This window comes from Lutra lutra, chromosome 4 (genome assembly GCF_902655055.1).
Source record: "Lutra lutra chromosome 4, mLutLut1.2, whole genome shotgun sequence".
Lineage (NCBI taxonomy): Eukaryota > Metazoa > Chordata > Mammalia > Carnivora > Mustelidae > Lutra > Lutra lutra.
Window position 1 is genome coordinate 167,215,644 of NC_062281.1, and position 521,347 is coordinate 167,736,990.

The window sequence follows — 521,347 nt, forward strand, 5'->3', positions numbered from 1 at the left end:
GAAGGTCACAATCTAGAATGGCATTCAAGGACCTCTGCAAACTCGCGACTCTGCATTGCAGTTTCCTTCCCCGTTACAGACATGCATGCAGATGTCCACACACACATGCCCACACACACATACACCCCTAAAGCCTAGCCTCATTGGACAACTCACAGCAACCTTGAAAATGCCATGCTGTCATAACACAGTATTGTATAAACCACTGTTGGCCAAGTGCTTATTTTATGCCTGGCACTGTGTGAAAGTTTACATATATTATATCATTTCTATTCTACCAGCAAGGAGACGGAGGCCCAGGAATGTGAAGTGACTTATCCAAGCTAATAAATGGCCTCTCCATCTCTGGACCTCTGTTTGTAGAATGTTCTCCCTGCCTCTACTCCATTTCTTCTCTCTAAAACCCTATTTTCCTTTAAAGGCCCACCTCCATTGCCACCTCCTTCAGGGAACCTTCCTTGATCGTCAGTTTCAGTGTAGATAATCACTCCCTGAGTGCTGGGGTTCCTGTCCCCTGTCCATGGCACCTAACTCCATAGGCATTGGGTTGGAATAATTGATCTGGAAGTCAGTTTTTTTCCTACAGGATTGTGACCAGTACCAGGGAAAATACAACGTCTTCCCCATCTTTGTAGTTGGGATCCAACCCGGGGGCTCTGAACACAAAGACAGCAGCTGTGAATCTCCTCATTTATACCCTTGACCTCCACAGATGATAGGTCTTTTTTAATACCCTGGTCTTTGGCCGTGCCACACACGTTTAGTCCTGGTTTGAGGTTTGAAGATGATGTCTTACACATAGTGTCCAGTTAATGGTGGTTTAGTTGTGGCATTTTCTGACTAACTGTAAAGACCAGCAAGAGGTCATGTGGATTCCCAGCTCTGGATGTGGGGAGGACAGGAAAAGAAATATGTCTTTTCTCCAGTGGTCAGATACTAGGCCCCCCTCTTCATTAAAGGGTTTACTGATCCCATCACACAGATGGGGAAGCCCAGAGATGTGACAATCGCTGTTCAAAGTTCGCAGTTTGTCTTGGTGTCTGAACCAAACCTCCAAGAGCTCAAAAGACCCTGTCTTTGCACAAGGAAAGGTCTTCCTTCCTTCCTGAGGGGCAGGACCATTGTTCCTTATAGGGAAGAGAGCTTTTGTAGGTAGAATCGGCCTCCTGCTGGGAGGATGGGGCTGGGTTTCCCCTGTTCTTACCTTCAAAAAGTCTCTAGATTCAAAGCACTTTTCACAAGTTTTACCGCCCCAACACACAGACACAAACAATACTTGCTCCTTAGGTCTGTCCCCAAGAGGGAGAGATTGACAGAATATTTAGTTCATTGTTCTGTCCCCAGCATTACCCAAAGCAGAGCGAGCCTGGCTCTTAGGAATGCCACACAGAGTTTGTTGAATGACAAACAGATGGATCAGGAAGGCAATGCGTTTATATTTCTGCTGTAGCACCAAATCCGCTGCCAAGACCTACACCTGTGTCTATCTCATTACTTTGAAGTTTTTTCGTCTTCTTCTTCCCAACCCTGACCCATTCTTGCTCTTGACAGATCAGACCATCTATCAATCACAGACCTGCTAAGAGTAGCATCCACCCCAGTGGGGGGAAAAAAAATTGCACCCCTTCCCACTTTGTTTTTGAACTGAAGTATGGTTGACACACAACGTTACATGATATTCAGGCGTACAACACAGCGATTGGACGAGTCCATACATTGTGCTGTACCCACCCCAAGCATAGCTCCCATCTGTCCCCATACAACACTAGTACAATACCACAGACTGTGTCCCCTATGCTGTACGCTTCACCCCTGTGACTCACTCATTCCATAGCTGGAAGCCCTTACCTTCCACTCCCTTCCACCCATTTTGCCCCCTACCCTCTGGCAAGCATCCGTATTTGTGGGTCTGTTCCTCCTTTTTGTTTGTTTGTTTTATTTTTTAGATTCCACATATAAGTGAAATCATGTGATATTTGTCTTTCTCTATCTGACTTACTTAGTGTAGTACCCTCTTGGTCTATGCATGTTGTCCCAAAGATCTCGTTCTTTTTTGTGGCTGAGTAATACTCCACTGTGTACATCTATGCTCCATCTTCTTTATCCATTCATCTATCAAGGGACACCTGGGTTGCTTCCATATCTTGGCCATGGTAAACAATGCTATGATAACCATAGGGGTGCATATGTCTTTTTGAATCAGTGTTTCCAGTAGTGGAATTACTGGATCATTTGATTTTCTTATTTTTTTAAATAATTTATTCATTTATTTGAGAGAGAGAGAGAGAGCACATGAGTGTAGGGTGCAGGGGGAGAGGAAGAAGCAGACACCTTGCTGAGCAGGGAGCCCTACATGACATGAGGATCTACCCCAGGGCCCCCAAGATCATGACCTGAGCTTAAGGCAGACACTTAACCAACTGAGTCACCCTGGTGCCCAGTTTTCCTAATTTTAATTTTTTGAGAAACCTCCCTGCTGTTTTCTATGATGGCTGCACCAATTTACATTCCCACCAATGGTGAATGGAAATTCCTTTTTCTCCACACCCTCAACAACACTTGTTATTTCTTGTCTTTTTGATTGTAGCCATTCTGACAGGTGTGAGGTGATATCTCACTTAGTTTTAATTTCTATTTCCCTGATGATGAGTGAGGTTGAGCATCGTTTCATGTGTCTGTTGGCCCTCTGTATGTCTTCTTTTTAAAAAATGTCTATGTAGGTCTTCTGTCCATTTTTAATCAGATCATTTGTTTTTTTTTTTTTTTAATGTTGAATTGTCTAAGTCTTTACATATTTTGGATATAAACCCTCATCGGCTTTGTCATTTGCAAATATCTTCTCCCATTCAGTAGGTTGACTGGCCTGGTCATTTGTCCAGCATCTTCCCAGGCTGCTTTGAATTCTGATCAAATCCTGTTTGAATTTTGCAGGTCTGGGGTCCAGGTGGCTTTTTTGGTGACTTTGCAAAACTCTCCCTTCTAAGATGAACTAAGAGATGCCTCTGCATTTAGTTGTGGGGGAATCTTAATTTTTCTTGATTTCCAGAACCTTGGGAATCATCTGTAATGCTTATCCTTTCACTCCCCATGTCCAATTAATCACAAATCATACTAATTTTTTTTTAAAAGTCAAGCCACTTCCTCCACCTTCATAGCCACTACCCCAGTGGCCATCACTTCCAGGTCTCCCTGTCCCCACCCTCTAATCCTTTTCCTTTCTGTGGCCAGAGAGGTGTTTTTAAAAATGTAATTTGAAAAAAAAAATGTAATTTGAGCCAAGGCGCTTCTCTGTTAAAACCCTTCAGTTCCACCCTTTGATCTCAGGAAAAAGTCCAAAGTGTTTCAAGTCTCCAAGAGCAGGCAGCCTTTTCCACCTCCCACTGGGCCACAGTCCTGCAGGCTCAGCTCCTGGCCCACTCCTCCTTAGGGCCTTAACACATGCTGTTCTCCCTGTCTTCCTGTGGGTAATTCGCTCTCTTCACAGTACAAGGGTAGCTTGAGAATAAGAGCAATTAACATTTACACAAACAACTCGTGTGTTATTAGTTTGTTCTCACAATAACCCTACTATGTGAGTTTCTTCATGAGTCTATTTTCAGATTGGAAATCTGAGAGTCAGATGTAAACTTCTTGCTCAAAGTCATATAGGTAGCAACCCCACACCCCCACTAGACAGTCCGCCGCGTGAGGACAGGGAGGGTGTGGGCTTTGCTCATGGGTGCCCGTTATTAATTGGTTTTATTTAACAAATATTGATTGAACATTAAGAGTGTGCCATGTTAGGCACTGTTCTAGGTCCTTGCTTTCATGAAGCTTGTATACAGTGAGGAAAAGGCGGATACCTAGCAGGTAAACACATATTTGAGCAACGTAATTTTAGGTAGTTAATAAGAGCCTTGAAAACAAGAGAACAGGATGGTGTGTTAACGATGAACAGTGTTGGCAGGCTACTTTAGACCGCAGGGTACTCTGGGAAGGCTTCTGTGAGGAGGACATCTATCTACAGAAAGAGTATTCCATAAAGGTGTTTCTTGAATTAATGCACCAACTATAATTAGACTATAAACTGCATGAGGCAGAGAGGAACTTCCTCTGCCTTGTCTACCATGGTATCCTCTAGTACTCATCTGGCACTGACATAGACTGAGCCCCAACTAATCATTTCTCTGAATGAATGAATCTGTAAATACGTGAATTTCTTCATTCCCTTACTCAAATCAGTGGTTTTCAATGGGAGTGTCTGTGTCCTTCCGGTAATTTCTGAATTCCTTTGTCATGATGATAAGGAGGGTGGTTCCTGGCATTTATGGAAGAAGGGATGCTGTAGATCTTGCAACACATTGAGACAGTCCCACGTAATGTAGACTTGTCCCACATACCACATGACTTTAAAATAATGTCTTAGAACCTCATGTAGGTAAAAAAAATTTTTAACTGATGTAGCCTATACTGACTCCTTTTTATGTAGAAACAAAGTATTTTTAACTTATTTTTTATTTTTAAAATTTTTACTGAAGTGTAGTTGACATATAATATTAGTTTCAGGTATACAAGATACCAGTTCAACAGTTAGGAAATGGTCACCACAGAAAGCATAGTTACTCTCTGTCGCTGCACAAAGTTATGACAATATTCTTTTTTTTTTTTTTAAGATTTTACTTATTTATTTGTCAGAGAGAGCGAGAGAAAGAGAGCACAAGCAGGGGGAGCTGCAAGCAGAGGGAGAAGCCCAATGTGGGGCTCGATCCCAGTACTCTGGGATCATGACCTGAGCAGAAGGCAGACGCTTAAGCAACTGAGCCACCCAGGCGCCCCGTTATTACAATACTCTTGACTGTATTTCCTATGTTGTACTTTTCATCCCTGTAATTTATTTCACAACTGGAGTATTGTACTTCTTAATCCCCTTCACCTCTGTCATCTATCCTCTTCTCCTCCCTTATCAGAAATATTTTTGCTCCCTTAAATGTCAACTGACTACCATGTAGTGGGGGATGGTTGTATTTTGTTCTTTGGAGGCTTTACCGACATTTAACCCCATCACCCATGGATACTCCCGCAGATGTGGCTGTCGGGGTCTGGGTAACTACCTCTGCGTCCTATTACTCTGAAAACTTCAGAACGTCTTCCATATTTGGGCCCAAACATTTACATGCTGAACCACTTATTATATCGTAACTATTTCATGTCATCTTTATTTTACAATAAGCAACACGTGGATTATAAACGTTGCGCCTGTGGGTGGGTTACAGGTGTTCTATTCCCGGAGGGCCCGGCGGGGTGCGGTCTACCCGGCTGGAAGGCGGCCCCTGGGTCCCCAGGAGACCCCAGAGGAGCGGTCCTCCGCACACCAGGGGTCGCTGTAGCGCCGCGAGGCCGCGCCGGGTCGCTCTCGCGTGGCCGCCCCGCCTCGGGCCCCCGGGCCGAGTGGGCGGGCACGACTGCGCCCAGGTCGCGAGGCGCCCTTCGACCAGCAGCGCCCGGGGCGGGCGGGTATAAATGGAGCGGTGGCTCCCCCGGCCGCCTCTCTCCGCCCCGGGTCGCCGCAGCCTCCGCCGCCTTCGGGCCTTAGCAGCCTGAAGGAAAAACAAGAAAAGATAAAAAAAAAACCCGAAAATGCTTTAAAACCTAAAAAAAAAAAAAAAGAGAGAAAGAGAAAGAGAAAAGCGCATCCTTCTCGGAGAGCCCGCGGGGAAGTCACTTCTGCACGCTTCCGGCCTGCCCGCGCCCGCCGCCGCACCTTGGCGTCCGTCGGTCCCGTGGTGAGCCGCCCGCCCGCGTCCACGCGCCTCCGCTCCGGCCGCCCCCGCGCCGCGTGGCAGCCCCGCGCCCGCCGCCCTCGCCCCCCGCTCGTCGGCCCCGGGCGCACCACGTGTCCGCGCTGCCCTTCGCCGGCCCGGCGTGGGAGGAGGCTGCGCGCCCGGCCCCCGGGGCTTGCCGAGTCGGCGCCGACCAAGATTTGGTTTCCCTCTTCCCCAGGCTGCTGTAATCTTAAACCGCCGGGAGCCCGAGGCCTATATTTATAGAGAAACGCGTGTCCCGGAGGCCGCCGTGGGCACCCTTCGGTTGCCTCTTGGAGAATTTTTATAATTCGGAGGGGAGTCCCCGTTTTAGTACGTTATTTTTTTACCCCCTCTTTCGGAATTTGGAGCTTCAGACCAGGACAGCTGCAAAATTACAAACTCCCAGGGAGGGCCATATTGTTTTTGAGAGCCTTTTGTCTGCGGTTTTGCAATCTCGAACGAGCTGTCCCCGAACTCCTCCTTCCGGTCCCCCGTTTCTCCGAGCCTGCTCCGGCGTCTGTTTAGCTTCGCTCTGCCACCTGTGAGCCGCGGCGCGGGCCACGGCTCCGAGAAGAGCCCCTTTTGTCCTGTGTGGTCCCTATAAGAAGTTCTCCTGGCGGGGCTCGGGGTGGTGGGGGCTGGGGAGATGAACGCTGCGGCCAGCAGCTACCCCATGGCCTCCCTCTACGTGGGTGACCTGCACTCGGACGTCACCGAAGCCATGCTGTATGAAAAGTTCAGTCCTGCGGGGCCTGTGCTGTCCATCCGGGTCTGCCGCGACATGATCACCCGCCGCTCCCTGGGTTATGCCTACGTCAACTTCCAGCAGCCGGCTGACGGTGAGTAGACGCTTATATCCCCAGTTTCGTGGCATCCTAGGGTGGGGACCCTCGGAGTCTGCCCGATGCAGGGGTTGAGAATGAAGCTCCTGGCGTCAGGTGACCGGAGTTTCAGTCTTGCTTCCACTGCTTGCTAACTGGGTGACCTTGGGCATAATCAGTGGTGGCGGTGGGTCTGGAACCCGAGGAGACTGTACAATGGGATTTGGAGAAAGTCCCTGTCACTCCATGTATGTGGTCCTGCTTTAAGTGGGACCCTTGTCTGGTCACTGAGCCTGGATTCATGCTCCTCACGGGCCTGCCAAAAAGGCAGAACAATTGAAACACAATTCTTGTAGAAATTGTAGATTCTAAAGCTGTTGCTCCCATCCCTATCTTTACCCTGGACTGAGTCTCTTTGCTTTTGTACGAATAAGGGGTTTTTCAGGGCAGGTGGGAGGTGGTGGGAACAATTCTGTTCGTTTTACTGGAGCAGGGGCTCACGATGGCGCCCTGTGCACGACATGTGCCAGGCCAGCTCCTGGGTCCGTGGCTTTGGTCCTGGGGTGGAGGACGACTCTATTCCCTGGACGAAGCCCTGGGCGGTGGAGAAGGGGTATCCAGGTAGTCTGGGGAAACACTGCGGGGAAATTGACTGGTCTGGTGGAGATGATGGCCTCGCCTGTGAACAGAGCTTCATCTTTGTCAAAACCCTTCTCCTTCATCCCATCTGAAGAAAATGGGGACTCCTGAGAGGGAAAAGGAACTGCAGAAGGTTGGAGGCTCCGCTGGGAGTGCCAGCGCCGGCCCTGCCAGCCCAGGCCCAGACCCGGGCCCTTGCTTGGAACAGTGGAGAGGTATGCTGCAGGCGTGGCCGGAGAGAGGCCAGAGGAAACCTAATCAGGGGCCGCACGTGACTTCAGATTAAAAGGGAACAACTGTAGAGACCATTACTGGGAGAAACAAGCCATTCTATGGCAAAGGATCTCTGCGTCCCTATTTTTGTCCACACTTTGTTCGCTGTCCGTGAAGCACAGAGAATGTCACTTGCCCAGGCTGCAGCTGAGACCAGAGAATCAGACTTGTTGAGAGATGAGAGGCGCTGCTGCCCTTAACTCCCTGTGTGTGCTGAGCTGTGTCTGACCAGAGGGCATAGAGGTGGCCAAGTGTGGCCTTTGGGGGCAAGTAGTGGGTACATTGGCTGTTGCCTGCCTCTTTGACACTTTCTGATCAAAAGTCCTGTCACTTGGTGATAGTAGCAGAAGCCACTGGTCAGTGCGTCTGCCAGCACATGCCTCTGCAGGTCCTCTCCCTGCTATAAATAAGTGCAGCCAGATTTGTTAGGCTAAGCCGACTTGTCTTCTCCAGCGCTATCTGGAAAGACACCGGGAGCTGTGTTGAAATGGCTCCTTCGCTGCTAATCATTGAGACCTTGGGGTCCCAGGTAATCCTCACAAATGACCGCTTCTGTGCCTGGACTTTTCCTGAGTTGGACCTGCCCCAGTCTCCGCTTTCCGTGACCTTCCCTCCCACACTCAACCAGACCTGAGAAGGTGGGAAAGGTGGTTGGAGAGGAATGAAAAGGAGATACTCCCTCCGCTGACTGGACATTTGGGCTTGTGGGGAGGCAGAGTTAGGGAATTTTGTGTTCTGTCTTAGGTGGTACCTTGAGACAGGAGAATCCCCCTCTGACACCCCCCTCAACCCCAGAGATTCTGGGGCGTTTCATTGCATTAAATCAGGAAAAGTGCTACCAGCTCTGGGATCCTGTTACTTCCAATAAGAGAAGGGTTCCTCCTGACAGGTGATGGTCCGTTTTAGTTCTGGTCCTTTAAGTGGTCTCTGGTACACACATGGATTTGTTGGGAAGCTAGGGAAGTGTCCCAAGGCGCTGGATGGAGAACTTGGTTGAGCCGCAGGGCATTTGAAGTTCTAGAATTCCAAAGCGCTCAGACTAAGACTTGAAAAGGCCTGGAAACCATAAAGTGTGGAGCCTGCTGCGTTGCCTGCTTAGAAAGATGCGGCTTCATCCTTATCGTCCAGATAATAAAAAGACTGTGTGACCATTAGTTAGTATCTATCATTTCGAGGTTTTTGAATCAATTTCTGTTTTCAGAAATTGAAAATACAAGAAACTGAGCTGAATTCAGGGATAGCACATTCTCCCCAGTCACTCCTAGATTTTGTTCTGTCATTTGTCTCGTAGACGGATCGTAGACAAAATGACAGCTAGTTGGTAATTTGATGTAATACCTTACTGAAAAATAATCAAAGTCTGGTATTAGTTTGTTAGTAGTTAGCTGCGTGGCTTAGCCAATCCCGGACATAAGTTTGCTTGTTTTATGAAGTAGGTAGTATCACCTGTCTCACCTGGGTCACCATGGGTGGTAGGCAGCTAAGTTTATAACTGATACCACTTAGTCAAATGTGCAGTATTATGACTTGATTTTGGGGCCGGAAGGCCAGTTAGATGATCTTGCCTGACCCCCTTACCCAGCAAGGGTACAACCCAGAGGGCTGGAGACTTTTGCCAGGAAGCGGAGCAACTGGCCTGAAGGCTGCCCTCAGGAGCAACACAGGCTAGAGTGATTGGATGCCCTTTTATTTTAATAGAGTTGCCTTTTGTCCGAGTGATTACCTGAAAAGTCCTAGAGTCATCTGTTCCTGGGATGGTGGCAGTCATCTACACGAGGTGACATTTTATTTCCTTGACTGAAATGTGTTTCTCTTTTCCAGCCGAGCGGGCCTTGGATACCATGAACTTTGATGTGATTAAGGGAAAGCCAATCCGTATCATGTGGTCTCAGAGGGATCCCTCTTTGAGAAAATCTGGTGTGGGAAATGTCTTCATCAAGAATCTGGACAAATCTATAGATAACAAGGCACTTTATGATACTTTTTCTGCTTTTGGAAACATTCTGTCTTGCAAGGTAAGCACTGATTAAATGACTTCAGAGTAATTACTGACTCATGAGAACAAGAGAAATACTAAAGGGAGAACAGCCTTGGAATTGGGTGACAGGATATGGTCATTTTCGAAATGCTGGAAATGGCTCTGCAGCCTGCAAGTTCCCTGTAGGTAATCTTGTACCACAACCCAGTGCGACCAGCAGGTGCTTTGTGTCTTTGTTTATTCTCTCTTCTGTCTAAAATATCCTTCCTGTTTCCTACCTTTGGAGGGCATCAAAGGGTTTCTCTTTTCGCGGGGTGTGGGGGGTAGAGCAGGGGCTCGGGTCTCCAGGCAGCTGTACTTCGTCATTTCAGAAGCGTAAAATCATCCTCTTCCTTCTCTGCACCTGTTTGTGTGGAGAATTTTGTACAACTGGTGTGGTGGTTGTTTATGTGTCTGACTCTGCACTAGACCGAAATTCTATTGGGGCATGGAAACTTGTCACTTTTTCTGCAGCACGGGGCTTTGGCACCCAGTCTCAAGGTCTTTTAGTGAAATAAAACTCGGAATAGAAGCAGCCTAATGGTGGCTGCCATTTGTACACGGAACATCACTAAGGTGCCTGGTGGGATGCTCATGTTAGGGGAACCTGACTGTGTGCTGTAGTCTTCTGTCTTTGGACCGCAGATGGGCCAGCGGCCTCTCATATCCCGGGAACTCTGAGCACAAGACCATGTGGTTCTCAGATCTTTGGGGGTGCCAGTGGTGCCACAGTGGTCTGCCTTGTCTCTGGCAGGTGGTGTGTGATGAGAACGGCTCTAAGGGTTATGCCTTTGTCCACTTCGAGACGCAAGAGGCTGCTGACAAGGCCATCGAGAAGATGAACGGCATGCTCCTCAATGACCGCAAAGTGTGAGTGTCCCAGTCCGGAGCAACAGCCATCGCATGAGCCAGCCGCGGCCCCACCTCGGTATTAACTGGCACACACAAGGCGGCTACTGGTTCTCTCGGCCCAAGTGTGGCCTGCTCCTACCTCTCCACTCCAGGGCTGGTGAGTCTCCCTGCCCGAGCCGTGGCGGCCCTTTTGACTCGCCAAGGTGGGCTTCCTGCCCAAGCCGTGGCCTGCCTGCCGCCTCTCCCTTAAAAGCATCATCTGTCCGTGGGTTTTGTGAGCACCGGCAACTGGGGCTTGCTGGAAGGCAGCTCTGAGCCCTTTCTGAGCAGGGGTCTTGGCCAGCGGCAGAGTGGAGAGGGCCCTGGACTGACCAGGAGCTGCGTACTAGCCATGTGACCTTGGCCTTCCTGTGACTCTGGTCTGTCCATGGGGTCACTTGCTAGGGGTTGATGCCAAATTGTTCCCAGATCTCCACTTGGCTAACTTATGACTCAGTGGCCTTCTCATACAAGGCTGGCTCCACAGTAATACTTAATTTGGTTATAATGAAAAATCTCATCTGATGGTAGAAGACACTGTTCATTAAAGACCTTGTCGCTTTGGTGTGGTTATGCAGAATAGGGAGGTGGGGAGGTCTTTGCTAAGCCATGCAGGGAGAGAAGGGACAATAAGTCTTGGCTATGGCAAACAAAAATCATCTCTGTTCTTTGTGGGGCGCCTTTTATGTTCAGACCAGGGGATGAATTTTCTTGATAACATATGTGGCCAGTGGTATCACTAGAAAGAGATCGAAAGATTTTCAGTGTATGGATACATTCCCCCGCATGTGCCAACAACACGGAAATGAGTCCAGTGCAAAAGCAAAGGCTACCTCACAGTTCACTTTAGCAATCTCGCCCCTAGCACTAACCCCTGTTAACAGTTTGGTTTATATCCTTCCAGACCTTTTCTATGCATTTACATAGATGCACAGAAATGAACGTTTTAAAAACATGGTCATCAGGTTTCTTCACGAAGGCAGTGTGATGTGGTAGGAGTAGCCCTGGTCTGAGCCAGGAGTCCTGGGGCTGGTCCTTGCAGGACAGTCCCGCCTCTCTCTTTCTGCTGGGAAGTCGGGGCGTCTCTGAGCTTGCTGTCTTGGTGGTTGGTTGGGGACTTGTGTGTTTTATTTAACCTCTCCTGTCAGCCTTTAACCTGTGTTCCTTTGGGCCCCTGGAAATGATGATTTGTTTCTCCGGGTGTTCACTGTTTTCCATGGTCTCTTTTTAGGTTTGTGGGCAGATTCAAGTCTCGAAAAGAGCGGGAAGCTGAGCTTGGAGCCAAAGCCAAGGAGTTCACCAATGTTTATATCAAAAACTTTGGGGAAGAGGTAGATGATGAGAGTCTGAAGGAGCTGTTTAGTCAGTTCGGTAAGTTGGGCTTCTTCGCCCCGCGTGCCCCCTTCCACAGTCCGCCAGATGTAGAGCTCCTGTACCTTAGTTGCTTAAGAAATGATGGTGCCCCGGCCCAGAAGTTAACTACCTTGCTTGACAGGGTCACAGAGTAGATAGGAGTAGACTCTTGGCTTCATCCTCCCTCGTCCCAGCCCCAGGGCCATCTCAGTAGCTTGGCCAGAAGTAGAAGGCTAGGCCTGGGCCTCTTTCTAGAGCTCATCTGGCTTCAGTGAGAGTTGGCTTCATTTGGGCTCCTAGAGAAGCCGCCTCTCCTTGAGCTGTAATAGAGATGGTGTTACTAATAGTTCTGTCCTTTGGTAATAGGTAAGACCCTAAGTGTCAAGGTGATGAGAGATCCCAGTGGGAAATCCAAAGGCTTTGGCTTTGTGAGTTACGAAAAACACGAGGATGCCAATAAGGTGAGAGTCCCATGAGGGTCTGGGAAACATTTGCAGAAGTAGCCCCCGATTATGGGCAGGACCTGGCTGGCACATAGTGGAGCGGGGCTGCCATTGCCCGAGTATCGTAGTGATGTAGTCACTGGCCTGAGGGGACTTCATGGGGTAACCCATCATTCACCTGTTCTCAGAGCACTTGGCACCTACCTGTCACCTCAGTGTTCACCTCTGTAGGTTGAAGGAATAGGATGGGTGTTTGCTCCCCTTCCTACTGAAGGGACTTGGGCCCTAGGAGTGGTGGAGTTACTGACCATAGCGGCTGCTTGTGGGGAAAGCGTGATGCTGGGCGCTCAGCATGCGCTACTCTCTTCCCACGAGAACGTGAGAGACTCCTTGACACCCAGATTAGCAGCCTCAGCTTGTGTCTGCTGTGCTTGTATTTATAAACTACCATTTTTTTCTGTATCATCTGGACCAATAACCCAGTTAAGTAGTAACCCCGTTTTACTCATGAGGAAGTTTGGATTTGCTTAGCTGCCTTCAGATGAAATGAGATTAGTTCTTAACTCCTATAGGAAAGATTTCCTTCTCCCAATATTTGGTGGGACTTTCAGGCCTCCAGAGCAAGGCCCCTGCCTCTGCATTTTGATTTAAGACCCGTTTCCTCTTCAGGCCGTGGAAGAGATGAATGGAAAAGAAATCAGTGGGAAAGTGATTTTTGTAGGCCGTGCACAGAAGAAAGTGGAACGGCAGGCCGAGTTAAAGCGGAAATTTGAGCAGCTAAAACAAGAGAGAATTAGTCGGTATCAGGTGAGAGGTGGTCTTAGCACAGCCTCCTATCCAGGGTTTTACTGTGGAACTGGCAAGAGCATCCTTAGGTTAAGCAGGCTTTCTTTTTGGGGACTGGGAATCTGCCTCTTCCTTTCCTTTCTCCCAAGATCCTCAGGTGTTTAAGGAAATACCTACCAGAACAGTGGTGATCCTAGAACAGGGCGGAAGATTGATTTATTCATTTAGGGACTCATTCCGGAAGCCTCAGTCTGTTCTTACTGGTATGGCTTCTTTGTACTTGAGTGCTCACCCTTTGTTTGAGTGGGGGCAGGAGCCCCGCTGATGCCAGCGGCCGGCCAGAGCGGCTGTGCAGAAAGCCAGGCCCACACTGGGGGTCCCGTCAGAGTCCTCAGCGGGAATCTCAACCCTGAGCCTGCATCAGGATCCCCCCGCAGGGCTGGTGAAAACATGGCTTTCAGAACCCCAGAATTTTTGATTCAGTGGATTGGGGTTTGGGCCTAAGAATTTGGATTTCTAGGAAGTACCCAAGAAGGGGGTCTAGGACCAGATTTTGAGAACCAGTGTCTTAGGGGAATCTGTGGGGGTACGGATGTGCATTAACAGTGATCCTTCTGCTTCAGGGGGTGAATCTCTACATTAAGAACTTGGATGATACCATTGATGATGAGAAGTTAAGGAAAGAGTTTTCTCCTTTTGGATCAATCACCAGTGCTAAGGTATTTTATACTGAGATTTGGGATTGAAAGTAGAAATTGCAATTTTTTAGAGGTTTATTGGCATTTGTTTCATTGAAGGAGTGGACTCTAACTTGTGTTCATTTCTGAGAATAGATATGCTAATCTAGCTAGTCCCTCCTGGCGTTCAGTTACGCATCTGAGTATATGCTCTGGAGAAGACGTTTCGTTACATGTACGTGGCACAGTCTCCCAGACACTGAGGTGTGGAGGTCACCTGAGCAGTCCCCCATCTTGACCACCAAGCACCTGAATCTTTCCCATTCTTTGCTGCTCTGTGCTGGCGTGGGGACAGATGGTGCGACAGTATGAGCAGAGGAAATCCAGACAGGTTGTTTTCCATTTGTCTTGGGGCCTGTCTCTACGACTCTGCCACACTTCATCCTTGAACAAGTGTATTTTGAGGACTTGGGAACTGGGGTTGGGACTTCTGGCCTGGCCGTACAAAGCTAAAGGTGGAGGACGGGAGTGGAAAGGTGGCTCTTTGACGGTTTGCAGTGTGCATCGTTTCCTTGGTTTTCTTTGATTATCCCGTCAGCTGATGCAGCAGGGCAAGTGCGTGTGAATTCCCTCCTAAAGATGAGGACGCGGAGTCCGGGGACAGGAGAACGTGGGTTATGTGAGGGTGGTGCGTGCACGGCCTTGGTCCACGGGGGGCGTCATGGGCAGTGATGGCGTGTGAGAGTTTGGAGTCATAACCTGATGCAGACACTGATGCTCCGCGGAGGTGCAGCACACGTCAGAGTCCTCTTGGGGATGAGAACAGAGGCCCAGTGGGCTGGGAAAGATGTGGTGACCCTGCCTTGGCCCTTAGCTTTAAGTCCCGCACAACCTGGGAGCATCATCAGAGGAACGTCAGCTGTCCGCAGGGAGTTGATCAGGGCCCACCCCATCAGGGTTCCTTGTTGCCATGCCCCTTCCCTCTTATCACCTCCTTGACTGGCCTTCATCAGTGTGAGGTATGGTGGTCTCTCCTTGCTTATCAGCACAGAGCTTGAGTTGGCATTTGTAGGAAGAGAATAAAAGAACTGTGTCTTGGCAAGTTTCACAGGCACCATTTTCAAGATCAGGGTGTCATGTTTTCAGACACTGTCCTGGCCCATCTCTTTGATGGGGTCCATTGAGTTGGTACACATCCTTATTTTCATGTCCTCCACCTCCGGAGGGCTGTCCAGGAGCAAGCTAAGACACAAAATGGTGCTGAGCACACATTGACTTGTTGCTGTCAGTGTTTCTGAGGAGGTAGGCCAGGGGTAAGCTATAAGTGACCTTTTCAGGTGAGGAGAAGAACCATCTGTGAATGACTGGCTGTATGTGGGGAAAGATGGCCTGAACAGGTAGACCTTGGCTTGGTGGCATTTGGCCGTAGGGGGTCTGGTGGGCATTGAGCTTCAGAGAGGGTAAGCGTTTCACATAGCTTAAGGGCAACCTAGCCTAGGTGGCTCAGTCAGTTAAAAATCTGATTCTTGATTTCAGCTCAGGTCATGATCGCAGGGTCCCGAGATTAAGCCCCACATCTGGGCTCGCTGAGTGTGAATCCTGCTTTAAACCTTCTATATCTCCAGGGTGCCTGGGTGGCTCAGTCATTTAAGCATCTGCCTTCAGCTTGTGATGATCCCAGGGTGCTGGGATCAAGCCCCAATTAGGCTTCCTGCTCAGGAGGGAGCCTGCTGCTCTTCTGCTCGTGTGCACTCTCCCTCCCTCCATCCTCCCCCTCTGCCCACCCTCCACCCCTGCTCCCGTGTACGCATGCATGTTTGCACGTGCACGCGTGCGCGCGCTCTCTCTCTCTCTCAAAAATACATATAAATAAATAAACAAGATTTTGGGGGTGGGGGGTGCCTGGGTGGCTCAGTTGGTTGGGCACGTCTTTGGCTCAGGTCATGATCCTGGGGTCCTGGCATCAGGCCCCTTGTCAGGCTCATTGGGGAACCTGCTTCTCCCTCTGCCACTCCCCCTATTTGTGCTCTATCTATCTCAAATAAATAAAAATCTTTAAAAGAAATCGCACAGCTTAGAAATTGCTGAACTGGGACTAGAATCCAGCTGTCTTTTCTGGCTGGTCTTCTTTCTGCTGTTAACTCCCATTAAATTAATGGTGGCAGTCATTGGTTTTGTAACTCCTGTGTGTATGTGGTATTTCAAAAGCATATCCTTACCTTGCTAAGAGATGATCAAAGTTTTGTTCACCAAAGTCTTGGGCAGATGAGTTCTACAAGTAAATAACTTAACACTGTCCAGATCTCTTGTGGGTACCCAAAGGTAGCTACTGCGCTTCTAGGTGTCAGGAAACATCTTTGGGTTCCTGCTTTGACCATTAGCCATATCACAGTGTTTAGAAAATTAGGGGATCTAACAAAGAAAATGCCTAGGTCCTGTCCTTAGGGGCTGTGACTTAATTGGTCCAGGGTACATCCCGTGACAAGGCTAGAACTCTTCTCCTAGACTTGGGAACTCTTGGAGTAGAAACCCAGGTTTTATGGCTCTTAATAGCTGTCCCCCAACATAGAACACCTTTTCCTTAAGTAGCTGGTCCCTTTGTAGGTAATGTTGGAGGATGGGAGAAGCAAAGGGTTTGGCTTTGTCTGCTTCTCATCTCCTGAAGAGGCGACCAAAGCCGTCACTGAGATGAATGGACGCATCGTGGGCTCCAAGCCACTATATGTTGCTCTGGCCCAGAGGAAGGAAGAGAGAAAGGCTCACCTGACCAACCAATACATGCAGCGGGTGGCTGGAATGCGAGCACTCCCGGCCAACGCCATCTTAAATCAGTTCCAGCCTGCAGCTGGAGGTTACTTTGTGCCGGCAGTTCCACAGGTGGGTCTGCTGGTGTTCATGGATCTTTGGAACCTGCCCCCAGTGGCTGTTCCGCAGCCTGTGGTGGTTGGGGAGAGGGGTTTTGGATATTGGAGTTCAGGTGGTCAGCGTGAAACGAAAATGAAAATGGATTCATTCTCTCTCTCACGCAGTAGTTAGATGAAAGAATCCCCATTAACTGGCCTTTGAATATGCCGAGAATTTCTTGAATAATTAGCCTTGGGCCTGGAAGTGAGAGGAGATGACACTTTTCTCTTATGTGGATTCAAGTTCTTCAAGTAAAAGGGCCTGGGTGCTCTTTCTTGCAGGCTCAGGGAAGACCTCCGTATTATACACCTAACCAGTTAGCACAGATGAGGCCTAATCCCCGCTGGCAGCAAGGTGGGAGACCTCAAGGTAGGTAGTGGGGAACGGTGATTTGATCACCCAGGATATGCCTCCCTGCCTTGCCCCCCTCTGAGGCGCAGCCTGGGTTCTGGTCTACATGCTTCATTAGCAATGCACAATTTTTGTCTTCACCAGGCTTCCAAGGAATGCCAAGTGCTATCCGCCAGTCTGGGCCTCGTCCCGCTCTTCGCCATCTGGCTCCAACTGGTAATGCTCCAGCCTCTCGTGGCCTCCCTACTACCGCTCAGAGAGTCGGTGAGCAAACTGGCCTTGAGAAGTGTGGCCTGGGGAGGAGGGAGTCAGGTGACTAGGCTCTGCCCAGGGTTGGTCAGTTTGTTGGGCCCATGTTCCAGTTCTGGTTCTGTAATCTTAGCTGTGCGCTCTGGTTGGTATGTAAGGAGCAGAGAAACAATGGGAGTTCTAGGAGTGTCGGTGACTTCAAGAATGCTGCTCATTGGTGACTCATGTGAGAGAGGTTAATTATAGAAGCTTATTAGCTGGATGACTGCAGAGGCAGCCTATTCTTTTGGGTGGGGTTGGGAGATTGAAGGAGACTGTTCTTTACAGACTGTCCCGTATTCCAAGAAGTGGAGAGAGTTGTGTGTTCTCTGTTGGCTGCTCCATGAAAGGAGCAGTCATGGTCCCGTGTGCGATGTGTTGTGTGAACAGGCTTTGGAATGGCTCCTTCCGTGGGACGTGGCCAGTTGGACACCTGCTGCCGACACTGATGTGCATTTGCTGGTCTGTTGTAGGGTCTGAGTGCCCGGACCGCTTGGCTATGGACTTTGGTGGGGCTGGCGCCGCCCAGCAAGGGCTGACTGACAGCTGCCAGTCTGGAGGTGGTATTGGATGCACACAGAAGGGGGAAAGATGGGATTTGACGGGTCTTCGCCCAGACTGACGGGCTTTAATCTTGCTTGTTCTTTTCCTAAGGTGTTCCCACAGCTGTGCAGACCTTAGCACCTCGTGCTGCCGTCGCTGCTGCTGCTGCTGCTCCACGGGCTGTCGCACCTTACAAATACGCCTCCAGCGTCCGCAGCCCTCACCCCGCCATCCAGCCTCTGCAGGTGAGGCCTGCCAAACCGCATGTTTGCGCTTGATTGACAAGGTGCCTGGCTTTGATGCCTCCCGCAGGTACTCAGTGCCCGCTCCGTGTCAGGGTTCTGTTTCCTGTGGTGACGCTGCCTGTCAGGGGCTCTCTGTCCTGGGAGAGAAGGGGCTGGGAAGTATTCCTCCCCACAGTAGTCTACTGAGAAATTACCCAGCAGAAAGAGCTGGTGTTTCCTCCCTCCTCTTTGCAACGTGTGTGTACTCGCTTAGCTCTCTGAGCGGCTCGGGTCTGCTGGCTGAGTTGATCCTTCGCTGTTCTGCAAAACTGGGATGTGAAGGCAGGAAAGAGCTTCATCTGACAGAAGAGAAGTCAGCTTTAGAGATCTTAAGTTGGGGTGGGGGGACTGGACCCAGAGCCCAGAAGTAACCGGCGTAGAGGAGCCACAGTCTGCCTTGTGGCCCCTGACTTGCTCATGCTTCCTGGTGTCTAAATGCAGATGCCTCAGAGCTTCGCTTCAGTAAAATAGTCTTTACTTTCAGAGCCTTACTTTCAGGCCCGTGACTGGCATTGACAATGCATGTTGACAGTCCTGGGGCATTTGATAAAATAAAAACATTTGGTATGATAAAGTGATGGGGGATGTAGTTATAAATGGAATCATTTGACGGTCTGAGCCTTGTAGGTTTATTTTATCTCCCTTCCTGTCCCTTTTAATAGCACGTGGTTTTTATTGTAGTTGGTTTTGTGTTCAGGCTTATAACTCTGTTGCTCCTGTAACTGCCTCATCCCCAAGGCCTACTGTTAGTTCCTTGGCAGCAAGGACCGCCACCTCCATCTCTGTCACATAGTAGGCTTTCAGACTGACTGGTCAGGCTCAGGACCATCAGGCTTGTTGCTGACCTGCTGCCTCTCCTGGTTCTCAGGCACCGCAGCCTGCGGTCCACGTGCAGGGCCAGGAGCCCCTGACTGCCTCCATGCTGGCCGCAGCGCCCCCGCAAGAGCAAAAGCAGATGCTGGGTGAGTGGTCCGTGTGTTTGCGGAAGAGGGGCCGGAGCCCGGCACTGACCCGAACGCCGGTGTCTGTTCACTGGGAGTCGGCCTAGGCTTTGATTAGATCTCTTTCCCCAGGAGAACGTTTGTTCCCACTCATCCAAACCATGCATTCAAACCTGGCTGGGAAAATCACGGGCATGCTGCTGGAGATCGACAACTCTGAGCTGCTGCACATGCTGGAGTCCCCCGAGTCGCTCCGCTCCAAGGTGAGCCGGTCCCCACACCCTGCGGCGGCGCACGGGTCTGCCGTCTCCTGACCCTCTCCTGGCGCCTTGCCTGTGACTTGCGAACTGCTGCGGGGCGGTGGGGGGGTGGATTTAGGAAGAGCAGGCCTCACCGGGAGACACTGCTGCCAGGCCTGCGTGCCAGGGAGGGGCCGAGGACCTCTCCGCAGGTGTCACTAACTGCCTAGAGATTCCTCACAGGTGGATGAAGCCGTGGCGGTTCTACAGGCTCATCATGCCAAGAAAGAAGCTGCCCAGAAGGTGGGCGCTGTTGCTGCTGCTACCTCTTAGACAAGGAGAAACCGTATGTTTGGCTGTTTTTGTTTTCTGCAATGGCTTTACTTACAAATATCTTCCTAAAAGATTCAGGGCAGCATAGAGAGCCCCTGTAACCTGGTAACCTGGGCAGGCTGTCACCTGGATTCTCTCTGTCATCTGGAAGAGTTAATTTGGAGAAGAGAGAACAGGTTGTAAACTGTAAGGAGCAAGTAACAGTTTTCTTTATGAGGAGCCCCTGGTTAGCTCTTTCTTAAGAATGACCTTTTTGGTTTAGAATAACGACAGATACACAAGGTGTTGTCATAATCAGATCCCGCAGCCTCATTTCTGTGAACGTATCTCCCTGGTTTGCCTTGAGGTTGGGGAGGGCAGCTGTGTATGCAGCTGCTTCGTGGCTCTGGGAGCACAAGGGGCTCGGGACCTGGTGTCGGTGTGTGGGAGAGACACACACTCCTGCCTCCAGTTACAGGGCATGTTCTTTCCACTCCGACCCTGGCGGCTGTGGCCCTGTCCGCAGGGGCAGGGGTAAGTGAGGCTTAGCTGGGAACTCTGACAAGGACTAGCGGGTTCCTCCCGATGCAGGAAGGAGGCAACCAGATAAACCAGAGTCAGAGACAAGGGAAAGGACACACGGTAAGGGCCTGGACTCTTCATTTGGTTCTAAGCGAGAGAACAGTAGCTTTGAGTACAGGGTGGCCTGGAAGGGTGTGGGGCTTTACAGTACCTAGCTAGCCTCAGAGCAGGGGTTCTCAGCCATGAGTGCCCCCTCAGAGGACATTTGCCAGTGGAGACCTATTTTGGTTGTCACAACTGGAGAGGTGTCACTGGCATCCCATGGGCAGAGGCTAGGGGTACTGCTCAGTCCCAGCAGGACAGTCCCAGCAAAACTGCCCCACCTGAGAGTCAAGAAGCACTGCTCTCGGCAGTACCTTTTTTTTTTTTTTTTTTTTTTTTAGATTTTATTTATTTATTTGACAGAGATTACAGGTAGGCAGAGAGGCAGTCAGAGGAGGAAGCAGGCTCCCCGCTGAGCAGAGAGCCCGATGTGGGGCTCGATCCCAGGACCCTGAGATCATGACCCGAGCCGAAGGCAGAGGCCTTAACCCACTGAGCCACCCAGGCGCCCCTCGGCAGTACCTTTTTATAAGTCAGAGATTTCAGTGCAACTCTGGTTTTTCTGGTCATGCATTTAATCTGTGTTGGTGCTTTGCTTTTCAGGATTCAAAAGCCAAATAACCCCTCCTGGAATTCAGCTCAAGGTTTGAAGATTTCTAGCGTGTCCTATGGACCTCAACACCAAGAACCACAAATTGGGAAATTTAATAGGTCATTTTGTATCAAAAGGTCAATTATGAAGCACCTAGAATTTTTCAATTAAAAGAATATATTCTCTGGGTTCTGCTGTGGCCCAGATAGTGTTAACTTTTTTTTTTTTTTTTTTTTGTATTGTGGGTTTTGATTTTTTCCCCCAAGAAATTGGTTTTATTTGATGTACCCAAGTCTTAAGTTTCTCAATAAAGAAAAAAATCTCCATAAAACTGCCTGTCGTGTTTTATTCTGACCAGTTTTAGTCTTTTAAACCCAGTTTTCACTTGGAAGTAATTTTTGGACATATTTAGAGTCTAATGAATTTCTGTATAGGGTATCCTTTCCTAATGGCTGTGAACAGCAGGGTACACAGAACTGTCCCATTGCATAATGGACCCCCACTTAACTTAAGTAGAAGTCTGATCATAGCAGACCTTGGGTCTGACAGGAGAACTGGATTCAGGGTGGGGTTGGCTTATGTCCAAAGGATGTATGGTGAGATAGGCAGAACCCAGGCCCTCCCTCCTTGGTTGTGTTAGCTGGCATTTGTGGGTCCCCCTCTTCTGTAGTCAGTTGATCATGCAACTAAGGTTTCCTCTGGCCACGGGACTAGGTCTGAGTGGCAACAGTAAACAAATGTTAGAGTCCAAAGCACTTGGTGGTGCCTTTAGTCCTCACCTGGTCAAGGCCAACCAGTCTGCTTGCCCTCCCTGTCCTCTAGGAACACTTCTTACCTTCCTTGAAATGTGGCAGACTGTCCTTACTTGGGACCTTACCCAGGGGGTCATTTTCCTTGGAATATTCTTCCCTCTCAGCAGGCTCCCCATTTTCTTTAAGGTCTGGTCTCAAGTAACTAAATGCCTGGTTTACTTAATACAGCAAAGGAAACAACTGGGACAACCTACTGAATGGGAGAAGATGTTGTAGACATCCAATAAAGGGTTAGGATCCAAAATACATAAAAAACTACAACTCCGGGCACCTGGCTAGCTCTGTTGGTAGAGCACGCAAATCTTAGTCTCAGAGTTGTGAGTTCGAGCCCCATGTTGGGCATAGAGCCTACTCAAAAAAAAAAAAAGGGGGGGGGGAGGAACACCAAATAATCCAATTAAAACATGACAGCAGACGTGAACAGATGTTTCCCCAAGGACAGATGGCCAAGAGACATGGAAAGATGCTCGCCACGGAAGTGCAAATCAAAACAATGAAATATACCACACACCTGTCAGAATGGCTGAAATCATAAGAAACATGTCAAGGACCTGGAGAAATAGGAACCCTTGTGCACTGGGAGTGGTAATGCCATCTGGTGCAGCCACTCTGGGAAACAGTATGGAGGTGACTTAAAAAAAAAAAAAAAACCCATCCATTAATAACACCATTGGGTATTTACCTAAAGAATATGAAAATACTGGGGCACCTGGGTGGCTCATTCAGTTAAGGATCTACCTTTGGCTCAAGTCCTGCTCCCAGAATCCCAGGATTGAGCCAGCTCCGTTGGACTCCCTGCTTGGCTGGGTGTCTCTCTCCCTCTGCTCCTCCCCATGATAGCTCCCTCTTACTCTGAAATGGGCAAATAAAATCTTAAAAAATACAAAAATGCTAACTCAAAGGGATACATGCATCCCTATGTTTATTGCAGCATTACTTAACAATAGCCAAACTATGGAAGCAGCCCAAGTGCCTGCTGATAGATGAATGCATAAAAAGAAGTGTGTGTGTGTGTGTGTGTGTGTGTGTGTGTGTGTGTGTGTGTATGTGTGTGTACACACATATGTACACTGGAAAATTATTCTGCCATAAAAGAATGAAATCTCGCCATTTGCAACAACATGGATGGATAGAGCTAGACAGTGTAATGCTAAGTGAAATAAGCCAGGGAAAGACAAATATCATATGATTTCACTCAGGTGGAACTTAAGAAACCAAACGAACAAAGAAAAAGACAAACCAAAAAGCAGACTCTTAACTTTTTTTTTTTTTAAAGATTTTATTTGTCAGAGAGAGAGGAGAGAGAGAGTGAGCACAGGCAGACAGAATGGCAGGCAGAGGCAGAGGGAGAAGCAGGCTCCCCGCCAAGCAAGGAGCCCGATGTGGGACTCGATCCCAGGAGGCTGGGATCATGACCTGAGCCGAAGGCAGCTGCTTAACCAACTGAGCCACCCAGGCGTCCCCAGACTCTTAACTCTTAAAACACCTCCCCCAAACCCCCAGACTCTTAAATACAGAGAACAAGGTTACCAGAAAGGAGGTTTGGCGGGGGGTGGGGGGGGCGGGTGTTGGGTAAAATAGGTGATGGGGATTAAGATTACATTTATCTTGAGCACATAGCAGTATATGGATTCGCTGAATCACTATATTGTACACCAGAAACAAATATAACATTGTTAATTACGTTAAACACACCAGCATTAAAATATGTAGAAATAAAGGCCGGGTCTGAAGTAGAGTCCAATATTTCCTGACTTCCGCGGTTAATGTGGCTATGTATTCGTGCTCTCCGTTGCCCTCTGAGTGCTCCCCCCTCCCCCAACCAAGATCCACCTGCCCCTCGACGGGAACACGGCGCCTTGGGCTGCCAGCGCGGGGGCGGGTCTGGGGCAGGGCCTAGCTACAGCTTCCGGCGGAAGATCCTGGGAGCAAGATGGCTGCCACCCAGCGCGAGTTGTTCGCTTTTGAGGCGGTGTGGGGACTCTACTGAGGCGAACCGAGCGGGTCTCCTGCGGCTCTGCTCCCCCAGCCTGTGAGCAGCGCCCGCGACCTTTGCTGAGCCCAGCGCTGCCCAGAATGCGTTCCCCTCTGACCCTGGCCTCAGGAGAGTTGGTGAGCTCTGTTATCGTGACCTCGGACCGCATTCCAAACTCTCATGCCTTCATTCCGTAAACTCCGCAGTCCTGGCTCCTTAGGAGAAGGAACTCATAGAGTAGGTGGGGAGTTATGGAAAACATCTTTACTGCAGGGGCTGGTGAGCACCACGATGCGAGCGGTTGATGGACAGTGTTGATGTCGAGCTGAGGGTTTCGGGGAATGAGCACTCCATCTGGATAGGGGAGGGCAAACTACCTCAAGGCACAGAGGCCAGAGCTGGGTTTGAAGGATCCGGAGTAAGGCTGTTGCCTGAACGGAAAGCAGCAAGACCCTGGAGGGGTGAAGTAGTCTTAACATTTGGGGGCAAATGATTTGCGTTGAGGGAACAAGGGAGAAAGAAAGACAGATAGGTGGGCAGGGCTCAAGTTAGGAGGGTCTTATATGCCGTGCTAAGGAATTTGGATTCTGTCCGGTGGGCATTAATGAGCTTGTGGAGAATATTAAACAGGATAGTGATGTGATCCGATTTGCACTTTCTTGGATTCATTCTAGTGACTGTATAGAAGAGAGAGTCAAACTGGAAGCGATGAAGGTATCAGAGTAACCAGAAGCGAGATGTAGATCTGAAAGGGGATGGGGAAGAGTGTTCCTCACACGGCATGTTGTATACCCAAAACACTAGGGACTCTCCCTCCCCTCCCCGCTGCTTTCTTGCTAACAGTGTTGCCGCAGCTTGTACCAGGAGTGTGGAGGGCATTGGTTCAGAAGGCATTTGGTCTTTGCAGGTGGGCTGGCAGAGGAGGTGGAGGACAGAGTTCTTCATGCTGCTTCTGTTCCTTTTGGAGACATCGCAGATACTTAGTTTCTTCTGGTGAAACAGGTGAGACCTTTCAATGTCTCATTTTCAGATTCCTAACATCAGAAAAAGAACTTCAGAAAAAATTTTAAGTCATGTACTGTCTGTGTATAGTTGGTATGTAACAAAATTCAGGAGGATGTCTCTCTAGCTCAACATGACTGTGATCTTGGTGATGGAAGAGGAACGTTCTGAGGACAACAGGGTCAGGGTGGTGGTGTGGCTCTGGGCTGAAATTCACAGAGATTGACAGTTTGTTGGATTTGAGGAAAGGCTTTCTCCACATTGGAACCATTTGGGGGCCTATGATTTCTGATCATTTAATATACACACTGTATGGTAGGATTCAGTAGGAAGATAGTTTTAGAAAAATCTTGAAAGGTCTGGGTGTTGTTTCATGCTACCTGCTAGGTAGCTATACCCCACCGCACCTGCTGATCAGAACTCCTTTGTTGTCAGCTGTGCTTTTAAATAGCAAAGGGCAGCAGGGACACTCAGCTGCAACAGTGAGGGCTCTGGCCTCTGCTCACCCTGGGGGGAGTTTCCCTTAAAATGGTATCACAGTTACTGTGCACATTTCTATGTGATCCTTGGTTGTTATTCTGTAAGATAGGAGTTTTAGACCCAGCTGTGCCACTAACTCTGGGTGTGATACTTAAACCGTCTGAGGCTTCGTTTCTTTCTTTCTTTCTTTCTTTTTTTTTTTTTTTAAAGATTTTATTTATTTGACAGAAATCACAAGTAGGCAGAGAGGCAGAGAGAGAGAGGGGAGGAAGCAGGCTCCCTGCAGAAGCAGGCCTCATGACCTGAGCCGAAGGCAGAGGCTTTAACCCACTGAGCCACCCAGGCACCCCTGAGGCTTCGTTTCTTAAATAAAAAAGTAAGAGTCGTTTTTTGAGTGCTGTACCATCCCTGAATTCTATAAATTAGTAACTCCTGTTGCTCTCGCTGTCTGCCGGCCAACATAACCTTTTCCTGAGGACAAGCACTAGGCTCCTTCACAAGCAGTCACCTAACTCAGTAGTGAGGTCGACACTCTGTACTCATTTGGTGCTCAGTTGGAGTGAATAATTTTTTTTTAAGATTTTATTTATTTATTTGACAGAGAGATAGAGCCAGAGAGGACAAGCAGGGAGAATGGCAGAGAGAAGAGGAGAAGCAGGCTCCCCACGAGCAGGGAGCCCGACGGGAGGCTCGATCACAGGATCCTGGGATCATGACCCAAGTTGAAGGCAGATGCTTAACCAACAGAGCCACACATGGAGTGAATAACTGATAAACAACTTGAACTACGTTCTGTAAGTCTTATAAACAAAAGTTGTTAAAATGCCTGGAAAGTACCTTAAGACTTAAATTCTGTAGTGGTAGAATTGGATGGTATGAAGTTTAAAAATTCACTTCCCTGTTTAGCCATGTTTACTTAAAATTATTTTAAAATTTCTGGAAGCATCTAAAGATTAGATTTATCTTTTTTTTTTTTTTTAAGATTTTATTTATTTGTCAGAGAGACAGGCACAGCGAGAGAGGGAACACAAGCAGGGGGAGTGAGCGAGGGAGAAGCAGGCTTCCATCGGTGCAAGCAGCCCGATGTGGGGCTTGATCCCAGGATGCCGGGACCATGACCTGAGCTGAAGGCTGACGCTTAATGACTGAGCCACCCAGGCACCCCAGATTTCTTTATCTTTTTAAATTTTATTATTTATGGGGCGCCTGGGTGGCTCAGTTTGTTAAGTGTTTGCCTTGGGCTCAGGTCATGATCTCAGTGTCCTGGGATTGAGCCCCTGCACGGGACTCCCTGCTCAGTGGGAGCCTGCTTCTCCCTTTCCCTCTGCCCCAGCCCCTTGCTCTCTTACTCTCTCTGTGTCAAATAAATAAAATCTTTAAAAAAAAAATAAAGACTATTTATTTGCCCGAGAGAGAGAGAGAGCACAAGCAGGGGGAGCGGCAGGCAGGGTGGCTGCACACAACAGAAATTTACTGTCCTAGCTCTTCTACCTCTGCAGGCTAGAAGTCCTCCATCAAGGTGCTGGCAGGTCCGTGCTCCCTCTGAAGGCTCTAGGGAAGAATCCTGCCCTCCCTAGCTTCCGGCAGCTCCTGGCAGTCTTTGGTGTTCTTTGGCTTATAACCGCATTAGCCCTGTCTTTGCCCCTGTCTGCACGGGGCCTCGTTCCCTGCATGCATCTGTGTCTCCTCTACTTAGAAGGGGACCAGTCATGGCACTTAAGGCCCATCTTAATCCAGTATGAACTCACCTAGACTAATTATGTCTGCAAAGACCCTATTTCTAACTAGGGCCACGTTCCAAGATTTGGGTGGACATGAAATTTCGGGGGACATTCAACCCAGATCCCTGGTTTGTTGGGGACTGTTGCTGAGGGACTGGACGTTCTGGATGAAGGAAGGTCCACCAGGCCGGGCTCATAGTTCCCCTCATGTAGGCAGAATATGGAAGACAGACCCTGCAGGGCCCCAAAGCCTTCTGGGGCCTGGTGTTGCTGCTCCTGGCTCCTGTGTATGTTCTGCTCCCCTAACCTGAACACACGTTCTTACATCACCAGCTCTAACGAGCAGTTAGTGCGCGCTGTTTGTTAAATGCGTCTAACCTTGGTGGTAGGTAGGTAGGAAAGGAAAATGTGTCTTTTTTTCCTGTGCTCGTGCTACTGAGGTTTTATTTCAGTGCAAGCCACAGGAAGAGTGGGACTATGAGCATGAACTCTTGGTCTCCTAGCGGGGTGCTCATAGCAGCCGACAGCCTGGCCTGGCTGAGAGTCTCTGCTTTCTGCTGAAGCCCTTCTGGGATACTTTCTGAGGATACAGGAGACCCTCGGGCACTTACCGTGTTTCCAGTTTCCACAGTTTCAAAGTGTCTACGAAGCAAAAGTTGTCATTATGGGAAGGGTGTCACTGGGAACTGGCTACTTACAAAATGAATTAATCATTCACAAATCCTTTCCATTGAACATTTGCATAAAAGCCAACCGTCGGTGTTGGCCAATCTCTCCCTGACATGTTTGCATCTGTGTTGGGGGTCAGCAAACTTCAACAGCCCGCATCAGGCCTGCAGCCTGTTTTTGTATGGCCTGTGAGCTAAGTCGTTTTTTATATGTCTAATGGGTTGTGGAGGGGAGTAAGAATATGCAGCAGGGACCGTGTATGACCTACAAAAAATATTTACCGTCTAGCTCTTGACGGAAAGTTTGCTGGCCTCCAGTCTAGGGCGATGTACCGCAAATAGAGGGTAAATGGCTTGCAGGGTAAACTGTGAAGCTGGTGCCAGAGGCAGGGTTCCGTGAAGCGTGTGAAAATGATCATGGAAAATGGCTGTGGTCGGCTCTGGTCAACAGAGCAGAGACTCTTTTGAGCCCTTGAAAAGTGGCTGTCTTGTAAAGTTAAACCAAAAAAACCCTGCAAGGATTGTGATAGGCCGAGTGCTTCAGGAGAAAATGATTTAAATTCCTACTGCTGCTGTAAAAAATTACCACCAGTTTAGTGGCTTTAAAAACAACATTGAACGGGGGCGCCTGGGTGGCTCAGTGGGTTGGGCCTCTGCCTTCAGCTCAGGTCATGATTCCGGGGTCCTGGGATCGAGTCCCACATTGGGCTCTCTGCTCGGTGGGGGGCCTGCTTCCTCCTCTCTCTGTCTCTCTGCCTACTTGTGATCTCTCTCTGTCAAATAAATAAATAAAATCTTAAAAAAACAAAACAAAACACCATGAATGGGGGCACCTGGGTGGCTGTTTAGCACAGAGCCTGCTTCTCCCTCGCCCTGCTTGTGTTCATCTTTCTGTCAGATATATAAGTAAAATCTTAAAAAGAAAAACCAAAACAGCACAAATGCATTATCTTACAGTTCTAGAGGTCAGAAGTCCAGAGTGGGTCTCACTGAGTGAGCAGAGCTCCATTCCTTGTGGAGGGTCTAGGGAGAGTCTCTTTTTTTGCATTTTCCAGCTTATAGAGATTGACCTCATTCCTTGGCTTTTGGTTCCTTCTGTCTTCAAGCCAGCAGTGGCCAGGTGAGTGTTTCTCACACTATATCGCTCTGAAACTAATTCCTCCTCCCTCTGCACATTTTGAGCCCCCTGTGATTACCCTTGGTGCATCTGAGTAATCCAGTATGATATCCTTATTTTAAGGTCAGCAGACTAGCGACCTTAATTCCATCTGCAACCTTACTTCCTTCTCGCCATGTAATTCTGCATACTCATAGGTTCTGGGGAATGGCTGTGGACATCTTGAGGGCACCATTATTTTGCCTACAACAACTCTTAAATGTTTGCACCCTCCCCTTTTTAATCTTTATGATCAATCTTTTATTTTCCTTATGATCAGTCTTCATGACTGAATATGAAATAAGGATATGTCATGCTATTGTTCAATTTTTTCTTAATTGCTAGAAGTGAAATTAGTACTTGATTCATCTGTGTTTCTAAGAGTAAGAGGATAGCTCTAATTATGACTATCTCATTAAATTAAGAATTTTCTTTTTTTTTTAGTTTTCATGAAAAAAAACAAAACAAACCTTTTTATTTTTAAAGATTTTATTTATTAATTTGACAGAGAGCACAAGTAGGCAGAGTGGCAGGTAGAAGGAGAAGAGAAGTAGGCTCTCTGGTGAGCAGGGAGCCCTACGTGGGGATGGATCCCAGGACCCTGGGATCATGACCTGAGCCGAAGGCAAACGTTTAATCAACTGAGTCACCCAGGTGCCCCACAAACCTTTTAAAAAAATCTACCTACTTTTCCCAGTATCAATTATTCTTGGATAATAAAATATTCCTATACATCATTCCATGTTCTCTATTACTCTTTCATCAGACATGGCCCCCACCAGCCAGCAATACTGTTTTGTCTCCCATTCAGTGCTGATCTTGATTTTTTTCATAAAGATTTTATTTATTTGAGAGAGAGAGAACTTGTTGGGCGCCAGGGAGAAAGAGAAGCAGACTCCCCGCTGAGCTGGGAGCCCCATGCGGGGCTTGATCCCAGGACCCCAAGATCATGACCTGAGCCAAAGGCACTCCTGATCTTGAGCCACCCAGGTACCTCTGATCTTGATTTTTTAAAGTGGACTCAATACACGGTAACTGCATTTACCCTTATAATTTCCAAGTTCTGAGCTCAGATCCAAAGATGCCAGCACAGAACTTCCTGTTGGTGTTGAAAAAAAAGAAGTGTGTGGTGGCTCAGGGATAGTTTAGCTTTGTGCTTAGCTTGCCATTGGGGGAGTGTGGGCTTTCAGCACGGAATTAATCATGAGCAAGTCTCAGACTTCTTAGAAGTAAATGGAATCTTTTTTTTTTCCCCAGATTTTATTTATTTATTTGACAGAGAGAGACACAGAGAGAAGGGGAACATAAACCGAGGGAGTGGAAGAGGGAGAAGCAGGCTTCCTGCCGAGCAGGGAGCCCGATGTGCGCCTTGATCCAGGACCCTGGGATCATGACCTGAGCTGAAGGCAGATGCTGAATGGCTGAGCCACCCAGGTGTCCTTTTTTTTTTTTTAAACAAGGTTTAAGGGGCACCTGGGAGGCTCAGCCATTCAGCATCTGCCTTCAGCTCAGGTCATGATCCCAGGGTCTTGGGATCAAGCCCCGAGTCAGGCTCCCTGCTTGACGGGAAGCCTGCTTGTCCCTCTCCCACTCCCCCTGCTTGTGTTCCCTCTCTCACAGTCTCTGTCAAATAAATAAATAAAACCTTTAAAAAAAAAAATAAAACAAGGTTTAAGCAGCTGAGTTGTATTGCAGTCTTCAAAATGAATTGAACTCTGTGGGTGGACAATTTGTGTCCAGTTAGCCAACCTGGTGAGGATTAAGGAAGGCTCATCGTGACCAGGGGAGTGGGGACAACTGCAGATTCCTCGTCATGTCCTCAGCTTTGGCCTCTGCTGCCTTTTTTTTTTTTTTTTTTTTTAAGATTTTTATTTATTTATTAGAGACACGGCTAGAGACATTTGCTGCCGCGGTGGCACGTGTCCACGGGTAGAGGGGTGGACAGCAGGGAAGGGAGTGCGGCAGCTCCCTGGAAACAGAGGCTGAGATTCTTCGCAAAGCTAGAGCCATTGTCCCCATGCAAGTCTTGCTCCAGGACGTAGACACAGACTGTGCCCTTCCAGCCTTGACAGCGGCTGGGACTTCCCTTTTGGCTCGGCTCAGTCCTGCTTTGGTTCTCTCGTCTGCCTCTTCATGAGAGCCCCACAGGGCATCCACTTTGCTGATAGAATAGCGAAGGACTGGGCACAGCTAGTGAGCTGTGGGCCAGCAGCTGGAATTTTTGAGCATTTGTTTGATTCTTTCCTTTCAGTGTGGGCAGTGATGACTGCCCAAAGAAGTTTTCTGGGAAGACTCTTGAAGAGAATAAAGAGGAAGAAGGGTCGGAGCCTGCCAGAGGGGAACCCAGGAGGTGAGATGGAAGGCATGCACCTCCCCAGAAGGGCTGGCACTTTCCACCCAGGGCGCTTCTGAGGTAGACAGCGCCGGGTGAGCTGAGAGGAGAAGCTGAGAGGAGGCTTTCTCCTCCATGCGGGGCTCTGGGTGAGAAGTTGCTATGCGTGCTTGGGTACCGGCTTGTGACTGCTAGATAGGAGTCTGAGCTGAGAAAGGACCGTGAGGACACCCCCTCACCAGCACCCGCCATCCTCCTGACCTTTCCTGCAGCCTCACTGAAGCCTTTGGCACCAGCTCGCTGTCTTCCTATTCCTGGCCTGATTCCAGAGAGGCCCTAGCCCCTCAGAAGGTACCAGGTGCCAGGCGCTTCCTGCCTCAACAATTTCTCCTGCGTCTCCATACCCCATCGCAACCCTTGCTTCTGGGAGTAAATAAGCGAGCTCCCCCTCGTCTGTCCACCCTTGGAGCAGTGGTGTTTGTGGGAGCTCCTCGCTTAGCCCTCGGCCCCTCTCTGCATGCTGTCCCTACAGTTTTGGCCACTGTGGCCTGTGCCTGGGCTTATCATAGCCACTCAGCCTGCTGCTGATTTCCTGATGTCCAGGGCTAGCCTTGGCCTCTCTCCTGAGTTTCATGTGTTTCTGCCTGCATGTCTCCCAGTCACCATAAATCAACAGAGCCTGTCCCCAGTGGATTTCCTCTCTCCCAGTCACCATAGATCAGCATAGTACGTGCTAACTGGATTTCCTCTCTCCTTCCGGCCTGACCATCCTGAGTCCCCGACCTGAGTGAATTCTGGTGTCTCCCGCAGCCTCCCTAACCAGGGACTTCTGTGCCGTCTCCGGCCCGTACCACCGTCCACACCTGCTGTGTTGCCATATACCCTGCTAATGTTCCCTCTGTGTCTGCTCGCATCTTCTCTCCTGTTCATTCCCGCTGCAGGGGCTTGGCTCAGCCTCTCTCATCGCTCCTAAGAATAGTGACAACTGCTCCCTGGCTTGGTGTCCCGGCCCTGGGTCTCTTTGCTCCTGTCCTGAGCAGCCAGAGGGAGCTTTCCGAGGCTCAGAGCAGGCCGTATGGCTCTCCCCAAGCCGCCTGAGGACTCCTTTTCTGCAGCGATGAGTCTGGGCTCCTTCAGGGGCCCAGAAGGACCCTCCATGTTTGGACCCCACTCACGTCTCCACATTGTGTCCCCATTTGGCATTCTAGGACAGAGTTTGTAGGTCCTAGAAATCTCTGTGTTTTCATATAAGTAGTTCCTTGGCCTGGAAGTTCCCTTTCCAGCTGACTTTATCTCGCTCACTCCTACTCACCTTTCATCGCTGAGCTCAGTCGCTACCATTGCTAGGAAACTTTTCTGACTCTGCCAGTGGAGTGAGATAAGGTCCTTTCTGGGCCTCCGTGGGCCCTGGACCCCTCAGACACCCCCAGTCCTGGCACTTACGGCATTATTTTGATAGTATTTATATTATAGATGTTGAAATGCTACTTACTCTGTACCAGGCACTGTCCTAAGTGCTTTACCAATACTGAATCCTGATGATAACCCTTGGAGGTAAGTACTACTACTGTCTCCAACTCAAGGTGACAAAACTGAGCCCAGGGAGAGCCAATAACTTGCCCAACATGTCGCAGCTCCGAAGTGGTGGTGGACCTGCGATGGGAATGGAGGCTGTGTGGGGCCAGGGCTCTGTGCCTCCCGTGCCCTTGAGGCCAGCGCTCCCCCACTGGGCCAGGTCCTCAGGGGCCTGATTTCACAGTTCCAGTACTTGGCCTACAAGCTCAACACATTTATATCGACCTCTTCATCACACCACAGATAGCTCAGAGACCAAGGTTTCCTCTAGCAAACGACGGTAGTGTTTGTACTGGCTGCTGTGTTTCTCAGTGAGTCATCCTGGTGCACTCGGAGCTCAAGACAAGGCCCGACCTCCTTGTTGTCTCCTGGGTGCTTGGGGTCCCAGCCCAGCTTGGCCCTTTCTGCTTCTGCTGCAGCCAGGCTAGGACCTGTATGGCGCGGCATGGAGGGAGGTCATGGGTCCCTGTGACTCGAGTAAGGCAGGTGGGCTTGAACTGGGGTTGGTTTTCATTTTTTTTTTTTTAAAGATTTTATTTATTTGACACAGAGAGACTATATGCAGGAGGAGCAGTAGAAAGAGCGGCAGAGGGAGAGGGAGAAGCAGGCTCCCCAATGATCAGGGAGCCCCACCTAGGGCTCGATCCCAGGACCCTGGGACCATGACCTGAGCCGGAGGCAGATGCTTAACCAGCTGAGTCACTCAGGCGCTCCTGAACTCGGGTTTGTGGGTGTGAAGAGTGGTGCACTGCAGGCCAGGGAGGTGGTGTTCTGTGACCCTGGACCAGGGTGCAGCAATGTGTGTGTGCGTGTGGGTCCCTATCACTGGGGGTCCAGCTGGCAGCTGCCTTCCACCTCCCCTTCTGCGGCCCCAGACCTTCCCTGAGAGCACCTGGCTGCAGCCCACTCTCCCACCTGGGTTCTTGGTGTGGATGCGGAAGACTCAGTCTCTTACTTGGGGAGGCAGGGTGCTCTCCAACCTAACCATTTCTTCTGCGTCCAGGGGGAGCCCATGGCAAAAAAGGCCCGCTCAAACCCTCAGGTGTACATGGACACCAAGACTGGGAACAAGCCAGTCGGCCACATCCAGATGCTGCATTCGGACGTTGTCCTGGTGATGGCAGGTGAGCGGGACTCAAGGCGGGATGCTGGAGGCCGAGCAGGCTGGGGAGGAAGCTGCCTGGAATCGGAGACTTTAGCACTTTTTATCTGAGCCCTTCCGAGGCATCCGGAACCCCAGCATTTCGTCACATGAGTCTGAGCACACAGTTTTGAAGTTCTATAAAGGCTTAGGGACCATTAGAAAGAATAGGCAGTTGAAACTCATAAATTGTATATATTTTTTTTTTTTTAGTTTTGTTTTGATATGTTTGCAGGCTTACAGATAAGTGGAATAAGAATTCTGTAAGAATTGGAGGAGTCAAGATGGCGGAGAAGTAGCAGGCTGAGACTACTTCAGGTAGCGGGAGATCAGCTAAATAGCTTATCTAAAGATTGCAAACACCTACAAATCCAACGGGAGATCGAAGAGAAGAAGAACAGCAACTCTAGAAACAGAAAATCAACCACTTTCTGAAAGGTAGGACTGGCGGAGAAGTGAATCCAAAGCGATGGGAAGATAGACCGCGGGGGGAGGGGCCGGCGAGCGGCGGAGCAACGGAGCACAAAATCGGGACTTTTAAAAGTCTGTTCCGCTGAGGGACATCGCTCCAGAGGCTTAACCGGGGTGAAGCCCACACGGGGTCAGCGCAGCCTCAGGTCCCGCAGGGCCACAGAAGGATCGGGGGTGTCTGAGTGTCGCAGAGCTCACAGGTATTAGAACGGGGAAGCCGGCTACAGAGACAGAGCCGAGGAGTGACTCTCAGCTCGGGGTTACCTTGAACCGGTCGCAGGCTCGGTCAGCTCGGAGCAAGGCCGGAGGCCAGGGTGGCGGGAGTCATTGGGCGCTGTTCTCTGAGGGCGCACTGAGGAGTGGGGCCCCGGGCTCTCGGCTCCTCCGGGCCGGAGACCGGGAGGCCGCCATCTTCATTCCCATCCTCGGAACTCTACGGAAAGCGCTCAGGGAACAAAAGCTCCCGAAAGCAAACCGAGCGGATTACCCGGGTAAGGGCAGTGCAACTCCGCCTGGGGCAAAGACGCTTGAGAATCACTACAACAGGCCCCTCCCCCAGAAGATCAACTGGAAATGCAGCCAGGACCAAGTTCACCTACCAAGGAGTACAGTTTCAATACCAAGGAGAGCGGCGGAATTCCAGAGGAGGAGAAAGCAAAGCACGGAACTCCTGGCTTTCTCCCCATGATTCTTTAGCCTTGCAGTTAATTTTTTTTTCTTTTTCAATTTTTTTTTCTTCTTCTGCTAAATTTTAACTTTTACCCTTTCTTTTTTAACGTTTTTTAACTAGTTCAATATATATATATATATATATATTTTTTTTTTCTTTTTATATATTTTCTTTATTGGTTTTCTTTTCTTAATTGTTTCTTTCTTTTTTTTTTTTTTCTTTCTGAACCTCTTTTTATCCCCTTTCTCCCCCCTCACGATTTGGGATCTCTTCTGATTTGGCTAAAGCATATTTTCCTGGGGTTGTTGCCACCCTTTTAGTATTTTACTTGCTCCTTCATATACTCTTATCTGGACAAAATGACAAGGCGGAAAAATTCACAACAAAAAAAAGAACAAGAGGCAGTACCAAAGGCTAGGGACCTAATCAATACAGACATTGGTAATATGTCAGATCCAGAGTTCAGAATGACGATTCTCAAGGTTCTAGCCAGGCTTGAAAAAGGCATGGAAGATATTAGAGAAACCCTCTCGGGAGATATAAAAGCCCTTTCTGGAGAAATAAAAGAACTAAAATCTAACCAAGTTGAAATCAAAAAAGCTATTAATGAGGTGCAATCAAAAATGGAGGCTCTCACTGCTAGGATAAATGAGGCAGAAGAAAGAATTAGCGATATAGAAGACCAAATGACAGAGAATAAAGAAGCTGAGCAAAAGAGGGACAAACAGCTACTGGACCACGAGGGGAGAATTTGAGAGATAAGTGACACCATAAGACGAAACAACATTAGAATAATTGGGATTCCAGAAGAAGAGGAAACAGAGAGGGGAGCAGAAGGTATGTTGGAGAGAATTTCCCCAATATGGCAAAGGGAACAAGCATCAAAATCCAGGAGGTTCAGAGAACCCCCCTCAAGATCAATAAGAATAGGTCCACAGCCCGTCACCTAATAGTAAAATTGACAAGTCTTAGTGATAAAGAGAAGATCCTGAAAGCAGCCCGGGAAAAGAAGTCTGTAACGTACAATGGTAAAAATATTAGATTGTCAGCAGACTTATCCACAGAGACCTGGCAGGCCAGAAAGAGCTGGCATGATATATTCAGAGTACTAAATGAGAAAAACATGCAGCCAAGAATACTATATCCAGCTAGGCTATCATTGAAAATCGAAGGAGAGATTAAAAGCTTCCAGGACAAACAAAAACTGAAAGAATTTGCAAACACCAAACCAGCTCTACAGGAAATATTGAAAGGGGTCCTCTAAGCAAAGAGAGACCCTAAAAGTAGTAGATCAGAAAGAAACAGAGACAATATACAATAACAGTCACCTTACAGGCAATACAATGGCACTAAATTCATATCTCTCAATACTTACCCTGAATGTTAATGGGCTAAATGCCCCAATCAAAAGACACAGGGTATCAGAATGGATAAAAAAACAAAACCCATCTATATGTTGCCTACAAGAAACTCATCTTAAACCCAAAGACACCTCCAGATTTAAAGTGAGGGGCTGGAAAAGAATTTACCATGCTAATGGACATCAGAAGAAAGCAGGAGTGGCAATCCTTATATCAGATCAATTAGATTTTAAACCAAAGACTATAATAAGAGATGAGGAAGGACTCTATATCATACTCAAAGGAACTGTCCAACAAGAAGATCTAACAATTTTAAATATCTATGCCCCTAACGTGGGAGCAGCCAACTATATAAACCAATTAATAACAAAATCAAAGAAACACATCAACAATAATACAATAATAGTGGGGGACTTTAACACTCCCCTCACTGAAATGGACAGATCATCCAAGCAAAAGATCAACAAGGAAATAAAGGCCTTAAATGACACACTGGACCAGATGGACAACACAGATATATTCAGAACATTTCATCCCAAAGCAACAGAATACACCTTCTCTAGTGCACATGGAACATTCTCCAGAATAGATCACATTCTTGGTCCTAAATCAGGTCTCAACCGTTATCAAAAGATTGGAATCATTCCCTACATATTTTCAGACCACAATGCTCTGAAGCTAGAACTCAATAACAAGAGGAAATTTGGAAAGAACCCAAATACATGGAGACTAAACAGCATCCTTCTAAAGAATGAATGGGTCAACCAGGAAATTAAAGAAGAATTGAAAAAATTCATGGAAACAAATGATAATGAAAACACAATGGTTCAAAATCTGTGGGACACAACAAAGGCAGTCCTGAGAGGAAAATATATAGCGGTACAAGACTTTCTCAAGAAACAAGAAAGGTCTCAGGTACACAACCTAACCCTACACCTAAAGGAGCTGGAGAAAGAACACGAAAGAAACCCTAAACCCAGCAGGAGAAGAGAAATCATAAAGATCAGAGCAGAAATCAATGAAATAGAAACCAAAAAAACAATAGAACAAATCAACGAAACGAGGAGCTGGTTCTTTGAAAGAATTAATAAGATCGATAAACCCCTGGCCAGACTTATCAAAAAGAAAAGAGAAAGGACCCAAATAAATAAAATCATGAATGAAAGAGGAGAGATCACAACTAACACCAAAGAAATACAATTATAAGAACATACTATGAGCAACTCTATGCCAACAAATTTGACAATCTGGAAGAAATGGATGCATTCCTAGAGACATATAAACTACCACAACTGAACCAGGAAGAAATAGAAAGCCTGAACAGACCCATAACCAGTAAGGAGATTGAAACAGTCATCAAAAATCTCCAAACAAACAAAAGCCCAGGGCCAGATGGCTTCCCAGGGGAATTCTACCAAACATTTAAAGAAGAACTAATTCCTATTCTCCTGAAACTATTCCAAAAAATAGAAATGGAAGGAAAACTTCCAAACTCATTTTATGAGGCCAGCATCACCTTGATCCCAAAACCAGACAAGGATCCCATCAAAAAAGAGAACTACAGACCAATATCCTTGATGAACACAGATGCAAAAATTCTCGCCAAAATACTAGCCAATAGGATTCAACAGTACATTAAAAGGATTATTCACCACGACCAAGTTGGATTTATTCCAGGGCTGCAAGGTTGGTTCAACATCTGCAAATCAATCAGTGTGATACAACACATTAATAAAAGAAAGAACAAGAATCATATGATACTCTCCATAGATGCTGAAAAAGCATTTGACAAAGTACAGCATCCCTTCCTGATCAAAACTCTTCAAAGTGTAGGGATAGAGGGCACATACCTCAGTATTATCAAAGCCATCTATGAAAAACCCACCGCAAATATCATTCTCAATGGAGAAAAACTGAAAGCTTTTCCTCTAAGGTCAGGAACACGACAGGGATGTCCGTTATCACCACTGCTATTCAACATAGTACTAGAAGTCCTAGCCTCAGCAATCAGACAACAAAAGGAAATTAAAGGCATCCAAATCGGCAAAGAAGAAGTCAAACTATCACTCTTCGCAGATGATATGATACTATATGTGGAAAACCCAAAAGACTCCACTCCAAAACTGCCAGAACTTGTACAGGAATTCAGTAAAGTGTCAGGATATAAAATCAATGCACAGAAATCAGTTGCATTTCTCTACACCAACAACAAGACAGAAGAAAGAGAAATTAAAGAGTCAATCCCACTTACAATTACACCCAAAACTATAAGATACCTAGGAATAAACCTAACCAAAGAGACTAAGAATCTATACACAGAAAACTATAAAGTGCTCATGAAAGAAATTGAGGAAGACACAAAGAAATGGAAAAATGTTCCATGCTCCTGGATTGGAAGAATAAATATTGTGAAAATGTCTATGCTACCTAAAGCAATCTACACATTTAATGCAATTCCTATCAAAGTACCATCCATTTTTTTCAAAGAAATTGAACAAATAATCCTAAAATTTATATGGAACCAGAAAAGACCTCGAATAGCCAAAGGAATATTGAAAAAGAAAGCCAAAGTTGGTGGTATCACAATTCCGGACTTCAAGCTCTATTACAAAGCTGTCATCATCAAGACAGCATGGTACTGGCACAAAAACAGACACATAGATCAATGGAACAGAATAGAGAGCCCAGAAATAGACCCTCAACTCTATGGTCAACTAATCTTCGACAAAGCAGGAAAGAATGTCCAATGGAAAAAAGACAGCCTCTTCAATAAATGGTGTTGGGAAAATTGGACAGCCACATGCAGAAAAATGAAATTGGATCATTTCCTTACACCACACACGAAAATAGACTCAAAATGGATGAAGGATCTCAATGTGAGAAAGGAATCCATCAAAATCCTTGAGGAGAACACAGGCAGCAACCTCTTCGACCTCAGCCGCAGCAACATCTTTCTAGGAACATCGCCAAAGGCAAGGGAAGCAAGGGCAAAAAATGAACTATTGGGATTTCATCAAGATCAAAAGCTTTTCACAGCAAAGGAAACACTTAACAAAACCAAAAGACAACTGACAGAATGGGAGAAGATATTTGCAAATGACATATCAGATAAAGGGCTAGTGTCCAAAATCTATAAAGAACTTAGCAAACTCAATACCCAAAGAACAAATAATCCAATCAAGAAATGGGCAGAGGACATGAACAGACATTTCTGCAAAGAAGACATCCAGATGGCCAACAGACACATGAAAAAGTGCTCCACATCACTCGGCATCAGGGAAATACAAATCAGAACCACAATGAGATACCACCTCACACCAGTCAGAATGGCTAAAATTAACAATTTAGGAAATAACAGATGCTGGCGAAGATGCGGAGAAAGGGGAACCCTCCTACACTGTTGGTGGGAATGCAAGCTGGTGCAACCACTCTGGAAAACAGCATGGAGGTTCCTCAAAATGTTGAAAATAGAACTACCCTATGACCCTGCAATTGCACTGCTGGGTATTTACCCTAAAGATACAAACGTAGTGATCTGAAGGGGCACGTGCACCCAAATGTTTATAGCAGCAATGTCTACAATAGCCAAACTATGGAAAGATGTCCATCAACAGACGAATGGATAAGGAAGATGTGGTATATATACACAATGGAATACTATGCATCAAAAGAAATCAAAAGAATGAAATCTTTTTCATTTTCCATCAAAAGAAATGAAATCTTGCCATTTGCGACGACGTGGATGGAACTAGAGGGTATCATGCTTAGCGAAATAAGTCAATCGGAGAAAGACAACTATCATATGATCTCCCTGATATGAGGGAGAGGAGATGCAACATGGGGGGTTAAGGGGGTAGGAGAAGAGTAAATGAAACAAGATGGGATTGGGAGGGAGACAAACCATAAGTGACTTTTAATCTCACAAAACAAACTGAGGGTTGATGGGGGGAGGGGGGTTGGGAGGGGGGGTGGGATTATGGACATTGGGGAGGGTATGTGCTATGGTGAGTGCTGTGAAGTGTGTAAACCTGGCAATTCACAGACCTGTACCCCTGGGGATAAAAATATATGTTTATAAAAAATAAAAAAAAAGAATTCTGTAAGAATAGTACAGGGAACTCATATAGCCTTTATCCACTCATTATTTTTGCCTCCTACTCTTTTCCATTTAATTTATACACACAGATAGATATACTTCCCCCCTACTCTGCCAGTTGAGAGGAAGTTGAAGATATCATGCCTCTTGACCCCTAAATAGTTGAGTATATATTTCCTAAGAACAAGAATGTTCCCTTACATGATCACAGCGTGACCATCAAATTCAGGAAATCGAGCATCCGTGCACTGTTTCATCTTCAGTCCGTGCTCAGATTTCGTCCCCTTCCCCAGTACCGTCCTTTCTAGTAACCGTAGCGGTTGTCCTTCCCTGGGAAGGACTCACGCTGCAAGGCAGGGTCCGGACTCTAGTCTCCTTCTGTTTGGAGCAGGGTCTCGGTGTCTTTCTTGATCTCGATGACTTTGAAGAGAACAGGCCTGTCTTTAAGACCGTTTCTCAGTGTTTGCCCGGTACTTCCCAGTGACGTTCTCTCCCCGGAACACCTCACTAGTGCATCACGTAAGGACGTGCGTGAAGATGTCACTCCTAGTATTTGTGACGTTAACTTTGGCCGCTTGCTTGAGCCGGCTGCCAACTTTCCCCACTTTGAAGCGTCTATCTGTAGGCTTTAAATTGAAAGCTGACATTTTTTTCTCCTGACAACTCCCCCCTCCCCCACCCCCCATCTCTTTGAGGTAGCTGCTATTCACAGGTGTTGTATGTTTCCTATTTTCTTACATATTCTTAATGATCATTTTTACCCATAATCATTTTGTTTAAATTTAGCTTTTTAAAAATGCTTATCAACGTCATCATTGCACACAGTTTAAAGAAAATCGTTGTGAAGTTTGTCATAACGCGATGTTCTTCTGCTCCCTCCCCAATATCGTAATTTTTCTGCCTCCCACAGGCAACATTGATTTCTGTCAGATGTTTATTTTGGCTTCTATTGCTCTATTTCTGAAAAACAAGCTCACGTTACCGCTACTTGATTTTTTTTTTCTTCAGTTTTTGGCTATAATTTAGGTCAGACTTTGTGGGAAACAGACTCCTGGAGGATTGCACGTGGAAAGCTTATCAGGGAGGGATCTCAGGGACCACTCTTGTAGGGGCACGAGGAGAGCAGATTGGGCAGAGAGGGAAATGGAGCCACACTGAAGTCACACTGAAGCCTCGGCTGGTCCCAGGGGGACACTGGCGCTTTGATAGCCCTTCTGACTTGTTCTGAATTGAGGCCTGGGGGCCAGGCCTCTGAAACCCCCCTCCCCGGGTCATGAATTCTGGCCTATTCCCAGGAGGGGTGAGCGGCTCCCTTCCGCCGAGGACATTTCCTGGGATGCAGCTTCTCCCAGGCCTGGTAGCGTCTCAGGCTCCCGGGAGGTGAGAGTTGAGGGGGCTGGTCTTGAAGGAGATCTGAGTGGCTCCCCGCGCATCACTGCAGTCCACTTGGGCCGCCACTCAGATCCTCCTTGGCCGCTGCGCCTGTCTCCTGTCTCCTCCCCGCACCCGACCGTGAGGTGTTGCAGGGACGCAGAGCTCAACCCTTTGTGGTTTCTGAACCTCTTAGCCCAGTGTCTGCTTCTCGGACCTGCTTCTTTACTCAGTGGAAATGAAAGGCCCAGCTCTTGGATCTTTCCAACACATAGTTTTTAGAAAATCGTGTTATGTCATGATTATAATATGATAATGAAAGGAAAGTGAGTTCTAATAAAATAGTATGTTAAATGCTTGGACACAACTAAACGTGAAATATTTATCTATTTATTTATTTATTTTTAAGGTTTTATTTATTCATTTGACAGAGACGGCGAGAAAGGGAACATAGGCAGGGGGGAGCGGGAGAGGAAGAGACAGGCTTCCCGCTGAGCAGGGAACCTGATGTGGGGCTCGATCCCAGGATGCTGAGATCATGACCTGAGCTGAAGGCAGACGCTTAATGACTGAGCCACCCAGGCGCCCCATGTGAAATATTTAAACATGCACTTCTGCCTAGAGCCACAGCGAGCAGGGCGGACAGATACAGGGGTAATCTGTTGGCAGGATCACAGTACTGTGATTTTCTGAAACTGAAAATCTCTTGGTAAAATTCTGAACAAAATAAAAAAATTAGGGGCGCCTGAGTGGCTTAGTGGGTTAAGCCTCTGCTTTTGGCTCAGGTCATGATCTCGGGGTCCTGAGATCGAGCCCTGCATTGGGCTCTCTGCTCAGTGGGGAGCCTGCTTCCCCCTCTCTCTGCCCGCTTCTCTGCCTACTTGTGACCTTTCTCTGTCAAATAAATAAATAAAATCTTTAAGAAAAAAAGAAAATAATTAAATGTTTCCTCAGTTTATGTGGTAGGTCTGTTTCTGGAAAAATTCAATGCAAAAAATAAAGTTTTTTCTTTTTTTAAGATTTATTTATTTATTGGGCGCCTGGATGGCTCAGTCAGTTAAGCATCTGCCTTCAGCTGGGGTCGTGGTCCCAAGGTCCTAGGATCGAGTCCTGCATCAGGCTCGCTGCTCAGTGGGGAGTCCACTTCTCCCTCTCCCTTGCCTCTCCCCTCTCTTCACCCTCTTGTGCTCTCCCACTTGCTCACTCTCTTGAATGGATAAATAAAATCTTTAAAAAATTTTTAAAATTTATTTTAGACAGAGTGGGGCGGGGGGGTCGTGGGGCACACAGAGAGGGAGAAGGAATCTTTTTTTTTTTTAAACATTTTATTTATTTATTTGATAGAGAGAGAGATCACAAGTAGGCAGAGGCAGGCAGAGAGAGGAGGAAGCAGGCTCCCTGCCGAGCAGAGAGCCTGATGCAGGGCTCGATCCCAGAACTCTGGGATCATGACCTGAGCCGAAGGCAGAGGCTTTAACCCACTGAGCCACCCAGGCGCCCCAGGAGAAGGAATCTTAAGCAGACTCCCCACTGGGTGTGAAACCCAATGCAGGGCTTGATCCCAGGACTCTGAGTTCATGACCTGAGCCAAAACCAGGAGTTGGCCACTTAACCAGCTGAGTCCCCCAGGAGCCCCTATAAGTCTTTGGATTTATATTTAAAATGGAGTTAGGTTCTTAAGATTTTTCTCTGCTACATGAATGTTTCTCAGGGCATTTGAAAGTCTGAGAGGATTAAGAATAATTCTTCCTTAGGGCGCCTGGGTAGCTCAGTCAGTTAAGTGTCCAACTCTTGATCTCAGCTCAGGTCTTGATCTCAGGGTCATGAGTTCAAGCCCCATGTTAGGCTCTATGCTGGGCAGGGAGCCTACTTAAAAAAAAAAAAAAAAGCAAAAGAAAAAGATTTATTCTTCCTTACGTGGGACATTGCAAGACAATTAGATTCCTTGCTCCCTTCCCCCTAATGCCAATATCACCCCAGGATTACTGACAACCAAAACATAACCTTGAAGTTTCCAAGTAGCCTCGAGGGGGCAGTCTTACCCTATTTAGAACCAGCCCCCTCGCCCGTCCCTTCCAGTCCCAGGGCTTCCTGCCCTCCCATCAGCCATGCTGGTCCCTATGGGGCGTCTCAGAGCTCACGGGCTCTCTTGCTGCTTCCCTGTCAGACGCTTCCTCCCCTCTTCCTTGTCTCTGTCCGTGCCACCGCTGCCCACCTAGCTGCCTGCTCAGCTTAGCATCATCCTCGACCCCCTCCTCCGCCACACACGTCAGACCCACGTGTCTTTTTTTTTTTTTTAAATATTTATTTGACAGAGAGATCACAAGTAGGCAGAGAGGCAGGCAGAGAGAGAGGTGGGGAAGCGGGCCTCCCGCCAAGCAGAGAGCCCGATGCGGGGCTCGATCCCAGGACCCTGAGATCATAACCCTGGCCGAAGGCAGAGGCTTAACCTGCTGAGCCACCCAGGCGCCCCCCACACGTGTCTTTTCGCTCTTTGGTCCACCTGTTCTTCACCCTCCCTCTGGGAGCACCAGGTCCTCACACTTCTCTCTGTTTCCAATTCTGCCTCTTCCCTTCCGGATCGGTGTGCAAGGCAGTCAGAGAGCATCCTTTCCGAACAGAAACCCGCTCCCGTCACTCCACGGCCGAGAGCCCTCCCGTGGCTGCTTCGCACATGTGGCATCCAGGGGGACCCACTGGCCTGGGGCCTGGCACCACCCCAAGCTCCCCAAATGTGCTGCTCTGCCCTCTGTCCCCATGGCAGTCTTCATGTCACAGCTCACTCCCCCTCAGGACCTTGGTCATGCCACCTCCTCTCCTGGAACATTCTTCCTTTGGCGTGGACACGGTTCACCCCTCACTTCCTTCAGGTGCCTTGCCCCCTGTGCGAGAGGCCTGTCCTGCCCTTGCTCTCTAGAATGGGTGTTCCTGTCATCCCTTCTTTCTCATCAGCTTTGGTTTTCCTCATATATTTAATATTAGCCTCATGAGACTCATAAGAGAGGACACTGTCTTAATCACTGCTGTATTCTAAACAGCGTAAATAAATACTTAAATATTTCAAGCGGAGGTTCATGAGCTGATTTGTTGCATGTCAGCCCTGATCACCACCAGCACTGAGAGTGGAAGGGGACACGGTCACCATCCAAAGGGAGCACGCCGTCTCGAGGCCCAGCCATGGAGAGCGGGCTTCTCGTTAACACCCACGAACTTACAGCTCCGTGGACTCCGCTCCCCTCAGCCCCTGCCAAACCTGGGCTTTTTAAACTCAGATGTTACCTCCTCCTAAAGCCTTCTATGGTATTGTAACCTGTGTGTTTGTGTGTGACACACATGCATGTAGGTGACTGTGTCTTTTGCTTCCATTTGCTGAGCAAGTGTCTGTGCCACTAGGCTTTGCTGTTCTGTAGCATGATTTTTTTTTTAAGATATTATTTATTTATTTGACAGAGAGAGATCACAAGTAGGCAGAGAGGCAGGCGGGTGGCGGGGGCCTGGGGGAGCCAGGCTCCCTGCTGAGCAGGGAGCCCGATGTGGGGCTCAATTCCAGGACCCCGGGATCATGACCTGAGCTAAAGGCAGAGGCTTTACCCACTGAGCCACCCAGGCGCCTGATTTTTTTTTTAAAGAGTGTTACTGGGATGCAGTTCACATACCATTCAGTTCACCCATTTAAAGTATACATCTCAGTGGTTTGTACTGTACTCATAGTTATGCAGTCATTACCACAAATAATTTGAGAACATTTTTCAACAAAAGGAAACCTCACACCCTTTAGCATTCCCTGGGTTGTCCCCCAGCCCAAGGCAAACACTAGTCTACTGTCTGTCTTCCTGGTTTTTTTCCTATTCCGGACATGTCATGTAAATAGAAGTACACAGTATATGGCCTTTTGTGGCTGGCTTCCACTTGGCGTAATGTTTTCAAAAAAGTCCATCTATGGAATAGCAGTATTGGTACGTAATTCTTTTTTATTGCCAATGAATATTCAGTGTATGGATATACCACAGTTTGTTTATCCATTCTTAAGTGGATGGACATTTGTGGTGTTTATACTCCCGGGTATCATAACGCTGCTGTGAACACGCATGTGTAAGTTTTTGTGTGGACGCATGTTTTCATTTCTCCCAGGCAGATACGCTGGACCACATGATAACCATTTTTTAATATTTTGAGGAACTGCCGGACCATTTTCCAAAGTGGCTGCACCATTTGGAATTCCCACCGCAGCCTGTGAGGGCTTCTGGTTTTCTGTACATGCCCGCTGCCCCGAATACTGTCTCTTTTATATTCTCTTTGTATTATCCTAATGGTATGAAGTGCAGTCTCACTCTGGTTTTGTTTTGCATTTCCTTGATGGCTAATGATATGGAGTATCTTTTCATGTGTTTATTGACCATTTGTATATCTTCTCTGGGAAAGTGTCCGTTCAGATCCTTCACCCATTTCTTTTTTAAAGATTTTATTTATTTATTTGACAGAGATCACAAGTAGGCAGAGAGATAGGCAGAGAGGAGGAAGCAGGCTCCCCACTGTGAAGAGAGCCCAATGCGGGACTCCATCCCAGGACCCCGGGACCATGACCTGAGCTGAAGGCAGAGGCTTTAACCAACCCTGAGCCACCCAGGCACCCCTCACCCATTTTTTATTATTGAATTGCGAGAATTCTTTGAATATTCTAGGTAGAGGTCTTTTATCAGATACATGATTTGCAAGTGTTCTCTGTCATTCCGTGGGATGTTGTCTTCTTTCTTTACAGTGTGCTTTGAAGCACAAATGTTTTAATTCTGCTGAAGTCCAATTTATCTATTTTTTTCTTCCATCAGTATATTTTTGACATCTTTTTTTTTTTTAAAGATTTTATTTATTTATTTGACAGAGAGGTCACAAGCAGGCAGAGAGTCAGGCAGAGAGAGAGGAGGAAGCAGGCTCCCTGCTGAGCAGAGAGCCCGATGCGGGGCTCAATCCCAGGACTCTGAGATCATGACCTGAGCCGAAGGCAGCGGCTTAACCCACTGAGCCACCCAGGCGCCCCTATTTTTGACATCTTAAGAAACTTAAGAAAGTTTTGCCTAACCTAAGATTATGAAGATTTACTCCTATATTTTCTTTTAAGAGTTTTATGGCTTAGCTCTTACATTTAGGGCTTTGATCCATTTTGAGTTAATTTTTGTGTTATAGTGTGAGAAAAGAGGTCTCATTTCCTTCTTTTGCATGTGGATGCCCAGTTGTTGCAGCATCATCTGTTGAAAAGGCTGTTCTTTTCCTGTTTAAATGTCTTGGCGTCCCTGTTGATGCCAATAAAACCATCCCTGGGTTTTATTTCTGGCCTTTCTATTCTGTCTCGTTGATCTCTAGATCTGTCCCATGCCAGTCCCATGCTGTCATGTATCCTCCAGCTCCATAGTACATTTTGAATTTGGCAAGTGTGAGTCCTCCACGATTTTGTTCTTTTTTTCAGATTGTTTTGCCTATTCTAGGTCTCTAGCATTTCCACATGAATTTTGGGAATAACTTGTCAATTTCTGCAAAAAAATCCAGCTGGGATTTTGATAGAGGTTGCACTGCATCTATAGATCAGTTTGGAAAGTGTTGCCATCTTAACAGTATTAAGTTTTCCAGTCCATACATGGGGGTCTTTCCATTTGTTTAGGTCTCCTTTCACCTCTTTCAGTAATATTTTATAGTTATCAGAGTATAAGCCTACACTTTTTCTTTTGTTTTCTTCTGTTTTTTTTTTTTTTTTTTTTTCCAGGAAACCTCTTTATTGGGCAAAGCCAGCCTACCCTTGGCCTACAAGGGACAAAGAATGTGGAGAAGGAGGCAGGGATCTCGCAAGGTCAGGGACCCAGACATTTTGCGGGGCCAGCAGAGGGCAGAAGCGCGGGTGTTGAATTTATTCCTAAGTTTTTATTTTTTTGCTATTATTGGAAATGGAGTTATTTCTTTTTTTAGAGATTTTATTTATTTATTTGACAGAGAGTGAGATAACACAAGCAGGGAGAGTGACAGGCAGAGAGGGAGAAGGAGGCTCCCCGCTGAGTAGGAATCCCGACATGGGGCTCGATCTTAGCACCCTGGAACCATGATCTGAGCCAAAGGCAGATGCTTAACTGACTGAGCCACCCAGGCACCCCTGGAACTGTTTTCTTGATTTCATTTTCAGATTGTTCATTGCTAGAGTGTAGAAATTGATTTTTGTATATTGATCTCGTATTCTGCAACCTTGCTGAATTTATTAGTCCTAATAGTTTTCTAGTGAATTCCTTAGGATTTTCTGTATACCAGATCATGTCCTCTGCAAATTTCACTTCATTTTGTTGCCATTTCCCCTGACTAGAACCTTTAGTACAATGTTGAATGGGAGTGGTGAGGGCAGACATCTTGGTCTTATCCCTGCCTTTAAGGGGGGAAATACCTGGTCTTCACCATGTGGGGGTTTTCTGTAGGTGCTCTTTATCGGACTGAGGAAGTTCCCTTCTATTCCTTGTTTGTTGAGTGTTTATCATGAGAAGGTGTTGGTTTTATAACGTGCCTTTTCCGTGTCTATGGAGAGGATTGTGTCTTTTGTACTTTATTCTGTTAAGGTGCTGTATTGTATTGCTTTTTGGATGTTAAACCAGTTTTGCGTTCCTGAGACGAATCCACAGTTACCTTTTGAGGGGCTAGACTGTGAGCTACACCGGGGTTACAAAGTAGAAATGAAAGCACAAACCAATCTAAAATGATTTGAGCAGCTCTGCTCACCATTTCCTTGACTGTCCATTGAGCAAAAAACTAAGGGATCCACATGGTGTTGTCCTAGATTCTGAGCTGCCTGCTCGAGGGGCTGTCAGCAGTGTGCACGCACACCCCTCTGAGGGCATCGCTTCCCATAACATAAGTCCTAGCTTTTGTGCCGCTGCCCGCCAGCCAGGTCCCAGGAGTTTGCAGAGGTTGCAGCTGTGACTGGACCATCTTCCTGGGACAGGCCAGGGACCCTCCCCCGCCGTCTCCCACCTTTGTCCGACCCCCGCAGGCAGCCGAGGTCAGAGCTGGTGCACGAGGGCCTCGGTCCTCCTGTCCCCTGCTCCCGGGCCAGCAAGGTAGCTGAGCTAGGCTCCACTGGCGCCCTTACACGTGGCCGTGAGTGTGATGGGCACCAGGCCACCCGTTTAGTCACTGACCCGATGGTCGGCACTGTCGCACTGAGAAGGCCCGGAGGCCTCCTGCCAGCCGTGTGCCTGGTGCTGGGGAGTCAGCCAGAGATGCTTCCCACCCCCGGACCCCAAACCAGTGGAAATCGAAGTCTGGCGCCACAGCTTGTAGCGTGGCACACCACGCTGCCTACACCAGTGTTTGGCAGCCGGGCCACCTCCCAGCATGTCCCATCGGTCACCAGAAACAATGTCCAGGGCTGCCGCCCGCTCCCCTGCTGCCGGCCAGGGGCTCTAGATAAGGCTCGACGCTCAGGTACCACTGGGCAGGGCTGGCTCTCATTTTGGGTTAAAAGTCAGGTTGAGCCTGGAAGGGAGGAGAGAAGCCCGCTGGCTTGTGACCCCAGGCCAGCTCCTGTGGGGGAGGGGATGCTGCTAGCCCCGTCTCTGGCATCCTAGGCCAACCTTGGCCTCTGCTTTTGGGTGGGCTGGGGCCCACCCCTGTGGCTGGGATCTCGACCTGCAGGATTCCCAGCAGGGACCTAACCCAGGCCTCCCTCTCACCGCCGCTCAGTCATGGCTGTCAGGACAGGCAGCGGTGAGGCCAGGATAATGGCAGCTGCTCGGGGCTGGTGTGACGCCTGCGAGAGGAGAGAGGTCTGCCAAGTCCTCAACAAGGCTGGCTCTCAGAGGGCATGTGGGGAAGGGGAGCAGGCTGGCCTGAAGCCCCAGGAAGGAGAACCCGTCACAACCCTGTGAACCTGGGAAGTGGGAGGGCTGGGTCCCTTACTTTGCTTCCCTGGTCGCCCTGGGAAGGCAGGACCAGCAGGGACAGCCTGTCTAGGAAGCTGGCGGACCGGGAACCACAGGGTGGCAGCCGCACTCTCTGTGTTGTGCGAGGGCTTCCCCACCACAGGGGTCCACCCATAACCTCCCCCCGCAGGTGGTGAGATGCAGGGTCCCGCGGTTCCTGGCTGGTGACCTGAGCACCCGGCTGGGCCGGGGCCAGGGCTCCCGAGAGCAGGGTCGTGGGTGCCCCACACCTGCCTCCAGGGGAAGAACTGTGACAGAACTGGGGTAGAGGTCAAGGTATAGGATGCTGCAAGTTATGTTTTCAAAGAAGATTTAATAACAAATTTTCTAAATATATCATAGATTGAGTAAATCAGATCAAGTAGTGCATAGAATATGATCCTAACTTTGCAAAATATCCATATATTCTATATAAAGACAGACATGTGTGTGTCAAGGAAAAAGACTGGAAGGGATTATTAACAATGCTTAGCTCTGTGTGCTGGGATTATGTGTATTTGTATTCTGCTTTTTATTTTCAAAAATTTCCCTGGTGCACACATAATATTTTCTTCAGCGAGGAAAAAAAAAAATTTTTTTAAAGAACCAAGTGCTTGCTCAAGCCTTCCCAGTAAGAAGAGAAATTCCAGAACACCCCCGCTTCAGCTTCCTGGAGGTCGCAGGTGGTTGCTGGATGTCAGGAGGGGGTGGGGACACAACAGCCGTGTCCTCAGCAGAGATGCCGAGCCGCATGGCTCACTGTGAGTCCCTGTTTGTCCCTGCAGGCTGGGACTTCCGCAGGCAGGGGACTGTGCGAGTCCCTACCTCCTCCTGAGATAGGACCACATTTAGATTTTTTAGGAAAAGTGCAGCTTTAAAGTGAACACAGCATCTCCTGGACATATTCTGGGAGGAGCAGGTGTTAACAGCAAGGCCAGTAGGGGAGGCCCAGATACACACATTCATTCAAACTAAGACCTCTGGCAGATGCTGGTCACTGGGCACCATGCAGACGCCGTGCCGAGTGCTTTCGTGGACGCACCAGATCCCACCTGATCTGCCCCTGATGGCCTTGTAAGGGCAGAACCGATACCCCATTCAGAGGGAAAAATCCTCTACCTCAGACATTACAGAATTTGGTCAGTTTAACAAGAGGCAGAGCCAGGATTCCATGCCAGGTCTCCTGGTTCCAAAACCCACCCTGCCTTATTCACAGCCCCCTTTCCTGTGCAGTTCTGGGCATTTCTTGAAGCATGTTACCCACGTCCCTTGAGAAAGACCCAAGAACAGGGCTTTGCCTGATGGGCTGGCATCCGGCCAGGGCCGTGCTTTGACGCTGGAGATGTACTGGGGCGGGGGGAGGCACACAGAGCAGCGTCCCCCCCAACACACACACTAAGGGCTCCAAACTTGGCTATTCCTCTGGCCTTTCTTCCTGGAAGCATTCCTTTGCTGTCAGTGGGCCTGAGCTGACCAGCCTTAGGCTTCTAATGTGCAGCCTTGAAGGAAGCCTGGGCTGCCGGGGCAACCATGTAAACAAGATGGCTGTCCCTTTACTGACTTTGCATCCATTGTTCTCTGATGCCTTTTTTGTTTGGTTTCCATTTGGTGGCTGCCTGGATGGCTGGAGGTTCTAGAAGTCTGTCAGAAAGGCCATGACCAGTCTACTTTTGGCTTGATTGTACAGAAAAGGACTCAGATCATGGTACTGATGTGCCTGCTTGGCATACCCAGTGGCCAAGGCAGTCTGCACCTTTAAAGCATTCATTTTATAAGCTTTCCAGAGCATGCCAGGTTATGTGCTAGGCACTGAAGAGACCAAATACTGACATTTGTCCAAAGTCTCCAAACCTCTACTCCCCTTGATGTTGGGAGGAGAGAGCCATTAACTAAGGTCCCCAGATGGCAGGTTTCACATCCTGTGGCAGCTAGACTCAAGCTATGTCTGGGCCATGGAAGAGAAGGGAAGGTCAGGGTTTCAGGCTGAGGAAGGAGTCCTGTGTCCCCATGTCACAGAAGAGAAACTGAAGCTTGAATCTGGAAGGGGCCTTGTCCGGATAGCAAACAGGTCAGTGGCTGAGTTGGAACCAGAATATGGGTGGGTCTCCTGACACTCCAGCCACTTTGTGCTCCAATCCCTGCCAGCCTGAGGTCAAAGCCCCCTGCTACTAGGGAACTGTCCACCTCACAGATAGTCTGGGTGCACCCTCGGTGTACAGAGGGAGGGTCTCCCTCTGCGCTCGCTCCAGACTCCCCTCCCCGTCCCTGTGGAGGGGCCACTGTCCTGCAGCAGGGCCCCAGCGTCCACACCTGCTGGCCCAGGCCCCTCCTTGGGGTGCGGAGCGACTCCTGAGGGACTCATCCTTGGGCACATGGGGGCCTACACCTCGGCTGGGCTGTGTCTGTGGGGTGGGGCGGGCCCACGAGCTGCTTTTGATGACACGGTATTTTAGGGTTTGGGCAGCTGGACTCTCTCTGCGCCAGCAGGTAAATTACAGGCTTAGCAAGTCAGAAATCAAATAAACAGCCCAGCTGCCTGTGGCAGCTGCTCCGAGGAGAACAGTGGTTTCCGGGAACCTCCCCACCCGGGGCCAGCCACATTACTGCCTGTCACTCCCCTGGGACAGGGGCCTTTTCTTTGGCTCACAGGTCTCGAGAAATAAGAAGGCGCTCCTGGGTGCAAGGGTGGTGCAGACTGGTGAACAGCCTGTTCTTAAGCCCTGGATTCTACCAGACAGTTCCCACCCTGGCCCCGGGCCCGTCCTGCGGTGGCCCAGGTACCATCTGTGGGTGAAATGGTTGCTCCTTAGTGTGGCAGAAGGGGGACCCGAGCTCAAGCTGCTGGGTGTCCGGAGTTCTGTGCCGAGGGTTCTGAGGCCAGTCGAGGTCACTGGAAAATCCACCCGGGCTGCTTACTGACGTTGGCCGTGGGTGAGGAGCTGAGGAGCAGGGGCCTGAGCGCCATGGTCTCCCAGCCTGTACCTCCCACTGCGGCCACTGTCGTCACTTCTTGAGAGCTAACTTTGTCTTAGTGCAGAGCCTCACATAGAAAAGGTGGAGGGAACTGGACGCCCCCAAGGTTATCCACGTCTGCGGGCGGTGGTCACCTCTTCCCCCCAGAAGGGGAAGACATGCCATAAATCATCCCTGTTGGCTTCTGTCTTAGTACAAGGCCCATCCGGCTTGTTCTGTTTCTAATGTGCTAACTGCTAGTGGGCCAAGTTCGGAGCCCAGTAATACACGGTCCTGAAGGCGAGTGCGTGCTCTGGAAATGCCCAGTGTGCTGCCTGGAAAGGGGAAGACACCCCCGCCCTGCTCAGAGCCCAGCCAGCCATCCTCACACTCCAGATGCCCCTCAGATGGGCCTGGGCCAGCCAGTCTGGGCTGGGGTGGCCCAGCATGCGTCCTAAGGCAGGACTTCCAACTGGAACCCAGTGTGGTCTGTGTGTCTGGGGCTGCTGAGTGCATCAGGCCTGTCAGAGCTGTGCCGGCCCATCTGCCATAAAGCCCAGGGGAAGGAGCAGAGGGGTCTGGGGAGACCCTGGCAGGCTGTGGCAGGAGTGTGGCGGGCCCTCCCTGCCACCCCACCTGAGCAGTGATAGTCCTGGAGGGTTTCCTGGCTCTGGAGAGGGGCCTGTCCTGGGTGGGGGCCCCCTGTGGCAGGCACTGGCCTCAGTGGCAGCCGCAGGCCCGGACCACCATGTTGCGGTGCTTGCGCAGGATGACATTGTTGCTGCTGTCGTAGTAGAGCACGGAGGTGGCGCTCAGCTTGGTGGGGGCGCAGCACGCCTTGGGGACTGCATCTGGCTTCATCAGGTGCACCTGGCCGGAGCGGGGGGCAGGCAGAGGCGTGAACATGGCGGCCCTGCCCCGGCACCCCCGCCCTCGCAGGCCCCAGAGTCTCTGGCCACTCACCCTCCACTGCTCCGTCCTCTGCCTGCAGTGCAGGCAGGTGCTCATGCGGGGACCCACCCCACTCCGTCCCCCTGCACCCCTGCCCTGGCCCGCTGCCCTTAGGGCCCACCCACTCCCTTCAGACAGGACACCCCAGCACATGGTGTGCCCAGGAGCCCTCCGGGGACCCCTCTGCTCCTCTCTCTGTGCTTTCATGATGTGTCTGCATTATCTCTTGTCCCCATTAGCTGTTTGCCGTCTGTCTCCCCTCCCAAATGTGGGCCAGTGAACATTCCCAGAACCAAACAAAGCCCAGAATCCTTGGTCCACCCCCGGAGTGTCCAGCGCTCTTACTCCTCAAAGCACTTCCCAGCCCTGACAATGACCTCCAAGGCAGCTCCTGTTCTGGGCAGATGGAGACCGAGCGTGTGGAGGCCGCGCGTGGTGCCAAGTCACGTGGCTCTCAGCGGCAGGACGGGGACCAGGTGTGGGAACCTGTGACCCTCCTAACAGCCTGACTGCCAGCAAAGAGCCTGCCTGAGGGAGTGGCCTCAGGCCTCCCAAAAACAGTTCTCCTGAGCAGTGGTGGGATGGGCTAGGGAGACGGGAAACATGCCAGCAGGCAAACAGGACCCATGGGAAAGCACAACAAAGCAGGCCCTCCACTCCAACAACAACTCTGTCCCCAGACAAGGCCTCCTATTCCTGGATTCACCTGCAGACCCCAGGGTTCACCCCCACCCCAACCTACTCTGAACAGCGGCCCTGCCCCAGCCCTTGTCAGGGGACCACAGGGGCCCCAGCCCGCTCCCTGCCTGCCCCGCCCTTGATCCCGCCCACCTGCACACTGCCGCCAGAGCAACGCTTCTAGAGTAAGTCAGCTCGGGAGACTTCATTGCTAACCCCCTGCACCAGCTTCTCAGTTTACGTAGGATTAAGTCCACCCACCTGGCACCTTAAGTGGGACCCCAAGGCCCTGTGAGTCGGCCCCTGACCACTTCCAGCGTCACCTTCCTGGCCACCCAACACCTTCCTGCAGCCCGAGCCCACCTAGCCATCCTGACTTGGGAGCTGCAGGCGCCCAGGAGCCAGGAGGAGCATGAAGCACGTGCATCAAGGACAGCCCGGGGACTCACAGGTCTCATCACCCCTGAGCTCCTCCCGGAAAGTGGCTTCTGGGGGCTGGGGGCAGCACATCCATCCCACTTGACGCAAGGAAGGCAGGGCAACTGCAGAGCCGAAGCCCCGGTCAGTGAAGCACAGCTTCTCTCCCCTGGGGGCCTCACCTTCAACCACCTCTCACTAGACAAATAGGCTTGGGGATACCAGGAACTGGGATTCTAGGTAAACATTCTAGAAAGAAATCTCAACCCTAGAATCAAGAACACTTAAAGCACTTAGGAATGGCAGAGTTGGTAGAAGATGGCAAAGTGGGAGGACCCGAGCTCACCCCATCCTGCACATACAGCTAGATGACACATCCCTGTAAGTAAGGCAGAAAATGACCAAAGGACCAGAACAAACTCCGCAACCAGAGGCAGAGAAGAGGCCACATGGAAGAGAGCAGGATGGGCAGAAGCGCAGCAGGAAGCTCCCCAGGCCTGCAGCTGTCTGAGAGAGTGGACAGAAACACTAATAAGGAGCTGCGTGGGGAAGGCAAATCCCTATAACATTGGGCTTTGGAAACCAGAGGAGTTGAATTTCATGAGTTCTTAAAACCATCAGGACTTGAATCCTGGAATTTGAAAAATCAGCAGCCTGGTTCTGGGAAGGCCGGAGGAAACGGAGTCCCCACCTACGGAGACAGTGGGACAGATGGCCCACAGAGATCCAACACAGAAGCAGCAGCTGGAAGAAACCTTGGACCATAGGGGAGGGAAAGCTGTTTACCCCTGAGTGTGACCCCAGGCACAGAGATGTTGGGGGACTCCTTTGGGAACAAAGGAGTGGACAAGCACCCTTTCCCTCCCGTCCCCCAGCATAAATACACAGCCTGTGGGAACCCCACAATACCCCCACCTACGTTGCCACCCCGCCCCTGCAGCCATGCCCGCCTCAGTTCCAGCACTGCGGGTCCCCTCCTGCAGAGAGAGGGTGGTTGCACAAACCTTGCTCCCACCAGCCCCCCGAGCTTTGGCTGGCCTCGCTTCCTACAGAGCACCAGCACAACCCCCCCCAGCAAACACTGTGTAGCCCACCCCCCATGAGTGTGGCCAACCCACCCTCTCCAGTAGTCTTGCTGGAGCCCATTCAAGCACGTAAGCACGGTGGTGTGCACACAGCCCCACAGGACCCTCAGAGACTCCTGCCCCAGGGAAAGATGACTACACGCACCAGTCAGGCTGTGCCCCAGCAGGTGACTGGGGACAGACAGGGGGTCTTATTATAGGCCCCACACACCAACAAAAGCTGCTCAGGGGACAACACAGGAAAACACCCTGCGGTTTGGTGCTGCTGCATTTCACAAATGCCTGGTGTGACTCCACTCAAGCCTGCCGTGGCCCCAGACTGGCCCTCCACCGCCACAGGGACCAAACACTACCCACAACAGGCAGAGAGAGCCATCACGGACAACCGGACTGAAAGAAAAAGTGGCTCAGCCACAACAGCAGGCTGTATGCAACACATATAAGAGATACCCTGTGAGGCATCAGCTTCCAGTGAATAGGGGACACTGTTATAGGACACTACGGGACCTCTTCTTCAGAAGGCCACTACTTGTAAGAGCAGGAGACATAGCTGACCTTCCTAACACAGAGAAACAGACACAGAAAGTTAGACAAAATAAGGAGATAAACATTCCGAATGAAAGAATAGGACAAAACCAAAGCAAGAGACCTAAGGAAAACAGGTAAATGATATACCTGATAGAGAATTTAAAATAGTGATCAAAATGATCCCGTACTTGCAAAGAGTAGAGAATATCAGTGAGACTCCTAACAAAGAGATAAAAGAGGACCAATCAGAGATGAGGGACACAACAAATGACTTTTAAAACACACACGCCAGATAGAATAAATAGTAGGCCAGAGGGCTCAGAGAATGACTCAGGGACCTGGAGCACAGCGTAATGGAAAGTAATCATGTTCACTAGATGAGGGGACAAATATGCAAAATGAGAGTGGACTTTGGGAACTCAGCAACACCATCAAGCATATAACATCTGCATTATAGGGATCCCAGAACGAGGAGAGAAAAGGAGGCAGAATATTTATTTGAGGAAATAACAGCTGAAGAAGTGGAAGGAAGAAACAGAAATCCAGATTCAGGAGGTACTGAGAATCCCCGAACAAAATCAACCCAAGGAGGGCTACACCAAGACCCATAGTAATTAAAATGGCAAAAAGCAGTGATAAGGAGAATTTTTTAAAGCAACAAGAGAGAGAGAGAAAGAGAGAGAAAAACAGTCACATACAAGGGAAACCCTATAAGGTTATCAGCTGAGTTTTCAGCAGAAACATTGCAAGCCAGAAAGGAGTGCCATGATCTCTTTGAAGTGTTGAAAGGAAAAATTCTGCAGCCAGGAATAATATTCTGTCCGGCAAAGCTACCATTCCAAATAGAAGGACAGATAAAGAGCTTCCCAGAAAACAAAAGTTAAAGTAATTCATGAGCACTAAGCCAGCCCTATAAGAAGTGTTAAGACTTTTTGAGTGGACAGAAAAGACTCTAAAATTAAGAAAAGCAGCACAAAAGCAGTAAAAATAAGTATGTTTATAAAAATCAGTCAAGGGACTCAGAAAATAAAAGGATGTAAAGCAGGACAACATATACCTAAATGACGAGGGTGGGGTTGTAAAGAATGGGCTCATCTTAAACAACCATCAATTTAATATAGACTGTTCTATGCAGAAAATGTTATGTACAAACCTAATGATAACCGCAAATCAAAACCCAGTAACAGATGTGCAAAAATTAAAGGAAAAGGTATCCAAATATGTCACTAAAAAAAGCCAACTAGTCATAAGAGAGCAAAGGAAGAAAGGAGCAGAGAAGAACTACAAAAACAACCAAAACAGAAGTAACAAAATGGTAATACATACATCCCCATCAGTAATTACTTTGAATGTAAATGGACTAAGTGCTCCAATCAAAAGACTGGGTGATGGAATTGATGCAAAACCAAACCAAACCCATCTGTATGCTGCCTACATAAGAGACTCATTTCAGATCTACAGACACCTGCTGTCTAAAGACACAGACTGAAAGTAAAGGGATGGAGAAGCAGTCATGCAAACAGACACGAAAACAAAGCCAGGACACCAATACTCATATGCGACAAAATAGACTTTAAAAGAAAGGCTGTGGGGCGCCTTGGTGGCTCAGTGGGCTAAGGCCTCTGCCTTTGGCTCGGGTCGTGATCCCAGGGTCCTGAATGGAGTCCCACATCAGGCTCTCTGCTCCGTGGGGAGCCTGCCTCCCTTCCTCTCTCTCTGCCTGCCTCTCTGCCTACTTGTGATCTCTGTCAAGTAAATAAATAAAATCTTTAAAAAATAAATAAATAAAGGATGACACTATATAATCATAAATGGAACAATCCAACAAGATATAACAATTGTTAAAAGCGGCGGGGGGCACCTGGGTGGCTTGGTCAGTTAAGCCTCTACCTTCAGCTCAGGTCATGATTCCAGGGATCTGGGATTGAGCCCCGCATTGGGCTCCCTGCTCAGTGGGGAATCTCCTTCCTCTGCCCCCTTCCCTACTCATGCTCCCTCTCTAATAAATAAAATAAAATCTTTAAAAAGGAAGATATAACAATTATAAATATTTATACACCCAACATGGAAGCACTCAAATACATAAAGCAGTAAATAACAAACATGAAGTAACTGATGATAATACAGTAATATCAGGGACTTTAACACCCCAGTCACATTAATGGATAGATCATCTGAACAAAGTGAACAAGAAAACGGTCTTTGAATGACACATTTGACCAGTTGGTTTTAACATCTATTCAGAACATTGCATTCATACACATTCTTTATAAGTACATAGGGAACATTTTCCAGAGTAGATAACATTAGGCCACAAAAGTAGTCTCAACAAATTACAAAAGATTGAAGTCATACCAGGTATCTTCTAACCATAACACTATGAAACTAGAAACCCATCCCAAGAGAGTCTGGAAGGAGCTCAAATATATGGCGGTTAAATAACATGCTATCAAATAATGAATGTGTCAACCAACAAATCGAAGAGGAAATTTAAGAAATACATGGAAACAAATGAAAAATGAAAGCACAATTGTCCCAGATCTTTGGGATGCAGCAAAATCTGTCTTAAGAGGGAAGTTTATAGCAATATAGTCCTACCTCAAAAAACAAACAAAAATCTCAAATAACCTAATCTTACACCTAAAGGAGTTATGGAAAGAACAAACAAAACCAGCAGAAGGAAAGAAATAATAAGGACTACAGCAGAAGTAAACAAAATAGAATTGAAAGAGACCAGGGCACCTGGCTGGCACAGTTGGTGGAGCATGTGACTCTAGATCTTGGGTCTGTGAGTTTGAACCCCATTTTGGGTGCAGAGATTACTTACTTAACAAAACAAAACAATAGATCAGGTCAAGGAAACCAGGAACTAGTTCTTTGAAAAGATCAATAAAATTAATAAACATTTAGCCAGACTCAAAAAAAAAAAAAAAAAAAGAAGAGGGAGCAGACTCAAAATCAGAAGTGAAAGAGGAGTAATAACACTACGGAAATGTAAAAGATCATAAAAGGATATTATGAAAATTATATGCTAACAAATTGGACAACCTATAAGAAATGAATAAATTCCTAGAAACATACAAACTATGAAAACTGAAGCAGGAAGAAATAGAAAAGTTGAACAGAGCAATTACCAGCAATGAAATTGAATCAGTAATCACAAAACACCCAAGAAACAAAAGTCCAAGACCAGATGGCTTCACTGGTGAATTCTACCAAAAATTTAGAAAGGGATTACACCTATTCTCAAACTGTCCCAAAAAGAAGAGTAGAAGGAAAACATCCAAATTCATTCTACAAGGCCGACATTACCCTGATCCCAAAACCAGAAAAAGATACCACGAGTAAAGAGAACTATAGGCCAATATTGCTGATGAACATAGATGCAAAATCCTCAACAAAATATTAGCACCCTAAGTCCAACAATACATTAAAAAAATCATTCACGATGATTGAGCGGAATCTACTCCCTGGATGTGACGGTTGTTCAATATTCACAAAGCAGTCAATCTGATACATCAATAAGAGAAAGGGATAAAACCATATAATCATTTCAATAGATTTTTCAGCTTGTGAAGGTACCCCGGCCACAGCACCCAAAGCCATATCGTCTGTGGAAAGCACAAAGGGAAAAAGCGCCTTCGGGGCAGTGAACAGGGGAGGTCGGAGCCCAGCAGCTCAGCGAGGCACACCTGCATCCCTCCCTGCACACACATGCAGCAGGCAGCTGAGCGCACATGCACATCACTCACCCCACATATACCTGTGTCCCAGGGTGAGCACACTCGTGCACACGGTGATGTGTGTGTTCAGAGCACATGGGCCCCAGGAGGGATGCACGTCTGTTACGCAGGTGCCGTGTGTCTGACCATGAGCAAGCATGTCTTGTAAATCTGGGTACCCACATACTGTCTGTGGAGTCCCCACACGTGTGTGCAGTGCACAGAGGTTGGTGTGCACGAGCAGTCAGGGTAAGTCAGGTATATGCAGGTTGAGGTACACAGGCGTCTACACGGCCAGCACGGCCATATAGGCACCTGTTTCCCTCTAGGCGCGGGCCTTCATTGCTCATGTGTGCAGGGAAGGTTCTGGGCAGAGAGAGCCCCCTGACCCCCTGGCAGAGGCTTCCATTCACCCGGCTGTGCCAACCCCCCTCCCCGGGAGCCGGACCAGACAGACGCAGTACTGACCAGGGACTGCAGGATGGCGTGGTTGGTGGCGTTCATGCACGAATCCAGTGGGAACGAGCACTCGCCCTCACAGTAATAGGCTGAGTAGCCTTGGGGGGCAATGACCCAGTCCTGGGGGTGTAAGGGGAGAAGGTGAGTCCCATCCAGATGCCCCCTCCTGAGCTCCTGAATCTAGCACCCGGCACAGGACAGCTTGGGGCTGCCCCAAACCCATCCCCCAGCCCCAGGCCAGTCAGCCAACCCCAGGGTCCCGAAGACAGCCTCCCCTAAGAGGCTGGACACTACCAGGAGACTCTCAGCAGGTGAGGCTGGGCACAGCTCTGTCCCCTTCATGTGCAGTCAGTCCAGACCTTGTCCTTCCCGCCTGCCCCCACCGCCCACGCCTCCTAGAGCTGCAGTCCCAGCAGGTGCGCAGGCGCACTGCCCACCACGGCCTCCGTTTCCCTGTTGCAGATCTGACCTGTTAGAGCTGAGGATTCAAACTATCCCTCTTTTCATGGTTTTTACCAAAAAGCACCTCTCACGATAAAAGTAAGACATTTTCCCTTCTAAAAAACACAGAAGAACCTAATGCATGAGAAAATGAAAATCACCCATAATTCTACCTCCTCCTGGAGCTACACTTAGGATCTTGGGGTGGGGACTGTCTTTAAGAAGAACGAGGAGAGTCAGAAATTACCAGCCAGCCGAGGTCCTGGAAGCTGACGTAGAGCTCATGCCGCCGACAAACCTGCCGACCGTGGGTGCCGTGAACATCGTCTGCAGGGACAGAAGCACAGGTCTTTTCTGGGGTTCCTGCTCATGCAGCTAACCCCGGGGGCTCCCAGGGCGGGGACACCCCACTGGGCATATTTGTTGAATAAATGAATGAAGTGGAACTAAGGCATGTGGTGTCATAAAGCCCATCCTGCAGCTCTGCTGGTGCCCTGACCCAGCTCGAGAAACTTCCATGGCTCCAGGTGGCTCCTGATAGCTACGGAGTAACCCTGCACTGAGCCCAGCCTCCTTTGACTTCCAACCTGTGGCCCCTGAGGCGCCAAAGCACAGGGCAGGGGACCCTGGGCCATCAGGCGGCTCCTCATCTGCAGAGACACCTCCTGACCTACCCCCACCACTCCTGCCACACCCATTCAACCGGGTTGAGTGGCTCCATGGAGGCCAAAGGGCTGACTCCCCGTGGAGGAAAGGAGGGCAGGAGGGCAAAGCAGGCCCACCCCGATCCTGAGGGACTCGGTCTGGTGGGGAGACCTTCACATAAACAACTGTGGGTCCTCAGGGTCCCCAGGGGAGACCTGAGAGCCACCAGTGCCTGGAGGAAGGGGCACCTGGTGCTGACAGAGACTTCTGGAAAAAGCCCTGGTGAGCCAGGGGAGGTCTGAGAAGGCGCTTCTGGGTGGCAGGGACAGGGAGGGCAGTAGCTGGACTTTAGGGCACATGAGGCAAAGGAGCGTGTCGGGAAAGTGCTAGAGGGTGAGCACAGGCTTGAACCTACAGGGGGCCTGGAGGGTTTTGTCCCTTGGAGCTGTTCTGGGGCCCAGCCCAAGGCCCGTCCTGGACCTCACCAAAAATCCCTGGGAGTCTGTTTGCATGTGGCAGCTCATTGGTTTTCTTCAGCAGCCTCCTCTTCAGGGGCCTGGCTGCCCGAGGGGCTCGGATGGGACTGGGGTTCGCCCTGAAAAAAGTGACCAGGAAAGGCTGCTTGGAGCGCGGTGCCCGTTGCCCCAGCAGACCAGCCAGGCCAGGATCCACGCTGTGCCCTGGGATGGAGATAGGAGAGAGGGCGGTCACTCACGGGCAGGGCCGGCACGGGGGACAGCGGGGACCCTTCCACTAGAGCCTGCACGGGCCCTGGCCCACGGAGGTGGAGGGCCTCAGTTTCCTCATCTGGAGACCCAAGGGAGATGGTCCAAGGAAGACAGGGGAGGGGGGCCTTGCCAACACAGGGTCGTCATTTGTGACAGTGATCAACATTGCCATCTGTGAAGCCCTTTACTGGTTTGAGCGACTCCCACTTGTGACCCTGTGTGTCTCCACAGTAACATGGACCACATGCTTCACGGAGAAACTTTGGAGCCACACCACCAGGGGAGCACAGAACCGTGGTTCCCACAGCCGTCTGAGAGCTCCAAGCCAGAGTTCTCCCGCCCACCCCATACTTTCGGAGGATTCGATGGATTGTGTCCCAGCAGATGGGAGCAGCTGCCAGGACATAGCGAGGGCTTGTTCTGCCTGCTGCTCCCAAGAGCAGGGCCTTAAGTGTCCCCTGATGCCCACAAATAGGACACTGGAGGCAGCAGGGCAGCGACATCAAGCCAAAGTCCCAGAGCTGGGGGTTCAGCCCACGTCTAATTCCAGACCCCAAGATCTTATTCACTTAAGGAGATAACCCCAGGTTTGAGGGTCAAAAAAGAGAGAAAAGACTGTGGGCAGCGAAATACGGGGGCCTCTGGCTAGGTAGAGGGATGCCCGTGAAAATGGGATTTGGCTCCAAAGCTGCTTAAAGATGAGATTGTCTTAAGAAACACAGACATGATCCTTGGAAATGGTGACTCTACCAATAAAACTAACTTCTTGTACCTCTTTGTATTTCCAAAGGACCTCCTGATTTTTTAAAGATTTATTTATTTATTTTGGTTGGGGAGGGGCAGAGGACAAGGGAGAAAGAATTTCAAGCTGACTCCCGGGCAGGGCTTGATCCCATGACCTTGAGATCATGACCTGACCAAAACCAAGAGTTAGCCAGGCTGCTCAACTGACTGAGCCACCAGGCTCCCTGCCTCCTGATTTTTTAATTGTCAAAGTAATACAATAGCAACTGTAAAGTAACCTTTGAGAAAAAAAAAAAAAATCCCTCTGAAATCTCTCCACACTACAACACAGCATTTTCATATTTCTGGAATATTTCCATGTCAATTGAAGTTTTACACAATGGTGACCATGAGTATCTATATTTTTTTCAACTTTTTCACAGAAACACGTTCACTGCTGTTTAAATGTCTCCACAATGAGCATTTCAAATGTATAAAATCCTTTGAGAAAATACACCATAATATTTAGATATTAGCTTCACTTTAAACATGTCAGTTATTTCCTGGCTTCCACTGTGAAGACGAGAGTGCCACAGACCCCTTCATTTTCTCTCCCTTTGGAATTTTCTTAAACAACAGGAGAGGATTATTAACTCAGTTTTATGCTTCATAACATGCAGAGCCAACTGTTCCCCTTCCGTGTCCCTGTCCCCTCGATGTGGCCACCCTGACACACACACACATTTGTATAGAAACACATGCGTTTATCATCATACAGTATACAGATGTCCACATGTACAAATACCTATGTTTGCTCCATTAGTGGGTCTATTATGAGTCGCTGGGATACACCACAGGTCAAGGGCACTGCCTTTCCCACCCACAGTCCTGCTCAGCTGGTAAAGGTCAGCCCTTCAATAGCTGTGCTGTAGGCCCATGTCCTTGGGCCAAGTTGACTGAACAATGAATCAATCCCAAGACTGAACTCTGACCTATGACATCACCTGCCACACACAAATGTCCTGGACCCATTAGAGGCTCACTTGGGAACAATCGTGCTGGACAGGAGGTCATCAGCAGCAGGAGCTGACCCTGGAAGGAGCCCAGAGAGAAGCCATTTGGAAGAGTTTGGGTCACAGCAAGTCAGCCACGAGGAAGCAGCAGAAACACAAGGACACGGAGCCACGAGACACATACTAGGCCTGTGAGCAGAGGGGCAATGCCAGAGGCCACGAGGAGCCCAGAGTGGATGGGAGCAGGAGGGTGACTGTCGTCAGCATGGCACTGGAGTGGAACTCCATGACCCTGCGTTGGGCAGCACTCCACCCCTGCGGGTGCCGCTGTCCTGTCCCTGTTCCCTGGAGAGAAATGCCTACCGAGGAGCCAGGGAGGGCAATCTCATCTGAGGCTGTGTTCACTATTCACTTTCCTTGTGTGCCCGTCTGATCAAGGATCTTCTTGGGGTTTCCTGGGGGCAGAGAATGGGTTGCAGGGAAGGCCTGAGCTATCTAGCTGGTGATGCCCTAGGCTGCCCGGCACTGGAAGGCTGCCTTCTAGAAAGGCAGAGGTGGGAGCCTCTGGGGCCCAGGGTCCCCGCCTCTATCCCTGACTTGTGAGGGTGCTGGCAGGCCCCTTTGCACTTGACAGGTGTGTGCAGCATGCGTGAGAGCGTGGGCCACATTGTGGCCTTTCCCCTTCGGCCTGATGGAACATGCTGCTTCTCTGGGCCAGGGGCACCCATGAGTCCTCCAGCCTCTCCCCACTTCTCAGTCTGCTCCATCAGCGCCCAGAGGTCTTGCCAGCTCGCCTGCCCCATCCTGTCCCGCGGCAGGTGCTCAAGGCCTCATTCACATCCCCCTAAACTGTGCCAGGCCCAGATCACTCCCGCCTCTCCCCGGGCCTCCTGCTCTGGGCGCCATCTGGCTCTTTCCCACAGACCCGGCCCCACTTCAGCCTGTGGTCAGGGAGGTGACCCTGTGCCAGGCTGAAGGACAACCGGGGTGCCTGTCTGAACCCTCGGAGAATCCCAGCTGTGGACCCAGTCTGCTTTTGTCCTCTGCTTACTTCATCACGGGAGAACGAGGAACTCAACCCTCCTCCTTCTTCCTACCATCTTCACACGTCTCACAGTCTGCTCCTGGGGAGCTCTGCCTGTCCACACTGCTGCTGGAAAACTGACGCCCAGGGCCGATCAGGTGCCCCCACAGAAGCCCCAAAAGGTGCCCCACTATCCATCCACTTGTTGCCCTTCCATGCCACACCCAACCCAGTCCCTGGCCACGAACCCCCCAGCCCCCAGGCTGCCCCTCGGGAGCGGTGTCCCCATCCCTCCATTCTAGGAACTGGCCCTTCCTTCGGGGCGAGGCTCCAAGGAGGCCTCCCTGAAAGGCCTTCCTTCACCAGCTAGAATCTCCAGTTCTCGCCCACCTGCTCTGATGGTTGTATGCCCACGAGAGCCACACTGAGAACGTGCATCGTGCTCTGTGTCAGGTTTTTTACCTCACACACACGTACACATCTGGACGTGCACATGGCTGCACAGGCATGTGTATGAACCCGTTATGTTCAGGAGGAAACACCCCACGGCCTCTCTTGTGTTACAAGGGAGTAGTGACAAAAAGCCGGTCTAGGGCTCCACAACAGGCAGAAAGGGTCTGAGTGTCCTGGGCGACACAGGAACCCCATGCCTGAGGATGAGAAAACCCAGAAGTCCGTCTTAGGTTTCTAGAACCCCTCCTACCACAAGCCGCAGCCTTCGACAGCACACGGGGGGACGGCTGATCGACAGGGGAACCTTGTCACTGCGTTGCCAGTGCTCTGGCCCAGCAAGACAGCCTTGCTGTCCTTCCAGACACATCTATTTAGCCACGAGGAGGAGGACATGAAGGGAGGAAGAGGGGAGGCTACAGGGACACAGAATTTAGCCAGAGGACGGAAGTCTCCAGAGGAAAAGTCAGAGGGGCCGCAGGAAGACAAGCTCACCCGGACAGCATCCCCCAGGTCACGGGGCATACGGTGCTGGCAAAGTGGGGCCTTGGGGGTATGGGGGTGGTCACGCCTTCCTCACCATCCCCCCACGTTTCCTGACTCATTCACAAGGGGAGGCCCTTCTGTGAAAGCTGTCCCGTGGGCTCATTCGAGCTGCACACAATGTCATGTAAACAGCACAGTGAGGACGGCGTTCAAAGCGCCCAACGATGGTACCAGACCATTCTGAGAAGCACAGAACAAAGAAGATAAAGGGCTCCATTCTTCTTTAGTTTTTAATTAAAGCCATATCCCTCTTGGCAGAATCGTCTGTCTAGCGGTGGGAAAGCTGGTCAGACAGCCAGCGCCATGGACAGAGGTGACCAGACCTCCTCTGGTTTCCACTAAAACCCACCCTCTGTGACCGGGACTTCCTTCCCGGCTCAGGCTGCCACCTGCTGTGTGGGTCTGAGGTTTGGGGACAGGGCAAAGGGCTGCCCGAGCTCTTTTTGACGTCGTCCACCATCAGGCCATCCCAGACCTCAATCCACGTGGGGCCTTTCTTCCCGTGCATGTCAAATACAGCCTTCTTGGGGCTGATTCGGTCCGCACAGCACCCTAGTCAGTGGCACGGTGCATTTCTCCAAGACGTGGGGCTCCTTGTCCTTGGTGTGGCGTTGCATGGTGACCACCGTTCTGGCCTTGGCGCTGGACACCAAATCCATGGCTCCCTCCGGGCCGCTCCCCTTCTTTCCGGGGGCGACCCGGTTAGCCTGTCACCAGACAGGAAACCTGCACGGCTCCCAGCACAGTGAGGTGGAGGTGTCCCCTCGAATTACTGCAGACGAGTCTTCGCAGGAGAAAAAACAGCCCCCGGGGGAAATGGTGACCGTCTGCTCACCCGCAGTGATGAGATCTGCATCTGCCTCCTCTTTTAATGGAAACGGACCCAAGCCCAGGATCCCATTTTCACGGTGAAGAAGAACAGTCACCTCCGGGCTGATGTAGTTGCTGGGCAGGAGCGGGATTCGTACGCCCCAGGTGGCGCACATGCCATCCTCGTGTTCAAGAGCTGCCCGTGTGATGATCCGGCCCGGGGTCACCCACACACTGGGCTTTTTCACCTTCCTCTGTCTGCGCCAGGAGATGCTCAATTCATTTCTCGTATTTTTCCCTCCAGATGACGGTTGCATCAGTGTTAGGAATCTGGACGTCTTCGGGGGCAGACGTGCCCACACCCGCAGCCTCATCCGCCCCCGCCACGGAGGTTTCTGCAGCTTTGCTCGTGGGCACGCTGGAACTCCTGGCGCTTCTTCTGAAGATAACGTTTCCTCCGTGGTGGGCCTTCCACCCTTCCACCAAAGCAAATGTGGCCGAGATGGCAGCTCCGGAGGAAGACGGAGATCCCTGAGAAAGTCCCTCACCTCTCTGCACTGGCTCTTGAGGGCCATGTGGCCTCCTGAGAGAACCTGATGGGGGCGCCTACCTCCTGCACCAGGGTCCTGTAGGCTGTGGGCCTGTAGAACAGGGCCCCGCCTCCCGCACCCCCTCCCCGTTGCAGATGCACTCCCTCAGGGAGCCCTGGGAAGGTAGCTCCAGCCTCAGCGGGACAGGTACTGGGGGCTCGCACAGCAAGTTCTCCCCTACATCGGAGCCAATGATATAGGGGACCTGCTTGGTCTCCAAGAGAACGCCCAGCCCAAAGTCGTCCACCCCCACGTTGCTACTTCCTTGACGTGTGTCTTGAGCAGCGCCTTTATCGGGTTCTCTGGAATCCTGCAGAGCCCAAAGCCACGACCCTGAGCTTGGTGCTGTCAGAGATGTCTTTCTCGAGCTGCAAGGGGTCCGTGCACAATCTGGAGAACTGCTGGAGGGCCGCCATCCTGTGCTCTGCCTCCGGCTTCAAACCTGGTGGGGACTGACTGACTGCCACAGATGCCGCATCAGAGAACAGGGAGGGCACACGGGGTGGTGACGCGGGGACAAGGTGACCCCCGACATCCTGGGAAGCATCGTTCCTCCCACCCCGTGGGACCTGAACCCAAGACCCTGCACCTGATGGGGAGGGAGCCATGCCTGCAGAGGCCCCGTGGTGGTGTCTGTGAGGGGAAGACCGACCCTGAGCCCTCAGGTTGGCCGGAAGGCCGCCTTCTCCACCCCAGAATCCCCATGGGAAGGAAAGATCTTCCGCATCACCCCTTCTGGGCAGCCCTCTCCATGTGGGAAGCCCCAGGGTTCTGGACCGTCCACTTCCTTCTCCATCCACACCCCTGCCCAGGAGACCTGCTCCAGTCCCAGGCCTCTCAAGCCACTTAGATGTGGGCGCTTCCCACCTGTGCCCCAGCTCTCACCTGTCCTAGCTGACACTCCATCTGGACGTCAACCAGGGCTCTCAATAACATCACTGCCGAAAAAGGCCTCCTGGTTTGCTCCCTCAAGCCTGCCCGTCCACTACTTTAACTCAGGCAGGAAAATATAAAGATTCTATAAAAAATGGCCACTGGCTCGATCCACGTTTTCCATCATTCCTCCTCTATCCTCTCTTCTCCATTTCTGCTGCTACCAACCAACAAGCACGTCTCCGCTCTCCCCTGCAGCTCGTGGCTCCTGTTGCTCTGACTTTGCTCTTGTCCCCCCCAGACTACGATCCCTGCAGACGTAGGGGGCAGGGCCTTTGTTGGATACACATACTAAGTTTTTATTTTACAACAGCTGACATTTACAGAAAAACCGCAAGGACAGTACAGACAGTTCCCAGATACTCAGGCCCGTTTCCCCAGGAAATGCCAACATTGACATTAGCACCGTGCACTTGTCACAACTAAACGACCAACACTAAGTCTGAGGATAAACTAAACATGATGTATTCGGACCTCACTGGTCTTCCCCAGTGTCCTTTCTCTCCTCCAGGGTCCCATCCCGGATCCCACACGGCATTCCATTGCTACAACTGCTTAGGCTCCCTGGGCTGTTACAATCTCTCAGACTTTGTTTGTGTTTGACGACCTGGACAGTTTTGAGAAGCACTCGTCAGGCATCTGTAGCAGGTCCTCCAATTTGGGTTTGTCTGATGTTTTTCCCACAGTCAGGTGGGGTTCTGGGGGATGACCACAAGATGAAGGGCCCTTCTCATCCTGTCATGTCAAGGGGACACAGCAGGTGCAGGACATTCGTATGAGCCTTGGTCACCTGCTGAGATAGTGCCCTCAGCTTTCTCCTCTGTGAACTCACTTTCCTCGCCCTGTCCCCACTGTACTTATGGGAAGCCTAATTCACTAAGCACCGGGGTAAGTGATGCCCTCCTCCAGGGGCTGTCTCAGAGGGCTCTTTTCTAAAAACCTGACTCAGATCCTGTCATCCTCCATTGCTATGAAATACAGGGAGCCACCCTCAACACTCTGACATGGGGCCCGGGTTCACCCACACTCAGGATGTGCCCTGCAGCTCTCAGTCTCCTCTCCCACCTCGCCCTGCCCTCCCAGCTCCAGCCATGGCAGCCCCTTGCTGTAGCTCAGATCCACCATCCTGTGCCCACTTTCTGCCTCTCCCTCCCCTGCGCCTCTGCCTGCGATGAAGGAGGTTCTCCCCCAGCTGCCTGGGGAATGAATGAACATGTGAACCCTCATTCTACAGAGGAGGACACTGAGACCCCGAAGGTAAGTACCCTGCCAAGGTCACCGGGTTAGAGTGCTGAAGAGCTGGGATTCAAACCCAGGCCTCTCTGCTCCGAGTCTGAGGGTGTAACTACCTCGCTTGGCCCTGCCCAGTATGGACACGCCCCACATACACGGCTGCTCTTGGGGAGGGACAACATGGACTCTCTCTTAGTGACTGAAATGTTGGTTCTGCAAAAGGAGAGGAGGGAGACCACCATGGTAGGGGGCTCCCGCTGTGGGAACCTTGGCTTCTGCACCCCAATGAGCCCCCAAAGTGGTTAGGGGATTATCACCTCAGCCGCTGGGCTGAGAGAGGCCAGGCCTCCAGGGCCAAAGGAGGTGGTCGCAGCTGGCTCTGTGCCAACAGCCTCGAAGAGCCCCCAGGAGAAGGTCTGCTGCCCAACCCTGAGCCTTACCGTCGTCCGTTTCCACGTAGAGGCGGAGCGCCAGGTCCTTGTTCCTGCTCAACAACCAGCGGTCACTGGCTGCTGTCACGTCCAGCACCAGCCAGCCCTCGTCCCCAGCTCGGAGCGTCTGAAGATCCAAAAACAAGAAGTCAGACTCCCTGTGGACATGAAAAAACAATTAACTGAGGGCCGGCACAGCTGCCTTTGTGTTTCCAGTGCCCACCTGGGGGGCCATGCATGGGGCACCTATCCCGCCTGGCTCGGGGTGGGCGCCCCGTGTGTCTTCTCTCACTGTATGTACAGCACAAAATGCTACTGGGCCCAGCAGGGGTGTGGAAACCGAGGCTCGGGAGCTCAGTGACCTGCCCATGGTCCCACAGCCGGGACAGCATGGCAGGGATGTGAAGCAGGACCTATGCTGGGCCTCTCCCCACAGTGACACGAGGCTTTGGCCAAATATCCTTCTGCCTCTGAGGGTGTACTCCCCAGGGAGCTCCCCTTCTGTCCTCTGGGAAGTGTCCCCTCCTCGGCCAGGCTTCAGCAGGAGGCGGTGTGAGGGTAGGCACCTGTTGGACTGCTCCCTGACCACCTGGAACATGCTGACGTGCAGGGTCCTGTTGAGCAGGTGGGCGCTGGCCAGCTTGTAAATTCGGAACTCGGCGGCGGTGACCGCCTCACCCTCTGGGATCTGGGTCAGGTCGAAGCGGAACTCCTTCCAGTGGGGCTCCTGGTAGCCCAGGGTGCGGTCACGCTCCACTGCGAGACAGAGTGGGGCAGTCGGTCACTTGTGCTCTGGACAGAGCTGGGGCTGGGGGAGATGGGGCCCCGGGCAGCCTGGGTGGGGACGGCTCCCTCCTCTGCAAGGGGACTTGCTCCCAAGCTCTGCCTCCTGGTGCTGAGAGGGCATGGAGGGCCATGCGCTGAGGTGTCTGGCACAGGGCCCAGCACACCATGGTGCCAGCAAGAGTTGCCTCCGTTTCTGGCCCCCAAACCCCAACCCAGCCTGCCCCACCCATCCCCTGCTGGCTCTGGGACCCAAGGATGAATCTGAGGGCAGGTCCCTCCTCTGGGAAGACTGACATCAGACCCAAGGCAGAAACAGGCCACAGAGTGGACAGGGACAGAGCTGAGTGCATTTTTGAGGCCGGGGATGTGCAGAATCTGCCGATGTGTGTGCACGGAAGTCTCGGGGAGAGGGAGTGTTTGCAGCTGACCCTGGAGCTGGGCCTCAAGGGCTGAGATTGGATGTGCCCCAATGTCAAGGGAGGACACTGCAGAGGAAGGGCCCAGCCTGAATAAAGGCCTAGGGCTGAGGAATAGATAGCACAGGCAGGGAAAACAACAGCCACAATCAGCAAAGGACAAAGGATGGCAGTTTCTGTTTGGTGACAAGGTGAGGGAAGAAGGAGGGTCAGAGGGAGACCTGGAAAGAAGAAGCAAAGTAGGAGTGACAGCACCAGGTGACACCTGGTCAGGTCCTGGGGAAGCTGGACGGTCCCATGATGGGTGGGACCTGAGCAGGCTTCCCAGGAGAGGTGCCACCTGAACTGGCCCTGAAGGATGGGACGGAGTCCTGTGGGGTGGAGAAGATGGCAGGGAAGCCCTTCTAGGCAGAGGGGACCTTGGAGGCACAGGTGTGCAGGGTGGGGGTGTCCACAGGCCAGAGCTGTGGGGGACTGGCCCTGAGTCTCGCTGTGGTCTGACTCTGGAGGGCTGGAATTCCGGCCTGGGAGCACTGGCTGTGCATCTGGCCAGTGGGGTTTAGGGTTCTGGGCAGCAGGGGGGCGATGTGGTTTGAAGTGGGGGTGGAAGACAGGCGCGGAGGGGAAAGGGATGCACAGGCTGGAGGGGCGCCAAGGCGGGGCTGGTCTGTCTAGGCCGGAGGCTGGGGTTGCGAGTCAATCCCACATCCCCCCGCTGCCCGGAAATGCCCAGGACAGTATATTTAGTACCATCCCACTTTAGTCTCCTGTCACTGTCAAACGCCACAAATCTGTGTTTCCGGAAAGCAGGGGCGGGAGCCACCCAGCACCTTCTCCCAAACCCAACACTGAGATTTTAATGACATGTCTGTGAGTCTTTTTAAAAACTCTCTCTCTGGCTTCTGGTGTCTGTGACCACAAGTCACCAAGCTGGTGGTGGAGGCGGATGTGGGGAACGCTTCCTGTCCTCGCAGTGGGGACCAGGTCCAGCAAGGGACAGGCCAACAGCTGGGCTGGGCGGGGCCGGTGGACATACACGGTGACGGGACAAGGTGGGCTCTTCCTCCCGAGACCACAGTGGCGAAGAAAGACAACGGCCAGGCTCCTCTAGGTTGGCGAACACGCGGCACATGCGCAGCCGGGAGCCAGGCTGCTTCGGGGGCGGTGACCCTGGGAAGGACCCATGTGCTCCCACACACGTGGAGAGCGAGGACTGCAGGTCTCGTCCCACATCCGGGGATGTGGGCCATGAGTATTGCCACACACGTCCTCTCCTCCCTACGGACACTCCCACATGCACAGCTTTGGGGACAATTTCTGTGGATTCAGGGGCCACACAGACCACCTCTGCTCCGTGGCCATATAAGAATCCTGGATGTGCAGGACGCCCCAGGTCGAGGCTGCTGGCTGTGACAGGGTATGGCCCAGAGCAGGAAGGAAGGGGGCTCCGTGCCGCCCTTCACCGGACTCCTTGCAGAGCCTCGAACCTGGATCCGTGAACACATATCTGCCCCTAAGACCGTGGGGCTGGCGTGCGGGTGGGGCCACAGGTGATCTCGGTCCGCAGGCCTGCGGCTGATTTCCTGTCGGGTCTTGGGGCCGAGGGGACAACCCACAAACCTGCCAGCTCCATTGGGGGACCACGCTCTGGGGCCTCCCTCCCTTACTGACTTGGGGGTCCATATGTGTAGGGTCAGGGGAGCCTTGTGCACCTGAACTGAACCCGGTTCCAAGCTTCCACCCTGTGTGTTTGTGAAGTCCATGAACCACCCAGTAGCTCAGCACAGGAAACTGCCCCCCTGGCTGTTCCACGCAAGCACCAGAAGCCAGGACGTTGTGAGGAAAGTGATGCTTTTCATCAGAAACTGTTAAAACTTCCTGGGATAGAGCATTATACTAGACATGACTATAACTGGCCAAAGGGGAGTGGCCCCTCTCTCTATGCTGGAACCTGTAGAAGTATAGCTTTCCAGCAGTTGCTTCTGTGTATTAGGAAAGTTTTCTTTTTTTTTCTTTTAGGAGGTGAAGGGGCAGAGGGAGTGGGAGTTGCATGCAGGCTCCATGCTGGATCTCACAACCCCGAGATCATGACCTGAGCTGAAGTCAAGAGTCTTAACTGACTTAGCCAACTGAGCCACCCAGGCGCCCCAGAAATAGTATTTCTCAAAAGCTGGTGTTGAGGAATAGCAGCTGTTAGGATCTGGATTTGCCCCTACAGTAGCTCCTGGGCCACCTGCCCCTGCTTTTGCCACTAACACAGCACTGAGAAGTATAGGTGCTCTGGCCTATAGCTCAGGCTTCTGATCCCAGACCTGAGCCTATCAGTGACCAGATATTTTCCCCGGCCTCAATCTTCTCATCTGTGAACTGGAGATACTAGGAGTCTTTCCACAGAGGGGCCTAAAAGGGCTTTGGGAGGGGCAGGCATTATCAGGTAGGTAGGACTGATGGCCATTCCATAGGAACAGGAGTCGAGGAGGAGTGCAGGCCTCCAATTTCCTCACTTCATCCCTCTATCAAAGTGATAACCTCCTGCCAGCACCAGTAGAACCTTCATGTGTGAATCTCAGGAGCCCAGGGGAAGGAGGAGACTTTCAATTTTCTTTTTCTAAATAAGAGTACGGAATGAAAGGTTATATAACATAAAAATATATTAGGGGCGCCTGGGTGGCTCAGTGGGCTAAAGCCTCTGCCTTTGGCTTGGGTCATGATCCCAGGGTCCTGGGATCGAGCCCCACATGGGGCTCTCTGCTCGGCAGGAAGCCTGCTTCCCTCTCTCTCTGCCTGCCTCTCTGCCTGCTTGTGATCTCCATCTGTCAGATAAATAAATAAAATCTTTAAAAATATATATTAATTCAACTGAAAGGCATTTGGATGGTTTCCTTTTTATTTGCCTGACCTTTGTCAAGGCATTTGATCCTCTGGGCCTCGTATCCACATTTGCAAAATGACCATTTGATACAGGGTCCATTGAAACTGCAAAAGGCTATGTTTGCTACTAGAGTAGGTACTTGGTTCTGGTCCAGCAAATACTTCTAACATATCACCCAGGAGCATTTCCTTCTTCCCCACCTTCATGCCGAGCCTCCACTTCCCCAAGGTCTGGAATCTCCCAAAGATGCCCAGGCTCAGAAAGGCAGCCCCTCAGAACCACCACTGAGGCTGTTCTGGCTCAGGCACAAAATAGAAACTGACCCTTTATGAAAGTGCTGAACAGTCCAGAACATCAGAGCTCTAAGGACAGAGGTCACCACACACAGTCTCCTTCCACTTTTATACACACACAGAGATGGAACCCAGGGATCCAGACTCCCATCTGGGCTGCTCCACTACATCAGGCTGGACCTTCACCATCTGATGTTGAAAGGACGGCATAAAAATCCAGCTGGAAGTGGCCTGTTGCTGCCTCCCACCCCCTGCCAATGTTGATGGTCTGCAGAGGGAATTTATGGGAAAGGCCAAGGTCTGCACAATGTGACTTCTTGGGTTTTCCCAGGAATTTTTTTTTTTTTTTTTTTTTTTTTTTTTTTGCTACTGTTTATAGGTTTGGGAAGTTCATTTCCCAGTTCCTGGCAGATCTGGCTAGGCTGAAGGAGGAGTGGGTGCTCCCCTCCTGGCCTATGTTCTGGATCCAGGCCATCAGAGCTATGTCCTGTCAGGAATCCTCTTCCTGGGGTGGCTCTGGGGGAACCACTGATGCCTGGGGCAAGATTTCTGGGTAGTCAATTATTTCCTCCATCTGCAACATCTGGGGTGAGGATTCCTAATTGGTGGGAGGGGGTTGGGGGAGGGCAGTCCCATAATTTCATCTTTGAGCATATGGGAAAAGACTCCTGGCTATACATGCTCAGGATGCTTTCTATAAACCCTCAATCTTCCTATTCATTTTTCCTGGTGACATCCAGGAGAATTAATTCATTTGCTCCTACACATTTGAAAGCAGTACTTACTGTATGCAGGTCACTATGGAGGCACTGGGGAAACCAGAGCTGGGGACACAGAGGGGCCCCCCTCTACCCCCAAGGAATCTGCAGTGCGTGGGGAAGTAGCAAACAAGGTGATTTTTTTTTTTTAAAGATTTTATTTATTTATTTATTTGACAGAGCGAAATCACAAGTAGACGGAGAGGCAGGCAGAGAGAGAGAGAGAGGGAAGCAGGCTTCTTGCTGAGCAGAGAGCCCGATGTGGGACTCGATCCCAGGACCCTGAGATCATGACCTGAGCCGAAGGCAGCGGCTTAACCCACTGAGCCACCCAGGCGCCCAAACAAGGTGATTTTATGTGAGTGGCTATAAAGGATGTCAAGGGAGGGATGGGACTGGGGATAATGCAGGAAGGGTGTGTGGGAGTCACTTTATGCTTTTAGCTTTATTTTGAGATAATTTCAAGTGATTTAGATTTAGAGAAAAGTCTTTGCTAGAATAGTACAGAGACTTCCCCATACTCTTTACCCAGCTTCCCCTAACGATAACACCATGTGTAATTAAACCACAGCCTAATTATCAAAACCACAAAAGTGATATTGGTACAAGTCTATTAACTACAGTCTTTTCTAGAATTTTGCCATGTTTTCCACTATTTATCTCTTCAATGTTCCCGACTTCCATCCAGGGCCTCACACTGCATTTAGCTGTTAGGTCTCCTGGGTCTCCTCTGGTCTGTAACAACTGCTAAGTCTTCCCTTTTCTTTCATGACATTAACACTTTCGTTTATTTAATTTTTAATTTTTTTAAGTAGTCTCCACGCCCAACATGGAGCTTGAACTCACAACTTTGAGATAAGACCTGAGGTGATATCAAGAGTCGGATGTTTAACCAGCCACCCAGGTGTCCCTGGACACGGACACTTTTCAAATGCCCCTCAGTGTCAGTTTATCTGATGTTTTTCCATTAGACTGAAGTTATGGATTTTGGAGAAAACCATGCACATCAACTTGGACAACATGGCAGCATTATCCCTAGTAATATTAATTGATTCTTTGATTAAGGTGCTGTCCAATGATTCAAAGAGGCTCTGTGACCTGGGAAGAATCTGATAAAACTCAACAGTTGTTGATGTTACGATAGTCCAGGACCCTGTGAGGTAGGCTGGAAACCACGGATGGTTTTTAGGAGCCCACAGAGGCTCTTGACAGCCACCTCCATCAAGACACTGGGCATGGCAGGGCACGAGCCCACCATCAGGGATAGACAGTGCCGCTACTGTTTTCACAGGTACCTTATTTCCTAAAAAGCTCCATGTGAGGAGGCAGAGTTTGCTTTCTTAACTCCATTACTGCGGCTCCAGGCAATTAAACAATCATAGGACTCCTGGCCTTCTCCTCCCTCCAGCGTCTGATAAAATGACCTCTGCTTTCCACGTTTGCTTATGGGTAAGGATGCTCTGTGCCAGAGATGTCCTTGACTGCATGGCTGCCAACTACGTTCTGTCTTTCTGCCTCTGAGGACCTGCACCCACCACTCACGGGCTAGATCTCCAGTTGCCACAACCTGAATCCAACAGCCCAACACCAACAATGGCTTTGGATATTTTTGTGACTTGGACAAAATTTAAGGGTATTTGGATGATCTAAATCTGTCTTGTTTCTGACCAAAAAGTAAGACTTTAAAACACACCCTCTTCCTTTAGCTCAGAGTGGCTGTTAAGAAAATAGAATCGCCTGACCTGTCTGTCCTCAAACCCTTTCCCAGCCCCACAGGGTCCCCAGGAGGAGCCCAAGCTCTGGTTCTGCCCCACCAACCCCCCGAGCTCATGGCTTCCTGGGCCTTCTGGCTACAGATACCTCTTCCCTCCCCTGAAGGCCCTCCCCAAAGAGCCCTCTCCTGAGTCACCCCCATTCTGCCCTGTCTAAAGGATGCTTTTCCTCTCAGTCCAGCTTTCAAGGCCCCTCGTCCTCTTCTGACCTCACACAGATCAGCCTGCTGGCCTCTCTCTTTCCCCTGTCCCAGGGGTCCCCATCTCTGGTTCGTGTGTCCCTCTGGATGGTGAGCAATTAAGGGCAGGACCGTACCATATGGGGTGGAAACGGGAGGCTCTCAGTGGACTGTCATTGAGCTCCCTTTGTTCCGGGGGCCCAGAGAGGGCATGTGTCTGCAGGTTCTTCTCGAGCTCCACAGGACAGTGGGGCAGCTCTTGGTCTGGGAATGACTTCTATAGCACAGCGAGTCTCCATCAGAAGCCGCTCACATTTTCACTTTGCTGCGGGACTAGCCCCCCTCCCACGGCCAGGCTGCTGAGGTAGAGGGCAGGCTCCCGAGGGTCCCAGAGGCAGAGACACTGGTCCCGCCCGGCTAGTCCTGCTAGTGAAAAGGCTGAGGCGCCCCCTTTAGACATAAAGCAAGACCCGGGTCTCTGTGCCTGGTGTGGGCCCAGGGAGGAGCTGCAGCACTGATCACCTGCCAGTTCTGCATCTGAAGGGCTTCTCCCTCCCACCCAGAAATCTCAGTACTGCCCAGAGGAGGCCAGGGAGGCTTCATTTCTAAGGTATTTTTAGTCAGTTTTCATTACCGACTTTTTTCAAGAGCTGCTTCCATAAATGGCTCTGCACTCATGATTGCCGGTCCAGACCCCAGACAGCTTTAGACCCCAAATTAAAAGGGGACACCCGCACACTCCACCACATCAAGTCAGTCAAGGCCTAAAATAGATCTAAGGAGACTGAGCAAGGATATGATTCCCCAGTGCAATTCCGGGGAAAGAACTGAACTGTGGGAGTTTTCCAGAAAGACGTGGTCATAGCGACACATCCCTTTTTCCCGTGGGGAATGGTATACCTCCCTGTCCTGGGCCCCAGTGCTGGGGCCCATTCTTTCAGACTTAAAAGACGATGTGAGATGCGTGGTACCAGATTCCCTGTAGGTGGCGAAATTAGGATGGGAGGGTCACCTGTCAATGAGGTTCTGCTGTCAAAGGGAGCACCCCAGTCCCCTGAGAATGTCTGCTGAAGCCACCTTCCTCCAGGCAGGGCCCTGGGAGGACTGGAGATCCCAGGGAAGTGTCTAGGGAGAATGTTGCACCCATGGTCAGCCTCCACAAGGACAGGGAGGGCAGGCCCTGCTCTGCCCCAGCTGACCAGGCCCAGGCTCCTGCCCCTGCTCTCAGTCCCTGCCTCCTGCTGTGTTCTTCCTCCCTTCATCTTGCCAGTCTGCCCCATGCACCTGCCACACAGGAGCTGGGGTGCACAGTGGGAGGGGGGATGTCATGGAGAGTCAGATCTGGCCCCTGTTCTCAGGTTGTTCATGGTTTCTTAGGGAGCAGGAGAAAGGGGCAAGGCATGGCTCTGAATGAGGCTGGCAGAAAGTGACTCAGATCCTAAGAAAAATACATAGGACGGGGGATGGAACTTCAAGGATAGAAGAAGCCTGTCTCTTTAGGAGTAGTTGGGGTGGAGACAGACTTATGGAAACTTCTGCCCATACCCCCCCTCTTTTTTAAAGATCTTATTTATTTGAGACAGAGAGAGAACACAAGTGAGAGGTAGTGGCAGAGGGAGAGGGAGAAACAGGCTTCCCACTGAACCAGGAGCCTGATGCGGAGCTCAATCCGAGGACCCTGAGATCATGACCTGAGCTTAAGGCAGACACTTAACTAACTGAGCCACCCTGGCGCCCTGGGCCTACCCTTTTTAAAGTAGAACTGGAGGTGAGGATACTGTATGCAGAGGGTTCAAAATGAGCAGAGGCACAAGCAGAGGGTAACATATTAGAGTTACTAACATTACTCAGTAAGTTCCTGCCATGTAACAAGCATCTAGCCAGCATTACTGCACATTTCGCCTAGTTCCACACAACCCTGGGAGTGAGGCCTTAAAGGTGAGGAAATGAGGTTCCAAGACTTTAAAAAGCACCTGTGTATCATCTCCCAGCTCCCAAGTGGCAGAGTCAGGATTAAAATGCAGGTTTACAAAAGCCCCAGCCACATGTGCATGTTCACAGCACCTGTATTCCTTACCCCAAACAAGAAATGACCCAACTATCCATTAATAAAACCGGATAAATGCATATACTTGAGGAATGCAGTACAATTCTTTTTTTTTTTTTAAGATTTTATTTATTTATTTGACAGAGAGAAATCACAAGTAAGCAGAGAGGCAGGCAGAGAGAGAGGAGGAAGCAGGCTCCCCGCTGAGCAGAAAGCCCGATGCGGGGCTCGAACCCAGGACCTGGGATCACGACCTGAGCTGAAGGCAGTGGCCTAACCCACTGAGCCACCCAGGCGCCCCTACAATTCAATTCTTAAAGAAGAACCATGTGGGTGCCTGGCTGGTTCAGTCAGAAGAGCATCTGACTCTTGATTTGATGTCAGGGTTATGAGTTCGAGCCCCACACTGGGTGTGGAGATTATTAAAAAAAAAAAGAAAGAAAGAAAAAGAACTGCAAATACAACAATAACAAGCACGAATGTCAAAAAAATTATGTTGAGTGAAACAGTAGACATAAAAGCACACACTGTATGATTCCAGGCATAGAAAGCTCAAAGATGGGGGACATGAATGCATTGTGATAGAAGTCAGAAAGTAGTTGCCCATGGGCTGGTGGGAAAAGGATCCCGCACCTGTGTCACCTGTTTCTGTGTGGTCTGAATGGTGTGTATTGAGCATGTCTCATGTCTTACTTTTGTAACCCCCAACAAATAAAGACACTTTAAATAGGATTCTCTTTACAACCTACATTCCAGACAGTCCAATTCCGCCACACGTAATGCACTTATGGGCCAGGACCCCACGGGGGTGGAGAGGCGGCTTCTATACAGGAGAAGAGCAGAGGAGACAGGGAGTGGACCTGCTGGGTGGCCTTGGGAAAATCACCTAACTTCTCTGAGTTTCACTCTCCTCTTTTCCAAAACATAGATGTGACTGTGATTGTGATGCAAACGAAGGTACAGACCTGGACATTCTGGGCATGAGGTCCTCCCCAGGCATCATCTCACATGCTCCCGGAACAGCTCCAGTGGGTGGGTACCCTGAGTGCCTCCATTTTACAGAGGAAGAAACTGAGGCTCCTGGAGGTGGACTAGAAGACCCATACCACACTCACAGCAGGTGGTGGCACTGAGATGCAGATTCTGAGTCCACGGTCAGAAGCCCCCATCCAGGTCCCGTCTGCCCTCCCCTGTCCCTCGGCTCCTGGTTTCCAGATTTGGGGGGGGGTTGTCACTGTCTACACCACTTGACAACCATCTCTGTGGCTTATGCATTTATTATTTGCATCCCACCCTCCGAAGGCTGGTTCCATGAGGGCTGGACTTGGTTAGGCTCACTGTCACATCCCAGTAACCAGAACTGTGCCTGGCACACAGCAGATATCACACGACTATTGAGTGAATTCATGAAAAATGAAAGAATTCCCTAGTAAAGAACCAAAGAAAGTGACCCTGGGGTCATGAAGACCAAGCATTGCCCCTTCAAGGTTATAGGGCTGAGGAGGATGTGGACCAGATTCCTCGTTTCCACTCAGCCCTGCTGCCCCCAGATCGAACACCTCAGGTCAACACCTACGTCCTCGGCTGCCCAAGGCACGGGAGAAGGGCTGGGACAACAGTGAAGACGGCTCCATGCATTTCTGGCTAGACCTCTGCCTGCAGGGCTATCTGTGCCTCAGTTTCTCGACCTGGAACTCGGCATCTTCTGCTCTGACCCAAGGTGGAGAAGGACCAGAAGGAACACACAGAGTCGGTCCTTCCCTCCTCATTCCTCCCTCACCAGCTGCAGGGCTGGCCCCAGGTGCCTAAGGTACAGCAGGTCAGACCCACACAGCCCAGGGGATGGGGTGGTGCGGTGAGGAGCTGTCTCCAGCACAGGGCCACGGGGTCAGGGCTGGGAGGCCCCTCGCTTCCTGACACCATCACTGTGGACTGGACGAGAAAGCAGAGGGAAGGGAGGCGACTCGGGACAGGAAGGAATCAGTGGTGGGTCCAGGCAGTGTAAGAATGTGAATGTTGCCTCCCAGCTCAGGGCGCTCCTCTCCCTGAGCACAGGAGACACTCGGGACAGACCCCATCTGCTCCACATGGGCATCAGTCCCCATCAGCATGTCCTGACCAGGGGGAGCCAAGAGTGTACAGTCTGAGATGGACAGGCCAGGCAGGGGCCCCAGCTCTGACCACAGCCCTGGCCTCCCTCCAGAGATGCTGTCAGCCATGACATGGGCGTCCTAAAGCATCTGCTTGGGTACTGATGCCCAGCCTGTGGGCCGGAGGCCTGTGACAGGCCCAAGGCCTCTGGTCCCACAGGCTGCCGTGGATGGTCAAGGGCCTACCAGGCACCGGGTCTGGCTTCTCAGGAGCAAATGAGGCCAGTAGGAGAGGTGGAGCTGGAGGTGCAGGTACAGGTGCCCAGGTGTGGGCGTGGATACCGCCATGACTCTGCCATCAGGCTCTGTGGCAGTTCAAGGGCCTGGGGCCTGCGCCTCCAAAGAAGCAAAGACTCCTGCTAGGTGTCTAACCCTCCCACCCCCACAGCCTAGGTAATTACCAGTTAAACCACTTACACTGCAAAAGTTCTACTAGTGCAATTAGTACATCAGAATAAAGAGGCCCTCTGACAGCTGGCTGGGCCCGCCCACAGACTGGGCTTCCACCAAACAAAGATTTGCTTGTTAATCCCACAGCATCAGAGGCCTTAGATCTTAATGAAACACACACAGACAGCGTGGGAAGAAGCTGGCATCAGGAATCCACAGGCCCTGGATGATGCCATGGATGAGCTGTGTGGCCCTGGGCTGGCCATTTAACCTCTCTGAGCCCATGCAAAGGGGGCTTGTAAAACAGCTTACATGTCACTAGATGGGTGCAACAAAGGCTCTTCAGGTGCTCGTTTTTATTCTAAAAATAGGTACAGGCACCTTTTGGTTGCCTTTTAAAATCTGTTTCTGGGTTGCACATAAGAAGTGTGGGACATTCCCAACACACCCAACCAAGGCTGGGCAGCAGCTGGCAGGGAGCTGGGGCAGTAGGGACCAGTCCAGGTGCACCTACTAGAGGGCTGATTTTCTGCTCCTCCCATCTATCAACCCATCCCACAATACCCCTGATGATGCACTGATCTCAGTGAGCCCCATTTTACAAGAAGGGATCTGTGGGTCCAAGAGGGCAAGGGGCTTGCCTGAGGTCACACAGTGGAGGTAGGAGAGAAATCAGGTTTGTCTGAGCTAAGGGTACTATTTGATTCGCAGTAAGAGCTCCCACCAAGGCTGTGCACGCCTTCACCCAGGGGATGCTGGGGAAGCAGGACACTGGCTGGGCAGAGACTCACTCTAATGGATGTTGCCCTTAAGGACATTCTCAGGGATGACTGTATCCACAACCCTTCTTGGTTCTGGCCCCAGGTCAGCCTGTCCTGAGGAAAGGGCTCTAGTTTCAGTTCCACACATGGTCTCTTTCGTCCTGAGTCCCCCACCCTGCCCTTAATCAAGAAGGTGGCATTCAGAACCCATTGACCCAGTCCTATGCCTGGCACCAGGCTCTCAGCAGAGGTTAACAGCCACTTCCTGCTGCTCACTCCCCACCTCAGCCCACCCACCAGCTCTGGGTGTGGTGGACAGAGGTCTCCTTGGCTGTCCATTCTGCCTGCCCTTATAGAGGAAGCAAACGGCTGAAAACCCCACAAAACCTGCTGCTGCTGCTCCATCCCCTGGGTTTCTCTGCCTAAACCCCTCTGGAAGCTCTCTCCATCTTGAAAGCCTGCCCTCCTGACAGTAGAAATATCATCTCCTTGAGGACCCGATGTAGGGCCTGTCCTGACTGGGCCACGGAGAGGCTGTGCTGTCCTGGGCATGACATTGCCTCTCTGAGCCTCACTGTCCTCATCTGGGAGATGGGGAGGAATATCATGTCTGTTCCAGGGGTTGTGGGGAGGGGTAAGTATGATGCTGTACGTGAAGGGATGCTTGTGGCCTTGGCAAGGGTTCTGTCTCCACTTCAGCCTGAGCTGCAGTCCTTCAATCCCACATCCAGTCTGGTGTCTGCTCCAGCCCAGAACCCTGGTCCTCACTGGCCACAGACAGGAGGCAAAGCAGATAGGGGACATTCACGACTGCAGATTAAAGAGCATTTAGTAATGGGGAGACATCTTTGAGTACTCTAACCACAAATGGGTCCACAACTTGGAGAAAAATTACTGTAGAAAGGAAAGGCTGGGCTTTGTGTGGAAGAACGAGGAGGGTCCAAGGGGCCTACTAGGTCCTTCCACCGGCCTGGACACACACTGCATGCCAGCCATGTCCTAGGTGCTAGTCAGGGTGACAAGACCACTGATTGCCCCACTGAGCTCAGAGTCTACTCCTTCCCGCCTGCTGCCTTGGCAGCCACACCCTCACCTGCAGGAGCTGGGGCTCTGGCCAGGGAACAGGCAGCTGTGCACTCAGGACATCTGGGTTCTCAGCTCCTGTCACTTTGATGATGTGACTGGGGCTTTCCACACTGAACTTTGTCCTTCTCTCCAGTACTGCCCTTATCACTGTGACAGCATCCCAGCCTGTTTACTCATCTGTCTCCCCAGGACCAGACTGTTTTCCTGGCACTGTCCCGTCCACCCGACAGGAGAGGATTCCTACCCTTGGGTGTGTTTGGGAGCGGGACGAACGCGTACATCTCTGGGACTCACATTCGCACCTCTGCCCGTTCCGGTCCGCTAACCCACGAAGCCCCCACCCGCCTTGGACTTGGCCCTGAGCTCCGCACTTCTCACCCCTCCTTGGGGGCGTGGCCACCACCAGGGGGCACCTGTACGCGGCAGGGGCGCGCACTGGCCAAGGCGGTGTACTCGCCCCTGCCGCCCGCAAGGTGTCCCCGGCCACGTCCGCACACGCGCGTCCACGCGGAGGCCGCACGGTCGTCTGGGCCCCAGACACCCAGCCGGCGGCCGCACTCACCCATGTTGACGAAGCTCATGACCAGGTCAGCGCGGCCCGGGGGCCACTCCGGGGGGCCGCCGTCCTCGTCGTCGTCGTCGGCCATGGCGTGGTACAGGTCCAGCATGAAGAGCGGCGCCGACGCGGGCACCCGGGCGGCGGCGGGCGGCGCGCGGGACCGGGGCCGCCCGGGCAGCCCCAGCACCGCCAGGATCTCGCGCTGCATGTCGCGGCGCTCGCGCGGGCCCAGGCGGCGAGCCGGGCAGCCGGCCGGGGGGCGCGGGCCGGGGCCACCACCGCTCAGCGCGCACAGCGCCAGACCCACGAGCCACAGCGGCCCGGGGCGCGCGGCCATGGCCGGCCGGACTGGCGCTCAGCGGGTGCGCGCTCAGCGGGTGCGCCTCCGCTCCGCAGCCGAGAGGGGGCCGGGGCCGCCCCGACGGCGAGCGGCAGGCGAGGCTCGGGGTCGGCGCCTCCGGTCGGGGTCGCCGCCTCCGGTCGGGGTCGCCGGCGGCCGCGGCGCTACCTCAGACCGCCTCCCGCGCCGCACCTGCTGGGCTCCCTGCGGCGTCGACCAGGCCTCCGCCCCCTAGCGGTAGGCGCTCCTCCGGGGCCGGGGGACTGGCGACCAATCTGTCTGTGGCCGCTGTGCCGTCAGTCGGCTGCTGCCGAGGCCGCTTCCGAGGCAGGGGCGACGGGCGAGCTCCCGTCGGCGCTGAGGGCGGGGCTGACCCACGGGCACCTCTTCAGTGGGACCTGCCGTCCGTGCCGCGCGCCCCGCCTCCGCCGCCTGTGGGGCCCGCGCGCCGCCGTCGGGCCCCGCCCCCTCCGGCCCCGCCCAATGGTGGCGCGGGGCGGGGCGGGGCCAAAGCCGCGCAGCCCACTCGGGGGGTGGGGCTGTGGATCTCGGTTGGTGTCCCGGGTGCTGGCGACCCCGAGATGTGAGCAGTCGTTGGTGCTGGACGGGGTCCGGTGAGGGGTCTCCTGTCCAGCCGTCGGGGCTTCGCGGCCGTGCTGGCCTCCTCTCCCAGCCGCTGGGGGCGCTGTCGGGCGAGCGCAGGGCCTTGGCCTGGGGTTCCCAGGGTAACGGCCGGTCCGGGGAAATCCGGGACCTGCGCTCCCGCGCGATGTGTCCTCCAGCGCTCTCGACCCGGCGGGGATTCGGAGTCTCCGTCCTGCCGGCGCAGTGACTCGGCAGCCTCGCCTGAAAGACCTCAGTGGGGTCTAGAAGTAGAGCGACCCCGCTCGTGCCAGTCGCGGCGGGAGAGTGGGACGCGTTCCTCTGCCAGCCGCCGCCTCCGCAGTTCCTCGCTGGCCACCCTGAGCCTTTCCGGCTGTTCCCTTGCGCGCGTTGTTGGCGGGTTCTCCTTCCCTGACTACTGCTCGGTCTCTTGCTCCCCAGCGCCTACCCACCTGGCTCCCGCGAGCTCCTGGCCCCTGTCCCAGGCGGGCTCCCCACGCTCCCCGATAATACCGCAACCACATCGTCACCTCTGGCTCTCGCTCTGCGCCCTGCGGCCCCCATGCTGCGCAAGGGAGATGCACACCCTTCTCCAGCTGAGCCAGGGAGCTCTGGGGCCCTTCCGGAGCGTTCAGGAAGCTCCCTTTGCGCATCTTAACTGTTAGGGCCCCCAAGGGCTTGCAAGAGAAGGCTCTACACGGAACCCCCTCCATTGACTTAGCCCCCTCCTGCACACTCTGCTCTTCCTGGATGCTCTCTCGCTGCATTTATTCATTTATGGCTAAGGCGCTGATCTGGGAGGAAGTGACACCTAGACTGAGCTCTGAAGGCTGGAAGGAATGGGCCTGGGATACAGGAAAAGTCAATGGGCAGAGGAAACTGCTGGTGTGCGACGCCAGGGAGCATAATGCAGGCACCACCCCACTCTTACCGTGTGCCATGTGTGCTCTGCATTATTGCTTTAATGCTCTCACATAGAGAGTAGACGCCATTTCAACCACGTCTTTTAACAGAGGAGGAAACGGACCCACACAATAGTTAAGGGACTTGCCTTGTCACACAACCGTGGAGCTGGGCTTGGGCAGGTGAGGTGTTCAGTGGAACCTGGATAGACTGAGGGGCATATGGCCTGGGTGAGGCTGAGGCTGAGAGGCTGGCAAAGGATGGACCCAAAGGGCCTTGCAGGGAGACTAGATGAGGGCCCTGGACAATAGATGGTTCTGGGGCCCCAGTGTGGATTCAATATTAAACTTCAAAATAAATAAAGTCCACCAAAATAAGAATTTCCCTTGATCTCTTCAGACTTAAAAAATATCAAAACTGGGATGCCTGACCAGCTCATTCCGTAGAGTGTGGGACTCTTGATCTCAAGTTGTGAGTTCAAGCCCCACATTGGGTATGGAGCCTACTGTACATAAATTACACAAACAATCATTTGTTGGTGCCTTAAGCCCATGCTTAGTCTGTCTTTTATGAATCTTCACACTGCTTATAAGCCTCTTAAGGATGTTGCAGCTTACAAGCAAAATAAGTCAATCAGAGAAAGACAATTATCATATGATCTCACTGATATGAGGAATTTGAGAAGACAGAGGATCCTAGGGGGAAGGAGGGAAAAATGAAACAAGACAAAACCGGAAAGGGAGACAAACCATGAGAAAGCCTCAATCTCAGGAAACAAACTGAGGGTTGCTGGAGGGATGGGGTGGCTGGGTGATAGACATGGAGGAGGATATGTGTTGTGGTGAGAGCTGTGAATTGTGTAAGAATTGTGTAAGACTAATGAATCACAGACCTGTACCCCTGAAAAAAATACATTATATGTTTAAATACATTATATGTTTAAAAAAATAAAAAAGGGATGTTGCAACTTAGCCACTGAACTTGCCTAAGACAGAGTCTGCTGCAGGGGTGACCATGGATCAGAGGGATGAAGGTTAGAGTCAGGGCCCCCAGCTGGAGGCAGGTACAGTAATGAGGGTGTGTGGACATGACCATGATCCTTTTTGGTGATGGGGGGAGGGAGGAGAAAGCAGTTGGGGAGGCTGCATCCCCAGGGCGTGGTGACTGCATGCAGAGGCAGGGGCAGAGTCAAGGGGGCATCCCCGTGTCAGGCTTGTTCACAGCCTCTGAATCTCCTGCCCTCTTCACTGTCCTTCTCTGGGCAGCCCTCTGTACTCCACTTGGAGTCCGAACCACATCATCTGGAGCCTATCCTGCGACACTGGGCTTCCAGCTAGACTGTAAGCCAGCTCAGTGTGTGTCTGATTCTTCAGAGCAGAAATCATTTAGCTCGACTTAGGGTGAGCAGAGATAGCTGCGTTCTTCCAACAATGGGCCTCCCATTCTTGTAAAACTAAACATCAGGTTTTAGCCATTCCAAAGGATGGCACCCCACAACTCAGTTCAACAGCAAACACAATGGGCCGCTCGGTCCTTGCCCTGAGCCAGAGATGAAGCCGACCAGTCCCTGCCCTCGAGTGACCCAGGCCCCCAACAGGGGTGATAGTCAGGTGCACATAGTCTTCACAGAAGGCAGAACCAAGGCTGTGCTCTGACCTGAGGGCTGGCAAAGCGCCTGGAAGGACAGAGAACAAGGAGATGGGACTTGGGGGCGGGAATGTGAATGGAATCCTCTAACTCAGGAACTGGAAGGGAAGTGAGGTGGGGAAGGTCTTGGAGAAAGTAGTGTCAAACAAGGGCTTGCCCTAGCCGCCTGGTGCACTCCGACCTGGGGCAGTTTCTGAACCTCTCAGGCTGTTGCTCATCTGTGAATGGGGTCAGGATAGCAGGGTTGTAGATAGAGCACTTAGCACAGTGACTGGCCTATGGCAAGCAGTCAGTAAATGTCAGCTCTTGTTACTGTTATCATTCAAAATCCCAGGGACTCCTGCATCTCTACCCAGCAGACACCAAATTTGTATCACATGTTTAGCACTGGTATCCCAGAACTGTAACTCCAAGCTTTTTTTCTGGCATCCCTATATTCTCTATATGGCCTTGCATGTAGGTGTTTGCTGAATGGAAATACACTTTATGAAGATTTCACCACTAGCTGAGATTTGTTGCAAAGACTACAGGAAAACCTGAATTACTTGGTTAAAAAAAAAAATTGATCATAGTCCAGAATCTTAAAGGGTGGAGGTCAAGCTGTTTTGAGTGTGCTTCTGCTGGAAGCCTAGAGGAGAAACAAATTTGGGCAAAAACACTATCCTACACAGTTCTGGCAGCTTGAAGTTATTTAATTCCAGGGGGACTAGAGTAAGCACTTACTTCAGAATCCATCAGGTTGGATTTCTCTTAATCTGGATATTTGGGTTCAAACAGCTGTGGCAGGGGTACCTGGGTGGCTAGTTGGTTAAGTGTCTGCCTTTGGCTCCAGTCATGATGCCAGGGACTGGGGACTGTGCTCTGTACCAGGCTCCTTGCTCAGCAGAAAGTTTACTTCTCCCTCTCCCTGCCACTCCCCCTACCTGTGCTGTCAAATAAAAATAAAATCTTAAAAAAAATTTCATCAAACAGGTGTGGCAAACATGTATCCATCTTATCCAGGTCCTGATCATATGAGAGTATGTATGGCTTAATGATCAGAAACACAGGTGGCCCGAGTTTGAAGCCCTTTTTCCTACTTCTACTTCTGTTACTTTCTAGCCTAATTCCTATTAGAATTACATAATATTTGGTTGTTCTAATTCTTATAAAGCCAACTAGGGGCTGAGGAAATAGAAATGCCAGGCTTCAATAGGGAATCAATGATTTGATTCAAGGTCTACTTTTGCCATTTATTAATTTTCTGATCTCAGGAAGATAACCCTCTCTCCCACTTTCCCATTCCACTGTTACCATCTGGAAAAGAAAAGAGCTAGATCTGTTGGCCAATTTTGCTTCCGCTTTTGAAATTCTATCATTTAGCCAGAAATCTCAGCCTACCAAGGGAAACTGGCCCCATCCTCTCAAACCTGGGATCTTTGTGATTTCTTTTTTTTAATATTATTTATTTATTTATTTAACGGAGATCACAAGTGGACAGAGAGGCAGGCAGAGAGAGAGGAGGGAAGCAGGCTTCCCGCTGAGCAGAGAGCCTGATGTGGGGCTCGATCCCAGGACCTTGGGATCATGACCTGAGTCGAAGGCAGAGGCTTAACCCACTGAGCCACCCAGGCGCCCGCTTTGTGATTTCTAATAGAGAAATTTTCTTACATATTGTTATTTGTGTGATCAGCTAAGTGGAGCAGATTCCCTACAGATCTACATTAGCAATAGCCTGGTTATTTCTTTGTTGTTTTGTTAAAATCAACAAGGATGAAATAAACAAGAAAAAAATATTAGTGAGCTCCATAATTTATCCACCAAGATATTTTGATTTGAATAATGCATTTAAGTACCTAAAACACAATCATACCCAGGGTAACAGGTTAATTTAAGGTAATAGTTGAGAAGAAAATCAGGAAATACAAATTTGTTACTGCAAGCAATTTTAATACAAAAGTGTGTCTTGTTTTTAAACAGTTCATTGGTAGAGCTTCAGTTTCTGCCTCAATTAAAACCAATTGAGATAATCACACAGCAACATGGTCGGAGCTGAAGAGGAACAGCAGCTAAAAAAAAGGAGCCCCAGACAGCCCCTCTTCATGGTCACTTGGTCAGTTGACTTTATTACTCACAAAAAAAAAAGACGGAAGCAAACGGGACTTGTTAACAAGTGTGCTGGTGAACTCCTTTAAAGGACGAGCAAGTGTTTGTTTTATGTCCACATTTTCAGAATAGCCTCGTGGAATTCATTCCTCAGTTTGTGGGAAGTTGATCGACCATTTAAATAAATAGCAAAAATGCAGATAAATCTGTAATTCACAGTGCCACCAAGGAGTCTCCCCTTCCCAAGGGCCTGGGTCCCGGTGAGCACAGGAGTTATTGGTGGCTGGGCTGGATAGGACATTACAAACCAGGACTCTTAAAAACCCCAATGTTTTCATGTTTTCTGAACAGTCGTATTTACCCCTGAATTCTAGCAGCTATTTGTCCTTTAAACACCCAGTACTGAGACAGGATTCAAAGTATTGCAATGAACTCCTTTTGCTGATCATGTGCAAACATTACCAGAGGAGGTTCCCTCTCTTTAGCTAAAATCACACAGCATTAAAAACATTGGAAAAAGCAGTTAGAAGTGCCCTCCCCTTAGTTCTTGCTAATTGAGGTGTCTGTGATTTACAAAAAAAGAGTTCCTTAAACATTGCAGGATTCTTATTATTATTTTTTTAATATAATTTATCTTGCTGGGACAGCAAGTTGAGTTTATAAAGAAGATGCATTTAGGAATAATCCTAAAAGATAAAGCAGGTTTACAACCCTGCACCGCGCAGAAACCCTATTTAGAGCCTTTTTTTTTTTTTTTTTAATACACATTCTCATCTTGACCTTCTCACTTGTTTTTCTCAAATATTTCATTTCTGGGCCCCATCCATTACAGGGTTACCAGGAGGCAAATTTTATCTACATAAATATTCACATGAAAATAGTAACTTACAAAAAGAAAAAAAAAATAAGGCAGCTTCATAACACAATTATTCTTTTACATTTTTAACAATATAACTTCTCCTGTTCAGAATAAATATACACCCAATGTACGGAGCAGGCTTCAAAGTGGATAGAGGCTTGGGGGTGCTTGTACAGTGTTATCGCTTGGGACCCGGAGTCCTGGGGGAGGCAGTGGTGGTCTTCTTAGACATGGTTGGGATTTTGGAAGGCTTGTTGAGCCCTCTCCTGGAGTTGCCCTGGCCCCCTGCGGCGCTGCTCTCCGAAGTGTCTGAACAAGCAGACTGTGTCTCTAAAAGGTCAAAGTCAGAGGCATCGCTTCCTCGCCGGCTACTGGCCCGACTCCCGGCCCGACTCCCGGCCCGACTCCCAGGGCGACTGGCTGACTTTTTAGGGTCTGGAATTCGAGAATAAAGCAGCAGACTTAATAGAGACAACATGGGGCGGGGGGTGGTGAGAAGAGCGACGAGAGGTTGGGGCTCTGACTCTAATACCACCTGATCTGCCATGTGACCCTGGGCAAATCAGGGCCTTTCTGGAACCCCTATCTCCCCACCTACACAGCAGTGGCTTGAAACCTTTTCTGGCTTTGTGATTCTCCTTGAGAAGCCTGCCTTCTCTCAGGAGCACAGAGACCTCGTGTGCCCCCCCCCAAGTGGCACTGAGCAGGACTACTCAGTCTCCTGGGCACAGAGGAAAGCCTGCTAGAGGGGGTGGGCATCAGGGCAGGGTGAAAAGCGTGCCAAAAATGAGGCCAGTTCCTAGGCTCCCATGAGGAACATCAACAGGTGAACAGATGTGATCTTTCTCTGATTTTCTCAGCTTGCCAGCAGCTATCATAGTGTTGGAAAAAATTACTAGCAAACTGCCAGTCCCAAAACTGAATGGCCTTCTGAGGAAGGCCCATTTCAGAAGGCCCCTCTTGCCTTCTACAGTCTCTCAAATATGGTCATTCCTGATTAGAAAACAGGGGGCCTGGCTTTAGCCATGGAAGCCTCTGCTCTCAAAAGGCATAGCTATAGCTAGCTACAGTGGTGGGAGGGAAAGGAAAGAGCAGCAACAAATCTGTGGGCCTCTCTGGACATCACACCAAATGCATCTCTCATCACTTGCTCCCTGGAGAGCAGTAGGGCATTGCTCGGAGACTGCTGTTCTCCAGTTCTCAGCCTGGCCACTCCCCATCCCCTTTCACCCCAAAACCTATGGATAGGGGTAGGTACCTACCTGCCCGATTTGTTTTGGCACCTGTGGAGGCTGGGGAAGAGCTATTGCTATTATCACCAGCAAGGGATGTTCGACTAGAGTGAAAAGTTGGTGTTGGTCGTTTCAACTTGCTGCCTGTTGATGGAATAACCTTAAAAAAATAAATAAATAAATAAATAAATAAATAAAAGGTCATATTTACTAGATAAAATTTTTGAAATTCAATTTTAAAGGGTCTACTTAAGCCTCCTCACATCTAATTGATTGGAAAGCAAATTAAAAGTCCAGGAAAACAAAGATTTATTTTGAAAGTGTCCTAGGGTATATATTTTAATAATTGTACTCCACAAAAGGTCTTGTGTTCCAATTTGGAATTTTACAGTATCTTCTAAACTTCTACTAGAAATTTACTGACAAATTTTATGTTACTGACTAATTTCTACTAGAAATGGCAAAAAAAAAAAAAAAAAAAAGTCCAAATATTCACAAGTGTCAAAGTGTTGGGGTTAAAAACTTGAAAGATGGGTTCACACTGTAAACATTTAGTATGGAGATGCAGTGATCACTCCAGCCCTCTCTCACTAGATGTGGGTCTGTATGAACTTCAGTCAAGCTGAGATGTATTTCCTCACGAAGAAATGCAGATAACCACATTCCTTCTTGTTCAATCCAGTGGGCCACCCCATATGTGTGTGGTTCACTCCCGTTTCCTTCTAGCAGCGTGGCTAGAATGGCCAGAGAGGTCTTGCCACACTACTAAAGTGCCACCCCACCTTGCTCTCCTCCCCTGCTTCAGGATCTGGTACACCCACCCTTGTTGGCCGCCTTGGCTGCATTCAAGTCTAAGCTTTATTTTGTTCATGGTCACATCCTCAGTACCTCAAACAGTGTCTGGCACAGAGGAGGGGTTCAATAAAAACTTGCTGAATGAATAAATCATGTGTAGAAGTACTTCCTAGTGGAAAAAGAGCTGGATAAATATATATTATTACTGCTACCGAGAGGAGCAACATTTCCCACTTGAGTGGTTTTTTTTTTTCTTTTTTTGCCTTTTTAAAAAAGATAGTAGTAGACTTAATTTGGAGAAGGAATATTTTAAGTCTATTTTAAATACCACTCATGCCACAACACATTGTTCTAATTCTTCTTTGAAATCAATTGTGTAAACTGTTTTCTAGGACCTTTAAGATGTTCATATAAATGGAAAGAGTAAAGCAACCTGTTTCATTGTGTTTCTTGTATTTCTTTAATTTAGAAAGAAAAAGCAGAAGCCGCAGAAAGTGATTAATGTTCACGCACAAACCCTCCTGGCCCACAGAGGAGTAAGAGCACCAGTTTCAGAAGCTACCACTGTGTGCGCGGCCGCCGGGAAGACTGCAGCCCTGGAGCCCCTGGGCTGGGAGTCCACGTCAGGACACGGCCTGTACAACACCCACAGGTAAGGAAAGGTGAAACCTCGAAATGAACAAAATGAAAGGTAAAACCTTAAGACAAAACAAAAAGCCTGGCCTATTTGAATCCTGTGAGTCTTTTGTACTTCATAATTAAAACATCTAAAATTTTAAAGAACGTTCGAGACTTTCATGAAACTGGAGCCATTAAGGAAGAAGATATTCAAGATAAGCATGTTGAGTCTTGGGGTTCTGGTGCCAAGAGGTCCCCAGATCATGTTCTCAACTGGACAGATTTCTGAACTGGAGGTTTAGCTTGGAGCAGATGAATCCCAAAGCAGCAGCCCATTCACAGGCACTGGCTTCTTAACATTTCCCGCTTCTCAGGCGGAAGCTTTGCATGAGTAAAGGGAATATATCTTTCGAGGCACAAGAATCCAGTATTTCCCAGCCGGAGCTAGAACGCAGATCTTCCTGTGATCAGACAAGCCACTGGCCGGTGATTTGTTTCTGAAACACCGCTCTTCCAAAAATGCTTTGGGCATTTTAATACTACACTCAAACATGCTTAACTGCCAGCCCGTGTATTCTGATCAAGGCTTTGGATACCCAAGTGATGAGGCCAAGAAATTCAGAAGTTAAAATCTGAGCTTCAGAGCAGTGTCCACTGATAGCGGGCTTGGCTGAAGTAGGCAGCACCCACGCCTCAGACCAGTCTGGTGATACCAAGCACCCTGGGGACGTGGCTCAGGGCAGGGGACACCAGCCACTCTTCTGTTCTAAGCAAAGATAGAACATGGCTGAACATGCACCACAGTTGAATTTCAAGTGTTCATAACTCGTCTGTGTAGCTCATGTTTGGAGACTCCGAGAGGCCTGAGTTTTATAAATAATATCCATAAACAGATTACCAGAATGACCACTGTTTATCACCCTGGAAAAAAACCAACATTCTAAAGACTGTTAGCAAGCTATCTAATCCGATTTTAGGCATCTCTTATTTATCTCCAGTTTTGGTGAGTCCGAGTTAGAAACCCCTGAAAAACACTTGACTAGACGGATCAGCTGTGAGAGCAAGCACCACAGAGATGGAAAAGAGCATGGACTCGTGTCAGGAAGAGTAGCTGATCAAGGTCTGGGCATTAGCGAGGGCCTCGTCTTGACTGTGTCCTTAGTCAGCAAAACCATACTCTACCTCGGGGCTGGGCAGCTGGAGGTCAGGATAATGGCTGTCCCTGACAGGGGTGCCAGCTTTACTGTTTACCAACCAGGGTTTGTCATAACAGCGAGAGAACTGAAGTGGAGTCTGTGAAACGGAAATCCAAAGGGAAGGACGGGAACAATTGAAAATGGAACAGAAAGGAAGCAAATTGGGAACACGAAAAATAAATAGAAGACAATGCATTTTAAAGAAACAGAAAATAAAACAAAAGGGACATCAGTTCAACAGGATAAAAGGGACCAGGCAGAAAGGCAACGGCATTCTTTATAAGTAGCCCATCAAAACAAACTTAACCGTTAGCTTTGGCTACACAGATAATGCCTGGGTTTCCAACATTAGTAACTCTGGATGGAAAAGACATAGCAAAAAGTGTTTCTTACTTAACAATCTGAGTTCATATTTTAATAAATGTCCTTCAGAGTAAAATCTTAAAGGTCCAGTTATCTACTGGGGCCTGGAAAGGCTGGTCTAGGTAGAGCTTGATCTGTAGGTCCTCATGTCCCTCTCCTTGTGAAAGTACTCAGAGGCTACCCTCCACAACGACCACTGGATATATGGGAACAAGGAAGAAGGCCACGAGCGAGGTCAGTACATACCTTGGTACCACTGGCTGGGGTGGCTGGCGAAGACGGCATGGACGTACAGCTGTGGTTACTCTGACTAGCGCTGGAGCTGGAGCGGGTCGGGGAAGCAGCCCGGGAAGATGGTTTGGACCTTCGACCCCGTGACCGGAAAGGGGTCATTCCCTGGGATGCCCCCTCAGGTAGGATGAATTTCTCTCTAAGTTCGATGTTAGTTCTACCTCGTGCTAAAAATAGGAAAAACACACACATACAATGTCAGTGAAATCTCAAAAAAAAAATGTATCTGTGATGGTCAGACAGCTGCTTGACCCCATGATCACAGTTACAAGGGCTACTGTTGTAGTGCCCTCTGTGGAGTCTTCTGAAGTAGAAATAAATTCATAATCTGTCAGTCTGTCATGATTCTCACCCACAGCAGAAAATTAACTGATCAGTCACTTGGTCTGTCATGATGAAGAACTTTATGTACAAAATACCATGCCATTCTGTGGTAACGACCCTGCCTTGGCACTGTGCCCTGGGGCAAGCACACCATAACTCAACGTCAAAGAAAGCAGATGCAGCAGCGCACAAACCTCGGACATTAAATCAAAACCCCTCTTTTCTCTCTCATAGTACATGTGTACTTTTTGCTCAGATTTTGCGGGATACGTGGTAACTAAATAGTGTTGAAAAATCATTGAAATCAACTATTCTATTTGAATTCAGTTGATAATAATCCCAAGGGAAGGGGCCCAGGAACTCAGGACAGTAGAAAGATCAGGATAAAATCATTAAGAAGTATACATGTGGGAGGAGAGAGAGAAAGATCAAGACCATGCACAAAACTTGCCAGTGAGAAACGTTAAGTCAAAACTGAAAGCAACAAGAAGCTGAAGGGACGATGGCAAGTGGGAGGAACGTCACAGTGGAAACAATCTGGAAACTGCTCTGAAGGCCAATAGGTGTTGTCCTATGGCTTTCTGCAGCTGTAAGACTGGAACTTAAAATTTGGATTTGGTCAGAAGACTCCAAGGATGGCCAACATAAATGTTAAATGTGAAAGACACTACTAACTTAAAAGAAATAATCCTCTGGAACATGTCCTTAGATTATTTCTCACCAAAAGGCATTATTCTGCAATAACCTCCTACCTCCTTTCCAACCTATACTGTTTACTTTTTAGACTACGCTAAGTAGATCTGAACAAAGAGGACTGCTGGTGAAACTCGGGAAAAGAGAATCAACTGTTATACACAAAACGTTTGTCATTCTTTTCTAATGTAGTGTTTTTCACTCTGGCCAAGAACCACAACTTTAGCAGATCTGAGGTACCTGTGCCGACCCCCTCTTCTGCCCAGCCCTGCATGTCCTCAAGAGTACTGCATAATCTTGATAGAATCAGATTTTAAATCAGGTTGCATGGGTGTCTAAGCAGGTAGTTCCAAATTCCTAAATCAAATTCTTGTCAATATACTTTATTGACAAAACATCTCCAAGTGTCAGGTTAAGAGGATATCAAAACCTGACGTGGATATCAAAACCTGAATGACAGTCTAGGCTCAGTGACCAACCAGGTCTTCCTGATCCAGGCCTCAGTTTCCTTAGGCAGATCCCAATGTCTGGGTGGTCTGTGAATGCTAAGCCGTTTCCTTCCTCCTCAGGCCCCAACAAAACATGCCCCTCGAGGCTCATTCCTTGGCCCTGGGTTCTCTACTCATCCATCTTCTGGACTCAGTGCTTTTGTCTGTGTCTACACTAATGGTTCTTCAAGAGAACTTCCTTCAGCACTAACACAGAAACTTCAGTAAGACCTTCCATCACTGATAACTGGATTCAGGACTTACATTTCTTTATTCGTGTTTGCTAATGTGCCCAGCCTAACAGTGGGCACACAGCAAAAGCATTAAGATAACAGTGATGAATGAAAATCATGACTCAGCCAAGGGTTTACCCCCAAAAGAGCTGCTTGTGACCCTGAGCCGTACAGAATTTCAGACATATAGTTTAACCTAGTAAACATTTAAAAGTTAATTTCTGTGCCAAGAACAACAGAGTGATACAAGGGGAAGACTCTGAAATGGCGTCTCAGATGAGGGCTGCGGTATTTAACATGTCATGATGTAACGACATCAAGCTTTCCACACACTGCGCCGTTTGCAGAGTGTGACACATGCAGTAGGGCACCAGTGACTGGTAGATGTCTCTGTCACAGACAAAGGAAGTGAAGCACTCACAGAGGCTGAGGTCAAGGAGAGCCGTGGCAGGGCTGGGACTAGAACCCACGTCTCCCACCTAAGTGCTCTTCCTACCCCCTGGCTCCTCATACCCTCAACTACACTAGTGGTTCTCCACCCGTCCCCCACCCCACTCAGGCTCCCATCCTCATACCACCTAAATCTCCCTGGCAAATTATTACTGAAAACTTTAAACTGTACAAAGGTTGAAATATACAGAAAAGTACAAAGAGAAAAAGTCCTTAATCTGACAACCTAAGGGACATCACTATTAAAATGTTGGTGTGTGAACTGTGCATATATATATTCTTAAATACAAAGACATCAGGAACATTCCTCCATGCTTGAGAGGTCTTACATAATTTCCACTAGCTGTAAAGTGTTATTTCATCATATGGATGTCAACTTATTTAACCAACCCTATGTTGTATTTTTAATTTGCTTACAATTTTTAAGATTTTATTTATTTATTTGACAGAGATCACAAGTAGGCAGAGAAGCAGGCAGAGAGAGAGGAGGAAGCAGGCTCCCTGCTGAGCAGAGAGCCCGATGCAGGGCTCGATCCCAGGACCCTGGGAACATGACCTGAGCCGAAGGCAGAGGCTTTAACCCACTGAACCACCCAGGCGCCCCTTGCTTACAATTTTTAAAACAATGTATACAATGTCACAAGTAGTGACAAACTACTTGTAAAAGGTTTTTGTGCATTATCAGCTAAGATTTCCTTAGGACAAATTTCTTTCTTCTTCTTCTTCTTCCTTTTTTTTTTTTTTTAGAGGTTTTATCTGTTTATTTGACAGAGAGAAAGATCACAAGTAGGCAGAGAAGGGTAAGCAGGCTCACTGCTGGGCAGAGAACCCGATGCGGGGCTCAATCCCAGGACCCCAGGATCATGACCTGAGCCGAAGGCAGAGGCTTAGCCCACTGAGCCACCCAGGCGCCCCTAGGATAAATTTCTATAAGTGGATTTTCTGGGGGGAAAGAATATACACAAGATTTCTTGTATTTGTCAATTGATCCCTCAAATTTTATACCAATGTACATTCTCCAAAATAATGTGTGAGGACACTGAATTTACTTCACTCTGGCTAATGCTCTATTATTAAGAATGTGTGCGCACATATTTATGTGTACAGGTAAAAATCTGATAATCTGACATCTCTCTGCTGTTGTAATTTGCACCTGGGGGGATTACTACCTGCTCTCCTCTTGAAATACTCTCTTCCTTTGGCTCCAGGATACCTGCTCTCCTGCTTCTCCTCCTTCTTGCCCATTCTTAGACACTGATGTTCCCCTAGTTCTGTTCACAGTCCTGTTCTCCCTCTTAAACTTTGAACCTGGTGGTGACGAGTTCACCCACGTGACTTCACTGCTGTCATATAGTTCTGCCTGACTCCAATTATATCCCCTGCTCAGACCCTTGCCTGGATGTCAGAACCTTATATCCAATGACTGAGTAGACATATCAGAGCCAGAGACTGGGGAGTCAACATAGGACCCTTCCTCTTGATGGTAGTTTGTTCTGATTGTATCTTCTAAAGCTTCTTAGACACCCAGAGCATTTCCACACCACCCCCTATACCCCCTTACACTTATGTGATTCATGGAACATCTCCTCCACCCTGGATGGCTTCCAATTGGTCTCATTTCTCATTTCATCCCCCCAAATGGAATTTCTAAATAAAAACGTGATAGCTCGGAATGGCCCCAAATCCTTCCAAGGTCTTCCACTGTTTATAGCAGAGTTTCCCAAACTAAGGTTGGGGTTTCTACAAAAAGAGTTCAATAAACACTCCCTCACCCTTGGGAGATCCCTAATGCAATCAGTGTTTTGTAATCTCTGGAAGGTTCTACAGTAAAGAAACCTTCTTAGCTTTCACCCAGCATCTTCTAAAAGCACTTACTTGATCATGACTTTTTAAAGATCAATCTTGGAGGCCAGGCCCTGAAGGCAACTATTTCAGGTTTTCAATACCAAAGGGGCCACCATTTTCTAAGGGACTCACGCTGGCCACATGATGTTGGCTAGTTACAACTGAGTTCTAAGCTGTTTAATGGGTACAAAGTTTCAGTTTTACAAGATGAAAAGAGCTCCATGGATGTGTGATGGTAATACAACCACTGAACCAAATGGTTAAGATGGTAAATTTTATATTATGTGTATTTTTACCACAAAAAAAAAAAAAAAAAAAGAAAAGAAAAAGAAAAACAATCAGTTCTCAGCCAAATTGTCTTTCAAATCATCATAAATGAAGTTTTCTAGATCTTCACTTATTTGGGGGAACTAACTTGTCTAATGCTCAAAAACACACCCTCAGATAAAGATGGACCTAGTTCTTAGGCCTTGTTTTTCATCACCATTCAAATCATCATGGTCTCCTTTACCACGGATGAATTCAGAAGCTAAAACCTCCAACTTTTAGCAGTGTCACGAACCTAGCACGCTGAGTATTTTCACTTTACACATTTGGCTAGAGCACTGTGCAGTCTGAGCTATCCCTTGCATTTTGACATAGCTTTGTGGAAGGAGGAGCTTTGTGGAAGGTGCGTGCATGTTGGTAGGAACTGTCATCAACTGTGTTCTAGCCTCAGTCTAATATTCTCTGTGGTCCAAACAGCCAAAGAAATGCAACACAAATGAATACAGAATCTCCCTCAAGTGGTGCTTCTAGAAGCCACATGAATCCTCACAGAATCCCAGAGAGCTTCAGGGAACCGTTCTCTTTGTGATGTCCATGCCCTCCCACCCACTTCATACATCTTCCCCAGCCCAAGTGTTCACTCCTCATGCAACTTTTTATTTGATTAGAAATACTCATCCTGTCACTAGATTTATGACATCTAAGACCGCTGGGGAGTTTGGGACTCTGCCATCAAGGATTCCAGTAATCAAGAGGATTACTGGATGCTAGGAGGGCACTCCTGGAGAGGCACAGAGGAAAGCCTTACCTGGTTTGCTCCCAGGAATCCTGAAAAGGCTACTATGTTCCATAGAGAATAGGTACTAGACGGCCCTCCCAAACTTCCTGGGTGTGGGGGGTGGGGATTCTAGTTTTTAGCTATTAACATAAGAACAAGCAAGCAGTGTTGCCCTTGGCCATCAGCATAAAGTTATTGTCAACAGAGCAAGTACAGCAGGCAGCAAACAGGCATCCAGATTCCAAAATGTCACATGCAACATCTCTTCCGTTTATTTGTTTATACCAATCATACAGGACAAAATAAATAAATAAATAAAACCTTACTAATAGATTTGCAAAGGAATAATGCTATTTTACTGAATTATGGTTAAAACCATACATATGGCTCCTGCTCCTGATATAAAACAATGAAAGAGGACTTTTATATCAAGGAAATTAGTTTGCGATACAGTAACTTCTAAAACTGATTAAACCCTTTCAAGTTTTTATCAGAATAGGTGCTTTCAAAATTCACTATCTGTATTTTGTTTGCTGGAGTAAATGCAGAATGACATTTAAAATAAGAGAAGCTATGGCATATCTGAATTCATGTGAGAACTGCACCCTTTAGCTCTAAACACTTCAAAATAAGACTATAAATCACTTCTAAAGAAGTTATATAACTGTACTGTAAACTATTCTGCCAGGTTTATAAATATGCCTTACCAAGTAAGTTACGCAGGCCGAACCAGCAATCCACACCCAGGAAGGGGTGGTGGGTATGTTAGCCTTTGAGACACAGAGCACCTTGATCAGGAGCACACACTTTAGAGCCACACTGGTCTTGGACTGGAATCCTAGCTGTCTGTCCTTAGGTAAGTTGTTTAACTTTTCTATACTTTAATTTCCTATTCTGCAAAATGGAGGCAGTAAAAAATCTATACCTCACAGAAATGTAAATGTGTTATTATCTGTCAATTGCTTTTAACAGCGTGTAGTACCTAAAAAATTATGTAAGTGTTGGTTAAATACATAGAAACTAACAAATTCCATGGGTACTGTTTCAACAGAAGTGTTCTATGCTCTGTCAAGTTTTAATAGTTAGAAAAGCTATGGCTGGGCTATTTCGAAGCATTCATAAAGGCAGCAGATACCACAGAGCCAAGAGGTGCTACAGTTGAAGAAGCAAAAGCCATTCCCAACGGGCTGGGGTGTGGGTAAGGGGGACAAAGCTTAAGAGCCAACCTATGGGAGACTGACTGGAAATCGAAGAGCTGGAATCAGAGCGCTTTATTTTACTCCCAGGATGGTGAACTAGAATAAAAAAAATAAAGAAACACAAAGAAACAGAGACAGCAGGAAACGCAGAAACTGGTCAAGAAAGACAGACTGGCAGACAGTGGGGGAGCCTCGTGTGTACCCACATGCAGCTCGGCTAACAGGAGAAAGGAAAGGATGCAGTTGAGGAGGATTTAGCCATTGGAAATTGATCAACTGGCCTTGTGGCAGACCTCACACGCCTGGAGCTGCAGGTGCCAGTGTTCATACTCAGTTCCCCCTCTTCTGCTTGGGGCTAGCAGGCCCGCCCCTCATGTTTCATAGCCCTGGTTTTAGTTGGGTAATCAACTCTCTGACAAGTGCCTGGGCTCGCTGTTAGGTGTTCTTTATCCCCTCTCCCAGCCAAGGGAGATCCCCCAGTCCTTCCCTGCATGGGAGGGGCTCAACACTCTCCCTGGGTTTCCAGGATAAGAATTACAGGCAGGGGGAACTGGATCACTAACCACGAACCTCAAGGCTTCATTAGGCTCCCTTCTAGGCTAGTGTTAACTGAACACCTTTCAAACTGAAACATTTGAAGACCCCAGTAAATTCCTAATTCTTTTTACTGCGTCCTTTGAAGCCTGTCTCGCCTGACGGCATCAACCTCTCCTGCTTTTTCTTCCTATTCTCCTCAGATACCCCCAAGTTCTAATCTGTGCTGGTAGAGCGCTATCTGGGCAACTTAACAAAATAAAAACCAAAGAGACCCACTAATGACACTCTGTGTAAGCAGGAAAGATCAGTGGCGAGTGTGTACCTTATGTGTAATTCATGTTCAGGAAGGTTCCTTACCTCGGCAGGGGTCATTTTTGACTAAAAATTCATCCAGGGCCATCCATCCTCCACCAACTCGGACCATCACGGTGCTGCGCAGGATGCGGACCAGCCGCAGCTGCTGGGAGTCCCCGAACTGCAGAGCCAAGGGGACAGGGATGAGTGAGTGTGCCTTAGGGCTGGCCGAGGGCTTCTTCCCACAGCAGACTGTATTCAGACGAGACAAATGACAATTGGACAGTTTGGGGAGAATTTTAACTATCTGACATTTTTCACAATAGAATTTAAAATATGGAAAAGCTGAGATAGCAAGGTAAAGACTGGTGTTGGTAGTCTGTCTTTCGGGACAAAGTTAACTTTTGGTGGTCACGCCCCCTTCCCCTGCACCAAAAGGAGGAGGGCAAAGGACAAATGTTAGCTCACCTCGATTCTTTTAAACATTCTGCCCAAATTAAAACGCAGTAGTTAAAACTGTTATGTTCATTTACTTTCATAAAAGGTAGATAGAAAGTGGATGTCAACTTCTGAATACAGTGTGCTCAAAAGGTAAAGGGAGAACAGCAAATAACTATTTCAAACCTTAAGGAAACCCTTGCAAGCATCATTATTATTACAAGCTTAGAAGGAAATCTGATTTTCCACACAAGGTTTTCAGAAATAAGCCCTCAGTATTCTCTAATTGTGATGTCACCAAGCAGAAAAGTTTAACTGAGCAAATGACTATGCATTTATACTAAAATTTAGTTGAAAAAATTAAAATTGTAATCTACCATTTTGATTATAAATAGTATTCAACAATCATTTTGGGATATTAAGATAAGCATGACTTTCTGAAATTTATGTTTTCCTTTTCCTTTAATATCCCTGCTAACATCTGGAATTTCCTACTGCATAAATTACCCTCTTCCTAAAATAAGGTAAGAGGCAACAAAAGGGAATCATCATGCAGAGATCCCAAAATAAATATCAAACATTTGTTGGAGAAATAGCATTCCTAAAATTATGTAATTCAAGGAGAATGTTGGGGTAGGTGAAAGAGTGAAGGGACTAATTAGTTAATTAAGATTTCTCAAGTTATAAAGGAGAACCATAACTCTGAAACAAGGCACAAAAATTGAAAATGCCAGAAAAGATGTTTCACAAGGACACCTAACCAACCTCCTTCAAAATTAATGTATCTATGGTAATTCTCTGTATTACTCTGTACTGGCTCAAGTACACTGTTCACACAGACAGCAGGGGACTGAAAAAACACCACCCCACTCCCCAGTCCTTTACTTTGAAAATGAAGAGTCTTACATCTGTCATCTCCCACAGCTGTTAAGATTTTATACAGAGTGACCACAGCAACAGCATGGTGTAGTATAAAAAGCACTGAAGTGGGTGCCCAGAGATGTGAGGGAATAAATGTCCTGTCCTGGAAGGAAGCTGCCCCTTTGGCTCCTGAGGGAGCTGCCCAAGAGAGGAAACAGGGAGGCCCTGTGGGAGAGGTTGAGAATTCTGCCACATCCAAGTGCAGGGAAGGCCCAAGTCACTCGAGTCACTCCTCGGGGTCCTCTGTGGATCAGTGAGGAGAGGGAGGAAATAAGGGCCTCTATGTCCTCCACAGTGAACCAGGAAGGGACACCAAGAAGTACTTTACCCTTAATGTCACTTATGTGTCTGTCAGCTTTTAGAAATACTCCACTTAACTCATCTTTTCTTCTTCTTAACTTCTTACTAAAGCCCTCTGTGAAAGATTTTAACTATTTTCTGCTGAGCTGTAGGGAAAAGGAGGTTTGATCCAAGCCAACACCTGAAGTGGCTGGGGACGCTGAGGCCAGGGTGAGAGTGGGAAAAGGGGCTTCCACAGCCCTAAAACCGGGAACCTGTGCAAACCTGGCAGAGCTGGGCTATCAGTGAGGCAGAGATGCCCGAAATGTCACGGGGCACAGTAACTTTGGTTCCCTTAACTGGAAAATCCCTTATGATGACCCGGGTTCTTGCAGTGGCTCTGACACTGGCTGTGTGACTGTCAGCATGGGCACCCTCAGATCTCAGGTGCCTCATGCACAAAACAAACCCCATGATTCTGTTCCAACATTGGAACTAACTCGTCTGACCCTCTGCCAGTCAGTGAAGCGTCGGACGGGACATCAGTGCCACTTCAGAGGATGCCTGGGTCCCACATGCAGGTATTGGGAAACAGGCCCAGCTTTGAGGTATGCCCCGGCACTGTGCTGCAATGATATTTTAAGCCCTCTTTCACTGTTCTTGTCTTCTGTTTCTACCCTCTGTTCCTCCCACTGGCCCAGAATATTACTGTAGTGAATGATTTCTGTGGTGCCTGGGACTTAACATGACTGAGGGCCTCAAATCATCTGTTAGTGTTTCTGATTTGACATCACAAGACAGACTTTACCCATGCAACTTCCTTCCATTTGAAGACACAGGACCCCAGAGCCCTCAAAAGGTCTATAAGGTTAGAATTACCAAGTGGAGTCAAAAGCATTCAATCTCCTCTTGCAAGTCTAATCTGATCCCTTAGATTCTGGCTAGCTGGACATAATCAGCAAACTTCAGGCTATGACCAAATCATGATTGTTATACTACAGTTCTCAGGCCCCTTATAATAAAATATGGTATAAATACAAGTAAATAAGGTATATGAACAGAGTACCCCAAGTCTTTTTGATTTCATGTATGCCATAAAATTTGTGTTATCTGTCAAAAGACAGAACTGTGCTGTTTGCTATTCTGACTTCCTGTTCTAAAAAGAAGTGGGATAGATTGATATCACAGCTTCAGATTCCCCTGAACCAGTCCTGCATAATACTGGCTTTAGCCAATCTAATTTTGGATGGAAAATTTCATCTCCTTTAAAAAAAAAATACTTATATCCTGCTGTTAAGACAGCTTTATAATATTAGCCCTGCTGGCAGTTTCTCCACTTGGTAAGACAACCAGATGTGACCCAGGCATGCTTCAGATCGTGTCCTCTCCCCACAGCAAAGAACAGGCAGCATGAGCTACACAGACCATTTCCACCGAGGAGAATGTTGCAAGGCACACTGTACCTGATTGCCGAGGAAGAACTACAGACAAAAGAGTAAAGGATGGAGGAAATGGAAGAAAAAAAAAAAAGAGAACATTTTGTCATATTAACACTAAGGAATGAAAATCATGCAATCACATTACCAGTCTTCAAGCATGTTCTTCACGAGCTCCTACCACGGGGGCGTGGTTTTACAAATTAATAAGACCTAACTTTTCCACTCTACTGATTTCTCTTGTTAATTCATTTCTCTCACAATAAAAAACAACAACAAGAAAATAAAAAACAACAAAAAGCAAGCACAAGACTGCTTACAGTTTTATTTACTGGGCTGGATCCAGAGCCGAGTCATCCAATACACCCCAGCTAAGAGTAGCCCAGGGTGGTTTTGGTGTACTTTGAAGACATTTTGATGTACTAATCTGATGCACCTATTTCTAACTTATTTCTGACAATAGATAACCATATGATCTGAACCCTCTTTATCAATTCTAGGTTTTCCTTAGGACTTGACAGAATCTGGATAAGCTGCTAAATATATTTTAGAAGTGTTGTTTCAGATCCCTTCTATCCCCTAACCCTGGTCCTAAAAGCAGTAAAACACAGCATAATTCATGGTTGAATTATGTCCACAGCACAGCTTTCCAGGGAAGGCTACTGAGCTGGTGTCCCCTTAGTCCATCTAGGCCCTATTTGTAACCCAGCTCAGAGCAGACAGAGTGTCCCTTGGGACCTTGACAGAGTTCTTTCAGCCCTCTCCGAGCCTGGGAGCAGCAGTTTGGGTTGATGGGTTAGTCTTCAGATAACTTGCACAGGTGGCACCATCTCTCTAAAGACTCTGGTCAGCCAAAGACAGGACTTTGAAATGTCTCCTGTGCTGGAACTCACATTCAAGCTACTTTTAGCTAAGTATGGCACTATTTTCCAGGTGGAATTATGCAGGGCACTAGGCTTAGCTCAACAGGACACCTGACATTTGGAATTTGGAATCCACATATTAGGGCCAGAGAGTGACCGCATCTTAAGTCCGCCTGGCCGGGTCCTCCCAGCACTGGCAGCGGGAAGGTGGGATCACCCCGCCTACTGTGTGTCAGGCTGCTTTCACCTGTAAGGGCCACCACCACAAAGGACTGGTTTTCTCTTCCTTACCCGGTATTTATTCTCTCCAATCTGCTCCACCTGAAACCTTTTTGCACACTTGCACTGAGCCACTTGTCTTGTGACCTATTGGTTGTAAACAACAAAAAAAGAAAAGTGTGAAGGGTAAAACAAGACTTGCTCTTCAGAAAAACAAAGGTTTTTACATGTAAGCAGAAAGCTATTCATTTAGTTTCTTTGAGGTGTTTTAGCTTTTGATACATGCATTTATCCTCTACTCCAAATCAATACACATTACACATTTGCTTTGAAGTTCCTTCAGAGAAATGTGCTAATATGCATCAAAAGCAAATCAAATCAAGCAAATTACGAACTGATTTGAATTTCCACCTAGGAGTCTTTGAGTTCTAGAAGTCAGTCCTGGGATGTTCCAGGCCATACCCACGACCTGCCCCACTAATTTCTCTCATTTCTGGATTAACAGATCCTAGACTGTCCATGTGTTACTAATGAATTTTCTATTTTCAAGGTGATGAGAGTGATTTCCAATGTGAAAAAGCCCTTAACTAGGCAGAAAGCTTGGTGAGTACACACCATCTTAAACACTACTTCACATTTTACTCCTTAAGTGCTTCCTTTGAAGACCACTGCCCCTGGATCCTGATGTGGGATTCCTAGGACTAAGAGTGGCGTCTGTTCTAAGCAACATGGTACCTATGAACCAGGATGAGCGTGTAGGTTTGTGAACTTCGGAGGAATCACACAGATGTTGTCTTTTGAGTGAGAAGTCATCTAGACTGCAAGAGAGAGCTCAACAGCCAGAGATCCTATGGGGTGTCATCCTTCAAACGAGGATCCCCAAACAGGACTCCAGATAATGATCTTATAACAGATGAGTCACGGGGCTGATATGGCCACTGCACCCAACCACTGTGGTCAAAAGTGTACTCAAAATACAGTAATTTCCCATACCTCATCTTCAATTTTATCTGCGTCAGTTGTTGGGCGATAAGCATCCTTGTTGGGATGGAGAGCAGCCACGAATTCATAGTAATCAATGTAGCCATCTCCATCTCGGTCAAAAATGTCAGCAACGGCAGTCATCTCCAACTTGGTGGTAGGGAACTCTGGAGAAAAATAATCACATTTGGAACATTAACTAAGATGGCTTATTTGGGTTGCTGGAGGGCATGCAAATACTTCTTGAAAGAAGAAATATTTATGTCTTGTTTTTTTTCTGAAAAGCAAGGCATGCTCATTTAGAAGATAAAATGTTATAAAGAAGATTTTTTTTAAAAAGTCACCTAGAGATAGAGTACCCGAAGACTACTCACTGTTAAGTTTTTTGGTGTTTTTGCTTATAGACTCCCTCCTCCTCCATGCAATTAAAAAACCAAAACAAAACAGTATTTCAGATATACCAAAAGACAATATTGTAACTACCCATAGACCTACCATCCAACATAAAAATTTATTCATCCACTCTTATCTACTGTTGGATACTTCGATGATTTCAGGATAGTGATAATTTGGAATAGGATGAAGTGTTTTCTATGTTTAGGCAACTGCCTTAGGTTCTTGACAAATTGCTTCCCAAAGGAAGTGTGAACACTTACAGTAGCCAGAGTGATTTATTAAAACATAAACCAGATCTCTCACGTGAAAACCTCTGGTGGTTTCCCACTGCCTCTAGAGTAAGAAAGAGATCAGATCTGCTCTCTTCCCCAGAGCCTACTAGGCCACGCATGAACTGGCTGCTGATCCTTCCAACTTCATCTCTTACCACTTCCCTAGATCATGACAACCCAACCATGTTAATCTTTCTATTCCTAGAACATGCCACGTTTGTGCCCACCTCAGTGCTTCATACCTGCTGTTCTCCCTTGCCTCTAATTCTTCCCTCAAATATCACCTCTGCAGACAGGCCTGTCCTGGCCAGCCATGAAAAGCAGCACAGCTGTGAGATGTGCTTTGTGATCCTGGCAAGTTACTTAACTACTTTATGCCTCAGTTATTTTTCCCGCTAAAAATGAGATCATGTATTTTGTAAGCTGTTATACAGATGTCAGAAACTGTTATTACGAAAAATATATTTTCTCATTTTACTTAGAACCTCATCATTCACAAAGTTGGCTTCTTAACCTATACTTCAAACAGGTTTTATCTGCCATACTATCAAACAAGACCGGTTTTATTTTGTTTTGTTTTTTAATTCCTAGCAAAACGAAGCTCTTCTTTCCTTCAAAATGATGGGCTAATTTTAGTAACAAGCAGTTACATTACTTCTTCCCTAAGACTATAGCTTTAACCTCAGAAAGACTAGCCAGAATATCACGGGCCTTCACCAAGTGCAAGGAATCTGGGTGCGACCCATGTTTGCAACTATGAGTGAACTCACTGGATGCTAGAATGCCATCAATAAACTCTTGCCGTGTTATCTTCCCATCCTGGTCCTTGTCAATTCGCCGGAAGAAGTCCATCACCCGAGATTTTTTGTGATTCATCCAACGCATATACTTTTTCCTCCAGACATCAAAGTCAAAGTTGGCAAATTCCTTCAACTAGAAAGAAAACACAGGTGTCAACAAGACATTATTTTGGCCCTCAAACCTTCCCAGAGCATACCCAAACTTCCAGACATTCAGTAAAGCCATGCAGGCCTTCCAGAGGGGCATCAACAATGATATCCATATGTTGCCTCTTTAGTGAAGGCACAATCTGGATCCTTCACTTAAAGCCATAATTCTTTACATGGGCTATAGCATAATGAAGCAGAGAGAGAAACAGTTAACTGCGTGACCATCACGGAAACTACGCAGCATGTAGAACAAGAATGGGTGGAGCCAGCCCGGCTTTCCCTTCGCACTTTTTCAAAGGATCACCTTCTTAGACGCAAGGGAATGGATTCTATCCCAGAAGAGAAGTCCTTAGCACTCCTCACTTTTGTGATTTTGGTAAGAACCATGATCACAGAGAGGCCCATGTCAGAAGGCTCATGTTTCCCATCATTTTCTGAGATGAGATCATTTGAGTTCTGGCTGGAAGCATTAACGATCCAACCCTGCACGCAAGCATGTTTCTTTGGAATGGCACCAGAGGGGGCAAACTGCCCGTCTGACTTCCATGTGAAATATTTGGCTTTGGCAGACAACAGCAGGCCTGTGCAGTGGGCAAGGCAATGTTGGGCTGCTTGGACAATGTTAGTGAGAGAGAGACTCAGAATGACTGAGACAGTGCAGCAGTTTTCCCCCTGGTCTTTCAAACTCCAAAGTTGGAAGGAATAGGGAAAAAAAAAAACAAAACAAAAAGCCAAAACCCAAATATGCTTAAAACTCAACTGACCTACAGAAATAACAACAAAAAACACAGAACACTCACTTCCGGGCATAGCTGCTTTGATACGCACAAATAAAAAAAATATGAAAGGTATTAGAGGTTTCAGAAACTAGAAGTGTAGTACTGTATTTTTTAGGTGGGTTAATGATACTTAAAAATAGATCTGCTTTTCGTAATTAGTGACGACTAGGGAAATAACAAGGTTATAAAAGTTACCCTTATATCATAGTTGAGTATCTTAGATCTTTACATAGAGGGCTCAATAATGGTGGCTACTGTGATTAGCTACACACTTGGAGGTAACTTTGTGAAGGCATGCTCCTGATTCTTGACCACAGCTGAGGAGGGTTGGGTCACAGGCCCGCCCTCAAATGGACACTCTGGTTGCCTGCTTGCTTTCTACACCTAGGTGCTATGGTCTACCCTGTTGTGAGCCATCTCCTCACCCACATGCTTTTCTCCTAGGAGGCCTAAGGGACAGAGTACTGGCTCACCCTGGTGTGTTTCTACTTCTAGAGAAGCTGGTCAAGGTGTACAGATCACAGTAAGAGGGCGTCAGAAGGAAGGAGGTCACCTCCCTCCAGGGAAGGCTGCTGGGCAGGGCCTCACCTCCTCCAGGCGATCCAAGGCATCATTCAGCTTCCGCTGCCGCTCCAGTGCTAACAGCCACACCTGCTGCCAGCGGGCAGACAGCTGATTGATCCGAGGATTTTTTGCTTCGGACTGTGAAAGGATTGGCATGGGAGGAGGTGTGGGCTGATTCAAGGACTTCCCTAAAAGGAAAAATAACTGCGAGATTAGAAAATCTGGTTTTGTCAGTTCACAAAGAGAAAGTGCCGTATGTGTTAACTCAGGACACTTCAAAACGGTAACCGGTCAGTAAATGAAAAGAAACCTGGGACCTGGAAATATTCAGGTATTAAGCATATTAATTTCAAAATTACTGCTCGTCCCCCTAGCCAACAGGTATTTGTCTCCTATCTCCCATTTATTCTGTCCATAGCAAACTGAGGAAATGTCAACTCAACCAAAAAACCAATGGCTCTACAGGAGCTGATTTATCTGATAATTAAATAAGTGCAAACCAAATGTGAACAGCTGGCACTGATGACCACAACAACAGAAAGGCCACTGCAAAGACGATCTGCTGACTACTTCAAAATTTTAGGCCAGTCCATGAAAATGGAATATAGTTACTCTGTGTTGGTGTAAGAAAAGTGAGTTTCAAAAAAATATTTTGTTTTGTTTTAAAGTAGGCTCCACAGCCAATATGGGGCTTGAATTTACGATCCTGAGATCAAGAGTTGCATGTTCTACTGACTGAGCCAGCCAGGCGCCCCAAAAAGAAGTTTACTGACAGGGACTTGGGAAATGCTCATTTTCCAACAGCCGGAATGAAACACCCCAACACAGGAGGCTAAAAACCTACTGCTACCACTGCGGGATTTCTCGATGAAAGGCGTGTGAGCAGGCTCTACGTTCTTCCTTTTGTATGTCTTCGTGACCCGGTCCACGTCAGGCTGTTTGCGAGTCATCTCCTCCATAAACGTCTGTCAAATACAAACAGGGAACAGAGTTCAGCATTTTCTTGGACTAAGACAGAATCCAGCAACTTCTTACTCACAAAGCCCAAGCTCATGATGGAACAGATGCCTTTTTGTACACTGTCTCATTCCTTTCAAGAAACACAGCTGAGCAAGGCTCTTCATCAGATGCTGGAAACCTGAAGGGATCAGACATGGCTTCTGATTCCAAGGAGCTCACAGCTGAGTAATGAAAACCAGGAAGTCAGTGCAATGAATGCCACCCAGGGTGACAAAAATAGACCAAGGATGAGCACCCCACAGGCCGAGATGCCAAGGAGAGCTGCCCAGAGATGGGCTCCAGCGGAGTAGTGAGGGATGAAGAACTGGCCAAGGACTGGGTAGAGGGCAGTCCCAGCAGAAGGCACAGTGCACAGAGATCCCAGGGAGCCTGATGGTCTAGTGAGCCAGGGCCCTTTGGATCACTGGCTGAGCCCAAGATGCAATCACAAGAATGGCAGGACGGAGGGCTGGAAAGGTAGGTAGGAGAAAGATCCATTAAGGCCTTGTGTTTGGCTAAGGGACTGGGATTTTATTTGGAGAGCAATGAAAGGCAACTGAGTGATTTTGATCCAGAGAAGAGACCTGATGAGATCCTTATTTTAGAACTATGGTTCCTGCTTCAGTGTAGAAGACAAAACATGGTGGGGGATGAGTTAGGAAACCACTGCAGTAACTGAGGCAAAACATGGTGAGGGCTTAGACAGAACCAAGAGGTATTCTGGAAGTAGGACAGCTAGAGCCCAGTGGTTGGCCAGACGGGGGGAGCATAGGAAAGGCAGGCATCCCGGACACATCACAGAAGGTGGGTGGACAAGGAGGCAGACTTGGGAGGGTAGGGTGTGGCACAGGTAACAAGGAGTTTTAGCGCTGCCTCTGGTTTATCATACATCTAGACTTCAAGAGATAATGGTACTAGAGATGAAATAGATGTGAAAGGTTTGGATTACAGGCGGTAGCTGAAGCTGTTGGACTAGGTAAGACCTCAGCAGTGTGAGAAGAGGGTAAAGAATGGAACTTATTCAGCAAACACACACTAACAAGGAGAGAGGAAGAGGAACCAGCTGAGAAGACTGAGAAGGAACAGAGAGAGGGGAGAAAAACAAGATAGGACAAGAGTCCAAAAAAGAGTTTTTAGAAGGAAGAGGCAACTCTGTCACATGTCAAGTAAGATGAAGACTGAAAGCATTAGCTGGATTTGGTCAGTGGGATGTGACTGGGATAATATTAGTAGGGATGGAAGCCAGACCCCAAGGGCCTGGGTAGTGAGTGGAAAACAAGGAGAGAAGACAGGGGACCAGAAGCTTGTTTGAAAAAGGAGGGAGGGAGGGAACAATGAGGGTAATTCAAAGGGAACACAGGGTTGAGGGGAACATGTCTAGAAGGTTTGGAGGAAAGAGCAAAGAGAATGGGAGAGCTTGAAGACACAAGTAAAAGGGGATCAAAGAAGGGAGAGGGGTGGCCTTGAATATGAAGATAACCTCTCAGAAGAGAAGGTGTCAAAGTATATAACCTTGACAGGAATACAGGGGGTTTTCAAGGGTAGGGCTAATTATTTATATATACTAAAAAGATTGTATGTCCACAGTATAATTAACCAAGATCCATGCTTGTAATCAGTGTAAATGATCACGGTTAAAAACCATCTTTGCCTCCCAAGGATATATTACGAAGACAGCTCAATTGAGCTTCCCTTTGTTCAGTTTAGTTTGATGTGCTGTTCTTGCCCATCTCTGGGTTCAGGCAAGAGAACTTTCTGCACCCAGGTGTAAAACTTCGGCTGACTTCCGAGATGGCCCAGAGGAGTCCCACTCCTGGGGGACATGCCCTGTATCAGCCCCTCCCCTTGAGGGAGGGTCACAGCAGTGAAAAGAATGGGAGAATAGTTCCCTTGAATACATTTTACCATATAAGATCTGTCTGAGCAGACTGGAGAGCCTCTCCTGCTGGCGTTGAAGACCTATGCTGCCTCACTGGGTGAGCGTGGTCAGCGAGACCTGAGGGCAGCCTCTGGGAGCCAAGAGTGACTCCTGGCTGACAGCTAGCAAGAAAATGGAGACCCGGGTCCCACAACCACAAGGAGTTGATTCTGCCAGCAACTTGACTGAGCCTAGGCAAGAGCTACAGTGCTGGATGATGCCTTGATTTGGCCCAGTAAGACACTGAGAGGAGGACCCAGAGGACTCATGCCCCACGGAACTTGCAAGATAATAAGCATGTGTTGTTTTAAGCTAAGTCTGTGCAAATACGATAAGCAACCATTTAAAAACAGATAAGACAGGGCAAAGGAAATGGGCTCCAGTAGCCACAAAGGGAATGCCTGAAGCCGCAGGACTCAGCTAAGATACCTGATGCTCGGCGATAAGGGCTTTCACTCGGTCAATGTTCTGAGGGATGGGCTCCTGGTCCCGCTGAATGAGGGTGGTCTCGGCCCACTGAATCCAAGCCAGAAGTTCTTCCAAGAGCTCGGCATTAGCCACCAGTTCTGACAGGGCTGTTTCAAGACGTTGCTGGTGCTGCTTAGCCCAGGTTAGGACCTGGGGAGAGACAAACCATTGCCTGTCTCAGCCAAGCACATCCTTTGTTTCCAAAGTCCATTTTGTCATCTGATCCTAACAATGACCTTCAGGAGGAAGACCCCTGAAGCACTCAAGAGGCCTCACTCTTACTCCAGTGACAGAGCTGGAATAAGCAATCAGTACTCCTGGAAACAAATCCAGCACATACATCCTATTAAACACAGGATTTCTCAGGAAGAAAGGAAAGACACAAAACCGAGTCCACTGGAATTCATCAATGAACACATCATTACACCAGCACCATTCTTCCAGATTGCTGCTCATTATCTCATCATCAAGGAAACAGTTATTACTAAAACGCTAACTTCTTACTGAGATACCCAGAATGAGTGAAAAATTCCTTATCTGGGGGGTAGGTGGACAAAGCTCAGTAGCATTGTTTCCCCTATAAACCCACCGTGTGGGGCGCATGTCGTCTTCCTCTAAAACTAGGAACTCACCTCCTCAAAGCGAGCCCGGATGATGGTGATCCAGTGCTTGATGGTAGTGATGCAGTCGGGGTGGCAGACAGCCAGAATGGCCTCTCCCATCGCTACCGCTGTGCTAACATCCGCTCTCTTCTCTTCCACTTTCTTCATGAACTCCTAAACAAAAAAGATTTGAAAACCAAAACTGAAGAAATCTACTCTAGCAGCACTGTTAGTTTACACTGTGTGGGGGGAAAGATTTCAATGCAGTTTTTTCCCTCCGTGGGTGTTCACACAGGCCCCTAAAGCCTGCATCCTGGTGTCTCTGGTACTTTCTTCCCAGTTCTAAAAGATGGGGAGGAGGTGAAGGGTTTATACAAGAATGACTGTCTCTACTACAGATGACAAAGACAAGGAGGGACACAGACAGGAGCCCCCTTTCCCAGGCTGGGCATGACCTTTGTCCTATTCTGAGTTCGTTTCTCTCTTTTTGAAAAAAATCCCGTTTTGATTCACTTCTGTGTGTATAAACAATGAGCACTGTCTTGGACAAATGTCAGCTATAAAACATGATATTTTAAAAGACAAGCAACAGAATACCATGTGCCAAAATCAAGATTAAAATCCCCTGGTGGGTAACACAAAAATTAAAAAAGGAAGTATTTCCCATCTTATTAGGACAGATTGTAGCCCCAGATACTGTATGATATTCTGCAGCTTGGTAAGAGGCTCAGGGCCCGAAACTGGGAACACAAGGAAAGCCAAACCAAGCCATGTGCAGGCGAGAAGTCTAGAGAGGCTGGAATAGTCCAGTTTTCTTTGTATGATACCACGTTGTTTCACTTGTTTACAACCAACATGTATTACTTCTGTAAAGATAAATGAGTGATCTTTAAGGTGTCATAAAACCCTCCAGTCATTTGTCTCTCATTCTTGCTGAACCAATAAGCTGGGCTTATTCCAGTTCTAGTTGTTTGCATGTGAGATCTGAAATTCCCAAGCAAAAAGCTACTTTCCTTTAGTGGCGGGCCACCCTCACCCCGGTGGGTGGCATGGGTCACTTCACCCTGGGGCTGGATTACCTTATGGGTGTCAATGAGAGACTGTAAGGCCTCTGTGTCATCAGGAAGTGCTCCCCGAAAGCGAAGCGTCTGCTCTGCTTCAGAAAGCCACTCCAACAGCATGTGGACTGTGTCCCGAAACTCTTCCGCCTGAAATAACCAAGCACAACAGACTGAACCTCTCTGCAGCCATTGCCCTGAACACTGGGGTATGGCAGGGAAAGGGTTGGGCCTGAACTCATTAGTGCATCAGAGGCACCAATGGCCCTATCAAAGCCTCCCACAAAGGGCATCTTTCATTTGTAGTTCTTTGAAAACCAACTGAATTCATTTTTTTCCTCCAGTACAAATGAACATTAAAATCTTGTTGAACATTCAGGATATCAAGTGTTTGATTTCATGTTCATTTTGAGGCTGGATGGAACTGATCCTGATAAAGAAATGAGAATGAATCAGCTCAGATCCTCCCCTTCCTAGTGTCCCTACCAAAGTCTCTGACCTGTTTTAAGGCCTGCTCAAGTCGACTTTGCTTGGAGACAGAGAGTTTGCACACAGTGTCCCAGCGAGTGCTAAGTTCCTGGAGCTGTCCTTTCACCCACGTGGTGTCATCGCGACTGTTTTCAATTAGCTCTCGGCCTGATCGCTTCAGTACCTGAACAGTTCCTGTTCGCTTTCCCAGTTCCTTCTGGAAAACCTAGAAAGAAAAACAGAGGAATTAGTTTGCTGAGAAATGTTTTGAACCCAAGAAGCAAAATGACAGACAAAAGGAATCATTTAGTTCCGTTCTCCTTGGTAGGTTCCAGTCGTGTTGTCTTTTTTTACACAGAGGGAGGCAGGACGATGTGTAAGAAAGAAACACCCAGAAGAGGTGACTCTAAAGATGAGTCCTGGGTAAGTTGCTCAGCTGGAGTCCCAATTTCCTAACTTGTAACACAGAAATGACATCATAGCAAAATTTCCAGAATTGTGGGAGTTCAGTAAGAACACATCTGCCACATGCATAATAAGATGTTGATGTAATTTCAAGTAAAGCTGAATGCTTTGTGCTGAAACAACATTATGGGGGTTGACACAACAGGTGTAGGTTACACATAAATATTGCTGTACATGATGCTGGGCTTGCTAGGGTCAGAATCAGCTAAAAAAAGAACACATTTTCATTATAGGAGTCCATGAAAATGCCTATCTTGAGGGGCTCCTGAGTTTAAATTCATGGTGTGACTCAATGGAGAGATACCAACAGGAAGAGGGGAAAAACCCTAAGATGAAATTTACACATTGCCAAATCTGAATCAAAGCATTCTGTGTAAACTCTCTGTGACTGACACGGAATCCCAGCAATAGTTTAAGGACACAGAGCAAGGAGTGATCTCTCCGACGAGTGGAGACAAAGGCTCATTGAGACTTCCTTTCTCCCCTGGGTGGGGAGTGTGAGCAGAAGACCTACAGAGGCTGAGGACCCAGTGGCTGTGCCCCACTGTGGCGCAGCTCCCACCCCTCACCTTATGGGCATCCATGAGGTTCATGACGAGGTCGAGGTCCCCGTGCACGGGCTGGTCCTCGGCCAGCTGTGGCTCCACCTTGTACAGCCAGTCGACCAAGGCCTGCAAAGCGTCCATGAACTGACCCGAAAACAGCAGGGCCTCCTCCAACTTGTGCTGCCTGAGAAAAGCACACAACCCTCACCGTTTTTAGAGATCCTGTCTCTTTGGCTGGCTCACAGTTCTGACCGCTGAATGGAAAAGGAATACTGCTTGAACTCTAGAGAGAGAGGGTCCTCCATGCTGGACTGGTTTGAAATAGAGCAAAAGGTGACTAAGAGATAAGCCTAGACATTTTTAATCAAACCACTCTCTAGAATGGAGTAAGGGTAGTGTAGGTGGTAGGTACAGAGGCCCTCCTGGTCCTTTAAGAGTCCAATGGTTATACACACAGATACACCATAATGACCAAGGTCTGTGTTAATCATTTTATACTACTCAGGTAGAGGATGACGGTTTTGGTCATGGTCTGTGGTCAGGAGTTTAACTCCTAGCTCTAGACCAGTTGTGTAATCCTGGGCTTTCTCATCACCTCTTTGACCCTCAGTCACTTCATCCAAAAAATGGGAGTATAAATAATATAAAGATATCATATTACTTAGCAAAACATAGTGTACAAGTGGGTGGAAGCACAACTTATGGAACCAAATCCAACAGAGTCAAATCCCAGCTCTGCTGCTTAGTAGCTGAGTGACCTTGGGGGTCACTCTTTATGATCATAACCTCTTTATGATCATTTTTCTCATATGTAAAATGGGAATAACAGTATCCCCCTCAGTGGTTGTTATGAGGATTACATGATTGGTTCGCCTCTATCTGGCAAGTGCTCAATAGTAACTGTCCAGTAAAGGTTAGGCATTACGATGGTTAAATGAGGTGATGCGTGCAGAGGTTTTGCTTGCTGTCTGACACAGTGAGAGAACTCACTGAGACAGCTGTTAGTATCACAAACTGGTCATTGACAAATATTTGGAGTTACTAATCTTCTATTGCTATTGGCTTGAGTTTATGGGCCTCTCTCTAAAACAGTAAGATTCAAGCTGAAAATGAGAATTTTAATATTTTATTCAACTTATTTCATAATTCTCATTGAATGAACTAGAAATATTGAGATGCTATAAAACCTGTTATTGATGCATTAGCTTTATGGTCATTTTATGGAATTGAGTAACAGTCTTTGTTAGTTTTGGGATAATATATAGCCCCACTGAAGCAAAAATTCACACTCACCTCTCCACAGACTTGCCACAAACAGTATCCCATTTGTCTCTGACTTCTCCCAGTAAATTGTCAAGTTTCTGAGTGTCATCAGGAAGCAAAGTCTTTTCTTTCAGGGCTCTGCCAGTTCGAATTGTGGTATCATACACAGGCTGTTTGCCGCCCAGAGTTTTCTGAAACTCCTGTTTCCAAAAAGGAAAAAAAAAAATGATGCTAAAAGGCAGATGACATCTTTATTTGGAACAAAGAAAAATTTTCAGTATTCGGGTTGGTAATCAGAGTATGAAGGTCACTACCTCCTGAATTAACAATAGCTTATCCTTAAGAAATTTATAAATTTTTGTTTATACCATATATAGCAGTACATAACAAGTTCTAAAAGCCTATAGTTTTAACTGGTTACTTCCAAAATCGCTTTGTTTGAACTGTTGTTTAAATGAATGACTCTTAGGGTTTGACACGGTCTAGATATAAAATGGGAATGCTGGTTTCATCACTTTGATTTTCCAACATTAACTGATTTTCTTTTGACTAGCTCCGACTTCCATTTTTAGCAATCTTCAGTGAATTCCCAGCTCAGAACCTAAAAGCCATGAATGCTTTACCTTATGCTTAGAGAGCTGGAGTTTAATTTTGTCTGGGTCATTGGATATCTCCAGCTCTGAGTCCAGGTGACTCTCTGCATCTTCCAACCAGTCGATCAGTTTTTTCCAAGCTTCATGGAACTACAATGATATAAAAAATAACTTATAACAGGAATGACTATGCAAACTAGACTTTCATGAAAATTATTCCAGAGACTCTACACATGCAGCCCAAGGTTGTTCAATAAATTGGGTCTCTTTCTTTCATAACTCACTTGTTTTGCCCGCTTCCTAGCATCATCCAAGGATCGCCCTCTTTCAATAGACCGCTGGACAACCTTCTCCCATCGAGACTGGACACTGACCAGCAAATTCTTGATCAGAACAACGTCCTGTTTTTGGCTAAGGAACTTCAACTGATTCCCAGTTTGATCCAGCTCAATGATGTGGTCTCGATGAGCATTGACCTCATTAGCAAATACCTGAGGGGAAAATATTGCTTTCTTTAAACTGAAGATAAGATAGACGAGCTTCTCTTCCAACTAGTCCTCTCAAAAGGAGGGCAACATCATGACGTCATAGTTACCTTGTGCTCCTCTATCTGGGAAAGGACAGTGTTTAGAATCAGGCTGGGAGGAGAGGCAATGTTGAGATTCTGCTCTGCTAGAGTGAGCCAGTTGATAAACTCTTGCAGGGAATTCTGGAATTCTGTTGCCAGGTTGAGGGCCTCTTCCAGCTTTGACTGAATTTTAATTAAAACACACAAAAAGAAAAAGTGCCAAATTCAGGAATTGTAGCTTCAAGAACAAAGGCGTGAATTGTACACCAAATGAAATGACCTCTAAAAAGGAAGCCTCATTTAATCAACCTCCAAACATGCCTTGTTTACAAAAAAGGGGGCAATTTAATGTTAGTGTCTGAAACCGAAACAACCATGTATGAAAAGGAAAGAGCACAATTTGCAGCTATGTGGGTTCTTCTTCGATTCCCCACTTCCTGAGACATTAAAGAACAGGGTTGGAACTATTCAGCATATGTAAGTGAACAGATTCTTCAGTGGTGACAGCTGCAGGGTCTGCAACTTGTTTGGGGGCAAAGCCTCACTTCTCTTTAATGTACTTTTGTGGTGTAAAAACAACTAAATGAAAAGCACTTTACTGTAAAGATGATGCTCGTGCAATGCTCTCTGTTCAAATGTGTTTTCAGCAAATATGGCACCTGAAAATATATGAGGCTGAAGCTTAATCTTTCTTACTTACTGACTTATTTATTTATTTAATTGACAGAGATCACAAGTAGGCAGAGAGGCAGGCAGGAGGCAGGGTGGGAAGCAGACTCCCCATGAGGGGCTTGATTCCAGGATCCTGAGATCATGACCTGAACCGAAGGCAGAGGCTTAACTCACTGAGCCACCCAGGTGCCCGAAGCTTATTCTTTTTTTAAAATTTTAATTATACACACACACACACACACACACACACACACACACACACATATTTTGAAGATTTTATTTATTTGAGAGAGAATGAGTGAGAGAGAGCATGAGAGAGGAGAAGGTCAGAGGGAGAAGCAGACTCCCCAAGGAGCTGGGAGCCCGATGCGGGACTCCCATCCTGAAAGTCCGGGATCATGACCTGAGCCCAAGGCAGTCGCTCAACCAACTGAGCCACCCAGGCGCCCAGTATTTTTAAAAATTTTTATTTTTTAAGTAAGCTCTAGGGCCAATGTGGGGTTTGAACTCACAACCCTGAGATCAAGAGTCGCATACTCCTGGGGCACCTGGGTGGCTCAGTCGGTTAAGCATCTGCCTTCAGCTCAGGTCATGATCCTGGGGTCCTGGGATGAGTCCTACCTACATCAGGCTCCCTGCTTAGCCAGGAGCCTGCTTCTCCCTTTCCCTCTGGCCCTCCCCGCTTGTGCACATGTATTCTCTCTCAAATAAATAAAATCTTAAAAAAAAAGAAAAAAAAAAGTGTCTCATGTTCTACTGACAGAGCCAGCCAGGTGCCCCTGAAGCTCATTTTTAAGCTACAGGGAGAAAAGGTAATAAAAGCCATAATATTCTAAGCAAACAACACTAGATATAAAATTTTAGACACTTTGATCTAAATAAGAATGACAAAAACAATGGCTCATTCAGGGCATGTGCCAGTGCTAAGAGTACACCCTAATTCCAGAAGCTACAAGCTAAAGCCTCAGAGATAAACTCTACCCACACACGTAGGTGATGGCCTCTATTCCTGGTCCATCTACCAGGCAGGTATAGTGGAATAAGAACATGTTGTTAACTCATAAAAAGAAACCCAAGATGTACATGATAAATGTTAATTATTGTTAACCGGGTATATACTGTAGAGGTATTTCTCTTTGTGCTTTCAGGTTATTTTTATAATCTAGAAAAACACTATAATGAATGTTAAAAAAATGTAAGGACCCAATCTAAACCAATCAAGAGGAAAAAGAAAATCTCCCTCATATTTATCATACAAATGCTTGGAAACTAATACATTGCAAGTTCCCAGATGACAGGAAATCTTTCCACAACATCTTATCTATATCTTCTTTAATACAGCACCACACATATTTAATCAATGATTTTAGTGATACTGAAATGTAATGTTCTGCAAAATCAGAAATAACTATTCTTGATACCTGGCCCTTGTTGGACCAGTTCCACCAGTGATAGATAACTATTTCTTGAGACAATCTGCTCCACTGATGGGAAAACCTTCAAGAAACCTGATTCTGAGCCAGAATCTGCCTTGGTTTCTTTAATTAGTCCTAGTTCTGCATTCTGCAGGAATAACAGAGGATAGTCTGTCTAAGAATTAAAACAAAGCCTTATATTTAGCTCCTCTGGCCATTCTTCATATAAGAGAATTACCAGACCTCACACTAAAAGAATTCTAGGACATTAATGCTTCTCTAAAAACGTTCATTTAGATGTGTGCATATTTGTTTTATGCCCTTCTGCCCATTAAATTTCACAACGATAGGGTCCACACCTTCGCTTCCACTATACCTGTAGCACCCCAGCGCCTCGTACGTATTTGTTTAGTAACTGTTGAATGGATGCGGCCAACAGATCTGAAGACATATTTTACATTTGATCTGCCTGGTACAGAAACTCTGTGTTGAGTGATACACCAAAACTCAGTATTCATAAAAAACAGTGTTTTGAGGCCTTGATCCCTGATCACCTTTCTTTAGAGGGGAATTTGATTTTTGAAGAACGGGAGAGGTCACATAAATATACTTATCTCCTGACTTAGTAAAATTCTCTGCATACTGGATTTATACAAGGGTCCAAATTCCTTGTGGAGAATGTTAGCCTGACTTCCTGCATGCTCTGTTCCCACCCTCCCAATCCCAAGCCAGTGACTCCAGCTTAACCCGGTTTTTCAGTAGGAACACAATTCGGTGATTAATATGGGCTGTAAGTCCATCACTGAGCAGTAACAGCCAGTAATGTCTGAACTGGTAAGGCAGAAAAGGAATGAATAATAAAAGCAAATAGCAGCAGAAACTAGCACCATCAATGCAACTTGACACAGATACAAAACAGGAATTTAACAGCAGAAAAGACAGCTTGATTAGCACAAAAGTGATCCTGAGGATATCAGTTCTGCAACTTCTGGTACCATGTACTGGTCTTTGAAAAGTCATCACAGAAACTAGATGGAAATTACATGCATTTGGCAAGCAAATGACTCAAGCCCAGGAATCAGACACTGTAATTTGTGGTGATACCTTTCTTTCTTCCATCTTACTGCTGACTACATGCCACTTCTGCTCCAAGAGAGCTACACTCTGTTCTGTCTTTGAACCAGACCCAGAGTCGTCCCGGCTTAGAAGCATGAGCCTGCCTTTGTCAAGCAGTTGATTATAAGTCTCTTCCTTGGCTTTCAGCTGGGAATAGAGTTCCTGGGAAAAAAAAAAAAGGCAAGAAGGAGATTGGCAATGCCAATTCCCTAAGAGACACCCACACACAGATATATGAACACAGTTGGAAAAGTCCAGGAAGGTCTCATTCTTGATTAAACCCTTTTTTTTTTGGGATTCAGTTCAACCGCTTAACAATGAATCCTATCATTCTTCATTAAAATTAAAATAATTTTGTTACCAAGTTAAGAGGATTCGAGGATCAGCGATCACAAAAATAGACCCCCAATAATTTATTTCTGTTTCATGAAATATTTGCCTAGAAATTATGTTGCCTTCTTTCCCTTAGCCCCTTTCTTAATACATTGCCAGTATCTACTGATTTCCCGAAGTCCCCTCAAACACTCTTTTTCTCAGTAGAGACACATCTGTATTCTGTATTTGTCTCCTTGATGCTCTCACCTTCAGGTCAATATTCCTAAGCCAACTGACTGACCAACTCAAAATCTACCAGCTCACCAATGTATTTCCAATCAAGCTTCCCTGTCACCACTGCTGCCTGTGGTAGGTGGTATTAACGCCCACATAAAAGCAGCAATCCTTAAAGTTATACTCTATTCTTGGTAAAAATGCATACTTTGTAGACTCCCAGATACATACAGGTCTATGAATTCAGTAAGGAGCTGCTCAATAGGGGATTATGTTCAACTTCAAGAAACATCTATTACCATATGTGTATCAAGCTGTTCCCTAGCAGTTTCAGGAAGTCCTCCCGTGGGCTTAGATGCAGAAAGTTGGGTCTCCATTCTAGTCAGTTCCAAGAGGAAATCTTCAATTTCACTGTGGAAACCCTGGGCCTTTGAGAAAAGACATTTCAACAAGGTCAGTAGTCAATTCTCAGCTTTAAGAGTAAACACTAAATGACCATATGAGAAGCCTATCCTGAGGAAGGAATTCTGGGCTGTTCTCAGGGTGGTTCTGTTGCTGGATTAGCATGGAGCTGATATATTTATTTATTTCTAGAATCTAGTAGAATCCTTGTAACCTATCACTGATGTCTGATATAACTTGATGAACTGATTGACTAAGGTACTGTTGCAAATGGACAGGGGGGTGGGGGAGGAGGGGATCCTGACTTGATGCAAAAAATAATGAAATCTGTGAGCAAGCTTTGTCATAGCCAAGATCTACTAACTACTACTAACTTTGAAGAGAAACTAAAGAGACTAGGCTACAGACAAATCCAAAAAGGACCACTCAATCAAAAGCTATTCTTTCTAGACAAATTCTAGTGTGGAACTGACCTTCTTCTTAAGACATGGAGTAGAGTGGGTAGAGGGGATGCTACTCCAGAATGCTTTCCTTTGACGGGCTCGGACAGGTGGTCCTCCGGACCCTGCGATGCGCACAGCCCCACCTACCGATCCAGACAACACATACCTGCTGCAGTGTCAGCTGGAGCTGCTGCTCTCTCTCCTCCGTTTTTTGTAACACCGACTCCCAGCACTGGTTCATGGTTTCCAAACGGCTTCTCAAGCTGCTGGCATCATCTCCAGCACTAGACTCAAGAAGCTCATTGCCAGCTTTGTTGACTGTTTCCACTGTGGCTTGGTGGGCCAAAACATCATTTTTTAGAACCTAAAAAAATGTTGGACATCATCATTTATTTCCACAGATGCCACCAAGCCTGGTTCTCTACAGTGCACACAATATCAAGAGGCTGCTGGTGACAACATCTGGTCTCAAACCAACAGGTGGAGAGATGAAAACTGAAAGCACTTACATGGTGCTTTGCGAGCTCAACTTCAATGACTTTTGGGTCTCCACTTATAGGTCTCTGAGCGTCTAACAACTCCTCAGTGTGAGTCAGCCAGCTCATCAGTTCCTCTAAGGCATGCTGGAACTGGCCAAGGGCCAGGAGAGCACCTTCTAATTTGTGCTACTCGGAAAAAGATATAAAGGAGACATTTGTCAGGAAATGAGAAAACAGTAGCTAGTTGTCCACTGACAGACTCTACCACCTGCCTCACCTGTCTATGGGCAATTTTTTCACCCAGGTTCTCCCAGAGGTGTTTGAGTTCTGTCAGCGGTTCTCGAATAATGTCTCTGTCCGTCTCGTCTGTAGCTTTCTTTAACATCAGCTCACCCTGGTGATTGAGCTTTTCCATCTCAATTTGCTGTTGGTAAACTTCCACTTTGAACTCCTACCGGAGACATACTTCATATTAACATCAAGCCAATTCTTTAAAAATGAAAATTCAACTTTCTTTCAAAAGCCATTCCCAGTCACAAACCTTCATTTCATTTAATTGATCTTTAACAGTGTTGAGGTCAGTGCCGACAGGGGGCATGGTGCACAGCTTAATCACAGTGTTATCTAACCAGTCAAACATAGCCTAAAACAAAAATACAAACAGTCAAAAACCAAAAAAGCACCAGCTGTTGGGAGAGAATTAGCATCATCTCTGCTGACATAAGCAGACAAAAATCAAAGACCCTGTGCTATTTGTATCTTTAGGTAGGGGGCAGAGGTAAGGGATAATGAACTTTACTCCAGTAATATGGAGATTTAAGAACAGAGGCAGTATTATTAGGATAATGTCCAAAATGAGTTACACTTTGGAAAAACTAAATGTGAATAGAAGTTAGTATTTGTCATGGCCACCTAGCAAGCTCAGGATGTGGTGAAAGTACTGTGCCACGCTGTTCTTCAAGGTAACCTGGGTTTGGAACCTCTGGCAAGCAAGGATTACACAGTACGACCTGCTTCACTGCATAGCCACCCTGAGGATAAAGATGACGATGAAAAACATGGCAAGAAGAGTAGAAATTTGGAGATCAGTACTTTCCTCACTAGGAACAGGAAAATTAGGCTAGAAATACCGAAATAGCACTGTCTTAGGTTTGAGAATGCTCTGGTCCTCCAAAGATGAGCCATAGCACCGGATTTAGAACATGACAAAAAGAACACGGAAGCTTCTTTCTGTGGTGGTCACCCTGTGGCCTCTCACCTGCAGAGTATCCTGATACTGCACAGCGGCCTGCATGGCATCCTCAAGCTTTTCTAGCCTCTCTTTCCAGGTTTTGTTTAAGCTCTCCCAGGCATTATTCAGCTAAGGGAAAAACAGATTCTTTAATTAATACCAGTCTTCAGTGTGAGTCCACTAAGGTTTCATCTGAATTCCATACCCATTTTTTTCCACACCTCGTCAATGCTCTTCTTCACTTCAGGTTTCTCCGTTTCTCCACAGGCAAAAATCAAATCTGCTCCGAGGATTCGAATAAACTCTAGTTCCTCATGCAGACCATCTGTCTCTTCCTTAATAGTCTACATGTAAATGAACAGATCATAAGCCAAAACAGAAAGCAGAACAGAACTTCCCAAACTTTGTAAATGTAATTTATACCCTCATCAATAGCAGATGTTGAACAGAACGAAAGCCTTTCACAAAAGCCTTTCAATGTCCTTAATATTTCATCTACTCAAACAGTGCAACTTCAGACTCAGTTCATTTTTCTTTTGCTCTCTCACACATATAAATATATTTCATACATCTATATTGTATCTATAACAGCATTTTTAAAGTACTCTAGGAAAGGTCTACTGAGCTTTAGTAGTTTACTGAAGGTTCATCCTTCCAGCCTCCAAGAGATAATAATCTATACCCAGAAATCTATCATAGGGATTGTGGGATTGAGCCCCTTGTCAGGCTCTGTGCTCAGTGTGGAGTCTGCTTCAGACTCTCCCTCTCCCTCCCACTCATTCTCTCTAATAAATTAATAAAATCTAAAAAAAAAAAGAAAAAAAAAAAGAACTCTATCACAGGGAAGCATATCAACAAGGATAAAATAATACAGTACAAAGCACCAATCTAAGAGCTGAGAGACTAACACCATAGAAATGCTAGGCTATATAATCTTGGAGAAAGTCAGTTCTGGGCCAGATCCTAAAAACTGGTTCATGCACTGGCAGTGACAGGCAGGGAGCCGGGTGGAGAATGGCCGAAACTAAAGAGACAAAATGAGGTGAAAATGCATTTAGTAAAAACTAGGCTCTCCAAAAAGGCTAGAAAAAGGTATGTCAAAGTAACAATTGTTATTTCTGGATGATGAATCCAGAATTTATTTTCTATTCTATCTGTTGTTTTTCTACATTAAAGAAATTTACTGGGGCACCTGGGTGGCTCAGTGGGTTAAAGCCTCTGCCTTCGGCTCAGGTCATGATCCCAGGATCCTGGGACCGAGCCCCGCATCGGGCTCTCTGCTCAGTGGGGAGCCTGCTCCCTCCTCTCTCTCTGCCTGCCTCTCTGCCTACTTGCGATGTCTGTCTGTCAAATAAATAAATGAAATCTTAAAAAAAAAGAAAAAAAGGAAATTTACTTGGAAATTAATTAATTAATTAACTAACTTGAGAAATACTGACTCTAGAAAGGACTAAAATCAAAAAGTACATTCTATTAATGTGAATTGAGTTTAAAATTGATGGGAGAATTACTTCTGAGTGATGGAACTGTCCTACATCACAATTATGGAGGTTGTATGAGTCTATACAAGTGGTACAACGTGTAAGTATAAAAATGAAAGAAATCTCTACCATATATAGTAGAGCACATATTTTTTTCAAGTGGGAAAAAGTCCTATTAAATAAACAACAAGAACAATAACAACGCCCAGGTAAGCTGTTAACGCCTGGATAAAGTGGTTTTCTAGAGGAAAAACATGTACAAGATGGGGCTTAGTTTCTGTCTCACCTCAGCAGCTTCCACCTGCTGTTTGATTATAGATGGGTCAATGCCTGGGCTTTCCAAATCATGGACGATGTCCTGGGTATCTCTGATAGTGGTCAGGAGAGCTGCCATGTCATACCAGAACTTCTCTGCGAGTTCAAGGACATCAAGGAACTTAATTTCTCGCTCTTCAGCCCGAGCTTTGATGTCCTCCCAGAAGAATACCATTTGATCCAATTTGTCCTGGATTTCTGAGGGAATAAAGAATAGATATGAGTGGGACTCTCTAAGTACTTGAATCTGCTTCATCAGAAATTTCACCTAGTTCTTATCCTTTAAAAAGCTCTAAAAATTTAAACTGCAGGACAGTTTTCTACCTTTGCTTTATTTATTATTTAGACATTTGTATTTTCCATGTATGTTGGTCTCCCACAGAAAGAGATCACAGAGGTTAATGTGGAAATGAGTTATCATCTAATATAAAGGTACCGCTAAGATACAAAAGACCGACGGGAACCTTGGGTGGCTCAGTTGGTTGAGCATCTGACTTTTGATTTTGGCTCAGGTCATGATCTCAGGGTCAAGAGATCAAGCCCCACATCTGACTCTCTGTTAAGAGGAAGTCTGCTTGGGATTCTCTCTCCCTCTTCCTTTTGCTTCTCCCTATACTCATGCACTATCTCTGAAATAAATAAAATCTTTAAAAGAACAAAATCAAAACCAAAAGACCTAATTTATAAAGGGGCTGAGATGAGAGTTCTGTTTCCAGTGTTCTGTGTTGGAACTCACTATGTTTCCCATATAAAGTGCTATAAAAGGTAGTTATGTTCTACCCACTAGGGATACTGCAGCATACTCATGTGAAGGGTTAAAAGAGCATTTGTTTCCTGGCCTGGGAATCTAACTAGCGATTGTAATCTTGTTTCAATGGGGGAGATGTGTTCTGAATTCTAAATGACTTCCAATGACTTTGTGGAATACTCATTACTTGGGGACTGCCTTCATATTCAGTGAAATGTATCTGGTGGGATGCTGGAGTCACCACAGCCTAGAATTTATTCTACTGATTTTCTTTAAAAAATAATTAGATTCAGGGGCACCTGGGTGGTTCTCCAGGTTAAGCATGTGACTCTTGACCTCAGCTCAGCTCTTGATCTCAGGGTCTTGAGTTCAAGCCCCATGCTGGGTATGGAGCCTACTTAAAGAGAGGAAAAAAAAAAAAAGAAAGAAAATTAGATTCATCAAGCACCTTTTGCAGCGAGATCCTTGTCAGCTCCCTGAGATCGCCCAATGAGCTCTTCTCCACGGCGCTTCAGGGCCTCAAAGGAAGGCTGCAGCTTTTCCAGCTCCACAGTGGCACTCTTATTGTCACTGATGCACTCTCTGATCTTGTCTACTTCAGCGGGGATCAGTGGTGGCATCCGCAGGCGAGAGGAGAGATTCTCCAGAGTCTCCAGCATGGGCTCAATTTTATCATGGAACTAAACAGATGTTGGACCATTAGCCATCACAGTAATACCTCATCACACTTCTGGGGGAAATGTTAGGGAATAAGGCCAGGCTATAAATCTACCACTGTTTGGGATGACTTGCATTCAGCCTAGCCTGATGGCTGTCAAGTGTTAGGTTTGCCCAAGAAATTGTTTTGGGCACAGCACACCTGTGCTGGCCCACCAAAAAGAGAAAGTAAATGTTTATTTGCAAAACAAACAAACAAAAAGATATTAAGTAATATGCTAGAAATCAACTCAAGTCATTTAGTGCTGTCACAATGCTCCCCCTATTGCAACTAGGGTGACAAGAAAGGGACAAGACCATGAAACTGTGAGAGTCAGTGTGTCAACATCTCAGATGACAGTTGCATGCAACAGATTAGACCAACAAGTTAGAGGCCCTCCACCAACTGTGTAAATGAATGGGGAACTCAATATGCCACATGATTTGGAGATTAAAAGTAACATGGCATGCAATCTAATAACCCACTATATGTAATAGTGAGAAGGGAAAATGTCAGCATGATGAAAGGTATTAAGGAAGGCCAAATCTATCTTTATTCTAAAAGAACAATTTACCTTCCCACTTATTTGGTACTTTAAATAACAGGACTATAATCACAAAATTTTCATTTACAATCTGAAGCAGAGAAAGGGGAAAAGGGAGCAATGTAGATAAGCTTGCCCCCTTAAAAAGCTCTCTAGAACCACCTCTGGATTCATTGGAATAAGGCTTATCAACTCGAAGTGTCTTACAGGGAAGATACAGTGGGATTTCAATAAAATCACTCCCCACCACTCCCTCATTTCTAGGTTTCACCCCAAGTGAGACTGGCATAATAAATCACACTAATAAGCTTATCCCACTACAGTTAAGGGAATTTCCGTATAGGTAAATTCTCTCAATTGTCAGCTTCATAAGAACCCCCTAATCCCAGTGTGGGTGGGCACCTTACCTCTGCAATCTGTAATGGTGGGCGCGGTCAACACAACAATGAAATGTGACGATGTGGGGAAGACAGGAGCAGGCAGCAACAACACAAAGTAACACATTCCACAATGTGAGTGAGAGATGGGACGGAAGGTGGGGGGAAAAACTTGAGTAAGTACAAATATTAACCAAGAGTACTGAGACTAAACATAGGAAAAAAATACCCAGACATGACAAAAATACCACTAACAGTAATATATTAGTTGAAAAGTATGTAGTTACATGCTTTAAAGTCCACTGCTTGTTGTTTATGTTCCTCTTTGGCTCTTACTTCTCGCTACTTAAGCATCTTTTTCTGAACCAGGAACTAGCTGGTGGCCTCTTGAGTAAGACAACTAATGTGCTGTTCTCTAAATTTCAGAAGTAACAAGCCAAATAGGAATAAGACTTTTCTTGACACATTTGTTGTTTCAAGGAGAATTTATCCAAAATCATCCCTGCTAAAGACTCATCACAATACAAAGTTTTCAAGGAAACCATCAACAGAAAATATATACCAGCCTAGGTGAGTTTTACCCCCCAGCCCCGCATCAGTATACCAATGTTCCTTGGAACGAAAATATAGACAGGCAAAGGTTCCTGGTCTACTGATGATGTATTGTCAGCATGCTGGACTAGACATTCAAGACCACAGGGGCATACCTGACACAAAGACCTCCTGCTTAGACTAAAGGACAGTGTTGAAGGGATCATGTGTTTAAGACAGACATACCTGAGCCGACTGGGAAACAGCCTCATCCAGGGCCAGCGCCCGCTGGCGCACCTCCTCTTTTATTTGGGCATACAGGTTTTCTGCTTTCTGGTATTTTTCTTCCACCATTTCCCCCTCCTCAGGGTTTAACTCCTTTAGCTGTGGGCCTATCTTTAGCAGCTTATCGATATGGGGTTTGTGTTCGGCAATGGATTCCCTGAGTTGCTATGTAAAAAAAAATAAAGTGAGCATTTTTATACCAATTTGCTTAAATATTTTGATTAGAGCTCATATCAACTTTGAGAGGAACAAAGTGAACTGCTAAAAACCAGCAAGTCCCAGCATCTCACCATTTATGAAAGAAAAGACAAACATCTAAGTCTTAGGTTCTAATACTACATAATCCTCCTAATTTTCAAAAGCCATCAGATGTCCCATCACTCGGGAAGCCTTCCTAGACATGTCCTTTCTTACTCCCCACAACCCTCCCATTGATACAAGTTTAATCCCCCTCTTCTGTACATATAAATACGTCTGTGTACTACATTATAATTTACATGGTTAAACACCTGTCTCCCTCCCCAAACTGAGAGACACTAAGCAAGACAAGGCACAAATGGCAACATTTAGAGTAATCCAACCACTCCTTGACTTTATTGCTGTTCCTTCCAGTTTATATCCTTCCATGTACAGGAACACAGAGAAAGGAATAAGCACGAGCCATTAACCACAAATAAAAGAAACATTAAAAACTATCTTTAATGGTAACAGCATAAAGTATCTACAGATTCCCCTCCTCCCCTAAACGACATGCCACAAATGCTCTCTGCCCTTTCTTCATGGCTCCCATTCCAACTGGGGCCAAACCAAACGGAAAAAGCCACCCAGCCACACCCATCCCACAACATCCCACTGCGGCTGGAAAGATGAAAAATTCCCTTGATGTTCACTTAGTTCTTCACTTCTGCAATGCTCAGGGCTCTGACATCTCCATGCTTTTCTTTAATGTGTTCATATTAAGGACCAGGGAAAGAATTCAGGTATGCATTTGTATTATGCAAAGAAATGCTAACGGATTAAGAATTAACTTCATGGGATGCCTGGGTGGCTCAGTTGGTTAAGCAGCTGCCATCGGCTCAGGTCATGATCCCAGCGTCCTGGGATCCAGTCCCACATCGGGCTCCTTGCTCATCAGGGAGCCTGCTTCTCCCTCTGCCTCTGCCTGCCATTCTGTCTGCTTGTGCTTGTTCTCTCTCCCTCTCTCTCTCTGACAAATAAATAAATAAAATCTTTAAAAAAAAAAAAAAAGAATTAACTTCATAACACAGTACTTATACCCGACAGGCACTGATAAACATGCTGTTTTCAAATAAATCGTGGAGCCCATGTTCACTTGTGCAATGAAATAAAAGCCAGCATGCTCCTTACCCTCATCTCCTCCTGCTGCTGCCGGAGCTGCTCATGATCAATGGCCGGAGGAGGTAACTGTGTTATCAGTGCCCGGGTTTCCTCAATCCAGGGGCTGAGCTCCTCATAAGTTTCCCAAAACTGGTTCACCAAGACTTGGGCCCGCTCGAGGCGGGTGTAACGCTCTGAATTGAGCAGACTAATGGCTTCGTATTGCTGTATTAGAGATTCTGTCTTTTCCTATGAATAATAAAGTATAACATTTATTACTCTTACGAACCCTTCTTTTAAGGAAAAATGTCAGTGTATATCACACATTAAAAACCAAAGGATTTCTTTAGTTTTTAATGCTTAGAAATAGATTGAGAAAAATTACAAGTGATTTATATTTTCCTTATACTTACCTGAATTTTCTATTTTTTCTCATCACATATATATTGTTTCTAGACTTTTTAACATATGAAAGTAGTTTCAAAGACAGTCAAACAGAGCAAGCACAACACAGCATTAACCTTTTAGTGAAGACACACAACTTCAGACACAGCCTAATTATGGCGAGTCAGTTCAAGACAGAACAACTCAGGGCCTGTGATGGACCCTCTGCCCATCAATTTTCACTTGGCTCTCTTCCTCTGAGAAAAACGTCTCCATAAACCCAACACTTATGCTTCATACATTTAAAGCAAGTAGCTCGATTTATGAGTATTTCTGAGGAAGCAGTGTAACCATAACCTTTACAAAAATAAACAAAACTGGTCTGATCATTTAGAAGGACCTGAAGAAAGAATATCTGCATATGGTTCTGAAAAATCCATTATAGATACTTTGAAAGGCAACTAAAAGATCCTTACGGACTGAAGAAGCAATTCCTCTGTTATAAAGAAAATGGATTTGCAATATGTTTCCTATCACACAGTAGGACTGTTTGGACATCTGCACACACAGGGTTAGGGATGTGAACGCCCCCAGAACATCAAGCTGCACTTTATTACCATTATCGTGACAGAGAAGAAAAAACCTTAACTATCAGTTCATAACTGCACTGATGCATCATGGTCAAGAGAAGAACACGGTGAATAAATAAATGCAATTCACCTGTAACACAGCTTTTTGCTCCTCCCCACATGTGCCAAAGATTTCACCACGATGACTGAAGAGTTCGTCCATTGAATCTTTGTGTCGAATGATGTCAATGGAGAAAGCCTTTGAGAGTGAACTAGAGTTAGATCACAAAGTAAAAGGACCTCAAGCCTGTTACTGAAATGTTAGACAAAAGTCTATGAAAAACTCCTTGCTCTGATGAAGCCACATCAAAACTCTTCTATGAAGTATGACACTTTGCCTATCCATACATCTTTAGTGCTTATCTTTTAACAGCTTACAAAAGTATCGTCTCTCCTAAAAATCATCCAGAAAACTGATAACTATTCTTTCCTGAATTAATGAGCCTCTTGCTCCCTTTTCACAAAGCAAAGAATCTCTTCCTGTTCTTAAATATTTTTAATCTCTATCCATCATCATGAAATTGCATTATTCCACCTAAGATAGTCAGAAACTCTCCTATAGTCACTCTAAGCTGGTGAAGATTCTACTCACTCAGGGCACAGGGGATACATCTGTGTTACACTTACCTTCTGTACCTGCAGCTGAGCTGTGGTCTGGTCTTGTTCCAGGCGAATTGGACCCAGGGCCGTCAGTTTTCGTTTAGTTTCAGCAACCCAAGCTAGTTCTGCATCAGCAGCTTGCTCATACTAATAGACATATTAAAGGAAAATGAGCCAATTACATATAACAAAAGTCCATCTCCTTAGAATTTCTTCAACACAGAAAGGCCTGGATTTTCACTAATATGGTTTATGTTACAAAGTAAAGACAAAACTGGGGGAGAAGTTCATAAAATCATAAATCAAGATGCAGACAACTTGGAATGGATTAGGGGCATCTGGGTGGCTCAGTCACTAAGTATCTGCCTTCGTCTCAGGTCCTGATCCCAGGGTCCTGGGATCTAGCCCCGCATCAGGCTCCCTGCTCAGCGGGAAGCCTGCTTCTCCCTCTCCCACTCCCCCTGCTTGTGTTCCCTCTCTCACTGTGTCTCTCTGTGTCAAATAAATAAAATAAAATATAAAAAAAAATTTTTGAATGGATTATACTTCAAAAAATATGAGTCGATCCTATTTCAACTTCTTTAGAAAGAAGTTAACAAAACCCAGTTAGTGGTCCTATAGCTAGAAACAACAATGAAAACTGACACTCTTAAAAATACACTTCTTGGGGTGCCTGGGTGGCTCAGTGGGTTAAAGCCTCTGCCTTTAGCTCAGGTCATGATCCCAGGGTCCCGGGATCGAGCCCCGCATCGGGCTCTCTGCTCAGCAGGGAGCCTGCTTCCTCCTCTCTCTCTGCCTGCCTCTCTGCCTACTTGTGATCTCTACCAAATAAATAAAATCTTTAAAAATACACTTCTTATCACAATCTTTTTATGAGCCTGTGCTCTTTCTGCCAGTTCTTTTTCCTACCCATACACTGAAGAGTACTTTTGTCATATGTTTAAATATATCACTAAAAATGGCAGCAGACAGTTAAGTCAAGTTAACTAGGAAGTACTTGCTTAGCTGAAGAAGTGTTAAGAATCCAGGAGAACACCCAACTTTTAAAGGGTCATGCAGAAACTAAGAAAAATGAAGAACATGTTCTATGTGACTGCTGTTTAATGAGGGGCCCCCCATTTCTTCTCTTCTTCAATTTTGCCAACCTACCTACTATCTTTTTAAAGAGGAAAATAAACTCCTCCCAAGCATGATAAATTTCATACTGAAATATTTGGCCAAGATTAGGGACATCAATAAAGACACGTTGGGGACACACCTGAAATCAGAGCAAACTTCTACGTGGTTCACAAAGATTTTGCTCATCACTGAACCCACGAAGTCATGTTGTATTTACTTTGCACCATGATACATTAATAGGTGCACATCCAGCTACAAAGGAAAGCAAATAACTTTTTCCCGAAAGCAGGAAGGAAAAAAAAATTGAGGGAAATATGACACCTGTGTTTACTGGGAAGGTTCTATTTTGGATGGCTCTGCTATTTTGGTTAGCATATTTGATAGTAATTATAGTTCTTGGTTCCTTCCCCTCTTCCCCCAGCTAATGCTAAAACAGTTGATTATGTCAAACTAAGACTGGGATGTATTTAGACCTTTTGATCCTAGATATTATCTACTTCTATCAGAATCTGCCTCTTAATGGGGCAGTAGCTGAGAAGAGGGCTCACACAGATTCTACCACAAATTCCTGTCTTCTCAAAAAGGGTAAAATATTTTTGGTCAAACTAAGATCCAATTACTTCCCATCACTGAAATAATTTGTTACATCAGATTTTGCTTTATCTCATTATTCCTATTCCTGAGCCTGTATTTATGTGGGTCATAGTTCAATACTTTATATATATATATCACTGCTGCCTAAAATATTAATGCAGAGGTGTTTATAAACATTACCTGTTGTGATCTCTGAATAGCAGCATCAATTTCATCCACCCTTTGTCCCACAGTGTCACTGACCAACTTGTACTGTTCGTTGGCATCAGATACAAGTTTATCCAGCCCTTCTCTGGCTCTCCATGGCACCAGCTCTAAGAGAGCACGGCTCACTTCATTCACTGTGTCCAACACCAGCCTGTGCTCCATGACCTCCTTCTTTAATTCCTAAGGAGGGAAAAAAAGTTTTCAGGCCATTCCTTGCTAAATTAAGCACATTAGCAGCTGTGCTGGGTGGAAAGTGCTATCTCTACCACACATCCCAGCAGGGCTCTGACCTCCTTCCTCCACTTATTTTTTTTCTTGTCTCAGATTTTTCAGTCATTCCACAGCCTGACTTAAGGCTTAGCTGCTGCTTAGAACTGTCTGCAACACTTCTTTGGCTAGACTGTCTCTGGGTAAAACAAAGAGTGTCTCTTTCTTTTTTTTTTTTCTCTTTACTTCAGTAGAAATGATAAAATAATTCTTTAAGCACAGGCATTTAACTCAATAAGTACCTACACAGTATTTCTGCACATCTAGAACTGTACTAGATCCTGCAGGAAAAACAAATATAACCATGAAGCACTCTCCAGAGAATGAGTTACAAAAGTAAATTTTAAAATAAAACTTCCCTGGGATCTGTTTAGTCAGTCTGTCAGTCTGAATCAATCAGACTGATCTGATTCAGTCTTTTTCCCCTCCTTCAGACCACAGCAAGTAGTCTTAATAAGTCTGCCTTTATGTCAGATCTTATTGTCCATGAGCAAACAAGAAACAAAGGGGGCAGAACTTTTTGGTTTAGATTTAAGGTAGAGACAGTTGGCGATAAAACTTAAAAATCTGAACTTAAGGATTTTAAGAGTAAATTTTTTTTCCCTTTACTGTGTGACATGACAGCTCACCTTCTGTCTTTGTTGAAACTGGGGTATCTGCTCCCCTGTGGGAGACTGTCCTCCACTAGCTGCCAGCTCCTCCTCCACTTCCCTTAGCCACCCAGTCAGTTCCTCATAAGTAGACTGGAACTTGGTGGCCAGCTGCCGGGCTTGCTCCAAAGTTCTGAGGGCCTTGGAGCTAGTGACTGTGATGTCTGCATAGCGAGTCTTGATTCCATCCAGTTTCTCTTGGATAAGCAATACCTCTTCACCTGTGGGGGACAGCGTGCAGTCATTTATATTTAAGAGGAAATGAGGGACTCTCCTTCCAGGGATCAGGAAGTCTCTTTAATCCCCCTTTCTTCAATGTAGAGCTTGCATTTTATAGATGCTCTCTCCCTATGGTAGCAATTTCACCTACCATTCCACACTAAGGGAGGTGGGAAATAAACCTTCTAATTGACAAAAGAAGGTATTTCTGAGATTATTAAGGTCTGAATTCAACTGCAGGTGTTTCTAGATGTTCCCAGCACCATTCCATGATTGCTGGCCTTACACATACTGGAAGGTAGGGGGAGCCGTCATCTACAAACAAACGTGAGACAAGGTTATAGGAAATAGGACCCCATGCTGCCAGTCTCCAGGATCACATGGTAATACAATCAGTGAATATAACCTATCTTATATACAAAGAGAAGTGGATAGTGCAGGGTGCTTATTTCCTGGGAGATGTGATTGAGTGACTACAGAGAGGTGAAGAGATGCACTTTCCAAGTACCTGTGGTTTGTTTTAGCAGAGCCTGACCATTTTTAATAGCTTGATCTACATTCTTCTTTCTATTAATGATTTCTTCATTTAAAGCCTGAAACGAAAGAACAGCATTAATCTTAAAACTATGGCACAACAAAGGGAAAGAAAGGTGAGATCTTTAAGAGACCAAGTTTAAAGTAAAGAGACAAATACCAGGTTAGTTTACACATTGGATATTCGATTCCTTCATTATCTCTTTGGTTATGCCATTAAATATTCAGAAAAATTAAATCTGATACTTATAGGCAAGTTCTCCCCTGTACTGGATAGGGAGAGATGTAGAATTAAATCAGTTTTACCAATACACTGGTACCAAACCTGAGCCCAAGAATGAAGGAAGTAGAATTCAGCAAAAATGTCTACTATGTCCAAAACCAAGACTCAGGAAGTTCAAGAGAAGAAAGTCAGCAAGAACAGGCTGACTTCAATCAGGATCCTGCTTAAAAATTCTCAATATCTGAAGTCAATGAAGCAGAATTTTAGGTCATTAACAACAACAACAACAAAACAACTGCTTTGTCTATTTTTACTAAGAAATTTCATAAAAATTAGATGAAAAGAACAATTTTTTTTTCTATTAAGATGACAATCCCTGGAATTTGAGCACATAAACCTAGAAAAAATTTCAGAAGTTACAGCTATGTGGTCAAACCCTGGCATTGTTTAGGTATTTGGCTTTGTTAAATTACATTCTCTTTGGTAAAACTGCTCAGATAGAAACCGAGTGATACCTGACCTAATGATGTAAAACATGAGTTGGAGATGGGATGGCCCCTGACTGTACTCTGGATCTTCCAGAGTTACTGATTCAGTTTAAGGGCAAGTATTTCCATGGACTCATCTAAGAATAGATCAGTCCTTAGCAACAAGTCTATAACTATGTGCTTATGTATAAAATTAAATTGTTTGGAATGAAAAAGAGAAAAGAAATGAAGAAAAACATGAATCAAAATTACAAAATAACTTCATAACATGACTGATAAAAATGGAAAACGTGAATACCAGGTGGTCAGCATGCTGTTTCTGCAGGACATCCTGTCTGTAATCCTTTACGAACACTGAACTGAGCTTGTCCTCAACCTCAGCCAGCCAGTTGAGCACCTCCACCTCATCCTCCCCGAACAGTCTAGCGTTACACAGTGCTTGTTCAAGCAGGGCTGCTTTCCGACAGCCCCGGTCTTGAATCTCACTGTATCGGGCCTGCAAGGAGTCTAGCTTTTCTGACAGCACTCCCTGCTCTGCAGAGCATGTCAGGGAGGAGAGGGACTGCCCAATTTTGACTGCCTGGTGCACATCTGTTGCATGGCTTTCTATTTCTTCCTCCAGAGCCTGGAAATCCAGATGGAAAAAATGAATAACAGAAACAGAATAAATGAAAAGTAAACATGAAACAATGAATAACAAATGATACAATAAATTAAATAATATAAAAAGTTCACCTACTGAAAGGCAAAAATAATATAAAAAGTGAGAACAAAAGCTGTTTTTTCCTGATGGCAGCCTATTGGTCTATTGTTATTTTTACTTCAAGGATGTGACTATTCCCATGGATAATCTGACCATATTTCAAATTAAACTTTAACACCCCCCCCCAACATCCCTCCCCCGGCCAAACGTATCTTCTAGACTGCTAGAGGCAGTTAATTTCTAGGCTTTCTGACTGCAGTGCTGTGTTTTCATTTGCCACAGCCTCTCCCTACCTTGTGCCGGGTGATCTGTTGCTGTATTTTGGCAGTCTGAGTGCCAACAGGTTCTGAGTTAGCGAGCTTTTTCTCTGTGACAGATAAGAAGTCAGAAATAGGCTCAGCTGTCTCATGGAATTGTTTGGCCAGAACCAGGATATCTTCCAGTTGTTTTTGCCTACACAAATATATAGAACAAACTGCTCAGGCAAAAATTCACATTAAGACTAATAGTACTACGTTCAGTGAAATACCAATCTTTAGCGGGTACATTTTAAGTATTAATAGTAAACAGAACATATATACATATTACTTTGTGGTTTTAAAGGCTTGCCATAAACATTCCCTTATTTTGGTTCTATCATCACCCTGTAAGATAGGCGGAATTATTATCTCACTATTACAAAAGAGAAAACTGACCCTGAAGGCTTAAAGAAAGATTTGTCTAGTTCACCCAATGAATAGTAACAATGCAATAAGGATTTGAATCAGACTTTCTAATGCTCTCTTAGGGGATGTAGCACACGCATCATCTAAATATGAGACCAAAATGAAGTTTTAAGGGAGTCAAAAAAATTATCAGTTTTCATTTCTCTCTCCCTGTCACTGCTACCTTCACTGAGTTAAGAAAAGCGAGCATATGAGGAGCAAAGGCAGACTATGAACTAGAACTCCTTCACCATCTCCCTCATTCCAATGATTTTGAGCACCAGAACACAACTTTGAATCCAGATCTAAGGCAAAAAAAAAAAAATGACCTCAGACTAGCTGAATTTGCCAACACACATGGCAGTCAAAAGATTATAGACTTCACAGCTCACTTGGAATCTCAAATCTCATTTAATATAGTATCCATACTAAATAAGCTTAGATTTCAAGTATCCTATAGATTAAAAATTACACAGGGGAGGGGGAGTCTGATAGGAAAGTGAAAGAAAAACAACTACAGAACTGGATTAGCACACAGATTAAAATATAAGGTCATAATTATGTCTTTGAATCACTAAGAACAGACTAAAGGCTGTGTCATTTGAAAAGGCCTGGAAGTATATGATGCACTTTAGTTCAATAAACCTTTACTGAACAGGATGTGTGCCAGATCCTATGCTGTGTACCCTGGACAAATTTATTTTCTTTATTTGAGAGATAGCAAGAGAGTGTAGGTGTGCATATGGGGCATGGGTGGGAGCTGCAGAGGCAGAGGGACAAGGAGAATCCGTGCTGAGCACAAAGTCTCATGTGGGGCTTGATCTCAGGATCCTGGATCATCACCTGAACTAAAATCAAGAGTCAGACACCTAACCAACTCAGCCACCCAGGCACCCACAAATTTATTTTAATAAAAAATGATTTAAATATAAAGGCTTACCATTTTAATGATCTGGAAATCCAATTATGTTTAAATATAAAGAAAAATGTATTGCTAAATACTGTTTTAATTTCAATTTTTAAAAATAAACTTCTTGGGGCGCCTGGGTGGCTCAGTGGGTTAAGCCGCTGCCTTCGGCTCAGGTCATGATCCCAGGTCCTGGGTTCGAGCCCCACATCGGGCTTTCTGCTCAGCAGGGAGCCTGCTTCCTCCTCTCTCTCTGCCTGCCTCTCTGCTTACTTGTGATTTCTCTCTGTCAAATAAATAAATAAAATCTTTAAAAAAAAAATAAATAAACTTCTTGGTTGTTTGTTTTTTTTTAAAGATTTTATTTATTTGAGAGAGAGAGAGAGAGAGAGAGAGAGAGAGCAGGTGCACAGTAAACAGAGGGGCAGAGGGGGAGGGAGAGAGAATCCCAAGGAGACTCCCTGCTGAGCAGACAGCCCAAAGTGGGGCTTAATCCCACAACCCTGAGATCATGACCTGAGTTGAAATCAAGAGTTGGATGTTCAAGGGACTGAACCACACAGGTGCCCTAATTTTTATTATTGCTATTTTTTTAATGTTGAAGAATATGAAGCTGCTCTATTTATTTTTTAAGTAAACTTTAGGCTCAATGTGGGGCTCAAACTGACAATCCCAAGGTCAGGGGTCATATGCTCTATTGACTAAGCCAGCCAAACGCCCCTCTAAATGCTTTTTTTTTTATTTGACATACAGAGATCACAAGTAGGCAGAGAGAGGCAAGCAGAGAGAGAGGAGGAAGCAGGCTTCCTGCTGAGCACAGAGCCTGATGCAGGGCTCGATCCCAGGACCCTGAGATCATGACCTGAGCCAAAGGCAGAGGCTTAACACACTGAGCCACCCAGGCGCCCTGCTATTTTTTTTTATTAATTATTTTTATTAACATATAATGTATTATTTGCCCCAGGGGTACAGGTCTGTGAATTGTCAGGCTCTAAGCGCTATTTTAAATGTCAATATGAACTACAGAATAATCTGTTTGTGCCAGCCTTCAAAACACATCTTTAATTACTATAACTAAAGTACATAATCTTAAAAATTATATATATACATACATATGTATATACATATGTGTGTGTGTGTGTGTGTATATAATGAAAAAAATTATCCCTGATTTTTGTGTCTTTCTGACTTATCTCTGGATTTGGGAATGTCAAAGTTTAAAGAACTCAATGTAATAGGATTTGGGGTAGCAAAGAGTGAACATAATTTAGAGGTATCAAAAATCCAATATTAAAGAATCTAAATAAAAGTCTTTAGGATATCTGTAAGAAATACAGTTGTTCTTGGTATTTCTCTTTAAAATAACCCAGAAATTTAATCTGGGTCTCTTTAAAATGACCCAGAAACTGTGTTAGCCTAGGAGGATGGAAGTGGGTAGGATAGAAGGAAAACGTCATAGAAAGATACCTCAGAAATAAATCAGAGGACTTCAATAAGCTTATGGGCATAGGAGATTAAGTACATAAAATAATGATACAAGGTAAAAATAAAGAATTACAGCAGTTAAGAGGAAGATGGAGGTATTCCATGCTTGGGGAACAAAGAAAAGCTTCATAGAAAAGGATAAGATAAACTCAGGTATTTCATGGAAGATGCAACACCATCAGTAAAGACACAGAATTAGGAAGTGACCGAAGATACTGAGGAATATGGCATACTTCACCTATAATATAAGGAGTGAGAAGAGCAGAGACTAAGAAATGTAGATTAGGTCCAAATAGCTGAGGGCTTCCAATGTTGGGTTTAGATTTTATTTCATAGGCAATAGGGAGTCATTAAATTTCTGAGCAAGGCAAAGGGGAAGTCGGATGGTTAAGTGGTAATTGAGTGATGAGTGACTAGTGATGGGTTAGTTTGGGGAACTACCTCAAGTGCACTAGCCCAAGTCAGGAACTGAGCCGGAATTAGAAAAATGAATGAACAGGGCAGACACTCTGGAAGTAAAATGGACAGAATTTAGCATTCTAATAGATGTGGGAACACAAAGGAGTGGGGGAGAAAGGGTAAAAAATGAAGTTAAGTTTTGAAGCCTGGTAACTGGAAGGTTAATGGCACTATTAATGGAAATGGACAAAGTGAAGAAAAAAAAGCAGTGCAAACTAGAAATAAAAATAAGCGTAATTAAAAAAATGTGCGTTCTTTCATTTTTGTTTCTCCACTAATATGTTCAACAATACTTTGCAACCCAGATAAGAAAACAAGCACACTGTAGGCCAGTGGAAATAAGGAGACAGAAGAGCTAGTTAGCTGACCACTGCCACTGGCTACCTAGAAAACTGAAAGAATCATAAATGATCATCTATACTACTCTCATACAGATTTAACTAGCTAACATTTATTTTTAAAACTGGGGACAATATAGGGGCGCCTGGGTGGCTCAGTGGGTTAAAGCCTCTGCCTTCGGCTCAGGTCATGATTGCAGGGTCCTGGGATCGAGCCCCGCATCAGGCTCTCTGCTCAGCAGGGAACCTGCTTCCTCCTCTCTCTCTGCCAGCTTCTCTGCCTACTTGTGATCTCTGTCAAATAAATAAATAAAATCTTTTAAAAAACTGGAGACAATATAAGGTAAAAGACATTCAGGTGACATACTAAGCTTAAATAATGTTGGGTACATAGCTACAGAAGGAGAAAGCACTTCCTTAAAGGAGAAAAGTATGCCGCCTGTCTTTTGGCCACTTACTGAAGATTGTTCATGCATCTCTTGAATGTCCATGTATTTAAGAGAATCACAGACTAGCTCCTAGATGCAAAAACATCTAATATTGGGATAAGCAATCAGAAAAGAAACATGATAAATTTCAATTCCAAGTATAAAAAATATTACTTATAAATATGAAGGGGAAAAAATCTGTCTCAAAAACTCAGAAAATAACTTGGCTGGATTGCAGGCGTCAGTGTCTGTCGGTTTGGAACCACGAATATATCTCAGCAGAACAACAACACAGAGCAATGAGTCTTCCAGCTCTCAGAAATTCCTGGAGTAGCTGAGACTTATTTCCTGAGAGTGACTGTGATTATGAGGATCACCTCCGAAAACTTATTCTCTTTCAAGATAAAAGGCCATGACACACCTGCCCAAACACTCTACGACTCATCCAGGACCTTTTAGAGCACTCAAGGATGGCAAGTCAAAAACTGGACAAAACACGTTCTCTGACCCATTCCTCAAAACCCCTTTGGCCTTACCTGGCTGCTGCCTTGCTGAGTAGTCCAGTCCACCTACTTTCAAGACCCTCCAACTGTCCAGTGATTTTCTCCCGATCAGCCAGCTCAGCTGACTGGGCTATTCTGCCTCCTTCCGCTTGAAGCATATCTACTGTGGCCTTCCGATCATCGAGGAGCCGCTGGAGCAACTAGAGCACATAATGTTTAAGGAGAATGAAGAGTGGTAACACAAGGTCACTTTACAGTCTGAAATAAGGAAGAAAATACGAACAAACAAAAGATCCCCAAGCCCCACTGCACCAAATCCTAAACTGGATCGAGTAGTGGTGGCTTTTTTTCCAACCTGAGGCAAAAACATGAGAGGTAGCAAAGTTGCTACCCCTGCATGGACTTCTCATATGCTTACTTTGGTTTTTAAATGGAGGAGTGATGGTCACTATGTGACTAACAGGAAACTTATTTTGAACCAGGAGAAAAATGCACTGAAATGGAAATTAAGCCAACAAAAAATATAGACAGAAACTTATTTATACATGATATACTGTGTTATTCAGAATACTGCTGACGCTAAAAATCTCATAAGACAGAGCTCTGAGTGAAAACACAAATGCAGACAACTGTTTGGTCCAGTATGTGCCACAGGAAGCTGGTTGATTAAGTAAGATGAGGCGAATCAGTTTTCACTTTTCTTTTCATGATCACAAAAAGTAGGTCAGGATTCTCCTAAAACTCTGGAATATGCTCCTGAACTCTTAAGCACATGTGTTGTCTGCCACTCCCCACGGCTGTTCCAGTTCACCCTCCCAACATTCTCGCTTACCTTCTGTTCTTGGATCTGTGCTTTCACCACTTTATACTCGGCAGATGGAGGCTTCTGATTGGCTATGAGCTCCTCAGTGTCCGCCAACCAGCTGAGCAAGGGCTCCAAGGCATCTTGAAACTTCCCACAATGCAACAAAGCCTCCTGCAGTTGTGCAATCCTTTGTGCAACCTGTATCACAGATGTGGGGCCTCGTTAGGAGGAAGGAGAGAGCTTTTTAAATGATTGCCGCCCCCCCCACCCCGTAACTCCAGATTGCAACTGCTAAATTTGTATTTGCATTCAGATTGCAGGGAAACCTCAGCTTGAGATGTGCCTTTTCTAAGCTCCCCATCCCAGGGCACTAGTTACCCCCCACTGGCCACTCGCCTTTTTGTTCAGCGTGTTCCATCGAGCATTGATCTCCTCCATGTCATGTTCCAAACCCTGCACGTCACAGTTTTTCCCCGCACTCTGAATCAACCCCTGGCCGAGTCCATTCACCTGCTGTAGCTTCATTTGAAGGGGATCCACCTGTTCTTTCTGAAACATCTAGATAATTGCAAGTCAAAGATTTAATCTAAAGGCAGCAATCAGAACCTCTACACCACACAATGACTGGTCATTCTTGGGAGATTTATATTTAACAAAAGAGGGGCAAGAAAAAAAAGAGAAAACAAGCCATTTGTACAGGGAACTATCAAAGAAACATGTGGTTTCATATTTCAGTACATCCTCCTACGGACAAGTAATTACAGAGAGTTATGGCACTACTTAGGTCTTTTAGCCAATGACTCGTGGTTGGTTGGTTGGTTTCTGCTTGCTTAATTTTTAATGCAAAAAGCTATAGGGAATAGAGAAGCATCAGTCTGAAGATATCATAAAAGTGTGATGTATATCAATCCTAAAAGGGAAGAATATCAAATGACCAGTATTTAAGATTAAAAATACCTTGGGGAATAGCTTTAACACCACTGATACATGCAATGCTCTTCTTTGACTAGGAACAATAACTCAATTAGCCAAAACATTATTAATGTTGTGAAAAATGCCAACCTCATAGTTTAATCCCCCTGTGGTCATTTAATTCCATTCTGGTCCAGAGCCACAGACCACACACCGCTAATAATCTTGGAGCAGTATTCCTGAGATTACAAAGGGAAATGGGCCAGTAATACTGGGAAATGTCCTCACCAACTTCAGACACATACTCTGAGATGCAGATATACATAAAGCTTTCTAAAAATTATAATACTGAATATCCATGTTCATCATTAAACAATGGAATTTTAAAACAATGTGAAGAAGTATAACAAACAATGCATGTTTCTTTCTACTGAAGTTCATAAGCTCCATTATGACTTAGAAAGGAAACAGAGTAAAAAGAAAATGATACTTTGACACATTAATAGTATTAAGGAAAAGAATGAAACAGATAATTATCTCAAAGATCAGACTTCTCTCAATTATCAATTATCAGAGGATAAAATCAGCCACATTCCACACATTTTGAACCAGGAGAAAAATGCACTGAAATGGAAATTAATGCCAATAATTAATGCCATTAATGCCATTCTCTTTTCTTCTATAAAATGTTCCTTCAGTTTTAGTGACACAGGTGAGTCAACTAAAGCCAAAGAAGGACAAAAAATGGAAGAAAACAAAAATGTAAAAGAAAAACATAAACTCGGGTTAGGATTAATTTTGGCCTATATGAGACTACAGATTACACTTGGATTAGGAAACGGATTCTTGAGAGAATGGGCTATGGCTGGATAAGTGACTCACCAGGGAGGAAAAGCCCCAGGGAACATGAAAAAAAGGAAGGTTTCAAAGGTAATTACCAGGGAGCTTCATTTTATACTATAATTTGATTACACCATATTTTGTTAGGCAACACTACAAGGCGGTTCAGCTAAAAATGACTGTTGCCCCAACAACATGATTCCTGGAAAAAGCAAGTGCTATGATTCCATTTTCTACTAAAGATGTTTTCACTGCAGAAAAATCAAAGCAGAGGGGGTAAAAAAAACAACTCCGATGTTTTAAGTTGCTTAGGTACAACAAAATGGTGGTGGTGGTGGTGGTAGGGTGTGGGGATTGGAAAGGCAAAGAAAGAAAACCAAAGGTGAGGAGGGAAGACATCAAGTTCACACTGAAGAGCCCACTTTTATCCAGTAAGCAAATCTTGTGTCATACTTAACATTTAAATTCCTTCTGTGCTGTCCAATATGAGGCTATTTAACTAAAATTCAGTTCCTCAACCACACTAAGCCACATTTCACGTGGTCAACAGCTGTATGTGGTTAAGTGCCTATTGTACTGGGCAGTACAGATAGGGAATATCTCCAACTTGGCAAGAAACTCTACTGGCTAGTGATATACATGACACAGAAAAGTAAAATATATTCAAATAACTTAGTAATCTCTTTCATATAACAGAGGTAATTCTTTTAAAAAATCTGCATTTACTTTGTCAATGAACATTTCCTATGGAAGCATTAGAGATTCCTTCTTTTGTTTCCCAACCTCCATTCCATGGATTGAGTTGACAGGGAATGGGTATATGTCTCATCTTTTGTCCAGAAGTTTGAGAATCTATGATAGTACTTCTAAATAAACACTATCTAAATATTTACTTTGAACACAAGTGAACAGAATGTTATAGAAAGTACATTTGAAAATACTTGCTCCCTTCTCTCAACTCCCAAATAAAGCTGTTCTGCAAAATCAGTGCTTTCAGATGCATTAAAATTCCTACTCCTCAGTATTTCAATGGGGCTGTGCCATGTTATTAACCAACCAGAGCTGGCAGACATTTCCCAGAGAAAAACACTAGTAAAAATTATTGCAAGAGTGTAAGATGCAACTGGGACATAAAACAGAAAATTTCCCAAAGAGCTTTTTTTTTTTTTTTTAGTTTATTTATTTATTTGATAGAGAGATCACGAGTAGGCAGAGAAGCAGGCAGAGAGAGAGGGAAGAAGCAGGCTCCCTGCTGAGCAGAGAGCCCGATGTGGGGCTCAATCCCAGGACCCTGAGATCATGACCTGAGCCGAAGGCAGAGGCTTTAACCCACTGAGCCACCCAGGTACCCCCTTTAAAAAAAAAAAAAAAAAAAAAAGATTATTTACTTGTTTGACAGACAGAGATCACAAGGAGGCAGAGAGAGTGGGGAGCAGAGATCCTGAAGCAGGGTTCGATCCCAAGACCCTGAGATCATGACCTGAGCTGAATGCAGAGGCTTAACCCACTGAGCCAAACAGGCACCCCCTAAAGAACTTCTTCTTCTTTTTTTTTTTTTTTAAAGATTTTATTTATTTGAGAGACAGTGAGAGAGGGCATGAAAGGGGAGAAGTCAGAGGGAGAAGCAGACTCCCCGTGTAGCTGGGAGCCCAATGTGGGACTCGATCCCAGGACCCAGGATCATGACCTGGGCCGAAGGCAGTTGCCTAACCAACTTAGCCACCCAGGCACCCCTTAAAACACTTTAGTCTTTGGTAATACCACATTCTCCCAATTTTCATCCTGCCTGATCCATTTTTTATCTCCTTTGCTCTCTCCCTCCTTTTCTTCTAGACCTCCAAATGTTCATCTTTGGGAGGTGGGGGTCAGGGGAAGATGTCAGTCTTGGGTTCTCTTCTTGGCAATTCTATCTATTCCTGTGGCTTTAAATATTAACCATGATGTTTATGGTATGTTTGTGTATGTGTGTACAAATATATATGTGTGTGCATCTGTACATCCAAATATTTTCTTAATATTGCCATACAAATGAATCATGGGTACCTCAAAAACCTAACCATTCCACAACTGAACAGTACCTCCTCCTTTCCTCTTCCCCCAAACCTGTTCTTCCCTAAATCAATAATTTACTACTGCTCCCATCCACTCAGTTGTACAAACTAGAACCTAGAAGCGAACCTTGAGAACTCCCTTTCCTTCTCCTTCCCTCCCTACATAAAGTCATTATCAGGTCTTATTGATTCTGCCTCCAAAATATATCTTGAGTCTAACCAACTGGTCTTCAAATCCACTGACGCCTCTCTAGTCCAAGCCACCTAGACAACTGCAATAACCTAGCAGCCTCGCTACTCTGTCCTTAATTCCCGTTAATGCGCTCCACAAATAGCAGCCAGTATGATTTCTTCGTGTATGTGTGTTTGTTTTGATTTTTTTTTGCAAACCATTCAGTGTTTTCTCTATCTCATGCCAATCCTAAGACAAATTAATAAAATGTAAGGCAAAATAAACCTCAGATTTATAAACTCCAGCCAGTGTTGAGAATGTTTACTGTCTAGGTAGGGTGGTTTTCTCTATCGTTAGGCTGAGAGTAATGTTTTAAAAATGTAAATGAGGGGCGCCTGGGTGGCTCAGTTGGTTAAGTGTCTGCCTTTGGCTCAGGTCATGACCCCAGAGTCCTGGGATCGAGTCAGCATCAGGCTCCTTGCTCAGCAGGGAGCCTGCTCCTCCCTCTGCCTGCCTCTCCCCCTGCTTGTGCTCTCTCTCTCAAATAAATAAATAAAACCTTTTAAAAATATAAAATAAAAAAATAAAAATGTAAATGAAATCATTAAAATCCTTCTTTCTTTCTTGGTTTTGACTCAGGTCGTGATCTCATGGTCATAGGATTGAGCCCTGTGTGGGGCTCCACAAACAGCATGGGGTGTGCTTGAGATTCTCTCTCCCTCTGAAATAAATCCTAAAAAAAAAAAAAAAAAAAAAGTCACATGGTCTTCTGAGCCAGCCAGGTGCTCCTATATTTGTGTCCTTTTTGCTTAATATCTGCCTCTGCTAATACAATGTAAGTTCCACAAGGGCAAGGACTATGCCAATCCTATTCACTGCAGGAGCCCCAATACCTGGCACAGAGTAGGTATGCAATAAGTATTTATCCAGTGAATGAATGAATACTTTTATAGAAATGGTATTAGGCAAGGCAAACAAATTTAGGAAGGTTCTGCTGATCAGTTGAGCATTCAAACACTGAGCTAAGATTGTAGGGCTCCCCAATTTTTGCTTTTTAAAAGACTTTCTTATAAATTTTGAATTTTATAGAACCCCTAATTTTATACAAGATTTTTTGTCTTCCGTTGAACTAGTATCTGGAAATAAGACTGAGGAAATCTGCAAAAGAGAAGAGGGTTTAAATAACCACAGATTGTTCTCTCAGTGGGCCTAGGATCCCACTAAAGGGATAGCAGATTAAGTTCTAGCATTTTGGTTCTTCTATCAATTGCTCGCTAATGCTATTAGAAAATTTATTAGGCCTTTGGACGCCTGGGTGGCCCAGTCAGTTAAGTGGTTGCCTTTGGCCATGATCCCAGGGTCCTGGGATGGTGCCCAGGCCCCCAGTGTCCAGTTCCCTGCTCAGCAGGGAGTCCACTTCTCCCTCTGCCCACTCCACTCCATGTGCTTATGAGCAAGTGCATGTGCTCTCTCTCAAATAAAATCTTGAAAAAAAGAGAAAATTTATATCTATTTTAATCATGTATACATGTTTGTATTTGCATATATGCACAGACACACAAAATCTAAATCGCATTTCAGGTATGATCACTTGCTGAGTTCTAAGTGTTTATGTATTAAAACGACAGCTTCAGTTTCCTCTAGGAACCCTTTAGGAAGAAATGAAATCCATACAGCTCTCATCTTGGAAAAACTTTTTCTCTCAATAATATTTCACCAGTTTAGCAAAATCTGTACACTCATGTTACCTCTATAATGATACATATTTTGTTTCAATAAATATTTTCAAAATATTTTGAAATTTCAAAATATTTCTTATTGGTTAACGTCCTGGCTGGGGCAATGTCTTAGATTTCTTTTTTTGTACACAAATGCAGACATCAGCTTACCTCCAGATATTCCATAACGTAACCATACTTCAAAGATGATGGACAACCTTGCAACCCACCACTGCCTTCTCCTGCCATTTTATCAGGTAGTATTTCATAAAATGATTACCTCCTCTAGCTGAAGGGACCCTCAGAAATTACCTAGTGCCATTTATTAATTTTATAGATGAGGAAACAGATTTGAGACTGATATTAGGGATTCCTCTGAATTTTTCCTTTATGCAGATTTGATCAGCTCCTTACAAATTTAATCCCTATATTTCATTGATTATGCTGCAGGCTTTATACTAAAAATATTCTGTATAATCAAAAATGGCTGTGACTTCTGGGATCCCAGTGTTACTCCCAAGTTCAGTAAAACTCAGAAAATGGAATCATTCCCCAATCTGAAAGGTGATGCATTATAGCTTGATGGGATGCTACATTACAAAATATCTGGTGAAGCCCAAGGTGACACCACCACCACTCAGCTAAACAAGTTGGAAACTTGTGGCCTGTAATCAAAATGACTTTTCATTGCTGGTAGCTGCAGGTTTAATTGGTGCTTTAGCCAAGAAGGCTTCCCAGAAAGGCCCTGGCATGAGGTGGATGTGAGAACCCATCTCTCTGTAGCAACCACGGATATTCAGGAGACTGACATTCACTCCATCAGTCAACAGTGAATGCCTACCACAAGGAAGGCACTGTTATGGGCCTTAGGGATGGTATAAAATCAAAACCACCTCTGTACTCAGTAATCCCCGACTATATTAGATGAAACTTCTACCAGCTTCATTCCCTATCACTGACCAAATGACACTGGGGCAGTGAACTGTAGAAAGTAGCCAATCTTAAATGTCTTTGACTAGGAGTGCTCAAGGATGTGAACACCGTTCCCATCAGTTTCCTAACACATTCCATTCGCTAACATTAAGAATCTCAGAATCCTGAAGTTACGAGAAAGGCAGGAGGACATTTAATCTAATTCCCTTATTATATGGATTAGGAAACAAGAGGTCCAGGAAAAAAAGAGTGACTTGCTTCAGGATACTACGTTTGACGAGATGGCTAAAATCTCTTTTCATAAACATTATTACATCTTATTCTGGCTTTAAGAAACACACATTTGTATTTAAAAGCTGCTATTCATACTTCTAGATATTGCTTTCGCCGAGCCTGCTCTTATGAATTCTTTCAACTAACCAACACAGCTCTGTGGAAGAGAAATGGAGAGGGTATTGACAGTGACTGAAATCTTACACACTTGGTGTTTTCCATGGGTTATTTCATTATCCTCACAGGATTTTGCCTTAATAAATGGGCAAACTGGAGATTCAGGACATCTGACTAACTTGCCAAGTGCAAAGAAGTATCCCAGTTCTCTGAGACCCAACCTCAGGGCTGACATCACCTATTAAAGAGGAGATTTAGGACAGAACATGGTCACTGCCATTTTCAAAAGCAGAATCACCCTTTCCTGCTAATAACCTTTTCCAAAATGTAAACCAACAACTATTTACATCCCTGTTTTCTTTGGGCTTGGCTTATCACTGAACAAAAGAAAAAACAAAACAAAAACAAAAACCAACAGAGTACGAATTGTAAAGTTTTTCACCAAATAAGACGTATTTTCCCCATAATTGCAATAGTAAGACCGGAAAAGCCTAGTGCCCCAAAGAGAACCAAAGAAAGGACTGTGTCCTTTTTGATCACTATTAAGTCAGAGAGAACTTGCAAATATCACTTTACTCCCCAGATCCTTCCCCAACGAAATGAGCAACAATTACCTCATTTGAATTTAATCCATCAGTTGTAGCCAGAGGCACTTTCCCATGCAGCACTGTGCCAGTCACCTCTTTTATTCCAAATCCTGGGGAATCAAGGTCCTCCTTGATCCACATATTAGCGGGGGAAGCCTCCTCTAGAACAGGAGTTCCTTCTTCTGATATGGGCACTGAATCAGTGTGGGCAGTATCTCCCAGGAAGGGTACATCAGCAGAGAACACTTCCTCCATAGCAGGCACTCTATCAGCTGGGGGGATAGGCTCCTCTGGGGTGGGTGCTCTAACAGCTGGGGGGATAGGCTCCTCTGGGGTGGGCTCTCTAACAGCTGGGGGGATAGGCTTCTCCGGGGTGTGTGCTCTAACAGCTGGGGGCATAGGCTCCTCCGGGGTGGGCGCTCTAACACCTGGGGCTGTAGGCTCCTCCGGGGTGGGTGCTCTAACCCCTGCGGGGATAGGCTCCTCTGGGGTGGGCGCTCTAACAGCTGGTGGGATAGGCTCCTCCAGGGTGGGCACTCTAACAGCTGTGGGGATAGGCTCCTCCGGGGTGGGCGCTCCAACAGCTGAGGCTGTAGGCTCCTCCAGGGTGGGCACTCTAACACCTGGGGCTGTAGGCTCCTCCAGGGTGGGCACTCTAACAGCTGGGGTGATAGGTTCCTCCGGGGTGGGCGCTCTAACACCTGGGGCTGTAGGCTCCTCCGGGGTGGGTGCTCTAACAGCTGGGGGGATAGGCTCCTCTGGGGTAGGCACTCTAACAGCTGGGGGGATAGGCTCCTCTGGGGTGGGTTCTCTAACAGCTGGGGGGATAGGCTCCTCCGGGGTGGGCACTGCAGCAGCTGGGGTAACAGATCCCTCTGGGATGTCATCCTTTGTGGTGGGCCCTGCAGCAGCTGAAGCAGTCCCCCCTGGGAAGGGCTCTGCAACAGCTGCTGCATCCTCCTCCATGATGGCCACTGCAGCAACTGCAACAGTCCCTTCAGAAGCAGGCACTGCAACAGCTGGGGCAGCAGCCAGGATAGCCTTCTCTCCAGTGACCACTGAAGCAACTGGGACATGTGCCTCAATGGCGGCCACCGAAGCAACTGCTATGTCTGCCTCTGGGAAAGGCACTGCAGCAGCTACAGCAGCTCTCTCTGGGACAGGTGCTGCAGCAACCGGGACATCCTCCTCTGGAACGAGCACTGCAACATCTAGGGCATCTTCTGTAGTGGGCACTGCAGCAGCTGCAGCAGGCTTCTGTGGGAGGGTTATCCATCCCTCCAAAGCTAGTTCCGTACTACTAGCCTTGGTAACTTGTTCCTCCAGAAGAAGACTCGGTAATGATTCTGTATCTCTCATTTCTGTCTCCCCGCCGTCCGATGACGCCACATCCAGTGTGGGCTCTGTATCGTTTATAACTTCCACTCCATCTCTGCTATGTCTCTGTCCACCAACCAGCAGGGGCAGATTCAGAGTATCTGACTCTGCGGACTTCCTCTGGAGATCCTGGAAGATCTGCTCTGAGAAGGCTCTGTGAAAATGCGCTGGGGCTTGGTCCTCCAAAACCTTGGCCAAGTAACCCAGCTCTTGGCCCTCCCCATCCTCATCACAAACTTTCTCCTTGGACAATTCACAAGCATCCACGTTTCCCAAGGAAGTCAGACTGTTAGTTTCTTGATTAATAGCTCCTTTTTCACTTTCCAAGTGAATCTCATCTGTTAGTAAATGTGAATCACATGAGAACACCTCTACTTCAGGTCCTGAGGTAACATCTGTTAGTTCATAGCTAAAAGCAAAACTGAGGGGGACCCTCTCGACACACTCTTCAACATTCCCCTCAGAGTGACTGCAGTCTACCTGGGACAAACTGCCATTTTCTTTGGCCAGCTCAGCTACAAAGCCTGATAAGTTGTCTTCCTGGGAAGCCCTATGATCAGAGTTGGGCAGTCCTCCTGGGTCCAGCTTTCCCAGTGACTCCAGATCAGCTGGGTGTCTGAACTTAAATTCCCCTGCAGTCTCGGGGCTAGAAGGCACTTTTTCACGCTCCTCCTCACTAACCGTGGAAGTGTCTCCTCTCCTGGTGTCAGAGTAGACAATAAGTTCCACAGCATTAGGCACCTGAGAAGAATCCAGGGCATTAAAATATTCACAATCCAATCCAGTATCAGAGTCTTTTACCCTTACATTTAAAAGGCCTAAGTGTTCTTCTCCTAAGGCAGCCCCTGGAAAATGACTAATTACAAGTGCATTTTCTGCATCCTGGGATGGGGCCAGACCTTCAGAAGAGGCTTGACTCTCCAGCTCAGCTAGAGGAGTTACTCCTTCTTCACATAAACACGCCTTTTCAAGTTCGAGAAACATCTGCACTGAATCTGTGTCAGAGAGCTGCTCTGAATCAACAGGACCAACAGTACATTCTAGGTCGGAAACCAGACCCTCCAGCCCCTGAACAGTTCTGCTTGTCAGCTCCCCTACAGCACTCTCACCTGTGAGAACACAACTGTAACCCAGAGGTGTATCCTCCAGAACAGAAGCCGAATGGTTCTTAGCTGACTGTGGGTCATCAAAGCAACAAATCTGACCAAGAGCTAGGTGGTCAAAAGTTCTCAAGACAGCAGCTGAGCAATCTGCCCCATCCTCTGCCACTGCTACAGTGTTTGCTTGTTCCCTTTCTTCAAAAATATCAGCCAGGCTGTTCTTTTTCTCATCTGCCGTTAGAAAAATCTTTCCTCTTTCTGACAGTTTCTCTTCCTCCCACTCCTCTTCAGCCTCCATCATGATCCATCGCTCATCCTCCTCAAACTTTAGCTCAGACTCTGTTTTCTCTCTCAGGCTGGGAGTTATGAGAATATGCAATTCTGGATCCAGCAGCTCTTCACTCAGGCAAGGGGAGAGAGGTGGCATTTCCACAGTGCAGGCTGCGTCCCCAAGGGGGTGCTGCTTCTCGCTGAAGCCTCCCTTAGCTAAACTTTTCATGGCTCTGGGCCAGGTTGCACTTGAGAATCTATGTTCCTGCATTACATCTGTGTTACCACTTGCTGCTGCAGTTTCTGATTCTAGAGGCTGGAATTCACAGGGAGAGCGCTCACTGTGCGGCTGCGATCTGAAGTCCTGGCACTCGCCGCTTAAATTTTTCACATCCTGCGCTTCTGGAATATCTACGGATTTGGACACATGTTCCAGAGTCACTGACCCTGACTGAGGTTCCCTGTGGTCCAAATGACCAGAACTTTCTGTTAATGCAGAATTGGATTCCTTCTTCTCTTGCAAGGAAGGATTTGAAGCACCAGCTTCTGAAACCTCACTGAGAGAAGCTTCTATCCTTTCTGCAAATTCTGGGAAATTGGGTGGCATGAAGGACTTCCACGATCTCCGGTTAACATTGTCTTTGCGTTCTGTATTTGGTCGCCTTCTGGGTGGCACAGGCGCTGACTTCTGTACATCACTGCTTAACTTTAGTGCATCAAATATTATTCTCTCATCTAGCTTTTTGCCTTCTGGGGCTCTAGATTCAAAAACATTAGATGCTGCTCCTAATGTACCATTGCTGGATATAGTACTTCCTTCCATCTTTTCCATGGTGCTTTTTGATGTCTGGTTGAGCTTTGACCCCTGGTCAATTTGTTCATTTATCCTCATTGTATCATATATAGATCGCTGTGGAACATAACAATCTTCTATATAGCCATCCTCTTCCTCTCCTTTCCCCAGGCAGGTGGGGTTCTGCCTTAAACAGTCTGGCCTGCTGAGTGGCTTACCCATACTTTTTCAATCAAGATGAAACATCAACCTTTTAAAAGTTTTTCACCGGTTACCCAAAAATGCATTCTGCATAAGTTAAAAATCCTTTTACATGTTCACAACTGGGGACCACCAATTGGATCTGCCCTCCAGAAAAGTCTGTAAGTCCAACTCTGAAACCATACTGGGAGAAGCTCTAAGAGAAACAGCTTTTTCCTTACAGGCTAACAGTCTCATAGCTGCAGACAGTTAAGTGGTATAATTTAGTCAACAACCATAAAATAATTCCTTGTATGGCTTCTTTTGAGTATGTGTCTTTTAAGAGCACTGCTCTAATTCAGTCAGTAAAAAAACAACAAAAAAACCCCATTTGATATTGACAAGTCTTATTCAGAATCTAGTTCCACTCACTTCTCACCCAGAGTTGGAAGAAGCGTTATACCAATTGTGTCCTTTAATAACAATGGCACAGCCTCCTCAGTCTTCAAGTATAGCCCAAGCTCCTAAGAATTGCTTTCATTTTATCCTCAGTTCCAGTCCTGGAGAGTCCAGCTGGTCTGAATTAGCCATTCGTCCTCCCTAGTTCGGGTGTTTGCATTTGAACTGGGCTGGTCGGCGGATATTCCTGCAACTTTAAACACAGGAAGTCCTTCATTCGGGGCCAGCTTGGGGCTTCCTGTCTCCAAAACATCATGGCATTGTTGTGGCTCCCAGAAGAGCCCTGCGCTGTGTCCACAAAACAAGGCGAGTGGAGCCCAGCAGGCTGCAGCAGCGGCCGAGGGCCGGCCAAGGGCTCGCTCAGCACGGCCCACTCCCCCGCGCCATGCCGCGCGCCGCGAGGGTCAGGGATGCCTCACCGCAGGCTGGCAGGTGGCTCCGGGCCGCGCCGGCCTCCAGTCCCGCGCTCAGGAAGTTAGTTTGTCCCTCCGGCAGCTGAGTCCCGCGTGCTGTGGGTGCCGCCTCCCCCGCCGCCGCCAGTCCCCGGCCCGCAGCCGCCGCGCCGTGGGCTGCATGTCAAGCAGCCGCCTCTATTCTCCGCCACCGCCGGCCCCACGGCCCCGCCGTCCTCCCCGCCCGCAGCTGTCACGGTCCCGGCATGCAAACTTCTGGCTGGGAACAAAAGGCTCCGCTCGGGCCGGGCGGGGACGAGCCCTCCTCCCTCGCACAGAACGGCCCGCTCGCCCGCCGCTCGCTGCAAGTGCTAGGCTGGCGGGCGGCTCTCCTCCCCCTTCCCCGCGCCGCGCCGCCGCCCCGCCCCGCCCGGGCAGCCCCCCTGGAAGCCCGGGAGCGCAACGCGGAGAGCCAAGGGGAGGAGGGCGGAGGCGGAGCCGTGGCGGGGGCAGGGAAAAGGAACTGCCCGAGCCGAGAGGGAGGGGGTGGCGGAGAGGATTGGAGGCCGAGGCGGCAGGGGCGGCGCTTCCGCGCGGTTCGGGACCAGGGAGCCCCGGCGCCAGCCGCTCGGCTCACCATGCCCACGCCCACCGCGCCCCAGGGCCCGAGGGAGAGCCCCGCCCCCCGAGAGGGAGCGAGGAGGGGGGCGGTACCCGAGCCGGGCTCCGCCACGCCGTGCAAATCCCCTGACAAAGGAAAGCCCCGCCCTTCTCTCTCTGGCCCGACCCCCTGCCGCCCCCGCTGCGTCCGGACCCGCCGGGCTCCGAGCCCAGCCCAAGGGCGAGCGAACCCAGAGGGGCGCCCCCGCCTCCCCAAGCTAGCGGGTTCTGGCAGGGGCTGTTCGGGGCCCATCTGCCGGCGGGGTCGCGCCGGCTGCGGCGGGCCGCACGCATGGCTCTCGGCTCCAGCTCTACCACCAAGGGCTGTCTTAGTCCCTCCAATGTCACCTTTAGCGCGCCCCTTCCGCGCCAAGAACACTCTACCCTTAAACCCGGCACTTTCCTGGTGTCCGAAGGCATTCTGTGAGGCCAAGTTATTGGGTGAACTCTAGGCACCTTCTCTCTTTCCTTTCTCCCGTACATCAGGTCTTGGTCCATCCTCCCACCAGAATCTCTGCTCGCAGACTTTAGAGGTGGCAATGATCGAGGAAGGGGGCGGGGCGGTGGAGACGCCAGCAGCAGAGACCCACGCCCTAACACCTGGGCTGCTTTATTGCTGCGCACTTCCAAGGAAACCTGAGCCTCCCTGGAGCCAGCTCAAAAGTATGCGTCCGTATTTCAAGTCTCAAAACGGAAAATACGAGAGAAAAGTGGTCCATATTCCCGGCCACAGCGTCTTGGCTTTTAGAAAAGCCATCTAGTCACCTGGTGACTGTTAAGCCAGGAAAGTACAAAGGGCAACCCAGGAAACTGTCCAACAGAGGCAGCTGCATTTCTGAAGGCGTGCAATACTCTGCTCCCTTTGTGATGGTCATTTTCTGATTTTATGAAGGAAAAGCAACAAAGTCTACTAAAATTTCTGAATCTCTTTTGAACCATGTGGTCAATATAGATGGTTAAACTTACGTAAATGTTATTTCTATCCTTTACACGAACAGTGAGTGAAGCCAATAGTTGGCATATGGAGATCTGGCAGTGAACCTCTGAGCTGAGCCTTAGGCTTTACTCAGAGAGCCAGAGGTCCTTGGCAAAAATGAGGTGTGGGCTGAAGCCTATGATCAGAATTAAGCAACTAAAGGGGTGCCTGCCTGGCTCAGCCGGTAGAGCATGTCTGCCACTCTTGATCTCGGGGTCATGAGTTCTTAAAAAAAAAAAAAAAAAGAATTAAGCAAATTAAAAAAGACTGTTTAGGGCGCCTGGGTGGCTCAGTGGGTTAAGCCGCTGCCTTTGGCTCAGGTCATGATCTCAGGGTCCTGGGATGGAGTCCCACATCGGGCTCTCTGCTCAGCAAGAAGCCTGCTTCCCTCTCTCTCTCTCTCTCTCTGCCTGCCTCTCCGTCTACTTGTGATCTCTCTCTGTCAAATAAATAAATAAAATCTTAAAAAAAAAAAAAAAGACTGTTTACTGCAAGTAAAATGTGTTATACTCCACTTCTCCCTTCAAAAGAGTGCTGATCAATTCTGCCCTGTCAAATCCAAAAGACTATCTCCTCATCTGTAAACTGAAGGGGAAGGGGATAGACTAAATTGCGTCTTGATAGCCTTTCTAACTTTTTATTTAGTTCTAAAAGTTTTAAAGAAGCCATACCAGAATCCTGAGTCTTCCTGGTCCTATACTGTAAGACACTAGAAACCTGGTCCCCTGAAGAACAAACAAGAGAAAGAACCAAGAATTCTTGACCTAGAGAAAGTTCCAGGCAATGTGATCAATGTGAAGTATCTGAAGGACTGGGATGTGGGAGGAAGGAGGCTTGTACTGGATGTCTTCTTAAGCTGGCACACTAAGATCCAAGGGTGGATTTGAAACCAATAAAAAACCTTCTCACAGCTACTCAAAGAATAAAGTATCCCCTAAAATGATGACTTTCTTGACCCTTGAGGGGTCAGGGGCAAGGATTTGGGGAAACAAATCTTCTATCAGTTTGTCAGGGTGAATTTTAAGGTCCTTCTAACTCTGACACACTGTGATCCTAAGGTATGATCAGCCTACAGATCTGATACTTAACACTTCAGGGAATCTGGGTCTTAATTTTCCTTTAATTATTCAGTACAACTGGAAAAACCCAGGAAAGGCAAGATCAATTTCACTAGCAAGTCTCCCTGGCCAAATACACTCACTTAAGTGTTCAGATATCATAACAGACTGTTTAGTGTGCCAGGGCCCCTCTGGTTGGAAGAATCTGAGGAATTCTGGCTCTCGACTAGGGTGGGTGGTTATTCCATTATAAAGAATGATCTTGATGTGGAATCACAAACTTCATGGCCAGAAATTCCTTTCCTGTTTCCTCACCCAGTCAGGTGCCAACCAATTCAGTCTTCTTAAGCCCTCCCCATATCTATCTATTTACCTTATTTTCACTATTCTGGCCAAATGCTCCATATTGTGATATAAATAAACAGAGCATTTTAACAGTTATGAAGTTCAAATTCAAAGTATTTATTGGCTTAAGTTATACTCTCTGACTATAAAGTGTTAAGAGATTTATTATAGAGAAATCTCCCCAAAGTTCAAACACAGTCTATAGAAAGGATTACATAAAGTTGCCCAATTCTCTCCCCCACCACAAAAAAAGAAGCCAGAGAGTGCTATCTGAGTGCACTGCTCCTTTTTTATCATCAGTATGTGTTTAGGAAGAAATCAGGAGAGGAAGCACAGGGCTCTTTCCTCCACATCTTTTTTTTTTTTTTAATCTGTTCATGAGTTTCTCTTTAGTTTTGGTATGTGGAACTCTGCCAATAGCCATCTCAGTGACTGAAATAAATACCTGATATAGCTTTCAGCCTCTTGTTACCCTGATAGCTCCAACAAAAAAAGCATCTGTTCATTTCACATGCTGTGTGTAAACTTTTTAAAAGACAAGTACAGGGAGCTCCAGAGAACCTCTTTGGATGCTTCCCCCACTCCTGTAACCACAAATATAAGTGCTGAAGCCAAATTTCAAATTAGTTTCCAGTTAGTTGATTACAGAGTTCAAAGAATTCTCTACTTATTTTGAGATTCCTAAGAATGAAATTTGGTGTTGGATTTTCCTTCAGTGAACTTAGAAGAAAGAACAATCCTGGTCCTTCCTGCTGTCTTCTTAATTAAAGACAGCTGGGTAGAGTCTCCTCACACCCTAACACAGCTCCCTCTCCAAGTTTTGAACCCGACATTTTGCCTTTGCTCCTTTGCTCCAGTAGTAAACCACCAGCTTCCTAGGACAATCTGGAGGCCCCAGGTCCACACTTCCCCAGATTCTTTAATGCCTTTTCATGCACCCCTCTCTCTTGGAGGATTAGTTCTGATTAAAGGAGGATACAGAAGACTGGTTACATCTTGCACATTTTAAATCTACAAAATGCCTTTCATCTTAGGCTCGCTAGACTTTACAAGCATTTATTTAGTGGCAAGTGGAAACGCCACAGTGTTAGTCTGTACCTGTTGGGCATCAGTAACTACCATCCTAAGGTGTTTTTATTACATAAAGATGGCTATGGAGTGGCTCATTAAGCAATACAACATGATGTGAAGCTTCTTTTAAATGGGATACTAAGGATTTTGATGCTCTGTGAGCTCACATGTGTTTCCAAACCCATGAGAAAACTTTCCACACACTCTGCAGGAACTCTCATGACCCCTGTAAGCCCTTTCCTGCTTGCAGACTTTCCAAAAGACAGTGTATTAATCTCTCTTTTAGCCACTCACCAAGATAGTAATGACAAAAGCACCGGGCCCTGCGAATTAGAAAAGACTGGACAGAAAAGTAGAAGGAAGGAAGGCAGGAGGAATCAGGGAAGGCTTTATGGAGGTAATTACATTTACTCACTGGGATATGGATATGTAGAGATGGTAAAGACAAGATTTCTAAGTGAAAGGCTAGAGGCAGGGAGCCTACAGAAGCAAATTCAAAGTCAGCATGGCTTACATACAGTGAGTATGAAAGGGAAAAATGAGAGGTCAAAATGGTAAGTAGCTCAAGGCCAGTTCACCAAGGCCCTTTAATTCCAAGCATGAATTTATGCTTCTTTATTCAGAAAACCATTATGACATTGAAATTTACTTATTTAAACTTACCAGGGGCTCATGAGAGTTACTGAGTGGCGCGAGGAAAGTCTCCCAATAGTTTGGGAGTGCTCATTAAACTGCCATTTAATATATGTGATCTCATTTTAAAAATCCAAATTCTTAAATTAAAAATAAAGCTGGAGGTGGTAAATTTACTTGTCCAAAGTAGCATAGCTAGTGAAAATCCAGGCTCTTAAGATTTGAGCTTACGTTTGATGATACTGCATTGGTGTCTGTACAGAATAAGCTTAGATGGGGGAGATCGAAGGTGGAGCAATCAGGAGGACTTTGCAGTTCAGTCAAGAGGTAACAAAAGCCTGAACTCATGAAAATGAGGAAGGGAGCTGTGAAGGAAATCACAGAAACAGAATATTTGGACTTCAAAGCTGACCAGACAGAAGGTAGAGGTTAAGGGGAAAATAAAACAATGCTATAGCATTACTCTTGTATTCCTGAGGGCATAATTGTCCTATAAAACAGCAGTAGAGGGGAAGAAACTATTTGAAAATGTAAACATTCAATTTAGAGTATACTGAGTGTGAAGTACTCAAAGGCAACCTATGGGGAGGTGTCCAGAAAGGCCCCTTACACAAAAGATAGAGGTTTGGGGTAGAGATACAGATTTGGAAGCCTTCCTCCATAGAAGAATGAAGGGGTGGACATCCAGGGATTAAATGTGGGTTAAAAGGGAAGAGGGTAGATGACCGAATTTTAGACCACATACTTGGGAAGTAGGAGGACAAACCAAAAAAGAAAGCAGAATAGCAGCCAGAGAAGAGAATGGAGAGAATACCATGTCAGGAAAGAAAATGCACAGGAGGGTTTTGAAAGCGAAGAAGCTATGATGTTAAATGCTGCATAACAGATGAGGAGGATGATGAGTAAGACAAGACTACTAGACTTGACAACTAGGACATCAGTGCATACTTCCAAGAGAACAGTCTCAGTGCAGTGATAGCGGCTGGATCACATTAGTGGGTTAAGGATAAGCAGTGGTGAGAAAGTACTGATCCTCCCTTCTTCCTGAGACTCTGTTCATTTGGCTTCCATGACACGATGCTATCCTGACGCTATCTTTTTAACTAGTACTTCTTTGACCTTTGGGTTCCTCTTTCTGTCCTCTTAAGGCAAGTAATTTCGTAAGATATAGCCTTGATTCTTTTCAACTTGTTCAATATTTACTAGGGTCTACTATGTGCTTTAAATTATGCCAGACACCAAGGGAGAAAATGATGAGCAATATGCAGTCAGGAACCTATATTCCAGTAGGGGTGGCAGACATTCATTTTAATTCACTTGCAGTAAGTATTCTAAAAGAAAAGCAAGCAGTACTAGGAGAGCATCAGTCAAGGGGGCCTGATCTGCAGGCGCAGGAAAGGATCTCCTGAGAAAATGGCCATGTGGGCTTTCACTTGGGACCGACAGCAGTCATTCCTGCTCCAGATTTGCAGGACTTTACAACTTTCGCATGTTAACAACTTCACAAAACTGCTTGGTTATTTCTACGAAACAGGCCTTTGGGGTGAATTGCCAAGAAATCTTGCTATAGGGGTCCTTTTTCCAATATTAGAAAAGGAGTTAGGATAAATAATTCAGAGGGAAGAGATTTATGAAAACCGTCTCTTCCATTTTGTTACTAAAGCAATTCTTACCATCGATCGACAACCAACCAACTTTGGTTTGAATGTAAAGAACTGGACCCAAATCAGAGCTTTTCCTTTGGGAACAAACTGCAAGATGACAGAGACATTAAATGGGTCACTTAGATAGATGCAATGAATTCAAGCTGGAGGAGGTCTCAGAGAAGTTCAATTTCTTTGAATTCTTAGCATCCTCTTCCCTTGACTCATATATACATAAAACCGAATTATTAAAAACATTTCTGCTGAAACTGTGAAGAATTAAAGCTTTTCTGTAAAACTATCTGGATCTGGTATATATGCCTGGCAGAGAGATTAATTATATTTGTGTTTTTTAAGCTGCTTTTCTCTGAAACTAAGCTGATACCTTTTCCCCCTCACACCTCAATGTTTTAATTAAAGATTGATTAATATTAAGAGATATCTCTCCCAAAGATGCTGACTTGGTAGTTGCCACTGTATGGCAACAGGTGAACATAACATGGTCTATGTTAAAAGCTAATTAGGCCAAGGACCTCGAGATCATTAAAATTGATCTGATGGGTAACTCTGAGTTACTGAGGAAGTCACTGAGCTGGTAATGGCTTCTGGTTAATTCTGGTTAATGATATGAAAATAACACTGATTTGTAGAACACATAAGCCAAAGTCAAAATGGTCTCAGAAAAACATGCTTACTGTGGGATTTTGATATGTATAAGTTAACAAGTTAATAAGTAAGTAAGCACATGTATGTATGTGTGCATCAAGTACATTTAAAGTTGTGTTACAAGTCATGACCCATATTGTCTATATACTGCAACTCTAATGTTAGAAACCAGCTCTATAGTTGTTCCCCACAAAAACTGCTCAGGAAAGCTGTTGTCCAACCACCTGTTTCACTGCTGCCACCGAGCTAATTTTACTTTACCCTCATAATCTCCATTTTTCCAAGAAGAGAAAGAACTAATCTAATCGAGTACTGGGCCTTAGAGCAAATCTTCTGGAGAATAATTATCTCTAGGCACAAAAGGCATAACTTCTTATTAAAAAGATTTTATAATATTCTAATTTGTATGCCTGGATACTTTTTTTTGTTTTTTTAAATAAGAGATTACAGGGGCACCTGGGTGGCTCAGTCTGTTGGGCGTCTGCCTCCGGCTCACGTCATAATCCCAGGGTTATAGAATCGAACCCCACATCCAGCTCCCTGTTTGTTGGGAAGCCTGCTTCTCCCTCTCCCCCTGCTGCTCCCCCTGCTTGTGTTCCCTCTCTTGCTCTCTCTGTCAAATAAAATAATAAAATCTTTTAAGGGGGGAAAATAAATAATAAAAAAATAAGAGATTATTATCATTTATTGAGCACTTAATATATGCCTAGTGCTTTCATCTACATCACTTCATTTACCTCTCATAAAAACTCTAAAGGTAACCATTTCATATTTTATAGTTAAAATAACTATACAGAAAGGTTAGGTGATTTTCCCCCAAGGTCACATGCAGCTAGTAAATGACAGAGCCAGAACTCAAAGCCTGAGTATTTCTGACTCAGACTTATTCCTTTTTTTTTTTTTAAACTACACTAAGTTGCATGCAGTATGAAGACTCTTCCTAACTGTGAACTAATCGGGCCAGTGACAATGACTCTAAAGTGATGGGTAACAACTAGAAGATGGTATTTCAGGATCTGGCTTTGGTTAAGCGCAACTGAAGGAGCAAGTTTGTTTTGTTCAGGCTAATATCAAAATGAAACTGTGTTCCTTTAACATATGCTAACTAGTAAAGAAGGAAGAGAGCCCACAGGCAAGGAGAAGTGAAGAATCTAGGCTAGAAATAGAATTTCTCAGGATTCACAAGGATTTGCATCAGGTCTTGCAAAAGTAGACAGCATTTTGAATCCCAGAGCTCACATGGCTTATAAGAAATAAAGAGCACTCATCTAATCAGTCATATATTCACTAATCTCCAAGTACATGCACACCAATATGTTAACTACTTCTAGGGACACAAAAACGAATTCACTGAGATTAGAGATGGGACAAATGCATAGAATCAGAAAACACCAAAGTTTGGCAGTCTATGATAAAGGCCAAATGAGTTTCACATCTTAAGTGGTTTAGGAGAACAGGAGAAGTTGTGAGCTGGATAGATCAAGGAGGCTTTGGGGGGAGACACAGGACTTAGACCAAGCCTTGAGGTTTGGGTAGAAATAGGCGAAATGTATAAGGAGGGTTTGGGATGAGTGGATGGGGTGGATGGGTGGTCTCTATAGGAAATAACACTGGAAAAATAGTGGGGATCAAATATGGAGTTTCCATGGCTGCAGAAGGAAAAGACTAGAGGCACAGATATAGACCAGTTCTGAAGGAGGCCATAAATTAATCCATCAGATCAGATGGCTCCTACATTGGTCTGGGTGAAGGATAAGCACCCACAGAAAGAAGGGTGAAAATAGAACCCAAGGGAAAAGCACCTTGGAGGCCCAAGTTCTAGAAGGCTACAGCGTAATTTGTCTGTTTTTTTCCGTGGGAACCATGTGCGTACATGCTTGCTGTCCAATCAGAGACGCTCTCTGCATTCCTAACAGAGGATCCTTTGTTCCAAACAGCAAGGCTCCAAAGAGACAAAGTCTGATAAAATCACACTGAGATCAGGACTCCCAGCTGGTGCTGGGGCTGATGCCATTCCATAACACACCCTACAGGAAGCAGCTTGAGATACACAGTTGATTGATTTCCACAGCAGGAGGCTTGTGGCAGGGTGGGGACTGGTCAAGTATTAAGAGAATTCTTTAGCCACTGACTTAAATTAGTTCACCAGAATCCTAACTTTATCCAACAGATCTGTGTAAGTCACTTTCCGAACTAACACTATTTTAACTTATTTTTGAAAAAAAGGGAGGAAAACCACGAAGCTTTGCCAGGCAGTGCAACTCTTTTGTCAATTAACTCTTGTCATGGCATCTGAAGAGAGGGAAAAAAATTTCAAACCCCCACCTGGCTAGAAGTGGGCTGAATAAGATGCTAGTAGCAGCTCCTCTAGTTGTAGCAGTCAAAAATGTCTCTGGATATTGCCAAATGTCCTCAAGGGGTAAAACTGCACCCAACTATTGATTAAGCATGGTTTTTGGTACCAAACAAACCTTTCTAATCCCAGTTCTAATAGTCACTTGCTGTTGGCTTGAACAAGATACTATAACACCTTCAAGTTGCATTCTCTTGTCTGCAACTGCAATTTTTTTTTAAAGATTTTATTTATTTATTTGATAGAGAGAGAGATCACAAGTAGGCAGAGAGGCAGGCAGAGAGAGAAGGGGGAGCAGGCTCCATGCTGAGCAGAGAACCCAATGTGGGGCTCGATCCCAGGCCCTGAGACCATAACCTGAGCGGATCGCAGAGGCTTAACCCACTGAGACACCCAGGCGCCTGTGCAACTGGAATTTTAAAAGTCTGATTGATGGGGGATTACGGTTTGAGCTTGGATTTAGGATGTCTCTCACCGGACTTGCCACCACACATCACTGCCCCTGCACTCCCTTGTGCCTGCTTCCCATAACACACTGTCCCCCACCACGAGGCCTGGCACGGAGCAAGTGCTGAGTAAGAACGGACTGAAAGGAATAACGAGCCCCTTCCTCCCAACCCCCACCAAGGGATCCATGGACCATCACCATGCAGCACTTATTCTTATCCTGGAGGGGCCAGAGTTCTGAAAGGTCCATGTTTCAAATCACAGTGTTAGTAGCAGGAAAACAGCTTGTGAAGGCCTAGGGAGTAAGTATGTCCCATTAATCTTCCACGGCCAACGCCAGAGACTGGTATTTGAAGAGCACTTGGTAGTGGTAATAGATAAGTATTAAGGAAGGTGGGGAGGGAGCACATTCTTCCCATAGCTAGGTTTCCCAACCGGGACAGCTGAGACTTGGGAAGAATCCGTTTGGCAGGAGACAGCCCTTTGGTGCAGTGATGCTTTGGTGCAGTGACCTGACACGACTCCCCGTGGGACTCATTTCATTCTTGGTGAACCAACCAACCCTAACAATAAAGTGCTCTTCAGAGCAACTCATCACACTTCCTAGAGGCTCCCTGTTTATGCTACAACCCGTGTGCCAGCCAGCTAGCTTGAAAGTGCCTGGGATTTTTCTGAAGCTACAGCTGAGGACTAGGCCAAGGCTTGAGACCGGTTCATTTCCAGACACAATGAGAAACGGTCCTGTTCTGCAAATCTGTGCTTATCTCAACCGTGTGCACTAATCAAATATTCAACAATGAAGGTAAGTTCTGCATGGGGTGAATTCTAGTTTTTCTGGAAACATATTTTTCTTCCTTTGTGTACAAGATCATATGGTGAACCTCAGTTGCAAATGCTACGTGCTAACACGATCTGTGAAGAATTTCAGTAAACTAAAATCAAACTGCTCAGTCCTTTCTTTTGTTGCTTTAAAATCTTCCCTTGCTATCAAAATTTCCAGACAGATTTTGGGGGGGGGGGGGGGGAGGGGTTGAAATCCATCAATGCTTTCTTGACAAGCTTCCATTTGGTTTTACTACCTACACTGAAGCGTGAGGCTCCTTTAAGATGATGTAATGGCTGCAATCTTGGGATTTTGCTTTGTGATGCTGTTATTTAAAATACGAATGGGGATACTATAAAATGGGGCTGGAAAGACTTCAACATAAAGCAAACCTGAAGTCCTTAAAGGCGCCTTCTTCACCTTCTCCCCACCCAGTTGCTACAGTGGGGGCTGAAGGGATTATTACAGAGCACTGGGATTCTTTGGGTGGGGTGTTGAGGGATGGTCTCTGAAGGGTTATAAATATCAGCAGCCAAACTGTGAGTTCCTGGGCTGAGGAGAGCAACTGACAGACCATAGTCTCCCCTTAAAGGCAGGGAAGGAGGAAAGCTCCTGAACTATTTCCACACAGGAAGTTCCTCTTCTCTTTAGAAATGCATCATCAACCAAACACCTGCATCAACAACTCCACGAAAAATAAACTGCTGATGCCAGGGAAAGTGCCTAGGAAATTTTAAACCAGACACGGATTAGTACCAGCAAAAATCAGGAGTCCAGGGCTTGGCCTAAAGGAAGGCTGACTTAGAGGCAGTTGCTGCTACCACACAGTCTTCATCAGATTAGGAGAAGGTGTCTGCTACATAAATATTTAATTTAATCAACCAGCACCTTTTCCTGCTGAATTCTAAGTTTCCCACATGTAGGTGGCAATTTTCTTCAAGGCAGTGGTTCTCAACTGAGAGAGATTTTTGCGTTCCAGGGGATGTCCAGCAATGTCTAGATAGGCATTTTTGGTTGTTACACTGGGGCAGGGTTGCTACTGGCATCTAGTGGGTAGAGATCAGAGAGGCTGCTGAACATCCTGCCATGCACAGGACAGCCGCCCACCACAAAGAACTATCCAGCCTAAAATGTCAAGGGCATTCTCTCTACTGTTCTAGGGCATTCTCTTTACTTCCTTGGACCCTCATAATTCCTATTGGAGTAACCTCGTTTAAGGAAGGAAGGAGGAAGGAAGTAAGGAAGGAAGGAAAGAAGGGAAAGGAAAGGAAAGGAAGGAAGGAGGGAGAGAAAAAAACCAAAAACCAAGACAGGCCAAGGGTCAGCACAAGGCAGGAGCGGGGCTGCCTACTCAACTTATCTTGCTGTTGTAAAGCTGGAAATACTGAAACCTCCAGGTGACAGACAGGTCACACCAAGTGTGATTTCCTTTCTTTCCAAGGGCAGGTAGATAATGCTGATCTTATTTGCTTTATTCTCTAGGTGAATATAACTGGCAAAACCGAAGATGGGCTGATACTGTCTTTGTAATTGTTTGAAAGGCAGGGAAGTATCTTTGTGCAAATTGGCAGCCTTTCAGCTCCATGTCAAACCCTGTCTTCTAAGAGTTTTCATGTGTACTCAAAGGGAAGCCTAAACTCGCCTTCCATAAGAAAAAAAAAAAATCAAGAGATTTACAGGGCTTTCTTGTTCTGGTGTTCTGGTGGGATACTGAGGTCTCCAGACAAAGGCTGTAAGCACGTGCAATCCCTGACCCTGGGCTCTACTCCCCCTGAATTAGGATTGAGGACAGTCCTAATGAAGCCTGCTGCCTTACCTATATCCCACCATCCAGCCTCAAAGGCAAGGAAGGAAAAGACGCAACAGGCTTGGGTGCTTCCAGCGCACCATTAGGCAAAGTGAACCTTTGTGAGAAACCTATGGACCCTAAAAGGGTTTCCATTTTTCCCACTTGTTCTTTCTTGTCACTGAGTGTGGCGTGCTGAATCTGAAGCCTGGCCCAAATGCACAGTAAACATAAATTAACACATGAAGGGGCACCTGGGTGGCTCAGAGGGTTGAGCCTCTGCCTTGGGCTAGGGTCATGGTCTCAGGGTCCTGGGATCGAACCCCGAATTGGGCTCTCTGCTCAGCAGAGAGCCTGTCGCCCCCCACCCCCTCCGTGTGCCTCTCTGCCTACTTGGGATCTCTGTCAAATAAATAAATAAAATCTTAAAAAAAAAATTAACACATGAAATACAGAGTGCAAAGAGCATCCAGGGTTCCTGATGCTGCTCTTGATGCCCAAATCACCACCTACTTCCTGACTGAGAGGCCACTGTGGTTCTTGGGTAGAGGGGTGTGTGTATGTGTGTCTGTTTCTGTATGTGTGTGCGCGTGTGTGTGTACAGGAAGGGGTTTGAAAGTTTGAGACTCAGAATGATCTCAATTCTTGACTATAAAACTGGCACAGGGAATTTCAAAATGAGGAAAGCCTCTTGTTATCATCAGAGTTACTAGATTTCTTTGGCTTGAGTTTCAGTGAAATAAAGGTCCCTCCTTTCTTGTTAGTGTCCTGTTATGTACATACGATTCCTTCTCCTCAATAATCACTGACTCTCTTGTTCAGGAAAACAGAACTTCCTGAAGAGATTAGCCAACTTCTTTTCCTTCCAGTTTTCTGAAAACACGCTCAACATTCTCATTTGAGATTTCTGGAATGATTGAATCCAGTAAAGCGCCTAATTTAGGAAGGTTTGAGGTTTTTGTTTAGAGTGGGAGAGGACTCTCTTCCCATTTGATAGATCCTCACTGGCTGACCAGATTCTATCATTTACTCAGAAGCAACTGACGGAAAAGCCTTCCCTCAGAATAATGAGTTTCAGTTTTTCACGTTCATTTAAGGAGGAAATAACTTTTCCCACAAGCTGCCTTTCTACGTATTTCTCAGCACTACTGCACCGTCCCAAGTAAGCCCGGGGTTGTCCCCAGACCTGACTCATCTGTCTTTTCCACCCATCCGCAGTGGACTTAGCCAGCTCAGAGCAGAGCCCACGCTCCTGTCTATAGACTCATATCCTCTGCTCGTCAGCAGATTCTGTGCTGAGAGTGTGGTCCCACCACTGGACTGGATCCCAGGACCCTGAGACCACGACCTGAGCCAAAGGCAGATGCTTAACCGACTGAGCCACCCAGGCACCCCTCTGGTTTTGACTTATTAAAAACACTTTGACTTATTAAAAACACTTTGAGTCTGAAAGCAGAGTCACACTTTATGAATCTTGTCTGCTGGTTTAGTGATGGAAGATTAATCCATTGCTGGATATAGAGCACATTAACCCAAAACTCAATACTCAAACCACCAAAATGACGCAGTCCTTAGAATGGGTCCAAAAAGACCTTCCCTTTACTCACCCTCTAGGGGACTGTAGAGCTGACACACTGAGCTTTCCCCCTCCCATTGTTTTCACTTCCCATGAGCTCAGCAGGAGTAGAGCCAGGAGTGTGCTCCTCCCCTCCTGACCGAAGGCCTTTGCTGGGAGGAGGCAAAAACACTTCCCAATGCCTTTGACTTTATAAGGCAGACCTGTGGAATCAGGCTTCTGATTTGCGCCCCCATCTTGAGGAAGATACACACAGGGCACATAGCTCCACCACCCTCTTTCTCTCTTTTCTTCCAGTCTTGCATTTCAACACCAGTCCCCTGCAGAGAAACACACTCTGAGGTGACCAGCTCATCAGTGTCTGGTCCTAGCCTTCACAAGGTATTGGTAGTGGGAGGCGTATTCTTAGAAATCAGTGAAACAAATATGCTACCTTAAACGACTAAGCAGACTGAACTCTGAGCACTTCCAGGCTACATATATAGGCTACAAATAAAATACAGTAATGGCCAGTAATTTCTTAAAATCTTTCAGCTACATCAAAATTCAGAATGTTTCTAGCAACCAAGGATCAGATGAAAAGGAAATGATTAGTTATCCTCAAATTACTCTGTATGCCTGCCTATGGACTCTTTTTTTATATTCCAGCTTGCATTTAATGCAATTTTAACAGGCTTATTTACTTCATTTTCTAGCTCACTGAAGATGAGAAGCAAGGGACAGACGGCTAAAGGCAGGCCCAGTGACGGCAGTGAGAAGTCACTGCAGGAGGAAAGAATCCCTGCTAGCCGGGGAAGGGAAAGAAAGAAGCTACACACACGCTAAGAGGCACTAAACAAGAACTTCAATACCCAACTCAACCTGCACAGACATTTAGGAACATTCAGTACAAAGCAGCCCCAAATGTCTCTAATATCCTTGAGGATATCCCCATCGGAGAGAACCGCATCATCTTTTTACTAACGTTAACCTGTACTCATCAAGAAGAACGTCTGTACGACATAGAAGATTAGGCAAATAAGATTTAAAATAATTCCCATGTAAATCAGAATCTAGTTTGATAAAACTATTTTGGAGCCCAAAGGGATAGGCTTCAGTTTTCTAAGAAATTCATTTAGTTAGTTAGACAGTTAATCCTAAGTAACCCAGAGCCTAGAGAAGACAGTCTCCTTGGAGGAGCTCACAGTAGAAGAGGCAGGGACACCACACGTGATGAAGCGAGAGGCCTGCCTGCCCCGGGAATGGAGGTGTGGGAGTTTCCAAGACAAAAACACGTGGGCTCACAGGTCTGAATTTTCCCTTCCTCTCCTGTCCTTATTTGGGGCCTCAAGAATCCCCATAACGATGACTTGTCACTCCAAAGTGCACTGTCTCCAAACACTGGAAGGGGCCTTCAGCCAACGTTCCGCTTCAGAGCTGAACATCCCCTAAGCTGAGGGCCCTTCTGAAACAGCCACCCTTCTTTACTTGGTCTTGCAACTTTTCTCAGGACCACAGGGCTCTGACCTGGTGTCAACACCACCTCTCCATCCGTGTCTGTACTTGAAAGAATCCTGACAGGCAGGGGTTTTAGGGAACAAAGAGACTCTGATAGCAGGAGTATGATGGTGTACATGGGAATAATTAACACCAGTGATGGAAGCAAAGTGCTAGAAGTAGCCTTTTCACATCTACTCTGTGCACCAAGAAGGAAAAGCAGCAGAGGGGCCGCCAGCAGTGGAGTGAGGCCCTCTTTGGCAGTGACAAGAGAGGAAACTCAAGATGAAAGGCTCCCATCCTGAAAGCCATGACCCGCCAGTCCTGAGAGTTCCAAGCCCCTAACCTGGAAAATCATATTTTTGAGTCAACTCCTCCCATCTTCCCCTGTTGTTTTAATTTTAACTCACAAAACCTCAGGACTGGAAATTCTGACTCAGGCAAAGAAATAAAACATTTTTGCAGTTAGAGCGGTGCTTTTCAAACTCTCCTATAGGCCAAGAACTTGTGCTCCTGGGGGTTTGGGTTATAGTCTTAAGCATTGCCTGATATAAGTTGGAAATTTCTTTGAAATGTCACATTTTACCTTAGTAACTCATGAGAATTTTGATTTTACTTCATAATACATCAACAACTTTCCTCTGAAATAGGAGGGAAAAAATATCAACACTTTGGGAAGATGACCCTTGTTTATGACTTCTCACATCTCAACTGAAAAACAGGGACCTGGAGAAACACCCAGCGCTGTTACAAATCTCAAGAGGAGATTCTCAGAGTAAACAGTAATATTTGGACATTTCTTTCTATATCCTTAGTTGGTTATCAACATTGAAATAAATTACAACAGAAAAATGTTCAAACCAGTTGCCCAGAATCCAAGAGACTGTTTAGTCTCCAGACAGAGTGCTCTGATGGTGTTAGAAGTGAGAACAGAGGCCCCAGGGACAGAAGTTAAGATGTATATACAACGGGTTTCCAAGCTACATGAAAAGAAATACGTATCAGATAGCGAAAGATTAAAAAACAAAAGGGCAAGACTTACCTTAAAATCTGCTAGTTGTTGGTTGATGAGATCCACTTCGGTCCCCACGACCCACTGGAGGGCCTCCCCTTCCTCTGCTGCCGTGGTCATGTCATTGAGGGCTTTCAGCTTCCTGTAGAAGTCCTCCACGCGGCCCAGCGTCAGCTCCAGCTGCTCCTGGCGAGCCCTGCTCCTCTCTGTCAGTTTACCACACTGTTTGTTCAGGGCCTCGAGCTCCCTCTTGAGACCTAACAAGTCCAAAGTCCCCTCTTCCTCTAGCATCTGCCGACACTCTGCTTCAGAGGCCTCTATATCTAACCTGAGGGCTTGGATTTTGTGGAGGAATAGCCGTACATCCTCAATTTGGGACTGGAGGCTATCGGTGTCTCTGCCGATGGCACCCATGCCGTCTAGCTCATCGTCCAGGTCCGCCAGCTGAGAAAACATCTCTCGAACTCGGCAGTGAAACTGGCCAATCCCCTCCAGCTTGTTTTCCATCGCCATGCAACCACTGTTCACTCTCTGCTTCACTTCCAAGAACTCCTGCTGGGTGACCTCAGCTTGATGTAGAAGTTGGGAAGCATCAGATCCATCTGGGGCATCTTCTACCAAGCCCCGAGTGAAGTTCCTCAGATAGTCTACCTGGGGCTCCAGGGTCTGGAGCACTTCCTGTTGAGCTCTTAGCTTCTCTAGGTTCTTGTTGCTACAGGCTTGAGAGCCCAGAGCATCAAAGATCTCAAGTTGGTGTTTGGCCCCTTCAACCTTCTTTTCAATATTTTTAAAGCTTTCCTGAAACTCCTTGAGTCTCTGAGTCATTTCTTCAAGAGACCCTGTTTTGGTCTGTAGTTCTTCTGTAATGGAATCCATGTTCTGGTTGATCCCAGCCTTCTCATCCCGGATATCATCTTCATCCGTTTCTGAGGAGTTGATCAGAATGTCAGCAGCACTGTTCAGGATTTCTAGCAGGGAGCGGCGCTTTTCCACCTCACTCAGCATAGCCTTTGATCTCAGGAGACTGGACTCTAGCTGCACTGGGTCCAGAGTGACCTGCAAGTCCGGGATCTTGGCCTTACAATCTTCTATCCACGGCACGAGGTCTTCCACATGCCATTGATATTTCTGAGCTTTCTGCAGACAGTCCTTGAGCCTGGACTGTCTATCTGCAGTTTTTTTACTAAGCTCTTCCCAGTGGCTTTTGAGCTCAACCAACTGGTTTTGTAAAGTCTTCTTTTCTTCTCCAGGAGGTACAGAAAGAAGTAGAGATTCTCCTTCGGCCACAATCACCTCATAGGAACCACTGTGTTGGTTCAGGCTCTTCTGAAACTCTTCATTCTCCTGGAGCTGAGACTGTAGCCGCTCCAATTTTGCAGAAATTGGGCAGTTTTTCGCCTGCTGGCTTTGTTTGTCATCCAACCAAGTTCTCAGCTCATCAAACATTTGCTGGAACTGCTGGGTGCTGGCAAGAGCTGCCTGGAGTCTGTTCATGCGATCAGCTGAAATGAGGAAATCAAATTTAAACCAATCAAATCTGAACATGGCATTTAAAATGTTTGCTGGGAGTATATGGTCTAATCTTAGGGGAAGGAAACTTATGTTAACTGAGGCCCTACCATAAAAGCAGCACAAAGATGGTCTCCTTCATATACTAGACTTATTTAATTCTCACACCAACCTAATAAGGTGATCTGAGTAACAGAAGTAAACTTTTACTTCTAAGCGGGTAAAAAGCCATAAATGTTTCCAGAGAAAGGCAACAAACTGATGACAAAATTCTTCTTGTGCAAGGCCATCATACGCATCTGATTCTGTGTGTATGCGTGTAACTCGACTCGTGAATACACCTATGAGCATGAATCTGGACCTGCAGGCAAAATTGATGTTAGTGTTCTTATTGCTGGAACTACTCCATAAAGCTTCACATATCGTTAGTGCCCGTCAGTGTAGGATAACCACAGCAGTTCTCACCATAGCTGGACAAAGGGTTAGGGTAACACTAGTCTGAATCTAAAAGCTACTTACAGGTCACCCTAGATTCTTGGGACTATCACGAAGCCAATCTTTTCCCTTGCCGCTAACGTCAGCAGTATGTACCTTACCCTAACTTACCTGCAAGGTCTTCTAAACCTTGGAGAGGCAGGGCAACGGTCTCCAAACGCTTCTTCAGCTCATCCTTAAGGTACTGCTCCCCGATGAGTACTGAGAGCTCATCGCAAAGTGTCTGTGCCTCCTTAATCTCATGGTCTAATTGCTCCACATCAGATCGAATCTCACTGGTCTCTTCTAGTTGCTGCTTCACGGCCTCAGGTTGGGTGCTAATGGCTGCCTGGCCACTTAGTCGCTGTCCCACTGCCTTGACCTTCTCTGATAGGTCCTGGAGCAGTTCCTGGTACTGGGTGCTTTTGACAATAGCTTGATCAATTTGGCTGGAACGGGAATTGAGTTTGTCAGTCAGCTCAATCCACTTGTGGTTGATGCTCTGGAGTTCTTTCTGTACCTGGCTGGTGGATGGAGAGACATCTCCAGGGCCTGTTAGTATGCCATGAGCCGCCTCATTCAGCTGCTCATGCTGTTGCCTGCGTGCTTCGAATTCCTTCAGCATAAACTGCAATGGAATTGACATCAAGATGTTTAGAGAAAAAAGACAGATTTAAAAAGAGTGTCAAAACAAAAACTGATTTTAGATTGTGCCAACTAGGGCCAACTCCTTTCGAAAATAAACCAGAAAACTCCAAGGACCAGGCTACTAGGAAAATGTAATATCACTTCTTTTTTTTTTTTTTTTTTAAAGATTTTATTTATTTATTTGACAGAGAGAGATCACAAGCAGGCAGAGAGGCAGGCAGAGAGAGAGGAGGAAGCAGGCTCCCTGCTGAGCAGAGAGCCCAATGCGGGGCTCGATCCCAGGACCCTGAGATCATGACCTGAGCCGAAGGCAGCGGCTTAACCCACTGAGCCACCCAGGCACCCCAAGAAAATGTAATATCACTTCTAACAACTGCTTAATAAAAACTTGTTTTGAAAGGGTCATTGATTGTGCCTATTCTATTTCTTTTCCTTATTTGTCCTACTTTCAACATTAGTTACTAAGGCTGGCCTTGTTTTCTGGATTGGCCCTCATCAGCTTTGCCAGACAAAACCCAGGCCTCTGAATTGCAAGTCTGGAGCCCTGGGCCCAGAGCTAGCTATATTACTGGCTGGGCTTGCCATTTCAACCCTCTATGCCTCTGATTTTTCAAAGTTTCTTTCTTGGAATTCCAACAGCACATACAATCTATACATTACAGCATAGCATGATTAGATAATGAACGTTTTTAAAGCAAGTAGCATGTCTTTTTACACTTTGCTATTCATTGTTTCACTCAGCAAAGTAGTTAGGGTTCGAACTACAGGCTCTGGAGTCAGACTGCTGGGTTCAAATCCTGACTCTATCACTCGTGTACTATATATATAAGCTTAGGTCAGTTCTTAAAAGTTTTCCAAATCCCAGCTTCCTCATCTATAAAATGAGCGTAGAATGTACTTATCTTGGCTGTTTTAAGGATTAAATCAAACAATTTATGGAAAGTATTCATCACTCACACCGTACATAAGTAAGACACAACTTTAAGGAATAACAGATGTGTAAATGATGAACTAAAACAGAATGTAAAAAAAAAGTAAGAATGATAAACACTGGTGCGAACGTGGCACTGTGAAAGCAAGAAGTAAGGATGATTAATTCTGTGGAAGATGACAAAAGTGGGCGAGGGAAGTCAGGAAAGCCTTCACAGAGGACACAAGGAAGGAGTTTTCCCAGTGAGCAGACAGTCAGACTGAGGAATGGCATTACAGGTGGAGGGCCTCAGGGTAGCAAAGGCACAGAGCGGTATGAGTATGGTGTGTTCAAGGAAAGATGAGTTACCTGGTGTGAGCTGAAACCTGGGTATATGGGAGAAGAGTGGGAAACAAGGCTGGCAAGACAAACTGGGACCAGATTGTGGAAAGCCTCATATATGACACTGAGCAGGTACTTGGACTTTGTTCAATCGGCAGCAGAGAGCCAGCGAAGCATTTTCATGTATTCAGATGTGTGAGTTCAGGAGATAATTTGGTAACTGTGTGGAGAATGCACTAGACAAAGAAACTTTAGGAGGCTGTTGCAATGGTATAGGCCTGAGATCAAACCTCCCTAAGAGAGGAGCACTCAGAATGGGGAATTGGAACAGTAGTTCTCCAAGTATGCTCTAGGGGGCCTCAGGAGTCTCCAGGCCCTTCCAGAGGGTCCCTGAAGTCAAAATATTTTCATAACAATACTAAGATATTATTTGCCTTTTTAAATTTTTCTCTCATGAATGTTCAGTGGAGTTTTCCAGAGGCTACATGACATCTGGTATTGCATAAGATTGAGTGCAGAAGTAGATAAGAAAATGTATGAGAATTTCTATTAAGTCAGACATCAAAGAGATTTGCAAAGCCATAAAACAATACCACTCTTACTGAAGTTTTTATGTTTGGAAAATGCTATTTTTTTCATAAAGAAAAAAATGTTACTTATGTTAATGTTAAATTTTACCAATGTTATTTTAAAATTAATTAATAAATACATATTTTAAAAATATTTTATTTATTCATTTATTTGTCAGTGAGAGAGTACACACAAGCAGGCAGAGAGGCAGGCAGAGGCAACGAGAGAAGCAGGCTCCTCGGGGAGCAAGGAGTCCGATGTGAGACTCGATCCCAGGACCCTGGGATCATGACCTGAGCCAAAGGCAGTGGCCCAACCACCTGAGTCACCCAGGCGTCCCAGTAAATACATATTTTTAAATTCCTCAGTGTTTTTCTTTGTTTTTATTTTTAAGTAGGCTCCACACTCAGCATGGGGCTTGAACTCACGACCCTGAGATCAACACCTGAGTTGAGATCAAGAGTCAGATACTTAGCCAACTAAACTACCCAAGTGCCCCTTTAGTGTTTTAATACAGTAAATATTAATAGATATTAATAGCTAAACAATAGCTCTTTAGGGTCCTCAATAATTTTTTTGAAAAAGATTTTATTTCTTTTAGAGAGAGAGACAAGAAAGAGGGGCAGAGGGGGAGAAGAGACAGAATCTCAAGCAGTTCTGTGCTAAGCACAAAGCCCAATGGGGGGCTCAATTTCATGACTCTGAGTCAAAATCATGAGTCAGATGCTTACCTGACTGAGCTACCCTGGTGCCCCTAGGGTCTTCAATAATTTTTAAGAGTGTAAAAGTGTTTTGAAACCAAAGAGTCTGAAAACCACTGGAATAGAAAAATATTTATAAGTGAACTAAAGAGGACTTGATAATTAATTGGATGCAGGGCCTAAAAGAAAGGGTTCCTTCAAAAACTACTCTTAGGTCTTGATTTAGGGAACTTGGTAGATGATGAGAAGGAATGGAACGAGTTTGGAAGAGGATGTAGAACGAGAAGATTCTCTGGTGCTTACCCAAAAAAAGAAGAGGAGGAGGAGGAAGAGGAAGAAGAAAAAGCTCTCAGCAGGAATTCATTAGAAATGACATCATTTGACCAACCTAAATTTCTATGATGGTGGACACTTAAATCAATTTTTTTTTTGAGGTTTGAGCAACAGAAAATCTTTAAGTGAAGCCAGCAGATATAAGACATTACATTAAGTAAAATGATCACTACCATTGGGGATTAAAAGTAAAATACAATTCTACAAAATCCCCCATTCTCACATCCACTCATCTTACTGCCTCTGTTAATAATATTAATAATACAATTATTGACTATTTACTATTTGAAAGGCACTGTGATAAAGTCCTTATAAACATCTCATTTAAGCCGAGGAAAAGAACTCTGGAAGGTTAAGTGACTTGTCTAGGGTCATTTGAAACCTACTTGCTGAGAGCAGCATTCAAAACCAGGTTCATGTGACTCTAATTTCTTTACGTCACACAGTAAGTTTTGTGGCTCACCTGGACCTGCTGCTTTTGTGCAGTTAGCATGTTGGGGTCAATAGACAGGGGCCCCAGCACCCCCATCATCAGTTCCTTCTCCATTAGCCAGGGCCGGAGCTGGGATTCTGCACCCTGGAAGCTGGCCAGATGACTTGCAGATTCCTCCAGTTGCCTTTGCCGGGCCATGGTCACTTCAGTGGCCCTTTCCCACCGGGAATCTGTAGAGGGGAAATAGAAATGAGGGAATGTGTTCCTTTAGTCTCACCAGCCACTGGCCTGATCCCTAAGTTATGTTCCTAACAAACTACAGGAAATGACCCCTGCAGCATTAGTTAAAAAATTTTAAGTTAAAAATAACCTTCATTTAATCTTAGCTAAAATAACACAGTTCTGTACTTGATTGTGGTGGTGGTTATATGAAACTACACAGCACACACACACACACACACACACACGGATGCAAGTCTATCTTATTACTATATTATTTTATGGCCTGTTATTTAACTCTTACTATTTCATAGACATCTTTCATGCCAGTGATTTTTTTCATGCCAATAAACATTATCAATATCATTTATATATAGTTCAGTATGAACACAGAATAATTCTAGTAAATAGATTATTTCCCATTTTTCATTTTCATCACCAGTGCTCTCCTTATCACAGCAGACTACCAGATTGACTTGCCCAAGAAAGCCAAACTTCTGAGACTGTTGAGTGGAACCTCTAGATTTATTTTTCCTAATCAGACTCACTCACTCCCTAGCCCTATTTAGGCCTCTTGATTGCTTATGAAAATTAACTAAAAATAAGTCCTGCTTTATATGATGTGCTGAAATTCTATATTTGCTTCAAAGAGAAGCAATTTAGTGAATTTGCAACATCCCTCTGAATACTTACTAAGTTCCTCTTGCATTTCCTTCCAGTTTTCTGCTTCTTGTGAGTTGGGATATGCCATCAGTAATCCAGCCAGGGATTCCTTTACTTTTTGGATTTTAGGAGAATTCTGTTCCAATTCAGCCAGGAAGGCCTAGGAGAGAGAACATCAGGGATGCCATGAGACTTCTGCACAGGAAAGTTATGTGTGTGGAGGAAAGTACTAGAAGACTGGGCCACAATTAAAGTCTCCACTTCTGATTCTATCAGTGACTTATCTCATAATTTTAAGACACTTAACAATTCTGCTTCAATTTTTACTTTAAAATGAAAATCAGACAAGATCTAAATTTCTTTTATGTACAACATATTGGTAGAACCCAGTAAAAAGGTATTATTAATCCCATATGATGATGATGATGATGGTGACATCAAGGACATTTATGTAGCTGGAAAAGATGGCATGCTATCCAATTAGAATATAAAAAATTTTGGCAAAAACATTTTTTTTGATAGGACTTTCTATATGGTTTTATTTTTCCTGATAGTTTTCCTAGTCCTACATGTCAACCTTAAGAAAGAACTGTAATCACAGCTACACTTAAATATCCCCAAGAGTTGGAAAGGGGCTTTGATGAGAACGGTTTGACTTACAGCATCATAGGGAAAACAAGATCCCATTCTCAGTGAGCTGATACTTCAGAGGAGGGATATTTTCTTTCTGTAAACAGATGTTTTTTTTCTTTTTTTAAGTTTTATTTAGGTAATGTCTACATTCAATGTGGGGCTCAAACTCATGACCCTGAGATCAAGAGTCACATGCTCTTCTGATGGAGCCAATCAGGTATGCCTGGTTTCATTTCTGAATATTATTTATAATAATTCCTCATTTCATAGGTAAGAAAATTTTCTAGGAGAGTTTAGGCATATTAATCCTTTGAAAGGGCTCCTTGTGGCCTGGGTGGGTGGCTGTGTCCCATGTTCAGGTCCCGGGCTCGGGCAGGAACACCCGTATGACAGTGCCTTCCGCTTAGCATTTGGGATACAGCTAATGTGAACACAGTACCTTGTTAGAGTCTGCTTGGGCTCTCACTGTTTCTGGCTTGGTTGGAGATGAAGAGGTATCCATGGCTTTCAGGACTTCCTCTTTTGATTCCAGCCACTGCAGCACTGAGCCGGCTTCCTTCTGAACTTCCTGCATTCGGCTGAGGACAGCCTGAAGGCTTTCCTGGCGTTCCCGAAGCACTCCCCCCAGTTTCTCATATTTCAAGTTTACATCTGACATGTCACACTGGATCTCCGTCAGATCTAGTATCACAGAAACAAAAATCAGATCGGGAATAGCTCTCTAAGCCTCCCCATGGGCTCCTCATGCTAAATTACTCAATAGGATTAAAAGTCTCTCCTACTTCTTCTAGTGAACTAGAGATTCTGTTCCTGCTAAATCACATAAAAGTTCCTGTTCATATATACAAAGCAAAAGAGCTTTCATTAATCTGCTTTCAGATTTTGACATTAGGTACTCAGATGTACAAATAAAATGCTAAATACACTTGGGAACTGCAGAAATGAAGGGAGTGAAGGATTTGGGGCACTCTTCTGCCCCCCCTTCTCCAAATAACAGAGAAATCATGGAGCCGGAAGGCTGAGGGTTAGACTAGACTACCTCTAATGTGGCTTTCTTTAGGACTCAAAGATTCACATATATTTTCTTCAAGGTGTTTCCTCACTGGTCTTATCTGGTGGCCCAATTTATTTCCTAGTACTGCATCTACCTGGCTGCCAACCCATTTAGCCTTTAGTGACCCAGCAAAGGAGCATCACAGTGGCCTCTCCCCAGATTTTTACCCTCGTACCCATCCTGGCAGCAGTTCTTTCACACATACAGAAACATACACAGATGCCAATGCGAACACTGTCCTAACACATCCAACAAAGAAGCACTGTGAAATGACATTCTCACCTTTGCAGGTGTGGTATCCGTTTACACTGCCTACAGAGCTTCCTACAGAGGGCAGTATGGAACCTGAGCAGAAGGACAGGGAGACAAACAGGGCAAGACAAACGTGTTAGGAATACATACAGGCACTGAATTTGTTCTCTGGCACTCACTTTTAAGCTCAGGTATCAGGAGGTTAACACGGCACAAGACAACATACTCATGGAAAGAGACAAATCATTTTAGCTGCCAGGCAAGAGAGCATCACTCAGGTATTTTGGCTTCTTAGCAGTAGTGATTCCTAACCCGTTCTAAATGAAACCTGAATTCCCTTCCTTGATCTCTGACTTGAAATGTTTGGATTCTGCCACAATGTTGCAAAGCAAGTACTGATAAAATGATTATGTCTTTATAATCTGTGCTGTCTGCCACACTTTGGAACAAGAATTTATAATAAAGCCAAAAAGGTTCAACTTTAACATCAATGTCCTTCAACTTGATAAAAATGAACAATGAGTGTAATTAAGGACAGAAGAAGTAGTAGTCTTTTAATAAAGACATCCAAAATGAGCCCTTATATTGCTTCAAAAGGCAGATTCTCTGTCTTTTCTTCCATGACTTTCTGCTTTCCTTCCCCACCAGAAAACGGAAATTCTAAGCGCCAAAAAACCTGACTCATAAATATTCCCATAAATTCTGCTTTGGGCCTTTGGTTCTGTTTCTAATTACCACGATTTCACCTATATTCTCCCCATGTTGATTCCTTGTATTTTAGGAGTGTCCCAGGTTAAATAAAAATCAGATCATGTAATTATAGAAATTATACAGAAATGTGGAGAATAGTCATGATATAATATTACATTACAAGGAGAGAATAAAACTCTCATGTGCACTGATTTCACTGGAAAAATTTATGTTAAGGTTATATATCAAAATATAGTAGCTGTGAAACTTTTAAATGCTAACATTACTGTACTTTCTTTTTTTTTTTCCTTAAGTAGGCTCCACACCCAGTGCGAAGCCCAATGCAGGGCCTGAACTCAGGACCCTGAGATTAAAACCTGAGTTGAAATCAAGAGTTGGACACTTAACTGACCAAGTCACCCAGGCACCCCAATATTACTGTATTTTCAGTGAAAAAAAGGATCAAACAAAAAGATCATATTCCACTGCAATAGGGGGATGACCAAAAGAGAAACTGGACTAGTAATTGAGAGAAGAGGGTCCTGGCCAAGACCGTTGCTCACTCAGTATGTGAGCTTTAGTCTGCAGATAGACCTCAATGTCTTCTCTAGTATATGAAGATAATACTAGCTATCCTGTCAGCGCTGATGGGGTCGCCGGAGAGAGGTAATGAGGGAGTGTACGTGAAAGCACTTTATGAAACAAAAAGAGCTACACAAATGTCAAGAACTGTAATATTCATGATTTTTCAGAGGTAGAACAGAACTTTGAGAGCACTCAGGTTAGTGATCTTCAAAGCAGCAAAGGTGGTGCTTTAGGGACTCTGTAAATGTTTGGTTTAGATTTAATCTTCAGAATATATTTCTGACTACTTAGAAATAGCAAGAAAACATACACATTCGATTATTTTGAACACCACATCTTAACTCACTAGATACAACCAATGTATGCTGCTTTGGGGAGAGAATGAAATAGCTCCTGTACCTCCCTGCCTACATTTAAACTTCTTTTTGAGTGTCACTGATTAGAAAAGCTGTAACTCTTTGCCAGCACTTGACAGGAGTCAAACCTACACGTGTCCGCTCGTACAAAGAAAGACATTACAGCACGTGTGTATTTATTAAAGAAAGTGACAAGAAAGTCTAAGGTGCATCTACTCAAAGCAGGCTCTCATTAGGGCAGAACCATGTGGTAACAGAATTCTTTTTTTTTTTAAAAAGATTTTTATTTATTTATTTGAGAGGGAGAAAGAGCACAAGTAGGCAGAGAGGCAGGCTGAGGGAGAGGGGGAAGCAGGGAGCCCAATGTGGGGCTCGATCCTAGGACCCCTGGGATCATGACCTGAACTGAAGGCAGACGCTCAACAGACTGAGCCACCCAGGCGCCCTGGTAACAGAATTCTTAACACGTCAGGTTATGATGATGTCAGGTTATAGGCAAGCTTTTGTCCTCTGTGCCAGTTTTAGGTGTTTTCTATGTTTAAGAAAAGAATGTGATTCTTCATTAAAATTCTTGGTGATTTAACTTGGAAACAAGAATTTATTACATCACTTTCAAGCTTCTAGTTCAGTTTAACTGAGGAGTATTCTGAGACTATAAAGTGAACTTTTTTTTTCACCTTGAATCAAGTAAATTTGTGTTTGAATTTAGGCTGCATCACTTACATAGTGGGTGACATCTTAGTTACTGTGGCCCCTCAGTCCCCTTCTTTCACCTGTACTAAATGTATAATTTCTACCCCATAACTCTTGAGGAAATTAATAAATGAGTAATTAATGGGAAACTGGTAAGCTATCTATAAGACAATAATACTTGAGATTATCTTTCCCATTGGGCCAAATTTACTTGAATTGCTACGGACAAATATCACTTACATTACTATCAATTATCTACAAAACTCTAGAACAGTTTAGTAAATAGACAGTTAAAGATGCACACTCAGAACCAAATAATTTCCCAAAACCTATTAGACAATGCCTAACACTTCACTGAAAGGACACCCCATACTTTTCTGTTGTCCATTTCCAAGACTTTGACAATCTTTTCTGACACAGGTGAACCGTAAAGTGAACTTTTAAAACATTCGTCATCCTTTACAACTATTTATCCGCATGACTTGTATTTTCTGAGTAAAATGCAACCAAACAAAATGGAGAAATAAATCTCACAATAAAGCTATCATCCAAAAATCCTTTGTCAAAACTTTATATTCCAGGGCCACTGGGTGGCTCAGTGGATTAAGCCTCTGCCTTCAGCTCAGGTCATGATCTCGGGGTCCTGGAATCGAGCCCCTCAACAGGCTCTCTGCTCAGTGGGGAGCCTGTTTCCCCCTCTCTCTGCCTGCTGCTCTGCCTACTTGTGATCTCTCTCTCTCTCTCTGTCAAATAAATAAATAAAATATTAAAAAGAAAAAAAACTTTATATCCCCTAAAATAGTCTTAATGTTTTTACTGATGAATTTCATAATAGATAAAGTGCTATAAATTTTCTTATAAGGGAACTTTATGCCAACAAAATATCATTTGTATCTGTTTTATGTAGTAGAGTTCTATTTGAGATTATTTTTAAAAATATTTTAGTGTTTTAAAATGTTTGAAAAACCAATGCTCTAGTCTAGGAGTCAAAAAACTATCCTGCCCAAATCTGGCCCTCTGCCTATTGCTGTATGTAAAGTTTTATTTGAACACAGCCACATCCATTCACTTGTATATTGTCTATGACTGTTTTTGTGCTTCAGTAGAAGAGATGTGTAGTGTAACAGAGCCCATGTGGCTCACAGCCTTAAATATTTACTATATGGCCCTTTACCGAAAAAGCTTGCTGACTCCTGATGTAGTCACACACTAGTAAGTCCCTGAACTTAAGGTTTCATGTGTTGCAATATAAGAATCACCAATTCCCTGAAATGTTGTCATTTCTGGGTAGTTCCAAGAGATCTTCAAACTTCAACAGAAAAGTGGCTGTTCTCAGGAGGAAAAAATAAACTTTTGCCCTACAACTGAAGTGATTCGTAGGTGTACACTAACACAGTCTGGCAATAAAACCTATGAGATGCCAATTAAAAAACCAGAAAGTGACTGTAAGTTCATACGGATTTTGTTTGAAAGACTTAATTTGCCACCAGAGATTATTCATACATCTGGGCACAATCTTTGTATTCACTTCCAGGAAGTGTGGCAGTCTTTGATAGACCAACACTGACTCCTAAATACCTAGTCTCTCTCAAGATGTCTTGCTTAGCCCTGGAGATAGGGCTGACTCTAGTTTAAAGATGATACATAGCCATCCATTTCCATGTTTAAAAAAAAGAAACTTGCCGAGATGGAAATCTTATTTTAATCCTTCTCTGTTCATTAAGGCCAACTAGTCCCTTAACTTTTTCCCATTACAGGAAGGAATTCTGCAAAATGGAGCAAAGTTATACAGCTAGCAAACAGGGAACAGATCAGGTTGAGGGGGAAGACTGCTTGTGGATCGCTCCCCTTCATTCTCATATCAACCTTGATTCTGACTTTTATTAAATAAGGGGTCATAACCAAAGGCCAACAGTCAAAGGGAAGAATGATATTTATTTACTGCATTTTTAAGAGCCTATACTCACCTGTCTTGGCTTGGGAATCAGGTGCTGTGATCTCCATGATGAGATTTTCTAAGGAAGTGCCTTTACAGTTGATTTCTTCCACCAAACTTCCTTTACTGGCCCAGTCATCTAGAAGATCCTGTTAACATAACAGCTAAATGTAAGTGACATCTGTGGACATTCTTCACATCAGTAGGGACACCTGCTCTTGTACATATACCCCCTAAACTTCTGATAAGCATTAAGTGACCACCCTTGTGTATTCAGCCACTGCAAGATCTTGGTTTAGCCAGCCATGTGTGAAAGAACGATATTCAGGATCTTCCCATTCATTCGTTCATTCATCAATTATTTATCAAGCCTTACTGTAGGCTAGGCATCATGCCTAACACTGAGGATACAAAATGGGATTATGGCACAGTTCCTAAAACTAAGAAGTCAGATTATCAATTGAATTATAATGTGATAAATGCTATTACAGAAATATAGACAGTAAGAAAACTCTGAGAGCACAAGAGGAGACACATCTGACTCTGCCTAGAGGGAGGGCAGCTTTGAGTGAAGAATAAGGTAGTAAAAGGGAATGGCATGCATGTAAAGAATATAAAGGAAATGGCAAATGGAGAGTAAAATGTGGAGCTAGACACTGAGATGAAGAGAAATACACAGAATCACATAGGCTACACTTTGCATTTTCAAGGTAACTTTTATATTGCTCTTAAAGCCGGAGCTCTCACTACCATAGAAAACCATTAGGAAACAAAGGCATCTGAGTAACTAGGTCATATTGTCTCTAGATGTGGATCGCCTGTCACAGAAGTAGAATTCCACTAATTCCAAAGCAGGGGCACCTTCTTAACCTTGAATCCCTTCCTCCACACTGAATTTCCCTGACAATCTACTTAGTTTGTTTTTTACTTTAAACTGCCCAGAAGCAGAGAAGAGCCATGCTCATGCTGCCTAACTGCAAACGGAGCCTTGTGAATTCACAACTATCAATTACTTTATTAATCACTCTAGATTCCAAAGAGCCACAGTTAGCAAACCAGGCATCGACTCACAGGGTATTTTAAATTTTTGAGAGAAGTACAGTGACATTGTTGGATACCATGTGAACAACCACTATGAAGTTACTGAGACCTAATCAGGTAGCAAGTGAGACTTTTTAGTTTTTTCTTTCTTTCTTTTCTTTTTTATGCCTAGAGGAACCCTGAATAATTTCTTGAAGCACTAAGGACACTGTGAACCTAGAAATTGGAAAGCCTCTGCCCTAGGGGATTCCTCATAGCAAACGCTCCTGGCACTCCCTCTGTGAAAGCAACCAAACTCTTTCCCTGTCATCTGGCCGAAAATAAATCCTGCTTTACTAAGCAAATAAGGAGAATGCACAAGCAGTAGCTGGAGGTAGATGTGGCTTGCTTTCAACAGAAAGAAGAGATGTGTTAGAGGCTCAAGCAGAGGCTGAATGACTCAAAGAAGGAATTCTGCCAGGGATGGGAGAAAGGTTGATCCTACTCTGGAAGGTACCATCCAACCATCTGATTCTAACTTTTCCTTTCTTAGCTATAGAGCTAGTTCTTCTTTCCTCAATTTCCTGATCATGCATCTGGTCACTTGCTCATACATAACTTTCTAATTCTCAAACACACATGAAGACTGTAAGCTTCTCAAGGACTAGACTTTAACAACTATCTTCTTCATGACCCACCACAGCAGGAGAGACATCTGAAAAATAGCTGAAACCTAATAGATCTTATTCCCAGATTACTTTTTTGGTTTTGGTTTTTAAATAGGAGACATTTTGGTGCTCGGTGCTTGGGTGGGGGTAGGTGTGAATCACATAAAGAAAATGGAAGGATTTCTATTCTGATGCAGAAGGATAACTTGGACATGTCACATCACTTCCCTGGCCACACAAGCTTCCAAACTGCTGTCTAGCCTGGCTCCTGGAGCTCTGTTGGTTCACCTACCTTCAGGTGTTCAATCTGCTTTTCCAACTCTTTCATACTCATAAAAGTCTCTGCAGGTGGAATATTCCCTTCAGTTTCCTTTAGCCATTTTTGGAAGGTCCTAACCAGCTTCCGAAATTCATCCAATTGCTCCCGACAAGATGACGCATCTTCCTCTCTGTCAACAACATCGAAGGCAATTTGTTACTTGCCAGACTAAGCTTCATGAAGATGTCAAGTTGAACTAAAACTACACTCATCCTGGGACTCTAAGCATCTTTTCCTTACAGGGCCTGTTCTTTCCCATAATCTGTTCCACAGCAGCTTTGGCTAAATCAGCACATACAATGTAGGAGAACATCAAACTAAGGAATCTGTTGCCCTTGTTTGGACATTTCTGGGGAGAGGAGTCTTCAATCTTACTCCAGGCTAAAGTGAAAGTGAGAGAAAGGAAAAGGAGCCTGCTATTTAGGTGCAATGATACAATGGAAAGAATGTAGGCTGGCTTTGGATCTCAAGTCCAGCTCTGTCACTTTTTAGGTAGTTGACTCTTTCAAGGCCTAATTCAAATGCTAATCCTGTTAGCAAACAAAACGCTGAAACGGAGGCTCAGAGAATGTTAGATTTAGCACACTAGGGCCTCCTGGGTGGCTCAGTTGGTTAAGCTCAAGTCGTGATCCCAGAGTCCTGGGATGGAGCCCCACATCAGGCTCTCTGCTCAGCAGGGAGCCTGCTTCTCTCTCTCCCCTCTGCTCCTCCTCTATTTCCCTAGAGATAGAGGTAAATAAGTAGAATCTTTGGGGGCGGGGGGGGGGGAAGCATACAAATGGGTAAAATGAGCCAAGGACAAAGGAGAATTCTATTTCAAAATTAAATTTTGGAAGTGGCCACATCTATCAAACTTCAAGCCAGAGATCCTGGTTCTTCCTACAGCTAAATGGCCCTGAATACAGAGGAAGAACAAGCTTTCCTGGCCTCTGCCCCCCTTTTCTCCACTAAGTAACCTGGGGCTTACAGTGTTGTTTTGAGCAACTGCTTTCCTCCAGTCACTTTCCTCAGATAGTTACTTGCCAAGTCAAGATTATATATGGCTAAACCAAGAGAGGAAGTCTTATCAAGCTCCTAAACCCATGTGAGGTCTTCTAATGCAATCATGGCATTTCAACAGTCAGCAGATAATCTGAAATCAGCCACCTCTGTCATATAATCCCATGTTTCCCTAAAAGAAGAATCCAGACTCTCCTCCAAAACAACTTAAATGTGGTCAAAGCAAGCAGAAAGAGAACCAATATACCTATTAATTACATCTGGAAAGTCTCCTCCAATTTTTCTCTTTATTTCAAATTCTGTCACAATCCTACTTGCTGTCTCACATTTATTCTGTTAGGTCCAGGTGATCTGGGCTATTGACTGTACAGAGGGAAACTGAGCCCCATTACTGAGAAGTAATTCATGATTTAGTAATAGAAAACCACTAAGCACCAAGTAGATTAAATAGCTTTGCCTAAAAGAGGCACTTTCCAATCTCCTGCGACTCAGTAGCAGACTTCCTGATGCCATCTTTTCTACTAAAGGAAGAAGAGAAAATCATTTCATTCAATAGCAAAAAAAAAAAAAAAAGAGCTTCCCCAATTGACCAACACATATGAAAAATCACCTTTCTTTAACTGTCTTCTGTAGCTCTGTGAAGTCCTTTCTGAGGTTCTGTACCCTCTCCTGGTGCAGGGATAGGTCCAGTGCAAAGCCACAGGAGCTCAGTTCTGTGACGAGGTGCTCAAGAGTCTCAAGGTTCTCCTGTTGATCTTCCATTTCTGAATTGAGCTCCTGTTAAGTAAATAGGAAAATGTACTAAATCCCTGATCGTTATAAATAAATACACTCTAAAAAAATAGGTATCTATACTAAATTGGAGGCAAGTCCCCCCAATCTGTAGGACAAGAGGGAACAAGAAAAGAGGCATGCTCACTGGGTCAACTACTAGATCAAAGCAATAAATAGAGAATTTTTCCAGGCCACCTGAGAGTGGCTAGGAATTGAAAATGAATATTGCCTCCTTTATTATTTTTTTAAAAGATTTTATTTATTTACTTGGCAGATAGAGAGAGACAGTGAGAGAGGGAACACAAGCAGGGAGAGTAGAAGAGGGAGAAGCAGGCTTCCCGCTGAGCAGGTAGTCTGACGCGGGGTTCAATCCCAGGACCCTGGGATTGTCATGAGCCGAAGGCAGGCACTTAACAACTGAGCCACCCAGGTGCCCCAGAATATTGTCTCCTTTAAACAAATGTTCAAAGGTTTGGGAGGCAGCATGACAGAATGAAAAGAATGGAGGTTTCCAGAGTCAAAAAGAGTCCTGAAAATCAATCACGGCTTTGCTACTTCTAGCTTATGATCTTAAACTACTAAATTTCTCTAAGCTCCTATAGCCTATCTCTTCTGTAAAACAGGGCAAATATACACTCTCCACTATTATTTAACTCTGTATTCAAGATAATAGCCAATGCAATTAGGTAAGAGAAAATAATCTGTGGCATACAAATTGGAAGAGGTAAGACTATATTTGCAGATTATCTGGAAGTATACTTATAAAACCCAAGAGAATCAATAATACAATTAAACAATGAAGTAATCCAATAAGGTAGCAGGATATAAAACCAACACATAAAATCAAGAGTGAAAACTTCATTTACAATATACAGCATAAAAGGTACAATTTTAAGAACCAACTAACAAGAAACATGCAAAACCCTTAAGAATAAAACCTTAAAATATCTGACAGACACAAGCACACCTCAATAAATGGAAAGACATCCATAAAGATATGTGTGTGTGCATATGTATGTGTGCATACATGCATGCGTGAATAAATAAATTTAACATGATCCAAATAGAAATACCAATTTTTCAAAAAATACCAATTTTCCCCTATGACTAATAAAGTTGATTTTATTTTATTTTATTTATTTATTAAAGATTTTATTTATTTGACAGACAGAGACCACAAGTAGGCAGAGAGGCAGGCAGAGAGAGGAAGGGAAGCAGGCTCCCTGCCAAGCAGAGAGCCTAACGCGGGGCTCGATCCCAGGACCCTGGGAACATGACCTGAGCCGAAGGCAGAGGCTTTAACCCACTGAGCCACCCAGGCACCCTAATAAAGCTGATTTTAAAGTTCACATGGAAAAATAAATGTACAGTTACTGGTTTGAAAATCCTGAAAGAAAAAGACAGAGAGAGAGACTAGCCCTCCTAGATAGTAAAACATACCATGAAGGCTCTAGAATAAAAAATAGCGTGCTCTGGTTCATGAACAGACAGACCAGCAAAGCAGAACAGAAAATCCAGAAACAGACCTGAGTCCACATGGACATTCTATATCTGATAAAGATGACTTCTCAAATCACTGGGGAAAAGATGGACTTTTCAAAGAAATGATACTGGGAATAACTAGAGAGACCTTCAGAAAAAGAACTTAGATTCATACTGTGCACTCTATCTCAGAATAAACTTGAAATGTTAAAAGATTCAAATGTAAATGAGAGAAAGAAATGATTTGAATTCTACAAGCAAGCATGGGTGAATTCTTTCAAACCTGGGTGTGGTAAAAGACTTTAAAAAATACATGTTCAATAAAAAGTGATAAAATCTACTATGTAAACATTTAAAAGCCTTTTACATGGCCAAAATCCCTATAAGCAGAGACAAAAGACAACTGTGAAAAAAGATTTTCAACATACACACATAAAGAACCAATCTCCCTAATATAAAAATCCCGTAAATTGAAAGAAGAAAAGAACAAAACAAATTCCTGACAGAAAATAGTAAAGGCCATGAACCAAGAGTTGGCAAATAAATGTCCCTTAAATGTATAAAAATATACTCAACTTCATCAGAGAAGAAATAAAAATAAAAACCACATTGAAATATTATGTTTTATCAATCAGATTAACAGGAACTCAAATGCTGTTCTGCTGGTGAGGCTGCAGGGGAAACAGGTACTTTCATGGATTGTTGGTGGGAATGTAAAATGGTGAAATCCTGACAGACTGGGATCTAGGTGAGAAGGATGCTGGTACCATTCCTTCTACTTTTCTGTACATCTGAAATCACTCAAAACAAAACTCAAAAAGGATAGCAAACCAAAGTATGAGATCCCACTTTAATATGGAGAAAGTTAGTTGGATAATCCCAAGGCACCAATGTGGGGACATAGGAATGCTGAGTTCCTACAGGTGGAAATGTGGGCACCTGGAGCCAAGGTGGCCACTCCTTGGTCAAATTAAGTACAGGCATACACTCTGACCTACAATCCTACTCCACGTGTCTCTGTATCTGTCGTAGGTAAGACTCTTTGCCAAACATTTCTAACTGCACTTACTAGGTATACGGTAGGAACACATTTCTCCACTCCCTTGAAAGCCAGGTGTGAAACCTGCTTTAATTCGTGAAATGAAAATGGATTTGATATGCCCTCTCCCTGCTGCAGCTGTAGTCATGAAGGTGCAGGGCAGGATAAAGTCAGCAATGACTTGATCCCTGAGTGACCATGATGAGCTAAATAGCCCCACTGATCTGGGTTGAACATGCAGAATGCATGAAAAATAAATCTAAGGTGTTTTTTAAAAAATGGACAAACAGTATCTAGCTTACAGGATGGTTGTGATAATTTTTTTTTAAGATTTTATTTATTTATTTGAAAGGGAGAGTGAGAGAGTATATGCACAAGCAGGGGCAGCTGCAGGCAGAGGCAGAGGGAGAAGCAGACTTCCCACTGAGCAGGAAGCCTAATGAGGGGCTCGATTCCAGGACCCTCAGATCATGACCCGAGCCACAGGCAGACGCTCAACTGATTGAGCAACCCAGGCGCCCCTGGTTGTGATAATTCTTTAAGAGAATGTAGGTAGAGTTTCTACGACTGACTGACATACTATGCACTCCGTGATTGCTGGTCCCCTCCTTGCCCTTCTTTTCTCTTTGTTCTGCCACGGTGGCAGATACAGTCTCACCTGGATCTGCTGGAAGAAGTGCGCAATATCTTGATCTGGCTGATTTCCAGAAGCTAGCATCCGGCTTTTGTTTTCCATGAATTGCTGCAACTTATCAGAGAGATGTTCAAACATCTCCGCCTGGGGCAGAAGCTTCTTCAGGGAGCTCTCCTTTTCTTGCTGCTGGAGACAGAGCTGTTCGAAGCGCTGGCTCACCTCTGCCAGTTTGCCCTGCAGCACGGCAGCTGTGGCGCTGTCTGCTGTCTCCATGAATCGCGTCACCATCTCACGGGTGGCCTCCAAGCTGCTCTTCTGCCGAGCAATGTCCTGCTTCAATTTCTGTCACCAAAAAATGTGTTGGTCAGCTCTTGGCTCACTTATCCTAGGATATTCAAGCCACAAACCAGTAATTTTCTAGTAATTTCGGCTCACCTGCTCAAGGAAGGCAGGACTACAAATGACTGAGCCTCTGGAATACAAACATCTATCCCCTTAGTTCCCCACTGCATTCCATTAATGACTTCACTGAGCCACTCTTCCTCAAGCTTAAATGGTTTAGAAATAGGGTAGAAATATCTTTACGTGGATTAGTCATCATCTCTAAAGTCTTATTAGAGGATTCATGGAAATGAATTCTTTTCCTTTTTGAAAAATACTTTTTCAAAATGATGTAATCACGGAACATAGCAAATACGCCATTGACGCTAACTCTTGGGCCTAGGTCTCACCATATTAGTGGCCAGGGCTTCCTGGATGACTCCCAGGGACAGGGATGCCACCTGCTCCTCCTCCAGGTTTTGTTCAACTTCCCTGATGGACTGCAACAAGCTCTCCAGGCTTTCTTGGACACTCTGAGATCGGGCAATCGCCTTCTGCAGCAGAGCAGAGCGCTCAGCCAGGCTACTCGACAGTCTTTGAAAACGGCTGAGTATGGAATCTGGAAAACCAAGGCCATGAGAAGAGAGCGGAGACTATTTTCATGTTGTGCTTTTAAAAACAACGTATATAAATCATACGTGTTAATCACAATAATAACAGACATTAAGACAAATAGAAGGGATAAGTTTAAAGTGCATTTGTATTTGAGCCAAATTCACAAAGCATCATTTAGCCCCTACCAAGTGCCGGAAATTGTGCTGGATGCTGAGGACTGAAGATAATTAAGGTAAGTCCCTGGCTTCTATAAACTTAAGACTGTAAACATTCAGCATAGGCAGAAAAGGGTACATCACAACTAGCCATAAAAATAAAACTGCAAGTGCTATACTGACGCTAAGAGAAATGTACTAGAGGGGCGCCTGGGTGGCTCAGTGGGTTAAGCCGCTGCCTTCGGCTCAGGTCATGATCCCAGGTCCTGGGTTCGAGCCCCACGTCGGGCTTTCTGCTCAGCAGGGAGCCTGCTTCCTCCTCTCTCTCTGCCTGCCTCTCTGCCTACTTGTGATTTCTCTCTGTCAAATAAATAAATAAAAATCTTAAAAAAAAAAAAAAAAGAGTAATGTACTAGAGAAGGCTGAAAGAAGAATGATTCTTTCTTATCTTTTATTTCTTTTGGGGCTTGGAGGTGGTGGCCAGGACTTTACAAAGGAAGTAACCGCTCAGGTACATCTAGGAGCTTGAGCAAGATTTCATCACACATGCTAAACTCTCAATAAATGTTAGCAGCTGAATCACAGGGAAAACTTCAGGGGTAAAGTAATGAGGAAATGCCTAGTTTACTTGGGAAAGGAAAGAAGCAGGGCATGGCTAGAGGGCAGCATGCCTGGGGCAAGGGGCTGAAACCAGATTGCAAAGACCTTCAATGGTACAAGAACAAAGTTCGCTGGACAGTAAGCTCTTGCTGTTTGTGTTCCCGGCCCCTAGCCAGCACCACACATACTTGTACAATACAGTCTGACGCATTACAAAACAGTGGCATGCACGGGAATTAAGGGAGTGTTCTTGTTATTGCTGCTTCATACCTGTAGTTTCTTGAACATGCTTGCAGTCTGGGGCTGGCTCGCCTTCAATTTCCATGAGGTCATGAGCTACTTTTTGGAGCTTTTCTACAGGGACTTGGTGCTCAGCTAATTCCTCCTGCAACTGCTGCTTGTCCATGAAAAAGGCCAAAAGTAAAACCTCTGAGTAATCAAAGCTGGTTCTAGGAACCAAGGGCTACTTAGCATAGCGTTACTATGAATATTCTACAAAGAATACTTCTGTTTATTTGTACCCACAGATGATAGAATTAAGTGTTTAAGAATCAGATCTGGTTCAAGGCATCCCAACCATTGCCTTTATGAGTATTTGCTTTATTTCGGGGTACTCTACCCATCTGGTAGAACAGCCTGCGTCCCGGCCTACCTTTGTAGTTGCAAGCTGCTGTTGCAGAACGCCAGGGTCTGAGGCAACAGTATCTGAAAGGAGCTTCTCCACACTGGCCTCACAGGCCTGCATCCAAGCCTTCAGGCTGTCGGTACAGCTCTGGAACTGCTGGTACTGGCCTAGGAGCATATTCAGGTGAGAGCCCAATCGTGTACACTGTGCCAGAGAAAAAAGGGAGAGCAGGCTTAAGCAAGGTCCGGCTAAAGACAGCAGCTTCCTAGGCACGGTCCAAAGAAAAGTCTGGCCTTGGGTGCATGGGTGGCTCCGTTGGTTTAGCAACTGCCTTTGGCTCAGGTCGTGATCCCAGAGTCCTGGGATTGAGTCCCACATCAGGCTCCCAGCTCCACGGAGAGCCTGCTTCTCCCTCTGACCTTCTCCCCTCTCATGCTCTCTCTCAAATAAATAAATAAAATCTTTAAAAAAAAAAAAAGAAAGAAAGAAAAGTCTGGCCTTGTTACAGGATCTCACTCTAACCACAGTGAAGGGTAGCACCCAGGCCTCCAGGAACAGATGAGTAGCAACCATCTCCAAAAGCTGGGCCTTCATTGTTTGATCCATACTATTCACCCCAACTTTATATTATATACTCACGAAGACTAAGTGAGGTGTAGGGCAAGCCACCAAAGAACTACACATTAGGTTGCAGGCTAAGGTAGAAAAGGACTGGGAGAGACAGAGTGCTCTTTTTGGCTAGGTTAGAGATGTTGGCAAAGTGCAGAAGACAGGTAAGAACTGAATGGATTCTACAGTTTGGGAGTTAACAGGAGTTCTTTGATAGGGAGGAAGGCAAGGATGTACCCTAGATGTTCTGCGCAGGAATACAGACTGTGTACATGGTTCCAGCTTCCCCTGGAAGCTGTACTGTGTCTCTAGGGAGCCCACGTCTGCTGGTCAGGGTACAGGAGGGCAAGCACCTCCACCTTCCCTACCAGAGTGACATACCCCTGATACTGCTAGGATCGGGCATTAGCCCATGGGCCTCCACATTTTACATTTTTGCAGAGCTCATAAAAACATTCTGCCTGTGGTCAATATACAATTCAGCTCACTCACTGTGTCCTAAGGTTCTTATCCTAAGCCCCAGCAACTACCCACTGTTGTGTGAGGTCTCCCATGACCTCCCCCGCAGAGATTGTCAGGATTCTCGTGGTACCTTTGAATGGAGAGCAGTGTATCTTTCTGTTGCATCCTTCAGCTTGCCCTTCACTAAGGCTCCAGTGGCTGATGGTTCTCTGCCTTCCTCAAAGCTGTTTTCTGTGTCCAAGACTTTCTGCCCTGAGATAGTCACAAATCGTAAGTCTCCTTTGTGGGAAATGACGTCCTCTGAGAAGCTCCCCTGCCGCTTTAGCAGGGAGGGAAGGGCTTCGGGGCAGCTGCCTCCCTTGTGCATGTTGTCCAGCTCTCTCTCAGACCGCTCCAGCCAGTTCTCAAACTCTTGATGGTCCTGTAGGAACTTCTGCAGCTCGTCCCGTAGTGTCTGAACCTGCTTCAGCTCTGCCTCCGACTGGGCCAGGGAAGTCGCATACTGCCCCTTCAGCTCTCCTAGTTTATCCTGTAGCACCTGGCGTTCCTCAGGCGTGAGATTGTGGCCATGCTGGTCCAGGAAGGCCTGAGCTGACTGGGTGGCCAGGATGAAATTTTGCTGCTGAGACAGCAATTCTTGGTGACGGGCCTAGCAAAAAAATTCCCCCCAAACAAACAATGATCAGTAGGGATACCACAAAAATTCGGTTATGTCTACAGTTAGAAGTAGAGAGAGATCTCAATAGGCCACTTTTCCAGTTGTTCAAAAATCAGTATCTCTCAATATCTCTCACTTTCTAAGCCTTATGCCATATACTAGTCCCAGCTGAACTGATACATGTAGGATCTTAGGGTTTTCTAAGAGACTCCACATATAATATCTCAAGTGATTTGGGGCACAAATGGCAATATAAGCAGACAATATCTATGTATGTTACATGTCTTGACTAAGGTCATGCAGGCAGTTAAGGGACAAACTAAGACTAGAATCTGGCTCTCTTCACTAAACCATTCTCTCTCTCTTTTTTTTTTAATTTACTTGACAGAGATCACAAGCAGGCAGAGAGGCAGGCAGAGAGAGAGAGAGGAGGAAGCAGGCTCCCCACGGAGCAGAGAGCCTGATGTGGGGCTTGAACCCAGGACCCTGGGATCATGGCCTGAGCCGAAGGCAGAGGCTTTAACCCATTGAGCCACCCAGCTGCCCCTTCACTAAACCATTCTAAGTCTAAGTAAGAGAAGGCACAAGTGGCCAGCTCATAACTACCCACATTAATGGAAGGGGAGAGTAAGTTGGATAAGCCAAATATGACAATATAAAAATTACAACTACTAAGCTGTGAAGTCTCCATTAGCTGTGAAATATCCCTGAACACTGTCCCACCTAGGAAAGTTCTTAGAAAATTAATCCTTTAAAGAAACAATTTGTATTCCAGTGAGAGTAAACTGTATTTCTGGAGCACAGGTAATTTGTATTTTTTATTTGTATGTGCTATGTCTATGTGCTTACACATGGAACTTTTTTCTATTTCAATGGAATGTAAGTTATTTTAGGGAGTTGTGGTTGTTTTGTTTTGTTTCTTAAAATGTTCTTCCTGAGTCTAGGGGTGCCTGGGTGGCTCAGTTAAGTATCTGACTTTTGATTTTGGTTCAGGTTATGATCTCAGCTCAGGTCATGATCTCGGCTCAGGTCACGATCTTCAGGTCATGGGACTCCACACTCAGCAGGGAGTCTACTGGAGGTTCCCTCTCCCTCTCCCTTTGCCCCTCCCCCACCTTGTATGCAAGCTTTCTCTCCCCCAATAAATAAATAAATTTTTAAATTATAAATAAAAATAAAATGTTCTTCCCGAGTCTAATAGACAATAGTGGGGATTCAGTCAGTGTTCTTGCCTACCTAAACCATTTATGCAACTTCCTAGATCAGGACAATAGCCTAATTTTTTCCAGAACACTGTCCAGTTTCAACCTGAATCAGCAACCTATATCATCAGCTTCCAACATTATCTCAGGGAAGCTAGGGTGACAAATCTTTCCTTCTCAAATTGATAGTAAGGGGTAGTACCATAGCTTACCTGTACACCCCCCAGGTGTTCCCATTCTCATCCACCCACAAGTAAGGCAGTCTCCTTCCTAGGATGGAGATGCTCCCTGGTCAGGCTGACTATTGCCAGCAGTCCTGTGACAGTAGGACATCTCTGCTCTGAGCTGTTATGACTGCCTCAGCTTTGGGGGATACCCTACAATGGATCTCTAAGCGTAACAGCAGCATGCAAGAGGAAAAAATCCTATTAATACAAAACAAAGCAATGACATAGGCTATTCAGTAGAAGCATTCTAACTAAGCCAAATTTTCTTTGCTATAAAGGTGTCACTACTAAATAGGTGATCCATGTGTTTTCTAATTTCCCTAAACATATTGTTTTTCAGTCATGCAATAAAGTATGCCTGCATATGCCAGTTAATATCCTAGGAAACAGTTCCTCTGGTTGGTTCACTGGTTTATCTCCAATGCCTGACATACAGCAGGTGCTCGATATTTGCTGAATAATGAATACATGGGTAGAGATAAAGAGCGAGTAAGGAATGGTTTTTTGAGGGTGACAGGAAACCATTAAAAAAAGGGTTAATCAAGGATATTGTATTTTTGGAAGATCACTTAGTCGTGTAGGAGGGAGGGTAGAAGGCACAAGGCAAGGAGACCAGTTGAAACTGCCATAACAACTCAAATGGAAGGTGACAGTAGTCCAAACCACAATCATAGCTCAGGGGAAACAGAGAAGCAGGGATGACTCTGAAAGAGATATAAGAAGAGGGGATTTGATGACTGATTCGATACAGGAGAGTAGGGAGGGGAAGGAAGATGATGTCGAGCTCTGGCAATGAAGTGGGAGTAGAGGAAGGAGAACAAGTTTGATGGGGTGGAGGGTATGTTAGAGGAAACTGAAGCTCCATTTTTTGAGGCTGAACTGCTTGTGGTTGGTTCCAAGTTACAAACAGGCAGATGGATTTATGTACTGGTTTGAAGCTCCACACAGGCATTTAGGTTGGACACATACATGGAATTCTCCAGTACAGGTGGTAGCTGAAATGTCTTGAGTGGATAGAACTACCCAAAGGAAGTATATTCTGAAAGATGAGAAGAGGCTGTGGCTGCCTCTTGGAAGCACAGCAGTATCTCACAAACTGGCCAGAGGAAAGGAAAAATGATTACCAGGGCAGAGTAGCGCTTTGGAAAAGCAAAGGAGAAAGTGTTTCAACAGTGTCAAAGCTGCTGAGGTATCAAAGAGGGCATGAACTGAGACATACTTACTGTGCTTACTGGATTTAGGGGCAAGGTGGTTATGGTGACTTGCCCAGGGCAGCAGAGAGGTGCCCAGCAGAGTGAAGACAGGCTAACATTCTCACCTTCATCTTCTCACATTGCTTGTCCAGTTCCTCTGGGGCTTGGCTCGCCCCCTTGTGAGCATCTGTGGTATCAAAGGCTCCTTTCCCTAGGCTAGTTCCGGACAGCTGCTCCCTCTGTCCTTCAGATCGCACCGCAGTCACCCAGTCCAGGAGAGCATCAATCTTATTCCTGTTCTCTGCCAGTTCCTTTGCTGCTTTACTCTGAAAGCCACAGAAGGAGCCTAGTGAGAAGGCCTTAGATACTCAGCTATACAAACAAAGGTTAAGAAAAAAGTAAGACTTTCATGCTAAAGAAGAGAAGCTCTAAGACTACATATAAATGGTCTTCGCATCCACAAAAAAGAATGAGCATCTTCTACATCTGTTGAGAAACAATTAGTTAAAACAATCTCTAGATTTTTGTCTGTATCTCACTGCTTTTAAAAAGGTGTGTGCGGGGGGGCAATCCCCTTGAGTCCCTCGAGAACGTTGTACTACCTCTTTGCTATTGCGGGATAAACCTTGCTTTGTTGCCTACGATAACGTGTGTGGGAGGGGTGGGGGTGGCAAACCCCAGGATTTAAAAGGCTTTAAGAGATGATTTAGTCCTGGCAGCCCAGCAAGGCTTCATGGAATCCTTCATAGGTGTGCAGAAGCGACAGCCTGGCTTGGCAGGGTCAGAAACAGTATCGTTATAGTCACTCTCGATTACTAGCTGCCCTTCCCTAAGGGAAATGTAGACTTCTCCCAACCTTCTTCTGCCAGACAGAGTATTAAGTCCTAAAACTTGCCTCTTGAATTCCATTTTCTGACTGTTCGAGTACTGTGATTAATGAAACAGGTTATGCCAAGCGATACCTTCCTATATTTCAGAATTCCCCTTCAGGTAATTTATTTCTCTTTTGCATATTTTCTATCTCCCCCGTTTGTATCAGAATCCATGGCCAGACAAAGGATTCTAATTCAATCTGCCAGGGCTGAGCGGGGTGCAGAACAACATTTAAGACTTTACCTTCTCCTAGGTCTATCCCAGTGCCTCAGTTTCCATTGATCTGCAAGGGCAACCTGGGGATAGTGTGAGGCACACAGAGACTCCCCAGATACTTCTTCTTTGTGCTCTTGGATTATCAATCTAGATTCATGTTTGAAATGTGCCATTTGCTTTTTCCTCCCCAAGGTACTACCCTTCTTCACTAAATTCTTTTCAAGATCTTCCAATTAGAGTACTGAGTACACAGAAAGTAAAAATATTTTTTCTTTGGGAGTAGGGTGGGTGATATGAACTTCCTATCAACTATTCCTGACTTAAAGTCCTTTAGGATGTTTCTTCCCAAATCACAGACCAGCTCCTTAAGTAGCCTCTTTTTATGATTCTATGCTCTCTGTAAGGCAGTTTCCCCTTATTACCTTTTCTTCATTTGCCAGATGCCAAAATGTTCTTTTTTGAAAAATACCATGTATCAAAGAAGTCTGGTTACCTTTTCAGTCTCCTGCTGTACGGCTGAGGTAACCACTTCCTCCAGCTCCTTCTGGGCCACCCGAGTCCGTTCTTGGAGAGCCTCATACTGCTCCTTAGCCTGATGAAGCTTCTCCCGAAGAGCTGTCAACTCATGGGGGCTCAGCTTGGCCTGGTTCTCTTCCAGGAAGCCTTCGATGTCCTTGACAACACTGGCAAATGAGGCGGCCTGATTCTGAATATCGTCCTGTAAATCCTTAACACATGAACACAGGGAGGGCAGAGATGTCAACATTCCTTCTTCTAAGGAAGGCTGCTAACAACACACAGATGGCACGGCTAGGATGACACACACCTGCACCAGGTGTGTGTCCCTGACTGTAATCTGCTTAGGGTTTAGGCCTAAACCAATGCAGATAAGAACTTCTAAGAATTTTTCTTTTTTTAACTTAAATATTCTAACACTTAATTTTCTTTTTCTTTTAAGATTTTATTTATTTGAGAGAGAGAGAGAGAGCACGAGCGGGGTGAGGGGCAGGGGGAGAAGCAGGCTCTCTGCTGAGCAGGTAGCAGGGGCTTGATCCTGGGACTCCGGGATCATGACCTGAGCGGAAGGTAAATGCTTAACCAACTGAGCCACCCAGGTGCCCCTCTAATACTTAATTTTCTAAGCAAAATTTAAATTTCTAAGCAAATATTTAATGAAGACAAAAAAGGAGACTGTCCATAAACATGATGTTTATTTTGTAATGAGTTGTTCTCAAAGAGATCATTCTTCTATACAAAGGAGTCGACAATAGGATTCTAGCTGAGTTGAGATTTGATTGGTCCTTTATACTCTTTTGGTTATCACTCCTTAGCTTTTTTTCTTTTTAAAGATTTTATTTATTTATTTATCAGGGGCGGGGGGAGAGAGAAAGAGAGAGGAAGAGAGAGAGAGAGAGAGAGAGAGAGAGAGAGCGCGCATAGTGGGAGTGGCAGGCAGAGGGAAAAGCAGGCTTTCCACCAAGCAAGGAGCCTGATGCAGAACTTGATCTCAGGACCCTGGGATCATGACATGAGGCAAAGGGAGATGCTTAACTGACTGAGCGACCAAGGCAACCTTTTTTTTTTTTTTTTTAAAGTAATCTCTAGGGCACCTGGGTGGCTCAGTGGGTTTAGCCTCTGCCTTCGGCTCAGGTCATGGGGTCCTGGGATCGGGCCCTGCATCGGGCTCTCTGCTTAGAAGGGAGCCTCATTCCCCCTCTCTCTGCCTGCTGCTCTGCCTATTTGTGATCTCTCTCTCTGTCAAATAAATGGATAAAATCTAAAAAAAAAAAAAAAAAAAAAAAAAAAAAGTTAAAGTAATCTCTACACCCACCGGGGAGCTAGAACTCACAACTCCAAGATCAAGAATCGTATGCTCTACCAACTGAGCCAGCCAGGCATCCACCACTCCTTATCCTTAATGCAGCCTAGAAGGCCCGGCAAGATATGGGTCTGACATGGGGCTTGATCCCAAGACCCTGAGATCAAGACCTGAGCCAAAATCAAGAGTCAGCCGCTTAACCAACTGAGTTACCAAGGTGCCCCTATATATGTAACAGTTAATAATTACATGTTCACTTTTGTGCTTATCTGTATAATGTTTGTCTCTCCCACTAGACTCTAAGCTTCATGAGAACAGAAATATTTACTGTTATGTTGCCAGCATGAAGCACTGTGCCTGGCACATAGTAAGCCTTTATGAAGACTTGATGGAGGAAGAGAAAAGTGAATTAATTCATACTGACCTTCAAGTCACTCTGGTTCTTCTGCAAAGCAGAGAGATCCTGCTGGGTAGCTCTACCTTGGTGGCCTGCCAATGCACTTTCTGCCCGTCCTAGCCAGCTGCAAAGATCCTCCAGTTTCTGGTGACAGGTATTTTGCTGTTTCTGCAGGGTCTAATTAAAATGCAAAGGGGTTAAGAGATGATTAAAAATTCTCATTTTACAAATACAAGATAGCTCCCTGAAATGTAAAACAGAAAGGTTATATCTTAAGGATGGAAGAGTTGGTGAGAGACTAGAACAGGAAAAAGCACAGAAGTCATATTCAGAAAACTCCCCTCATTTGGACAGTCTGTTGATTTGGGTCAACAGTTTGGATTCTATTCAGGGGTAATTTCAGGTGAGAACGCTCCCCAGTTTTGGTTGGGAGTTCCTTTCCAGACTACTGTTAATAGCCCTGGAAATGGAGAACAGAGAGCCCAGATGCTTCAAATCCGTAAATGATAATGGAGATAATAATAAATTAGTGGTTATGATCAAGTCCTCCACTAGAACTAGAGGATATGCTACATACTAAGTTAAAATACAGAACATTAGAAGGACTGCATTAAGGGGGGGGGAATCAAGAATCTGGATAATTCATAAGCTAATTGAGCTTCTTAATAATTGAGCTAACTTTATAAATCAAATGTCTCATAAATGCAGATACCCATTAAATGGAATGATTACATGCCAGGCATGAGCGGCTTGGCTATTTTCAGAAGGAAACTGCCCAAGAATAGCAACTGGCTCATTCCTTCAGGTGTCGACAAGTGATATCAAAGACAAAAGTCAGGCCCACAGGGAGGGAGGGAATATGTTTCTGTGCCTGATCCTTTCTCCGAATCTCATCTCGACTATATGACACTGAAGCACCTAATTGAGCCATTGAGCATGATGTGTTCTCCTGACCATCCTTCTAGAACATTGTCCACCAGTTTCTACCTTCTGATGGTGTTTAGTCACCTGCACTTACAAACAGGTGCCCACATTGGCCCTCTCTCCCCCTCTTTAGGACAAATAGAAGGGCTCTGGAAGAGAACTCCTAAGAGCTCTTCAGCTGTAAAACGGGATCTCCATGGGTTAGGATGGGTGCAGACTGAATCTGAAAAAAGCAAAGCAAACAAGTTAACACACAGACATACACATGCATTCAGGGCAAATATAGAGAGAAGCAGAGCATTTCTGACAATAACAAGGTTAATAAATATTGTGGAATTAATTATGCGCTTGGAGAGAATGTTCACATGCAGTTCTACCACTTGCTGCAACTCAGGGGCCTACCCTGGATCCAGGCTGGGTCTTAAAGTGCCTCAGACCAGTGCTATTTCATTAATTATCCACAGACTATACCATGTTATATATGTTTCCAAGTGAGGATATTGCATATTTTCAGATTTGGAAAGTAACCTGAAGGGCTGCATCAGTATTTTATTTCAATTCAGTACGGTTGGAACAACAAGCAGTAATGTGGGGACATACGGAATTGACTAACTTAATTTTGGCTGAGCCTAACTCAAAGGCTCCATTCAACTTTGCACAACATTTAATAAAGGTGACCCTGAGATAGATTGCTGGTGATAATGACATTCTTCTTCTTCTTCTTTTTTTTTTTGATAATGACATTCTAATACCATCTTGTTCAACTCCAACTTACTGTTCAAACAGCAAAGATGCCTAAGCATCATTCTTGGTATTCTTAGGTTATGATGTTACCATCAATGGAATTATGTTGAGTTTTGCAATAAGAGGGTTGTGACAGATGGTGGTAGGATGGTTTTTTTAAAAGATGTTAACACCTAGTTCTACACCCTGTTTTCCATAACTGAATGAGCACTGGGCATCATAGTGTAAAGAAAGGTGCTAGAAATTAATCATGATTTTAAAAATGCTAAAAAATTAATACGATTCTGATAAAAAATTCGTTGTCAGCTGTTTGAAGGTGGTCAAAGAATATTACTGTTAATCATGTGAAAAGCCCCAGAATAAAATTCATTTCAGAACCATTCTTCTCAAGAGCTCAGAATACCTAACTGTTCCTAATGGCTGTCAAAAGAATGCTGAGGGAGAAAGGAGGAGAAATAAGGACGAAGGATATGACTTTTGTTTGGAAGTCAGACACAATGAGACACAGAGAGGGTCAAGTCTAACTAAAAGGAAAATACTTGCACGTGCATACATACGTAAACACGCACATTCTCTCACAGCACACATAAAACCAAAAACATGGCAAGAAATACAGCCAGAACAGCTGCCTCCTAGACCAGTACAGAATGGTCTGGAGGAAATGAAATTTCAAAAATTGGTCAATACAGGCTCCTAGAATCATGACAGATGGAGTCTGACCAGAAATCTCAAGGACAGAGAAGGTACCCCAAAAGATAAAGTGAGCCCAGCCGCTGGTTCAGTCTGACCTTGACCTGGGCTGCCTGCTCCATTTGTTGAAAATGGCCCTGCAAGGCATCCATCTGAGCTGCGGTCTGCTCCACAAGATCCTGAAAGGACCTCTGCAGTTCACTCAGAAGGCTCAGCATTTGCCGGTTCTGCTGAGGGGATAGGTCCTGGGCGTGCTCAGAGATAAAGAACTGAGTATCAAAAGCAAGAGCATTGAGCTGAGATTTCCTTTCAGCCATGGGCTGCTTCAGATCCTAAGTAAGGAAATAAAAAAATTAAAAATAAAACAATAAAACTTCTCATTCTGTCAAAGCAGAAGCTCTTGGTTTTAATTAAAGAGTCAACATAAATAAAGAGGGATTAATTTGCTGCATTTCTTTTTTTTTTCTTTTTAAAAAATTTTTATTTTTTATAAACATATATTTTTATCCCCAGGGGTACAGGTCTGCGAATTGCCAGGTTTACACACTTCACAGCACTCACCATAGCACATACCCTCCCCAATATCCATAACCACACCCCCCTCTCCCAACCCCTCTCCCCCCATCAACCCTGTTTGTTTTGTGAGATTAAGAGTCACTTATGGTTTGTCTCCCTCCAAATCCCATCTTGTTTCATTTACTCTTCTCCTACCCCCTCAACCCCCCATGTTGCATCTCCTCTCCCTCATATCAGGGAGATCATATGATAGTTGTCTTTCTCCCATTGACTTATTTCGCTAAGCATGATACCCTCTAGTTCCATCCACGTCGTCGCAAATGGCAAGATTTCATTTCTTTTGATGGCTGCATAGTATTCCATTGTGTATATATACCACATCTTCTTTATCCATTCGTCTGTTGATGGACATCTAGGTTCTTTCCATAGTTTGACTATTGTAGACATTGCTGCTATAAACATTCGGGTGCACGTGCCCCTTCGGATCACTACGTTTGTATCTTTAGGGTAAATACCCAGCAGTGCAATTGCTGGGTCATACGGTAGTTCTATTTTCAACATTTTGAGGAACCTCCATGCTTTTTTCCAGAGTGGTTGCACCAGCTTGCATTCCCACCAACAGTGTAGGAGGGTTCCCCTTTCTCCGCATCCTCGCCAGCATCTGTCATTTCCTGACTTGTTAATTTTAGCCATTCTGACTGGTGTGAGGTGATATCTCATTGTGGTTTTGATTTGTATTTCCCTGATGCCGAGTGATATGGAGCACTTTTTCATGTGTCTGTTGGCCATCTGCATGTCTTCTTTGCAGAAATGTCTGTTCATGTCCTCTGCCCATTTCTTGGTTGGATTATTTGTTCTTTGGGTGTTGAGTTTGCTAAGTTCTTTATAGATTTTGGACACTAGCCCTTTATCTGATATGTCATTTGCAAATATCTTCTCCCATTCTGTCAGTTGTCTTTTGGTTTTGTTAATTGTTTCCTTTGCTGTGCAAAAGCTTTTGATCTTGATAAAATCCCAAAAGTTCATTTTTGCCCTTGCTTCCCTTGCCTTTGGTGATGTTCCTAGGAAGATGTTGTTGCGGCTGACGTCGAAGAGGTTGCTGCCTGTGTTTTCCTCGAGGATTTTGATGGATTCCTTTCTCACATTGAGATCCTTCATCCATTTTGAGTCTATTTTTGTGTGTGGTGTAAGGAAATGATCCAATTTCATTTTTCTGCATGTGGCTGTCCAATTTTCCCAACACCATTTATTGAAGAGGCTGTCTTTTTTCCATTGGACATTCTTTCCTGCTTTGTCGAAGATGAGTTGACCACAGAGTTGAGGGTCTATTTCTGGGCTCTCTATTCTGTTCTATTGATCTATGTGTCTGTTTTTGTGCCAGTACCATGCTGTCTTGATGATGACAGCTTTGTAATAGAGCTTGAGGTCCGGAATTGTGATGCCACCAACTTTGGCTTTCTTTTTCAATATTCCTTTGGCTATTCGAGGTCTTTTCTGGTTCCATATAAATTTTAGGATTATTTGTTCCATTTCTTTGAAAAAAATGGATGGTACTTTGATGGGAATTACATTAAATGTGTAGATTGCTTTAGGTAGCATAGACATTTTCACAATATTTATTCTTCCAATCCAGGAGCATGGAACATTTTTCCATTTCTTTGTGTCTTCCTCAATTTCTTTCATGAGCACTTTATAGTTTTCTGTGTATAGATTCTTAGTCTCTTTGGTTAGGTTTATTCCTAGGTATCTTATAGTTTTGGGTGCAATTGTAAATGGGATGGACTCCTTAATTTCTCTTTCTTCTGTCTTGTTGTTGGTGTAGAGAAATGCAACTGATTTCTGTGCATTGATTTTATATCCTGACACTTTACTGAATTCCTGTACAAGTTCTGGCAGTTTTGGAGTGGAGTCTTTTGGGTTTTCCACATATAGTATCATATCATCTGCGAAGAGTGATAGTTTGACTTCTTCTTTGCCGATTTGGATGCCTTTAATTTCCTTTTGTTGTCTGACTGCTGAGGCTAGGACTTCTAGTACTATGTTGAATAGCAGTGGTGATAACGGACATCCCTGCCGTGTTCCTGACCTTAGAGGAAAAGCTTTCAGTTTTTCTCCATTGAGAATGATATTTGCCGTGGGTTTTTCATAGATGGCTTTGATAATATTGAGGTATGTGACCTCTATCCCTACACTTTGAAGAGTTTTGATCAGGAAGGGATGCTGCACTTATTCAAATGCTTTTTCAGCATCTATGGAGAGTATCATATGATTCTTGTTCTTTCTTTTATTAATGTGTTGTATCACATTGATTGATTTGTGGATGTTGAACCAACCTTGCAGCCCTGGAATAAATCCCACTTGGTCGTGGTGAATAATCCTTTTAATGTACTGTTGAATCCTATTGGCTAGTATTTTGGCGAGAATTTTTGCATCTGTGTTCATCAAGGATATTGGTCTGTAGTTCTCTTTTTTGATGGGATCCTTGTCTGGTTTTGGGATCAAGGTGATGCTGGCCTCATAAAATGAGTTTGGAAGTTTTCCTTCTATTTCTATTTTTTGGAACAGTTTCAGGAGAATAGGAATTAGTTCTTCTTTAAATGTTTGGTAGAATTCCCCCGGGAAGCCATCTGGCCCTGGGCTTTTGTTTGTTTGGAGATTTTTGATGACTGTTTCAATCTCCTTACTGGTTATGGGTCTGTTCAGGCTTTCTATTTCTTCCTGGTTCAGTTGTGGTAGTTTATATGTCTCTAGGAATGCATCCATTTCTTCCAGATTGTCAAATTTGTTGGCATAGAGTTGCTCATAGTATGTTCTTATAATTGTCTGTATTTCTTTGGTGTTAGTTGTGATCTCTCCTCTTTCATTCATGATTTTATTTATTTGGGTCCTTTCTCTTTTCTTTTTGATAAGTCTGGCCAGGGGTTTATCAATCTTATTAATTCTTTCAAAGAACCAGCTCCTAGTTTTGTTGATTTGTTCTATTGTTTTTTTGGTTTCTATTTCATTGATTTCTGCTCTGATCTTTATGATTTCTCTTCTCCTGCTGGGTTTAGGGTTTCTTTCGTGTTCTTTCTCCAGCTCCTTTAGGTGTAGGGTTAGGTTGTGTACCTGAGACCTTTCTTGTTTCTTGAGAAAAGGCTTGTACCACTATATATTTTCCTCTCAGGACTGCCTTTTTTGTGTCCCACAGATTCTGAACCGTTGTGTTTTCATTATCATTTGTTTCCATAAATTTTTTCAATTCTTCTTTAATTTCCTGGTTGACCCATTCATTCTTTAGAAGGATGCTGTTTAGTCTCCATGTATTTGGGTTCTTTCCAAATTTCCTCTTGTTATTGAGTTCTAGCTTTAGAGCATTGTGGTCTGAAAATATGCAGGGAATGATCCCAATCTTTTGATACTGGTTGAGACTTGATTTAGGACCAAGAATGTGATCTATTCTGGAGAATGTTCCATGTGCACTAGAGAAGAAGGTGTATTCTGTTGCTTTGGGATGAAATGTTCTGAATATATCTGTGATGTCCATCTGGTCCAGTGTGTCATTTAAGGCCTTTATTTCCTTGTTGATCTTTTGCTTGGATGATCTGTCCATTTCAGTGAGGGGAGTATTAAAATCCCCTACTATTATTGTATTATTGTCAATGTGTTTCTTTGATTTTGTTATTAATTGGTTTATATAGTTGGCTGCTCCCATGTTAGGGGCATAGATATTTAAAATTGTTAGATCTTCTTGTTGGACAGTTCCTTTGAGTATGATATAGTGTCCTTCCTCATCTCTTATTATAGTCTTTGGCTTAAAATCTAATTGATCTGATATAAGGATTGCCACTCCTGCTTTCTTCTGATGTCCATTAGCATGGTAAATTCTTTTCCACCCCCTCACTTTAAACCTGGAGGGGTCTTCAGGTTTAAGATGAGTTTCTTGTAGGCAACATATAGATGGGTTTTGTTTTTTTATCCATTCTGATACCCTGTGTCTTTTGATTGGGGCATTTAGCCCATTAACATTCAGGGTAAGTATTGAGAGATATGAATTTAGTGCCATTGTATTGCCTGTAAGGTGACTGTTATTGTATATTGTTTCTGTTTCTTTCTGATCTACTACTTTTAGGGTCTCTCTTTGCTTAGAGGACCCCTTTCAATATTTCCTGTAGAGCTGGTTTGGTATTTGCAAATTCTTTCAGTTTTTGTTTGTCCTGGAAGCTATTAATCTCTCCTTCTATTTTCAATGATAGCCTAGCTGGATATAGTATTCTTGGCTGCATGTTTTTCTCATTTAGTACTCTGAATATATCATGCCAGCTCTTTCTGGCCTGCCAGGTCTCTGTGGATAAGTCTGCTGACAATCTAATATTTTTACCATTGTACGTTACAGACTTCTTTTCCCGGGCTGCTTTCAGGATCTTTTCTTTGTCACTAAGACTTGTCAATTTTACTATTAGGTGACGGGGTGTGGACCTATTCTTATTGATTTTGAGGGGGGTTCTCTGAACCTCCTGGATTTTGATGCTTGTTCCCTTTGCCATATTGGGGAAATTCTCTCCAATAATTCTCTCCAACATACCTTCTGCTCCCCTCTCTGTTTCCTCTTCTTCTGGAATCCCAATTATTCTAATGTTGTTTCGTCTTATGGTGTCACTTATCTCTCGAATTCTCCCCTCGTGGTCCAGTAGCTGTTTGTCCCTCTTTTGCTCAGCTTCTTTATTCTCTGTCATTTGGTCTTCTATATCGCTAATTCTTTCTTCTGCCTCATTTATCCTAGCAGTGAGAGCCTCCATTTTTGATTGCACCTCATTAATAGCTTTTTTGATTTCAACTTGGTCAGATTTTAGTTCTTTTATTTCTCCAGAAAGGGCTTTTATATCTCCCGAGAGGGTTGCTTTAATATCTTCCATGCCTTTTTCAAGCCCGGCTAGAACCTTGAGAATCGTCATTCTGAACTCTAGATTTGACATATTACCAATGTCTGTATTGATTAGGTCCCTAGCCTTTGGTACTGCTTCTTGTTCTTTTTTTTGTTGTGAATTTTTCCGCCTTGTCATTTTGTCCAGATAAGAGTATATGAAGGAGCAAGTAAAATACTAAAAGGGTGGCAACAACCCCAGGAAAATATGCTTTAGCCAAATCAGAAGAGATCCCAAATCGTGAGGGGGGGGAAGGGGATAAAAAGGGGTTCAGAAAGAAAAAAAAAAAAAAAACTATTAAAAAAAGAAAGCCGATAAAAAATATAAAAAGGAAAAAATATATATATATATATTAGATAAACTATTTAAAAAACGTTAAAAAAGAAAATGGTAAAAGTTTAAAAAATTTAGCAGAAGAAGAGAAAAAAAATGGAAAAAGAAAAAAAAATTAAATTAACTGCAAGGCTAAAGAATCATGGGGAGAAAGCCATGAGTTCCGTGCTTTGCTTTCTTCTCCTCTGGAATTCCGCCGCTCTCCTTGGTATTGAAACTGCACTCCTCGGTAGGTGAACTTGGTCCTGGCTGGGTTTCTCGTTGATCTTCTGGGGGAGGGGCCTGTTGTAGTGATTCTCAAGCGTCTTTGCCCCAGGCGGAGTTGCACTGCCCTTACCCGGGGCAGGGCTGAGTAATCCGCTCGGGTTTGCTTTTGGGAGCTTTTGTTCCCTGAGCGCTTTCCGTAGAGTTCCGGAAGACGGGAATGAAGATGGCGGCCTCCCGGTCTCCGGCCCAGAGGCGCCAAGAGCCCGGGGCCCCACTCCTCAGTGCGCCCTCAGAGAACAGCGCCCAATTACTCCCGTCACCCTGGCCTCCGGCCTTGCTCTGAGCTGACCGAGCCTGCGACCCGTTAAGGTAACCCCGAGTTTAGAGCTTACTCCTCGGCTCTGTCTCTGTAGCCGGCTTCCCTGTTCTAATACCGGTAAGCTCTGCGACACTCAGACACCCCTGATCCTTCTGTGACCCTGTGGGACCTGAGGCCGCGCTGATCCCTCCTGGGCTTCACCCCAGTTAAGCCTCTGGAGCGATGTCCCTCAGCGGAACAGACTTTTAAAAGTCCTGATTTTGTGGGGCGCCTGGGTGGCTCAGTGGGTTAAGGCCTCCGCCTTCGGCTGGAGTCGTGGTTCCAGGGTCCTGGGATCGAGCCCCGCGTTGGGCTCTCTGCTCAGCGGGGAGCCTGCTTCCTGCTCTCTCTCTCTCTCTGCTTCTCTGCCTGCTTGTGATCTCTGTCAAAATAGATGAATAAAATCTTTAAAAAAAAAAAAAAAAGTCCTGATTTTGTGCTCCATTGCTCCGCCGCTCGCCGGGAGCCGGCCCCTCCCGCCGCGGTCTATCTTCCCAGTCGCTTTGGATTCACTTCTCCGCCAGTCCTACCTTTCAGAAAGTGGTTGATTTTCTGTTTCTAGAGTTGCTGTTCTTCTTCTCTTCAATCTCCCGTTGGATTTGTAGGTGTTTGCAATCTTTAGATAAGCTATTTAGCTGATCTCCCGCTACTTGAAGTAGTCTCAGCCTGCTACTTCTCCGCCATCTTGACTCCTCCCCCAATTTGCTGTATTTCTATCATTGATAGTGATCATTTCTAGGGCCAAACCAGCACAGGAAATCTCTCTTTTTTGGTCTCTCCAAATTCCTCATATCTTACAATTAGGTTTTCTTTACTGAACCTTATCTCCAAATGCAGTAAATTTTTATTTTTTTATGTTAATAGAATTATACTAATGCTAATCCAGGTCTCTGTAAAAAAAATCTTTTTAACATTTGGAAAATTTATCATGAATTTCTAGTCTGAGATAGATTGGCCTAATCGTACTTTCTTAGGTTCAAATATCTATTTGTATTTGTCTAGCAGTGAGTTGCTAGAAAGCCAGAAGTAGGGAGGTACTCAATTTATTTGTAGTACACCACTACATGGTTTTTAGAGTAAATAAAGTTGCTTATACATTTTTAAACAAGTTTTTTTTTTTAAAGATTTTATTTATTCATTTGACAGAGATCAAGGTAGGCAGAGAGGCAGACAGAGAGAGAGGAAAGGAAACAGGCTCCCCGCTGAGCAGAGAGCCCAATATGGGGCTCGATCCCAGGACCCCGAGATCATGACCCGAGCTGAAGGCAGAGGCCCAACCCACTGAGCCACCCAGGCACCTATTAAGGGTATAAAAGATTACAGACTTTCCTATATAATAGTTACATATATATACCTACCTACCACTAGAATTTATCTCTTTTTAGATGATTAAAAGCATGCACTTTTTCCACAAATATGTAGTGGTCATCAGCTATGTAACACTGGATGCAATAAAAACAATTAGATCTCTATTGCTTTGAAACCAAGGGTAGTCAGCAATCCTGCAGAGCAGACAGAAAGGGGTTCTTGCATATTTATCATTAAGCTAAGTGTCTTTCTTCATCTTTGATGAATGGATTTGGGAAACTGTCATTAGGAAAACAAGACTTAGACTGTGGCTGCCTTTCCAGTAAGGCATTCATTTAAATTATAACTTGGGGAGGAAACCATGCATGAGATGCTTTGTGTATGTTTTTGGTTTTTTTTTTTTTTTTTAAGATTTTATTTATTTATTTGACAGACAGAGATCACAAGCAGGCAGAGAGGCTGGCAGAGAGAGAGAGGGGGAAGCAGGCTCTCCGATGAGCAGAGAGCTGGATGGAGGACTAGATCCCAGGATCCTGGGATCATGACCTGAGCCGAAGGCAGAGGCCTTAACCCACTGAGCCACCCAGGCATCCCAGATGCTCTGTGTTTTTATATTGTATACTATGTCACAGGAATTTTATTCACTCTTGTTTTTTTTATACTCTCCTAGTGAGCAGATCAAGTCTGTAACTCACTCGCCTAACTAAAGATTTGGAGGAAAAGGCATGGATGAAGATGGCAGGTCAACTCTTGCAAGACAAAAAGGGATGGGTTGGGATGCCTGGGTGGCTCAGTGGGTCAAGTGTCTGCCTTTGGCTCAGGTCATGATCCCAGGATCCTGGGATCGAATCTCGCATCAGGCTCCTTGCTCTGTCTGCCGCTCCCTCTGCTTGGGAGCTGACAAATAAATAAAAGCTTTTTAAAAAAAGGGGTTGAGGGAAGATGGGTTGCATCCAAGAAGCCTGACCATGGTCAAATTATGTCTGCTTCTCTTAAGACTGGGGAAAAGGGAGAGGATAAAACAGAAGGAGAGGGCATCTTTAGTTCTGTTCTGACTTTAGAAAGAATTTAAGGAGTGTCTATCTATAGCAGAGGGCAGATAAACCAGTGTGAGTGATATCTGATACTATCTTAAGTATAACCAAAACAAAGAATAATGTTGGGAGGAAAAACAAACACCTCAAGTCTTGAGTATCTCAGTGTTTACTTTTCCCTCAATGACTTATAAAAAGAATCAATTAATTTAAAGCTTAAGGAGAAGAAAAGCATCCCTCTAGATCAGTGGTTGGTAATCAACAGTCCCCAGACCAAATCTGCCTGCCACCTGTTTTTGTAAATAAAGTTTTACTGTAACACATCCATGAACATTCATTTATGTACTGTCTACAGATGCTCTGATGTTTCAACAGTAAAGGTGAATGGGTGCTACAGAAATGGTTTATTTGTGTATGACCTACAAGGCCTAAAATATTTACTATCTGGCCCTCTACAGAAAAAGTTTGCCAAGCCATGCTCTCAATCATGGATCAGTAAGTCTCCTGAAATTGGTGTATGTAAAATTAGAAACAAAGGACGGATAATAGATATTCACTTATAAAGACAAGATGAAGATGAAAATAATAGGCCATTCCAGACTCTCTCTCTAAGAACAGATGCAAGGAGAAATAACCATAATCATTGAAGCTCTAAGGGTATGATAACCTAAAAACACAGCAGACTTTACTTCTAAAATGGAATATCAGTTTTCCTGAGAAAGAGAAATACAGATCCTGGTTTGCCTCGCAGGAAAATAAAATTGATATAATATTGATGTAACTCAGAGGACGATGAAAACCCACTTGAGAATGGGTGGGGCGCCTACCTTGTACTGTTGGAGACGGTGTTTCAGACTGTCAGTGTCGGTTTCATCGTTACATCCCTCACTGTTCAGAAGAAGAGTCATACTGCCAACCCAGGCTCTCAGATCTTGAAGTCGGCCTTCTAACTGTTCGTACTGATTCAACACTCTAGTCTAAGAAACAAATGGCAAATTAGATGAAGAAAATCTTCAAACCTGCCCAAACTTTGTGAGCCTTCGGAAATAAAAACAAGAAGCAACCTTTTTTACTTCCACAGCACTCTGGAGGTGGGGTAGTCTGGAACTCCAGGTGTCACTCACAGAGCTGAGGGACTTCTGAAGATTCTTAGCATCTTTCTCTAGAGCCTTCAACAGTTGAGCGGGGACTTCTTGAGGCTGGCTGATGATAATCTGATTCACACATTCTAATTCCTGATTCACCAAGGTGGACAGATCCTTTAGCTCCCTGTCTAATACCTGGGGGTATAAAGTGGAGTTACCTCCAAAATCAAGACTAGAACTCTTGCTATTTAGGAATAAGCTGTGAACACAGTTTTTTGTCACCTCACACCAACACCTGCTTTACGGCTTATGAAATGTTTTTATGTATGTTCATTTGTTTGTTTGGTTTTCACAATCACTCATTCTCGAGGTAGGCAGAATTGGGATCATTATTATACTGGATTTACAGAAGCAATGCCTCAGCATTTGAAAATGTTATTCTTTAATTTATTTTTGTCTAAAGTCACCCACCTCAGCGATGGAGCCAGGACTTGGATTCAGGTTTTCTGTTTCAGTGTAGTGCACCTTCCTATACAACTTGCTACCTCTTTGAGAGTGTCAGTACGCTTTATATAATCTGACACAAAATAAGTCAAGTAGAAGAACAACTCTTCCTGGGCTCTTAGGAGGCTCAGACAGTTAAGCATCTGACTTCAGCTCAGGTCGTGATCTCCGGGTCCTGGGATCGAGCCCCGCATTGGGCTCTAATCCTGCATTGGGCTCCACACTCAATAGGCAGTCTGCTTCTCCCTCTCCTCTGTCCCTCCCCCTGCTCATGCATGTGCACTCTCTGTTCAAAAAAATAAAATCTTAAAAAAAACAAAAACAAAAAATAAAACCCCCCAAAAACCAAAAGAATGACTCTTCCACTCCAAATTCCAATAGGGCAGAAGGAAAAAATTGAAAAACACCCCAACCCAGCCATCTACAATATTCTGATCCTCAGCAGTGTAGCCAGAAATACGCTGTGGGAAAGTTGGTGGTTCTGGACATGATCCTCACCTGCTCTTCAGCTGCCCTCCCAAGGCCACCCTCTGGATACTGAGAGAACTTAACCTCTACAGCCTGTCCTCATTGTGACTTTAATCTTGTGACAAGGGTTGAAGAAAAAGGGCTCCTCTTCCTTCCTCTCAAGCTGTCTCATTTTATGTCCTCAGGAATTCAGACCATCCATTATCATTTCTTCTCTCCCCTAACTTCAAGTTCTCCTTTTTTATTGGTTCTTCCTCGTCAGCCCCCAAATCTACTCAAAACATTCTTCTTTCAGTGCATCTCCTCCAGCTAGTGTCCTACCTCTCTCCTCACCTGCACCACCAAGCCTTCTGGAAAGAATGATTTACATTGATAGCTCCCCCTTCCAACTTCCCATTTGTTCTAACTGCAACCTCGTTTATGTCCTACAACTCCACTGAAACTATTCTTATTAAGGTTATCAATGACTCTGGGCACTAAATCCCCCTTTTAGTCCTCACTTGGTCTCCCTACTGTATTTACTCCTGCCACAACTCCTTGTTGAGTCTCTTCTGCTTTGGTTTCTGCGAGACCAGTGTTTCCTGATGTTCTTTAGAGATCTCCATTTTTTTAAATCTATCTTTTTTTAGCCCCTTAAATAATGGTATTTTCTTTTCCTTTCTTTTCTTAAAATAATTTTTAAAAAGATTTTTGTTTATTCATTTGAGAGAGAGAGAGACAATGAGACGACAAGGAGGGGGAGAGGCAGAGGAAGAGGGAGAAGCAGACCCCCGATGAGCTGGGAGCCAGGAGCCTGACATGAGGCTTGATCATGACCTGAGCTGAAGGTAGATACTTAATCATGAGTCACCTAGGCGCCCCAGTAACTTTTTTTTTTTTAATTTATTTGACAGACAGAGATCACAAGTAGGCAGAGAGGCAGGCAGAGAGAGAGAGGAAGGAAAGCAGGCTCCCTGCTGAGCAGAGAGCCCGATGTGGGGCTCGATCCCAGGACTCTGGGATCATGACCTGAGCCGAAGGCAGAGGCTTAACCCACTGAGGCACCCAGGCGCCCCAGTAATTTTTTTTTTTTTTTTTAAGTAGATCCATGCTGAGCCCAATACAGGGCTTGAACTCCTGACCCTGAGATCAAGATCTGAGCTGAGATCAAGAATCAGATTGCTTAACTGACTAAGCCACCCAGGTGTCCCTGAACATGTTTTTCTTCCTTAATACTCTCTATTCCCTCCAAAGCTGGTGGGCCTGCAGGAAGTCTCTGGGAACCCACCTTGGCCTGACACAACAGGTCCTGTAGCTCTGCCAGGTTTAGGTCCAGAGGTTGAATCTGTTTGGTCCTCATTTCAATGTCACGTAATAGAGAGAGATAGGATACCAGCTTCTCATCATGTTCCAGACAGAGCTGCCGGTTAAATACATTCTGTGGAGCCAAAAGAAAACTCATTCAGATCAGACTTTCACCTTTAAGTCTGCTTTTAAAAGCAGGCTGGGTCTTATTGATAGACAAATAGAAATTTTTACCACACATAGGGTGGGATGAACTAAAACATGTTATGTGTCTATGTTGTCTCAAATCAATAGACAAAAAAGTGATTTTATTAACTTCCTTAGGGAGGAGAGACTCATAATTATCAATCCATGAATATCATTTTAGCAAAACCTCCTAAAGCTATTTCGACCATAGGCACCGTCACTCTGGTATTTCAACTTAAACCCTTGCAAAATTTCAGAAAGACATGCTGCCTAATTTTCTAACAACTCTGTAACAAACAGATGATGGTACACTAAGTTATACCTTAGAGAATCATCTAGTCCCCTGAAACCGTATGTATGCACAAAATTGTATATATGTAAACTCAGTATCCAGTCAAGAGTTTTAGCATTAAACTAGTTATATCCAAAATATATACACAAACACACCACAGGAAAACTTACTTTAGCTGTTCTGGAGGGCTCTGGGTTTACACCTTCATTTCCCCTTCCCCCAGCTGTAGTCATGAAGGGAGTCTGTTCACCACCAGGGCTTTCTTTGAGATTTTCCTGTGGTGTCTTCTCATCCATCTTCACTGTAGGGTATGGGAGTAGCACTGGCTTTTCTTCACTGGTCTCTGGATTAGTGGGACTAATGGTGGCATCCTGTTGCCCTGCCCTCTCTTTTTGAGACACATCTTTGAACAGTTTCTCTGGAGGAAGGGATGCTAAGACTCTGGGAACACCCTGAGTCACCATGCCTTCAAAAGATGCTGCTTCTACACCTGTATCTATAGGGTTTGACATTTCTAGAAATTTCTCTCCAGTCATTTCCTGAGTTATTATTTTAGATGTGAGAATTCCACAAATTTCACTATCACTTTTGCTGTCCTGATGATGATAGTCCTTGCTGTGTGAGAATTCCAGATAACTGGCTTCTTTTGGGTCTACTGTGGAAACTGTAGATTCTTCTAATTTAAGAGTTCTTGTTGAGTTAAAAGGTACTTCCTGGTATGATCTTTCTTTATATTCATTAGATGAGCAAATCAGATCTTTGGTTTCTTTGGTCTTAAAAGTAATCCAGGAATCTTGAGAAGAGTTGGTCTCCAGTCTGATGGCTCCTTGGAAAGGTTTGTTTGATTCAGAAATTTGGGATCTGCTCGCAACTTGGGCCTTTCCAACTGATTCCTGGTAGTATAATCCTTTAGGTCTTAGGGTTGTAGAAGAGAATGGTTCACTCTGGGCCACACCAGAAATTTGAGATAAATCTTCTTCCGGTCTTAAGGAGAGGCTTAAATTTTTTCCTTCTTCTTCATTGACCTGATTAGGTTTGAAGAATGTTAAAACATCCTGATTTATAGAAATTCCTTTGAGTATCATTGGGGAAGAGTTTTCAGCTTTACAAATAATAGAAAATCCCAGCTCTCTACCAGCTTCTTCTCTTCTTTCATTTCTGGTTATTTCCACAGGTGGACTCTCTACATTGGATCCCTGGTCAGCTCTAATGATGGTTTCTAGATTCAACTTTTCTTCAGAAAGAATTGGCTTGTGTGTTTTGACACTTTCTTCTATAATCATTTCCCTCTTCTCCCTCTTACTTTTCTCCCTGGTATTCATTGGTTTCTGCATAACCTGCTCACTCAGCAATTTGCCTGAAGTTTCATAATCTGATTCTTGTCCTCCTGAAATAATTCTTCCTTGGCTTTCTCTTATTTCTTTAGGATCTTGACCTGATAAAGACTTCTTCATATGAGAAGAAATTTCCATTTTGGTCCCTAAGTTTTCTTGCTTTTCATTTGTATTTTTTTCCATGTCATCACTAGCCGCCTCTTTGAGTTTAAAATCACGAACTTCCGAGTGAGAGAGTGTCACTGAACCTTGGCCCAGCAATGTATCTTTATCATCACCAGGAATTATGATACTGACAGATTTTTCAGCTTCTGGAGAAGTACTCCTTTTATCTTGATCCTTGCATTCCAATTCCTTTAATGAAATTTCCCTGCTCTTTTTGGCCTGCCCCCTGGAAGAAACTCTTATTTTAACCTTTCCTTGTATAGACTGACTTCCGATCTCAAGTAATTTCTCACCAGCTCCTTTACTATAACTCATTCCAGCAGACCAATTACAAGCAACTAACATTTCCCTTCTTAGAAATTCCTTCTCTATTTCACATACTTCAACCCCATCTTGCTTTTCAACCTGAGCCCCGTGACTGCAGGACTCTGAAGTATCTATCTGGATCATAGTTGCCAATTCAGGGCTGATAAATCCTTTCTCAACAGCTTCCTTTAGAGTCACTCTTTGATCATTAAATATGTCAACAATTCCTCCATTTAATACCTGATGAGATGCAATAATTCTTGCCATGTTTTCATCTACTATTTTCTGTTCCAAAGCTGAAGCCAATGTCAGTCTTTTCCCTGTGGCAGTATCTATGATTCCCCCAGTATTTGCCTGAGCTTCCAGAACCTTCAGTGTAGATATAAAGTCCACTTTTCCAAGCTGATTTGCTTGGGACAATGTAAGCACTCTGTCACTTGCTTCATCTTTAATGTCTGAGAAGGGAATTACTTCTAGATATCTCTGTCCAGATTCAATATCAATCTTACATTTCTTTACTAATTCTGAATAAGGAACAATTCTATAATTTTCAGGATCAACAATCCCATGCATCATTCCTGAAGACAATATTGCTTTATTAGTTAACAGTCCTTCTTTTTCAGCTTCTGCCAAGGTCAATCTCTGGCCAGAAATGAGATCCACAAAGCTTCCAGTCAAAGTCTGAATTTCTTGGATTTCTCTTTTCAAGTCTGGGGTAACAAGATCTAATTTTATGGCTTCAGGAAGGGAAATAGTTTCCTTGGTTTCAGGATGAAAAAACCGATAGAGGTTTAACTTCTCAACTTTTTTGAGCTGCTTGGCTAAATCTTCATCAATGATTCCATGCTCAAAGGCATTATCAACAGAAAGTCTCATCCCAGATATATGGTGAATTAAACCTCCATCTACCACCTGCTTAGTCAACAACCTAATAGCCTCCTCTCTCTCCAGAAGTCCTCGGTCAATGGACTGCATGATTGTTAAAGGAGCTTTGCTATCAGGGTCCATAATTCCAGTTGTTTCCATTTGTAAGCTAATAAATCTCTCCCTAACTGTTTTCTCAGCATCTCTGCCCTTGGAAGCTTTCTCCAGATTTATAAGCTCTGTCTGGTCTGCACTGTCCACCAAGCCAAGATTTGAGGCCAAAGTTACTGAAACCTTTTTGCCTCGTTTTAGGTCAACAATTCCACCAGTCACCACCTGGCCCTCTAAAATTCTGGAGGCTGTTTGTGTGTCAAGAAGTCCAGCTGCAATTGCTTCCTTCACGGAGCAGAGTGTGTGGGTACGGGGGTCTAAAACACCACTAATAGCTTTGTCTGCCATGAGGACATTATGTAGTAATTTCTCATCCATCAGACCTTCATCAATGACTTCTGCAGTGGTCAAAGACTCGCAGGTCTGAGAGTCAAAGAAGCCCCGAAACATGTTCAGTTTTCCCATAAGTTTCACAGCAGTGTGACTGGGCACAATACCTCGGGCTATTGCTTCATTTAGTAAGAGCTTCTGACCTGTTTGGTTGTGAATGATACCACCATCTAGTAATTGTGCAGATAACGTATTTAAGGTAGCTTCCTGAAGCAATTCTGAAGGATGACTGCATGACAGGGAGATTTCATGACCACTGTCTTCCACATCTGTCTTGTCTAATGTCAACACACTACCGCCTACAATGTCGTGTCCTTCTGGATTTTGTTTATGGTCATCTCTATCCAAAAATGTTTTATTTAAGCTTTTCTTTTTGTCTAGAATATTCATGTCATTTTCAGACTTTAGTTCTGATTCTAAATCTAGAGTTTTCTTTACCTGAAATTGTGACTTTCTGCTTTGGGGTTTTATGACGGGCCTTCCAGTTTCACCTGGAATTTCAATTTCAAGTGTGTCTGCTTGTTCTGTCGGACACAGGAAGGAAGTCTTGCTAGGAGTCTGCCCTTCTTCCTTCAGTGTTTCAACAGGAAAAGGATCTTTGCTCACCACCAAGGTCACATCTTCAGCTTCCTCAGTGGGTACCGTAAGGAGAAATCCCCTGCTAACATTCTCTCTGGTAGCCATTCCTATTAATTCTTCCTTTTTGGTGCCCAACAACTGGCCTTTTAATTCTGATTTGCCTTTATCTAGAACCACCAAAGGATCAACATTTGGATCTCTCACTTTTTGTTCCCCCACAAACAGGTCCCTCTTAGAGTTCTCCACAGTGGAAGCTTCAATTTCTACAGTGGTCATTTTGCCTTTTGCTTCAGTGCAATCACCCTGATTAGGATATTCTTCATTCTGTAAAGGAACCTGGAATTCACGTGGCCTCACATTCAGCCCATCACAGAAAGTTTCTGTGGTTTTGACATTTACCAATTCTTGTAATTCCTTAGGAGTTTCTAGTCTCTGATGCCCAACTTCAAACACTTCTGGAGGATTTGCTTGATATTCACCTCTTGCTGTCAGTGTCTCCATCAGCTCGTTGTCTAAAAGGAGCAGCCTCTGTCCATCCTGCACATTGATATAGCTGTGAGTCATCAGCTGAAACAACAGCTTCTCACTAGGGCTTACTATGCCCTCAGTTTGACTCTGGCTCTGTGGTAGACCTACTGCTCCAGGATGAATGTTCCATTTGCTTCGTTCTGAAGACTCTGCTAATTGCATGTGGGGCATCACATCAGGTATGCAAATTGATTTTAAGTTACTGACAAGATCTTTGTCCAACATACCATCTTCTACTGCTCTTTTCCAGGACCAAACTTCTGTGCTTGCTGGTAGAAACAGAGCTTTAATATGCTGTCGGCCACTAAGGATTTTATGAGCTAATTCAGTAGACACAATACCTTGTTCCAAGGCATCTGTGATTGGGAGGATCTCTCCAGATTCAGGCCACAGCAACCCCATGAATGACCAAAGGGATTCCAGAATCACAAGGGCAATCTTAGCAGCTACTAGATCATTGTTCACTGCTTCATCTATTGTCAGCCTATGTCCAGTGATGGGGTCTATGATGCCTCCTGTCTGAAGCTGCCTTATGAGAAGAGCACAGGCCATATCTTGGTCAATCAGATTATGTCTTACAGCCTCTTCCACAGTAAGTCTGTGTCCTGTTCTTGGATCCACTATGCCACCAGCAAAAAGCTGAGCTTCCAGCAGCCGGACAGTGACTTGTCTGTCTATTAGGCCTTCCTGAACTGCACGGAAAATGCTAACCTTCCGGCCTGACTTCAAGCTCACCATTCCCCCTGCCAACTGCTTGACAGGCAGCAGTTTCAACCCTGAGTCTTGGTGGACAATACATCTCTGCATCAGATCCAGCAAACTGACTTTTTCAGCTGTGTTGGGGTCTATCAAATTCTTGGATGATTTCAGGTAAGACTCTAACACTGAGTGAAGCCTTGGAGAAATGAGGCCTTGGTGAAAAGCCTCCTCTAGGTTAATGCAGCCCTCATTAGGGGGGAGACTGAAACCTCCAGTTGCCAGGTGAGCTTCTAAGACTTTCAGTCCAACTTTCTCACTGATTATTTTCTTGTCAATTGCTTCCACTACAGAAAGAAGGCCTTTGCTCTCAGGAAGCCCACTTATTAAGGACAGAGCATCCTGTAGTTCTTGGAACTGCTGGTACATCTGGGGATTAATGAGGTTCCTGGCTAGACCTTCCTCCAAAGAGAGCTTTTCGCTGGTCTCAGGGGCAATGAGGCCAGACATGATAACCTGGGATTCCAGGAGCACAAGGCCTGTGTCTTGGTCAATGAGGCCCTTTTGCATGGCTCGGAAGATGGGAAATATCTCCACTGTGCCTAGGTCAATCACCCCAGCAACTGCTCTGCAACCCTAAAAAAAAAAAAATGAGAAAGAAAACTGAATCAGAGAAGCCCAGCTATTGAAAGGATTCGTTCATAGAACTACAGTATATCAAATTCTGACCACAAGAAAAACCCAGCCTGGGATGAGCCCCAATGTGTAAGAAACACTCTAGAGCCTGGCAGCATTAATACTAAGAAAGAATTTGTCTAAACTGCAGAATGTTGACCATGGCCAGAAGTTCACAGATTACTTGATGGATGTAGCATTAAGCATATCTGAGTGACAAGCTCTACAAAGTAGCAAGCAGTGAAAGTGAAAGGTCAACTATTTCTAAGACTAAATCACCACAAAGATTCTTTTAGAAATATACCAGTTCCCCAGAAGTGAGAAGTCAACTCTACATAGCAAACTTCTCAATGCTGCAACCCATGCAGAAGACTCTTGAAATAGTACTTCTGTGATGAGTTGAGCAGGACCAGTTCACAGGATTAGAAGACATATTCAAGCAAGGCCAGTAGCCACACAACAGGTGTGCATCTCTGTAAACAGCCCAGCATGTAGTACTCAAGCAGCTGTTTTACAATTGGGGCAGTCATTGTCAGTGGCCACTGTTCGTGCCTTCCAAGTCTGTAGCCCTGAGTTAAACTAGTTCTGGGAACTGGAAGTAGCAAGTAAAGGAAGGAAGAGACTGGGATCATTACCTCTGGAACTACGAGCAACTTTTCTTCTGGTCCAGGCTATAATGGCTAGTATAAGCACCATGCTTATAGTTATGACTTGTGGGGCACTTAATATTTGTGCTGAGCACTGATACTTAATCCTCAAAACAAGCCTATGAAAGGAATTATTTTAGTCTTTAATTTACAGATGAGAAAATGAGGCACAGTGAGGTTATTAGGTAACTCGCCAAGGTCACAAAACAAGTGAGCTCCAGAATCAAATCAAGGTCTGACTCTAAGTCTTGTGTTATCACATTGCTCCCCCCATCAGATCCGGAAAAACATGAATGACAGGTCAGCAGAGTTACATTATACACAGGAGTTAGGTTGTAATGTACAGGAGATAAGGCAAATCTTATACATTGCCAAAGTTACCCTTGCATTAAATCCTAAAAACTCCTGGAAGAATTTCTGTTTTGAAGCCTTTTATCACAGAATGATGGTATTCAGAAATTAAATCATTCAAGTGTTTTGCCATTTAAAACTCTTTCATTACTCTCAACTTCCTACCTCTTGTTCACATTCATTATTTTCTATAGATGATTTCGTCTGTCCCTCTTAGGTCAGTATGACTTTCTGATCCTTATTTAACTCTTTTTTTTTTTTTTTAAAGATTTTATTTATTTATTTGACAGAGAGATCACAAGCAGGCAGAGAGGCAGGCAGAGAGAGAGGAGGAAGCAGGCTCCCTGCTGAGCAGAGAGCCCGATGCGGGGCTCGATCCCAGGACTCCGAGATCATGACCTGAGCCGAAGGCAGCGGCTTAACCCACTGAGCCACCCAGGCGCCCCGATCCTTATTTAACTCTTGAACTTAACTCTTGAACTTATCCATAGAGGATGTTGTAGCAACTGCCAATCACGTCCCTACCTCCTAAATAATGCATTTCCTTCTGTCTCAGTGAAAGTAAGCTCCGTCAGAGCAGGTATTTTACCCATTCAGTGTCTAGGAACAGTTCCAGCAGTTCAATAAACATTTGCTGAATTAATGAATAAATTGGTAAATAGTAAGGAAATCCTTAAAATCCTTAAGCTACTTGCTCCTAGATTTTAAAGACATACACTGAGGATTTCAAATTCAATTAGCTGCATGCTCTAAGAGACAGAGAATGGAAGGCAAATGAGGGAACACATTGGCTGACATCCCTAACTCACTGTATTTGTTCAAATAATGGAATAACAATTCATCACACTACTTAAAATATTATGTGTTGTTCCCCATCCCCCTTCTGTGTTCTGACCCAGAAAGCAGTTCAAATTGTATATAGCAAATGTTTGTTCACATGAATCTACCAGGTGTCTGTTCTACAGAGATTGAAGGGAAAATCACACCAGCATAACTCTTTGAGATGTATGAATAACTCTTTAAATAAAATCCATGTCAAGACAACTCAGAAGCTGACAAGATGACAGAGGAAAAGATTCTTTTGAGAACTTCTAATTTCTTCTCTGAGGTTCCTTGAGTCTCGAAGATGCTGACATTGAAGAAAGACCTAGAGTCTGGCCAATTGCTAGACAAAGAGAAAAGACTACATGCTGTTCCTTCCAGTATTCTCTTAATTGAAGGACAGGCAGGAAGCACTGAGCTGGGAAATAATCCAGAGAAATCAAGTTCAGTCCTACCAAACATGGGCATTCTGACCTAAACAAGCAGAGCAAGACAGAGGGAAAGGAGGAAGGGAAACGTAAAAGGTATCTACTTACCAGAGTTGCAGCACGCCTTGGGCAGATAGAGAGAGAGCCTTATGGAGCAGCTCAGCCGCATCGCACACACAGTGTAAGCTTGGGGTTAGCATCCAGCATGCGACTGTTTTGTTTTTTTTTTTGCAAAAAAGAACCCCAAACAGGTCGTCCTCTTTTCCCTTTTGTGCATTTGTGCTTAAACTCCAAAGGGTTAGTGAAACTTGTAAGCAAGGATGTCAGTTAATCAGAACAATACTTCACATGAAACACACGAACAGTAACAGGGGACACATCATGCTCAATGTAGTGGTGCTCGGCAGCTTGGCTTTCTTTCTGTTCTCCCCTTTTTTAACCTTTCAAAATGAGAACTGGGTGTTCTCAGCAAGCAATTGTTAAAACTTTTCACATACTCCCTTATATGGTGAAGCAATAAGCCACTGGAAGTGGGCTACCTTACACAGAGAACGCTAAACCAGCACATACATTCTTTTTGGAAATCTACTCCCAAATAAATCATAGCTGGTTCTGTCTTGTGGTCTTTACAACTCTAGCTCCTGATGCACCAATTTCATACCCAAGGACCAGAGTCAAAGCATGTTTTGTTTGAATATCATTTTGAGCATCATCTAGGCCAAATTTGATAACCACATGACCTTAAATTTTGACCTGCCCCACACATGTTGGCCATTGCTTCACAACATAGGAAATAAGCAGGCAAACACACATATATATCCCAAAGACACATGTATATAATATGGTAAGTTTACATATACACACAGGTATCCAGGAAGAACTCAGGACAACCAGGAGGAACTTGACAATTTTCATACGGCCCAGGAAGTGAACATGAGTGGGAACTGGTGAAGATGTCACATGATGGGATGACCATGGGTAAGGGGAACCAGCGTCTCAGTCAGTACAGCTAATCCAACAGCTTGCTTGGAAGTGAACATTTCTCATTTAGATATGAAAAAAAGTATGGGGGAAGAGGACATGGCTTTTTCTTCCCAATAGTCAGAACTCCTGGCTATCAACTTTTAAGTGACAATGCCATGAAGGAGTAATCTTGCTGCCCTGTGATCATATATAATATAGGATTTATGTTCTCCTCAACTGTGGTCTGCCACAAAATGGCAGACAACAGAAACAGTGAACCAGGGTCTACAGGGTTGGCCATGAGTGCCTTCTAGTATTCTTGACTGACCAATACATCATGGAACCCCAGTAAAGAAACACAAGACAAATGGCTGCTATGGTGAGGTTAAAAATTAAGACACATTGGTCATGGAAAGCTAGTGAACATGATTCTCAAATAGCAAAGCTGTTTTCATACCATTCAAAAGGTACCCTTCCCATTTGGAGAAAGAAACTAAAAGTACCTTTTGTTCTGTCTGCTGGGCCAACTGGCTCTGAAGCTGTTGAAGCTGGTTTGCTGAACCATCACAAAGGTCATGGTAAGCCTTATTCAGAGCATTCAACTGCTCAGATATTTGTTCCTTCTCTTTTTCCGAGAGCCTGGAAGTGGAAGTATTAAAGCTCTTTTAGAGAAAAACCTTTCTCCAAACTTTCCCTTATTACTTCAAAGTCATGTCTTCTCCATCTGGATGGTTTTCTTCTTTGTCTCTGTTAACTATGGATCATCTGGTCACTCTTCCATATTCATTGAGCACGTGGGCATCTGGCTCATATTCCTGTCTATTTCAAATCAAGTCATGATTCTTGGTGATGTCAATGCTCTTGTCACCAAGTGTCTAACAGCCTATGCTGTACTCTGAAACCTTCTCAATACAAACAGCCTCCAATCCAAATGGCCTCTACTCCACTTGAACTGCACCCACACATGGCAAACTCTGGAACCTGCCACCATTTAAAATTATTCTACCTCTGAACTTTTAAACTTCAAGAATCTACTGTTTGATAGTAACTTCTGATTATAACCCTACCTTTCCAGTTGTGTTTCTTTACTCTTATATCACTTCTCTTTTCAAAATAAAACATTTTAGACAAAAGAGAAAGTAAATGAACTATCATTTACCCACTACCCAGCTTTACCAAATTTTGATATTGTACCAGATTTTGATATTGTACCAGATTGTACTTTAGATCCTTTTCTTTTTTTATAAGATTTTAAAAAGAATGAGAGAGAGCATGGGGGTGGGCAGAGGGAAAGGGAGAGCAAGGAGCCCAACATGGGGCTTGATCCCAGAACCCTGGGATCATGACCTGAGCCCAAGGCAGACGCTTAACCAACTGAGCCACCCAGGGTCCCCTAGATGCTTTTCTCTCTTTTTAAAGATTTATTTATTTGAGAGAGAAAAAGAGCAAGGTGGGGGGCAGGGGGAGAAACAGAGAGAATCTCAGGCAGACCCCTTGCTAAGTATGGAGTCAGATGTAGGGCTTAGTCTCATGGCTCTGAGATCATTAGCTGAAATGAAATCAAGAGTTGGACCCTCAACCAACAAAGCCACCCAAGTGCCCCAACTTTGGATCCTTTCCACAGAAATAAGACATTACAGATATATTCAAAGTCCAATGTACATTTGTCACCAACCCCATTCTTTTATCTTTCTCCCTAGAGTTAACCATGATCTTGAATCTAGTGACTTTTTTAAGTTAATCACCATACGGTATGACTTTCACAACTTCCTTACCTCATTCTATATTGTTCTTGAGAATGAGCCCTGTGATTCATATTACAACTACCTACCAACTTACTGAGATTTCTGAAGCCTTCCTTAATTCCCCCATTTTTTCCTTAATCTGTCAGTCCTCCTCAGGGTCTTCAGTATCTTCTCTCTGGAGTTCAGACCCCATAATCCAACATCTCAATCAGGTTCCTGCTTTATCCTTGAACTCTGTCCTTGCTAATCTGATGAAACTCCTGCCCCAGATCAATCAAACCACTGGACTTCTCTGCTCCCACCTGCAGGTGAAGTATATCATGTGTGTATGTGTGTGTACGTGCGTGCATGCACACACACACCTGGGGGGTGGGAAGGGTAGGGTCCCTGTGGAAGAGATCCTACTGGTTCCCAGGTTCTACTGGACCTCAGAGCATCCTGACAACCCTCTTGGAGGCCTCAATCAATCCTAATTCCCTTGCCCTAACTCAACAGCAAAAAACTACTCTGCCTATTTCAAAAGAGGAAATGCAGACCACTGGGAATGAATTCTTTCACCTTCTGGCTTCACTCCTGACATATTTACCTCCATCCACACTTTTCCTAACCTTCCTTTCCTCAAACTTCAGAGGAAAAATTGTCTTGACTCCAGTCTAGGGTTGTACTTTCTATTCATTGATGAATTTTATTCTTTCCTGCATCTTCTGGGACTTGTCTCCCATTACTTCAATCTCTTTCTCCCTTTTGGTACTTGAGATTCAGTCTATAAACACAGCTAAGCCCCTCTCAACTTTTAAGAAAACAAGTCTTCTTTTGTTGCTGTTTTTTTAAGAGGGCTCCATGCCCAGCGCAGAGCCCAGTGAAGGGCTTGAACTCACACCCCTGAGATCAAGACCCAGGCTGAGATCAAGGGTCGGACGATTAACTGACTGAGCCAACCAGGCATCCCCAAATAAGCCTTTCTTGAACACAGATTCTATTTAATTATTTACTCTATTATTTCTGTCCTTTCCTATGGCCAGGCTTCTTGAAGGAGTCGTCTAATTGTGCTATCACTAACTTCCTCACCTCATGTGCTCCCTGCTCCCAATCATACTCCATCTGACATCATGCCCTAACTTTTCACCAGTCACCAAAAACTTCCAACTTGCCAAACTCAATAAAAATCTCTCAGTCTCAATCTTTCTTGACTTCTGACAACCTTCATTTTAGAATTCTATTCTCTGTTGGGTTCTAAGGTATCGCTCATAGTTTTCCCTCTACTTGTGTAAGGCTTCCTTTGCAGGCTGAGGAGCACAGAGAAGCCCTTGAACCCTTGGAAGCTAATCCACTGAAGGTTTCTACTATGCTGATGACTTTAGACTTTCTCATTAATATTAAATTTGCATACATTGGACAACTTTAGTAGAACTATATAAGGTGTAAATTAATGTATTAGGTACTTCCTAATACATTCTAAGTATTTGCACTCTGGCATCTTCTGGGTTCTTCACATTCATAATGTCTAAAACCAAAGCTGCCTTCTCCTTCAATGTGCGCCTGCTTTTGGATTCCCTATCCTGGTTAGTGACATCACCATACACTCAGGGACCTAAGCCAGAAACCTGGAAGTTATAGCTGACAATTTTCATGTCACCAAACACTGTAAGTTCATCATCCTTAGTATCTTTTGAACCTTTGCCCTTCTCCACCCTCATCATTTCTCACCTATATCATTACAATAGCCCCTTTACTGGTCTCTCAAGCCTCCACTCTGGCCCCAGGTCAATCTGTTCTCTGTAAAACTGTTCTAGAAACCTTCATCAACAAAATCCAGTCATGAATAAGACCCTCCCCATGGCCACCAAGGTAAAATGCAAACTCTTTGGCATGAACTACAAGGTTCTTCATAATCTGGCTCTTGAAGCCTTGAACTCTACAGCCGGAAATCTCACCATGATCCTAAGTTTTAGTCAGATAGATTCAGTCCCCTAAATGCACCATAAACTCTTTTAATACTCACTTATGACCATGCTTGGCCAAGAAGATCTGTGAAGTTTTAATGGCCTCAGAGACTTGATCCCTCCTGGTTGTCAGCTCCTCTGCCAGAACCTATGTGATAGAAATAAAGATTACAACTTCAGAACCCAAGAAATTAAAGAACCAAAATTATTTGAAATAACATTTTAAAAATCCTAGGGAAAAACCTAGCTTAGGTCAGATTATTATTACCAATGAACTACAGAAAGTTGATTAAGAAGGTAGAAGTAGAAACAGATGACTTCTTAAGTTTAAGTCCTGGGAGTTAACATTTGTTGAGATAATCATTTCTAGAGTGGCCCACATGTGATCTGTTTTATTCCCACCTAATGCGTTATTACATATTGCTCTACCCAACAAGAGATAGACGGACCTTCTACTCACCTGCTGATCTAAAATAGCTTTCTCAATGTCTGTTGATTCTTTGGTCTGGGATGAGGTAGCTTTGCTTTGTGTGTTCCTTGCTAGGGTAGACACCCAGCCCAAAAGTTCTTTAACTTTCTCCACATGTTCCTGCTTTTCCTCTTCTACAACTTTCTAGAATAGGAATTAGGAAAATCAGTACCTTAGTCAATGTCTTATTAAACTGGCCTGACTTCTGATTTCCTGAAATAGAGACATGGAAGTTATCTAAATCAACAGGAAGCTAAAGTAACCCCAAAATAAATATAATTTACCTAACTTAGAGCATTGTTCACAAGTGTCTAACTGTATGATACTAGCAGCTAAATTCATCATATCTAGGTTTGCACCTTTCTAAAAAAAAAAAAGCATTTTGTAATATATGAAGGATGTCCAATAATTATTTACTATTTATTTTTTTATTTATTGATCTTTAGGAACCCTTTACATATAGCATTTTTTAAAAAAGATTTTATTTATTTATTTGACAGAGAAAGATCACAAGTAGGCAGAGAGTCAGGCAGAGAGAGAAGCAGGCTCCCTGCTGAGCAAGGAGCCCGATGTGGGGCTTGATCCTAGGACCCTGAGATCATGACCCGAGCTGAAGGCAGCGGCTTAACCCACTGAGCCACCCAGGCGCCCCTTCATAAAGCATTTTATTTTCATGATTCTTAGATGTCTAGGTAAAGAAGCTGACATCTACAGAGATTAAGTGAGGCAGTTGTTAACACAAAGAAATTTTTTGCTAATTCATATAGAAAAAAATTGGTATAAATTAATGTTTCTAATAGCATTTCTTTTATAAAAGTGAGTGAACTTGCAGAAACTTATTTTGCAAAGACAGAAGTTTTTTTAGAATTACAAAAAGGGGCGCCTGGGTGGCTCAGTTGGTTAAGCAACTGCCTTCAGCTCAGGTCATGATCCTGGAGTCCCAGGATTGAGTCCCACATCGGGCTCTCTGCTCAGCAGGGAGTCTGCTTCTCCCGCTGACCTTCTTCCCTCCCATACTCTCTCTCATTCTCTCTCTTACCTAAATAAATAAAATCTTAAAAAAAAAAAAAATTACAAAAAGATTATATACTCATTACAACAAATTTCAAGTAATCTGAAATGTATAATGTATCTCTCTTTATTCTTATTTCCCCAGAAATATGGTATATAGCTGATCTTTCAACAGTATGGGTTTGAACTGCTCAGCTCCACCCACACAGGAGGTTTTTCTTTTTTTTTTTTTTTCAATAAATACGGTACAGAACTGTATATACATTTTCTCTTCCTCATGATATTCTTAACATCTTTTTTTCTCTAGCTTCCTTTATAGGAACACAATATATAATAAACCTATTTCATTGTTTTTAAGTTTCATAACATTCCATTGTATGGAATTTATATGTTTCTAATATTTCCCTTTAAAAATTATGTTTTATTAGGGATCTTTGCTCACGTTTCCTTTCTTCATGCTTATAATATCTCTATAGTGAAGAAACTTGAAGGTGGGAGTATTGGACATAATAGAATTAATCCCCATTATTCACAAATACCAGATTTGCGAATTTGTCTACTCATTAGAATCTATTTGTAAACCCCAAATCAATACATTTTCACAGTCATTCCCAGATATGCTCAGTGTTCCCAGCTGAGGCAGAACAAAGGGACACTCTACCTTCTTGTTTCAGCTCTTATAGAGTTCTTAACAAGTGCCTTTTTCACAGTCTATTCAGTGGCATATTTTTCACAATTTTTGTTGGTGATTTCACAGCTTAAAATGTACCCAAGCATAAGGCTGAACAGTTTTCTTGTGTTCCTAAGCACAAGAAGGCTGGGATGTGCCTTACAGAGAAAATGTATGTTAAATAAACTTCATTCAGGTGTGAGTTAGAGTGCTCTTGGCCTGAATCAACAGAATCTATTAAACATAACAAGATTATGGATTATTCATTGACAGAAATGTGTGATCAGATGCCTCCAGGAACCTAATCCTGTATTTCCCCCAAATGCAAGAGTCCACGTTCCCTAACGCAGTGTGCATAGCAGTGTCCCAAAACACGAGTGACGTGAATAAGGAGAATTGGCTGTGTGTGCACTTTGTTTTTTGACATATGAGACACAGGATTTTTAATTCTATTTTCGAATGATTTAGGACCCAGCTGTCCTCACCTCCTCCTCTTCTAGTCGCCGGAGGGCATCACTGATATATTTTACATGCTGGGTGGTTAAGGTCACCAGTGCTGTGTAGCGAGTCCTTAAGTCCATGAACTATGGTTCAAAAAAACAAACAACAACAACAACAACAATTTAGATAAATTATCTGCCAGAAAAGTGTATTTCAACAATTGAAAATAAGAGAAAGTTTTCATGAAATCACATGCTCCACAGAAAGATGAGCTCTAAATAGAACTGTCAGGGCCCCGACTAACAAATCTTTCCTTAAGGGAAGAGAGCGGCGTGTCTTTTCCCCACCCTTTCACCTCTTGCGTGATGGCATCTGAGGAGGAAAGCATCCGACGCCGCTTGCCAGGGGATTTCTGCTGTGATTCCACAAAGGCCTTGTATGTCATCAGTTGCAATTCATAGTCCTGGGGGAGGAAGATAGTTCACTATATTTACATAAGGCTTTACAGGTCACACAACTCATACAACAGAATCACTGCTGGAAGGGATTCTGGTGATCATTTAAACGAGTGGTTAGCAAACTTTCTCCTCAAAGGGCCACATGGAAACTATTAGGCTGTACAATTTGTCACAGCTGCTCAACTCTGCCATTGTGGGTGAAAGAAGCTGTAGATAATCAGTAAATGAAAGGGTGTGACTGTGTTATGATACATCACGTATGGACACTGAAAGTTGGAAGTTCATAGAATTTTCACATGTCATGGAGTATTCTTCTTTCGACTTTTTTTTTTAAAAGCCATTTCTCATGGGCCATGGAAAAATAGGTATGTGGACTCAGTTCAGCCTATGGGTCATAGTTTGCAGAGTCTTGAGTTTGCAGTTTGTTGTTTGCTGACCATCCTTTTCATCTCATCCACTGGGAAACCGAAGCCCAGAGACAGGAGTCGAGTTTCACTGATTACTCAGTTGGTGAGCAACAGAGTCATCCTAAACCAACGCTCTTCTCCTGTCCCCGTGCTATGCTGACACTCCGTCTGCAATCCTGAGACTGCCGCCCCAGGATAGGCCCTCTTCACATCTCATGTGGAGGGGCACAAGAGCCTCTTACTACTCTCCTACTTTGCTCTCTTCCTAATTTATTTTCTATCCTGCCACCACAATAACTTCTCTAAGACACAAAGATAACCACTTCATTCCTCTGTTTGAAAGCTTACAAAGATCTAGAGCAGAGCTTCTCAAATACCAACATGCACACAAATCATCTGGGGATCTTGCTGAAACTGAAATTGTGATTTGGCAGGTGGAAGATACTGCATTTCTGACAAGCTCCCAGATGATCCTGATGCTCCTGGTTCTAACATCCCACAATGAGGAACAAGAAGAGAAGGTAAAGCAAAAAGAATTAGATATAGCCTTTCACAGACTGGCCTCAACCTCCCCTTCTTCTTTTTCATAGTCTCTGCTTCTTATGTACCATACACCTTCTAGCTACACCGGCATATTCGCTATTTCCTCATATAATCGTTATATTTCCATTCCTCTGTGCCTTTGATTATGCAGTTCCCTTTGCCTACAATGTCATGCTTTCTGTTGTCTACTTAGAAAACTCTAGGCAGAAGGAAAACATACAATGAGTTCCTTAAGCAGCCTATTAAAAAAACAGTAATAGTGGGGCACCTGGGTGGCTCAGTTGGTTAAGCGTCTGACTCTTGGTTTCAGCTCAGGTAGTGATCTTGGGGTCAAGAGACTGAGCCCTGCGATGGACTGGGTGTTCAGCATGGAGTCTACTTAAGACTCCCTCTCCCTAGGATGCCTGGGTGGCTCAATCAGTTAAGCTCCTGCCTTTGGCTCAGGTCATGATCCCAGGGTCCTGGGATCAAGCCCCACACTGGGCTCCCTATTCAGCAGTTATTAACCAAAGAAATTCACTCATTCAAAAAGTATTGTTGAGCATCTACTATGTACCTGTCATTGCTCTGAATGCTATACATATAGTGGAGAACAAGTTAGAAAAAAACTTGTTTCCTTGGAATTTACATTCTAGTGGGAAGGAACATAATATGTAATAATCTCAGGTCATTTTTATTTAAAGATGTTATCAGAGAAATAGGGAGGGGGGACCAGATCATGCAGGGCCTCACAGGCCATATACAGCTTTAGAATTCTGTTATGAATAGGATAGGAAGTCACTGGACAGTTATGAGCAAAAGAATGACATGATCCAATTTACCGTATTTCAGCTATTATGAGGTGCACATTTCCCCCACATTTTAGCATCTCTAAAACTAGAATATGTCTTACAATCAATGGTATTTGCATAATTGGCAGAGTTTCCTCTTTTCTGGTAGTGTATAAAATTATGTCTGAGGTTCAGTGACAGGCAGCATGTTCTAAAAGGTAAGTCTGGCTACTATGTGGGAAAATAACCTGTGGGACAAGGGTAACAGCAAGAGATCAGCTCAGAGGTATTAGAACAGTCTAAGAAAGATTCCTTACTTAGGTGGAAAGCAGGGAAATGGGGGCAGATGGGTGCGTAACAAAAGATAGATCAAGGACATATTGGAAGATGAAGCCAAATGGTTCACAGACCCAACACAGAGTTTATGGTAAAGCGAAGAATTAAGGATGACTCCCAGGTTTTTTGCTTCACAAGTAGGAAAATGGGACACTACTTCCTGGAATAGGCAAGACAATGCAAAGTATATTTGAGAGGAAATCCAAAACACTCTGTTTCTGACATGGCAGGTTTAAAAAACCCGTGGATCATTCGAAGAGTGACTCCTTGAATCAGAGCTGATATCTGGTACCCCTCTGAGCATTCCCAAATGTAGGGCCAGGAACACTACACATCTGCACTAATTAGAGGATGGGGCCAGCCGCTCACAGCAGCACTTATTTGTCCAGAAACAAAACCTACAGTGACAAGGAAGATCTTCCCATGCTGGAGATCATTTATGTACCTTTGAGGATATGCTAGAGTTACCTTTACAATAGTGGAGTATTGCTGGGAAAATTTCTGACACTGGTCCAGCTTTGTCTGATTCTTCTCGATTTCTGCAAACAGATCCTAGAAACGAAAATATCACAACAACGTTATCACTGTCCCTATTGTCGTCAAAATAGCTGAGCATTTATTATGTTCTAAGGCAGTTTTCAAATCTTAGCTACATCAGAATCACCTGTGAGGCTGAATAAACTACGGATTGCTGGGCCCCATACCCCTGGAGTTTCTGATTCGGTAGGTTGGAGTAGAGCTGAGAACTTGTGTTTCTAACAAGCTCCCAGGTGACGCAGGTATTACTGGTCAGGAATCCACACTTCGGAAACCACTGTTCTGCATATTTTACATGTGTCATTTCATTTAACCCTAACAATAATAACCTTATGAGTGAGACAGGTTGAACAAGTAACAAACTATATCCATTTTGTTAATGAGGAAGTAGAATACAGACAGGCTAAGTAATTTGGTCAAGGTCTCATAGTGAGTGAGTGATCCAGGACTGGAATCCAAGAAATCTAACACCAGACTTCATACTCTAAACCGCAATGCTACACAAAACAAGCCACCAACCCCACCCCCACAAAACAACAACAACAAAAACCATCAAGGAAAAACCACTTCAAATAATTTTTGTCTGTTCACATCTTTCTGGGTTGTCAGTGCCCTGTGTTCTCATCCTCGTAAGATCAAATGCAGTTATCAAGAAACAAAATGAAGCGAGATAATTTTAATCTGTCCAATCTATGGTTTCAATATAGTCACTACAACTCGTGACTGGAGGGCACCTAATGAGTGTGTCTGGCCTAAATGCAAAACCAGTATCATCTTGAGACCATTCTGATTGAACTCTTTTCAGAGGAGGAGGCACAGAATGTCTTACCATTTGGGGGAAGCTTAATAGGTAGTCCATCATCATCTTTTACAATGAATTAACCCTCCTGCCCCCCAACTTACACCACGCTGTCACACCCACCGTCTGCTGGCTGAGCTGCTCCGACAGCACTCTGCTATCCTCTGCCTGGCCTGGCTTCATCATTTCCTGCTGGGCAGTGGTTTCCTCAATCCATTTGATGAGAGTTCCATGGCAAGCTCTGTAATCTCCCAGAACTTCCTGGATACTTTCTAGCTCAGATTGGCTGGAGGAGCAAAGGAAAAGACTACCATCAGATACTTCAGTACAAACAATAAAATAAATGGTTGTGATTCCCTCCTTAGCCCCTTCCTCTAGTTGGGTTTGATCACAGAGGATACATCTTTTTATGGTGGAACAACAGTGTAATGCCGAGACCTATGCTTGTACCCGGTGCTCTGTGGGGTGAAGGTGCAGTTGTGATGCTAGCCCCGGACACTGCCTGGGAGCATCCCATGATGATCCTTGTCAAATTTTTATCTAGGTTGCCAAGGACTGCCAGGTTGCCAATAAGGTAATGCTGGTTATACACTTCTGTTTCCTGATGACAGTACCTGACAGGTACCCTAGTTATGATTTAGGGAGCACTGTAATTTATTGGGGAAAGGTGGAAGAAAATAGTTATTTTCTGTTAATTTTGGTAACAGTTTCTTATATCACTTTCATTAGTCTAACTAGACTTTGAATAGTAATTCAATCATAGAGAATCAATCCAAACTTAAGAGTTGCTAGAACTCTTCTCTCCATATATTTGCCTACCCAGCCTAGCCTCAGAAAGGTCATTTTCTATCTTTCTTATTCAACTCAGACAACAGAAGGATTTCAGTTAATACAAATACAAATAAAAACCACTGGGGCACCTGGGAGGCTCAGTGGGTTAAAGCCTCTGCCTTCGGCTCAGGTCATGATCTCAGGGTCCTGGGATCGAGGCCCGCATTCGGCTCTCTGCTCAGAGGGGAGCCTGCTTCCCCCCCTCTCTGACTGCCTCTCTGCCTACGTGTGATCTCTCTCTCTCTGTGACAAATAAATAAATAAATAAAACAAACAAACAAACAAAAAAAACCAAAACGCTGATTTAGCAAATGAAAGTGGAAGCAAGAAATTCTGCAAAGCCCCACTATGAAAAATGGCTCAGAGCTGGAGTCATTGTCTTCATGCCTTAACTAGATAAAAACTGGAACAGGAGCAGCATGGCTAACAAGATCATCACTGCTGATCCGAAAGCAAGTCTCAGGTCTGTTTTAGGGTCGGTAGTCCCAATTTTCTATCATTTCTCTTGTCCAGAATTCATATTGTCATTCAATTTGTATCTTTCTCTATCATTTCCTGCCTTTAAGTAAGAATACACAGATATAATTCAACTTCTGTTTAAAACTTAGTTCCTGAATAGGTTAAAAAAAAAAAAAAAAAGGGTGAGGTCACCACTCACCGGGTCTCCAGCTGAACAATGACCCGGTGCCAACGGTCCTGTAGCTGGGAGCCTTTTTCCTGATAGCGCTCCAAATCCAGGTTTCGCTCTGGGGTCAGACGACTCAGCTGCTCTGCTACCACCTTGGCCTTGGCGATTTCCTCATCCAGGACTGAAAACATTGAATTCTTGTCCTTCACATCACTAAGCCAGTGCTATAGAAACATAAGTACAGCAACAGGTTAAATATACTCCATGCAAAAAAAGACTAAGGTAGAAAACAAGGACATTGCCTACAGCTGGCTCCACATTATATATGGAATTCAGAAACCAGACCTTATAATGTTTGTGCTAGAAACATCTCCACAGTGCTCATGCACACCAGGAGGCCCAGGACAGGCAGTAGAGTACAGAGACATGTGCAAAGAACTAGTGTTTGAAACCCGGCTCTCCCACTTACAAGCTATGAGACCAAGATAACTTGTTCAGCCAGTCTGAATCTCATTCTGCTCATCTGTGAATGGAGATAAAAATCTCTTTCCTACCCACCTCACAATTCTGTGAGAATCAATGAGATAATAGCTAAGTGATTTTACTGGGGAGAAAAGGGAGAAAATAAATAGAAAGTCATAGTCCTTTATTTTCCCTTTCCAGCTAGTCATATTTCTCAGTCCCAACTTCTTTGAATCCACATTTAAATATATTAAATATGATATTCTGCCTAGTTCAAATGTAAAATTCAATCATTGTCATGCCATCCAAAATTGCATTTCTCTGCTAACCCAAAGCAATGGATATGTTAAGTCAAGCTCCTATGAAACTCAGAGCAACCAACCCGTAACGTAGACCGATGGGACTCCAGAGCAGAGAGATCTGCGGGTACTGCTTCTTCTTGACTTAGCTTAATCTCATAACCTTTAACCAAGAGTTCAGCGTCCTGGATGCTACGTACTATAACATCGATTGTCTTCAGCCTATGAGGGTAAAGTCACCTTCGTTAACACACAGAAAGAACTGAGCCACAGACTTGGAGTGCTGTAGAGAGGTTCCCAAATGTAACTGCGAACATCAGTTTTACCATTACTAAATGATGATGGCAGGGTTTCACAAAAACAAGAAAGCATGGTAAATGTGTTGCCAACTTAAGCCAATTCAAAATATAGTTCTAGGTGATACTGGGACATGCACACATGTGGTGGACTCATGGGAGAAATGATACGAGGCCAGAAACCCACTCAACACTACAAGAGTCTAAGATCTCTGACACCTCATGGCCATGATGGGTAGAGGGCAAGCCTCTAAAACCTATATTTAGTTTAACTGAAAATTTTTATTTTATTCTTTAGTGTCCCTTTTCTTTCTTTTTTTTTTTTTTTTTTCAGAGTTATCTAAACAAAGAGAAATGAAGTACAAAATAGTCCTAACACTACAACTCCATCTCCCTTTCTGTGTCACTGGCATTTCTTCACTGGACCCCAGTGAACCCGCTCCATGTTGCCTGGAACTAAAGCCAAGGTCTCATTTCTATGACTACATGCTCTTCAAGATCTGCAACCTCTCTGGATTGTTCATGGAACACTCCAGGCCCTTCTCACACTGTGAAAACACCACCCTTTGGATCCAAATCCTCAGCTTACTCACTTATTCAGGTAGACAGTGGACAGACCATATACATGGTCCATTTTCTCCACCAGGAGATTGAGCTCTGAGCGCAGGCTTGGGACACTCGAACCAGACGGAGACTGATGAAGAAAGCTATTGCATTTCGTGGAAACAACATCAAACTCTGACCTCAGCTGTTGTAAATCCTCTTGAGTGCGCTGTCAGGAACAAGATACGCAACAAAGATGGAGACAGAGTTGAACACAGAAGTTAGAAAAACGTTCTTGTTTATAATAAGCCTATACTGCAAACAACCTAAATGCCCACATATAAAGGAGTAGCTGAATAAACTACAAAATAGTGCTGATGGGGGAGGACGGGAAGAACACACACAAGTATTTTCTGAATATAGATTTGGACTGTAGGCTACAGACAAAAGGAACCAGAAATAAATGTTGAACTCTAGTTAGTAGGTTTGGTTTTTTGTAGTACCATGAGTCAGTAATTCTAAAACTACTTATTGGGGCACCTGGGTGGCTCGGTGGGTTAAGTCTCTGCCTTCGGCTCAGGTCGTGGTCTCAGGGTCCTGAAATCAAGTCCCGCATCGGGCTCACTGCTCAGCAGGGAGCCTGCTTCCTCCTCTCTCTGCCTGCCTCTCTGCCTACTTGTGACCTCTGTCTGTCAAATAAATAAAATCTTAAAAAAAAAATACTTATCTCTGCATGTTAGAACTGAGCAGTAAGTAAATTTACGGTGGATAACGTAAAGTAGGTTTTTCAGTCTTGGGGAAGGGAGTTACAATTATGGAAAGAAGAGAGGTTAGTATGAACCCTGTGGTACTAGTTTGGAACCAGATGAAGATAGAGACATAGGACTTCATAGTTATGTCTGTGTGTGTGTGTGTGAGTGCCAGAGAGAGGGATTGATAAATTGATCGATATCAGCATATAACCTTTGTGATACATTCATATAGATATGTGTACACATATATATGTGTGTATGTGTGTGAATGTGTGTGTGTGTGTATTGGTATATGTAATTATATAATTATACTACTAATTATATAATTACATATACCAATACACACACACACACATTCACACACACACACACACACACACACATATACATAAATGTGTGTGTGTGACATAGGGGTGTTTTTGTATATGTGTATGCAAGTATGTATTTATAAGCATGCATTTTTCTAGCTCTCTCAACTGAGTAGGCCTAGAAACAATGACACCCCAATAATAATGAGCATACTTAGCACCCAAATCTTGGTTTCTAAATAGCATTCTCCATCAAAAAGAAGTGAGACTCCTTGGAGAAATGGCTGATTACAGAGGTGGGGCTGGCAAAGGCAAAGCGAATCTGCAATATTTTTTTTGTTGTTGAGAAATAAGAAAGCACTCAAAGAAAGGTGGGGATATTTTAAAATGATAGGGATGTCAGCTTGAAGCAGCTCTCAATGGCTAAATTTTGGAAATTCTGAACATCAAAATAAAGAGAATAACAACTTACAAGCCTTAAGCAACACAAGAGTCCATAAATCCATAATGACATAAAGAAGGAAGAAAGGAGGAAGGGAGGCAAGCTCTTCCCTTTTGGTCGAATAGAAATTTATTCTATTGTAGTATAATAGGAATAATGTAAAAAAAGTAACAGAATTAGAAAATCACCCTTTGGGAACAGTCATAACAATTAATTCAGTCAAGAATCAATACGAGATGCTAAAACTAGTTGGTAAAAGTGTGATATAAAACAGGTTTTTATGCAGTCTCAAAGTATCTTCCCACAATTTGCTTAGTAATTATAAAAGGGAAAAGAGCAACAAGTGATACAAATTATCACCAGTAATGGGACCAATCAATATGACATGCCTCCTGAGGTCATGCACTAAGGACACAAGATCATTTCTGCAGAGTTCCTGCCAAAAACACGTAACCTATATCTAATCATGGAGAAGCCTCAGATAAACACAAAGGGACATTCTACAAAATAAATGACCTGCACTCTTCACAAATGTCAGGAGCATGAAAGATGATGAAAAATCAAGAAATTGTTTCAGGTTAAGGAAATTTAAAGAGACACAGCAACTAAACACAATGTGTAGTAAATACTGGATTGAGTCCTGTACTAAAAATATTCTCTGGTGTGTGCAGGGGCGGGGGTGTGTGTAGGGGTGCCCAAAATAGGTATTAGTAGGCCAACTGATGAAATTTTAATGAAGTCTTAGATAACAGCATTTTATCAATGTTCATTTCCTGATTTTAATCATTGTCTTCTGGTTACGTAAGAGACTATCTTTATGGTGCCTGGGTGGCTCAGTCGGTTTAAGCATTCAACTCTCAATTTTGGCTCAGGTCATGATCTCAGGGTTGTGAGATCGGACCCCATGTCAGGCTCTGCACTGAGCAGGGGGAGTCTGCTTGAGATTCTCTCTATCCCTCTGCTCCTCCCTCCAGGCTTATACATGAAAGTTATCTCTCTCTCACACAAATAAATTAATAAATCCTTTTTTTAAAGGTTTTATTTATTAATTTGACAGAGAGATAGTGAGAGCAGGAACACAAGCAGGGGGAGTGGGAGAGAGAGAAGCAGGACTCCCACTGAGCAGGGAGCCTGATATGGGGCTTGATCCCAGGAGCCTGGGATCATGACCTGAGCAGAAGACAGATGCTTAATGACTGAGCCACCCAGGTGCCCCTCAAATAAATTAATAAATCTTTAAAAAGAAAGAGAGCCTACCCTTCATTTCTGGAAATGCACAATAAAGTATTTAGGGATTAAAAAAAAAGGATTTAGGGATAAAAGAGCATCACGTACAGAACTCACTCTCAAGAAAAGAAAAAGATTATTATAATGTACATTTATAGGAAAAATGATAAAGCAAATAAAGAAAAATGTCAACATTTGTGTGATCTAGGTGAAGGCTATACGACAATAAAAAATTTTCTGTATACTGAAACTACTTGAAAATAAAAAGTAAATCCAGAAAAGGAAAGTCCTTTAGAAGAGCTAAATATTAACATTTCTTGGAATGTTCTATTTTTGCAGGACAAACAGATTTCAGATGACTACAGAAAACTAAAGTTTCAATATGAAAATTATAGGTTTATATGGTATGCCTCATTTGTGAATTTAAACCCATCTCAGCCAAAGAAAATTACACTGCCCTTTCATCCTCTTCTTCAAGCTAAAATAATTGAGAAAGGTAAGAAAAATCATTCCTCCTAATTTTGCCAGTCCTTTCCATTTCTTTAAGCTCCCAGATCAAATCCACTATTCTTCATAGAGCTCTCTCCTATGGTCCCACGTAGAAATGGTCTAGTGATACTCTAAATTTCTATAGCTATGTTTGCTTTGAAACCTGCAAGTACTCTTCATACTATCTTATGACATCTCGTATACTGAAGGTCCTAATTGTGACTTCAACATTTTATCCTTAACTACACTGTAAGCCAAAAGCAAAGACCTTGGCTTACTCTCTTTACATACCTATGAGCAGGTAACAAAGCCATTAATATTTGCTTTTACTTCAAAAATACTACTCTACACTTTGATGGCATTTCACTTTTTCAGAAAACTCATTATATATACTCTGTCATTTAACTTCCAAAGTTTTGTGATATAGTTTGGACTCATCCATTATCTCCATTTTATAAGAAAGGAAACTAGGATGAGAGTTAACTTGCTAAAAGTCAAGTGTGCATCAGAGCCTAGAGTAGAATCTGAGTTTTCCCTTGTATTTTTTGCATCTGATGGCCGATGGCAACCATGTCACAGAAAATAACACATGCACGTCAGGGATAGAGCAGACAGCAGCATCTTTGCTAAGCGGTCTTAAAACATGTAGCCCAAATGCGGTGCTTAGAACAATCTGCCAGTCTGTGTGCCTTCCCAACTGTGTAGAAAACTAATCAATAGTCAGAAACACACCAGGAGCTGAAATCATGCTTTGCCATAGATAAAAGACATCTGCAGGTTGCAGGGAAGAATTCTCAAAGTAGGAATGCCATGAGTCTGTTGCCTTATTTCTTAAGCTCCACATTGTTTTTGTTTTTGGTTTTTTTTTTTTTTTTTTGTAGTTTTATTAACACAAATATGAGGTGCACAGCAAGCTGTCTATTCATTTTCTTCACTGCACAGCCTGGCATTGGGATTGGTGACTGATGGCCAGCTGGGCTGCTCTTTCCACCATGGCTTTGTGGTTCTTGGGAGTAGACCTTGTGAGCTATCTCTGCACAGTGAGATTTGTTGCACATCAGCAGCATTTCAAGTTCCTGGATGTCATGTACTAGGAACTTCTGGAAGCCACTGGGCAGCCAGCATGTGCTCTGCTTTCTTGCTGCTCCCATAACCAATGTTGGGCATCAGGATCTGGCCCTTGAATCTTCTGCGCACTCTATTGTTAATGCCTCTAGGTTTCCACCAGTTGTGCTTAATTTTGACATATTGGTATGACTGGTGCCAGATGAACTTCCTGGTCCTCTTTTTAATACTCTTGGGTTTCACCAGAGGTCTGAGAGCAGCCATGATGCCCAGTAACAGATGGCCGCCACTTCCACAGACAGCACCAAGGAAGAGAGGGTACAAGCTCCATATTGTCTTGTCATCCAGTTTACCCTGAAAGCATTTACACTGCAGCCAGCACCCACCCTGCTCTTCAGGCTTACCTCTTGTTCTGCAATCCTTAATGCATTGTCCTGCCGGGCATCTTTGTCAGTCCTAGAACTGGCTGGAGACTGAATTCGTTTGACCAGCCGCTGTTCACACTCTTCCAGCCGTAGTCGGATATTCTTCAGCTCTGAAATGTACATCTTGGCCACAGTTTCCTCTTTGTCCTCTGTAAATGCAGAAGCACAGGATAACATGAAGCACCACAAGTGAGGTCAACAAACCTAAGAAAAATAGATTCACCCTTAGATAGAGGGCAGCAGATCTGATATTCCACATACTAAAGCAAGACCTTATATAGGGGGAACATTTTGCCTGATCCTAAGTTCCCTGCATTGTATACTCATCTTTAAAGATCCAAACATGCTATAGCCACAAGAAAATGCGATACGTTGATTAGCAATAATGCCTGAAATAGGGCCTTTTTGACCATGATCTGATTCTGAGAATTCATCTCTATAAGTTTTTCCCTATCTCAAGTTTTGAGCCCCTCAAATGGTAAAAAGGTGGTACATTCTAGCTTTCATGAAGGTCTAGGAGAACCCTTCAGGGCTCTCAATCCACCACTCTTCTCCCTTTTCCCAAGGCACAAACCATTCTCTATGGACTTCATCAGGTGCTGGAAGTGGGTTTTACAAGCCTCCACCTCTTCTTCCAAGCGCAAACGATCAGATACTGAGAAGACCAGAGAGTCACGGCTATCCTGCAAAAAATCTTCATAGTGGGCCTGGAGAGTCTTCATAACCTGGTGGCACTCCCCTGGTGCTGAGGATCGAAGCTAAAGAGAAAAAACAAGACACAAAACACAAAACAAAACAAAAACAGAAGAAATTTTAATAGAATGGGAACATAATACATTCTCTATTTCTCCTTTTTATTGATGTTTAACATATACACAAATCAGGTGCACACACCGTAACTGCAAACATGTTGATTTTTCAGAAACAGAACTTATCCATATAATCAGCGTTTAGATCAAGAAACAATATGACCAGTACACCAGAAGCACCCACTGTGCCCTCTTGGACACAACCCTTCATAATTTTTAATTCACCAGTATTCCTCTACTACATACGCACTTATACAAGAGCAGAGTGAAGAGAAGCCTACAGTCTTCGGTTGGCCAAGAAGAGAGAAGATGTCATTTATTTTCATCAGGAACTTCCTTAACCATTTAGGCTGCTGGTTTTTAGCTCCTAAGACCCCATAATTCTGAAACATTATCCCTGACTCCGCTCTATTCTCTTTGGGTGAGTGGGAGTCTCACGGTAATGAGAAAAGTTTCCTCTGAAAAAAGCTTGCCAGTTGGATATGAACCTGAGGTAAGGCTTTCACACTTACCTTTTCCAGGTTCCAGGTCTTTACAAGGTCCAGGTCCTTCCTCAGATAGTTCCAGGAGATAAGGCTTTTGGTGTTAACATGTAGCTGATGCCAGAGGGCCATCACTTTCTGATAAGACTGCTCCACCCTAGAAACAACAGAGAATCTGGTGGTAGCTTTTCTAAAACTTGAATTCTGCGTTAAAGACCTTCCAGGGGGAAAATGTGATTGCCTTAGCAGAACTGGGTTTGTATACTGAACAGAGAAAGGCAAGGAATCAAATACTAATGCGGCAATCTGTAGAACAAAATTAACTGAGCTATTCAAACAATCTGAACTTATCACAGTGTTATGTCTATGATGTTAGCATACGTTTGGCAGCCTTATAAATGTGATCTGTATATAATATAATCGCGAGAAGTGAGAAGGTACGTCCATGAAGAGAAGTAATGGGGAAAAGTAGCCAAAAAAACCTCATCTAGAGAATTGTCGAAAAATGATAATATCAATGCTTAAAAAGTACATTGCTATGGTCTATATATTCACAAAACTGCTATGGTGTTTGAAAATTAAGAGCAACTTAAAAAGTCATCTGGCATATTAAAAATAAAAAAAACAAAACTGCAGTATGAAGGACCAGAGAAAATTTTTTTCTAAAGCATCCCATGCCTAATTCAATCTCAACTTCTGGACTCACAAACTCACAAATACACAGACATATTCAACACACACTACATTACCTTGAATTTCTTTAAGTCAAGAAATGTGAGATATAAAGAATAGGATGGAAAACTAGAAGCCAGGGCCTCACTTAAATAAGAGACCTTAAACCCATTAGTTTATCTTTTCCCTTTCCAAAAATCCCACTAAAATTCCAGTGATACCAAAATCAATGGTTAAAAATAACAAACTCGGGAAAACAGAACTCTGGGGTAGGTGGGTTTTATTATTAGCTTCGTGGTATACTTCAGCTTTTAAAAATATGTATGTGTATGTCAGTAATAAAATAAGAGAAGAAAATTAACTATCAATATAAAAATCAGTCTTCTGAATTTAACTCAAGAATGATTACTGAATATATCTCAATTGAACATAAGCATTTACTGAAAAGCTACAACGTAGCTGCCAGTGCAAGATCTGGTATCCTAATAGGAGGCCTTTCCCAGAAGAAACTTAAAAACTTGGCTGCTGTGTTTAAGATCACAAATGCAGATTCATCCCTCCATTAGCTCACTCAGGCCAAGAAGCACAATGGGCAACTGAGCAGTTACCTGGTGGCCATCTCAATGGCATCCTTATTGGGTGAGGGGATGAGGAAACAGACCGATGGCACCATTGCCTCATTCCCTGTGGGGCTGATCACTTTCCACTTGGTCCGCTGAGAATTATCTTCCAATACACACTCATCATTCTTGCAGATGGTGATCTGAGGAGATACACTCATAAGTTATTGCTAACAGATAAACCAACAACCCATTATGATATGGTACTTGACTCCAAGGCTATGAATTCCTTAAGAAAAAAATCATTTTTGAAATCTGTCATCAATTAGTGAGGTTTCCTGATTTTGACAAAAAGATAACCTTATAAATACGTAACACAGGAAAGGTTGTGACATCAAATACATCAACGAAGCAAGTGTTTGTTCAATGTTTATTACATGTCCAGTAACTTAGTATATGAATGTTATAAGAAGACTGTCTTAAGACCTCCAAGAGCTATCTCTCTGCATCTACAATCATTAGGGTAAAAGTTAAAGGGACATGAATAATTGCAACCTTGCCTTTGTGGTATTTCCTCTTTCTCCCTTCTTGTCATTCCACTCAAATCCCCGAAAAGGTTTAAGCATTCTGAAATCATCAATTCCTTCTCTTGGGAAATAAATAACCAACATGATCATCCCTATTCTATAGACAGAAATACTGAGACACAGAAAAGTGCCAGAGAAGTTCATTCTTTTCATTACAAATATTTATTGAGCCTAATATGTGCCTGGAATTTTGGTGGGCCACTGGACATAGAATGGTAAACTGAGAGACATGGTCTATATTCCACATATTCTGGTTGGATATAGAATTAGAATACTGTGTGAAAAATGCAATTTACCAGGGGAATGCATGAAAGGGACAATGACCCAGTCTTGCCTAGAGAGGTAAAGAAAGATTAGTTGGGACCTTGAAGCCACATTAAGGAATTTAAACTTTCTAAATGGAATTCGGGAATTGTTACAGAATGTAAGAAGGGGAATGACTTTTTTTTTTTTAAAAGATCATGCCAGGGGGCACCTGGGTGGCTGACTCTTGATTTCAGCTGAGGTCATGCTCTTAGGGTTTTGGGATTGAGCCCTGCTTTGGGCTCTGTTCTCAGCAAGGAGTCTGCTTGAGGATTCTCTCTTTCTCTGCTTCTGCCCCTACCCTGCTCACATGCTTTCTCTCTCTAAAATAAACGAGTGAGGGGCACCTGGGTGGCTCAGTAGGTTAAAGTCTCTGCCTTCAGCTCAGGTCATGATCCCAGGGTCCTAGGATCAAGCCCCACGTCGGGCTCTCTGCTCAGTGGGGAGCCTGCTTCCATCTCTCTTTCTCTGCCTGCCTCTCTGCCTACTTGTGATTTCTGTCTGTCAAATAAATAAATAAAATCTTAATAAATAAATAAATAAATAAATAAAATGAGTGAATCTTAAAAAAAATAAAAATCATGCTAGTGTAAAGATAAAGAACGCATTGAATTGGGGAGGCGATGCTATGATCCAAGCAAAAGAAACTGATGGTCTAACTTAGGGTAGTAGCTGCAAGGACAGAAAAAACTACATCTAAGAGATATTTAGTTACAAGTTGATATTGATTTGGTAGTCCTACTAGTTGTAGGGGATAAGAGGGGAAAAGCCAAAGGTATTGCTCAGGTGCTACGAAGTACCATTTCTGACACCACTTAGGATATGGGGGGTGGGAGGGGATGATGATGCCAATCTCTGAGGTAGGGAGTAGATCAAGCCTGTAGAGTTCCACCTTTTTTTTTTTAAAGTATATTTAAATTCTGGGGCACCAGGATGGCTCAGTCGTTAAGTGTCTGCCTTTAGCTCAGGTCATGATCCCAGTGTCTTGGGGTTGAGCCCCGCATCGGGCTCCCTGTTCAGTAGGAAGCCTGCTTCTCCCTCTCCCACTCCCCCTGCTTGTGTTCCCTCTCTTGCTGTCTCTCTCTCTCTGTGTCATATAAATAAATAAAATCTGGAAGAAAAAAAAAAGGATATTTAAGTTCTAATTAAACAAAATAAAACAAAACAAAACACCTCTACCACTGGACCTTTCCCTATCATAACCCTAACTGAAGGTTTTGCTTCTCCCTTCCTTCCCTCCGTAGCCAGAGGTACCCCTCCCTCGCTTCACCTCTATCTGCCGATAGTCACAGATGGCCTTCACAGAAATGGTACTCTTCAGCACGTGGTCAGGACTGCGTGGCTTTAGCTGAACAATGGTTTTGGATCTCCCAACGAGGCTGGCAACAGAACTCTTGGACTGTATAAGCTGTTCTTTTTCATCCTACAAAGTGAGAAGAAACACAAAAACACATTAATGTTGCCACTCAGGGTGCCGAGTCAACAAAGAAAACTGAGTGCTCCGCTCCCTCAGAGAATGTCATTTCTCAGTTAAGTAGGGATCCGTGGTGGAGCCATCTTAGAAATACAGAGATAAAAAAACAAGGAGAGGATATTTCTGTCTTCTACCAAGTGCTTTTGTACTCAAATTGTTCAGCTTTCTCCCTGTGCTCTTTTCAATGAATCATGAAGCCACATGCAAAAATAATAAAAACATAAAACAAAAAAGAACTGCCAGCTGCCAAATACAGATAAACACAGCTAACATGGGATTTCCCCAAACAAGGTTCAGAAAGCATGGAAGTTTAAGAACAATAATAACAACGTTGCCGTTGCTATTATTATTATTATAATCACTTTCTTACTGGTAGAAGCCAATTCTTGCCTTTTGCTTAGGAGAAGCCAGAATTGTGCTCTTTAAGAAATTTTTAAATAATTATACCTCCCAAGCTCTACTATTGATATTTCACTCTCTTAAATTGAATCAAACTTTCTAGAGAAAGATCTTAGCTCTTCCACCAACAATTTATAAACCGATGCTGTTGGTGAAGACATCATGACAAATGATTTAGGATTTACCTTTTAGTGTCTTGCTGTGCCACAGTCACGTATATTTGACTAGTTTGAAAGAAGTATCATGCAAAATTGAAGCTCTCAAGTCTCTGCAAACCCCATTATCTTAAAAACTAATGAACTTCTTGCCCACAAAATTGGTAGTAATCTACTACCAATTGTGTTAGAGAATAAAAGATAACTTTCATGTATTACCAGGATGTGTCAAGCCCATTTTGAGGTATAAAAAGTCCTTAGAAGAGGGCTTTCTTAGGATGGAAGTAGATGTGATGAGAGTAAAGAGTTAATAATGTTAAGAAATGCCATTAAAGAATTAAGAATATGCAAGTAAAGAAAAAGAAATGCTTAAATAAACTACCTGTGCCTGTCCCCGGGAGCATGATTGGAAGAAATACAACTTTAACTTATTAGTTAAGAAAGAGGAATGGAATATATCAGGGAGACAGCCACACTGTTCCATACTTGAGAGCTGGTCTACCCATTTCCGTTTCCTTGCAATAAAGATGTCAATTTCTGTCTAACCCACAGCCAAACATCTCAAGTTCCAGAGACCAAGTGCTCAGCGTGGTAAAAGTTCTGAAAAGAACCAGAAGCCATGACAGATGCTCCCGAACCTGACGGACAAGCTGAGGAAAAGCTGAGGAGCAGACCCAGGTGACTTCATGCCCAGATGACGCCGCCAACCCGATGCCCCTGACCTGGAGAGGAGGGAACAGAGCAGCGACCCTCGAGAAGAGAAGATATGACAACAATTGCAGAGGAGTTACCCTAAGACAGGAAGGTACTCTGTGGAAGGGAGGAGATAATAGCCAAGGATTATTATATTCCTCCTTCATACTTGAAGTACCTTCAAGAGAGACATTCTAGAGACAATATCTAAAACGTCAGGCTTTTATCCTTCATTCCAAGTTAATTAAATTAACAGATTATTTGCCCAGGTGAAACAGTGAATGTGAACCCATTCACGGGTTAATAATACCTGAAAGTGTAAAAATAATAAATAATCAACTAATGTTCACAAATACCCAAGTCTCACTCATGAAAAAATGACGGTTTTGGGTTATTCTCGTTCTCTTACTTGTAATTTCCTACTGAAATGAGAGTCCCCTGCTTCTCATATAGAAAAAAATAATTTCCCTATTACATACTCTTAATGTCTTAATTTGGAATGTAACTGAAGCCTTGTCTTGCCAACTCAGTATAATATACATTCAATACATGTAAATAGTCCTGCTCTGATTTTATTACCAGCATTCCTGAAAGAATAATTCATTGGAGAAAATGAATATAAAATTGAGTTGGATTAAATATTGGATACAAAATTTTTTTAAGTTACTACTGCCACATAAACTGGACAAATATTGCATTATATCTAAGTAAGATTTTAATGTTATCCTTAGTTAAAATCAATATTCTAATATCTCATTTTATCAAAACAAAATTACCAAAGAGGAAAAATTTGGCTTAGGTCTAGTTCATTGGTTTGAATTCTCTTTGCATGAGAGAATAAAAAACAATTTGGTGTCACCTAATCCCCTTCAATTCTATATTTCATGCTATACACCACATCTTTGGTCCCAACTACTGAATTAAAATAGGAACAAGCAAAGAAAGTATGCTGAGCACAAGGACTAGGCCATTACTTCAATAGCATACCCAAAAGAATCTTATTAGCAACTTTTTTTTACAGAAAGAAAAGGAAAAAAAGAAAAAGAACAAAACTGGGGTTAAACTCTATTTGAAATGAGCCAGACAGTATAGCAATAACCCACTGCCCTGGAGCTTTCAAGGATACCAACAGCAGCAGCTGGGATGGTTTACTCTGTTTCTCAGAAGTAATCATCCCGCTGATACAACACCCACCATGGAGTCCTGGAGCAGGTCCTCGAGGCGAGATAAGCTGGTGTTGTGGTCACAGGAATATTTTCGTTTGATGGAGTCTTGGAGGTTCCTCAAGAATGACTCCAGGTCCCGGGCATCACTGAAGAACTGTGGCGAGAGGAGGGGTACCTCATGTGCAACTCATCACAACACAAGCATGTTAACCAGGAAAGAGCAAATTGGTGCAGAGCTGCCAGGATCTGATGACACTCCTGGATTAGTGATGCTGCATCACAAGGTCCACAGGAGGAGAAACTGAGGGCTTGAAATGCTACGTCCGGGAAATATCAGTGATGACAACCACAAAGCCTATGGCACCCTACAGGAAAGTCAGTTGGTTTCCCCTCCTCGGAAACACTGCTGGTGACAACACTTGGCTGTGAGGTAGACATCATGAAAAGCCTAGAGGTTGAGCGATCAAATGTTCCAATCCATTGATAAGGTTATAAAATGATTAAGAAGATTATTTCATTTAGGGCAAACCCAAAGAGAGGTAACAGCTTATCTCCTCCTGCCACCCTCCCCTGAAAACAAGGAGTATATTCTTGAAGCTGTGACGGACTGAAAAAAGAAAAATGGTCCTGATATTTTACAGCTTTTCCCATCAAGAGGGAGGGTCTACTTCTCCCCTTGAAGCTGGGCATATAGGCACGTGACTTGCTTTGCCCAATGACACATTAATAAATGTGACAGCAGAAGAAAGGGCTTGTGCCCTGGGGCTTGCTCTCTCTGGCTGTTTGTGGAACATAGCTACTCCATGAAAAAAGCCTAGGAGAGCCTATTAGATGCCAGAGACTTGTATCCCACCACTCCAACCCACTGTCTGACATGGAAGTGATGCCGTTTGGGGCCCACCAGCACCTCACCTGCCTATCAGCTGCCTGCAGCCATCTATAAGCTAGGCAAGATGAGAAAAATCATCTTTCCTCATCTCAGCAGAACCTAACCCAAATTACCAACCCACAGAACCAAGAGGTAGCTAAAGGACTGTTGTTCAGCAGCTGTGCTTTGGGGTGTAGGTTTACATAGTACCTGTTAACTGATGCAAGTGTGTGTTTCCCCCCACCTCTTCCATGCGTGGTCTTGTGTGCACATGCAGACACATAATGTGCACACAGACATAAACACAAAGCCCACGTACCTGAAAGTAAGCAGTATTCTCTTTCACATGCTGCTCGACACACAAGCACAGCTGCTTCATCCACTGCAACTGGGACTGGGCGGCGGCACTGTAAGCCTGCAGGAACCGAACCCACACACAAAAGGGCAGGGCTTAACAACGTCCGCATGCAGTGCTCTCTTCCAAGCACAGCTCTGCCAGTGACAGGCCAACCAAAGATACACAGAGATACCTGACAGGCATCTGCTGAGCGCCCGCCATCAGAAAGAGGCTTGCCTTTCATCTAACGAGGGTTACACATAAAAGGCCTCTCCCACACTCAACTGCAACTACAGCTGACCCTTGAACAATGGAGGGCCTGAAGGCGCCGAACCTCCAAGCAGTCGGAAATCCACACGTGACTGTTGTCTCCCCAGAAATGTAACTACTAATAGCCTACTGTTGACCAGAAGCTTTACTGATAACATAGTCAATGAACACGTACTTTGTGCATTATACATATCACATACTATATATATACCATATACTTGAAATAAAGTAAGCTACAGCAAAGAAAATGTTACTAAAAAATCATAAGGAAGAGAAGATACATTTACAGTACTATATGGTATTTATTTAAAAAAAAAAAAACCCACGTATAAGTGGAGCCAGACAGTTCAGACCCATGTTGTTCAAGGGTCAGTTGTAAATGATCAGCAAAACCCGAATATAAATAAATCCCTCCCAGTCCTCCTGTCTCTCTTCTCTGGGCAAAGGCACCATACCAACAAGAGAAAGGATCTGCCTGGATGCTTATCTGAAAAAATATGGTTCAATAGGCCTCTCTAGCTCTTCTAGTTTCTCATCGTATTCTCCCCTTATTTGTAGTCTTTTGGGGGCCGGGATGACAAGAGAGAGGATCCAAGACAAATGATCATTGACACTTCCTCCAAGGTGCTGCAGCAGAACAAAGTCTCAGATTTGAATGCTTCTCTAATGACAAGTTCTGAGCACTTGACTCCTTCACGTTCTCAAGTCACATACCTCCACGGTTTGCTTGGCTGGGTGGTTCTCAAGTGACAGCAACTCTGCTGTATCTTGTAGAGACCGAAACACATCCTGTTTCTCCTCCAGTTGCATTGTCAATTCCTGAAAATTGAATTCAGTTGCATGCAGTAAGTGCTATCAAAGGGGGAGGAGAATAAGGAAAAGGCTGTATTCCCTGCCCAACTTTATTTATTTATTTATTGAGTTTGTTTATTTATTTATTTATTTATTTTAAGATTTTGTTTATTTCTTTGACAGAGAGAGATCACAAGTAGGCAGAGAGGTACGCAGAGGGTCAGGGGGAAGCAGGCTCCCCGCTGAGCAGAGGGCCTGATGTGGGGCTTGATCCCAGGACCCTGAGATCATGACCTGAGCAGAAGGCAGAGGCTTAACCCACTGAGCCATCCAGGTGCCCCAAGTTTATTTATTTATTTGGTAGAGAGAGACAGCGAGAGAGGGAGCACAGGCAGGAGTGAGCGAGAGAGAAGCAGGCTTCCCACCAAGCAGGGGGCCCGATGCAGGGCTCACTGGGCTCAGTCATGACCTGAGATCATGACCTGAGCCAAAGGCAGACACTTAATGACTGAGCCACCCAGGCACCCCTCCTGCCCGACTTTAAAGGAGCATTCAACACAGGGTTAGTGCCAAGATGAGAAGAATAAACAGCACATGCCAAAGGGTTTCAGAGAAGAGCAAAAATGTTAGGATTACTGGAGAATGATTCACAAAGGATATGGGACCTGGGCCAGACCTGAGGAAGCAGGGGAATACAGGATGAGCAATGGACACAGAGGAAGGAGATAACTTGACAGGTGGGTCTGATTCATGTCCCCACTGGCCTAACATAGTACCTGACACACCCTTAGATCCCAATAACTGACTGGCAGGCTTTGCTCAGACTATTCCACTAGCCTGCAGTGCCCTCCACTGCCCTTAAATTCTTTTAAGAGTACAGGACACAACTTAGATGCTAGCTCTTCTGTGAAGCTAGGTATGGATCCCTGCTGTCAGATCTGGTCCCTTCTTTCTAAGCACTTTCTTTTTATCTTCACCATAGCCTCATTTCCATTTTCAGACAGACTGTTTTCTATATTATAGCATCTATTCTTTCTCCTTTACTACAGAAGAATCAGATACCATTCTCCAATCAGGAGACATTTATATTTTTTAAACTCTAATTGAATTTAAAAGTATCTAAACTAAGTGTTAGTAAAAAAGCTTCCCATTTGCATAGAGTTTACAAAATCCTTAAAAACCTCTGAGATGTGGGGGCGCCTGGGTGGCTCAGTGGGTTAAGCCACTGCCTTCGGCTCAGGGTCCTGGGATTGAGCCCCGCATCGGGCTCTCTGCTCAGCCGGGAGCCTGCTTTCCCCTCTCTCTCTGCCTGCCTCTCTGCCTACTTGTGATCTCTCTCTCTGTTACATAAAAAAAAAAAAAAATTTAAAAATTTTAAAAAAACCTCTGAGATGTGGAAATACACTTAACAAAAATGACCCTACTTGTATTCACTGAAAAAGAGTAAAAAGTATTATACCATTCCCCAATGCTGAATTGCCCTTCCCATTTTACAGATGAAGATTTTTGACGAAAAAATTATTAAATGAACTTAAGAGAATTCAGAATTTGTGAGAAGCCAAGAGTATACCTCAATTAAACAATATCTAAGCCCTCTACTAAGTGTTTTGCCTATAGTAGCTAGTCAATCTTTTACACAATCCTTTGAAGTGGTACTATTGTCCCATTTTATAGAAGTCCAGAGAGATTAAATAACTTGCTTAGGGTCACAGAGCCAGTAAGTGGAGAAGAATTTGAACCCAGGTCTCTTTCACTCCAAAGCCTATCATCTTAAACACAAAGCTATTCTGAAAGGACTCAACTTTCAGACTGATACTCTTTGTCCAAGACATTGCATTTCTTTCTTTCTTTCTTCTTTTTTAAAATTTATTTGAGAGAGACAGCGAGTGAGAGAGAGAGAGAAGGGGAGAGAGAGAAAAGGAGCAGGGAGAGGGGCAGCAGGAAAGGGAGAAGCAGATATCCAACTGAACAGGGAACCTGATGTGGGGCTCAATCCCGGGACTCCAGGATCATGACCTGAGCCAAAGGCAGGCACTGAGCTGACAGCCACCCAGGCATCCTAACACGCTGCCTTTCTAAATGCATTCTAAGGTAAATACATTCTAGAGCGCACGTTCCCCTCTCTCCATGTACACTTCTCACACGCACAGGTGCATTTAAGCAGGGAAGTCCTTATTTCTACCTAGCAAAATGCAAATCCAGAAATTCAAGCTCTCAACAGACTCTGATTTCTTCTGCTAATACATAAATATGACAGGTCTGTTGTGCTAGACTCACAGAGAAGTAGTTTCTCTTGGCTGAGATGTTGGGATTGTTGTCACTCCAATCATAAGCGAGCTCCTCCTCCTCCTTCTCATTCAACCAGATCAACTCAGCAGTAGCTCTGGAGACAAATTTATGCAGGCTCTGAAGGTGCCTCATCCGGAAGCTAGAAGTTTCCTAGACAAAGCAAGGATTATAAGGTTAGATTGCCAGCCTTTCCTCTGTAGAAGATAGCACATGTGACATCAAAGCAAAGAATAATCCAGGAAATAAATTGAGCCTTGATTTTCCATCTCTGGGTGCTTCTCCATGAACTCAAATTTAGTACAAGTTTGATACAGGACTCCCAGAGCCCTGGTCAATCCCAGCAAGAAATTAGAATTCACCAGGCTTTTCTGGGGCTCTCTGAATAAAGAATGATCCTAGGCCTGTCCTACTCTGGACAATCTCGAAAGACAAGAATGAAGAAGAGATTCAAGAGGAGTCTCCTTCCTGCTAATCTTGAACTTTTAGTTTTGGTGTCTCAAAGCACATAAGTCACTGCTTTGGTGAAACACGGAAACTAGGACAGGATTTACTTAATTAAAACTTTCTGGGGCAGTGGTTTCTGATCCACTAAGAAAACTGAGAAAATGTTATAATACATATGAATAATTGCAAAGTAAGTGATATAATCTAATAAACAGAAAACCAAAACAGGGCTGAACCATAACTTTCTGAATTAGCAAAGACAGTTGTTTAGAAAGAACTGGATTGTCCATAAAAAGAACAAAAGAGCCAAAACTCACCTTCAGTTTACAATACTGTGTCTCCAACTTTCCAAGAGTTTCAACATAACTGGTATGGAAATTTTGGGACATTTTTCCCTGACAAGAAAGGCATGAAATAAAGATACGTTAGAGAAAAAGTAAGTAAACTATATGTGCAGTGTGGTTTCAACTATGTAGGCACACAGATAGGGACTGGTTAGCTGAGATAACAAGTCTCTGGGTCAGGTTTTAAAGCCTGGGGCAGCACTGGGTGAGGGACAGTCCAGCGGGGGTGAATACAACTGACAGATCTCGTGCTTCCAGCAACTCTGGGAGGTTTCTAGAAAAACCTACGTCTAATGATTCCCAAACTACTCAATTGCTTTTTTGAAGGGAAAAGTTGAAATTACAAAAGGGAAGACAGAATGAGGGAGGGAGAGACTTATTGAACAGTTTCTCCATACCAGATCTCCCTGCAGGCAGGAGGTGAAGTGGAAGGAGCATGAAGTTTTGGGAGTAGAGGGCCTGTGTTTAGCAACTGCACTCACTACATACTGATTTTGACCTCAGCTTTCAGTATCACAATTCTTTTTAGTAAAAAGGGTTAATAAAAATACCTTGCTCTTAAGGGTATTTCAAAGGGCAGAAGAGACACTTCATGCGGAAAGGGAATTTGTTGTAAACTGCTGCTCATGGTTACCATTCTTTTCCAGAGCTCCCTCATCCTATGTCTGGTTTTTTTGTTTGTTTGTTTTGTTTTTGTTGTTGTTTTTTTTTAAAGTAGGCTCTATGCCCAGCGTGGAGCCCAACATGGGACTTGAACTCACAACCCCAAGATCAAGACCTGAGCTGAGATCAAGAATCAGATGAACTGACTGAGCCACCCAGGTGCCCCCAGAGTCCCCTTCTCGGAAATAGCTGTCCAGTGCACACTACTCCATTACCTACCCCGCCTCACCGCACCCTGCCATAATGCATTCTGAATGCCACGCACCTCATACAACCTGGCCTCTTTGACACTTGAGCCCAGTTCTTCCACACTGGTGTGGATATGCTGCTGTGTTTCCAGCTGCAACTCCACACTAGGCAGGTCATTGCCCCACTCTGCTCGCTCCAGTTTCATCTGGAAAGGAAAAAAAAAAAAATACGTATATAATTGACTAAATAGACAAACAGAAAATTTTCAGGACTGATGTTGGGCAAGGGGGTTGAGGGTAGAAGACTGGGCAAGAGGACACCTAGGCCATCTCCATCATGGTCTCTTACAGGAAAACAGGCCAACATTACCCCCAACGAGCTGGAGCCTAGACCCCACCAACTACTGCAACAAGGGCAGCCTTCTGCCGCTGCATTACAGGATACATGCCTGAGTTTACCAAGCAGAAAGGTGTTTCCATGGCTGAAAATTAACTTCATAAACTTTAGGCCTTTTCCTTAATAGACACTCTTCATTTCACAATCAGAATGGATTTAAGAAAGAAACAGCTAAAAATGTTAAACTTCATTCATGGCATCAACTACTGACCAATGGCAGGTAATTTTCAAATAGTTTGTCTTTGGATGTTTTTATTTATTGGTACCTGGGGAATCCACCACCATGGGAAGAATTTAAAAGAAAACAAAAGGATGGAGTGCGTGGGTGGCTCAGTCAGTTAAGTGTCTACCTTCAACTCAGGTCATGACCTGAGGTCCTAGGACTGAGCCGGTGTCGGGCTCCCTGCTCAAGGGTAAGTCTGCTTCTCCCTCTTCCTCCCCCTGTTGGTGCACTCTCTCTCTCTTTCCAATAAATAAATAAATAAATAAATAAATAAATAAATAAATAAAATCTTAAAAATAAAGAAAACAAAAGGATTAGAAGGATAAAAAGGACAATATCGAACTTGAACCATGATCCTAGAATACATGTGAACAGTGCCCCTAAGAACTACGAAACACAGGGAGATGGGCTTCAACTCATGAGGTAAGACCAGCAACAAAGAGTGAAGAATCAGCTCCCCTGCCAATGAGGAAAGGTCTGAAAAGGTGACTGAGAATATGTAGGCTGCAGTTTCTTCTATCAGCTCCACTTTCAGCAGTTAGCTGAAGGGAACAGACTCCCAAAGGACTTCAAATCAGAAAAGCCTATGCTATTTGGTATAGGATTTTTGAGGATTTGAGCTGACCTCACCCACTTAACATTTGAGAAAGGGGCTTGAGTCCCTGGCAGCATTAATTTTAAGAGAGTTTACACCAGGGGCATAGAGCAACCTGACCCCTTTAGACAAGCTGCTGGATCCAGTAAACCTGAATGTACTGCATAAACATTTGGAACATACACCCACCTGCATTTCTTCTACCCAAGACAGTAGTTCATACACAAATCGAAGATTGCCTTCATCCTCAGAGGAGGAGATAGACACAAGTTCAGCCCGAGTCATGGGCTTCCGGAACCAGGAGGTAGAGGAAGAATGGGTTCCCTTAGTCAAGGGCTCTGCTTTCAGATGAGTAGTGGTTAAAGCAGAGGGCGGAGCCAATTCAAGTGACGTGAAATGGCCCTTTCGATACAAGTTTGTGCACTCTAGACGCAAGGTGACCAGCTCGTCCTGCAGGCGCATAACCCTGAAATGCAAGAAGAGAAAACAGGAAGGGGCTTAAATCTGTAACTCACTTTTTTTTTTTTAAAGTAGGAAGCCCAACGTGCAGCTTGAACTCACAGCCCTGAGATCAGAGTCACATGCTCCACTGACCGAGCCAGTCAGGTACCCCTGCAATGCAATTTTTAAGATAAAATATGCCTTATCCATTTGACAAGGATGAGATAAAAATAAAGATGAGATCATATCAGGAAAATTGTTTTGAAAAAGAAGTGTTATATGAATGCAAGGTGATATTAACATCTTCATCATTCAGAGCTGTTGAGGCAAATGCCAAATTATAGTGTTAACTGGAAGGAGGCAAACCAGTATCTGCTTATTTAACTTTTGGATAGTATAACGGAATGAACAATGGATAACGGGTCAAAAGAAATGAGTCTTAGTCTTGGCTCTGTACAAACTACGTGACTTAGATGATCCTTATCCTCTCTATGGGGCTTGGTTTTCTTTTCTACAAAATGATGCATTCGATCAACAGCAGTTCTAACCTAAATGTGGTACTGTATCCCAGCAGGCCACTCTGAAATATGTGTGGGTGTTATAAGATCCCACAATGATGAGGGAATCCTATAGGTACTTAGTGGAAAGGGCCTGCAGTAAGGGGAAATTGTCCTCCACCATGAGAATTTTCCTGCCCCAAATACCTATAGTATCCCCACTGAGCCACTAATCTCTGACTCAAGATACAAGATTCCGGGGCTGACTCTTGATCTGTAACCCTCAGCAGTAAGCAAGCCCTCTGTGTCTCATGTTCCTCACCTAAAAGCCAGCTCTTCTAGCTGGTAGTAATTCTCATCCCGTAGGATCTGGAGGTCCACCTGCAGCTGCCTGATGAGACCTTCACATTCCTGAATGTACATGATGACATCTGACTCGCACTGTACTGGTTGTCCCGATTCCAGGTGAGCAGCGTCCTAAGAGAGAAAGGGAGTAATGGGCATGGGAGAATACCAGTGCCCCCAGCCACACGGACCGAGAGAGAGCCAAAGGGTCACTGCACATCAAAGAGTGAGGAAGTGACACGGCTGGACTTGTCAGTTGTTAATCTGGACCATTAGAGCACAGGGTGAGAAGGGGAGAACACGGGACATGAGGAGAGAGACAGCACACACTCACAGCCTGCAGTGTATTCTTAGCTAGTGTCAGCTTCTCTTCACAGTTCAAAGCACCATTCTGGATTTTGTTCGCAATCTGTAGCAGCAATTCCAGCCTATATAAGATAAAAACCATAGTCACATGCCAGGCTCCAAGTGGATAGGTAACATCAGGTCGCCTTCAGACTCTGGGCCTACCTCTCCACAGCTGGGCGAAGTGACTTCTCCCGCTCCAGCATCTCAATGATGAGCTTTCCCCACTCTTCCTCCACATCATTCGGGTGATAACCTTGAGGCAGTTTAATTCGGCCAAATTCTATCCACACCTAAAAAAATCCCAGAGACAACAGTTTATTCCAAAAACACAGCCATGCCCTCAGGCCCAGTTTTATGTATTCTTGCTACCTTACTCGTGCTTTTCCACCCTGCTGCCCACTGTTTCTCCCAATAAGAGGAAACAGCGGAATACTTAGCAGTTTCTCAACCTGAGATGAGAGCTGAGAAACCACCTCCAAAATACAGGGACTACTGCCTGTTTTAAATCTTTCCATTCCTTCTACATTTTCCATAAATCCTCCTGTCCTTTCAATAACCCCCCCTTCCGGAAACACCTAATGCCCTAACCTATGGTTTCAAACACTCTAGGAATCAAAATGCGAAAGGAAGTCTCTTTCCTTTCCATCTCAGCAAAAGAATTCGCTTCCTTCTGAAAAACAGAAAACTCATTCTCAAAACGTGGCATTTCTGAATAAATGTGTTCCATTTTTCAAAAGCTTCTTCAAGAAATACAGATGGCTGATACTGCCCCTTTACCACAAACTTTCAAGACCGGCCTAAAAGTGAGGCTTGTTTGTCACTCTGAGAACATTGCTATTAATGCAGGTTGGGAAGAGGATGCAGGCCATCTAACAAAGAAGTAACAATAGGGCAAACCAACACACCCCAGGAATCTGCAAAGGATAAGCTTCCTTACCTCTAATAATTTATATAACTCCTCAATTCTTCCTTTTTCTCTCTCCTTGGCCAGAATTTCTGTTTCTTTGAAGTGTATATATTGGTTATAAAGTGCCTACAAAATTAACCTTTGGTAAATGAATGGACAGGTATAAGCAACCTGACCCACCTTTTATCCCACCTCACCCAGGAGCCAGTAGCAACATGCTCTGAGACTTAATCCCAGGAATAAATTTATAAAAAACAACTTAAGTCCATGACTTTACCTTTAGTTCTACAGGGTTCTGGGGGAAAGATTTATCTGACATCAGTATTGTATGCTGTTTGATCCAGGGAATGAGGGAGTCCACTCGGCTTTGGTATTCTTGCCACCTGGAGTCTACTTCCTATTGCCAAAAGGTAGATATCACACACCTTCTGATTAGCGGTACACAAAACAAGGACAGGAGACAGTAGCTTAGGCCACCCCGAACCACATAAAATCCCCTTCCTCTGCCTCCACGGCTAGTCAGCCTAATGCTTCGAGTCCCAGATTCAGAGCTCCTCAAGGGCTCTCAAGAGGGGATTCAATTTCCTAGCACTAGAATAGTCTATGCGGGATGCTACAAAATTAGCAACATCTGGATTCGTTCCCAGAGACCAAAGACAAAGACTACATGTGAAGAGGATGTGGATTCACTTTGCTCTGTATAAACGTGCTATGCATACAGTGAGTGCTGGAGAAATAAGGTCTAATCAGTACATTCCACCCAAACCCATCGAAGTCAGAAGGTATTTTGGGAAAGTGTTCTCGTACCGTAGCACTGATCCCTTCTCCGCCCTCAGGGACTTTAGGGAAGGCATCATAAATTGAAGACACGTAAGTGATCACAGACTTTTCATCTGGAGATGGCACATCCACGTCTGAGAGAGAAAGGATAAGAAATTTCTCAGTCAGTACCGATGCAACTGCCAGGAGGACAATATAAGGCAAACATACTCAACTCTGGCCAGGTCTCACCTTCGGCGTCCAGCAAGCGGGTAACCCCAAGTCTTTCTGCCACTTCAAAAGCCTGCTCCAAGTTCTCACGGTTACTTTGGATTTGTACCCTCTCCATATCCACCAGATCAGGTCTGTAAAAGTTCACCAAGGCACATGAAAGGCCACCATCTACACACCACATATGAGTTCACACTAAGTAAACCTCTTAGAAGTACCCGGAGCTGGAATATGCTGATTGCATTAGAGAGAAAGCAAGAGGTTTAGAAAGGTGCTCATCACATTTTCAAGTACATGCCAGGAGCCCAGCACTCGCTCATTCTAAACACACACAGCAGGCAGGCTGGATTTCAGGGGAAAGGTATCATAAACTAGTAGAGTAAAAACTGGGATGTGTTTCTGACCACTAAGAATGCAGTAATTTTGATTTTTGTCAGCAAAATTCCTCTCTTCCTGACTTCTCTCACCCCACCCACCTATTGTTCCTCATCCACTGTAAGCAAGCCCCACTTGAAGGCCTCTGCACTTGCCGCTTCCTCCCAGTGTATCACTCTGATCCTGAAAGGCCTGCATGGCTCACTCCTTTACAGCTCTACTCCAGCACCCTCATCAGAAAGGCATCTCCAGCGACCGTGTCCAAAACAACACACCCCATCCCTCTCTGCCTGTCCATGTGCTTACCATCATATAACACAAGGTGTTTGTCACCTAATAACAAATAAGCTCCATGAAAGCAAGAGCTGCTGTTATTTGTACCTGGTGCCTAGAATAGCAGGAGTTCAACACATATTCCTTTTTTAAATAAGTAAAACGAACCAGAGTCTTGAGTTATGGTTGAGAGGAAAAGCAGCTTTATAACTTATTACAAAAAGATGGGCAGCTCCTCCAGGCACAGGGGAATCCTACTGCATTTACCTGTACCGGTGAATAAGTGCATTGAACATCTTCCCATCACTCCAGCAGGAGGAAAAATTGGTACATTTAATTCCCGTGTAACCAGCTGTCACCTTCTGGGTCCACAAGAGCAGCTTCTCCTTGGCTGACATGTCCCCTGACTCTCCACTAATGTAGATGTCAGAGATCTGCCAAAAGATGGGACACAGAGTACTTCAGTATAAATAAGATGAAGCCTTCTAGCCTTCTCTTCGTCATGCGTATGGCTCTTAGAAGAAGGTGGGCCCAAGGCGGGCAGAACTTCAGACAACTCCAACATAGATTCATTCTCTTTCGTAGTCGAAGCAATGCAAATTAAAACCACAGAGGTCATTTTCACCTACCAACCGGGGTAAGTTTTTTCTAATGATACTATCGGTACTGAAGAGAATACCTAACATGGGTTCTCACACACCACACTGCTGAGAGTGCACGTGACCTAACTCCTCCAGAAGTCAGTTTTGAATCAAGTCTTAAAACGCACATACACTTGACAGGAAACCATCAGAGATACACGCAAAAAAGGTTTATCCAAGAATGCTTATCAAAATATGATAAACATTACAGCAAAAATTACAGAGCTTCAACTCTAATGAGGGGTTGACTGATTACAAAGTAAGGGTATATATACATGGTAGAATTCTCTTTAGGACTTAAAACGGTATGCTTTAACCAGTCTTAATGACATTGGAAAATTATCACCATATTTTATGAAAAGAAAAAGAATACAAACAAAGTAATATATAGTAATAGTGGTTTTATGTAAAAGATATATTGAATACCTAAGTATACAGTCATATGTACAGATATATATATGTATACACAAGGTATGTGATAAATGCATATGTGTACATGAGAGTAAGTAAGGCAAAATATAGGAGAGAAAGACACCAAACTAGTCATCACAGGTATCTCTAAGTGGTAGCATTAGAGGTGATATTTCTATTTTCCAAATTTTTTTATGTCATATGCATTTTTATAAGAAAATGAACAGTTATTTTATGAAACCCCTCAAATCTAGCACTGGAACTACTTTAGAGAGAGGACGATGTGGAAGAGAAGTGCATGCCTTTGGTTCCACACAGACCTGGGCTTGAATCTCAACTTCACCAACTGTAAGCTAGGCCTCAGTCATAACATCTGTAAAGTGGGAATACTACCTACTACCTTTTCTAGGGATTGCTATAATAACCAACAAGATTATAAGTAAATCACCTAGTCCAAACACAGGCCTACGCATAACAGAGTTCCATTCACTCTTCCTCATATGGAAGATGGCCTTCCTTTAATTCTTACTTCTATATAACTTTAAATGTTATCTTCAATTACTGGGTTTTATTTCATACATTTAATTTTATCTCCCTTAGACCACAGGTTTCCTGAGGAGCCAGTCCCATATCTTAATAATCAGAATGATCTAAAATTCAAGAGCAGCCCCTACGAGGGAAAGCTTGTCAAAGTGGCATGTTCAAGAAGTCAGGATTTTGTGGAAGAAATAACTTCCAACTCTGAGACTCAGTGACCACAGAGCTTCCATGCATCACCTACTACCTAGTGCTGTGCTGGTCACCTGCAGCATACTTAACATGTTTAATTAATACTCACTTAGTCTAAAAAGAAAACAATAGGTAAATGTAAAAAACTAAAATAAACAAACATATTCTGGGGTAAGACCCACCTAGAATCCTGAGACGCACTATTTTTTTGACAGCAAACTTACTTGTCAGTAAATTCAAACAGCGTGTAGTATAACCAAACAAGTTTGAGCTAATATCAACAATGGTTGTCTCTCCTGGAGTGGGACTATGGGTAAGTTTCTTTTTACTTTTCTTTTCTTCAGACTTTAAAAAATGAATGTATTGGGCGCCTGGGTGGCTTGGTGGGTTGAGCTGCTGCCTTCGGCTCGGGTCATGATCTCGGGGTCCTGGGATCGAGTCCCGCATCGGGCTCTCTGCTCAGCAGGGAGCCTGCTTCCCTCTCTCTCTCTCTCTCTCTCTCTCTCTGCCTGCCTCTCTGTCTACTTGTGATCTCTCTCTGTCAAATAAATAAAAAATAAAATCTTTAAAAAAAAAAAAAGAATGTATTTTACTCTTATAATGAAAGCTACAAAATAACCTTTATCAATAAGAAAAAGAATAAGCCACTGAGTCAAACAGACATGCATTTGAGAGGAGGAATGTAAACTCGGGCAAATAAATTATCTACGCTTCTTGCACCCCTTCTTCCCCATATTTAAAAACAGAATAATAACTTTCTTGTAGGGTCATTATAAGGAGAAAATAAAGTGATATAGGTAATGTGCCTAGGGAATGAGCATTTCCTTTCTGTCATATTAAAACAGCATACTGGGGTGCCTGGGTGGCTCAGTTGGTTAAGCATCTGCCTTCGGCTCAGGTCATGATTCCTGGGATCAAGCCCTATATCAGGCTACCTGTTCAGCAGGGAGCCTGCTTCTCCCTCTCCTGTTCCACCTGCTTCTGCTGCCCCTCTGCCCCATCAAATAAATAAATAAAATGTTTAAAAAAAAAAAAAAACTGTATGCCCAGCACAATTCTGGGGCTGGGTGTTTTGGGCAGGGAAGGCACAGGCATGTCAGTAGAATACCTGTCTCTCAGCTATCTCCATCAGGTGTAGCACTGTGAAAGGAGTAGCTCCCTGGTGGTCAGTATAAGGGCCAATCAACAATAAGGCACTTCCAAGTCTCTGAATAGAATTTACAAACTCAACTCCTGGCAGATAAGACTAAGTATCTGGTGAAGGTATTCTAAATTCAGAAAAACACAGGGTCAGGAATTTTAACACTCCACTAAGTACACATGAAAGCTGAAGACTACTAAACAGTACTAACGTGTCTGAAGAAAGACTATAGGAACACAAGAGTATGAGTAGCCTGCATAGAGTCTAGAAAAGGGGAATCAATACGTGTTGCCTCCAAGACTGTGATGGCAAAATGGTGGCATAACCCAGTGGATTCCAGGATTCTCGTCCCCTTGACAGGTGCATTTCTACAGGAGAAATCAGGCTGCCAAACTTTGATGATGCCAGTTAGTAAGATCACCCTACAAATCTATCCTTTCCACCCACTATCTCATTGCTTTGACTCCATATTCACCTGACAATCTTCAGATTAGTATTTGCTCACGATACAGATTTCCTAAAGCAACAAAATGCACTGAGTGGTCAGTTCGAATACTGTAGCACTTGGAGGTTATAACTCATATGTAAATTAATTAATTTATATCAGTTAATCTCTAGCAAGTATGACCACTGTGAGTTAATACCTTAAAATTTAGTCAACTCCAAGTATGCTGGGAAAAAAAAAAATGTACAGAGTTGCAAAGCGGAGGGCCCAACCATGGACCACAGTATCCAAGTCATCATCCTGTGACTCCGGGTGAAAACCAGCCCCTCCCCAGGACCAATTCTATTCCAGTTCTCCTTAACAACACTTCAAGATGCTCGTGTCAGTGGCTAGATACCACCTACCACCGACAGATCCCACTACTTCCACGGTAGCTGCCTCACACACATATGAAGACAAAAACACTGTCAGGAAAAGGATATGCTGAAGTGAAAAGGGATAGAATCCGAATAAACAAGAGGAAATCTGAGTATTTGGGTTCTTTGTTAAAAAAAATTCCACTTAATTAGCTGGCATTGTATGTCCAGTACAGCTACAGTCACTCTCTGGTGTATCCTATCTGCCAATCACAGTTATCTTGTATATCACACCAAAAATAGTTCAATGAACAGCTTTCCTTCAGATTTTCCACACAGCTATAATGAGACAGGGAAATGGCTGGATCCCTCAGGGAAAGGAAAAATGCCCTGTTTGGATTAGGGCCTTTCCTAGCCTGTGAACTGGATGAGAAAAATGGGATTATCATCACAGCCATCTCAGTAATTAAATTGGGTTTTTGTTCACCTCTTCATGGAACGCTCACATGTGATGTGCATAGTGCTGTCCTTGGGCCTTAATCTCCCAAATGCAGAAACCCAGCTTCCGTGTCAGGGAGCTTTCTCCCTCATCTGGATTTACTTTTCTTTTCTTTTCTTTCCTTTTCTTTTCATTTCATTTCATTTTAAAGATTTATTATTTTAGAGAGAAAGAGTGAGTGAGCATGAGCAAGCAAGAAGAGGGGCAGAGAGATTCTTCAGCAGACTCCGCACCAAGTGTGGAGCCCAGCACAGGGCTCAATTTCATAACCCTGAGATCATGACCTGGGATGAAACCAAGAGTCACAAACCCAACTGACTGCACCATCCAGGTGTCCTATCTCATCTGGATTTTTAAAAAGAAGCCATCTGAAGAGGAGGACAGCTTCAACACCATCCCACAGACTATGCAGGTCTACCTGAATTCTCTTTCAAACCACACTTTCCAAGTCTTGATTAATTCCTTCTCTGAACTGTATCTAAAAATTTAATGTGTTCCTAATAATTCAATAAGTATTTACTGAACAACATCTCGTCTGTGCTTAACATTCCAGGCACCATGGAGAAGAACAAAAAAAAGTCAAACACCATTTAGTCATTCTGTTATTTCTTTGACAACCACTCTATTCTAGGAGCTGTGGTTAAGTTCTTGGTATCTCAAGATAAAAAAGTCAAACACTGGGGCGCCTGGCTGGCTCAGTTGGTAGAGCATGGAACTCTTGATCTCAGGGTTGTGAGCAAGTTCGAGCCCCACACTGGCAGTAGAGATTACTTAAAAATAAAATCTTAAAAAAAAAAAAGAAAGAAACAAAGAAAGTCAAACACTATTCATTCTGCTGTTTCTTGACAATCACTATATTCTAGGAGCTGTGTTTAAGTTCTTGGTATCTCAAGACAAAAGCACAACCTCAGGCCTCAAGTCCAAGCAGTTTAACAATATGACACACAGAGGGACCAATGCTGTGACAGAGGTAAACAAGTAACCCAAACTAGCAATGCCAATGTGAGATGACAATTATGTTGAGATGGCATTTATGCTTTCAAGATATAAGTAGAAGTTAGCCAAGTGAAAAGAGGGAAATAAAAAAACAGACATGCTTGCCTTGAAAAAACTAGGTGATTTTTGCCCTATCTGGCTAAAATAAGACTATCCCAAATATAAGGCCCTCCCCAATTTTTCCAAATAGTAACAGATGGATGGAAGAGAGGAATGGAAAAAGGAAGCTTTGTGGTCCTCTTGAATATATAAACTTTTAGAAATGTATTTACGTAGATAAACACTTATTTATAAATTAAGCAGTATATCTAATGCATTAGCTTAGAATTAATGCCACTTGCTTTGATGAGCACCAGGCATTGTATGGAAGTCAACATCACTACGGAAGTCATCACTTCCAATGACTTCCGATCACCACACCCAAAACTAATTATTACATTGCATGATAACTAACTGGAATTTAAATAACAACTGTTTAAAAAATTTGAATTAATGCATTTTCTACTTTTACATTTCATAAAACCACGTTATTCAAACTCTCCGCATGCATCTTTGTCATCAATGCCTTTTTCATCAGTAAAGCTAGTTTGAAAAAAAAGTAAAGCTTTTTGAGTGAATATTCTAGAAAACATGATCTCTACTTCTTATTAAGATTTCTTAATAAAGACAATTAATTAAGACACAATAGCACTTTTCTGGATCCATGTTGTCACTGGAAATTTTATCCCCCCGCCACTGGAAATCACTTGCATAACATTGAGCTAGGCTTTTTTCCCCCATTCATTCATTCTATTGGTATTTATTTATGGTTCCCATAATGTGAACACTTGCTGTGTGTTTCTTAAGAGATGTAAATGATTTTTTTAGGTTTTTAATGTGATTAAGACTTATACACAATACGTTCAATGCTTCAAATTAGGATGTTTATATTCTCACAAACAATATAACTAAAACTTTCTTAGGCTTTTTGTTTAACCAGTTATGTGGGTTGCCATCAGCTGAACTAGCAGATCGTGACACTAATCCATTCATCGTTTTTCATGAACTGACTAATTTCACTGGGAGCCCAATAACAAGAAAAACTTTATAAAAAGTCAAATACAAAGAGACCCCTCTTTTCTGAAGGCTAGTTTCTGGAGGGAAAAAAAAAATCTTACCTTGCATGTACCATATGTGGTAGGTCATAAGAAAGAGTTATGCTGAAGGCCCCAAAGAAGCAACCATAACTGAGTAACTAGTAATATCCAGTAGAGGATCTCAGCAGATGAAAAGTTAGTAAGAGTTATAGTGGTTAAAAAAAAAAAAAATCACACTTTAACAAGTATGATTTAAACTTACCCTTGAAGGATGTTCTAGAATAGACAGAGAGAAAGAAGAAAAGAATTCTAGGTAGAAAGTGAATGCAAACAAAGACTGGAAGTTGAAATAAGTTGAAACTGGAATAGACGGTTGAGGGGTTGACCCATTAGGATAGGTAGGTTCAAAGGGAAAGTTAACACAGGAGAGAAGTTTAGATAGATCACTGAGAGTTCGAAGGCTAGGATGCGGAGTTTGAACTTTGTTAAGTCTATGTATAAGTCTCAGGGAATGGGACTAGATATAGTGAGCAAAGAGAGACTTGATTCTCATGTCCTGAAGTTTCTAGCTGACCTCATCCCACGACACAGATAGCATCAGACTGAAAACTTCCATCCAAAGAGCAGGTGAGGGGAGGTGCCATTGTTCATAACAAATGCCTGGCTAGTTAGAGGGCCCTAAAAGCAGCTGTGTTTATTACCGACATCTGAGTTGGGTAACAGTCAAGGGGTGCTCCTTTCAGTATTCAAATTCAGAATCTCGGAGGGCTGTCTAGGGAATATGATTAGAATGGAAACCTTAGGTCATAAAATATGGACATCCTTCAATTCTACTAACTTCTGGTAAACAGCTCTCTGAATACCAGTTCTACTTGGAATATCACTTCCATACACAGGGTATGAAGAGATCTTCCATCACTCTACATCCACATCTGCACTTGGGATTTTCAGACTTTTTATTTTCTGATGGTTATAAAATGCTAACTTGTTTTGATATTTTATCATTGACTACTAGCAAGAAAGGCATGTGTATGAGGCATCTGGGCTTCCTTTTTTGTGAATTGCTTATTCCTAGGTTTCCCCCTTATTTTTCTAAAAGGGTGTTTACCTTTTTCTTATTTGGTAGGAATTCTTTAAATATTAATACTAAATAATACTAGCATTTATTGTGCTAACTTCTAAAATTCCCACAACTCTACAAAGTGTATACTACTCTTATCCTCAATTTACAATTGAGGAAATTATATCACAGAGAAGTAACTTGTCCCAAGGTACACTGCTGGTAAATAGTAGAGAAGGAATTCAAACTCTGCCTATCTGGCTCCACACTCTCTCTCTCTCTTTTTTAATTAATTAATTAATTAACTTAAGATTTTATTTATTTATTTATTTGACAGATAGCACAAGTAGGCAGAGCAGCAGGCAGAGGGAGAGGGAGAAGCAGGCTCTCCACTGAACAGGGAGCCCGATGCGGGGCTCAATCCCAGGACCCTGGGATCATGACCTGAGCCGAAGGCAGCCACTCAACTGACTGAGCCACCTAGATGTCCCTCTTTAAAAAAAAAAAAAGATTTATTGATTTATTTGTCAGAGAGAGAGCACAAGCATGGGGAGTGACAGGAAGAGGGAGAAGCAGGCTCCCCACTGAGCAAGGATCCTGATGCGGGACTCGATCCCAGGACCCTGGGATCACGACCTGAGCTGAAGGCAGACACTTAACCAACTGAGTCACTCAGGTATCACTGGCTCCACATTCTTAACTACCTTACTTATACTACAGTTCACAGATTCTGAATATTAATCCTTTTCCAGAATATGCATTATACAGTTAATTACCACAATTTTTCTTTCCATTTGAAATGGAAAATTTCAAATACATGCAAAAAGAAACCAAATACTATAATGAACTCCTAGGTACCCATCACCCAGTTTCAAACATTTCAACTCATAGCTAATCTTGTTTCATCTGCACTCCACCCACTTCACCCTCCCCTGTTATTATGAAGCCAACCCACACACATGGCATTTCTTCCATAAACACTTTAGAAAGCATCTTTGAAACATAAGGACTTGTTTTTTTTTATTATTTTAAGTACTCTCTACACCCAATATGGGGCTCAAACTTAGAACCCCGAGACCAAGAGCTGCATCCTCTACTAACTGAGCGAGATAGGCACCCCAATAAGAAAGGCTTTTTTTTTTTAATTTCAATTTTTAAGTAATCTCTATACCTAACATGAGACTTAATCTTACAACCCTGAGATGAGGAGTCACATGCTCTACTGATCAAGCCAGCCAGGCATCCCTAAATCACGAGGACTCTTTTTAACATAACCATATCATTATGTTATACCTAAAAATTCATGATGATTCTTCAATAGTAATTTTTTGAAAAACAAAAGAGTCCTTTCTTAAAGCTCTAGCTTTGACTTTAACTGCTACATCCATCTAATAGGATCATCTGGTTAATTTTGCTTTCTTCTTGCAATACAAAGCCAATATTAGTAAAAGAACTCCCTATAATTAAAGAGGAGAAATGGGGAAGGGCTACTTGTAAACTGAAAAGGCTGAGCTCAGAAAATAATATACCAACCAATCTCCTTTTCATCACTTCTAGCCCCCAATGTTATCTTACTATTCACTGTAAGGACTCTAAGGTTTCATGGTGAGGACACTGGTACACAGCCAGATTCTTCATTTGACAGAACCTGCCTATGGTGTGGACAGGAGACTGGCATGGGAGCCAAGCCAGGGAGGGGGAAGGGGTTTTCAGTAATTTTCCTTGTTCCAGTAAGCCAGGTATTATGGATATTGATGACAGCTGTGGGGAGGGAGTCCTCCGGAGAGAAGGTCTGTGCCTGATACTCCCACCCAGCTCCATCCTAGTCCACTTATTCTGAAAACCATTTTTGTTAGCTGGTCCCTGTCATCCTATTTCTGCGTTAACTCTTTCCTGACAAGGGACGTATCAACTATCACAGGTGAACAGCAAAGTAGACCTTTGTTTTCTTCTATCTAAACCCCACACTCAGCAAGAATCAGTTTCCATTTCTCACTATCCTGAAAAGGAACAAAACCCACTGGGAAGTTTATCCAGCCACAGCCTAGTCCCATGCCCATCAATACGACGTGGGCGGATCAACAGGAGAGACGACACAGCCTGAGTTATGCCAACGACAGACAGCACTCTGGAACTTGAATTGCTTCCCGAGGAGGGTTACTACTCTGACATATTAAAAGCAAAACAAGCACCAAAAAGTAAACCAAAAAATCAACTCTGTGGAGGTGCCAGCTGTCTCCTCTTAGGAAAGAGCTGGAGTGTGACCAGCAGCTGCTCTTCTGACCCCTGTGTCTTCTCAGGGCTCTCACACTCCACAGAGGGACGGTCACTCCTGTCAGATGCTCTCGCCTGGAGTCTCAACTCACATTTTACAGGAGGCCTGTGGGGTCAGAGCACACCGCCTCTGTCTCCTTGGCTGCCGCTGTCCTTGAGGCCTGGGAACAGCCTGCTGGTAAGGGAGCAGCTCCCTTAAGACAGCTCCTGTTGGAACCAGTGAGGGTTTCAGGCCTCTTGGCCTAAAGGACCTTCATTCTGAAGGGACTTCACACTTATCTTGAGAGGTTACTTCCCATCTGTGATATAGGATAGTCAAAGTCTGTGGTCCCTGCTTCACATGATGGACATGGAGCCTCAGAAATGTATCAGCCTTTTGAGCTGACAGTCACTGAGGTTTTCAGCCTGGGCTCTCACTGACTGGTCTGGCTGTGTCTGCTCTGAAAGGGTAGAAGGAATGGGATGACCAGAAAATACCACACACCAATTTGACTCATATTGAACAGCCAAAGAATCATGCTGCTGTCAATACTGTTGAACCACAGATCATGGTCCAAAGTGTTTCTCCCACCAGTCTTCTCCCTGAGACTACACAGGGCCGTTCAGACACTTCCCTTCTCAGTGTGGAGATACCAGACTAAAGTGCCATGGTCACCTATGGCCCATTATCTAGAACTGATTTCCATTAGGAGTTCCTTAAAATTTGACACTCCAAACTTTCTGTCAATCTCACACTCAATTATAAGCATGTTTCCTAAAACATTACGGTGCCTCCAAACTTCTACTTTAATGCCAATGGTATCAAAAGAACAATCAGTTCAGCAAAGCTGCTCTGCATCCATTCCAAAGACGAGAGCTCAAATGCTCGCACACTCCACCCTACCAGCCTCCACCTTCTTCCTCTCCAACTTCTCTCTCCCTTCCTCCCCCCACAACACACATTCTCTACCTATGGAGGCCTCTTGCCCAACCATATATAGTAATTATTTTCAATGACCACCTTTCCCTCTACCTGTTGGGAGTATCTAAACTCTGTAATAACAAAGGGCGCTGACATGAGCCTACCCGTGGAGCAAATTCATCCCCAAAGAGGACATTTTAAGCACTGATCAAGCACAAGAGACTGTGTCTGCTCAGCCTCATGCTGTCAGGTGGTAAGCAGGGCACCGTACACGGGCTACATCCCTGCTTTGCAGACACCAGGGCAGCTGGCCACAGGTAGCAGGGAAAATGCCCTACTTCATCTCCCACCTTTTGCTGCTCTCGTTTCCTAAAGCTTTTATTTCTTCTGCTGCAGAAGTTGACATGCCAACAAAAGTTCTTCGATCAACAATTTATAACTTCAGTCACCCATACAATTACACACTTGGGCTGGGTCCTCTCCCCCAGCTTCAGCCTCCAGATCTCTTGAATGCCTACCTGCTCCTTGACCCTAAAAGCATTCACAGCACACTCCACCAACACTATAGCCACCTACACCTCAATATACACCTCACAAACAAAAGCTTGTTAAAGCCATAAACAAGTCCAATCAGAACACAAACTTTGTCAGCCTCGAACCTTCAAACTACCCTAACCCCCTCTCTGGATTACTCTTCAGGTAATTCTGTGTGCCTCTCCTCTAATGTTGGAGTTAGGAACCAAAGAAGGATCAGCCCTCTCCACCTGTGCGAATACTGGATGAGTATTGTCATCAGCAGTGTCCCTGCAGGAGCACGATTACATCAGCTCGTAAGAACATCACTCTCCAGGGAAGAACAATCCTGCCGGTGAGAACTACCTCACCCCGAACCCTTCAGCACTCTCCACGCCTTCCACACTTGCTTAGGAGATGCAGCCAGGCCTCCCCTCATCCTTTCCACTACATCACAACTTCCTGCACCAGGGAAGCTGATAAACAGACATGCCTGAGAAAGTTAAGTGCCGTTGAAAGATACGCCGCCAGATAGCTCAAGCAATTATGCTGTGTGGTTACTCTGAATCAGGGATTCCCCAGAGACAACAAAAGACTTGGTTTCAAGCATCAAGGGGCAGACCTGAAATAGACTCCGTTTGCCAAACCCAGTCACTAACTCTTGGTACACGGCACAGGTAAGCTTGAGAAGAAGCACCAAGATCCTCACTGTTTAGCACACTCCACTTTAATAAGTTTGAGGGCCAGAAATCCAAACATAGGCCACCAACCTCCTCCAGACCCCACAATGGGGTGTGACTTGCCTCCAAAGAAAGGGTGCCATCCTCTTCCGAGAAGGATGTGGAGCTCTTTTCAGGTTCTGTTTCTCTAGGTCGGAGCCCACGTAAATGTGGCCCATCACTGCCATAGCCAGAGGAGGAGGGCAAAATGCTCACAGTCCTACCGCTGATGGATAAATCACTCTGAGAAGTAGGCAGTCTGGGACCCTGGGGGGGCACGCAACCCACGGCAGGGATTTCTGTGAGTCTGTGGCCTCTCGACTGGTCCAGGGGGGAAGAAGGGACAGAAGGTTCTGCAATCCAGGAACCTATGTGAGGGGCACTGCAGAGAGCTGCGGTTCCTGCCCCTGCACACGAGCCCTCTGAAAGGTGGTCTGGAGTCCCTGAGACGGCGGGGTGGTCTGTCCTGGGGAAAGTGCTGCTCCGAAGTCCAAGCGGAGTCCCTCCTTTCCCCACTGCAGTCTCTCCTTGCAAAGGCAGCAGCACAGCCCGGCTGCTGCAGGATGCTGTCCTAGGAAATTCCACCAGTTGGCTCACTGACTTCTCACAGTTCCTTTCTGCTGGGTTATCAAGCAGGTGAGCGATAACAGTCATCCCCTCTTCCAGGGAATCCCAGACCCCTCTGGCAACTGATGACTCATTCTTCAACAAAAGGTGAGCAGTCTGGATCTCCCCCTGGAATCTCTCCTTCACCTGCACGATCATGCCCTGATCGCCCACCCCTGAGTTGGGGGCTGAGTTCCAAGGCAGCAAAATGTCTGCAGGGGGATGCTCTACCCCTCCCACTCCTTCTTCCTTTTGGAGACTCACTGTTAACTTCGGTTGGGTTTCCGTCTCTTCAATGACTCTGGTTGCTTCCAATGGTTCTTCCTCATGAGATACCTCTGGAGTAGGGGTTTTCTTCCCCCTCCACTTCCTTTTAAACCGAACCCTTTTCTTAGGAGATAGGGGAGCCTTCTCAGGAATAGCTAGTGAATCTTTCGGCTCCTTAACACAGCCCAGTGAATTTCCCATCGCCTTCCTCTCCTAATCTCATCAAAAACGCAGCTAAGCCGGTCCTGGTATGCCAGAGAAATCCCAACGTTGGCTTCATCGGATTTGATGCACATTTAAAAACATGCACTATGCCGGCAATCCCTCCAATTCTTTCTCCCTCCCTCCCCGCCTCTCTGTCTCTCCCAGCCGCTGCCGATTCAGACAGCCATCTTACGGGCTCAGAGCTGCAACAAGACAAATTCAAAGCATCTCACTGCAGTTCAGAAATCACTTGACCTAAAAGCAGACAGAAACCGGATTGGCTGCAGCTTCCTCTCTCCAAATATGAGGTAATTGGAGCACTGCCCTCAGAAACACAAACAGAAAGCAAAAAGGAGCTAGAAGGCAGGGGAGGGGAAACCTACGGAGGGCGAGGAGGAGGGGTGGGATGTAAGAGTAGAGGGAAAAGGGAGGGGAACAAGAGAGGCCGTGGAAGAAGGTAACGTGAAGGGAGGAGGAGGAGGAGGAAGAGGGGAAGCAAACCAGCCTGCTGCCTCCAACTGGGCAGGGAAGGGCCAAGAAGAACCAGGGCTGGGGATGCTGCCATTATCACTGCCCCCAGCCTCTGAAAGGAAAGAGATTCCAATTGCTGTGCCAGGATGTCCAAATGAAAACATCAAGCAATGTACATATATATCCGTTCAAATTTTTCAGGTCAGAAATAATAAAATTATTTTAAACAAAGTATAACCTGAAGAGAGACCCGAGCCTACTCCTCACAGTTAAGACACACAAGGCTTTAAAGATCTAGCCTCCTCCAGCATTTATTTCCCTCCTCCTTGCCTTCCCCGAGAGAAAGAGAGCACAGAGATCTCTCAATTCTGTTAGCCCATGACACAGAGGAGACACTCCGAAATCAGTTTGGAGTACTGTTGGGAAGTTCCATAAAAAAGGATACGGCTTCCGAATAAAACAGAGATGCCCCGCCTCTGCTGAACAATAGTTGACACACCATTTGCCAGTCCTGCTGATGCCGCCAGCTAACACTTCCTTCAGCATTTGTTATGTGCCAGGCACTGTGCTAAGCTATGCACTACCTCATTTCATTCTGTCAGTAACCATATGAGGTCAAAATCACTATCCTACAGGTAAAGACAGAGGTTTAAGAAAGTTGATTAATTTGCTCAGGGCTACACAGCCAGTAAGTGGCAAGGAGTGTGAACTCCTATTTAAGACTTTTCATTTCAACCCCATGTTATAACTGCGGCAGAGATGAGTCTGTTCTCAATTAAGTAAAACAGGAAGATACCCAATGTTCTGAATTGTCAGCTAGACTCACATGGGCCCAGGGCTCAGACAGATAACACTGGCTATTGGGAGTAAGAGAGGAAGTTGATAAAATGAGGCCCAGATGGTTTTTACTCAAGTTGCAGTAGGGTAGGAAGTCTGAATTAAAGTTTTAAAAGTTGGATTCAAAAGTCACCCTGTTACATCAGTGGGATTCACCCACCCCAATTTTTAGTACAGTGTCTGACAGATGAGACAACATCATAACCCAAGGGGCTGTGGATGGAGTGGGAAGAGGCTGTATGTGTTTCTTCCCTACTGCCACTGTTTATTCTATACCCAAAGCATCCAGACCACACGGCAGAGGGAAATGCCCTGCCTGGCTCTATGTGAGCCCCACCCAATCTCTCCTGGAGTCCTGAAAAATGCCCTCCAAATAAGGAAAGCAGTGAGACACCCTAAAGCAATAGCTCCTACATGACTGCTCCTGAGACCCTGCACCCGTCTGCCTCCACAGCGGTAGGTGTTTCTCCCCAAGCCTTTCCCTGCAGTTGAGTGTGAAGTGGCAGCACCATCTCATGGTGATCCTAATCGACAGCAAGAAACCAGACGAGGAGACCAGAACGGGAGAGAAACTCAATCAGATACAGGATACCACTGAATCACCAAAACCCCCTGACATTACAGTATAATTCTCTAGGCAGGCATCAGGCCTTCATCCCTCCAACAAAGAGGACTGGAACCATGGACCTTTCCAGATGCACACCCCAAGGCCCAAGCAAGAATAAAATTTGTGAAATCCAAGCAAACCAAATTCCTGAAACTGATCTGCTCCGGGGCAAGAAAGGCAGCTGTTAGGCTGGCGGCTGTGGACAGAGAGGCCGCCAGAACCTAGCACATTTCCTTCTAGGAGCCTTTTCTGTTTTAAACTTCTTGCCTATGTTGGAAAAATCGGGCCTTCATTTTCTTCTGCTCCAGAGGAAAAATTGGCCTCAGGAAGGAGCAGAGCTTTCAGTAGAGTAGGCCTAGGTTCAAATTCCCAGCTCTAGGAGCTTCATAGCTAAGTACTAACTTGCTAGGTGGTTCTGTTTCCCTTCCTGTAAAACGTGGATACTACCACCCGTGTAAGGGGGTGTACGAGGGCTGATGAAATAACCCCTATAAAGACATGCTGGGCTCAGTGACCGGCCAATAGTAAATCCTTTTGCTTCTCAATTGTAACTTAAGCCACAAGATAGGAGACACTGTACTATCACCACCACTAGGGTCCTAATATCCTCTCTTTCTTGACTAGGCTCTAAGAAAAGTAGATATAGTCTAAGGTCCAAGTTGAAGTGCTTGTTTTCCTTTTTTTTTCTTTTTTTTTTTTTTAAGATTTCATTTTTAAGCAATCTCTGCACCTAACATGGGGCTCAAATTACAACCCCAAGATCAAGAGTCACATGCTCCACAGACTGAGCCAACCAGGGGCTCTGGGGGCTTGTTTTACTTCACAGGGGCTCTGCTTCCACTATTTCATTAACTAAGTTAACCCTGATCACCAAGACCTCTCCCTGGACCTTTTTCTCATCTCGCCTGAGCTCTGAGCAGAGGGCCTGCTGCCTTCTGGGAAAGCTGCCCACTAGGGGGGACTAGGGCACAGACATTCTGCAAGTCTTCTGCTTTGGCTTTGTCTAGTTAACTGTTTACTGCCCACAACTCTCCCATGGAGACAGCTGGAGTGAATGAGCTCATTCATTCATCCCACAAACACGAATGGTGCCTCATCTATACGACAAGTGCCATAAAGTATACAAAAATGTAAACCTCACATCTACCAGCTAAAACCACTTTTCACCTTAACTCCCTGAACTTTTTTTTTAATATTTCAGAGTGCTAGACATATCCAGATATTTAATAAACATTTGAGAGTTGGAAGGCTAATTTTGTCACAGTCTGACTTTGAAGAACTTATCTTTTAGAAAAACTGTAAATCAGGTTTGGACAAAACCAAGAGACAAGAAATCCTATTATTAGAATCTGAAAGTGTAATCCACAAATGTCCATTGGACTGCTTCTGTTGCTCATCTGAACAACCAGCATTGGAAAATGGCCATCACAATCTACTTATCTGGTTTACCTACCCCATAGCTTTGAGAAGATGAAATACATAAAATATCCATTTACTTAACAAATATTTATTAAGTACGTGTTCTAAGCCAGGCCAAGAAGAGGACAAAAGAGACAAAACCCATTGTTAAGCTGGCATCCTACTGCAGAAATCCAGACACACATAAATAAATGTTCAAACAGTAGTAGGTGTTATCCAACAAAACACTGTGCATCACATGCTGATTCTGAGGATAATTTGGTAAAATAAGGAAGTGTATAACCCAGCAATTCCAGTCCAGGTATCTATCCAAAAAACCCACTTCTTCTTTTTTTTTTTTTTTTTCTAAAGATTTTTATTTATTTATTTATTTGACAGAGAGAGATCACAAGTAGACAGAGAGGCAGGCAGAGAAAGAGAGAGAGAGAGAGAGGGAAGCAGGCTCCCTGCTGAGCAGAGAGCCCGATGCGGGACTTGATCCCAGGACCCTGAGATCATGACCTGAGCCGAAGGCAGCGGCTTAACCCACTGAGCCATCCAGGCTCCCCAAAAAACCCACTTCTAAATCTAAACTAAACTAAAAACTAAAACCAAACAACAACAACTCACTTTCCTATTTGCATAAGGACACATGTACACAGATGTTCATTGTAGCAATGAACGCCTTCTTCACACTGGTAACTAACAGACTACAATGACAGCTGTGCCACACAGCTGCCTGGGGCTCCACTCATGGTATAGTCCACATAGATTAGTTAAAAGGAACAAATCAGGTCCTCTTTTATCAACACAATAAACCTCAAAAACAAAGTTTAGTTTAAGACAGAAAGGGTGTATAGAAGATAGGGTGTGTGTCAACTATAGAAACAGCACATCCCATTTATGAATACCTCATCTGTCATAAAGGTACAGAAGCACATATGGGAGTGACCTACATCAACTTCGTGATAGCATTTACCTGGGTGGTTCAAAGGGAGCAAGAAGGTTGTATTGGAAATGTTTCATTAGCACCAATAATAGAGATTATAATGACCATTTCACTGATCCCCTAACATTTGATAGCTCTACTCTGCATTTCTCTTTGGCTTTATATAGCATGTGTCCTTGGCGAGAACAGCTAACAGATACTCAATAATAAAAGACTAGAAAACCACAATAATACATAACTAGCAAGAGATACGTCATACTCTCTTAAGCAAGACAAGGATAGTGGAGGTTCTATGTAACTCTTTATCAGTCTACCAAAAGCTTTGTAAGCAGGGACCCCTTCCCTATGCTCTCAAACACTTAACTAATATAGACAAACACCTAGCCATCAAGAACAGCAAAGAGGGCACCTGGGTGGCTCAGTCGTTAAGTGGCTACCTTCGGCTCAGCTCATGATACTGGGGTCCTGGGATCAAGCCCCACATGGGGCTCCCTGCTTGGCGGGAAGCCTGCTTCTCCCTCTCCCTCTCCCCCTGCTTGTGTTCCCTCTCTTGCTGTGTCTCTCTCTGTCAAATAAATAAATAAAATATTTTTTAAAAACCAAAAGAGTAAAGGAAAAGAATTTGTAGTCCGTTGCATTTGAGAAGATACCCTGGCAGCAGAGCTGCCCTCTACGGAAAGACAAAATGGTTATTCGGCCATGCTGAAATAGTGAATACAGAAAAGCAGGTAGCCAATATGCGTGCAAAAGACAGATGAAACCAAAAGTATTTTATCTTCTAGTGAAACTGGTAACACGGCAGGGAACAGTGGGCTAAGCCAAAAGCTATGGAAATTATAAGGTCTGTTAATTTTAACAAGTTGCTACCAATAACTGTTAATTACTGAGTACATACTGTGCTCCATCTCCCAGCCTCATACCTTCCTGATTCTTTAAATCTCCATCAAGTTATTTTATGGTGCATCTCTTCTCATTTCCCTGAATTATTCAGTTGAACTTGGGCTAAGTCTGTGTCTAGTTCACTTTTATGTCCCACAGACTCTACTTAGGACCTTGTTCATCGTTGGTCCTTAGGAAATGTCTGTGGAATTCAATTAAAGGATATGTTTTCCTGCAAACTAAAACCATAAGAAAATAGCACTTCACACCTACTGTGATGGTTATCATCAAAAGACAGACAATGACAAATCGTGAGGAGCATATGGAGAAATGGAGTCCTCACAGGTTGCTGACGGGGATGTAAAATGGTATAACCACTCTGAAAGATGGTTTGGCAGTTTCTTAAAAAGTTATGCATAAACTTACCACATAACCCAGTAATTTCCTTCCAAGGTATATATCCAAGGGGGGGAAAAACACATACATCCACACGAAGACTGGTACTCAAATACTCATATCAACATTATTTATAACAGCCAAAAAATGAAAACAGCCCAAATGTCCATCAATGGCTAAATAAACAAAATACATGTTGTATCTATACCACAGAAAAGTACTCAGCAATAAAAAGGAATAAGATACTGAAACATGCAACAATGGAGATGAACCTCAGAAATTTAAGGCAAAGGGAAAGAGGCCAGACACAAAAGGACACATATGCCATGATCCCATTTATGTGAAATGTCCAGAACAGGCAAATCTATAGAGACCAAAAATAGATAAATGGTTGCCTGAGGCTGGGGAGGAGATGGGAGGATTGTGGTATAAGTGGGCAGGAAGGGTCTTACTGGTATGATGAAAATGTTCTAAAATTGGATTATGGTGATGGTTATATAACTCATAAAAATCATTGAATTGTATAATGGATATGGGTCAATTTTACGGTATGTAAATTATACCTCAATAAAGTCATTTAAAAAAAAAAGAAAGTATTTTCCTAAAATAAACAAACAATAGAATGGCAACCAAAAAAGTGTTTTAAAATGGTTAAGAAATTAAATGGAAGGGAAAGAAATAGGATGGAGAGGACAAGTGTGGAAGCTAGGCTTCTCTGAATATACCTCATGTTCACTTTTAAAACGTCCCTTTGGAACAACACAGATGGTCTATATAATGTGAAATAAAACTGAAAGGGGGAAAAAGCAATCCCTAAAAATGCAGAAGCAAATAAAAACAAATGAACCTAATCGTTGTATTGAATTAATGGTTTCACAAAAACAGATTTTTTTTTTCAAATGACTTTAAAATATAATTATTTGTACATCCTTAGAGGATATACCCCAAGGACAAAGAAAACTGCAAAGAAATCATACACTTCTCAGTAATCATACTGTTAATCATACAGTGTTAATAACACTGAGATTGTGGCTTTGGTACAAATACATTACATTAACATATGCATGTGATTGTACAACACCTACATGTATATTTGTGTATAGAAAAAGGAATAAGTAATATGTTATTGTTGTTAGAATCAAGATTTTCAGCATGAGGGAAAGAGATATAAAATCAAATAAGTTAAATAAAACTATAATTTTGAGGTGCCTGCTTGGCTCAGTTGGAAAAGCATGTGACTCTTGATCTTGGAGTCATGAGTTCGAGCCCCACATGAGGTATAAAGATTACTAAAAATAAAAAAAGAAACTTAAAAAAAACTTCTATAATTTAAGTCTGAATGCGATAAATCAGTATAAATTCATGATTTTTTAAAAGAGAGAAATACATTGGCTAGCTCCGTCCACAGAAAACTGACCAACCCAGTAGCATTCAGATTGTGGTCAGAATGAGAGTTCCTTAGAGAAATAGCTGATCAAGCCTGGGACAAGAAATACACAAAAAGAGTCTGGAACATCTCATCACAAGAAATAAAAGACATTATCACAAAGGACCAAGGAAGTCATGCCAAAGGACTCAGAGTCAACTTTAGGAAGCTCTCATTGGTCAAAGATGAAGTAATTTGAGTATTAGGAAGAATAATAGTTGTATTTTATTGCAAAACATTTAAGTCTGCTAAAAATCTGTAAGTCATAAGTGATACTAAGGGGGAAAAATGAAGAAGAAAGAAACTTTGGAGAGTTTCTTTCGATCTCCCCTTTCCTATAGGAGATACTTCTCAGGGTAACTGATGAAGTGAAATTCTTCTTTACAGAAGTACTCCAGCTAAATAACGAAGATGGAATGAAAGAACTTGAGTAGCACCATTCTGTAACTTCTAATGAAATAGTGGAATTTGCAATAATGATCAGCAGTTAGGTGAACAGCTAACTACTATTTAGTGAACAGCTCATAGGGAATGGGTGGATCAGGCTAATAACAGCTGAACCCACACGTGCCTTCTGACACGTAGCAATAAGCATACAACTCAACACCACCATCCTCGCCCTCCACACCACACAAATAGGAACCTGAATGGGACTGAGCCTCTAGAGCTAAACCACCAGTTTATAAGCAATACAACAGAGGAATGGAGGTTACTGTTTTAAAAGATAGCCCAGAGATCCTATCAGCATCTTTATAAACCTTAAAGGACAAAAGACCTGATTTCCTCAATGAATTGCAAGGTTGTGGAGGGGGTGGGGAATTTAATGCAATACATAGACTTTGCTGGGATTCTGATTCAAAGAAACCAACTGTTTTTTAAATGAGGTAACTGGGGAAATTGGCACACTAATCAAATATTGATGATTTTAAGAAATTATTGAGTCTTAGAGTGTTATAATAGTTTGCTTAAATTAAGAATCTTTATCTTGGGGTGCCTGGGTGGCTCAGTCCTTAAGCGTCTGCCTTTGACTCAGATCATGGTCTCGGAGTCCTGGGATTGAGCCCGACATGGGGCTCCTTGACCAGCGGGAACCAGGGAAGACTGGTTCTCCCTCTCCCTCTGCCTGCTTGTATTCCCTCTCTTGCTGTCTGTCAAATAAATAAATAAAATTTTTAAAAAATGAATCTTTATCTTTCAAAGATACACACATACATACAGATGAAATTACATGAAATTTGTGATTTCTTTCAAGATAACCTAATGGAGTTGAAGGATATAGGTGAGATCATAGTGGCCATGAGTCAGGAATTATTGAGCCAGGTGATGGGTACATGGTAGTTCTTCACACTATTTTCTCTACTTTTATAAATATTTGAAAGTTTTTATAAGAAATTTTTAAAGAAAGGGGACGTCTGGATGGCTCAGTTGGTTAAGTGGCTGCCTTCGCCTCAGGTCATGATCCCAGTGTCCTGGGATTGAGTCCCACATCAGGCTCCTTGCTTAGCAAGGAGCCTGCTTCTCCCTCTGCCTACCACTCTGCCTGCCACTCTGTCTGCCTGTGCTCACTCTCTCTCTCTCCGACAAATAAATAAAATCTTAAAAAAAAAAAAAAAGAAATTTTTAAAGAAAGAGAGGGTAAGCATTTTCCTGATGGAGATGTTCAGAAAAGGAACAGTTCCATTACCCCCAACTCCTCTGTCCCAAGCAAGGTGTTGATTAACCAATTCAGTTTTTATTCCTTGGCCCATGAGTCTCCCTTTTAAAAAGAGAATGAGTTGCAGTCATGGAAAACAGAGACATAGTGGATAGAGTCCTCTCACCTCACACCTATGAGACCAACACTGGGCACTCAGAGTGAGGACAGGTTTGTGGCAAAAATACAAATAACCAAAATAGTTTCTTTAAAAACAAACAAAAAACAAGACAAAACAAACAAACAAACAAACAAACAAAAAAAAACTCCCGTGCTCCTAAGGCTTTCCAGGGGGTAACTCTAGTCCTCCATGAAAGCTCAACAAAGTTCTTGTTCCCACCCTAAGGCACCCTTGCCAAGTTCATGTTCCTAGTTATCCCCACACCAAAAGTATGCCTGAAGACACCCTGTGGTTGCACAAAAACACATATTACTTCCATACTTTGCAGATTACCAGCACTGCCTCCAAACCAGAGCCCCAAGAAATAAGGGCCAAACTCAGAATTTTCTCAGGTAATCGGGAATTCAGGGACACCTGCTATTCTGCTTGTAACCAGCAGGTGGCTCCAGTGCCCCAACTAGGACATCACAGCCACTCCGCAGCCCCTGGAGTCAGAGCCTTGAGTTATTTATATTAGCCTTCTTTTCTTACCTGCTCAAGAAGTGCTCCTTCAAATCTATCAGCTTCATAAACAGCAACTGTATATGGGGGAGCTGTCTGAGAAACAGCTTTGTCTGGCTGGGCTAAAATGATTCAAGACAGACTTTTTATAAAAATAAGACTGGGGCACCTGGGAGGCTCAGTGGATTGGGCCTCTGCCTTCAGCTTGGGTCCTGGTCTCAGGATCCTGGGATGGAGCCCTGAGTCGGGCTCTCTGCTCAGCGGGGAGGCTGCTTCCCCCTCTCTCTCTGCCTGCCTCTCTGCCTATTCGTGATCTCTCTCTCTCTCTGCCAAATAAATAAAATCTTAAAAAAAAAAAAAAAAAAAGACTGTACTTTTCCAATAGCAATCCAGACTTGAAAAGGATTTGCCCTCTTAGAAAGGGGGCAGCAACAAGAAGGCCGTGTGACCATGTGAACACGACCAAGAGGCCACTGCTCTTGAGTCTGATGGAAGCGACACTTGCGCTTGTTACAAGCACATATACAAACCCGGCTGCTAAGGTGCCTGCTATATGGATTGAATGTTTGTGTCCCCTCAAAATTCGAGTTGAAGTCCTAGCCCACAATGTGATATATTTGGAGGCGGGGACCCTTGGGAGGTGATTAGGTTCAGATGACATGAGAGCAGAGCCCCCATAACGGGATGAATGCCCTTATAAAAGGATGGGGAGATGTGAGATCGCTTTCTCTGCCCACGGGTGTGAAGGGAAGGTCATGTGAGGAGCTAACTGGGAATAGGGCCCCCACCAAGAACCTGCCCAGGCTGCACCCTGATCTCAGATGCAGCCTCCACAGCCATGAGAAAAAAAGTATTTGCTGCTAAGCCACCTAATCAGAGGCTCACCTCGCCCCACTGTGCTTCACTTTATGGCACTCTGAAGATACTGTGTTGTTTTACAAATTGAAAGTCTATGGCAACCGTGTGTCAGGCAAGTCTCTCTGTGCCATTTTTCCAACAGTAGTTGCTCACCTTGTGTCTGGGTCCCATTTTGGTAATTTTTCCAACAGTTCAAAATGTTCACTACATCCATTATGGTGATATGTGATCAGTGATTATGACTCACTGAAAACTCAGGTAATAGCATTTTTTAGCAATAAAGTATTTCTTAAATTAAGGTTTGTGCATTTTTTTTAGATATAATGCTATTGCACACTTATAGACTATAGTATAGTGTAAACATAACTTTTATACACACTGGGGAACCAGAAAATTCATCTGACTTGCTTTGGTGTGGTGGTCTGGAAGCAAACCGGCAGTATCTCAAAGGTGTGCCTGTATTTCATTAGAGAAGACCATACTGACAAAGGCTGTGCTATAATTAACCAGGCTTGTTTTAAGATCATTAGAGATGAGGACAAGTCTACATCAAAGCAGGATTATAAGCCTTCACTCCACCCTTCTAAAGCATCAAACCCTCCACTCTCTGAGTCCCCAAGAGCCGGTTTTGACTCAGCAGAGGAGACTTCTAACAACCTGACTCAACACTCAGACAAGTGAAAACTCCCATCTCAGCATGCAAATGAGCAGGAAGTTCTGGGTTTAGGCCACAACAGCTCTGTCCCCAGGCCACTCCTGCTCTCACCCTTGTTCCTGGCACAGAGAAGGAAGGCTAGGCGCTTGGTTCATGGAAGGCTGTACAGCTTCCAGCTCTTTCTAGACAATGTCCAAGCCAAGCAACAGTGACCCCAAACTTCAAAGGCCCTACCTGGAAGTGTAAAATAATGGTCCAGATCAGGCCCAGGGTCAGCTTTGGGTTGCCATCCGTGATATCATCGTTGCGAATATTCACTAGTTTCACCTGGAAAAGAAACAGAAGCTGATCTCAGAGCTCTGGGAATTTTTGTTGTGATTTCATTTTTATAGATTTTCATCATTATATATACTTAAAATGATTTTGTGTGTGTGTATACACGCCTGCACACACAGTTCTGAGTTTCAACATCTGTATAGATGTGGGTAATTACCACACAATCAGGATAATAGTACAGTTCCGTTATCCCAAAAAGGTGACTACCCCTCTGTAGTCACGCCCTGTCCCCACCCTTAATTCCTGCCAACCAGTGATCTGTTCCCAGTTTTACCTGTTCTGGAATGTTGTATGAATAGAATCATACAGTATGTAAGTTTCTGATACTGGCTTTTTTCCCCCACTGAGCATAATATCCTTGAGATCTCCATCCTCACTGTTACATATATCGGCAGTTTGCTCCTTTTTATTGCTGAGTAGTATTCCATTGTATCAACAGACTATGCTGTGTTTACCCATTCATCCACTGAAGAACATTCCGGTTGTTTTTGGTTTGGGACAATAATTTATAAAGCTCCTAGATTCATGAGCATGCTTTCATTTCTATAGGGTAAATTGGCAGGCGTGGGACTATTGGTATATGTTGGTGTATGTTTAGCTTTATAAGAAACCGCCAAACTATTTTCCAACAGGACTGCACCAATTCGCATTCCCATCAGCAAGGCAACCTTGTAATCAGCACATGGTATCCTTAGTGGCTTTTTTATTAAGTCATCACAGCCCTGACTTTTTTCCTTTGTTTTTTTCCCTAGGGGAGGGGGTTGAAAGATCTTCTTCCTTACTGGTCTTTGGCCTGCTCCCACCTCTATTTTCTCTCCTCTATTGAAGATATCCACACCTGCCCATGCCTCCACTAGCATCTGCTTTTACTCCTAAAATCTCATTCCAACAACACGATGTGTAAAGACACAGGGGCCCTATTCCCCCGCTGGGTGGCCAACAGTCTCATGTGCTGGAAACTGAGAGACTTCCTGGGCTGTGGGACTTTTGGTGCTGAAACTGAGAGGATACCACGAAAACCAGCTCAGCTAGCCTCTTCTGTCACACCCTCATGGAGTTCCTGTTCAATTGTGACAAACTGTCCTTGAACTGTCCTCTCTCTCCAATTGAACTGAAATCTGTGTGTCTCTAAAGAATTCTAGAGACCTTGAACAAGCTTCACTTCTCCCCCACACTAACGGTGGCCTGGTACTACAGGCTAAATGGTTGTGTCCCTCCAAAATTCATACGTTAAATCCTAACACGCAGTGTGATGGCATTTAGAGGTGAGGAGGTGATTAAGTCATGAGGGGGAAGCCCTCACGAATGGGAATGGTGCCCTTGTAAAAGAGACCCCAGAGAGCTCCCTTGCCCTTCCACCAGATGAGGACACAGCCAGAAGACTGCAGACTATGAACCAGAACAGAACCTCACCAGACACCGAATCTGCCAGCAATGGCTTGCTCTTGGACTTCCCAGTTCCCGGAACTGTGAGAAATACATTGCTGCTGCTTATAAACCACCTAGTCCATAGTATTTTTATTATAGCAGCCTGAACAAAGACACCTGTATTTCCAGAAGGAAAAGTCACTCTTATAGATTATAGAGAATAGTTTTCTAATCACCAATCACTGACCCACAGTTGGTAGACTGCGGTATAAGCCAAGGCCATATTCCTCGGTCACACTTCAACCAGCTTGCCTCTTACATTCTGAAGTCTACCTTCCAATCTCTCCTAACCCTTGATGACTTTAACACCTAGCTCCTAAAACTGGTGATATTAGTACTCATTTCAATGACCCAAATATCACCTCATCTGCAGAATTCATGTGCCTTCTCCATTTTGAGGACTTTTGCTTTTACTCTACTTTGGATACCCACACAATTACAACTTGGACCTCCCCATTACCAAGAGCTGTTCTAGAGTTCCTGCTGCCTTTCTCTGAGTCTACTGTTCTTATCTGTATACATTTTCATTTGATCACAGTAACTAAATCTACCCTTGGTCCTTATTTAGATGCGTAGCTAATCAATTCTTCTCAATTGACCTTGGCTATTAAGAACCTCCAGATTCCCTCCAGCTCTACAGGCAGATATTCCCAATCTTGTTTTCTCTACTCCCCTAAACACTGCCTCTAATTCTCCCACTACTTTTCATTTGTTAATTCATTTCAACAAATAATTATTAAGTGTCAATTACAGACCATTCACTATGGCAGGTGATGAATTTAAAAATGTTAAGATCCTGTTCCTGGTCCTCACAGGGCCTATATAACATGACAGCAAACATAGAAATAATGAAGTAGTAGATGTTATACTGGGACTAAACTGCTTTGGGAGCACAGAAAAGAATTTCCCAAGTTAATAAGAACTACTGATAAAAGTAACAAAAATGAACTAATTCTAAAAATATGCATACCATTCTATGTCAGCTTGGGCCAAGCTATTGCCTGTGGCTAGACCCATCTCTTCCACATGGCTGGCTCTAAGCAGACAAACTCTCAGACCCCCCGTCCATCTTCCTTCCCACCACACACCATCCCTGCATCATCATCCTTCCCTCCTTCCTTCTCCCTGTATCTCAGAGAAAGGAGCATTTGCCTTTTCTTTTTCAAAGATAACCATACCACCTGTGCTCAGATCTCATCCCCAATTCCTGGACTTGGTTCTGTCCATCGGGAAGTGGGGAGGAAAGGGAGAAACAGCATGGGTGGTGGCAGGATTACTGAACCTCAATGATAGGAGACTTAGGTAAAAGTCCCAGCTCGCTCCAGCTTGTGCGCTTGGGGGCAGGTCACTTCACCTGTCCAGATCTCAGTTTCCTTATCTAGAAGATGCAGAAACTGGGCCTGTACCTCTCTACGGCATCTCCCAGAGGTAACATTTTATCACTCAGTACTCCTCCTCAGCCTCATTTCTGTTGTCTCTCTTCACTGGCTTCTCCTCCTACATCCAAAAACATGTTGAAAACTTCTTTTTTTCCCCTTCTATAATGAAGCCCACTAAACTCCAAGTGCTTTCCTGCTCTATTCAGACCATACTCTTAAGTCACCAATTCTTGGTGGCTCAGACCTTTCCTTCAGACCTCATGTGGCACCAACACAACAGCTAAACCTGACCAGCCCCTCCTCTACTCTTCAGGATAGTGTAACCTTCTTGTTTTCCCTCTTCGTGGGTGTGGCACCCTTTTCTATCTCCTTTGCTGACCTTAATTTTCCATCTTTCTTTTGACCTCCACCTAAGATGAGTCCATAAGGTTCAATCTTCGGATCTTGTGCTTCTCTGTTAACACTGTCCCACTCAGGAAGGCCACAGGCTCTATGCAAGGACGACCAACCATAACACAATTGCTCACTAGCAAGCAAGACTCAGACTGGGCCAGTCAGATGTAGCAATCACCGAGGGCCCATTAGGAGTGCTGAGAACTCCCGTAAGTGGGGACTCAATGCCAGCATTCCCAGGCAGAATAGGGAAAGCATGGACTCATGTTACCTGTCGCTGCTTTAGGAAGTCCAGGGCAATCTGCACATTCTGCAGCCTGTGAAAACGCATCCTGCCCTTCTCCCGGGGCTGCAAACAAACAGAAACAAGTGTTAATTTTAGCTACACCAATTTACCCACGCAGACCCCACTTCTTTCTCATTCCAGAGGATCACAAGGAATTCCTCATGGTGGAAGCCAGCCATGGGAGCATTACAAAAAGCACCCCTTAATGGCGGGACCTTTGTGTGTTTTGCCATGCTCCCTGAGGTCTTCAAAATGCTTGTTTACCACTGCCCTCCTATGAGCACACAGTGTGCATTGAGTCCTAATGCTGAACCAGTGCCATGGCTTCTCTACAGGCCTTCTGCAGCCACAGTGGGGCAAAACCTGATTCTGGGTGTACAGGTAATGGGAACAAATCCTGGCTCTACGGCTCCTAAAATCACAGCTAAATGCTATTTTAAGGGAAGGTGGGAAGTCTTAATTGCATATTTTGCACATTAATAGAGTCAACCTTATTAAAAACCTGGCAAAAGAAGCTAGAAGTAGCCAATTTTAAACCAGGGAATGAAGAGTTATATATGCTCAATAAACCAGAGAAAAAATGTAAAAATGAGGTAAAAATCAGGAAGAAATCTATTTTCCAGGCAGAGGGGTGTCCGTTTAAGAAAGCCACCTTCTACCCACTATGAAATACCATGAGCAACGAAAACCTTGGTGAGGTATTCTTCAACATGATACTCCAAAGAAAGTATTTCCTGCTAGTCGCTCAGTCCAAGATGTCAGACGAGCCACAGGAGAGAAGCTCACCTCCACCCTCTGGTGCCTCTGGTGCCCTGTCCACAGCTCAGCTAATTATCCATTCCAAAGTACTTGAAATCCATTTGCCCAGTGAGAACATGCAGGGGTGGCTACCTACCTCTGGCACCTTTTCTTCTGCTCATTTTCCAATGTTGCTTTTATTTTACTAAAACTGGGCCTGAGACAACACTCTCACTAGATATATATATATATAGATAGATAGATAGATTATATATATATACCCAATTCATTTGTAAATGTCAAAGTGGTACTAATTAAAGGCTGATGAATAATAAGGTAGCTCTGCAGCAGGTGCTTGCACCAAGGAAACATTGCCCCAGGTTGAACCGCACAAAACGTAAGCCAACATGTGTCAAGATAAGGGTAGAAGAACCTCTCTGGGAGCCCCCAAATAGAGCTCCCACACAGGGATAATCTGCAGAGAAGTTGAGTCCTCTCTGGGCAGCAAAATAACTTCTTATGTCAAAGATTTAGGAAAAATCTTTCTAGCAAGAACCTCTTTTTCAGTCATTTCAGCTAAACTACTGTGAACGTGGCTTTGAGGATGACAGAGCCTGTGAAACTGAAAAGTCTAAGGCAATGGGCAGGGAGATTGAGGAGGTGGAAAAATGACCTTAAGAGGACTGGAAATAGGGATATTGCCTAATCTGTGTTTCTGGAGAAAGAGTATGGGCTATAATTTAGGGCCTGCAAACAGGAAATGCCCTTCTTACACACTCTTATCATTACTCCTCGTACTCCCCACCAAAAATAAATACCCTAAGAGCATGCAAGTTAAAATCACTGTCCTCTACAGCAACTAGAGATATTATTGACCAAGGCAGAGTATCTCCATGCAGTGAGTGGTTTGCAAACAACAGGCTGTTTTGAAAACAGATGCCATGGTGTCTGGTGAGAACCTGAAGGCTAGAGGTGGAGAGAGAGTGAGAGTTAGTCTGAAGTGTGGAGCCAAGAGCAATTAACTCTCATGCCTTCAGCTAAACTTTCCACAGCTCTGCAATCCAGACTCAGACAACACAGCAAGGCCACCAGAAGGCTATGGGTCTCCAGGTCACAAAGGCACTTGACACCTCCAAACACCATGATTCTTTTTCGTGCCAACCACTCTCAGATAAGCAAAACAATCCCCACTCCAGGATCATCTAACAGTGGCAAGAGGCACAATTAGTTTTAACCACTTTCTTTGGGACCCAAATTCCCAGGTGCAAAGGGAAGAAGGTGGCTGGTAACTAAGTTACTTGGAGACCTTGAGAACCTCAGACTCTCTGATGGCCCTGCAGTGCCAGCTGGGATCCTGGCATCCCCAGGAGGACCTACTACATCATCATCATCTTCCTCCTCCTGCTCCTCGCTGTTTGTATGGCGCCAGGAGGGCATGCTCACGAGACGGAGGGTCTTCAGCCCTGCTGGCTCCTTTGGCCACCACCAAGGCAAAGACAGGACAGAGTAACAGGAAATTCATAACACAAAAATGAAAAGGAAATGAATGCAACATTTTTTAAAAAAACTGAAAATAAATATGAAAATATCCTCCCACCTCCCAAAACATGCAAAACTGAATCAAGACCAGATCACAAAGTTATATGGAACATTTAATGTTGAAAAACATCTTCAGGGAGCCTGCGTGGCTCAGTCGGTTAAGCATCCGACTCTTGATTTTGGCTCAGGTCGTGATCTCAGGGTCCTGGGATCGAGCCCCATGTCAGGCTCTGCACTCAGTGTGGAGTCTGCTTGTCCCTCTCTCTCCCTCTTCCACTGCCCCTCTTTTCTCTCCCCTCTCTCTCTGTCTCTGACCCCCTCTCAAATAAATAAAATAAAATATTTAAAAGAAAAAAAAAGAAAACAGATCTTCAATTCTCCCTGGCCACCCACCCTCTCTTTTTGTGAATTAACTAAAGGAGAAAGAGATTGTGAGAATAAACGTGGAAGAGATATCTGGATGGTTCTCAGTGAAAAGATGATACCCTATGAATACTCCATAAAGAACCTGCAGGTTTCCAAAGGTTGGGCAAAGAAATTAGATTGGAGTGTTTTCAGCCTGTTTTTGTAAGCAGTGTCCCAAAAAGAATCATTTTCAATATAAAAATCACTATGAGTTAATCAGATATCCCAGCTAAAATGCCCAAAATGTAACTTTGTGAGTGCTAAAGAATAAAGTCCAGGAATGTGAAAGTGACATTTTGATTACTTATAAGATTTATAACTGAAGGCCAGATAAGAACTGGAATTCACTTGTAGCAGCTGTGCTAATAAAAATGTCTGTCAATTTTGTCCATTAAAAATTATAAAAGTAATTCTATTCTAAGACAAAAACGATGTGAACCCAAAACAAAGGGGCCATGGGAAGCCAAGACCCAATCCTTGAAGAAACTGAATATTACTTAAGGAGTGAAATTTAATGTGCCAAATTTCCTTCTAGAAACACAGCAAACAATGACTAAGAATTCACCAAAGGAAGTGAGTGGGCTGGATTTCGGTTCTTTCACTCCCCAGAGATGTTTCCAGTATTCAGCCCTGGACTCTTTTTTTTTTTTTTTTTAAAGATTTTATTTATTTATTTGACAGAGAGAGATCACAAGTAGACGGAGAGGCAGGCAGAGAGAGAGAGAGGGAAGCAGGCTTCTTGCTGAGCAGAGAGCCCGATGCGGGACTCGATCCCAGGACCCTGAGATCATGACCCGAGCCGAAGGCAGCGGCTTAACCCACTGAGCCACCCAGGCGCCCCAGCCCTGGACTCTTTTAAATGAAAACTATGTTGTCTATGACACTAGAGGCAGAACACAAACTGCATAGGATTCCCCTGCTTCTATTAGGCTCAAATATACAAAACAAAGAGCCCACAGGTGGGGTTATTTTGATCCCTCAAACAAAGCAAGTACAAGAACTATCATCTGACAAGCCAAGAAGCCCAGGCAAGATCTGCCTTCAGGTATGTAGGTGTTTCCCACTAAAGCAGTGTTTAACACGTTTGGGAAGAGGCAGGCATGTTTAACTATCCAAGGAACTCAAACGTATTGCATCCAGAGCTGTGGTCACATACCAACTTTAGTACTTCTCCAAACCTATGAGACTCAGTGAATCAATGAAGGAAGAAAGTGAGGTGAATTCCAAAAAATAATTCTAAATACCCCTAAAAATAACTCTGAGATTTTAAATGTGAACTCCATATCCTTAGCTGAATACAGAGAATAAAACAATTCACAGTAGACGGAAAAAGAGGGGAGGCTATATGGATGAGAAATAAAACTCTAGAATGAAAAATACACCTTACTAAAAAACCTTTAAATGTGAATCTACTGTTCCTGAAATACTCTATCTACAAACAGATAAAGAACAAGTAAGGAGAAAAAAATGCAGATATGAAAGAAATAAAACAGATACCTGATTTCATCAAGAAATGAGAATATGATACATCATTTCCCATTAAGATGAAATTATATCATTCTAAAACAGTCTGAATTAGAAACCAAGTCCACCAGTAATGTCTTCTACTTCTTCCTCCCACATAATCGAGAACAGGCAGTGGTGGCCAGTCCTGGCATTCAACAAGATGGACCAGTAGGTCATTAATAGGGCTGCATTCATAAGAAGGGAGAAGCTCACCAGTTTGATGCCCGAGAGGACCTCCAGCAGAGAGATCAGGTTGTGGCCATCCCGCAGATCTTCATAAAGATCATTGATATGCTTGCGGACCTGTGGATGAGAATGAAACAGACTGACTTTTATTTGATTTTGAATTCTTTTATTAGTTACCCAAGAATTTCTGGTTCCAGGTAAACACAGATTAAAGACTTTGAAACAGGAAACAATAATAAAATTCAGAAATTTTCAGTTTGGATTACAATACATATGAAATAGTTACACCTAACAGAAATATATGTGTTTTAAAAACTGAAGCCAGATCTATTACATACTATAGCCAGCTGTAAACAATGTTCTAGAAAGTCTGGGCAAGGGGAGGGAGAGTCAATCGTCCTGAAACCTCTCAGGAATTATTGTGATGTGATACAATAGCCAATGTGATACAATGGCCAATGACAGACAGATGAGTCCAGTCAGAATCAGAAAAGCCTTCCAGGGGCACCTGGATGCCTCAGTTGGAACAGCATGCAACTCTTGATCTCAGGGTTGTGAGTTCGAGCCCCACACTGCATGCAGAGATTACTTAAATAAATAAAAACTTAAAAAAAAGAAAAGCCTTCTAGAATGCAAAGGAAACAAAAATGCTAGGTACCCAGTGTTTCACAGGGAGTACCTATATGTTAACTCCTCTCTTATCAAATATTTCTTTTTTCAGCCCAGGTCACAATCTCGGGGTTATGAGAGCGAGCCCAGCATCTGGCTCCACACTCAGCATAGAGTCTGCTTGAGATTCTCTGCCCCTCCCTCTGCCCTTCCCACTTATACTCACTCTCTCTCAAAATTAATGAAAAAACCTTTTGAGGGTGATTTTCCTTGTGAAAAAAAAAATTCCAATTTTATAAATGAAAATATGGGAAAACAGATCTAACTTTGGGAAAATATGTGGTTAATGTCAAACACCATGCTGAATGCTGTACACATGATCTCCTCTCTTTCACATTGATAAGGTAGGTAATACTCCTATTTTACACATGAGGCAACAAGGCACAGAGGTTAAGTAATTTGCCCAAGGTCACAAGTGGAAAAACAGGCCTCAGTTTGGGCTTTCTCTCAATTTAGTCTTTGCCATTAACTACTATGTTTTATAATCAGCCATAATCTCATTTTATTTATTTAATCCAAACAAGTGCCCCATGAAGTTTATTTAGTACCCTGAAGGAACTGAGGAAACTGAGGCTTTGAGAAGTTAAGGTCACATAACTGCAGGAAGTGGCAATAGGTGTTCTGGTTCGTTCCAAGTCCAGTGACAACTTCACTGAGTGACACAATGCAGAGTCAGTGGCAAGTGGCAAGTATAAGGAAGCAGATTCATTTTCAACATAAGTCGTTCTTTAGACAACAATAAAAAGGGCTATTTCAGAAGTAGCGGCTTTTTTCAAGCATAGACCAGGATACTAGGATTTCCACATTTGAATGAAAAATTGTATAGTCATCATTTCCAGTTATAATATTCTAGCATTCCAAAGAGAATGGGAGTCAGAAAAGATCATGGCTATGGGGTGCCTGACTGGCTCAGTGGGTAGAGCATGTAACTTTGATCTTGGGGTCGTGGGTTATAGCCCCACATTGAGTGTAGAGATTACATTGGGTGGGGGGAGATAAAGGCTGGAATTAGCTGGTGAGCCTTCCTGGAAGAGAAAGAACTGGAAAGACTGGGGGACTGGGAGGAGGTGCATTAACATTTTTAATTAATTAACTAACTTATTTATTTATTTATTTATTTATTTATTTATTTATTTATTTATTTTAGAGAGACGCAGAGAGAGAGAGTGAGCACGCCTGGGGGAGGGGCAGAGGGAAAGGGAGAGAATCTCAAGCAGACTCTGTGCTGAGCACAGAACCTGATGCAGGGCTCAATCTCATAACCCTGAGATCAAGACCTGAGCTGAAATCAAGAGTCAGATGCTTAACCAACTGAGCCAGTCAGGACCCCCTGGAAGGATTAGAAAATGTTCTGACAGAAAGAAGATGGTAAAAATCACAGAAGACAAGGTACAGAGGTGGAAATATGAGGTATGAGTGTTTGTCCTTTGTGAATAAAGGATTAAGAAGGTGATAGGTAGATTACCCAGTTGGAGAAAATGGTTCATGATGAGTTGGGTAACAGCTTTCAAAAACTGAGGGAATATTTCTTTAATTTTTGTGCTATTCACAATATGAACATAGATATAACATACTTTTTATTTTAACCAGCAATATTAACATTTCCTCCACCACTTTAAGTCTTAGACAAAGTATCACATCTAGCTCAGACTTGTAGCATTTGTTGATTTCTGTAGTTTAAATACTCTCACCACAATAAATAAATAAATAAATAAATACTCCCACCACGACCAATTTCCAACCACTAATATAATATCACTAACTGCAATGTTGGAAAGAAATATACAACAGCACACCATTATATACTTTTCCATCAGACATAATTAACATAATTAACGTCAGGAGTGTAGACAATATTAACAAGTAGTAAAATAATTATGAGGTGATGTGTTTTGAGTATTTATTACCTTTGTTTTAGAAATAATTTATTTAATTGTAAGTTTATATAATTTAATTTTTCATAATGGCTGTGCTTAACAACCAGCTCACAAAATTAGTATTCAGCTCTTGTGAGCCCATGTAAGCTGGCTCCAAGATTTCAAGACTTCTCCCTCAAACGGTCTAAGGTTTCAAAACCACAGTGCACCACTAACAGAAATAAGCAGGTCATGAGGGTTGAGAAGAAAGTGGTTTGAAAAATTCAATATATATTTTTTTTAATTTAAAAAATTTTTAAGATTTTATCCTTAAGCAATCTCCACACCCAACATGGGGCTCAAACCTACAACCCCAAGATCAAGAGCTGTACATTCCACCGACTGAGCTAACCAGTGCCCTGAAAAGTTCGATTTTAAATATGCTGAATTTAAAAAAGCAGCAAAGGAGCTACAAATGGTAATGTTCTAGAAGCAGCTGAAAATATCAGAATTCAATTTGGGTCAGCTGAGAACTTAAGTTTAGAAGTCATATGCATAGAGGTGCTAGCTAGCTAAAGACATGGGAAATGTTGGCCTTTCTGGGTTAGGGGCAAGAAAGAAGAGCAGAGTGCTGAGGACTAAGCCTGTGGGAATAGCCAAAATTGGAAGGCAGGAGATGGAAAAGCAATCAACAAAGCATAGGGGGTGGAAAAAGGCAGGGAAAGAGGTAGGAAAACAAAACAAGAACAAGACAAGAAAACAAAAACAAAACAAGAAATGATAATCAAGGAGAGAGGGGATGGATGATCACCAATATCAAATGCTCTAGGACAAGCATGAAGAAGACCAAGATAGGTCTTAACAAATACTGGTGTTTTTTTTGTGAGACTCACTTTCTAGAGAGTGGTATAATAGAAAACAGGTTATAAATGAATTGCAGAGAATATATTAAATACTTCGTATTAAGTTATAAAGAGAAGGGACAACAATGAGGGACTTTTTTTTTTTTTTTTTGATAGATAAAGACCTGAGCATAGCGCATTCGAATCAGGAATGGGCACTGAATAATTATTTAAATAAATTATAATGGGAATGAGGACTAAGTGAGATCATATTATCAACAGGACACTAAATACTACAGAGTACTGAAAAGAAAAAGAGGTAGTTTGAAATATAAAGTTAATTTCACAATGAGGACTCAATATCTTCTTCTAAAAATTCCAATCATGTTTTATACCTGTGAACAGCAAAATTCAACCACTTTACAAGAAACTTAGCTGAGACTAATTTATTATGTCTCTCAGTCTTTCTCTCATTATAATGACTAAATAACTATGAAAAACTAAAAAGAGAGGTAATGGGGGAAGGGAGGGGTGCATTTTTTCCCTGGAGAATTTTTAGTAACAGAGAACAATGGTTAATTTCTGAAGCATACTGGACGCAGCTCTGCCTGGAGCAGGCTCAAGTACCAACTGACACTTACTAGTGCTTCTGTGTCAGAAAATGTTCAGATACAGGGATGGGATTTGGAGGGCTCAATTCACATCCCAAGATCATCACACAATGAGTAAATGGCCAGGCCAATAAGATCCAGGTCTGCCCCATTCCAAAATCTTTACCTCTACTGTAGACACTAAGCTGCCTCCAAAATTTTCCACAAATCTCTTAAGGAAAAGAAAAAAAGCGGCGGGGGGCATCTAATAGTTAACACTGCTGTATGATATATATGAAATCCTAAGAGTTGTCATCACAAGGAAAAAAATACTTTTTCTGCTTTCCCTTTTTTATCGTATTCATATGACACAATGGATGCTAACTAAACTTACTGCTAATCATTTCATAATATATGTAACTCAAACCAATGCACTGTACACATTACACTCATACTGTGATGTATGTCATTTCTGTCTCAGTAAGACTAGAAAAGGGAAAGGAAAGGAAAGACAAGAAAAAGTCCAGTGGGCCAAGCATCAGATGTTTTAGAGGTAGCCAGGCGAAGCTAAGACTGCTCAAGAATCATCAATATGTAGGTTTCTCTCCAACAAATACCCATGCTATTCTGTCAAGAAAAAGATGAGTCAACCACTTCAACTACCCGGGTCTTTGCCTGTTTGCACTCCCTGTGAAAATCACTGTCAACATTAGTTAATGTCTCCAAAGAGTATATGTAAATGGCTGATAAACCCAGGAAAAGATGCTCAATATCATTAGCCATGTGGAAAATGTAAATCAAAACCACAGAAGATACCGCTCCCCACCCAACAGGAGGACTATAAGCAAAAAGACAGATTATAACTGTTGACAAGGATGTAGAGCAGCTGGAACCTTCATACATTGCTGGTAGAGATGTAAAATGGTGCAGCTGCTTTGGAAAACAGTCTGACAGTTCCTCAAAAGGCTGAACACAAGTGATCATACAACCCAGTGACTCCACTCCCAGGTGTATACCCAAGAGAGCAGAAAATATACGTCCAGGAAAAAAATGTGTACATGAATGAATCTTTGTAGCGTTTCTTATTCATAATAGCCAAAAAGTGAAAATAACCCACATGTCTATCAAACTGATAAATGGATAAACAAAATGTGGGATATCCATACAATGGAATATTACTTGGCAATTAAATACTGATACATGCTATCATGTGGATGAACTCTGAAAACACTATACTAAGTAAAAGAAGCCAGTTACAAAGAAAAGGATCACATAGTGTATGATTCCATTTATAAAGGATGTCTAGAATAGGCAAATCTATAGAGTCAGAAAGTAGATTAGTGGTTGGGGCTGGGGGAAGGTATGTGGGGGTTGGCAGGATGACTGAAAGGTACAGGATTTCCTTTGGGGTGATGAAATGTTCTAGAATGGATTATGGTGATGGTTGCACAACTCTGAATATACTATAAGTCACTGAACTGTATTTATTTAAATAGGTGAGTTGTAGGATATGTGAATTGAATCTCAAAAAAGCTATTTTTAAAAATTAACAAATGAGGGGCGCCTGGGTGGCTCAGTGGGTTAAAGCCTCTGCCTTCGGCTCAGGTCATGATCCCAGAACCTAGGATCGAACCCCGCATCGGGCCCTTTGCTCAGCAGGGAGCCTGCTTCCTCCTCTCTCTCTGCCTGCCTCTCTGTCTACTTGGGATCTCTGTCAAATAAATAAATAAAATCTTTTTTAAAATAAATAAAATAAATAAATAATAAAAATTAACAAATGACTAAATTTTGAGGGATCAAGTCCACCCAGGCCAATCCTCCTCAATTCTTGTGCATTAATAAGCCAAGGAAAGCTCTGCTTTCCCAGTTCTTTAAAGATTAACTTGGAAGTTATGGGTCCCTGGCTGGCTCAATCAGTAGAGCATGCAACTCTTCATCTCGAGGTCATGAGTTCAAGCCCCATGTTGGGTGTAGAGCTTACTGAAAAAATAAATAAATAAACAAACAAACAAACAAATAAATAAATAAATAAATAAAAGATTAATGTGAAATTATAGAAAAACAAACAGCTTCCCTCAGCTTCTGAGTGGTTTTAGCGAAAGGAATAAATTACATTTAAGTACTTGGAATCAGAATCTAGCCCAAAGAGACGTTAACACTCTCAGTTGGCAGATGAGAAAGCATTGCCTGGAGAAGTTAAGTAACCTGTGTGAGATCATGGAGCTGGAAAGTGTCCCGTCACCATCTCCTGACTCCAAGTACAGTGTTCTTTCCCTTCACAAGGCTTCCATGATGCCAGAAGTGTAGAAAGGACATATTAAGGGGACCTCCTCTCCTCCAAAAAGAACCAAGGACTGCCACATGATATTCTTTGACACTTGTAGCAGACCTCGTCAAGAAAAGCTTTCCTCTAAGACTTAAAAGAAACACAAGCAGCTCTATGTCCTTGACCCAAACTATGTTGAAGAGCAATAAACAGGTCAGAGGAGAAAGTTTTAAAGAGAAGAATATGTTGTTTATTCTCATCTACATTTATAAAAGGTACAGAGTAAGTGAGAATGAGCCTGGTAACTTTAAATGGATTTCTGAATTTGTAGATTTCTAAACTGTAAGAGGGGAATTCCATATTGATTCAATGGCTAAATTTATCCACAAGGAAAAGCCTAAATGCTAATGCTAAAAATACTAATGCTTAAAAAATGTTTAAAAAGTGGAAATGTTAATGCTAAAAAACAGAGTGCAGTTGTCCCAGACTTTTTGCCTATGAAAAAACGATGTTCAAATGCAGGGAATCAGTAGAGGCTGGAAACTTGTTGGGGTGAGCAGAGGGACTCTTTGCGGGTAAGAATTCTATTGTCTCTCTGTTTGGAGAATTCCTTAAGTTGAAACTAAGAGTGAGTGACACCTGCCACACCTGACTCACAAAGGGTCTCTGAAGATGAGGATGATTCTAGAATCCACAAAGGGTAGCTTTCCATAACAGGCAGGTGAGGGTGCTTAGGTGCAGGGAATAGAAAATCCAGTCCAAAGGTAGGCCCAAAACTTTCAGTGCGGGTTGAGAGGTGTCTAGAGTGAAATCGGGTCCTGAAAACTCATATCCAGGCATGGGAACCACCATCACAACAAAGGCAATGCTCCTCCCCTCTGGGTCTAAACAGCACTGCTCTGTCAATCCTTAAATGAAAATCCACTGCCAGTCTCCTTCTGACCTTTCGCACAGAGGCCAATAAGCAAAGGCGTGTGGAAGTCCATGCAGTGCTAAGGTAAGCTGTCTCACGGCTATGGCAGAACAGTGGTGCCCAGGATCACTACAGCTACCTACCAATTCATGTCCAACTAGGGAGCCTCACACAGAAAAGCTGAGAAGGTCTGGAGTATAAATTTGGAGTTGGAAAACTTTTGCTGGTATACGTGGAATTCTTAACTGAAATTCCAGGAAGGCCAGTAGCTTCTAGATTGCTAGACTAAATACTGGCCTCTCCTTTCTACCTATACCTTCTGAAGTCAACAATAATTGATCAGAGAAAGCATTTCTCCTCCTTAGGGACTCAAGTGCTCAGTTCTCTCATCCTTTCTGGGAGTTCTCTCTGAGGGCATAAACTTTATCAGCTACCAGGACCTAGGGACATGATATAAATAATTTAAATAAAACCTCATTTAAAAACTAGATTTTTGGGGGTGCCTGGCTGGCTTAGTCAGTAGAGCATGCCAAGCCTGATCTTGTGGTTGTGAGTTCAAGCCCCACACGGAGCCAAACTAAAAAAAAAAAAAAAATTTTAAGTAATAAAACTCTAGATTTTTCTTTTTTTTTTTACATTTTATTTTTTTTAATTTTTTAAAATAATTTCTACATCCAACATGGGGCTCAAACCCACAACCCTAAGAATGAGAGTCACAAGTTCCATTGACTGAGCCAGCCTGGTGCCCCTCCAGATTTCTCTTTTTGACTGTTCTAGCATACGTCCAACACTTCAGTTTGTAGGCTTGTGTTCTAAATTAGGTTATTTATATATTACAGATGTCAGTGGTCTTAAAAAAAAAAACTCTTTTAAGATTGGACCAATCTTAAAATGTTCTTGACTAATAAAGAGGAATTAATTTGCTATGCCACAACAAACTATTTCCCACAGAGACAGCTGGGGATCCAAGAGATCCCAGGTCAACTAAATCCAGAGCTTGAGAGGCTTGTTGCTTTGATCTCATATCCATCTACTTGCCAATGGCCACATTAATCTGAGTGTACTTGGGGAGCACAGCAAGGGATGCCTGGATTACAAAAAAAACAAATCTCAGTCCCTATTTCTCAGCCCAAAGTTCAAAGACTGCCAGCATGGCGCAATGATTCTGATTAGCAGTGAATCCCTCTCTCTGAAATATCCCAAGATGAGAAAATGCCGTCACAAGTCTAGGGCTGAGGGTCTGAGAAGAGAGGAAAAATAGCCAGGGACTGAAGTTAAAGCTCTGGCTGGCCTCCAATTTCTAACAATGCTCTGTTGTGTTCATCTCGTTTCTCCCTCCCTGGGCCTCCTGTCATCATGCAGCACTGAGGCAGAAATCCAACCAGCAATAGCGGAGAGCCAGGGCATTTGTGCTCAACTACAAAGTTAAGGAGACCAGCCCGAGTCAGGATAAATTCAATTCTTCCAATTGTTAGAGATGAGGCACGAAAGAGTAAGTTCGGGGTATTTTCAGAAGAACAAGTAATTTTAATCATAAGACTCATGAGTGGTCCCTAGCTCCCTCCTTCACTAGCTGTATGATCTTGGGAAAGTCATTTTACCCCTTCAAATTCTCACTTTCCTTAGCTGGGAAAACTGAGAGGGTAAAATACCTTTACTGCTTTCAGAGTTATCATAAGAATCAAGCCAGATAAGAATGTGCTCTGTAAGCTATAAAACACTATTGAAATATTATTTGCTCACGGCAACAAATCCTGGGTATTTCTCATATCTGTGGTGCAGTATATGGTAGAGGAAGTAGTACAATACAGTCTGAGCCCTCGGCGAGCATGCTGATAGGGGAGGCAACGCGTGAACACACAAGGCATCACTTCAGAGTGGTTTGGAAGAGAGACAGAGTTGAGATTAATTTAGTCTGAGGACCGGAGGTCAGATTCCCAGGAAGGTGATATTAGACGTGGGCCTTGAAGGGTAAGTGGGTGATAGCCAGGCAGAGGAGATTGGGACGTGCATTCTAGGGAGCAAGAGATGAATACGCAAAGAGGTGTGAAAGCACGCAGTGTTTAGGGAGCAGTGACTTATCTCATGTGGCCCCAGCACAGGCTACATAGAGGACAATGCCTGCAAATGAAGCCGGGGGGCTTGGAACCAGGTTGTCAAGGACTCTGCATCATGACAGAGTTCTGTGTCATCAAACTGGAAGCAAATGGTACATCTTGAAGGAATTAGAGGGAAATAGCCATTTTCTCTCGCTGTCTCTCTTCCCTTCTCTTTATCCTGACACTAACAAAATAAGACACAGTATCTGCCTTCAAGTTAAAATCAACAGAAAGATATAGAACATATACAAGTGCTATAACAGAAGTACATAAGGAATATGGTGAGGGCAAAAGAAAAGGGTAGTCATTCCTATATGGAAGATTCAGGAAAGTATTTATTGAGGTTGTGTTCAATTGGGATTACATAGGCAGAACAGAGATTGGAGAAGGCTCCACATAGAGGGAGCAGCACGAGCAAGGATACAGTTGTAAAATAGCATGCACATGGCTCTTAGCATGGCACATGGTTCACCAAGTGCCTGAGATAAAAGGGGAATTTGATGCTATGAGCCTGGAAAGGCAGGCAGAAGCCGGGCCATTACTGCAGACATTAAGAGCACAGGTTCTATAATTTAGGTTGTCTGAATTCTAAAATTTCAGTTTTGCCTCTTTCTAGTAGCATGACCCTGAAGAAGTTAAGTCCTCTAAAGTTCATTGCCCTCATTGATAAAATGGGAAAATTGAAAGAGTCTACAGAATAAGTTCACTGAGCAGTAAAGAAGCTAATCCATGTTGAGGACTTAGTCCAGAATGTCAGCTTTATGGTAAGCACTCAATAAACTATTACTACTATTTGTGTTATCAGGATTACTACAGAAAACCCTACTAGGAGCTATTACAGTGATCAAGGCAAGCTGAAAAGGCCCTGGACTAGAGCAGAGGTCATGGGGATTGAGGAGAGAAGTCAGGTGCAAGCATCGTTCTGAGCTAGAAGTGACTGATTGGAACTGATGAAAAGGGAGATGATGGGCAGCCTGAAAATAGTTCTAGATTCCTAATTTGGATAGCTAAGTACATGAATGAAAATATTTAGCAATTCGTGGTGTGTTGAATATGGATATGTCTGGGTGACATCTAGATGAAAGTGCTACACTGTCTTTGGCTTAGGAAAGAACACAGGAAATGGCTCTATCATTATGTCCATATCCAGATCTTGTACTTTGAAAACTGCCCTCATCAGAAGCCCCCATTAAACAGTGGCCCTCAGGAGCCATACTGATTTACATAACCATCTCCCTAGCCATATATTACTGAGCTACAGATGGACACCTGACCCATGGAAGAAAAGAACATCCCAGCCAATCAGATTTTCTGTGTTTTGTGTCTACAGAATTCTGTAGCCACAAATTACATCACCATTTGAGAGATAGCTACCACACAAGCAATGGCAGAAGCAATGAATGTAGGAGACATACAGAAAGAAATAAAAATGAGAGAATACAAGGCCTCAATAAAAAAAACTAAGCTGCCTGATAATGCTTAGTTTTCATAATAAAACCTTGCTCCATCCAGACATCAGATTCTAGGAGATCATTTCATATCCTTTTTCTGCTTGTGCTTCCTTGTGTTCCACACTACAAATGATCCCTGTGACTAACACAAGACTACCAAAGAAGAGTACAGAGAACAAAACAAGAAAATGGGTAAGGTTAGGACCCCAGGACCACCACATGGAGGAGTCAAAGAAAGAAAAAGGGATTCAAAGGGCGCGTGGGTGTCTCAGATGGTTAAGGTCTGCCTTTGGCTCAGGTCATGATTCCAGGGTCCTGGCATCGAGTCCCGCATTGGGCTCCCTGCTCCTTGGGGAGCCTACTTCCCTCAGCTTCTGCCTCTGTCTCTCATGAATGAACAGATAAAATCTTGAAAGAAAGAAAGAGAGAAAGAAAGGAAGAAAGAAAGCAAACAAGCAAGCAAGCAAGCATTCATAGAGGAAAGAGGTAATTCAGGAAAAATCAGTGTTCAGAAGTCAACATAAGAGGTTTTTAAGGCATATTAAGTTAGTCAGCAGTATCAGATACTGTAGAGAAACCAAATAAGAGGAAGATAAAACTAGGCTACTGGACATGGCAATTAAGAGGTCACTGGTGACCTTTCCCAGAGCAGTAATCAATATAACTCAAAATTATGTGAAGTATTTGAGTAATTATGATATACTATTCAAAAATGTTATTTTCAAATCTGGACTGCCACTTTAGTCATACTGCTTATCCTTAGGTGGGCTTTTAACATGTCTCTGCCTTGGTTTCTCCTCTTCTTAAAGACAATAATAAAATCTTCCCCCAACCCTAGCCGTTCTAGAAGTATTCTATGTCTTACACTGCATGGTGTTTACAGTGTAAATACACATGTAAAAACAGCTTAATCTAAACATTTAAGATTTGTGCACTTAAAAAGAACAAAAGCCCCTCTGCCCCATCTTTACACAGTAATCAGATCTAGAAATGAAAATAAAGAAGGGAGCTTATAAAATAATTTGTAAAGCTAGGAACAAAGTATTCTTTGAATCCAGGATCACCCCCTGGTACCCTCAACCTTCATGTTCTGAGGTAATGGCATTTCTTACTATCTTCTCCAAGAAACTGATCAGTACAAGTTTCCACACGGTTATGACTATGTTAGTTATTTTTAAAAAGTCACATGTGTATCTGCATCGAGCACATGACAAACAATCTGAACTCTCCGAGAGAAGGACTGACAGATCCAGCTTAGGCGCAGCCAGAGGTGCTGGGGCAGCAGCTACAAAGGAGTCCTACCTTCATCAGGTGCTTGTTGACCCACTTGGTGAATGTCTTCTTCTGAACACGGTCCCGTTCATCTGTAAAGCAAACACAGAGAAGGCATTGGCTTAGCACGGCCCGGATAAGTTCCCCTACCCCTGCTTCATCCACAGCCCAGCTTCTCTGTGGACCGTGGAGACAGTTTCCACACACCCATGTTGCTGGGAAAATTTGGCCTGTCTGAACTTCCTCTTCTGTCCTGACCATCTTGCCACTTTATAGATTAGACAGAATCATAAGCCTCAAAAACCATGCCATGGCAAAGTCTCTTCAGCTTCATAATCTGGGGAGTGAATGAGTCTCTTCTTCCCCCAAAGTAACCTCCAAAAAGCCAAAGTTGTGAACACCACCGACAGAAGAGGTTGAGCGGACTTGGCATTTGGGCCACTCGCACTACGGAGGTTCCATCTCCCTCTTCACTTATGGATCTGCAAGACCAGTGCCCTGCTCCCCCACCCTCTTCTGCTCCGTTCCAGTTTCTACCCCTAGCTCCCATTTCCGCAGCAGCCATTACCACCCAGGCAACCCCAGAAAGCTATTCAGTTTAACTCACTGCACACCTGCCCCAGCTCTTCCTTCTCCTAAGTCCTTCAGAGCCACTTCTTCATAGGCACACTCTCCGTTCTCAGTTTTGTGCATCCCATTCACAAAAACACGACTGCCAATACTTGGGAATCACTATTCCAAAGGCCTGATCTTGCAGAGGACTCCCCTTCTCCCACATCTGCCAATTCGCAGAGCACTTCCAGACCAGTGATCCATCAGCCCTGCTCCTTTTCTTCTATTTGAAGCCTATGCCACCCCCCTAATTATCTTGCTCAAATCATGCTCACTGTCATCGACCACTATCTGGCACCTGCCCTCCTCCACATGGCAAATCTACCTTAACCTCCCAACAACTTAGTTCACATTTACTATCTCCACACGCATCCTCTGGCATCATCTACAACTGACATTATCTCCAGTTCATATCCAGCCACCACACTGTCACGCATTCCTGCTTCAAACACAGTCATCCTAATCATTCCCAAGCTTTATCACTCCATTCTTATTTTATCCCTTTTATTAAAAGCATCTAAGCTTATCCTGGTCTACGCTAGACAACTCAGTTAAGCAATTAAAACTGCCATCACTAATCCTCCAGGAACTGTCAACTGCCTAACCTTCTACCACTAAGTTCATCATGACAATCTGGGAACCTGAATTACCACCACTGCTCAACTCTTCCATTTTTTTCTCCAAGTCAGGGAGCATTTCAGAAGAAAGTGGCAGAATTAAATAACTCTGGTTCACTAGTAATCTTCACAAACATCATTGAGGTCTTCCCTCCCTACTGCCCAGTTACTCCCCTCTGACTAACTGCCTAGTAAGAGCCGCACAGCTGCTGTTCAAACAATGCTGACTCTCTCCACTTGCAGTACTACCTACTCACATTTCTGAGTTCATAGACATTCAGTGCTACCTCATCCCTGTCTTTGCTCTTAATTTCACATCCTTCTTTTCAGCCTTGAATCTTTTCCTGCTTTGCAAGGAACAGTGCTCTCTTGCTACTATATAGCACAGAACTTGGGAATTAGAGTTAGTTATCTAGTCTTATTCCCTGCTGAAACATGATTCCCTTCAACAACAAAGAGTCATCTGTTTAGGGTTGAAAGGTCTGCCCAAATCCTGCACAATTCTATAATATTCCTGATACTTAAAACTTAATAGAGAATTCACTACTCCTAAGGCAATATATCAATTTAATAGTTCTATAAATATGTCATCATTTGCTTCCTTATAAATTCTCCCTACTGGCTCTCATTTGGAATTGTTAGAATTTTTTTTTTTAAGTGTAGGGTACCTCTCACATTTTTTTTTTTTTAAAGATTTTATTTATTTATTTGACAGAGAGAAATCACAAGTAGGCAGAGAGGCAGGCAGAGAGAGAGGAGGAAGCAGGCTCCCTGCTGAGCAGAAAGCCCGATGTGGGGCTCGAACCCAGGACCTGGGATCATGACCTGAGCCGAAGGCAGCGGCTTAACCCACTGAGCCACCCAGGCGCCCCTCACATTTTTTTTTTAAAAGATTTATTTATTTGAGAGAGAGAGTGGGGTGAGGGGCAGACGGAGAAGCAGACTTCCCGCTGAGCAGGGAGCCTGATTTGGGGCTGAAGCCCTATGCAGGCCTGATCCCAGAACTCTGGGATCATGACCCCATGAGTGACTCCACGAGCCATCGCGGAGCTCCAGGCTACCTTTCACTTAATAGAGCCCTGCAAGTATTCAAAGCCAGGATTTTCATTAGATTTGAGCATGTCATCCCACCATATTTTGAAATTTTTAGATGCTGATTCAATTATCCAACATCTTCATTATCCTTTCCAAGCCTGTGTCATCTACAGACTGAATGAGAATCAGCTTACAACTGCAGTCTCATAGAAATCACTGACACTGCTCACACTACCTTCTCTTCACAGCATGCCACTCTCTCTCTCTACAAGTATTACTTACTCCTTTTTAAAAAGATTTTATTTATTTATTTGAGCATAGTCCCTGACGTGGGGCCTGATCCCACGACCCCAAGATCATGACTTGAGCCAAAATCAGCCCAACCAACTGAACCATCCAGGCACCCCAAATACTGTTTACTTTTTAAAATCTAAAATCATTCATTCATTCATTTCTTCTTTGAATACATCTTTTTTTTTAAAGATTTTATTTATTTATTTGACAGAGAGGGATCACAAGTAGCCAGAGAGGCAGGCAGAGAGAGACGGAGAAGCAGGCTCCCTGCGGAGCAGAGAGCCTGATGCGTGGCTCGATCCCAGGACCCTGAGATCATGACCTGAGACGAAGGCAGAGATTGAACCCACTGAACCACCCAGGCGCCCCTGAATACATCTTTATTAGGAACGTACATGCTTGGAAGAGCCTGTGTTTGACTCTGATGATAGATACCAAAGTCACTCCCCAGTTCATGGTTTCCCTTGCTCTCTCTCAAATAAATAAATAAAATATAAAAAAAAATAGATACCAAAGTCGCAGTCCCTATCTTTAAAAGAGATGACAGTCGAGGCACCTGACTGGCTTAGTGGGTGGAGCACGCAATTCCTGATCTTGGGGTCATGCATTCAAGTCCCATGTTGGATGTGGAGACTACTTTATAAAAAAAATAATAAAATAAAATAGATGACAGTCTAGCAGAGAAAAGAAATAACTTCAGTGCAGTTTGATACATGCTATAAACAGAGCTAAGCACAGAGTGCTCAAGAACAGAAGAAAAATGGTTAAGCTACCTGAACAGGAGAGGGACACATGGGCAGTTAGTCAAAGTTTCCAGAGGAGTAAGTCTAACTAAACCTTAAGAGATGAGCAGAAGTTAGCGAAGAATTAAAGGGAAGGGACAAAGCTACTATATGCAAATTTCACCTAATGCAAATTCATGGAGACAACCAGGTGCTTATGTTCAGAGAAGTGCACAGAATCAAGGATGGTTGAAAGACAGGATGTGTATTAGGTAGTGGAGAGACTTAAAACTAGATAGGATGCCATGGGCCAAATCATGACCTTTCTTATAAGCTAGTAAGTCCAAACTTTACCACTAAGAAATTGGTAGAGAAAGCTTTGAAAAATCTTAAATAAGAGAAAAAATGATCAGATGTGTGCTTGAGAAAAATTACTTTGGCAGCCTCTCCTGACAACTCCAGGTCTCAACAGTCTCTTTGTCCTACAAATTTTTATGGTATTTACTATGCTAATCACTCAATCAGCACTTATATAATAACATGGAGTCCTCAACTTTTAATATGCTTATTCTTACATCACCAATGAGATCACTAACTCCTAAGGAAAAAGATTATGCTTTACTTTTTTACAGTATCTCCCAATGCTGCTAACAGCTACAGCTCTGCAGGATATGACCTAAAACAAAAACAAAAACTTTCTTGACTGGCCAATATATGATTAGAAGACTGGCTAATGAAACACACAGAATGAAATCAGAGCTGAATTCCCCTATGGGGAAAACAGTCCAGTATGTAAAAAACCCCAACACCCCAATAAGTGTCACCTGTGTGCTGAAACATGCAGCCACGATGTGAAAACAAAATTAAAGCTAACTAAAAGCTGTGCCCCTCTACATTTCACTACTACCAAACCCATTCTGCCTCACTACATTAATACCTTCATAACCAAGAACGGCCATTGCTAGTTTTACAAAAGCCTCACTCTAGAGACACAAGTTTTCCTAGCTATTTTTCTTTTCAGAATTCTTTATTATAGAAGTTAAATGTGTTTACCATGACAGGTTAAATAAGAGATGGAAAACAAAAGTTAACAAATTTCCTTTTCAACTAACCAACATTTTAAAGAAGGAGCAGGGGGTACCAGGGTGGCTTAGTCGGTTAAGCATCTGACTCTTGATCTCAGTTCAGGTCTTGATCTCAGGGTCGTGAGTTCAAGCTCTGTGTTGGGGAGATATATATATGTATGTATATGTGTATATATATAAACACACATGTATATGTATGTGTATGTATATATAAAGAAGAGGCGGAATTCATGGGATTTCTTTTCACTCTACTGACTCCTTTATTTTAGACCTGAAGATGCAACAGGCACAATGGACACTGGTCCATCTTACTATGTTTCCAACAGCTAAAAAACAGACTTCTAATTCAGCAGCAAGAGGTCCAAGTACCTATTCTGAGCATAACTACTAATGGCAACATGATTATAAGCACTTCTCAAGACCAGGTAGCCTGCCTTAGAGCTGAGCTGTAAGTTCCCTAGAAAAGGGTTTTTATGGGGGCGCCTGGGTGGCTCAGCGGGTTAGGCCGCTGCCTTTGGCTCGGGTCATGATCTCAGGGTCCTGGGATCGAGTCCCGCATCGGGCTCTCTGCTCAGCAGGGAGCCTGCTTCCTCCTCTCTCTCTGCCTGCCTCTCTGCCTGCTTGTGATCTCTCTCTGTCAAATAAATAAATAAATAATCTTTAAAAAAAAGAAAAAAAAGAAAAGGGTTTTTATGGAACAACTGTGCCCCCAAAGCTGAAGGATCCTTTTTTAGGATCCTTTGTCCCAGACCCATCAAGTACAGGCAAGTTCTTTCCTAATTTAAGCATTAAGACAAGAGGATAGAAATTGCAGTGCCTAGGGTTTAAGATCATAATATTTTAGCAAGGAAATTCATTACAAAAAGCCAACTTTTAACTATTAAACTTTCAGAATGCTCCAAACAGCTCAGACTTCCAAACTTTTTAAAAAGTTTTAGGTTTGGCTCCCTACACATAAATCCCTAATTTAATTCCAGGCCCAGCAAAGATCTTTCTACCTAACTAACACTGGAGGTAGAATTTTCAAAGATACCCCAGTCAATTTTTAAAAGGCCATATTCTTTGATGCTTCTTATAAACTTGGCCCTACCAAAGGCTATGAACTGCCAAAAAAGAACCCAACTGCCCACTGGGAAATTCTAAGATTGAACATACTGAGACACCAATGAATAATGGGGGAGGGTTACTTAATTAGAAGGATTTAATACCTGTTTCTAACTTTTATTAAGACCATTACAGTCCATTAAGCAACCAATATGTACCCTAATTTTCTCTGTATTAGATTCACCTGCAGATATGTCCTTTGGTAACTTAGGCAAGTCCTTCCACCTAGAATCTGGATCCCACCTCTTCCCTTCTTTTGGGAACCTTAGTCCAACAATTATTCCCTAGTTTGTATACCTTTAACTTCTCTCTTTCCTTTCCGCTTGGCTTCCTGAACAAGTATGATAACAATGCTGTCTCCATTTCCTCACCTCCCAAACTAAGATACCATCCTTTTCAATGCTGCCAGCAATCTTCCTACCAAAACTGATCTTGTTACTGTCTGCCTTAAAATCCTTCAGTGACTCCTTACCCTCCTATTAATATTAATAGTTAACATTCACTGAATACCTGCTTATGTGCTACATGACTTACATATGTCATTTCTAATGCTCAACAACCCTGAAAGCTAGACATTATTTAATTGGAAAGATAAAGCACAGAGAAGTTAAGTAATCTGTCTGGGGTCACAAGGTAGGTAAAGAAGTTAAATTTGAACTCCGCTCCATTGGATTCCAAAGCCTGATGCCTCCATTCAGGATAAGATTAAAACTTTTTACCTTGGCATCTAAGACCCATTATGATGTGATGCCTGCCTGCCACTCATCCTTCTCTACCCTTTCATAAAAATTCTAACTTTCAGCCTTGCTGAATACTCTTGCCCAAGTGTAATCTTGCCCTTGTATTCACTGTTCCTTCTGTGTGGAAGATAGCTCCCCCCTTGTCTGTCTACTCCTTGCTCTGTATTCAACTCAACCATCGCTTCCTCCAGGAGCTTTTCCTATCCCTTACACACACTGGTTTAGATGATCTTTCTCTTGTGCTTATTGCAAGGTATTATTGTTTATGTGTCTATCTGCCCTACTCTTCTAGGAGCAATTTGAGAATGGGCCTAGAGTTGGAATTAAAGCCTCCATTTGAGGTGCAAAGTTCTGTGTTCTAATCCAACATAGCTGGTAACACAATCCCAGTGCATTATAAATCATTATAATCAAAAGCAAATAAAAGAAGAATTTCTGTTTGTTTCCCTCAGGGCCACAGAAAAATCACAAATGGTTCAAGAAGCCCAATGGGGCACCTGGCTGGCTCAGTTGGTAAGCATTTGCCTTTGACTCAGGTCATGATCTCAGGGTCCGGGGGTCAAGTCCCAGGTCATCAGGCTCCCTGTTCAGCAGGGAGTCTGCATCTCTGTCTCCCTCTGCCCCACCCTCTATTGATGTGCTTGGGCTTCCTCTCTCTCTCTCTCATAAATAAATAAAATCTAAAAAAAAAAAAAAAGAAGAAGAAGAAGGAGGAAGAGGAGGAGAAGAAAAAGCCCAAGAGGCACCAACCTCCTGGAAATTTAAAAATGAGATATGTGAGCTGACAGAGAAGGCAAATAGTCAGAATAGGCCTGTTCCTTGACCTCATGAAATTTGCAATCTAGTGGCAAACACCAATATATAAATAATTAACAATAATATCAAGCAAATAACACACCAGATACAAGCAACACAAAATGATGCTGATAATCACAGTTGATTAATTCTGACAGAGGGGTAGGAGAAGAGTTCATGGAAGGCATGGTGTTTTCACCAAACCTTGAATAACAATCAGGATTTGAGCAGCATGAAAAGGAGTTAAGGAATTCAAAACTGAAAAAGAAGTATGAGCAGCAATTCAGAGAAATGTAAGTATACAGAATGTGTTTCAGGGAGTAGCATAGCTACGTACAGCATACATTTAGCAATTAAATGAAAAAGGAGGCTTACAAGGTCACATGAGATTAAATCACTGCAAAAAACTACTTAATTCAGTAAGTAAAATGACACCACGAGACTTTTAAAAGATTTACTTATTTATTTGAGAAAGACAGAGAGAACATAAGCAGGGCAAGGGGTAGAGGGAGACGGAGACCAAGTCTCAAGCAGACTGCACCAAGCCTGACACAAGGCTCGATCTCATGACCCTGAGATCACAACCTGAGCCGAAAACAAGACTGGACACTTAACCAACTGTACTACCCAGGCGCCCTAAGATTTTTTTTTTTTTTTTAAGATTTTATGTATTTATTTGACAGAGAGAGACACAGAGAGAGAGGGAACACAAGCAGGGAAAGTGGGAGAGCGAGAAGCAGGCTTCCCACAGAGCAGGGAGCCCAATGCGGGGCTTGATTGCAGGACCCTGGGATCATGACCTGAGCCAAAAGGCAGATGCTTAATGACTGAGCCACCCAGGCACTCCCACCCCAAGATTTTTTGAAGCAGAAGGTGTTCTGAAGAGATAAATCTGGCATTGGACGGAAGGCCAGTCTGCAGCAAAGAGACACTAAGGGGTACAAGAACCAGCTAGAGGTCTACTATGACAAACCAAGAAAGAAATCTAGGAGTATGAACTAGAGCAGAGACAGTAAGGATATAAAGAGGGCAGGTAGATCCATAAGATAATGTAGAGACAGAAACAATAGCTCCTAAATATTGACTAGATGTGTTAAGAAGGAAAGGGATGGTTCAAAATAATTCTAATGTTTCTAGTCAATAAATGTTGGTCACCGGGGCGCCTGGGTGGCTCTAAGCCTCTGCCTTCTGCTCAGGTCCTGATCCCAGGGTCCCACATCGGGCTCTCTGCTCAGCGGGAAGCCTGCTTCTCTCTCTCTGCCTGACTCTGCCTACTTGTGATCTCTCTTTGTCAAATAAATAAATAAAATAATAAAAAAAAATAAATGTTGGTTACCTAATGTTTCCAGCAACTGGGAGGAGTAATATCATAAGATTAGGAAAATAGGAGGCATAGATTGGGTGTTGGGTAGGTTGAGTTAAGTAGAAGAAAAATGAGGTGTTCGCAGACCTTCTTGCTGGCAGTTGGAATGTTAGGTCTAGAGTTCAGAAGAGCAGTCAGAATTGAGGCTACATATTTGAAGCTAACAGTTGACAGGTGTGGCTGTGGGAAGTACACCAGACAGCCTATCTCAACTTATCTTCCAAAATCACCACTTTGCCCATATCATCCCTCTACTCAAAAATTCTTTGGTGGTTCCCAGAAGACCAAGTCTAGGTCTTTCGTTTCCATAGTCTGTTATAACCCTTTGAAATTCAATTCTGGTTTTTATTCCCTGTGTGTTAGGTAGTTGGAAGAGATAAATACCTGGCCTCTGACCTGAAGAAATTTATAATTTACTCTTCCAACTTTATCTTTGGGCTCTCCCCAGCATGACTCACCTGGATCATTCTGATATCATTGTTTCCAAACATAACTTGCACATTCTTGTCTCTGTTGCCCCTACCAGAATATCTGTCTCTCTCATTTTGGGTTATCTAAGTTAGAGCCTCCTTAGAAGGTCCAGCTGAAGTCCCACTTCTCCCTTTACATCCTTCCACCTATGCCAGCCACTTCTAGATGCCTGCAGGTGCCTGTGTTTATTCACTTTACTTGACACAAAGCATATAAAACCTATTGTTACATACCTCTCTGTGTAAATCCTATTTATCTTCAGCTCTTTAGAGTCAAGACCATGTTTTAAAATTTCCTTAAAAACCCAACATTTGGGGTACCTGGGTGACTCAGTTGTTAAGCATCTCCCTTAGGCTCAGGTCATGATCCCAGGGTCCTGGGACTGAGCCACGCATCGGGCTCCCTGCTTGGCGGGAAGCCTGCTTCTCCCTCTCCCATTCCCCCTGCTTGTGTTCCCTCTCTTGCTGTATCTCTCTCTGTCAGATAAATACATAAATAAATAAATCTTTTTTTTTAAAACCAACATTTAAGAAAATAATGGGTACTCAAGAATACTCATTCATTTAACAAATATATACTGAAAGCCACTATGTGCCAATGTTATATCTACAAGGACACTTTAAGATGGTATTCTCAAAGTCAGACTAAGTATTCCCAAATGATAATTAAAAGGCTGCTTTTCAGTAAGGAGCAGGGATTTCCATTCAGATGTCCCAACTACGGTTACAGCTTTTCTAAATTCTTCTTGTCACATCTGGACCCAGGAGACTTTGCACTACTTCATGTAAGCTCAAAGAAAAGAGGCTGAAGAAACAGACCCATAAATACAGCAAACTGATGGTGGCCAGAGGGGAGAGGGATAGGGGTATGGGCAAAATGGGCAAAGAGGAGTGCGAGATACACGCACGAGATACTTCCACGAGTAAGTCATGGGAATCAAAGGTACAGCACAGGCAATATAGTCAATAATATTGTAATAGCATATGGTGACAGATGGTAGATACATTTGTGGTGAGACAGAATGTATAAACTTATTGAATCATACATCTGAACCTAATATAACATTATGTGTCAACTATACTTCAAGAAGGAAGAAAGGGAGGAAGGAAGGGGAAAAAAGACAGATACACAGACAGAGATCAAGCAATTAACTGTGCTTACCGAAAATATACAATGGCACCAACATTATAAATGATTTCCTATCCTCAAACATATATAAGTCAACTCTGGGAGATAAGACAGACCTAGATATTGTGTTTACTCTGCATCAGGCACTGTGCAAGGCCTGTCTCATTTAGTATTTGACTCAGTCCTCACAATCTACCAAGCACACACTATTTATTCTTATTTTTATAGTTCAAATTGAGGCTCAAAAAGGCTTATTAATAATTTGCCCAAAGTCACACAGTTAGCTAGTAACAGAATTGCAGTTCAAATCCAAGTCTGTGATGGACTTTTAATCAATCACCACGCCTTGAAATTATTAGAAAGCAACACAATATCATCCTGAGTAATGACAGGAAGAAGGGAGGTGAAAACTGTAACTGTAACGGGGGTTCATGACAGGCATCTATCACCAAGGGTTGGTGGGCTTAGAATGTCTCAGTGAACATTGAGAAATGGGAACTTAGGGAGGTGATAATTCTATAAACTTCAGTGCAGAATTGAAGTTTTATGTTATTTCTCAGGCAAACTGGAACTTTATTAATGATAATTCTTTGCTCTACTGGGAATCCGAGAGTAAACAACAGAAGTTAGATAAAGAAATAAGCCAGGACTAAGCATGGTGGTGACAGAAATGAGCCATAAAGATGGAGGGAGAGGCATACAAGGCGAAGGGAAGAGGGGGAAAAGCTCAATAGTTTCTTGAATATTCATTGGATTATCAGAAAAGCTAAATCACAGATCAAAGAGATCAAAGGCTTAAGAATCCTCAAAATATCATCTGAAAGATGTAGAAATCCAAGCCCTATGAAGCCCTCTTAAGTGGGATAAAGTGACACAGGGGCACAATTAGGTCTGTAACTTGGATTTGCTGGCCTCTAGTCTACAATGCTTACCTTACAGAACACTCAGCTCCCCTCTTTGAATCTGAGTTTCATCTACAATTTTGGAGTTTGGACTAGGTCAATGGTTCCCAAATACCAGTCTGTGAGCCTGTCATATCAAAATCACCTGCAGAGCTTACATTGGGCTAAGTGCTTGAATATCATGTACTCCTCATAATGACTCTGCACTAGGTCTATTTAAACCCCCTTTTTTAAAATGAGGAAACCAAGGCATAGAAAGATCAAGCAATTCCCCTAGCTCATCTAGCCATTTAGTGGTAGGGCTGGAGCCCCAAGCAGATAGGTGATGCCAGAGTCCATTAGGCCACCCTGCCTTGGGGGATTAAACAGGGTACGATGAGAGAGAATGTTTTTGCCCCCAAACTTTCAATAAAGATTCTAAACTTCCTTAAACTTCTCCGTTGGTTAGAGAAAAGGGGCCCTTTTATCTCCAAGCACTTTCAGATGCAGAAGATTCTTTTCTCTAGATCTCAGGAAGGAAATCTCAATGATACCAGAAAGATAGAAGGCTAGACTGCATGGCAACAACAGACTAAACCCGCCCCTCCATGTGCCCCAAACATTATTATAATACCACCTTTGTTTCTCACAAAGCACTTAAATATCTGGCAGCACTGGCCTAGCGGTCAGGAGACAGAATCGTAACTGTAGCTCTCCTACACCCCTTCTGAGATTTCTTCTGCTCTCTCCCCTCGATAAAATAGCTGGCGATTTCAATTTTAGTGAAAAATCTGCCTATTTGGGTCACAATTTTGTTCTGCTTTAGAGATTTGAGAAAATAATATCAAAAGTTATTTTGATTATCAAAGTTGATGACCAATCCAGGAGTTTCCAAATCAGTAAGTGTTCTAAAATAAATCAGAAAACCTAACATAAAGCTGTCAACCTTTTCTTCTGCTAAGTAGGGATAATCTAAAATCAAACTACTACCTAAGAAAAATTCTTTCATAAAATAAAGGACATTTTAACACCAGAAAAGTAGGAAGGAAAATCACAGTAAACGACAGGTCTTGAAATGAGTTTCCTTTTATGAAAGGCACACTACTTTCTCCTTACCTTTTTCATTTTACCAAGAACGGGTGAACTGACATCTCATTCCAGCACCAGTCTGTGCACCCTGCAGTTTGGAAGCCAAAGAAATCTGTGGCCAAAAAGCCTGGGCCACTTGCTCAAGGTCACAGAACATGATTTAAATGAACTCTTGTCCTTTATCCAGGGAAACCTAAGCCACAGCCTATACAATACTCCTCCTAGCCTGCAATTCTTCTTTAGGTCCCCTGTCCCGTCCCAGGCCCCATCCTCAGACCATCCTGGAGCCCTCTTCCCTCCTCATAGCTGGCAGAAGAGAGTAAGTGAAAGAGGAAACCCAGGCCATGACTCCTCCCTCCCACCCCCCCATCCAGTCTGCTCAGAGGTGGACTCCGTAACCAACCAACTTCTGCTAAAAATACACCCTGGACTCTCAGAACTATGCAACATAACTTAAAAGTGGTTTCCTGATACAGGCAAAAAGAAGCATGAGCATGAATTCAGCCTCTATAAAAAAAGTCCCACACCCAAAGCTCAGGCTCTTAACTGCCAGTCACTACAAGCTTAAGAAGTTCCCCAGGAAGTAGGGCACCCGTGTATTCCCCCGCACATTTTAACAAGGACAAAGGATGTAACACCTCCAAGACTTCAAAACCCATATACTCCTATGAGTCAATGACAACAAGGGCTATTTGGGATCCACAGGCCCAGACAAGGAAAAAACTTCACATACTAACCCATACAGCACATGCGGCAAACCAGGTGGGCGTTGAATTCGTGTCCATCTTGGTAACTAGGCCACATGGTACTCTTGTGTCTGCTGACCCCACCCAAAAGGAGGGTATTCCAAAGAATGTCCAGCTAGTGACTCGTGCACCTTCTGCAGCTCCTCAAAAAAGGCTTCGAGGTAAACAGAGATAGATAGCCAAAGGGCTAAGCGATGAGCAGAGAGAGACAGCAGAAGTACAGAGTCGTGGCTCCGCCCACCACTTCCTAATGACCTCCTCCTCCCCTTGAGGTCAGAGAGGAAGCTCCTCCCTAGGGCACTTCCAAAAACTGGGTTCAGGTCTCAAGGCAAAAAGCATCCTATTCAAAAGTGGCCGCAGCTTAGTGTTTTCAGACCGACAGCAGCATACAGAGGTGGGAGCTTCATTATGAAAAAGTGCAGCCAAGTTATTGAGTAAGCCTGAGCAGGTAAAAAGAGGCTGGTCTTTGAGTTACCCTCCATTTGCAGAGCAGAAGCTTGTGACCTGGTGAATCTTAGACAGTTGCAGAAGAGCTGGTAAGGTAGAACGGCTTACTGCCAAGTCAGGAACAGTACATCCGTTGCCCAACAAACTGCTCCTCCGGCAGGCCTCTTCTCAGGCAGAAGTACATATAAAGTGTTAACCAACTGAGAATGTCCCCCAATGGCAGATACTATAGCGGAGTAAATCCCATACACTGTCCACTGCCAAGAGATTCCCAGATTCTAAATGGAGCTCCATTCCCCCACATTTACAGCTGCCCAAAAGCAAGAGTCACCGTCTCTCTGCAATGATTCCACCTACTTCACGGGTTAGGCCCGCCCCAGCCAGCCTCTCAGGTAGATTAGCAGGGCAGATTTCATCAACCTCAAAAATACTGTTTGCTTGTTGCTCCATTCTGTCTCCTCATCCAGCCAGGAATATCATCCCAAATCCCCACCTCTTCCCAGACCCCCCAAACCCTGTCTTTACAGTCCCAGCACTTAACTCAGCGGTGCCAGAGATCCCTTTATCCAGCAGTGGAGGGCTGCTTACTTGTTTGTCCAACTTGTTTTCTGAGTCTTGGCTAATTGTACCAGACAATGGAATGTTGAGGGAATACAATGAAGGGCTTTTTCATTCGGATGGCCCAGCCCATCTATTGCTTCTTCACACTTCTGACCCAACCAGGGATTAGAAGAGCCGAGCCTCTGTCACGAAGGCAGGATTGCCACTCTGATGGGGCCTCACACCACTCTGAAAGGCCCCATTGCAGATAAGGGCCTAATCACTGGCCCCTTCCCTAAATAGAATGACTTCTTCAGGCTAATGCTACCTCCAATCCTATTCCTAAATGCAGGGAGGGAGAAACACCCAGGAAAGCGGTTTGCAGAGATTAGTCCCAAAGACTGCAAGTGAAAAAGAGTAAAAACCGAGCTTGCCTAGCAGACCACTCAATTTACACAAGCTCTGTGACCTGCCTCAGTGTTCTGCCAGCTTTCTTCACTCCCTACTGGGCATCCCTCCCACCTACAAACTAATATTCCTGTTACTACTTAGTAATAACAGGACTCACGGCTGACTTCATCTCTCCTTGACTTAGTTCTCTCAGTCACCCAGATAACCTGCGACACCTCTCCTCAGTTTGCTCCTTTTATCAGACTCTTCTTATTTAGCCTTGGAAAGGAAGGATCCTCCTAGAATTTACCTTGTCCTAAGAAGAGAAGTGCACACAGAATAGGGAAGAGAGAAGAAAAAGGAATAAATGTTTCCTGATTCACATTTTAGTAAATTTTTCCTTTATCTGATTTAAGTTTCTTGAGTCTTGAGTCTTCTGTCTTCATATTCTGGTCTCTAAAACATTTTGAATGCACTAATAATCTAAGCTAAAATTAACTGAGCATCTACTGTAACTCAGTTCACAAGTAATGTGCTAAGAACTTTAAATATAATTTCATCTAATCCCAACAATTCTCTAAGGTATTATTATCTCCATTTAAGAAATGAAAATACTTTAAAAAGACTAAATAACTTGGAGGCACCTGAGTGGTACAGTCAGTTAAGCATCTGACTGTTGGTTTTGGCTCAAGTTATGATCTCAGAGTCTGGAGACTGAGCTCTGCCTCTGGCTCCATGCTCAGCAGGGAGCCTGCTTAAAATTGTCTCCTGGCCCCTCTGCCCCTCTCCACGCCACCACCCACCCACCACCCGAACTCACGCATGCTTGTTATGGTTCTCTCTTTCTCTCTGAAATAAACAAATATTTTTTTAAAGGCTAAATAACTTGACCAAAATTATGTATCCATTTGTCCAGCTCCAAAGCCACACCTCCTGTTACACCCTACTGTTTCTGAGAGGGACCTAATCCAGAATAACTACACTGTCATGGGGGAGCTATATATTTAAGGTGGCTGAATATTCCTGGGAAGATTAAAAAATAAAAATATTTGACTATAGCTAAATAGAGATTTAGGGCATATCCCAAATGAATATGTGGGGTAACTTTCTAGAAATACTAAATAATTTCGTAGTCTGAAAGTCAAAATAATCATCCCTGAGTAAGGTCTGCAAAGGTAAATCAAAGGCTGCCTTCTCCTGACTCCTTTGGCATCCAAGCAGAATCTATTTCCCGTGAAGGCATTACAGACTGAGGAAGTTAGGGGAGAGAGTCCTGGGGATTAGGTCAGTCTACCTGCCAGGAGACACAGGACTTCCCTCCTAGGAGGTCCTGAGCCTCAAAAGGGAAGCTACCACTAACAGCAAGATTTTGATTAAGACAGTCAGCTCTTAATTATTCAGAGGAGACCAGCCAGAGCAGTGATTACCCAGGTCATCCCCCTTCTTTTTTGATCAACTTTTAGTCATGTCATTGGTCACTGGGTGTCCAGCAATGTTAGAGGCAGGAAAAAAGTGAATCTGACTGCTACCTGCAGAATTTAAAATCTTGAGTGGGGAAAAAAATAAAAATAAAAAATAAAATGTTGAGTGAAAGAAATCCAAGCCAGTATTTCCACACATGGCTAGAAGTTATCAGAGAATTTACAACTATTGACTTTCTTACAATAGCACAGAAAATCAAAGCTATACATTTATTTCCTTAAATACCAGAATCATCCACTGTTAAGGATATTAAAGTGGACGCAGAAGTCTTTCCTTCTTTTTTTTTTTTTTTAAGATTTTATTTATTTATTTGACAGAGAGAAATCACAAGTAGGCAGAGAGGCAGGCAGAGAGAGAGGAAGGGAAGCAGGCTCCCTGCTGAGCAGAGAGCCCGACGTGGGACTCGATCCCAGGACCCTGAGATCATGACCTGAGCCGAAGGCAGCGGCTTAACCCACTGAGCCACCCAGGTGCCCCAGAAGTCTTTCCTTCTAACGTGTAAGACAATGATTCAGGGCGCCTGGGTGGCTCAGTGGGTTAAGCTGCTGCCTTCGGCTCAGGTCATGATCTCAGGGTCCTGGGATCGAGTCCCACATCGGGCTCTCTGCTCAGCAAGAAGCCTGCTTCCCTCTCTCTCTCTCTCTCTCTGCCTGCCTCTCCGTCTACTTGTGATCTCTCTCTGTCAAATAAATAAATAAAATCTTTAAAAAAAAAAAAAAAGACAATGATTCATAATATATCACTAACATTTTGTATATTCCCACACTGGCTTTTTCACATTTTTTCATTCCCAACTGTAAAGATAAATATTTATATTTTGCTCCTGCAGCATATTGGAAATTACTATGTCCTCAATGATATATTTTGTGAAAAAAGTATCATGAGGATAGTAAACAATTATATTGTCCTTGGGGCGCCTGGCTGGCTTAGTCAGAAGAGCATGCGACCCTTGAACTCAGTCGTGAGTTCAAGACCCACATTGGGGGTAGAGATTACTAAAAAACAAACAAGCAAACAAACAAATCCCACAATTATATAGTCCTTACTATGTACAGAATGTATTCTAAAAACTAACTCAAAACAACCATGCAGTATTATTAACCTCACTTTATGGATGAGGAAGCACAGACCCAGACAGACTGATATCAATCTGCAAGCAATGGCACAGGTAGGAGGGTAACACAGGTAGCCTGACCCAGAACCTCAACCACAATTCCATGTCACCACATCCAAGTGGAGGCCAGATGATCACACTGCCAGAAGCACAGGAAATTAGAGACCTTAGTCTTTATTCTTCTCATTCAGATGGGAAAAAGTGCAGAGGAAGTAAGTAACCCATCTAGCATCTCGTGCAGTCAGAAGAAGAACCAGGACTGGGGCTACTGCGTGACTCAGTCGGTTAAGTGTTTGCCTTCAGCTCAGGTCATGATCTCAGAGTTCTGGGATTAAGCCCGCATTGGCCTCCCTGCTCAATGCGAGCTTCTCTCTTTCCCTCTGCTTGCTGTCTCTCACTTGCACCCTCTCTCTCAAATAAACACATAATATCTTTAAAAAAAGAAAGAAAGAACGAAAGAAAGAAAAGCCAGGACTTAGAACCCAGGTCTCCTGACTCCAAGTTCAAGGGTCTTCCTACACACCACACAGATCTAGAAAAAAAAGCTAAGGAAAGAAAAAGGCAAAGCCTCCACCTTGATTAAGACAGCTAATGGTTTAGTTACTTGAGTAAAGATATAGTAGATACATGGCCATTTATTTATTTATCAAGAGCCTATTACAACAAATTTTTAGATAAGATGAATGGAAGAGGCACAGCTAATGTCATAAATGTAGGGATAAACATTCAAAACAATCTCAAAAAGTGATACAAAATCTCATAGGATAAAAGGGAACTAGGATACTTATGTCTTGTACTGAAGATCAAGAAAACTAAAGGCACAGAAGTGTCTAGAGGGGAGATACAGCAATTCATGTACCAGGATTGACCATTTTATAACAGATCTTAAGTTTAACAGACTCAGCAGTGTGATGGAGCTGCTGAAGAGAAGAGGGGAGGGAAAGGGGAGGGGAGGAGAGAGGAGAGGGGAAACAGAGGGGAGAGAGGAGAGAGAAAAGAAAAGGTGATCAGTCTTAGGTTGTACTTCATATGGCCCAGATCCAGTGATTATAGCTGGTCTCCTAGTGGGATGTTAGAAATGGAAAGAACCTTAAGAGACTGGACTGTCCAACTCTTTTATTTTGCAGATAAAGAAAACGAGACCCTAGAGAGAGACACATCCGTCCTTTGGCAAACACGCAAAAATTCAAAGGTTCTTCTCAAGGAGCCATAAAGCTTTTTTCCTTTCTGTGTTACCACAATGTGAGATATTAATAAACTAAAACACAGGGCAACTCTGTATCATTCAATTAATCTATACCGAGCACCTACCTTAGACCACATGTCAAGCTAAACCAAGCCCTATAAGTACATAAATGAATAAGACAAGTTCCCTGCTACAGCTTATATCTAGTGCTATCTTAATTCTTTCATTTTATTTGTTAGAGTAACATTTACTGACAGCTATTTTGTCCCAGACACTTGGGAAACTGAAATGAGTAAGAGTCCCTGCTCTTAAAGATCTTACAGTCTAATAGACTGTAATTAGTGGAGAGCGAGAGACAAGCAGAGCAAGCTGACAATCCAGGTTTGAGCAAAAAGCACTAGCACTTGTGCTGCTGGCGCACAGAAGAACTCTCACCTCAGTGGGGAAGGCTTTCCAGAGGCACTAACTACTTACCTTGAAGGACAAGTATCAAGTAGTCCAGTTGAAAAGAGGGTACGGGCATTTGGGGTAGAGATCTACAATTTTTTAAATTAGGCTGGTGTACTAGGTGCTTGTAAGGCCAGGAGAGGAAATGGAACTAGTGAAATAGGCAGGGGGCAGATCATAAAAACTTTTTTTTTTTTTAAAGTAATCTCTACACCCAACATGGGGATCAAACTCATGACCCTGAGATCAAGAGTTACATGCTCTACCCACAGAGTTAGCCAGGGCGCCCCATTAAAAACACTTTCACGTCATGCTGAAAAGTTTGAATTTTCTCCTAAAAGCAGAGAGGAAGCATGGATGGATTTTATGCAGGAGAGTGATACAGACAGCTCTCTATTTTAGAAAGGTAACTCTGGTAACAGTTAGAACACAGGTGGGGGTGGGGAAGAGTATGGGGGAAATAGATTATTTCAACAGCCCTAGAGAAAAATAATGAGGATACAAACTAAAACAGTGGGAAGTTTTGGGAATAATGAGATAATATATGTAAATATAAGAGTGGACAGGGTATACTGAAAACTATTTAAAAATATAAATACTGGGGCACCTGAGTGGCTCAGTGGGTTAAGCCCCTGCCTTCAGCTCAGGTTATGATCTCAGGGTCCTGGGATAGAGCCCCACATCAGGCTCTCTGCTCAGCAGGGAGCCTGCTTCCACCTGTCTCTCTGCCTCCTAGTGATCTCTCTCTCTGTCAAATAAATAAATAAAATCTTAAAAAATATATCTAAATACTAACTGAACACAAAGTTGCCTTACAGGTATTATATGATTTCAATACAAACGGTCTGTGTCTTCCTGTATCTTGTTTACATCCACTGAAGATATGGTGACTTGGGAACGTGGTTGTAAAAGCCACATAGTTATGTAACCAGAGCTTATCAGTGGACCCATAACACCCAGAAAAAAAAAAAACAAAACAAACAAACAACAATAAAAAACAAATAAGGAAAATGAAATAATAGTGATCAGTGATTCCTTCCCATGTTTCTGCTGTACTCCCTTCATCGCTCCACATGTACACCTAGCCTCCAAATTTTCCAAGCAAAAACAATCCATTTAACTATTCAAAGGAATACTAGAATAATAAGGAGTTAGCAAATCGTATATAGTCAATGGAAAGGGAAGTGTCCACTGGCAAAGACAGCCTTCAAACCTAAGCAAGCCTGACACCTAGAAGAGAAAGTAGACTTGATCTTTCCCAGGCAGAATTTGGACTAATGCGTCTAAGTTACAAAGAGGCAACTGCCAACTTAAAAAAGAAGTCCCCACGACTGTCTTCGGCTCAGGTCATGATCCCGGGGTTCCGGGATCGAGTCCTGCATCGGGCTCCCAGCTCCATGGGGAGTCTACTTCTCCCTCTGACCTTCTCCTCACTCATGCTCTCTCTCACTGTCTCTCTCTCAAATAAATAAATAAAATCTTAAAAAAAAAAAAAAAAAGAAGTCCCCAGTCACCAACCGAATGAATAGTCCAAAGATTCTATGTTCTATAATCACTTTTTCAAACAAATTTTATATGCAACTTAACTTACAGAACATATAAAAACATTGTTTAAAAAAACAAATAAAGGGGCGCCTGGGTGGCTCAGTGGGTTAAGCCTCTGCCTTCGGCTCAGGTCATGATCTCAGGGTTCTGGGATCAGACCCCGTGAGCCCCGTGTCGGGCTCTCTACTCATTGGGGAGCCTGCTTCCCCGCCCCCTCTGCCTGCCTCTCTGCCTTCTTATGATCTGTCAAATAAATAAATAAAATCTTAAATAAATAAATAAATAAATAAGAGCAGTGTTTAATAGTATAAATCAATTTTATGGGTTCAAATTTATGTTACTTATTTTAAAGCTAAATGATATAACAGTCAAGTAATTTTTATTAAAATTAGAGATTAATTAATTACAGTTATATCAGCCTCAGCATCCAGTCTATTTCTATGTTGCATGTTATCACAGTGAACCCTTTTTTATAAACTGGTTCATATGAATAGCAACAAACAGTAATAGTTTCACAGTGTGCCTGGTAATCTCAGGGTATTATTCAAAAAAATTGATACAAGAGCCTGAAAGAATAGCAGAAATATGTTTCAAAGGCAAATACCTTGGATGCCTAAAATTGTGTACACTCTTTATAATATGTAAATATGACTAAAAATGTGCTACAAGAAGCACAAGATCTTTTAGTACACACTCAGCCAATATTACAGGATCATCACCTGGCAATGTGTTACCCACTCAGGACTAAGCACCTGAGCCCATACAACTGAGCCTTGCCTAGAGTTTATCAGGCACAGGACCTATGTTCTGCAGTATGTCTTGCAACAGGGAAACACTTCCAATTAAAAAAAAAAAAAAAAGACCAGCTGAAAAGATACAAATTTCATTTTTTTAGTAAAATGTACATTTATAAGCAGTTTAAATATATACTTAGAGATGGTGGAGAAACTTTATTCTGATGATGTCCAACTACCAGGTAGTACATGAGAGCATAGGTGTTCCTTTAAATACACTTTAAATAGATAAAATACATCTCAAAATTGAAATTAAAATAAATGGGTACAGAATCTCTTAAGCACTTCTACAGAAGTTTTGGTATCCATAATCTCCAGTTACAAAACCCCTAATCCAATTTGACAGATAAAGTGAATACGGTACCTTCCCAATTAATTATTAGATACTAGAACCAAAGTTATTTCACAGAAATAAAAAACTTTTCCAATTTATTTTTTTTATTTCAATGCATTTTATGGCTATTGAAATCGGAGATGGCTCCAATTTCTAAGTATCATAGAAAATCCTATACTGAAGATAAACTTTTAAAATATTAATCAATTAGCGGTTTAGAAATGTCATTACCACAGTGCACAAGGAAAGGAGCAGCCTCCTCCTGGATGGTAATTACTTTCTCATTGCATATGAAATAGTATATACGGCCGAATAATTCATGCCTGCCTATTCCTTTCTAAATTCCAATCCAGGCTTTACATTTCAGGAAAGTCACTTTGGGCTACCTCTTTAAACACACCACCACACAAGCAAATATATTTCTAAATGTCTGTTTTTGCTGATATAGACACATGCTGGGATCTGAATATTTAGTCAAAATCTTTTCTGGGACTTACTGGAAAGGACACTGGGGAACGACTGATTCTGATTCTAATTCTAATTCTGTCAAGCATTCATGAACTTTTAATAGAAAGTAAAGTGATAAGTCATCGAGTCTGCAAGATAACTTTTAAGATACAAAGGAACAAGTATCTTAATACGTTGGCTTAAAGGTAGCAGGGGGATCACAAGGACAGTACTGAAGGCACAGAGATCCAAGCAAGGGTGGACTCCAGGAAAAGTTAGACTTTATTAATCTTCAACCATGGAGATTTAGAATCAGCTAAATTTGAGGCTGATTCCTGCACTGGGCTTTTAGAACTCAAGGGAATATAATGTAACTAATAGCAAACAGGAGAAGAAAGAGGGGTCTGCTAGCATCTTTTTTTTTTTTAAGTATGGGGGCTGACTCCCTGGAGACAGGAACAGTTAACTTCCTCGAATTGAACAGGATGACTTACATAAACAAGTAAACTATATGGCTGCCAGAGGGGAAAGGAACCATTTTAATTCTATCGAAGAGAACAGAGGCACCTTGGCAAGGATACCACTTACCCCTTCCTCTCACTAGCTTTTCTTCCTCTGCCTTTTCTCACCCAAAAATACACCAAATCCAGAAACTTCTCTAATCCCACGTTTTCTCATATCTCTACCTAGAGGAGGGTGTTAGAATTACTGGATGCTTTTGGTTAAAAACAAAGATCCAGAAGCCACTTTGAGATTGTGAGAAAGTAGGGAAAGGAAGAGCTTGATTCTCGGGAGCAAGGACCCAAGTCAGCACAGTTAGCCACTTCCCTCAGCTTGGAGCCCAGACGTCACCTCGTCAAACCAGCACCCTCTAGCAGAGAGCCACAGACAGTGGGGAAGAGTTTGGGTCTCACACTGGTCCAAGGGCAGCCCAGTTTCCTCAGCAGATCCCCATACACACGAAGATCTGACAGCACCCCAGTTGGAAAGAGGTACTGGCCCTTTAAGGACAGCCACTAGGAAGCCCTCCGTCATTTACCCCACCCTCAAAAAGCCCCACAGCCGATTTAAAGAATAACTCCCATCACAAGTTACCTGCTCTGCTTCTGGCACATCTCTTCCAGTAGAGAACGCCCACAATTCCAAGAACGTGGGTCAAAATAAAGATGGTTGATGGCAAATAAGATGAATCTAAAAGAGGCATTTCCAGGCCCGTCCTTCCTCCTTCCCTGAGTTTAGCCACAAGCCCACAGCTCAGCAGGCCTCTGAATGCCTTTCTCCTGAGATTACTGCTGTCCCAAACTATCAGCACAGAGGCAGCGGCCCACAGCACATAGTTGTCAGTGACTTCCTGGCGGCTTCTCCTCCATCTCGTCACTGTCTTTCAGCAAGCAGTACTAGATGGGGCTAAAACTGTACAGTGTATCTCAGACAAAGCCCAGGAAACAACTGGCCAGAGGGGGAGGGGAAAGGGAAGGAGGAACCAGGAGAGTGAAAAGGAGCGCCTAAGCTAGTGCTGAGCTGACTCAAATTCTATCTTTGGCATTCTCTGTTCAGCTTAAACAAACAAACCTCAGACCCCTGTACAAGAAGGGAGGGTGTCAGAGGACGTCATGCTCTTAACTTTCCATTCCCAGCCTGGCTGGAATACCAGACTTCAGGACGGAGCCAAAAGAAAAAAGTCCCAGAATTACTAGGGAATCACTTGTGGGGAGGAGGCAAAGTACACAAGGATGTATTTTAAGTATCCATGAGTCCCTGGCCAGTCAGAGGGCAACCCTTCCACACCCATGGCCTAGGAAGAGGAGGCGAGGGACCCGAAGATCATTATGGAGAGGATCACATACACAACAAGCTCCATGAGATAGATCTGACACACAGCATGATGAAGATGAACAAGGAGGACAAAAAACCAGTGTGTTCTCAGAGCTGGAAAATCCACCATTAGCTGCCCAAGGGGATATGGGGATGCTCAATGACAGCAGAAAACAATGCCTTCCAACAAAACAAAGGCTTGCTTACAAATGAAAACTTGATATGGAGGCTGTAGCAGCAACTGAAAACACTTTACCACTACATACCTACTAGAATGACTAAAATTAAAAAGATCGACAATATCAAGTCCTGGCAAGGACATGAAGCAACTAGAACTCTCATACACGGCTGGTGGGGGTATAAATTAGCACAACCCCTCTAGTTTGGCAATTTCTTATAGAGTTAAGCATACACATATCAAACAACCAAGCAGTAGCACTGCTAGGATTTACCCAAGAAAAGTGAAAACATGTGTCCACACACAGATCTGTAGGTGAAAGATATTAGTAGTTGTATTCAAAATAATGAAAATCTGGAAACAGCCAAAAGGCCATAGACTGGTGGACTAATAAACAAATCCTAGTGCGTCCATACGGTGGACTATAACACAGCAATAAAAAAGGAACAGACTACTGATACAACAGCATGGATGGATCTCAAAAGCATTATACTACATGAAAGAAGCCAGACACAAAAGGCTACATACTGTATGGTTCCATCCATATGGCATTATGGAAAAGCAAAACTATAGGGACGGAAATCAGGTAAGTGGTTCAAGGCCTGGGGGTGAGGAAAGGGAAACACAAGGGAACTTTTGTGGCGATGGTTCCATGACTGTATACATTTGTCAAAACTTACTGGATTGTATGCCCAAAAGGATGAGTTTTATTGTACACAATTTATATATACTTTAGCAAACATAATGCACGGAAAGACTAGAAAGAAGTTCACACAACCTAAGTTGAATATGCAAGGGCCTCACAGTACCACCTCTCCTCTTTTCATTTACTTTTCTCAGAAGAGATATTTTATAAAATAAAGTGCGGACATACAACATAACCCAACAGCCAGGAACACATCTAACACTCTCTGTGACAACTTTCACTCAGGGAAGAGTTATAGCTTCTCTTGCTAACAATCTAGCTCCTATTCATTCCTAAGGTGCCTTTTACACTATGGTATGTAAATATGCTATATTCTCTCACAAATAAGCTTTTAAAAATGCAAATTGCCTTAATACCTGTAAAGTTATCTTTATTTATTATTTATTTTTTTAGAAGGGGGGGCAGAGAGAGAGAAAGAGTCTTTTTTTTTAAATTTTATTTATTTATTTGACAGACAGAGATCACAAGTAGGCAGAGAGGCAGGCAGAGAGAGAGGAGGAAGCAGTCTCCCTGCTGAGCAGAGAGCCCAATGTGGGGCTACATCCCAGGACCCTGGGATCATGACCCGAGCAGAAGGCAGAGGCTTTAACCCACTGAGCCACCCAGGCGCCCCGAGATAAAGAGTCTTAAGCAGGGGCTCAAAGCCAAGCACAGAGCACAATGCAGGGCTTGATCTCACAACCCTGAGATCGTGACCTGAACTGAAAACAAGAGTCAGACACTTAACCAACTGAACCACCCAGGCAGCCCAACATTTTTTTTCCCCAAAGTTACATCTTAAAAAATAAATAAATAAAAGGGAAGTGTTTTAGATCTGAATAATCTACTAACCAAAAAGATGATAAAGGGCCCTTGAGGGGAACAAATACAATATGAATATTTTAATATGGCATCCAGATCATCTATAATTTTGTGCTTACCTATTCCTTGTTCATCAAATATTTACTGTTTACTATGTTCCAGGCACTGTTCTAGACATTGGGAACACAGTAGGGAACAAAACAAAGACCTTGCTCTCACACTTATATACCAGTAGGAGAAGATGGAAAATAAATACAAACAAGCAAGCAAATACATAGTTTGTCACACAAATACAATGGAGAATATTAAAAGAGATGAAGAAGAGAAGGGAGTGCCAGTGGGGTCAAGTTTCCAGTTTCATGTAAAAGATGTTCAGGGAAGGTGTCTCTAATAAGATGGTATTTAAGCAGAGATCTAAAGAATATGAGCTAACAAACCATATGGCTATCTAGAGAAAAAATGAGCCAAACTTTTTAAGAAGCAAGTGCAAAAATCCTGAGGCAGAAGTAGGTGTGTTGTGCTCAGGGAACATGGAGAAAACTCTATTGGTTGGAGCTCACAGAGAGAAGGGGAGAATGTCAAGAGATGAAGCAAGAGAGATTATCAGACCACCTATAGCTGTATAAACCACTTATAAAGACTTTGGCTTTTATTCTTAGGGAAGTAGGAAAGTTTTGTGTGAGAGAATGACATGATTTAACTTAGGGTCTTAAAAGAATCACCCTTGCTGCTATATTGAGAACAGACTTAGCAAGGATGGGAGCTGGGCCACTAGTTAAAATGCCATTCCAATAAGCCAAGTGAAAACTGGTGGCTGAAAACAATAGCTGGGACCAGAGTGTGGTGTTAGAGCTGGTGAGATGTGGTCATATTCTGGATAAATTATAAAGAAAGAGTCATCAGGATTTGCTTATAGACTGGATGTGAGATGAGCACAGAAAGGATAGAGTCATGGCTCCAAGAGTTTTGGCCCGAGAAACTGAATGAACAGAACTGCTACTTCCTGAGATGGGAAAGACTGCCAGAGACGCAGAGGGTTTGGGACTCACTGGTGGTTGTAGTTGTACTTTCTTGGGGGAGGGGGGGTACAGGCAGGAATTCTCTTTTGGATGCAATAGGTTTGAAGCACCTAGTTGATATACCAGTGGAACTCTGAAAATGCAACTGACTATATGAATCTAGAGTTCTGGGAGAGATCCAGGATGAATTTCAAAGCCAGGAAAGTGGATGAGATCATCTGGGGAGTGAACAGAGAGAAGAGACCAAGTGCATGGACTAAGTGCTGGAAACCCTACAACATTATATGGGGAAGAGGAAGAACCACCAAAAGAGAAGCCAATGGATTAGGAAAACCAAAAGAGCATGATGCCCCAGAAGCCAGGGGAAAGAAGTGTTTTAAGAAGTGATAATTAGGGGTGCCTGGCTGGTTCAGTTGGTGAAGCATGTGACTCTTGGGCTCAGGGTTGTGGGTTTGAGCCCCATGTAGGATACAGAGATTACTTAAAAATAAAATCTTTAAAAAAAAAAAAAGTAGTAATTAACCATGCCAAAGCTCTTCAGATGTCATGATGAGAATTGAGAATGGACCACTGAATTTAGCAATGTGGAGGTTGCTGGTGACTTTAATAAGGGCAGTTTTGATGCCAGAAAAGACTGGCTGGTTGTGATTCAAGAGGAATGGGATTTATAGGGATATGATGAACAGCATGGTGACTACAGTTAAAAATTTAAAATGGATAAGTGAAAGTTGTTAAGAGAGTATATCTTAAATGTGCTCATCACAAGAAAGAAAGAAAAAAAAGCTTTTGGTAACTATATAAGGTGACAAATGTTAACCAGACTTCACTGTAGTAATCATTTCACAATACATGCAAATATCAAATTATTATGTTCTCCACCTGAAACTAATAAAATGTGTCAACTATATTTCAATTTTTATAATTTTTAAAAGTTAAATGTAAAAAAGAGAGACTGGGAGAAGATAATTAGTGACAACAAAGTAAAAACTACTCAAGGAATTTTGCTATAAAACAAAAGCAGAGAGAGAGAGATGTAGGGTCAAGAGAACTTTTCTTTTTTTTTTTTCTTTTTTAAAGATTTTATTTATTTATTTGAGAGAGAGACAGTGAGAGAGAGCATGAGCGAGGAGAAGGTCAGAGGGAGAAGCAGACTCCCCATGGAGCTGGGAGCCCGATGCGGGACTCGATCCCGGGGCTCCGGGATCATGACCTGAGCCGAAGGCAGTCGTCCAACCAACTGAGCCACCCAGGCGTCCCAAGAGAACTTTTCTTGACATGTGAAATGTATCAGCATTTGCTGAAAGGAATAAGTGCAACAGAAGGAAAACTGATAGTACTCTCCAGGGGAGACTAAGCCGGAGCTCCCTCTGGAGCAGAGCTCTCTTCTGAAACAGAACATTTCATTCATTCAATTTAAAAACACAGAGCATCATGCTAAACACAGTGGACACAAAGATGATGATGACACACCCCTTACTGTGGAGAAGCCTTGAGCTGTGACAGCCAAAGACTTGCTTGGAAGGGCATTTATTATAATATACTATACCAATACTACAATACACATTTATTGAGTGGCTACTAGAAAGCACCTTCACATCTGTTACTTCATTTAATCCTGATAATATTATTAGGATTAGTTAATATATTATATATTATTAATTAATATTATAAATGGGGATATTTTATAAAGCAAGAACTTGGGGCTCATAAAATTGTGTCACCTGTACTCAAATGTTTTTAGATTATAAATAAAAAATAACTTTTTAAAAAGAACTTGAGGCTCAGAAAATTCAAGTTATTTTGTCCAAAGTCACCAAGTAAGAGGATGAACTGACATCTGAACTTTTATTTATCTGATTTTAAATCAATATATTTTATCACACTGTCTCCCTTTGCTAAAATGTTCTGGCAGACTAAGTACAATAACTTGCAGTTAAACAATTTAAATATTTATATGTTTGGAATACTTCCGCTTTACAAGACAGTCTGTATACAGCCCCACCCGGCTCCAAGGAAAGGATCTCAACTTCAACCCAAACGTCACAGTGCTGGTGCTGTCTGTATCACCCATTGTACAATTTTCTTTTTGCAATCTTATAAGTATCTTCACCATATTTTCATTTCCCAAAGTGAAAGCCATGTCTCTGCCTTATTCTACTACCAGAAGCCACTGCAAAACTGTGTTAATTAGAAAATTATGTATCATGCTTGGGTTATTCAAAAATACCTAGAAAATCTGAAGAAAAAAATCCAAAGCACTCAAATGTCAAGACACATTCTGAACCTACTGTTATTATTAGAGAAGACAATGAAATGTATCCAAAGTCATTTGCTCCTCATAAGATGGCATGCTATACCTTGGACACACCATTTTTCTACATATGACAGGTAAAAAATTTGTTTCCAGCCTTTGTATATATGCTATGTTTGTCTGAAGGAAGAAAGAAGAGGAGGAGGACTGCCTTTGTGAAAATAAAATAAATTTTTCACTTAGCAAAACTAAGATGGATCTGTGTGCTGTCCTTAGTAGGAAGTGGTTAGAGGCTGGCAGGAGGGAGTGACTGGGGTTTTTTAAGAGATCATTTATTATACAAAGAATGGGCCATTTAAAGTCATATTTAGCACCCCCCAGGATATCCCTTCCATATAGTCAGTGGGCAGGGCCCCAAACCACCAAAGAAGCCCTGTAACAGCAAGACTGTAAACTTCATGAAAGATTTTAGACCTGCTTCTCTCTAGGATTACTTCAGTCACAAGAATTTAGGATGATCACCCACAACCGTTACCCACAAGAAATCTCAAAACAAGGCAACACCCCAGAATTACTTTCGTGTCTGTGACTGAGATGAAAGCAAGCCCGTGAGAAGGCTGCTGCAACTGTCACTCACGGTGCTACAGAGTTAGATCTGGTCTCAAAACAACTGACATCCACAAGCTTCTTAACTTGAGCAGATGGAGACTAAAAATTTAGGACCCATCTAAAAGACTAACATCTGGAAAAATCATGCTTACAAAGACAAGACTTTTTTCAAACAACAAATATATCTGATATTAAAAATTTGGTAGAGACTAGGGGTGCCTGAGTGGCTCAGTCTGTTAGGCATCTGACTTTTGGTTTCAGCTCAGGTCATGATCTCAGGGTCCTGGAGCCTGCTTAAGATTCTCTCTCTCTCTCCGGGGACCTGGGTGGCTCAGTTGGTTAAGTGTCTGCCTTCAGCTCAGGTCTTGGAGTCACAGGATCAAGCCCAGTTCCTCAGGCTCCCTGCTCGGCAGGGAGTCTCCTTCTCCCTCTCCCTCTGTACTTGCCCCCCAACTTGTGTTTTTTCTCTCTCTCTCACTCTCTCAAATGAATAAATAAATGAAATCTTATAGGAAAAAAAAAGATTCTCTCTCTCCCTCTGCCCCGCCTCCCCACTCACAGGTATACATGCTCAAGCGCTCTCTTTCTTTAAAAAAAAAAAAAAAAAAAAAATTTGGTAGAGACTAGCATATGGCTGATAGCACTGGAAACCCAGGGCTTCTGGGAATCAAAACCTGGCCCTGAACTCTGGTCATCAGTCTCTTCCCATAAGTCCAGTAGGCATCTACCTACAGATAGGCAGAGGATCTGTGCTTCACAGGAGCTAATCAGGAGACACTGTGGCTCCTGACTCTAATGTAGAGCAATGCAGCACTGTGACAACAATCAACATGCAAAGGCCCACAGTATCTACATAATATTCTACATACCCAAGTGTCACTAAAAAAAATACTGTTAGAAAACTCTTTCTCCCAAATTTCTTGCTCAGTAACCTAGATGACATGAGCATTATAGTAGCATGGTAACTACAGGCTCACTCTGAAGCCACACTGCCTAAGCTCAAATCCAGGCTCTACTATATACGTCACATCAGCATCCCTGGGCAAATTATTTAATTAATCTCATAGAGTCTCAATTTCCTCATCTGTAAAATGATGATACTTACAGTACGGGTCTCAAAGAGCCATAGTGAGGATTAACTCAATGCATTTAAGGTGCGTAGATGGCGCCTGGGATACAGCATGTGCTCAGTAACTACCAGCACTATTAATATTTGGAGAAGCAGCATACAAACCACATCTGACCACAAAGACCTCTGAATATTGCTCAGACTGTACAAAACCTTAATAAATTGATAATTCACCCAATTTTCCTAATCTCAGTCTCCAACTTGCCAATTCTGTCTGCATTCCCTGACACAAGCATAATGACCAGTACATCTTAATGCTCAATGAATGTTCATTTGTAATTTCATTCTAAAATTTCTAATTCCCCACTGTCAGCAAATTAAATCCAAAACTCTCTGGCTTCACAACATTTTCCTCATTTACTCTGGAATGCAATTCCTTCCCATTTCCACAAGTCAAAATCCCATTTGTATGGACCAGCTTGTAAGACAATACTCCCACGGAATTTTCCCTGATGACTCCCTCCATCCCAGTCAGAAATAAACTTCTCCCTCTCTTGAGATTATATTATACTTTATATGTGTGTTTAATTTTTACTCTATCACTAAAGTTTTTGAAGCTAGATAAATTCTCTCATAAGAAATCACTTCACTAAACAACTATTTCTAGGGCGCCTGGGTGGCTCAGTTGGTTGGGCAACTGCTTCCAGCTCAGGTCATGATCCTGGAATCCCTGGATCGAGTCCCACATTGGTCTCCCTGCTTGGCGGTGAGTCTGCTTCTTCCTCTGACCCTACCCTCTCTCGTGCTCTCTCTCTCATTGTCTCTCTCAAATAAACAAATAAAATCTTAAAAAAAATAAATAAACTTCTTGTGTAATGAGTAAATTAATTAATTAGTGAACAAGAGTGTCAGAAGAGCACTGTGAGAGCCAGGGGTATAAGGGTGGAACACACTGGAAGAGCTAAACACGGTCCAGTAAATCATGAAGAGTCACAAAATTTTTTTTTTAATTTTTTTTTATTTTTTCAGCATAACAGTATTCATTATTTTTGCACCACACCCAGTGCTCCATGCAATCTGTGCCCTCTACAATACCCACCACCTGGTGCCCCCAACCTCCCACCCCCCACCCCTTCAAAATTCTCAGATCGTTTTTCAGAGTCCATAGTCTCTCATGGTTCACCTCCCCTTCCAATTTCCCTCAACTCCCTTCTCCTCTCCATCTCCCCTTGTCCTCCATGCTATTTGTTATGCTCCACAAATAAGTGAAACCATATGATAATTGACTAAGAGTCACAAAATTTAAGCATTTCTTGGGAATGCATCTATTTTGACTGCAAAAACATACAACAGAGAGCAAATGCCTGGAAAAATATTCATCTTATGGCAAGAATAACCTAATATGCTACTCTAGATAGGCCCAGCAGATATCACTTTTAACAGTGGAATTCCAAATCCACCTGGGAGTTTAAGGGAAAAAGTGACCCCAAGAACACAGTGTAAGTTTTGCTTTTTCTTAAAGCTGGCAAAAAACTGATTTACTGATTCAGAAATTCCATTTCTAGAAATCGCTCCAAACATGGATTCTGCTCAACATCCGAACTCTGGGTGGCATTCTTGTCCAGCTTAGCAATTTAGGTGCTTACCCTTAAAAATGAAAAGAAAAGGGCTCAGTCGTTAAGCATCTGCCTTTTGCTCAGGTCATGATCCCAGGGTCCTGGGATCGAGCCCCACATCAGGCTCCCTGCTTGGCGCGCCTGCTTCTCTCTCTCCCTCTGCCTGCTGCTCCCCCTGCTGTGCTCTCTCTCTGTCAAATAAATAAATAAAATCTTAAAAAAAGAGAGAGGGAGAAAAAAAAGGAAAGGAAAGGAAAGGAAATGAGTAAAAATGGAGAGTAAAATGGGTGCTATTTTGTGATAGCACCTAGAAAACTTATTTTTTATTTTATTTTTTAAATGGAGGACAGAACGGGGCACCTGGGTGACAGAGTCGGTTGAACATCCTACTCTTGCTTGAACGAGGTCATGAGATCTGGGTTGTGGGACTGAGCCCTACACCGGGCTCTGCACTCAGCAGGGAGTCTGCTTGAGATTATCTCTTCTTCTGCCCCTCCTGCTCATTCTCTCTTGCAAGCAAATAAATAAATAAATATATTTTTCAAGGGGCACCTGGGTGGCTCAGTTGGTTGGGTGTCTGCCTTCAGCTCAGGTCATGCTCTCAGGCTCCTGGGATCAAACCCCGCATCAGGCTCTCTGCTCATTGGGGAGTCTGCTTCTCCCTCTCACATTTCCTCTGTGTGCTCTCTTTCTCTCTTAAATAAATAAATAAATAGATAAAATCTTTTAAAATAAATAAATCTATTTTTTTTTTAATGGAGGACAGAAAGCAGTGGCCCACCATTTTTAAAGATTTTTATTTTTAAGTAAACTCTACAGCCAACAAAGGGCTGAAACTTAACTAGACCGAGATCAAGGGCACATGCTCTACTGACTCAGCCAGTCAGGCACCCCTAGAAAACTCATTCTTTTTTTTTCTTCTTTTATTTAAGAATTTATTTTTACTTATTAGAAAGAGAGAGAAGACAGAGCGGAGGGGGTGTGGTGCATTGGGAGAGGAAGAAGCAGGCTTCCCGCTGCGCAGGGAGCTGGACATGGGGCTCAATCCCAGGACCCTGGGATCATGATCTGAGCCAAAGGCAGACAGACACCCAACTAACTAACTGAGCCACCTGGGCTCCCCTAGAAAACTCATTCCTTTTTTTTTTTTTTTAAGATTTTTTAAAATTTATTCATTTGACAGAGAGATAGAGAGCACAAGTAGGCAGAGTGCAGGCAGAGAGAGAGGGAGAAGCAGTCTCCCTGCTGAGGAGAAAACCTGATGCAAGGCTCAATCACAGGTGCCTGGGATCAGGACCTGAGCCAAAAGCAGATGCTTAATCAACTGAGCCATTTAGGCACCCCTAGAAAACGCATTCTTTTTATTTTATTTTATTTTATTTTTCAAAGAATTTATTTGACGGGCACCTGGGTGGCTCAGTTGGTTAAGTGACTGCCTGTGGCTCAGGTCATGATCCCGGGAGTCCCAAGATGGGAGTCCCGCATTGGGCTCCCTGCTCCACAGGGAGTCTGCTTCTCCCTCTGACCTTCTCCTCTCTCACGCTCTCTCTCACTCTCTCTCTTAAATAAATAAATAAAATCTTTTAAAAGGGGTGGGGGGGCTCCTGGGTGGCTCAGTCGTTAAGCATCTGCCTTCAGCTCTGGTCATGATCCCAGGATCCTGGGATCAAGCCCTGCATCCGGCTCCCTGCTCGCTGGGAAGCCTGTTTCTCCCTCTCCCACTTCCCCTGCCTGTGTTCCTCTCTCTCTGTGTCTCTTTCTGTCAAATAAATAAAATCTAAAAAATAATAATAATAATAATAATAATTTATTTGAGAGAGTGCGAGCACAAGGGGCAGGGGAATGGGAGAAGCAGAGAGAGAAGTAGATTTCCCACTGAGCAGGGAGCCAGATTCAGGGCTCAATCCCAGCACCCTGGGATCATGACCCGAGCCGAAAGCAGAGGCTTTAACCCACTGAGCCACCCAGGTGCCCCCAGGAAACTCATTCTTAAACCCAAGTGCCTCTCTCTGCCCAGGGCTCTAAACTTAACACAATCTGTTAGCCAAACCTAGATTCAAATTCTGACTTCACAGTTTCTAGCTGTGTATCTTTGAAGGAATTACTTAATCTCTTTAATCCTCAGTTTCTTCATCTGTAAAATGGGGATAATAAAATCACCTCTTTGTGGTGCTGCAGTGGGGATTAAGTGAGAAAAGACATGGACTATTTGGCATACCACAAACACTCACTATTGACTATTTTTTTAAAAAAATTAAACATTAACTCATTAATGTTAGCTTTTGTTATTAGTGTAACTCTATTAGAGACTTTATGCCTCAGCAGGTTATTGACCCATCTTCAGTGGTCAGTGCAAAGAGGTTAGTCAAGGTAAAACATGTGGTATTTAACAGCTCTATGCCACCAAATCAACAAATAAATCAAATTAGGCTTCAATGGCATTGCTTCAAAAAGGGAAAGGACAAGAATATTTAGTCCATCTTAATATTCTCTTATTATCATAAGTAATCTTTCTCTTTGGGATTCTGCTCATTTCCTTCCACAAAGCAATAATGAGACCCTGCTATGAAGTTTTTTCCAGGAAACTCTGGTAGCCAGTATCTTAAATAAATGGAGACAATTCAAGGAAAAGAAGTCCTGTCCGTGGAGATTGCTCTTGAATTTTGCTAACGATTATTATTTTGTCCAGAAATATCCCTCATTCCAAGTAAATTCATGATGGAGAGTTAGCATCTGACTCCTATTCAGCTTAAGCACAATTTTTAAATGCTTTTCCAAATAAAAATAGTTTCTTCCCTCTTCTTTTCTTTTCTTTCTTTCTTTCTTTTTTTTTTTTTAATAAAAATGGTTTCAATGGAAAACATCTTTCAGTGTGGTCTGGCTAAGAAACATATGATCCACTTTAATTTCTCTGAGACACCTTGGAACACAAGAGGGCAGAATGCAGTTGACAAGGGGTCAAGCCCTCAATAGTAAGAGTAAGGTAACCAGCCAGGCCTGAGAATGCGATAGGTAATTATATTCAAGACTCAGAAAAAGAATCCAGGCCAAGATAAGAGGTAGGTAAGAGAGACCAACTTAAACCATTTATCCATGGAAACCAAGCTTTGCACACAGCTAATTTAAGATCTCTGTGAGACTGTTTTCTAGATTCTGGCAGTAGCCCTCAACAGTAAAGAAGAAAAACTTGCCACCTGAAGACAAAGACAGACTTGTCAGCTTCTTTAGCCCTGTGGACCCCGAGCCTGCTCTGAACCCTAATCCACACACAAGAATCATTTTGGTCTTTTATAGGAGAATCTATCACCAGGCCCTGCTTGTCTTCTAGTTAAAACCTGCTTTCACAAACCCTCACCAGGGTCCAAGGACCAAAGACAAATGAATGTACCTGATAGGATCTCCCCTACTACCATCACTATGGTACTAATTATGTGACCCTAGGAACACCACTTAATATTTCTGACCTTCAGTTTCCTAAAATGTACAATGTGTATAAATATACCTATTTCTCAGGGCTGTTGTCAGTAGGTAGGTACACATCAGATGCTTAATAAACAGTTTTCCTTCCCTGTCCCTTTTCATTTTTTAAAAAAAGTATCTTTCAGTCTTATTTATAAAACCAATTCCATCTCAGACTTGGTTTCTTGCTTCACCTAGCATCTGGAATAATTTGTTCTTCGGATAGTCGACAGATCCACAAAATACTTTTTCTTTTTCTTTTCTTTTTGTATTTTTCATTTTTCTAATTTTGCAAATTTGTTTTTCATGTTCAAAATTAGACATTTTAAAATGATTGATGTACTCCTGAAACTGATAGGACAGTGTATATTATTTGTACAGGAATTAAAATTAAAAACTTGATTAACAATGGGGTGCCTGGGTGGCTCAGTGGGTTAAGCCTCTGCCTTTGGCTCGGGTCATGATCTCAGGGTCCTGGGATGGAACCCCACATCGGGCTCTCTGCTCAGCAGGGAGCCTGCTTCCCCCTCACTCTCTGCCTACTTGTGATTTCTTTCTCTCTCTCTCTCTCTCTGTCAAATAAATGAAATCTTAAAAAAATAAATAAAAATAAAAATGACTGAGTTAGTGTAAATAAAATTAAAAGAACATTTTATAATCTTTTCAGTTTCTTTCCATGATGGAATCTTCAAGTAGCTATGGCTTTATAAAAAAATTGCTTCACCCTACACTCTTTGACTACAAATATTACCAGAGACTACTCCTAACAGGTGGTCCTGTAGGCATCCATTTCTTTATAGCTTAGGATTACTCCTGGAAATCTCTTAGATCCAATAGTCACCAGATCCACAAAATTCTTAATACAAGTTCATATTTCTTATTTCTGCTCTAATATTAAAAGGGGGGGCACAATGTACAAAGATGCCACAATAAAGATAAGGAATCTGATTGGCCCATACTAAGATTAGTGACAGGTTCTCTAATTTGGAGTTTAAACCCCCAGTGACCCCTACTGGACAAAGAAAGATCCAGAAGAGTGAGTTTTATAGCTAAGACAAAGAGATTCTGTGACTGCTTTTATTCTAGTGAAATCTGTACACATAGAACTCCCCTTACACAAGCTCAAGCTTGCCTCCAAACCCACACACACAACATAAAAGGCAGCGATGTCAGGTCCAATTGGCTCCCTCCTTCCCCAAAAACATGATCACCTCAAAGTTGGTTGGCTTACTGGCTGCCCCAACCGGATCCCCAGTATTCACAGCTTTATGATGAGTTCTTACAGAAAAAAGAACAGGCAGTGAAGAAGCAGTCACTGGCACATAATCCCCGCCCCCCCCCCCCACTACCCTACATTTTTCCATTTCCAGAGCTGACTCACTCTTAACTCAGCACAGACTCCCCACCAGCAGTCAGGGCCACTAAGTGTGCCCAGTGAGTAATGCTTCCCCAATGCCTCCTCCCAGCTGCCTCTGACTTAACAAGTCATAAAAGGAAATATGGGTAAGAGTTTGAAGGGAAGAGAACACGGCCTCCATCCTGGAGGCAGGGATGGATCCTTTTCATCGCTCTGCAGGGATTCAGAGCTATAGTGAATTCCCTCTAACGGCAGCCAGGCGGCAATGTGGAAACGGCCGAAGGCTGAAACACCGATGAGGACGATAAATCCTTACTCTCTCAAATTTGAGGACAACAGATTCTATTTTGTATAAAACCAAAAGTCATGGGCATTAGGCAGAGGTCAAACCAGCCTACCGGTTGGTTATGGTTTATCTACCATAGACTGCTTGTCTAGCAACAGCTTGCTGTGGAGACTGCAAGCCAGACTCAGCATCAAACTACCTATAATCATCAGCCTTATTTGTAAGGCAAAAACCTAATGAAAACCAAATCTCAGAAAAAGGGAGCAGCCTCTTAAAAACCTGCCCATGTACCCTGAAGTTCCCAAAGGAGGGCAATGAGGAAAAGGATGCACTGGTTTTTTGATTAGTGACTGGCACATCCAATATTCAACAAACACTAAACAGACAACAGTTGTAGTTCAACTTTCCCCAATAAATATTCCTGGAGTATCTAAATTTCTTAACCTTATCTCAAACATTTTGGAAATGACTGTCAAGAGCTAGATAGTTTTTGACACAACTTACTTTAAAGATACTTTGTTTTGTTTTTTCCTAAAGATTTTATTTATTTATTTCACAGAGATCACAAGTAGGCAAAGTAGCAGGCAGAGAGAAGGGGGGAAGCAGGCTCTCTCAAGATACTTTGAAGCAGGGGCTCCTGGGTGGCTCAGTTTGTTAAGTGTCTGCCTTTGGCTCAGCCAGGGTCCTGGGATAAAGTCCCACACCAAACTTCCTACTCAGTGGGAGTCCACGTCTATCTCTGTTTCTCTCTCTCTCAAATAAATACAATCTTTTTTTTTCTTTAAATATACTTTTTCTTTTTGGGGGGGGCATTGCTTTAAAGATTTTATTTATTTATTTGACAGAGAGAGAGCACAAGTAGGCAAAGTAGCAGACAGAGGCAAAAGGAGAAGCAGGCTCTCTGCTGAGCAGGGAGCCTGATGGACCCTGGGATCATGATCCGAGCCAAAGGCAGATGCTTAACCGACTGAGTAACCCAAGTTACTTTGAAGCAATAATCCTTGATGAATTATCTAACAGCAAAACTTCAATTAACTAGGACTCATCTAAATTGGGTTTGCAATCTACTGTTAAGTGAAAAAGAATCACCTCAAATACATAATATCACTGATTTTTTAAAGATGTCCTTGAAATCTGGGCACTTTCAGTACAGTTGCTTACATTTTTCTCTTACCTGTAATCCATGGGTCCCTGACACCTTGGAATAAAACTATTACCCAGCTCAGTGTTTTATTAAACCTACACTACTGAAGATCCTAATTTATCAAAAGAAGAAGAAGAAGAAAGAAAGAAAGAAAGAATGAATGAATGAACCTACCTATGACATTACCTATGACAAAATATCCTAATTACTAAGACCAAAAAGATATATATAACAATGTTAAAGATGAGTGAAACAGAAAGTAACCTTTGGTTGACCCTGGATTAACAAGAATATTTTATTAACAAGATTAAGCACATATCAGATTTTACCACTATGTTTAGCAGTTCAAGAACTAGAGAAGGAAGTGACAGCTCCAGTTCTGTTCCTAGTTTATCATATGACTGCAGGATCATTTAATCACACTGGATCTGTTTATTCATTCATAAAATGAGTTGACATTCTAGAGCTCTACATTCTTTTCTAGCACTAAACTTCTGTGGGTCTGTGAAATATTTAGTTGCCTAGGTTCTGTGTTACCCATAACAACAACAACAACAAATTACAAAGCACTCTTGCAATACCCTTTAAGACCTTACAATCTAACTCGGGAAGTGGTATGTTTATAAATAATTATAGCATAAGGCAGTAGACTGTGTCACATGGGTGGCAAGACCACAAGAATTTGGTGAACAAGAAATTTAGAAGTTCAGTCAATGGAATGGTCATTTTTAGTTAGAAAATTAAAAAAAAAAAAAAGGCTTTCATGTATGAGGCACGTAAACTGGGTCTAAAAGAATGCGTAGGATGTCAACAGTCCGAAATGAGAAGAGCAGACATTCCAAGGAGGAAAGATGGCCTGAGCAAGAAAATAGAAATGAGAAAGTACAAGGGATGCTAGAGCATAGGGTTTGTGTATTTGAGAGAAAGAGCACGAATGAGAAGTTGGGAAGATTCACTTCTGCCAACTTAAGGTTATATGTGGCAGACTTAACATGCATAGTTATCTCCATTCTTTCTGAAACCTCAGGAAAATGACAGTCAGGGAATCAAAATGGCACAAGCCCACAGAAAAGAATAAAAAATATCAACATAAGTTTGAAAAACTGCAGGGTGGATAGATCAATGGCTGCTAATTTAAATTTCAGCTTAATCTTTCTGCTGAGTGCCCGAGAAGAGTGGGGAACAGTGAGAAACCAGGTAATCTGTGCTGCAGGGCTCCAGAAAGCCTGGGGAACTGGATGCGCCACGGGCCTCCGAAGGCTGAGGAGAGCAGAAGGAAGCCGCAGGGTGAGGCTGAAAAGAAGACCAGTTGGAAGTCTTCAGCCCCACATGAGGTCAGAAGTGTGCCTCCTTAAAATCAGGGGTAATTATATGTATATAAAAAAATAAATTAAAAAAAATAAATAAAATTAAAAAAAACAACAACAGGGGTATTAAGTGAAATGTGACATAATGAACAAGCTTCTCCTCCCTGCCCCACTGTCCTGATTGGCAACCCCAAAGCTCTGGCTGCCAGGCTTCCGATGCCTCAGTAGCAGATTGGCCAATTCCTCTCTGGAGAAAAAGACCTCCCCCACTACCTGGTGACTCATTAAGAGTACACCAGTCAACAAGTCCTACCAATCAGCTTTTTAAGCTTCCATTCAGCTTTTTTAAGGGCTAAGTCCTACATATAAAGATCATCCAGAAACAGTGAATATTTTAAGAGTCTTTAACGTGAAAGAGAGAGACCAAAATGGGGGGAGGGGGTGTTAAGAGCTCGAAACAGAGGTGATATTAGAAGCAGAGGAAAACATCAAGGGAGTTGGGATACTGTAATTAATATCCTCAGAGAGCACTAAGGCAATATTGCCATAAAATAAGTAGTATAAAAAAGGAACACTCAGAAAATCTTTAAAACACTTAGAAATAAAAAATACAGAGATGCCTGGGTGGCTCAGTCAATTAAGTGTCTGCCTTTTGCTCAGGTTATGATCCCAGGGTCCTGGGATCAAGTCCCACATCGGGCTCCCTGCTCCACGGGGAGCCTACTTCTCCCTCTGCCTTGCCTGCTACTTCCCCTACTTGTGCGCTCACTGTCTCTCTCTCTCTGACAAATAAATAAGTAAAATCTTTAAAAATAAAAAGAAATTAAAAATACAATCATAAAAATAAATCATTGTAAGGAAGAGTTGGAAGATATAGCCAAGGCTCTTTATCATAAATGAGGACAAAAAAAAAAAAAGAGAAAATATTGGGGGGGGTGGATTCAGAGAAGTCATCAAATTAGCCCAATATCCAATGTAAGTATCTGAAAGAATATGGAAAGGCGGAAATTATCTAAGAATTAATAAAAGATGTATTTTCAAGTGTAAAAGACCCACAGAGAAATCAAATCAGCAAATTAAAAAAGATCCTCACCAATGCACATCATCATGATATTCCAAAACACCAGGGATAAAAAAAAAACCATAACAGCTATCAAACAATAACAACAACAACAGGTCACAAACAAAAGTCAGGAACCAGAATGGCACTGGACTTCTCAATAGCAACACTGGAAGACAGGAGGAACGCCTTCAAAATTCTGATGGAACGTCATTTGCAACCTAGGAGTCTATACTCAAACTCTTAATCAAAGAGAAATTAAAATATTCCCAAAGAAATTTTCAGATAAGCAAAGTCACCAAACTATTTATCGCTCCTATATCTTTCCTCAGGAAGCTACTCTAAGATATATTCCAATGAAGGGATGGAGTGAACCAAGAAAAATAAAAATGGCAGCATGAGATCCAGGAAACATGGTTTCAAACACAGAAGACAGGTAAAGGAATTTCCAAGTACAATGGTAAAGGCATATCCCAGGATGATGACTTTACTAAAGGCCTGAGGTGGAGAACAGAGCCAGAGAAAAGAAAGCTCCTGGGGAATGTCTCCAAAGAAAATATTGAACCAAAAGATTGTTCGATTTAAAAAAAAAAAAAAAATTACTTGATATTTTCCAACATACTGAGAATTGTCTTAGCTTTCCATAGGAGAGCACCAAGATAGGGCCACAGAACAGTAAATAGATGACAAAATAAGGCAATTATTAATTCCGGGGAGAAAAAAGTCAATAGAGAAAGGAAATGTAACTATAGAATACTATATGACGCACCTCTAGGCAAATATTTATATAATCATAATAATCTGAATACCACATAATGGTAATGGTGACAATGGGAAACGGGAAGAGAGCAGGGATGAAAGAACTGGATCCAAATTTTCGATGGTAGATCATCAACAGATAATGTCTAAAAATGAAAAATCAAGAAGCACTAGATTTTTTATTCTTTTCTGTGGACTTGTGCCATTTTGATTCCCTGACTGTCATTTTCCTGAGGTTTCTGAAAGAATGGAGATAACTATGCATGTTAAGTCTGCCACATATAACCTTAAGTTGGCAGAAGTGAATCTTCCCAACTTCTCATTCGTGCTCTTTCTCTCACAAGGGTATATTTAAGAAATGTAGTAGAGGGGCACCTGGCTGGCTCAGTCAGTAGAGAATGCAACTCTTGATCTCAGAGTTGTGAGTTCAAGCCCCATATCTGGCTGTACAGAGCAAGCACAAGTAGGGGGAGCAGCAGGCAGGGCAGAAGCAGGCTCACTGCTGAGCAAGGAGCCAGATGTGGGGCTGGATCCCAGACCCTGGACCATGACCTGAGCCTAAAGCAGATGCTTAAGGGGCTGAGCCACCCAGGCACCCATGGAGACTACTTTAAAAAAAAAAAGAAGAAGAAAGAAATATAGTAGAAAATACTATAAGGAATAGCTAAATGACTTGGAAGCAGTTCTCAGAAGTGGGGAGGGATAGATTTTGTTATAAGCTTCATTATAATATTTGACCTTTTAAAACAAGAATAAATATAATTTTGGGGCAGCTGGGTGGCTCAGTCAGTGAAGCATCTGCTTTTGTTCGCCTCAGGTTGTGATCTCAGGTCCTAGGACTGAGCCTGACTTCAGGCTCCCTGCTCAGCAGGGAGTCTGCTTCTCCCTTTCCCTCTGCCCCTCCCCTCAGCTCTTGCTCTTGCATGTGCCCTCGCTCTCTAATATATAAAATCCTTAAAAAAAAAAAAAGAATATAATTAGTATAAAAATAATTTTATAGAAGGTTGGGCTGGACTATGGAAGGTCTTAAAGGACAAGATGAATTTTCGCCACTGAATTTTATCCTACAGGAGACAATGAACCCCCAAGAGTCCACTCCTACTTTAAAAAAAAAAAAAATCAAAAAGATGTTTAGAATCCCAGCCCCCACATAGATTCCCTTAACATTCTGGTTAATTGGTATGTCGGAATATTTCTCCCTTATCACTGCTCAACCTTCTGATTAAAGGACTTTAGCTCATAACCAAGGGGAGAAGATCTGTATACATTATGGGCAGGTACACCAAACAGGTTCAGGCCAAGACTGCTGCTTCTGCTCAGACTCATCTGACTCAGTGAATCAGGTGGTGACTTCTGAAACAGCCTCATCACAGATTACCCTCACAGGGGCTCCCACATCCAACCCACGCTAGAGAACAGTTTTCCCAGGGTCTCTTGGCACTTCAGGCTAAAAGTCTCTTCTAATGATTTGTCATTTTGTGGAGACCTATAAGGAGAAGCACAACTAAGAGAGGTTGAATATTGCCAAGCAGAGCCCAGGCAAGCCCAGTACTTTCTCTAAGAAACGTTAACTGATTTAGTCCCTTCTGACTCATGTCCTTCTTACCCGAAGGTCAGTTTTAGTCCCATAACAGACCTAGTAATATTAGCCCAAAATAGCCCATGATCAGCCAGAAGGATGCAACAATTAGAGGCAGCACCAAGGGCATCTGGGTGGCTCAGTTGGTTAAGCGTCTGCCTTTGGCTCAGGTCATGATCCCAGGGTCCTGGCATTGAGTCCCACATTGGACTCCTTGCTCAGTGGGGAGTCTGCTTCTCCCTCTCCCTCTTAAATAAATAAGTAAATAAATAAATAAAAACAAAAATAGCACCAAATAGTAGGCTTTCCTTCCCTTTCCAGTCCTGAGGTTTTTGTATTTTTTTTTAACTTTTTCTTCTTGTTCATGATATTTCTTTCTTTCTTTTTTTAAAGATTTTATTTATTTACTTGTCAGAGAGAAAGAGCACAAACGGGGAGAGGCAGGCAAGGCACCTGCCGGGCAAGGAGCCTGATAGGGGACTTGATCCCAGGACCCTGAGATCATGACCAAAGCTGAAGGCAGATGTTTAACTGACTGATGCACCCAGGTGCCCTTGCTTATGATATTTCTTAAAGAGAGGCAATATCTATGCTACTTTCAGATAAATGATCCATAAAGTACAAAGGCAGCAACTGATATTGCTAAACCATCTCTCCCCAGATATTTGAGACCTGAATCCTGACAACAGAATACAAGCAATAAATACCCGCTCTTTTGTCTTTGAAAACTGCTGATTTAGCCTCCAACCTCATAATCATACAGATTCTGGTAAGTTTTTTGGTGTTTTTGTTTGTTTTGTTTTTGTTTTTTTATTTGACAGAGACAGAGAGATCACAAGTAGTCAGAGAGGCAGGCAGAGAGAGAGGAGGAAGCAGGCTCCCTGCTGAGCAGAGAGCTCGATGCAGGGCTTGATCCCAGGACCCTGAGATCATGACCTGAGCTGAAGGCAGAGGCTTTAACCCACTGAGCCACCCAGGTGCCCCCAGACTCTGGTAAGTTTTAAAGCATAGTAGAGAACAGCTGCACTCTCTTATAATCTTAATATAAATGGGAGCCTGGGGGCGCCTGGTTGACTCAGTATAGGGGTGCAGGGGTAGCGGGAGCATATGACTCTTGATCTTGGACTCATGAGTTCAAGTCCCATGTCGGGTGGAGAGATTACTAAAAATAAATTAATTAATTAATAAAATAAAACAAACAGAAGCCTGAATACCTACCAACTTCAGTGATTTGCAATATGAAGCAATACCAAAACTTACTATCATTTCTCCTGACTATAAGTTTCCCCCACTTATCAGTTTCATCCATAGTCACCAATTCAAACAAGGCAAAAAAAAAAAAAAAAAAAAAAAAAAAAAAAAGAAATTTAACTGAAGTTAGAGCAAAGATCTAGCCCTTGCCAAAACACTGGAGGGAACCGAAAAACAAAACAAAAAAAATTAAAAACACTGGAGGGAACCAGAGTACCTTTGACAATAAAGTCCCTGAGATTTGACCTTCTGATATCTAGGCAAGTTCCTATAACTAATATAACAAGGGAAATGCCACACTTCCAGCCACCATGACCAAGTGAGGTTCCATTCCAAGACAAAGATCCTGCTAGCCAGAGAGTTACTGCGGAGTGCAGGAGAACAGCACACTGCGTGTCACGAGACGTCTCAGCCAGATACGAACACAGTACACCCAGGACAGGCAGAGACTTGACCACATGCTCTAAAGGTACATGAACAGCACTGCCCACACCAGCGCTCATGGGAAAGGAGCTAAAAAACAGGTGACGTTTCTTGTGATCTATGCCAGTCAATCATTCTGACTGTCCAGGCAACCATTCTGTTCGACACTTCCCTCCAGCCTCAACCAAGGTTCCTGTCTCCACCTGCTCCTCTGACATCATCCTGTCATTATATTTTCTTTGAAATGCCTTTGATGAAAAATGAGTCATCTCTTCCTGCCGACACAGGCCTAAACCTCTTCCTGGCAAGACATTCTTTCTCGTCAGTCTTCTGAGGTCAGGGCGCCCCCCAGCGGCTCCTCCAGCTGCTGTCTCTACACCTCCCAGGAGATACCCTCAAAGCAAGATCAACAGCCTGGAGGAAAAAAATGGACGAATCAAAGTGAGGTTCTCAGTGGAGCTGGAATGAGGCCGGTGACCCAAAACATAAACTATTTATGTGGTGTGTGTGGATGACGTTGAGAAGATAAATAAGAACCAGGAAAGGACACAGAGAGTCACACTTAGAACTTGGAAAGCCTTCAACCTCAGGGCAGTCCCCTTGAAAGGTTTGGCTCCTCATACAGTGTGCCATAAACTATTCTTCTGCATGAAGTGATCATAAACCTAAATTTCTCATCTTGAGGCTTTGGGGCAACAGTAACCACCCCAGTGCTCAAGACAAAGATGCTCTTGGGGCACCTGGGTGGGCTCAGTGGGTTAAAGCATCTGCCTTCGGCTCAGGTCATGATCCCAGGGTCCTGGGATTGAGCCCTGCATCGGGCTCCCTGCTCTGTGGGAAGCCAGCTTCTCCCTCTCCTGCTCCCGCTGCTGTGCTCTCTCTCAAATAAATAAACAAAATCTTACAAACAAACAAAAGACAGTGATGCTCTAACTTCAAGATTCACAGTGGCAGGAATACGGGGATAAGCACAAACTGACAGAATGCTTTTCACACATATAAATCATCCTAAATTTTTTTGATAATAGCTTTATTGAATTTAATTCATATACTATACAATTCGCCCTTTAAAGTATACAACTCAATAGATCTTAATATAGTAACAGAGTTGTACAGCTATCACCACCATGTAATTTTAGAACATTTCATTACCCTCTGAAGAAACCCTGTATCCATTAGCAGTCATGTCCCATTCCACCCTCTCCTAGCCCCAGCAACCACTTATCTACTGTCTCTACAGACTTGCCTTCTGTGTACAATGGAATCACATAACATGCTTCTTTCACTTAGCATGTTTTTAAGTCTAATCCATGTTAGCATCAATTAGTATTTCATTCCTTTGATTGCTGAATAATATTCCATTGTATGATATGACACATTTTGTTTATCCATCCATCAGTTGATGGATACTTGGGTTGTCTCCACTTTTGAGCTATTATGAACAATGCTGCTATGAGAAATTGTGTACAAGTTTTATGTGGACATACATATTCCTTTCTCTTGGATATATACTTAGTGGAATTGCTGGGTCTTTCTTTAACTTTTTAAGGAACCAATAAATTAATTTCCAAAGCAGCTGCACCATTTTACATTCCCACCAGCAACATATGAGGGTTCCAATTTCTCCACATCCTCACTATTTTCTTTTAAAGATTTTATTTATTTATTTATTTATTTGCCAGAGAGAGAGAGAGAGACAGCGCACAAGCAGGGAGAGTGGCAGGCAGAGGCAGAGAGAGAAGCAGGTTCACTGATGAGCAAGAAGCCCGACTGCGGGACTCAATCCCAGGACTCTGGGATCATGACCCAAGCCAAAGGCAGCGGCTTAATGGACCAGGCCACCCAGGCATCCCCTCACTATGTCTTTTTGATTATAGTAGCCATTCTAGTGGGTATGGGGCGGTATTCGCATCATGATTTTGATTTGCATTTCCTTATTAACTAATGATGTTGAGCATTTTTCATGTGCTTATTGATTACTTCTGTATCTTCTTTGGAGAGATATCTATTCAAATTTCTTGCCCATTTTTAACTGAGTTGTCTTTTTATAGTTAAATCTAAAATATATAAAGACTAGGGGTGGCTGAGTGGCAAAATCATTTGGGCGTCTGCCTTCAGCTCCCACACTGGGCTCTCTGCTTGGCAGAGAGCTGCTTCTCCCCCTGCCCCTCACTCCCTCTCTCTCTCAAATAAATATAATCCTTTAAAAATAAATAAAATAAAATATATAAAGACTCACAGGATTTAAGGCCCTTATTAAATATATGATTTACAAGTATTTTCTATTCTGTGGTGTCTCTTCACTTTTTAAATAGTGCCTTTTGAAGGAATAAAATTTTTAATTTTGATCAAGTCAAATTTACCTGCTTTTTTCCTTTTCTTTTGTTGCTTATGCTTTTGGTGTCATATTCTAGAAATCATTGCTTAATCTAAGATGGCCAAGCTTTAGTCCTAAGTTCTCTCCTAATAGTTTTATAGTTTTAGCTCTTACACATAGGTCTATGAACCATTTTGAGCTTCTGCATATAGTATCAGGAAGGAGTCCAACTTCATTCTTTTACATATGGATATCTGGTTGTCCCAGTATAATTTGTTGAAAAGACAATCCCTTCCACATTGAATTGTCTTGATACATTTGTCAAAAATCAGTTGATCATAAATGTAGGGGTTAATTTTGGACTCTCAATTCTATTCCATAGATCTATATGTCTATTCTTATACCAGGACCACCTTTCCTGATTGCTGTAGCTTTCTAGTAAATTTTCAAATTGGGAACATGAGTCCCCAAGTTTTGTTATTCTTTTTCAAGATTATTTTGGCTATTACAGATCCCTTGTGTTGAATTTTAGGGTCAACCTATACATTTCTGCAAAAAAAGTCAGCAGGGATTTTGGTGGGGACTGCACTGAATCTGTTGATCAACTGGGGGGCACTGCCATCTTAACAATATTAATTCTTCCAGTTCATAAACATATAAGGTAAGGAGCAATCTGAGTCACTGTTTTCTGATACTTTGAGATGATATTTAAATTTCCTTATGCTCTATCAAATACTTAATGCACTGGGGTGGTCTGAGTGGCTCAGCTGGTTGAGTGTCTGGCTCTGGATTTTGGCTCAGGTCCTGATCTCACGGTTGAGGGATCAGGCCCTACATTAGGCTCTGCTCTCAGCTCAGAGTCTGCTTGTCTCTATCCCTCTGTTCCTTTCCCCACCTCCTCCCTCTCAAATAAATAAATACATAAATAAAATCTTTTAAAAAAATACTTAGCACACTGGAATGTGTGGCTAAGTATTTTAAGGCCTTCCCCCAAAAGAAGTAATATGCTAGGGGCGCCTGGGTGGCTCAGTGGTTAAAGCCTCTGCCTTCGGCTCAGGTCATGATCTCAGGGTCTTGGGATCGAGTCCCGCATCGGGCTCTCTGCTCTGCAGGGAGCCTGCCTCCTCCTGTCTCTCTCTGCCTGCCTCTCTGCCTACTTGTGATCTGTCTGTCAAATAAATTAAAAAAAAAAAAAAAAAAAAAAAAGAAGTAATATGCTAGAAAATACCAATTAAAAAGCCTCAAAGTATCTTTCATATTATAACACATTATGCTTTTTAACAAATTTCCAAAACAGCTGAGTACTCTAAGATCTAGAGATTCAGCCAAGCTTAACTAGGGCTGAGAGGAATACCAAAGGCCCTGTGATTTGCCAGGCCCAACTGGCCTTGGCTCATTCCATTTTAGTAAAGGACAAAGGATAGAATAACCATGACCCATTTCTCTCCTACAAATGCCTCAAATAAGACAAAATAAAATTTTCAGAAATTACTTTACAGCTTCTTTTATATAAATTGGCCACAAATCAAATGCATCAATACCACAGTAGGGAACCAGACATTTTTAATAAAATGGACTTGTATGTAGCAACTGGGTTGGAAGAGGGGACACAATCATAGTAAGTCTTAATGCTATATTTATATAACAAACAATTTGCACTTAAATTTGTTTATTTAGAGTGGCTGGGGCAAGGGGTGCTGGTGACGGGAGTAGGGAAGATGGCAGAGGGGGAGTGGGGGAGACACTAAAGGCCCAGCTAGCCCTCCTTTGGGTTGCCACTAATATTTACTAAACCAGGATAAAGGCAAAGAATAGTACAACTTTATGTAATAATATATGAACTATACGATTAACATTACATAGTTAAGTAGGCAAAAAGCTAACCAAAGGCAGTTCACTAGCTATCATCAACCCTGACCTCTTCAATCACTCAGCAAAGCTCCCACTTTCAGACATAATTAAATGCCTTTTGGGTGTGCCAGGCAATGATCTTTCCATGCAAACTCTAATCCTCTCTAAATCCTACTCTTTGAAGTAGGAATTATCACCCCCATTTTACAGAGGAGGAAACTGAGACTTACAGAGATTAAGTAACTTGTCCAAGATCATACAGCTAATAGGCAGCAGGACTGGGATTCAAACCCAGGCATCTTCCATTCTTTATCTGGTGATTCTTCCACTAGTCCAGTGGCTTTCCAAATATCCTAAATCTCCTATCATGCTTCATCCCAAGGCCTTCAAGGAAAAGAAGACACAGAAGAGCAGCTGAGTCCCACTCCAATTCTGTTCTGAGTGGAACTGGCTTTCCTAGACCAAGAAAGCAGCATGGAGTGAGGAAGGAAAAAGGCAGAGGAGAAGGTGGGAAGAAAGGGGGTTGGGGGCAGGGACAAAGGAAGAAATATGACCAAAGACAAAGATGGACATCAGTAAAGAAGTGTGTGAGGGAGTTCACCTTGTAGCTAAAAATGAAACTGAAAAAGGGCAGGCAGCCCTGGCCAAGAAAGATAAGACGACTTCAGTCAAAACTACAAACTTTTTTTTTCCACTGATGATTTCCATTTCTCTTTTGTAAACAGAAGTTAAAATATCACTTAATCACTGTTTAATCATTCTCCAAGTTCACTGCGGTTTAACTACTTATATTCTGACAGCTTCCAGCATGCTCCTAGAAAACTCTGGAGGGAGCTAAGGAGACCATCAAAAGATGGCTAAAGCTAATAAGAAAGCAGAAGGAAACTTTCAGTAATCATAAGGCTCCAAAACCACTTTACCAAGCCGGAAGTTTTATATTAAGCTCACAGGCCACCTGTTTCTTCAGTGTTTCGATCTGACACCTAATCCATGCATGGCTACAGCTCATGGGATTCCATGAGGGAGATGCCAGACCAGAATTTCACTCCAGAGGGCCAGGGCTTTAAGACTGCTGGAATGCGCCTAGTAAAGACATGGGGGTGTCTGGGCAGCTGAGAGCCTCCACAGGGGAATTCAGTAAGGACAACTGCTTTCCCTCAGCCCAAGATTATGAATTTAAAAATAAATCTCAGTGACCCTCATGCCTTAGAATCATTTGGGAAAGAATGTCGCTGAATCCAGCAACGATTTGTCCCATTTGGGTAAACCAGAGAGAGGGGTAAAAGACAGAAATGTTCTTACCATCCCTCTCAAGGAGTCTGATTGGACAAAGTAACAAGGGGAATCCCAAGCTGGCTTCCTCAAAAGCCAAGGCTTATAAAGTATATATTTCTAAACTTCTTGCATTTGCAGACTTCAGGAAGAATATTAGTGCACACGCAGCATCTATGAGGCACTAAGATTATGTTCAGTATGAAATGTATTTTTAAAAGGAAAAACTACAGTGTAGTTGTAAAGCAGGCCTCTGTGATACTGTGATACTGTCATACTGTCATACTGAAGATGGGGACTCAGCCTTGAGGCCTCATGCTCCTCTCCTGGAATTTGCAAATAGAAGGCAGTGGGGAATAACTGTTTCCCTGACAGCCTAGATACTGTGGAAATCCCCTTCTCAGTGATCCCATTTCTCAAATTGATTAAAATAACTACCACCCAGATTCTTGGAAATTGGCATTTTCCTTATTCAATTGGGAGCTTTATCACCATGGCAGTGCAGCTTTTCTTTTGAGCCAAATAGCTACAGGATTTCAGCATTACTCTCACCCAACTGATTCTTAAGACTTGAGGGTCACTGGGAACAGCCTAAGGGCACTTGAGAAGGCCAAGGCTCTCCCATTCACTACAGCTGCTGGTAGAGATAGCAAAGCAAACAGTGCACAGAGGAGAACTGAGAGGTTTCCACAAAGTCACCTCATGGAGCTGACTCTCTAAAAGGTTATATTATCAATACCAATTAGAAACTGGGCATGGGCCTTGTAGTACTTACTACCTTGCTCTCCACACACAAATGCTCCTACCACCACCACCATCCCCCTCTCAGCAATATAAATGTTATGAATGGCATGTGGAATGGTTCCTGGACCCTTCTCTGATGTCCCCTCCTTGCCCAGCAAAATGATGCCCCCAGGGCCTGGTATAGTTCTTTGTGCATTAGCAGTCAATCTAGAAAAGTCCTATATAAGAAACTTTGAGGGCACCTGGGTGGTTCAGTCGGTTGAGTCTGCCTTCAGCTTAGGTCATGATCCCAGATCCTGGGATTGGGCCCTGAGGCAGGCTCCCGATCAATCAATCAATCATCAATCGGTTGGGAGTCAAGTCTGCTTCTCACTTTCCCTCTGCCCATCCCCCCTGCTTGTGCTGGCACTTGCGTGCGCACTCTCTCTCTCAAATAAGTAAATAAATTCTTAAAAAAAAAAGAAGAAAGAAAAGAAAAGAAAAAAAGAAATCCTGTGAGGGGGCCCAACACCTGAGGCTCTACAGGTCAATCACGGTTGTTGAAGTTTTTGTTTTATTGGAGGGTTTTAATTGTTCAGTTTGGGGGGGGCGGGTCTTGTTTTAGGTTTTTTCCTGGGATAAAGAAGCAGCATAATGTGGCTGAAAATAACCCATTTTCCTTTCTTATGATTAAGAATGCAGGGACTGCAGCTTTGACCTTTGTGACAATGTGATGTTTTGAACCAACAAAAACTGAAAGAGCCTGACAACAGGTAGAATGGGGCAGGGTTATAAAGAACAGAACAATTGCAGACCCTCCCATCCTGAGGCTCCTTCTGCCTCTATGTCTGAAAATACTGACACCAGACTTCCTCCAGACCGGTAACTATCTGATTTCACGCCTCAAGGACTATCTTTCACAAATCATTTTTCTTATTAACTACTTATTTCTAATAGACCCTCACTGCTCAAACGAAACAGTTTTTAAAAAAATTTTAAGGATGAAAAATTACGTTGCTTTACCGCTTACCAGTAGTAGCTCCCAGAAGGAAGAACATTAGGAAGAAAAGAAAGGGGTATAAAGAACTCCATTATTCCCCAACTGTTCTTTTCACAGAGTAAATACCACTGTTCCTTGAGACCCTAGGAAAACCCCACCTCGACCTATTTGAGACCAAACTAGCGTTCAGTACCTCATGTTTTAGGACTTTACCAAAGTCCAAGTAAACAGGAACTCCATCTCCTCCAGTTCTATGACCAAATCAGGGCAAGAGAAAACTACTCCAAATACACACACTACCATTCCTTCTCAAGCTGAACCAGAGGACTGCGTGAGCCCCTTGAAAGCCATGGCTACATTTGTATTTTCAACACCTAGTTCTGTACCTTGCAAAGAATGGAATTCTGTAAATGGTTGTTGACCTTAACTATCCTTTTAGATTCCAAGTGATACAAACCCTCCTCGTCCAGTAACTATGGTCACCAATCTCCCTTCTCTCAAACCTCTAGGCCAATGACAGTGACTCCCAGTCTTGGAATTCAAAACACAGCTCTAAGTTTCTAGACTATCCCAAAAGATGCCACATAATTCTCAAATACACCTTTGACACAGAACTCATTTTAACCCTCTTGAAGTTCATACGTCTGAAATAAAATTAAACAAAAGAAGTCACAATTCTCCCAAGCCCAGGTTTAAAAACAGCTGAAGGGGGGCGCCTGGGTGGCTCAGTGGGTTAAAGCCACTGCCTTCGGCTCAGGTCATGATCCCAGGGTCCTGGGATCGAGCCCCGCATCGGGCTCTCTGCTCGGCAGGGAGCCTGCTTCCCTTCCTCTCTCTCTCTGCCTGCCTCTCTGCCTACTTGTGATCTCTGTCTGTCAAATAAATAAATACAATCTTAAAAAAAAAATAAAAATAAATAAAAACAGCTGAAGGGTCTTTCAAAGGACTGCTCCTCTCTAAGCCTTCAAAGGCAAGCAATTTATTCAGAGAAACCTGGGCCATGGCTTCATATCTTGTCATTAACCAGCTGTGTGACTTGAGGAAAAGTGTTCTTCCACCTCTCTGGGTGGGCTCTTCCTCATTTACCTCTTTATGATACTATGAATTTGGGGTTGATCCCATAACCAAGTAAACCTCTAGAGCTAAACCAGCAATGCTTAATAGACAAAATAAGAACTCAGTTCTAACTGGCCTAACCTAAGCAGGAATTTCCTACAGAAAAATGGCCTTAAAGAGGAAGAAAATAAAGGAAAGAAAAGGCCTTCTATGCAAGGGATAAGAATCATAAAGTTAGTGGAGGATCCAAAGTTAGTGGAGGATCCAGAATTTAAATGAAGACTCTTAGGGGTGCTCTGCACCCCAGCCACTCACTCTCTCTCAGTACCCTTTAAAGAATCCTGAACACTGAAAATAATTAAGAAATGCAAAAGGTAAACATACAAATCAGCATTCTGGACAAGAGGAAAAATTGCTGAGAGCTATAAAAAAGGTTTAGGAGAAGAAAATAAGCACTTAAAAAACAGAAGAAGATGGGTCACTAGGTGGCTCAGTCATTTAAGCATCTGCCTTCGGCTCAGGTCATGATCCCAGGGTCCTGGGATCAAGTCCCACTCAAGGTCCCAGCTCAGCAGGGAGCCTGCTTCTTCCTCTCCCCCTTGCTCATGCTCTCTCTCAAATAAATAAATAAAATCTTTAAAAAATAATAAAATAAAAATGAAAAAACAGAAGAAGAAATAAGAAAAACAGAAAGCAAAAAAGGATACAGGAGAATCACAACGCACTTGCATTTTACTGTATAAATCTGACCAGAGAGAGCAAAAATTTAAATACACACAGAGGTCCGCTCATGCCTCCACTCAGCGAGGTTCTGCACTAAGGTAAGGTTATGCACCAGGGTGAACATGAGAGAGGGCACAGGGATCTGAGACATCAGCAAGTCTTGGTTCCCATGTGCCTCTCACACTGCAGGCACCTTGAATACTGAGTATGATTCTAATGTTTGAGAATACTTGTTTTTTTTTTCATATGAAATGCCCCCTATTACCAGCCAACTACTTCATACGGTGCTCTAACTCTGTCCTGGCATGTACACAAAGCCATGTTTGTATACTTTGATTTATGAGTCATTTAAGGTATTTTTCCAAGATAATTTTGGTTATTTGGGATTTTCACTTTATATGCTGACTTTTGGATCTAATCTCCTGCAAGAGGTAAGATGAGACTTGGTCTCGCAAGGAAGATAGAACAGAAATGGAAACCCTTCCTAAAAGCTAAAGACAATAAAGAAGAGGCCAGGAAGGAGACCACTGGTTTACATTTTGTGTCACTCCTGAGCCACACTCAGCAACTTGGGAAAGGAGGTGGCAAGCTTATAAAACAGCCCAGAGGCTTGCTTGAGGCAGGTGGCTCAGCAGGTCTCTTATCGATGGCCAGGGAGATGCAGTGGCCGGGCACTTGCTCAGAGGCGCCATCAATGACATTCCAAGACCTGGTACTAGAGTCACTAGGGCTAGACCAGTCCTAAGGACGCCCACTTTCCCGACTGAAATTTCCTTTTCCTGCTTCTCTCACTACCGCATACTTGGAAGACCAGGGGCCCCTCCTCTATATATAGCTCAGTTCAGGCTCTCCTGGAGCACAAGAAACTTCCCTATCCTTAGACAAAGGCCAAGAAACTAGATGGCCTCTTGTAGTCAGGACCTGTGCCCAACCCCACAAATAAGAACTGTTTTTGCCAAACAGTACTAATAAAAGTTCCCCATAGCGAAATGGAATCCCTTGCTGATAGCTAACTATAGAGACACTGAACCTCTCAAATGTGTCCAAATAGAGAATAAATCCTTCCCTTTGCTTTTGACTGATAAAAAGATCATGCCTGATGAGAACGTCAGCCTCCTTTTTATTCTAAAAACACAAAGGCCTGACAGTCTTGGAAAGCAACATTTGAAATCAGGAAAATAAAGCTATACTCAGCATTTGTAGTAGACAGACAGTGTGGTAATAATTACAGAACTAACAGTCACTAGTTCCTGAGCACTTACTTTGTACCAGGCGCTGTTCTAAGTCCTTCTTTCATAATTACCTCCCTCAATTCACATTACCACTCTATGAAAATGGCACCATTATAATCCTCATGTTATAGCTGAGAAATTCTAGCTTAAAGAGGAAGGTTAAGGAACTTGCCTGTAGTCACACTAAGTGACAGCATGGGATTCAAGGTCATCAGCAGTGTAGGTCCTTGGGGAACTAATATTTTGGATGCATTTCAGAAAAGACAGAAAGTAAGTAAGTCTAGCAAAAGCAGTCACCCAAAATTGGGAAAAATTTTGTTGTTTCCTTTTTTTTATCTCTGCAAAATGGGTGGTAAAACCTGATTAAGTCTCTCCTGGTTCTATTTAGCTGTCTCTCCTTCCCCTAAACCCCTCAAACACAGTACCTTCATAGACTCTGAAGTCTTCCCACAGCAGCTTAAGGAAAAGAAAAAAATGAGAAGAAGGCCTTAATCAAAAGCCCTCTTCTTCTGGCAAACAAAAGGCCTTGGTATTTCCACAGACAGACTAGTTATTCTTAACTCTAACCAAAGATTCTTTGGCAGACAAAGAAATATGAAAATGTTAGGCTTGTGAGAATGGCTTGTGCTTTGGGCTTTTGTGTCTCAGTCAGTAAAGCCAACCCACTGAAACACAAACACATGGCCCCTCAGTCACTCAAAGCTGACTCAGTTAACTCCAGGATCTAGGGAGAGAGAGAGAGAGTAGAGGCCCTACTACTCCTGATGGTCTAAACCCTCTCTCCCCTAGCCCCTTCCTGAGAGGGGAGTGCTTGACAGGTTTTCAAGTACATTAGGCAGAAAAATACATCTGAAGAAACAGACACCTAACAGATCAAATTCTGACAGTGGCAGTAGTGGATGCAGGCAGAAAGGAGGCCTCACTCTGGGGGTTCTCACTAGCCCCTCTGTGCTTCACACCCCAAATCAACAGTGCAGAGTTTTAGCACTTTCCTAAGTAAACTGTGAAGATCTGGCAATTGTCTCAAGCGTTTTCTCCACTTAGCACTCTATTTTAGAGGCATAGTGTGGCCCTGAATGTCTTTAAGTGGTCATTATTTGCCCAGGAGGGAAGAGGAAAATTAAGACTATTTTTAAAGATAGGTCAATAAGGGAAAAAAGGAGGGGAGACAGTCTGCCAGAAGACAGGAAGGCACTAGCAGCATTGACCCCGGATATGTTTGGTCTAAACTCCAAGTCTATGAAACTCCAATTCCCATCAATTATGATAATAAAGTGCCCAAACCCTTTATATCCAGTCAATAGCACCCTCCCCTTGCTACCTTACCCCTGATACTATGAACAAAACCACTATGAGGACACAGGCCCAGCAGCATAACTTCTAGCAGCCAGGTCTCTATCACAGTGGGAAACAAGAGTAGCCGGGTATGAGAAATCTCAGCCTGGCTTTGAAATCCCCTGGAGTGAACAGCCCAAATTAAGGTGTGATTGCTATCTATAATGGCACCAAACCTTGAGGTGTTAAACCATGAGGTAATAGGTCCCATGTGGTTTAGGACTCTGAATCCTCTTGATTACCCAGGAAGCATGTCCTCATCTTGCTCCCATGCAGTATCAAAGGCAGGTGGAGTAAAAGGCCCTGCTCAGCCAGGCTCAATCCACTGACAAGTTTCAAACGTCTGGCATATGGTAGGCACACAAATTTTTGTTGAATGAATAAATGAATAAAACATTTCATCCTCAACTGCTATAATCAGTTCCTTCCTACACCCAAGAGGGTGGAGGCAGTGTCAGAGAATTCTAGACAGTAGGAAGGAAAAAACTTTCTTTTCCCTGCCATTCCCTGGTGATCAAGCTCTTCTGTTGCAAAGTATAAAGCTCCCTTCAATATAAAATTCATTACTTGACTGTTCTCCCACAGAGTTGGATAACAGGCCATACTATCGTAACCAAGGACAATGGTTCCTCTGCAGCTGGTGTACAACATAGAGTCCTCTGAAAGATGGCAGGGCATGGCATAGTCAGGGAGATGTCCTTTGCAGCAGTTTTTAGACATCAACAACTTGGAGACAATCCAAGCATTCAACAATTAAGAAGATGGCTAAGTGAGGCCATTATCAACATTACAACTTAATTTATAATGACTATAGGGAAACAGTAATAAATAAATAAATAAATCTTTATAATGTCCCATGAAAAAGGCATGCAAGCATATATTTATGTGTTAAGTGAAAAAAGTCAGTCACAAAAGGCCACATTATAGGATTCCTTTTATATGAAAGAGTCAGAATAGGCAAGTCAGAAAGGAGATTAGTGGTTGCCAGGGGCTGAGGGAGGAGCGGCGGCGGGGTTGGGGGGGGGGGGTGACTGCTTGATGGGTACAGGGTTTCCATTTGGAGTCATGAAAAGGTTCAGGAGCTAGACAGTCATGATGCAATGTCCATGAACTGTACACTTTCTTTATTAGGCTCCATGTACAAAGCGAAGCTCAACATGGGGCTCAAACCCACAACTGTGAGATGGAGGCCTGAGCTGAGATCAAGAGTCAGATGTTTAACCAACCGAACCACCCAGGTGCCCCTGAACTATACACTTTAATACAGTTAAAATGAGGGGCGCCTGGCTGGCTCAGTCATTTAGATGTCTGCCTTCAGCTCAGCTCCTGATCCTGGAGTCCTGGGACAGAGCCCCACATCAGGCTCTCTGCATCAGGGAGTCTGCTTCTCCCTCTCCCTCTGATCTTCCACCCCAACCCTGTCCCGGGCTTATGCTCTTCCTTTCTGTCTCTCTCAAATGAATAAGTTTTTTTAAAAAAATCTTTAAAACAGTTACAATGGTAAATTTTATGTTATGTGTATTTTACCACACACAAAAAAACAAAAAACAAAAACAACTTAGATTGGGGGGAACATATAATATAGGCTAGGATTACAATTATGTAAAAAGTAGACATGAACCAGAGGAACACAGACAAGTTTCAACATCTGTTAAATTAAAATGGGACTTCCTTGATGTTGGATAATAAATAAAAATCGAGAAAGGAAAAGAAGGCCAGAAGCATACAGCCAGCCCTAAAGCCACACTTGCAAGCCTGCAAATAAGTGCTGACCAAGTGGGGGACAAGTTACATTGCTCACCAAGTGCCAGAACAGCAGGTGTGTGTGCTATGGGGTGAGGGAGAGAGGTCTCAGGCCCTCCTCAGCCCTGTTCTCTAATCCCCCTTAAAAACACTCCCTAGGGCAGAGAAACCATCTGTTTCAACAAAGCCTAGAGCCCTACAAGCATATTAACTCCTTCACTGCTGACCTGCTACAGATGGGCTTCACTCAATAGTAAATGTTCATTTTTAAAAATGCCTTTAAATGTTAGAACATAAGCTCCTTAAAAGGGAAGAGACTTGGCCCTGTTCTCTGGTATATCCCTAATACCCAGAATAAATCAACATCAGGGGATACTCAATAAATTATTTTTTCATTTATGTCTATTTTCTAAAGCCCCCTATTCTCATCATTCGTCCTCACTTAAGAGTCTGACCTGGTTTCCTCAAATTCACTGCACCAACCAATATTTCGTGTGCTTGTGTGTAAGATCACTAGTCCCCTTGCTGTGCGGTTCATCACCAGGTCCCAGTGTCCAGCACAGTACACACAGTGGATGCTCAAATCTATTCGCCGAATGAAAAAATGACTCACTTTGGTCACCACACCTTGTAAGCATTCAGCAATGAGCACTTCAATCTGGCTAGGTTTGAGCTAAGTACCATGAGAGTTATAAAGTAGAATGTCTACAGAAAGGTCCCCCCAAAAGCACACAGTTTTAACGGGAAGAGAAAACTACCATGTAGGAAAGTGACACATCAATATGAACAATGATAATCCAAGAAGTCTTCATGGAGAAGAAAGGCCTAAAGTGAGGCTGGAAGGGATGGATAGGTTTCAGTCAAGTATGAAGAACAAGGGTGTTCCAGGTTAAGAGAACTGCCAAACACACAGTGTAGGAGAGAGTAAACGAGGCACTTCGAGGTACCATGAGGAGATGGGTCTGTCTGCAGCAGGAAGTGTGTTCTAGGAAGTTGTGTGAGATGAGCCTGGAAGAGTGGGGGGATGGGTGGGTGGTCAGAACACAAAAGTCTGTCATGGGGTGTCTGACTGGCTCAGTCGGAGGGGTGTGCAACTCTTGGTCTCAGGGTCACGGGTTCGAGTTCTGCGTTGGGTGTAAAGACTACTTAAAATAAATAAACTTGTAAAAAAATGTTTTAAAATAAAATAAAAGGTCTGTCCTACTTTTGGTAATAGGAAGCACAGGAAACAAAACATGAGGCAGTTTTAGTGGTTCAGGCATGTGGAGATGAGTGACTGAACCAGAGTCATGGGAAAGGGAGTGGAGAGGAAAGGGAAAATTTAAGAGAAATTCTGAAGAAACAAAAGGACCCAATGACAGACTCAAAATGGGGGTTGATGCAGAGAGAGAAGCCAGAAATGTTTCCAGGGTTCCTGATCTAGGAGACTGAAAAAATGTGAGCACAACTGTCAAAAATGGGGAATCGAAGAGAAAAGCCAAGTCTAGGCTTGATTTTGAAAATACTGAGTTCAAAGCAATATCCAAGTATAGATGTCCTGCAGGCAGCTGAAAAACAGACCAAAAAATTGAGATTTTTTTATACATACAATGGAATATTATTCAGCCTTAAAAAAAAGAAAAGAAGGAAATCCTGTCACATGCTACAATACAGATGAACCTTGAAGACATTAGGCAAAGTGAAGTAAGCCAGCCACAGAAGGACAAATAAACTCACGGAAGCAGAAAGTAAAGTGGTGGCTGCCAATTGGGGTGGGTGTGGGGGAGGTGGGGGCGGGACGGGGAGTTGCTGTTCAACCGGCAGAGTTTCAGTCATGCAAGATGAAAAAGTTCTAGAGATCTGTACAACAAATGTTCACGCAGTTAACAATACTCTGCTGTACATGTAAAAATCTGCTAAGAGGGTAGATTTGGTATTTTATGTTTTTTATCACAATAAAAAATAATCACACCTGAAAACATTGAGAGATTTTTAAGGAGTAGAAGACAGATGTGGGAGTTGGCAACTTCAAAGAAAAGCAGATGTCAAAACAACTGGCTAGAGGGGGGGAAATGTCAGGGGCAGTGTAATAATGCCAGCTATGTCTGTTTCATGGGTTTATGTGTCTGTGCTGTGTTAAGACTTTTACCTCTGCCACTCCACTTAATCCTCATAATTTTATGTTAGAGATATTACTATCCCCATATTACAGATGAGAAAATGGAAGCTCAAGAGAGTAAACTGCCCCAAGTCACTCAGCTGGTAAATGTAGAAACTTGGGTTTGAATCCAAACTCACCTGGATCCAAAGCCCATGTTCCTCCCACTTCACCACATTCCCTCACCCCTTAGGAAACTGCCATGGGTAGAGTCAGGAAAAAGGAAAGATCCAGCAAAAGGCACACAAACAGCAATCAGGTAAAGGAAAATCAAGAAATGCCCTCACAGAAGCTAACAGAAGAGAACCTTTTAAATAGGCAGCAAAGTCATCAACAGTGTCAAATACCAACACTCCATGTACACAGAGGGAGGACCACACTCCAAGTCTGTCTGTCAAGAGTCATGTAAAGACAGGCCAAGTACTACAGCCTGGAGAACTTCAAAGAAACAGAGGCAAAACCTGGAGCTAAATGGGCTTCTTCTCTCTCTCTTATCACTGACAGGCACCTGGGGCTACTGGTGGCCCAGTCACTCCCGGCCACTCCACGGTCCTCATGCTGCACTGCCTGGCCAGTCCCAGGAAATACCCACCCAAACACAAACCACCGCGCAACAGAGGGTCAGGTTCGACTTGAGCAGCGGGAGAAGTGGATCTCCACTCCAACTATAGTGCAATATCCGATGTTTGTTTCCAAAACCAAACTCACTTTGAGAAGGATTTCATGCCCCTGCTCTCTTTACTTCCCTCGTCCTAGACAAACTAAAATCAGCTACGTACAGCCCCACTTCAGCTGCAGCCCGACCTCCCTGTAAATGACCTGTCACACCACTGCCAAAGTCAGACTTCTCTCAAAAAGCCCCGGACGGTTTATATCATTTCTCTGCCTTGAAAATACCTAGTGCCTTCTTCTGCCTATGTTATTACTTAGCCCTTTATGAACACAGACTCAGCTTTCCAATTCAGCCTCATCTCTCATCCCAAACAACTGCTCATTCTCCCCAGCGGAAACAGAAACTTCATGAGTCTATTCCTTTGCACACCTGTTGTCTTTCAAAAATACCTTTTCTGCCTTCCTAACAGGCAAACTGCTACCCAACTTCAAGATTTGGATCCAGTACGTTTTCCCCTTTCAAAGTCTTCCCCACCACTCACCATGCTGCCCCTCGTAATCACTCCACCTCTGCTCTCACAGCATTTTGTTCATAATCTCTATAAATAGCACCTGGCATGCAGATAGACAGATAACTGTATCTCCCCTAGACTGTGCAGAGGACTGACAATCCCTCAATGCCTTATACAGAAGGTTCTCAATGGGGGTGCCTAGGTGGCTCAGTCAGTGGAGCAGGCAACTCTTGATCTCAAGGTTGTCAGTTCGAGCCCCAAACTGGGCATAGGGATTACTTTAAAAATACACACACACACGGGGTGCCTGGGTGGCTCAGTGGGTTAAGCCGCTGCCTTTGGCTCAGGTCACGATCTCAGAGTCCTGGGATGGAGCCCCGCATCGGGTTCCTTGCTCAGTGGGGAGCCTGCTTCTCTCTCTGCCTCTGCCTGCCTCTCTGCCTGCTTGTGCTCTCGCTCTCTCTCTCTCTCTCTCTCTGTCAAATAAATAAATAAATAAAATCTTTAAAAAAAAATACACACACACAAGCACACGATTAAGGAGGGGATAAATTTTAACAGTACGAAACTGTCATGCACCTAAAAACTACAGAACTTACTGAAGGTCTAAATAGGTGCCTAGTAGGGGCGCTGGGTGGCTCCGTGGGTTAAGTCTCTGCCTTCAGCTCCGGTCATGATCCCAGGGTCCTGGGATCGAGCCCCGCATCAGGCTCTCTGCTCAGCAGGGAGCCTGCTTCTCTCTCTCTCTCTCTCTCTCTCTCTCTCTCTCTCTCTCTCTCTGCCTGCCTCTCTGCCTACTTGTGATTTCACTCTGCAAATAAATAAATAAAATCTTTAAAAAAATAAAAAAATAAAATAAATAAATAGGTGCCTAGTGCTATAAAAGATGTTGACAGGCCTCACCCCAGAAACATGCAGATTCCCAGATTCCTTGCACTGGAGAGAATCACCCCATTGAGACAGGTTTGCTTAAGGGCCCTGGGAATGGGAGGGGCAGACAATTCTCACTGTGTGAAGGATGCAATCCTGTGGGTGACTCAAGCCATTTTCCCACTATCCTGGCTGCTATAAAGACAGGCTTTTCAATTGACCCCAACCCCCTGCACACAAAGTCACACACATGTGCCTTCCTTCTATCAGTCCTCAAGCTAATTTCCAAACACGCCAGTGTATCATCAGCTAGAAAACCCACAGTGTCTGCTCCAGGATGTCAACTTCAAGTCAGAAACAAGACTGCTCTCTTATTAAATCTATAATTCTACCCTAAGGCTCTCAGTCTCAAGTAACAGAAACCAATTTACACTTGACTGCAATATGTTGATTTAAAACACAGCACCAGCTCCATGTTTTCCAGACACAGTCACCTACCACAAGCAAGGGTGATGACATAGTAGTCTGTCAACCAATTACACCAGGTTAAGCTAGCCTGAGCTACTAGCTAGGTGCTAGCTCAATAACAGCAAGAAAAGAAAAAGAGAATCTCAACGTCAGACCAATCTGGGGCTCACACACACACATCTATATAGCAGCAATTAGGTCACTTTTGGTATTGCAGTTTCTTGATCAACACTGATGGATCTCTTAGTACAAGTGGAAAGGGTACTAGGGTTAGGAGGATCTACGAAGCCATTTAAATGCCTGGTGTGGGGACGCCTGGCTATCTCAGTCGGTTAAGGGCCTGCCTTCTGTTCAGGTCGTGTGATCCCGGGGTCCTGGGATCGAGTCCCGCATCGGGCTCTCTGCTCAGTGGGGAGCCTGCTTCTCTCCGTGCTTGTGCTCGCTCACTCATGCTCACTCTCTCTCTCTCTCTGACAGATAAAAATAAAAAAAAAAAATCTAAGTGAATGAATGAATAAATGAATGAATGCCTGGAGTTTCTAGGAAAACAGTTTCAGAATTAAACAGTGCAGTGATGAGATGATGACATGTGGGAGCTGCTGACTAAGTGAAAGAGACACTTGGCACCTGTCCCATGATGAAATTAACTGCATAGTAAAACATCTGAACCAGCTGGCCACTAAGTCTGAAGACGGAGCTATCCCTAGAGGGCAAGGGGCCAAGAGCTATCAGAGGGGTATTGAAAGTGTTACAGGTAATCTCAGAAGCTTTTAAAAGTGCAATAAAGTTAAAAACCAACACCCAGAGCTTTGAATATATGTATTAAGATCAGTAATTCCACTTCTAGAGATCTATCCTAAAAAGATCATCAGAAATGCACAGAAAATTTTATTTATAATGATGTTGATTATTATATCATAGCAAAAAAAAATTAGAAATGTGCATGCCCCACAACTGGGAAATGTTAAATAAATGATCCTTCCACTTGAGGAAATTCCATATAGTTGTTAAATGTTGTAGACAAGCAGCAGCTCTTTTTGCCCATGGGTCCTATTCCCGTGCTTTAATAAAACCATCATTTTGCGCAAAAAGGAAGGAAGGGAGGAAGGAAAGAAATAGGTAAAGGCATGAAAAATGCTCACAAAACAATAAACAGTAAGATAGAGAACTACATTACAATAATAGAAAATATATAAAAACACTGTTATGTATATGTGGACACAAAAAGGTTAAATGGAAACAAGCATGAATATAGTAACCTGTGAATTGTAGGATTTTTGTGATTTGGGGTTTTTATTTTTCTATGCTTTCTATTTGGCTAAAGTTGTGCTTCCATTTAATGGCAGAGGGGGGAAAAAAATCTAAGTTTTTTTTTCTTAAGATTCTTTAATTGCCACATTGAAGAGGAAAAAAATCCCCCCCCAAAAGGCCAGTCTCTGAAGGGTACATGTCAGGGCATGAGGACTTCCCCCACTTGCCCAGACACAGCACTAAGGGACAATCTCCCAGGCTGGCCAACAAGTGGATGTCCAAAGTAAAGCTGTGAGATAATGGGCGCTGGGTGGCTCAGCTGGTTAGGCAACTGCCTTAGGCTCAGGTCAAGATCCCAGAGTGCTGGGATCGAGTCCTGCATCGGGCTCCCAGCTCCAAGGAGAATCTGCTTCTCCCTCTGACCTTCTCCCCCTATCGTGCTCTCTCTCACTGTCTCATTCTCAAATAAATAAACAAAATCTTTAAAAAAAAAAAAAAAAGCTGGTAGATAATGAGAAAGATGACTTGACACACACCTCAGAACTAAGAACCAAAACTGAGCGTGCAGCTCGTTGGCAGTCCCCGAGCTCCCTTGTTCAGTGTTGCCGCCGCCCTCCCCATCTGGGGCCACCTACGGACTAGGAATACCATCCTTCCAAAGTTTTCAAGAGCAGTCCATTTTCATTCTTTGAGATTGGATTTAATGTTTCAAAACAACCTGAGTCTTAGTATCATTTTCTGACCAAAAATTAAGTAGGACTATAAAATGACTGTAGTTTCTTATAGGAGTCATAAATCTGGCAGTGAAGAGAAAAACCACAACAAGGGTTTTTATAAATGTGCACAGGCACTGATGTCAAAGTGGCTTTTATTTAATCCCGTCTGGTGACTACTGAAGGACATCTGGATACAGGAGTTGAGTCCAATTCTTCAAACGTCTTTTTAGGCTTAACACGTGCCAGGCAGGCAATGAAGATACAAGAAGGGAGTCATAGTTCCCACCTGTGACAACAGTATGATGAACATCTCCTTGGCTCTAACTCTGTGCCAGATGTTACACTTACTATTGCATTTAATCTTAACATTTTGTGAGGTAAATTTTATTATCATCCCCATTTTACAGGTGAGAATACTGAGGCTTACAGAAGTTTACAGGAAACTTACCTAAGAAGTAAAGACTAGGAGGAAAACCAAATGTTTAAAAACTATAACTAAGGAGCGCCTGGGTGGCTCAGTTGGTTGAGCATCTGCCTTCGGCTCAGGTCACAATCCTAGGATAGAGCCCCACGTCGGGCTGGCTCACTCAGTGGGAAGCCTGTTTCTCCCTCTCCCTCTCCTGCTGCCATTCACTCTGCTTGTGCTCTCTGGCTCTCTGTATCTCTCAGTCAAATAAATACATAAAATCTTTAAAAATAAATAAATAAAAACTATAACTAAAACATAACTATAAAATGTTTAATAACTATAACTAGTAAATAACGGCAACTATAAGCATGCTCTAAAATAAGTGTGTTTAAAGTGTATGGCAGCACAGATGAGGGAAAGAGAATTCTACCTCAAAATGCAAAGGATGAAGAAAAAGAGAGGGAAAGGAAAGGAAAGGAAAGGAAAGGAAAGGAAAGGAAAGGAAAGGAAAGGAAAGGAAAGGGAGAAAACTATGGGCGGGGGTGAGGTTGGGCTAGGCACTGAAGGGTGAGTGGAAGTTTGGTATCTAAAGAGAAGGATGGGGCACCTGGATGGCTTAGTCACTTAAGCATCCAACTCTTGGTTCTGACTTAGGTCATGATCTTAGGGTCCTGGGATAGAGCCCAGGCTCCATGCTCAGGGCAGAATCTACTTGTCTCTCTCCCTCTGCTCCTCTCCCTGTGCATTCTCTTTCTCTCTCAAATCAATAAAGTCTTAGAGAGAGAGAGAGAGGACAATGGTATTCCAGGCAAAGCCAACAGGACAGTATATGCAAAGGCAGAGAAGGGCGAAAATGTGTGGCTATGCTGGAGTATACTGGTTTTTAAATTACCTTACAGACCTATCACAATTTTTTTTAGCAAAGACTAGAGAACCACTTTCTCATCATTCAGCTTCAACTACTTCTCTGCCTGCCTAACTAATCCCCAATTACCAGCCCACAGCACAGGCCTGGAAAAAGCAAAACTTGCCAAAGAGCAGGACTTGGACCAATAGTTGGACCTGTCATACCCTGTCATACATGCAGGAGCTGTCATACATACAGGAGAGGTCTATCTGGGGAGAAATCACTCAACGACTATGGTTTCTGGCAGGGCTGAGAAGTAGAAATTAAAGCTCAGAAGGCGCAGCAGCAATGGGATACAGTGCACCCCAATACTGGTATGAGAGCACCAAAGATTTACAGGAAATTGGGGACCGGAACTTCAGAAGACCTCTACAGTGTCTCTATTCTCCCACTGGGCTCCATTCAACAGTAGATGGAAGAATGTCTGCAAGCTGAACCACGTCAAGCAAAGTAACTACACGAAAAGGGGAGCCTAGCCCCGCTGGAATACACAGAGATACAGGTGAAAGGGAAGTAGTTATTCACCATAATCAGGGGGCACAGTGGGTGACACTCGGCCCACAGGACAGTTTGACAAAGGCAGTGGTTTGTATCTAACTGCCTGGTCGCCCAGGGTTGGGGAAATAATTGTCTAAGACCTATGACAACATTCCAGAAATGATTATAAAGACCAAACCAAAACAACTACGTGCCCTCTTCCAGGCACCTCTTCCACCAGAAAAAGATTCAAGTTCTGGCAAACAAGGAAGGTTAAATCAGATGAACGAAACAAACTGCCATATCTTATAAATTTTATGCTATAAAGACTTTCACACATTGTATATAAATAAAGGTAGGATTAGAAAACAGGACACAGCTCAAGGAGGACAGTGCAGGCGAAAAAAAAAAAAAAAAAAGATCTATTGCCCACACCTCAAAGCACATAATCTGCTCTCCCGCAGGAAATAAGGTGCACCAATGTGTGTTACACATACACTGGGGCAATTGTGGGTATTCTCCAATATAGCACATGGTCCCCAGCATCGGACAGCAGCACAATATAGCCATCTTGGCTGCTATCTCCCAGGAAGTCCTTAGCAGGACCGATGTTCTCAGACCAGCCAAGCCTTGGGTTTTCCAATGTAAACTACCTATGCTATGGGAGTATTTAAGAGCTTCATGGATTAATACATATAAAGTGCTTAGAACAGGGCTTTGTCCATAACTAACATTTGCTGAGTGCTTGCTTTTATTCCTATTATCACTAGTGCTACTGTCTTCTCATCCCAATCACCATAATTGTCCTACAGTGAGACCAAGTAAGACCTGGAGCCAACCATGTGGATGGGTGTTTAGGGCTACAACTCCCCAACCAGAGTGCGACTTGACCGAGCTCATCCTAGACTAAAGCAGGCACAAGGACTCACCATGATTCAAAGTCTCCAGCAGGGACTGGGGACAGAAGAGATAGAACCAACATCTGGTGAACTCTGGCAACATTCCAGACACCCAAGTGTATATATATCCTCTTGTTTAATGCCCGCAGCAGTAAGTGCTTTTGAGTTCATCTTAGAGAGGCAGAACCAAAATAACCCTAGGATCTGGGGTGGGAAGAGAAGAGTGTGAGCTGCCACTGCAACTGTGGTCTTTTCTTTTCCCTGATTTCAGCCCCACACAGGCACACCCCATGATAGTGTATCTCCTCTGTTACTTGTTCATTCCTAGCACTGTTACTCACTCCTTCCCAGGAAAGACAGGGCAAAGGAGGGAGGGGGTAAAAAATTTTATAGGTGGGTTAAGAAAATAAATGATTGCCAAGCTGGTTTTAATATAACCTCTTCCAAAAGCAGAAATAACCCTTGCTAGGGTGTGATTTCTAAACTCTACATGCCCCGAAAGGATCAAATCAAGACCTACTTATACCTACTTGTACTGAGGAAGTCAGGAGAGTTAGGGGAAACTGGGGACCAAAGCAATCCCTATGTAAGGAGTGAAAAAGGACTCCTTCCATGCATGTTTTGTGGGAGGAGAGCAAGAAATGCCCCTACCGGTCATATCTGCACTTTGTTCCTGAAGCACCTGCAGCAGAGGAAGACAGGGTTACGTGTGGTGCAGTCGCCTGAGGACCTCAGCAATCTAGTTAGGTCACTGCTAAACTTGATTCACTTAGGCCACGGCCATCCTCATGTGGTTTAATTGCTCATCTAAACCCTTGACACTAAGAGGAACCAAAAAGAAAAGTCATACTCTCCAATTCGTAAGAAAAGTAAATCTCCTGTAGTTTCCATCCACCACCTGCCCATCTTCAGGAAGCTCTGGCCTTTTATCACAAGACTGGTGCCAAGGATAATAGGGAATACAACTATATTAAGGAGCTCAGTGTCCAAAGACAGGTCTAGGGTTCCTTCTCCTAACCTTTTCTTCTACTGAAGGAACACACAAGTTATTAAGTTTGTTAGTCCTTCCATGAGTTTTGTAAACAGAGGAGAGAAAGAAAAGGGCTCCTGCTGTTGGGTGGGCATCATGCTCAGGAATGTAGAAGGATCTCTCTCAGACAGGAACTAGGGCAAGAAAAGGGGGCTCTTCTATGGCACAAGGGGTACATCCTTGTACCTCCCTTCAAGTTCTTCAAGTTCCCAACAAGGCTCAAGAACTGGAAGAGTCAATAAGAAGCTTCACTGGTTCTGCCCGGCATCTCACACCTCTTCCCCATGAGTCTGGATGAAGTCTGAACTCTTTCTGCCCTCTCAAAACTTCCTTTGACAGGAAAACAATAGTTAACTTCACTCATTCTTGCTAAGACCTGCCTGATGCCTGATGAGCTTGCAGAGCCCCAAACTTAAACAGGAGTCAGAAGTCCTGGAAAAAACATTTTTTTTTTTTTAATGCAGTGGGGAGGGGAGGGGGGGAGACAAAAGGGAAGAGAAGATAGAAATTAGTAGAACATTACTTTATAGCTGCATATCTCTTGATAGCACACAAAGCTCTCCATGTATATGCTCTCTTAGAAACAGTTTTTCAATAGATAATGGAAGAAAGGAAAATACCAAGAGACCCTGGCAGGATGGAAGTCTCCCACTCCCTCTTCCCTGAAGAAACCCACTTACCCTCTCTCTACCTCCCCTACTCTCTCTGCACCCACCCCATGATTGCTCTGGATCCAGAATCCAGACTGCTGATAGAAAGAGGGAGGGGTTGAGCACCTTCCTAAGCAGATGGAAATAAAACCACCAAATAATTAGAGAAGCAGCAGCAAAAAGATTTCATTCATCTTCCGCCTCAAGAGCCAAAGAGGCCTGCATTTTTCTCATCTGTGGTCAGTAAAGAGTTTGTCAATCATGTAAAGCAGACACTATTCCCTTTAAATATTATTCTATCAAAAGGTTACCTCCTTTAAAGTCACTGATTTACCCCTGTACATGGCTCTCCTGGCCTGTCAACCTGCATTCCTCCTCCCTGAACCACTCCTTATTCGCTGTTCTCTCCAGGGGGAACTCTGACTCACTGTAGACACAGGCTTTGGAAATCCTGGCCCAAGAAACAGCTACACCTGGGTGAGGCTGCAGTGCCCGATGGCAAGTGCCCTCCACCCACACTGCCCCAGGAGTGCCCTGAGCTCTGCTCAACTCAAGGGAGCAGGGGACATTTCTTCAACGCCCATTCAAGCAAGAGAACAGACTGCTGCTGAAGTAGCTGAGAGGATCCTCTCCCACTCACCCACTGTCACATTTACAGTGCTAGCCCTTCTATGTCATTGCCTAAACACACCAAAAATTATGGCCAGCTCAGAGTAAGAGGGAACTCTGAGCAACTGATGGGAACTTAAAGACCGCACAGAACACCCAACACAGTAAATGTTCACAAATTCGGCAAGGATAAAGGCAGGGAGTCAGAAGCCTCATCATACCTCTAAGGTTGTTGAGTCCCTCCAGGAACTTCTGGTACTTATAGGCATTCATGTCCCTGCTCAGCTAGCTGTGTTGGTTCACTGTCTAGAAGCAGGCAGCATGACACGGTGACAGCTGAGAAGTAAGAGCCTTCGAACCGATTGGTCTCTACCACTGTGCCTCTGAGCCCCCAAGAACTGGACTTTGACCACATTTACATGTGACGTCACCAGAGAGGCCTTATTACATTACAGCCCTTTGTGCTCCCTCATTTGTTGCAGCGAGCGGAAATACCTCCCCAGAAGGGGAAAGCCCCTCCTTTGTGCAGAAATGAGGCGGGAGACCACAACAGGCCCCTGCCTATCATCTGCCACCTCATCTGCCACCTTCTCTCTAGACTCCAGCCCAGGATCCCCTGGGATTACCGCTCCTCTGGTTTAAACTCTAGGGAAAAAGACTTTAATGCTTTTCAAGACACCAGTCAGGGGCTCATCTAACACTGGAGAACGAAACCGTTAAAGGGCCACACTCACCACAAGAATGTCACTACAGGAGCTCTTAGGCAAATATCACATGGCAACGGGGCAGGTTTTACAAAATAAACAACGGACGCTGCACTCTGCTTACAGCAGTCCTGTGTACAGAATGGAACACAGCCACACACAGGCGAGATGCTGCTGATCAACACAGTCCGAGGCAGGGAGACAGAAGCAGAAACCGTGAAGCCCACTTCCTAAGTGCTAAATGCACAGTTCAGGGAGGAAGGACCTTCGCCATAGAAAACTAAGGGGAAAATGCAGTTTAGACACCCCCCACCCATGCTCCCCATTCCAGGGGACTATTCGGCTCAGCTGACTTGTTTTTGGTTTGCTTTAATAATGTCAGTATCTACCGTAAATTTCCTTCTCATTAGCCCCAAAAAGATGACCCACTCCCCACCCCACCCAATAATTACAGGCTCATAGGATAAGCTACACAGATTATATAATAAGAGGGGAAAACAAAATTCTGAAATTTCTATCGCATTTCATTGTAAGAAGCTCAAAGGGCTTCATCTGCAGGGTGCCTGGGTGGCTCTTGATTTCAGCTCAGGTCATAATCTCAGGGTCATGAGATCAAGCCCCACACAGGGCTCTGTGCTCAGTGGGGAGTCTGCCTGAGATTCTCTCTCTCCCTCTTGCCCCTCCCCCAACTCATGGGCATGTGCCCACACTCTCTCTCTCAAATAAATAAATCTTTTTTAAGAAGTGGTTCACCTGCATCATTAAATTCATCTTTTAAAATGTCTTTATAAAAATAACTGTAAATTTTAATTTACATATGAGAAAATAGGTTAAGCAATCTGCCTAAAAGTCACGCTAAGGTACTCTGGCTCATCTTACCATAAAAGCCTTGGCATCCTAGAAACCCATGGGTAACCAATGGAGTCAGACTCCACGGAAGAACCCCTCACAAGAGAGACACCCCCCTCTCAGTCCTGAAGGTTTTCCAAGCAACCTGCCAGGCAGGCTGTCATTCAGCGACTTGGGGGTGGAACTCACAGGGTGTCAAATATAACGTTCCACAAAACTTCTAATTATGCAAGTTGGATGCAGGTGAAGAACCTGTATAAGAAGCACTATGAAAACAAAGAAAAAAAGAGAGTGTGCCCACTTGAAAAGATCAGGCTAAATAATATAACAGCTGCTAAGATAATAGAGAGGGGAACATTTTTAAATAATAAAAGTATCCAACCCAAGCTTTTGTGCCTTCCGATGCTACCAGTCAATACTACCAACAAGGTAGCCAACCACTGTGTGCAGATCTGTGTATTTACTAGGAGTCAAAGGGACACAATATGTGCTTCCTTTTCTCAACAGAAGAATTTCATGGGTAAGAGTCAATAGTTAAAAGGGACCTTAATGGGGTGCCTGGGTGGCTCAGTGGGTTAAAGCCTCTGCCTTCGGCTCAGGTTATGATCCCGGGGTCCTGGGATTGAGCCCCACATCAGGCTCTCTGCTCCACGGGGAGCCTGCTTCCTCCTCTCTCTCTCTGCCTGCCTCTCTGCCTACTTGTGATCTCTGTCTGTCAAATAAATAAATAAAATCTTAAAAAAAGGGGGGGGACCTTAATGTTTACAGAGTGTAAGTTAGACAATGGGAAACAGTAAAAAACAAACAAAAAATACAGATTCTGTGATGCATTACTGTGAGAATCACTGTATCTTTGAGGTCACCTAGTCCAAAAGACCAGGTCCTTGGATTCCTCATCTGTGAAATACGGCTGCGGACAGAGAAAGGCAAACATTAAATATCAGTTCAGATCGTGTGTCTGTTTCTGGCATTACTGCACTTATTTCCCCAGGAAGAGAATGGATAATAGAGTACAGTGCAAACAATTTGGGTTGTAGAGTCAAAATACCTGGATTCCAGAGTCTATCTCAAGATCCAACTTTGTCATGAACTAGCTACATGAGCAGGAACCCCAAATTCCTATGAAACACTAGTTATTCTTTTCTTTTTAGGTCATAAGATCTAATGAGAATCTGATGAAAACCAAGGATACTCTCCCTAGAAAAAGGCACATATTCACCTACATACAGGCTGTTGTTTACAAGTGGAGAGGGGTCAATGAACCACAGGTAGATAACCTCTAAACTGATCTCTGTGATCCGTCCTGTGTCATGATCTGAAAGCAATTAACATAGTGCAATGTGAATATAAAAATGTGAAAGAAAGATCAGTTAGCCAGGGCAGAGCCGGGTCCTCTTGCTTTAACGCCATTATAAAATCCTATTCAGAGACTCCTCCCACCCAAAGGAGCAAAGCAGCCCAGACAACAGGAATCTCACCAGGAAAAACTGACTTTTAAAATAGCCACTTGAACTAAGTGCATTTAAAAGACAACACATGCTAGTTTGTCATTTCCTCTGTGTGTTTCACCATTGAAATTGTTTAATAACATCTTATCAGATAAAAATTAAACAAAAACAAGGATGTTTGGCATTAAGGAGTGAGAGACAGTTCCAACTCCAGGGTTTTGAGAAAGGGGAGGGGGGCAGTAGCCTCAACCCCAATTGCACTCTTGCAGCCCAGGGACTCTTCCTCAAAATCTGAGCATTTCAAAGCACCTGAGTCCAATACCTCTGCATGCTCTTTGTGGTCCTTCATGGTTTATCCTCCTAGGTCTCACAAGGCGAAGAGTGGGCGAAACCTCAGGTGGCAGGAGGGAGGCTCCCCAAAGTTCCAGACAGAGATGAACAATGTGAAAGGCTCAGAATCTGGCAGTCTAATAGGCACTCTCTGGCCAGCTGCTGACAGAGGGGGAAGAAAGCCCTGCTGTCTCCAACAGCCCTGACACACACACAGACACCTCGCAACAGAGTGGAACTTGACTGAAAGCAGGCAGATCAGGAAGTGCAGAGGACAGCGCATGAGATGTAGTCCTTTGGGCTGCCTGCTCTCTAGTGACAGGATGACAGTTTAAAAGGAATACCTGCCCTGCCCAGGCTCAGGGACACCAGAACCTTGGGTGGAGTGAAGGCCTGAGTCAGGTTCAGGATATGAGTCCTAAAACATGAAGACAAGTCTGCCAGGAGAGAATTAAAACTGAGGAGAAAGTTCTAGGCTGATGAAGAAAGAAAAGGCCCTACCTTGGAGTTCACGCAGTCCCCTCAAACCCCTCTACGAGTCAATAACTTCTTTAATTCTTTCGAAGCTATCTTTCTTCTAAAAACAAAGGTCCCTCTCCCCCACACACCCCCACGTCAGAGTGAGGGAAGCTAAACCTGGACAGCCAGTTCAAGGAATTCACCCAGCCATTCATTCTACATACATCTGTTGCCTACTCACCACACACCAGGCACCAACCTAGGTGCTGGGAACACAGAACTCAGAGTCTAACGGGATAGAGAGCAGGACAAAAAAGGAATCAATCTGTCTGCTCAGACTCAGGGAAGATGAGGGTCATAGGTGGTCCAACTGAAGGCACAGCTGACTTCCAACTCACTCTCTAGACCAGCCCTAAAGACAAGAGGTTTAGGGACATGAAAGGTAACTCTCCTCATATAAATACATCCATTTCCTTTGAGGCCAGTTGCTACCGTTACTCCAAAGCAGCTGCTGACTCAGGAAGACAGCGAAAATGTCTCCAGTGACTTAAGAAGCCAGTAACAAAAGCAGGTGCCAGGGTTCGTGGTCCTATTCAGGGAGCAACAAAGATCACTTTCTTCATTGTCTCCCCCTGGCAGCAGTGTCTGATGGAGAAAGGTGTTGAATTACACCTCGTCCTTCTGCTCTGCTAGAGAGAAAATGAGTTTGCCATCTGAAGAAAGAGCTGTCCCAAGGGCCAGAACTGCCTCTGCAGGGCTGAGGAACAGAAGACAAAAAAAGTCAGACCTCATGCTTAGAAGGAGAAAACCAAAATGGCAAAACCAAGGGAGGCTTTAAGTGTGGGCCTGCTAGCAAAGGTCCAAGGAGCTCTGCCCACTCTGTGCTCACCCCAGGCTCGGAGAGCTACTTTGTGTGGACCAGACTTACACTCTGGGTCTGGCAACAAGTTTAAAAAGGCCTTGTGCTTTAGGCCATATGCTCTCAAATCAGTTCTCTCTCTTTGATCCTTTTCTTTCTGGCTGTGTGGTCCACGGAAAAATGGGTGAATCCTAGGAGTCCTCTCCTCCCTACAGTGGTTATGTAATACTACAAGACCAAACAAGGTGAAAAGGACTGACCAGTTGGGAAGAAAGGCAAAAATACCTGCTCTTAAGGTCAATCTGTACCTGCCATGACCTCTGATTCTAGCTCTACCTGAGACTAAAGATCCCCTCTAGTATATAATATCATAAAGCAACCTAAAAGCCTCATGAGGCCTTCTGGGGACCTAAGAAAAAGGTCAGAGACAAGAGTCACCTACTACTGGAACAAGGTTATGGACTTCCAGCAGAGATGGGAGGGAAAGACATTTATATCAACAAAAGCATCCTGACACAGCTACAGGCATCCAGGTGTAATAGAGATCAACAATTTCTCCCTCCTCCAGAAACAGCTTCAGTCACCAAATCCATCAGGACCCAGAGGACACAGCTGCGCTCCATGTCAGCTAAAGGTGCCCACTAAGGAGAACCACATTCAGTTTTTCTGACAAACCCCAGGGAGGAAAGTGCTTGCTGGCTCAATTCACCTGAGCGCTTCCACCAGCAAATAAAACAAGTCTCCAAGACGACAGGCCACCAACTTCCCGTAGCATTCTTATGTTGCTTTTGAGCAGAGGAAGGAGGCAAAATAAACATTTTTGAAACTCAGATTCTAGACACCAAAAATAGCATAATGGAATTTTCCTCTGAAGCTGCCTTTTCCTAAAAATGAGGTTATATTAAAAACAAAACAAAACAAAACAAAACAAAAAACAGTCCAAGATAGACTGTATAGTGATGACTCCAGGATGTTAGGGTATGAGTTCTAAGAAACTTAGTATCTTGAGTCCAAGATAATAGTCAGTGGGAAAACATCACAATGTTAAGGAGTGGCTAAAAGTACTTAATAGGCAGAACCTCAGTAAGCGGTCAACAACAGTTTAATGAGTAGTGGGTATATACGTATCTCCTATAGTGTTACCTATACTTGTCTACATGCTTGAAATATTCATAATAAAAAACTGAAGTCATGGATCAGACTACCCACCAAATTTACAAATATATATACTATTTGGCCCAGCAACTGCACACCTAAGAATTTTTCCTATAGATACACATATGCAAAATGACAAGTGTACAACAGGTTTTTCACTGCAGCATTGTGTAATAACAAAAGATCATCCATCAGTAGGGACCTGGCTAAATAAATGATGGTACATCTACATAATGAAATAATAAGCAGGGGGGGGGGAGAGGTCTTTATGAGATTATGGATTAATCTTAAGATATAATAAATAAAACAAAGAAAGGTCAAAGAGTTATGTTATCCTCTCATTCATGGTTTTTTTTTTTTTCAAAGGAGGGAAGAAAAATATATAGAATTGAGGTTCCAGAAAGTCAGGGACTTTTATCTGTTTTCCTCACTGTTTATCCCCAGAGCCTAGCTTAGTACCTAGCACACAGCAGGTGCTCAACAAATATATGTTGAATAAATAAGTGTATATATCACCTCTGGAAGGCACAAAAACCTGACAATACTGATTGTCTTCAAGGAGGGGTAAAGATTGGCTGCAGTGAAAGAAAAATTTTTCACTGAACATCTTTTTTGTACCTTTTGAGTAGTCAATTATGTGAACGCATTACCTAGGCAAAATAAACAAAAGCTTAAAAGTCAATTATTGGCAATTCTAAATCCTGATCCCAGCACTGCCACTGACCACATACGTCTTCACTCAATCATTCACACATCCAACAAGCCTGCCCTGTGCCTAATTTGTACAGCACCAAGGATGGAGGTGAAGAGCGCAGAGCCTCTTCTCTCAAGCAGTTTGTGATCTAGTGAGTGAGACAAGCATGTGCACTAACATGCAATACAGTGCAGCTGATGCTGGTGAAGGTGCATGGAAGCAAAGAAGCACATGGAATCCTAGGGAAGGCTTCCCAAAGGAGATGCTGCTGGAACTGGAACTTCAGGACCAGACAGAACTAGATTGATGGTGGCAGGAGTGCTGTAGACAGAAAAGGCAAAGTAGAAACATGAGAAAGCACAATGCATTTAAGGAACTTAAAATAGTTTGACATGGCTAGAGTGTAGTAGAGAGTGTACTCTCTACTCTGGAAGAATGATGGCAGGACATGAAAGCTTTGCATGCCATGCTAAAGAAACCATATATCACCCTGAAGACAATGGAAAGGCATTGAAAGCATCTGTACTTGGGAGTGACTATTTCTTATAATTAGATTTTAATTTCACAAAGTGCATTCTAGCAGCTGTGAAAGGGAGGGGAACAAGACAGAAGGGAAGGGAACCAGTTAGGACACTATCACAGTTGCTTTTTTTTTTTTTCCCTTAAGATTTTCTTTATTAGGGCGCCTGGGTGGCTCAGTCGTTAAGCGTCTGCCTTTGGCTCGGGTCGTGATCCCAGGGTCCTGGTATCAAGCCCCACATCAGGCTCTCTGCTCAGCAGGGAGCCTGCTTCCTCCTCTCTCTGCCTGCCTCTCTGCCTACTTGTGATCTCTGTCTGTCAAATAAATAAAGAAAATCTTAAAAAAAAAAAAAGATTTTCTTTATTTATTTGACAGACAGAGATCACAAGCAGGCAGAGAGGCAGACAGAGAGAGGAGGGAGCAGGCTCCCTGCTGAGCAGGGAGCCCGATGCAGGGCTCTCGATCCCAGGACCCTGGGATCATGACCTGAGCTGAAAGCAGAGGCTTTAACCCACTGAGCCACCCAGGCACCCCGACTATCACAGTTATATGCTGAGAAATAATAAAATCATAACAAAGAAAGCAGCACTGGTAATGTGCAGAAAGGAGGGGGTGTGGGATCTGAGGTGGAATAATTTATATGGCATTTGATCACTATTTTATTTGAGCTAGGGTCGGGGGGGGGTGGGTGGATGAACCATGTGAGGTAAGATTCTCAAATGATTCCCAAATATCTCACTCGCGTGACTAGGTGGAAGTGCCTTAAAGTAAGGAATAGGAGAGAAAAAAGCAGGCTTGCTGGGGTGGAGATGAGGGGTTCAGTGTAGAACGTGCCGAGTAAAAGACACCTATAAGATATGTAAAACAGGGCGCCTGGGTGGCTCAGTGGGTTAAGCCGCTGCTTTCAGCTCAGGTCATGATCTCAGGGTCCTGGGATCGAGTCCCACGTCGGGCTCTCTGCTCAGCAGGGAACCTGCTTCCTCCTCTCTCTCTGCCTGCCTCTCTGCCTGCTTGTGATCTCTGTCAAGTAAATAAATAAAAAAAATTAAAAAAAAAAAAAAAAAGATATGTAAAACAAATCCTCCAATACCCAGAGATAAGTGCCTGGAGCTCAGGAGAGAGCTCTGACCCAGCAGTTGAATCCATGGGTCTGAGTAAGATCACTCAAAAAAACTCTGTAGAGGGCCAAAGACAAAAATCTTAGAAAGCTCCTTTATTTAAAGGAAGATAAACCTGTAAATGAAGGAAGAAAATCAGGAGAGGATATGGTCACAATAAGTAAGGGAAGGAGAAACTTTCAAGGAGGATGGAGCGTTTCACAAAGCCAAGTACACAGGAAGATCACGTAAGATCAGAGCTGAAAAATCCCCATTGGATCTGGCAATTAGAAGGTGATTAATGACCTTGGCAACAGCAATTTCAAGAGAGCAGAGGGGTTGGAAGCTAAAGGGCAGGGACATATACCACACTTAAGAACCTTGGAGGAGGGGTGCCTAGGTGGCTCAGTGGGTTAAAGCCTCTGCCTTCGACTCAAGTCATGATCCTGGGGTCCTGGGATCGAGCCCTGCATCAGGCTCTCTGCTCAATGGGGAGCCTGCTTCTCCCTCTCTCTGCCTGCATCTCTGCCTACATGTGATCTCTGTCAAATAAATAAATAAAATCTTTAAAAAAAAAAAAAAAGAACCTTGGAGGAAACAACGAACACAGTTGTGACAGGGGAAACACTTCAGATCTCTTTTTTCCACTTCACCTCCCATAATATATTTGTGTATTTAAGAAAATTAGCAGGAAAATGCACAAAAAATAGTGTTAGCACTTTATTAAGTGTTAGGTACAGAGTAATAATCCCATATATTAATAATACATTAAGCTGGTTCCATTTACTCCATAAATTACCAACTATTTTTGGATACTTATGTGCTGGCAATAATGTGGGAGATAAAATGGAGTTTATGATACAGTCCTCAACCTTGAGGAGCTTCCAATCTTACACACATACAGATGCGATATTAAAGTACAATATAAAAGATAGAGGAAAAAAAATGACCCTTAGCATTTAAGGAATTAGAAACTGACTTCCAGTGGGGGTGATCAAAAGCTTCCTGGAGGACTCAGATGGGTGGTGAACAATGGCTAAGATTCCACATGGCAGACACAGTGAGTGAAGGCCCTCCAGGAAGACAGCCTTGTCTGGCTTAGAACTGAGGCGGCAGCTCGAGAGGGTGCTGGAAAGGTTATTATGGAGGGTTTTAAGTATCAAGATGAGATGACTGAGCCTTGCCTCTCTTCTGATTGCTGTTGTGCCATGCCAACTGCCTACAGGCCATTTCCACCTGAGCATGCCACAACAGCTAGAACTCAGGTTATTAAAAGTGAATCCACAGCTTCCTTCCCCAAATTGATACCTCCTTTTAATTTCCCACTTGCGTAATGGCACCCTTTACCTAGCCCACTATCAAGTCTTATCAGTTCTTCCCACTGCCTCTCATTGTCTTCTTGATTCAACAGTCAAGCCTCTTCCCTCTAATCCTTGTTACCTCGAACCTGAATTGCTTTAAAATGGCCTCCAAAGAATGATTTCTCTCCTTCTCACCCAATCCATGTTGCACGCAGTCTTCCTAAAACACAGCCTTAATTAAATCATTCCAATACATAAAACCACCAACAGCAACACAAAACCTACCAGAGGAAAAAATCTCAAGGTACTGAAAAACTCAACTACATGGAACAATGTCTGTGGAGGGCAATTTAACAAAATGTATCTAAAATTTTTTAAAGTATGCAATGAATTTTGACCCTGTAATTTCACTTTTAGGAATTTATACAAAAGAAATGTGGTCACGTGTACTAAGAAAAAAATACAGATATATGTACAAGAATATTCATAAATTATTATATGGGTACGTTATTTCTTTTCTTTTTTTTTAAGATTTTATTTATTTATTTGACAGAGATCACAGGTAGGCAGAGAGGCAGGCAAAGAGAGAGGAGGAAGCAGGCTCTCCGCTAAGCAGAGAGCCCAACTCGGGGCCCGAACCCAGGACCCCGGGATCATGACCTGAGCCAAAGGCAGAGGCCCAACCCACCGAGCCACCCAGGCACCCCGGGTACGTTATTTCTTAAAACTGACTTTCACCATAAAGAAAACAAGTTACAAACAGTATATTTTTGCAAAATATGTATTTATGTGTATGTATTCACAGAAGAAATATCTGAAAGAAAATACAGCAAAATGTTCATAGTGGTTATCCAAGTGATGGGATTTTAGGTGACTTTAATTTTTTTTTTAATTTTATTTTTAAGTAATCTCTACACCCAACATAGGACTCACACTAAAAACCTCAAGACCAAGAGTCACATGCTCTACCAACTGAGCCAGACAGGCACCCCTAGGTGCTTTTAATTTTACTGTTTTCATTATTTTGTAATTTTCATACAGTACACCCAGCTACTTTGTGAAATAAAGAGAGGGGAGATTACCACAACTAATAACCAACAGTAGCATAGCTCTTTTGGACTTCCCAAATGTGGAGATAGCAGAATCTGTATATATAACCCACCAACTCAACCAAGTGTATGGCACCAAAGAAACAAAGATGAAGAAGGTATGGTCTGCCCTCATTAAACTCCTGGTGTAAAGGAGTCAGACGATTAAACAGATAACTGTAAAATAAGATAAGTACTATTACAAAGGGATATATAAAGTACCATGAGAACTCAGATGAGGAGATAAATTCTATTTTTTCCAGTTGGGGGAGGGGGAAAGAAGCTGGAACACCATAAAAAGCTAGTTAGTTTTGAGCTAGCATGGAAGACTTCTTTACAGTATGAACAGGAGTTTGTGAGCAGATGGAGTAGAAAGAACATCCAAAGCATAGGGAAGTGCATAAACAAGGGATGAAACCGAGAATCACACCCATTCTAAGAAGTCTGAACTTCACTCCCCTGAACGAACAGAACACAGTGAGCACTGGAGTTTTCAACAAGAGATAACATGTAAAACTCAACAACATAGTACAACTTCCATGGAGAGTACTTTCACAAAAAGTACCTAAAAAAATTTTTTAAGTGTGCAATGACTTTGGACTCTGCAAAAGTCACCGGTAGTAAGCCAAAGATGATGAAGATCTAAAATAGGGCAGTAGGTCCCACCAGGATGGATGGATGAGAAAGGATATTTTTCTGATGTTTCTGAACTGGATGTTCAGAGATGTTTCTGAACTGGAACAAACAGAACTTAGTGTCCAGTCAGATAGAGAGAATGAAGGAGACAAAAACACAAAGAAACCCAAAGTTTCTAGCTTGGGCAAACTGGTGGAGAGGGATACTAATAATAAGAGACAGGGAACACAAGAAGAGACGTGGGTTTGGTTGGGCAGGGGAAAGAAGGGGAATGATGATGAGCTTTGGTTTGGGATATGTTAAAGAGAATTTCTGCAAACTCTTAAGTGGAAAGGACATACATTTTGGATCCCAGAAAAATCTGGAAATACAATTTTGAATCCCAGGGAAAAGTCCTTAGAGATTTTGAGAGTCATCACCAAATGCACAGACAACATTGATAAATGAAATCACCAGAGGAAGTAAACTTGTCCAGGAAAAGTGCACAGAGTGAGAGGGAAAAGAGGTCCAAAGAGGGTCAAATGCTGTGTCAAGGTTAAAGAGCATGAGAAGTGAAGGAGACCCAGGAACTCTGCAAGTAGCTCAGCACAGGTGATGGTGGTTTCAGTTGGGATGGTGGTCACAACAGCCAGGCTACAGGGGGTCAATATGACTAGTGGTTTAAAAAGGGGGGGGGGGGGCACAAAGAAAAAGAAGAGACCAGCTTAAAAGAATCTTTGCCCTAGGATGGAGAAAACCTAAACTTATTTATGAAGAGTCACTAGGTGGGGGAAAGACTGAGAACACAAACCATGTGCATGCCCAGAGGCCTCTGACCCAGGGGGAATGTGGGGAGGACTGGAAGATCACAGGTGTATTGAGAGGCAGGGCCATGGGAAGTGCAAGGCTACATGGCTTGTTGAGAGTTACCACGAAGGGCGGCACAGCAAGTCTCAGGAGAGGGGAAAGTTTGGGGGAGCTGCCGTAGGTACAAGATGCACAAGTCAACCAGAAGAGAAGAAACTTCAGGGCAGGGTTCAGAGTCAAGCTCTGGCTGGAGCTTGTAAATTTGTAAAGGAATCAGTCAGCACAATGCTATGCAGCAGAACTTGGTAGCTCAGTGGAAAAAATGAACATGTGTCCAGATTTGGGGAAAGGAAAGTAAGGTGTGGCAGCAAAAGACCTGGAAATGTCAGGGCAGGTGTTGTCGTGTAGGATAGAGGTAGGGAAGGCAATGACACCATTCAGAGGCTGAGACACTGGAAAACAGGCAGAGACCAGGCTTCGTAAGCATAAAGGAAGAGAAGCGGAAGAAAGGAGCTTGTGACCGGACTCTGGGATTTCTGGGAGGAGGGGAGCAATTTCAGGTCACCTCAAATACTCTTCCCCTAGAAACTTAGCCATTAACATGACCCAAATTGATGCCATGCTGATTTCTGAGCCATGCTCTGATCTGTAACCTAGATCTTCAGATGGGCTTTCACCTCAAAAGCTGTTAGACAGAGTTCCAATGAGAGAGTGGAAGGACTGAGTACTCCTAAACCTCTTTCCTGAACTTTAAGATTTGATCTGGATCTCTGGGTGCATTATCAGTAACTTATTTTTATTGAGTGGGAGATTATAGGAATTGTCATGTGTGCAGAGTTGCTAAAAATAAAAAGTTTAAGAGACTGCCTAATTGCTGGTTTAGCAATTCCCTCAGGGTCCTGGAGCCAGCTGATGTAGGACAGGAGTCACAGCCCTTCTCAGGGACCTGGATCCTTCCCCCAGTGCTAAAGGACAACAGTACGGATAATAAATCAAGGATCATCATATCCAATAGGAAGGCAGGAGTGGGGTTTGCTAGGTGACATCTAGGACTGAGGTGGGAAAGTGAGTTCATACCCTTTTACGGTGAAGCCTGAATCTAACCCTTGTCTCACAGGACAGGAAAACCTAAACAAGCTACTCACTAGTTCCCTAAAGTCGAGGCTCCCATGCCACCTCCTGGCCCAGCCTACACAAAGAGACTCGAATCCTCTCAGAGGGTGAGTCAGGACACTGCCACCAAAAAGAGCTGCTGGCTTACAATGCTGATTCACTCTGAGCCCCAACTTTCTTCCAAACCTTCTCCTTTCACCCAAAAACAAAGGGGTCAATGATTGCAAAAGGTGATTTCTTATGTTAAAGTACACAGATGGACAGATTGAGATTTCCAGGGTGGCTATCTGGATAAGGATCTGGAATTTGGCCCCCAGATCAGCCTGGCTGGCTGTTCCATTTGCACTGAGATGGACCCTGCTGTGTGAGACAAAAAAAAAAAAAAAAAGAGTAACTGCAAATGTTTGTTTAATGCAGCTCTGGTTCACCTTCACTTGGGTCACCGCCTTCTTTTGCTCACAAACACTTAATTGTCTCTGGAAAGTAGGTCAGTGCCTTGTGGAACAAGCCGGAGGGGGGGGGGGTTAGACCCAGCCTATCACTCCAACAGGCCTGGAGAGGCCCAAGCCGTGTCTAGGAGACCAAGACCAGTCAACAGTGCATCATGCCCAGAGCGCTCCAGGTGCTCCAGGAAGCAACCTGGCTCCTGCCATTCCTAGGTGATGATTCAGCAGGCTGGGAGAGCAGAAGATGCCCAGGATGTGGGGCTGAGGTTCGTGTGAGTCCAAGAAATACTTATCCCGCTCTGATTGCTAATGAGGTGTCCCTAATCATCCCTGAATGGAGGGAGGAAGAAGTGAACAATCAGAATGCTAAACCCTTCCCCAGCGTCCATATGGTACCTTCTGTAGAATACCAAGCATTGCTCAACCATAAATGGAGCTGCCTGAACTTCTCCCCACTCCTTTCCCAAATATTTTCTTCAAGACACCCAAAAATAAACACTGCTCCTTGCCCATGAGCTAGAGGTACATTCTTAGCACTGTAAGCTGGCCTTTGAACATGGCTGATGATGAAGAGGGGTTAAAGTTTTTTTAACAGGACACATCATGTTCCTGGGTCCAAATACTCCATCCACCCAGAATTCTAAGGTGGGAGAGACATCCCCCTCAAACCTCCTCCAACCTCAAGCTGGCTAGTTTACTAAATATAGGATATTGCTTCAAAGTCAAAAAGAAGGGGCCCGGGGAAATGAGGCGACAGAGGGCTGGCAGTTTGGGAAATAGCTACCAGAGGGTCAGCTGTCCAGCTGGCTCTGGAATCTGAAAACTCCCAAACCTAACAACTGCCTTTCTCAGCAAGAATCAAAAGTATGTGAATCAGCTGTGGAGGATCAGGGCTGCAGAGCCCAGCCACAGAAGCCAGTGGCAAGCCACTTCCTTAGCCATTGTTCTCCACAAAGAGCAAACTGCCGGGAACTTCACCATCAGACCAGCTGCCAGCTCCATGAAAGAGGAATGAGAAAAGGAGTTGGTTATCTCTCTGGCAAACACAGCGAGGGCATCTCTCTTGCCCCATTCCCTTCTCGGCTCTGTCTCTTTTTCCTCTTTCCTGGTTCCTTTCTCTCTCTCTCTCTCAATCCCTTCAATTCTCTGCTTGTAAAACCAAAGCCACTGACAACCCCAATCTTTCAAAATTCTTATTATAGAACTTTCTATCATCCACTAGCCCCATGAACCTCTGCTTCTCCTGACCCTCCAACTGCCTCTCCTGCCCCACAACATACACAAACTTCACCTCTAAGGGACTTTAGGGTCAGAACCAATAATCTAATCTCACACTATTTTTTTAAAATTATTTATTCAATTTAAGTCTAGTCTTTGTAACTAGACTGTAAAATCTATAAAGGAAGGAACCATGTCTTACTACCATTACTGTATTTAACACCGCATGTTTACTGTGAGCAAATAACCATTCTAAACACTTTACATGTATTATTTCATCCAGTCCGTATGATGTAGGTACTATCAACATGGTCACTTTACAGATGAGGACTGAAGCACAAAAAGGCTTAAGAACTTGCCCAGGCTCACAATAAATGGCAGATCTGAGATTCAAACCCTGGTAGCTTAGCTCCAGAGTCCATACTCTTAACCCTTATACTCTACACCAGTGGTCCCAGACCAACAACAGCAGCATCTCCTAGAAATGTGTTAGAAATCAGAAATTCTGGAGGCACCTGGATGGCTCAGTGGGTTAAGCCTCTGTCTTGGGCTCAGGTCATGATCTCAGGGACCTGGGATCAAGCCCTGAATTGGGCTCTCTGCTCAGCAGGGAGCCTGCTTCCCCCTCTCTCTCTCTGCCTGCCTCTCTGCCTACTTGTGATCTCTCTCTCTCTCTGTCAAATAAATAAATAAAATCTTTAAAAAAAAAATTTAGGGGGCGCCTGAGTGGCTCAGTGGGTTAAGCCGCTGCCTTCGGCTCAGGTCATGATCCCAGGTCCTGGGTTCGAGCCCCACATCGGGCTTTCTGCTCAGCAGGGAGCCTGCTTCCTCCTCTCTCTCTGCCTGCCTCTCTGCTTACTTGTGATTTCTCTCTGTCAAATAAATAAATAAAATCTTTAAAAAAAAAAAAATAAATAAAAAAAAATAAATAAATAAAAAATTTAGAAATTCTCGGATGCCTGGGTGGCTCAGTCCCTTAAGCATCTGCCTTTGGCTCACTTATGATCCCAGAGTCCCAGGATTGAGTCCCTACATCAGGCTCCCTGCTTAGCAGGGAGTCTGCTTCTCCCTCTGACTCTCCCCTCTTATCATGCTTTCTCTCTCTCAAATAAATAAATAAAATCTAATAATAATAATAATAGTAAATTAGACATTCTCAAGCCCCACCCCAGACTTACTGAAATCAGAAACTGCAGGTGGGGCCCAGCAGTCTGTGTCTGAACAAGCCCTCCAGGTGATTCTGACGCGAACCACTGCTCTACACTACACTCACAAGCTCTCCTTCTTCTGCTTTTCTCTATGTGTGCCACACCCAAGACAGAAAGGAGTCCAGGAGGAACATGACAGTGTACAAATATTCTAAACAACTGATTCTGGCATAATGATTAGGAGTGCATGCGGATTCTAAGGCCAACTACCTGCCAGTGTGAAACCCAGCTCTGTTGCTTCCCACCTGTGTGGCCTTGGGCATGTCACTTAGCCTTCCTGTCCCTCAGTTTCATCAAGTATAAAATGTAAATACAAACAGTACCTACCTCATTTAGTTGCTGAGAGGATTAAATGACTTAATATCATACAAAGCATTTATAAAAGTATCCGGCACTTAGTAAATGCCATATAAGTGCTGATTAACTACAGCCTTTGATCCATGTTACAATTAAATCCAACAAATATATATTAGGCATCTATGTGCCAAGCACTGTGCTAGGTAAATGCATTCACCAGCAGCTCCCTGACTCATCATCAGCCTTTCAAACGTTTACTGATGGCTTATTATATGCAATACTCTATGCTTTGGGATATAAGGGTCACAGAGAACAAGGACGGCACAAAGTAATGCACCAGATAAGATGTTTTCACAAGTGACTGTAACACACAGTAGCAAGAGATAATAATCATTGATAGCATTGTTTGGTAGAAAGAACATAGGGTTTGAGGTCATAAGATTTGTATTCAGTTCCAGCTGCATGTGACCTCAGGCAAGTCATTTAACCTCCCTGAGCCTCAGTTTCCTCGGCTGTAAAGCAGAAGGCATAAACTGTACACGAAACTCAAAAGAGTTAATATACATGAATATCATTTTGTAAAAGGCTATGTGAATGTTAGTTGTCACTTGTTATTACTATTAAGTCTGCATCAGGTTCCCTGCTCAGTGGGAAGCCTGCTTCTTCCTCTGACTTTCACCTTCTCATGCTCTTTCTCTCTCATTCTCTCTCTCTCTCTCTCTCAAATAAATAAATAAATAAAATATTTTTTTTTAAAAAAGGAAGAAAGATGATAGGACTTCTATCTTAAGGGATTAGGAAAACTTTGCATCAAAAGCAGGGACATTCGAGATAGATGTGGAAGGACAAATAAGATGCAGAAATGAAAGGAAAATTCAGGCAGAGGAAACAGCCTGAGCAAAGGCACAGAAGCAGGAAAACACAGGGAACATATAGGAAGGGCACAAGTTCATTTTGTTGGAATGTAAAGAATAATGGGTGAGAACATTTAAAAGGGAGGTAAAGAATGAACAAAGGGGGACAATAGGCTCATTTGTTGCCCCTTACAAACATTTTTGGTAATTCAAGTAGGACTAATGATAGAACAGTTGGTTAAAATTAGTTTCAGGATTTATCTGTGAGTCTGAAGTATTCAGCACACCCTCTGCTCCATTTTCATGGGTTGATTAAGAGCCAACTATATCATATGTATGGAAAATGGAATACCTATAATTACATAGTTTGTGCATGGGCCAATTTGAAAGTGATACGGTTATTCCTCATCAAAGCTGCTCATAGGGAATTCAGGAGAGGGATCACTCACAACTAATTGTTTTGGCCTTTAGGATCTTTTGACGACATTATTCAAATAAGAGAAAGCTATGTTCATCTAACACCAGCTATAAAATGAAGTGGAAAGAGTTCAAACCTCTTAGCCATTTTTCAAGGACTTGTTGGTACCTCTATTTACACACAATATGAAGTAGTCGTTTTGTTTTGGTTTTGGTTTGTTTTCATTCATTGCTTTTGTACAAGAAATTATTTCAACAAAATCCTTAAGTGACTGCTTGCTCATAATCTAGAGTAGTAAGAATTTGCCAATACAGAAACTGAGGCTTCCAGTAGATTGTTTCAGACAAATTCTTTTTTTTTTTTTAAAGATTTTATTTATTTATTTGACAGACAGAGATTACAAGCAGGCAGAGAGACAGTCAGAGAGAGGAGGAAGCAGGCTCCCCGCTGAGCAGAGAGCCCGATGTGGGGCTCGATCCCAGGACCCTGGGATCATGACCTGAGCTGAAGGCAGAGGCTTTATTTTTTTTTTTAAAGATTATTTATTTATTTATTTGACAGACGGAAATCAGAAGTAGGCAGAGAGGCAGGCAGAGAGAAAGGAGGAAGCAGGCTCCCCGCCGAGCAGAGAGTCCCATGTGGGGCTCGATCCCAGGACCCTGGGATCATGACCTGAGCGGAAGGCAGAGGCTTTAACCCACTGAGCCACCCAGGTGTCCCAAGGCAGAGGCTTTAATGCACTGAGCCACCCAGGAGCCCCTCAGACAAATTCTTAAAGCTTTGTATGTTGATATTGTTAAATGAAATGTTCAATCTAGTAATTTTTGCTTGCCAAAGAGTATCTGAAAGTAAGAAAATAAACGAATTTGAGCAAAGTCCATTTTTAGTCGACAGAGTAAATATAACTTGTTGACTATGCCAAATATTTTTGTTTAAAATCCAACTGTCAGTTTTGCATAAAGAAAACTGCATAAGGGGAAAAAAGAAAACTGCATAAGGAAAAAATATTAACTTTCCAAGAAATATGTTAAAGCTCAAAAATCAAACTGAACACTCTTGTGCGTGTCTTTACTCCACCGTCATACAAGTGCCCCCTACTGTCCTTTGTATTTAACCTATGTTTCTCTAAAAGAGATTATTTTTTTTTTAATTTTTTTTTTACATTCATTTTTAGATCCTCTCCTGTAGTGGCCCTCCCAAAGCACAAACATAATTCTTTAGTCATATATATTTATACAACCGTAACTGAATACTTCTAAATATAATCCTTATTAACTTATTATAGAATTAATGTATTCATTATGTTGACAACACAAATCATCCTGAATAGCTTTTGAAAGGTAACTGGTAACTAGGCATTGAAGGTATAAAGCAGGAAATATGAAGACAGGCCAATTGGGGTGGAGGAGCACACTGAAGGGATGTGTCCCTGTATCCATGATACAGTGGGGCAAAAAACCTCAATGATACTGCAGTCCTCTTATGCATAGAGAGGGTGGACTGGAGACAAATCAGTACAAACCACCCATTAGCCCTATAAGCAAACAGGAGAGGCCACATTAAAAGTATCCAGGAGTTTTTGGAGTGGCTGCCTCTCCTTCTCAATCTCAGCCTCCATCCCCTGTGTCCAGCATAAGCACAGGATACAGAAGCCTGGGCTCTTGGACTTTTAGAGGTCTAACCCAGGCCTGGTGTGGGGCGAAGAAGTCACACTCTCTTCAGAATTTTGTTAGAAACTGCAAGAGCCTTTCTGAACTATCAAGACCCTCTTGCTAAGGTTCTTTATGCTTCAATCCCCTAGAAAATCTCTCCCATCATCCTGGGACTACTCCCCCACCCCGTCCCTTTGCCAATGTATACCTTCTGGTGGTGGGCTGGGTTGAAGGGAAGCCAGAGGAGAACATGTAGCTTCTATGTTGTGCCAAGTGTCAATGACAGGATATGTGTGTGTATACACGTATGCATATAAACATGCATACCCACACACATATGCATATACCCTGCACCCTGTATCCTGCAAGCCAGGCTGGTATATGGCTAATCATGCGTTGTGCTCACCACCACATGGTACAGCAATTCCTCCTCAGCCCCTGACCTGTGTAACATAAATTAAGAGTCCGGGAGCACCTGGCTGGCTGGATGGGTAGAACATATGACTCTGGATCTCAGGGCTGTAAATTCAAGCCCCAAGTTGGTGTAGAGATTACTTAAAAACAAAATCTTTAAAAACAACAACAACAACAACAAACTAAGAGCCTAGATATGTTCCAACAGCAAGAATCCCATTCATAATAAAAGCAGAGGCAAGAGGGAGGCAGGCAAGGCTGGTAAGCCACAGGCACTGCAAAACACTCTATCCTTGGAAAAAATTAGACCAGGAAGCAATTTCCCCCCCTAGAGTTCTGTCATGCCTGGACCTTCTGTATGGGCTCCAGTGGGTCCATCATATGTCAGGCTCCTATCAAAATGGGCTCCATTATCCATCAGACTCCTATCAAAATAGTTCCCACAACCAAAGCCCAGAGAGATGAAGTCAACACAAAAACAATGATTATCTTCCTTCACTTCATCCTCCTTCCCCCAGCTTTGGACCTTTAACTGTAGGGAATCAATCCAATATTAATATTAAAACTGTAGGGAATCAATCCAATATTAATATTAAAAATAATCACATTGTTAGAAACCCAAATGTCCGTCAACGAATGAATGAACAAAATGTGGTCTATACATGCAACAGATTATTAAGTCTTAAAAAGGAATAAAATTTTGACACTACAGTACAGATGAACCTTGAAGACATTACACTAAGTGAAATAAGTCAGTCACAAGAGGACAGGCAATTCCACTTACATGAAGTACCTAGAGTAGTCAAATTCAGAGACAGAAAGTAGAATGGTGGTTGCCAGGGGCTGGTCGGGATGGGGGGAGTGAGCAGTTACTATTTAATGGGTATGAAATTTAAGTTTGGAAGACAAAGTTCTGGAGATGGATGGTGGTAATGGTTGCACAACAGTGTGAATGTACTTAATGCCAATGAACTGTACACTTTAAAATGGTTAAGGAAAGGACATCTGGGTGGCTCACTCAGGCTACTGACTCTTGGTTTCGGCTCAGGTCATCATCTCAGGGATGATGGGATCAAGCCTCAATTCAGGCTCTGCACTTAGCTTGGAGTCCACTTGGGACTCTCTCTCCCCCTCCCTCCTACATGTGCACATGTGCGTGCTCTGTCTCTCTCTCTCACACACAGTAAATTTTTTAAAAAAACAGTTGAAGAGGTAAATTTTGTTATGTATACTTCGCCACAATTTAAAAAATCATATTTTTATTACGACTCTTTTCCAAAAATTCCAATTATATACCCCCTATGTACCAACCAACAACCTTTACATGCATTCATTCATTTGACCTTTACAAAAGACCTACAAGATAGTTACCATCACCAACATCTGCTAATGAAATCGAAAAAGCATGTACAGCTCAGACAGGTTAAGCGACTGTCCAAGGTCACAGAGCTAGTATGTAGCAGAACCATGATTCGAACACCTACATCCTTTCCACTGCAAAATGCTGCTTTCCACCCTACAGGAGAAATTTATCTGATACTGTAAAATAGCCTCAAACCAGAAAGTCCCTGGAGCAAGGAGAAAGGGCACATGATCCTCAACAGAAGGAAAAATTTACTGTTAAAAGTTAGGCATAGGGACACCTGGGTGGCTCAGTGGGTTAAGCCTCTGCCTTCAGCTCAGGTCATGATCTCAGGGTCCTGAGATGGAGCCCCACATCTGGCTTTCTGCTCAGCAGGGAGCCTGCTTCCCCCTCTCTCTCTGCCTGAGTCTCTGTCTACTTGTGATCTCCCTCTCTGTCAAATAAACAAATAAAATCTTTAAAAAAAAAAAAAAAAGTCAAATCTTTAAAAAAAAAAAGTTAGGCACATGCTCTCTGATTCTATTTATAAGGCTGTTCTTCCTCTAATGATCTCCAAGAACTTTAAACGTACCAATTATCCAGCCATGTAAAACCCTGGCAAACTAGAAAAAGCTGTTTGTGTTACCACAGAACCTAAAAAATGACATTTCTCATAACCTACCAAGCAATGTCCTATTTTGTAGGAATTTTAAGGACTTCTCCAAGGTCCAAGAAAAAAAAATCTAAGAATTAGTATGTGGCAAATTAAACTCCAGATCCCCAAACACTAAGCAGAGCTCTGCTACAAGCAAAGTGGATCGTGATGCCTTCCTCCCCAGTCCTCTCTTTCTAGTCCTCTGCTCTCACTTCAGATGGATCAGGAACAGGCCAATCCGGACGGGCAGGCAGCTCTCGGTTAGGAACACAGAAGCGGTGGCGCGGGTCCACAGGTGGCGCTGCTCGTTACCACCCAGCTCAAGAGGAAGCTAGAGGGTCTGCTCCTAAGGACAGATGACAGGAAATCTGGAGAGCGAGATTCCAGGCCAGTGTCTGTCAGTCGGGACTCAAAGGGGCATCCTGCCGGGTTCCATTCCAAGGGTGGGGTCACTTCCACCAAGGTCGAACAGTGGCTCCCCAGTAGACACAGGCACCAAAAGGGCTGTGCAGAAGATGTGGCTGTGGAATCCAGAGCTGGGTCGCCATGAAGGAGAAGCTTTTCTGAGTGTAGTGGGAGACCGGACTCTACCACCACAGGTCAGATAGGAAAGGGATTCGCAACAAACCCTTTAGGTCCTGTGTCTCCACCAGGGGGACAAGGAAGCTTGGTTTCCTGTATGTGCTTTGAATTCCTCAAACAAAAGCCACTCTGCTGGAAACAAAAGCAGCCTCCCTCCTACCCCACACCCCAACTGATTTATAGTCAGCAAGTGTCTCCTGGTACTCAGAAAATATGCTATCAAACAGGAAATGAGAAAATATCCACTTCTTCCAGAAGGAAAGGGGGAGGAATCTCATCCCTGTAGAGACAGGAAATCAGCTGATCAGGATCCAAGCCTCTCTCAGGGAAGCAACTGCTCCCTTCTCAAGGCAGGGGGTTGTGCAAAGTCTAGTTTCCTTCAGGCTTCAGTCACTCCCTAGGTAAGAATGTCCAAACCTGGCCTATCTTGTTATAGATCTTTACCAGTTTAGATATTTACTAATTAAATGTGGAAAATAAAGCACCAAATGCTAACCAAAAGCACATCTCCACAAACTTCCTATTTTTTGCTGTTGGAAAGAAGGAAAAGAGCCAAAAAGTAAGGTTTGCACAGGACTCCAAGAAAACACAAGGGGCATTTGCCAACAGCCACAGGTGACCCCAACATTCAAGTCTGCATCCACCCAATCTGAGTTGGCTGGGTGTGGGATACACACCAAACAAGAGGCTGAGACTTTCTTGTTTGCCAACAGCAATCATCATAATAACAGCTTTATATTTCTACAGTGCCTGGCCAGGAGGGGCCCAAAGCTTTCTTTCCCCACTCCCAGTCTCATCCCAGTCCCCTCCCTTTGCTGAATCCTTCCATTGGGGAGACAAAGGCAGGTAGATATCTTTAGTCCCTGCTATAAAGGTCAGTGACTAGAAACCTTGCCCAAGGTCATTAGCCAGTCAGATGAAACTAACATTCACAACTTCTAATGCTTTCCCACATAAAGGAAAACTGCAAAACAAGTATTTCTAGAGAAATTCTTAGGCAATAAAAATTCTGTCCACAAAAATTCTTTTCTTTGTCCATCTCCACTCTCTACTAATGTCTCCCAGTTCAATATGCCAGGCATGCATCTGCCTGCAGTCAATACATTTAATGCCTCTCTCTACTAGTCAACTTGACATACATTTATAAGTATTTTGAGTTGGTCACTGTGTTAAACATTAGGGACACAAAGATGAATAAGACTCCATCCCAGCTTTCAAGGTGCTCAGCTTCATGGATGACAGAAAGACAAACAAATAACTGTTATTCAGGGGAATTGATGACAACAAAAAGGAAGAGAATATGCTTATAATTTGTTAGCTCTCCAGCCATAGTCATCTAGGGAGACTCAGGTGTGCCAGTGAAAGGAACCTTTCCCTCAAGTAACTTCTGAAAACATTTCTACTTTCCTCATTCCCAACTTAACACCTCCAAATGATGCTACCCAAAATGCCAAGGCTGTAAATTGGTACAACATGTAAAAACAAGAACACCACCACAATGGAAGAGAACTCTTGAGTCAGCTCTTGGAGGAAGCTCTGCAGAACCGCACCCAGGAAAGGACCTGAACAATATGATGAGTGTATTATACCCTCCCACCGCACAACGTCACCTCGTCCATCCCTCCCAGAGCCAGAGAATGGGACACGTAGGAGGATTCATCTGAAGGGAGAGAAAGAAGTAGACACTACAACCCACATCATTCCCCTAGACCAAAACTCTCCCCACCAAGACAGTCTCAAGTAACATAACAATGTTTAACGATCTACAAAAAGTCATTTAGCATTCTTATTCTCTCTAGATCAGTGCAGCTAAATCATCCCAAAGAAAGCAGGGAGGCATCCAACCTAAAATAATGTACTTTAAAAAGGATGTTTTTAAAACCCAAAGCCCAATCATTATAAATGCATTAGGGTCTTGGCTACAGTCATTCTCTGTTTGAAACACCATTAATTCTCATAGATAAGGTGATATCCTATAACAGAAAAAAAAGAAAAAAAGTCTAAGAGTGGTCTTTTCCCATTCAGGAACAGGTAGCAACCTTCTAATACAAATCTCTTTCTGGGTCCACATATTCAGAGTAAAAGAATGAAGAATGGAGTGATGCCTTTCCATCAACAAGAAAATAGGTCTTCATTTTAGGAGACTCCAAGACCCCTAAATCCAGCAATCAAAACATCCTGCCCTCTAAGCCACAGAAGAATTCAACCAATCACACTCCATTTGCTTTTCTCCACCTTCCTACTACTTGAAAAAAGGCAGAGGAGTAGAAGATAGACAAATTACATTTGAGGTCTGGACAGCTCATGGCAGGGTGGTCCACTGCGACTGTCCTCAGAGATGGGAAAAAGAGGACTAATCTAGTGTGTGTGGTAGGAGGGAATCAGGTGAAGGAGAAAAACAAGATGGGGCTCAAGGAAGTAGTAAGGGTGGAAATAAAAGGTTTTATACCACTCCAGTAGCAACTCCTACTAGCAAATGCAAGGGGATCCTGGCAACCAGTAAAGTGCAGGGCTGATAAGACAAACAAGAGAAAGGAACATTCCCATCCCTTAACCCGCTCTGACTATCCTGCATCCGTCTTGGATTTCCTAATCCTAAACTAAGCCCTTTCTCCAGACTCACCCTAATAAGAAAGCAAGTAGCTGGGTGGTACAGTTTTATTGCAAAGAAAATAAATAGCAATTAATAACTGGTTTGCACCAGAGAAGCTGGTTTGTCTAATCAGCCTATTGGTTCCAAGAAGTTTCTCTCAGCATTACACCATCCTTTTATTTATATTTTTAATAAAGATCTCTATGTCTAACAATGTAGCATCCTCCCTTCCAACCCCCTGACAGCCCTCCTCCTACACTTACTATCTCTTTTCCCCAATGTGGAGTCTTAATCCCATTCATTAGAGGAGGAAATAGAACCTGTCACACAAGTTTATTTCATCTGCCCGACACTCCTCTTGGTGGCACATGCCATCCTGACGGGCAGGCAAGATGATGTCATTAGTTAAGTGCTCCCTTAGCCTTCCGGCTCCGAGCACCCAATCTTTAAAAGGGTGTTAAGTATTAAGAAAATCTAATCGCATCAAACATTTCATGAATACTTGCTAAATGCAGGGCACTATGGTAGCAAAATGAGGACTAGAAAGAAGAATAAATCATAATCTGTGAGTCCCAGGAGCACATCTAATTGGACAAAAATATGGGAAGTTTAAATGCAAATAATAAAATACCATGACAATATACAACATTACACTGTCAAAGGGGAAATGAGCAGTATAAGCTAATGCTATGAGTTCAGAAGCAGAATGAGCCATCTCAGGTTAGTATGGTTTACAAAGGATTAATGGGACAGGCTGGACAGGCTCAGCTCCACAAATAAGTAGATTTCACTGGGAGAGACAGGGAAAGACTCTTCAGGAGAGGGGGTGGCTCTGGCAATGGCTTAAATCATAAGTACCAAATGGAGGCCCAACAATAAGCCGGATATACAGCAATAAAAATAAATAAGAGGTAAGGCTATGAGACAAGAGGAGACGTAACCAATTCGAAAGACTAAAGGAAGGAAGGGGGCAGTTCTGAAATAAGCCTGACAAGGGAAAAGCTGGAAGAATACAGAATAAACCTTGAACGCTGGTTACCCTGACCAGTGGGACAAAGTAGAGAAAAAGACTAGAAAAGAGAACTTTTACCTTTTCCTTTATACTGCTTAAATTTATTACAATGAGCATATCTAATTCTGTAGTAATAATAAAGAAACTAGATAAATACAGGTGAACTGTGTTTTTTTTCCTCTTCAGTTCTAGGACAGTATTTGTGTTTTAAAGGAACTCGCAACGTCCCATACCTGACCAGGGCCCCTTGACAAGTCTTAAACTACTAGGTAAAAAGTGCAAGCTGAAGTCACAGTCCCTTTCCCACTCACAAACAATAAGCGCTCACAAGAATGCAAGTAAAGGTCACTTTCCTGACCCCTTCGGTCGGCATGCTTCCAGAACCAGGAGTTTTTGGAGAAAAGAAGGAGACTCAGGCCAGACAGTTCTATTCAAGGAAGTGAAAACATAGTATAAGATGATGGCAAAGAACTGGAGCTTTGTAGTCCCACAGAGGTAGATTTAAATGCCTGCTCTACCATTTACTAGATGTGACCTTGGGAAAGTTATTTCACTGGCTGAGCCCCACTTTTCCCTTATGTAAAAAAATGATAATGTCTACTTCATGAGGCCATTTTGCAAATTAAATGGGCTAATGTACATAAAGTGCTTAACACAGTCCCTGGCACACAGTAAAAACTCAACTAATGGGAACTATTACTATTATTTTTTTCCTTTTTTTTTTAAGATTTTATTTATTTGAGTGAGAGAACGAGCTGGGGGGTGAGGGACAGAGGGAGAGAGAGAAGCAGACTCTTCAGTGAGCAGGGAGCCAGACGTGGGGCCTTTGATCCCAGGATTCGGAGATGTCTATGATCCAAGCCAAAGGCTGCTGCTTAACCAACTGAGCCATCCAGGCCACCCTTATTATTATTACTTCTATTAATATTATTAATCCAGTCAGCCCATAAAAGTGTCCATGACCTGAACCAAAGGCAGCTGCTTAACCAACTAGCCATCCAGGCACCCCTATTATTATTACTTCTATTACTATTATTAATCCATTCAGCCCATAAAAGTGAAACATCACCCATGGAAGCTAAAAAACCAGATTCATCTCAGCTCTTTCTTAAATGCAGCCAAAACCAGGGAGCAGAATTAGCAAGAGCAGAGTTAAACCTGAGTTGTTCATGTGTCCCTACTCAGAATCTTAGCAATAAGTCTTAAGAGACTAGCAAAAGCTAATTTCATATATGCTCCTCTCTCTAGGTTAGAAAGCAGCTACACCTTCTATTATACCTTGCACTGTGTCCCCCAAAAGATGTTGAAGTCCCAACCCCCAGTACCTGTGAATGTGACTTTACCTGGAAATACAGCCTTTACACATGATGAAGCTCAAAGCTCATTAGGATGGACTCCAACCCAGTATCAGACAGGTGTTCTCATAAAAGGGGAAAATCTGGACACAGAGACACATACAAATGATGTGAAAGCAGAGATAGAGAATGCTGTCTACAAGCAAAGGAACTCCTGAAGCAACTAGAAGCTAGGAGGCCTGAACAGATTCTCCCCTACAGTCCTCAGAAGGAATTCACCCTGCTGATGCCTTGATTTCAGACTGCTGGCCTCCAGAACTTTAAGGTAATACGTTTCTGTTGTTTAAGCCCCACCAGTTTGTGGTACTTTGTCATGCAGTCCCAGGAAAGTAATATACCATGTTTTTAAATTGATATTTATCCTATTATAAACTATATACTCTGAAAGGGTATTTTAATTTAAAATCAAAATGTGGGTGGGGTGCCTGGGTGGCTCAGTTGGACAAGCAGCCAACTCTTGATTTCAGCTCGGGTCAGGATCTCAGGGTTTTGAGACCAACCCCATGTCAGACCCCACACTCAGCCAGGGGTCTGCTTCTCTCCTCCTCCCTCTCCCTCTGCCCCTGCCCTTGAGTGTGCTAACTTGCTCTCTCTCTCACTCTTGCTCTTTCTCAAATAAATAAATAAATAAATATTTTTTTTTTTTAATCAAATCATGGGTTATTTTAAAAGACAGGACCTGGCTATATGTACACTTCTTTCTCTACTATTTCTAATCTCCCAACAGTGAGAATATCATTATGAAAAAAACACATTAGGACCAAGATAGATTCTTACTCTGTCTGAACCTGGTATATCTGCTTCCCTAATCATCCCTGGATGGACAGAAGAAAAGAGAACTCATGTACACTCATTATCCACTGTGTGCCTCACATATGTGAGGGGCTGATCCACATGATTCTTATTCAAACTTCACATATCCCTGCAAGGTATGCACTATTCTCCTCAACACTAATGAAGAAATAAATCAATGTCTGAAAGGTTAAGGTGCCCAACACCATACAGCCAGGGGGTGGCTGAGCCAAGATTCAAACCCCCTGTTCTTAAATACACCAACCTGCTTGAACAAGAACTTTTGAACCAATTCCCTAGATATGATTTTCTACCAAACTTTCTATTTTAATAACTATGGGCCAAATGAATAAATGAAGAGACCTTATAAACTCTAAGTCTCCCATTTTTATATTACAGAAATCGGCCTAGACAAGTGAAGTGACTTGACTGAGGTAACAAGTAAGCTAGTGGCAGAGTCATGTAAACAACCCAAGACTTTTGATTTCCACTACACCACATAAATTTGAGGACAATAGCAATACATGAAAATAGAAGAGCATGGATGCTAGAATCAAACTGTCTCAATTCAAATCTTTGCTCTACAACTTACTGGCTGTGTGATCTTGGGCAAATCAACCTCTCTGTTCTGTTTCCTGATCTGAAAATAGAGATAATAATACATAACTCCCATGGTTTTTCTAAGGACTGAAAGAATTTATATATAAAGTACTTAAAATGGTGCCTGGCACATTATTAAGTGCTATATTTGTTAACTGCTGCTGCAACTATTATTATTATCAAATAATGCTAAGTAAACACCAAAGAATATACACACACTGACTATACTTTTATAAAATTGCAAACAAAGACACTGAGAGAAAAGAGAGGCTTTTTATTCCTGTAAATTTGTCTAACTTAATTATTAGTAATAACATTTATTACTTACTTTGTGCCAGGCTCAGTGTCTGGTATGTTACAGACATTACTAAATTTCATTTTATCTAAGGCACCATCAATTACAAAATGCACCAATATTTCATTTATTCTCCCCAACTGCCCTATAGAGATAGGAGTTCCCCTATTCTGTATATGAGAAACTGAGGCACAGACAAGTTAAATTTATGCAAGATCACACAGCTACTAAACGGTCAAACCAGGTTGCAATCCCAGGGCTATCAGACTCCATAGACCCTTGCAATGAACCACTTAATCACCAACTCCACGCTTCTTAAACTTCCATGTGCACATAATCACCTGGAAATCTTCCTAAAATGAAAACACTCAGCCGGTCTGGGGTGGAGCCCAACATTCTGCACATCTAACAAGGTCCCAGGGTCTGCAGATGCTGACAGTCCTCACACCACCACCACCAACACTACCACCACCACCAAGTGCCACACTCTTCCACACCCCATTACAACCTCTCCCCCTTCCAGGTCTCCACCATCTCAGCAATCAGCTCACAAAAGAACCCAAGTCCCAAATGACAGAGGAACCACCTAATTAAGCCCTTGTTTCTCTGCCACCTTCATAATCCCTTTCTCTCTCCTCTGGGCTCTGTCCCTACTCTCTTTCTAAGGCAGGCTACACAAAGCTACCTGAGAGGACGCTAACAGGGAGATGAATATGAATGGTTGTAGAATCCAAGGGGACCTCTTTAATGGAAAAAAAAAAAAATGTTACCCTTATGCTTGGATGATTGGGGTGAAAAGGTGCCAACTCAAAAATCCACATCACCGATGTGACTCTGAATGGTGAGCGAATCCTTCTGGAGTAAATTGGAAACTAAGAGTTATTTACTCCCATCATTTCTTCAAAGAATGGGTGTGACCTCTTCCCACCCCCACTCTCAGCTCAGGTCTCTGAGCAACACAGGTAATTACCGTCTGCCTACTTACCACAAAAACAGCTAGTTTCAATTGGGTTCACTTCTCTCCTGCTCTACCTGTCCTACATTCTAGACATTGTCTTTGTGCTCTGGGCGCTTAAGAGTCCTACCAAACACACTCAGAAGCGGCTGCACTGCACAAGAGTATGACATAATCATCTTCCTACAGTGGTCCTGGATGTCTGGGTTAAAAAGGAAGTCTGAACTTAAATGAGTAGGGGTATACCCCACAGCATGGGATTGTTGGTTGTTTTTGTTTTTGACTCAAGAGCCCTACAAACTCCTCCCTACTACCACAACCCAACCCCACTGTTACATGGGGTTGTCTTAATATAAATTATTTATATTATATTTATAATTATTTATATTATATTAATATATATTATTATATATATATTATATATATATATTATATTATATTTATAATTATTTATATTATTCTACTTGAGCCATTCAAATCAGACAATTTTCAAGAGTAGTCTGACTTGCAAATTTTAAAGCAACTCAGACCACAAATCCAAAAAATTTTATAACACCTTAAGGTAAAAGGGCCTATTGCCAAGTAGAGTTTATCAATCACTTACCAGGGCTGTGACCCTTGGGCAAGTTATTTAGGTTCCTTAAACCCTAGTTTCCTCATCTGTAAAATCTACCAATGTCTTTGTACTGTCCTAGGATGTTACTTGTGATGATTAAATGAGATAAAGCACCTGGCATTTAGTAAGGGCTCCATCCATATTCGTTTACTCCCTTGAACTCTGCTCATAGGGATATACAGTTAAGTTCATAACGCACATCAGTATCAAATCACATAAAAGGAACGTATGACTAAGCATGATTTCATGAAAAAAAAAAAAAACATCACTCACCTGGTGAGATCTGGCATTGGCACTAACTAGTTATATAACCTTGAGCCAGTTATTGACCCTTTCCATGCCTCATTTCATTCCCCTACAAGGAATAAGAAGAGTGAGCTGAACTGATCATTTCCAGTTCATTCACTCAACAAATATTTCTTGAGTATCTACTATATGCCAGACACTCTTCTGGATGCTGGGAATACAAGAGTTAATAAATAAAAATCTCTACTCTCAAGGAGGCTATGTTCTAGTAGAGAGGAAGACTCAGACAATAAATAAAATAGAATATGCTAGACCGTAATGAGGAGTTCTGGGAGTAAGGTGAAGTAGAATTATAACATTCTAAAACAGAAAGGGAGTTTGAGAAATAGAGTTTAGGGGCATATATAGTCCTAAAATTTCATGAGATGGGACTTAGAAGATCATATAAGAGAAGTGTATTATATTCTGCACAGTGGAATTCTCCATATGCTGTAACACACTGCCCTTCAACTCTTGAAAAGAATAGATTATATATTTAGTGTACACAAAGCACTTAGCACAGAAGCATCTCATACTGAACCGTAGATGTTAAGCTGGCCACACATTCAGGTAGAGAGCCAGGAATCTAAAAGGATCCTCAGAAGAATAACTGGTTCAGTTTCCTATCTTTACCAAATGAAGAATTACACCACCCATGAAAGTGCTCTATTTCCTTCTTGAAATTCTTCAAGAGCAAAAATGGCATGCCAATCTAACAATCTAATGTTATTATCCCAGTAACAGGAATCCCTGGAATATTTTCTGTTCATATCCAGTGCTATATCCTCTTATTTATTATTTAGACTGATTTCATGCAGTGAACAACATTTGTAACAAATCTGTGTAGAGTCTTCATTCACTGAACAATTCTCCAGCATCTACATGTGCTATGCACTGTGCTAAGGCTCAGGAACAAAGCTTAATGTGTGTACAGGAGATAATCATAAGACCAACCAAACCACAATCCATTCTAATATACATATCAGAGGACTATAGCAGGGAGAAAGGAGACTAACCAGGTGGGAAGAAAGGGTAAGGAAAGGCTTCCCAAAAGTAACAATGTCTGAATTGTGTTTAAGGGTAAACTGGAATTTGCTGGCAGGTGAGGTTCACAGGTCAAAGACGAATTATAGGCAAGGGGAACAACGTGGTCATACACAAACATTCGTCAGCCTGGTAGGCTAAGGCAGCTGAACACAGCTTCTTCCTGACAAGGTAAAAAATTCAAGGAAAATGAGGTTACAGAAGCAGGCAGGAATTAAGCTTTTTTTGCAGTCTTGGTCTTTATTGAATGGGCAGTGGGAACCACTGAGGGGGTTTCAAGCAGCATACATCTTTACAAATCAAAATATGAAATGTACCCAAGAAAAGGAGAAGGAAGAGAATAAATGAATGCAGGGAGTCCAAGTCTGATCTTAGACAATATATATATGCAGGCAAAGGCAAAGGGAAGCAACTCGTGATAGCAATAATTATTTTCTATCTTTATTAGCCCCCTTAATACTGCCCCACACCTATCTTCTCTTACACCACCAGACATGATCAGTTCTGTACTTCTGAAGTTTGGTGGGGTTTTTTTGGTAAGAGTGTGAAAAAAAGACTGATGGGGAAGAAAGCGTTAAACTGTTAAGAGGAATCACAGCAGAAATAAGGCCCTGAGCTCAGGCCTTAGCAATGAGGCTGGAGGTGATGACAGGAGATGGAGGAGATGGAATCAACAGGACCTGCTAAAAGATTGGCTGCCTGGGCAGCACGAGGGAGAGAGAAGACTGTATGAAGCCGACTGGATGGGTAAGGAAGGCATTCACAGAGATGGGGACGCAGGAGGAGAAGCAGGTCTGGCGGTAGGAATGGAAGTGATGGCAGCCATTTTAGACACAGAGTTTGAGATGTCTGTGGGACAACCACGTGGAAAAACCCATCATGAAGGATGCTTGAAGTTGACAGAAATACAAAGAAATAGAACAATGACTGCCATTTGCAAAGGGGTTCAATTCATGAAATGCGTCTCATTCAACATTACCTATACTTTTCAACAAGATCATGATCACAGTGAGGTTGGGAAGTTCAGACAAACAACACATAAAAAGTTAAGTAACAAAAACACAATTAGAAATGCTACCAGGTAGTTCTGGTTTATGATGAATTGCAAGAAAAACACTTGTTATACTTAAAGACCAGACTCAATGGGGCACCTGGGTGGGTTAGGCCTCTGCCTTCGGCTCAGGACATGATCTCAGGGTCCTGGGATGGAGCCCCGCATCGGGCTCTCTGCTCAGCAGGGAGCCTGTCCCCCCCCCCTGTATGCCTCTCTGCCTACTTGTGATCTCTGTCAAATAAATAAATAAAATCTTAAAAAAAAAAAAAGAATCAAATCACCACCTAGCTTTTCAATTTACTGGAGCTTTTAACTTTCTATATTCTCACAAGTCTATTTATTGAAGGTATTATACATCTTTATGTATGCAAATCAGACAGACAGCAAATGAGACAGAATCAAGGAGAAGGAGGAAAAGCAAAAGAATGCTAGGGTTCTGGCCCTGCTCTGAGACAACATATGTAGGCAAAGCCAAAGAGAAGCAACTAATAATGGCAATAAATATTTTCCGCCTTTCCCAGCTCCCTGAATCCTGCCCCCACACCTATCTTCTCTTGCTAGCATACCGCCTGTGCTACAGTATGTCAGATACTGCCCCTTACCCCTTCTCAACAACGTATTTATGCCTGGGCCTAGGCTGCCTCACTCCTTCCTAGGAGCCACCCAAAGGATGATCAGAGAGGAGGCCTAACAGATGAGAATCTAATGCTCCCTCTCTGCCACAGTGAGGGTGGAGGGAAACTGCAGCCCCTGACAGTTCCCCATTCTTCCTTGAAAAGGCAATATTGAGGCACCTGGGTGGCTCAGTTGGTTGAGCATCCAACTCTTGATTTGGGCTCAGGTCATAATCTCCAGGTCATGGGATCCAGCCCCGAAACTGGCTCCGTGCTCAGCGGGGAATCTGCTTCTCTCCCTCTCCCTTTGTCCCTCCCCCGGGTATAGGCGCACGTTCTCTCCCTCTCTCTCTAAAATAAATAAATAAATAATTTTAAAAGATTTTATTTATTGAGAGAGATACAGACAGTGAGAGGGAGCAGGAGCAGGGAGGAGAGAAAAGCAGACTCCCCACTGAGCAGGGAGCCCGATGAGGGGCTAAATCCCAGGACCCTGAGATCATGACCTAAGCTGAAGGCAGACTACTAAGCCACGCAGGCACCCCAATAAAACTTTTTTTTTAAAAAGCAGTATTATGGGGCGCCTGGGTGGCTCAGTGGGTTAAGCCTCTGCCCTGGGCTCAGGTCACGATCTCAGGGTCCTGGGATCAAGCCCCGCATTGGGTTCTCTGCTCAGCGGGGAGCCTGCTTCTCCCCTCTCTCTCTGCCTGCCTCTGCCTACTTATGATCTTTCTCTCTGTCAAATAAATAAAATCTTTAAAAAAAAAAAAAGCAGTATTATATGAATACTGTTATTGTACTTATTAACAATAACAAGAATAAAAACAATGCACCAGTCCCCTGAGAGATAGTTGTTAGAAGCACCTCAAAGCATCTCAACTAAACCACCCTGGTCACAGTTTTCCATTTGGGAAACTAGACAACAGAGGCTGGGATGGGTCCTACATTCTTTTTTTTTTTTTTTTTTAAAGATTTTATTTATTTATTTGACAGACAGAGATCACAAGTAGGCAGAGAGGACTCTGGACTCTGGGATGATGACCTGAGCCGAAGGCAGAGGCTTAATCCACTGAGCCACCCAGGCGCCCCAGGGTCCTACATTCTTACCATCTAGAGGCGCCCTACACCAGGGCAGACCAGCCTCTTTCAAACCCAACTCTGACCCCAGAGCTCATGGCTCATTTGTGGTATTTGTGAGCACTGGAGTGTTTGCAGTAGGTTTGGGATGAACTTCCTCATATTACAGAGATAATTGTACCAGAGGACCCAAATCTTCTGGATGTTCTCCCTGCCTACCACTTCAGCCATGGGTTGCTGGAGAGGGAGGGCCCTGTTAGGATCCTGTCCCCACCGTGCAGAAAGATAACAGAGCCATAAAGTCCTACATGACGAGAAAGGGCATTATAGAGAAACTGCCTGGTACCAAGGAGCCATGGAGGACAGCTGCCCTGCCATCCAAGTTGGAACAGAAGATGACCTTGTCTCTGTTGGTCCCATTTCCCTCAGGACTAGGTCTCTTTTTGGGATATCTTCTACTGTGAAAATGATAGCTAAATGAGGGGGGGGCCTTCCATTATTTATTCAACTGCTTACACATTCCTTATTGTCTTTTGTCATTTGTAATGTTTATTGTATACTGTAAACTCCTACACAGCATGCAGAGGGTTTATGAACTCTATTTATTCAGTGTTAGATACTCTACTACATTCAAAGAGGCTCTTAGAGGCCTCTTTGCTGCCAGTGATGCCAAGGACAGAGACAGAATCCATACATGAAAAGTGGCATGCGCACACTCACTGCAATATGTGAAACCAGAGGCAAGAGACACCAGTATAAACACACATCTCTGCAGGACATAGAGAGAAATTGTACCTGATAAGCCAAACCAGGGACTGAAACAAGATCAAAGATTCTCCAAATTAGTGGAGACACACCTTCCACTCCCTGGAGTGACTCATGTCAGGTTTATCCGATATAGAGTCCAAATTTACAAAACAAGGAGCAAAACACAAACTACACTGTGGGGACCATGCCAGTCAATAACCAAAGGATGCACAGAATGCTAAAAGGGAGAAGACCTTAGTCCCTTCTGAGCAGGACCTACCTAATACATCAGGAAATACCCTCCTCCCTAGACTTAAAGGGAAGAACCCAAGCAAGCAGAGGACAAAGGAAAGGGTAACCAATACTCTTTTCAGATATAAAGGTCAGATAAATGCTGTAGGACACTATCACCATCTGAAAGATAGTGATTATGCTGAACCTGTTAAGGTAAGGCAGGGAGGACTGTGAGTCATGAGAACAAATCCATCACGTTCGCTGCCCGCCTGCCAAAATAAACAAGGAGGAGGCTGCAAATTGTGGAGACAATAGCCACTCTGTCTAGTCTTACAAAGAACCCCGGTCTTCACAAGCGGGGTCCAAACAGACTAGAGAATACTAATCCCGCAGCCTTCATGGAAAGCACAAATGTTTCTAAGCTCAACTACCCTGGGAGAGTAGCGAAGCTAGCCTGTGAGATTTATACCCATGCAAAGTATGGAGTTCCCCTCTCTCACCAGTGAGTCCAGCACTCTCCACATCAGATAGTAAGATGAGGATTAAAGACCACAGGTGAGAAAAGCCTTACGAGTCAAGATGGCCCTAACGACAAAAGTCAGATGAAATTTAAAAAAAAAAAAAAAAAAAAAAAAAGGTAAGAATCAATCTCTGCCCTGTACTTTATGAAATGATAGAAAGGAATGCAAAAGTTACGTATTTGGCTCCTGCCCTGAAAGAGCTTACAATATTGCTGGGGGAACAAAACACAAACCAGCCAGAAAGCAATACAAACAATAATCAAGCAGATGTTACATTTTTGGGGAAGGACCCCCTATTATACAAAAACCACTTATTCTTCCATCAACCCTATGCTGGAAAGCTGATCCCGGATCAATCCTCCTATAGGTCTTCGAGTATCTACACCCAGGTCACCTCCCTCTGCAGCTAGAGGGAAGGGATGTGCGCATATACACAAGTGCATACACACGTGCACACACACACAGAGTTCCTACTTTCGGCAGATAACTTTGCCCCCCACTTCAAAGACAGGGTAAGAGCCATCAGGGAACATTCCCTCAAGTTCCTACACCTGTAGCCAACCACCTGCATTCTTGCCCTCCTCCCTTCTAATCTTTTTCATCAAACACATTCCTCTTTTTACTCCAGAACCCATTCTCCCATAGATTATTCTCTCTCTCCTTTGAATTTTATTATATCTCTCCTTCTCTACTGACTGTTTCCAAACAGCACTTAAACATGTTTACATCTCTATGTTACAATAAACAAACAAAACTCCCAACAACCCCCTCCTTCAAATGCCTTCCTCCCCTGTTTCTGCCAAGTTCAGGTTTCAAAACTCCCAGACTCCATATCTGCACTTCTCATTCACTTCCCAACCCACTGCTTTTAGGACCGGGGTTCCCACAACACTAGAAATGCTCCAGGAAAGGTGACCTTTATATTCTGGAGCCCGAAGTCCTTATCTTGCTTGACTTCTTCATAATCACATATTGTGTGATATGACCTCCTTCTTGAACTCACTTCTCTCCCTCCTACATCTCAGGGCACTCCCTCTTGCTGGACAGTTTCCTTCAGGGGATCCTCCTTTTCTCCTCCTAAACCACCACCCCCTCCTTGGAGGTCCCCAGAGTTTTTGTCTCAAACCTCTTCTCATGGTACACACGCTCCCAGCAATCTCCTTGTCCACTCCTGTGATTCCATAAGCTGACAACTGCCCATTTGTACCTCTCCTGAGCGCCATACTCTGTACAGCCACCTACCAGCTAGGCACCTCTGCCCAGCATCCCAAAGAAACCTCAATCTCAGTGCAACCCAAACTAACTCCGTATCTTTCCTTGCACCAGCACTGTCACCAAGCCACTGCAAACAACTTCTTCCTCTTAGATTCCCTCTTTTAGTAAATGATTATCACTCACCCACACAGAACCCCAAGCCAGAAACCTGCAAGTCATCCTAGGTGCTTCCCTCTCCCCTCATACACCGCACTCGATTAGTTATCAAAACACATGGATTTAACCCTTAAGCAGGTTTCTTGATTTGCCTACTTGGCTACATTACTACTTGCACAACCTTAAACTCTAATCACTCCCTGCCTAAATTATTGTAACAACCTCCTAACTGTTCTGTCACTGGTCTTGTCCCTCTGCAATCCTTCCTGGAACTATTGCCAGAGGGAAAATATTTCCAAAATGTAAATCTAATCATAGCTTTCCTTGCCCCAAATCCTTCAAAGGCTCCCAAAAGCCCATAGGATCAAATCAAAGCCACTCAACACTTTAAGCCTGCCCATTTCTCCTGCCTTGTCTCACTTCTTCCCTCACACCCTACATTCCGACCTTACTAATACTCTATATTTCCTCCTCAAGCTCTCTCATCCATTCACTTCTGTTCATGGTTCACGCTACCCAGAATGCCCTTTACATGGACTTATGGCCCCAAGTCCCAAATCTCTTAGTTGACAGCTCAGTCATGTCCTCTTGGGTGCCTTCACTGACCCTTTTCCACCCTGGCCCTAGTAGTTACTCCTCTTCACTTCCACCGCACCAGCATTTAGCTCCATGATAGCAATCACTACAACGGATGTTAACCGTTTGCCAGTATGTTTTCCTCATTAAACGGTAAGATCATATAGATGCAAGGGCAAAATCTTTGTTACTTCAGCACTGTGCCTACTGCCTGGTTCAGAGAAGACATTCAATAAATGTTTATTAATTAAATGAATGAATGGATCCTCCAAATATGCCCCCTGACACCCTAGGAGATTAGCATTTCAAGATATAATTGAAGATTTTAGAAGGGATTTAAGAGGATTTCTGATGCAATTCTCAGCAGGTATTCCTGGAAACATACAATGAAGCCTGTCCAGAAAATGGGTAGAATAGGTGTTCTGGGGCATTCAGCGTTGTTAGTTTAAATGAGAAGAATCAGGGGCACCTGGGTGGCTCACTGGGTTAAGCATGGGACTCTTTTTTTTTTTTTTTTTAAACAATTACAGAAATAAAGGGAAGGACTAACAGATTTTGACTATTTTTTTTTTAAAGATTTTATTTATTTGTCAGAGAGAGAGGAGAGCGAGCGAGCACAGGCAGACAGAATGGCAGGCAGAGGCAGAGGGAGAAGCAGGCTCCCCACCAAGCAAGGAGCCCAATGTGGGACTCGATCCCAGGACGCTGGGATCATGACCTGAGCCGAAGGCAGCTGCTTAACCAACTGAGCCACCCAGGCGTCCCAAGCACGGGACTCTTGAGTTCAGCTCAGGTCAAGATCTCAGGGTCATGTGATCTAGCCCAGGAATGGCTCTGCACTCAGTGGGGAGTCTGCTTAAGGATTCTCTCTCTCTCCCTCTCCTACCCCCCGATCTCCACACATGCACTCTCTAAGTAAATAAATCTTTAAAAAAATAAATAAATGAGAAGACTTTGAAATACAACCTTTAGTCATAGCCCTAAATGCACAGCCCTATCTTACAAATTCAGACTGGAGTAAAAATCCTCAAAAGAAGATTTTTATACAAGAAGAAAGAGGACTTTATTTTGGAATAACCCTGGCTTTTTAGGGGTAATTAATTCTTTTTCTCAAGGCAAAATCTCCTTAAAAAGAATTATCAATATTAGTATCTAAACTTAAGTCCCGGGCACCTGGGTGGCTCAGTCGGTTAAGCGGCTGCCTTTGGCTCAGGTCATGATCCCAGGACCCCGCATCAGGCTCCCTGCTCGGGGGAGGTGGGGGTGCCTGTTTCTCCCTCTCCTTCTCCCCCTGCTAGTGTTCCTTCTCTCACTGTGTCTTTCTGTGTCAAATAAATAAATAAAATCTTTAAATAAATAAATAAACTAGTTAATTAAAATTAAAAAAACAACTTAAGTCCCTGTACCTGTCCAAAATGTCTCTCAAATATACACCTCTCCTCTTTAACATCCCTTAATCTAACCTCATGACACAATTACAACAGTGGCCTCCTAGAGAATAAAGCTCCACTTTCATCCATCATTTACACAGCCGCTGCGTTAATCCTGTCCCTTTTATAATGGTTCCTTATATTAACATTCAGGACCTTCTCTCCCTCCACCCCTAATCCTGATATCATCCTATTAATGTTTCTCAGTGCCCCCTCAACTCCCCACTACCACTTTCCCCAACACAGTATCTGCTTATAAGCTAGCAGAGTGCACTACAATGTGAGCTTATTTACTGCTGTTGACTGACTAAAAAGTACAGCCCCCCAAAAAATCCTTCCTATATGTCTCAATCCAACATGCTCCTGCGAGCTGAAATCATCTGCGCTCCAAGACACTTCAAGCAAGCTCATTCTTTTCATTGACACAAAGGAATTGTGTTTACCTTTCTGAACAAAATTCACAATAGAAATTAGCTATGGTGAGAGGGAATCCAGTAGTACAGCTGGCAAAGCTCTTGCCCAAAAGAAGGATACTGACTGACCAATTAATTAACTTGTCCTAGGCAAGAACCCAAACCATCCCTGATCACTGGCACATTCCAGATGACTGACACGTGGTTATGGAGAAGAAAGCAAATTCTGAACAGAGAAAGAAAAATAAATGCTTGTGCCCAATGAAAATAGACAAAAATTTATGGAGCCACAATAAGCTGAGGGTATCAGACCCCCAGATGGCCAAAGAGGGTCTATCCTTGAGCACTGCATTCTCCCCAGGCAGAGCACATCTAGCTGTTGGTTGGCCTGCCTCTTCACTCTCCTCCTAAACACACATGCACACACACACACACACACACACACACACACACACAATCTAAAACTCTATATACTTTCCTGTATTTCTTATAATTTTCCACATTAAGCATATATTACTTTTATAATTGAAAAGAAAATTTTAAAATATGACTTGAGAGTGCTCATATGATTGCCCCTTCTCTCCTGAGAGAAACTCCCTGCCAATCAACCACATACAAAAGAAGTATAAAAAGTACCTGCGCTGTAAGAGCATAAAACTTCATTAAGGAAACGATTCTAACAGACATGAGGCAATGCAAAAATAATACAAACAGAATAGAGGTAAGAGACTGTGAGGCAGACACTGTACGAATAGGGAAGAAGAGGGGTGCCTAAGTGGCTCAGTGGGTTAAGCATCTGCCTTCTGCTCAGGTTATGATCTCCAAGTCCTGGGATCGAGTCCCAGGTCAGGCTCCCTGCTCAGTGAGAAGTCTGCTTCTCTCTCTCTCTCTCCCTCTGCCCCTCCTCCTTGCTTGTTCTCTCTCTAATAAATAAAATCTTAAAAAAAAAAAAAAGAATAAGGAAGAAAAGATTAATTTCTGAAGGAGTAAGGGGAGAAAGCTGCATGGAGCACAAAGTTCCCACACTTAGCTTTCATTCTTTTTTAAAAAAGTAGGATTTGAATAATCAGAGAGAAAGGCAGAGAGCATTTCAGGAAGAGAGAACATAAAGGCACAGGGGCAGATATGAAGACCTAAGGGGAAGGAATACTGAGACAGCCTAAATGGAGCAGAGAGCTGTGTTGGACAACAACAGTTGATACAGTTAGCTATGCAGAATAAGTCAAACAATGGAAGGCCCTGAAAGTTAGAGACAAAGAATCAGTGATTCATTATAATTTATTCCAGGAACTGAGACATTCTGGAAGGAAAAATAATATTTTATTAGAAGAAACCCAAAACGAGGCACCTGGTTGAGCATCGAACTCTTGGTTTTGGCTCAAGTGGTGATCTCAGGGTCATAAGATTGAGCCCCTAGTTGGGCTCCATGCTCAGGATGGTGTCTGCTAGAGAGTCTCTCTCTCTCTCTTTGTGCCCCTCCCTCTTGTAGTCTCTCTCTCTCAAAAAAAAAAAAAAAAAAAAAAAAAGTAAATCTTAAAAAAAAGAAAAAAAAAAGTAACCCCCCAAAAGTTGAAATAAACATTCTTAGATACTGCACACCAAGCTAACAGGCCTAAAAGGGCTCCTCCAGACCAGAAATGAGCAAATGCCCCGGTAGAAGCAAGACAAGAGAAGCTTAAACTCCAATCAAAACCATGAAGAGTGGGGTGCCTGGGTGGTTCAGTCATTTGAGTGGCCAACTCTTGATTTTAGTTCAGGTCATGACCTCGGGGTTGTGGGATCTAGCCCCCCACTGGGCTCCTCTACATGTAGTCTGCTTGGGATTCTTTCCCTCTCCCTCTGTCCCTCCACCCACTTGTGTGTTCTCTCTCTCTCTCCCTAAAATAAATGGATAAACAAAATCTTAAACAAACAAAAAACCATGAAGAGCAAAAGCAGGAGCTTTAGCACACCATATAACCTCATCACAACATGGCTCAACATATAATTACCAGAAGCTAAAGGGCCAACCTTATTTAAGTTGGGAGGGCCTTGGGTGTTTTCTAGACCACTGAGAAAAATGCTACAAATTCATCTCGCATTTTGTTTACCTTGTGCCTTTGATCTTGGAATGTGTACTCTGAACAGTTTTCTTTCTACCCTCATCTCCAAAACTTGAAACTGGCACTGAAAAATACCAGGATAATAAGGCCTCAGCTGATGCATTTCCCTGGCGTGTATTATATCACTTGCCAGGCAAGCCTAAGATGAAAGCAGTAGCTCCCATAAGCACTGTTAGCACATGCACACATTTTATGATTTCAACAGCATGAATGTGGCCAAAGTTTGTGATTTCCCAGCAGACGGACTTGACTCACTTTCTGAATTAACAGTGTCCATGTCCAGAAGCAGCAATTATTCTATTGTTCTGTCTAGAAGCTATCCACTCCAATTCAAGGGCTGTGTTCTAAAAAGGAACTTAAAAACTGAGTTTACATTTAACCAAGAGGTTGCTTCAGAGAGTCGCTCGGTTAAACAATATTAAAGCCTCAGCCTATATTTTCTAACCACTGTGTTAACAAAACTTTATCACTTTGCATTACATTGTTTTTGTATAAAAATTTCAAAGTGTTCCATGGAGCACAAATTTCATATGCTCCATGGAACATATGATTCTTGATCTCAAGGTCCTGAGTTCAAGCCCCACCAAGGTGTAAAGATTACTTAAAAAAACTCAGAAGTGGGGGGGCATGCCTGGATGACTCAATTGGCTAAATGTCTGACTCTTGATCTCGGCTCAGGTCTTGATCTCAGGGTCGTGAGTTCAAGCCCCAAGATGCACTCCATGCTAGGCATGGAGCCTGCTAAAATTTAAAAAATATATATGTATTTTTAAATGTCAAAGTAATTTACATACCATGAAACCTCTCCCATAATAAAAGGAAAGGAGAAGAAATTCTCCACAGTTCAGAAATCTGGAAATGTATGCCACATAAGGGATGGAAGTATAATTCAAATGCTAAAAACTAACAGTGATATTAACAATTAAACTATTTTCACAATTATCTCACTTAACTCAGGTCACTGCTGATTTTAAGATTTCCTTCTGTGATACAATGTGAAAACCTTCATCTAGAAATCTGGGATCCTGACTCTTAGACAATAATTTAAGTCTACATACCTAAATGTAACCATGTGTATAATACCTCCCTTATAAAATATTATAAAGATCAAATAAGATAATAAATATAAAACTACCTTGTAAAAAATAAAGTGTTATCTACATGGAAGTTCTTTTAAACATGAATTGCCTAATATGTGCCAGGAGGTCATTTGGATTCTCATGAATCCCAAGGAGTTAGTATTATCATTCCCATTTTAACAGATGTGAAACCCAAGGGAGATGTTAAATGGCAGAACTTGGACTGGAGCACAAGACTAAAGAAATTCAAAACCTCATCTCTACTATATTGTGCTGCCTTGCTAATTTTGAATGTTAAATAATGTGCAGACCCTTCACTCCTTCTATACAGTAAGTTCTTTAAGTTCTTTTTTGTGATACAATAAATAAATATCGGTCATTACTAGCTTCGTATAATCCATGGGACCTACTGAGAACTCTGAAGTTTTTGAGTGCCAGATAGTCCATGTTACCCAAGTTGAAATGTGAATGTTTTTTACTCCTAGTTGAGGCTGGCATATAAAGAATCTTTAGTCTATAAGGGCTTTGTGAAAACACAAAATCTAATTCCACTCAAATCAACTTACACATTACCCTTCTGCTTAACCAACCACCAGGAACCTGGATTGTGTTTCTTTTTAAACTTCTCTAAAATCTAAAACTATGCCCATTTGTGGCCTGCTACTTCCACAGAGTTTGTCCTGACCCCAGGAAAAGAATCAGATCCTCGTTCTCCTACCTCTCTGTCTTTCCTAGTTTGCTTTGGTGTTCACAAGGACCTCAATCCATTGAAAGGAAAATTTTGCAAGCGGCCCAAATCATCTGGATGAAATATTCCTCAAAACAATGCATGTCTCTTTTCTTTGTTTCCATGTGTACAAAGCAACCATCTGATTACTAGCTTCATAATCACTACGGTACAAGGAAAAGGGTGTCCCAGACAGCAATATAAGTATTCCAATCACTGAGCAGGTATGTCCTCTATCATGAATTAATAAAATTGGTATACTCATTGCTTTTTTTTTTTTTAACTTTTAACTTTCATTGACTCCCCCGCTGCCCATGGAATAAAGCCATAAAAAAATATCTTTATAAGTTGGACTCTGGATCCTTTACAGTATCATCTGCTCCCAAAACTCTTGCTGTTTGTTCACACCCAACTACTCACATTCTGTTCCTTGAACCCACCCCTCCATTCACTTTTACCTTCAAACCTTTGCATGTGGTATTTATTCCTGTCTTCTCTCCTCCCGACCCTCTTCCATCTGACTAAATTTCATACATCCCTAAAGGTCCACTCAAGGGTCATCTCCTTTGTCAAATCTCCCAATGAATCCCAAGTGGAAATATTCATCCCTCCTTTTGCTTCCACAGTCCTTTATACATACTTCTGTTCTAGCACTTATAGTATCATAATTACTTATTTGCATAGGTCTTTCCTTTGTTAGATGTGAATAACCAAGGGCAGGAACCAGATCTCACTCATTATCCTGGCATCTCCAGCGCCTAACACTGTGTTACTTGTAATAGGTACCTAATAATTGCTTTTTGGAGAACTGTAAGAACATAGCCTGGCTCTGCTGGTTGCAACCCACTCTGAAATGTTAGGATAGAAAGTTATTAGCTACTACGTCCTATTTGCTGGACAGTCAGGCTCTGAAAGAGCTTTTGGGATATTTAGGAAATGAGAGAGAGTGTTTATGTCCATGCTGAATCATCTAATCCTGCCAAAACCATGCTCACTACCAACACACAGGGAAATGGTTGCCAGGCACAATTATGGAAAATCCATGCCTGACAACCATTCCTAATACAGCTGCAATACATACTGTTCTACTCCCTTCACAATGCAAATGCATCACTTCCCTTCTAGCCTCTGCCCCTTCCAGGGACAGTTTATGCAGCTGAAAACTTTAGCTCTCCTGAATACAAAAATCCTTTTTCATTTGTAGAATGAGGTGACTATAAATTAACAGCAGAGAGAGAGAGAGAGATCAAGATCCAAGGAATCTGGTGGCCAACCAATGAGAGCCTAGCACGCCAACATCATCAGTATCTATTTCCCCAAATCTCTCCAAAACTAATTCTGGTCTTTGTTCTCACAAAGTACATCCCTGGTCACTCTGTTGATTCTAGCTTAGGCTAAGTGTTCTCCCATAAAGGCAGTAAGGGGATTTCTAAGTCTGGAAAATGCAAGAATTCCATACAGCAAAGTAACAAAGGCCTGGATCCTAATCCACCCTGACTTTCCAGTGAGAATGATGCAGTGGGGGGATGAGAAATTCTTCTACAACTATCATAGAGCAGCCTGCACAACCATTCAAACAGCTCAAGTTAATTTATTTTGGCCATTTTCAACTCATTCCTCCCAAGAAAGAGATCTGTGCCTGGAAAGGATCAAATTCCTATACACCTGATCAAAGTTTTTCAGAGGAAACCAAACTAAGTGAGCCGGCTAAAAGGACTGAGCACAAGAGGCCTCTCCGGGAACCAGCCCTACTTCCCCCTTCTTTCCTCCTTTCATTTGCTAGGAATCCAACTTCCTTTCAGTTGGAGGACACCAGCAACATGATCCCGTGAGGTGCTGAGATTTCTTCACCTATTTGTGTTATAATTCTGCAAGCTGTTAAAGCTGTCACAGCCCAACACAGGCACAGAGTGTCCTCTCTTTGAAGAGTGCAGTGTTGCTCAAAAGCCTGTGAGGAAACTTAAGGGAACTAACCATTCACTTAGCAGCATTTTTTCAATGAAGTTCAGCAGTACAATCTAACCTCTTTGTGCTCTGAAATGAACCACATTTCTTAAAAGAAAGACCACAGGGGGGTGACAGAACACTTGCTGCAGGCAGGGAAACCTGGACAGCTTACAGGAGCTGATGCAGAAGGGAACAAGCAGACCTCCTCAGCAGGTCCCTTTCAGCATTTCATTTCTCTCTCTCCCGCTGCATTCCCAAGCCGCAAGGGAAGAAAAAGAGGGAGGGTTTTACAGCTTCTGCATTAGTTTCCCTTCACTGGCTAGGTGTCGTAAACAAGTATGCTGGACTCAGTCAAAAGGGCTGAAGTTTCCTTCCGATGAAAAGAAACTAGAGGCCCAGTCACAAGGGCGCCGCTGAATAAAATAGGAGAAAAGTGCTGCCTCTGGAGTTTCTGGGGGGAAATCTCCCGGGCTGGAAAGCTCAACTGGCACACAAAGCAAAAGCCCAGCCCTGGATGTTCAAGATCAGAGCAGGGCCCCCGGGACCGCGCACCCCGGCCTCGAGCGCGAAGGGCGCCTCGGGCAGCAGAGGACACGTCGGGGAGCCGCAGTCCGCAGACCCTCCGCCTGTCAAAACTTTCTCGCGGACACCCAGGCCTTGCAGGAGGCACAGGAGTGCGTGGCTGCTCGGCCAGAGCGCCTCCCGGCTGCAACCCGAGTCGACGGCAAGCCTTTCGGTGGGAGGGAGAGCGGCGGCAGACCCCTGCCTCCACCGGCTCGAAGCCCCCGGGGCTGGGCGGGGGAGGAGGCCTCTCCCCAAAAGTGCACACTCACCGACCCCGGCCGCCACGCGACGGAGCGGAGACTGAGGGAGACAAAGGGGGGCGAGAGCCCCCGGGCGGGCTCGCGGCCGCCCGAGCCTCGGCGAGAGGAGCTGGACACTCGGAGCGGACCGGGAGGCTGCTCCCGCCCGACTCCTCCTCCTCCCGGGCAACTCCCTACGGCGCCGGGGCTCGGGAGGCAGCCCCCGGGCTCGCCCCCTTCCAGATAGTAGGGCGGCTAATGTAGCCAGCGCTGGGGAAAGCGCCGTCTCCCGCAGGCTTATCTCAACTCCGCAAATAAGCTAGCCCGAGAAAGAGCAGGTCCGGGGCCAGCCCCGACGCCGGGGTGGGCGCCACCCCGCCACCCCGCCCGGCCGCCCGGCCCCCCGGCCCCCGCCGCGCCGCCCGCCGCACCTTTGTAGCGTTCCAGCACATCCTCGTACGCCTGCACGAACTCCTTCTCCTGGCTGCGGTTGGCCGGCTGCTGACCCGGCACGTAGCCGGCCATGGCCGCCCGCGCCGCGCTCTCCCCGGGCCCCGGCGGGCGCCGGCTCCAGGCCCGCGCGCTGAGGCGGCGGCGGCGGCGGCCCCAGCCTCGGCCCTTTGTGCGGCTCGGGGGCGGCGGCGCCCCGGCTGTCCGCTTTCCGCTGTCCGCTCCTCGCCCGCCTCGCCCGGCCTGGCAGTCGCGCTCCGCTCCTCAGCCTGCCCGCAGCCGGTCGCTCGCACTCCGCCGGTCCCGGCTCGCGTTTCCGCCTCCCCACCCCTCGCTCCGCTCCTCCCTCAGCCCGCCCCGGCGCGGCGGCGGCGGCGGCGGCGGCGGCGGCGGCGGCGGCGGCGGCGGCGGCGGCGGCGGCGGCGGCGGCGGCGGCGACTCCTCCTGTCAGGAGCTGCAGGCCCGGCCGGTTCCCGCCCCTCTCCCGCCGCCTCGGCGGCCCGGCCCCCCGATGCCCACGCGGGGCCGGGCTAGCTGCGGACCACCGCGGGCAGGGCAGGGGGCGCGGGCCGAGGGAGGCGGGGGCCGCCGGGAGGGAGGCCCCACGCGCGTGCGAATGAAGGGCTGGGCGGGCCGCAGCGGCGGGGAGACCCCGGGCCGACGCCACAGGGCGAGCGGGCGGGCACCCGGCTCGGCGCTGACCTACACCCGCCGCTGGGACAAAGGAGGGAGCCCCTGACTGGAGGAAACCGGGCTGGGCCTGTGCAGCCGCAGGAGAAGGGCCTAAGGAAGCTGAGGGGAAGGGAGAGAGCGAAGACCTAGATAGATCCGGGGCTAGACACGGTCAGAAGGAGGACAGGAGCAGGATCCAGACAGGGCTGCAGTAGGAGGCTGAAGGCCACACTGAGGCCACACGGAATCCCAGAAACAAAGGGTTTTCCAGAAACGGAAGAAACTGAACTTGAAATGAGAGGGCACGCCAAGCACCATGAAGTAAACCAGGCCAAGGATGAGGAGCCAGAAGCTGAGAAATGACCACGGCGTGGGGGGTGGGGAGGATGAAAACGGGACTCTGACCTCACGGTGAGGGGAATAAGAGAGACAGGAGGACATAAATCTACGGGGGGGGGGGGGGGGGGGGACCAACAGGATTATGGCGCTGTGACAGCCATCAGAACAGAGAGACCTAGATGGGAAGGGAGAAATGTGGGGACCTGTTACGGAACAAAGAAAAGGATCCTGGAACCTAACTGGTCAGGTAAGAGGAAGGAAGCCAAGCATCTTCCGTCAGGGGAAAGGATAGCGAAGGAAGGAAACTGGTAAATACAGGTAGGGATTTATTTGGAACCATTTTGAGAAAGGGAGTTCTCAATGTCATCCCATCCTCCATTCATCCGTGTATCCTTCAGTCCCAATATTCACAGACCGCACTGGGGGCCCACAGCTGTGACCCAGTAACTCAGGTAAATGCAGGTGATCGGTTTTTTTTGCCTCCAGCTCCCCTCACCCAGCCATTATCCTCCAGGGCCTCCTCAAGTCTGCTAACTTGATTTTTCAGGGGGTGGGGAGGTGGTTGTGGGTAAAAGTTAAGCTGGCTGATTTCACAATAGCAGCGTATTAGCAAGTAAAAAAAGAATTCATGGACATTGAACAGGCAAAATTGGGACTTGGATTTCCATTTCAGTTCCCATTCTCAAGGTTTTTAAAGAGGAGCTTCTTCCCCCTGGGACAAGGCCTGCCTCTTTACGGACTATGAGTAGTTGCCAAGTACTTGGTCAGTGCTCAGCACATTAGTAAGAAGAGATGATGCTTTTCACTAATAGGAGCACACTGGTTGTTTCCACATCATACCATGATCAAAAATCGGATGAGCAAGTCATTAATCATACCTTTCCCCATCCATCAAGTTCTGCTGGCCTGCCCAAGTTCTAGGCATGAAAATCATATATGGAAGGGCCTAAAAGAGGGGGGACAAGGGAGGGTGTTTCAACAAAGGCTCACTTCCTTCCAGTTTAATCCTTTGTGCTTAAAAAACGCTAGACCACAGTTTGGTGTCAGCTGCTAGTGAACTCAGTTTAAGAAAAGAAGGAGAATAAGCTTGAAGTTTTTGGTTGTTGTTTGTTTTTTTTAAAGATTTTATTTATTTATTTGACAGAGATTGAGGGCAGAAGGAACACAAGGCAGGGAGGGGAGGCAGTGGGAGAGGGAGAAGCAGGCCTCCAGCTGAGCAGGGAGCCCACTCAATGCGGGGGGGGGGGGGGGGGGCTCATCCCAGGACCCTGGGATCAAGACCTGAGCTGAAGGCAGATGCCTAACGACTGAGCCGCTCAGGCGCCCCAAGCTTGAGGTTTATTATTTTTCAAATAAGAGACTTAGTGGAAAATGCAGGGTGAAGGAATTGGAGATTGATGGCATAAGCACATTTTTCGTAAACAGCAGAGAATATAGAAGTGCTAACTCTGGGGACCTTGACTGTATCCGTGCTGAGTCATCTGCATTTCCTATATTATTTTATTCCAGTAGGGCTAAGAAAGCCCGGACACAAATACACATACACACACCTCCACCCTCACCCCCAGACATCTGCCTCATTTTCATTACAGTAAATAGAAAAGTCCCTCCATCCCCTCCTGGGGCTGCTACGTGTGTCACTTTGTAAGCAGGTTCCTCAAGAATTGTGACTGAGGCTTGCCAAAAGTGAAGAAAGACAGGGGCAAGAAGGGAGAGAGAGTCTGTTCTGGGAATCAGACTTTGTTGAAGGCTTAGGGGGCTAAGAGGGGAGAGGGCAAGAGGTTGAGATTCCTTTTAAGAAACATGGTATTCAAGGAAGAAAGTTCTGGTTTGGGTTGTGGCTGGAGGGCTTCTCAGACTCAAGTAGCTTTCTTGACAAGATTTGCATTTAAATGCTCCCATGAGATTTTGAAGTAATGAATTCGTCTAATGAATGGAAAAGGGGAAGTCCACATGTTTGGCTGATGTTTCTGTTTTATACAGAGAAAATTTTATAGGGATAGAGGAACAAAGCAGCTGCTGGAGGGTGGGGGGATGGGAAGAAGAAAGACTATGAAGGGGAGGTTTCTGGTTTTTTCCAAGCAACAGTCTAAATTTATAGCCAGACCACACAATCAGGACAGCTCTGAGGCTTTCTTCTTTAGGTCTATGATTTTCCTTTGCTCCTGATGGCGACTCTGCTATTGCATTTCTAAGGAGGCTGCAATGGGGAAGCCGAAGGAGGCAGGATGTACTCAGAAGGACATCTAGTGGGAAGAAAGGGTAAATAAAGTAAATAAAGCCTTACTTTTCCACCACATCCTCCCCCACTCAAGCCTCACCAAGGGCCCCTCTCTCTAAGGTCCAGCCTCTTTCAACTTCTTTCAGCTTCTCAAACATGTGCTCTCTCACCTCAGGGCCTTCCCACCTGCTCTTTTCTCAGGCTGTAATCCTTCAATGCTCTCCTCTTTTGGCCTGGCTCATCCTACTCACACCTTTGCTGAAACTCCTACAGAGAAGCCTGCCTCGATCCCTGGGATTAGTAGGTCTTCCCACCCCCTCTACTCCCCTTTGGTAATATCCATCACACTTGAAGCTATCAGTTCCATGTCTTTAATCCTAACTAAACCATTAGCTCCCTGAGGACCAGGGCTGTCGTCTGCCTTGTTCACTAGACCTGCATCTAGCAAATAATCTGGCACGTGCAGGGCACTTGTCAAATATTTGTTTAAAATTTTGATTCAGTGGATGCATGAGTGGACCAGATGATCCTAAAATACTCAGCTGCCTGTGGCTTCTGACTAGCTGAAGGCTAGAGTATTTAAGAAGAAAATATGCTTGTCTCCCACAGTGTCCCTTACCTGTGCCTGGCATTCAAAGTCCTCCATATTTTGACATCTACTTTCCTTTACAGGCTGGCCTCCCGCGATGCCCTCATGTGTGGGGTCTTCCCCTATAATAAAACTCTGAGCCTTTGCCTGGAATGTCCTCTACTCCCCAACTTCACCTAGTAAAATCCTACCCATCTTGGAAGCTCACCCAAAATGACATGAAGTTATTTTTAATCAACCTAGGTAGAAGAGACTCCTCTCAAAATCCCAGCCACATTTTCTTCCTCTCACTCCCGGGCCTCCAGCCACATGTATTGTGGGTGTCTGCATCACACTGCCTCCTTCATTCAGAAGTTCTTTGAGACACATCTATTTCATCTTCCTTCATCATAGGACCTAACACAAGGCTTCACATCTACTAGATGTTCAAGAAATATTTGCTGAAGGCATAGATGTATCAAGTGAAGACATGGGGGTGGGAGATGTGGGCAAGATCTGTGATTCAAGACAAATGAGAATCCAATTCAGCGTCCACTCAGTGGCCAAGGGCTTCAGGTGCAGAGGAGAAAGAAGAAAATGAAAATGTTTCTCTTTCTGCTAACGCTCCTCCTCCAACCTCTACAAGGTTTACTCCCAGCACTTCTTCAGCTTGGCTCCTATTGCATTATTTTACATGTGTTAATGGATGCTTTATAAATAAATTCTTTGCTAGTAGTGCTTGTGCGCGTCCGTGCATCTGCGCACGCGCTCTGTTCCTCCTTGCGGGGGTAAGCTGTCTCCTGTGCCTTTTACATTCGCCCGTAGTAGCTGGAACCAGACACTGAAGGGGCTACCCCAGGCCCTATCTTTCAGCTAGATCTTGGAAGAAGATCATCCGGTTCTAGTCTCAGGACACCTGCCTCCAGGCCCAGCGCCCCCAATCTTCCATCACCAGCTAAAACTCCCTTTCCGCCCAGCCCCTGGAAACACTTCATTAAGCTTTGCCTCCAGTTTCCCAGACCACTCTGGGGTAAGAAGCGTCTACCCGCCATCATGCTGCCCTCTTCTGTTCAGAAAGTGCAACGTCGCTAATTTAAGAGGTCTGGATGGTGCCAGCCACCCAGGAAGACAAGATCCCTGCCACAGGCAGCCCGTCACCATAGCAACCCTCAAAATGGTTACTCAGCCATCTGGGTTACCATAGCAACTGGCCAAGTCTCTCCACCTCAGCCTCCCTAGGCCTTCTCCCCTGGATTGTCAGAGCCAATGCCAAAGAATCTCCAATCCTTACATGGGAGAAATGAGCAGAAGCTGGACCTCTGATAGGCAGCTGTCCCGAAGGGGCGTGGAATGCCTAACCCGCCCCGGGCTTCCTAAGGCACAGTGGAGATAATGGGAGTTAAGGCACTCCGTGAACCTTGAAGTGCCGCGCAGATGTTAGCTATTATTAAACTACCCTTCCTTGTAATGGGGGAGGCAGTGGGTTGCCCTAGGCAGAGCTAGAGCCATTCCCAACATGGCCTCTTACTGACCGGGAGACCTTGAGCAAGTTATGGGACTCTCTGGGTTTCTGTTCTATCTACCGTGGCACATCTGCCTCCTAAAGTTGTTTTAAGGATGAGGTCAAATGAAGCTTGTAAGCTACTAAGCACAAACCTGGCATTCGGAACATATCAATAGTACCTAGGAATGCTACCTAGGCCCCTCTGCGGTCTCCTAGGCTTTCTGTGATTCTAACTATTTTTTTCCCTCTCTTGAAGGAAACAGGCAAATGTGAGCCCCACTCATTCAACCACACCCAGTCTCCCTTCCTGCTCATCCTGTGTAGGGGCTCTTTGGTTCCTCCCAAACAGGGCTATAGGCACTCTGCACTCTTTGGGGGAATTGGGAGGTTCCCCAAATTAGGCGCTGTGGCTAATCCCTCCACTTGAAATAACATTGCCTGTGGCACCCGGATGGCTTAGTCAGTTAAGCATCTGCCTGCGGCTCAGGTCCTGATCCCAGAGTCCCAGGATCAAGCCCCTCATCAGGCTCCCTGCTCAGCAGAGAGCCTGCGTTTCCCTCTGCCTCTCACCCCGCTCATGCTCAAGTGACCTCTCTCTCTCTCTCAAAAATATAAATAAAATCTTAAGGGAAAAAAATAATAACATTTCCTCATTCAATGCTACCTCAGGACAGAAACCCCTAAAGGGTTAGTGAGAGGTAGCCTGGAAGCTGAGTACAGATCCCAGAGAAGCCCTGGAGAGGAAACAGCTCACCAACATCAGGGCAGGCCTGGGGTGCAGGCCCCTCTCACAAGACCAGAATCCCTTCCCTTTACGATTTTAAAGAATTCAGTCCTAATGCATCTCAAGTTCAGTATCTTAAGACTGAATCTTTGAAATCCATCTTCAGGGGACTTTCTTAATTACACTGGCAGGGTCCTGATTCATTTGAAGTGGTTTAGGCAAAACAAACAGATATCACTTCAGAAATCAAATTTCCAGACACAGAGCCAGGAATGCTTGAGCTCAGCTCTGCGTATTCCGGGAGTAGGGCATGAACCGCAAGCTGGAAGGGCCAGAAGATCAGATAAGCAACACTGGAAGGGACATGTGGGGCCCTTGCATTCAGAAGTCAGAATCCCACATGATGCCTCTGGGAAATGGGTTGAGTGGGATGGTTCCCATTAAGATATGACTACTGAACAGATAAACCAATATATTGACTACAGGGGGAAAGGCAATATGATAGATTTTTTTTATTTATTTGACAGAGAGAGAAATCACAAGCAGGCAGAGGTAGGTGGGGAGGGGGGGCAGGCTCCCTGTTGAGCAGAGCTCCTGATGCAGGGCTTGATCCCAGGACCCTGAGATCATGACCTGAGCCCAAGGCAGAGGCTTAACCCACTGAGCCACCCAGGCACCCCAATATGATAGTTTAAATGTGAGGCGGTGAAAGTGTGTGATTACTGGAACTTCCAACTCTGTAATTCGGGAGGCAGAAATGAGGTGCATGGCTGAAATAAGATTGGCCATGAATTGATCATTCTTGAATCTGGGTGATGGGGGTTCACTATACTATTCCCACAACTTTAGTGTATGTTTGAAATGTTCTGAAGAAGGTGGGGAATTTAGAGTTAGGCCGGGAATTTGGAGTTAGGCCGGGAATTTGGAGTTAGGCCAACCTGAGCCACAGCAACCAGGGGGCGCCATACACATTCAGCGATGCTGAACCCCAGCTCCACTAGCCCCTTACCGTCTGACCTCAGACAAGTTCCTTCTCCTCCTTACTGTAAAACCGGGAGAGTAGCAACTAGTTCCCAGGGTTCTGGGAGGACTGAATGATATAGGCACACATCTAGGACTCAATATACAGTGGCTTTTACAACTATTATTTACTAGGGGATCCCAGCTGACATCAGCAACTAGGAGCTCCTGGACTGAGTCCAGAGTTCAAATCCCCAAACCACCCACTGAATTCTTTAATTCCTAACTCCTCCCAGCTGTTCGCTCTTCATTTCCCTTCCTTCCTTTCTGCTAAGGCCGAAGAGAGGAGAACAGGAATAGAAACAAACAACAGGATATGCCCTTTCTCCTCAGGTTGTCCTGGCAGTCTTCTTTCTTTCCCAAGTCCCAGATCAAATGCTATCATAGTGCTAAGCTAGCAGTGGGGGCAGAAGTAGGGAAAAAGGCCTTCCCATTTGGAACTTCCAGATAACTCTGGCTTGCCACGTGCGCAGCTCAGGATGCGTGCTGGCTGCCTGCACAGGAGGGAGCTGGGTTCTGAAGCCCAGTTGGAGCCTAGCACAAAGCAGCTCTAGAAATATGTGGCAAACAAGCAAATGCATGATCAATGAATAAGAAAAGGAATGAATCGATGCATTCATGAATTAGTGAACAAGTGTATGAGCAAATGAATGACATTCATGGAATGGTTAATGTGTATCTAGTGCTGGTTACCTAGCAGGCATTGAGCCAAGCACTTCACTCTCACTATCTCATTTAACCCACCCCATGAGACTCTGCAGTGGCACTCTTGCTCCCCCCATTTTAACTGTGGGAAAGTGAGGCTCAGTGATGTTAGTCATTTCCTCGGGCTCACCCAACTGGCAAGTGATAGAACTGGAACTGGGACTCCAGCTGACTCCCAAAGCCATGCCCTTGAGTGAATGAATAGAAGAGTGAGCACGGGAGGGAGGAGACGAGTAAGGAGGGAATGCAGAGGGAAAGGCATGCCCAGAGACACACCCACTGAGGCTCCAGACAGAACCTCCCCCTAGACACAAGGCAAAACCCTGGTATCTTCTTGAGTAGGGGTGAGACACAGCTGAGGACAGAAACTTCCACCCATCATTGGTTTTCAGGTTACAAGGGCTGCCAGACCGTCTCTGCAGCAGCCTCCTAAGTCCAGGCAGAGACTGCAGCCAGGTGCACCATCTCTGCTCCTGCAGGAGCGCCAAGGCAGAGCCAGGAAGCTGGCCCACTTCTACCTGACAGGTGGCAACTGGCAGACTCAGGGCCAAATCACGGCAGGTCCTAGCCGCAGCAACTGGCCGGGTGTAGGATCGCACTTTGGTGGTGGTGGGTTATTAATACTCCCCCCCATCCAGATATGTTCACAGACCTCTTCCCGGGGGGAAGGCTGCAGCAACAAAAGAAAACGCAGCCCTAGATTCCGCTGTACAGTCAGGTCCTCTGGTGTCATGTCATCTCTAACCCCGTGGGACTGAGAAATGACAGGCTTCCGTAGCCCCCGAATGAACCAGTCCTTCCTCCGCATTCCTAACCTCAGCCCTTAGCTGCTCCAGAACAGAGAGGCATGAGTCAGACTGCCATTCCAAACCTGTCTCCGTGTGACCTGGGAAGTCACTGGAAAAGCATGATGGGAAACCAACAGCACAAAGCCGACACCTTGCAATGTGGCAATCACCTTCCTTTGCCAGCTGGGGTCCCACAAAGACCCTGAGCCTCAGAGGAAAGACAGTCAGGGTGTCTTTTCTGCTGCCTGCACAAAATTCTGCCCACGTGGTCACTTTCCATCCCTGCAGCTACGGTGACCCAGATTCACTTTCAAAGGGCTGGGGCTGAGCTGGTGGTGTGGAGCTCCAATTCTTTCTGCCCCACTTTCATGGGACTTTCCTGCTACCGAAACCAAGCTCCAGGATAGGATCAGGGGACTCCCGAGGATACTGCCAGGAAGAAGCAGAGAAGCTAGGAAGTAAGAGGAGCCTCCCTGGGTGCAAAGGTCAAAGAACCTGAGGCAAGCAAGACTGGCGGCTCTGGAGTAAGGGTTCCCAGTGGAATTGTTTTTAGGGCTCCCTTTCCTGCCCCTGCTTTCCTTTCTTCCCAACATGGTTTGGCCAGAAAAAAAAAAAAAAAAAAAAGCCTTTCCACCTGCCCTCTGACAAAGCCCTAGTGTGAACAAAAGAAAGGGATGGAATTAAGAGGCCGGGGGCCCCTCCCTGGCTCACCTGGGAAACTGCTGCCTTTCTGGAGACTCTATTGACTCTCCTAGTGGCTCAGAGAGCTTACAAGGAATGACACGCTAAGTGCAGTAACAGGCATGTTAACCCGTGTTGTCTAACACGTCCCGACTCTCACTCAATGATCATTCAAAGCAGATGCCATCATCTCCCTTTTACAGACAAGGAAACTGAGGCTCTAGGAAGTGAAGTCTTTCACCCAAGTTTTCTTTTTTTTTAAAGATTTTATTTATTTATTTTACAGAGAGAGAGCACAAGCAGGCAGAGAGGCAGGCAAAGAGGGAGAGAGGAGGAAGCAGGCTCCCTACCGAGCAGAAAGCCCGACGCGGGGCTCGATCCCAGGACCCTGAGATCATGACCTGAGCCGAAGGCAGAGGCCCAACACACTGAGCCACCCAGGCGCCCTCACCCAAGTTTTCTGCCTCTAGGTCCACTTGTCTCCACTGGGCCTGGCACCTAACTGGGGCTAAATCCATTTTTTTATTGAACAAATGAATGAACGAACAAGCAAAGAGGCTCCTTCTCAGAGCTTCCATCCTGGAGGAGAGATGCATGGGTGCAGAGAAGCAGGCCCCTTCCTCTGACCAGGCATAAGCTCTCAAACACTGGCTCCCCAAAGGGAAGCCCTTGAGAGACTCCAGCAGCGGAGGTGAGGTGAGCTCTCAAAGCAGGGCCAACCAGCATTGGAGCTGCATCTCATGGCCCTCACCAGGCTTCTAGATTCTAGTAAGCCCATGCTTTCAGGGTGAGATTCTGGGGCAACACCAGGCAGGGTAAGATGGGACTCCTGACTACAGCAACCTCTAGATCTGCTGACGGAAACAATGAACTGTAACATAAATCAACTGAAACAAGGGCTGGGCAGAGATATAATTGCTGCTGACTGACAGGGAAGGCTTTCTGAGGGAGGCCACACGGGAGAAGATGTTGGGAATGATGATTTCACCAGCACCTGCTGAGGGGTGGGTTGCTTTCTGCTGGTTAACTAGGAGGCCAGTCCTTAGCCCTGAGTCCCTATGCTCCCCTGTTTCACAGTGCACACAGGAATGTAATTATTTTTTCCTTGCTGTCCTCTCAACCAGACTGAGCTTTGTGAAGAAGGGACCACATCTTCAGCCATCTTTGAATATCAATGCCGAGAACAGGGAGGGTCCTGAAGATGTGAGGTTAAGTGGATGAATACCGGATTGATAGGTGGATGGGGAATTCTTCCTGCACCCAGCCCAGTCCCGGCCCAAAGGGGATCTCTCCTTCCAGACACTTTACTGCCATCTGCAGGAAATTTGTCATAATAAATATACAAAGCCACAATGACAGAAAGGAGGAATGGCGCCCCCTTAGAACTGTACAGCGTGCAACTGTGTGACTCTCTGTCCTACACCCAGCTTTTCTCTGGGGGGTGGGGAGCGCCCCACAAGCCCCAAGATATACAACTTTATTTCCTCTCCTGTGGGGTTGTGGTCCTTGGAAGACTACCTTCCCCAGTCCCTCCCATTCCTTGTTGCCTCCCACCAATGAGTAAGGCTATCGCTAAAGCTGGTTGGGCGGTAACAGAGAGCCAGAGGTCTTCAAAGAGGCAAAGTTTCAGAGATCTTTGTCCCTGCCTTTTTATAGGCCGGGATCTTGAGACCTCCACCAGAAGTGAGCAGGAGGGCTCTCAGGTGAGTCTGGAGACCAGCTCAGCTTTTTAGATTGTCACCTGCACAAGATTCAGCTGGGCCTGGTTGCCCCACGTTGCCTGAGGAAATGGAAATAACAGTGTACCCAGAGTCAGAGGCCTGTCTCTGCCAGGGTGTGACTACAAGCAAGTTGTTTAAATCCTCTGGGCCTCAGATCCTAACACAAGTCCTACCTAACTCGCAGTTATTGTGAAATTTCTATGCAAACCAAAACACAGATGGACAGAAACCGGCTTTCTTGGTAATGGACTATTGTTCCATTGTAATGGGGAGAGGCTTAAGGAGTTGAGAACAGGGCTGGCCAAGAAGAGAGAGAGAATCTGGCGGGAAAGGATGCGGATGGGAAGAATCGGGTTACAGCACGCATGTAGGCCCCAGAACCTGTGTGGGCTTTGTAGACTGAGATCAGCAGGTTTCTTTTCCTGACACGCCTCTCTGGTCGGACATGTGTGACCAGCAGGGCCCCCCTTCCCCCCGCCCCCAATCAGGCCTCTCAAGCGCAGGATGCTGAATGGGGCCAGGGAAGGAGGGAGGTCTCTACATTTGGTAAGACTGATTCAGACACCCCCACTTGGCTTCACCCCCAGACTCATGGGGAGGAGAAACCTGTATGGGCCACAGCTGGCTCCCAGGGCCAGACTGACTTCATTTCCTCCCAGAATGAAGGTTGTGACTTCAGAGAGACTTGGAGCACCCAGGGTCTCCCAGGCATGCCCTTCTGGCACCTCACAGGAAGCAGCCCCCGAAGAAGCCAGGCTGCCTTTTAAATAACCCTGGTCGAACCCCCACCAATGCTCCGAAGTCACAGCAAGATTGCAGCCAGGCGCTGCAGCAGCCGGCCCGCCTCTTCTCTGCTGCTAACGAAACACGCCCAACTGCAGCACACGAGTTATTTTTAACCATGACAGTCTCCACATTTTCAGCCTCCCTGGCCCAGCCCCCTCCCCAGGATTGTCATTTGGCAGCATCAGGAGGTACAGAAGATCAGCATGGATGCCGGAAACACAACACAGTGCCCGCTGCCCCTCGGCTTAGTGGACCCAGCAGCATCTTTAGAGACGTTGCCTGGGGCCCAAGCCCTCTCAAGCCCGCTCCACTCCCGTGCTAGACTTGCAATATTGAACGACAGGCAAATCATCCCGTGGGGCCCCTCAGAGCAGCCTGGAAGGGGAGCTCACCCCAAAGGGACCTAGAAGTATGTCTACGTGGTGGAGGATGGAGCTAGAGAGCATACGGAGGGAGGAGGCCACCTTCAGGAAAACGAGAGTGGGTCCTGAGACCCCTTGGTCGGGGCCCCTCAAGGTTGGAGACAAGTAAAGCCCTCTCAGCATCCTAGAGACAGCTGGGAAACTCTACGGACTGGCTGATGCCACAGGTCCAGACGTCTTGAGGAGGACGGAAGACCCTTCTCCAAGGGCTTCCTGCTGCCCACAAAAGCAGTGTAAACTCTCCAGCTTGCCGGGTCTCCTCCTTGGAAGTTCACCTTCTGCTAAAACCCTCCCTTCAGGACTTGAGCCCACAGAACCCTCTCCCTACCTAGCATCCCTTTACAGCTCACTGCCTGCTCCTGGATCACTCACAATTGGTGACACATTCTCCCCAAAACGCTCCTTGCACTCCTTCCATCATTCGGGGCTCGTTGATCTCCAACATGCACAAGGCCCTGTGCAAGTAGCTGGGGGCCAACACAGAAGCAAGACATGGTCTGGCGTTGCTAACAGTCCTGAGGGAGTGACAGGTTCCCTGAGGGATAATGGCTGAGCTGTACAAGGGAGAACAGGGGAGGGAAAAGTATGAATACGAGAGCGGAGGAGGGAGCTCTGGATACCCCTGGGGGTACTGGGGACAGACGAGGTCGCACTTTCCCAGTGCCTTACAGAGAAGAAAGCTACATCATGGGAGGTCTGAGCCCGCAAGGCACACAGCTCTAGGGGTCAAGGTACATCTCAGTGTGACAAGGTGCTTAGAGGCAGAGACAGCAGAAGGTGAAGCTCAGGAGGGCCCTGATTTCAGCGGCCTCTATTCCCTAGGCAAGGAAGAGCCAAAGAAGGCTCAGAAGCAGCTGAGTGACAAACAGGATCAGGTTCACATTTTAGAATGAAATACTCTTGTGAGTCACATGGAAGAGGGTCAAGACCACGAGAACTGAGAGGTGCAGGTTGGAAGACCCAGGTGGGAGGGGACAAAGCAGAGGCTGGCCGGGGCATTTGTTGAGAGACACCAAAGAGGGAGCAGGACAGGCCTTGGTGAAGGAATGAAAGCAGGTGATGTCACTGAACTAGCTGCTGCCCGGCTTAGTCTAGCTTGGCCTCTGTACTCTGGGCCCGCTGGCATCGGGGGACGCTAAGCATAGCTCCCAAAGGAGGCTTGGATACCCTCGAGGAAGCAGCAGAGGGAGCACTCCACAACACTCCCCCCACCCCTTTCCTGACCCAGAAACAGTGCTGAGAGCTTTCCATACATTATCTCATCTCATCCTCAAGGCAGCTCGGCACAGGAAGCAGTCTCAAGCTGAGGAAAGTGAGGCTCAGAGAGGGCAGGAGACTTGCCTAGAGCCACACAGCTGGCTGGTGGCAGGATCACTGGCCAGCACTTCCCCTCCCTGACTGCGGGGCCTGCACTCCTGACTGTGGCCCCGAGGGAGGCCCTACCGGCTCAGTCCACCTGCTAGCAGAGAAGTGGGCATATCCCACAGCAGCAGGCAGCCCCAGCCCTCGAGCAGCAGGGAGGCTAAGCAGCAGGAAGCAGTGTGAGTGAAACTGCCCTCTCCAAGGACTTACTCCAAGGAAATAACTCAACAGAAGTCAAGTGCTATTATTCATAAAGATGTTCTTTGCAGCACTGTCTATTGTGGCAAAAAAAAAAAAAAATTAGAAAATGAGTAGGATTTTTAAAATCATGAAATGTTACACAGCCTTTATAAATGGTAACTCTAAAGCCTAAGGTGTAACATGGAAAATCATTTGGGTATCAGAGTAAGTGAAAAAAGTCAGATCCAGAATGGTGTATAGACCATGAAGGCAACTGCATGGGGACAAAGATAGAGAAGGTGCAAAACTGCATCCAGGCCTCTGGCCAGCTCAGAGGGGTGAGGAATGGCAGAGTCTACTGTCTTGGGTTTTTCTTTAACGTTATTCCATCATCTTTCCAACAGTAACAATGCCAAGCTGGACTCCAGCTGGCTTGTCAGAGCGCCCCAGGAGGCCCCCTGCACAACCCGCCCCCAGCCGGTGCACACAGGCCCAGTGTCACCTTGCCTCCTGCCACCCTGCTCGCTAGGGCCTCTCTTACCAGCGACTCTGACCACGGCCCGCTCCGCAGGGTCCAGCACCGAGTCCTGGCTCTTCCGCTTCTTCTGCTCATGCAGTGGCAGGTTCCAGGGTAAGGTGTCCCCGGGGGGACATGGGGAGAGGCTCCCTGACCTCTCACTCCTGTACGATCTCTCACTCCGGCAGGACCGCTCACTCCGGCAGGACCGCTCACTGAGCGTTTCTTCGTCTGAGGAAGACATCGCCCAGGCAGGGGCTGCCGTAGGAGAGGGTCTAGGAGCCCAGGGACAGGTGGTCTGTGGGAGAGAGGAGAGCACATGAGCAGGTGAGGGGGTCGGTCGTATAAGGCACACTGGGACTTGGGAAGCAGGTGCTAGTCCTAGTTCTGCCATTGACTTGACCTCTGAATCTCAGTTTCTTCATCTGGAAAATGGGGTGATGATAATGCAGGGCAAAATGAATTCACAGGGGTTGACAGAAATCCCAGGACGTAACATGTAAAGATGTTCATAAATATGAAAGTACTCAGGGGGCCTGGGTGGCTCAGTTAGTTGAACGTCCGACTGTTGGTTTCGCCTCAGGTCATAATCTCAGGGTCGTGGGGTCCAGTCCCTCATCAGGCTCTGCGCTCAGTGCAGAGCCTGCTGGAGATTCTCTCTCTCCCTCTCCCTCCATGCCTCCCCCTACTCTCTCTCTCTCAAAAGAAATAAATAAAATCTTTAAAATAAATAAATAAATAAATACACCTGAAAATACTCTGTAAAAGTTAAGCTCCTATTCCTAGTAAGCGCTACTATTGTTAGTTGATCATTTGGACCTTTCAAGTCCCACAGATCATAAGACGTGGATTCAGGTTCTGCCCTGAGGAAGCTATTTGACCTCTGAGCCTCAGCATCCTCATCTGTAAAGTGGGGATGATGATAGCACCTACACCTCCCAGGGCTGTTTGCAAGGCACAAATGAGATCCTGCAGGTAAAGCGCGGAACAGGGCATGGTGTCTAGTAAGCACTTAATGGACAGCATCTACTGTTCCATTCCTGTTCAACCTACCTCCCAGGAATGTTGTTAAGGATAAAATGGGGCAGCAGATGGGAAGTATTTTCAAAAAGCTAAAGCACGATCTCACTGGCAGGCCTGAAACAAAGCTTGAGCTAAAATAGACAGAAATTCTACATCTGTCCCATTCCATCTTTGGCCAAGTCTATTGAGAAAAGTATTGAACTTGAAGTAAGACCAACCTGCGTGTCAACTCTGGTCTGGCCACTTTACAACTGGTGTGGTCTGGGGCAAGTCACTTCACCTCTCTGGGACTCAGTTTCCTCATCAACAAAATGGGGGCACTATTTCACCTTAGAGGATGTTTTAAGAACATAGTGAAATGCAAATCTAAAACTGGCTGGAACCACACAGGGCACACAATGGGTGTTAGATAAAATGTTCATTTGCTTATTCAAAGGACTGTTGTGGGAATAAGTGGCACAGCATGGGGGTGGGGGAGGTGGTACAGAAAGTTTTTCTGGTCATTTTAGCTAGTGGAGAGATCTGAATGGAAACACAACCACTCTGGGGCCAGCTGGGCTCCACCAGCCAGACTGGGCAGCCGTCCCTCAGCCAAGCCAAGCTCCTTTCCCAGAACCATCTGCTACACATGGCCCACCACCCCAGCGGCCTCATCAGAGCGTGGATGGTGCATGCCTTCAGCTACCAGCCTCCCTGCAGGCCCCAAATCCAGCTCAACTAAGCAGCTCTCACTTTGGCTCTAGGGTCCAGGTGGGGGGGAGACGGTCAGCTTTCCCTTATGGGGAATACCTGCACCTAGGTCTCTGGGTGCAGCTCCTCCCGGATTCTGGGAACCTCAACCTGGAGGGAGCAAGGGGCAGGGGCGGGCTCCTGGGTCATTGGCAGATCCCCACCAGAAGCACAGAATGTGAAAAGATAACAAAAGAAACATCAAACGTTTGCAGGAGGCCTCCAAGCAGCCACGGGCAGATAGAACAGCCCTTCCAGGACCCCTCCTGTGCGGGAAGCATTCGGGCCCTTTTCCCATGGAACATCAAGAAGGAATCTAGCCACAGAAAGGAAAGGACCCAGGATCTGGCACAGCTCTGCCTTTTATCCTAGCATTCCCCCCTCCCCGCAATTACTTCTGGTGCCCGTCTCCCACAGCCAGGTCCGGTGCCCAAGCGACTGCCCCCGCCTCGGGGGAAATTCAGGCCAGGCTTCCCTCCCCAGCGTCAGCAGCGGCCAGGAAAACGCCCCTCCTCTCAGACCACCTGCTTCAAGCCAGAACCGCCCATTCCTCCCCAAGACGCCCATTTACTACAAAGGCCGGCACATCCCCAGCCTCCTCCCGGGGAGACCGTCTCTCCCCAGCTCTACCCGGGTCAGTCAGCCTCCCCTCGCAAACACCTGTTTGACCTCGGGGCTCTCGCCCCACCCCTCGCTCACCTGAGTCACTCCATCAGCCCCCGAGTCGCCGGAGCGCGCGCCCACGCCCCCAGCCCACTCCCAAGGCCGCAGGCCCGGTGCGCGACGGGCACCTCACCTGGCTCTCGCTCGCTGAGGCCCTCCCGCCCCCGGTCCCCCACCCCTGCCCCGCGGTGGGGGAGGGGCGCGCCCGCGAACCCGGGGCCCCGCGGGTGGGTCCGCGTGCCTGCCGCGCGCGGCTGACAAAGAGCGGGGCCGCGCCATGCGGACGCGCGACCGGGAGCCGAGCGGGCGCCCAGGCCCGCGGCGGAGACCTGGGGCCGGGAAGCGCCTTCCCGGCCGGGCCCTGGCCGCTCCGCGGCTGTCTCGCCCGTCCCGAGAGGGCTCGTCGTACCATCTTCCCGGAGAACACGCCTCCCTCTGGCCCTGGCAGCGCCCGCCGCGGGGAGACCCCCGCCCCGCGAGCTTGGCGCTCCCCCGCCCGGGCCGCTGGGGCTGCAGGTGCGAGGCCCGGGCGGCCGCGATGCCCGCGCCTGTCAAGCCGCCTCCCCGCTGCCGCCGGCCGCCCGGGCTCGGGCGCGGCCGCCCCGCGCCATCCAGCACCGCGCCCCGCCGCCGCCGCGCACCCGGTGGACAGGAAGGGAGCCTGCAGCCAGCCCCGCGCCCCGCGCCTTACCTTGGGAGCCGGAGCAGCGGAGACTCGGCCGGCGGCAGCAGCAAAGGCGGCGGCGGCGGCGGGGCGCGCCCCGGGCTGGAGCGCAGAGCCGAGGGGAGCGGCTCCCACAATGGCCGAGCTCGCGGCGCCGAGCCCCCCGCCCCCCGCGCCCTAGCGGCAGCGGCTGAAGCGGAGCCGGCGCAGCCGCCCAACCCGCTCCCCCACCCCCAGCGCCGACGCCGCCCCCCGCCCCTCGATGCGCGCTCCCCCCCGCCCCGCACCCCACCCGCGGCCGCTGCTTCGCTCCCCGCGCGCCCCTGCCCGGCCGCAGCCCGGCGCCCCTCCAGCACTGCCCCCAGCGCCCTCCCTCTGGGTCCCTCCCCCACCCCGCAACTCCTCCTGTGCGGCCGCGGGGTTCCCAGGCCAATTCACACCCCCCACATTCCCCGCCCTGTGCTCCCGCGCCCTCTCCGCCCGGGCCCCGCGGCCGCTCGCTGACCCGGGCCTGGCTCATCCGCCCGCCCCTTTGAAGCTCCTCACCGCCGGTCCCCGAGTAGCTGTCCCAGGCTGCCGGGCCGTCTCTCAGCCCGGACCTGGTTCTTAACCCGCCCATTCCCCGGCCTGCCCCTCCTTTGCCGGTTTCCCCAAACCCACATTCTTTCCCTGCTCCTGGGGCTTCTGCTTCCGCTCGGGAGAGCTCCGGAGCCGGTCCACATACCCGCTGGGCTTCTGGAGCTGAATGTAGGAGGGATCAGAAGGAGGCCCCATCTTCCCCACAGGGTAAAGGGCAGAGGGGAACCAGGCCCCATGAGGCAACTCACTCTTGCGCTGCATCTCCTGAGAAAACATTTATTGAGCGGTTTCTGCATGCTCCGCCTAGTAATACAGAAAATAAGAACCAGAAATGCCTTCGGTGCTTTCATAGTACAGATAAGGGAGTATCTTCAGAGAAGGGAGGGTATTTGCCTCAAGTGACTCCTCGAGTGACCTGCATAGCAACAGCTGCTGTTTGGGTGTACCTCCTGGGAGACCAAGCAAGGACCATGGGAGGTGCTTTACCTGGGTCGTGCCGTGTCTGATCCTCACAATCCTGTTCATTCATTCTTTCAACGAATCTATGTACTGAGCATCTACCACGTGCCAGGCCCTAGGCTCTGTGCTAAGAATATAAGAGTGAGCAAGATACATCTGGTCCTGCCCACTGGCTCCACTGGACTCAGCAGTAAAGGCAGGATATAAACCTCAGTGGATCCCTTAAGGCCATATTATGATCATCAATTTCTGAGTGTAGAAACTGTGACTAGATAATTTACTCAGTCATCTAGGAAGAAAGTAGCCAATTCAGGACTAGGATCCATGTCCTTAGACTCCATATCCTGGGTCCTTTTTCTCTGTAAAGGTTAGGAAAAAGTGGGTGGGATCAACTTAGAGGCCCTTGAACTTCAAGCTAAGAAATCTGGTCTAAATTATGTGATTATGAGCAGCCAAGGAAGGAAGGAAAGCAGAAGAGTGAACGCAATCCAAAGACAGGCACAAGATGAGTGTGGATGGCTATGCCAGAAGACTATTGCAATAGTCCCAGCAAAGGTAATGAGGCTCTGATCCCAAGAAGGGACAGTGGAGACGGGAAGGGGGGATTTCCACCCATTGACACCTTCTAGGTTTCTGTCTGCATATATCCTCCCATGTTAAATAAAGGAAAGGAACCACCATTATTAAATTTCAGTAAGTGCTAGGCAATGCTCCAGGCATTTATGTACATTATCTTGTTAAATCCTCCTCATAACCCTGTGCAGTAGGTATCTTTAGGATTCTCATTTTAGAGTAAAGAGACAGCGACTTTGAGAGGTTAAATGACTTGCTGATGCCCACAAAGCAAGCTAGTATTGGGGCTTGGGTTAAAGCCCAGGTTAAAGTGCAAATCTTGTGCTATAACCATTGCTCTTCACTGTCTGAAGCCAAGGCAAAGAACCCAAGTCCTTTGATCCAGCCAAGGGTTCTTCACTGTGGACCACAGGTACCTTTTGGACTTCCAGAGAAAGGTCAGGGGTCCACAAATGTAGCTGGGCTGGTAGCATAGGGACATTTCTCCCCAGAAGCCTGCAGAGGCCTCAGCCCAGGAGAATTCAACAGACCGGTTCGAAAGTTCCCGTGGGGATGTGCTTAGAAAACGTGAGGCAGAAGCAGAAATGCAAAAACCCTTCTCTGGTGAGAGGGTCACATGGGTGCCAAGGGGAAGACATAACAAGGGTGCCAGTGGCTGGGTATGAGACTGAGTGTCTGCAGGGGCTGGGACCTGTGGCCCCAAGATCTGGAGACAGGACCAGCTGAGGAGATCTCCTGGGGCAGGGCTGTCTCATTCCATAAGAAGCCTGCAACCCCAGGCTCTCTGACTGGAGAGCATAGAATGGTTTGCCTCTTCTCAACCTCATTGTCCTTCCCAAATCTGACCACCAGTCCTGTCCTGAATTATTCATGCTGTGGGCTGAGAGAAGGTGGAGCTTCCAGAGGCTTCGGGACTCAGGACCTAGGACATTCAGCTTTGTCTCCCCAGGACTTTAGCTCCAGCACTGCTGCTCTGGAATTGAGCGGCTGGTAAGATCTGCCAAGCTTTCTGCAGCTGGCTGCTGGCCAGTAACCTTGGGCTACTGGGCTTTGATTCATTTCAGCCAATCTTTTATTGAGGAATACCATGTGCCAGGGACAGTTCTGTGTCCTGTCAGGAACACGGGAGTGAATCTGTTCAGGTTTTTGTCCTTGAGGATTTGTGGCCTAGTGGAGGGGGCAGACACTTAAAAATTATTCCCTTCTACCATGTCCCCTACGTCTGGTAAGTGTTCCCCTTCACTGTCCCCCATTTCACCAACTGAAGTCCTCTGCTAATTCCCTCCAGAAGTCCGTGGCCTTGGAACTAGGGAACCTCACACCCCAAGTACCTGAGCAAGGTTCTTGCCTTGGAGGGGCCCCAAAACAACCTCTTACCCAGAAATATTTGGAGTCCTGAACTTGGCCCCAGACTGCGGCTTGGGCCCCTAGGTTTCCAGCCACATCAGGAAAATGACACTCACTCTCGAATCCATCCATTCAGCAAACACTAATTAAGCATGGAATCAGTGCCAAGCACCCAGCTTTGTGTTGTGCGGCTGGTTCAAAACCAAATCACACAGGCATGGCCCCTGTTCTCATGCTGCTCACAGTCTCAGTGGGGAGAAAGACAAGCAAAAGGGCAATTATACTTGAACAACAGTGCAGAGACGGCAGGGGGAGTAGTATAGGACACCCTGGGAGGAGCACCAGCACAGAGGCCAGATAATTTTACCAGGACTTTCATCCTTGTCTTTCTTGGTCTTTGCATAAAGGAAGACTCTTCCAGTAGCCTATGTAGTCTTCCATACTGGCTTTTCCTTCCACTTTATCCTGTATTCCAACCTATTCCTCTGGACCCTTTGGAATCAGACAGGTGTCCAATGGAAGGTGGAAGTAAACATGAACCTGAGTGGAGACTGGAGTGTGAAGTAATACTATCCAGAGGAAAGAGCACAGGATCCCCAAACTCGGAGGGACTTGGAAGATTTCTAAGCTCTGCCTAGAACATTTCCTGCCCACCTTTCACTGAGCGATTCCTCACATCCAGACACTGGTGATGTCCAGATATGTATCTCATCTGTGTCTCACTCCAGCTCCAGATTCAGATCCAACTGCCTCCTTGACATCCCCGTCCCCACCCAGATATCTGATAAGCATCTCAAACTCACAACGTCCCCCACAGCGCTCTTGGTGTCTGCTCCTACCACCCACAAACCTGTTCCTCCCCATCTCTGCCATCTCAGAAAAAATGGCCCCACTACCTACCCATATACTCAAGTCAAAGATCCAGGATTTACTCTTGATTTTTCTTTCTCTCATTCTCTTCCACATCAGTGAGGGCTGACAAACTACCTCCATAAAGTATCCTGAACTATCAACTTCTGTCTTTTTATGACTGCCTTAATCCATCATTTACCTGGACAACTGCACTAGCCTTCTGAATGGCCTTCCTGTTTCCCCTTTTGCTCCCACCCACTTCAATCCATAAAGCAGCCAAGAGCAGACCTTTTAAAACCTAAGTCATGTCATGTCACCCCCCACACAGTTCCAAGTTACACTTAGAATAAAATATAAACTCCCTATAATGGTCCATAATGATCTGGCCCTTGCTTAGACCAAATCTCAAGACTCCCTTGCTCGCTGGATTCCAACACATCAGACCTTCTTTCTGTTCCTCTCACAAGCTAATCTCATTCCCATTTTAGGGCTTTGCAAAGTGTCTTAATTGCCTGGAATTCCCTTCTCTAAAGTGTTGCATAATTGGGGCACTAGCTGGGCAGAGCATGGGACTCTTACTCTTGGTGTCATGAGTTCAAGCCCCATGTTGGGCATGGAGCCTACTTAAAATTAAAAGAAAAAAATTAAGGGGCACCTGGGCGGCTCAGTCGGTTAAGCATCTGCCTTTGGCTCAGGTCATGACCCCAGGGTCCTGCGATCAAGCCCCGAATCAGGCTCCTTGCTCAGCGGGGAGCCTGCTTCTCCCTTTCCCTCTCCCTCTCCCTCTGCCTGTTGTTCCCCTTGTGTGTGCTCTCTCTCTGTCGAATAAATAAATCTTTTTTAAAAAACTAAAATTATATAATTGGTGTCGTTTTCATTATCCAGGACTCAGCTTAAAAATCACCCCCTATAAAAGGCCTTTTTTGACCACTCATCTACATAACCGCATTTGTTAAACATCGTTATTTTCCTTGTAACAGTTATCACTCTGTCATTATCTTGCTGATTTGTTTGCTTGCTTCTTTTCTGTCTCCCCCCCCCCGCCCCCCCGCCGCCACCACCACCACCATGCTCCAGGAGAGTGAGGAAGCTGTGTGCGATGTTTACTGCTGTATCCCTGCAGTGGCTGGCACACCGGAGGCTCGCAGAGACACTTGTTGAATGGATAAGCTTGAATGAGTGAATCAGTGAAGTGAGAACAGCAGAGGAAGAGACTTACCAGCAGAGAGATCAGTATGTACAAGGACCTAAAGTTGAGAGGGAATGTCTAATCCTCGAGAAATTGAAAGGAGTTCAGAATAACTGGTTTGAAGAGCTCTGGGGGTGTGGGTTGTCCAAAATAAGGCTTGAGAAGTAGTTAGGGGAAATTATGGAGAATGTTGGGTTTTAGATTCTCTTCCAAGTTCCATGTGAAGCCACTGGAGGGTTGGATTGTTGGGGTTTTCTTCCTTTTTTTTTTTTTTTCTTTTCAGCTTTATTAAGATACAACTGACAAATAAGGCATTTAAAGTATACACAATGATGATTTGGTATACAAATACACATGGAAGCATTCCCTCCATCTAGTGAACTAACACATCACACACACACAGACACACACACACACAATTTGGGGGGGTGAGAACATTTAAGTTCTACTCTTAGCAAATTTCAATTATATAATACAATTTATCAACTATAGCCACCATCTTTCATTAGATTTTCAGACTTTATTCATCTTATAGCTTAAAGTGTGTATACTTTTAACCAACTTATTTCCCTATTTCCCAGCCTCTGGTAACCACTTTTCTACTCTGTTTTTATAACTTTGACTTTTTCTTTTTTTAACTCCACATATAAGTGATATCACGTGGTCTTGGTCTTTCTCTCTCTGGTTTCTTCCACTTAGCATAATGCCCTCAAGGTCATCCATGTTGTCCAAATGGCAGGACTTCCTGCTTTCTCACGGCTGAGTCATATTTTGTTGCACACATATACCACATCTTCTTTATCCATTTGTCTATTGATGCACACTTAGGTTGTTTCCATATCTTGGCTGTTGTGAATAATGTACAGTGAACACAGGAGAGCAGAGATCTCTTTGAGATTCTGTTTTCATTTCCTTTTTTTTTTTTCAGATTTTAATTTATTTGTCAGAGAGAGAGAGACAGAGAGAGAGAGCACAAGGAGGGGGAGAGGCAGACAGAGGGAGAAGTAGACTCCCTGCTGAGCAAGGAGCCCCATGTGGGACTCGATCCTAGGACCCTGGGATCATGACCTGAGCTGAAGGCAGCTGCTTAACAAACCGAGCCACCCAGGCATCCCTCTGTTTTCATTTCTATTGGGTAAATACCCAGAAGTGGAATTGTTAGATCGTATGGTAGCTCTACTTTTAATTTTTGGAGAAACCTCTATACTTTTTGCCACAGTGCATGCACCAATTTACATAATCACCAACAGTGCACGAGGGTTTCCTTTTCTCCAAATCTTCACTTGTTATCTCTTGTCTTTTTTTTTTTTAAGATTTTATTTATTTATTTGACAGACAGAGATCACAAGTAGACAGAGAGGCAGGCAGAGAGAGAGAGGGAAGCAGGCTCCCTGCTGAGCAGAGAGCCCGATGTGGGACTCGATCCCAGGACCCTGAGATCGTGACCTGAGCCGAAGGCAGCGGTTTAACCCACTGAGCCACCCAGGCGCCCATCTCTTGTCTTTTTGACGATGGCCATTCAGACATTTCAAACAGGGCAGGGACTTAATCCAATAGGCATTCTAGAAAAAAAAAATCATTCTGGGTGCTGGGACCAGAATAGACTTCAGGAGGCTAAATTGAGTGTGAGAAAGCTACTGATGGGTGCCAGTGAAAAGACATTTCAACTTGTCCTGACAAGACTGGGCAAGAATGATAATAGTGAAGATGGGGAGAATTGTAAGGAATCAAAGACCTTTAAAAGGGGCGCCTGGTGACTCAGTGAGTGGAGTGTATGACTCTTGATCCCAGGGTTGTGAGTTTGAATCCCACATTGGGCACAGAGATTACTTAAAAGTAAATCTTTAAAAATAAAAAAATAAATAATAAAAGGACATCAACAGGGGCGTGTGCCTGGCTCATTCAATAAAGCATATGACTCTTGATCTTGGGGTCATGACTTTGAGCCCCACATTGAGGGCAGAGTTTAAGAGTTTACTTTAAAAAAGGGACATCAGCTGGACTTAAGGATGAACTAGATGCGGAGGGTGAGGGAGAAGAGGAGCCAAACATAACTTCCTGATTTCTGTACCAGACAGGTTAAGTGTCATTTTCTAAGTTTATATAGAAGGAGGTAGAGGTTTGGGGAGAAAGATACTGTGTTCATTTTTAGACATGCTACCTTCAAAGTACCCTAGCTCTGCTCAGTGGAGATATCCAGACCTGGAGCTCAGAAGAAAGGTCAAGGCCAGAACTAGATTTGGCAAGTGAAGGGGGGTGGGTGTCTGCATGAGGACAAGGACAGAAAGTTAAGCATCCATGTTGAGCTCACCGAGGGCAAGTGAAGAGTGAGGAGAGAGGAGGAGAGAGCCCTGAATGCATCAACATCGGACCCCAGGAGGTAGGAGGAAAAGTAGGAGAGTGTCATGGGACAAAGGGAAGGAGGTTTTCAGTCAGAAGAGAGTGGCTGAAAAGTTGAGCGTGGTGGGGTGCTTGGGTGGCTCAGTGGGTTAAGCCTCTGCCTTCGGCTCGGGTCATGATCTCAGGATCCTGGGTTTGAGCCCCACATGGGGCTCTCTGCTCAGCGGGGAGCCTGCTTCTCCCTTTCCTTCTGCCTGCCTCTCTGCCTACTTGTGATCTCTCTCTATGTCAAATAAATAAATAAAATCTTAAAAAAAAAATGTTGAGCATGGAAAGGAATGAAAATGGCAGTGCCTAAGGCAGTAGGTGATAAGCTTTTCCCCTGGCCCCGGAGACTGGTTTTGGCATGGACCTGGACCACTTCAAAGCAGACACACACAGAAGATCGGTATAGAAGATTCTTTACTCTCAAGAGAGTCACCAGGGGAGACTTCTGTCTCTTCTCATTGTTGTCATCATGGTCATTTTGGCTCAAGTGGCTCAAGACACTTTTGGCTTTAGCAATATTGAAATTAATTAATTAATTAAGCGAGTACTTATTGGGAACCTATTGTGTGCCAGCTACTGTTAGAGGAGCTGGGGACACAGTGAAAAACAAGACAGAGGAAGTATCTGTGTCCACAGAACTTGAAGTCTAGTAGGGGAGACAGACATTAAATGTATAACTACATTTTGGTATGATACAGTTTTTAATAAAACTGACATGAAGAAGAATAAAGTAGAAAGGAAAATATGGCTGTGGGACTGCTATTTTAGATAGGGTGGGCTGGTCAGGAGGTGATCTTGGAGCCGAGACCGGAAGAGAAGAAGACAGACCGACCTGTGAACTTCTAGAGGGTGCTGTCTGATGGAAACGGGGTCCAAGCTAAATTATGTTAAATTTTCTAGAAGCCACAAGAAGGAAAATAAAAAAGCAAACATCACTGGTGGCCAGGGTTTATGGGGGAGGGAGGAAGGGATGGATAGGCAGAGCATGGAGTGTTTTTAGGGCTGTACTCTGAATGGTGGATAAATGTCCTTACACATTTGTCAAAACTCACAGAATGTACAACATTAAAAGTAAACCTTAATATAAACTGTGGACTTCCAATTGTGATGTGTCGGGCTCATGGAAGTTTATCCATGGTAACCACTGTGTCTGCTACCACCACAGGTACGTACCACTGTGATGGAGGGCGATGGTGACAGGAGTGGCTGTGTGTCTTATGGGGCAGGAGGTATATGGAAACTCTCTGGACTTGCCATTCAGTTTGGCTGTGAACCTAAATCCAGTTGAAAAAACAAAGTCTATTTTAAAAAAGTAAAGAGCAACAGGTGAAATTAATTTGGGTGATACATCTCAAATATCGGCATACTCCCAACCATCCTCTGCATCCCACGTATCCAAAATACTGTCATTTTGAAATGTAACTGACATTAAAAATTAATTAGATATATTTTTTAAAGATTTTTTTTCATTTATTTATTTGACAGACAGGTATCACAAGCAGGCGGAGAGGCAGGCAGAGAGAGGAGGAAGCAGGCTCCTCGCCGAGCAGGGAGCCCAATGAGGGGCTCAATCCCAGGACCCTGGGATCATGACTCCAGTGGAAGGCAGAGGCCCCAACCCACTGAGACACCCAGGCTCCCCTAAAATTAGATATTTAAACATCTTTTTTTTGTGAACTAGGTCCTCAAAAATCCCGTGTGCCTTTGACACTCACAAGCGTCTCAATTTGGAGCAGGCACATGTGGCTGGAAGTTTCCAAATCGGGCGATGTAGAGGAGGAATGTTTCAGGCAAAGGAAACAGTAAACGCGAGAGTGCTGAGGCGAGAATAAGTTTTGTGTGTTTAGGGAGCGCCAGCAGGCGTGGGAGGATCGGGGTGAGTGGGTGGAATTCTGGATGACGCTGGTTGCAGCGAAGGGCAGGAGCTAGACCCCGGAAGGGGCCCTGGTCACAGCGGTCTGGAATTATTGTGTGTGTGATCAGGAAAGCACTGAAGCCCTCTGAGCAGGGAACATGTGAGGTCCCTTTGTGACATGCAATGCAGCACACATGTTCCTTATCATTATGCTGTTTCTAATTATAGGGGAGGCAGCACGGGGGCCTTGGATCCCTCTTCTGCGGCACAGGGAAACCAGCCCTCTCTCCACTTTCACCCTTGCAGACTCCAGGCCCAGAGATGAAGAGCGCCTACACCAGGAGGCACAGCACGACTTTCTGTGTTACGGTGATTGGGCAAGAACCGGCTCGGGGGACTTTGGAGGGTATCAGCCAGGCCGGCCTGCGTTGAGAAGGAGATGGAGAAGTCTGGCAGGGAAGGACAGGAGAAATGATAGGGTAGTAATTGGAGGGATGTGAAGTTTGTGTGTTTGTTTTGAAGCAGGGAAAGATTTGAGCATGATTGAAAATTGATCTGAAAGGAGGAGGAGTAGAGAGGGAGAGGCTGGGGAGAATAGGTTATAGATAGTGGGGCTGGGGGGCGACGGAAAGGTGGCAGGGACTGACTGAGGGAGTAGAGAAAGGCTAAGAGGTGAGGAAGGTAGGCCTGGGGACTTGGTGATGGCAGGCTCTGTTCCAGACTTCCATGGTGCCCATCCCCTTGCCATCCGGGTTCCAGGGACCTGCATGCCATCTCCGTTCTGCTGCCCACTCTTCTCTTTGCTAGTCACTCTCAGACCCCCAGACCAGAGATGATCTCAGCACGGCTGACACCCACCATCTGCCCCTCCTTCCACTCTGAGCTCCTGTGCTCTGGCTAGGGACTCCTAGAGCCTGCTTCTCCTTTACTCTCTTCCATTCTCTTGTCCCAGTTCCTGGAGGCTGACTCACTCTACCTTCCAAGCTGAGCACAAGTCTCCTGGTTCTGACATCCCAAACCCACACATCTACCATGTGCAACCCCCTCGCTGTTTAGGCATGATGCTCCCTGCTTCACAATTAACAGTGTATTATATTCAGTCCTTACGACGACACTACAAGGTATGTGCTGTCAGCGACCCATTTTACAGATGAGGAAATCAGGTCTCAGAATGGAGAAGTGTCTTCAGCAAGGGCTCATAGCCAGGAAGTGTGCAAGGGAAGATCCCATCCCGAGTCTGTGAGCTCTAAAAACTGACCTCTTTCTATGATGCCACATTGTCTTTCAAGTGTCAGAAACAGAGCTGATACTTTGCAGATCTTATCTCATCTGGGCAATGGGCTATGGGCATAAGCAGCAGAAAGTAGGGCTCAGGGGTGCCTGGGTTTCTCTGTTGGTTAAGCATCTGCCTTGGGCTCAGGTTGTGATCCCGGAGTCCTGGGATTGAGCCCCGCATCAGGCTCCCTGCTCAGCGGAAAGCCTGCCTCTCCCTTTCCCACTCCCCCTGCTTGTGTTCCCTCTCTTGCTATCAAATAAATAAATAAAACCTAAAAAAAAAAAGAAAGAAAGAAAGAAAGAGAAAGAAAGAAAGAAAGTGGGGCTCAGCTCTGGGGAGACTGGTTCCCAGGGAGAGCCTTGGAATATAAGTTCTACGAAGGCAAGGATTTGTGCCTGTTTGACCACTGCTGTACCTCCCCCACCTCCAGCCCACCCCTGTCCCCAGAAGAGTATCTGGCACAAAAATATAAGCAATAAATATTTACTGAATGGGGCGCCTGGGTGGCTCAGTGGGTTGAGCCTCTCTGCCTTCGGCTCGGGTCGTGATCTCAGGGTCCTGGGATCGAGTCCCACATCGGGCTCTCTGCTCATCGGAGAGCCTACTCCCCCCCTCTCTCTCTGCCTGCCTCTCTGCCTGCTTGTGATTTCTCTCTCTGTGTGTCAAATAAATAAATAAAAATAAATAAATAAATAAATAAATATTTACTGAATGAATGAATGAGTAAATGAATGAATGAACTCTAGCCGCTGAGAGGTCTGGTCAAAACCCAATTAGGCAGGAGTACAAAGCAGTACAAAGCAGGGAGCAAGTGCCCGGAATTGGCCAAGGTACAGCTCGGTTACAGGAAAAAGACAAAGGTCCAGGAGGATTCAACCTCAAGGCTTCTTCCCCAACCCACGTGGAGGGATCTTATAAATTCAGCCTAAACCAATCAGGACATTGCATTTCTTGGCCACAATAATCAATTCAGAGAAAAACACATAAAGAGCTGCTTTAATCTTTATAAATAATTGTGTATAATTTCATTTTATGGATTATCATAATTAATTTCACTGGTACCCTGATGATGGGCTTTTAGGCAATTTCTCATCTTTTGCTAATACAAATAATGTTGCCAGGAAGAACTGTATATAAATGTCAATTCTCACAGATACATCATATCTGAAATACGAATTTCTAGAAGTGAAATCTCTGAGCTGAAACGTGTATGCATTTATAGTTTTCATAGATACTGCAAATTGCCCACCACTGAGGTTGTACCCATGAAAACTCCCTCCTGAAATGTGGGAGAAGATCTGCTTGCCGTATTCCAGCCAAAATGTTTTATCCTTGATAGTCTGGCAGGTAAAAAATGAAATGCTAGTACAATGTCAGCTCGCACTGCTCTCTTTTTTTTTAATTTAAATTCAATTAGCCAACATACAGTACATCATTAGTTTCAGACGTAGAGTTGAGTAATTCATCAGTTGCCTGTAACATCCAGTGCTCATCACATCACGTGCCTTCCTTACTCACACTACTCTTTTTTTTTTAAATTTTATTTATTTATTTGACAGAGAGAGAGAGACACACAGCGAGAGAGGGAACACAAGCAGGGGGAGTGAGAGAGGGAGAACCAGGCTTCCCATTGAGCAGGGAGCCTGATGTGGGGCTCGATCCCAGGACCCTGGGATCATGATCTGTGCGGAAGGCAGATGCTTAACAACTGAGCCACCCAGGCACCCCTCACACTACTCTTAATATGAATGACAGTCAGCATGTTTCATGGATCTAAGACGGTTTTTAAAAAAATCCTACTATGGGGGGTGCCTGGGTGGCTCAGTGGGTTAAGCCTCTGCCTTCAGCTCAGGTCATGGTCCCAGGGTCCTGGGATCGAGCCCCACATCGGGCTCTCTGCTCAGCAGGGAGCCTGCTTCCTCCTCTCTCTCTGCCTGCCTCTTTGCCTACTTGTGATCTCTGTCTGTCAAATAAATAAACAAAATCTTAAAAAAAAAAATAAGTCCTACTATGGGGCACCCCAGTGGGTCAGTTGGTTTGGGCTTGGTTTTGGCTCAGGTCCTGATCTCATCAATGTCATGAGATCAAGCCCCACACCCTGCTCTGCGCTCAATGTGGAGTCTGCTTGAGATTATTTCCCTCTCTGCTCCTTCCCATTCTTGCTCTCTCTCTCTAAAATAAATAAATAGGGGCACCTGGGTGCCTCAGCCCTCTCCCTCTTCTGCTTCCCCTGCTTGTGCTTTCTCTGTCAAATAAAAAAAATAAAATCCTTTTTAAGAATTTAAATAAATACAATCTTTTAAAAAAATCCACTACTTAAAAAAATTAAATAAAGAAGTAAAAATTTGTCTCTAACCCCAGATTCCAAAAACAGTTAGTGTTCAACTGTTATTATGTACTTCTGGACTTTTCCTTAAATTCATATGTATTTATATAATTTCACTTTAAAAGTAAGCATGTGTATATGTATACATATATATAAACACATACATGTGTAATACACCTGGACTCTGAAACCTGCATTTTCTTACTTTTTTTTTTTATCTTTTGCCAATTATGTTTTCATTTTAGTTGCTTTGCATTTCACTTTATTATTTTAATTTTATTTATTCATTTTAAGTGGTCTCCTTGCCCAACATGGAGCTTGAACTCATGACCTTGAGATCGAGTCACATTCTCCACTGAGCCAGCCAGGTGCCCCATTTATTTTAATATTTAATATAATTTTAATTTTGGGGCGCCTGGGTGGCTCAGTGGGTTAAGCCGCTGCCTTCGGCTCAGGTCATGATCCCAGGTCCTGGGTTCGAGCCCCACATCGGGCTCTCTGCTCAGCAGGGAGCCTGCTTCCTCCTCTCTCTCTCTGCCTGCCTCTCTGCTTACTTGTGATTTCTCTCTGTCAAATAAATAAATAAAATCTTTAAAAAATATATATATATAATTTTAATTTTAATTTTATTTTATTTTAAAGATTTTGTTTATTTGTTTGACAGAGACACAGCGAGAGAGGGAACATAAGCAGTGGGGTGGGAAAGGGAGAAGCAGGCTTCCCGCTGAGCATGGAACACGATGTGGGGCTCCATCCCAGGACCCTGGGATCATGACCTGAGCTAAAGGCAGATGCTTAATAACTAAGCCACCAGGCACCCCTATTTTAATATTTTAAAAGATTTTATTTTTAAGCAACCTGTACGCCCAACTCACTACCTGAGATCAAGAGTTGCTTGCTCCACTGACAGGGACGGCCAGGCACCCCAGATGCCTTGCATTTTATTTTTTAAGATATATTTACTCATTTCAGAGAAAGGGAGAGAGAGCGCATGCATGAGCGAGTACAGGGTGGGATGGAGGAAGAGACTTCCCAAGCCAACTCTGCTGAGCGCAGAGCCCAACTCCAGGCTTGATTGATATCAGGACCCCAAGATCATGACCTGAGCTGAAACCAGGAATCAGATGCTCAACCAACAGAGCCACCCAGGTGCCCCCAAAGATTGATTTATTTTTGAAAGAGAGAGACAGACAGACTCCGAGGGGAGGGGTAGAGGGAGAGGGAGAAAGGGAATTACAAGCAGACTCTGTGCTGAGCGTGGAAGCAGACTCTGTGCTGAGCGTGGAGCCCAACTCGCAGCTCAATCTCACCACCCTGAGATCACGACCTGAGCCAAAACCAAGAGTTGGTGGCTTAAATGACTGAGTCAGCCCGGCGCCCCTGCATTTTAGTTTTAATGTGGAACTTTTTCAAGGTCTGCTTCCCATTTCTTCAAGGCTACTTAGTATGACAGTTGGAGCATGTGATAATCTATTTCTTCTTAGACATTTTGATTATTTTCAATTTGTTAAATCCCAATCATACTGCAACAAATATTCTTCTGCGTGCATTTTTATTTACATGTGCAGTTATTTCTTTAGGCTTTATTCCTCAAAGTGGTCTTGGGCTGCTTTCGATGACAAACTGGAAGCTAAGTAGGTTGATTTGGGATGGGAAAGGCTTCCATGTAAGTATTTCACCTTCTGTCTTCAGCACAGAGAACAGGTCCACTTTCCAATTTGTTCCCATTCATATCATAAACAGCTGGGGACTTCCCTGAACAAATGGTTCCACAGTTCATCAACGGTAAAGGATTCTTGAGTGGCTGCTGCGTTGAATGTAAGGAATGAGAGTGTTAGAACAACATGGAAAGTTCTCTGCCTTCCAACTCAGTTTAACAGAGAAGTGGGATATAGAAAGAGAAATAACAATCCAAATGATACAAAGAGTAATCGCCCCCTTCCAGACTTGCTTCTCCATGTCCTGAAGCACTTACCGTCTGTAACCTATGGCGGGCCGGCTTTAGGTGCTTGCTCCTTGGACGATGAGGAGAGAGTGGCTCCAGATATGCAAGCAGGAGAGGATCTAAGTTATTCCATTAGGCTGGAAGTCCCAGGGTCTCTATCTCCTTTCCAACACACTTTCATCTGGTAAACATTGACCTGTCTCGATTTCTTGTCCAATGCTGGAGGGGCAGTGGAACCCCGGCACTCAAGTTCTTAGGAATACGTGTTGATTGGGAAGGTACTGGGTGACAAGAGATAAAGTAGTCCAATGTTTGGACTAGAAAAACTCAGGCTGAAAGCTGGTGTATTTTTGTTTACCCCATATTCTGTTGTTGTTGAACTTAAAATACTTTATTGCGGTAAAGTTTACAGGCAACATCAGGCACACATTTTAAGAGAATGGTTAGGTAAGTTTTGAGAACTGTCCTCACTGATGTAACCACTACCGCAAACAAAGCCTACAGAAGATGTCCCTCTTCCCACCCCCAAAGTTCCCTCATGCTATTTAACTTAAAAAAAGAAATTATACTTTTATTTTGTTTTTAAGTTTATTCATTTATTTCAATAATCTGTATACCTAACATGGGCCTTGAACTCATGATCCTGACATCAAGAGTTGCACGCCACTCTGACTGAGCCAGCCAGGCACTTCAAAACCTTTTATTTTGAAATAATTGGGGTGCCTGGGTGGCTCAGTTGTTGAGCGTCTGCCTTCGGCTTGGGTCATGGTCCCAGGGTCCTGGGATCGAGTCCTGCATTGGAGGGGTCCTTGCTCAACGGGAGGCCTGCTTCTCCTTCTCCCACTCCCCCTGTTTGTTTTCCCTCTCTTGCTGTCTCTCTGTCAAATAAATAAATAAAATCTTAAAAAAAAAAAAAAAAGAAAAGAATCATAAGGACTCCTGGGTAGCTCAGTCAGTTAAGCGTCTACCTTCAGCTCAGGTCATGATCGCAGGGTCCTGGAATCGAGCCCTGCATCAGGCTCCCCATTCAGTGGGGAAGTCTGCCTCTCCTTCTCCATCTGGCTCTCTCTTCCACTCATGCTCTCTCTCACTCTCTCAATTAAATAAATAAAATCTTTTTTAAAAAAAAGAAATAATTATAGATTGACAGGAAGTTGCAAAGATAGGGCCGAAGAGTGCCAGGCACCCTTCACTCAGTTCCCAGGAAGTGGTTACTTTTCTTTCTTTTTTTTTTTAAGATTATTTATTTATTTATTTATTTGACAGATAGAGATCACAAGTAGGCAGAGAGATGGGGGAAGCAGGCTCCCCGCTGAGCAGAGAGCCCGATGTGGGGCTCGATCCCAAGACCCTGGGATCATGACCTGAGCCGAAGGCAGAGGCTTTAACCCACTGAGCCACCCAGCGCCCCCGCCCGCCAGTGGTTACATCCTACAGAATTGTAGTACAGTATCAGGAGCAGAAATTTACACTATACAATGTGAATAGTTAACATGAATAAATAGTTCTTTGTCATTTTTTTAAAAAGATTTATTTATTTGAGAGAGAGAGTGTGTGTACACATGAGTGGAAGAGGAACAGAGGGAGGGGGAAAGAATCTCGAGCAGGCTCCCCGCTCAGTACAGAGCCTGATGGGGGGCTCGACGCAGGTCTCGATCTCACGACCTGAGCCAAAATCACGAGTCAGATGCTTAACGGACTGAGCTTCCCAGCCACCCCCAATAGCCTCTGTGTCTTTCTGTCACTTTTAGATTCATGTGACCACCATTGCAAGATACAGAAGTGTTCCATCATCCCAGAGATCCCCTAGTGGGGTCCCTTTATAATCACATTCCTGTCTACCCCACCATCCCTGACCTCTGGCGACTGGGAACCTCTTTTCCATCCCTTAGTTTTATTTCTTCAGGAATGCTACATAAATGGAGTTATACAGTGTGTGACCTTTTGAGATGACTTTTTTCTTTAAGATTTTATTTAATTAAAGAGACAGACAGCTAGAGAGGGACCCCAGAGAGGGATCCCAGGACCCCAGGACCATGACCCAAGCTGAAGGCAGATCCCTAACGACTGAGCTACCCAGGTGTCCCGAGATGGCTTTTTTCACTCAGCCCTTGAGAGCCATCTAAGTTGTTGCCAAATTGAGTTCGGTCCTTGTCAGGAAGGAGTGGTATTCCATAGTATATTTAAATTAGCACAGACTTGGTGGCTTATAACAACAGAAATTTGTCCTTGCCTCTTTGGAGGCCGTAAGTCCTAAACCAGGGTGTCAATAGGGCTGTGCTCCCTCCAAAGACTTGAAAGGAGGTTCTTCCCTTGTCTCCTCCAGCTTCTTTGGGTTCCCCCCATTCCTTGGCTTGTGGCTGCATACACCCAGTGTCCATCTCTATCTGAACATGGCCTTCGCCAAAATGTCTGTGTCTTCCCTTCTCTTACCAGGACACCTGTTATTGGATTTAAGTCCCTCTGAGAAAATCCAGGATGATCTTCTCTCAAGATTCTTATCTTTAGCCAGGGTTTTTAGCCATACTTAGCAGGAGGAATAGGGAAAAGTACGTCTGTTCTGTCTTTCTAGAAGCAGACGTTGCTCTACATTCTTTAAAAACATTAAGACCGGGGCACCTCAGTGGCTCAGTGGGTTAAGCCTCTGCCTTTGGCTCAGGTCATGATCTCAGGGTCCTGGGATCGAGTCCCGCATCGGGCTCTCTGCTTGGCAGGGAGCCTGCTTCCTCCTCTCTCTCTGCCTACTTGTGATCTCGCTCTGTCAGATAAATAAATAAAATCTTTAAAAAAATAAAAATAAAAAAATAAAAACATTAAGACCCCCATGGGATGCCTGGGTGGCTCAGTCCGTTTAGCCGCTGCCTTCGGCTTGGGTCATGATCCCAGAGTCCTGGCTCCTTTCTTGGCAGGGAGCCTGCTTCTCTCTCGGCCCCTGCCTGCCACTCTGTCCGCTTGTGCGTGTTTTCTCTCTCTCTGACAAATAAATAAATAAATAAATAAATAAAATCTTAAAAATAAATAAAAATAAAAACACTAAGACCCCCATTTAAGGGGCGCCTGGGTGGCTCAGTGGGTTAAAGCCTCTGCCTTCAGCTCAGGTCATGATGGCAGGGTCCTGGGATTGAGTACCGCATTGGGATCCTTGCTCAGCGGGAAGCCTGCTTCTCCCTCTCCCACTCCCCCTGCTTGTGGCTTGTGTTCCCTCTCTCGCTGTGTCTCTCTCTGTCAAATAAATAAATAAAATCTTCAAAAAAAAAAAAAAAGACCCCCATTTAAACATCACACATTTCTCATGAAAATGTAGACTTCTGGTTTCTCATGAGCCACTGGAGGAGAAGTCATCCTGGCCTGCACTTCTGCTTGCTAACACTTGGCCGGAGCGGGATGTCCACTGTCCCCATGGATGAACTTGTATTTGGTCTCCAGCAAGTGCTGGCCACAACAAAGATGGGATGTGACACCAGAAAAGGAGCCACTAGCGGGATCTTTACAGGATTCTGCTATATCATTGTGGAAATGTTCTCTCTCTCCCAGCACAAAACAAAACTCTGCTCTAGCACAGACTGTTCCAAGCAGTTACAGTAAAAAAACAAAAACAAAAACAAAAACTCCTCATGTCAGGAAACCGCTCGCTCATCCCTCTTCTCGAGAACCCCTAATCATGACATGACCCAGAGTTAAGCTCCCAGCCCACTCTGGTGGAAGCATGACACAGTGAGCCAGCTGGCCCAGAAAAACACCTATGTCAGCAAAGCCTTGGCTTCTTGGTGGCTGCAAAGCGAAGCCCCAAGGGGAGGCAGCTTTGCGTTCCGAACAGCCAAGGATGTTGTGTTGGAAGCTCCGGCCAGGCTGACCTGGCCACGCGGGAGTGTTCGTGGAACCACGGAAAGGCCTAACTGTGGTCCTTTTCTCATCACAGGTTCATACAAGTGGTTCTGTTAGCCTGGTCATAGGTCACTTCCATGCACAAACTGGGGGGCTTGCGGGGGCAGAGTCATGCTTGGGGAAGATGTTTTCAAGTTGTTGAGTTCACTGCCTCCTTTCGGAGACTTGAGGCCTCGTGATCGGCCTAGTTGCTTCGCTCCAGAGTGCTCTGGCTCCTTCCCGCGAGGGAACTATCAAGAGGAAGCCACCGGTCTTTCGTGCCTGAGTCCTCCCCACTTCTTGTCCCCAGAGCATCACCTCTGGCCTCCTGTGTGCAGGTCCAGTCCCCGCTGCTTCTGGCCAGATCAGAGAAAGGAGGAGAAACCTGTGTGCTCTGTCGAGATAAAGCAAAGCCCAACCACTGACAGAGGACAGAAACTTCCTGAGCGACTCTGGGTTCCCTTATGTGCTCAGTCTTCGGGAGATCAAACACAAAACAATCTGGGCCGCCAGCAAGGGCGCCAGCTCGGTACATCCTGAGGGTGTGTTTGGCCTGGGACATTCCCACTCTCTGTGGCCAGAGCCATATGCTGGGCCCTCTGTGCCGTAAGGAAACAGAAGCACTAGTGCCCATCAGGAGGAAACTCACCCCCAAGAGACCCCTCGAGAGGGCTGGGCACAGATAATGTAATAGTGAAAGTATTGAGCAAGAGGAGGAGGAGAAAAATGTCCAGGCTGTCCAGAGCTGCTGTGGTCTCCAGCCAGGGCTGACAGGTAAGCGCCTCTAAATGATACGCAGATTAATAACAGTAAGTCCCTGTGGCCTGGGTCATTTCTGCTAGGACCTCTATGGTGTGCAAAAGACAGGGGCCACTGTCACTTTGAATCGTCACTGGAACCAAATGAGCCAGTGAGCATGTGACTCTTGGTTTCAGCTCAGGTCATGATCTCATGGGCTGTAGGACTGAGCCCCATGTCAGACTTCATGCTCCCTGGGGAGTCTGCTTGAAGAGTCTCTCCCTCTGCCCCTCCCCCCATGCCTGCACATGCTCTCTAAAATAAAAAGAAACTGTAAAATAATTTTCCAAAGTGGTAATACCATTTTATACTCCCATCAGCAGGGGAAGAGAGTTCCAGATGTTCTACATTCTCACAAACATTTGTTATTGTTAGTTTTTAAAAATTTTTGGCCATTCTTGGGGTACCCAGGTGGCTCAGTCAGTTAAGTGTCTGCCTCTGGCTCAAGTCATGATCTCAGAGTCCTGGGATCAAGCCCCACAGTGGGCTTTCTGCTCAGTAGGAAGCCTGCTTCTCCCTCTCTCACTGCCCCTGCTTATGCTCTCTCTCAAATAAATAAATAAAATCTTTAAAAAAATAAATAATAAATAAAAAATGTTGGCCATTCTTGTTGGCCTTAATGAGGTATCTCATTATGTTTTAAATTTCCATTTTCCTCATTACTAATTATCAAGCACTTTTTTTGAGCATCTTTTTATATGCTCATTGACCATTTGTGTATCTTCATTTGTGGAAATATGTATTCAGGTCTTTTGCCATTAAAAAAAAATTGGGGGGCGCCTGGGTGGCTCAGTGGGTTAAGCCTCTGCCTTTGGCTCAGGTCATGATCTCAGGGTCCTGGCATTGAGCCCCGCATCCGGCTCTCTGCTTGGCAGGGAGCCTACTTCCCCCACCCCTTCCCTCTGCCTGCCTCTCTGCCTACTTGTGATCTTGGTCTGTCAAATTTAAAAAAAAAAAAAATTTTTTTAAATTGGGTTGTTAGCCTTTTTACTACAGATTTGCAGAAATGCAAGTTATAGATGGAAAAATGTGTACACATACATATTCTAGATATAAGACTTTTATCATATTTATGTATTTTAGAGATTTCTCCCAATCTTGGCTTGCTGCTTCATTTTTTTTAAAAGATTTTATTTATTTGACACAGAGAGAGAGAGAGAGAGCGAGAGCGAGCACAAGCAGGGGGAGCAGCAGAGGGAGAGGGAGAAGCAGGCTCCTGGTTGAGCAGGGAGCCCGACGCAGGACTCAAGCCCAGGACCCCAGAATCATGACCCAAGCTGATGGCAGACGCTTAACCGACTGAGCCACCCAGGTGCCCCGGCTTGCCTATTCATTTTTATTTTTTTTAAAGATTTTATTTATTAGACAGAGATCACACGTAGGCAGAGAGGCAGGCAGAGAGAGAAGGGGAAGCAGGCTCCCCACTGAGCAGAGAGCCCGATGCAGGGCTCGATCCCAGGACTCCAGGACCACGACCTGAGCTGAAGGCAGAGGCTTAACCCACTGAGCCACCCAGGCACCCCGCCTATTCATTTTTAATACTGTCTTCTCATGAACAGAAGTTGTAATTTAATAAAATCCAATTTATCAATTTCTCTTAATGGTCAGTGGCTTCTGTGTTCTTTGTAAGATAACTTTGTCAACCTAAGATCATATATATATACTCTCTTACATTTTCTAGAACTGTACTACTAGTAAATTCACTGAGTCTTCTGTCATTTGGATACTGAGCCCATCCAGTGAGTTCTATTTTTCAGCTCAGTAACTTCTGATTGGTTCCCATGTTTTTCTACTTGCTGATATTTTTATTTTATTTCAAGAGTTTGTAATTGCTCACTGAAGTATTTTTATGATGACTGTTTTTTTTTTTAAAGATTTTATTTATTTATTTGACAGAGAGAGATCACAAGTAGATGGAGAGGCAGGCAGAGAGAGAGAGGGAAGCAGGCTCCCCGCTGAGCAGAGAGCCCGATTCGGGACTCGATCCCAGGACCCTGAGATCATGACCTGAGCTGAAGGCAGCGGCTTAACCCACTGAGCCACCCAGGCGCCCCTATGATGACTGCTTTAAAATCTTTGTCAGATAATTCCAACATCTGAATTATCTTTGTGTTGGCATCACAGATCATTCAAGTTCCTAGTTCTTGGCATGATGAGTGATTATCTATTGAAACCTGGACATTTTGTGTATTAGGTTATGAGACTCTGGATCCTACCTAAATCTATTTTGGCTGGAAGTCACACTAGTTTAGTGCCCAGGTCCTGGTTTAATTTTGAGAGCTGCCATTCCCAAGACAATTTAGTTTCCAGAGTGCCTGCAGTGCTATTCTGGTCTGCTTCTTGTGCGTGCTACCAGAGACCAATCTGAAAACTTGCACTGTAGTCAGTTCCCAAATATCTGCCATATAAATTATATTCATTTTGACCTGTGGGTTATTCTGAGGTCTGCCTAGAACTTCATATATAGGTTTTTTTAAATTTTTATTTATTTGAGAGAGAGAGCGTGTACACAAGCAGGAGGAGTGGCAGAGGAAGAGGGAGAAACAGGTTCACCACTGAGCAAGGAGCCTGATGTGGGGCTTGATCCCAGGACCCTGGGACCATGACCTGAGCCGAAGGCAAACACCCAACTGATAGAGCCACCCAGGTGCTCCTCACATATAAGTTGGTGTTTTTTTTTTTTTTTTTTTTAAGATTTCATTTATTTATTTGAGAGAGAGAGAAAATGAGATAGAGAGCATGAGAGGGGAGAGGTCAGAGGGAGAAGCAGACTCCCCACCCAGCAAGGAGCCTGATGTGGGGCTTGATCCCCGGATTCCAGGATCATGACCTGAGCCAAAGGAAGTTGCTTAACCAACTGAGCCACCCAGGTGCCCCAAACTCATAGGTTTTAAAGAAACTCTTTCAGGCCCCCTGGGTGCCTCAGTTGGTTGGGCGTCTGCCTTCAGCTCAGGTCATGATCCCAGGGTCCTGGGATCGTGCCCCACATCAGGCTCTCTGCTCGGTGGGAAGCCTGCTTCTCCCTCTCCCACCCCTCAGCTTGTGTTCCCTCTCTCGTTGTGTCTCTGTCAAATAAATAAATAAAATCTTTAAAAAAAAATTAAAAAAAAAAAGGATCTCTTTCATCAGTTTCCTCATCTCCAAAACCCTCCTCTGCATGGATGAGGGTTACTTCACTGCTGTTGGGTGGGTGGTGGGGGTAGCTGTCAAAGTCCAAGGCATCTTGCTTCTTCAAAGTGAGCAAGTGAGCAGAGTGAGTGAGGGAGAGAGCAAGCCAGCAAAGTGGAAATAACAGTCCTATGCATCCTGTCCCCTTTGACATACTCTATTTGTTAGAAACAAGTCACAAAGTCAGGCTTAACACCATAAAAGGGGATTACAGAGAACATGAATATCGGGGGATGGAGATCACTGGGAGTTATTTTAGAAGCAGCCTACCACAGTTGTCTTTAATTTTTATCATCATTTTGCAGTTTTCAGAGACATTCAGAGAAGCAAAAAAGCTACCTTTTACATTTACTCATGTATTTACCATTTCGTTAAGTATCAATCTGGCTGGGTTTAAGTATACCACTTTGCCACTTGTCTATCAATTTACCTGTTTTTGTCCCTGTTCCTTTTTTCTTGCCTTCTGGTAGGTTAATCTTACACATACAATGAAACACACAGTTCTTAAGTGCAGTTTCCTGAGTTCTGATGACTGTATGCATCCATGTAATCACCACTACAATCAAGAAAAAGAACCTTTCCGTCACCCTCAAAAGTCCTCATGTTCTCTCCTGTTCAATTCCTGTCCAATTGTCCCTCATAGGCACTTACTGCTTTGTTTTCTATTACCGGCGATTACTTTGTCTGGTCTTAAAATTCCTGTGAATGGAATCATACAGTATATGCAGTCTCTTGTGTCTGACTTCCTTGAGACACTTGCTTTTGAGATTCCTTCTATTGGCTTTTATGCTCTCTTTCTTTGTAATTAAACCTCTTTGATTGATCTTCAGTGTCACTGAACCTTATTCTGTCTCTGATTTGTTATTAAGCCCATCTAGTGAATTTTTCATTTTAAGATTTTAAAAACTCATCCATTGAGAGTGAGGAGGGGGAGGAAGGGGAGGGGCAGAGGAAGAGGGAGACAATCTCAAGAAGACTCCACCCTGAGCAAAGAGCTTGATGTGGGGCTTGAACTCATGATCCTGAGATCATGACCTGAGCCAAAATCAAATCAGTGGCTCAACCGACTAAGCCACTCAGGCAACCCTAATGAATTTTTCATTTTAGATATGGTATTTTTGTTCTAAAATTTCATTTGCTTTCCCATGTTTTCATTTCTCTTCTATGATACCCTATTTCTTCACGTACTTCTTCATGTACATGAACATTTTTTTTTAAAGATTTATTTGAGAGAGACAGAGAGAGCAAGAAGGGAAGGGGCTAAAGGAGATGGAGAGAGAATCTCAAGCAGACCCTGCTGAGTGTGGAGCCCAACACAGAGCTCGATCTCACGACCCTGAGATCATGATCTGAACTGAAATCAAGAGTCAATCACTTAACTGACTGAGCCACCCAGGGACGCCATGAACATATTTTTAACAGATGCTTTTAAGTCCTTGTCTGCTAACTGAATTCCTGAATCATCTTGACGTCTATTTCTGTTGACTGCTTTTTCCCCTTACTGTGGGTCACATTTTCTGTTTACAATATACATGTCCACTATATACTAAATATTGTGAGTGATAAAAGTAGAGACTCTGGCTTCTATTATTATCTTCTCAAGAGTGTTGATTTTATTCTTTTTTTAAAAATATATTTATTTATTTATTTGACAGAGGATGAGAGATCACAAGTAGGTGGAGAGGCAGGCAGAGAGAGGAGGGGAAGCAGGCTCCCCGCTGAGCAGAGAGCCCAATGTGGGGCTCGATCCCAGGACCCTGGGATCACGACCTGAGCCAAAGGCAGAGGCTTAACCCACTGAGCCACCAGGCACCCCGTGTTGATTTTATTCTGTCAGGTAGCCATATTATTGGCTGATCTCTTTGGACCCGTGGAAATTTAATTTTATCCAATGTCAAAAATCAATTGACCAATAAATATATGGGTTTACTTCTGGACTCTCAATTCTGTTCCACCGATCCATGTATGTCTACACTTATGCCAGTATCACATTATCTTCATTACTAATGCTTTGTAGTATTTTTGAAATTAGGAAGTGAGAGCCCTCCTCTTTGTTCTTCATTTTCAAGATTGCTCTGGCTATTCTGGGTCCCTTACAATTCCGTAAGAATTTTAAGATCCAGTTTGTCAATTTCTACAAAGAAGCTAGCTGGGATTCTGATAGGGATTATGTTAAATCTGCAGATCAATTTGGGAAGTAATGCCATTTTCACAATAGTATCTTCTGATTCATGAACCTGACTCTCCATTTTACAGATTTTAATTTCTTTCACCCATGTTTTAAGAGTTAAGTTTTATACTTTTGCTAAATTTATTCCTAAGTGTTTTATTTTTTTCAGGGAATACGGAGCCTGATGTGGGGCTAGATCCTGGGACCCTGGGATCATGACCTGAGTTGAAGGCAGATACTTAACCAACTGAGTCACCCAGGTGCTCTGGAAGTAGAATTTGAATCTAAGTCTAGGTTTCCACTTCTAGTTGACCTTTTGCTAATGTGATAAGAAAAACCCAGACAAAAATTCAAGGTTTTCCATGGTGCTAATTAAAAAATGGTATATACAAGGAAGCCTTGAACTGAACTCCAAAAAAATATATAGGTAACAGAACTGGTCAGCTTGTAGTCTGGGGAGCAGGTGCAGGGCTCCTAGTGTGGGTATGGGTAGGCCTGCCATTGGTAAGGAGATATTGCAGGGTTAAAGGGAAGTCAGCTGCTGCCTTCCCCTACATATAAATAATGTAGCTGTGCACATTATTGGGGGTGATTACATCCTGGGACCCTGTCAGAGTTGACGCCAAAGGTGAACCAAGAATATCTAGAAATGCAACCAACCCAAATTCTTCCCAGCTCAAATTCTGACAAGATCAGAAAGACAACATCTAGGAAGGTTGGGAGTTGGGTTAATCACAGGTGAAATCAATTTAAAGCCACAATTCAGCTCTAACCCTACTCTAAGACGAATCTGAATGATGTATCCCTCTGATGGTTAGAGAAAAGGGTTTCTATAAAACAAGTATTATATTTTATTTGTTCTTACTATGTTTATTTCCTTTTTTATTGTTTCTTTAATAAGAAACTATTCTTTTATATAAACAGTATTTGAAATACACTATCAAACTCTAAGACATGCAAAGAACTGAGAAAATATGACCCAGAGGTGCCTGGGTGACTCAGGTGGTTAAGCTTCTTCCACTCCCTCTGCACCTCCCCTTGCCTGTGGTCTCTTTCTCACTCACTCACTCTCTCTCAAATAAATAAATAAAAACTCTTTTTAAAAAATTCTGTTTCTAATACTTAGATGTTTGATCCTAGGTAGGTTATTTCACTCTTCGAAGCTTGTTTCCTAAGATGTAAAATGACACAACTTTGATGTACTTGCTCTTCAGTGGGGCCTCTTTTTATTGGAAGTTACAAAAATCCAACTGGCACTGGTTTAGGGAAAAGGGAATTTATTGGCTTATACAACTTCAAAGTCAAAGAACAGGACTAGTTTTAGAAAAGTTGATGTGGAAGCTCAGGTTACCAGAGCGCAGTTTTTCTAAACGACTGTTCCTTTTCATCTACTGAATATATACCTTTATATTACGTTAGTAACATGGTTGCTTAATCAAATGAATAAAACACGTCTTTAGTACCTATAGAACTTAAATCTCCTTTGCCTTAAATCCAGAGGAAACATCATTCTTCTCTTCTAGGATTCTAAGTCTCACTCATTGGATCCAACTGGGTCATGTGCTTGAATTGGAACATTCCTGAAAATACAGTTAAGTGAAGAAAGCAAAATGCAGAAATTATGTGCATAACTTGCTACCATTTGTTTAAAAAAGGACAAGGGGCACCTGGGTGGCTCAGGTGGTTAAGCATCTGCCTTCAGCTCAGGTCATGATCCCAGGATCCTGGGATGGAGCTCCAAATCCAGCTCCTTGCTTAGCAGGGAGCCTGCTTCTCCCTCTCCCTCTGCCTGCTACTCCCCCTACTTGCGCTCTCTCTCCCTCTCTCTCTGTCAAATAAATAAATAAATAAAATTTAAAATTTTTTTTTAAAAAGCACAAAGAAAATGTGTGAATGGGCACAGAGTTATCTCTAGGATATTCAAAATACTGGTTGCCTTTGGGTAGGGGTACTATATGACTGGGGCAGATTTTTCATTATGTATCTTTCATACCTTTTGAATTCTGAACAACAGCAATTACCTATTCAAAAACATTAAATGAAAAACGCAGCTGCCAAAGCACTCAGTGGTTTCCCTTTTGTGCTGAGTTAAGCACTCAGGGTCAAGAAGCACAGGCCAAAGGGGTTAGGAGTCCCACTTACTAGAGTGTAGGAAAGTAAGGGGCAAGGGGAACAAATAATGCTGTTTTGAGGAAGCAAGTAACTTGCCCTCTGTTTAATCATCAGCCGCAAAGAACCTCACAGCTTTGTCCCTCCTGCCTCCCAAACTCAGTTCTGCACCAACCTAGTTGGCCCAAAAGATGCAGTCCTAGGGTGCCCAGATGGTTCAACTCGTTAAGCGTCTGATTTGACTCAGATCATGATCTCAGAGTCCTGGGATCAAGCCCTGTGCCCACCTGGCTCCCCACTCAGCAGGGAGTCTGCTTGTCCCTCTCCCTTTATCCCCTCCTCATGCTCAGTCTGTCTCTCAAATAAATAAAATCTTAAAAATAATAAAAAAGATACAGTCCTATTTGTGCTTATTCGAACTGCTTAAAGAACAGGGATCTTGGAGCTGGCTCCTTGCTTTCAACAGTTCATTTAAAAAAAAAAAATTCTCAAAAAAGCAATACAGGGAGAACATTGGCCAAGCAGAAAGGCAAAAGGCAAGGTTGCTTGCCCAAAAGCTATTTACGGGTATTTAATAGAAATGAAGGCTTTTGATATTCTGTAAGGACATGAAGGCAATGTTTTCCAACAAACACAATTAAGTATTCTCTGCCACTCATTTTTTACCTTCAGGTAAATACAATCTAATGGAATTTGGTTTCCTATCATCCTACAACCAAAAGCTCAGAAATAAAAACATCTTTGAATGTTTTCATTCAAATAAAGGATCTTTGAATGAAAGGGCATGTACCTACTTTAAGCCTTGATCAGTAATCTGTTTTCTTCTCTGGCATTTCCAATTGCCCTCTCTGATTCTCAAGAAAATATATATGCAAGGAATTCCGTTTTGGACTTAAAAAACTCAGAAAAGCTTGTGTGCGCAATGAAACAACCTGACACAGACAACGCACAGCATGGGATCTTGCTGGAAGGACTCCAGGTTGTTTTTCCATTGTGACTGGTGAGTAAGTAGTTTAAGAAAATGCTGCTTGGATAAAGATTTGCCCTTTAACACAAAGAATAAGAAGGATCTTGCTCAAATGCCAAATCCCTTCCTTCCAATTTTGAGAGTACAAGGCAATGTACTTCCTCTTTGAGGAGAATCTTATATTCGAGCCCTACAGCTGGTATTTTTAACTCAAAATGCTGCAAGACTAATAGTGCACAATACAAAAAGGAGATTACAATACCAATTCTACTTAAAGTAGCATTTAAAAAAAAAACCCCAGGGGCACTGGCTGGCTCAAATGGTAGAGCATGTGACTCTTCATCTTGGGGTTGTTAGTTCAAAACCCACACTGGCTATAGAGAGTACTAAAAAATAATAAATAAATAAACTTTAAAAAAAAATTTTAAAAACAGACAGCTGCATGTATTAAAAAACAAAAACCACCAACTTGGGAATTAACCAAGGAGGTGAAAGACTTGTACAGTGAAAATTACAAAATATTGCTAAAAGAAACTAAAGAAGACGTAAACACAAAAAGATATTCTGTGTTCATGGATTAAAAGATTTAGTGTCATTGTCAATATTACCCAAAGCAAGCTACGGATTTAATACAGTCCCTATCAAAATCCCAGTATTTTTTGCAAAAGAGAAAAACCATCCTAAAATTCATAATCTCAAGAGACCCTGAAGAGCCAAAATAATCCTGAAAAACAAGAACAAAGCTGGAAGACTCACTCCTCCTTACTTAAAACTTACTAAAACGCTACAGTAATCAAAACAGTGTGGTAGTGGGAGAAAGACAGACACACAGACAGAATTGAGCAGAATCTAGAAATAAACCCTTGCATGTATAACCAAATGAATTCGGAGAAGGGTATCAGGACCATTCACTAGGGAAAAGAATCTCCAAAAATGCTGTAAGAGCTGGATATCTACATGGAAAAGAATGAAGTTGGACACTTATGTAACACCATATACAAAAATTAACTCGAAGTGGATCCAGGACCTAAATGTAAGACCTAAAACTATAAAATTGAAAAGAAAACAGGAGAAAAGCTTCCCAACACTGTATCTGAAATGATTATTTGGAAACAACATCAAAAGCAACATAGAAAAACAAATTCAACTTCATGAAAAATTTAAAACTTGGTGCATCAAAAAACATTATCAGCAGAGTAAACTTACAAAATGAAAATATTTGCAAATTACCTATCTGATAAGGAATCAATATCCCAAATATACAGAGAACTCCTAAAACTCAACAACAAAAAATTCAATTAAAAAGTGGGCAAAGGACTTGAATAGACATTTATCCAAAAAAGATACACAAATGACCAATAAGCACATGAAAAGATTCAACATCGCTAATCACTACAAAATGCAAAATCAAAACTACAATGAGGGGCACCTGGGTGGCTTAGTTGGTAAAGTGTCTGCCTTTGGCTAAGGTCATGATCCAAGGGACTTGGGATCTAGACCCGAGTTGGGTACCTTGCTCAGTGGGGAGTTTGCTTCTCCCTCTCCTTCCCAACCCCCACTCATGCTCTCTCTCAAATAAATATAATCTTTTTTTTTTTTTAAGATTTTATTTATTTATTTGACAGAGAGATCACAAGTAGACGGAGAGGCAGGCAGAGAGAGAGAGAGAGAGAGAGGGAAGCAGGCTCCCTGCTGAGCAGAGAGCCCGATGTGGGACTCGATCCCAGGACCCTGAGATCATGACCTGAGCCGAAGGCAGTGGCTTAACCCACTGAGCCACCCAGGCGCCCCAAATAAATATAATCTTAAAAAAAAAAAAAAAAAAACTACAGTGAGATACCACCTCGTATCTATTAGATAGCTACTAACAACAACAACAAAAAACCCAGAAAATAACAAGTGTTGGCGAGGATATGGAGACTGGAACACTTGTGTGCTGTTGGTGGGAATGTATAAAATGATGCAGCCACTGTGGAAAATGGCATGGCAGTTCCAATTTTATATTTATATTAAAATAAAAGCTATTCCATTTCTGGGTATATACTCAAAAAAACTGAAAACAGGGTCTTAAATAAATTATCTGTATACCCATATTCATAGCAGTATTATTCACAAAAGCTAAAACAGGGAAGCAACTGGCATGTCCACCAATAGATAAAGAAGCAAAATTGGTGTACACACAATGGAATATTATTCAGCCTTAAAAAGGAAAGAAATTCTGCAATATGCAGTAAGAACCCTGAGAATAATATGTTAAGTGAAATAAACCAGTTACAAAAAAGACAAATTCTGTATTATTCCACTTAGGTGAAGTGGAATAATTAAATCATAGAAAGTAGAATAGTGGTTTCCAGGGGCTGTGGGGAAGGAGGATTAGGGAGTTATTGTAGGGGGAATTAAGAGCTTCTGTTTTTCGGGATGAGAAGTGTTCTCAAGATGGATGATGGTGATGGTTGTACAACAATGTGAATATACTTAGTATCAGCAACTATATATATAAAAGGAATTAAGGGACGCCTGGGTGGCTCAGTTGGTTGGACGACTGCCTTCGGCTCAGGTCATGATCCTGGAGTCCCGGGATCGAGTCCCGCATCGGGCTCCCGGCTCTGCGGGGAGTCCGCTTCTCTCTCTGACCTTCTCCTCGCTCATGCTCTCTCTCACTGTCTCTCTCTCAAATAAATAAATAAAATCTTAAAAAAAAAAAATAAAATAAAAGGAATTAATACAGGGAAAAAAGTGGTTAAAATGGTAAACCTTGTGTTATGTGTATTTTACCACACGCACAAAAAAGCACTGGCAAAAATTCTAAAAGATGGGGCGCCTGAGTGGCTCATTGGGTTAAAGCCTCTGCCTTCGGCTCAGGTCATGATCCCAGGGTGCTGGGATCAAGCCCCGCATCAGGCTCTCTGCTCCTTGGGGAGTCGGCTTCCTCCTCTCTCTCTGCCTGCCTCTCTGCCTACTTGTGATCTCTGTCAAATGAATAAATAAAATCTTAAAAAAATAAAATTCTAAAAGATATCTGAGGTCTTAATTGTATTCTCAACACTTATGTTAATTTTTTAAGGTTCATACCTCCCTTCTACAACTGGACTTTTCTTTTAAAAGGGGCACCTGGGATTGGGTTCCGCATTGAGCTCCCTGCTCAGCAGGGAGTCTGCTTATCCCTCCCCTCTGCCCCACTACTTATGTTCTCTCTCTCTGTTTCAAATAAATAAATAAAATCTTAAAAACAACAACAACAAAAAATTCCTAGGGACACCTAGGTGGGTCAGTCAGTAAGTATCTGCCTTCAGCTCAGGTCATAATCCCAGGGTCCTGGGATCGAGTCCCACATAGGGCTCCTTGCTCAGTGGGGAGCCTGCTTCTCCCTCTGCCTGCCACTCCCCCTGTTTGTGTTCTCTCTCTCTCTGACAAATGAATAAAATCTTAAAAAACAAACAAAATTCCTGAATATGTCAATTAGAAGTACTAATATGCCACTGATATAAAATAGCAAACTGAAACTATGGGATTGCTTCTTCAAAATTATCTGGGGAAGAAATTTATTAATTAAGTGAAATAAAAACAAAATTAAGTTATCTGAGCATGCACACCATTCTCTCTACTGCCTCCACCCTCCCAGCCTGAGTCGATGTTTTATGGAAGATAAACCAGAATGAAAGCAGTAAAGAATCCTGCAACTTCTTAAACAAGTTAACATACTTAAAGTACCTATATATACTGTCATTACACGCTGCTTACTATTACCTACATGCTAATTTTTAAGGCACAGGTAAAGGCATTTTTCCAAATTTCAAAAAAAGGTTGCAATCTCATTATAGAAAAGAATGATCCAAGAGAAAATAGAATAAATAGGACAGAGCAATCTTTATTTTTAGACACTTTCACAAAGAGGTTTTCGGTAAATGAACTTCCCATTGGAGAAGAGAGAACATGAAAATCAGCCTCCAGCCATCAGCAGCAGCTCTGCTCAGGGCCTAGGGTCCTCCTTGCCCAAGTGGTGAGGTGGAGGTGTGTACTTCCCTTCCTTTATTAGTTTATTCCGCTGCCTTCTGATCTCACTCAGACGTTTCATCTGTCAAAGGAAAGAAGTATTTAAACTAGAGGGAAATATGTATCATAAAGTTCAGGCCTAGAGAAACAGAATGAAAATTGGTTTCATGGGGCGCCTGGGTGGCTCAGTGGGTTAAAGCCTCTGCCTTCGGCTCAGGTATGATCCCAGGGTCCTGGGATGGAGCCCCGCATCGGGCTCTCTGCTCAGCGGGGAGCCTGCTTCCTCCTCTTTCTCTGCCTACTTGTGATCTCTGTCAAATAAATAAATAAAATCTTAAAAAAAAAAAAAAAAAGAAAATTGGTTTCATTTTTAAACTATGGAAGCTCGTCATCCTAGAGGTTCTCTGAGATGAAATCTTTCTTTAAAGAAGTAACTTGAAATCACTTCCCACACTTTTTAACAAATTTCTGGTATGCATAATAATACATCCTTTAAAAATAGTAACTAAAATGTTCCTGTTATATATAGGAATACAGGTATTTACAAAAACAGTAACAAAACATAGATCAAAAACATTTAAGAGGCTTAGTTGTGCATACTTAAAATCTTTATACAATATTGAGATGGTCTCACAGCTGATACAATCCTGACCTCTCTATGTGTAACTGGCACTGCTGCTGGTGACTGTTCATGGGGTATGAAGGAAGCAGAAATAACCAATATGAGGTTTCCCTTTATCACACCGAAATAAAGACCTGGTATGTGGTCAGCTACTAGCCACTACGGAGCCCTGAGTTCTGCCTCTTCCCCTCAGTAGGACACTGGTTGTCTCCCAACCAATGAAAGCCATGCTGTATGAGATTGTAGGAAAGCTGTAATTCCCATGGATTCTGCGACACAGATAATATACCCCTTAATTCTGACTGCATCATTCCTCTGCCCCAAACCCAATGACTTCCCATCTTACTGAGAAAAAAGCTGAATCCCTCTTTGTAACAACTTACTAGGCCTACCTCTGACTTTACATCTTGTCCCCCCACACACCCCGCCCGCACTCTGGCCTTACATCTTAATACTTTCCCTCATTTTCTCTCTTCTAGCTTGGGGACCTGTGCACTTGCTCTTTCCTCTAACCAGAACATTCTTCCCTCACATCCACATGGCACACTTTAAGTCTCTGCTCAAACACCTTCTAGTGCTGAGCTCTTCTCTGACCACTCTATTTAAAAGAGAGAGAAAAAGAGCATCCACTTAGCTCCCACACGCAGTGCTATCTTTATCTTCTCTGCTGCACTTACCAACACCTAACACACTATTTTAATTTGTTTGTTAATTCTGACACCCCTTACCCAAATATAAGCTCCATTAGGGTAGAGACATTTTGCTGTTTTCTTACTGCATATTCCTAGCATCTACAATAGCTCCTGACATAACAGGTGCTTCAATAAATACATTTTTTTAAATGAGTAAGTTTCCACAGAGGCATGAAAAGTTAGTATATTCAGTAAAATATCCCATGTTCTAGTCTTGCCCCAAGTTTTTAATTGTTTAGTGGAAAAATTCTAGGAAAACATTTCCCAGGATTATTGTGTGAAATAATTCCACTATTACAAGCTAAGAACTTAGAACAGTGCTTGATTCTAATTTCCTGATTCACCAGCTAGCTAGTCATTCAGTGTGATGGCTAAAACAGAAACAGACCTATTTACAAATTCACAAGATGAGAAAGTGACTTGAGAGCAACTCTTGGATATCTCCAGATAAGGAAACTGAGACCAAAAAAGGGAAGTGACTTCCCCAAAGTCACAAAACCAGTGGTGGCAGAACCAGCAACAAAACCCAGCTCTCTGAGAGCACCTGGCTGGCTCAGTAGATGGAGCGTGTGGCTCTTTATCTCCAGGTTGTGGGTTCGAGCCCCATATTGGGTAGAAATTACTTAAAAATAAAATCTTAAAAAAATTAAAAACAAACAAACAAACAAACCCACCCAACAACAAAACCAGCCCTCCTAACTCCCAATCCAATGTTCTTTCTACCTCTCCACACTGCCTCCTTTTGGTGTAAATTTTCCAGGAAGAGTAGTCTTAATCAATAAGTAACCGGGGCCCTCAAGAAGACAAATTAAGACATACTGTAAACTAAATAACTGGTAGGTGGCTAACTATTACCCACTTACTGTCCCTCAGTATTACTGAGGGACAGTAAGTGGGTAATAGTTAGCCACCTACCAGTTATTTCAATATTACTCACTTAAAGATCAATGTTCCTGCAGAGATCAATACAAAATTATTACCTGATACCCTCTAATTTCTTCCAAGTTTGGTTTCACTTTACCCAAATGCCAATAGCAAATGTTAAAAGATAGGAAATTTACAAAAAAATTTTTTTAAGATTTTATTTATTTATTTGACAGAAGAGATCACAAGTAGGCAGAGAGGCAGTCAGAGAAAGAGGGGGAAGCAGGCTCCTTGCTGAGCAGAGAGCCTGAAGTGGGGCTTGATCCCAGGACCCTGAGATCATGACCTGAGCGAAAGGCAGAGGCTTAACTCACTGAGCCACCCAGGTACCCCAGGAAATTAAAAATTTTTGATATAAAGAACTGTGATAAATTTAACTAAAAATCTAAATTGCCTTCCTGAACTTCAAGGAGTTGGGAGTAATAAAAACATTTCTATTTGTTATACCTAGAGCAGAGAAATAGGCAAAATAACAGCCCACGCCCAAAGGTTTCTTCTCTAAGGGAGAATACAGCCCACATGTTATACAACTCATTCAACTCTTGAGGAGAGACATCACCCCCTTAATATCCTTTTTTCCCCTGCCACTTTGGTCAGGCTCACCTAAAGCAATCTCATTAATACCTCCATCTTTCCCAGAGTAGAAATTAATCCAGAGATTGTTATACCAGGTTCAATGTAATAGATCTGCAGGGTTTTAATCTCTTTTCCACTGAGGGTTCAATGAATTTGGAACATTTTCATGCAGAGATGTTCAAGGACCAACATCCAAAGCTGGTTGGTAACTTCTGCTTTACAGCCTACTGCTAAAAAGGGAATACATACACATGCGATTTCTAATCTGGTGGCTATAGCAGGGTACAATGCTAAGGAAAATATGTCAGAAGATGAGAAAGAACACTGAGGAACAATAGACCCTCCTCAGTTCTGAAGGCATTTAACTTCCTCAACATGCTTTCTACCTATGTAGAGAAAATGTTTCACCACAAAAGTTTTGCCAATTTGCATTGGGCAAGCCACTGCCAATAACCAATTAAAAATCCTTAAAAGCAGCCCTAAAGAAACAAGAAAATTATTCGGCTCCTGTCTCCATCACTCCTCACCGTTTTCTGCCGAAGCAGACATTCTACGAAATCATCCAATTCTATCTTGCACTCTTTTGCTGCACGGGTAGCACCGATTCCATGCGCACACTCTATCCATTCTTTTTCAAAAGCGTGGCATCGAGCTGGAATCTTGTGAGGCTGCTCAGCACTCTGGATGGTCATCCACTGATCTAAGTCAACGCCCAGCCTTTTCTGCACATCAAAGAAAGGCATGGCTGAAATGGAAAATAAAAAAGAAATAATGCCATAAAAGTGCAATCAAATGAGAAACTTCTAAGAAAAATGAGATAGTCAATTTTAAGTATCCCTCTAGAAAGATATTTTATGCTATTCTCCCAATATATTCTCATTTTTTTCATTTGACAGGTTCCTCCAGTTTCTGGTAGATTAACAGTATCTGTGTTTTCACAAACCCGGGGGGTGGGGGAAACCCATGAGAACTAAAAAACAATGCGTAAAAATCATCTCTGTATTAATAAGGTCATTTTTTTAATAAGGTCATTTTAATCAAAAGTCAGTCTTTATGTTTTGACTCAATAATCCCAATTCTTTGAGATAAATCTGAAGAAATAATTGAAAAGAACAAAAAAGCACAAGCACAAAAACATTTCTTTACATTTTTCTATTTGTATCAACTCAGACACTTCTGCTGTGAAACTATCCTGAATCTGGTGTCCCTCCTCTGTGTTCCCACAGCATCTGAACTCACAGAAGTACTCTGCATGGATTATTAACCTGAATGTCTCCCTTATTGAACAATGACTGCAGTGGGGGCATGGCAGGTAGGGGCTCAGTAATTGTTAGAAGAAAAAAAATTTTCAAACAACTTAAGTGTGCAAGAATAAGGAAATGGATACTTTAGGTACCCGCCTAGTAGAATACGACAGACATTAGGAAAAACAAATAATATATATAGTACGTGCATTTTAATGTTAAACGAAAAAAAAAAAAAAGGGCCCACAGTGTCAAAGAAGAGACTGGAAGGAAGCACAAAAAATGTCAATAAAGTCATGTATGAGCGGTAGATTTACAGGTGAACTTAATTTTTATATTTTCTACCCATTCTTTCTTTTACTGAGTAATAACGTTCCAGGCACTGGAATGAGAGGAAAGCAGCAGCTGCAACGGAAGCACTAAAATGGGGACACACACACGCAAGGAAACGGGAACCCAAAGGACAAGAGGGTATGGCTCGAAGAAGTAAGCACCAACTCTGCCCAGGAGACTTGAAAATGCTTTTAAGATGGGTTGAGTTTGCCAAGTTAATCAGTGAGAAGAGTGCTCCACTAAAGCACAGCACAAATTACAACCGGCGGTACTGGGTATGTCTGCGGGACACCGAGCACCCAGATGTGGCTGGAGCGTACAGCGCATGTCGTGAAGAAGAACGAAAAGGAGCTGGAGGTTGGCGGCGCCGCAATCACTCAGCGCCTTGATGGATCAGGTGGGTGGACCTCAGATTAAGAAACAGACGGTCAAAGCATTACTCCGGCAGAAAGCTAAATTAATCTGGACAGAGAACCGAGAGAGGCGCGGTCTACACGCTTCAGTGGCACTGGCTGTAGCGCAGAAGGCCTGGGAATGCAGAAAACATGCCCAGAGTTCGGGCCTGGAAATTCGGACACCCAGGAAAACAAGAGAAAATTCGTTAAAGAAATCTTGGAAGGAAGCTCCTTAAGCTAAACTGCCCGCAGACAAACGCAGCCCCTACCGTCGCACCGGTGTGCCCTTGTCTCTTCGCTGGCTGCCGCTACCGGATGATCTGCGAGCGACGCAGAGGCCTGCCGCAAAGGACGCCCGCAGCGCGACGCTTGCAGCGCGACATCGAGTCCAGACCTTCCCTCCGCGGTCGCGCACGGAAACCATAGAAACCAAGCCCTTCGGTCTGCGCCTGCGCGGTCGTCAGCGGTAGCCACTTAGGGTACGGGCTTGTAAATAAACTGATTTTTAGGTGACTCCGTTAGACGGGGCCCAGGGGTAGTTTCTACTATCTGCTCGCTTGGTGCCTAGTACTCTCACCACAGTTCGAATTGGTGAGGGACTTGAGCCAGGCCACAAGAGAGAAAAAGTAGTGCCTTCCCCACCTCCACCCCTGCCAATAGTAGTTGAGTTCATGGGCTGTGGACCTAATGCTGGGTGGGTTCAAATTCTGGCTCCGCCACTTCGGTGTGACACTGAGAATGTGTTTTAACCTCACTATGTCTCAGTTTTCTCGTCTTAAGTACCTGCAGTGTAGGGTTGCTTTGGGGATTAAATGAGGTAATTGTAAAACACCGAGGCGGTTCCTGGCACGTGGAAAGCTCCCCAAGGCAACCACAGTTCGTTGATGCTTTCAACTTCTAAACTTTTCAGATTCGAGAAAGTCAACAGAGACCATGCCGCTCCTGTTTCAGAACATCCACGGGCTCTCTTTAAGAGACCACAGCAGGGGCTCCGACGTGGAATCTGTGATATACACGGAGAGTGAGGGAAGAAAATACTCAAATACTTATATTTTAAAATCTAATCTTTTTTAAATTTCTATTTTTAAATATCTTTTTTATTCAGTAAACTTTGCACCCAACATAGGATTCAAACTCACGACCGTGAGATCAAAAGTTGCAATGCTGCAGTTACTGAGGCACCCAGATGCCCCTTTAATTTCTATCTTTTGGTGTAAATGTTTATGAAATATGTAATGTTATTGCAATTGTACATATAAGTAATTTATAAAAAATATGTGAGGTTTGGGCTTAAAAATTATTCTTTTAAATGATGTGCTCTCAGAAACGTTTATAGAAGTCAAGTCTTCTAGCCTTCCCAGCCTCATTGTCCAAAATTCTCTGCTTACATCTTCCCCATCCAAGAGCTTGCTGTTCCGTTGTATTCTTGGAAAAGTCCTGCCAGCCAGTCTCTGATTTTTTTTTTCCCCTTTCCCCTAGAAGGACACAATTTCCACCCTATCTCCATTTCTATGTGTCAAATTCTTGCTCTGCTGCAGGACTTTTGTATAAGTTTTTCCCTTGGATGCTTGGAGGCATCCAAGCCCTAGGATCACCAACTCTGGAGAGAATTCCTAAGGTCTCACAGCTTAACTGGTTTCTTTTAAGCATTCCAGTTCTTCCTCTGCTCCCCCCAGCCCATCAGATCTATAACTCCCGACTGGAATCAGAGTTTCAATTCAGCTAGAATTTCCTGAACACCTAATGCATGTTCAGCAGAGTACTGGAAGTTTATGGAATTAGTAATTCATGGATCTTGCCCACAAAATAGTAGAGGTAGCAAGGTATTGAATGCCAACTCCTTTCTGACTTCTTCTACTTTCTTGTTTAAATTGGTGATATCCTCTACCCATTCATTCAGGCAGGAAACTCTGAAGTTGTGTTTTGCCTTTTCCTCATCTTTCATCCATTCTTTAATTTCTGGCCACGTTCTCTCAAATATTCTTTAAACAGGTTTCTAATTCATTTCTTCCACTCTGCCTCACAGCTCCTCACTTTATTCTGTTTTTCACTGAATAATGTTTCTAAAATACTAATTTCATTGTATCACTCCTCAGATACCAAGCAGGATAGATTAGTACAAAGACAGGTGACTCAAAAGCCAATCACGAGTTCACTATAATAAAAACGTGCAGCATAATAAATGGCAGCTGGTATTTGGCCTCAGTTTGACTGATGGAAGGAGTCATGTGGAATGTGACAAACAGGAGAGACTATGTCCTGTCTGAAGGCAGTGGCAGCTACTCGGCTACATCCTGTATTTGTTGAGAAAATCAGGGCCCTCAAATTGTCAAATCACCTAAGTTTTTCAAGAGAAGCCAGAAATCTTTTGTTACTGTTTAAATGTGAAAACTGCCACTTTTAAAATGCGGGGTGACTATTTTTTTTTTTTTCCAAGTGCTGGCCCAACAAAACCCACATTGGAAATGTATTTTGATGTGCCAGATTTCAATCCTTAGAGGGAAATCTGAAGGTAGGGAAAGGAATGTACTCTGATGGCTTTTTATGTCCAGCGTTGCTCCCTTCTTACCCACTCTTCTCACTGCTGCCTGTTGCTTTTCTAAAACTCAAAACTGATCATTCAAAAAATACTTAACTAAAAAAAAAAAATAAACAACAACAAAAAAAAAACCCAAAATATTTCCTGAGCTCTTACCATATGTCATGGCCCTTGTTGAGCCCTTTGGACTAGGAAACAGAATGCTGTATAGCAAGTGATAGCAGAAATATGAACAAAACAAGGGAGAACACAAAGGACAGGGTTATTCATACTGCTTCGGTTGTGTTTCAGGTGTCAGTGTATTCACGAAAAGGTTAAATTTTCGAGTTTGGCATTCAAGACCCCTCATGATCTGATTTCTTCCTATTTCTAAATCCTCGGATATAATTGCTTACTGAGCCTCCTCGTGTTCTCGGCCATGTAGAATTGCTCTTCCAAACTTTGGAGGAATAGTTTCTTTTCCCTGTAATGTCCCAACCTGCTTGCCGCCACCTTCCTACTGTCTCCCAAGCGAATGCCTAATCCGTCCAGAACATTTATGGACTGTTTTCTGGTGAAAGCTTCCCAAATTCCTTAGGCATTTACTACGCCTTTCTTGAAATCCCGCCAGCCTTGTAGACTTCTATTGTAGATTGTGTTCACTGTTGACACACCGGTCCCCTCCACCGGAAGGTGCAGACAACCCCGTGTCCTCCTGGTATGAAGGAATGTCGGTGACCGGTCTTCCAGTACTGCAAGGAAAACTACAACTCCCAGAATTCCCACGCCAGACATGAGCCTGCGCCGTTGCCATAGTGAGCACGCGCGCCCTCTTGGATTCTTGCAGTTTACAAGTGACTGGTTCCAGATCTTAAGGGTGTGTTGCCCTGCTCCATTAAACGCCCTTAGTTTACCTTCCGTTTACCTTGCTCTGCAGATTCTCTGCTTCGGGGACGCATGATTTTACGACCTCGGAGGACTTTACGCGCAGAAGCAAGCCCGAGCTGTCGTGTTCTCCATTTTGTATGCGGGAATCCGTGGCGCTGAGACCGAGTGGAAGTAGACGATGCGTTCGCCGCGATTTGTTCTAAGTAAGCAGAGCCTTGCTCCCAGCTTCTGCGCGTGAGGATGGCCTGATGACTTAATTTAAGCCCCACATTCCTACCCCCTGGAAACTAGCCTCAGACTTTCTGTGTGAGCAAAGGCTGTGGACGGTGTCCAGCCTTCTAGAAACACCCTCGGTCTCCCTTCACGGGACTTCTGTCCTTGACCTGAAGGTCCCCTCATGTTTACAGACCTTACTCAGTTATAACCCGAGGTAAAGCTTTAACACTACCCTTCAGCAGATAGGCTGTCTCTATAGTTTAACACATGGGGGACTTTGCAGCCCTGTATCCTACCAAGGCTACAAAGTTGAGCAAACAACTGGGTAGCCTGAGGGTCCTAGCACATTTGGGGAAGACAGTTTGGAAACTTACCCCGCCCTCACACCCAAGCCCCCAGATATTGGATACATACCCCCCCCCCCCAAAAAAAAAAGCCAATAAGCAAAGTAATCTTAAAGAGATAGTAATGGGGCCCAAGGCCAAGGCACCTGGTGGGCTCAGTCGATAGAGCATGTGACTGTTGATGGGAGTCCTGAGTTCGAGCCCCATGTTGAATGTAGAGATTACTATAAAATTTTTTTTTAAAAAAATGGGTGCAAACGCCTGGAATATATTGGGAGCCGGGATGATCACTTAAACTAGGAAAGAATGCCGACTGGGGTGAAGATACCAAGTTTAAGATGCAACAGAACCAGGAACTAAAGCAGCATAACCCAAGTGGGAACCTGTGCCAGGTTCATGGTGGTAGGGGTTAACTTGGTGCTGGTAAACATTCCATCCCTAGAATTAACTCCCCCCATTCTGACTTAATTAGGCCTATGAAGTGGTATGTATGATTATATGAAGAGAAAACAGTTAAGGCCAATGGGGTAGGCTAACGCACTTGACATATTTCTCATTGTAAATTTATGCACTGTAGGGGTGCCTAGCTGGTTCAGGAGAGCATAGGACTCTTAATCTCAGGGTCATGAGTTCAAGCCTCTCCTTGGGCATAGAGCCTACTTAGAAATGAGAAAAAATAACACACTGGAGTCTGGTTTTATAGACCATTATAGCTGTATTAGTGAATCAGCCTTCTTTGTACAGATCAGGGTGATTAAACTACCTGGGGGGAAACTGCCAGGGCAGCTGAGTAGCCTTTCCCAGTAAACACCCTGGTCTCCCTGTCCAGATGCACAGAACACTTACCAAAGGAAGTTTTATCCGTTTCTGCCCATAGACTGTGAGCTTTTCTAGGGTAAGGACCACATTTCCCTTAACCCTAGCTACAGAGAGACAACCTGTGGAAAGCTTAAAATTATTTTATCTAGAAGTTAAGGGAGAGTTTCAGGTAGTGCACTGACTGGAAAAGGGAAGGAGTAGCCACATAATTCATTTAGTCATTCATCATTTAAGAGGCTAGAATAGAGAGGGACCTGACTGGCTCAGTGGACAGAGCATGATCTTGGGATTGTGAGTTCAAGACCCACGTTAGGTGAAAATTACGTAAAAATTTTTAAAAAACCTAAAAAAAGAAAAAAAAAGCCAAGGTGCTATTAATTGCTCAGTATAATGGAAGAGTCATGTAACACATAAACGCATTAGATAAAATGAAGTACTGTGTAAGACTATGCCTCCTTAGGTCTTTCTCACAGTCCAATTAAGGCATCTAGTTACTCTTCCATTTTATTTTCTTTAAACACCTTTAAATCTTGGATTTAACTTGTTTTACTAGTTTACCTGTCTTGCCTCCTAAGAAAGGAAGCGTAAGAGCAGGGTTCTTTTCTGTCCAACTCAGTGATACATTCTGGTGCCCAGAACAGTGCTTAGCAAATATATAGGTGCTCAATTAATATTTATTAAACAAGGGGTGCCTGAGTGGCTCGGTCGCTTAAGTGTTTGCCTTTGGTTCAGGTCATGATCCTGGGATAAAGTCCCGCATCGGGCTCCCTGCTCATCAGGGAGTCTGCTACTCCCTCTGCCTTTTCCCTCTGCTCATGCTCGCTTTATCAAATAAGTAAGTCTTTAAAAAAATACATGTATCAAATGGACAGGTAACTCTGCCTGTTAGAGAGCAGGGAGGGGGCAAAGGAGCAGAAAGACCACTGCCACTTGAGCAGACAACAAAGAGCTTTAATTCCAGGCCAAAGAACAACAGGAGCACCATCAAAAATGACAGACTGAGTTGGTGGTGAGGACAGTTTGAGGACAATTTCTCAATAATTCATGCAAGAACTAACCAGTGCTAAGATTAGGTAGACTTTAGAGAATCTATGCAAACAAAACTCAGAGCAGCAGCAGCTGTGGAACTGGGCTAGGTTAGTTAAGTGAAGGGCAAAGACAAGCCAAACCAAAAGAAAAAGGGTCTTTCAAGTGTGTCTATATAAAGAGGGAAGATAAACCCAGAGAGATCCTTCAAGGATCTTCTTAGCCAGGCAAAGTCAGAGCCAGGTTTAGTCATCCTTCCCAATCAATGTACAGGCCTTTGTTATCTCTGATGGGACCAAAAGGAGACTCCTTAACTGGTCAACCTGTTGTCTAGTTTGGTATTAGCCCTTCTGTCTGGTACTTACTCTGAATTAGTTTCCCCCCAATTCCCCACATTTCCACAGATTAATAGCTACATGTCTAATAGTCAAAACCTTCATTATCTAGCCCCTACCACCTAACTTCAAGCTTCTCCCAGATCTACAAGATTTCATACTCTGGCTAAACAAGAATGTCCTCACTACATACCATCGTGATTTTCCACCACCCAGCCTTTGGTCATTTTAAGCTCCAATTCTTTTTTTTTTTTTTTTTTTTGAAGATTTTATTTGAAAGAGAGCTCGGGTCACAGAGCTCAATCCCAGGACCCTGGCTGGAATCAGGACCTGAGCCAAAGGCAGACACTTAAGCAACTAAGCCACCAAGGTGCCCCACCAATTCCTACTGTTGCCTGAGTCTTACTTATTCTTTGAAACCTTGCTCCAACTCTGTCTCCCCAAAGGAAAACTTCCTGGTCACTGCTACTAAGAGCCATTTCTTCTTTTTCTTAGGCCATTACCTGTACCATTCACGTAACTCAGCAACTTTGACCTGACCTGCTTATGTTCCTTGCTAGACTGAGCCTCCTTTTCAGGGCTAAAGATCCAAATGCCTAAGTATATTTATGTATGTTAATTCCAAGTCAGGTAGGTACTGGGGATGTAAGATGGACTAGAGCTACTTACAAAACTTATCAGGCTAGGGGTGCCTGGGTTGGTTAAGTCTCTGACTCTTGATTTCAGCTCAGGTCGTGATCCAACCTTGTGTCAAGCTCCAGCTCAGTGGGGAGTCTGCTAGAGCTTCTCGCCCCTGCCACTCCTCCCACTCACTCTAAAATAATGTTTAAAAAAAGCTTGTCAGGCTTTCTAAACTCAAATATCTGCCCTCCACAAATAAAGAACTCAGAAAACCCCAGTAAAAAGCTTGCCAAATAATTGGAAAAACATTCAAATCCAACATAAATAGGACTTTCTCTACTTATCTCCTGCTAACATGAAGGTATGTTGGGTACACCACCAGGTGAAGCACCTTCACTGAAGCTGATGAGACCAAAAACACACTGGAATGTGCACCTCTTAAAAATTGAGCATGAGGAGGTTTGGATCACCCTGTTGCTAAAGTCAACTAAAAAGTAGTTGAAATATAAAATTATTTTCTTAATAAAAAGGCTAACTGGGTAATAAGGAATTACTGAGATAAAATCTGAGAATCCAGACGCCTAGAACTCAAAGCTGTGCTGTTAAGGCATTTGCCAGTTTGGAAGCCCCTGGATGCCTACGGAGAAGGTTTCAGAAGCCTCATGGACTGAAGAGGACAAAAATCAAAACCTAAGGCCAGCTAAAGGTGGGAACTTTTAAACTGGGCTCCTTAAACTGGGATTCCTAAGTATTACACTTTTAAGATACGGGTGAAACACAATTAAGCCAGTCTTCACACAGACTTGAGACCTGGTTGTGTGCCATCTGGAAGATCTAGGCAAACTCCAACCTTCAATATGAATTACGGGTTAGTAATATCCCCAGCACAGGCAACCAGAAATCCTTCTAGAGGTAGATGCCTCATCCCTGTCCTGTTAATTCCTACAATTAATTGTTCAAATGTAGTATCCAGCTCACAGATACCCTAGCACATAAAGAGACAACAGACTATAAGCAACAACCAATAAAAACAAGAGATCCATGAAGACTTTGGGTGCTTAATTTTTAAACAAATTCAGGTAATCTTCACAATGAAGTGTTAATTATCTTACAGTATCATTTGGGGTTGAGTAGCTAGATTTTTCCCTAGATAAACTTGCTTTTTTCTTCCTGAAAGTACCAACATTATTCAAGTTAAACTGTAGCTGTGGACTATACCACTCTCTAAAGCCATTTTTAAGGAAAACAATCACCCAGGAAGCAGTCAAATCACTGTTCCTTAAGAACAATACTTAACGTTTTTCTGATAACCATAAAATCCTTACACCCACTTTTGTATTTAAAATTTCAAAATTAAATGTACCAAAAATAAAAGTCATTCTAACCACCCATCTCCCAATAGTATGTTCCCTGTCCCTATCCTTGAGAATCATTGCTCTGAAAACTTCATTGGCTTTTTCTGTAAAATACTCACTTTGACAATCAATTGGTTTTCATTTATAAGCATTTCTTTTTAATCATGCATCACCCAACGTGTAACTCCCCTAGAAATGACAAATTAACATTCTTGTCCACCAATCCACGATGTACTGAGTTTGCCTGTGAGTTTCTGTATGTTTATCAATGCTACAGGGCCAGGGCGCACAAACTTTGTGGGAAGGGCCAGAGTATTTTCAACTCGGTGGCCCATACTACCTGTTTCTGGAGTTGCCAACTGTGAAGCAGCCACAGACGCAAACAAAGAGCTGTGGCAGTGTTTCAATATAACTTTATTTACAAAACCAGGCCTTAATTTGCTGACCCCCACTATAGTGACTAACAAAATACAGGTTCACTGAAAGGCATTACTGAATTCATTGGTTATTCATCTTTTATTATTTTCTTAGTTGAACACTTAAAAGTACAAATTCTAATTAGAGAACGTGAGATTTTGATGTTAACAAAGGGGTATTCATACTGGAAAGTTGAGAAATGCTGCTGCAGAAAGGAACGCTTTGGTCTTCAGATCTAATGAAGACCACTGTGGAAAAAACCTGCTATGGAACAGTGTCAAATGCGCACTTTATGTCTCAGGCTGTGCTACTTTCTTTATGTGGGCTATTTAACTTAATCTTGCGTTTGAAAACAAAACCCAGTGATGTACATACAATTAACCCTCATTTTACAGACAAGAAAATTATGGCTCACAAATTTCAGTAGCTTGGCAAGGCTCACGTAGCAAACTAAACTCTGGGGCTACACACATCCAAAGGCCATTCCTTTAACTACTACACCGCCAACCCATCTTCCCTGGCGGGCAGAGAAGATTGACCATGTGTGAGAGGCTGGCCAAATACTTATATTCCTTGATGTTCTTTTTGTGGAGCTCTTAACAATTATCTGCCTCAGGAACTTTGATCTCCCCTATACTTCTCTGACCTAAGCATGAATACCTACTCCTTTCACTCCCCTTAAGATTTTACCAAAAGAGGATAACAAATATTACTAAAACAAAAAATTAAAACTAAGATGGTAGATATAGCTGTTCTAAGACCACAGGTCCTGGCCTATCCTTATGGGTTTCTGTAGGTTGACTTCTTCTCTGGGTTTTGACCTACCTCCGTGGAACAAAGACAATTCCCAAGCTGGGAATGCCCCTAAGTTCAAGCTCTAGAAATTAAGGGAAAACTCCTTTTGTTAGTCTAAGGCCTACATTATAGGTCCCCATTTTCTGTCCTACGAACTGTCTCTTCTCCAGATAAAACACTAAACAAACATGTCTAGTCCCTTTTGAGGAAGATTCCAAAACCTAGCCGTGGTGGTGTGCGTGTGGTCTTATTTACCCTATGGCCCCAAAGGGCAACTATATCGTAACAGCCTAACAACACCAGGTACAGTAACAGAGTGTCTATCATTTCCCTTACAGAAACCTACTCTACCTCCCAGCCAGAAGCCATTTAGTAGGAATGGGGCTGACACCTGTCCCACGTCACACTGATTCTGTAACAAGACATCAGTGCAGCAGCAGTCCCCATTCCTGATCCATCCTTCAGGACTTCTGATATCCCCCACAGCAGTCCTTCCTTGTTTTGGTGTGACTATCCCATTGTAAGGCCACTCCCGTGACATCCACGGCTAGATCCTCTTACAGGAACAAGTGACTACCCTGGAGAAGGAAGAGATGAAACAAACTACCCTTCAAATATGAAGTGAAATAATTCTTTAATATTTAAAGATCACTGATGGGCTTTTTAAAAAGTCTATAAATCTTAAATGTAATGTTTTACCGGGGAAATGGTTATAGCAGCCTCAGATATATTATTTGAATTAATAAACATTATCACAGTATTAAGAAGGCAAGGTAAACAAATAGCTTAAGTATTTTATTTGTTTGCAACTAAGCTTGTTAACACTATATAATGAAAATGTACAAAGAATAATGTTGCAGTTTTTGGTTAGATTTAAGTCAAAGACATTCATTAATAAGGAATCTTCGAATATGAATATTCCAGAATTTCTCTAAGCCATCTGATCAGAACAACTGTCTCTGAATATTACCTTACTTTGGAAGGTACTGGCATACACTTGAATTAAATTCAGAATTTTTCAAAATAAGCCCTAATTAATAAAACTATTCTATATTCAAACTAAAACAATTTTAATAGAACTTTCCTTTCCAGAAACAATAATAAAGGAAACAAGGCATTTTGTAAAATGTGGTCCTGAACAAGTCACAGTAAAAAATAAATGTATACTTAACTTCCACCTCCTCAAAACAGAGGCTACTTTCTGTTCCACAGCCTTGGAACAAGGTGAAGAACAGTCTGTAAGCAACTTTGGGCAGGGGGTTGCCAAAACAAAGCTCAAGCAGTTGAACATGGTCACTTCTTAAAAAGAATCTGGGGGAGCCTGACCAAAGGATCCAAATTCTGTTTTTAATAACCTATAAAAGGTGAAGTGGCTCCTCCCAAGTAGCAGTGCCACCAGGGGCTGGCCTAGCCCCATGCTCACCTGTGTTGTGCTCCCGAGCAAACCCTGATGCTCCTGCTCCAGGGAGACTTTTTCTTTCTAGAGGTTCAGTGTCCTGGGAGCTCTCTGTGTGAATGAGGTGAGCACAGACTCCACGTGGGTATTTTAAGGCTTGGAGTCAAAAGTATTTTTCAACACGGCTAGGCAGAGTCCATGTGTCAAACGGCCCGTCTCCAGTTTGTCCTAATTCCTCACCAAGCGTTTGTAGACCTAGGACCACAGACCTTTGCTATATCATCATAATCACATCTAATGTCCATCCTAACTTATGATTCATATTCTGTGCCTGGAAACAGTCCCTGTATTTAACAATAATGCCTACAACATAAAACAATCCACCGTTACAATTTATATGGTCACAAAACATTAATGATCTTCTGTAGATCAAATGTTTTTAACCATAATTGTCGTGCATCAAATTCACAGCCAGAATCCCCAAGATCAAAAAAATTTGCACAATACAAATAATAACTTAAAATACACACACACACATATACACACACTCTCACACACACTTCTTACAGAACTGTGCTTGGGGAAACTCCATTTGCTGAGTGCCACTGAGGGCATATTTTGCTAAACTGCTGCTCCAGGTACTTTTGTTTGGAAAATCTATCACAGTAGGGCACAGCTGTTTATTGGATGAGCAGAAAAGAAAGATATGCTTGTGGCAACCAGAAAGTTTTAAGGTCTTTCAAGTTGTATAAAATGGACCTGCAGAAACGTTTAAGTGTTCTCAGGATGCAAAGTTGGAGCTGAAATGTGATATCAAACCAGTTGCAAAAAGTGTACAGCAGCCATCTCTTGAGGTCAAACCTGGTACCAGATATGCAAGAAAGCTTCAGGACACATCTATAAATTAGGGGGGAAAAAAAGAGTTTAAGAATACTAAAAATATTAACGAATGGGATATGTGTAAAACAACACAGAGAATGTAACTCAACACTTAAGTTTTCAGTTTCAGTTTAGATATACAGCTAGTTATTACTTTATGTTTTGAGTAGTAGTTCTAAGATGTCCAGAATTAAGAAATTCTGACCACACACTTGATAAGCTAGCTTAATAAAGCAGCTTTCATAAACTAATAATTGAAACTACCTTTCTGGAGGAAAAGCCAGGTAAGAAACAAATTGGTATTGCAGTCAGACTACCTAGGTTTCAGTCTTGACTGAACTCCTAGCTTTATGAGCTTGGACAAATTATATAGCTTCTTTTAGTACCATCCTTACCTATAAAATGGGGCTAACAACAGTTCCTCCCTCATAGGGTTACTGTAGATTAAATAAACTTCATGAGGATTTAATGGGCTTATTAGCACAATGCTGGGCATGCTTTTTAAAAAAATGTAGGCTATTATTTTACTTCACAGGGGTTTTTTGCTCTCAGGAGACAGTGTCAACACCTTGCTCTTGGAAGTTGGAAAATTCAAAAAAAAACTTGGCAATACTTACAGCTTGTTGGCCTTGTCCCATATCGTCGCATAATCTGATCATGTGTGAATTTCACAAAAGATTCATATTGTTCTGTAAGGGGTAAAGACAGTATATACCATCCCTAGAACTCTCCCTCAGTTTTTCAAGAATCAAGTGTCAGAATCACATCTAGCTCCCCTGTTTAAATTATCCGCTCTCAGACCCTCCTTGTTAATAGCTGCTCTGAGATCTGTTACTTCCTTTTAGATCCTAGAGCCAAATCCCTAGCTCCTATATAGGTCACTGATCATCTATAATATCACATTTTCCTAATACTGCCCCTGCTATAACTCCATCCCCTAAAGGATTCTCAAGACAGACAGACTGGCTCAGTACTACAAAGTCAACAAACTTTAGGAACTCTGTAAGACATGAAGCTTGAAGCTCTTTTCTGCATTCTATCCTTGCTATAAATCTCAACACGTTGAATGAAAGAAGTGGGAGAGCTAGAAAGAAGTGGGATAGCTAGAAAGAAGAGAAAGTTTCATACTACCTAATTGCCAACAGTCCCAGAGAATTACCTTCCACAGGGAAACTCAGTAAAAAAGAAGGTAGTCTGACATCCATGAACAGAGACGTGACTTAGAGCTAACTGAACAATTCTGGGAATGGAGTTAGGAGAGGGGAAATGATATACTGGAGCTTCTTGTTTTAATACACATTATTAAGTATATTGAAGGATGAAAGAAGTTCGACTATAAAGAAACACATGTAACTACTATGAAACACAGAGTTCTCAATTTAAAGCAGACTTTCCTACTTTCTGCAGAGCCATGTGGTATGGGTCACCAGATTAGGAAATAACAGTTACGGGAGGAAGTTGTTATCTAAAACCTTCCTGATCCCAACATGGTCCCCTTTCACTAAATGGGTACTACTTTCTATTCCTGATTCAGATCTCTTCCTTTCACAAAAGGCTCTACTTGTTGATATCACTGTCAACTCCCTTTGTTCAAACCTGAACTATGCTTTCCAAACTAATGTACCTCCAAATCACAGAATGCCAGATTTCCCGCATCTACAAAGTGAATGCCACCAGGAAGTCTGATCATGTTGACTACACCCCACTCCCAACCAGGGGTTGGGAGGTTAGCCCAAATAAACTACTCACTGCCTTTATTCATATGGAAAAATGTCAAAAGAAAAGCTTGGTTTATCTTGTTTCAGAAATGTATATGAAATGTCCTTCCATATATAAATCACAGAGTAACTTGACTATTCACAACTCATTAAACTTTTCCTACATGAAGTCTTGCTCTTTTTCTAAGTTACCATCTGACTGAACCTTATTATTTACCGAACCTTATGAACAAATAATGGTACAACCACTGCCTCAGCCTACCTGCTAGTTTGGTATTGAGGATTTGCTCATACTCCTCCCGAATTTTATCTTCATAGTCTTTTAAGAGACGCTCACATATTATTCCAACTTGTCGGAGGGTAAAGGTGGGCTGGTCCTTCTTCATCCAGGAGGAACCTAGTCAAAAGACAAATCTAGTTTTGTTTTTGTTAAAAGATTTTAAGTTATCTCTACATCCAATGTGAGGCTCAAACTCACAGCCCCAAGATTAAAAGTCACATGTTTCTACCTGATGAGCCAGCCAGGAACCCCAAAACAAACCCAGTTTAAATAATATATTATAGTTCTAAGGTTCAGAATTAATAACTTTACGTTAACAGTCCTAGGATACAAAAACTGTTCAGAAAAATGGTATTCTTCACAACTCTACATGGAGTTTTTCACAAAATTGCTGAGCTTCTGCCACTAGTTTTACAAAGTCAGGCCAAAGGTAAATTGAGAAGTAGGAGGAACAATGTGTATCCAGGTGTGCTAGCTGATCCGCATACAGAAAAACAGTTCTGATGCCATAACAATGTGAGCCCATACTCAATGCTCATTTGGTAAAGAACAAGAACAAAAAGTTAAGTTGATATAAAGCCTCTAGTCTGGATTAGAAAAAGTAATTCAGAGCTACCCAAATCCTTGGTGATTATCTAGACCTATGTTTAACTGAGATGCATTATAATTATCCGCAGAAGTCACAAAACACGACACACATTCTGATTTAATTCTAGGTTAGGGCCTGGCCATCTTTTAACTTCCACAGATGATTCTGATAAGAAATGGTCAGAAGTCTAATGCTTAGGAGATCAAGTAACTCGCCCTATATAACAAATAAGCAATAATAAGCAATAAGCAATAATATAATAATAATAATATAATAATAATAAGCAATGTCACCGAAGTATGAACGAAGGAGACAATTAGGCCCTACATATCTCATCCTCTTTTTTTTTTTTAAAGATTTTGTTTATTTATTTATTTGACATAGAGAGAGGAGATATAAACAGGGGGAGTGGGAGAGAAACAGGCCTCCCGATGAGCAGGGAGCCCAAGGCGGGACTTGATCCCAGGACCCCGGGACCATGACCTGAGCCGAAGGCAGATGCTTAATGACTAAGCTACCCAGGTGCCCCTACATAGCTCATCCTTGATCCCTTTCAAATCCAGGAAGAGAAGAGTAAAATGTTTGTAAGATAGTAGTTAGAAACCAAAATATTCACTGGAATGCCAGAAAACATGGAAATCTGCTTCCTGATCATGAGAAAAATAGCAGCAGCTCCTTTGGTAGCCCAGTCGTTCCTCAAAGCTGAGCCTGTTCCTCGAAGCTCAGCCTAGACTCCGTTTCTTCAGCCTGATTAATCTGTAAACCATTTAGCACTCTGAAACAAGTCATTCTTAACTTAAACCTAGACTTCTTCTTTACAATCAAACCTAACCAAAAGTTCTACCCAGTAATCACTGTATTGTTTCTCTGCATCCATAACATATTCTTCAAAATTCTAATACTAAAATCTCAAAAGAATATTAAGGAAAGACCAGCTTATGCTTTTTCTCACTCACCTTCTCAAGTAAATAAAGTCTTAAAAAAAATATCACTTGGGGGCACCTGGGTGGCTCAGTGGGTTAAAGCCTCTGCCTTCAGCTCAGGTCATGATCCCAGGGTCCTGGGATCGAGCCCCGAATCCGGCTCTCTGCTCAGTGGGGAGCCTGCTGCCCCCTCTCTCTCTCTGCCTGCCTCTCTGCCTACTTGTGATCTCTGTCTGTCAAATAAATAAATAAAATCTTAAGAAAAAAATCATGAGGTGAAATTCACATAAAATGCATCATTTTAAAGTGAACAACTCAGTGTCATTTAGTATATCCACAATGTTGTACAACCACATTTATCTAATTTCAAAATATTTCCACCGCTTCAAATTAACACCCTTATTAAGCAGTTTTCCCCATTCCCTTCTCCTTAGCTCCTTGCCAACGCAATCTGTGTTCTGTAAGGAGACAATTTTTAATCAAGGTAATTTTTAACTCTCAGAACTATTAAAAAGTAGAATAGTTTGTAAGGAAATAAACTACTGTTAAAGGACAGAGTTCACCTCCAATGGAGATATTTGTGCACTTGACTCTTGCACACTTGCACTCTTGACTATTTGCAGGGATATCGCAAGCAAGACTGGTGGCTAAACTATGTGACCATGAAGATTCCCTCCAACCCTGAGATTCTATTTTTGAGCACATCCTCTCTGACCACCTGTCAATGTTATAGAGCTGCTGTCACACAAATGTGTGCAATGATGGAAATGTCCTATAGTTATGCTAATATAAGAACTACATGTGACTACTAAGCACTTGCAATGTGGCTACTGCATCCAAGAAACAAAATGTTAAAATTTCATTAAATTTTAATTAACTTTAATAGCTACATGTAGCTAATCTAATGGCTAAGATATTAGACACTGTAGTTACAGAGGGTACTTCTGCACTGGGTGGATGGAAGCCAAATCAAACCAATCTAAGGTTTTTTTTCTGAGGTGTCTAGGTGGCTCAGTGGGTTAAGGCTCTGCCTTCCGCTCAGGTCATGATCCCAGGGTCCTGGGATCAAACCCTGCATCGGGTTCTCTGCTCAACAGGGAGCCTGCTTCCCCTCCCCCTCTGCCTACTTGTGCTCTGTGTCAAAAAAATAAAATCTTTAAAAAAAAAAAATCTAAGTCGTTCCCCCCCCCACCAATTTCATGATTCTATGGTTTCAAAAGTATTTGTAAGGGGCGTCTGGGTGGCTCAGTGGGTTAGGCCTCTGCCTTTGGCTCAGGTCATGGTCTCTGGGTCCTGGGATCAAGCCCTGCATTGGGAATCTCCGCTCAGCAGGGAGCCTGCTTCCCCCCACTCTCTCTGCCTACTTGTGATCTCTCTGTCAGACAAACAAAAAATCTTAAAAAAAAAAAAAAAAAAAAAAAAAAAAAGCACAAGTAGTAATACAATGCATACATTTTACCAATTTTATCATTTTAGATGAAATCAATTCTGGATTAGGAAACTATCATTTTAAGAACAATTTACAAACTTTTTTCCTTTTTCAATTTTTTATCTAAATTCCAGTTAGTTAACATACACTTTAATATTAGTTTCAGGTGTAGAATTTAGTGATTAATCACTTACATATAACAGCCAAGGTTCATCACAACAAGTGTACCATTTACAAACTTTAAATGGGCGGTCTGTCCACACTAATGTTTGCTTACCTGGAGAACTAGGTGCCGTGAGTGCTGAGGAATGAGGCTGACTTTCTGAAGTACAAGCTTCACTCTGGTTAAGAACTACTTCTAAATGTCTCCACCTCTGATAACGACTATATTCTTGTTTTATGTTCTGAAAAATTTGTTCTAATAAAAAAAGAAACACATTTGAACATTCATTTTATTGTGCCATTTCTTCAAACTTCTTGTCCCTTCCCCCATATTATTAGTATTAGCAAGAAAAATGTTTATACTGAATAAAGCACTCCTCCTATAACTCCAAAGTGTTCTCTCTTATTGCTATTTCAACAATACATGGAAGAACAGCTGTTCTAGCATAAGCCCTTCAGACAGTTCCCTTCGCTTGTTTTCCTGTGACAATGAAGACCAGATCTGCAGTCTGTTTTAGGATTAATGAGTATGATTTACAGCAAAACAAAAAAACCCATCCTTCACCTAATCAAGAGCTATTTTTGATTTGTGTTAAGTTGCACAATTTTGCAAACTAGCGTATTGGGGTGATTCTCTTACCACCCAAGGCCTTCTAAAAATGAAGCTCGTGTCCCATTTGGGATTCAAGATCTTTGGGGGAGAGGACAGTAGAAAACCACTATATGGTCGTCTCCTAGACATGGACCATGGGAATACCTGAGATTTATTGCTTGGACCCGATGATCAGGGCTTAGAAAAGAACTTTCTGATCCTACCGAGAGGCAATACTTGATAGGACTCGGATTACTATTCTGAGTCAAAGTAGTCATAAACCAAATTTACTAACGCTATTGAAGGGAGTCCAGGACACACAAATTCACTTTGAAGTACATTCCTAGAGCCAACACCGTCTGAAAGGATGTGGTTTTCAAGTTTTTGATTTTTGTGGGAGAATATGCATCCACTTTCCAGATGATAAAGCCTCCTTATCAAAAATAAAACCCAGAAAACCATATCACCACCCCACTCATATTATTCTAATGTATACTGTGCTATAATTGTAATTTTTTATGGGGTTGAGTGTTAATAATACCATTTTGCTTCTTCCTAGCTGTGTGACTATGACCTTGGAAAGTCATTCAGTATCTTCAGCCTACTTCTTCAATATAAATGTTAACTGCCTACCCAATGAAGCTTTGAAAACAAATGACAGGAGAGCCTAGGAAATGACAAACTCACAGTATCTCCACACATAACTAAATTTTCTAACACTCAGCCCAAATACACAAACAATGTAGGATTAGCAAAGCTTTCCCTTAAAAATGCTATGAATTTCATATTTTAAGATCCCTGAACTTATGAAGTCTTCACTTCATCTTTAAAATGTATTATTCTCCAAGCACATACTTGCCAGATTCAATACAAGGATGTACGGAACTGCAAAGATTTTAAACAAGAAAGGACAAGTATGAGGACAACGCTCATGAGAACAGAAGGTCTTTGATAAACCTCTGCCTCCTGTATGGCAAAGTGAACAAATGGAAAGATACAACTTTTAGGCTGGTTAAAGGACAAGCAAGTCCAAGAATCTAAATATGGCATGCACAGTAGAAAAATAGGGAAGTAGATGTGATTTTCTCTCCAAGAAGGCCACTTAAAAAACAAAATAAAACAAAACAACCCAAAAAAACCCAAAAATGTACATTTCTTTTTAACAGCGGATAATAACTTTAGTCTTTGTATCTTATTATTATTTGACACTGTGCTTCTGGGTTATATCAGACTAAGCCTGTCCTCAAAATTCTATGATGGTTCCTAGCTGTTACAGACCAAAATTCAAACTTTTTCTTTTCTTCCAAAATTCAAACTCTTTGGGGGGCGTGGGTGCCTCAGTGACTCAGTCAGTTAAGCGTCTGCCTTCTGCTCAAGTCATGATTCCAGGGTCCTGGGACTGAGCCCCCCCATTGGGCTACATGCTCAGCAGGGAGTCTGCTTCTCCCTCTCCTCTCTCCTGGGCTTGTGCTCGCTCAAATAAAAAAATCTTAAAAAAATTTAAACTCTTCAACATGGCATCCCATGCCTTCCAAGGCTTGGCCCAAATTATTTCCAGTTCCATCTCCCATTATAGCCCAGTTACATTACATTATCCTTTCCTTAATTTGTGCATTTTCATGGCTTTGCTCTTAACAGTTTTCCTTCGCTTGAAATGTGGCTGTCTTTATTCCTTCACCGTCATTCAAGACCTAGCTAAAATGCTACTTCAATATGGATGTTAATCCTCAAGCCTCAAGTCATGATCAATTAATTGCTTTGCACCTGGACTCACACGTTTACAAACATCTTCCTCAGTCAGCAACACCCTCTTATGCCTGGTATCAACTTAGCTCATTTAAGCAATAAAAGGCTTAATTTTGGTGCACCTGGGTGGCTCAGTGGGTTAAGCCTCTGCCTTCAGCTCAGGTCATGATCTCAGGGTCCTGGGATTGAGCCCCACGCCTCCCCCCCGCCCCGCCTCTGCATACTTGTGATCTCTCTGTATCAATTAAATTTAAAAAAAAAAAAAAATCTTTTAAAAAAAATAAATAAAAGGCTTAATTTTATATGCCTTTCCCCCCAAAAGTGCTATGACACCTATCTTTTTTTTTTTTTTAAAGATTTTATTTAGTTATTTGACAGACAGAGATCACAAGTGGGCAGAGGGGCAGGCAGAGAGAGAGAGGAAGGGAAGCAGGCACCCTGCTGAGCAGAGAGCCCGATGTGGGGCTCGATCCCAGGACCCTGAGACCATGACCTGAGCCGAAGGCAGAGGCTTAACCCACTGAGCCACCCAGGCGCCCCGACACCTATCTTTTTTTTAAAGTAAAGTAAAAACATAGTTTCTTGACCATTTCTGAGAAACCTGTATAACCTTTGAGATAACAATTGTTATAAAATGAAGTCACAGATTTTTAAATTCACTTTTCTATTAGTTAGCTTTATTCTTTCTATTTGGTTTTTTTTTTTTTTTTTTTTTTTTTTATTTCTTAGAGAGAGAGAGAGCGAGATCACAAGTAGGCAGAGAGGGAGACAGAGAGAGAGGAAGGGAAGCAGGCTCCCCGCCTAGCAGAGAGCCGGATGCGGGGCTCGATCCCAGGACCCCGGGATCATGACCTGAGCTGAAGGCAGAGGCTTTAAACCACTGAGCCACCCAGGTGCCCCTATTCTTTCTATTTGTAAAGCAATTAACATTTCCTCTCCCAGTCTTCCTTTTTAATCCAGAAGACATCTTTCACTTAAGCCAAAGCATCTTATAATCAATCATTCATACTTTGTTTCTTTCTTGAACCATGTTCCAACAAGCATTAAGGAGGTTAACTGATCAGTCTTTACAAATGAGTATTTTAAATAAAATATTTTAATATAAACGACCAAGAAGGTAGTTTGCATGATCTATGTGAAAATTAAAATTTAAAATAAAAAAATAGTGACTCCCATTATTGCACTCTGCAATATTGAGGCTTCCAAATACATTCAACACTCATTTATTAAACATGTGCTGTAATGTGAACTACAACAGAATTAGTCTACAGGATATACTGGAAGAAATAAAACGTGCATAAAATCCATCAAGATGGATAAGTCAAGTATTAATTCTATTTTGCGTAACAGAGATCCAGAAAGATTATACGACTATCCTTGCTATCTGTAGGAACAGCAAAAGAAAAAAAATATCGGGGCGCCTGGGTGGCTCAGTGGGTTAAGCCGCTGCCTTCGGCTCAGGTCATGATCTCAGGGTCCTGGGATCGAGTCCCGCATCGGGCGCTCTGCTCAGCAAGAAGCCTGCTTCCCTCTCTCTCTCTCTCTGCCTGCCTCTCCGTCTACTTGTGATCTCTCTCTGTCAAATAAATAAATAAAATCTTTAAAAAAAAAAAAAAAAAGAAGAAAAAAAATATCACTTCAAGTGGGCATTTTGTTCCCTATTTTCTTTTCTAAGTAGGCTCCATGCCCAATATGGAGCTCAATGTGCGACTTGAACTCAGGACCCTGGGATCAAGACCCTGACGCTTAACTGACTGGGCCATCCAGGCGCTGTCCCCTGCTTTTGAAGGGCTCTTCACAAAAAATTTTTGCAAACATTATCTCATTCAGTACATAAGGCTTTGCAACATAGGTGGTCAGGGAATTTAAAGTAGAACAGAGTTCCTTATGGGGTAGGGTTAGTCACATAATGGATGGGAGATTTGCAAAAATGATTGTTTTTGGATTAGCAAATACAAGGGGAAAACATCATGATGGAAAGCAAGGATAACAGGCACACCCGGGTGGGTCTGGAGAAAGAGCAGCAAAAGCATTGTTTGGGAGAAAAAAATGTGTAAAAGGCTAAGTAAGTCATATGGTTACAGCTGATAAATCCTTTTACTAAAAGAATGAAGAGAGGTAAACAGGAGAGTGTCTGTGAGGGCTTGGCTGGCAACTGCAGGAATTTCGGTGTGAGAGTATGAGGGCCTGAAATCTGTATTATGGATATGCAGAGGAAAGAGGAAATAAAGCCCAAAGACACTGGTAACTGAAAAGGGATGAGGAAAAGAATCATTTTAAGGCAGTCCTAAGGTTTCACTTACACTTGAGGAAGAGGAAAACGCACACAAAGAAATAACTTGACGAAGTCCAGTTTTGAGGACCCTCCCCCGTCTTCAGGAGCCCTTTAAAACTGCTACATACTAATTTTGATGCACTTTCCTCTCAATTCCTGCACAATGGTTGGGGGGGGGCGGTTTGTCCTAACTTTACAGTCACACTAGCTCTCCCCTTTCCTTGATCAACATGTAATCCTTACAGAAAGAGTCTTACGGGTAGTTGAAGTCCTGCTTCCGGAACCTCTGTATGTTTAAAGATTCTCAAATAAATTCTAGCTAACGAGCTACCGATATCGAGCCATATATGGTACAAGACAATGACCATATTAAGATTCAGTATCAATAAAAGAACATGGCCAGTCCCTTAGAAATAGGTTGAAATCGGATTCTATGACTTCTGCGACGGCCTCTGGTCCCTAAAGACTTCTGAAAAGCAGGTCCCCCTCCAAGCTACAGTACAGTGAACAGCACGCACTCAGGTCCCTTCCCAAGAACCCGCCCCCAACCCCCACCCTCAAGGCCGGGTTCGTGAGTAGAATCCCATTTTCCATGGCCCACTGGATCTGCTGGGCGGCTCTGTGCAGGCCCGGGCAGCGGAGGCAGGAGGGGCTTCACGCACGGGAAGGGCCCCGAGCGGCCAGGGATATTCCCATCTTCCTCTTGCTGCCCACCCCTCCGGTCTCTCCAGCTCCAGGAAAATCGAAAACGGACACTGGAGCCCCACCATCCCTCCCGGATGTCTCCCATCCCCGGAAGCGACACGGCCCAGCAGCACCCCAGTTCCCGTTTCTCAGGGCAAAGAAGGGGTCTGTGGGTGAATCAGCCTAGCGCCCATAGCCGCCCCACCCCCACCCCCCCCAAAATGCCTGGGCCTGGCTTCCTGCCAAGCCCGCAGCATAGGTTACCCGGTGTTGGAAGGCGCCGCTCGCTGCCGGGTGGGGCGGGCTGCTGCAGAGTCAGCGGTGGGGTCTGCGTCTGGAGAAGCGGCGGCGGCTCAGCGTCCGGGGGCCTGAGGCCCGGAGTGGGGCCAGGCAGAGGGGCGCAGCGCCGCCGCTTCGGGGAACCAGGACTCAGCAGCGCCGCCTCGAACTCCATGGGCCGCTTCAACGTCGCCCCGCACGCCATGCCGCTGACGGGCCAGGAACCAAGAGCGGACGCGGAGGCAACTGCGGCCCAACCTCCGGCTCCTCAGCGGAGCTCGCAAGCCAAGCCGGCTCCAATGGCGCCTCCAGCAGCCGGCAGCGACGCTGGCCCCGCCTCCTGTGACGTCACGGGCCCTGGCCACCGCCCGGCAGAGGGGGAGAAGCCGGAAGAAGGCCGCTCTGGGAGGCCCGTCAGCTACACTCTGGCCCGCCGCGCCCCCCACTGAGGAAATGGCACGGTCCGGGCGGAGAGCTCGGTCGCCAGGCAACCTCGGGAAGACCCCCACCCCCGCTCCTCCCCTCCCGAGGTCCCATTATCCCCCTGCCCCCATCCCACCCCAGTCTCCCAGTTTTTCGAGCCGTCGCGCCGGGCTGGCCCCTTAGGTTTTCGCAACTGCGCTGCAGGGGCGTGGGGGAGGGGTGAGCTCAGAGAGGCTGGTCGAGAGGGCTCCGGGGTCGGGTGTCTCCGGTCCGGTAAACCTCCTTCCATGTAGGCCGCTGTAGTTCCCTGGATGGAAGAGAGGGGCGTTCTAAAAGGTCTTCAAGGGCACTCTCGAGTCCAGGGAAGTCTTCACTTAAGCATAACCGTAGATCTGAGTATGGGCTTTAGGAAGTTCACCAACTCCATGAAATTGTGTGTATGTATCTTAGGATAGATGACCCATATCTTCAGAAGCTCATCAAAGCGGTCTGCTACTCAACGGTAGTTAAAAACAAAACCCACTGGCTTAAATCATCCTGGAATGGTGTCAGAGTGTTAAGAACTTAAGCTGGTTTGCCAGTCTCCACATCTGACTAGCAGCTCGGTGCTTCCTTGGGTCTGTGAGAATTCTTTACAGCAGTGACAGCGGTAAAATACTTTTGATAAATTCTGGAAAGATACATAGATTACAGGAGGGTTCCACTTTCAGAAATTGTATGTGCTTACGAAGGTCAAATGCTTTCAACTGATCACCCAAGCATCTGTGATCCAAAAAGGTTAAAACCTTTCTATAACTATGCATATATGTTGAATAATGACCATTCCTCCTGGGATCTGACTGCTTCGGCAAAGCTCTGGAGGTTTCCAGTACAGTACAAGTTTCAGATACTCTTTTCTAATAGGCCATTTGCCAGATCAATGTGCCCCAACAGTTGAGTTGGAAAATAATGGTCATACTACCTTAATCCTATTCTTTTCGTACCTTTTCTATTGCTTTTTTCTGTATCTTGCCCAGTTTCTCCGGATTTTACAATGATCCAAGCACAGGTCAACTTTGTTTTTTTTTTTTTTTTTTTTTAGGTTTATTTTATTTTATTTTATTTCTTTATTGGAGAGAGAGAGAATGCAGGAAAGCTAGAGGGAGAAAGACAAGCAGTCTCCACATCGAGCAGGGAGCCTAACATGGGCTGGATTCCAGGACTCCCAGGACAACAAGCCCAGCTGAAGGCAGCTGCTTAATTGACTGAGCTCCCCAGGCAGACACCCCTGTATTTATCTTTGACAATTAGCAGAAATAATTCTAAAGTAACTGAATATACTATTCTAAAGTAACTGAATAATTCTAAAGTAACTGAATAATTCTAAAGTAACTGAATATAATTCTAAAGTAACTGAATATACTGATATCAAATTTATTTTATTCCATATCTTTTTCATAAGGACCTAGGGAAGGTTTACAATAGACTAGAAAGCTAGAAACAGAATATTAGGGCCAAACTAAAAAGAGATCACAATTATCCTAAAGTTAAATATACCTGTGACTGAATTTGAGGCAGATCTGAGCTTCCTGGCTGCCAGGGTAAAAATGAAAACATAGTATATGGCATCTTTTTTTTTTTTTTTTTTTAAATAGCAGATGGTATCTAAAAGGAATTAGTGCCTCAGAGGAGTCAGACCTTACATTTCTTCAATAGCTAAAAATGTGAATTCTAAAGGTAGTTGTTCATGTGACTTTATTAGGAAGCAGTGAATGATATAACAAAGCAATCAAGAAGATTTGAATAACAAGTGCAAAAGCAAAATTCATATAGATATTTCTTGTTATGCTCAATAAAACCAAGGACATAAAAGCAACCTAGTGATGACTATTTTTTAAGGGGCTTGTCTAATGTGTAAATTGTTTTCTGTGGTCTAAAGTGGTCCAAAGTTAGAGCTTAGAATGCTTGAAAAATGTGTCCCCTGGGTCATCATTATCAGCACTTTTTCCAGCTAAGGTTTTGCTAAGTACTTTGATAATCAGTCTCTTCCCTATGATCCTTTAAAACTTTGAGTGTGCCTTGTAATATTAGTGTTTTAAAACAGGAAGTTATAATTTGTTTACATATTTGACTGTACATCAAAACTATAAATTCCTTGAGAATAATAGCCAAGCCTCATTCATCTGTGTTTCCCCATCCCAGCACAGTGCTTGAATACAGTGGGGGTTGGCATAGAATAAATATTGGTCCAATGCATAAATGGTAATTATTTTGAGGTTGTTCTCTCTGTCCCTGAAAGTTGATAGTCCACATTGCTGAATAAGGGTGGATTCAGATGATTCAGAAACCAAACAAGTAGGTGGTATAGCCTATTAGAAGTTGCAGTTGACAATGGCCCAACCAGAGAAATATCCTTGAGGGAAGCAGATGGGCTGCTCTGATGGCCATTCAATGTGGGGTCTCCTCCTGGGATCACTGCAGTACCAATCTACATTGCTCTAGACACTTGACCAGTTATTCACATGCACACACATTCACACACATTACTAATTACCAGGCACCATGCGATTATGCTTGAGACTACTGTGGCATGAAAAGAGACATGGTTCCTGTCCTTCTAGAGCTTCCAGCCTGTTCGAGATGGCAGACAATCAAAACATCACAAGGACAAATATATAATAACAAACTGTGACAGGGACTATGAAGGAAAAGGACAGAATATTATGAGACAATACAACAGACATCTTAACTGGTCTTAGAGAGTAATGGAGACTTCCCCGAAATAGTGACATTTGAGCTAGGAATTAACTAAGCAAAGACAGGTTGGGAACATCTCAGTCACAGGGGACAACATATCCAGTATCTTGTTATAAAGAAGACCATAACGTGTTTGAAGAATCAAAGGAAGTCTCAAGTGGCTGTAGTACAAAGCAGGAATGCAGAGAGGGAGAAAAAACTGATGAGGAAGGCAGGAGCCTGATCATGTAATGCCTTATTGGCAGCCAAGATTTTTTACCTTTATTTTCTTCTTCTTCCTCCCCTCCCCCTCTCCCTTCCCCCTGCTGCTGCTTCTTTAAGAGAATGTTTGTTTTTAAATTTTAATTTCAAGAGAGAGAATGTGCAGAAGCAGGGCAGTGGGAGAATCCTAAGCAGGCTCCACCCCCAGCACAGAGCCCAACCCAGGGCTTGATGTCAAGACCCCAAGACCATGACCTGAGCTGAAATCAATAGTCTGATGCTCGGGCACCTGGGTGGCTCAGTCAATTAAGCATCTGCCTTTGGCTCAGGTTATGATCCCAGGGTCCTGGGATTGACCCTGCTTCTCCCTCTGATGCTCCCCCTGCTTGTGCTCTCTTACTCTCTCCCTGTCAAATAAATAAACAAAATCTTAAAAAAAAAAAAAAAGTCGGATGCTCAACCAACTGAACCACCCAGTCACCCCTACCTTTATTTTCAGAGCAGTGGGAAGCCACTTGGGGTGGAGGGGTAAGGTGGGAACAAAAGAGTTTAAGTATGATCAGATTTACATTTGAGAAGATTCCTATCTGCTGTATTGAGAACTGGTTGGAGGAGAGCAGGGGTGGATGGAAATCAGTAGAGGTTATTATATGTGTTCAGATGCATGCCTTGTAGTATTAGTTTTATAATATTAACAAGGAACCTCCCATCTCCCCCGCACACACGAATTCTTTCATATCCCCACTTGTGGATGTTTCTATGCCAGTTGTTCCTGGGAAAGCTCCATAGTAGGTCTCTCAGGCTCTGTTTACTGGTGCCAATGGTTCCCTGACCCAGGGGCATAGTTGGGCTAAAGCAGGGGATGGGAGTGTAAGGAAAGGATACCATCTTCCAAAATTTTCCAGGATTCTTTGCCTAAAGTTTTCAAAGAAATTGTCTGTATTTGCTGTCTCCTTTTACATGCTCCCTAACCACCAAGCGTCAACTCACATCAGTCTAATTTCTGCCCCTCCATTCCACTAAAACAGGTAGAGTCACCATGATCTCCAAGCTCTGGAGAGAAGTAGACCGACGCAAGCAAAGTTTAAAGGATGACGTGAACACTGGTGCCTAACTGGCTCATTTGGAAGAGCATGTGACTCTTGATCCTAGGGATGTGAGTTCAAGTCCCATCCTGGGTGCAGAGGTTACCAAGAAAGGTACTAACTTTAGAAAATAACAGGGGCACCTGGGTGGGTCAGTGGGCTAAAGCCTCTGCCTTCAGCTTGGGTCATGGTTTCAGGGTCCTGGGATCGAGCCCCGAATCAGGCTACCTGCATTGTGGGAAGCCTGCTTCTCCCTCTCCCAATCCCCCTGCTTGTGTTCCCTCTCTCTGTCAAATAAATAAAATCTTAAAAAAAAAAAAGCACCCAAAATTTAAAAAAAACAAACAAGATAAAATGAACAGAACTTGGTAAGGATTAGGTATGGAGGGTAAGAGAGATGAAGGATTCAGATACGACTATTTCTCTGTGCCATTTTCCAAGAAAGTTTTTATCAGGTAAGGACCAGACTCCGGAGGATGATATACATAGTTTTGTACATGTTGCAGTCCCTTTAAAGCATCATGTGGGATTCTCAAGTGGGGAGCGTGTGTGTAAATCTATGGGTCTGGAATTCAGAAGTCTGGGTTGGAGAAAAAACTAGAGTTAATAGTGTAGAAATGGTAATTGAAGTTATGGGGGAGCTGGGATTATCTAGGGTAGAATTCTTAGCCATTTTTTAAAATGTTTTAATTTTCAGGGGCGCCTGGGTGGCTCAGTGGGTTAAGCCGCTGCCTTTGGCTCAGGTCATGATCCCCAGGGTCCTGGGATCGAGCCCCGAATCGGGCTCTCTGCTCAGCAGGGAGCCTGCTTCCTCCTCTCTCTCTGCCTGCCTCTCTGCCTGCTTGTGATCTCTCTGTCAAATAAATAAATAAAATCTTTAAAAAAAAATAAAATGTTTTAATTTTCAGATAGTCTATCAATATCTGATATAAATATATAAATATGTAATATTTATCCATTGGATATTAATTAACTATAGGAAACTATGTAATCTAAAGACTCAAAAAACTATTGAGATTAAAGAAACATACTGTAAAGGGAATTCTCTTTTTTAAAATTTTGCTTATTTATTTTTATTTTATTTATTTATTTATTTATTTATTTATTTATTTGAGAGAGAGGGGAGGCTCAGGGGAGAAGCAGACTTCCTGCTGAGCAAGGAGCCCAATGGCAGATTTGATCCTGGACTCCAGGATTATGACCTGAGCCTAAGGTAGTTGCTTAACCTACTGAGCCGCCCAGGTGTCTATAATTTTCTTTATTTTTAAGTAATCTCTACACCCAACATGGGGCTCAAACTCACAGCCCCAAGATCAAGAGTCACTTGCTATACCAACTGAGCCAGCCTGGTACCCCAGGAAATTATAATAGCAGCCTGAAACAAAGGGTACGAAATTACCTGAGCAAGACCTAGGAATTGGGGTGGGAGTCAGGAGAGAATGGTAAAATCCATCCAAAAGTTTCATGTGAGTGGAGGATGGAGAAATAAAAACATTCTAAAAGATCATATCTTGGGACATGTGGGTGGCTCAGTCAGTTAAGCATCTGCCTTTTGCTCAGGTCATGATCCCAGGGTGCTGGGATCAAGTCCTATATTGGGCTCCCTGCTCAGCAGGGAGCTTGCTTCTCCCTCTGTCTGCTCTGCCTCCTGTTCTCCCTGCTTGTGCTCTCTCTTTGACAAATAAATAAATAAATAAAATCTTTTAAAAAAGTAAATAAATTAAAATAAAAAATAAATAAAAATAAATAAAAAGTAAATAAATAAATAAATAAATAATACATTAAAAAGTAAATAAACAAAAAAGAAGACCATATCTTCTTGGGGGAAGGGAAGGAAGAAGTGGGGGAAGAAAGCATGTCTATAAGGCAAATAGTTGGCATTTTTTAATATGACAGTAGAAAAATATGTGTGTAAAATAATAAGCATAGGGAAAGGAGAAGAAATCAAATAATATGGAAAAGTATGGTAGAACTCAAAAATTAAAATCAACAAGAAAAAGAAAAAGGGAGAACAAATGGTAATTTGATAAAATCGGAGGAATCAGCAAAGTAAAATAAATAATAAACATAGTATCAATTGACAGAACTGAGTGCTATCAATTGCCGTTAAATGTAAAGAAACAGAACTATCCCATTGAAAGACAAATTGTCAGATTGAGTTAAAAATGAACCTAACTAGGGGTGCCTGGGTAGCTCAGTCAGTTAAGCATCTGCTTTCAGCTCAGGTCTTGATCCCAGGGTCCTGGGACCAAGCTCTGAGTGGGATGCCCTAGTTAGCGAGGAGTCTGCTTCTCCCTCTCCCTCTGCCTCCCCTCTGGCTTGTGCTCTCTCTCAAATGGATGAATAAAATCTTAAAAAAAAAAAAAAAAAAAAAGAACCCAACTATGTATTATATATAAGAAACAGATTTAAGGGACGCCTGGGTGGCTCAGTTGGTTGGACGACTGCCTTCGGCTCGGGTCGTGATCCCGGAGTTCCGGGATCAAGTCCCGCATCGGGCTCCCAGCTCCATGGGGAGTCTGCTTCTCCCTCTGACCTTCTCCTCGCTCATGCTCTCTCTCACTGTCTCTCTCTCAAATAAATAAATAAAATCTTAAAAAAAAAAAGAAAGAAACAGATTTAAAATGCAGTGATAAAGGGGTACCTAGTTGGCCTAGTTGGTTAAGCGACAGACTCTTGGTTTCAGTTCAGGTCGTGATCTCAGGGTTCTGAGATCGAGCCCCACATAGGGCTCGGCGATCAGCAGGGAGTCTGCTTGAGATTCTTTCTCCCTCTTCCTCTGCTCCTTGATTCCCCCGTCCCCCTGTTCCCCCCATAGTCTCTCTCTTTCTTTCTTTCTCAAATAAATCTTATATTCTATTTATTTATTTGAGAGAGTGTGAGCGTGAGAGAGATCACAGAGGCAGAGGGATAGGGAGAAGCAGACTTGCTGCTGAGCAGAGAGCCTGACGTGGGGCTTGATTCCATGACCCTGAGATCATGACCTGAGATGAAGACAGATGCTTAACAAATTGAGCCACCCAGGCGCCCCCCACTTTTAAAAAAGATTTTATTCATCCATTAGAGAGAGAATGAGAGCAAGAGAGATAAAATAAATAAATAAATCTTTAAAGATAAATGCAGTGATAAAGAAAAGTTGAAAATAAGGAGTGGGCAAGGCAAATCCAGCAAATCCTAAGTAAAAGGAAGGTGGAAGTGGCAATGTTAGCACCAGGAGGACGCTAAAGAAAAAGAACTCAATGGGGTAATATGATACAATAATAGCATAATCTGAGAGCTAATAATTATAAACTAAACAACATGACAGCTAAATATACAAAGCAAAAACTACTAACAGGCTCCTGGCTGGCTCAGTCTTGATCTCTGAGTCATGAGTTCAAAGCCCACATTGGGTGTAGAGCCAACTTAAAAAACAAATAATAAAATTTTTTTAAAAATTAGGAAGACAAAGAGAATTTGATAGAAATACCATCAAATGGTCACGTGGATGGCTCAGTGGGTTAAGCCTCTGCTTTCAGCTCAGGTCATGATTTCAGGGTCCTAGGATCCTGATAAATAAATAAACAAAATCTTCTAAAAAAAAATAAAGAGATTTTATTTATTTGTCAGAGAGAGAGAGAGAGAGCACAAGCAGGGGAAGCAGCAGGCAGAGGGAGAACCTGCCGAGCAAAGAGCCAGACTGTGGATTGAATCCCAGGAGGGTGGGATCATGACCCTAACCAAAGGCAGATGCTTAACCAACTGAGCCATCCAGGTGTCCCTTGATTTATTTTTTTTTAAAGACTATTTATTTTGAGAGAGCGAGAGCGCGAACCAGGGGAGGGTCAGAGGGACAGGCAGACTCCTCACTGAGCAGGGAGCGCAACATGGAACTTGATCCCAGGGACCTGAGATAAAGACCTGAGCTGAAGTCTCATGCTTAACTGACTGAGCCACCCAGGCGCCCCTAAACAAATTTGGTTTAATAGTCATTTATGGATCCTAACATCCATTGAATGGAGAATATCCTTTTTTAAAAAAAAATTATTTATTTATTTGACAGAGAGAGAGGCACAGCAAGAGAGGGAACAGAAGCAGGGGGAGAGGAAGAGGGAGAAGCAGACCTCCCACTGAGCAGAGAGCCTGATGCAGGGCTCAATTCAGCCTGAGCTGAAGGCAGAGGCTTAATGACTGAGCCTCCCAGGCATCCCTCCTTTTTTTTTTTTATATGCACATGAATCATGTATAAAATTAGACCATATACTTGTGTCATAAAGAAAACATAAATGTATTTTTTTCAAAAGCAAGTTTATAGAGTACACTTTAATATAATCCAATAAAATTAGAAATACATAATAAAAAAGTAGAGGGGCACCTGGCTAGCTTAGTCAATAGAACATGCAAGTCTCAATCTTGGAGTCATGAGTGCGAGCCCCACACTGGGTGTAGAGATTACTAAAAAAAAAAAAAAAAAATTAATTTTTTAAAAGGTGATAGGAAAATCTTTAAATGCCTGGAAATTAATAAGCATATTCCTAGATATCATTGAAATCAAAGAGGAAATAAAAATTGAAATTATAAACTAGAAAGCAATAAAAAAAAAGAGGACATTTCAGACTAAAACCTATACACAGCAAACAGCTCCTTCTGCAGTCAGGAAATACTAAAAAATACATGAACTTGTATTCATGATACCACCTCATACCCGGTAGGGCAGCTAATAAAAAAATAGAAAATATCAAATTTTGGCAAGGATGTAGAGAAATTGGAACCTTGTGCACAGTTGATGGGAATGTAAAATAACAGCCACTGAAGAAAATAGTTTGGTGATTGCACACAAAGCTAAAACTGGAATTATGTATGATCCAGCAATCCACTTACGGGTATATTCAAGAGTTGAAAACAGGGTCTTGGGCACCTGGGTGGCTCAGTCGGTTAAGTATCTGCCTTCATCTCAGGTCATGATCTCAGGGTCATGTGACTGAGTCACACATCGGGTTCCCTGCTCTGTGGGGAACCTGCTTCTCCCTCTCCCTCTGGCCCTCCCTCTTGTTCTCTCTCTCTCTCTCTCTCTCACAAGTAAATAAAATCTTTAAAAAAAAAAGAAAAGAAAAACAGGGTCTTTTAAAAAAATATTTTATTTATTTATTTGACAGAGAGAGAGATCACAAGTACGCAGAGAGGCAGGCAGAGAGAGAGGGGGAAGCAGGCTCCCCGCTGAGCAGAGGGCCCAATGTGAGGCTTGATCCCAGGACCCTGAGATCATAACCCTGGCCGAAGGCAGAGGCTTAACCTACTGAGCCACCCAGGTGCCCCAAAGAACAGGGTCTTGAAGAGATATTTATACACCCGTGTTTGTAGCAGCATTATTCACAATAGCCAAAACATGGAAGCAACCCAAGTATTTACTGACCAATGAATGGAAAAGCAGAATATGGTATAAAAAAAGGATGAAATTTTTCCAGACTTAAAAAGGAAGGAAATTCTAAAAAAAGTAAAAAATACAAAAAATACAAAAATATTTTAAAAAATATTTTATTTATTTATTTGACAGAGAGAGAGACACAGCAAGAAAGGGAACATGAGCAGGGGGAGTGGAAGAGGGAGAAGTAGGCTTCACGCTGAGCAAGGAGCCTGATGTGGGGCTCCATCCCAGGACTCTGGGATCAGGACCTGAGCCAAAGGCAGACACTTAACAACTGTGCCACCCAGGTGACCACCCCCCAATTTTTTTTTTAAATGAAGTAAATTCTGCAATATGCTACAACATGGATGAACTTTGATGATATTATGCTAAGTGAAATAAACCAGTCACATAAAGACAAATACTGTATGATTCCACTTAGGTGAAGTACTTAGAGTAGTCAAGGTCATAAAGACAGTACGCACAAAAGCTGTTGCCAGGAGTGGAGGGGAGGAGAGATTGGGAGTTATTGTTTAATAAGTACAGCGTTTCAGCTGTACTATTAAATTAAATTAAATTAATTAAATTAAATCTATCTTTAATAGATTAAAATAGTTATGGAGCTGGAAGGTGGTGATGGCTGCATAGCCATGTAAATTTTTGTACTTAATGACATTGAACATGTACTGAAAAATGGTTAAGATGAGGCTGGCTCAGTCAACAGAGGGTGCGACTCTTGATCTAGGGGTCATGAGTTTGAGCCTTATGTGGGGTGTAGAGATTACTAAAGTAAATAAATAAACTTAAAAAATGGTTAAGATGACAATTTTTGGTTTTTAATTTTTAATTTTTTAAAGTTCCAGTATCATTAACATATGGTATTATATTAGTTAAGATGGTATATTTTATGTGTATTCTGTCAAAAAAAAAAAAAGGAAAAAATACCTAAGAATAAGTTGAACAAAGTCACAGGTCATATAGGAAGAATATGATGAAATCTTATTGAACAACATAAAATTGAAGCTAGATAAAAAGAAACTTATTTGTTCTTGGGTACCAATGTTATAAAAACACAAAAAAATTTTGATTATTTATATTTAATGCAATTCTAGTTAGAATTCTGACAGGCAGTTTTTTTTAATATACATTGAATTGAATTGCTAAAATAATCTTAAATCCATATGGAAGAATATAAGCCCTAGAATAACCAAGGAAAACATAAAAATGAACTATAGTGAAGGGGGACTACTTGCTTTAACAGATATCAGAATATTCATAAAACTGATGTAATCAAAGTAATATAACGTTGGCATAGGATTAGTTCAGTGGAAAATAATAGAAAATCTAAAACCAGATCTTATTGTATTAGATTGTTCAGCATGTAACAATAGTGTAATTTGTCATAGAGGGAAAACATGGTTCCTTTAGTAAATGTTGCTGTTGAACTGGTTGTGTATGTGGAAGAAAATAATTTTTTTTGAGAGAGAGAGAGAGCATGAGTGGAGGTGGGGAGTGGGGAGGGGCAAAGGGGGAGAGCCCCAAGCAGGCTCCATGCCCAGCACAAAGCCCAACTTGGGGGCTCAATCTCATAACCCTGAGATCATGACCTGAGTTGAAATCAAGAGTTGGAGGCTTAACCAACTGAGCCACCCAGGTGTCCCTGGAGGAAAATAATTTGACTCCTATCTTATGCAATTTTAATAGATGGCTTAAATATTTACAGTTAAATATAAATATAAAATAAAAATAAAAATCTTAGAAGAAAATGTAGGAGGGGATCTAATGTGTAACATGGTGATTATAGTTAATATACTTGAAGTTTTCTAGAAGAGTAGATTTTAAATGTTCTCACCGCACACAATGGTGACTTTGTGAGGAGACGGATGTGTTATTTACCTTGGTGGTGATCATTTCAAAATGAATACATACATTATCATGTTATACAGTTTCATTTTCTTTTTAAAGATTTTATTTATTTATTTTGAGAGAGAGCACAAGTGTGGGGAGGGTTAGAGGCAGAGGGAAAGACAGAATCTCAACCAGCCTCCATCCTGAGTGCAGAGCCTGATTCGGGGCTCAATCCTATGATCCTCTGACCTGAGCCGAAATCAAGAGTCAGATGCTTAACCGGCTAAGCCACGAGGCTTCCCTCACCTTATATACGTCTAAAAATTCTATTGTGCGACCTAAGTACCTGTATAAAGTGCAGATGCTCAAAACATTTCAGTAAAATTTAGATGTTACATAATTTAAAGAGGAAAACATTTTTTGAAAAAGCAACTATTTTAATTTTGCGTATAATTTATACGCAAAATTTAATTTTGCGTATAATTATTTTTTTTAAGAGAGGGAGAAAGAGAGAATCTTAAACAGGCTCCATGCACAGTGTGGAGCCAGACATAGGCTCAATCTCACAACCCTGAGATCATGACTGGAGTCCAAATCAAGAGTCGGATGCTTAACTGACTGAGCCACCCAAGAACCCCTTTTCTGTATATATTTTTATAAAAAAGAAAGAAGATGCAGGAGACTATATGTACAACCTAGGCATGAGGTAGACCAAGGCAGCAAACTCAGCTGTTAGAAAAGTAGGGGAAGCCTGGTTGTCTCAGTCTGCAGAGCATGCAACTCTTGATCTCTGGTCAAGAGTTCAAGGGGCGCCTGGGTGGCTCAGTGGGTTGAGCCGCTGCCTTCGGCTCAGGTCCTGATCTCTGGGTCCTGGGATCAAGCCCCACGTCGGGCTCTCTGCTCAGCAGGGAGCCTGCTTCCTCCTCTCTCTCTGCCTGCCTCTCTGCCTGCTTGTGATCTCTCTCTGTCAAATAAATAAATAAAATCTTAAAAAAAAAAAAAGAGTTCAAGCCCCCCTGTTGGGTGCAGGGACTACTTAAAAAAAAAACCAAACGAACAAAAAGGAATTACTTGACTTAATGAAGCCTCTTTTTTTTTTTTTAAGGATTTTATTTATTTATTCATGAGAAACAGAGAGAGAAAGAGAGAAAGAGAGAAGCAGAGGGAGAAGCAGGTTCTCCGCAGAGTGGGGAGCCTGATGTGGGACTTGATCCTAGGACTGTAGGATCACGATCCAAGCCAAAGGCAGATGTCCAAGTGACTGAGCTACCCAGGCCCCCAAAATGTAGCCTTTTAAATGAGTTGTAAAACAAGCAAAAAAATTTTGGGGGGAATGCAACAGAGTGAACAGAGAGGTGACATTTATATATTCTTTTAAAGATTTATTTGTGAGAGAGAGAGAGAGAGTGAGCATGCGAGCATGGGGGGAGGGGCAGAGGGAGAGAGAGTGAATCTCCAGCAGACACCACTCTGCTCCCCCACTGAGCCCCATGTGGGACTCGACCCCACGACCCTGTGATCATGACCTGAGACAAAAATCAAGAGTTTGATGCTTAAGTGATTGAGCCACCCAAGACTTACCATTTATAACATTAGAGGAATTTTTGCAAATGGACAAGAAGGGGACTAAGACTTGAACAGAAAAATGGACAAAGTCCATGAAGAAGTAATTCACGTAACAAATCTGAGTGCACAAGAAGCATATTAGAGTGTTCAGACTCACCAAAGCCAGGGAAATGTAAACTAAAGTAACAGTAAGATTTCACTTTATACTTACCAGATTGTGAAAATTAAAACATTTAGATAATATTTATTGCTGGGGAGGATAGCTGAACAAGAGGCATTATTAGATATTGCTATAAAGTAGAATAGCTTTTTTTTTTTTAATCAAGTTATTTCTATGCCCACCATGAGGCTCAAACTCATGGCCCTGAGATCAAGAGTCCCATGCTCTACCGACTTGACCAGCCAGGCACTACTGGTTTAGATTTTTTGGAAAGCATTTCAGCTACACCTTTTAAAAATAAAAACATATTCTCTCATCTACAAATCCCATGTCTGGGTAGACATCCTATAAAAGAAAAGTACTGGACTATATCTACAAGGATGTTTATTGCAGCGTTGTTCACAGCGGCCAAACACTGAGATTAAAGAGAATATTCATCATTCAAGCAATGATTGAAGAAAGTATGGTACATTTAATGCAGCTATTAAAAAAAGAGTAGGTCAGGGGCACCTGGGTGGCTCAGCTTTAAATGTCTGTCTTTCGATCATGTCATGATCCCACAGTTCTAGGATCGAGCCCCGCTTTGGCTCCCTGCTCAGCAGGAAGTCTGCTTCTCTCTCTCCCACTCCCCCTGTTTGCGTTCCCTCTCTCACTGTGTCTCTCTCTCTGTTAAATAAATAAATAACTTCTTAAAAAAAAAAGAGTAGATTAGAAGTATGCAAATTTACATGGTAGGATTTTAAAAAGGAAACCAAGGTATGGAGAATTCATGTAATTTATCTAAGATCATATAGCTAGTAAGGAGTAGGGGCAAAATTCAAAAAGTCTGGGTCCAGAGTCCATAAACTTAGCCACTGTATTGTGTTATTTCTCAGGGGATGTAAACAGAAAGTAGAGGATGACAAAGAAAAGGGGGAAAAAATAAGAGATCCCACAAAATACCACCAATGTCAAAGGAGCATGGAACAAAGGGGGAATAACCATCTGGTAGCAACTGTTTACTCTTGATCTCCTAAGACAGGGCAGAACAGCAGAGGCCACCCTTCCTAACTCTCAATGTGGCATGGGAATGGTGACTTTGCTTAGACCACCAGAAGACATTCTGGCTTCCTTTGTTGAGGTACAGAGCCTGTATGAGCCACAGGTACCACAATGCTTTGGGTCTTCTTGCCGTCCCTCTCTGAGCTTACCCTGAGTCTCCTCTCTGCTGGTGTGGCTCTGATTCCCAGTGCAGCTGGCTGCCGTTCACAGAGATGAGATGTAGCAGAGGCCTCTTTTCTCCCTGGCAAATAGCAGAATGATGTGGTTAAAACAGATCTGGGGTGGGGGGGGCGCCTGGGTGGCTCAGTGGGTTAAAGCCTCTGCCTTCGGGTCAGGTCGTGATCCCAGGGTCCTGGGATTGAGCCCCACTTTGGGCTCTCTGCTCGGCAGGGAGCCTGCTTTCCTTCCTCTCTCTCTCTGCCTGCCTCTCTGCCTACTTGTGATCTCTCTCAAATAAATAAATAAAATCTTTAAAAAACAAACAAACAAACGAACGAACAAACAAACAAAAAACAGATCTAGGCTCAAATCCCGGCTCGGATATTGACCACTTTGTGGAAGTCTAGGCCAGTCACAAGCTCTCTGAACCCAGCTTGCTCACCTGTAAAATGAACCTACCTCACAGGTGAATTAACTGAGTTAACTGAGATGATGCCTCTTGAATGCCAAGCACAGCTCTTCTTAATAAAGTTAGGAAGTATCTCTCAGTGGGGCACTTGTAGTCAGCTACTTTTATTTTTTAATTATTTATTTTTAAAAAATATTTTATTTATTTATTTGACAGAGATCACAAACAGGCAGGGAGGCAGGCAGAGAGAGAGGAAGGCAGGCTCCCTCCCAAGCAGAGAGCCCGATGTGGGGCTTGATCCTAGGACCCTGGGATCATGACCTGAGCGGAAAGCAGAGGCTTTAACCCACTGAGCCACCCAGGTGCCCCCAGCTACTTTTATTTTTCAACCCACAGCCTTTCTTCCCATTAGCTGCGGGACTCCAACAAAGAAACTGGGCATTGAACCAACTGTTTGCTTACATATCTTCTAAAACATTTTTGAAAAATTGTGTGCTCTTGTGCATATGTTTTAGTTGATTTTAAATTTTTTCATTCTGGGGAGTGTGGGTGGCTCGGTCAGTGAAGGCATCTGACTTTGGCTCAGGTTGTGATCTCAGGGGTCCTGGGATCGAGCCCCTCATAAGGCTCTGCACTTAGCAGGGAGTCTGCTTGTCTCTCTTCCCTCTGCCCCGCCCCCTGATTATGCTCTCCTGTCTCTCAAATAAATAAAAGAATATAAAATCTTTTAAAAATAAATAATTTTTTCATTCTAAGATCAGTACTGCAAAAAATAGGGTTTCCAGCATATTGCAAATATCAACATTTTAAATTAAAAACCATTACATAACTGTTTTTGAATATATTGACTATTAAAAGATCAGATGTCTGAAATCAGTTTCACTGGGCCAAAACCGAGAATTATTATAAATATATTAAATATATTGAGTCATTTTAAAGTGGTCTAGAAAGGCCTCTGACCAATAAGGGCACCAGATCAGATAGTGCTTGACCAGCCTAGCCATACACCTTTTTGCGGCATTTGACTATTAGTGAAACAGTAGTTGAGACACAGAAGGGAAAAGCTCTAAGCAGAAGCCATAAGGTCATAGCATCTAGGAGAAAGAAAAAAATCTAGTAGGAGATAGGACAGCAGGGACAGAATCTATCAGTAGAAATAGCAGGAAGAAACAGGGGCAAGGACAGAGATGAACTGTGTCCAGAGAATGGAGGGTAGGGAGCAACAGATGACCTCCTGTGGGTGGGACAGGGGAGTGACCACTGGCATTGTCTTTGGGCACTAGAGCTGTTACTGTATTCTAAATGCCAAAGGGCCAGGGTTTGGTGGCACAAAGCCTAGAAATACAGACCAAGATGCTTTTGTAGGTTTTTTTTTTTTTTTTTTTTTTTTTTTTTTTTTTTGTAGGCTCCTGACCCGGTGTGGGGCTTGAACTCACAACTGTGAGATCAAGACCTGAACCAATATCAAGATTTGGACCCTTAACCTACTGAGCCATCCAGGGGCCCCTGTTTTTGTGCTTCTTATCTGTGATTCTTTTTTTCCTTTAAAGATTTAATTAATTTATTTGACACAGATAGCATGCGCAAGCAGGGTGAGTGGCAGAGGGAGGGGGAGAAGCAGGCTCCCCGCTGAGTGAGGAACCCAAAGTGGGACTCGATCCCAGGATCCTGAGATCATAACCTGAGCTGAAGGCAGACGCCCAACCAACTGAACCACCCAGGTGCCCCTTGTCTGTGATTCTTTAGACCAAATTCCCATTTCCTGTGGTAAGCTGGGGGTGCTTTTATTTCCTTTAGCCTAAATGAAGTTAATGCCGAAATCAACACGAGGAGGGGGTTTGCAAGGAGCAGACTTCCGGAGTTGTGAAGAACGGAATGTGGCAACCACAGTAAGATGGTGAGCGGTGAGAAGCTTTCTGTTAATTGCACGACAGAGTAGCCATTGGGAGTATAGGCTCTGGGGCCAGAGAACCTGAATGTGAATTTGTCCTTGTTGCAGGACTTTGGGAAAGTTTCTGGGCCTCAATTTTATCTGTAAACGAGATATAGATATATTGGTTTCCTATGACTGCTGTAACAAATTGCCACAAACTTGGTGACTTGAGACAACAGGAATTTACTCTCATATAATTCTAGAGGTCAGATGTCTGAAATCAGTTTTGCTGGGCCAAAATGAAGAATCAAGACATTAGGGACATCTGGATGGCTCAGTTGATTAAGTGTCTGTCTTCAGCTCAGGTCATGATCTCCAGGGTCCTGGGACTGAGCTCCTCATCAGGCTCCCTGCTCAGCAGGGAGTCTGTTTCTCTCTCTCTCCCTCTGCCCCTCACCTTGCCTGTGCTTTCTCTCACTCTCTCTCTCAAATAAATAAAATCTTTAAAAAAAAAAGAAAAAAAATCAAGGCATTGGCCAGACTCTTCTCTGTCTAAACACTCCAGAATAGAATCTGTTCATGGCCTCTTCCTGCTTCTGGCAGCTGCCAGCATTTTTCAGCTTGTGGTTACATCATCTGACTCTCTGCCTCTGTGGTCCCATTGCCTTTTCTTCTTCTGCTGGTGGCAAATCTCCCTCCACCCCCCCTCTTACAAGGATATCTGTGATTGAATTTTAGGACCCAGCTAGATAGTCCAGGTGGATCACATAACCATAATGTAGTTACCTCTTTTACCAGATAAGGTGATATTCTGACACCAACTAATGTACTATTGTAAAATGCTGGCATTAACCACCAGGAGTTAGCACAGAACCCACCATTAAAAGGCATGGTCCCCAATAAAACTAACTTCACTTCAGAAGCCACCCAAACTTTAGCCATCCCTAGGCCAACTCCATTTATGCCAACTGGCTACAAATTTGAGGGTTCCCCACTCTGGCTTGAAAATTTGGTAGAACGACTCACATAACTCAGGAAAGTTCTATACTTCCAAATATAGTTCTGTTATAAACAATACAAGTCAGGACCAGCCAAAGGAGAGCCACAGAAGTTGGGAGGGCCTCAAATGCAGAGCTTCCATGCCCTCTACCTGTGAAATCAGGGCATATCACCTCCTGGTACATCAAAGTTTGCCAGCCAGGAAGCTCTACCAAGCTTCAGAGTCCAGAGTTTTTACTGGAGCTTCGTTATATAAGCATGATTGGTTAAATCATGGGGCCATTGGTTGGCCATCAATCATTGGTTGGGCTCAGTGCCCTTTTTTCTTTTGCCTCCCTAGAGGTCAGGCTGATAGCTTATGGGTATGTCATTGTGGTTTTGATTTGGATTCCTCTAAACACCTGTGATGAATGACGTTGAATGTATTTTCATGTGCTTATTGATCATTTGTATATATTCTTTGGGGAAATATATGCTCAAATTCTTTGCTCAATTTTTAAAAAAATATTTATTTTTTATTAAAAGATTTTATTTATTTATTTGAGAGAGAGACAGTGAGAGAGAGGATGAGCGAGGAGAAGGTCAGAGAGAGAAGCAGACTCCCGCGGAGCCAGGAGCCCCATGCGGGACTCGATCTCGCGACTCCAGGATCATGACCTGAGCCGAAGGTGGTCGTCCAACCAACTGAGCCACCCAGGCATCCCTCTTTGCTCAATTTCTGATCGAGCTTTATGTCTTTTTAATTATTGAGTTCTAAGAGTTCTTTATTCTGGACAAGTCCCATATCAAACATACCACTTTGCAAATATTGTCCTCCCATTTTGCGAATATTTTCTCTCATTTTGTTTTTTTGGTGGCGATGTGTGCAGCGCAAACATTTAAATTTTGAGATAGCCCAACTTACCTGTTTTTTCTCTTATCAGTTGTACTTTTGATGTCATATCTAGGAAATCGTTGCTTAATCCAAGGTCACAAAGATTTTACTCCCATTTTTCTTCCAGGAGTTTTATAATTTTAGTTCGTATATTTAAGTCTATGATCCATTTTGAATTCATTTTTTGTGTATAGTGAGCTAAGGATCCAACTTCATTTTTTTTTGCATGTGGATATCAGTTGTATTTGTACCACTTGTTAAAAATTAGTATTTTTTTTTTAAAGATTTGACTTATTTCTTTGACAGACAGAGATCAGGAGTAGGCAGAGAGGCAGGCAGCAAGAGAGAGAGGAAGAAGCCAGATCCCTGTGGAGCAGAGAGCCCGACACGGGGCTTGATCCCAAGACCCCGGGATCATGACCTGAGCCAAAGGCAGAGGCTTTAACCCACTGGGCCACCCAGGCACCCTGAAAAATTAGTATGTTTTTGAGCCAGGTGTTGAACGTTTTCGGAGTGCTGGATACAGGAAGAAGGACTTCCTGACTCATGATGGTTCTGAATTTCAAAATTTGCTCTAATCTGGGAAATGTAAACCATGTTTTCCCTGTCTTATCGTAGGTAACATAATCAACGGTCTCTTACATTTTTTGATTTCATGAAATAGTTCTAATCAAGTCTTCAGTGTCTCACCTTCAGGGGGCATATCATCAGGAAGTCTAATAGTCATGGTTAATTAACTGTTGCAAACAGCAGACCAAAAGATATTAATCAGGGTTGTCAGTTGCAACAATAGAAGCCAAAAGTGGTTAACTTAGGAAGAAAACGAGTGTATCAGAAGGATATTACATAGCTCATAGAAGAGAAAACTGGAGAAGCAGGCTCAGAAAAGGAACAGAAAGCCATTAATCTAGGTTTAAAAAAAAAAAAAAGGCGCTAGGGGCGCCTGGGTGGCTCAGTGGGTTAAGCCTCTGCCTTGAGCTCAGGTCATGATCCTAAGGTCCTGAGATCAAGCCCCGCATTGGGCTTTTTGCTCAGTAGGGAGCCTGCTTCCCCCTCTCTCTCTGCCTGCCTCTCTGCCTACTCATGATCTCTCTCTGTCAAATAAATAAATAAAATCTTTTAAAAAAATAAAAGGTTAGATAACATTGATCATTTCTCTCACCACTGGACATTTGTTGCTTCCAGACTCTTTAAAAATATAAATTCAATTAATTAACATACAAGGTACTATTAGTTTGCTTCCAGACTCTTGACACCATTGCTGCAGCCCTTAAGAATCTCAAATTGAGTCTTTACAAGACTCCAGTGTCCTAGGCATGAGCATCTTACTGGTCAAACCTTGGTTATTGGCCCGTGGCCTGGACGAGAGGGGATAAGGGAGGCAAATACTTGTTTTCCTTCAAAGTTCTGTAAGATGAGTTGGGCTTCTCCCTCTCCCTAAGCCCCATAAATGGGACTATGCCTCAAACTAAGAAGGGTGTTCAGACATGAGATGGCTAAAAAGAACAATAAAGTACATTAGAGAAACAAATAATAATAAAAACAATAGCCAACATTCATTGAGAGCTACGTATGTGTAAGTTTTATGTGAGTTAACTCAGTTAACGCTTACAATAGCCGGACAAGGTATGTCCCATTACTAACCCACATGGTAGGCTAAATAATGGCCCCCAAAGATATCTACTTCTTAATACCCAGAACCTCTGAGTATGGCAAAAGAGTGAATACTATCTGTTGTCTAATAATAAAGAACTTGACTGGGGGTGCCTGGCTGGCTCAGAGAGTAGAGTACGTGAGTCAGGGTTGTGAGTTTGAGCCCTATGATCTCACATTAGAAACTTACATTAAGGGGTACCTGGGTGGCTCAGGCATCTGCCTTCAGCTCAGGTCATAATCCCAGGGTCCTGGGATCGAGCCCCAAGTCGGGCTCTCTGCTCAGCGGGAAGCCTGTTTCTCCCTGTCCCACTCCCCCTGCTTGTATTCCCTCTCTCATGGTTTCTCTCTCACTCTCTCTGTCAAATCAATAAATAAAATCTTTAAAAAAAAAAAAAAGGAACTTCTATTAAAAAATTTTACTTTAGAACTTACATAAAAAAAATTGACTGGAAAAAAAATTGACCTTTGCCTCTATTATGTTAATCATATCTCAGCAAGCTTGGAAATTTAGAAAGATTATTTATTTATAAATAAAAATTTATTAATAGAAAAAATTATTAATATATGATAAAATTGTGGGGTGCCTGGGTGCTCAGTTGGTTAAGTGTCTGTCTTTGGCTGGGGGTCATGACATTGGGGTCCTGGGATCAAGTCTCCTGTCAGGCTCCCTGCTCAGCAGAGAGGCTGCTTCTCCCTCTCCCTCTGCCCCTCCACCATATTAAAAAAATACACAATAAAATTGCTATGGAAGATAAATCCAACTTCACCATGAATGTGGTAGATTTGTGGCTGCCAGCAATTCCAGACTCACATAGTCACATTTTTTTTTTCCTCCAGCAAGGAAAAGAGCATCTTCCTCCCAGCTTTGCTTGAAAAATCTCAGGGAAAATGCTGATTAACCTCGCTTGGGTTAGGCTCCCATCCCGTTTCCCAGGAAGATCACAGGTCTGTGGCCAGGAGAGAGGAGCTAAGGGGAGTCTGAAAACAAGCCTCTGTTGCATTAAGGAATATATGCAGAGTAAACTGCAGACTTTGCTTCGAGAATTTTGGCAAAATCCAAGAGGGAATCTAGGAGCTTGAATTTTAAGAGTCTACCACCAAGAAGCAACAAGGACACAGTTAGATCAGGCTTCTTTGTTTACTTTGAGGAGTTTTGGTAGAGACACAAGATTTAAGGGATTCATTAAGGCAGTAGTTGTAGCCTTAGTAGCTAACAGAACTATGAGGCAAATTCAGACCCAACACTCTGGCCAGTGAAGAACTTGGAAAAATGTAGAGGAAGGAATTCAAAGCTATAGAAACTATACGAATATATACACATAGGGATAAACAGATGGATAGATAGATGAGATGGATACATAGATAAGCTAGCTATTTACATTAGTTACTTTTTGGAAATGGAATTTAGGGAAACTTTCATTTTTTACTGTTTTACTGTGGCATTTAAATATTTTGTAGTATTTTATAAGAAGTAAATGAAAGAATTTTTAATTAATTAATTAATTAATTAATTAATTAATTTTAGAGAGTGCATGAGAAGTGGGAGTGGCAGAGGGAGAGGGAGTGAAGCCTGATGTGGGCCTCCAACCCAAAACCCTGAGATCATGACCTGAACCGAAACCAAGAGTCGGATGCTTAACCAACAGAGCCACCCAGGCATCCCAAAAGAAAGATTAAAAAAAAAAAAAAAAGTGCATGAAAAAGAAATGGAGTTCTCATTGTCATCAGACCGTCCTTATCTGGTGTTGGGTTTTCCAGGACTCTTCTCTCTCATCAGGTATTAAAAGCAGATGGGGGTGGTGGGGAATACCTGAGTTGCTCAGTTGGTTAGGCGGCTGCCTTGGGCTCAGATCATGATCTTAGAGTCCTGGAGTCAAGCTCTGCATCAAGCTCCATGGTCCGTGGGGAGCCTGCTTCTCCCTCTGCCTGCTGCTCCCCCTGCTTGTGCTTGCTCTCTGTCTCTCTGACAAATAATTAAAATCTTTTAGAAAAACGTAGGGGGCGCCTGGGTGGCTCAGTGGGCTAAGTCTCTGGCTTCCGCTTAGGTCATGATCTCAGGGTGCTGGAATTGAGCCCCACGTCGGGCTCTCTGCTCAGCAGGTAGCCTGCTTCCCCCCTCTCTCTGCCTACTTGTGATCTCTTTCTGTCAAATAAATAAATAAATAAAATCTTTAAAAAAATGTAGATTCGGGTGAAAAAAAGTATAGGAAAAAGAAGAGGAAACCTTCATGT

General features: G+C 44.0%; 6 protein-coding genes, 2 long non-coding RNA genes, 1 other non-coding gene and 2 pseudogenes across 49 annotated transcripts; 4 read left to right on the forward strand and 7 right to left on the reverse strand.

Moving 5' to 3' along the window:
• The first annotated feature begins 5,460 nt into the window (after positions 1-5,460).
• PABPC4 (poly(A) binding protein cytoplasmic 4) lies at positions 5,461-21,095 on the forward strand. Of its 9 annotated transcripts, XM_047726276.1 has the most exons (17): positions 5,462-5,762; positions 5,980-6,622; positions 9,338-9,531; positions 10,288-10,403; positions 11,656-11,795; positions 12,144-12,238; positions 12,890-13,027; positions 13,630-13,725; positions 16,288-16,560; positions 16,869-16,956; positions 17,083-17,202; positions 17,700-17,786; positions 17,881-18,014; positions 18,922-19,015; positions 19,127-19,257; positions 19,477-19,579; positions 20,773-21,095. In XM_047726276.1, exons 2-16 carry the CDS (start codon positions 6,430-6,432, stop codon positions 19,564-19,566), a joined length of 1,989 nt encoding a protein of 662 aa, XP_047582232.1. In that variant the 5' UTR covers positions 5,462-5,762; positions 5,980-6,429; the 3' UTR covers positions 19,567-19,579; positions 20,773-21,095. The 9 variants fall into 9 exon arrangements, with proteins under 9 accessions (XP_047582233.1, XP_047582235.1, XP_047582237.1 ...); XM_047726277.1 differs by having other exon boundaries at positions 5,461-6,622; positions 19,477-19,536; XM_047726279.1 differs by having other exon boundaries at positions 5,461-6,622; positions 16,869-16,941.
• On the forward strand, positions 13,989-14,123 carry LOC125099563 (small nucleolar RNA SNORA55). The gene has a single exon (XR_007127273.1). It is a non-coding gene; the product is annotated as a small nucleolar RNA SNORA55 (small nucleolar RNA).
• Positions 21,096-23,506: 2,411 nt separating the features above from the next.
• On the forward strand, positions 23,507-33,942 carry LOC125097966 (uncharacterized). 4 transcript variants are annotated; one of them, XR_007126673.1, is made up of 6 exons: positions 23,507-23,827; positions 24,456-24,550; positions 25,632-25,824; positions 28,475-28,539; positions 30,827-30,925; positions 33,486-33,942. It is a non-coding gene; the product is annotated as an uncharacterized LOC125097966 (long non-coding RNA). The 4 variants fall into 4 exon arrangements; XR_007126674.1 differs by lacking the exon at positions 25,632-25,824 and having other exon boundaries at positions 33,486-33,938; XR_007126671.1 differs by lacking the exon at positions 28,475-28,539 and having other exon boundaries at positions 33,486-33,936.
• An 8,494-nt stretch (positions 33,943-42,436) lies between these two features.
• BMP8A (bone morphogenetic protein 8a) lies at positions 42,437-85,137 on the reverse strand. Of its 4 annotated transcripts, XR_007126670.1 has the most exons (8): positions 83,952-85,137; positions 70,446-70,635; positions 69,889-70,037; positions 61,884-62,078; positions 61,001-61,080; positions 60,322-60,432; positions 51,829-53,342; positions 42,437-42,447 (listed from the first exon to the last, which is right to left on the reverse strand). XR_007126670.1 is itself a non-coding variant. In XM_047726237.1 (7 exons), exons 1-7 carry the CDS (start codon positions 84,283-84,285, stop codon positions 53,193-53,195), a joined length of 1,209 nt encoding a protein of 402 aa, XP_047582193.1. In that variant the 5' UTR covers positions 84,286-85,137; the 3' UTR covers positions 49,835-53,192. The 4 variants fall into 4 exon arrangements, 3 of the variants coding, with proteins under 3 accessions (XP_047582193.1, XP_047582195.1, XP_047582194.1); XM_047726237.1 differs by lacking the exon at positions 42,437-42,447 and having other exon boundaries at positions 49,835-53,342; XM_047726239.1 differs by lacking the exons at positions 42,437-42,447; positions 51,829-53,342 and adding an exon at positions 58,863-59,742.
• Positions 65,212-68,768, reverse strand: LOC125097964 (succinyl-CoA:3-ketoacid coenzyme A transferase 2, mitochondrial-like; annotated as a pseudogene).
• Positions 85,138-89,353: 4,216 nt separating the features above from the next.
• On the reverse strand, positions 89,354-436,952 carry MACF1 (microtubule actin crosslinking factor 1). 26 transcript variants are annotated; one of them, XM_047723625.1, is made up of 102 exons: positions 436,718-436,952; positions 306,801-306,862; positions 294,840-294,929; positions 292,554-292,649; positions 290,424-290,501; positions 286,851-286,943; positions 263,255-263,421; positions 262,361-262,473; positions 262,157-262,263; positions 261,627-261,746; positions 261,380-261,475; positions 260,605-260,732; positions 260,429-260,522; positions 260,072-260,226; positions 259,001-259,277; positions 257,674-257,802; positions 256,719-256,796; positions 255,946-256,107; positions 253,591-253,695; positions 252,589-252,684; positions 251,430-251,555; positions 248,785-248,937; positions 246,673-246,827; positions 245,423-245,549; positions 244,676-244,859; positions 244,081-244,250; positions 239,444-239,622; positions 238,638-238,776; positions 237,824-238,017; positions 236,458-236,620; positions 235,467-235,550; positions 232,840-232,947; positions 232,529-232,627; positions 230,354-230,506; positions 229,953-230,041; positions 226,709-226,844; positions 217,517-222,955; positions 216,852-217,001; positions 214,592-214,807; positions 214,355-214,504; positions 204,966-205,199; positions 202,537-202,686; positions 200,787-201,020; positions 199,330-199,530; positions 196,055-196,573; positions 194,881-195,057; positions 194,499-194,622; positions 193,269-193,477; positions 192,562-192,879; positions 189,219-189,385; positions 187,583-187,739; positions 185,634-185,751; positions 181,373-181,435; positions 180,476-180,717; positions 179,434-179,563; positions 178,552-178,751; positions 174,717-175,212; positions 172,632-174,103; positions 144,299-144,460; positions 143,930-144,100; positions 143,131-143,297; positions 138,567-138,726; positions 137,869-138,195; positions 136,834-136,918; positions 136,086-136,327; positions 135,163-135,369; positions 133,297-133,416; positions 132,761-132,868; positions 131,687-131,905; positions 130,280-130,483; positions 129,533-129,541; positions 128,333-128,564; positions 127,108-127,334; positions 125,562-125,684; positions 125,368-125,469; positions 124,651-124,752; positions 124,387-124,560; positions 124,140-124,295; positions 123,797-123,994; positions 123,085-123,213; positions 122,225-122,398; positions 119,061-119,216; positions 118,750-118,956; positions 118,496-118,615; positions 117,903-118,072; positions 116,634-116,793; positions 115,631-115,825; positions 115,153-115,281; positions 114,104-114,247; positions 113,433-113,621; positions 110,931-111,051; positions 110,111-110,274; positions 108,564-108,726; positions 107,138-107,292; positions 106,217-106,291; positions 105,090-105,107; positions 102,052-102,169; positions 101,185-101,253; positions 94,836-95,047; positions 94,213-94,323; positions 91,648-91,777; positions 89,354-90,820 (listed from the first exon to the last, which is right to left on the reverse strand). In XM_047723625.1, exons 1-102 carry the CDS (start codon positions 436,935-436,937, stop codon positions 90,564-90,566), a joined length of 22,752 nt encoding a protein of 7,583 aa, XP_047579581.1. In that variant the 5' UTR covers positions 436,938-436,952; the 3' UTR covers positions 89,354-90,563. The 26 variants fall into 26 exon arrangements, with proteins under 26 accessions (XP_047579581.1, XP_047579594.1, XP_047579592.1 ...); XM_047723638.1 differs by lacking the exon at positions 436,718-436,952 and adding an exon at positions 422,465-422,787; XM_047723636.1 differs by lacking the exon at positions 436,718-436,952 and adding an exon at positions 329,274-329,580.
• On the reverse strand, positions 242,551-244,056 carry LOC125096757 (60S ribosomal protein L32-like; annotated as a pseudogene).
• On the reverse strand, positions 274,757-275,997 carry LOC125096756 (uncharacterized). Its single transcript, XM_047723654.1, is given in 2 exon segments — positions 274,757-274,802; positions 274,804-275,997. Coding segments are annotated over 2 exon segments (1,065 nt in total). The 5' UTR covers positions 275,823-275,997.
• LOC125096758 (uncharacterized) lies at positions 423,594-426,858 on the forward strand. The gene is made up of 3 exons (XR_007126381.1): positions 423,594-423,946; positions 425,917-426,047; positions 426,388-426,858. It is a non-coding gene; the product is annotated as an uncharacterized LOC125096758 (long non-coding RNA).
• Positions 436,953-471,485: 34,533 nt separating the features above from the next.
• On the reverse strand, positions 471,486-476,820 carry NDUFS5 (NADH:ubiquinone oxidoreductase subunit S5). Of its 2 annotated transcripts, none has more exons than XM_047725981.1 (3): positions 476,686-476,820; positions 474,972-475,189; positions 471,486-471,712 (listed from the first exon to the last, which is right to left on the reverse strand). In XM_047725981.1, exons 2-3 carry the CDS (start codon positions 475,185-475,187, stop codon positions 471,608-471,610), a joined length of 321 nt encoding a protein of 106 aa, XP_047581937.1. In that variant the 5' UTR covers positions 475,188-475,189; positions 476,686-476,820; the 3' UTR covers positions 471,486-471,607. The 2 variants fall into 2 exon arrangements, with proteins under 2 accessions (XP_047581937.1, XP_047581938.1); XM_047725982.1 differs by having other exon boundaries at positions 476,694-476,808.
• Positions 476,821-487,836: 11,016 nt separating this feature from the next.
• On the reverse strand, positions 487,837-499,041 carry AKIRIN1 (akirin 1). The gene is made up of 5 exons (XM_047725980.1): positions 498,688-499,041; positions 493,242-493,382; positions 490,006-490,140; positions 488,643-488,714; positions 487,837-488,043 (listed from the first exon to the last, which is right to left on the reverse strand). The coding sequence occupies exons 1-5, from the start codon at positions 498,905-498,907 to the stop codon at positions 488,033-488,035; spliced, it is 579 nt and encodes a 192-aa protein (XP_047581936.1). The 5' UTR covers positions 498,908-499,041; the 3' UTR covers positions 487,837-488,032.
• Between the last annotated feature and the right edge of the window lie 22,306 nt (positions 499,042-521,347).

Bases quoted from the DNA above. Each gene is read 5' to 3' on its own strand.
- PABPC4 (XM_047726276.1), top strand. From the start codon at position 6,430: ATGAACGCTGCGGCCAGCAGCTACCCCATGGCCTCCCTCTACGTGGGT. The intron at 13,726-16,287 runs GTATTTTATACT...GTCCCTTTGTAG, and splicing joins GATCAATCACCAGTGCTAAG to GTAATGTTGGAGGATGGGAG. The intron at 19,258-19,476 runs GTGAGCCGGTCC...GATTCCTCACAG, and splicing joins CCGAGTCGCTCCGCTCCAAG to GTGGATGAAGCCGTGGCGGT.
- BMP8A (XM_047726237.1), bottom strand. From the start codon at position 84,285: ATGGCCGCGCGCCCCGGGCCGCTGTGGCTCGTGGGTCTGGCGCTGTGC. The intron at 70,038-70,445 runs GTGCCTACCCTC...TCATGTCCACAG, and splicing joins GTCAGGGAGCAGTCCAACAG to GGAGTCTGACTTCTTGTTTT. The intron at 60,433-61,000 runs GTAATTTCTGAC...TTACACCCCCAG, and splicing joins TCCAGGACCTCGGCTGGCTG to GACTGGGTCATTGCCCCCCA.
- MACF1 (XM_047723625.1), bottom strand. From the start codon at position 436,937: ATGTCTTCCTCAGACGAAGAAACGCTCAGTGAGCGGTCCTGCCGGAGT. The intron at 236,621-237,823 runs GTGAGTGGTGAC...TTGCTCCTCCAG, and splicing joins ATTGTTCAGCTGGAGACCCG to CCAATCTGAGCTAGAAAGTA. The intron at 189,386-192,561 runs GTGAGACTGTAT...TTTACTTAACAG, and splicing joins ACTTCTTCCAGCAGATCCAG to GAGCTCAATTCAGAAATGGA.
- NDUFS5 (XM_047725981.1), bottom strand. From the start codon at position 475,187: ATGCCTTTCTTTGATGTGCAGAAAAGGCTGGGCGTTGACTTAGATCAG. The intron at 471,713-474,971 runs GTGAGGAGTGAT...TTCCTTTGACAG, and splicing joins GTCTGCTTCGGCAGAAAACG to ATGAAACGTCTGAGTGAGAT.
- AKIRIN1 (XM_047725980.1), bottom strand. From the start codon at position 498,907: ATGGCGTGCGGGGCGACGTTGAAGCGGCCCATGGAGTTCGAGGCGGCG. The intron at 493,383-498,687 runs GTAACCTATGCT...TTTTTTTATTAG, and splicing joins GCGGCGCCTTCCAACACCGG to AACAAATTTTTCAGAACATA. The intron at 488,715-490,005 runs GTAGGCTGAGGC...TACCCCTTACAG, and splicing joins CCTCAATACCAAACTAGCAG to AACAATATGAATCTTTTGTG.